Genomic DNA, 576,716 nt, shown 5'->3' with positions numbered 1-576,716 from the left:
GAATTGACTGTAGAGTGTATAAGTGTAGTTTGCCCAACACTGCCCATTTCTAACCCTTATGTTAGGGTTGCCAGAACTCTATTTTTGCCATTTTAGAGTCCTCCCTGCTTTTATTAAGAAAGAACAAGAGGTATATGGGAAGTGGGGTTTGAATCAGCACCTCCCCCTAGGCCTTCTCGTCTCCAGCTTTGCAGCTTCCTTCAAGGCCTCTCTCCGGCTCTTACATGTCTGCTCCTTAGTGCTTAGCTGGGTAAAACCAGAATATGGGGCGCCATCAGCATTCCCCCCAATAATCTAAATCAGCATATTACCAATATTGGTATCATAACCTTTGATAGGACCAAATGATACAACCACACTTAGTCTTATAAAAAAGTGTAACTACAAACCACTTCAGAATATGCTGCTGTTTTTATTCATTTGTAGCTACCTCACCCCGGGTCCCCCCATGCAGAGTCCAAGACAAGGACCTGTAGATGTGCGGGTGGTCTATATAGGAGGTAATCCTATTACTGGCTTGGGGTTCTCGGGTTCCAAGAGAGAGAGATTGAGTGGGAAACCCCAGAGAAATTTCCAGATGGAGTTTTTTTTAAGCTTATGCTGGAGCACAGAGTAGGCAGCACAGAGGAAAGGAAGGTCCTCTGAACCGGCTGGAGGCTGGCTCTGCTTGGCTGCTTTTATAAGCTGGGGACAAAGGGGGCTTGCATGAAATAGTGGGCTTTTTGAAAAAAGGCAAGCTTTCAGGATTGTCTACTTCAGGGCCAGAGACTTCCTTGTCCAGCTGCCTCGCCAGGCACCTGCCTGTGCTGCAGGCAAAATGGCAGACTACTCATTAGCGCCAAGCCTGAAAGGTTGCATAGCGAGCAAACCTTGATCCTCTGCAGCATGCGGGTAAGCAGTTTCAACATCGGCTTTTACACGGGAGATAACAGCAGCTCCCTCTGCATTTCTGAGGAGGGAGTAGAGCAGTGGTGACATTTTCTGGTCAGTTCTTCTGACCACTGGGTCTTAACTTGACTTCCTGCCCACCCATTTTTTTTTCTAATTACCAGGCCCCAGTCCCAAAGCTCTCTCAGTTCCAGGGGGCCAGAAGGAGAGAGAAGAGGGGCCTGGAAGGCAGTTAAACCAATGTAAGGGAGCATTTTTGAGGTTGCTGCTCTCAATAGTGGAGCATGATTCCTTGGGACTTCCTGAGAAGCATATGGAATTTCTTCCCTGTAGGATAATACTGGCTGGTATTTAATACTGCCATTTGTTAGTATTTGATACTGAGAGTGCTGTGTATTTCCAAACACTCATTTAATCACCATCACACCACCGGGAGTCAGGTTTTCCTAACCCCCCATTTCACAGATGACAAAGCTGTTGCTTTAAAAACTGAAGCTGCCCAGGGCTACAGAGCTAAGCAGAACAGAACCTACCCTTTAACTCCAAAACCTTTTTGCCACTTCATGACCCTGGGCAATTTCATTTGTTTCTCTCAGAAGCTCTTGGAAAATACAAAAATTTGAATTTACAAAAAAAAAAAAAAAAGCAAAAATCCTTTTGGCCTCAAATCAAAAGTCTCTGAGGAAAAGGTCCCCAAATGTACAATAGAGAATTATCTGGCAAGCTCAGAGCCAGAGCTCCCGGCTGGAAGCCTGGCTGGGAAGGAACGTGCTCTCGGGCCCTTGATGAGCTTCTCCAGTGCATTCGACTTGTGTGATTACACAGCTGACAAGATTTCACAGAAACCCCGGGAACAGCAAAACCACAGACCCACGGCCAACCTAGGTGCAAAGAACAAAACTAAGTTTTCGGTCTTTTAAAGAAGACCTGGCAGAGAACAGAGCTGCTCGTGGCCCCACGGCTGTCGCCTTCCTTCATCAGTCAGAGCCCTATTCTTAGTTTGAGGTATCTCAGTTGTCACCAAAAAGAACTCTCCACCAACTGAGTAATTACAGTGGCCCAAAATAGATCATTTGAAGTGGGGAAGAGCACTGCCAGCAGGCGCTGCTAAATTGTTAAGGGAAACGGGGCAGGTAGGAGCGGGAGCCTGAGCACGCACTGGGGACCCCAGAAGCACCTGTACCCTCAGGGCCTTCCCTTTCACTTGGGGAAAAGGCCAGAAGAGCTAGTTTCCTTGCAAGAACCATGCTTTACAAAGGAGAAGCAGATTCAAAGCACAGAGTTGTTATAGGTCAAAAAAGTCTTTACGCTTTTTGCCAGACTTAAAAAAATAGAAAGAGCTTTGTTGTCTTATATTTATAAAATTAATATATTCTCCTTGTTTATACTTCACTATAAAAAAAATCACCAGTAATTCAATTATCCAAAGCTTAAAGACACAAACGTGATTTACTTTTTGTTGTTTTTAGTGTATGTAGCAACTGGTATTTGGTACACAGAACTTTCCTCTCTTCCTCTACAAAAAGTTCCCCCACACTGTCTTTGGGGTATATTCTCTCCCCCCTACCTCATTCTCAGCATGGTGGTTTAGGGATTGTCTCCGCCCACCTCAGCTGCATTGTTGGGTCCTCATAGCTTGTGCTCATCATTAAAGTCCATTGCCCTGGCCAAGGAATTTGGTTCAGAAATAATCATGTGACCCACACCACTCCAATCAAACTAAAGTTCGTGTCTTTTCCTGGCTTGCTGAAAGAAAGATGCTCTTTACTTCCTACCAAACATGAATAAGGAAACAGCCCTAGGAACTGCTGGCAGTCCCCTTGGAGCCATGAGAGAGAAAGCAGCTGCACAGAATGCAGAAGGAAAAGACAGAAAGAAACCAGGCCCTTTGGGATCCTACTGAGCCCCTGGAAAGCCTACCTTTTCAGTTATAAGAACCAGGAAATTACTTTATCATTAAATCAGCTTTTAGTCAGGTTTCCAGTTGCTGGGGAAGCATTTGAATCAGTATCAGTTCCTTCAGATGTATTTCTCTGTCATGTACCCCAAAAGTAAGGTTTGTAATATATTTTCATATCAAGAAATACAGGCCTACATAATAATGATTTCAATGCCTTTGCCATTTAATCTCTACTTAAATGACACCTCCTCCGTCAGGCTTTTCCTGCTCTGCTTAATCTCGAGTCAACCCACCCTCAGCCACTGTTCTTCATGCCTCCCTTTTAACTTGCATCACAGCTCCTGCACAATCCAGGTTTAAAAAATTGATCTATCTGCTTAATTCTATGTCACCAATACTTAAAATGTAAACTCCATAAAAGAAGAGATAGTCTGTACTCTTTGATTTTACGACAGTGCTATTACCAAATAGGTGCTCAGTAAATGCTTACCCACCGAACGTCTGCATATTTCATGTATGTACCATAACTCATTGCAACCAGCTGCTGAATATTTAGGTGTTTCTGTGCTTTTGCTCATAAAACTGGCTCTGAGACATCTTCACACATAAAATTTAGTATTATTTCCTTAGGATAAATACTCAAAGTAGAACTGTGAATCAAAGTTAAACATACTTTGAAGGGTTTTGATGTATATTGCTTTGTTGTCCCACAGAAATTATGTACTAACCTATACTCCAGCCACAAAACATAAGCACATAAGGATTTCCACAACTTTCCCCAAGGATGAAAGTGTCTCTTTGTCTTATTTTTATGTCGTTATTGGTGGAGTTAAATATTTTTTCATGTATTCATTAGCTATATGTATTACTTTTCTAGGAAATTATATCCTTTGCCCATTTTTCTACTGGGCTTTCAGCTTTCCTCATTGATTTGGAGGAAAGTTTTTTTTTAAAGACTAGATTGGGGGTATTAACTGTGCATTTATATTATATCAATATCAAGACACCTACAACTGAGCCTTCAAATATTCATTTAAAGTTAGAAAGTGTAGCTGCAATTCCTGGTCCTTCCCTTGTTGGCAGGCTTCTTAGGGAGGTGAACGACGGCATCTCAGACAAGAGAGACCAAGTGGCTGCACTTGATTCTCAGAGGCACGGTGGGTGTGGCTACACTAACGGGCAGCAGAGTAGTCAGGAATCAACGGTCTGACCCACAGAGATCTTTGGCATGGGCTAGCTGACCAGGGTGTCCCCAGAACTGATATAGATGGCTAGCCTGCAAATGATTTGACTGGTATAAGCCAAAAAGCATTAGGTCTGGTGAAGAGAAGTCTGATTTGAATCATCGTAATGATGGGTGGGATGAATAATCATAATATGATCAGTGGGATTCAGGTGTCTGTCTCATGGTGTCCCTGAACTCACCTGTAGTTATAGTTATTTCCCCATTTGGGGAATGAATAATTGGAATTGATCTACACAACAACTAGAAGAATCCCCAAAAGACTGTATCTATCTATCTCTATATGTATATCTGTATATCTATATTCATCATCTATCTATCTTACTACTACTGCTTTTACTACTACTGTAATTAATAATCAGACAATATCAATGAAGCAAGGCACTGATATAACAATAACAATAATAGATACCACCTGTTGAGTGCTATTTGACAGACACTGGTCTGAGCCCTTTATATGAATTTACTCGTTCATTTGTCATGACACAGAGATCCCTAGAAACTATCTCTTTTTGTTCATGTGTGTGGCCTAAATAGCCAGGCATTCAATAAGTGCACATTACAGGAAGGACCTGGTTAGTCTGGATGCTGATGATACTCATTTGTGCCACTCTGGGGGTGCAGTGACCCAGAGACACCTTTGCCTCCCAGCTGCCCCCAAATATCTGACACCCAGCTTTCAGAGAAGGAAGCTCTACTAGTCCTATAAAGCACTTTATCATTATTATTATTATTATTATTATTATTATTATTTTATCTTTACTTCCAAAAAGAATCTAATAATTCTGGAATGTTAGCCAGAGGCATTTATTTAGAGAGTTAGTAATAATAAAAATAATGGCCTTCAAACCTCAAAATATTACATCAAGAGAAAGATGCCAGACAAAAAATTCCCATTGTATAATTCCATTTAAAGGAAACATCCACAATCAGCAAATTTATAGAGACAGAAAGCAGACCAATGGTTTCCAGGGGCTGGGAGAGAGGAGTGTGGAGAGTAACTGTGGGAACAGGAGTGTGGTGGGAACAGGTTTTTCTCTCAGGGTAACGAAAGTGTCTTGGAACTAGATAAATATGATGCTCGCCCAATATCATGAATGTACTAAATGCCACAGGAATGTACACTTTAAAATAGTTACTTGTTAATTTTATATTTTGTGAATTTTGCCTCAGTTTTTAAAAAATGATAAACTTTTGCAAGTAGTCAAAAAAAGAGAAAGCCTTGAACTGGCTGAGCATCTACTACAGTGGACTCTTGGCACAGGGCCACTTACGCATGCATTTTCCGAAATACACAGTGGGCCCTCCATACCCACAAGTATCTGCAGATTCAACCAACCATAGATCAAAAACAGTATCTCAATCCATGGCTGGGATCTGCGGTGCAGAGGACTGACTCCATTTTACATAAGGGACTTGAGCATCCTTGGGTTTCTGTACTCACAGGGTGTCCTGGAACCAATCCTGCAGATACTGAGGGGTGATTGTAGTTTAACTTTGGGGGAGTCAAAAGTTATACGCAGATTTTTGACTGTGTAAGGGGTCAGTGCCCCTAACTCCCAAGTTGTCCAAGAGTCAACTACATATGCCAGGCCCTGTGGTGAGTGCTCACCTCCCATATGATAGTATGTGATCCTCACATTCAATCCTCTGAGATATGTGCACTTTTTATACTTAGTTTATGATGAGAAAACTGAGGCGATAACAGAGAAGTTACATAATTAGCCCAAGACCACATAATCAGTAGTTTTCAGAGAGAGACTCAAACACAGGAAGTCCGCTCAGGGGCCAACATTCTCACTCTCTGTGCTTTAATTCACCACCTTGGGGGGCGGTCTGCTCCCCACACTTTGTCAAAGGAGAAAGGAAGCTACCCTGTTGGTGGGAGGAGTGGCCTAACATTTTTGTTGTACCTACTCTGGGTCAGTCACTTCCATAGATTCCTTATTTAATTCTTACAATCACACTCTGCAGAAGGAACTACAGCTACGCCCATTTTACAGATGAGGAGCCTGAAACTCAGGAAGGTGAGGCAACATACCCCAGGTCACAGGACCAAGGAGTAGCCTGCAGGCAAATCAGCTGAGATGCCAGCCCTTGCTCAGAGCTGAGGATGGAGGTGGCTAGCTCTGAGCCTCTCAGGCTGTCTCTAACAGGACCCCTCCCTTGCTTAGCGCAGTCATCTGTGTAGCAAACAAGAAAGTGATAATGAGAGAGAAAGCACTCACGTCCCCTTCCTGTCACCCAGGATAAGAATTGCCATTCTTCTGTGGGACCCCCCCCCCCTTTCATCCCAGTTAGTCCAACTGAAAAAAGACTGCAGAGTTGGTTTCCTTTCTGCTGTCATGTGCATATCTAGTGATGGCTAAGCATTGACTTATTTATGAGATGCTAATTAATTTAGGCCTGAAGAGCAATACAGGCACAGGGACAAGTCCAGCAGCCAGGCCTGAAACTATTATCTAATCTCCTGTTAACGTACTAGACAACTTTATGTTTCTTTAGAGAATTTTTCAGAATGCAATTCCCCGGATGGAGTCCACAATTCTGACCTTTGCAATCATTTTACTAACAAAGGTGGACAGCTGTTACTGGCATTGAGGTTCTTGGGTTCCCCAAGATAGAAATAGAGAGGAAATCCCAGAAAAACTTCCAGACGGATTTTAAAGCTTATGCTAGAGCACGAGGGAGGCAACACAGAGGAAAGGAAGGTCCTCTGAGCTGGCTGGAGGCTGGCTGCTTTTATAAGTTGGGGGCAAAGTGGACTTGCATGAAATGGTGGGCTTTTTGAAAAAGGCGGGCTTTCAGAATTTCCCATTTCAGGGTCAGTGACTGCCTTGACCAGCTGCCTTACTAGACAAGATTACATAGTGACTATGCCCCTGTCTGTGCTATTGGGGCAGGATGGCGCCAACCCAGAAAGGCTGCACAGTGGTCAAACCTTGATCCTCCGCAGCATGCGGGTCAGCAGTTTCAACATCAGCAATTAGAGGGGAGATAAAATCAGCTCTCTGTGCATTTTTGAGCAGGGAGTAGAGGGGTGGCCACATTTTTTGGTCAGGTTATCTCGAGTTTCTGTTGACCACCAGGTCTTACTTGACTCTCTTGCCATCAGATATTTTCCATTCCTGCGGGCCCAAGTCCTTAGGCTGTCTTACGGCGCCACTCAGGAATCCTGTTTGGTCCTCATTCAGTTCAGCTTCAGAAGGTAATTTTCTAAGCAACAAAAATATACCTGGAACCCTTCCCCAAATAATCTACTTCTTATTCCAACCCATCTAAGCTATAGTAGCCACAGAGAACAGGACCTGAAAAGGTACTTCCTCTAGAGCCAAGTGAAATTTCTGGCCCATCTTGCAGAATAAACTGCGAACCTGACAGGAAGCTGTGGCATTCCTTCTGCAGGTTCAGAACCCTGGCTTCCTTAGCCACTGCACAGGTGCTGGCCACTTGGGTCTGGGGGATGGGGAGGCAGGGAGGACGTGAGCAAGGGCTGCAAACTCACTGCCCTCAGCCGTTGTGAAGGCCGTGTCAATCAGTGCGGCAGGGTGGGTGCCGTCTGCTTCTCGGGCAGCAGTCACCCAGGCCAGCCCGTAGTGGCCATGCGGAGATGATGCGGCCTGGAACAGTTGAATGCTCCGTTTTTTAAAGGAAAGCCCAAAATCTGAATGTGGATGTAAAATCTGCCAATTTTTAAATTAAAAAAAAAAGTCATCATCCTGTGTAGGCAAGAAAGAAAAATAGAAAAAAAAATGTTTGTGAAAGAGATTAGTTCCTTGGCTTCTGGCAACATGAAACCTCAGTTCTAACATACCTTTTTAAAAAAAACATAAATAAAATAAAATAAAATAGTAAATAGAAAAGTATACATGTTCAACAAACTATTTTGAGAGATCCCATAGAAGGGGCTTTTAGATGAAAAGAGATGAAGCCTGGGCTTGAAGCAGAAAACTTTGTTTTGAGTCCAAACCACACTGTGATTCATCAGCTGAAGGGTTCTGAGCAAGCTGCACAACTAAGTTATGGATTACTTATAAAAGTAGTATTGGCACACCTGCCATTCCTACTACGCAGTGCTGTTACAATGAACAAAGCACACTGTCAATTCAGAAAACTCTCATGCAAATAAAAGAACTGACGATTTACACATGTTTGGAAGGGGGACATTAGGGCATATCCAGCACATGGTGACCGTGTTATCTGCACAGAGACAGACTCGGTACATATTTTTCATTACCTTAGCTGGCCAATATGCCTGCTATAATCCAAATGTAGAGAATTAATCTTTTTTTTAGATTTTATTTATTTATTTTTAGAGAGGGAAGGGAGGGAGAAAGAGAGAGAGAGAGAGAAACATCAATGTGCGGTTGCTGGGGGCCGTGGCCTGCAACCCAGGTATGTGCCCTGACTAGGAATTGAACCTGCAATGCTTTGGTTTGCAGCCTGCGCTCAATCCACTGAGCTACGCCAGCCAAGGCGAGAATTAATCTTTTTAATGACCTAAAAAACAGTTCATGTGACTATTAGTCACAATAACTCACAGAGTGACTAATTAGTGCTAGAACTATTGATCAAAGTTTTCAGACTTAGTAAGTGTAATTACATGTTAATGTGTAGATTTTTTGTCTGGTGGAGATGCAAATAATTTTTGTCTTGTAGAAAAGCTATCTACAAAGGTTATCATTTACTCTTCCATAGATATTAACCAGCTTTGTATTTAACCTAGAATTTTAATTCTAATATTTCTTAATTACTTGCATATATGTAACTGACTCCTCAAAGGCTCTTTAAACAGGTCTTAAAGTCTTATGGGTCTCTCATTAAGTAACGAAGTGGGCTACATAAAATCCTTGACATGTGTTCCTTTTATATTTGCAGAAAAATCATAATTTTATCCTTTTGCAAACTCTACTTTAATATCAGCCTGTCTTTCCCTAGCCAAACTAAGTTCTTAGCAGCTTTCCTCAACTTATTTCACTAATGTTCTCAACTTTACATCAGAGGTATCAGTACTGAAGTTTAAACCGGGCCCGATGTCAAAATTTGTTATGTTACTGTCCTGCTTTTGTGATAAAAGACAGACACTGCATGCCAATTTATTTTTCCATTCATACCATTTTTTTGCAACAGCATTTTTGTAACACATGCTGCAGGGCACTGTGGAGGAACGAAAGACAAGTGATAGGCCTGCACACACATAGCCACATGCTCCCTTTTAAGGAAACAGAAGGGAATGGGAAACAGATCTGTATGTTGATAACTATTGTAGAAAACCCCTGGACACAGACGAAGGGCTGTGAAAGGATGCCAAAGGAATCGGAGTTAAATTTGATCGGGGTTATTGGGAAGGCCTGACAAAGAATGAGACATGTTAGCTGGGCCTGGAAGAGTGACTGGGGCTTTGAAAGATGGTGAAGAAATTGTTACAGGGTGCAGCCAAGAGGGGGGACCCCAAATAGGCATTTGAAATGGGGTCCAGAACTCAAGGTGTCCAGGAGATTTTAAGGAGTCTTCACCCCTTCCCCTACAGGTGTGAGTTGGGGGAAGGGGCACACAGAGCAAGAACATGCAGGGCAGCTTTGCAGCTAATCCATGGCATGGTCATTTAGCATACCTATAGCCTTTGGCTGGTCACTTAGATATGCTAAATAGCTATGGCCATGCTCAAGGCCAGGGGGATGGAAAGGGACCTCCCCCCCAAGATGGGACCTGGGGGGCAGGTCCCCTGAGTTACAGCACCTGTGTGGGAGCTGGGAAAAGATTGGCTTCATGACATGGGGTGACACCTGCCCAGACCCACAATGGCGACCAGAAAAGCTGGAGAAGACAGCAGATTGAGGGCAAGTGTGCCCAAGTGTAGGAGGAGTCAGACATGGGGCTGCAGAAGAAGATTGGCGCAGGGGATTTAAACCCAGACACGGCAGCCATTAGGGGGAGAACCACGCGGCCTGGACAGAGTGGGGACTCCCATGGCCCTGGGAGAGGACCACGTGCCTTTGCCAGAGTGGGCCCCCCGACAGCTTTAGAAGGGGGAACCACCACCTGGTTTTAGCAGAGATCCTGGCGACTCAGCTGAGGGTGCCGGGAACCCAGGGAGGTCTCCCAGTCGAGATGGAGTACTGACTGGGAAGAATCAGAGGACTGCATGAGCCATGGACTTCTATTTCCTTTCCTGAGATACGGTACTCTGGACTGGGCAAAGGGGGAAGGAAGGAAGGACTGTGTCTGTTTGTGGGTCTTTTAAGGGACTTTAGGATTTTTTATAAAGACATTAGGTCACTACTTTAAGTTTGTATAGCATTAAATAAACATTTCCTTTCCTTTTCACGAATCTCTGGCATTGAGAGACATCTTTCCTAGGGTGGCGGACATAACGGACCCGGGGCCTTCTTTCAATAATAGTTATTGTCCCAGGCCCCCCTTGTTGTGTTCTGTAACAAAATGAGCAGGGTGTTCCCAGTGGCAGGAAGAGCAGAGAATTCAGGAAATGTACGGGGGGCGAGTTCTCCCATGAAATTGCAACACACATGGACTTTGAAGGAGTTACCTGTAAAAGGATTTGGGGGTCTGTTGGTGCATGAAAAACTACCCCAAAACTCGATGGCTTAAAACAACCTTGTTTATCATTTCTCACAAGTGTACTGATCTAGGCTGGACTCAGCTCGGGTGTTTCTGCTCCACATCTCTCTCATCCCACTAGGGGCAGCAGCGGGTGGCCTGAGGAGTCTCCTCTCAGAGGATGGCAGAGGTGCAAGAGAGCAAGTCACATGGCCCATCCAGAGTCAAGGAGTGAGGAGACAGGTTCAGACTCTCTAGTGGGAGCAACAGTAAAGCCATGTGGCAAAGAACATCCATACAGAGAGGGGTGAAGGACCGGACCAGTGACAGTCTACCACAGGGACAGCAGAAAAACCTTGAATGCCATGACAAAGAATTAAACTTTGTTGCTAAGAGAATAGATCTTAATTGTTCTTACCACAGGAGGGAGGGGGAGGGAGGGAGATAGAGAGAGAAAAACACTATAATTTCCTGATGTGAGAGGCCTTATCTAAATCCAAGGTGGTAGTCATATTACAATACATAAATATACAAAATCAACAGGTTGTATACCTTAAACTTCTACAGTGTTACATGTCAATTATATCCCAATAAAAAATGAAAAAACTGAAACTTCATTCTAGGCAAAGGGAAATCATCACTTTTTTTTTTTTTTTTAAGCAGAAGGGAGACATTCTCAGCTCGGTTGTTAGATGATTCTGCCTGTTAGCTAGGTGGAGAATTAGAGAGAATTTACAACCATGCAGACTAGGAGAGTGGTCATGGGAAAAGGGACAGAGGGTCAAATTAAAAATAGTTCTTAAGTAGAAGAAAGCAGGTCGTTATTTGGAGGAAGAGTAAGAAAAGCTGAGACGACACTTAGGTTTCTAAATCGGGATGGTGAAACAAGCACTGGTAGTGATAATAATTGAAGCTACTTCTACTGAGTAGTTATTTCGTGCCGGCTACTTCAGCGAACATTCTATGCATACCATCTTATTAAAGTGCCACAAAAACTATGACATAGTGGTGTCATTTTCTATCCCCATTTTATCAATGAAAATAATACTGACACTAAATAAATTTGAGCAATTTGCCCAAGTTCAAAGCAAATAACTGACAAAATTGGTTTTGAATGTGAAGTCACTTTGATTCCAGAATGGGAGCTCATATAGCCAGCCTCTCTAGGCCCCTCAGCAGGGCAGGGATACCAAAGCAACCATCTCCCGGTTAGTTCCAAGGAAAGGAACTAACATTTGATGTGGGGATAAGGGCTGCTTTAGGGAATTATATTCTGGCCCACCAAACTACTTTTAAGTAATAAAATGCCACTGTATTTATTGGTGTAAAACATTTTGATCTCTTTAAATATTCAATATTTGAATCATTTACATTTTGGATCAAAGGTGTATTCATTTGGGAAGCATTCAGAACCCGTCCTCCCGTTTCAAACCCTCCCAAAGCATGTTGCTAGGGTTCCCATTCCTGTGCTTCTAATGAGGTTCCTGTGTATCCATCAGTACTGTTTCCCACAGGTCCTCTGGGTGCCTCTGTTCTTCCTACAGTCTCTAATGGAATTGTTTGAGAATGGGGGCGTGGTGTGGGATTTGGGATTAGAGGAGAAGGAAAAGGGATGTTTCTGGCTTAACTTCAACCCTTCCCCCTCATTTTTCCAGGTCCCCATGCTCTCCACTTCTCTTTCTTCTTCTTGGAGACAGAACTACCCTCATACACTCGGCTCATCTGTCCCAGGATGATTCTGATCAGTCAGAATCTTCTTCCCCAGTCACCCTTCCTAGAGAGACCCAAACTCAGGGCAGAGGAACTTGGATTTTGGCCTTCTCTGAGGTGGAACAGTCTCTGAGGGCAGCGCAGAAACAGTGAAACCACAGCTCACCTTTTATTGCACACAATAAACACCAAACTACAGTCACTACTTTGGGGAACATAAATGCCAATTTATACACACACACACGTGTATAAAATTTAAAATAAAAGGCAAATGGCAACGAGATAAGCTTTATCTGTATTTCCTTATGTATACAAACATATATTTTAGTTGCCATTCCACCTTTTATTTATTTTTCTTGATTTTTGGAGAGAGAGTGGGGTAGGGAGTAGGGAGAAAAGGAGAAAGAAGAACATCCATTTGTTGTTTCACTTATTTTTAAAAAACATTTATTGATTTTAGAGAGAGGAGAAACATCCATGTGAGAGACACACATCAGTCAGTCGCCTTCCGCATGCACTGCCACCAAGTACTGAACCCACAGCCCTTGTACATGCCTGATGGGGAATCCAACCCCAACCTTTCGGTACACACGATGACGCTCTAACCAAGCCATACTGGCCAGGGCTATTCCACCTATTTATGTGTTCACTGGTTGCTTCTTGTATGTGCCCTGACCACAGGTTGAACCCACAACCTTGGCCTATCAGGACAATGTTCTAACCAGCTGAGCTACCCAGCCAGAGCCACAGCCTTTTATTTTAATCTCATGTATTTCACTGAATATTATTTTTAAATGTCAAATAGTTTATTTTTCTTAGGGTTTCTCGACTATATTACTTGAATCTCTTATTTTTGTTTTCTCTTAATTTTTAAGACTTTTCTACTCATTAAAGTTTACTATTTAAATAAAATATAAATATATAAACAGGTAAAGTATATAAGTGTATCATATAAATCTATACCTGCGTGTAAATATACGTAATTCTCCCTTCTGGTTCATTCATTCACCCGTTCATTCACCCTTCAACACCGGACAGGAAGTACCGCTGCAGCAGTGGCCTATGAGGTAAAGGGGATGGGGCATTGTGATGGTTAATTTTATTCTCCACTGGGCTGGAGGAAGTCTTGGGGAACACATAATTTGGTCAAATGTTATTCTGTATGTTGCTATAAGGGTGTTCAGGGGATGACAGTAACATTTAAAGCAGTGGTTTTTGAGTGAAGCAGGTTGTCCTCCATAACGGTCCCCAGGGGGGCCTTACCCAAAGGCCCGAATGCCGAACGCTCCCGGAGCAGGGCAGGAAGGAACCCCGCCCGCACGCAGCCCTTGCGCTCACTGCGAGTCTTCCCTGGGTCTCGAGCCTGCAGGCCTCCCTTGCCGATTTTGAGTTTACCAAGCTCCAAGATCAAGTGAGCCAACTCTTTAAATTAAATCTCTCAGACTCATTCTCTTCTCTCTCGCACGCGCGCGCGCTCTCCCCCTCCCTTCCCCCCACCCCCGTACTGTTGGCTCTGTTTTTCTGGGAAATCCCAACCAGTACAGGTATGGAGGCTTCCCGGCACCCCGCTCCCCTTCTCCCTAGGGATAATCCTCCAGTTCCTCCCTCGTCTCTCCAGCCTATCCTAAAACCCTATTCAGAAAAACCTCTCACCGTGGAGGACTCGTAGATGCACAGCCCAGTCACCGTCCTGATCCAGGGCCAGGCTCCTCTGCCCTGGCCCTAGGGCCTCGCGCCGCTGGGGTCTCCAGCTTTCCGACTGCCCGGCTCTACATTTCTTTGCTTGAAGGGGCCAGGTGAGGACACCCTCTCCCCACCAACGCAGGCACGCACTGCACGCACAGAGCTGCCCTCAAGTCCTGGCGCCAATCTGTGAAAGCTCCCCACCACCTGGGTGGGAAAACCGACGCACCTGTTTTATCCCATTCACCTGCGTTTCTGGATGGAGTCAGGTGTGGGTTTCGCATTGAGGAATTTACTTGTACTTTCCAAACGACTTACACCCAAAGCCTGGCCTTGGGGTCTGCTACCCAAATTAAGACCTTCCGCAGCTCCCAAATTACTGCTGTTCACCCAACGAACAAAATAGGGGTTGGCAGAAACAATAAACTGAGGGATGGACGGCAAGATAGGCATCACTTCTCTAATGGGCAGAAGCTGAGCATGTGGTGTGGGGGATGTGGCCCAAAGAGACCTGCTGAAAGTGTGTAACTTCCCATGTCCGATGTTTTATCCTACAAATTTGTGAGAGGTTTGCACTCTGTTGTATGGCCTACCCTGTTTTACCATTCATTCCCCTTTCCACAGGCAGTCTTTGATTTTCCAGGATGATGGATACACGTTTATCTGGGGGTTTCATGCATATTGATATTGCTATTTGGGAGGCATTGGCCCTGGATACTCCAGCATGGATCTCCAGATTAGGTGAGACTGAAGACTGGTATTTCTACACTTGCAGCTTTGGGTGCTTTGTCCAGAACTTTTATTGAGTGGCCTTGGAATTGCCCCATGTGGAAGATTACAGTAAGACATGCATGTCCAGAATCATCCTGGCAAGTAACTGGCAGTTATTGCACGATGCAACCTAAGACCCCCACGGAATAAAAATAACGAGGGTGGTAGAAAATTCTGGAACAACTTTCCTGCTTAGGGACATTCTGAATCAAATTGCATACCAGTCACCACTTGTGCCCCACAGTGGCCTCTGGAAAGCAGAGGCCCTCTGATAGTGTGTGGTGAACATTGCCCACACTCGTGGCTTTGTCTTTCCTATTTCGGTATTTCCCTCTGTGCATTTGCCTAGTGCCCACTTTTCCCCCCAAATTTTATTTATTTAATTTTAGAGATAGGGGAAGGGAAGGAGGAAGAGAGGAGAGAAACCTCAACGTACGGGAGATACATAGATTGGTTGCCTGTTGCACGGCCCCAACTGAGGGGGACCTGGCTGGAAATCCAGGCATGTGCCCTGACTGGAATCCAGTGACCTTTCAATTCACGGGCCAGTGTTCAATCCACAGAACCACACAAGCCAGAGCTAGTTTTTCTTAATTACACTCCACATATATTGTAGGCAGCCTTAAATCCTTCCCAGAACAAAGCAGGATATGAATTAAAAGGGATGGAGGAGGCACTGGTTGTCCACTGGGCACACTATGGCACATTCTGGGAAGCAGAGGTCCTGCCTGTCCGCACCACTTAAGGTATCACAAAAAAAGTGCTGGAGCCACGTGACAGCGTATCTTCTGCCGAAAAACCTCCTCTCGTCCAGGCCCTGGGTTTGCAAAAGGGCTCATTGCTGAATTTAAAGGACATAAGCAAACTGAATCATTGTGTATTTACTGTATTTTTTTCTATCCACAAGAGGTCGCTTTTACTTATGAAATATGCAGATTTGAGTCAGTGCCTTGAGGACTGCTCAGAAATTTAAGGTACTGCACGAAGTGGTTTATGAATTACAGCACCCATATATCTGAGGCATAACCAAGGATATATCTGTAGTAAAACTCAGTTATGAGTAAACTGAATTTCTAATGCAACTAAAAAAGCTTAACACCTTTGTGTTAACTTATGTTATAAATGACCCTGAGTGGAACCAAGACTCTTTTCCTAAATTCAGTGTACTTTTGATTCACACAAACCTAAATTCCTAGGCTGTCTTGCTTAAATTGTAAACATATTTTAACCTTTGAAGAGTGAACGTAGAAGTATAAACTGATGTAACTTTTCTAGGAAGTTTTATACACATGAAACTTAAAAATGTTCCTATGCTTTTGCTCAACAATTCCACTTCTGAGAACCTACCTGCAGAAAAGAACTGAATGGTGACCACTGATACCCATAAACAGATTATATACAAAGTGGCATATTTCATGTAAAAGAGGCAAAAACCTAGAAACAACCCAAATAGCCAACATAGCAGAACTGCCTACTTATGAAGCAGTCACACAATGTATTAGTTTACAGCTATTAGCAATGATGTTTGCATCAGTTTTAACTACCTGAGAGAAATGTACATGACAGAATGTTAAATAAAAAAGGTAAGAAACGGAACTGCAAATACGATTTACCTCCAAACACAACACACACAGACATCCAGAAAATATGTAACTGGAGGAAATCTGAGAGATGGGGTTAAGAGTAATTTTCATTTTTTAATGTATCTCCATCCTCCAATGTTCAGCAATGGGCATGAGCATGTCCTTACTTTTGTGATCAGTACTGGGAATAAAAGTTGCACTTAAAAATAGGAATTAGTGCCCTGGCTGACGTAGCTCAGTGGATTGAGCGTGGGCTGCGAACCAAAGTGTCGCATGTTCGATTCCCAGCCAGGGTACATTCCTGGGTTGCAGGCCATAACCCCCAGCAACCACACATTGATGTTTCTCTCTCTCTCTCTCCCTCCCTCCCTCCCTCCCTCCCTCTCTCTCTCTCTCTCTCCCCCCCCCTTCTCTCTCTAAAAATAAATAAATAAAAACTTAAAAAAATAGTTTAAAATAAATAATGGTTTAAAAAAAATAGGAATTAGTGCAGAAATCCACCATGAAGCAAATTATTGATTGCCATGTCCTCCTTTTTATTAAATTATAAAACTGTTGTCAGTACACATACTTTTGGAAATAATTTTTTTTCTGAGTGTCTGCTTTTGTGGAGCATAAACAAAACATTTCTATGTCAATTTCTTGGTCTTGAAGCTATTTAGCACTGGTAGCCAAACTACCAAGAATAGCTACTATATAGTCAGAATTTATGGAAAATATTACAAAGACAAATGCTTCAAAAAGATGACAGTGCAGAGAAAACCATAGCTATTAAACTGGTATAAAATTTAGTCAAAATGTTTTAGTCCATTATGGCTTTGCATAAAGCTTCAAAGGAAGAAAATTTAAGCCACTTTTCATCAAAGGCACTTAAGAGTTGTAATAAAATACTTCTTTGAATTTAGTTGGAGTCGGACAGTTATTTTTATTCCTTTTTTCACATTCTGTCTCATGGTGAAACAGTCCTTAAATGCAGCTATTAATGAAAAATAGTTATCACTTCTTAATATACATGTTAAAAATATGCAGAATTAATACAGATTTTGGTCCACTGAAGCAGGCAACATTATCAGACTGTAGTGTTTCTCTTAATTCTGAGCAAAAAGCCACCAACTCCCCAGACCCAGTCACACAAATAGAACCTTCAGTCCCAAATCTGCGTTGGTTGTGCCCTGTGCTTGCTATGAGGGAATGGGAGCTCAGGTCCCACCACATCTCCACAGTGAATTTTAACTGGAAAGAACCAACCCACAGCTCCGCAGGAGTGTTGCTCTGAGGTGGCGACAGCAGGGTACAGAAGAGTCCATTCTCAAGACACCTATAGTTCCGTGTCTCGGTACTGGGAGGGCTGGCTGTAATAACCGCGCTTTGAGTGTTCCGACAGCTGCTGGCGGTATTCTTCCTCCTCCACGTCACTGCCGTAACTTCCTCTGGCATCTTGATAAAGTCTGGGAGGACCTTTCTGTGGTTCGGGGGGTCTGAAACTTGAAGAGTAAGAAGGTTAAAGGCACAGCAGGCAATCACCCAAGATAGATTGCTTACTTCTGGGCTAACAAACCTGGGACACTCCTGGTCCCCCTGTAGGTTCACAGAGCGAAGGGGCTGGGGATGGAAGCAATAGGCCAATGCTGATGCCCGCTTGGGTAGCAAGGGAGGAGGCCATCCAAGTGCTCCCTGACCTACAGACTCCCCAGCTGGGCAAGGGGTTGCCCTCCCCATCCCTAAGTTCATTGGCTGTAAGTGCCACTGTTCGATCGGTAAAGCAATTTGCCCCTAGTTTTCTATTGCTGTAAAACTAGACTCTAGCTTCCAGTCAGAATAGCCACAAGAAGTGTGATTTATTTTTTTCCTATTCTCGGAAGCAGGAAATGATTGAGTGTTAAAACCTCCACAGGAAGACACTGTGGTAATTCCTAGTGCTTATGTAGCATCTTTAAAATGCAGAATCTTACCGACATCAGCCAATTGACTGTCACCTTTGCACAAGCAGCCTGACTTTGCTAGATGATGCAAAGGAGTTTAGGAGCTTGGCTAAAAGCCAGAAAATAGCGACGAAGTAGGTCTAGGCCCCAGAAATTTTGCTCATGCTCTGTCCTAACACAATTTAATGTACCTGTGCTCCAGTGTGTGGAGGGAAATTGAGTTGAAATGCCAATGATTACATTGTCAGAGAGTTTTAGCACACAGGCAAAATTACCATGAAATTTTGACTCTTTTGTCTTTGTAATAAAATTTGTCCAAATAAGTAAGGTAAACCACTGACCAGGGAGGGGAAAAAAGTTTTATTATGCTGAAATGTAAATGAAGAAAATTCTTTCCTGGGAATCTAAGTTCTAGGTAAGCCCCTAGGTAGACCTGTACCTCCCAAGCAGCCCTTACCTTGTGTACTGGGGCAAGCCAGGGTCTGGCCTGTGGGTTTTGATTGGAACTGCATAGATATCGGGGTGCTTCTGAGCAATTTCAATCTGTGGTGATGAAGGAAAAAACAGAGTAAGAAGGAAAGAATGAACCACTGGGCAGTCTGCTTGCTGGCTTCCTGCTGGTCCCGTTTCCAGTTCCATTTGAAGGAGAAGAAAAACAGAAGTGACTCTGTAGTTTTCATGCTTTTGTGTGATGTCTGAGTGGCACATGCCAAAAAGGAAAAACATTTCAGGCAATGAGATTCTGACACATGCTGCCACAGGGAGGAACCTGGGCGACCTTATACTAAATGAAATAAGCCAGTCACAGAAGGTCAATTACATAATTCCACTTTTATAAGGTCACTAGTATAGTAAAAATCCCAGAGGAAAAAAATCACATGGTTACCAAGGGGGTGATGGAGGTGTGTGTGAAATAGGGAATAATTGTTTAATAGTTTAGTAAGTACAGTTTCAGTTGGGAAGGACGAAAAATTCTAGAGATGGACGGTGGAGACTGTTGCACAAAAATGTGAATGTATTCAATGTCCATGAACACTTAAAAATGGTTAAAATGGTAAATTTTATGTTATGTACATTTTATCACAATAAAAAAAAAGAGGAATGCCAAGAAGCACTGCTGTTGTGGGAGACTGAAATGAGAAAAATCCCACATCCACTGGGCAGAATATGCTCCACAGACTTGTACCTAAATTCTTTTTTGACTTTGGAAAGGTTGTTTGCACATGGTACAAAACTGAGTGGCATCTGTAAAGCGAAAGGTCGCAGATTTGATTCCCAGTCAGGGCACATGCCTAGGCTGTGGGTTTGGTCCCCAGTCAGGGACCGTGTAAGAGGCGACTGATCAATGTTTCTCTTTCACATCGACAGTTATTTCCTTCTCTCCCTCTCCCCCACCCCTCTCCTCTCTCTAACATCAAGGAGGCATGTCCTCAGGTGAGTTGTTTTTTTTTTTTAACAAAGTACAATCTATGGGCCTCCCAATTTCAGAACCCAAGGTTTGGTAGGTTTCTATGGCAAATCTGGGAGCAAATTAAAACTCAGTTACCAAACAACATGAATGCTGTAATGAAAAACAACTTCTGAGAGGCACTGACTCTCCTGTCACACTTCCACACTTCGGAACCCAGCATGAAGTTCTGATTTACAAAAAGCAGAATCTTATTGTTAGGCTTCCTGACTGGAAGAAAAGAGGACACATGAATGGCCGACAGTCTGGAAATGACACACAGAGGGCGAGCCTTTGGTATCATGCATGTGAACATCCCTTTCGTGTTTGTGCCGTGGGAAAAGGGCTGCGAATCATTTTCATTAAATGAAAACATTTAAAATTCTTGTTGTTGACATGCAAAAATAATCCAGCAGTTTAAAAACAATTACCCTTGCATTCTGTGCTTCTTGGAGCTCTTGCATTCTCTGCAGTCTTGCCTTGTGATCCATCTTCTCAAATATTTTTACCTTACCCAGGACAGACTTGGGTGTGCTATCTTGCTCCACACTGTCCTCTCCTGCCTCCTCATTTTCTGGGGGAGGGACAGGAGTGGAGGGCTTCAGTATAGGCTTGCAAAAAGAAGGTTTTGCTGCAACAGGAGGAGGATGATTCTTGGCAGATGCCCCGGGAATTTCGTTACCAGCAACAGTTGAGGGAGAGTTTGACTTGTATTCATAGGATCTGGAGTAGTCAAAGGACTCTTCTCTGTTCTGGGTTCTGGCCTGCAGAGAGCAGTGACATAATTTTACCTTAGGCTTTTGTTTTGTTTTCACATCAATATTAGTGGTTTAATACACTCCATTTCCTGATCAGTTTCCATAGGTGGTCAACAAATACCATCCCAACAAACGGTCAAATATGGGAGGGTGAACAGCCACTGGCTGGGTATGGTGATCCCTGCCTCACTTCCTGCAGAAGAGTAACAGCTCTGGAAACCAAGAGGATACTGGGGAAGTGCTCGGAGCCCTGCAAGTGCTAGAAGTAGATCAGACCTAATTTCACCCTGGAGGAGATTCAAATTTTGGAGAAGACCTCAGGACCAATCAGGCTTCTGGATCGAAGAGTGGGCTCCTGAGTTCACACCACACCAGGGTCCACGCCCTGGCATGGAGGTGAGGCCCATGTCCAGCCTTGAAGGAGACAGGAGTAGGGAGTAGGGAGTGGGGAGGCATGTCATGCAAACGGCCACTTCCCCTCACACTCCAGTCCTAGGTCTGCTTGTAAATTTTCACTGATATATTTTAGGAGGTTATTAATTACTTCCGATAGCTCACACAATCAATTACTACTTTCTTCTCAACTGAACTATTGAGTTAAATAGACAAATTCCATTAGTTTAATATGGAAAAGCATATAGTCATAGCTTTGATTCAGAGAAGAGATAAAGAATCATATGACACACCCGTGTGTTCTTATATTGATTTTGTGCTGGATAATGATTTGCTTAAAAAATAAACTAAGCTTCCTCATACTAAGAGGCATTATAAACAATGATGTGGTGGTTGTTTTCTTTAGCAAATCATCAGTAAGGATTTTTCTGGTGCATCTAAATCAGATTGTGGGCAGAAAACTCCAACTGGACAGAAAAGGAAAAACTGAGCCTGGGTTTGGTGATTTGGGGCATACAGTATCAGTCAAACGTTTCTCTTCCTGTGTCAACTAATTTAAAAATACTAACAGTTTTAGAACTGTACAATCTCCTAAAACGCCCTTTCCATACTTCCTATCTTTTTTTCCTTCCCGAATTTTTTAGTTTACCCAACAGGACAAAAGGCAGGTTCTAGTGGAGAAACAGTGAGTCAAAAACACAACTCAACACCATCTTCTCGTGTGTGCTCTTCCCTGGGCGTGCAGAGAGCTCCAGGGGTGTCTGCTTCCTCTTCCTTCCCATCCTGGGCTTCCCAGCCACATACCTTGGGCGGCTCTGGTTTGAATGCCGGAGGCGGGCTACTGTCCCTAAGTTGATCTCTGCTAGTAGCCCTCCTCATCTGAGCTCGCGGCTCTGGGCTGGGTCTCCTTATGCTCTACAAGACATAAAGGTTTATTCACAACACGAACATCGCAGCAGAGAGAAAAGAGCACTCGTCTGCTGTGCTGGAATTCCAAGGACTTGCGTAAGTTCAGAATTTGAGGCTCACAACTTGCATAGAAGTTCCTAACTTGCACAAGCTGAGACACTGATCCAGTGCTTCTTTACTGAAAAGGCAGAAACCTGGCACACTACCATGGCACACTAGCAAATGCTTAAGATCCATTTTTTTAAAACTAGATGCATCCCTTGTAGTAGTCTCTTCCTTTCAAGTAGAAAAGTCTAAAATCTCAAGTCTAAAACCTCTTTTCACTCAACGCTTTCAACATTTTTAAGCATTAGGTATCTATATCTACAGACATTAAGAAGTTAACATATTCTTTACAACTTGTCCAGTGCTATGTACTAATATTTTTATTGTCATGGTGGGTTTTATCCCCCACTCCCCTTAGTGGATATCCTTAGTGGATTTTTCGTACTTCTGTTTTATAAAGAATAAAACCATTCCCTGAATTGTGCTGAGTTGCTAAAGGAAAGTCCAGAGCAAGCATTACCCAAATATATGGATAATCTCATCTATTGTACAAGATCATTATCCCAATGTTCTCTGAGGTGCAACTAATAACTGCTCGGGTCCTAACTTAGGGCACGTTGATCTGATTTCTAGGATCACATAAGCTGTCTATTCACTGGCCAGTGCATGCATAGTACATGTGATCAGACATGTATTTGATCATGAACTCAATTCAAAAATTGAAATACAAGACAGAAGGAAACTGATGGGGAAACACTCAGGAGTTTTTGCAAGATCAGAAAGGTTAAAGGGAGGATGGAGGAGAAAAAGCAGGGATATCTAAGTATACAGAGAGAGAGGCCTAATCAAAGGTTACAAGTAAATACAATAATGTTGTATTTAAAAAAATAAATGCAATTTATTGCATTTTGGATGGCCACCTGCAATTTGGATGGCCAGCCCATAAAGCTGTTCAGTTTATCCATCGTGCCCAAGGGCACTTAGTTCCTGCCCTGCTCTCCCACGGACCACTACCACTATCATGCAGGCATTGGCTTCGCATGAGAGACTCTTTACTAGTCATCCGTTTCAACCCTCAGGAAGACCTTCCACAGCTCCCTGAATTAACAGTTGTCCAGCAGAATTCCAGTGAAACACCAGAACCTCTGCCTCCTGCCCGTGGCCTCATAGCCCGTGGCCTCACAGCCCGTGGCCTGCCTCGCCTCACCTCCTCATGCTGCACCGGCTCCGAGGAGCGGGTGATGGAAGACACCAGCGGCTCCTCGGCTGGCTCATCCAGCTCATTGTCAGTGTAGGCGCCTCCTTCGCCGTCGGTGTCTTCAAAGTCACTGATGAGGCGGCTGTCGCAACTCAGATAGTCCGCGCCCATGGCGGTTAAGTAGGACATGCGGTCTTCAGGGTCATCATCCATCCCTTCCATCTAGAGGAATGTGTTTTGGAGGGTCAGTGGGGTGTGACATGGCTCCTGGGAGTGGGGACTCAAGAAAATTCCCAAGGGCACAGCCAAGTGACTGGAACCTCAATGTGTTCTACAAAGGGAAGTGAACCTTATTTTCCTGAAATCACTTGGCTTTATGTTCATGTGTGTGCAGGGACTCAAATGAGGAACCCTTCACCCTGTCTGTCTTTGCCACCAGATACAGCTCCATCTGATATACAGCTACTGAGTCGCGCATGCTTCCTCAGACTGTTGTGCTCTGTCTTCCAGAATCTGGCTTCTCTTCAGCTTCTTCTGCTGGTACTTGTCTCCTAGTAATAAATGCACCCTGCCTTGTGCTGTGCCCCTCTTCACTTAGCCACAAGATTCTCAAATCCTTGATGCAGAAGCTCTGTCCTGTTCAACTTGTTGTCCCCGTGGAGGCTAGCACAGAGCCTCAGCAGGCCACAGGCACTCGGGAGATGCTAGACACCTTGACTAAACGTGTAGTTCTCAAAGAGCAAGACTTGGGCTCAATAATCTCATTGGCAGTTGACTCATTTCTACAACAAAACTGTCCCTCTAAGCTACCTCCATTTGGCTAGACTACAGAAGACTATCGCCAAAGGTTCCCGGAACCACAGGAAATTATATACTCTCCGCATCCTCCCTGCAGAAAGCTGTGGGTAAACTATGTCCACAGATGAGAAGCTAGGCAAATTTAGGAGTCTACACAAGTTTCCTAATGCCCCCTTGTCACCTACTCAAATGCCCGGGGCCCATTCTCTGCCAATCTTTAAGCAAATGATTCCACCTCCATTTGCCTTTTCTTCTTTCTATTAATTTTCAACCGTGTTCTCTGTGTTCCTTAACTTCATCTGTCACCTCTACTCTGAGTTTCCCCATCTTTAGTAAGCTGTGGAGGTCAGCTCGAGATCTTGTAAGCTCTGATTAGTGTGCTTGGAATACAATACTAGTTACTACGTTAAAAGTAAAAGGGAAGTGAATGTAGGGTTGCATGTATTACATTCTGCTTTTCTTCTAAAAGCCCCTTCACTTTATTACTTTTCCAGAGAATTTATAAAATTGCAAACTTGATCAGCACATGTTGGAATTCCTTCAAATGGGCATGGCTTCACTACATTCACTACCCTCTTGAGAAAAGATTCAAAACATGGACTCTCACCTCACAGCAGAGTATCTATGCCACATACCTTCCCTTCGGAGACCCAGACTGCTTCTCCTTGCTGATGCTGAATAGTGTCTTTCAAGCTGCCAAACCAGCTATCATTTGCTGCATTCAGGTTGATTGTAGCTATAGAAATGTAGGCAAATGGTTTGCATCAATTCCCAAAGCAACGTTTACTGAAAAACTTATTTGACATAATTCATACTCATTTCTGTCATATGTGAATTAAAACTCTGGCAAAGGCAAGAGAAAGTTCGAACACATTTGAATACTAAATCCCTGCAGTTGGGTTTATATTACAAATAAGTGTTGTAAACCTAAAATGGGTGAATTTCGTTTCAGAATGTGTACCTTTCATAAAAGCTATCTTTAAACATATGCTTTTAAAGAGTGTGTTTTTAGGAGCAAAGGAAACACACCTAAAACAGATATAAAAGCACCATATTTTAAAGACCATTACATATTATAAATAAGAAAACTATACACTAGTGTGCTGTTGGTTATCTCTAATAAAATACTGAATATTTAAAATATGTATCATTTTGATAGGCTTAAATATTTCAGAATATACACACAAGTTAACCAAGCTCCTTAAGTACCTGTTCACATGATGTACATTTTCTATAGAGAACAAAGTTTCTCTTGCGTAACAGCCCTCCCCATGGACTGACCAAGCACTGTGCAAACACTGTCCATGGGTCAGCTTGTTTCACGTTCACACCAATGTTGTGAGTAGGTGTCGCCATTACCCCCACATTACAGGACAGAAACTGAGGCACAACAGTGAAACCAGCCCTGGGCCTCACACCAAGTACAGAAGCCTAGACGCCAACTCTCAAGTTTGCTTTTTATAGTTCATGCCTCAGCCATGGCACACCACGGCCCGTCTGGAACCGTGACTTCAGAGCACTGATATAAAACACCAGCCAAGTGAAAACACACACAAGTCACTCTTCAGTGCTGTGTATTTATGGGTCTAATGGGGATGAACCGACAAGCAAACTGGTCCTGGAGAACAAATGAAATTGGGTTGAAAATAATCACACAACAGGCAAATTAGGATTTTTTTAAAATAACGTCATAGTTTTTTCTCAGAGGATGTAGCATTCTAGGGGCTTCCTGGTAAAAGGTGACTGCTCCGTCTCACCTGAAATCTGCACAGTTCTCAGCAGAGAGCCAGAAAAGAACCACTGAGCAAATTTTGTGAGCCACTATGCTTCCAGTGTTCTGCCTAGTAACATATACCACTCTTTCATTTAAGGAGTTCTAACACTGACCTTGGAAAATCCGGAGTGAGCTTACAATTTCTCTGGTTATTTATTATTTATAGCATTAGAATAAACTGATACATTGGACAACCCCCCCAAAATTAACCTTGACTCCTTGGACTTTGGCATCCTCATTACGGCCCTCTGCCAACACTGCTCTGCTCTTGGGTAGAATGTGATGCTACAGTACTCAGACATGGAGGCGAGACTGCACACCCAGGGACAAAATGAGTGATTTGCAGTGAATGCACACAGAACATTAGGTTGTCTTTCTGAACTTTTAGTTGGAGTTGTATGAAATAAGTACAGTCTGTATTTATCATGAGAAAACCCTACTTAAAACAGCTATTTATGAAATGCAGAAGATATATTCATGCCCCCTGATAAGATGAAAAAAGGTAATAAGACCTCTTACTGAATTCACATTGAGTCAAGGGTATGAAAAAGAAAAAAGAAGAAAGAACGTCACTGTAGCTAATTTCCTAAGTCCCGTATAAAGGGGACATCTAAGTTGGTAACAGTCATCTCATGCACTTGACCTCTTTTTAATGGGTGTGTGCAAACTATGATTTACCTTTCCTTTACTTGGAATCAATACCTGGGGTTTACTGTTGGCTTTCGCTCATCAAGTTTTTCAGATTCTTCTGACTCTGAGCAATATTAGTCAATTCTTGTTGCTCCCCACCTATAGGCTAGACCCATGTTCCTTTGGGTAAGCTGAGCACATTTGCCAACTTCAAGTGAAATACTGCCAGGATCACCACTCAGCCTGCATCTGCCTTGGCTGGGAGTCCTGGGATTTCGGAAGCATCCATGCCCAGCCTCGGCACAGCAAGTCCCCTACTCCCTCCCCAACCAAGGGGGTTGGGAAGTGCCAAGGGCAACAGCAAACATGATGTGCGGGGCTGGGACATTGGGAGACACTGAGGAAGACTGCTAACGGGTGTGGGGTTTCTCTTTGCGATGATGAAAATGTCCTGAAATGGACTGTGGTGATGGCTGTACAACTCTGAGTATAATGCAACCCACTGAATTTTACATCTTAAATGGGTGAATGGCAGGCTATGTAAATTAAATCTCAGTTAAGCTAGTCAGGTGGCAGGGCTTCCCTCCAAACAGCCCCAGCCGAGGTGCCCAGCCAGACAGCACAGCATCTCCATCTGCTTCCTGTCTCTACAATCCCCTGGGAAACCAGAAATTGCCTACGGCGACTTTTCAGCTGGTACAAGATCCACTTTGTCCCCCAAGCCTTTTCAATGACACAGCATTATACTTTTAATAACACGCAACATTGAAGGACAATAAAATAAGCATAAAGTAATATTACTAATAATGATCAGGAACATTTATTCAGTACTTCCAAAGTCCTGGGGCTGAACTGTACAAATTTCACATTAATGAAACCTGTGAAAGCTGATAAAAGTGCTAAAATACCCAGTGGTGCTTTAAAAATCCCACAGTTTCACACCAAGGGCGGCCCTGCGTGGGTCTCTAAGTCCACAATTCCATTTTGGTGGTCTACAAACCAGGGGCTGAGTGCTTCAGGAATTCCAAGAAAACACAGAACCCAAACTTTATGTTTTATAAAGTAACTTTTTTGACCTGTATAGGTAAATGTATCCTATAACAAAATTTTTTCAATGCAGAGGCGAAGGGTCAGTCTACCATTTTAACTTACGTTGACAAGACAACTTGCTTTTAGGCAAATCCCAGAATAAAGCTCCCCTTGTCATCTGCACTTCATTGAGGAGCACCTTGAGTTTGCAAGGACAGCTGCTTTAACACTGTCACAATTAAGTACTCATCTCTGGGACAGGTCTGCTTGCTACTCTACAACAAGGGGAGAGGATATTGAGCCTAGTGACACTGCGGGCAACCTGACCCTTGAGTTTGAACCTTGATGATGGTGTGTTCATCAAAGCAGCTCTACTCTTCCTGCTTATTAACTCATAAAAATGCAAATTTAGAATCATAAAAAGTCTCTCTGACTCTGGCCACAACACATACTATCAAGTCATAGCCTGGCCAGGCTGAGTGAAACAGAGGAAACAGACAGCGAGGAGCAGGACATCCAGGCAGCTTTGAAGAGTCAAATCAGAAGTTTGGAACAAAACTGTACAAAGGCCGTTGGGTAGGCATGGGAGCTTGTTGGTGGCAGTTATCCGGGACTCTGCTCCATCAGTATTTAAGACTATGTACTTCAACATAGAGGCTGGCAACATATACACTGTAAGAATGGATCACTTCAAAGTTCTAGATGAAACTAGATATTCATGGTGTCTACGTTCACACTCCAGCTTCTGACTTTAGCCACCCTGAAACCTTCAATTTCTTGATTATCTTAGGCAAGAAATCGTAAGCGGTGCCAGAGGCAGTGTTGACTAAGTCGCAAACAGCTATGCCCTGCCTACTGGCTAGGCCCAGGGCTGGCCTCCGGCACACAGAGCTGGGTCATGGACAGGCTTTGCCTTAAAGGATCTCATGGTTTATCAGCAGGGCCGAATCAGGAGTTGTTGCAGCCGCCACACATGGGCTCCTCAGGACCCTTGACCAGACACAGCCAGCTACTGTGGCCTGTGCTCCACAGGGCAAGCGATGCTGACTCAACAGCAGATGAAGGAAGTGCCCTGTGGCCCTGGCTCCTACTCCTGCCCTGCCCGCCCCTTCATCAAGCCTCCTGCAGCCTGGTTTTTCCCCTATAGGCCATTACTTTCTGTCCTGGTATTTCATATGGTCACATGAACCCCAAATCCAGCTCTCTGAGAGAAAGCTCCTAGCCACTCCATGGACTTGAGTTTGACTGGAGGGGATGGAGGGATGACGTGGGCATAGGCTGAACATTTCATAATCTCTTGGGCCCCAGTTAAATGCATGCATTATCTGTTAAACGGAGGAACTGCACTATGTGACCCTTCTAACATTAGAAAAATAAGTCTGTGCTGTAACAAATAGAGAATACTGGACACAGGTGCAGAGACACCACAGTTTCAGTGTGGGATCAACCAGATACTAGAGGTGTGATCTTGTAGAAGTTACCTGTCTTCCTTATGGCCTGAAAAGACAGAGCCCAGGAAAGACTGAACCACTGTTAGCTACCACTATCCTAAAAGGAGTAATAATAATTATTATTGTTGTTATATTATCAGTACTATTAGCGGTAGCAGTAGTAAAAATGACAGAGAAAGATTATATGTGAATATTTGACTAAATTACCTCTCAGTTACAGCATTCTGCCTCAGTGGTGAGTCGTGTAGCTCACTCCTTAACAAGAAGAGCCAGCGACAGTAAAACAGGAGTCTACTGTGGACGTTCACTCACCCCTTCCTCCCTCCCCAGTATCAGGCCCGCTAAATATAACATAGGTTGACAATGACTGGCGCTCAGCTCAGAAAAGCTATCATTATCCTAAGGACATGACATCCACACAGCCTCCTCACACGACTCCCACAACCTTTCGGGACCAAAACGCTCTGTAACCCTCTTACACCCTTAATTACACCATACACACAGAACTAGTCGTTTACTAGTGCATATAATCAGTTAGTAAATTCCACATTCTTACATCATTTTACTTTCATGAGTAACATAGCAATGGTCTTCATTTCACGGATTTAAAAAATATTCCATTATGGTAAATTTAAACACACACAAAAGGAGAGAGAACAGTTTAGGGAACTCGCATGTATACATGCCAGTGTGGTCTGGCCTTTGCCCCAACCACTTTCCCCACTGAAGATTACGTAAGCGGGTCCCAGACAGCATGCGTGTCATCTGTAAATACACAGGGGTGGGTAAAGGTAGGTTTACAGTTGTGAGCACGAGGATCAGAGTTTATCTTTGTATTACTATACTCACAGCTGGCATGGCTTCTTTCCTACAAACAACTGTGAACCTACTTTTGCCCACCCCTGTACATTAGGTCATTCATACCTATTTTGTTTAGTAAACATTCCTAAAGACACGTATTCTTTTAGAAAACGTAATCACAATAACATTATCATCCTAAAAGCAGAAGTAATAAATCTTTAATGTCATCCAATATCCAGGATAGGTGTTCAAGTTTCCGCTGCAGGACATCTTTAAATAATGAAACCAAGTTCCTGTCACTTTGTAAGCCAGTGCGTGCATGGACGGTAGGGAGAGAACAATGACACCATCTATACAGAGAGGTAGGTGCTAGGTGGCAGGTCAGGCTCAATCACCAATTATTGCATGTTATGGATCTTTATGATAATGTTCAAACTTTCAAAATTAAATATGCAAATGCCATAGTTTTAATACACGTGTTTTATAGGATTGGCTGCCTTTTGAGGAGTCAAGAGCAGTATCTAAATTACTGTCTCTATTACTATTCAGATCATTATTTCTTTCATTTAAATTCTCCAATTCTCACTTTGGAGCAAGGAGACTACATTTTAAACTTCACTTACCTGTAAAAAGATGTGCACATGTTTTTTTCAGCTTGTTGGCTTGATCATATAACTTTCGAGAACTTTTGTTGGATGTTGGATTCAACCTCTGTCTCATGGTTTTGACACCTTGTCTAGAGTCTGGGTTGAAAAAAATCACAATCGGGAACCACTGAGTATAATTCAACAGGTCCACGGCCTTGGGAGTCACATCAAGTAGTGCGTGCTTGTCCTGTGAGAAATGGGAAAAGGTCGCAGAGAGGGTGTGTCAAGTCGTACAGCATCGAAGAGTTTGTCTTAACAAGTAAAGGCGGCATCAGGTAAAACTTGTCCATTTAAATCAAAAAGCAGAAGATGTTTCTCTTCACATTATGTCTATTAAATATTACCAATCTATTAGAATTCCCGAGAAAATGCATTAACAGGGAATTTGGTACAAAGCTGCGAACTCTCAAAAAAAAAAAATAAAAAAAAACACACCACAACCGCAGATTACCCAGTAATCTGTTACAGACTCTCTTCTCAAAATGACTGCAGCGAACCACAACTCAGTTCCTTCTGACAATGTGTCCTTGGGCTCCACTTTCTTACCTGTTCGATAATTTGCCTCACGGTATTTAAACGCACCACCCCACTGGATTTCTCAGAGCCTGCATCTTTTGGTTCCGTTTCTGCAAAAGCAAAAACAAAAGGCTAAATAATTTTTTACGAACTGGTGACTACCAAGTACTGCAACCTGACATCAGCAATGATGGGACATCCGACACGAGGCACCACCTGGTGGAGGCAACGGGGACGACCCACACAGGCTGCGGAGCCGAAATCTGCCATGATCATAAGGAAACACGCAGGCCCACCAGGGAGGCAAGTGGCCTGGACTGCTCACAACATCAGGGTCACCAAATAATTTAGGAAAAAGGACACTAGAAAGACATAAAAATCAAATGTATTTCAGGATTCATGGTTGTACTCAGAATTTTAAGAAATAAGCCATGAAAGACAAAACTGGAAAACCGGGACAATGGAGAAAAACCTGAAAAACGGACGACATACTAAGTGTTATTGAACCAGTGTTAAATTTCTTGGCTGTGATAATGGTGGTGTGGTTGTGCAGGAGGAGAGAATGTCTTTATTCTTAGGAGATTCACAAGGCAAAACGTGTTATAATGTCTGCAACTTAAACTTTCAGATGGTTCAGCAGAAATTTTAAGAAGTGTGTAAATGGTGTCGATGAGGGGAGGGGTATAGAGCAAAATGTTAACAACTTGTGATGGTGACTCCAGGGGACGTGTATTGGGTGTTCACTGTTTTTGTTTTTTTTTTCCATTTTTTTCTGCATATTAGATCTTTTCCAAATGAAAATTTTGTGAGGAAAAAAATACTGCTGACGGACTTACTAGCAGTTTGGAAGAGGTCGGGTAACTCATTTGACAGCTTTTCCATGGCTATATCTGCTATGGGGCCAAATAAGACCACAGGTCTCTTGAAACCAGCTGGAATGAAATAAGAAAGGTGATGAAAACACATATACTTCCTTAGCTGTTAAAATAAAAAGCAACAGTATTTTATGGGCTACTTGACACGTCTACATGAAAGCAATCGTATGTTCTCCCACCCTCAATTCAGCCCAGCTCTTCTCTGAAGAATACGCCTTCATTCCCCTATTATTAAGATAAACTTCACTATAGGTAATATATAAAACCTTTTGAATGGCAGTATGAAAAAAAAAGAAAAAGAAATAAATAAAAAATAACTCAGGTTGTGAAACACGCCACCATTCATGACTTTGCACATTTATAAGTCTATTATAAGTCTATTTATAAGTCTTGTTTCGTGTTTGAATATAAGTCCAACTCTAATCTTGCTTTGGTCTAAGTGATATAGGTGAGTTTGCACTTGATGGTTACAACCTGAAAATGAAGAAAGATGGGCTCAGAGTCCAATCAGATCATTTCCTAGCCCCACGTGGCTTCCTCACCTTCTCGCAGCAAAACCCTCTCATAAGCCGGGAACTTGGTGCTAACTGACACAACAGCCGTTAGGTCTTCCCGACTTTTCCTTAAGTTCTTCTTCATGCCAGACCTCTGGCCGCGCATTCTCCAGAAATCTGCCCTGTCTCCGGCATTGTCTCTCTGGGCATTCTGTACACTGGCCATTTGTTCAGCTCTGAGGGAAGAAACCACAGGAAGTCAATCTCTAAAGCCACAAAATGTGCAAATGTGCATGGCACTAACCAAGTCTACTCGGGGTTTCTTATGAACCTGGATTAGAGAAGACGCAGCTTGGCAATGGAGAGGTTTCAAGGGGTGGGATATGTGGGGATGCTCTCTTCCCAGTGTAGGCAGATAAAGGCTCAGTCCCCATAAAACCCACCAGAAGTTGCTCAGTAATAAACACACTAAAAGTGGCTCCTTTTGACAGGCTGGTATACAGCAAACAGACCTGAGACCCCTGCCAAAATGCAAGTGTTGGCAAACCATCAAGTGTCTGCTGGGGTTGAGGACAAGGGACACTCACTGCAAAAGGGCAACATATCTCTAAGAGCTATGCTGGTACGCTACAGCCACTCGGTATCTGCCCACATGCCGTGCGAAGCTGTGGACATTCCTCAGGACGTCGTTCAAAGCCAGCTAAGTGCAACAACCAGCTATGTGATGCAGAACACACACACAGACTAAGCTGGCAGATATTTCCAGTTCCAGGCCACTCCTCGTAAACAAGGAGGAGACAATGGGAGAGGGCCTGAGGGCAAATAATGGAGCCATGTGCAGCTTCCTTTTGGAGGAGGATGGGATTGTGGTTTATCTGAGGGGGGAACGTGAAAGAGGGGCGTGTGGGAGCGTGTGATCTCAGATACCTGCTTTTGTTGGGGATTAAGCCCTTCTCCAGTTCGTTTCCGATCCTCACGGCCAGCCAGTGGCCCAGCTTGCCATCATACAGAGTATCCACCACTCGGAAGACCTCCCCTCTGGTGAAGGCCAGGCTCTGTGGCGTTTCCTTCTCACATTCAAAGTGGCTTCTTATAAAAAACGAATCCCCTCTGCCACAAGCCAGTATGTCTCTGTACACTGCAAGACAAATACAACACTGTCTGCTGCATTCTGCTCAGCCAGAGGTCTTTTCTTAGAGAGTTACCAGCTTCTCCTACTTCTGATCACCCCCTTTCCCTCCTGTCCATTTGGCAAAGCCCGAGTACAGACCCTCTGGGAACCGTAGCTCAAACAGGAAGAAGCCTAAAACAGCTAATGTTTGAGCGGCTGTGATGGTTAAAGGTTCTTTGTCAATCTGACCAGCTCACAGGATGCCCAGGTATTTGGTCAAACATTATTCTGGGTGTTTTGAAAGGAGATTCATGTTTAAATTGGTAAACTAAGTAAAGAAGATTGCACTCCCTGATGTGGGTGGGCCTCAGCCAATCAGTTGCAGGCCTGAATATAACAAACAGATGAACCCTCCCCTGACCTGGAGAAAACTAACTCTTCCCGCCTTTGAACTGGGATATCAGTTTTTTTATGCCTTCACACTCAAATGGAGGCATTATCAGCTCTTTCTGGGTTTCAAGTCTGCCAGTGTCTGGACTCCAAATACATTGTTGACTCTCTTGGTTCTCAGGCCTTTGGACTTGGACTAAAACTAGATTATTCGTTCTCCTGAGTCTCCAGCTTGACATTCACTCTGCAGATCCTGGGATTTTCCAGCCTCCCTAATTGTTAGGCTAATTCCTTATAATCAGTCAATCAATCTTTCTCTCTACTGCACACATACACACACCCTACTGGTTTGGTTTCTCTAGAGAACCCTAATATAGTTGTCGATCAATCCTCCGAAGCAGACAGGGAAAATACTATCACCTCCCATTTTATAGGTGGAAACAATGAGACCTGGTAAGGGGAAGCCACTTGTCAGACGGCTAAGCGTTAATGAGGGAGCTGACCAGTAAGTGTGGCTGTTCGCATCTATCCTATGAAAGGCTCAGTAATAACTCCAGGCTGTACTTATGGATGGATCACTGTCCAGAAAAGCAGTTATATTCCCAGTTGATACAACCAGTGGAATTATTTCAGTGGGTGCATAAAAAACATTTCTACAGAAAGTTAAATGCTACCCAAACTGTCTCCAGAGATTAGGTATTAGAATCTGTTTCCATTTTTAATACCCAAATTTACCTCTTCTAGTCCCAAGGCACCTCTGTCATCCTCCCCCCTCCGCCGCCTCATTAAAATAATGGACAAATCTGCTCACCATCAGGTCGGCTCTGAGCTAAAATGGTCACCATTTCACCTTTGGGGATTTCTAACAGGTAGAGAACAGCATCTTCTCGAACCAGCCCTCTGAAATCCTGTGTGTTCACCTGACAGGAAGAACAAACAGGAAAAACAAAAATGAAGTTTACAAAAAGGTGCTACCTGAGGTTTTTATCTGATTGCTTTCATCAGGGTCTTCCAGGGCAAAACTCAGACATAAAGGTGAAGGGATTAAGAAATACAAGTAGGTAGTTACAGAATAGCCATGGGGACGTAGAGTACAGTATAGGAAATGGAGTAGCCAAAGAACTTATATGCATGGCCCATGGACATGAACAATGGTGTAGGGATTGCCTGAGGGAGTGGGGGGCACTGGATGGGTGGGTGGGGCCAGGAGGGGAGAAGTCAGGACAGCTATAATAGCATAATCAATAAAATATAATAATAATAATAATAATAATAATAATAATAAAAGAAGTCCTTAGTGTCCCTACTCAAGCCCTTCCAGCACCCTGCTGCCAGCCTGGGCTATGTGGGCACCACCATACCTTCCGGCCTCCCCACACTGCCAACTGCCCCTTAGGAATATGCATTCCATCAAAGACCTGTCACTAGATCAGATGAGAACTTTTGGGGGTTCTGTTTGGTCTTCTTTGAGGCTTCCGTTGAGGCGGACAGAGAGGTAATGTACAATCAGGAAACAGGCAACTAGAATGCAATAGGGAGTGGTGGGGTCTATGGCAAAGAAGCATCCAGGACCCTTAAAAGCATGAAAGCAGTTTTTAAATTAGTTCAAATAAAAACCTGAAAATATAGGTTCTAATCAATTCCACCTTTCTCCTACAGATTCTATCACCTAAAAAGGTATTTATTAATAAGCTTAAGAAATTAAAGAGCATTAGCCTTATATGACAGACCAATAACCTGATATACAGGCTCATATATTTAAGCTTCTGACACACACTTATTTCTGGCAAAGAGCCCACAACATTCGTTCCGCAGTGATTCAGCAGGGTATACTGTGAATGGTTTTTGGAAATTAGAAAGCAAGTACATTTGAAATATGGGGGGAAAAAAAGACATTTTGACATCTTTGTTTTGTACCTTAAAACCATTTTAAAAGAGAAAAACTACAAATAAGTAAAATGCAAAATTCTTTTAAAGTCCCTAATGTTTTAATAATGTGTCACAGTAGTGAAAAGATACAGAATTCCCATGAAATATTTTCTTTGATCATTGAGGACTACAGAATTCTTGAATTAAATGCTTTATTTAAAAAAAACAATTCATTAACTAATGTTAGAATTTATAATGTAGTTAATGTCAGACTTTATAATTAAGTGAATTAAAACTTACTTGATGCTTTTAAGATAAAGTGATTTGCTAAAACAATCTCATTAACTTTCCCTCTGAAACAATATTTAACACCTAGGACAACGATCTTCCCTGTCTTGCCATCCCCCAAACCAGGATCACTGCATTTTGTTATATGACCGTTCTTATGCCACTTGTAGATCTACCCCATGTCTACATACGATGGGATGGCCACCTGTATGTTTCTATATGCATGTATATGCTTATATTTGTTTGTTTATTTAAATAAGACAGAGCCATAGGGCTGGGGAAAACCTTAAAGGTCCCTCTGTCCACTTCTGTGGTCATGTGAGACTAACCATCCAGCAAGCCAAAAAAATAGTCAAAATTTAAGCACACATGCTAGCTACATGGTAAATCCACATGGTTAATAAGCAAACTTAGAAGTCTTTTTTTCTCTTTTCCATCCCCTAAAAGTTTCTGAAAGAGAAATGACAACCACGCCAGACAAATAATAAGCAAAGAGACAGGCCAAGCACAAAAGCATGTCGTTTCCTGTTATTTACAAGGCACAGGTTTGGCCACACACAGCACATTCATGCTTTCGTTCCACGCCAGGCTGTCTGTCACCTGACCAAAGGAAGAGCCGCACTTAAAAAACCTGTGATACAAGAAAGGGATTATTAGTACACATACATAGTTCACCACATGGATTCAGTTTGCCATGAGAGGTGGTTCTGAAACAAGGTTGAAAAAAACAGAAAAACCATGGAGCGACACTTTGATGCTTTGAAGGTTAGTTGTACAGTCCTCTCCAGCAACTATCCTCTTGTCATCTAGTTACAGTCCACAGGATCCGCCCCGTCTGGCGTGAACCTGGAGGGGATTCTGTAGCGGCCTCTCTGCCGCAGCAGGCGAGCTCAATCTTTCTCACCCCTTTGCAGAACTGGGGGCTCCTTGTGTAGGCAACAGAAAAGTTATTCTCAGCCAAGAATGAGGAAGCCAGTTCCCAGTTTCCTGCTTGTTCCCAAATGAAAGCAGGAAATGAGGCCCTTTCTTAAATATAAGCGCTGCATACCGTGACTGTCACCCATGGAAGCAACTCTCCCCATCTTTAACAACTTACAGAGAGGTCGATCTGTCATGTCCCTGTATGAAGTCCCTATTTTTTTTCATGGAAATTTATAAAATCTCCCCCCCCACCCCGAGTGCAAAAATATTTTATCCTTGATTCTTCAAGAGCAAAAGCTTCCAAACTTCTCCCTGCCTTCCTATGGCCCTGATACTAGCTAGGAAACACGCTTTTTCTTCTTTGGCATCATCTGCCCCAGAGTAAACTGGTATGAGCTGGCCTTTGGATGGGATTCTTATCAGGAGCACTTGGTAAGCAATGTTTCCTAGGATCATGTGGTACCACAAGGTTCACTCAGGTACACCTCGTCTTCTAGGATCTTGACTGGAGCCAAAGAGGGTCTAGAATGTCAATGGAAAGCTGCAGCAGGGCTCATGATCAAGGTCTGCCCTCCATGTGCTCCAGAAATGAAACCTGAGCTCCTGCAGTGGGGCCAAGAGCCACGAAGGAAGAGGGCTGCCTGTTCCGTGCTCTGCTGCCTGCTTCCCCGGGAATGCTGCTCTTTACTCCCCTCTCCTCTGAGCCTAGATGCTCTTACCAGACCCCCTACCCCTGCCAGTAAGTCCTAAGAAATGCAAGTTTACAGAAGCAGAAATTCCAGTGAAGCCAGTCCCCTAACATTCTGTATTTGTATAATCAAGAGGTACCTGACATTCTTGAAGTTCATGCCAAAGTCAGTGGGAAGTACATTACACGTATCTCACGAAATGTCAAACTGAGTTGGTTACCATTTTTCAAAACCAACAGACTATACAAATACATATACGGTTAAGTTTGAAAGTACCCGTATTCGATTAACCAAGAAATCCTCCTCCTGGACAACTTTAGATGCAAATAACATATTCAATGGCTGCAACTTATTATTTTCCAATGGGTAAAAGAAGGAACATTGACCTTGATATTCTGTGCCAGGAACTCTGCCAGGTGCCTGTGTTACCTATTTTAATTTTCCCAGGGTCCCTGCAAGGCAGGTATTCTTATCCCCATTGAATAGCTGCAGAAACCCATCTCAGAGGTTGAGTGAAGGTCACAGAGCTGATGAGAGACTGGGATGCAGTTCAAATCAGATGATCTGGTGCCAACACCCACCTCTGCTCAATGACAGCACACTGCCCTAATGAGCGACAACCAGACAGGCGAGTCAATGAAAAACCAATCATGAGGGAGATCTTTTGATGAAGGCTCTTCTTTCTAGGCCTTTAGTTAGTCTCAGTTTTTTTATTAATCAAGTGGATATAAATCTTTGCGAGGTTCTCGAACATTATAAGTTCCCCCACAGGAGCAAGTTTTCTGTTCTAGGGCTGAGAGGAGAGGACCCATTCCAGGGAAGCTGGGACCTCGATGCCGGGCACCCACATACCTGCAGCTGACCTATTTTCACAAGCGGGACCGCTCTGCCCTTCCCTTCTGTAAGCCCCCCAGAAAAACCCACTCTTTTCCAGTAACTTCTAGAAACAGAGCGGGGCTTTCCTTACCTTCAGAATTTGGTCCCCTTCTTGAAGGCCTTCTTGCTCTGCCGAGGTCCCCTCTTGGATGCCAGCCACGAATATCCCGACGTCGTTGCCACCAGCCAACCGCAAGCCCACGCTGTCTCCCTTCCTGAACTTGACCATTATGGTGTTGGGGCTGCAAAGATTTCAGTTTCAGAAAGGAAAAATGGAAGATTATTTTTGTCAGAGGGGACCAACATTAGCAGATGAGAGATTTAATTTCTTCTATCTATAGAGTGATTTGTGTTTAAGTCTCTCATTTCCCCCATGTAATGTATAATTTTATCATCCTCAGTGCTGTAAGATGAATACAATAGGCCCACTTTACCAGTGAAGAAGTAGAAATATAAAATGTTTATGTGAGCTCATTCAAGATGAGAAAACTAATAAAGGGCAAGGTTAAAATGACAAAATTAAGGCCACATGAACTATTCTTCCAAAGGAAAGCCTGCCACCACTCCAGGGCTCTAGTCAAATGGACACACGGCCTGGGTTCAAGTACGTCCTAATCCAGGAGCGGCTGCTCTTGAACACTGAACCAGGGGTTCTCATTATCAAGTGCAGAGCATGGCATCACTTTCCTCCCCTCCCCACACTGGGATCACCATGTCACTGCAGCCCCCACAGAGGCATTAAGCAGTACCTCACCCATCTGGAGTCACCGACCTGCCAAACTCAAATATTCAGGATCACATTTTGGAGAAATAGCCAGGTAAGTGAATGTGCAGACAAAGTTAACAACACAAACTTTACCCCAGTTCCTTATTTTACTCTTCTACAAATGACTTCTCTTTCTCACAAACAGTAGCAATAGGGGTTGATTAAAGGTGGCTGATTTTAAGCAAAATCACCATCCGCTGTTAAAAAATACCATTTTTTTCTGGATTTCATTTAAGGAGATAGAGCTGTGTGGAAAAACAGAGGGGTTTAAAGGCTGAAAATACATACCCATATATTGCTTCATCTTCAGGGCTGGGACGAAGAAAAGTTCTCGGCACTGCTTTTGATTGAGGAGCTGTGAATTAAAAAAGCACCTGCCATTACCAACCTGGACAAAAGGAGTTTGTTAGTCTCAATATATAAAGATCATAAAACCTACGCCCTGGCCAGTGTGACTCAGTTGGTTGGGCATCATCCCTCAAAACTAAAGGTTGTGTGTGATTCCCAGTCAGGGCACATGCCTGGATTATGGGCCAGGTCCCTAGTAGGGGGTATGCAAATGGCAAGCAACATCCATGTTTCTCTCCCTCTTTCTCCCTCCCTTCCCTTCTCTCTAAAAGTAAATAAATAAATCTTTTAAAAAAACCCTAAATAAAACAAAAACAAAAACAAACCCCACATGATAATGCTGTTTGCTCATAGATAAATATTTATGCATGTAAAGTCATGGTAGTAAGTTTAGGGTGGTAGAGGCAGGGTTAGGGGGTGGGGCTGAGATCAGAGATGGGCTATAAAAGGACCTCAACCGATCAAATATGACAAAAAGTGACTGTGATATGATTAAAAATATGTATTTGGTCTCTGCCCCCAGTTCCTACACAAAGTTCCTAAAATCCCTATAATTTCCAGGGCAGTAAGGGGGCCAGGAGCATCTTTTGCTCTAACATTTGGTGTCTGACCCCGGTTCCTGACACAGAGCTCCTACACCCCTTGGAATTTCCCCAGTGACAGGACAGTCCTTTGTTCTAAAGTCATAGCCCCTGTTAGTAGTGGCTTCTATTACTGAGCTGTCGAAAGTAGAAGAAACAGTGTTTACTCTTCTATAAAAACGAGGTTTTGCCTGGAACATAAGGATTTCAGATCCTTGAATCATAATGTCTTGATACTTATTCAAGACATGCCTCCTGGTGGGCTCCTGGACAGCCTCGGCATGCGGCTGGTCCCCAGGATAAGCAAGCCATGACCAGAAGCTTGGAACTTTCAGCCTGCCCGCCCATCATCCAGGTAAGGATGAGGAGCTGGAGACTGAGTTAATAATTGATCATGCACGTGACAAAGCCTCCACAAAACTATGGGGTTCAGATTGCTTCCAAGTTGGTGAACACACAGAGGTACTAGGAGAGTGGCAGGCTTCCAGAAAGCATGGAGGCTCCACACTCCTTTCCCCTATACCTTGCTCTATATAGCTATATATTGCATTTGGCTGTTCCTAAGTTGTATCCTTTATAATAAACCAGTATTAGCAAGTGAAATGCTTTTCTGAGCTCTGTGAACCATTCCAGCAAATTATCAAACTGGAGAAGAGAGTCATGGGAACTCTGATTTAGAGCTGGTTGGTCAGAAGTAAAGGTGATAGCCTGGGACTTGAGACTGGTGTCTGAAGTGAGGGCATCCTGTGGGACAGAGCCCTTAACTTTTGGGGTCTGCATGGGGTCAGTGTCAGAACTGAACTGCATCACAGGACAACCCAGTCGGTGTCTGGAGAATTTGAGAACTGGAAGTGGACGGGAGGAAAAACCCACACATTTGGTGTCAGAAGTATCGTGAGCAGAAACAGCTCAGGCTGGGATCAGAAATGGGAGACAAAAGAACCATAACTAACCAAACATAACTTGACTGATCTGTTGGCAGAAAAAGGACTGTTTTTCTTTACATTTTTTTTACTATTAAGAGAAAGAGCCCTGGCCAGCGTGGCCCAGGTGGCTGGGTGTCTTCCCACAAACTGAAAGGTCACCAGTTTGAGTCCAGCTCAGGGTATATCCCTGGGTTGCGGGCCTGGTCCCCGGTTGGGTGCATGTGAGAGGCAAGCAACCAACTGATGTTTCTCTCTCACATTTCTCTCCTTTTCATTCTCCCTACCTTTCCCTCTCTCTAAATAAATGAAATCTTTTAAGAGGAAAGAGAGAAAGAGAGATAGGAATGGTTCTTCCATATTTGAAAATGATTTTTTAAAATAATTTTTCTCTCTTTCCAGCCATCCTCTGGATTTACCAAGGAGAAACTTCTGAAAGTGATTGTTTAAAATGAGCCCTGGGCCGTGGCCAGGCAGTTCAGCTGCTTAGAGCATCATCCTGATACACCAAGGCTGGGGGTTTGATCCTGGGTCAGGGCACATACAACAATCAACCAATGAATACGTAAATAAATGGAACAACAAACTGATGTTTCTCTCTCCCCCTCTCCCCCTTCTTCTCTCTCTCTAAAATCAATAAAAAATAAATAAAATGAGCCTCACCTGGGGCTTCCTCTTGATATCTGGGTTCCTTGCTGGTCTCCGTGCCAACCACAGCCGCAACATCCTCTGCGCACTTGAAGGGCGTGGGTGTGGAGCCCATCCTGGACCATCTGTTCTGGACATCCTCTCTTGAACGTAAGCACATGTCACGTAAATACCTCCTAATGTGGCAGACTCACAAATACATATGTGTGCACACAGACAGTGACGTGTACAAGGGAAAAATACGTATCATCTTACTTTGGCTTTTCCTTCAGCTTTTCATTTGAGGAATGATAATCATTGTCGGAATACTGCTGCCGTCTCTCCACTGGAGAAAACGATCGGTTTGACTCTATTTCCGAGACGTCTGGTTTCAAAAATTAGAAAAGACTTTTTAATGAAATATTTAAGATCTGTACCAGAAATTATCTTCTTCTCTGGTTAGGAAACATGGGAGACGGAAGAGGGGCAGGCAGCAAATGTGCTATTAGTCTAATAGTCTTTCAGAATTGAAGGAAAAAAAAATCAGATAGTTGGAAGGGAAAGGCCTTCATTAGTAAAGAGAAAGCCAAATACAGAATTTTAGGCTCCTCTTTCATCACAGTTTCTAGCAAAGCTGCTACTGAAGAGTCAAAATGCAATTACTGGAAAAAAATATATAATACACACACACACACACACACACACCTCAAACATTAATGCACATATGACACACGTATCACCAGAGCCCTTGGTAGACTGCAGTTGTTCACGGCAGGGGAGGGGGTGGAGGGGCGGGCGCTGAGACACTGCAATTCTGCCAAACTCCCCAGACGTTGCTGGTGCCGCTGGTAGGGTGAGGACCATGCTTTGAATAGCAAGTCAATAAGCTCCCAGCAAGCTGGGATGACTTCTCTGCACTGCACTCAGAGCACTCACAACTGCTTAGACTTTTGATATAATGGAAACTAAACTAAGTTCTATAAAGCAATTCTTTTAAAAAACCAACATCTATCTTAAAACTTGAGAACTTAATATTTTTTCTAAACTTGGCTACACAGAGGCAATACTAGATGGTTTTCTAGAAAAGAACAGGATTACTTATTTTTACTGATAGTTGGTATGTAGTTAAAAATGTCATCCTAAGCCCTGGCTGGTGTAGCTCAGTGGATTGAGCGTGGGCTGGGAACCAAAGTGTCCCAGGTTCGATTCCCAGCCAGGGTACATTCCTGGGTTGCAGGCCATAACCCCCAGCAACCGCACATTGATGTTTCTCTCTCTCTTTCTCTCTCTCTCTCTCTCTCTTCACTCCCTAAAAATAAAATAAATAAAATCTTAAAAAAAAAAAAGAACTGATTAAAAAAAATTAAAAAAAAATGTCATCCTACGTATAATTCATATTTGAGACATGAATACCGTGTCATGAAATAGAAGAGGTGACATGGATTGCTGACCGCTGAACACACAATGTAAGCCACTGGGCCTGACTCTTTATAGTGTCTCCCTATTTTGGCTGTCCTCTCTTTGTTAGAAATATTAATAGCCACTTAAAAACACACACACAAGAAAGTGTAAGAATGAGCGATTTACAAATGTATGTGGTTAGTTCTTTGAACTGCTGGTACCTACATTTTTTACTAATGAGTTAGTTCTATTTTCAGTGGCCTACACAGCACCCACGGGGAGTTCAGAAGTGCACCCGAATTTCACATTGGAAACCTAATTTCAACAAGCACTTTAATAAGAAAATAATGACCAAACACTTATCTTTGGGAATTAAAGTTTAAAGGAGAGGCTTTCACTGGAAATTTAACTTCCAGTGGGATGGCGATGCTACCGAGAGATGAGAATGCGGAAGCCATAGCCCTCTCTCTTCCAGCCAAGCTCACAGCCTCCCGTCTTTACCTTCTATTTCTGAGTCGCTGTCATTTAGCGACGGGATGTTGATGAGCGTCTGCTTGCTGTCTCTCAGCACCACTAGCTGGAGTTTTCCTCTTGACTTTTCAATCAGTTTTCGAGCATCCATTAAAGACATGTTCTCAGTTACAGTTCCATTTATCTGTGTTTATAAAGAACAGTAGTGGTATATGTGATACAACTATTCACAGGGAAATAGAAATTCACATTTTCTCCTACTAAAAATGTAAAAACTTTGCTCATCTCTTCAAACAGACATGAGCTTTAGGGTGACTCGCTGAATAAAAGCGAATAACCCTTTAAATTAAATATAATCCTGCATGCCTGAATCCCAAAATACAGGCGTGACAGAGCTGTAATGTACTTAAGTTACTCTGCTAATTTATTTAACTTAGCTCAAGATGATGGTTTGGTTTACTACTGCAACGTGTCTCCTGGCTGGAGAGGTTTACAAAAACTATTAAATATTCAGCATTCATATATTACCAACTCTCCATCTCATCTTTCCTTAGTTTAGGGAATAGGAGCTTAAACTTTAAACAAACAGGCAAGAAAAAAAGTACTCATTGAGATATTTTTAAAAACTGACATTAAAGTATTACAGATCTCCAAGTCTGGTTTTTCTGATAAAAATTCTGGCACTCTGCTGTTCTTCCCAGACGTCGTTTTACTACCGACTCCCACTGCAACGAGGTTTCACTGTGTCTGCACTTGAATGGGGACATGCAAACTACGAGGCCAAGCACACATCTGGTTGTCCTCTACCCCTGCGGCCCACCTTGAGAATTATGTCCCCTTCATGCAGGTTGCCGTCTTTAGTTGCTAGACCGGTGCTGGTCATCTCCTTTATGAAGATCTGACTCCCCAGCCGCAGACCATACTCTAGGAGACAAAAACACCAACGTGCACACAGTTCACCAACTGGCTTAGAAAACTCAGTCTGTTTTGGGGGACTATTTTAAAATACTGATGAAAAATTAACTTTGCATGTGGGACAGTCTGTAAGATGACTTAGCCTGGAGAAAAAGTCATCTACGAAGCAAAAGAAGCAGAGGGATTATTCCAGATTAAGAGACACAAAAACCAAATGCAACGCATGAACCTTCAGTAGATCCTTGACCCCGTGTGGGGAAGAGGTGAGGGGGTAGGGGAAAATGGGTTACATTATTTTGCAGCAATTTCAAATGAACTGCACTATAATATATCAAAAGGGGCATTAATGTTAATGTGATGAAGGCATTACAGTTATATAGAAGAATGTTCTTATTCTAGGGAGATACCTGCTGAAATATTAAAGGGTAACGGGTCACGTGGCCTGCAATGCACTTTCAAGTGGTTCCAGAACACCACTGAGAGACAGGGAATTGGGTGTGGTGGGGAGGAGGGAGAGCGGAAAGCAGCAGGAGAAAAGGGAAAAAAAGGCAAAAGAAAAGTGGCAGAATGTTAACAACTGGTAAAACTAAGTGAAGGCTATATGTGAGTATTTGCTATAAAATTAACACTTTTCCACATAAAACGTTGGGGAGAAAAAAAACCACTTCAGGACATCTTAATGGGCACGGTCTGCTGACAGTGCAGCCACCTACAGGAAAGCCCTGCAGGGAGAGCAGCCTTCACCTGTAACAACGTGGAGTGCGTGGCGTCTGGCGTTGAAAAACTTTCAGTGTGTAAAGAAAAGGGGCAAATAATCCAGGCAAAGCAATAAAGCACTTAACTAAAACCAGCATAGCTCTGAGGGTTTATGGACTTTGAACTGCCTCAAACTAAAAAACACTCTACTGAGTGTGTATACCTTAAAATACTTTAAATACTATTCAGACTATTCTGATATTACTTGCTAAACTTGTAAAAATATCTATTTTAAGGATGAATTTTGGTTATTTTAGGAAGTTAGAAGGTTTCAAAAGAGGCACATTCAAATTTTATTACTGTTCTGAACTCAAAATCTTATAATTACAAAACAAAGTAACTTTCTACAATTGGGGAAAGTTACGAAGTAGGTTGAAAGATAAGTTTAAGTGACTTAAGCTAAGTTAGCATCAGAACTTACCATATGATGAAAAGTGTTGAGATCCAACCCCCCCACTTAGGAAGCTGACACTCAAGAAAGAATATGGGGCTGGGACTCAAGTTCCAGCCAAGATGGAGGTATAGGTAGAAACATTTTGCACAACCAGAAGAAGGACAACAGCCAATTTAAAAACAAGAAACAAACAGAAGTGCCAGAAAATCAAACTTCATGGAAATCCGACAACCAAGCAGCTAAAGAAACACTCACCCAGACCGGTAGGAGGGGTGAAGACGGGCAGCGGAGCAGAGAGGGCGAGCAGCAAGGCAGCAGACTGTTCAGCTGAGGCAGGGCTGGCTGAACAGGAAACTAAAGACTCAAAACCTCTAGCTGCACACTACTGCAGGGGTTGCCACAGTGGAGGAACTCCCAGTCTCGCAGGAGAGTTCACTGGAAAGTGGGGCTAGATCAGAGCAAGCAAGTGGCGCTGTTGCCTCTCTGACCCTCCCCTACAGATAACACCACAGGGCAGTGAAGAGGGTTGTCCCACCCTAGCAAATACCTAAGGCCCTGCCCCCTACAACATAACAGGTGCACTAAGATACAAAAAACATGGCCTAAATGAAAGAACAGATCAAAACTCCAGAAAAAGAGCTAAGCGACAAGGAGACAGACAACCTAGCTAATGCAGAGTTCAAAACACTTATAATCAGGATGCTCACAGCATAATGAAGGAAGAAATGAAGGCTACACAAAATGAAATAAAGCAAAATATTCAGAGAACCAAGAGTGAAGGGAAGGAAACCGAGACTCAAATCAATGATTTGGAACAAAAGGAAGAAATAAACATCCAACCAGAACAGAATGAATATTTGAACAAATATTCAAAAATATGAGAAGAGGGTTAGGAACCTATGGGACAACTTTAGACACTATAACATCCAAATCATAGGGGTGCCAGAAGGAGAATAACAAGAGCAAAAAATTGAAAACTTATTTAAACAAATAATGAAGGAAAACCTCCCCAATCTGGTGAAGGAAATAGACCTCCAGGAAGTCCAGGAAGCTCAGAGTCTCCCAAAGAAATTGGACTGAAGGAGGAACACACCAAGGCATATCATCAAGTTACCCAAGATTAAAGATAAAGAGAGAATCTTAAAAACAGCAAGAGGAAAAGAGAGTTACCTACAAAGGAGTATCCAATAAGACTATCAGCTTGTTTCTCAAAAGAAACCTTACAGGGAAGAAGGGGCTGGAAAGAAGTATCTGAAATCATGAAAGGCAAGGACCTATATCCAAAATTGCTCTATCCAGCAAAGCTATCATTTAGAATAGAAGGGCAGATATAGTGCTTCCCAGATAAGGTCAAGTTAAAGTAGTTCATCATTGCCAAGCCTTTATTATATGAAATGTTAAAGGGACTTATCTAAGAAATAGAAGATCAAAAACTATGAACAGTAAAATGACAACAAACTCTTAACTATCAACAACTGAACCTAAAAAACCAAAACAAAAACTAAGCAAAAAACTAGAACAGGAACAGAATCAGAGAAATAGAGATCACGGGGAGGGTTATCAGTGGGGAGGGAGAGGGGAAGAACGGAGGGCGGAAGGTACAGGGAATAAGAAGCATAACTGGTAGGCACAAAATAGACAGGGGGGGCGGGGGTTAAGAATGGCACAGGAAACAGAGAAGCCAAAGAACTTGTATGTACAACCCATGGACATGAACTAGGGGGCAGGGAATGCTGGTGGATGGGGGGATGCAGGGCAGAGAGGGGATAAAGAGGAGAAAAAAATTGGGACAACTGTAATGGCATAATCAATAAAATATATGGAAGGAAGGAAGGAAGGAAGGAAGGAAGGAAGGAAGGAAGGGAGGGAGGGAGGGAGGAAAAATGGTAAGACAGCATCTTCTTTCATGGAGGACAATTCCCTGTTGACTGGGACAGAAAGGAAGGCTGAGTGATGACTTCTTTGTCACATATAAACAACTCCTTAATCCTCTTAAAAACTGCACTTGTAAGGTTGGTGTGTATGTGGACATCTCTTAAATGAATTGAAAAAAAATCAGTTAGCCAGCTTCTAACACATTTACCAGGAGGCTATTTGGTGCCCTGAAATGCCCAGAGCTGGCCATATGAATGGATCGCATTTTTCTTAATCAAATGTAGATCTTGCCTACTGCCAAATTTCATTAAAGATCAATTCTTATGCAACTCTGGCCAGTGGTAGCTAAGTTATTATGTAATCTCAGCAAAAGGTGGCCAAAAAAAATCTTTTAAAAAGTGGCACTTCTTAAAAACAAATTCTAAGTCTTAATGAATTGTAAGTTTGAGGAACAAAATGGCCTAGGAGGATTAACGTGCTGGAGGATTATCAGCAAAGGGTCATAACCCTCTTCCGATACAGAATTACCAAGACCAGGCAGGACTTGGGCAGTCTCTTAGCACAAACAATTTCTTTCTAAATTGTGGGTCACAATCCATTAGTAAGTCTTATCAATCTAGTGAGATGCAACCAGCATTTTTAAATTAAATGTAATGGAACCTCTTGGAATGTATCACATAAAGTACTATCTCATAATACTTTTGTTCAGGTTTGTATAGGTACCTGCACCCATGCCTGTTTGCTAAATGTGGTTCTTTCTGTGGCAGGAGGAGGCGGGCCGGCAGGGGGCAGCGGGAGAGGAAGAGGGAAAGATGAGAAAAAAGGAGGGGGAAAGTCTGAAAAGCACTGCCTTAGGTAACTCAAGGCCCCTGGGTGCAGGTCCTGTGGAGTGTGCATTAGACCTCCCTGAGGGAGCCGGCACGCCCAGCCGCCTTCCTCAAAACCTTACTACAGTCCACCTTTCCATCTGGGAGCATTATGGTTTTGTACTTCTTGTGGCCTGATGAATTAGTATGTCATTATAAATGGTTATAAAGAGTCTAAAGAATTCTTAACCCCCCTAAGATATAGATTCCTCAGAAGTAGGCTATTTAAAATGCAAACTCCCAGCCCAGAAAACAGTATTTTTCACTCTGTACGCTTGCTTGGGTGCTATTTACCTTTCGTCCTCCCGGGAGGAGAACAACTAGAGAACAAAAGGAAATAACAGATTTGTCACAAAGAATTTAAAAAGTCAGAAGCCAAGAATCAATGCAAGAAATCTTTCCACACTCGGCTTACAGCCCTGTTCATTCTTCTACCGGTTTCCTCTTAGCCACGGAGATTGGAGTTCTAGCTCCAACACTAACTGGCTTCAAGATGTGGGCACATCGCTTCCCCTCTCTGAGTTTCAGAACCCCAACCTAAACTGCAGGTGCCGGCAGCTTCAGTGGCTGCCACGCAGGGCTTAGTGAGTTCTGGATGGGCCAAGTGTGTGCAAACACTCCCAGAACGCAGCCGGGGCCAGAGCCTACCCCATGCATGGGCATATTACCTAAATCGGGGTTCTCGAGTTCCCCAAGATAGAAATCAAGAGAAAACACCAGAGAAATTTCCAGGAATACTTAATTAAGCTTGTGCTTGAGCACCAGGGAGACAGCATAGAAGAAAGGAAGGTCCTCCGAACTGGCTGGGTGGCTGGCTCTGCCTGGCTGCTTTGAAAGCAGGGACAAAGAGGGCTTGCACAGTAAGACGGGGCTTTTTGAAAAGCAGGGCTTATGGAATGTTCCAAGGCAGATAGGAAAAGCAAGCAGTTAGAAGGAAGATAAAATTCTGCCCTTTTTTTTAGCAAAGAATGGAGGAGTGGTAACATTCTTGTGGTCAGCTTATCTGGCCTTTCTTCTGGCCACCTGGCCTTAACTTGCCTTCCTAGTCCCCTGGTATTTTTCTATTCCTGGGGCCCAAGTCCCTAAACTATCTCAGGCATACCAAAAATGTCTCTGAACTTTGATATTCCCACCTGTAAAACAGGAACGTCTCCTACCCACCACACAGTGTGGGTGAGGATTAAACAAGAGTATAATTTCAGCATAGGTCCTGGCAGAGAGCTGTTTCATCAATTTAAGCTTCAGCGGGCTCACCAGGAGGGCTTGTTAACATCCAGATTCCAGGAACCCACCCCTGAGTTTCTGAGTCAGTGGGACTGCTGGGCTGGCATTGAGGGGTCTACATTCTAACAAGTATCCAGGTGGTACTTATGCTGCTTTGAGAACCAGTGGCCTAGTAGTTTAAAGCTGAATTTCTGCAGTCTGTGCAAGTTCAATGTGCAAGTTCCTGTGCCTCAGAAAATGAAGGCACAATGAACTTATCTGTGCCTTATAAAATAAAGATATGCAAACTCATACGTGAGGTAGTGATGAGGATGAAATGGTGCAAAGCATTTAGGTCAGCGCATGGCACACAGTAGGTGCCATGTAAGAGTTAGCCATTATTATACTAGTGCTGTTCTACATCAAGCATTACTACCTTCATTTGCTTTGCTTTTCATCAGAAGGACCCCGATGGGCTTGTCCGCCTCCAGCTGGCCTGCATGGTCTGGGCGCCCTTGTGGCTCGGGGCTGGGGCTGCGGGAGTGGAGGTGCTCACGGCTGCGGCTCCGAGATACCTCGTACCGGGCATCGGGCTGTGCCCTGTGCCTGTACTCCACCTCCGGGCTGTAGGCCCCGTCATAGGGCTGGTCGTAAGCCTGGTCAAAGCTCCGGCCGCGGCTGCTATCTCGGCCTCGCCCATAGTCATGGTCCAGGCCCCGCTCCAGGCTCCGGCCACGGCTTCGGTCTCGGGCTCTACCATAGCTGTCGTGGTCCAGGCCCCGCTCCAGGCTCCGGCCGCGGCTTCGGTCTCGGGCTCTGCCATAGTCATTGTGGTCCAGGCCCCGCTCCAGGCTCCGGCCGTGGCTCCGGTCCCTCTCCCGGCTGTGCGGCTGGTCGTGGGGATGGGGGTGCCCCCTCTCCAGGCTGTCCTCCCAGCTGCGCAGCCGGCTCCTCTCACTGTACCGATCGCTGAACCCGCTGTGGGCACTTCTGTGGTCAAACTCATCCATTACCTCAAAAGCCCGGTCATCCTCGCTGAGAGGAAGGCCACCCTGCAGGGGGGCCAGCTGCACCTTCCGAGGCCTCTTGACCACCTGTTCACCAAAACACAGTGCAGATGTAAGACAGTCACAAGTAAACAAGAATGCAGTGATTCAAAGCTCTGGTTCTCCTTCCAGTAAGCCTCAGGTCCCTAAGCCTCAGGTTCTTCATCTGGAAAACAAGGGCAATAACGACTTCAGAGGGTTGAGAATGAAGCCAGACAATGAGTATGAGGCTGTCAACACAGTGCCTCCCAAATCCACCTCTACTCAGAGTGTGAAAAGCACCGGGGGACTTGAACTCACTATAAGTTATAAAAATGAAAATCCAGAAAGTGAGACATTCTATATACATCTGCTTCACTTCTTCCAAAGGTCATTGTCATTAAAAAGGTGGCACGGAGACTTAGGGGAAGAGGCAGGGAAAAGTGGAGCCTTCCTAGATTCAAAAGCACAAAACAGACAAGGGCCAGGTGCAATGAATGATTAGATCCCCTGGGGAAGAAGACAAAGTCTACCAAAGACACCTCAGCATATGCAATGGATATTAGATGATACTGTAGAGTTGTTAGGAACTTTCTTACACAGGACAATAGTATCATAATGATGTAGAAGAATGTCCTTATTTAGAAGACACATGCTGAGGTAAGCAGAGCTAAACTGTCATTTCTGCAACTCCCCTTCAAGTGATTCACAAAAAGTGTCTGTTTATATACACATATGGAGGAAAAAATAAGTAAATACGACAGAATATTAACATGTATTAAATATATAACTGTTTAGTACATTAACCTCTGAACTTTCCCTTTTGTTTGAAAACGTCCATAATACAAGGCTGAAAAAAAAAATGAAATACCTCACACTCGGGGCATCCCCCTAGCATGGCCCCTAGACTCGCTACACTCCAAGTTTTCACCTTGTGAGTCCACTGGCCCCACTGGAGAGAACACTCCTGGCAGCTCAGACCCACTCCAGCACCAAGCGGCACCTGGCTCAGAGGTGACTCTCAACCACTGTTCGCTACATGAATGAGAGAGCAAATAAATGAATGAATGCTATCGGCTGCCACTGTCTCCTAAGAAATTGTAGGTTGTGAAAATATAGCAGATCTTGTCTGGGCCTTCACAAATGAGTTTTTGAGGTGAAATCTATTTCCTACATTAATGCTCTTTCACCACTATTCTCAATCTGCTCAGTTCTCACGGGGAGTAATTGTCCAACCTGCCTCTGAAGGCAAACTCACTCTGATAAGAGAACATGGGTGGTCAGAAGTTAGGAGAAAGAGGCAGGGAGGAGTTATTGACATCATCCATTATACCGTCCTCCTAAAGTGCTGAGGATACAAGAGGTATCGGCCCCCAGATGATATAACTCGGTCAAGTGCTTAAAAGCAAGTGGTAATTTTCTTCTGGGCGAAAAAACAAAATCCCACAGAGGGGAGCTGACCCAAACCCAGCACTTACAATGGACGCGATCTTCCCGCTTTTCCTCAGCTGCTGAACGGCGAACGAATGCAGCACCTCCTCCATGGAGGTGCCGTTGACCATGACCACCCTGTCGTTTTCTCTGCAGACAGAACACAACCACGGGGTGTGAACAACTCCCATCTAGTCACCGTGAACCTTCCGTGTAGGAACAAACAGAGGCAGCAAACTGACCCAAAATGCTTATTAAAGGGCTCAGTGCCTGATGACTCTCAAGGCTTACTCAGTCGGCTCAGTCGGCTCAGTCTGGGTTCGACCAGGCAACCCAGCAGTCCCTTGGCCCACTTTTGACTGTTCACTGAAAACCAGCAGGGGGGAAGGACCCAAACCACAGGGTCCCTCCAGGAGCCGCTTGACAATGGCGAGGTCTGAGCAAAAGTGACCTGCTGCCTCAGGCCTCCTCACCCCAGCTGCACAGTGAACTTCAGGAAGGTTTATACCCACTTGTGTTTCAGACAGGAGGAAGTCAAGAGCTTGCCTCAGATCCTTAAAGAAATTTTGAGGCCACAGAATGCTAATTCTTATCTCATCCCAAAAATCATTTACAAATTCTTTTTGCTCTCTGAGAGACTACTAACTTTGATAAGACCATAGAGACTTTAAGTGCCAACAGAACTTAAACTTGGGAGCTGTCTGGCCAAGGTGTCACATGGTTAACTTCAGATTCTGCCCTGAGAAATGACACTGAGGGACTCAGACATACATTTGCCCAATGGCATTGTCTCTTCCAACCAGAAGGGGGGCAGTTGGAAAACATGTGTTTTCATGTAGTAAATGTTCCCCAATTCCACACCCCTCTTACACATCAGATAATCATTAAGCCGAGAATCCTCATTAAATTCTTAATGAACATAAATTAAAATAAACAGTGTTGGGTTAAGTATTGGCGGGTGGAGGGAGCATGCCAATTTTATACGCCATGTTCAGAAATGGTCTCTAAACCCAGGGATGACAGCTGTGATAGTTCGAACTCTCTTCCCAAGGAAACCACTGCTCTCCTTCCTCCACAGTTTGGCTGTTCCCAAAGGACTGGTGCGTTACGGACCTAACTCACATATATACCCACATACTGGGTTGGCCAGAAAGTTTATCTGCTTTTTTTTCTGTAAGATGGCTCTAGCAGCACTCAGTTATCTAACACGTCATTCAAAACAATTTTGTTATACTGTATTGTGACAGCTGTTGTATCAGTGTGCATTTTTAAAAAAATCAAAGTCAGTGCATTTTTGTGCAGCCATTTTAATATTGAAAATGGAAGAAAATGTGTAACATTTTCAGCATATTTGCTTTACTATTTCAAGAAGGTAAAAATGCAGTTGAAACACAAAAAGATTAGTGCAGTGTGAGGAGAAGGTGCTGTGACTGATTGAACATGTCAAAAGTGGTTTGTGAAGTTTCGTACTAGAGATTTCTCACTGGATGATACTCCATGGTCTGGTAGACCAATTGAAGTTGATAGTGATCAAACTGCGACATTAACTGAAAACAATCAACTTTATGCCACATAGGAGATAGGTGACATACTCAAAATATCCAAATCAATAAAGTTTTTGGCGAAAATGAAAAATGAGTCTTTCATTTTATGGAAAAAAATATACATACTTTTTGGCCAGCCTAACGTATGGATATAAAAGCACACACACACACACACACACACACACACACGTTTTTTGAAAGTTATTTTAAACGTGCACAGCACCCAAAGCATCCTGTTTAGAGACAGCCAGTGGGACGGGCAGGGATGGGGGCAGGGGGAGAGACCACTCACTGGAGCAGCCCATCGGCGGGCCCACCCGGAAGCACGTCCGAAATGACGATGGATGTTTCTCCATTTTCAAAGTGGGGGTTGTCTCTGCCGCCAGACACTGCGATTCCAAATCCTCTTTTGGAATCCTGTTCATTGACGTTAAGAGAAAGAAATTAAAATAAAAACACCTTTCCATAAGTGGTTTTTGGAATTTGTTACAAGCAGTTAATAAATAATATAAAGAGCAAGCCAATCACCAGAGACAGCTCAGGAAGAGTGGGCTTACAGAAACCAAATAAAGCAGCCTCACGGCGGGCTGACAGGCTTACAGAGGGAAACCGCTTATCTGAAAGGAACAGCCTTGTGTAAGCTGGAAAAGATTGATAGCACTGACTGGAGTTATCACTGGGAGCTGGCAGGGGATGGAAAACAACAGCTTCCGTCCAAACAGGGCTGTGCTGTTCCCAGTCACACCTGTCCTCACATCCTGGCCGGAGCTGGCACAGCAGCAGGCATGACTGAGTCTGTGCTAAAACCGTACCTACAGTGTGTACTTTTCACTCCTGAGTTAGACGAGCTGGTGGTTCCATTTTCATATAGAGTGGAAAAGAAGTAAATGGAGTTCAAAGATAAAATAAAGTCGGAAGATAAACTTAGTTTTGAAATCTTAAGAGACAGAAGAACATTAAATTCTTTTCTACATGCATGTGAGGTGTACAAGATGGAAATACAGATTAATTACCTCCATGGCCAAGAGAAACAGTGACTTCAGATAATGCAGAATCCTAATTCACTTCGGTGTTTAAAAAAGCTAAGGTCCTGGGTATCATCCAGACAATATGGGTACATGTGACGATAACCCTAAAGCATGGTTTGATTATGTAAAAATCTACTCAGAGAATAAAAAATTTCCTCCCAGGAAAAGCTCCCACGTGGGGCCCACCATGCCCACTGATGACAATCGCCCACACAAAACAGGTGGGGCTGGCCATCAATCACGTGGCTTTGAATTTGGCAACGCCATCACCTTGTGCCTGGATTTGCACAGAGGGAAAAGGAAGCCCCCTCCTCTACACCAGGCCTATAATGTCTCTCACTTGCCAAACTGGGATCTACAGCTCAAGGGGTGTGAGAAATGCTGGTGGAAAGGCACAGAGAAGAGTCAGAGGACGGCCAGAATTGAAAACTAAGGCCTCAAGGGGGGAACCTGTCAACTGACGAAACCATGATTACTGCCCTAGAAGTTTTGGCACCAGAGCCTTGGTCTGTTCTTTTTTCTACCTGGATTAATTTAACACATGTTTATTCAGAAACAAAATTTTCATTAAAGGCAGGGCTCAGAGTGAAGAAGGAAGACTCTGTTTGAGGAACCTACAATTCCTCTAAAAAGTGACAGAACCTGGACAGATTCGGTGCAGGAAGAAGACCCCTGCGGGGCCCAGGAAAGTCAGAGCGATGCTGACCAAGGCGGCTGGATTTAATAAGACTTGGGGGTCACGGGTGAAGTTCTAGTCTGGCCCAGCCGCACCCAAATCACTTGCACACTCTTGGTGACTGCACTTGTTTTGAGTGGGGTGGACAGCTATGGTACCCACCCTTGACACCTGCTGTCAGACAGACGGAAAAGGAACGGCACCAACATTTACTGAGCAACAGCTATGCCCTGGACTCCCCGAACTGGAAGCTGTTCATATTACACCTCATGTAATCATGACTGTGAAAGTTAAGTAAAATATATTTACATTTGGTGTTACTTCTACTTTCAATACCATCCGGGGTGGGGAGAGGATATTTTAATCTAATTAACTCAACACCTCTTTACGCAATTAGGAGTAAGACAAGGAAAACAATCCGTGTCTCCTGATTGCTAAACCAATGTTTTAAATTTTAGTTTAGACATCAAACTCACAGAGGATCTTGTAAATTTTCTACATATTACAACTAAAATCATAAAAGCTGCAGAGACTACATCAGTGTCCTTAAACAGTACAGGTTATTTCCATTCCTCCCCTCTTTCTCTCTCTTTTTCAACCTGTTCTGTCTGGAGGTAGATGAATGCACTAAATAACCTGTATAATTTTCTATATTATATAGACTTTAACCAAAAAAAGGTAATAACATACAAATCTTTGTTAATGTGGTAATGACTGCCAGCTGTTCCCTACGATGCATTATCCACCCGAAGGAGGAACAAAACTGTGTTTAGGTCAAAATAACCCGGATCCACGATCTGTGAACTCAGGGACGTGACGACAGCGTCTGGGAAGTGTGCGGCACTCACCTTCTGCAGGGTCACAGTGTACTGCTCCCATATCACTTCCTCCATGACCGGGGCCTGTTTTAGAACAAGCAAAACCAATCTGATTAAAATCACAAACACCCCAGTGCTAAAGATAAAATCATAATTCAAAATATATCAATATACAGTCCAGCTTACACTTTCAATATACCGAGTTGATATGACCTAGGAATGGCATGCTACCCATTTTCAAACACACTCTCTTCCAATGGCATGGCATTCTGAACAATGCTGGGAAACTAGTGAAGCACCTAGTGGGAGATACACCTTAATACGAACAAAACATTCAGTGTGTAGCCTTTTTATTATCACCACTCCCAAACACTATCATTATAGAATACCTAAAAAAGAAAATTAGATAGTTTCAAGCAGATATCTTTTCATTTAGGTTTTTTTTTTACCACTCCCCCCTATCTCTGTCAAAGGTAATCTCCTAGGCAAGTTTTCTACATTTTTTATGTCTCAAGGAATCCGTGGCCTTATCTCAAAGAACGTTCAATTGAGTAACCCACGGAATCGATTTTCTCCACTGGTGTTGCTAGATGTGAAAAACTAAAATGCCTACATATATAAACCACTAGAGCTTCTGTCTCTAACAATATTCCAGAGTAGATGTCTAGAAGAACTGGGAAATAGTAGATATCATTATAAAAATTATAATCCGCCCTGGCTGGCGTAGCTCAGTGGATTGAGCATGGGCTGCGAATCAAAGTGTTGCAGGTTCAATTCCCAGTCAGGGCACATGCCTGGGTTGCAGGCCATGGCCCCCAGCAACCGCACATTGATGTTTCTCTCTCTCTCTCGTTCTCCCTCCCTTCCCTCTCTAAAAATAAAATAAATAAATAAAATCTTTAAAAAAAAATTATAATCCATTAATACAAGCTGCCTTGAGGAGAAATCTTTAAAGGCCAGAAATTGCAAGAAAGCTCAAAGCCAAAGAGATAAGCCAGCAATGAAGCAGGCATTTCGACTGGAGGCTTCTGGGAAGACAAATAAACTGTAGAGTGGAGATCAGATCAAAGTAGATGGGCATATTAGGGGAAAACAACACCAGACAGATGGAGAAGGTGGGACGCTGACCCCTCGCATCCTTGCCTCTGGGTAGAATGGAAATACCTAAAGGTATCTTGCTGGAGAATTGCTATCAACAGGCCTGTAGTCACAAAGGTTGGGAACTGGAATTCATATCACGGGTACCACCACACACACCCCAAAACACTCCAGCCCAAAGTGACTCTGCTCTGGTAGTACCCAAGTACAAAGAGGCAAATGCAAATTCTCTCCAAGGAACTCCGGCTTCAAAGAATCCCCAAGATACACATTTGAGGAACATGAGTCCACAAGTTAGACACATACACCAAGCAAGTCACCAGGACTGAGAGTCAAAAGGAACAAAAAAAACCCCTGCAGAATCAAATATAGTGAATATTGGAAATAACCAGTCACACAGATGAAAAAAAGGACGTTAAATATGCATCACGTTTACCATAGGAAATTAAAAGGGGACAGTGAAGGTATAATGAAAGAACAAGAGACCATCAAAAATCACCAAGCAAATCTGTGGGGGGGGGGAAGCAAGCAAAATTTGTAGAAATAAAACTACGTGGTAGTTGAAATTAGATAAACAATGGCTTAAAAAAAACCCCACATAGTACACACAGGTGAAGATGCTCATTAATGGATTGGGAGGCAGATGTGAAGAAATTTGCCAAAATGCAGCACAAAGCTTTAGAAAAGCTTTAGAAAAGAAATATATGAGAACTGAGTGAGAAAGCCTCACAGTGGAAAAAATCTCACTGCGGGAAAATAAGTACTGGCTGGCGAGCAGCAGCTAGGCAGAAGAGATTACTAGTTTTTTTTAAAAGAACAATAATTAGAATAATAGCCAACTTCTAAACAGCAGTAATAGAAGCCTGAAGTCAGTAGAGGATCTTTAAAACAGTATCTGTTCATTTGGAAGACAGAAAAGAATTTTTTTAAATCACAAAAATTAGCCCTGCGCTGGTGTAGCTCAGTAGGTTGGGTGTCGTCCTACAAACCAAATGGTCTCCGACAGGGTTCAATTCCCGGTCAGGGAACACGCCTGGGTTGTGGGCCAGGCCCCTGGTAGGGGTGTGCAAAAAGCCACTGATCTATGTTTCTCTCTCACATCAATGTTTCCCTCCCTCTCCTTTTCCCTCCCTATCCCTCTCTCTAAAACTAAATAAATAAAATCTTTTACAATCACAAAAATTAGGGCAGATTATTACCACAAACTACCTAAAAAAACTTCCAAAGGATTCACTTAAAAAAAGAAGGAAAATAATCCTAGAAGGAAGATCTAAGATACAAGAAGAAATGTCAGTGAGCTCAAACACATATTGACTGTAGGCACCTATAATAATGTATAATTTGTGAGAGTTAAAGAAACAGAACTAAAAGCACTGAGCAACAGAGCATGTAAATCCAGGAGACTTTTACATGATTAAATTATTCGAAGTGTTTTATTCAGGAGCACAGCTAAACTACTGATTCATTTTAAACTTGACTGAGTTAAATCTACACGTTAAAATTTGTAAGGTAAACACTACGGGAATAATTAGAGTCCAGAACTTTGAAGGCAGCAGAGGGAAAAATAAAATGAAAAAGAAAACAAACTCTTAGGCTTATGGGGAAAGAAGCTCAGCACAAAAGGCAACTCTCTCAACGGACATATTGGCAGATCACTTTTTCTTTTTGGTGGAAATGGGTTAGGGAAGGCAATTTTGTTTATACCGTGGGAAGGTAAACCAGCTTGCTCTTGAGTAGCCATAACCAGTTACTCAAATTGAGAGGAATTTATAATCATTTAGTCTACCTTCCCCCCAACACACTCAGTTTTGGGACATTTCCACAGCTAATGCCATCCGGCTCCAAGCGACCAGGATCCTCTTTAAAGAATAGAATTCAAGCCACCTTGGCAGTGAAAAAGAAAATGTAAAACAGTCCTGGAGAAGGTAAGAGCTAGCGTCTGTGCCACACATGTGCATCTCGCTCAGTCACTTCTGCCTCGTGTCTCTGAGAACCCGTGTCTGTGTTAGGCGCAGAGCAGGAACTCCAAGGTTTTCTTTCCAATAACAAAGAGGCAGATGCACTATCGTTCAGCACTCAAGTGACAGGCTAAAGACACTGATTAAGGGAATTCTATTCCATTCAGTGGCCCTCTGCTGTTTCCATCGGCACATTTGAGGTGGTCAGGCTGCAAATTTGGGTGCCTCTGGTCTGGTGCTCTATAGACACCCCTCTCTGGAATTTTAGTGTTTATGTCTAAAACAGCATTTCCCAGCATGTAACCGCACGCAGGTCCAGCTGCCTGCAACTATGAAAGCCAATACTCAAGAGGCAGGGGCTGATGTCAAGGAAAGTGGTTTGTTTTCAGGTGCCAGCCTCCTGGAAGATGGGCGACTCATGTCACAAAGTCCATCTCCTGAGAAGATGGGAAACTCACTTCTCAAAGCCTATCTCCTGGGAAGCTGGGGGACTCACTTCTCAAAGCCTATCTCCACATCTCAGTGGAGCCAGAGGTTGTGATAAGGAGGGAGAGGGGAAGAGAACAAAGAGGTTAAGGGAGGGAGCTGAAAGTTCTCTAAGTTCTCAACGTGCAGACGAGCACAGTCGGTTCTGATAAGGATAGTGCTGGTCAGTGCGCATCATGCTGGGTTAGTCATCCTGGCCCCACGTCATCCTGATTTTAGATTATCCTGACTTCAAGGTTTAAGGTCAGCATGTCTCATAGAGCTGGGATGCCTGAAGGTCGGGGTCAGTGTCTTCTGAAGTTAGTTCCTAGGATTCTTATACGAACACACTGTTCACATACAAGCCACATCTTAGAGTCCGCACTTACAAAAACAAGGTCAAAAGAACAGTGGGGTGAGTAACAATCTCCCACTGTTACAAACATGTGCCAGGATAACTAAGTTTTTCACAATTTTAATAAAGTTTTCTATTTTTAAAAAAGTTTTCTTAGAGTGGAATAGTGAGCAGAAACACGAGTGGTCAGAATTGACCCCCTTTTCCATAGAACACCTCCTAACTGCTTGGTACCTCCAGGTTTTGATGTGCCCTTAGTAAAGCCAATCCACTGCTCCCTGGAAATGACCCTGCTGGCGTGAGTGCTTCCCCAAGTTCACCTTCTCAGCACTCTACTAGACTTTAAAGCTGGCAAGTGTCAACCAAGTCCATTGCTCTGGATGCTGTGGTAAAATAAATATAGTCATCGACACTTCTTTGAAAGTAGTTACGTCTTCACACATGACGAAAAGACATCACACAGCACCTTCCCCAAACACCTACTGAAAAACCATCAGGGCCCTGGCGGGTGCAGCTCAGTTGACTCAAGCGTCCTGACGTAAACAGAAAGGTTGCAGGTTGGGTCCCCAGGCGGGGCCTGTGTGAGGGGCAACCGATCGTGTTTCTCCCTCCCATCGATGTTTCTCTCCCCTCCTCTCCCCCTTTTCCCTCTCTCTCAGATCAATGGGGATGTCCTTGGGTAAAGAGAAAAAAGTAATAAATTAAAAAAATAGAAACCATCAGGAAAAACTAACCACTACCATGGCAATCGCCCCCAGGATTAAGCAATGCTATGAAGTTAAGGGGACCAAAAGTTTCCAAAAAAGAGAGTACTATTTAAGTTAAATGAACCAACACAGTGAAATAAATAGGACTGAAAATAATTGTTTAACTTCTTTCAAATTTTTTAAAAATTTCTTCATCATAATATAATGACTGTGTTTACAACTAAAGAGAGGTTTTTTTCTGGTCTGCCCAGTACTGGTGGGAGCAGTGGGAGCATAAACCAGGGCAGACCTTCCAGGGGGCATGTCACTTATATGTATCAAAATACACAAGGACTCCCACTTCTGGAAGTTTATTCTACAGAAATATTTGCTCAAGTGCACAAAGACATACATATACATTTGTCTACACCTGCTTATAATTTTTAAAGTAAATAATCCTGAAGTATCCAACAATAGAGGCAGAGTTACATATATGTAAATATAGAGAGATCTATATTTAAATGTCTGCTGAGAGATCAAGATACAAAACTTCACTGTTTTCATTCCTATTTTTATATATGTATGTGTATATATGAGCTTATAGGGAAAAGAGTGGGAGAATAAATAACAAAAAATGTTAAATTTCTCCAGGAGCTGTGGTATGAGCACACTACTTTTAGAATACATTTTTATTAAAAAAAAAGCACACTCCCTTTTCAAAGTTGTAAATTTAAATATTTTTATTATTTACCCAAATAAATGAATTGCTACAATATTTTATTTTAAAATGTTGCCAAGTAGAATAAACCTGGCTTTTGCAATCCACTGCTCTTCCATAATGAGATTATACTGTCTTCCTGTGCTGCCTGCAGGGGTCATTTAAATTAGATTCACCAGAGAGAGGATTAATGTCCTATCACTGCCAATAGGACTGATCAAATTCTTACTGGGTCCAGCCCTGCCAGGTGCCCAAAGGCCTCGCCGACTCGACGTGACTCTGATCAAATCGGAAGGGGCCTCTTCTTACCCAGGGCTAAGGGACTGCGACATACACCATTAACTACTTAAAATCTAATATTAAAAGAATGTATGTTCTGTTAATCTAAGTGATAAATTTAAAATCTTAACTTTAAAGGTAAGAAAATTGGAGAAAAATAAATTTTAGTACCTCTTTTGAGCATTAAAAACATACAATAACTATGGGCATTTAGTCCACAGAGCTGTGACCTTTTATAATGGTCTCAAAGGAAACCCTTCACTCACTGAGACCCTTCATTCATTTACTCCCTCATTCATTCATTGGAAATATTTATTAATACCCACTCTGTGCCAAACACGTGGTTGACGCACCTCAGGATACACGTGCATTGGTAAGCAGAACAGCTGAAGCCCACGTGCAGCTTGCCAACCAAGGTGTGCCCCCAAACCAAACTGCTGGGTGTCTGCCCTGCCTCTTCTATACATAGTCTTATCTTCTCAGAAACACAGAGCGCCCCACACAATCACCCGCATTCCTCAGAACACCAGCTCCGCATGCACCCCTGGGGGCAGGCTGCCAGTGTACAGCAGCTCAGCTCCTGGGCTTGGGACCCACCCAACCTGGGCTGGGCTGAGCACAGATCAGAGAATCTCTATCCCTATTCAGGATGTCGGCACGAATGCCAACAGACAGCTGCTTAGCCCTGGGGGCACTTTACATGCAGGGCCATAGGAAGAGCATACATGTATGAGAGATAAAGATATTCCATATTCCATGACACAGTGATTCCGTTCTGGGCCTGGGAGAAACATGTCAGTATGTGCAAAGTACACACAAAAGAGTATTCCTAGTAGCAATGTCCTGAATAGCCAACACCTGGAAACAAGCCAAATACCAATCAAAAGCAGACTGGACAAATAAATCATGATATATTATTAAAATGCAATGCAAACAAACTAGAGCCACATGTACACAACGCATATGCATCTTAAACATACCATCTAGTGAAAACATCCTAGCAGAGTTTGTACAGTGTGAGATCATTTTTATAGAGTTCAAAAAGCAAATGCTTCCCAATGATGTGAACATACTTAAGACTACTTACTGTATGCTTAAGAATGGTTAAAACTGTAACCATAATGTAAAGCTTTTACATTACGTAGTTTTTAGCACAATGGAAAAAAAGCCAATGAAACTAATCTTTTGTTTAGGGACATCTGTGTGTAGGTGTGTGTATGTGGCAAAACTATAAACAAAAAGCCAGGAAATGAGGAACACAATATTCAGGGTGAAGTAAGTGACCCGGGAGCGAGGCATAATGATGCAGGGGAGGGTACAAAGGTCTGTATCTGTTGTGGAGAAGGTCCATGGATACGTGTGATGAGCTCATGGGGATTTGCTTTGTAATTATGCTTTATGATGTAGATACATAATTCTTTTATGTGTACCAAATATTCGGTAAGTTAAAAAATGGGGTAGCACACGAGTCCACATCACAAGCTACCTGATTCCTCTCCAAGGACCTTATACCAAATATTCCTTTTTTTTAAAAAAAAGATTTTATTTATTTCTTTTTAGAGAGGGGAAGGGAGGGAGGAGCAAGGGAGAGAATCATCAGCATGTGGTTGGCTCTTTCGCGCCCCCTACTGGGGAACCTGGCCCATAGCCCAGGCATGGGCCCTAGACTGGGAATCAAACCAGCGACCCTTTGGTTTGCAAGCCAGCATTCAATCCAGCCAGGACCCAAAATTCTTTCATGCAGTACATATTTTGCAAAGTGAAAGAGCAGAAAAAAGTGTGATCATTTCTACTGGAGGGAGGTCAAGGCAGGGGGAAGGAGCAGTAATTTGAGAGAGGTACATGGAAGGCATGGAAGGAGAAGAAAGTAAACAGTGCTAATAATAATCCCCTCAATATTACAGAGTCTTTTCTACATGACACAGCCAGAGAGCTAATTTTTCTACCATAAATAAAAAAAAAGCTTTGTGTAACAGTAAGGTGTTTCCATGAAAAAAAGAGAAAGGGACAAAGACTAATAGTTCTATGATTTCTTTTAAAAATATACTCTACTTGATATAAAGTTTCTTTCCTTAGAAAGATCTTGTCCAAACAGGTAAATTCCTGTATTTTACTTAAAGAATATGGAAACGTGTTAAAAAACCAACCAGAAGGCAGAGATACCAAAAGTCTTCAGTACCCTAGTTCCCCACCCACAGGCAACTTTTCGACTTTTGGTCCACAAACTGCTGCTTCCCAGTGATGGAGGCCAAAGCTGAAGCTAAAGATTAAAACTGGCCCACAAGGGATGTGCTTGCTCAACACCCCAAGCCATAAGAGGAAACACTTGTACCTGTTACAGCACTGCATTTGTTCAAACTACGGAAAAAAGAACATGAGAAAAAGTTTTTTCCTGTAACTTGGAAGCCTAAACATAGAATAAGAATACAGATTTCTGCATTATGTATATGGAAGCAAAAAGTTCTGCTGGAAAACAAGAAATTCCCAAACACAGACAGTGCGCAAGAGGCAGTGCATAAAGTTTTCCCCAGGAAGCAGCCAGCTTCCAGAGCCCGAACACCTGGGACACAGCCCATGGGTTCATAAATCTCAGAGCAGCTGTCAGTTTCATGTAAGACAGCTAAAAATAAGACCAGGAATTTAAAAAGCCCACCACCGACTCCAATCCACCTCTCACAATTTGTTACTGAAAGCGGCAGCCCAGGAGAAAGGAGTCCCTGTGGGAGGCACTTTGCTGTCCGCGCCCCAACCCTTCCTGAAAGGAAAGCTTGGGAAAGAAAAGGGGGAGAGAGCTGGCAGAGAGAGACTCACATGGCCTTTCAAGGTCCCCAACTTTTTAACGACCTGGATCCACATCCTCTGCAGGACCTGAGCAGCCTTCATGGCCTTTGGGGAGTCACCAGCCAGGCCACTGCCTACATCCCGCCTGCTCACCATTGCCATCCCCGCGCCTGGTTACGTAAGGCCGATACACTAGTGGCTCACATTCCCAGCAAATCCTGTTGTTGTCTCCCACAGTGACATCCATACAGCAGGACGCCAAACGCTTTGAAAAGCGCCACTTGTGGGGAAACAAGAAAGCAGTCTGGATTTGCATCACTTTCACAGCTTTCCGTCCCGCCCTCCCTCCCTTGCGAAGGAGCTAGAGAATCAGAGCCAACATTCCCGTTAGAGATATGAAATGATCCGGGATGCAAGTAGAAATGAAGGAGGGCATTTGAGAGTAATACTATAGAAAGGAAGATTTGCAGAAGTATTCCTTTACAATGACCCTCTTATATATATACACCCACAAATGTAGGCTGGATGGAAATGAACTGGTAACATTTTGGGTGAATTGAAATGCTCATGTTGTATAGAAATTAAAAGGCATGAAGATGTTTCACATCCTTGGAGATAACTAGGTCTGTTCGCTCGAGGAAGATAAGACTTGGGGAGCTGGTGCAACTCGGAGCCATGCCAGGGACAGAATGCTCACTCAGCAGTTTTCTCTTCCCTCCAACCTTTCTGTAAATTTAGCAGATAAAAGAAAAACAAAGGGCCTACTATCTGTTTCTTTCTTTGTCTTTCCTACTTGGTGGGAGGGGGAGGACTGGGAGTAAGTGTTGGAAAGCACATTTTAGGTCTCTGAACAAAGAGAGAAGATTTTAAGGGATGCTGGGTGGGGGCTGGTTTGAAAAGTTGGACGTGGGGGTTTGGAGGCGTGGTCTCCGGGAACCGGCGATTGCTCTCACTCCTGCATTGTGCGTTATGCCCACGCCCACGTACCAAACCGAACAGTCTGCAAGCAAGGAGAGGGACATCGGATTTTTCAAATAGAGATGTGTCATATATTTGGACCATGAGATACAAGCTCTATAAGAAGTAATCTGAACCAAAGACAAAAATGTGAACTTTAACAGTAGAAGACCTCTGTCACCTAACTGTGGGCCTTGGATATCTGTCACCTTCTTTATAAAATGGGAACCATACCACTTTGCTACGCCATTCACATCGTTGTGCAAGCAGCATGAAACAAGGCGACCTCTACAAAGCACGCATGCTAATCCGCTAACGTTAGCATAGGCACTCAAAACGTTCGTGTCCTCCCCTTGAATTGACAACAAGTAAGCTCTTCATGGGTGCTGGAACAGCAAAACAGGATGGGAAGAGAATGAAAGATTGTTTCAAATCTTACACCGAAGAGGGCAGAGAGTACATAGGCAGGATCCTGGCACCCCAGGCTCATCCCAGAGCCCCTCAGCTCACTGGGTCCTGGGTGCAGAGAATCCAGGTGGCAGAAAGGAGGGGCTGCTTAAGGCAGCGTGACCCTACACTCTGACAGTCCTTAGGCCACCACTCGAGCTTCCCCAGTTAGGAAATAAGTACTTCTTTCCCTTAAATTTATGCATACTCTCCAGAAGTTAAAAGCATCCTATAATTTAAGAATTCCAGATTTCCAGGAGTTACAGTTTCTTCCCACACTAATTTTTTTAATTGTGCTTAAAAAAAAAAAAAAAAAGACCCACAACGTAAAATCACAACCATCCCTCAGTGTGAATCTCCGGAGCGTGAGGTCCATTCCCGTTGTTAAGCAGCCAATCTCTGGGACTCTCATCCTGCAAAACTGAGTATCTGAACCCATTACACAGCTCACTACTTCCCCCTGCTGGAGACTCCAGGCAACCATTCAACTTTCTATTTCCATGAATTGGACTACTCTGGATACTTCACATAAGTGGAAACATAAAGTATTTGTCTTTTTGTGCCTAGCTAATTTTATTTAGCATAATGTCCTCAAGGTTCATCCTTGTAACATGTGTCAGAATATTCCTACCTTTCCAGGACTGAATAATATTCCATTGTACATAAAGACCACATTTTGTTCATCCACCGATCTGCTGACGGACACTTGGATTACTTTCACCTCTTGACTGTGGTGAATAACGCCGCTATGAACACAGTGAGAGCACCATTTTTTATTCATTCGACTAATGTTTACCAAGTGCAACATGCCAAGCTGAGGACCAAATGAAACAAATGAAAGTCAGTCCGTGCACAGCACAGCCCTCAGGATGCCCAGCAGGGCCGGCATCTGAGCTGCTCGGAGTGGGCGGGGAGTGCAGGGTGCTTCCCAGGAGCAAGGACACTGAATGAGGTCTGAACGAGGAATCCAATGTGTGTGTGTGTGTGTGTTGGGGTGCGGGGCAATGTGGTCAGGGCCCAAAGAACAGGGCCAGAACCCTGAAAAAGACTGGGGCGGGGACCGCAGAGAATGGTCACCAGAGCCACTGCAGTCTGTTCTGACTAGCAGTTGTCCCAAAGGACATTTTGGGGCGGACAGCTGCCACCAGGAGAAGATCTCAAGAATTCAGGGGTTTACTTATCAAAGATTCCTCACTTCCATATTCACACATTCACGAAACATTTACAGACCGCAGTTCACCGGCCCTGTGGAGTGAAAGACAAAGAGCACTAGGGAGACTTAACCTGGCGTGGTGGACACACAGTGCAACACACACGCGATGGATCGCAGACTTGCACACCCAAAACCTGTGACACCCTGTGGGGCTGGGGTAAGGTGGGCGACGGTGTGACGGCAAATACAGACACCGTGAAACTGCTGCACCGATGGAAGGTGTTCGCTGGGGATGGGAGGCCTGGGTGGGGGAGACACGCACCAACCGCAGGAAAGGCGCCCTCTCCCACACGGGGTTCTACGTGAGCTCAGTGCTCAGGGGTGACTGCCTTGGTGGGTGGGTGCACCTCGTAGGAAGAGGTAACAGAACAGTGAAGGCCAGGAGGGGTCACCTGCAAGGTGTGTTCAAGACACTGCAAGCATTCCGTGTGGCTGGACAGTAAACCGCTGACCATTCTCAGACATATCAAAATCACTTAATCTATAGCCTGTTGTCTCAAAACACACCCGCCCTTGGAGCAGGAGACAAGACGGTTTTGAGAACTGCAAAGAAAAGAAGCCACTGACAGTCAGCAAAGCGCCACACCCAGGACTCGACACAGTTCTTCACTGAATGCCCACAACCCTGTAAGTTAGCTGCAACTGGCCCGAATCTGGAACACTGACAGCTCCCAGCACTGGAGAGAGCATGTGGAGCAAAAGGAACTCCCCTTCTTCGCTGGTGGGAACGCAAAATGGTATAGCCACTTTGGAAAATAGTTTGGTGGGTTCTTAATTTAAAATACCCATATAAACACCCACATATATGTATAGGATACATGTTATTCTAGATATACTCTCATGTCCTGAGATCGTAAGGAATTTGCACATGGTAGTTCCTTACCACAGCCAGTAGGTGGCAGGTCACAATCCAAATACATACCTGCTTGAGTCCAATTTTAACAGGCTATCAGGCAAAGAAACATTGGCAGATAATTACATTACATTTAATGTCTCCATGTTCATAGTTCTGGTACACTAAACAGCAAGGTATAATTATCATTTAAACAGACCTTTCTCATTTGTAATTACAAAGAAGCCAGTAATAAGCCAAAAAAGAAAGTGCTAATTTGGCAACACAGACAAGAGATAGTCCTGGCAACTCTATGATTTTAAACCCAAGTCTGTATAACATTAAAACATAGTTTCATTTTAAAGAAACAAACATACATCCAGCACCACCCTATGACAGGCACCAAAATAAAGAAAAATTATACACTATCAAAAGGCAGGTTAGGAAGCAAATTATTAGAGTGCCCAGATAAAGCCTGCCAGGCAGGGTTGGCCCCGTAGGAGACACACCAGGGAAACTGACCCTCCCAGCCCCAAGGCACCTTCAGGCGGCTGGCACTGCTTCCGCCGTCTGTCAGTGTGCCTGGTTCCTGCCCTGAAAGCCGGTAAGCCCACACGCAGCACCCTGAGCCTGGAAGACAGGCCCTTCCCACCAGAACTGGGGAATAAATGCAGGAAGTTAAAGACCGTAACCTTTGGAAACTGTATTGTCAACACCTGGGAGCTTGTTAGGAAAGCACAATTTCTAGTCCCACTTTGGCCCTGGCGGTAAGAATATGCATTTTACAAGAGCCCCCACGTGATTATTGTGCACATTAGGGCTGCAGAAGCGCTGGCCTAGCAGTGCTCTGCAACGGAACTTTGTGCCATGGCGACGATTTTCTGAAGCGGTGCTGTGGGACATGGTAGCCGCTAGCCACAAGTGGCTACTGAGCCCCGGAAATGTGCCTACTGCAATTAAGAAATTGAAGGCTTGGTTTAACTTAAATTAAACTGCAAACAGCCACATTCAGCATATAACTTATTAACCATACCCCCAGCAATTTTTTAAAGTTTCCACTCTTTGCTACTGTAACACTGAGGCAAGCACTGTCCTGTGCGTGGCACCCACCCTCAGACTCCGTAGTGTTTGTGGATTAAACAAATGCACTGGCCCATTACTTTTAAAAGAAGTTCTAGCAATGTACAGCATTGCATCAAGAGAAGTCAAATGCCATGTTTTTCAAATACCACTTTGAAAAGAAAAAACACTACTTATTTACAGGAACAGTATTTGTTTCCATACTTCAGGGATTACTTTGGCAATCTTCTAAAAAGTTTTCTGTCAAGGAAAACAATTGTGAGGGAAAAAAGATTGTGAACTCTTTGTGTAAAAGCACGTGGGTAAAACCTAGCAAATGACACTTTGAAAACATTAATGTAACCAGCTCTCAGTAAGAGAAGCACAAACTGCATATTAAACCATTAATCTCGGTAAGATTAAAGGGTTTACAATTTATAGCTCCAACTGCATAAGTACTTGTTACATGTGTAGAGTATCACAAACGTGGTAACTGAATGTGTTCTTGCCTGGTACATTTAGCACGAGTACCCGCTGCGCCTCATGGAGACGGAGAGAGAAAACAGAACTCTCGGTGGCACCAGAACACACTCGCATTGCGGGGAGGGCAGGTCAGAGACAGGAAGGGCAAAGGTCCCAGAATTTCCTGCATCTACCTCCCACCCCGATGCCAAGCCAAGCTGTGAAAAAGTAGGAAAATGCAAAAAATCAACAAGTCTTACCAATGACTTTGCTTAGTAATAAAATAGACTAGATGGAATTTAAGCATGTTACGTGAAAATAGTTAGGCTTTTCCTAAATTTTTTTCTCATGACCAAATTTAAAGGAAAAAACAGTTCAGATGTTTGAAACAGCCTTATTTCCAAACTTAGGGGAAAAAACTCATTCTTCGATCTAATATCTTCTTTACCATTTTATATAAACTTTCCACACACACAAAAAAACCAAACAAACCCGTGTAGGACACCCCCAACCCCACTCTGCACTGTTTCCCTTTTTCTGTAACATGGGGAATCTCAGACACGGGGGAAACTTCTTTTTTAAATTCTAAATTGAACAATGTTGAACTCCTCTCAAAAAAAAACCCATTTCTGCCTAGTGGCATAAAGTGTGGACAGAACTGTATGCAATCTTAAAGTATAAAAAGGTATCCAGCATTTCCTTTTTGTGGGATTTCTAATTATCGGGAAATGAGCAAAGGCCACTGCACAGTAAACAGACATAATCCACTAGGTGGAGCAATAATGCAGAAATAAAAAGGGAGAGACTTTTGTTTCCCTTGGAATTTAAAATTTCAACTGTAATTTACAGGAAATTAGAAACAGACTTTAATGATCGCAATAAAATCCCACCATTATAACTTTTATAAGAGGCAAGGTAAATCCGCAAATAGCTGGGGAGGAGGAGGATGACCAAAAAGGAAACAGTATTCTTTTAGTTATCGTTCATTACCATTAAATGAAAATAAAAAAGCGTGTTACAATCAGTCAACACCCTCCCCTGTTTCTGACCCTGCTCTGGGCACTGTGGGATACCCAAAGGGGCGTAAACCATCTGGCAAGTGGAAGACAGCACTTTCGAATTGCTGATCCCTGGGCCTAATTACAGGTATGAAAGAACATTATTGTCCAGGAAAAAGAGTTACAGGAGTCAAAGTTTTGTGTAGAAAGTGGAATCCATTCATCGGCCCATTCAGTAAATCCTTCTTAGGCACCTCATTCGTGCCAGGCTTTGTACTGAGCACTGGAGAGTGAATGGTGAGGAAAAAACTCGGTCCTGCCTCCGTGAGGCTCACATGCTAACGAGGGTCAGCTGTAAATCAAGGAACCAGCCAACAACTGCAGGGAAAAAAACTGTGAAGGGGAAACACAGAACAGTCTAGGACAGGAGGAACAGATTGGGGAAGGCTTTCCTTCTGCATGACTCGGGAAGGAAGGTGTGCGGCCCACGGAGCTGGGTGCAGAGCGGGACGCAGATCGAGGAGCCTGGGTCTCAGGAAGGATCTTGGGCTCGTCTATGAGTGAAATAAGTAAAATGTCTGAGGTAGAACGAGTGGATTTATATTTTTACCTAACTGCGTCCAAATTCCTCATTTTACTCAGAAGCAGGAAAGAAGTGCAAACCTAGCTGGACAGCCCCAGCAGGACACGGGAGCGGGGGAAAAAGGAGGAGAGGAGACCTGGCGCTGGGTTCCTTCCGTCCCAGGGATGGGTTTCGCAGGGCGGTGGAGGCGGGCGGCCCATCCAAGGGTGTAAGCACCAGTCCAGCGCTCCTTTTCCTGAGAAACGGATACACACACCAGAAAACATCCCAGGACGAAGGGAACAAGTGGCACCGTCAAGTGTCCATCCGAAGAAGAGCCATTGCAACAGCGGAAACCTGCTCTCGGAAAGAAAATCCAGGTACGGACTTCTACTGCATTGTCCAAGAAGACTCAGGCCAGGATTTTGCTTCCCTTTCTGTGTTGGGGCCGAGGAGGGAGTGGGGGACGGTGGTAACACAACACACACTAAGGCCCCTCCAACTGTTCTAGTGGTCAGTGGTTCAAGTCCCAGGCTTGTCACTAACCAGCACATGACCCCCAAGTTCTCTTAGCATCATAAGTGATACACAACATTCATCTCACAGAATGGAGCAAGAATTGTACGTGAAAATTCTTATAAACAGTAAAGGTACCACACAAATGAGATATATTTCCTATATTAGATGAACCCCATCTCTAAAAAACAACGTGCCCCTGGCTGGTGTGAGTCAGTTGGTTGGAGCATCATCCGATACACCAAAAAGTTAGGTGTATTCCCTGTCAGGGCACATATGTAGGTTATGGGTTCAGTCCCTGGTCACCACGGGTATGGGAAGTGACTTATCAATGTTCCTTTCTTCCTTTCTTTCTCTCCTTCTCTCTCTCTCTCCCCCCCCAACCCTCTCTTCCTCTCTCACTAAAATCGATAAACATAATTTCAAAAATTTTTATATAAAGAAACAAAAAATAAAGAGGACAATGTGATATAAGTTTAATAAAAGATCTTAAAAATAGATTGATTGCGTGCAGTCACTCCACATTTAATTATCCAGAGCACCAGGCTCTGGAAACAAAGGCCTATTGACAGAGAACACAGTCCCCATCCTCCAGGATGCTTGTTTTTAGGATGCAGAGAGGCCTGGAAAAGTAGAGAGAACAATGGCAATGAATGCTTATTGAGCTAAAGTGCAGTCACTGATCTGATAGTGTCTACTAACCCCAAGCCTTTCCAAATCCTGAGCTGGAGGAATATCATTAATTCCTCTTCTGAGCTACATCCCTTCGGGGCTTTGAACCCATGATGGCCGTTTATTATAACTTTGAAGTTTTCTCTGACAGGAAAGACTGAATGGTTTGGAATTGAAACAGTCAACAGCACAGAAACACAACAAACGCATCTGTCCCGAAGGTGGAATCCAGAGAAATAAGAACATCCAAAGCCTAGACAGAAATGTTTTATGGTTGGGAGGCATTTCAGTTACAAAGCCTTTCTCAATCCTAAAAACAGAATGCACTTTGAAGTATACTTTGTCCATATTTTCTTGGACTGATGATGTAACTGCTTACCTGGGAAAAGTCCACCCTAAGGGCTTCCCAATGGCCTCGTTATCAGTCACCTGCCTCAGCGGAAACAGGCGCAAACCAGCCCTCCTCCGGCGCTCACGCCCCACCTGTACCCTCTTTTGCTCTCCTGGCGCAACTACTCCAGGATGGCACAACTACTCCAGGATGGCAAAAGAGCAGCAAGAAACTCCGGGAGTTCTAAACCAAGGGCCAGCAGTTTCTTAAAGGGCCACATAGTTTATGTATTTTAGCATTATATAAACACTTACATACCCACTTAGAGTGTAACCATTTTAAAATGTAAGAATAATTTCTAGGTAGTGGGCAGAAAAACAAACAGAAAACAAATCAAAGAGGTAGCTTGTCTACAGTTTGCCGATCCCTGGTTGAAGCTTACGCCAGATTCACTGACAGATGACTCATGTGCCGGTGTCTGTTCACCCAGACATGGTCTCTGCCCGAAAGGGGCACACACGGTTTTTTATTTCTGCTTTCCTTTCTCGGTTTTCACTTTTTTCTTCAACCAGCCTTGGGACTGTCCTTACCACCCAGCCACTATCTGGGGATAACCCTGTTTTGTTCATCTGTTTCTTTCCTTTTCCTTTTTAAATGAATTATGGGTAAGTTCTTAGTGGGCCCACGATCCAAAAGTTAGGTCAATTCCAAGTGAACTCCACTTGGTTTTGGTAGCAATGGAACGTCCCTGGTTATATTTGACCTGATCTAAACCCTGAACTTGTTCACCATTTCCAATCACATTCCGAGGGGGAAGCTGGCCCGAGATCAAAATCTTGCTTCAGGCTTTCCTCCAAGTAGACGGCTAACTACTCGTGTGAGTCTCACCCACACACGTGTCGGGCGAGCCTCTGTGGGGAGAGAGGTGACGGACACAGAAAACCTGGCTCCTTGTCTCAGGCTGGAAGCCGCCGGCGTGCCCGCACCGAAGGCCCGCCAGGACACGGCAGCCGCGGCCCAAGGCACGCCCTGCTGCAGAAGACAATTTCTACAGAGAGCTGTAAACACTGGAAGGTTCCGATACCCACCATGAAGCCTGAATTAGAATCTGACCAAAATTATATATCCCGCATTTGTCACGCCGAGGACAGAACCAAGATCACCATTTCCAACAGTGTCAGCCTGAACGGACTGTCCATGAAAGCGTATCTAACGCATCAATGCTGCACCGGGGGGGGGGGGGGGGGGGGGGGAGGGGTAGAAAGCCACGTGGTGAGTGAGGAAGAGACAAAAGCACCCTTAGTGGGATTCCGGGGAGGAACAGGAAAGAAATGATGTTTGGAGATTGCCTAGCTCTTCCCACCCCTTGGGCAGGGAGGGGGCTCTGGTATTCCAAGTCTTCCTCCCCCACCCATCCAAAGGCAAACACCTGGCATTCATTCCACCGTGGTTTGCTCCATCACCAAAATGCTCTGGCTCCAAAATTCCTTCTCTGTTTTTATCCAGAATCAAAATTCTCGCTCTGCCAATACATGTGGTCTCAGACACAGATTGGAAAAACCTGCCTGTTCGACGTCACACTAACGTGTGAGTATTTGGTAACCAAAACCTCTTGGAGCTATTCGATGTTTTAAAAGATGTACTTTGACCCTCAGGACACGTGTGAAGGAATTCTGACCTTTATCAGGGCAAGTTCCCAAATGCAGCCTATCTAAGATGCTCTTTCTAATTCCACAACCCGTGTAGCTTTGCATACATGTTTTTCTTGACAATTAACTTTTTGCAGGAGGCTTGATAGAATAAGTCATTTCTAACTAGAGACTGTGGACGTGAAGAAAGTCGGCTTTCACCTGACACATTCTCAATATTTCTATAATAAAATTGTGATTTTAGCTAGCTGTCTACGTAATCTACTTCCCCATCAGGCTGTGCCCTGCTCATCTCAGAGCCTGTGGGGCCTCCTACAGCAGTGGACACACAGAGGTCACTGAAGAAGGCAAACGTCTCTTAACAACATTGATGCCGTGCTGTCACTCATGGTTTCAGATGGGGAGTGGGGGGGGCCTTAATGATGATCACTCTTAATGGTGATATGTTTAAACATCATCCTAGCATTATGCCAAGTGAAATAAGCCACGCACTAAAAGACAAATACCATATGATCTCACCTGTAAGTGGAACCTAATCGACAAAACAAACAAGCAAGCAAAACAGAACCAGAGACATGGAAATAAAGAACAAACTGACAGTGACCAGAAGGGAGGGGGAAGAGGGATCATGGAGGAAAGTAGGCGAAGGGGCATCAAAGAATAAGTATAAAGGACACACGGACAAAGCCAAAGGGGATAGGATCAAGGGTGGGAGGCGGGGGTGGGGGGTGAGGGGTGGAGACAACTGTACTTGAACAATTAAAAAATGTGAAAAAATGAATAAATAAACGAACAAATTAAATTCCTAACGATCAACAGAGGGCCTGTGGCTTCTCCCCCCATTTCTTTGCCCATCTGATTCTGACAAGCAGAGGCTGGAGCAGCTGAAAGCACCTGCAGGTTTCAAATGAGTCAAAAGGACCTTGGTTCCAATTCCCTCCCTGTTGCACAAGCGGTGTGACCCCAGGCAAGTTGCTTAACAACGCTGAGCCTCAGTTTCTTCCCCTATAAAATCGGATTTTAACACTGACCCCCAACTGATTGGGAGTATTCAGTGAGGTCTGTTCCAAGGATCTAATGCTCCATCGGCCTCGAGGCTTCCTTCCCTGGCTTCACTGTAAGGTGACATCTCAGGGCGCAGGGCCACGCCAGCTGCACCTGACTGTGTCCTGGGCTCCCTCATGAGTAGGCATTTTACACAAACACAAGGAGCCTGCTGAAAACTCTTGGCAATGCAGCCAGAGGGAGCCTACCCAACACACCCATAATTTTACAGAAAACCAGAACACAGTGCAGAGCTGTTTCTCGAGCTCCATAAATTCATATTTTAGATTTGTCAGTCCAATAAGGCAAAGTTTTTCAGGTTCCAACAGTCTCCAAGCTGCCTACAAAGTGCTCTTTGGGGAGGCAAGGAACCTAGGAAGAAAGGGGAGAAAATACACACTCATGCTGACCACACTTCGGTCCTTTGGGGGCCACCTTCTCTTTTCTTTTCGCCTTTCTTTGTTTGCCTGGCCTAACAATGCAAAGAACCAGACCTGCCTGCCTTCAAGAACTCACAATCAAGTCCTGGCAGGGTTGCTCAGTTGACTGGAGAGTTGAACCCATACACCAAGGTTGCAGGTTCAGTCCCCAGTCAGGGCACATGCAAAAAACAACCAATGAATGCATAAATGAATGGAACAACAAATCAATGTTCCTTTCTCTCTCTCTCTCTCTCAAATCAAGTTTTTTTTTTTAAAGAAAAAAAGTGGGGAAAAACCCTCACCATCAAGCCCCCAACATTAAACTGTGCCCTTCCCCACATGAGGTAGAATCCAGGCCTCACTGAAAACACACTGCTATTGTGAAAGGATAGACACACACACTGAAGTTTATGTCTAACTGAGGACAGTTTTTGTAGTTCATTGTTTCCAAGCATTAGTTTTAATGAAATTCATCCCAATCAAAAAGCTTATGTTGCGCCTTGGCTGGTGTGGCTCAATGGACTGAATGCTAGCCTGTGAAGCAAGAGGTTGCTGGTTCGATTCCCAGTCAGCACACATGCCCGGGTTGCAGGCCAGGTCCCCAGTAGGGGGCGTGCCAGAAGCAAATCCATACATTACTGTTTCTCTTCCTCTCTTTCTCCCTCTCTTCCTCTCCGAAAATAAATAAATAAAATCTTAAAAAAAAAAAAAAAAAAAGCTTGTTGCTTCTCAAGGAGAGAATGGACAATTCATGTAGCAGGCAACAAAAATAGAGCCAATATACCTGAGTTGGACCAAATGAAAGAGACTGAAAGACAAGACAGCACCCGTTTTTATGACACTTCACTGCATAAATCATTAGCCCAAATATAAAGCCAAAAGAAGTCTGGTGACTGTCTGGAATGGTATGTCACTGCCATTTGTTCAGGACAGTTCATTGCTGGGATAGAATCCAATCAGGCCAACATTTATATTTAATCATCCAATCACACTCAAAGACAACTCAGAACAACAATGCAATTGTTACTTGGATCCTACTGCTAAGCACAAGGAGCTCTTTTCCCCACAGCGACCGTGTGCCTTTGCTCCCCTTCTATTAATAGGCCAGAGATAGTGTTCGAGGCACTGACTGCAAATACTCTGTGGTAATAAATAGCAAAAGCATTGCCAGTTTGTCTTCTGGACAAAGTACACCACAAACACGATACTTAGAAATTTAGCAATGCCAGAACTCATTTTTATTTTTAACCCAATTCTCGTTACCCACCACGTTTCATAGGGGAAAGGCCCACAGAGAATTTTATCTTTAGAAAGTGGGTGACTAACCAATTTCTGAATGTGAGGAGGTTTCTGGGACCGAGGAGGGTGATGGCGCAATTTCTCAGCCTTTCCCAGTTCCTCAACTTTTGTGGAACATCAGTTCATGCCAGAACTTGACATACGCTGTTTAAAAAAATGTTAAAGGATATTATTAAACAGAGACACAGGCTGTACTTCACCAAAATACACACGGCAGCACCACGGGTCCCTTCTTCAAGCTGTCACACTATGAGCTCGAATACCGATAGGCCGATCAGACACACATATTTAAAACCAACTGTTTTTGTCGAAGGAGTGAATTAGGTCAATGCCCTTAAGAAGCTCCCCTTCAGCTCCATTTTCCACTGTTCACACAGTGAAGCCCTTTGTCCATTGTGTTAGCCACTGTAAACTGTTTGGACATCCATTGTGAGCCCTGGCTGACTGGGTAAGTCTGGCTAAAAAGAGATAAAACAGGGTTCTGTCAATATATCTCTAGCACATTTAAATTGAAGAAAGCTTTGCAAAGCTTTCTCTCACTCGCTCTGATAAGCCAGGGGCTGAAATGAAGTGACTGATCACGCTTATCTTGGAGCTTAGAATATTTGCTTTCCTTATTGCTTTAAGTTTCTCCACAAGGCACCTTCAGAAATAATGCTCCAGATAGAAGCCTAAAATAAAACATTAACCAGTAGATCACTCAGCCAGTCTGTTTCTAGCTCACCACTTCCCCAAAGCCGTAACAGTAAGGTCTCTAAAATGTAAAATCAGCCGGAGTTACAGGGAAAATTAGTTGAATGAAAGAAGATTCACTGATATTCTCAAGTAAGAAGAACTCAGTTCTTCCTGCATGTGCATGCCATCATTACAGGGGAAATTTTGCCAAAATTCATTCAAGATTTTTAAATGTGTCAAGGGCAATATATTACAGCTCACGTTTCATAATATAAGTTAGAAATAGGACACATACCATTGCCGAACGTTTCGGTAGACTAGAGTATGCTGAAGCACAAAATCGGATACAAATCTAATCTCTCCATCCTCCATTTCATTTGTCAAAACATGAAGACACAGGGAGGAAAAGGGAATATCTTCTTTAGCTCATCTATAAACCACATTTATGTATCACCTTTTACTTACTTTATCAAGAACACATCAGAATGACTTCAGAAAGACAACACTTGCTAAGTTTCGTGAAGTTATACATCAAATCAGCAGGTCTTAGAATTAAGTCACCTTTCAGTTTCTGCATTAATTTGTAGGCTTGCAAGTTATAATTTGCCCAGCATATTAAAAGAGAAAAATGTCTAGAATCACAGAGCAGTAGATGAAGAAACTCAGAAACAGTGCCTTGTGTCAATGCAAGATACAACCACACATGGTAAAAATTCCATGAGTTTATTTGAGCCAAACTGGCAATTGCTGGGAAGCAAAATCTCAACAGACTGAGAAAATGCTCTGGGAAGGAGCAGTTTTACCACTTATTTTACACATTGGAGTCAAAGGGGAAGACCTGAGGTGGCTACATGAAATCCACTGTTGACAGATTAGGGAGAGGGAAGAAAGTAAAGCAAGGAAATCTCTGGGGCTGGATAAAAAGTAAAATGAATAGACACATACTTCTTTTACAGTTGTGGGTACAGGACAGTTAACAGTCAACAATTAACACAGTAACAATGAGGGGGTTTGTGGTCTCTGCTTTTGTTGTGCTTTAAGAGATCTGGACAAACAAGAAATCACTCTGATACTCCAAAGGCATGTTATCAGGTATGTGACTGTAGATGCAAAAAGACAACAGGCTCAGTTAAGGTAAAGACTGACCTTTGTTAGGGGAAATACCTGCCTAGGACATGACTACCCGCCACTTCCATCCTGTGTGGTTACCTGTATCTTGCTGCATACAATGCTCACATTTTTGCCCAAATTTTGAGGGAAAATAAGGGCATGCATTATACATGGGTAGTACTAATTCTGTATCTATATAAATGTTTTTAATTCTTTTACTTATGTTTATGCATTAAAAGTGTAATTCTAAAAAGCAGTAACAGTATCCATGTGCAAATTAATACCCTGGAATATGATAATTGGCTGTTTCTAAATATAAAAAAAATTTGAATTAAAAAATTAAAATGAAAGGTTTCTCCACCCCCCCCAAAGTTTGGGCCAGAAACGTGGGCGCGCATTATACATGGCAAAAACAGTACCTTTGTCATCTGAGTGTGTAAGGCCGCCATGAGGGCCTATCCTGAGCTGGTCAGGTTTAGCGTATGGCCCTTTTTACACCCGCACTTCTGTAACAGGTAGGTCTTACGGCGGCATCCATACTCCAACAGGTAACCACAGAGTCGGAGGACCGATTCTGAACATGCCCTACAGAAAGCAGCCTTAGGCTGCAGAGGCATCGTGGCCATCTCGAGGTCTCGGTCATAATCACCATACGATAAAGTATAACCGCTGCCACTGAGGTCGCCATTGCAACCCCAGGAGGTGACTACAAGCTTTGCGGGTGCCTCCAAGCTCGCTACCCTATCAGTCACCTTGGGCTACCCAGGCTGCGAAGGTACAAGCAGCTTCTTTGAAGGGCCTGGCTCTGGGTGGTGGCAGCTCTCTAACTTTCTTTGGGGCAAATCTGAAAGCTAGTGGTGGGTGGGGTCTGTGTTTTGCATTCCTCCAGCCTTCCTATTGTTACGTAGCCACCTAATTCTCCCTATTAAATCGCCTACTCCTTGAAATAGCTAGAAAGTCATCAGTTTTCTTCACGGAACCTTGACTGATAGGGGATGGAATGCCCATTTTACAGCCAACCATGAGAAAAGTAAACTGCCTAAGGCAAAGGAAGTACTGGGTAAGACAAAAGAATTCAAACTCAGGTCTTTCTGACTTCAAAGTTACAAACACACGTTCACGCCATGGCCCAGCAATGCTACTCCTAGGAATTTACACAAGAGAAATACATGCAAAGTCTACAAAACAAGGTGTAGGTGATATTCATAGCAGCTTTATTCATAATGGAAAAAGAAACTGACAACCCAAATGTCTAGCAACAAAAGAATGGCTACACTATGGTAAATTCCTATCAGTGGAATACTACGCAGCAATAGAAAAGAACCAGGGAATCACTTAACAACACAGACAAATTTGACCAAGTTCATCGCGAGCAAAAGAAGCGGACACGAAATCTGGATTTTATTTACATGGATCCTCTGAAGGCCAAGCTAAACCACTTCCTGGTGAAAGAAGTCAGAAGAGAGGGTCCCTTGCAGGTGGGGTGGTAACAGTCAGAAAAGTGGCCAGAGAGAACCTTCCTGAGTGATGGAAAGTTCTCTTTTTTTGATCTGGGCGGTAATCACACAGGCGAGTGCATTCACGCACGAGCTGACCTACCTCTGGAACTAGACAATAGTTGTGGTGTGCAACTTCACAGATGCATTAAACATCACCGAATTGTGGGCTTTCAAGCGGTTGGTTTTATGTGTCGTGTATTTTATCACAATAAAAAAATTACTAAGCTTTCCATTTGAGATTTGTGCACTTTACTGTATGAAAATTATATGTCAAGGAAACGCCATAAAAATAATAATAAAGAGAAAGCTTCAGGATGAGTCAGCAGACTTGGGAGGCCAGATTCTGGATACCACTGTTTCTATGGGAAAAGTTCTCCGAGTTTCCAACAAATTTTTTTCACGTCTGCTCTTCGGTAAATGGAGTCAACCTTAACCTGCCTCTTCTTGACTCTTGAGTCAAGACATCTGCAAATGGCACACTTAAGTAGTATCAGCAGGCTAAATGTTTCTCCCAGACCTTTGATTAAAATTCAAATTTAGGTTCTGCTAGAAAGAGGGCCGCCGATAATCAAAATGCACTCAGAGCCTCTTCACTGCGATGTGTCACCACTTGCCTATTTTTTAGGCTCTAAGAATAACACCAGGAGGAAGAGCACCAATGTTTCCAGTTCCATTTCTGGAAAATTTCAATGGGTGTCTCAGATGCCACAAATCACTCTCCCCTCTCAAAACTCACCCAGACACTAAACAGACCAGCCCGAAGTGGGCGAAGTGCTCAGCCTGAAGTTGGGCAGAAGAACTCAGCTGCGCCTGAAGGGCTGCTGAGACTCGGATGACAGTGCCTGATGTTACAACGGTGCACAGCAGGGTCATCTTCAGTGCATTGGCGAAGAATACGCCAGAAAGGGCTCCCAGCTGGTCAGCAGGCCTGCCCTGCCTTCCCCCCGCATGCTACAGCCATGTCGTCCCTGGGAGAGGAGCCCATGGGAAAAGAAGGGAGTGTCGGAGTCCCCTAGAATGCAGCTTTTACTGGGAAGGGTGGAGGGGAAGAGGAAGGAGAAAATGATTCTAGTGAAGCTATGCAAGATGGCTTTGGCTGCTGGCTTGGGCTGCAGAGGAAGGAAGAGAATCCAGCACGGCCTGTGCTGGTACATTATTTAAGGTGCAACTGAATAATAGATCTTTCCATCACTTCATTGAGCTAAGCAACTATAGCGACTCGGGTTCTCAGTTTGCCTTTGAGACAAATGCCTTCCAGAGAAAATCCACTGGATCTCTTTTTTAAATGAAAAAAATAAAGAAACACAAAAGTTGTATACAGAGTATGGAAGCACTTTATGATAAGAATCAATAGAAATTATTTAGAATGTTCTCTAGGCTTTACAGCCAAACCCTCAGAACCCTCAGAAACTTAAGTGCCACAAGAGACTTCAGAGACCAGCGACTACAACAACTCACTTCCCTACGAAGAAACTGAGAACTCGAACTGTGGGCTTCGGCTGAAGTCACCCAGCTGATTAGAGGGAGAGCTGACATGCCACTACAGAGATGGTCTGTATGTAGTTTTACACTGCTTTTCCTTTACAAACTCTCATCTGCTCACTATAGAAATGTCAGGAGTCTGCTCATCTAACTTCTTGATGCATCTTCAATTCTGACTAGTCTGTGCAGCACGTACTCCCCAGTCAGTCAGTGGGACGTAGCACGCAGTAATGTGCCCTGTCTTCTGGGGTTACCACGATGACTCACGCCAGGGAGGGGTTCCCAGCTGACGGGAAGTGGCTGGAAGGGACCGGCTGTCGCAGACGTGACACGGGCTCCAATAAACACTAGCATGTGCACACCAGCCACTCACAGGCAAGAAGGCAGTGGAGTCAGCCTGAGTGAGGAAGTTAGCTGAGAGAGGAACGGGCTTCTAAAAATGAGCTCACCAGCAAGTTCCTTCCAAAGAACCGTTCTTTTCCAAAACAGATATGGTTAGTTTTGCTAAATTAATTCCCTCATATAAGTTCATTCCGCTTTGCCAGATGTATCTGGCAACAGTCTCCCCAGGACGGGGAATGGGCTGCTGCTTTCTCACAGCACACATTCGCCCTGCTCCCCACTGTCAGGTCCTGCCCCCCCGGGACACACTGCTCTGGAAGGCATAAAAGACACCCCACGACCAAGAACTGGGAAGGCCTCCTTTCAGACTGTGGCAACTAATGGCTCTGTGTGATTGAAAACACACACAGCTACATTTGGAACTTTACTTCCTCCTGGGAAGAGCCAAAGTCCTCGAAGCTACACATCCCAGAAGAGTTCATTAATTGCTACCGATGACTGGAAAGCATTATTTCCCCTGTTCACCTTCAACTCTAGTGACACAATGTAAAGTGCCTGCTGTGTTCTCTCATCTCCACCAGAGCTTCCTTTATTACAGGGGCAAAGCTTTAACTGGCTTTTCATCGTTGTCTCTTCATTAAAGCTTAATAACTGTTACCTACCGACAACAACTATCCCAATAATTCTCTCCCACAATGCATTATGTCTACTCCCTCCAAACACCTCTGACTTGTGACTAATGATATTGTCACTCACAAACAAGATATAACTACAGTATGCATTTAGTCCCGTGCTTATGCAGGGTACCTATCAGATGAGGCAGAGTATAATTAAAATTCCCAAAGATGATGCCATTTTGTCTTGCAAACATAATGTTTATGTTTCAGATGGATGATTAAAGTCCACAATAGAAATAATTACCATATGAATTAATTCTAAAGCCACGTTTACCTATGCATATAGGCAAAGTTTAGTGAACATTTGTATTCAAGGATGTGACATGAAATCTTTGTCCTGATTTATGGTATAATTTACATTTTTTTGGTCTGTCCAGCTTTCTAAAACACAAACATGGATTTTACTCGTGAGAATCTACCAAGAGTGCACTGTCTCCACCAGTATCATTCCTGCAACCCCGAATCTTTGCCCCCCAACACACACACACGCATACAGTGTTGGGGGTGAAAGACACATAAATAGAAACTATAACCCATGAGCATTATAATTAGCTAAATATTAGTCTGATAGCTAACGGTAGCCTGCTATGCTCTGCAACTTATATGCAGTGTGAGTGATGAAGGAAAGTTTCATTATGTTTTGAAGGTTAAAGACCTGATTTAACTTTAACCATCTGGCAGAGGCATTAAACAAATATCTGTACTGATTGAAAATGACTAAAGTACAAGTTACCAATGGAAGGCTTAGGATTTGGTGTCCATGTACAAACACAGTCAGGGACTGGGTGACAAAAACAGAGTATTTTTACCCTAGTTATATTTACATAGGTGAGCTTCACATTACCATTTTTCATTGCTAATTGTCAGGGTTACTCTTGTCCTATCTCAAGACTTCTAATTCCTACAACAACCCTGGGTAAAGCCTACTTTACAGACCACTGTAAGCTGCATTTTGGAGCAAAATACATTTACACGTGAGGCTGTCTGGTCCTCTCCAGTCTGGAGTGCGGACAGAGGGCGAGCGAGATTCCCTTGATAACAGAGTGACGTCCATCAGCAGTGCCCTTTTCATCCTATCCTACAAATGTCATGCCGAGGAACCTTCAGCATTGCACAATGGCTCGTGGGAAGTGGAGAAAGGGATGAGAATCAGGCATTAAACAGCTTCGCGAGGTCAGCAGCACCACTAAGAGAGCTCAGTGGACAAGGGCAAGATGCATGGGAAGGCATCAAGTCCATCAAATTCAACTGCCCTGGCTCTCTGGCCCATTCGTCCTGTGCCTAACTTTCCTGACGGCGAGACCAAGGTTCATCTAGCTCTCCATAACTGAATGTCACCTCGTATTTTAAGCAGTATTTCCCAAGTCTCATACTGGAAGGGCTGCCTTCACAATTTTTGACTTATTCTCAAACCACTCATCCTGATAATTGACTGTTTTTTAAAAATTCGACTGTTTTACTTAATACTTAGTTTTGCCTCATCCTAAGTAATCTATCCATGCAATAAATGAGTTAGGTGGCTAGCTTTATTCTTAAAGTACAATATTCATGCACAGTAATTGAAAAATAGGATCTGTCCTTCTCTGCAGCACCTGTAAGTCTGTCTGGAAAACACTATTTGAGGGCCAGCAAGAGGCAGGGAAAACGCTTAATCAAATTCTTAGGTATAGCCCTGACTGGTGTGGCTCAATGGGATGGGTGCAATCCTGCAAAGTGAAAGGTCACCAGTTTGACTCCCAGTCACAGCACATGCCTGGGTTGCAAGCCAGGTCCCTGATTGACGGCATGCAGGAGGCAACCAATAGGCTGGATGTTTCTCTCGTACATCAGTGTTTCTCTCCTTCTCTGTCTTTCTCTTCTCCTCTAAAAATAAATAAAATCTTTTTAAAAATTCTTGGGTATTTTTTCAATATAACAGTACTTAGTCTCTCTTCTGAGTTCACAGGTTATCGAGGCTGATAAAGCTTTGGATGCAATGGCTGGTTGGATGATGGAGGTACTGGTTATTTCTAAGCCAAAAGAAAACCAGCACCTTCACTTCACAGGTCTGCTGGGGCCCTAGCAGTCAGTCACCAAGTTCTATTCTGAGAAGAGCATTTCCTAATTCAGTTAAGAAAATGGAAGCAGGCACCTCGCAACCCAGACCTCTGCCTCTCCTGTAATAATGTAGGCAGTGTACAGGCCTCATCACCGCTTTCCTAGGCAACCTTTAAAACTGGAACTAGGTCTGGTTGGTGTGGCTCAGTTGGAGTGCTATCCCACAACCAAAGGGTTGCGGGTTCGATTCCAGGTTGGGGCGCATGCCCGGGTTGCGGGTTCAATCCCTGGTTGGGGCACCTGCCTGTACAGGAGGCAGCCAATTGATGTTTCTCTCTGGCATGGATGTTTCTCTCCCTTTTTCTCTCTCTAAAAGCAATGAAAAAAAAAATGTCCTCAGATGAGGAAAATAAAAAAAAAACTGGAACTAGCTATTGTCAGTATTGGATGTTGGGATTGATAACTTTTCAAATGTTATCCAATAACTTTTTCACTGCTGTCACATGGTCTTTAAAAAATGTTAATGAGAATACCACTGCAGATCCTCATAAATGTGGTAGCTATATAGGCATCTACTAACAAGGATCATCATAAAAATTCTCGTGGGGGCGAAGTAGGTGCTAAGTAGCTTTAGGGAAGATTTCTTTTTTAACGTTGGAAAAGTTCACATAATCATTGACATTTTTAACCCACAAATGGGTGTTAAATGGGACCTCTGAATCTTTATTTCTGACCTGTAAGTACCTTTGGATTTAGGATCAAGAGAGATAATCATTCTGCCCCACCTACCCCATTTTCTAGAGAAAATGTCTCTCAATACCAAGGCTGGCCAGCCCAAGGCCTTTCTGACCAGCAGTTTCTGACCCTGATGACTGTTTGGGGTCTAATTAATCAATGAGGCCTTTTATAGGAAGTCAGCTCTCAACCTAGATAAATTAATCTGGGGCCACAACTCTTTACTGGGAATTCTTTTAGGGATTAGGCAAAAAAAATTCTCTGACAGCTCACATTCTTGGTAGAAGTATGTTGAAAGTTTCAGCAGTGATTACTAACCCTTCCTCCCTCTCCACCCCACCCCAGGCATGCCCACACCCCACACCTCACGCCACTCCCAAACCAAATCTGCATGACTTTTTAAACTACCAGTACTCAGAACTGCAGTGGCCCCGCCCTAGTTTCAAGAACATTATCTGCCTCCTACTAAGGAAATCTTCAGGAGTGAAAACCTTTGCAAACTCAAAAGCCACTGGAGGAAGTTTATCATCTCCTTTGCATTCATTCCCAGGCACTTCTGCAGAAGACAAATAGTTGGCCTGTGACCTTCTGTCAATGCACAAAAAAACTAGATCGAAAGTTAAACAAATGTAGGCAGAGTCCTAGCAAATGGAATTCCCCAGGGAGGCATGTAAAAATTCATTGGTCATAAGCACACGAGGGCCTCAAATATAGTAATATTCCCTGTGTGGGGTGGAGCATTTACTAAGGAACTGATAGGTCATTAACACAACAGGGATTTCTATGACTGTCTTTTTATCCCTGAAGTTCCCTCACCAGCATTCACAGCCTTTCGAGAAGAGTATAATTAACTCTCTTTACCTGGGACACCCACCTGGCACCTCCTATGTCCACTTCCAGATCCCACCCTTATCGGCCCAGGACCCAACACTTACATAGTTTTCAGCACTCTTTTTGGTTCATCTTACTAGCTACCATTTCCTTAGCACCCACCTACCACAGGCCAGGCACCCTACATTATGTCATCCAGTCCTCACTCAGCCCTACGAAGTAGGGGGCATTGTTAGCTCCATTTTTTATAGTGGCTTATACTGTAAGGTATCTGTTCAAATGCCAACTTCTCCTCCCAGCAAGAATCCCTAGGGATGTGTACAGGACATGTGTACTGTACACTCCCTCTCTCAGCCACAGGTATTCCAGTAGAGCAGGCTGCAGAGTCTAAAGCACAGTCCTCAGTTTTCAGGTCTAACAAACTCTTCAAGGCAGAAATTGAGTTCCACTCATCTAGTAACCTCTCACAGTGAGGCGCACAGTAGGTGCTTATTTAAGTTATTAGAATGTATTAGCTGCCCAGTCCTGAAAAAAAGTTGCAGGCAGTATCTCAAGGAAGAAAATTCCCCTTCATCAATCTATGGCATCCACTCTGAAAGAACTCAAGGAACGCATCAAAAGCCAATGCTGTTTTAGTAAAGCAACCCCCCCCCCCTCATCTTCCCAAAGAAGGAAAGCTACAGCATCCTGTCCATATTCCTATTTGGTCTTTGCTGTTTGCACGCTTCCCCAGCAGGACTGAGGCAGACGCACCCTCTTATCATTTGTAGTCTCCACACTGAAATGAAGTTGTCCATGAAAATTTACTGAATAATCAAATTTCATTCTCTTAGGTGGGAGAGTAACTGGCACTTTGCTACAAATGCAATTACTGTGATTAATTTCTCACTTAAAACGTCTCCTTCCCAGGTGTGTATGTAGATGTTACCCACCGACTGTCTCTCCTGGGAGTGACCCTGACAAAGGCAGACCTGTTCTCCAAAGTGACTGCCAGGGCACCCAGCCCAGACCACCTACAGCCCTGCAGAAGAGGGCCTCTCTCCCTCTCGGCTAAAATTCCCCGGGGGCAGAGAATGGGAGCCTGTGATCGCAGAGCAGTTTCTTTGGTGGGAAGAGTCTCTGCTGAGAACCACAGGGAAACCACAGCCATTACTCAGGGCAGAGAGCTGCCAGGGAAGCAGTGTTGCCTTTGAACTGAAGCGAAAATAGAGGTGGGAGGCTGTATTCCATTACTAAGCTCTGGAGCATTCACTCTCAAGTTTGTCCACACTTTGAGAATGTTAACACCCTGTAGTCAAAACTCAGATTATTTATAACTTAAAATAAACTACTGTGTAGAAGCTTGACAAATGAAGACATAAAAGAAAATGACAGGTAAGATAATGCCAGAGTAGAAAGCATCCATTACTTTTTTGTGTGGTTTCTTCCAAAACTCCATCTCCATTTCCCACTGAAACCAACTTTTACCTATATTGCAGAGTCAGCAGATTTAGAGGGAAAATAAAGATCCTGGTTTCTAAAGAGCTGTCAGCTTGTCTCAAGCACACATGCCTGTAACTTTGATAAAGTAGAATGTGGTTTGAAACAGAATGAATACACAAAGGAAGACACAAGGCGACACGACAGGCTGAAGAGATGCCTGCCTCCAAGGTAGCAGGGATCCAAGACAGAGTGCAAAACGGTTTCCCCTACTCCTGACTTAATCCGAAACCCAAGCGACTTGAGGGGGATGGGGAGGGGGAGAGAGGAGGGGGAAGTGAGAGAGAATTGAAGACCCAGGAGCCCTGGAAGGCCAGCCTTACCCACCCCATCCTCAGGCACTCCTCCGGTTGAGAGAATCCCAGCTACCTACGGCACATCAGGAACGCCCAAACAAGCGCTCCCAAACTCACTCGTGGTGACCCTTTTCCTAACCAATTAATGCAAGAAGGTACTTACATAGTGCCAACCTGACAGCTCCCGCCGGGGTGGAAACCCGCGATCTCCACGCACTAGCATCTCCAGCGCGGGTCCCGCGTGGGCCCCGCTCCTCCTCCTCCTCCACGCTGCGGGTCAGTCCTCGGACCTGCCGGCCGGTTGCCGGCCTGCGGGGACCCACCCCTTTGTCCCTCCTCCTGCGGGGGCGGCGTAGGTCCGCCCCCAGCCCGAGCTCAGCGCCTCAGTGCCTGCCGCACAGCCCGGGAACTTCTCAAATGGGCCGCTACCACCCCCGCGCGGCCGGGGGGAAGGCTCACCGGCGCCGCGCCTCCTAGGTTCCCGCGGCAGGCGGCGTCACGCTCGACTCCCGGCGCGGGGCTGGAGACCTCGGAGGCCACAAGGAGACCCCGCGGCCCTAGCGTCCTGCTGCCCTGACGGCCGCACCATTACCCACCCCCGGCCGGCCCGATGGTTCGCTCCGCGGCGCGCACTGGGGCCCCAGGTCCAGCTCCAAGCGCGCGCGCCCCGGGAAGCACTGCAAGTTGAGTGCCGCGGTGAGCTGGGGACTGGGTGCTATCCTGGAGGTCTCGTGGACATCCTATACCAACACCTTGTGGAGAGGTTTACGGAGCCTCTTCAGTTCTCTTGTGAAAGAAAGAACTGGGGAAACTCCAAAGTTTTCTGTCCTGACGTGAGGCCTGCCCGGCCAGCCAACACATACACGGCATTCATTTTGCCCTACATTTCTTTGCTCAACAACTGATTACCCGAATTCCAAGGGTATAAGATGTTGGTGTTAAATAATAAAACATGAATTTTGAGGAAATATACATCTGGTTATATCTCTGACACATTTCCAACAACTCCAAGAAATTGAAACTTCCCTCCCTGCATCAGCTTTTAAACGCTACCAGTAGGTCATACATACTTATTGGCAGGATTCATCTAATTCAGCTCAGTACACTTATTCGTATTTAAAAAAACTCTATGTACAAAGAATTCTGCGAGACAAATAAAAGCTTCCTTATTTTAAGGGCATGTAAGTTACTTGGAGAATCAAAACAGGTATGCTGATTAAAAATATAACTTTGGATTTGAAATCTAAGGAAACGTTGAAAGAGAAAAAAGTGCGGCCCACTCTGCTCTTCTCTGAAATTGAAAAGTAAAACTCCGCTCGGGCTCACACGTAAAAGGTAAAGGGTCTGATAGGATACAGATGTCGTGCTCTCTCCCTGAAAAGTTGCTTCACTTCCTGTCCCATCCAAACAAGTTTGTCAGTTTATGTGGGCAAACGAGTCCAACAGATGCCTCCCAGTGAGTGTCAAGCTGCTGGCCTGCTTTGCAGTAGCTACATGCGCACTTCTGAATCAGGAACACTGGGAGCGACATTTCCCAGTTTCCTTCAGGTCCCCAGAACCACACGTTTCGGTCGTCTCCCTGGCGTAGGGTGTTACTCTCCTCATCTACGCACCATTTAAACAATGTTTCCAAAATTAGGTGGTGCTGACTAATAATAACAATGACAGCATGTGTGAACTGGTCACACCTTAGTGATGAGATTATACCACCAGCATTTAAAAAGGAAGAAAGGAATCCAGAATGTGGCAATTACATCTGCCCAATTATTCCTTCTTTTTTTCTTCCTTTCTAGAGTTGTGCTGTTCCATGTGATGACCACTTGCCACATGGGGATGTTTTAGGTATTTAAATTTAAATTAACGAAAATTAAAGGAAATGAAAAATTTGGTTTCGTGATCACACTAGTCCCATTTCCAGGGCTCAGTCAGCAGCCACATGCAGCTAATGGCTGGCGCACCGGACAGTTGTAGACACAGAATACTCGATCGTCGCAGAAAGTCCTAATGAACTACACTGCTCCGAAGGATGATACTCCTATAGTAGAAATACCAATGTCCTGGCACAATAATAGTTCTAATTCAGATCGTTGTTGAAAACACATGATTCAATTGATACAGCAGCAATTGCTAGTGGCAGGATAAATCAATACAACTCTTTGGAGAAGCAATTTATAGGCTATATTTTTCACATGTGAAGTTGTACATTTAAATTTAAACCCCACTCCTAGAAGATGTTTCTCCAAAGAACTTCTATCCAACAAGAAATTGTTGAACACCTTCTGTCAGGCCAGAAGCTCCTGATAAAAGACTCATGCTCTCACCTGAGGAAGCTCAGTCTCCTCCGGCCGACAATCAGTAAGGAACAAAAAAACGGAAGGAAGGGAGGGAGGGAGGAACTGTGTAAGTGGTGAGATTCCTGGAAGGCTTAGGGTGGGTGGTCTGAGGGTTTTCAGAAGAGGTTCCTCACCCAGACGAAGAGGATGGGGTTTACGATGGGGTTTACGGAAGTCTTTCCAGAGATGGGGTTACTTACATATTCTAAAGGGTGGGCATGAGTGAGTTTGTGAGACAAAACGGGGGGAAGGAAGCTTTCCAGGTAAAGGGAGAAAATAACAAGCGAAGAAACAAGGAATGAAGAGACCATGGACTTGCTCTTGAGGTGCCAGGAGGCAAACAAAGCAAAAAATGAGATTAGACTGGCATTTTATACAGATCACTGTCAGCTTCTTGGAAGATGGGTTTATCAAATAGGAGTCGTGGGGAGGGTGTCAGTAAGAATGATAAGACCAGCAAAAAAAAAAAAAAAAGAGAGAGAGAGAAAGCACTGATGTGGGAATGCAGGTAAGAGATGATGTGATGTGTTAGGCAGTGTTAGACAAAAGGACCAATTCAATAGAAATTAAGGAAGTACAATCAGCTGACTGGATGACTGCCTGATTAGAAATGAGACAAGGAAGAGAGAAGTGAGTGTAAGGTAACTCTCAGCTTTCAGGCTTAACTAGGTAGATGACAGTGCCTTTTTACCAAAATAGAAAACATAGGAGTGGGAGCAGATGTTGGGAGGGGTTTGAGGAAGAATGAAGAATTTAATGAAGGACTGATGGAGTTTCCAGGGCCACGGGTCCTCCAGGTAGAGATGTTCAAATGGCTACAACGTGCTGGGCTCTGGTGTGCACTAGGACAGAGACATCTGAGATGGAGGAACAGATCTGGGAATCATCAATATGTCAAGAAAACGGAAGTCTCACAGAACTGGAACAAATAATCCAACAATTTATATGGAGCCACAATAACCTTCTTTGAGAAAGAACAAAGTTGGAGGAATCATACTACCTGATTATCAAACTATACTACAAGGCCACAGTAATCAAAACAGCATGACTCAGGCATAAAAACAGATACAAGAATCAATGGAACAGAATAAAGCGCCCAGAAATAAACCCATGCCTTTATAGTTAATTAGTATTTGACAAAGGAAGCAAGAATATACAATGGGGTAATGACAGTCTACTCAATAAATGCTGTTGGGAAAATTGGACAGATGTATGTGAAAGAGTGAAACTAGACCACCTTCTTACACCATGCAAAAGAATAAACTCAAAATGGGTTGATAACTTAAATGTGAGACTCAAAACCATAAAAATCCTAGAAGAAAATACAGGCAGTAAAATCTTGGACATTTCTTATAGCAACATTTTTTTCTGATATATCTCAGGCAAGGGAAATAAAAGAAAATGTAAACAAATGGGACTGCATCAACCTAAGAAGGTTTTGCACAGCAAAGGAAACCATCAACAAAATGAAAAGTTAACCTATTACATGGAGAATATATTCACCAATGATACATCTGATAAGGTGTTAATAGCAAAAATTTAAAAAGAACTTATAAGACTCAAACAATAATGAAAAAAGCAATCCAATTAAAAAATAGGAAAAGGACCTGAACAGATGCTTCTCCAAAGAGAACATACAGATGGCCAACAGACATATGAAAAGATGATCAATGTCACTAATCATCAGAGAAATGCAAATTAAAGTCACAATGTGATATCACCTCACACCTATCAAAATGGCTATCCTCAATAAATCCGCAAATGACAAGTGTTGGTGAGGATGTGGAGGAAAGGGGACCCTCATGCACTGTTGGTGGGCATGCAGGTTGGTATAGCCAGTATGGAAACCAGGATGGAGTTTCCTCAAAAAATTAAACATGGAACTGCCTTATTATGATCTGACAATTCCACTTCTGGGAATATAACCAAAGAAACCCAAAACACTACTTCTAAAAAATATATGCACCCCTTTGTTCACTACAGCATTACAACAGTCAAGATTTGGAGGCAGCCCAAGTATCCATCAGTAGATGAGCAGATAAAAAAGCTGTGGTACATTCACACAATGGAATACTACCTAGTTGTAAAACAGAAGGAAATCTTACCATTTGTAACAATGTGGATAGACCTGGAGTATTATGCTAAGTGAAATAAGACAGTGAGAGAAAGACAAGTACCATATGATTTCACTTATATGTGGAATTTAATAAACAAACGAACAAACAAACTAGAAAGAGAACACAGACACAGAGAACAGACGGAAAGCTGTCAGAAGGGAGGGGTTTTGGTGGCTGGGTGAAAATGGTAAAGGGATTAATCAAACGAACTCCTGCACACAGACAACAACATGGTGACTGCAGGGGATGGGGGCTGGGGAGGCAGGGGGGATAAAGGGAGGATAAGTGATGACAGAGGGAGACTGACCTAGGTGGCGAACACACAGTGCAGTGTACAGATGATATGTTATGGAATTACATGTATGAGAGTCACATGATTTTATTGGTCAATGTCACCCTAATGAATTCAATAAAAAAAAAACTTTAAATAAAGAAAGAGAGCTAAAGTGATAAAAGGAAACGGAACCACAGACACACTTCAGAGATATTTGTTGCAGGTGCGGTCCCAGGCCCCAAAAATAAAAGGAGTACTACAATAAAGTGAGTCATAATCCTTTTGCTGGTGGAGCATCTTGCCTTGACTTTTTAAAAATACATCTGTGAAGTACAATAAAGTGCAGAGCAATAAAACAAGGTGTGCCTGTGTTCAGAGACACCCTGTAAATTGAAGCTGGAGGGGATTAAAGATAGGACGCATCCTCGGGAATGCCAACAATTAGGGAGCAAGCTCAAGTCCCCAGGACAGACACCTAAGAGAAACTGCCAGAAAGGGGGCAAAAGCCCACTGGAGCCAAAAAGTCCAAAGTGTCCAAAAAAGTCAAGGGAAGAATGAATTTCAAGGAGGGGAGAATGGCCAACAACAAGCAACTTCGCAGTCAGTTAAGGTAAGAACAGAAGATGCTAATGAGAAGAGCACCACGACTCACCTCGGCTAGAGCTGTGTCAGCGGACAGAGGGGACTAGAGGTGGGATCACAGAGGGTGACTGGGAGATGGGGCGGCGCTTCACTGCATGCCCATCTGTAAGAGTTCAGGACAGAAACCATCCATGTTCAACGATGGAGAGCTATAAAATGACAGCAAGTCAACTTAATTGGCACAGCAAGCCATCATTTAAAATTCCAATAAAGAAGTCTATACAGCAACAAGGAGAATGACACAATAATTGATGAAAAAGAACACAAATCATTTCTATGATGGCAATGATGAGCTATAAAAAAATATTTGGAAAGTATGTATCGACATAATTTGATGAAAGGATAGGGTTGTATGCATTTTGTTTTTAAATTGTAGTTGTTTGTGCAATGGACAATTTTTTTCTTTTTTCTTTTTCTTTTTAAGATTTTATTTATTTATTTTTAGAGAGGGAAGGGAGGGAGAAAGAGAGAGAGAGAAACATCAATGTGCGGTTGCTGGGGGCCATGGCCTGCAACCCAGGCATGCACCCTGACTGGGAATCGAACCTGCGACACTTTGGTTCTCAGCCCGCACTCAATCCACTGAGCTACACCAGCCAGGTGCAATGGACAATTTTTAAACACTTACAATGTATGAGGTCTCTGAAACAACTTGGTCAAAAGACCTCAAATGTGATAAACTTAACACTTTTAATCGGATTTCCTCAAGAATGTTAAGATTTGGGAACACACACATATGTACATACACATATTTGTGTACAGAGGTCTGTGCTAAAGTGTCCAGCCACGTGATATGAAAAATAGAGACATTTATTGAAGAGGATACAAGACACAAGAAACATTGTACATAGGACAATGATGCCTCAGTCCACTTCAAAGTGGGCTCCTTGGGACCTCACACAGTTCTCCCAATCACCATCAGCTGCCCTGTCATATTTTTCTGAATCTCATCAATGGTCCAAAATCTATTCCCTTTCAAAGGTGATTTTAGTTTTGGGAAAAGCCAGAAGTCACTGGACGTCAAATCTGGGCTGTAGGGGAGCTGAGTCACCTGGGTGATTTGATGTTTCACCAGAAAACTCTACATAAACCATGATGCATGAACAGGCGTGTCGTTGTGATGAAGCTGCCAATCACCAGTTGCTCATAGCTGTGACCTTCTGAATCATCCATAGTTTCCACAGAGGAATGTTCAAACTTAACACAAAATTTGATGCAGATTTGTTGCTGTACTCAGTCATTTTTAATGCAATGACCACACAGTACACATGCTCACTCAATGGCGTCTCCTGCCCCCACTGACTAGCACAGTGAAGTCGTCATTGTTCACACATGCACATTCCAGTCCACTCTCTTTGGCTGCCAGGTTACATCAAAGTCTCGCAAACCATTCTCATATTAACAATGGCTGGACTTCTTCCAAACAAATCTTGTGTGTGTGTGCGTATATATTTACAATATGATTATAAAGCCTCATTAAATGAGAGCAAAGCAGTCTGACATTGAAAAGTTTACAGGTTAGCTGAGCCACTTAGTTGCTTTGCACACTGAAGAGCAGACTGGAGTCATAAAGACACCCTCCTTCAATGAACATGTCTTGAATGCCTGCCATGTACCCTGAGGTGGGTACAGAGAAGAAAAAGGCAATATACAACGAGGGGGGCTTGCTCACAGTGTGATATACACGAAGACATGTAAACGCACGATGATAAGGCACAAGAACTGCTTAAGTACAGGTATGACTAAAGTGCTGAGGCAGCAGCTAGAACTCTGCCCAAGGGAGGGGCACTTTTCAAGAGAAAAGGCCTGGCATTTCCTCACCTTCCCAGTGGCAGCCTCTTCTCTCCTGACCCCTCTTACCCTTCTCAGTCTAAACAACCATATCAATAACCCAGCACATTCTCCTAAAGGACTCCTTCCACAAGCAGTCAGCCACCCCCTCAGACCCTACAAAAAAACATCCAGGAGAGAGACATCAAAAATTCTGTCCACACTGGCCAGCATGGGTCAGTTGGTTGGCGCATCATCCCATAAACCAAAAAGTTGCAGGTTTAATTCCCAGTCAGGGCACATGCCCAGGTTACAGGTTCAGTCCCCAGTCAGGGCATGTATGACAGGCAACCAATCAATGCTTCTCTCTCACATCACTGTTTCTCTCCCTCTTTTCCCCCATCCTGTCCCCCCTCTCTAAAATTAATAAGCATGTCCTTGAGTGTGGATAAAAAAATAAAACAAAATCTCATTTAAAAAACTTCTGCTCTGCCCCTCATGTCTTCACTTTTTAGTTATTTTTTAAAGTATATTTTATTGATTATGCTATTACAGTTGTCCCAATTTTCGCCCCTTTGCCCCCCTCCACTGGTTCCTCCAGTGATTCCCCCCGCTCTGTAGTTCATGCCCATGGGTTGTGCATGTAAGTTCTTTGGCTTCTACATTGTCTGTACTGTTCTTAAACCCCCTCCCCCCTATTTTGTAGCTACCCAATTATGCTTCTAAATTCCTATACCTTTCCTCATTCTCCCTTTTCCCCCTCCTGGCTTATAACCCTCCAGGTGATCTCTGTATCTATGACTCTATTCCTGTTCTAGTTGTTTTTGTTTTTTAGATTCAGTTGTTGATAGCTGTGAGTCTGTTGTCATTTTAATAGTTTTGATCTTTTTCTTTTTCCTAAATAAGTCCCTTTAACATTTCATATAATTAGGGCTTGGTGATGATGAACTCCTTTAGCTTTACCTTGTCTGAGATGCACTTTATCTGTCCATCAATTCTTAATAATAGCTTTGCTGAATATAGTACTCTAGGTTGTAGGTCCTTGCTTTTCATCACTTTGAATATTTCTTGCCAGTCCCTTCTAGCCTGCAAAGCTTCTTTTGAGAAATCAACTGATAGTCTTATGGGAACTCTTTTGTAGGTAACTCTCTGCCTTTCTCTCGCTGCTTTTAAGATTCTCTCTTTATCTTTAACCTTCTGCATTTTAATTATGGTGTGTCTTAGTGTGGCCCTCTTTGGGTCCCACTTGTTTGGCACTCAATGTGCTGCCTGGACTTGTATGTCTATTTCTTTTGCCAAATTAAAGAAGTTTTCTTTCATTATTTTTTCAAATAAGTTTCCAATGTCTTGTTCTTCCTCTTCTCCTCTGGCACCCCTATGATTTGGATGTTGGCTGTTTTGGAGATGTCCCAGAGTCTTCTTAAACTCTCCACATTTTTTTCCTGAATTCTTGTTTCTTTTCATTCTGGTTGAATGTTTATGCCTTCCTTATGTTCCAAATCACTGATTTGAATTCTGGCTTGCTTCGCTTCACTGTTGGTTTCCTGTAGATATTTTCTTTATTTCCCATAGTACAACCTTTGTTTTTTCCCTTATGCTTTTGCCATTTTCAATGGGATCTTTAAGCACTCTGACCACCAGTGCTTCGAACTCTCCCTCTGAGAGGGTTGTCTGACTTTCCATCACTTAGTCCTTCTTCTAGAATTCTGTTCTGTTCCTTTATTTGGGCCATATTTCTTTGTCTCCTGATTTTGGCAGCCTCCCTGTGTCTCTGTACTAGATAGAGCTGCGTTGATTTCATTTTAGTGCACTTGTTAAGTCCTACCAGGCAGAGCCTTGGGTTTTCACCAGGGCAGAGCAACTGTGGCTCCATGTGTGGGGGAGGGGTCGAAGAGGGGACAATGACCCTGCTTGCTGACTTCTGGGGGCTTGCCTGGCCCTTGCCCCATTTCCAGTCACTTCACCCATTTCCTGTGTGAGACTGGCATCCCTCCAGCTGCTGTCCTGGTTGTGGTACCCTGGGCGGGTGGGTCTGTGTATACACCAGAGTTTACCGCCAGAGGTTATGTATGAGACTTTGTATTTTTCCTCCCTCGTTGGAGCCCTGGGCTATGTGGTCTGGCTTGGAGCAGACCCCACTCATCACCATGTGTACCCCTGATCTTTGTCCACCATGTGTGAATGTGGGGCTGCCACTGCCTCCCCTGGCTGCCTCTTGGCCTCTCCATCCCCGGCTAGCCGCAGTCACGTGGAGTTCTCTCCTCCCTGACTTCCCGTCTCTGCCCCTCCTACCCATCTGGATGAATATGGCTGCTTTAAATCCTTGGTTGTCGAACTTCCGTACGGTTCTGGGTGTTTTTCATTTTTAAGTTAGTTGTATTCCTTCTTATGGTTGTGCCATGAAGCGAGGCTTGTCTACCTATGCCTCCATGTTGACCGGAAACCTCATGCCTTCACTTAGTTATTTAATACTACTCTTGCTCACTTTCAAAGATGAACTCCACCTGCATGTACCTGAGAAAGGCATTGTGAGCACAGAGCAGGAAGGCAGCTGTCCACAAGCCAGGAAGTGGGCCCCCAAAAAGAACCAGCACCTTGATCTCGGATTTCTCAGCCTCCGTAATTGTACAGGGCAAAATGTCTGTTTAAGTCACCCAGGCTGTGGTATTTTGTAATAGCCACCTGTGCTAATACTGCCTCTAAATCCTGCATGAGCTGACCTTGCCGCCTTCTCCATCCTCAACTCTTCCTCCGCTCTCCCAAACTTACTTGCTGGAGCCACACTGGCCTTTCTTCATGGCTGCTGCGGTTGACACCCTGCCAAGCTCCTTTCTGTCCCAGAGCCTTGGTTTGAGCACCCTGCCTGGACCACAGAGCCAGCTCCTGCTTAGATTTCTCTTTCCATTTAACGAAGGAAGCACCCCTTGAGGGGGCTACCAGGAAGCAGTGCCCTCAGGAGAGAACCAAGTTTAAGTTAAAGCAAAGACACAGAGTCCAGCAGAATGTTTTGTTTACTGAGGAACAATCATTTGAGAGCACAGAGCAAAGGTGTGAGAAGACGGGGCCAGTGGGTGGTCTGCTGAGAGCATGAGAACCCTAGAGGGACTCCAGCAGGAAGGGAGTATCCCAAACAAGCAAAGGAGCCTGTTACCCACATCTCACTCTTTTTAACTTCACTATTATTATTATTATTATTATTATTATTATTGCTGTTGCTACTACTACTACTATATTGGTAATACATTGGCATGGCTGTTATTAGCACTACAATGAAAAGAAGTTAGAGTAAGTGCAAAAGTGATAAAAACAAAGCGATCAGGCTTAGAGGGAGAGAATGTTCTCAATTCTCAATGGATGGTGCCTTCCATTCACCCTCTCCTCTCCCCACCAATGGCCCAAATCCCAAACCCAGCATCCTCTCCATGGTGTTTCTGGGCACACGATGGGGTTAGCTGGCCACAAAGCTGACAAAAACTTAGCTGTGCAATTCAGAGTCAGCTGTGTGCTGTATGGATTATGAGTCTGAGGAGGCCCTGGACTGGTGATGGGGGGAGTTCTGGTTGGAAAAGCTGACTGCACCTTTTGGAGCACAGTCCAGTGTAGACAAGACCTGCTAGGGAGAGAGCTCTGCCCTTCGCAGGCTGCCCTGGGTCCTCAGAAGCACTGTGCTCCGTGTTTCCACAGCTTTTATAATTGTACTAATGCTTGCACTGCAGACTATATGAAACCCATACTCTTTTGGGCACAGACTCCACGTCTTAGCCCTTCATTAAGAAAAAAGATGTTGATAAACGATGATCAATGAAATCAATGTTATGTGCCAAAAGCTTTCAAGTACTCTTTTAGCTCATTTTTTACAGATGTTATTTATTTATTTTTAGAAAAGGGAAAGAGAGGGAGCGAAACATCGATGTGAGAGAGAAACATTGATCGGTTTGCCTCTCACACACACCCCAACCAGGGACTGAACCCACAGCCCAAGCACGTGTCCTGACCAGGAATCGAACAGGTGAACTTTCACCCTGAGGGCCAGCACCCAACCCACTGAGCCACACTAGTCAGGGCGAGCTCATTTAATGCAAATCCTGACAATGCCCCTGCCGGTTTGCTACTACCATCCCACTTTAGAGATGAGAGATGGTGGATGAGAAGCCAAACTTGGGTCTGTCGGATCCAAAGCCCCTTCCCATCACTGCTCTCTGGCCCCTGTGTTCACTGTGAGACAACTGCATGGCGTGGAGGGGGGTGTTTGTTACTGTTGCTTCCCTTTGATTCAGTTAATGGATTTTAGAGAAAGAGAGGAAGGGGGCAAAACATTGACTTGTTCCACTTACTTATGAACTCACTGGTTGATTCTTATATGTGTCCTGACAGGGATCGAACCCATAACCTTGGTGCACTAGGATGATGATCTAACCAATCAAGCTACCAAGCCAGGGCACCCTTTGGCTCCTTTTAACAGAACTCAAGAGGGTTTTTGCGGACACAGCACTTGAACAATGCTGTGGCATCGTGTTTGTGAATCTCCTCCTGTGCAACATTATAAAGGTAAATACCACAGATGTCATTTGCCTCCAGCCCATGAGCTGGTAAGTTAGAACCCTTGATTCAAATGTGATTCTGGGATCTACCTGGATTTCAGAGCTCCCTCTCCGTAAATAAGTACCTGTTAAAAAAAACACATAGTAAGATCGAATTTTCACTAAGTAAAAAGGCCCTCCCCTCCCAGGTGTGGGAGGGAACCTGAGGTGAGAGAGGCCCAGGGGACTGTCTGCATGAGGCACACAGTCCTCCAGAGAAACCTGCACAACCTCTGGCAACACCTGAATTGCTTGAAAAGAAACATATCACCAGGATCCTCTAACCCTAAGAATTCAGTATCCCTGATGGACACAGATTAAAGTTGTTGAAGAGTGAGTCTCCTAGCTTTTCAGAGAAGTCTCAGAGCTGAAAGGGGCCTTAGAAAAATGCTGCAAACAGACAGTATTCCAGGGTTGCCATGCAAATTAGCACGGCCTCTTAAAACAAAGGAGGCTGGGCCCGGACAGGGCACTTCCAGGAGGCGTTCGATAGGCATGGAGAGTGTGGCTGGCAGCACGTCTGTTTCTATAGGACGGAGCCCTAAATGTCTCTGATGATCTGAACCACCTGACGCATCCAAGACCAGTCCCCTGAGATTCGGATTCAGTGGGTGTGAAAGGGGCCTGAGGAATTGACATTTTTAGCATTCACCCTCAGATGAGTCGTGTTATGAGGGAGGTTTGGGAAATTCAGCTGAAGAATCCATGTTAAGATTCTCTGGCACGAGACAGAAAGATTGCCATTTTGAAGGGAAGTAAAATATTTTGAAGGTCAGAAAGTAATTCTATCTGCAAAATGTTGTCTTTGGCTTAAAAAAGAAAACGTCTAGTCCTCCGATTCTTTTTGTTAGGTTTATTTACATATATTTGTACATACATATAATTTAGATTTCAATCACTTTTATATAGATGATACTTGTTCATTTACCCAAACCATACAGTAGATCATAAAAATGTAGCAAAATGCAATTAAGACGTCACTATCCAGAGCAAACTCCTGTTAGCAACTGGGGGAGCATCCTTCCAGGCATCTCCCCAAGCAGGTGAGCATGTAGATATCGTACACAGCATCATACACTCGGGCTGTGCCTGACACGCTCTTTCTCTAACTGTTATCCTCCATCAGAATTTTGCTTGACTATTTTTTCACGGCAATATACAGAGCTGTATCGTCATCTTTACCTGCATAATATTCCACTTGTATGAATGTAGTACTGTACCCTGCTAAATAAATTCTTGTATTTAAGTTTCTTTTTACAACTGGTATAGGGGACAAGAAAAAAGTCAGATGAATGAAATTCCTAGGGTTTATTTTGCAGTGATAATGAGGAAGCAAGTAGCTCGTGAGACTTAGGCCAAATTTATAAGATGTATCTAGTGCAGATAGTAAATTAGTAACTGTAAGATGTGTTAAAGATAAACAACCTGGGCATTTGTGAGTTAAATATAGATGAAAAGAATGAAACAAATGAGAGCAGCATCACTTAAAAACAGAAATAGAGAGGGAGAAAGTGACTCTTAAATAGTAAGCATAGTTAATAAAATACACTTAATTTAATAAACATTTCATGTATAATTTTATTTTAGATATATCAATATAAAATATTATATAACGTATTATTTTATTGTTAATAATAAATATTTTCTATTTAATAAAATATTAATATTCTATAAAGCTCAGCTCATGTTACCTCCATATTGACAGCTATGTCATCCCTAAATTGGTCACCCATTGGTGACACTCAATACATCCAAAGCTAGCCCCAAATATCCTCTGTGCTGAAACACAGATAAAACACAGATTGCCAGTGAGCTATCGGCCAGGCATTCTTGCCCTGCATTCCTCCCACAGAGCAAGCATGGGTTGGCCTCAGATACCTTCTATCTGCTGAGACCCTCGTCCCACCTCAACTCTGGTCTTTGTGAGCGCACCCTCGTCCCGGAAAGCAGACGCCGCAGAGACACAGGGCAGGCGAATGCTGCAGGCACAGGCTCCCGCAAGTGTGGACCTTGTACCTGATTCGGATCCCAGCCTAACTGTATTCATGTGCTCTAGTTCACTTCTCCTTGCTTCCTGTTGTGTGTTTTCATGTTGAAATAAATGAACAAATGGTGCAAGTGGGCCAGCTGATTTTGGGCTCTGAGTGTCTGTGTCCCATGACGTCTGGGAAAGCTTGCCTGGCCATGACCTTGGGGGCCAAGATGCATGAAGCTTATCTGCATCACTCCTAGAGAAGCAAGCAGGGTGTGGAGCCACAAGGAATAAAACTGGGCTCACAGAAGGTACGCCCAACTCTTCGCTAACCTGGGATGTGAGGCTGAGATTAACACAAGAGTGAAAACGTTCATTCAATTTCGGGAATGTATGGGGCTTTCAGCTTTTTCTGACTCTTAAAGTTATTATCTAAGTTTTTAAATAAATCCATCAAGATTTATTTCCAAGAGATTTAGAGCTCTCTGAGATTTACATTCTGCGCACTAAATCACATAAAGCATTTTCTATTATTTTTCTGAAGAAATCCTAGCTATCTGCCTCTGCTAGAGCCATCTTCTAGTTGATAAAGTATTTTGATTCTTATTCTCAATCTGCAGAAAGTGTCCCTTTTTCTTACTGTGTGTATTCTGCTGAGCTAAAGCTATCAGAAGAGACAAATTTAGCCCTGGCTGGCGTAGCTCAGTGGATTGAGTGCAGGCTGCGAACCAAAGTGTCGCAGGTTCGATTCCCAGTCAGGGTACATGCATGGGTTGCAGGCCATGGCCCCCAGCAACTGCACATTGATGTTTCTCTCTCTCTCTCTATCTCCCTCCCTTCTCTCTCTAAAAATAAATAAATAAAATCTTAAAAAAAAAGAGAGAGACAAATTTAACTTTAACATACTATGGAGCCTCTTTCAACGTGGGTTTGGCAGAGTTATTTTAGTAACCAGACTTACATCTGAAGTAAAAATAATCATATAATTATTTTGAGTTTTTGAATATCAATAATTATATTACAATACCAATCTCAAACACTAATAATAATAAAATAATTACATGTTCTCCAAAATCAATAATTATTTCACATAGCACTATAATTATGATTAGGTGGGGAAATCCTGTCCAAGGTGTTTTGTCTAATCTCACTATACAACTAGATTACCTGAAAACAAATTAAAAATTCAGCTGAATTGAAAACTGCTGTCACCAACTCAACAGATAAAAATGTGATAACGTACTAAAAGCAGGGCTCCAATGATGACACCCATCCCAACCAGAAGCTACTTGCAAATTCTTTACCTCAGTTTTATCTGGTTACATGGGAATCACACAGGCTTCCCCACCCAGCCCTAGCCCCAGCCCCAGCCCCAGGCACCCAGCACAGGCAGCCGCTCAGCACTGTGCCAGTTGACTGCAAATCAGACCGCACCTCCCAGCCAGGGAAGTGCTGGGCACCACAGGGATTTGCTCAGGTAGTGCAGTGCCGAGCCCACAAGGTACCCGAGACCAATCACTGGACCCTGAAGTGACTGGCATAGGTGGAGGGAAAGGTGTTGAAGAGAAGGGCGGGTGGTGGTAAGGAAAATAAGCAGGGAGAATTGCAATCCCCTAGTCATCTTTTAATTCTGAGGTTCTGGATTGTCTTCAACATGCAGGAATGTAATTACATTCATGTTTCAGAAGCTAGCTTTTGAGTGTTACTCATCTGTGTGCTACACTTAAAATGCTGAGACATCTCCGATTTCCAGAGATAGGCCTGGGGGCTGACGCTCGTCTTGTTGATTTCATGAGTAAGCCATGCACTCTAATTTTTGTTTGGAAAACATGTTAGACTGTAACAAAAACATTCGGAAGTAAGAATAAACTCATTCTACTTTTATTTTTCTTCCACTTAAATTGTGTGCCAATTTCTCATGGTGAAAGTCTGCTAGAATTGCTAAAATGACAAAGTCTTTATAGACAAGTGTTTGAAGTGATGCTCTTTTATTTTAAATACTTACAAAGGAAATATGGAATTTTTGTGTGAGTCCTGACAAAACCACTTGTCTAAACTCCCTCTGGCTAGAAATTAAGTTGTTGAATGCTGAAAAACACCCCAGTAAATGTATTTATAATACAAGTGCAAGGCTAACATATTTTTAATAACACTTAGGTTGGTTTGAAAAGGCAATTAAGAATAGAACATCCATAGCCCTGGCTGGTGTGGCTCAGTGGACTGAGCACTGACCTATGAACCAAAGGGTCACTGGTTCGGTTCCCAATCAGGACACATGCCTGGGTTGTGGGCCAGGTCCCCAGTAGGGGGTGCTCAAGAGGCAACCACACATTGATGTTTCTCTCCCTCTCTTTCTCCCTCCCCCTCCCTCCTCTCTCTAACAATAAATAAATAAAATCTTTTAAAAAAGAAAGAATAGGATATTTATCATCTATACTCAGATAACCTGTGTATTTATAGGCTTTTAATATTTTAATAGGAAAATGGAACATCATCTTGAAAAAATATAGCCCATTTCTTTCATGAAGTTTAAACATTTCATAATTTCCCACAGTCTTCTTTATATTTTATTTTATTTTTTAGATTTTATTTACTTTTAGAAAGAAAGGAAAGGAGGGAGAAAGAGAAGGAGAGAAACATCAATGTGTAAAAGATACATGGATCGGTTGCCTCTCACACACCCCCAACGGGGGATCCAGCCCTCAACCCTGACTGGAATCGAACCAGTGACCCTTTGGTTTGCAGGCTGGTGCCCGATCCATTGAACCACATCACCAGCCACCATAGTCTTCTTAAACATGTAAGAGAGAAAAGTGTAATATAAGAATACCTTATTCAGAAACTCATGAGCCTCAAACTAACAGGCTAGCTAGCAGCTTGGTCCACCAATCTCCACACCACTGCTTTTCCCAGCGAACCATGAGAAAACACTGAAGTAACAAAGAAAATGCCAGAAGCCAGTAACGCACTGGGTAAAAGAGCACAGCTATGAAGTCAGACAGACCTGCGTTTCAAAAAGTCTCAGTTCTTCTACTTCTTGCATTTAACCTATGACATTGCCACTATTTGACTGTTTTTGACCCATAAAAATGGCCAGTTTACATGGTTCTGACTAATGGCTATAAGATTTGGGCAGCTTATCTAAACTCTCTGAGATTCCATTTCTTCATCTGTAAAATGGTGTTATGTGTAGTATTGTGATCCTCAAAATTAATATGTTGACTATCCAGCAAAGCTATCATTTAGAATGGAAGGGCAGATAAAGTGCTTCCCAGATAAGGTCAAGTTAAAGGAGTTCATAGTCACCAAGCCCTTATTATATGAAATGTTAAAGGGACTTATCTAAGAAACTGAAGAAGATCAAAAACTATGAAGAGCCCTGGCTGGCGTAGCTCCGTGGATTGAGCGTGGGCTGGGAACCAAAGTGTCCCAGGTTCGATACCCAGCCAGGGTACATTCCTGGGTTGCAAGCCAGAACCCCCAGCAACTGCACATTGATGTTTCTCTCCCTCTCTCTCTCTCTCTCTCTCTCTCTCTCTCTCTCTCTCTCTCTTTACCTCTATCTCTATCTCCCTCCCTGCCCTCTCTAAAAACAAATAAATAAAATCTTTTTTTAAAAATTAATATGTTGAAGTCCTAACACCCAGCACCTCAGAATGTGACCTTATTTGGAGATAGGGTCTTTTCTTTACAAAGGTAATCAAGTTCAAGTGGTGTCTTTAGGGTGGTCCCTAATCTGGAATGACTGGTGTCTTTATGCAAAGGGGAAATTTAGACCCAGTGAGACACTCAGAGGGAAGGCGGCCATCTACACGCCAAGGACAGAGGCTGGAAGAGACACTTCCCCCACAGCCTTCAGAAGGAACCAACAACTTGGTATCAGACTTCTAACCTCCGGAACTAAAACAATAAATTTCTATTGTTTAAGCTACCCAGTTTGAGGTACTTTTATATTGCAATCCTAGAAAACAAGTACAGATTGGAATTACAGTCGGACAGACACCTCAGAAGGTAGGTATAAGAATGAAATAAAGACAACACGGGTAAAATGTTTAGCACAGCACCAACCATATTATAACAGCACCCCAATAAACATAAAGCTTTCGCCCTGGTCAGTGTGGGTCAGTTGGTTGGGCATCATCCCATCAATTGAAAGGCTGTGGGTTCAATCCCCAGTTAAGGCGCATGGCTGGGTTATGGGTTTGGTCCCCAGTCAGGGAGCATAGAGGAGGCAAGCGATCAATGTTTCTCTCTCACATTGATTTTTCTCTTCCTCTCTCTCTCCCACCCTTCCCCTTCTCCCTGACATCAATGGGCATGCCCTCAGGTGATAATAAAAACAAATAACATAAAGCTTTCATCATTAATACTGGAATTGCAATGGAGTTCTCACCACAAACACAAAACTTTTCTTCCAGCCTAGTGCAGCATCTCTAGGCCCTTTGATGTCCAGTCTCTTCCCCACAAGTTGCTTCTCCTCTCTTTGCACACCTGGCCCACAATGTCCCACCCTCAAGATTCCTCTCAAATATCACCTCCCGCAGGAGGCCTCCCCGCACTTGGTCACTGCCTAAGGCCTTCTGCTCACATGCACTGTCAGGGGTGAGTGCAGCCCTTTCCACACAGTAATGCAATTACTGATTCCAAATTAGAGTCCATGTCGCCCAGGAGAAGCCTTTATATTCCTCTCAATTTCCCTCAGGCAGTGCTGTGTGAGATGCTCATTAAATGTTGAAGAAAAATCTCTTCACCACAGCAAAGGAAACTGGCCACACGCACCGTCTACAAACAAGCCCATGCTCCAAAGCAGCTGTTCAATGTTAGTGGTTCTCAAAATGCGGTCTGGACACCAGAAGTGTCAGCCTGTTGCGGACTTGGAGGAAACGCAAATTCCTGCACCTCAGCCCAGACTGACTGAAGCAGAAACTCTAGGGTTGGAACCCAGGAATCTGTTTTTTTAATAAACCTTCCAGGTGATTCTGATGTGTTTAAGAACTACTGTTCTGGGTTTCTCTCATTCAATATGAGGAGCTTTGGCTGCTGTGTGAGCTCCTCAAGCATCACTACAGATGAAGGAGCCCCTATGGGAGAGAAGGCTGCGGAGGGGCTCTCGGGTGCACAGAAATAAAAGTTTTATACTTTCAGTTACAACTCACTTTTTATAAGTGTATGCTATGGGATGACTTGGTGCTAACTCTAAGGTACCTAAGTTGCCTCACAGTGAGAATCCATGTCTAGGAAGTGAGTCTCTGCAATAAGCTTTCATCGTTAATACTGGAATTGCAATGGAGTTCTCATCACAAACACAAAACTTTTCTTCCAGCCTAGTGCAGCATCTCTACGCCCTTTGATGTCCAGTCTCTTCCCCACGAGTTGCTTCTCCTCTCTTTGCACACCTGGCCCAAACTCTTAGCATCCTTCCCGAAGGCAAGGAGGTGGAGATGATTTTTCCATGTCACAAAAGTGGTTGTAAAGCCCCCTGAAGTATCAAGAAACCAACGCCAGGCAAATATTGCTCCCCAGGCCCCAAGATTGAAAAGGAGGGCAGGACAGGTAAAGGCTAATGATCAGAAACCTCAGGTCAAGGGCAGCTTCTTAGGCATCCTCCTCTACCCATGCCCACCCAGCATTGCTAACGGATCCCAACATTCTTGCTCAACAACCTTGACCTATGAATCCATACTCCAGGCAGCCACTACCAATTGATCAGAACTGGCTCTTGAGAAAAACTCATTTACTATCTGAGTTTAGATGTTCAATCTCTAAGTTCTATCGAATAAGTATAGAGACCAGCTAGCATTATGGCACTCTCACTGAACTTGGGAGTCAGATGTTGTGCAATCTTGGGGAATCATTTAACATCATGGAATCTCAGTTTCCTTAGTTGCAGAAGGGAGCTGGTAATCCTCTCAGGGTTGTTCTGGGGATAAACAAGGTGGGTGATATGGGTGAAAGCACCTTGACCTGTGCCTGGCAAATAAAAGGCTCTTAATAAATATTTGCTGGATCTGAAACTAGGGCGATGTGGGGTGCTCTGGAAAAAATGCTCACCACCCAACACTGCCAGAGGCTAGTGCATCTGAGAAAGGCAGCCTTCAGTGTTCACACATAAAAGAGCTTTGGAATCAGGCTCTGACTTGGGGAACCAAACTGATGTGGAAGGGCGTGCGGTGGCCAACAGGAAATGAGAACCAGGCAGGTATCTGTCAGGGATTCTGCTTGAGTCAGAAAACACCTTCCCTCCAACTGACGGTGTCAGCTTCAACCTCACTCTGCCGTAGTCCGTGCTGTCCCTCTACTCATCAGACTCGGTCAATACGTCCTACTCAGAAACCTCTTAGGATCTGGAGCCTGTGTCTGGAACCTTGAAGAGCTCCACAGAGAGCATCTCATAAACAAACCCAAGCCCCACCCTGTTGGATCGGTGGAAACCCAGGACCTTCCCGTTTGAATGTCCCCATTTGGACAACTAGACTCCAAGAAAGGCCTTGGTAAGTGCCCAGTGCCTGCTGTATGTTAACTTGTTTAGCTTTACGTTAACGTTCCTTTGTTACAGATGAACGATCTGTAAGAAGGCTCGGAGAAATTAAGACGTGTGCCCAAATCACAAAATCAGAAGGCAGGAGCATGGGGAGCTGAACAGCTGTGTGCCGTTCACACTCCACTAAACTCCAGCTCTGACATGTGGCGGGAATCCACCTCAGCAAGGACTTAGGCAGGAATGACGAAACAAATGCACGAAAAAAAATTCCAGCCGCCTTCCAGCAGCCATCATAGACGGTCTATAATCAGGGGTTAAAGTGTAACTAAGAACAAATACATCCCAGCATCTGCCAGAATAAAATTTAATACCTTGTAAATCTCATTTAATTCGTACTTAAAACTGAATCAGTAAATAGATAATACTCACTATTAATCTTTCACTAAAAGCTTGTTCGTAATTAATCTTTAGAAGCCAGTGTGACTGATTTCTTTCACATAATTCTGCTACCTCAAAGACAATGGGAAAAACATCACCTACCAGGATGACCTGTAACCACAGACAAAAAAATACCTTGGTAGGCCTTGGTAGTTGAATTTAATATGTTTTAGCCAGGAAGAATCTCAATTAACATTCACCTAAACTTATACCTATCAATTCGGACCATAAATGCAGGCAAGATGTTTCAGTTCTTTGGTAAACAGGATGTTACAATTACACTTTCTTTGATATTAAGCAATATCTTTATTAGAAACATTGAAAATGGTGGCATTGATGACCTCGAGGATATGAAATAATTTACATCATATTTTGGTGGAGGAAAGATTGTTACTAGATTGATGAGAGACAAAGAAAAACAAAACAAAACAAAACAAAGCAAATACCTGGTGAAGCAAGCCGTCCGCCAGCAGAAGTCTGTGTTTCGGGGAGCGCCTGCAGCAGCAATTGCAGCTGGGGTGCCAGTCCCACTCACAGGGCGAGGACAGCAACGTGGTGCTCTGCACCCTGGAAAAGACAGTGTTGTTAAAATTCCAACACGGTCATTCCCGGCTTCTTGAGATCTTGAGAGATGCCCTGAAGTTCACCTACTATACAATTCACCTGTTTATAGTGTGGCTTTTAGTATATTCACAGAGTTGTCCAACCAGCAACACAACCCATTTTAGAGCATTTTCACTATTTCCAAAAAAGAAGCCCCTTAGATATCACCCACCACCCTCTAATTCCCTCTCCTCCTCACATCCTGGCCCTGAGCAATCCCCAATATCATTTTTGTCTCTATAGATTTATACCTCTTCCGGAGGTTTCATGTAAATGAGCTCATATAATATATGATTTTTTGTGCCTGGGTTCTCTGACTTAGCATAATATTTTCAAGTTTCATTCGTGTTGTAGCATGTAGCAAAACTTTGCTCCATTATATGGCCAAATAATATCCTATTGCATAGATATATCATAGTTTATTTGTCACTTCATCAGCTGATGGACATTTGGCTACTATGAGCAATCAGGCACAAGTGTTCACGTGGGCATTTCCATTCTTCTCAGATCTGTATCTAAAAACAGAATTGCTGCCCCCAATGTTGTCAGTCTTTAAAAACAGGAGAAAACCAGTGCCCACGTGGAAATGGGCATCCTCACGCCACCTGTGGGTCATCCTGAACATAAGAACAAGATCTTATAAGAATTCACTTTTCAGGTTAAAGGAAAATACTCAGCAGGTGAGAAAATATTTAGAGGACACTTTTTTCTTAATTGTAATAAAATACACTTAACATAAAATTTACCGCTTTATACTGTAGAGAAAACATTTTCAACTAAACGGGAATTCGTTTTTCACAGCATTTATAATACTGGTTCATCTTTATGTGTGTGGTTTGCCCGAAAGTAGAAGAGATGGCAAACTTTCCTTTTTGACCCCTTATCCTAAGAACATCCAAGAAAGAGCCCGTCGGGGCATTTGTATTAATCCTGCACGTGCCTTTCCAACAGCACGAGGAAGGCAGCTCACTCCGGGGCTGGGGCTGGGGCTGGGGCTGGGGCTGGGGCTGGGGCTGCCCTTGCAGCCTCACGCTGGGCAGTTGCAGAGGCTCTTCCAGTGGGAGGGAGAATGTGGAACCTCACCACTGCTGTACTCACTCTTCTGTTTGCTAGACAAAGCGGCATTGTGCCATGTGTGCAAAACACTCCCTACGCCACGAAAGAGAAATAAAAGATCATGTCGATTTTATTTGTACAGGCAGGGGACACATTTCCCTTTTCCAAGGATCAGCAGGAAATACAGGCACCAGCTAAAGCGAGGCCATCTGGACATCCTACAGAGCAAGCAGCAGGATCAGAGCCCGCCCCATACACAGTTTCTTTTATTACTTCCAAAGACAAATACATGGCCAGCAAATCAAGATGGGCTTGGTTATGCTTTTGGCCTTAACATGAAATTTTTCTTAAGGTATCAGCTCCAAAGAGATCATGCTTCTTTTATTAAACTGCTTGGCTTTTAATTAAATCCATCTTTTGTACTTCTACAACACTCATTTTAACATTCTTTTATAATATTCCTGAGGTTTTTGACATGTGTACAAACCACCAATAACAAGCAGCAATTTCTAATGAACACCATTACTGATTAGGGTCACTTTTTAATTAAGAAAAAACTTGGACCCTGACCGGCGTGGCTCAGTCGGTTGGACGTCATCCCTCAAGGCAGAAGGCTGCCGGTTTGGTTCCCGGCCAGGGCACAGGCCCAGGCTGTAGGTTTGGTCCCTGACTGGGGCACATGCAAGAGACAACCGATTGATGTTTCCCTCTCACATCCATGTTTCTCTTCTTCTCTCCCTCCCTTCCCTTCTCTCTAAAAATAAATAAATAATTTCTTTTTAAAAAAGTCTTAAAAAAGAAAAAAAAACATTTGGCAGTAAGAACTCAATTACATTCTTGGTTTGCAACAGAATTAACAAATACATAAAATTACTCTCAGGTAACATGAATGAGAGCTAGAAAACTACAAAACTTTATAAGGAAAATCCATAGGCAGCTCAGTATTTTTCTGCTTGGGTGTCAATTTCTCGTTTACATATTTCTTTTCTTCATTTATGACTACACTAAAACGGGGGAAGCATGGGAAAATATTTGCTGCACACCTACTATGTACCAGGCAGTGGGGTAAATATGCACATGTTTATAAATCCTTCAATCTGAGCTTCCTGGGAACTTGCAACACTCAGCCAGTTGGTTGGTAGCTGGTGGTCTGGGCTTATCAAGGGACTGTGCTGTTTGCAGAGTATGAGGCCAGGCACAGCCCTGCTGGCAAACAACAAGAGAAAGTACAAAAGGAGAAGAAAGTTGGTACCGAATGAACTCCGGGATGTTTTGAAAACTGAATCATGACCTAACATCTAATTGCTTTTTTTTAAACTTGAGAGAGGAAGGTGGGGTGCCGGCAGGGACGAGAGAGAGGGGGAGAGAGGGAGAAACATGGGTTTGCCGCTCCTCTTAGTTATGCTTCATTGGCTGATTCCTGTGTGTGCCCTGAAACCAGGGTTCGAACCTGCATCCCTGGCATATGGGAAGGAGGCTCTAACCAACTATGGGAAGGACACTACCAGACCAGGGCCCCAATTATATTTTAAAATGAAAAAGTGGCTGCTGTTGAATTCTATGCAATATTAAGAGGATAGCAGGTCCTGAAGCAAGTAATTTCTTTCAATTTGATTTTGTTATTATGTTGATTTTTTAAAAAATCGATTCTGCCCTTACCAGTGTGGCTTGGTTGGTTGGTTAGGCATTGTCCACAAAGCAAAGGGTCACTGGTTTAATTTCAGATCAGGGCACAAGCCTGGGTTGCAGGTTCAGTCCCCAGTCAGGGTACGTTTGAGAGACAACCAATTGGTGTTCCTCTCACACATCAATATTTCTCTTTCTCTCTTTCTCCCTCCCTCCCCCTCTCTCTAAAAATAGAGAAATAAAATCTTTAAAAAAAATTAATCCCCAGTCAGGGCCACTGTTTGTTGGAGTTCGCATGTTCTCACCACGTCTACATGGGTTTTCCCTGGGGACTTTGGTTTCCTTCCATTTCCTCCCACATTCCACAGATATGCACGCAAGGTGAATGGCATGTCTCAATTGTCCCAGTCTGAGGGCATGTGGGTGTGGGTGACCCTGTGATGAAAGGGCGTCCTGTCCAGGGTGGGGTGCTGGACAAGATGCCCTTGCAATCCAAGTTGCTGGGGGGGCTGTGGCCACCAGTGACCCTGAAATAGAACCAGCACATTAGAAAAGAATTATCTTGTTATTTGTCTCTCTTAAATGTCTGTATAGTTCACATTTATTCCAATGTTTAATACAATATTAGAAGAGTTTTGGGTCATTATTGAGAAGTCTGGTAATTTTTTTTTTTTTAGAAAAAGGGAGCAGGGAGAGAGACAAAGAGACAGAGAAACATAGATGTGAGAGAGAAACATCGATCCACTGTCTCCCATAACCTGCAACCTAGGTATGTGTTCTGACCAGGGACTGAAACTACAACCCATTTGTGCACAGAATGGCACTCCAACCAACTAAGCCATCCAGCCAGGGCAAGTCTGGTAATGTTTTGTGACCAGAAATATGCCAAAGGAACTTAACTCTTGTTTATATCGATTAGCCTATGGTAAAATCCGTTTTGTTACTCATCGTCTCGCTTAAAGTTTCGGTTTCCAAAAACTTATCAGTGATATTAAGTGAGGACTTACTACATATTGTAGTAATCAGAATACTTCTTAAAAAGAATGAAAGAGATAGTATTGTTGGAAGAAATATTGGCTTTACTATTTATTCCATCAGCCCAACAGAAATGCTCATGGGCAGACTCCCCTCTGCCAACTGTCTACTTTCTCACCACAGAGATCTCTAACAACTGCAGGGAGGGGAGGTATCGGGACTCAAAGACCTTAGGGAGATCATAAAGTTCAAGGTCAAGGCTGTGATGAAAAGCATTCCTCTAGGTGCTTGCTCTGCAAGGTGTGCTTCATGGTCTGAACCATTAGCATCATTTGATCCACTGGGCTCACCTGAGCTGACAGCATCACCTGGAAGTTTACTAAAATGCAGAATCTCAGGCCCCACTACAACTACAAAATTAAAATCTGCATTTTAACAGACTGATTCTTATGCACATTCAAGCTTGAGAAATAAGATACCAAGGTGCCTCTGAAAGACTAGAACTGATTAGTAAAATGAAAGCAGAAGATAACCCATTCTAGTATATCCAGAAGGGCGATGTGACTTCCAGCTTAGCGAAGGATATTAGTATGTCCAAAGGAAAGCTATTTCAGGTGACAAGGGAGTAGCAAGCAAACAAACAAACCAACAATATGGGAATCAGCAAAACACATTTTGTCTGTGTGCTTTCAAAGTATTACAAATACAAGGAAGACCTTGTTGTCCTGAGGCAAAGTGCTGCTAAGGGAATGTTCTCTTTAAAAAAAAAAAAAAAGGAACATTCACCTGCCCTTAATAAGGATCATGATGGAATGGATAATTGGACTTCTGTTTGGCTTGACTTGAGGAAATGAAGAGAAGCAGAGATGGTTCTACCTAAGACACTTACTCATTAAAAATGCTGGAAAAAGTTATCTCCAAACAGAAATGAATAATTGTCAATCCACCCATCTGAATCATGTGAGTTTGTTTAGTTAGGGAGAGTCCCTTGAAGAATGACTCTGAGCCAGAAACCAAGAGCATCCAGCTGTTGTCTGGGGGCCAAGCCCTCGACCATGACTCAAATGAGGCTGAGTTTCACACTTGTAAAATTTGCAGGCTAAACAAAAACTAAGGAATGGTAAGTATACAGGCCCCATGTTGCAGCTCTCTGGTTCTCCAATCATATGTCTTCATCCATCGCCACATTCCCTTCCTGCTAAGCCAGACTTGGCCTGGGGGTCCTCCCTGACTTGACACTCTAAGCAGCCTACACATCAGCTGGCTTTGGTGTGCTGCATGAAATCTATTTACCGTCCCTGACAAAACATTCTTCCAGCTCTAATCGCATTAATCCAGGGTAAAGGTCCAGGGTTATAGCATGCCCAATCTCTAGGGGCTACTTGAACAATCACAATTTGATCCTCACAACGATTCCTATAGTCCCCAGTAAGGAACTTTAACCCACATGGACCCTCCCTGAGCCACCATATGTCTCTTGTCCCCTCCACACATATAAACAATTCCTTTTACTCTTTTAAAAATATTTTGTTTAGTCCTGGCTGGTGTGGCTTAGTGGACTGAGCACAGGCTGCGAACCAAAGCATCCCAGGTTCGATTCCCAATCAGGGCACATGCCTGGGTTACAGGCCACGTCCCCAGTGGAGGCCACCACACATTGATGTTTCTCTCTCTCTCTTTCTCCCTGCCTTCCACTCTCTAAAAATAAATAAATAAATAAAATCTTTAAAAAATAGTTTTTATTTATTTATTTTTAGAGAGAGGGGAAGAGAGGGAGAAAGAAAGGGAGAGAAACATCAGTATTCGAGAGATACATTATTAGTTGCCTCTCATAAACCCCCAATTGGGGGCCTGGCCTGCAACCCAGGCATATGGCCTGACAGGGAATCGAACTGGCAACCTTGCCATTCGCAGGCCAGCACTCAATCCACAGAGACATGCCAGCCAGGGCTCCTTTTATTTTATTATTTTTTTAAAGATTTTATTTACCAATTTTCAGAGAAAGGGGAAGTGAAGGAGAAAGAGAGGGAAAGAAACATCGATGTGCGAGAGATACATCAATCAGCTGCCACTCACACGCCCCCACATGGGGACCCAATCAGCAACCCAGGCCCACGCCCAACAGTGAATCCAAGCAGCAGCCTTTCAGTTCCCCAGCGGGCATGCAGTCCACTGAGCCACGCCAGCCGGGGCTCCTTTCACTTTGTAAGACAACAGTAACAGGACAATAACAGTAGTAATGATGCTGCAGCTGTCTGGGATTCCATTCTAAAGCATTCCTAAAATTTCTGAAAGAAATATGTCATTTATTTCTAATAAAAACTACCTTTGACAGATGGGGGGGAAAACCTACCTAAATCACATGTCTCAATAGCAGCACTATTGACATTTTGGGCCGGATAATTCTTTGTAGTAGGGGGCTTGTCCATTTTAAGATCTCTGGCCTCTACCTACCACACACCAGTAGACAGGCCCCCTTAAGTTGTAACAAAAATGTGCCCAGACACTGGCAAATGTCCTCTGGGGTGCAAATCCCTTCGCCGCCACCACACCCCCACACCCCAGTTGAGAACCTAAATAATTACAGTAATTACCATTAGGGATATTGGGCTATGGGTGATTGCCCCCCTTATTTTTCTGTATTTTCTAACTCTTCCATAATAAATGTAAATTGTACATATGACTTATTTAAAGTAGTGACTTTCTACTTCTTAAAAAGAAATATTATTAGTTACACAGATTCCTTGAGTTGATCCTTGGGCAGGTGCCAATGTGTGGCTCACTCAGTTTTGAAAATTAAATTCAGCCCCTAAAAATACTGCCATGCAGGCACCTTAAAGTAAGCTTCTCCTCCATGTGTAATGGAGAAGAGAGGGGCTTCTGGGGAAAAGTCAGGACAGAGGCCTCTAATCATGAAGAAAAGAACGTCTAAACCCTTCTTCAACGGGCTAAAACAGCGGGGCTTTAGAAAAAGATGTAACATAAAAACTGCTGTTTCAAGAAGAGCATTTACCTGAAACACAGTCTACACATACACCGTAGTCAGAGAAATACTTGGGTTGTAGAAAAAAAAAAAAGGCACATTTACATTGCTAGACCCTGGAAAATTTTTCTAAATCAGAATATTAAAATATCTGCATGTAAAAATCAGCTCTAGACTATTACACCAGGAATTTTCGAGAGTTATAATTACCATTAATTTCATTACTGGCTGTTTTTTAAATCCGTGTGGGAAGACCGTAGCTGCCAAGTTCCCGATGAAGAACTCAACAGTTACTGCCCTTGAGACAGAGATGACCCTCTTCTCCATCCGGGCCCCCAAACACCCACCACGCACCTTCCTTCTGGCCTCCTCTGCTTACCCAGGGTGCTGCCAAAGGTTCACGTGTCTTCGGCTTTCAGGCAGAAGTTCTCTTTTGTTAAGAGGGGTGATACCAACTGCTGCTTCCAGAATAGCCATGTATTTTTTGTACCTCATCTTGTCTCTCCCTCGCACGACAAGGTCTTGCAAATTTGCGTCACTGTTCAGCTGAAGCAGCTGAAGTAATCTGCAACACTGGAAGCTGGAAGCCGCTGTGCTTTTGGATGCTCTGTGATCCCTAGCCAGAACTGCTAAACTCTAGGTGGGGGGTAAGGGTGGCAGCCAGGCAGAGGCCAAACCACAGAGAAATAAAGAAAAGGATCACTCAGATTTCCCTGCGATGGCAGTATTATATAAGGCTAAAGAATTCTGAATAAAGCACTAATGAAAATGATCTGCAGGACGACTGGGGTTCTAAACACAGCAATCTAAGGTACACTCCCCAATTAATCTGCACGTAAATCTTTGAGGCCGATAATCCTTCAAGTACTAATGGCGAGCAGGAGGTGATTTATCTCAAGGTCTGGTAATAATTGGTCCAAAAAGCCTGTGTGTCACTGGATGAACTAAAATCGGAAGCAGATTTGCTCATTCTACAAAAAACCTCTTTAAAAGGCTGCACTTTGACGAATGAAGGAGGTCCAGTTGTCATTTTATAGCAACACATTTCTAAATGTTATAATAAGCACTTCGCTTGAGCCAATAGCAAAGATTGAGAATCAAATGTGTTTTGGATTGTTTTTTGTTGTAAATATATTTTGAATACCTCTAGAACCTAACATGGGTGAGCTCTGCTAGCATGAAAATACATTGTTTGGAAATGTGCAGATCCCACCCCCTTCCCCTTTTTCCTAAGTGTCTCCCCTCAGCTTTGAGGACCTTTCTGGCCCACTTTCCATGGGGTAAAGCTGGATGGCCCAGCACAGTGGCCCACCTAATGGGCCACGGTACACATGACCTAGATTGGGTCGACCAGTCAGTCATCCCTGGGATGAAAATGCAACATTCAGAGAGAAATGCTGTCTCTTTGGAGTTGCTAACCAGGGTTGATAGGAGTTAGGGCCGTTGGCAGTCATGCCTCTCCTCTAGCAGAGAGGGCTCATCACTAGGAGTTGAAAAACAGTGCAATGGAATTGTGATGACACCGAGTTTCTGGATCCACCTATTTTGTGAAATTTGGTTTTAGTTACATTTCTGTCACTCTGAAGGAGTCCTGACTTCTACACCTCCCTGACCGACTTACTCAAGCCATTTTTTCCTATTTGATGTGCTATAGGAGTCAGCTACACTGCTCCCTGCCTAAACAAACTCCTGTATAGAGAGGAACCAACATAGAAGAGGGAGTCACTATGTACTAATTCGGATTAACTTAGATACACACAGTCAGTAAGTGTCCCAGGGCCTTCCCCAAGCCCCAAATCTTCAACATTCTCTACAGATTCTCTCTTTCCTCAATTGCAAATTTCTTTTTTATTTTTCTTTTATTTTCTTTCAACCTGAATGAACTAAATCAGTGGTTTCCAAAGTAGGGTGCACATATCAATGATCTTTGGGGTGTGGAAAGAAAATATCCAATCATCTATTTCCTTTTTTCTCTCATTAAATATTAGTTTGAGTATTTATGTTTTTAAAATTCATATGTACTTTGACCTGGCTGGTGTAGCTCAGCAGATTGAGCACGGGCTGTGAACTAAAGGATTGCTGGTTCAATTTCCAGTCAGGGCACATGCCTGGGTTGCAGGCCAGGTCCCAAATGGGGGACAGGTGAGAGGCAACCACACACTGATGTTTCTGTCTCTCCTTTCTCCTATAAATAAATAAATAAATAAATAAATAAATAAATAAAATCTTTTAAAAATTCATATGTACTTTGAAAAGTAATATATATTAAATTGCACCAAGGTGTATAAATTTATAAATTAATGTACTCATATACATGGCAGTGTTCAGATAGAAGTATATGAGCAAAAAAGGCTTAAAGGTTGGTAGCCTGACCCTTCAGCTGCTCCCTAAGCCTCAGTTTCCCCATTTATAAGACGAGCAGCCCAAACAGATGAATGCTAAGTTATGTTCCAACCACAACAAAAGACTCAGAGCTCCCACTTTACTTGGCCTGCTTGTACAAATAGTCTGACCACAATAAAGTGGAGAAAACAAGGGATAAACCATTTGGACTGGGAATATTTCCTTTCCAGAGCATTCATGAATATCACTCCCACAGACTGTTCCACAAACAACTGGTACCAGCCAGTCACAAGAATTCTTTTATGGGCTGAACTCGGTTGGCTACAGCTGCCATGGCTGAGAAAAGCCCCAATACAGCCCTCATTTAATCACACAGGAAGATGTAATTATACTTACACAACAGGCTTTGTTCTAACAAATTGTGTTTCTAATGACGCATGATAAAAATTACTATACAATCCTCTCAAATTAGAAATGAAGTCGGAGCTAAAAAAATATCTAGTTAAACTTGTTACCCACTGGAAGCTGTTTTACCACAGTGAAAGTGACATAATACTTTGTAAATGGCATATTTTAAAGTTCCATTTTCTATAGAAATTTTTTATGCATTTAACACACAACTCTTACAAACTGGTTCTTAGCAATGCTGATCTCATACAAAATTAAAATTGGGTCTTTCATTAGGAAAAGAATTCTATCTCATCAGATAATTAGAAAGATCTGCTTTTCTCCCATAAATGAGATTGTTTGGTTTCCTAATTTATTTATTTATTCATATTTTAAAATTGTCATCTTTGTATGAACTCCTTCATAATTCTACATAAGGACAATAACACAGGGAGAGAAAAATCTAGTTGAAATACCCCATCCAGATATGTCATCATATGGCATTTTCTTTATAATTCTGAAAGATTTTAGATATATGCATTAATTTGGTTAATTACCTGAGTTCTAGAAATTCTTTACAATGGCAACTCTCTGATTAAAAATTACTTAGCTATTTTTTTAAAAAATGTAATGCATGATCCAAAATGTCTTTTATATCAGGATGCTCAAAATCCGTGTCTGAATGATTAAAATAGAACATAAAAATGCACAGACCCAACCGTTGTTCCCTTTGAACTGATTATTTCTACTCTGCTTCGGCCAGCGGTAAACAATGGGCATCCTTATCCACTGGGTATTTTAATGGCTCCCAAGCTTTAGAACTATAAAAATGGAAATGAACTAATACCACAAACAGGCTATTTTATAGGGTGTGGTCTGCTTTTCAGGGAGCTGGGAAAAGCCTTACTAAAAGTAGGACAGGCAGGAAAACAGCTATTTGTCTCTTTCTTCTTGAGCTCTACTATAAGTAAACCAGATGACTTTATGCAAGTCATCTCATTCCCTGACTTAATATCTTCATATATAATATATCTTTACATATTCGCTTCTCAGGTGACCCATCAGAACACAGTAAGAAGGTCAGGCTATATGATGTAAAAGAATTATTAAGGAGTTCAAGAAGATTAGTTGCAGCCCTCCTAGATTCAAGCCCCTGTAGCCCGGAAGAGCCCCTTCCCTTCACAGTCGTCCTCAGGATACACGACTGGGTTTAAACTAGTACCCTGAACTGGATGCCACTAATCAGACAATCCAAGCCTATCTTCCCACCGAACCAAACAGATAACTGAAGTAACCCACTGCCCAGCCCCAGCAGCAGCCACCTCTTGCCTTTTCCTGTTTCTTGAGTCCTCCTGCTGGTTCTCCTGGCATGAGACCTTGAAGCCCGCCTCACCCTTCTGGTGGTGCCCAAGCATACCAACTCCATGCGTGACACAGGGAAAGACAGCTGCAGTTAAATGGGAAGGCTTCATTTGAATCCCACCTCTGCTGAGTAACACCTGTGACCTTGCACAAGTTACTTGACCCTTCTGAACCTATTTCATCCTCTGTACAACTGGAATAAGACCCCACCCCAGGGGTTGTTTTAATAATAAATGAGATGAGGTATACTCATCAAAGGATGTCATGTCCTCATCTCTTCCCTGTCTTCCTTCCGCCTCTCCCATCTGTGCTTCTGTTCCCAACACCTATTCAAGAATTCATCCTCAATCCTCATTTCTCTGCAGTCAAGTACAAGGTGCACTTGAAACTTAACCCTCCCTTGCAGCTACTTCATTCAACACACAGGGAAAGAACCAGAGAAGTCCAAGGCTGAGCAGTTTTGTAGGAAAAAGACTGGAAAACAGGCTGGCTGAAAGGCATAGGGACCCAGTGGTTGGAGTGACCGACAGAAACCCTTAAAAGGGAGATCAGCCCTGACCACAACTGAGCCTTGTGGCTCAGTTGGCTGGACATCATCCCACAAAGCAAAAGGCCTCTGGTTTTTTTCCTGGTCAGGGCACATGCCTGCCTTGCAAGTTCAGTTCCTTGTAGGGGTGCCTGCTGGAGGCAGCTGGTGGATGCTTCTCTTATGTCAGTGTTTCTCTACCTCTGTTTCTCCCTTCCTTCCCCTCTGTCTAAAAATAAAATCTTTTTTATAAAAGAGGGGAACATAGGGCCTTGGGGCCCAGCTCAGGTGATACCCATCAACTGGGGAGGTTCTCCCTTATAATCTTTCCAGATTTTTAACCTCTGCTACATAATAATTATTAAAAGCAAAAATCACTACAAGCAACTGTATGCCAACATATTGGACAATCTGCAAAGGCATCTGAATCAGAAAGGGAGAAGGAGAACTGTCATTATTTACAGATGACATGAAACTATGTATAGAGAACCCTAAAGATTCCACCAGAAAACTAAGAGAACTAATACATTCAGTAAAGTAGCAGTATTCAAAACAAATATCCAGAAATCAGTTGCACGTTTATACACCAATAACAAACTATCAGAAAGGAAAACTAAGAAAACAATCTCATTTACAACTGAATCAAGAAAATAAAATACCTAGGAATAAATTTAACCAAGGAGGTAAAAGACCTGCACTGAAGAAAAAAATCAAACAAGATACAAATAAATGGAAACATACATTGTGCTCCTGGATAAGAAAAACTAACATTGTTACAATACAATGTTAAAATGTCCACACTACCCAAAGCAATCTATAGACTGAATGCAATTCCTATCAAAATACCAATGGCATATTTCACAGAACTAGAACAAATAATGCAAAAAATCTATATGGAGCCACAAAAGACCCCAAAAGACACAACAATCTTAAGAAAGGAGAACAAAGTCAGAGGAATCATGCTACCTTGATATCAAACTGTACTACAAGAGTATAGTAGTCAAAACAGCATGGTACTGGCATAAAAACAAACATATAGATCAATGGAACAGAATAGAGAGCCCAAAAATATGATATGACCAATTAATATTTGACAAAAGAGGCAAGAATATACAGTAGGGTAAAGACAGTCTATTCAATAAATGTTCTTGGGAAAATTGGACAGATATATTCATAAAAATTAAACTATACCACCTTCTTCCACCATGCACAAGAATAAACTCAAAATGGATTAAAGACTTAAGTGTAAAACTCAAAACCATAAAAATCCTAAAAGAAAACACAGGCAGTAAAATCCCGACCATTTCCCCTAGCAGTATCTCCTCAAGCAAGGGAAACAAAAGAAAACATAAACAGATGGGACATCAAACAAAAAAGTTTTTACACAGCAAAGGAAACCATCAACAGAATGAAAAGTCAACTCACTGAATGGGAGAACATATTCACCAATGATATATCTGATGAGGGATTAAAATACTAAATTTATAAAGAACTCAAACAACACCAGAAGAACAAACAACCCAATTACAAAATGGGCAAAGGACCTGAACAGACACTTCTCCAAAGAAGACATACAGGTGGCCAATAGACATATGAAAAGATGACCAACATCTCTAATCATCAGAGAAATGCATATTAAAACCACAATGAGATCCCCTCATACCTGTCAGAATGGCTATCCTCAATAAATGCACACATGACAAGTGTTAGTGAGGATGTGGAGAAAAGAGAACCCTCACGCACTGTTGGTGGGCACGCAGATTGCTGCAGCTACTGTGGCAACAGTATGGAGGTTATTCTAAAACTTAAAAATGGAACTGCCTTATGACCCAGTGATTCCACTTCTGGGTATATAACCAAAGAAACCCGAAGCGCTAATTCAAAAGAATATACGCACCCCTCCCTCACTGTAATGTTATTTACAACAGCCAACATATGGAAAGAACCCAAGTGTCCATCAACAGATAAATAAACACAGAAGTGGTGCGTATATACCGTGGGATGTGATTTAATCATGAAAAAGAATGAAATCTTACCATTTGTGACAACATGGATGGTATTATGCTAAGGGAAATAAGCCAGTCAGAGAAAGATAAATATCACATGATTTCCCTTATACGTAGAATCTAAATAACAAAATAAACAAAGAAAACACAAACAGGCTCATAAGTACAGAAAACAAACTAAGGGATGCCAGATGGGAGGGGCTTTGGGGGTCTGGGTGAAAAAGGCGAAGGAAGTATAAATTGGTAGTTACAAAACAGTCACAGGGATGTAAAGTACAGCATAGGAAACACAGTCCCCAACATTGTGATAACTATGTGTGGTGCCAGGTGGGTACTAGAATTATTGGGGGGATCACTTTGTAAATTATGTAATTGTCTAACCAATACACACCTGAAACTCATATAAAATAACATTAAATGTCAACTATAACTGAAAAAAAATAAAACAAAAACCAAAAAAACAAAAAAAGGTGAGATCTGGCTGGTGCGGCTCAGTGGATTGAGCGCAGGCTTGCAAATCGAAAGGTTGCCAGTTCAGTTCCCAGTCCGGGCAGATGCCTGTGTTGCAGGCCAGGTCCCCAGCTGGGGGTGTACAAGAGGCAATGAATTGATGTTTCTCTCACACATTGATGTTTCTCTCCCTCTCTTTCTCCTTCCTTTCCCCTTTCTTTAAAAATAAATAAATAAAATCTTAAAAAAAAAAAGATGAGCTGTGAGCACTAGGATCTGGAGAGCTACAGAAAGAGATGCAAAAACCTTGAAGAAAATCTGGAAGACTCACTCTTCTTCTCAAAGCCAGATTCTGTCCCTTGAAAAGGAGCTCATGATCATTGGTTTGCAGTATGGGAGGCTGGACTCAAAACCTTCTCCTTTCAAGGACAGAGGTTGTAGACCTGAGACAAAGAATAACTGAAAAAGCAATGAAACTTGAGTCACACCAATTCAGGGAGAAAGCATAATTAATGACCCCTTTTTACAAGGAGAAAACTAAGGCTCAGGGTTGAGAAACCTGTCCTAGGTCATGCAGCTCCTAAGTGGCAGAGCCAATATTCAAACTACTACCCTGCTCTAACGCCTCCCAGAGTGGGTCCTCAGGCATCCGATGATCCAGACAGAGCATCTGTTCCCTGTTCCCTGGGCAGGGGCTGCTGCTTCCTCTGAGACAGGAGGGTCTCCTGCCCCTACCCTCAGATGCCCTCCTTCCAGCTTCAGGCCTTCCTCTTCCTCCTCCTCTTTCCCAAATCTGCTCTTTTCAGTGGGTCCAAGTTCAGAGTTTGTGGCCAAAAACTCTTTCTCCAGGAGGCCCTGCCACCACCATCATCACCAAGTGGGCTTCCCACCAAGGGGTCACTGTGCTCCTTATCCTGTCCCTCATAGGCTGGGTTTTCCCCTGCACACTCTCATCGAGAAAACGAAAGTGAGTTAGTCCCTGGAGTCACTGAACTTCCTGTGGCGTTTAAGGGCCCACAACCCTAATGGTCCAGGCCCTTAAACGCCACAGGTTCTACCCTGGCTGGTGTGGCTCAGTGGATTGAGCGCCAGTCTGTGAACCAAAGGGTCATGGTTCGATTTCCAGTCAGGGCACATGTCTGGGTTGCAGGCTAGGACCCTAGTAGTGGGCATGTGAGAGCAACCACACATTGATGTTTCTCTCCCTCTCTTTCTCTTTCCCTTCCCCTCTCTCTGAAAGTAAACAAAAAAAAATCTTTTTTTAAAAAAGCCACAGGTCCTTAAGTCATTTTGTTTTACATTTTCCTATAAAATATTTCTAAATTATCTGCATTTCTCTTCAGTTTAAGATAATTCTCTTTTATGTAAATGGTTCTATTTTTTTCTCAAATTGCAGCTTGAAAGTACTATATATTTTAGGATGCCTGTTACCATAATTTAGTCATTCTTATCATATTATAAATTCTTATAAAAATAAATAGTGAACTTTAATTTAATGAGTCAGCCCACTATACCCTAAATAATATATATATTTTTGTGTGAGCAGTTCAGCCACCAGACACCTTCGAAATAGCGAAACATGCCCTCTGCCAGTGGTTCAATGCAATACAGGTAAAAGAAAGGTAAGGCAAGTTTCTTGTTAGTCTCAATAAATTTTAACTGACTTCAAAAAATCACGTTTTTACAGATCTGTCTCCCTCAGTATTCTGTGGTGACCTAAATGGTAGGAACGATGGGATATTCATGTTCGTACCTCTAGTGTCCTCCTTGCTCAGGAACCAGCATGCACTAGGTACCCAATACCATGAGGGTTCACTTCATAAATAAGAGTCAGCAAGGTGTACTGGCTAAGGTCCCGCACCCCAGAACCAGGCTGCCTGCATCTGAATCTCAGCTTCACACTTAGCTGTGTGACCTGGGCAAGTCTTTGAATCTCTCCGGGGCCTCAGTTTCCTCATCTGTAAACAGGGGATAATAGCACTTACTTGTTAAGACTGTGGGAGAATCAAATTGAATGAATATATGCAAAACCCCAATTTTTCCACACTCTCAAGTGGACCATTTTGATCTTCCAAGTGTCCACTTAGATCTCCTTGTGGCCCTTGCCCTTTAGCAGCTGAGGCACTGGAAACCTCTGACCCACCATCTGGAGGAGTCCTGGTGTGGCGCCTGGCCTGACCAGTCCTTCCAGCCTCCAGAAGGTAACGACTGCACACTGCCCAGGGCATCGACGTTTGGACCTCCCACTTTTCCCTGTTCCAGCTCCCCTTGCACCTGCTGCTGGGCCTCACTGTTTTCCTTGAGTCACTTCTCAGTACCTAATTATAGATTTGCGTTTACCTGTTTATCACCTGTCTCCACCTCTAGACTGTAAGCTCTACTCTGAGGACAGAGACCTATTTTGCTGACATTGCATCCACTTCCTGTTAAGTTTTCTAGTCCAACCTAATATTCATTCATTCCCTCTCCAACCATTGAGCTCCCTATCAAACACACTGATTGACACTAGACATATAAACAAACCAAACCATCTCTGTCCAAGAGAAGCACCCAGTGTAATGAAGTGACAACTAACTGCAACCCCGTATGCTGGCAGAGAGAGACGAGTGATCACGGAACAGAACCATGACAAAGGAGAGAGAGGGCAATTCTGTCCCAGGATCTTAGCTTTGCAAAACCTTTACAGAAAAAGTACTTGAGTTAGGTCTTAATAATACTCTGACAAAAGGATCTGAGGCATCTCAGGAAGAGGGAAAAGTAACATCAAGAGCCCAAAAAGCAAAAACAACAAGGAGTGGTCTCAGACCGTAAGCAGAGCCAGCTGGCAGGAAGGCGATGCATGGTGCACCTGTGAGCCCAGGGCCTGTGGAGGGAGGCAGTGATGCTGTGTGACATGAGGCCCTGCACAGAGTGGGGAACGGAAGATGTCATTCCCTCTGGCTAACACAGCCTTCCGAGAGGACACTGCACTATTATTTATTGCACATGTCCACTGTGCCAGCCACTGAGGTAAGTATCCTACATGTGTTACCTTGTTTAGTTCTTACATTAACCCTAAGAAATAGATGTAAATTCTCCATTTTCATATGAAGAAACTCAGGCACCAAGGACTAAGTTATCTGCCCAGGGCCACACAGGTAATAAGTAGTGGAGGTATGACTCCTACCCAGGTTACAACATTCATGCATGCTGACACCCACTGAGCCTCAGTAGGTGTCCCGGAGCCCTTAGTATGCCCTCATCGCAATGAAATGTAATTGCCTCTTTACTTGTCTCCCTGGAGAACGTGGGTCTCATGAGGGCAGAGACTTTGTTCTGCTAATCACATATCCCTAGCACCTGGCACAGTGCCTGGCAGAATACAGCCATCAGCAGTGCAAGTTAAGAGGAAATGAATGCATGAATGGACAGGGCTTTGACCTCTGCAAGTGTGTACTCTTGCCCTTCTCTGTTCCTGTAGTAAAGGAATGCCACATGTCCTGAAACCAGGATCTGAGTGCCGAACCCAAGGCCGCTTTTGCCCCGCCCCCCAGCTTTGGTCAGAGGGACCAAGTTCCTGAAGCACAGACTTGGCAGCTGCCTGGACAGACCCTTCTCCAGTACGGGGCACCCACCACCACCCTCACTTTCCATTCTTATCCCCGTCTGTGCCTATGCAGAAGAGTTAACGTCCTCCGAAAGGCCTGCCTACAAGGTTGGCCCTTGGCTGACATCTGAGAACCTGGATGTTGGGAAGGTTCCCACCATTCCCAGGACTGACAAGAGTAGCTCCCTGTCCCTAAACTATTTGCACAAACAATGCAGTTTATGATAAACACCTGCTTCCTTCTGGGACTCTGAACGTTGGGTACATCCTACACAGAAGATGCCAAAGTAGTAAGTCCCCAGAACAAACCCTGGGCACTGAGTCTAACAAACTTCCCTGGTCGGCAACATTTCACACTCATTGTCACAAGTTGCTGTTGGAAGTAAGCATGTCCTATGGGACTCCACTGGGAGAGGATGCTGGAAGCTTGGGCCTGGTTTCCTCAGACTGCACTCAGTGCGCCTTTTCCTCTTGCTGGCTTCACTGTAATAATCAGTGGTGAGTACAACTATATGTGAAGTCCTGTGGGTCCTCCTAGAGAATCATGGGAACTGGGGGTGGTGGTAGGGCTCCCGAGATGCTATCTCTGCACAGAAGCACGATTGTGAAATATTTCCTGTCAGTCCAGTCCTGTCCACTAACCAGAGGACTCACACCCAGGGCCTGCAGGGGCCAAGCAGTAATGGAAAAGTGTGCGACCGGCTGAGAGGGATTGGGGACAGAGGAGAATCTAAGGTAGGCAGCTGCTCTCAGCCCCTGACCACACCAGCAAGTCCCAGACAGAGCTGGGCAGTTGGTGTACAACCACAGATAATTAAATCCTTTCACTCTGCTAATAACAAGTGACCCCAAAGAATAACAGAGAACCCCTTGGGGCAGGCTTCGCACTTTTTCCAAAACCCAAGAGAAATGCCTTACATGCACAGATACAGTGAGGATTCCTTTAAAATAAAATATACAATAAAATGTGGGGATGTTTGCCCAGACTTTGTGAAGCCACACCAAGAATAGGGTACAGCTCCATTTCAGAGGACCCCAAAGCAGTGAGTCGCTACCCTTCTTGGATTTCTTTTGCGTAGCAAACCTGACCTTCATAACATGGATTGTCAGCACCTACTCTCGGAATCAGCTCATACAAGTTATGCTAAGGAGACCAGACACACAGTAGCACAGCTATTAAAGCTGTTGGTTTGCAAAGCTTGGCTTGGTTCCAGGTTGATGATGATTAGCAGTGACAGGCAAGAGGAGGGAGAATGCTCAGTCATGACTCCAGTCTCATGAAGGAAAGTCCACACTTGACCTTGTGGCCCCAAGCAGCACATCCTCCTACCAGGTAATGCTGGCCTCCCTAGAAGTGAGTGATAGAAAGGTGAGGCCTACACAGCTACCACACCCACCATCCAGGGGACAGCCCAGCCCTCCTCTGCAACCAACATCCCAGATGCATCCTCATCCCCCATTTACAACGGTTTACAGTGGGTGGGGCCCTCGCTGGCCTTGGTGTCCTCATAATCTCTGCCCATTCCTTCCCCATCTCAGAGGCTTTTCTTCCTCCAGCCGCCCCTCCCCACCACATCTCTACATTTCAGTCCTCAGCACTTGTCTACGCACTCCCCTATGGACCCTCTCCCCTGGTGTCACCAGGCTCCTATATGCACATGACACCCAGGCCAACCTCGGGCCTACCCATCCCCCCACTCTTGCTCTGGTCCTACACTTTTAAATGCCTCCAAACCATAGGTTCTCGCAGTGTGCTGCCCAGACTGGCAGCATCAGCATCACCTGGGGACTTTCAGAGATTCTCAGGGGCAGATTCTCAGGCCCCCACCCGAGACCTACTGAATCAAAAACTCTAAGAACTCAGGGAGTGGGGCCAGCAATGTGTGTTTTAACAAGCTCTCCAGGTGATGCAGATAATGGTTGAGAAACACTGCACCACACACTTCCCCTTGCCTATCCCATGTCTGTCTCAAATGGAAGTAATGTTCTTTTTCTAATCCAGCTGATTTCCCTATGTCTCTTAATATTGCCTACATTGACCAGTAATACATCAAAATAGTGCAACCCAAGTGAAATATAGTGGGCCTCCAAATGCAATAGGTATTTTGAAGATCCATTATTGACTTGTAAAGCAGAGCTACATTTACAGGTAGAGCTACATTAAATGTAGAGTATGTAGTGCTACATGCACTAGGCCAGGGCCTAAGGCAAATTAAATTATTTCCTGCGTGGCTACAGAGGAAAAAAAACACCGCCAAGCAGCTTGAAAGAAAGAACAAAAATGTACTAACGCATGCAAAAATGTCCAGCAGTCTACCTTCTTTTTTGGAGTACATAAAAGTAAAATAAAGAATACCCTAATAAAATACATAAACAATTTATTAACATGATTTTTAAATTACATTATTGTATATTTTAATAAGTAGAATGTACAGATATTAATCAATATCAAACACTATTTTGTAAAGCATTTAAAATGTCTACCATTGGCATCAATGGATTTTTTTGTATGTTATTAACATCTGAGACAAACATGCTTTTTTAGTGGGCATTAAATCAACATGTGGAAAAATATGTCCCCTCACCTCCAAGAAGCTGTGTGTTCATTAATTCTTCACTTAAATCCTATGGAACATAAGATACTATAATACATGCTCTAGGCCAGGCCCTAAGGCAAATAAAAAGATGAGCCAAAACTGAAATTGTTCAAAAGAGCAACAGACTAAATTTACATTTTCAGTATTCTTCTACACCACTGAAACTAGGGAATCTATTCAAAAGTGTTTCTTCTTTATCTAGTCTTTCCTTAGAAAAGAATGTTTTAAAAATCAGGAAAAACTAGTACATGAAAAGATGTTCAACATCAGTAGCCATCAGAGAAGTGTGAATGAAAATCACTTCAAGACTTCTGATCAAGATGGGAGTGTAGGCAGATATGGTTGATGTCTTCGAACCATATCAAAATTACAACTAAAATATAGGACAAACACCACTCAGAACTGTCAGAAATCAAATAGAATGGAAGTCTGACAACTACAGAATTAAAGAAACCACATCCCTTGAGACTGAACCTACAAGCTGGTGCCATATCTGAGACTCCATCAACCTGGCTAACATGGTTCGACCCCAGAGACTCTGCCCCACCCAAGCTGCTTTTCCATATGAATGGCTGATCTTGGCTCATGCTTCACAACTTCCTAAATCCTATCCAACAAGCAACAGCTAGCCTCAGTGAGCCCCAGGCCCAGCACTAGCAGCAGCCAGCCTAGATTCACAATTTGGCTTCCCCTGGGAACCTCTAAGACCAGCACAAGCAGCAGCCATCTCAGATGTTTTATAGCTCAGGGAGGGTGGATCCAGGCAAAACACAGGTGGAGGTTGACCTTGGCCTGCACCACCCAGGAAACCCCAGGGCCAGCGCACCCAAGGCAGACCACATTGGAGATCCACCATCCTGCCCCTGCAGAGCTGAACCTCCACAGAGGATAGAGGCTGGTGGTCATTGGCCTGGGTAAATCCCTCCCACTGATATGCCAACAGCAAACAAGGCTCAACTACAAGAAGAGGGTGTACTCAGCCCACATAAAAGGCGTACCTTGAATACTAGTTTTGGTGATAGAGGAGGCTATGCTTGCAGGACACCTACTACATTAGGCCACACTGCCAACACAGGGAGTCAAAGCAGCTCTACCTAATACATAGAACAAACAGAGGGAGGTTGCCAAGATGAGGAAACACAGAAACGTGGCCCAAATGAAAAGACAGATGAAAACTCCAGAAAAAGATCTGAATGAAATGCAGATAAGCAATCTATCAGATGCAGAATTCAAAACACTGGTTATAAGGATGCTCAAGGAACTTAGTGAGGACCTCAGCAGCATAAAAAAGATTCAGTCAGAAATGAAGGATACACTGACTGAAATAAGGAACAATGTACTGGGAATCAACAATAGAGTGGATGAATTCAAGATTCAAATCAATGATATGGAACATAAAGAGCAAAAAAAAATTTTTCAGAACAAGAAGAAAAAAGAATCCAAAAAAATGAAGACAGTATAAGCAGCCTCTGGGACAACTTCAAGGGGACCAACATTTGCATCATAGGGGTACCAAAAGGAGAAGAGAAAGAGCAAGAAATTGAAAATCTATTTGAAAAAATAATGAAGGAAAACTCCCCTAACTGGGGAAGGAAATAAACATGCAAGTCCAGGAAACACAGAGTCCCACACAAGATGGATGCAAAGAGGCCCACTCATAATTCAAATGCCAAAGGTTAAAGATAAAGAGAGAATCTTAAAATCAGCAAGAGAATAGAAAATTAATTACCTACAAAGGAGTTTCCGTAAGACTGATTTCTCAAAAGAAACTTTGCAGGCTAGAAGAGACTGGCAAGAAATATTCAAAGTCATGAAAAGCAGGGACCTACAGCCAAGACTGCTCTACCCAGCCAAGCTATCATTTAGAATCAGAGGGCGAACAGCTTTCCAGACAAGAAAAACTAAAGGAGTTCACCATCACCAAACCATATTGTATGAAATGTTAAAGGGACTATTTAAGAAAAAGATGAAGGTTAAAACTGTGAACAATAACCTGGCTGGCATAGCTCAGTGGATTGAGTGTAGGCTGCAAACCAAAGTGTCGCAGGTTTGATTCCCAGTCAGGGCACATGCTTGGGTTGCAGGCCACGGCCCACAGCAACTGCACATTGATGTTTCTCTCTCTCTCTCTCTCTTTCTCCCTCTCTTCCCTCTCTAAAAATAAATAAATAAAATCTTAAAAAAAACTGTGAATAAAACTGTACTTGAACAATAAAAAATGTTAAAAAATAGAAATAAATTAAAAACTGTGAAAATAAAATGGCAAAAAATAAAAATCTGTCAACAACTGAATCTAAAAAACCAACTAAGCAAACAGAAAGAACAGAGAACCATGAATACAGAAAGGGTTTTGATGGTTGCCAGATGGCAGGGAGGTGTAAGGGAATAGGTAAAGATGTGAGGGAATTAAGGACAAATAGTTTCAGAATAGCCATGGGGATATAAAGTACAGTGTAGGGAATGGAGTGGCCAAAGAACTTATACGCATGACCCATGGACATGAACAATGGTGTGTGGGTTGCCTGAGGGATTGGAGGGTGCTGGGTAGAATCGGAGGAAGAGGGGGAAATCAGGAGAACTGTAACTGAATAATTAAAAAAAAAAAGAAAACCACTTCACACCAACTAGGATGGCTAAAATAAAAACAGATGGACAGCAAGTGTTGGTGAGAATGTGGAGAAACTAGAAACCTCATACACTGCTGGCGGGACTGTAAACTGAAGCAGCCACTTTGGAAAACAGTCTGGCAGTTCCTAAACATGTTAAATATAGAACTGTCATATGTTTTCCACTTGTGGGTATGTACCCAAAAGAAATGAAAACATATGTCCACATAACTTGTACATCGATGTTCACACAAGCATCAATCCTAATAGCCAAAAAGTAGAAACAATCCAAATGTCCATCAAGAGATGATGGCACAAAATGTGGTACACATACAATGGAATATTATTTGGCAACAAAAAGACTAAAGCACAGATACATGCAACAATGGAGATAGACCTTGAAAGCATTATGTTAAGTGAAAGAAGCCAGACGTACAGGTTCCCATGTTACGTAATTTCATCCCTAGGAAACGTCCAGAAGAGGCAAATCCATAGACACAAAGTAGATTAGTGGTTGCTTAGGGCGGGGGTTGCAGGGCATTGGGAATAGCCAGTCAAAGGGTGTGGGAGGTTTGTGGCAGAGTTCTGTTCTTTTGGGGGCAATAAAAATAAAATTGACTGTGGTAAATATACTCAAAACCAATAAACTATATGCTTTAAGTAGGTAAATTGTATATGTGAATTACATCTCAATACAATTGTTGTTATTTTTTAATGGCCTAAAGCTAGAAGAGAATTTAAAACTTGGTTAATTAAAAAGTGTTAGGTAACTCAAATCTGTGACTTTTTCTGCCTCCTTTGTACTGTATATCTCTCCCAAATGATGATGGCATTTTATTATCATTTGACAATTTACAAGCACTTTTACAAATAAGGCCCTTTTGGGTCCTTACTATAATCTTAGAAGATAATTATCTTCCCCTAATTTTATATTCCAGGATGTGGCAGCTCCAAGTTTAAGAGGTTTACTCCTGCTCAGTCAGCTGGTCAAGGTAGATGTCAGTTCTTCCTGGGCCCTTTCTCCTACACTGTGTAGCATCTCGGCTGTCAGGTAGATACTGTCGAGCCACAGAGGACACGGCTGACCAATCTCAATAGAGAGAATGCCCAGGACTTGATTTCTCTGGGAGCTGAACACTAATGCTACATTCAAGTCAAGTATAATCACTCATCAGAGGTCTTGTGGTACCTTACATCCCAAAAGATATTAATAAATACACAGATTCTTGGGATGGAGGGGAGTTGGCACGCAGAGATTTATTATTCTACATGGAACAACCATGGACAGAACCATGGTCTAGACTAGGAAGACCTAGGCTGGCTTCAGTTTTCTCATCTGTAAAATGAGGGGAAAAAGAAATACCTCTCTCAATGTCACTGTAAAGATTTAGTGAAAATATATCTGAAAATACTTGATTCACAATAGGAACTCAACCAATGTTCTCGGACGCTAAATCAAGCAGTCCAACACTTTGATCTCTCCTATGGAGACCAGGGGGTTCTTGGGGACACTCGGAATTCTGAACCTCAGATCTTGACAAAGCTGATCAATGTCAAAAGGTGTTGGCTGGACTTGGCACACCTGTGTACCTTCAGATTAATGTTCCAACACCTTAGTTTGTGTGTGTGTGTAGGTACATTGTTTATTTGAGCAACTCCCAAACCTAAATACGTACTGGAACCACCCCAGATTCCACAGATTCCAATGCAGAGATTCTCACTCAGTCGGTCTGGAGTAGTCGGGACAGTTTCCATTTTTAGTAAACTCCCCAAGTGATTCTCAAGGCATCACTGAATCATCGACAAAACCAATCACTGGATGCTGTCTAAAGCATTTTTTTCTCGTGGGTTGGCTACAAAATAGCATTTGCTCACCAAATAAAACCCTGAACTATATAGCTATTTCAGAAGAAAACATCATAGACGAGGGGAAACCTTTTCTCTTTTGCCTTACTAGAATGAAAAGGAAATAACAATATAAAATTATGGGAATGCAAGGGTCTCCTGAAGTGGGAGAATTTTCTGCCAAACTCTGCCCATCTGAAAGCTCTCCAATGGTCATTTCAAAGAGCCTTTTCAATCAAAGGAAGCTGTAAGTTCCTTCCCATAAGCTGATAGGCTTGTTGTGATGAAAGCCAAACTACAAGAAAAGTCAAGGGTCTCAGAGAAAAAATAAGCTGGGAAGAATCTGAAGAATTTGCCTCTATTTGGCTACTTGCTAAATCTTCCCGTGATCCCTGATGCCTTGTGTGTTCAGAACCAGATTCCTGATCTGTAACGATTACTCTCTTACATCATAAATGAAACCGTTTTTCTTAGTTCACCAATTCACATGTACGTCCTCACCAAAAAGCACGTTCTCAAGCAAGCTGGACAATTGTACGTGGATTCAAGCAGATGACTTTCATTCTTACAAGGTTTTTCTAATTTATACAAACATTTTTACAACTAGAAAAAAAGCCATTGGACCATTAGACTCATTTAATATTAAAACTGAAACAAAAGACTCTGGGGTAATTTAGAATATTATTTCAAATCTTCCTGAAGTCTTGCAGTACCCTCGTCCTATATACTAAGCACCAACTTTTTTCTTGAGGTTTATTCTACTTTCAAAAATGAATTTGAGTCAATATTAAAAAAAGCTAAACCCAATGTAAATAGGCCATCTAAAATAAAGCCAGTCAAAAGCAAGGAGATAGATTTTACCAGGCTTAGTTAAGTGAGCACAGTCTGAGCCCTTGACTGCCCCTGTCCTCTCCCGCCAAACCCAGAAGGAAACCCTCACGGGTCAGGGCTGCAGCTATTAAAAGAAAGCACGTGCACTCGAAGAATCGGGAACTAGCAGTGCGCCTTGTCCACCAGGCAAGCGACCAAGGAATCTCCAAATGTTTACATTTTGTGAGCATGACTTTACTTTTACTTTACATTCCTAATCCACCTTTTCTGTAGCCTACAAAAAAGTATTAAGTCTCCAGAAGCTCAGGGGCTGGAATGAAGGGGAAATGGAGTCTTGTTTAATGGGGACAGAGTTTCCCCTTGACGATGAAAAAGTTCTGGAAACGAATAGTGGTGATCGTTACACAAGATTGTGAATGTACTCAGTGCCACTGAACTGTGCACTTCAAAATGGTCAAGACGGTAAATTTTATGTTGTGTATATTTCATAATAGTAACAGTAAAAGAATAAAAGTATGGAGAAACAAAAAAACCTCACAAGCTAGTATGCTAATCACAGGTCCAAATCTTGCACGGAGCCTGCCGCCCTGGGGTGGAGGGGCTGTGACCCACACGAGCTGTGACCCACGAGCTGTGATGTGTTTCTCCTGGTCTGGCAAAGAGGTTCAAATGTAGGACTGGATGCAAATGTATTATAAAATCTCTTCCTTACACCGAACGGAAAACCTAGACTAGTGCTTCTGAAACGTTAATATGCAAACGACCCCTTTGGGATCTTGATTCAGTGGGTCAGGGTGGGATCTAAGATCCTGTATTTTTAACAGGTTCCCAGGTGATGCCGCTGCTGGACCGTGGACTTCACTTGAAGCCACGCGTCCTCAGAGCACTTGAAAGCAAATGTCACTCTGTTTAACCATCTAGAACCAGGTCCTCTCACCGGGAAACAGAAGGTTGATCATATCTTTCAAGCAAATTGGTTAAGGACTTAACTTACCCACCCATCACCCTAAGTAAAAATGCCTTGAGAAATTTGGATAGTAGGCCTGACCAAAGGGGGCTTCTAGGCGTACCCACCCATCCGGGGGTCTAGGAATCAGCTACCCACGATAAAGATGGTTGAGAGAGAAGCAGCTTTTCGAAAAGACCTCACGCGGGCTCCAAAACAGTCTTGAAAATACCCTTTTCAAGCGCGAAGAATGCCTGGAATTCAGTGGCGTTTATCCAACATAAAGATTTCCAACTTAGTTTTGACTGAGTTCCCTATAGCAGAAACTTACAATGCAGCCCTAGAAAACTGACAACGCCCAGCAGCCTGCTCACAAGCTCGGCCCCTCCCTTACAAATGGGCAACAACAACAAAAAATACGGGTTCTCCAAAGATTTGCGCGCTGGGTGCACAGCTCTGCGGGCTGCGCGGCACCTCCCGGACTGTGGTCAGCCTCTCAGGTGTGCAGAGTTTTCAAGCCTCGCAGCTCCAACTCAGCGGGCAGCTCAGGCAGCCCTATGTGCTTTCAGGTAACCCTCGACCCGTCTAAACCAAGCCACCACTCGACCCGTCTAAACCAAGCCACCACCTCCTGCCCCCTCCAGGTAGTACTGCCAACGCTGGCAGTGCCAACAGAAACTCAGAGGCCCTTTAAATCTGGTTAAAGAGGAGCGCAACAGGAAGTGAGACAATTCCCATCCCTTGGGGGAGATGGCGCAAGGCCAGACAGGAAAAAGAAAGTGGCTCCCAGGTATCTGTAGTTGCCCTAGGTGCGTGATCAAAGCCACTTCCAAACGATTACCCAAGAGAAACCCTACAATGCACTGTCGTCCCCCCGGGGGTGGGGGAATGGGGAGCAAAAACATCTAAGTGTCCCCCAGAAAGGAAATAAAAAAATAATAATGCTTAATAAAGTGGACACCAAGGTAATCGGTTATGGGGCGGGGGCATCAACTCGCATTTACTCACGCTGCCCCTCACCTCCGTCCACATGACGGATCGAGGGCTCAAGCGCTCCGCCACACCCGGCAAATCTGTCCCTTGCCAAAGTTGGGGCAGGGAGAAGGTTTCCTGGCGACGCCAGAGCCGGGACTGCCGCGCCTGGGGCGGCTCTATTTCCGCGGGGTGGCAGGCAGCGCCCGGACGCTCCGCCGGCGCTCCCGGGCCAGGGAGCGAGAGGGCGGAGGGTGCAGTACTCGCCTGGAGGCGGGGGGCGGCTGCGGTCGGCGGAGTCGGGTGCGGGAGACGGGCGGCTCTCGGCGGCGCCGGCTGCTGGGCCGCTGCCCCCTGCGCTCCCCGCGCGAGTCGCTGGCGGCGCCTGGCCCGAGCCGGACTGCAGGAGGCTGCCCCGGGAATGGGCGGGCTCAAGTGGCCTTCGCGGCGGCTCCTGTGTATTATTGTTACTCGGGCTATTTCCTGTTTGGAGGTTTGGGAGAAATAAAAAAAAAAAAGTGTATCCAAGGTGGGGCGCAGAAAGCGCAGGGCGGCGGCGAGGCAGCCAGTAGCCGCTCAGAGGGGACGAGGGTGGGCAGCGCTGTCACCTGCTTCCTCGAGACCTAGAGGGAGGAGACTCAGCTTACTGCAGTGTTACTTTGGGGTGTCGAGAAGGTCCTAGGGAGGACCTCGCACACGCCAAGGAACGGCGAGGCAGGCGTTGCGGCCGCAGGGACCGCCTAGTCACTCCAGCCAGCGCGCCCACTGCTCTGCCTCTTCCCTCACATGCAAAACTGCGCTGAACTTTCTTCCCGCGCACGGCGAGCGGAACGCGTTGTGCTTCTTACATTTTTTTCCGACCGGGTATAGAACCACAACCTTGGCAGATCGGGAGACACGCTAACCAACTAAGCTACCCGGCCAGGGTCCTGTGCTTTCTTAATTCGTGCCCAGGTCGGCTTTCTAATCCTCTCCTGGATTGTGCGCTTGAAAGGCGGTGGCTCTGGCACTCTTCAAAACACTGCAGGAGGGATGGTTGTGGGCCATTGTGTGTGTGTGTGTGTGGTGGTACTGGGGTCTTTGTTTTGCTGGCGGGAGTGGTTGGGAAGCAGGGTAACAATGTTGGTGGAAAGTTAACGTCTGGGATCAACTTCCGTTCCCCTCCCCCACAACCTCACCCTTAGCCGGGATCACCGGGACCGAGGCCATAATCCGGAAATACCGGTTCCTCCCGCTGGGACAATAGGTGAGAGTGGGAGTGCTAACCCGAGAGCCTGCTTAGTCACAGCGGGAAGGCTACCCCGCCGGGAGGCCATAGGCTTCCTAGTGCCCAAGCCTGCACCTGGCAAGCAGGCGCTCCTTTCTCTTAGTCTGGTTAAAAATCCTGTTAAGGTGATGGGGAGTTATTGTTCTAATACGTGCGGAGTTTAGGTTTGGGATGATGAAAAAGTTCTGGAAATGGATGGTGGTGTTGGTTGCCCAACTATGTGAATGTACTTAACGCCACTGAATTGTATGCTTATGAACGGTTACTTTTGTGTTGTGTCTATTTTGCCACAATAAGAAGTATTCCTGGTAAGGTCAGGCCCTCATTGGTTCTAGACAACTTTGCTTGCGACTGCCAAGCCCTCCTCCCCTCCTCCCTCCAGGAACCTTTGCCGGAAATAATGGAATGAATAACAGTGCTTCTTAGAAAACTCAGGTTCATTTACTCGAGACTTCTGAGGGTACCTACTAACAAATCATTCCAGGAAGTGAGTAGATTGAGCCTAGAAGACAGTACAATTTTTAAAAAGATACGCAGTAGTTTGTCAAAGATTAAGTGCTAGCAAGATGATTCAAGGTGTGTGTAGTATGCTACTGTTTAGCTAAGAAAGCAGAACACGTACACTCATGCGCTTGCTTTTTTTTTTTTAATGGAAGGATAAATAAAATCGTTATCTCTGGGAGCCAGGAAAAAAGATAGAAGGCACAAGAATAGCATCTGGAGTTCTCCGACGATATCTTGTTTTGTAGATTTGACTTTGGAATGATGTAAATTTTACATAATTATGAAAAAGTCAAACATTTAAAAAGCAAAATTCAACAAATGAATGTAGTTCTCAATCTGGTGCCCTACCCATGTAAAGGGAAATGATCTCAGATGACTTTAAAACACAATTACTCGACTCCACATTCCCTAGGTGTATACTCGAAGGATGCAGAGAAGGTTAAAAACAGACTGTTCTTCAGTAATTACAGTGTTAGTGATTATGTTAGTGACCTTAAGCATTAAGTTGTTCAGTATAAAATATAAATATAAAAATAAAAGAAGTTAAGCAATATTATGTTGGAATTAGAATTAGCATTTAGAACTCCTTTTTCTTGAAAAAAAAATTCAAGGTCTGTTTACTCAAAATGCCCAACAAACAAGGACCAACCTGGTGAGTGGCCACTGCAACAAGCTCTAGGTGGCCTCTGTCTAATTCATGTGGGAACAACCTGAAATGGCCTTAACTCCTTCCTCCCCCCACCCAGTGCTGTTCTGTTAACACCAGTGCGGGGAGCCATGGAAATTCAGGTGCCCATAAATCACTACCCTCAAGGGTCTGTGAGTTAGTGGTTCCACGTTCTAAACTTCTACCAGCGGAGGATGAAAGCTGATAAATAAATATTCCTCCTTTGCCTCACCAAGATGAACTATCCTGAGACTCAGTCTATATCACTTCCCAGAAATCAAGTCACACAAAATGGACCAATCAAGTGCCTGAAGCGGCAGCCTACTGGGTGAGGCTCCCTCAAATGGGCTCTCTCTGCTTCGCTTAGGAGGCCCTCACTTCCCTCCCTAGCTCCTCAACAAAGCCTGTATCCCTAGTCTCTGATTCCCTGGAAACCCAAGCTAAGACCTGTATAAACTTTATCTCAGAATAACTAAACAGTTGGTGAGAAAATTATTCTAGCCAATAAATAAGGAATGGTAAAATTTGAGTATCAGCATTTTCCAAGACCCGAATAAAATAATGAATCAAGGCAGTGGTCATCGATGGTCACTAACATCACAGAAAAGATCACCAGACATGACATTTTGTAAGCCATTAAGTAAGCCACTTGATGGAAACACACAATGACACAATGACACATTCTTGTCTCCCCCAAAAGAACCCTGAATCTGATCAAGCTTCTAGATCCAACAGCCCACGTATAGAAACTGTTGCAATAGAAGAATGTGTTAAACAACACTACTGCTGGGGTATGGTCAACAAAATTCAGACTGTGGGAAACCCAAAAAGACAAATGGTCCCCTTTCCTCAACGAGTAGCAAGCATTAAAAACGATGTAGGGGAGAAACCTTTAGATTCAAAGACTGAAGTAGTGTCAGGGGAGTACAATGTGTATTTCTTGTTTTGGTCCTGATTCAAACCACCCAACGTCTAAAAGTATTGATGAGATATGTGGGGGAAACTTGATATGCCCCAAGTTAGGAAAAAATTAGGAAAAAATTTAAAATATGTTAATCCACACCACTGATTTAATCTAGCATACAGAGTAGATGTTGCTACTGATATGTGTTTGGGTGGCTTACTTATTTTTATGTCTATACATATGAATATACGCATATACAGAAAAATAAAATATCTGTATAATTTCTTTCTGTGTGTGAAATGAACATTTCAAAGGAGACTTGGGTTTGAGATTTTCTTCAAATGCGTTCAGGTAGAAAGAAAGGGACTTTGGCTGGCAGAGCTGGTATCTGACATTATCTCTGTCTTTTCCACCCACTCTTTTCATTCTGGGTACATGCTGTATGTATTCCTTTGTTCTTTCCCGTAACCAGCAAAACAGCACTTTTAATAACTAATAAACATTTCTACTCCGAAGACTAAACATTTCAAAATCTGCTCAGAGAAATAAAAAGAGATGCCTCCCTAAGCCACAGGGGTAGTGCTGTGAAAAATGGGGCAAGAACTCTGGGTTCTGACTTGGAGCTCAGCAGAGGTTCCTCCCCGCCGCTGGCACCAAGGCAGTCCCCCAGAAACCATCCTGCCTGCCCCGGAGACAAAGCCCTATTCTGCTGCCTCTTGTGACAGGGAGCTCTTGTGTGCTGTGACCTGAGGCTCTGAAACTGATATTGTGCTTCACTTGCACACTGGACAGAGGACAGGGAAAGGGTCAAATCACAGTCTAAAGTGGGGCACTTGCCTTGATTTGACAGGTGTTTTCTTTACTGGTAATAGGTGCACTGCAGAGCCTCAGAGAGAGCCTTGTTCCTAGCCTTGACTTTGCTATGGGCTGCCTGTGTGATCCTGAGTTTTGCACTTAACTTCTCCGAGTCCTAACCTCAGTCTCCTCACTCTCTGACCCAGCAACTCTATTTCTAGGTATCCATCCCTCTCACCCCCCAGTACTCACACAGTATTAAAAGAAATATGTTCAAGAATGCTTATTCCTCTATGTTGGAATAGCAAAAATAATTAATTAATTAATTAATTAAATGGCCAAAAGAATGGCTGGGTAAGCAATAATATATTTGTACAATGTGTCAAATGTATTTTGGTCCCATTACACAGTTTATCAATAAAACATTACCAGTGCTTCTGCAGACGCCACACGCTTCCAAATCATAACCCCCCATTCATTTCAAGGGTAATTACTACCTTAAATTACGCAGTTTTTTAAAAAGCTTTTCCCAAAATATGTAATCTTCCTAAACAATAGACTGTTTGGATTTGCTTCTTTTGAGTTTTATAGAAATAGACTCACATTCTATGTAGTTTTCTGCAACCAGCTCTTTAAATTGCAAATTACATTTCTAAGATTTATTCAGGTTGTTGAGTATAGCTATATTTCATCCATTTTTACTGCTATGTTATATTCCATTTCCATGTAGGGATTCTAAATTTTCCTTTGGAATAAAAGATGCCCACCCTCAAACAGACATCTACTTTCTTGGTGGACTTTGAAGAGAAGACGTCAGATCATTGGAAGATCAGAAACTGCAGGCAATGGGAGTGATGCTTCTTTCCACCCACCAGAGAGCTACATATCATGTCATACACCAATACATATCAATACATACACCATGTCGTTTGGGGGGTTTAACTTCTACGTATGTTTGAAGTTGTTCACTGTACTAGTCTGCCCACTATTTTGTATGTTTGAAATTTTTCCTGTATAAAAATAAGAAGGGATTGAATTGAAATGACATCTGGATGTCTTCTTAGCTTTGTCTGATTCGAGGGCTGGGGGCAGGTGGTCACAACCTTTTATGTATATCTGCTGACTGACTTTGAGGAATGCTCTCCATCAATTAAAAACAGTAAGCTAGTGTATATGAACCAATATGCAAAATTCTCCAACACATGTTGCTAAGGAAAGAGACAAGTTGTGGGGCGATACATATTATACGAACCTGTTTATGCACTGAACACACACACACATAGGCAACCAAGTAGAAAAAGAGCTGGAAGGATGCACAGCACCTTGGCAGTGGTGCTGAATGGAAACGTGAGTGGGAAAGGCTGTAATTTAGGGGCACTGCGAACAGTGGTGAAGACAGACCTGCACTTTTGGGGTACTCTGGAATTTAATTGAAAACCAAAGTAAAACAAGTGCATGGGGTGGACTAGAAGATCTACCAGGCATCTTCTTGTTGAATCTGGTCCTAATGGAATGGAGGACTTCTGTCTTGATGGGGACTTGATGACAGGTCTTGGTCACAGTGCCCTGGTGCTTGCATCCTGAAGACCGAAAGGGGACACTGCAGCTTTCAGAGACAGGCCGGCCTTGGGTGCATGGGTCATGTGACTGCTGAGTGCTTTTAAATCACTCTCTACCCTGGTCTCATCCTTACTGACACCAGTCAGGTGGAGATCCCCCAGTAAGAGTTCCAATAATTCAAGCAGGATTCTCCCACCTGTAGCTACCAGTCACAGTGTTGAAAAGAAGGGCAAGGGGAGTAGCCAAAGACGATCCCTTCTCCATTCTCAGCAATTACTAGGATAATTACTTTGAGCCCCTTTAACAAGCTCTATGGTCCATGTTTTCTGGTGTGATACCTTAATTTGTGCAATTTATAGCCCTCTGTCTAGAGACAAGGGTTACCTCTAGATTCATTGTTTCTGTGGCCAAAGCTCTGGAAGTTTTGCTAAGGAACTATCAGTTCAAGTAAGGGGCATAACTGCCTGCTTTATGGCGTTCAACATTACTTATTTGGACTTTGACAAACAGCTCATAAAGAAATAGTACTTTCTGTTGATCACTTGTTAACAGTCCAAAGATCACTGTAGTTTTACTGAAGCCTCTGATGAACACTAGTTCCTAAACACACACAAAAAGCACAGTTCTGCTGGACCAGAGATTGCCTATGAATTGCCAGGGAGAAAGATGGAGATAGAAATATATAGGTGTAGATATATACAGGTAGAGATATATAAAGAGATATTATAAAGAGATATATAGATACGGATAGACATAAATTCATTGAACGACTTCGTAGAAAACAAGGACATGATTACTTAGAGTGTCTAATGTAAAAATCACCTTTCTCATTATGATTCTTAAAAAGTTGTAAATAATAAAATAGTAGTTCTGTAATTACAACTAAAATTGTACAGACCAAAGTATATGGGACACTCATGGGAATCAGAAGCCAAGATACAGTTGAATTACGCTTGGGCTTACTGTGTACTGGGTGGTAATTGAGAGTGGGGGTGTTGGACACATGACTGAAATAACGGGCTTACATTCTAATGCGCACTGCTTTGTCACAATATGCCTGTGACACTAAACCGAGGTTATGGACACATACTAATTGATTGAGGGATTCTTCCACTTAAATCAATTGCAACAATTTAAAACCACAACAAAGGCCAGGCTAGGTGAGGGTGTGGTGAAACTGCTACATTGGTATTCCCATTGTAAACTGCTCCTGGCTTTTGCCCTGGCTGGTGTGGCTCCATGGATTGAGCACAGGCCAGTGATCTGAAAAGTCGCTGGATGAGTTCCCAGTCAGAGCACATGCCTGGGTTGCCAGCCAAGTCCCCAGGTGGGGGCATGGGAGAGGCAACCAACTGATAGTCTCTCCTTCACTTCCTCCTTCCCTTCCCTTCTCTCTAAAACAAACAAACAAACAAACAAACAAACAAACCAGTACTGCTCCTGCCTTTCAAAAAGAATTCTCATAAAATGCATCAAGACATTTAAAAAATGCCCAAATCATTTGACCCTGACATTTTACCCTGGAGTCTCTATCATAAGCCCAAACACAAGAAAACTATATGAACAAACCTTTTCTTTCTTTCTTTTAAGAAAGATGTTTTTAAAAGATTCTATTTATTTATTTATTTTTAGAGAGAGGGTAAGGGAGGGAGAAAGAGAGGGAGAGAAACATCAATGTGTGGTTGCCTCTCACGTGCCCTCTACTGGGGACCTGGCCCACAACCCAGGCATATTCCCTGACTGGGAATCCAACAGGCCACCCTTTGGTCTGCAGGCCCGCGCTCAATCCACTGAGCCACACCATCCAGGGCTGCACAAAACTTTTCATCAACACATTATTCATAAGAGCAAAAAATGGAAAACTGAAAATGTTCCACAATGAAGGGAAAGTTAAGTAAAATAAGTCCTGTTCACTAAGAGGAACATTATGTGGGGCATACACTTGTTAACCATGAAGTATGCAGCAATATTTATTTGGTCAACAAATATTTCTTGAGCCAGCTTTACTGTATCATGCTAAGCACAGGGGACATGGCAATGAACAAGAATGGAGGTTTTACCCTCATGGAGCTTGTGGATAATAGGTACTTACAAGGTAACATTCAGTGTAAACGACAGAATACGAAATTCACATACTGTGATTACCACTCTGCAAAAATGAAACGTATAAGCCAAAGAGCAAGAACAAAACTAAACTCAAATGCAAACTAAGTTTCGTCTGGGGCAGTGATAGCGCCGAGGATGCCCACCTCCCCTTGTCGTCACTTTACAGATCGTGTTCAGTGGTTTTTTTAAGTCGAAAATACTGTTCGCCACGCATTACTCGTAGGAATGTGAAATGAGACATACCTCCTGGAAAATAGTTTGATTTTTAAGAAAAATACTAAAATAAACATGCAGCTATCATATAACCCAGGAATTCACTCTTAGGAATTTATTCAAAAGAACTGGAAATTTATCTTCACAGAGAAACTTGTATATAAATGTTTATAACAGCTTTATTGGGAATAGCCAAAAAGTGGAAACAACCCAGATGTCAAAAAAGTTAAAATACTGTGAGATGTATAGAAACATCAAGGTATCCTATTGCCCTGGCCAGTGTGGCTCAGTTGGTTGGATATCATCCTGCAAATTGAAAAGTCATGGGTTCGATTCCTAGTCAGGGCACATGCCTAGCTTGCAGATTGGGTCCCCAGTCAGGGTGCATATCATAAGAGGCAACTGATTGATGTTGCTCTCTCACATGGATGTTTCTCTCCCTCTATTTCCCCCTCCCTTTCCCTGTCTCTAAAATCTAAAAGCATGTCATTGGGTGAAGATTATTAAAAACAAAGATGTACAATTGCTACCTGAAAAAAGTAGAATAGTGAATGGTCTGTATAGAATAGCTACAGCTCTGCAAACACATGAACAGGGACTGAAAACAATTGTGCAAAAAGGAAAATTATTATAACAAAGAGTAGGATCTGAGCTAATGCATTTTTATTTTTAACCATTCTATTAATGCTATTGGCTCAAAGTCTTGTAACGATGTGTAGCAGTCCTTTTAAGAGACTTGGAGGAGTCTCCTCCTCTGCCAAGTCCAAGAACACCTGAGAGAGGCACATGGTGTGGGAGACAGAGCACGCAGGCTGGAGTCCCAGACCTGGGCGTACATCCCAGTGTGGTCAGTCTCTAGTTGTGTGACTGAGGTAAGCTCGCTAGACCTACTTGAACCTGTTTTCCCTTTTCATTTTATTTTTTTAAGATTTTATTTATTTATTTTTAGAGAGAGAAGGGAGGGAGATAGAGAGAGAGAGAGAGAAACATCAATGTGCGGTTGCTGGGGGTCATGGCCTGCAACCCAGGCATGTACCCTGACTAGGAATCAAACCTGCAACACTTTGGTACGCAGCCCGCGCTCAATCCACTGAGCTACGCCAGCCAGGGCTCCTGTTTTCCCTTTTTAAAATGAGGATAACAGCCCTGGCTGGTGTGGTTCAGTGGATTGAGTGCTGGCCTGCAAACCAAAGTGTCGCAGGTTCAATTCCTAGTCAGGGGACATGGCTGGGTTGCGGCTGAGTCCCTGAAGAGAGGCATGCAAGAGGCACCCACACATTGATGTTTCTCTCCCTGTCTTGCACCCTCCCTCCCCTTCTGTAAAAATGAATAAATAAAATAAAATAAATTAAAATAAAAATGAAGATAACATTACCTGCCTCATAGATTGTTGTTAGGGTTAGAAATTATATATCTATATACACAGAGAAAAAATCTAGAAGGATACTGTATCAGGATTATGATCAGCTACAAAGATGAGTCTCAACCATAGTGGCCAAACAAAATAGGCCTTCATTATTTCACATCACAAAATATTTGGAGGCAGACAGCCCAGTTTTGGTATAGCGACACAGATTAAAGCAGGGGACAAGACTTTTTCAGTTTTTCACCGCTGACATTCTTGCCTATGGTTTTGATTCTCACAGATCCAACACGGCCCCTCCACCTTCAGGCACCAAGTGGATACTGTAGGCAAAGCCCGTGCCAGCTGTAAGCTCTTCTGCTTACGTTACTCAAAATTGAGTCCTAAGACTATTCCTAGTTACACATTCAACACATACCCAGGGACATATTCTCTATCCTGTAAACTCTTTCTAGAGAGAGCACAGTGCCACATAACACATGCTCAATAAATGTGCTAAATTGAACAATTGAATTGTCTCCCCATCAAGCTATGATTTCCAATATGAATAAGTCAAAAATCAGGCAAGAATCTTAAATTTATTTACTTAATATGACTAAATGCTCTTGTCAAGAAAGTTCCATGTTCCTTCACCAATAAACACCCACAGTGAGGAAAAAACAAAAGCTACTAACCTGGCTCCCAAGTCATCCTATGATCCACACTGTCCAAGCTGCTCTGCCTTGCACTCGATAACCTGAAACCTAGGAGACGGACCCCGGAGGTAGTCCAGCGTGTGGCCTCTTTGGAGAGCATGGTCCACACGCTCCCTCAGAGGTGGAGCACCTGCAGGTACGACGTAAAAACTTCTGGAAGAACTACGTCTCCAGTGTGGGTCTGACCACTGTCAGGCAGCCATGAATGTGAGATACTACTGAGAATGGAAGAGTCACTAAAACAAGGTGCGGAGTTAATTAGCCTTACCCATGTCTCCCAAGGCAACAAGGCAACAACCCCCTTAGGATCCTGGGTAACTAGATCCTTTCAAACTCACTTGGGAGGTATCGGTTGCCTGTGGCCTGCACCTGCCTTGCTGGATATGGTTCATGGGGTTTTTTGCCTTCTGGTTAGCCAGATAAAAACAGCCAGCAGATGCATAATGGTTCTTTCTTATGTGTTTTCAAGTCCCACTGATATACACTAAATATCCCCCAACGAAGTACCTCCTACTACAGACACACCCACTGTGTGTGGAAGGATGGGATGCTGAACAATTCATTCCTGCTCAGATCCAGAGTCTTGATTCACAGCATCATAGTCACTCATGAGACTGGTTCAAGCAATAGCTTGCTTTTTGGAATTATGCAGAGGAAGTTCATACAGGTCCATAATTCCTTAGCGGCGATTCTGAAATTTCAGAGTTTTGCCTCTGAAACCAAACGTTTGGTGCTCAAACTAATTTGACAGTAAAATCTGACCTGAACTGATGATGTCAGTCTATTTATGATCCTTCTTTATTCTACTTGGCACAAATAATCATACACTTCACTGGGGATATATCCATGGGTTTAATGATGGTTTGCCACCCTGGACTCTGCCAGAAGTATGAAGTCATGCCATACAGTGTATACACTGTATTTCTGAAAAACTGTGAATTCCAAAACATGTGGCCCAAGAGTTGCAGACACAGCACTGTGGACCTGTAAATTTAAGCCTCAGGGCGGTGCGCAATTATTGATGGGTTGGTTATTCAGCATGTCACATTGCACTTGTAGCACCATGATAAACTGTAGAGTCTCTGCCTTCCCTGCCCAAGTGTACAATCTATCTAACCCTAACTACTGCATGCTGTATCAGTCTTGTGGAAATTTCTGCAGATTCATTATACACACTCTCTAACCTTTGCACTACGGATTTGCACCGGCTCCGTCTATATGGACAAGGGCTGCCCCGCCTATGGGTGGAACAACTCCACTTCCTCTTATTGCTTTTCCTGTCATGAGCAAACAAGGATCCACCTAAGGCAAACATACTCAAGTTTCTCTGCAGATTTCTAGGGAAGGCAAATGAGAAGAGCAACCAAAAGGAGAACACTTTGTTTTTCTTTTGTGCATTGCCTAATTTCCTTTGCATGGTTGGGGCATAGGACTTGGTTTTGTGACTCTTGTGCATATTACCACAGCAAGCTCATTTTTCAGATATCCAAAAGAAGGCAGAAGTCATGGTTTGGATCTTTCATTGAATGGGAGTCAGGTGCAGACTGCAGAACTCATGAAGGTGTCATGGATGACAAAATTATTAGATTGGATGAATGGGTTAAGGCCGAAAGGTGTTTCTGCTGACCACATGGAGGAGACAGTAGAGTACAGACATTTCCCTGTTGTTCTCTGTACCCAGAAAAATGGAATGTGCTCAATAATGTATGACTAATTGCTCCTGTCACAGGCGAAACACATACCAATAAACCAAAGGGCATTTCAAAGAAAGCTCATGACTTCTTGCTCATATCTGGTGAAAGAAAGCCCTGTAACTCAAAAAGGAAACTCCGGCTTCACAGACTCATAAATTTGCCATCACAAACACCACATGCTCTTTGGTACGGGATCCCAGGACAGATACGAAATCCTTACCAGGATTAAGATCTGTGCTTAGCACTAAATTTTCTGTCTTCTCATGGATCTGGGTTGGCCTTTCTACTAAATGAATTACTTTTGGGAGAAAGTAATTCTCCTTTGTACTCTGGGGGCGGGGGCGGGTTTTGGCTACAGCAAACCTTATTGCATCAATGCTCACCTGGGCTGTGGGGACAGTCCCACTATTTCTGGGCCTGGAGCATGCTTCCCTGGGCTCAAAGCCCTTTCTTTCTTTCTTTCTTTCTTTCTTTCTTTCTTTCTTTCTTTCTTTCTTTCTTTCTTTCTTTCTTTCTTTCCTTCTTTCTCTCTCTCTCTTTCTCTCTTTCTTTCTTTCTCTCTCTTTCTTTTAATATTTTATTTATTTTCTGAGAGAGGGTAAAGGCAAAAGGTAGAGAGGGAGAGAAATATCAACGTGTGAGAGAAACATCAATGTTCAAAAAAAAAAAAAACATTGATCGTTCTTGCCTCCCACACATCCCCAACCAGGGACCTGGCCCGCAACCCAGGCATGTGCCCTGACCAGGAGTTGAACCAATGAACTTTCAGTTTAAGTGATAACACCCAAGCCACTGAGCCACACCAGTCAGGGCCTGTCCTCACGCTTCTTTCAGAGTTCTGCTCAGAGGCTAGTATGTTAGAGAACCCTCCAGCTACTCTGTCAGAACGAGCTCCACCCCAACAAGTTCTGGAAGTGGTGGTCATGGCCATACAACGTGGACATAATGCCACTGAATTTGTACACGTAAAAGTGGTTAACGTGGTAAATTTCCTGTTGTATATATTTTGCCACAATAACAATTTTAAAAAAAGAGGAAGAGCTTTACCCAGCAAACTCTATTTTTCTCACTTGCTTCCTTTTCCTTCTTAGCACTCATCAATACCCAACACTGTAGATTCATACATCTGTTGTCGATATTCCCCCAGAAGAAAAGACGCTTCAGGAGAGCAGGTGTTTCACTTGCTTTCTTCACTCTTACATTTGTGATGCCCAGAACAGCCCCTGACACATTGTAAATACTCCTAACAGTTTTCTGAAGGGATGAATGAAAGCAAGCAAGTCAGCTAGGGCTCAAACTAGTATTCCCACCTGTAATTTCTCTCCATGTAACCCAATTCAACCTAAACACTGACCCTAGAGTTATCTGGGTTATCTTTTTAAAACATAGATCTGGTATTATTCCCACACCCCAAAATTCCCCATGTTTAGAAGAAATAAAAACACTACTTTTAAAAAGAGAAGAAATAATAAGTGCTAACCACGAAATGTTACATACATAAACTATGAGAAATAACTTCCTAATTTCTCTGCATGCCAAAGTCTCAAATAAGACTTAATGAAAATATTAGGTCATAAGCAAACCAACAACACTGTAAATTAAACAAAATAAAACAACAAAATTCCTCAAACTAGCTATAGATTTATGCTAACTGTGGCAGGAGGTCCAATTTTTCAAATTTAATCCTCACCCAAGGATATGTTTACTGCTCTTAGATTGATTTGAGAGAGAAACATTGGTGTGAGAAAGAAACATTGATCAGCCTCCTGTATGTGCCCCCACCAGGGGTCAAACCCACAACCTAGGTACGTGCCCTGAACAGAAATCAAACCTGCAACCTTCTGATGCGTGGACGATGGTCCAGCAACCGAGCCACCCAGCCAGGGCAGTCCAAAATAACAGATTGCATGATATCTTAATTTCTTTTAATGTAACAGTTCCAATAAAATAATTAATAAAGCCATGTGATCTGTAAGCACGTCTCCTCCTTCCCCAAAGTCGCTGCATGGAGCAGAGAAGCAGGAGCACAATCCAGCTCCTTATCTACAGGTGGCCTCTACATCCAGCACCTATCTCTCTTTGCTGTCCCCTCTCCACGCACCCCACCCCACACCCCAATCTCCCCGCACTCCAGCAACAGTAGACTTCTCCACTTACTCTGTGAGATCCACATGCTTCCCCACTCACCTCTGCTCAAATATCTCCCTGATCCAGAGGCCCCCACTCTCCGCACAGCTGGCCCCTTTCCTGGAGTGCCTTTGTCTTCCACCCCTGTCCCCCAGCCACAATTGTACTCTTCCCTCAAGGCCTTCTCCTCCAATCTTCTCCTAAATCAAAAGCAATCACTAATTTCCTTGAGCTCCTATGGTATTTTATTTTAGCCTTTCTTTGAGCACTATTTTGGGTTTTGGATCAAAGACACCTGTGCCTCTGTCTCTCTTTCCAACTGTCAACTGTGAGAGGAATGTAGCAGTATACACAATAGAGGGTCAAAACGAGTTTGTTGGAATTGATTTCTTGTTACATGTGCCTCCAGGACATTGCACTCAACACATTTCGGCACTCTCTCGAGGATATTTCTCAACTCTAGGTGTGGAGGCTGGGGGCCGTCAGGCCAGAACACGATCGAGGCGACTGTGACTTCACGGTAGGTGCCCATTGGTGGAGACAAGGGGAGGACCTGTGCGTGTTCACCTGACTGAGCCCTGAGGCTGCTGGGATTTCTGAGGGAGTCTAGAGGGCCGATGTTTCCTGTGTGTCATCACAGGGACAAAGGCCTCCTGAGAAGCAGATCCTGAAACCGGGGAAGGCACAACTTCGTTGGTGTTTGGCTTTGAGGCAGTGTGGAGAGACAAGTCAGTTTCGACCCACAAGGAACCCTATTGTCTGGTCCATGTCACCACAGACATCTATCTGTCTTGCATGGGAGGGTCCCACCAGTGGCCGGTGGGAGATTTGATGGAGATCAAGTGGAGACTCAAGGTGCAAGCTGCAATTTCTCACTCATAGAACTTGGCAGAGTTCTAGGTTAGGAAAGAGTGACCAAGAGCTCACGTGGAGCTCTTTCAACAGGGCAGTTACAGGCTCCTCTAACACAGCAGCCTCTGAAAGAAGCATTTTTTAAAATTTGTTTAAGTCACTTGAGAATTATCACAGATTACACAATTAAAAATAACCACAACAAAAAACCCAACAGCTGTCCAAAACAAATACACTTCTATTGCTGTCCTTACAGCTTTCCTAAATCTCTTTCTCTTCCCAGTACTCCTGACAAAGCCTCGCCAGCCCTGAGCAGGAGGAAATGTAGGAAGTAGCAGGCAGGTGATAAATCAATGACCATGAAACTGGGTTTCTGTCCCAGCTTTGCCTGGGACTGGTTGTGTGGCCTCAGTTCACCTCTCTGGGCCTCAGTTTTCTCTATAAAATGAGAGTTGGCCTAGAGCAGAGTTAAACACTAGTTCTAAATATGGCAATTGGCGCTCCCAAAATCGGGTTCCGAATCCAGAGGCCTGGGAAATTCTGAGCCAGCCAGGCTTCTCCACAGAGGGCTTCTTGGATGTGTGTGCACTGTGACTTTTCAGGAGGGAGAGAGACAGTGCTTCGTGCCCCAGACTTCCTTGGCCACAGGACTCCTTTATTCCCATAGAGCCTTGGGGCTCACTTGGGAAGAGGCTGGAGTACAGAATCCCCGAGTTCAATTTCAGAGCTTCTCTTCCCCTCCCAGGCCTGGCCTCACTGCGACTTCTCCGGCTGTTCTGTGTCGTTTCACACATGTCTCGTCACATCCCGTTGGCTTGGCTCCTAGTGATCATCTTCTCGGCACAGGTAGAATAAACTGGCTCTCTTCATTTCCCTGAAAATCTAGATTCATCATTAAATGCCAAATAGTAAAAATTGTGTGACTATTTGAAAAACACAAGCACTATGGAAAAGTCAAGAAAATAAAAATTCACTCTCATCCTTACTACTCAGAAATAATTCTAACAAAGCATTAATTAACAGAGAGCTCTACAATTGGAAATATTTTGTGTATCTATGTATTTATTGCTTCAATTACAAATGTCTATGGCAAAAGTTTTAACAGAATGAAATTTTAGAACTCTTATATTTCTAAAACTAAAACTAGTAAAGACCTACTAATTAGGGTAATTGTGACATTTAGGTGGAGGAAGTTGTTATAGATTGAATTGTGCCAAAACGTGTTGAAGTCCTAACCCCTACTACCTCAGAATACGGGCTTGTTTGGAAATCCTGTCATTGCAGAGGTAATCAGTTAAACTCAGGTAAAGTCCCCCTGGAGTAGGAGGGTGGGCACCTATGACTGGCACCCTTGAAAGAAGATGGCCACGTGAAGACAAAGAGAATTGGAGGGAAGAAAACCTGTGACAATGGAGGTAGCGATTGCAGTTGTGCAGCTGCGAGCCGAGGAACGACACCAAAGCCGAGAGAGAGGCACGAGCAGATTCTCCCCCAGCATCCTCTAAGGAACACCTGGCTGCAGACGGCACAGACCCTGGTGCCTGGGAACAGAACAACACATGTGTGCCAGGAAGCAAAGTTAAGACCAGGTGGCCAGAAGGAACATGGGATGAGCTGAAATAAAAAATGTCACCACCTTTCCACTTTATGTTAAAAAAAAATGCACAGTTTTATGTCCCTACTAACAACTTGTTTTTCTTACCCTAACACGGAAATTCCACAAGCCTGTCTTTTTCAAAAAGCCTGCTTTTTTGAGCAATCCTGCTTTGTCCTGAGTTTATAAAGGCAGCCAAGCAGACCCAGCCTCCAGCCATTTCAGAGGACCTTTCTTTCTTCTGCGTTGCCTGGCTGGTGCTTGAGTGCAAGCTTAGTAAAACCCGTCTGGAAATTTCTCTGGGGTTTACTCTCAACTTCTATCTTAGGGAACCCAAGAATCCCAATGCCTGTAACAAGAGGGTGAATGAAATCTCCCCTGATTGATGGAGCACCAGTCTGGATACGTCCCATGCCCCACCAGGGGTCAGCCATGGAAACCGTTCCCCAGTGTGGTTATTACAGAACAAACAAGGGGGGCCTGGGACGATATACTATTATTTAAAAAAAGCTCCCAGGTCCGTCATGTCCGCTGCCAGAGGAAAGATGTCTCTCAATGCCAGAGATTCGTGAAAAGGAAAGGAAATGTTTATTTAATGCTATACAGACTTAAAGTGGTGACCTAATATCTTCACCAAAATCCCAAAGTCCCTTAAAACACTCACAAACACACACAGTCCTTCCTTCCTTCCCCCTTTGCCCAGTCCAGAGCACCGTATCTCAGGAAAGGAAATAGAAGTCCATGGCTCAGGCAGTCCTCTGGTTATTTCCAGTTAGTACTCCATCTCGACTGGAAGACCTCCCTGGGTTCCCGGCACCCTCAACTGAGTCGCTGGGATCTCTGCTAAAACCAGGTGGTGGTTCCCCCTTCCTAAAGCTTCGGGGGTCCCCACTCTGGCAAAGGCACATGGTCCTCTCTCCCAGGGCCACGGGAGTCCCCACTCAGTCAAAACCGCGTGCTTCTCCCTACAAAGCTGTGGGAAGGGGAAGTCCCCACTCTGCCAAAGCCCCGTGGTTCCCTCTCCCTACAAAGCTGCTGTGTCTGGGCTTAAATCTCCACGCCAATCTTCCTCTGTAGCCCCATTTCCGACTCCTCCTACACTTGGGCACACTTGCCCTCAATCTGCTGTCTTCTCCAGCTTTTCTGGTCGCCATTGTGGGTCTGGGCAGGTGTGACCCCATGTCATGGAGCCAATCTTCTCTGAGCTCCCATGCAGGCGCTGTAACTCGGGGGACCTGCCCCCCAGTCCCATCTTGGGGGGGAAGGTCCCTTTCCATCCCCCTGGCCTAGAGCATGGCCATAGCTATTTAGCATATGTAAGTGACCAGCCAAAGGCTATAGGTATGCTTAATGACCATGCCTTGGATTAGCTGCAAAGCTGCCCTGCATGTTCTTGCTCTGTGTGCCCCTTCCCCCGACTCACACCTGTGGGGGAAGGGGTGAAGACATCTTAAAATCTCCTGGACACCTTGAGTTCTGGACCCCATTTCAAATGCCCATTTGGGGTACCCCCCTCTTGGCTGCACCCTGTAACATAGTGAGTGTATGTTCATGACATAGTCTTTGCCATCACCCAGGCTTCACTCACCAGGGAGTGTCTGACCTGGGCCTTCAGAGCTGAAAGGGCTGAGCCGCCTGTTTGACAACCAGTCCCGAGGGTGCCACCAGCACCTAGAAATAACGAGGAACCCACACAGGTGACTATTCACTCAGACTTTATTAATGTAGGGTTATTCAGTTTTTATTAATGTAGATCCAACCCAAATTTATACTAACCTAGTAACAACAGTAATTTTTAAAAAATAACCAGTAATAATGTTACATGTGAGAATTGGGGGATGATGAGCCCGAGTCCCAGAGTCTCAGGCTGCAGGTCTGGGAGACAGCGTGGTGGGCAAGGGAGCCATCAGCATCTTACATGGAAGCATCTCGGGAGCCAGGTGGTCAGGAGAGCAGACGAAGTTCTAGGTCCAGCAGGGCAGAGCCTCCGGCAGCTGATGCCAAGGGAGATCGGCATGGTGTGGAGCAGCACTCTGGGGTGTGGAGTGCAGCTGTCTCGGCAGTGGTTTGCAACCTACCTCAGGCATACCATTGAGAGTGCTGTACTCCACCCTCCTGAGTCTCTTGATAAGTGTCTTGGCTCCCCTGATGGCAAGTGGAGGCTTTCCCCAGGAGCCCATCTCTGGGTCGTCCCGCTCTGCAGACATGGCTGTCCTGATCATGTGTGCAGATATCTTAGGTGTGTCTCCTTGCCAGATGTGTCTGGTGTGACTTAGGTAGTTTCCCTCTTGAACCAAAGTGTCATGGCTGACTGGCAGCCATCTTGGTTGACATGAGTGACTCCAACTTTGTTTTATGTACTTTATGCTATTTTGATAGGACCGATGTCATTTTATTGGTCCTGCTCTCCACACCTAGCTCATTCTCTACTGTTCCAGTTCCTCCTACGCACCACTTCCTTAGGACCAGAGGATATATTTAAAATGCACTGCTACTAGGTAGAATGATCTCCAGGGTACATTGTACAAAAAACAAACCAACAAAAAAACAAACCCAAGATGCAAAACAGTTTATACACTGTACTACTGCAGATGAAAGGGAGCCACAAAAGAAATCTGACAAGCTCTGGGGAGGCCTACATGACAGATTTACAAACTTAGAGACCTAAAGTAACCACAAAGGATGGATTGAAATTAAAATTTACTAACTAAAAGCAGGTGGCAGTGGGCAGTCATTGCCCTAGGCTAGAATCTTTTATGACAAAAAGTCAATCTTTACCTTAATTGAGCCTGTCTATTGTCCTTTTGCATTTATGACAATGTATCTTTGGAATGTCATGTAACTTCCATTTTTTCCAACCCCCCTGGGCACAACCACTGCACCCAAGCAGAGACCACACAGCCCTGCATGTCACTGTTATCATGCTAATTGTTGACTCTTTACTGTCCTGGACCCACCTGAGTAAAAGATGCCCGTGTCCACATTTTACCTCTTTATGCAATCCCAGAGTTCCACCTGCCACTCCTACCCCCACTTTGCTTTCTCTTGCATCCCTAATCTATCACCAGTGGATTTCATGTAACCCCCCTCATGCCTCCTCTTTTGACTATAACGTATAAAATAAGCTGCAAAACTGCCATTTTCCAGAGCATTTTCTCAGTCTGTTGAGGTTTTACTTCCTGGCAATTGTCGTCAGTTTGGCTTAAATAAACTCATACAAATTCTTACAGGTTTGGACACTTTTATGTTGATACTACCTTTTATAATTTAAAAATCCCTCTCACACATGTCTGTATAAATATGAGAAGGTCTCTGTGGGCCTACAGTACACACTCATTTCACAGTGCCTTTTACTCGCTTACTTTTCTATTTCTTGTTTACTTTTCTACTTCCACGAGGCACGACTTCTTGGAGGGGAAAGAATGTGTTTGTTCACCTTTGTGTCCTAGCATGTGGCTTGGATCAAGTAAGAAATAGCAAAAATCAGTTGAGTAAATGAAAAATAAAGGCAAAAACACTCTGCTAAATAGTTTCCTTGCCTCAGTTAAATTTACTAAGCCAATTTTTAAAATATAAATACAGATCCTTCAAGGGTGTAAGTCACTTCCTACCTCTTAACATTGTTTTTTTCAAACCAGGAGGAACCAGATGCAAAAAAAAAAGTCAAGAAACTTTACACACACACACACACACACACACACACACACCTGCCCAAACATCTAATTAGCACAAAAACAAAACCAGTTTACAAGCCCTGGCTCATCATCTTACTAGCTGTGTGCACTGATCCTATAATTTATGAACACTAAACACTGTTATTATCCTTCTCTGGGCATTAGGCAACTCATGAAAGGGTTCCAGAAAATTTTCAACACTACTGATACTCACGATTATTAATATTATTAATACTGTTTATTTTATTTTAACGGCCCGTCTTCTAAACGCTTGTATCCAATCTTAGAGAAGAATGGGTTTGTAGGATTGCAGCCAAACACAGCCCTGAACACTTTCTGCGGGAGCCTTCCACCTTCCCAGCACTGACCTGCTTCCCAGAGCCCCTGAGAATTTCCCCTCCTTCTCCAGCTGCCCTAGCAAATTCCTTTTCTGTCAGGTCCCCTCCTCACTTACACACCCTCAGTGCCAAAAAGGAAGTGCCTGCCTGCCCAGCCTCCCACCTCGGGGAGTTTTCTCTGTCCCAGTGCCAACCTAGAGGGAAGCGAGAAAGGGACAAGGGGCAACGAGGCGGGGACGTTGGTATTGCCTGGCTCCACTTCCTCAGCCTCCTCCCGCCTGCCCAGAGCACTTCCTTTCACCAGAGGCGGCTCCAGGCTCTGGGGAATGCTGCTCTTTTAACCCCCTTATCTGAGCAGGAAGAAAGGAAAGGTCTGGATTCTCCCACCCTTTTCTTTGGTTTTCTCTCTCAACACCTCTAAGGCCCTTGATTTCCCTCCTGCAGCAGGGCTCAGCTTTTAGTAAACACAGAACTCCCTGGGGATTTGGTCAAAGATGTAGATTTCTGTCCTGCCCCTGGAGTTTTACCTTTTTTGGATGGCTTGCACTTTTGAGTGAGGGGTGGTCCAGGCAAACCTTTCTTAAACTTGGGTGAAAAAATTCTGAAAGGGAGAAAGGCAGCCAGGCCGGAAGCCGGAATCTGCCTCCTGGGTCACACAGTGGTCACAGACTGCAAAGATGAGGACCGGGTGAGCTGGGAGCGGGGAGGCTGAGGCTCCCCGACATTCCAAGGAGTGTCTGGAAAGGTGTTCACGGTGATGTTTTTATGGCATCCTGCAATCTTTCAACCTTCCCTTTGTTCTTTCCTAAAACCCGCTAAAAGATCCCACACACTAAGTCTGCTCTGGCTTTCTGAACCATGAACCAACAGAGTCAGGAAGCCCTGATCAGAAGCCAAGTTGAGACACAAAGCAGGCTGGAGCCCTCTGCCCATCCAGATGCCCCACCCAGAGCCCAAGGCAGGAGTCATTTTCCTGCTCCCTACTTCCTCCTCCCAGGGTGAGACACACATCTGGTTAGGTCCTGGGAAGGCCCATTATTTTGTGGATAGTGTGCCCTGAGAACAGATGAATGAGAAGGCCCTTCTCTCTTCCCTTCTCTATCCCCTGTGCCATACAGAGGGGTCCCTTTGGGTTTCAAAGGACTGGCGACTAGATCTGGAGGGAACAGGACAGTGCAGGTCATACAGTCAATTGGATGAAAGGATCAAAGGGCCCTTAAAAGGGGAAAAAACAAATGGGAAGTTCAAATGGGGAGAGGGTCCTTGCGGACTGTTAGCAGGTCCTGTGACGGGCCAGGAGGGTCTGGAATGGAGTCAATGTCAATTCCAGAAATTCGGGAAATCGGGGGGTGGGGTGGGGGTGGGGTTTATGGGATCACTAGTAGGATAGCATAGTGCGGTGGTTCTTGTAGGGTTTCAGAACAAGCCACCCCAAGATATGACTCTGTGTCAATGAGATTTTTTGAGCTAGAGGCAACTATAGCCACAGACTCAAGAGAAACTTCCTGTCTTTACCTAACAGGGGTGTTTAATCAGTGACCCGTGGGCCACATGTGGCCGACGATGGCTATGAATCCAGTCCAACACAAAATTGTACATTTACTGAAAACCTTTTTTTTTGCTCATCGGTTTTCCTTAGTGTTTGTGTATTTAATATGTGGCCCAAGACAACTCTTCTTCCAGTGTGGTCCCGAGACGCCAAAAGATTGCACACCCCTGATAGAAGAACTTGAATAGGGACCCTGTCCGTACATAATATGCTATTATAACAGATAACTTCTTTTGTTTCTTTTTAAATTCTCACCGGAGGATATGTTTACTGATTCCAGAGAGAGGGGATGTGGGGGGAAAGAGAGAGAGAGAGAGACATGTGAGAGAGAAACATCAATTGGCTGTCTCCTGTATGCACCCCCGATCGGGGATCAAACCCACAACCTATGTAGTATGTGCCCTGAATCAAACCTGCAACCTTTTGGTGTACGGGACGACATTTCAACCAACTCAGCAACTGGGCCAGGGCATCACAGATAACTTCCTCAGACCTATCTATAGGGGAGGGCAAATTTCTGTTTACTAAACGTCTGTTCTTCATAACACCTGCAATGACCCTGTAAAGCCTTCAGGTGCACTACCTCATCCCTAGCTCAGGGTGTCTTCCATCCTCCTCTCTCTCAGCCTCTCCTGCATGAGTCTCTCTCTCATGTATGTGGGGTCCCCACACATACAGGGGTGAGCAAAAGTAGGCTTACAGTTGTGAGTACGTGAAATAGAGTTTATTCTTGTATTATTATTTATTAAGTATTGTATTATTTATTCATATTATAACACTAAACCTACTTTTGCCCACCCTGTGTATAGTGAGTTTTGTCATTTTCACTTGCCAACCTGGCTCATATCTACTTGATTATTAGACGACCCAGAAGAACCTTGAAGGTAGGGAAAATTTGTTCCTCCTACACATTCTCAAACTTAAATAAGTATCTATTGCAGGACTTCTGATCCTTATAAAGGCAGAGCACAGAGGATTATTATGGCAGTCAAACTACTCTGTACAATACTATTGGAGGGGAGGAAAGACTTTCCCTCTACATTCCTAGGTTTGATGGCTGGGTCAATGAAATACACTGACACCCACAGGCAGATTAATAGGAGAGAAGCTGTATAAACTTATTAATATTTAATATCATGTGCACGTGGGAAAAAGTGAATATCCCCCAAAAGCTGTGATAGCTGAGAGTTTAGGACTCCTATATTCCTCAAGTTTGAGTAAAGACCTAGTAAGACGATAACATCGTCATTGGGGGAGAAGATGGGGGGTGTAGGCCACTTAGGGAACAGTAAATATTTTCACCAGAGATGAATGGGCCCTTAGAAGGGCAGATGGGAGATACAACAGTTGGTGAAGAAAGTCTTCAGGAGCCGATTTTCCTGCTAACTACAGATGGATGTTTTCCTCAACAGGTTAAACACATCTTCAGTAAATGGATCAGTAAATCTGTTCTGGTTTATTGGTTTAAACTCTGATTCTGGTTTATTATCTTTATAAGAATGGAAAAAATCTGTTTCTTCATCACAAAAAGTTTGTACCTTCTTATCAATCTTTCCTTCTGTCACTCACCCCCCAGCCCCTTGCAACCACTTTTCTGTTGTTTTGAATTTTTTTTTAAAAATTCAGACTTCTGACCAAGATGGAGATGCAGCAGATATACTTTGCCTCCTCGCACAACCAAAAGAAGGACAACAACAACTTTAAAAACAAAAAAATAACCAGAACTGCCAGAAAATGGAACTGTATGAAAATCCGACAACCAAGGAACTAAAGAAAAATTATTCATTCAGACCAGTAGGAGGGGCAGAGATGGGCAGCTGGGTTGGAGAGGACTGGAGGCAAGGTGGCAGCTGGTGGACTGGGTGGTCCACATTTGTGTGTGGATAAACCAGGAGAAACAACTGGGGAGCGAGATGGACCACGCAACCCAGGGTTCCAGTGAGGGAAAATAAGCCTCAAAACTTTTGACTGTAAAAAGCTGTGGGGGTTGTGGCAGCAGGAGAAACAGCCTCACAGGAGATACACAGGGTCCTAGAATGTTCACAAGCCCACCCACTGGGAATCAGCACCAGAAAGGCCCAATTTGCTTGTGGGTAGTGGGGGAAGTGACTGAAAGCCAGCAGAGAGCCGAGCAAGAGGCACTGTTCCTTCTCAGACCCCTCCCCACATACAGTGCCACAAAGCAGCAATGTGGGTTGCCCCTCCCTGGAGAATATCTAAGACTCCACCCCTTGCAACATAACAGGCTTGTCAAGACAAAATAAAAAATTCCAAATGAAAGAACAGATCAAAGTTCCAAAAATAGAACTAAACAATGAAGAGATAGCCAACCCATCAGATGCAGAGTTCAAAACACTGGTAATCAGAATACTCAGAGAAATAGTTGAGTGTGGTCGAAAAATAAAGGAAGAAATAAAGACTATGAAAAGTGAAATGAAAAATATACAGGGAACCAACAGTAACAGGAAGGAAATGGGGACTCAAATCAATGATGTAGAGCAGAAGGAAGAAAGAAACATTCAACCAGAACAGAATGAAACAAGAATTTAAAAAAAAAATGAGAGGCTGAGGAACCTCTGGGACAACTTTAAACATTCCAACATCCAAATCATAGGGGTACCAGAAGGAGAAGAGGAAGAGCAAGAAATTAGAAACTTACTTGAAAAAATAATGAAGGAGAACTTCCCCAATCTGGCAAAGGATATAGACTTCCAGGAAGTCCAGGAAGCTCAAAGAGTCCCAAAGAAGTTAGATCCAAGGAGGAACACACCAAGGCACATCATAATTATATTACCTAAGATTAAAGATAAGGAGAGAATCTTAAAAGCAGCAAGAAAAAAGGAGACAGCTACCTACAAAGGAGTTCCCGTAAGACTATCAGCTGATTTCTCCAAAGAAATCTTGCAGGTAAGGAGGGGCTGGAAAGAAGTATTTTAAGTCATGAAAGGCAAGGACCTACATCCAAGATTACTCTACCCAGCAAAGCTATCATTTAGAATGGAAGGGCAGATAAAGTGCTTCCCAGATAAGGTCAAGTTAAAGGAGTTCATCATCACCAAGCCCTTATTATATGAAATGTTAAAGGGACTTATCTAAGAAAAAGAAGATGATCAAAAATATGAACTGTAAAATGACAACAAACTTACAACTATCAACAACTGAACCTAAAAAAAAAAAACAAAAACAAACTAAGCAAACAACTAGAACAGGAACAGAATCACAGAATTTGAGATCCCAGGGAGGGTTATCAGCTGGGAGGGGAAGGGAAGAAAGGAGGAAAAAGTGCAGGGAATAAGAAGCATAAATGGTAGGTACAAAATAGACAGAGGGAGGTTAAGAATAGTGTAGGAAATGGAGAAGCCAAAGAACTTACATGTATGACCCATGGACAAGAACTAAGGTGGGGGAATGAGGGTGGAAGGGGGGGTGAAGGGCGGAGGGGCATAGAGGAGAGAAAAAATTGGACAACTGTAATAGCCTAGTCAATAAAATATATTTATACAAATAAAAAATTCTACTTATAGAGTTCATATGTAAATGATTTCATACAGTATTTGTCTTTCTCTGTCTGGCTTATTTCACTTAGCATAATGCCCTACAGGTTTAACTATCCTGCTACAAATGACAGGATTTTTTTTCTTTTTGAAGACTGAATAATATCCATACATATATATGCCACATTTTCTTTATGCAGTCATGCCATCAACAGACCTTTAGGTTGTTTCCATACTTTGGGTGTTGGGAATGATGCTTCAATGAAGATGGGGTGCAGATACCCTCTTGGAGAAAATAATTTCATTTTCTTTAGATACATAGCCAGAAGTAAAATTGCTGAATCATATGGTAGTTCCATTTTTAATTTTTTGAGAAACCCCCATACTGTGTTCAAGAGTGGCTGTACCAGTTTGCATTCCCATCAACAATGCATGAGGGTTCTCTTCTCCACATTTTTGCCACCACTTTTTATCTTGCCTTTTGGATGGTAGCTATTCTAGCAGGTATGAGGTGGTGTCTCTTTGCACCCTTGATTTGCATTTCCTTGATGAGTAGTGATGATGAGCACCCTTTCACATCCTTTTGTCATTTGTGTATCTTCTTTGGAAAATGCCAATTTAAGTTCTTTGCCTGTTTTTAATTGGGTTATTTGCTATTGAATTCTATGAGTTTCTTATATATTTTGTATATTAACCCCTTATCAGATGTGTGGTTTGCAAGTATTTTCTTCTATTTTGTTGCTTGGCTTTTAATTTTGTTGCTTATTTCTTTTGCTGTGCAGAAGCTTTTTAGTTTGACGTACTTCCACGTGTTTATTTTTGCTTTTGTTGCTTTTGTTTTGGTGTCAATTAAAAACAAATCATTGCCAAGACAGATGTCAAGAAACTTAGCCCTTGTGTTTTTTTCTAGGGGTCTTATGATTTCAGGTCTCAGGTTCAAGTCTCTAATTCATTCTGATTTTTGTGTATGATATGAGATAAGATAGAGGTCTAGTTTCATTCTTTTGCATGTGGCTTTCCAAGTTTCTCAGCCCCATTTATTAAAAGACTGTCTTGTACCAATGGTAAATTCTTGGGGTTTTTTTGTCATATATTAAATGATCATATGCATGTGGATTTGTTTCTAGGCTCTTGATTCTGTTCCATAAATATCTATGTCTGTATTATGTCAATACCATAGTGTTTTGATATAGCTTCGTGGTCTGGTTTGAAATCAGGAAGTGTAAGGCCTCCAGCTTTGTTTTTGTTTTGGAGATTGCTTTGGCAACTTGGGGTCTCTTGTTCCATACAAATTTTAGGATTGTTTCTTCTCTTTCTGTGAAAAATGCTGTAGCAATTTTGATGGGGATTGCATTGAATCTATAGATCATTTTGGGTAGAATGAACATTTTAACAATATTAATTCTTCTAATTCATGAACACAGAATAGCTTTCATTTATTTTATTTTTTTCAGAGAGAGCAGAAGAGAGGGAGAACAGGAAATGCTGATATGAGAGAGAAACATCGATTGGTTGCCTCTCATCTGCGCCCCAACCAGGGACCTAACTGGCAACCTAAGCATGTGCCCTGACTGAGGAATCGAACCAGTGACCTTTAGCTTTGCAGGATGACACCCAACCAACTGAGCCACACCAGTCAGGGCAGCTTTCCATTTATTTGTATCTTCAATTTGTTTTATCAATGTCTTACTGTTATCAGTGTACAGGTCTTTTCCTCCTTGGTTAAATTTATTCCTAAGTACTTTTTTTTAATGATACTGTAAATGGATTGTTTTCTTGTCTTTTTGATAGTTCAATATATAGAAATAAAATTGGTTTTTGAATATTGATTTTTATATCCTGCAGCTTTAATGAATTTGTTCATTAGTTCTAATAGTTTTTTGTCATCTTTAGGGTTTTCTATATACTAAGGGGGACCCAAAAAACCCCTGGAACTTATACAAAATTTTGTATTTATTCTTACATGCTTAAACTTTAGTCACCTTCAAACTCCATTTGATGCAATATATCTATTAAGACATTTTTCCCACTGCTCAAAACAGTGTCTGAACTCATCGATTTTGATGCCTTTTAGTGCTTCTGTTTTTTGTTTCACCTCTTCCACATAGGCAAAACATTTCCCTTAGAGGACTCTTTTCATCTGAGGAAACAAAGGAAGTTGTTTGAGGGGATATCAGGTGAATAGGGAGGGTGGGGCACTGAGGTCATGCCATTTTTGGTCAAAAACTGCTGAACACTCAGTGTAGTGTGGGCAGGTGGACTTGTAAATCACTCACCATGAAATGGGCAAACATGTTGAGTCTTCAAATAAAAATTTACTGAGACCAAACACAGCCTCTTACACCAGCCTTTACGCTGATACAGATGGGTTCCTAGAATGCTCACCTAGCAGGGGAAGCCTGTACTATTGATACAGGGAGCCCACCCTCCAGAAGATAATTCTGGTTTTTGGTTTTTTAGAACCCCCCTCATATAGTGTCATGTCATCTGCACATAGTGGGCTTTCCTTTCTGATTTGGATGCACATTACTTCTTTTTCTTGCCTTGTTCCTCTGGCTAGAACTTCTAATACTATACTGAATAAAAGTGGTGAAAGTGGGCATCACCGTCTTGTTCCTGATCTTAGAGGAAAGGTTCTCAGCATTTCACTGTTGCACATAATGTTCACTGTGCATTTGTCACGCATGGGCTTTATTATGTTGCGGTACATTCCCTCTGTACCCACTTTGTCAAGAGGTGAGACATTCTGTATCCTAAATAATGCATCCAGAAAAGATTGACGATCGAGTGTGTGAGCTCAGATTCTATTTCTATAGCAGACATCAGGATATATATGATCTGCTTTACATATTCCAAAGGAGCCATTAATTGGGATCCTCAGGATGTCATGGCTAATTAAGTCAAACCAAGGATTTTATGGCATTCCTTACTCTAATGTAGCTATACAAAGTAAGACAATCATAAAGTCCTAGTTTTAAACAGCAGAGTAAATTTACACGAAATTTCATACCTGAGCCTCTCCTTCCTGTCTGGTATGTAGGTGCTTTCATTTGCAAAAGATAAATCCATGCCAAGAATTCAACTGGACACCACCTACAACTACTTCAACCTTAGCGTGTACCTTGAGGGTGGGAAACCAGCTTTCCGTGGCAATCTTGCATGGCCAATTCACATAAATTTCACATTTATAAACATGGTCTTTCTCTAAAGCTGGCAATAGGGTTAGTAGAATTCAGGAGCAGGTAGAGCTTGAGAAACATATTGTAAACCTACTATTTAACACAAACTGTCAAACTTAAAGTTGGCCAAATTGTTTTTAGAGGCTATGCAGAAGATGGAGTAAAAATAAGCATTGTAGGGAGCGTGAAAGATTGTTCTGTGGAATCAGAATCCATCACCAAGGTCAGAAAATGAGCATTTTTGACTAAGTTTGAGTGAGTAGAGGATCTCATAAAAATGCTTTAGGGGAACACTCTGAATTTGAATATGAAATTATGCTGCACACGTGGTAACAATAATTGTCACACGCTGAGTGCTTTGCACGTGGGCTGGGGCACCAGGAATTAGGTAGGTATCTCCATTTACAGAGAAAACTGAGACTAGTGTGGACAAGCAAGTATGTGGCAGAGTTTGGATTAAATTTTTAAAATTCTGATTGAAAAACTCAAGTTCTCTTACACCACCCACAGTGCTTCTCTGTATCTTCAGAGAAGTCTCTAAGTCATTCTAGTTTTATTTTGTAGTGGTTAAGGGTCTGTCCACTCAGGAAGCTAAACATAACTGAAAGCTCTCTAAAGTTATATTACGCATCTCCTTGCCTTCTTTGCTACGCTGAATGTTGACATTTTCCTGAAAAGTCATCATTTCACGCAGGTGATACCATTGATGTGATGATGCTCCCAGGGTCTGAGGGCGAGAGTGGGAGTGGGGGATAGGGGCAACTAGCCCCCCATTGTGGTGCTTTTCCAGTTTGCCTGTCAGAGTGTTTTTTAGTTGCCCCCCTGGTGGCCGTTCTTGTGCTTGTACTCCATTCACTGCCTTAATGGGAATCTTCCAGGGCCTTAGGGACTAAACAATTAAACCAGTTACAACTGCATGTAAAGTAAATAGGCTGGAAAGGCTAGGCCATAAGGAAAGCATCAAGAGCACAGCTTCCCTGACTTCCATTTTCTATTGTGGGGCCCTGATTAAATACCTCTTAAATTTTATGTTGAGTCCCTAAATTCCACTTTCATGTTAAAGCAACCTGGTTAAATGCCTGCATTTTATGTTGTATCCAGACAGATGAATGAGCGCACTGGTTAACTACATTCCAAGTGAGGTAGGCACGATAACATTTTCACTGAAATAAGACTAAGACACACACGCACACGATTTTATATTGATTCTGACCTACCACACTTAAAGTTCCTGCCAGATTATAATTTTATGCCTGAAGAAAAGAAATATTTTAATTTTATTTTTTTAAATCTTTTTTTAAAGATTTTATTTGTTTATTTTTAGAGAGGGAAGGGAGAGAGGGAGAGAGAGAGAGAGAGAGAGAGAGAGGGAGAAAGATTCAATGTGCGGTTGCTGGGGGTTCTGGCCTGCAACCCAGGAATGTACCCTGGCTGGGAATCGAACCTGGGACACTTTGGTTCCCAGCCCGCACTCAATCCACTGAGCTATGCCAGCCAGGGCTGAAAAGAAATATTTTTTTAAAAGATTTATTTATTTTTAGAGAGAGAGGAAGGGTGGGAGAAAGAGAGGGAGAGAAACATCAATGTGTGGTTGTTTCTGACACGCCCCCTACTGGGGACCTGGCCTGCAACCCAAGCATGTGTCCTGACTGGGAATCAAACCAGTGACCCTTTGGTTCACAGGCCGGCACTCAAGCCACTGAGCCACACCAGCCAGGGCTAAAAAGAAGTATTTTAAATACCAATTGAACATTTGTATATGTTGTTTGATTGTTAATTTTTTTCTATAATGGAATGTTTTTGGTTCACCCACTGCAAAACTCTTTGCTACACATTTCCATAGACTTGTCAGTAATAAATCTTTCTTTATTAAGAGAATAATGGATGTAACTTTGGATGAGTTTTAATGTTCCCAAGGGTGTTAAAATGAGGCCATGTGGTGTAGTAGGCTGACTTGGTCCGTGCAGGCTGCTGTAACAGAACACTACAAACTGGCGGTGTGTAAAGAACAGGAATGTACTGCTCACAGTTGTGGAGGCTGGGAAGTCGAAACCCATGGCCCCAGCAGATTCAGTGTCTGGCAAAGGCCCACTTCCTGGTTCAGGGGCAGCTGGTCCTCACCCAGTGAAGGCAAGAGGGAGCTCTGTGGGGTTTCTTTCACAAAGGGGTTCATGAGGGCTCACCCCTTACAACCGAATCACCTCCCAAAGGCCTGACCTTATCATACCACCACTTTGGGGATTAGGGTTCAACATATGAATTTTGGGGGAACATAAGCAGTCTGTAGCATTGGTTAGCATAGTATGGGCACCTTAAAGGATGGCTACTATTTGAACATGAATTCAGTGGACACTCAAGTAGTGCGAATAACCATATATTTTATTCTATAGCTTAAAAAACTGGTCATTGTCATCCCCTCATCTACCAGAGGGAATTAAAGCTAGCCTGTTAGGCTGCCTAACAGAAGTAGTGAGTGTCTGAACTGGGAATCTATACTCTATCCAGTTCAACTCTTTCACCTAACACACGGGAAAACAGAGGTCCAGTGAGTCTGTGAAACTTGCCCTGAGACAGACAGCACTTTGGGCTGAGCCAAGTGTAAATCAAGGTTCTTTGCATTAACACAAACATCTCTTCCATTTGTGTGACCCTTCACAATTCACCAGGAGCTTCCACGAGCTTATAGAGATGGCTCCCCGCCCCCGCCCCGGTCTTTGGGTGAATTTTTGCATTTTCAGACCTATGTTGCAGCAGCTGATTCTATATTGACCCTAACATTTAAAAAAGAGATTTAAACGCACACACATACACATACTTAAATGTGTGTGTATGCACATATATATGCATGTATGGGACAAACAGCACCGTATGTTCGAGTTACCCCTTGCAGGCTACACACACCCTGGCAGACACAGAGCACAAAGAAAGAATAGTCTTCAGTTTGAGAATTCCCAAGTTGCCATTGACACTTCAATAGAAACAGGCTTAGAAGCGTTTATGTTTTCAAGAGGCGTGGGAACATCTTTAGGCTCCTGTTTAATGAGTCTCATTTTGAGACAGAATGGTGAGATCAGCCACTCTTCATGCAGCTTTTCAGCAAGTCCTTCAAAGAATGAATAGTGAGCCCATTTATTTCTGCTCTCAGAATGTTTCCTTCTTATTCTTTTTCTCTGTTGCAAGGTTATATTTAAAGGTATGGGTTTATAGGCATTATAAAGATACGGGATATCCTGTGAGAGAGGAACTGAGGCAATAAATCCAAAATCACTATGAAAACTGAAAATCTGGAGGCAAGGACAGAGTGGGAGGTGATGCATTCTCTCACCAGAGCTGTCACACATAAAGCAGCTGTCTTCAAAAGCGGGAATGGAACAACCTAGACATTCAGCTGCAGAAGGAAGCTGGGGTCTTGGCTTTATAGCTTTCAGTGTCTTTAGAATTGGGTGGGGTGTCAAGTGTCTTTTCCAGAATAGGCCAGAGAAGATAAGTCCAATTTGGTTTTCAAAGCTTTAGTCATTTCTGTGGCCAGCAGGTCATGGAGGGACACGCCATCATGGGAGTACACCCAGTTCTTCCCAGTCCAGTTGTAGCGCTTGGGTCCACTGCAAAAGACAAAACACACATCACAGTGTGTCCGGAGGACAGCCCTTTAGGAGAAAGACTGGATCCACAGACGTTGCCACCAAACAACTGGAGTGAGACTCCAGAAAGTAATACTCAGTAAGGTATATATTTGACTCCTTGTCTTAGGATCTTTCTATTTAAGAACAGTTACACAGTTCACCTTCTGGAATGATTCACAGAATAATTCTCAAGACCTCAAAACATCTGAACTCTAGTGATGAGCCTCTGGGGACCGCTCCGATCTGTTGCTTTTCCTGACTCATACATGACACCTGCTACATCAGAGCGGTGCTTTGAGAAGTATGACCATTCTTATACCATTGAGATGCTTTGTCCCTTGCACATATTATTATCATTTATCTATATTCATAATGTTGGTACAACCACTACCTCTACCTAGCTGCAGAACATCTCATCACTGCAAAAGATAACTCTGTACCCACTGAACAGTTTCCTGTTCCCTCCTCTTCCCTGCTCCCTCCCAGCCCCTGGCAACCACCTCTATAATCATTAAAAAAAATTTTTTTAAAAAAATTCAACTTTAAATCCCTGCAAGTCTGATGAGCTAGTTCTGTCACCTCAAGCTCATCACGGGAACCAGAGTGGTGCATGCACCTCGTGCTGGGACTGGTATGCCGTGTGGAGACGGGTGGAGTTGGGCTTGGCCCGTCTTGTCATTCAGTTGTACACTACTTTTGCCCATTAGTTTCACCTCCTCTCAGCCTGGCAGAGGGGCGGCCGTGCCAGCAGACAACGAGGTAACCAATGAGCACTTGAAGGAGGTGGGCGCAGAGGACAATGGGAGCCCAGGAGAAGGGGCACCTGTGCGCTTACGGAGAGATTCTCCAAAGTCCAAGAATGGGAGGAGTTTGCCAGGATGGAGGGAAGCTTGGGAGTATATCTTCTGGCGTATGAAAACATCAAGAATTTGCCCTGGCTGGTGTGATTCAGTGGACTGCGCACCGGTCTGCAAACTGAAAAGTTGCCAGTTCGATTATAGTTAGGGACGTGCCTGAGTTGCAGGCCAGGTGCCCAGCTGGGCACGTGCGAGAGGCAACCAATTGACATTTCTCCCGTACATCAATATTTCTCTCCCTCTTTCTCCTTCCCTTCCCCTCTTTCTGCAAATAAATAAAATCTTAAAGCAAAACAAAAAAATCAAGGATTTCTGTATTATCAACCAAATGCTGGGGTCTGAACATTTTCCTAACAATGGAGATGAGAGGGTCAAACCAGGATGGAGGCCTTTGCTTCACGTGCACAGACTGCAGAACACAAACTGTCTGGGCCACATAAAAAGGCTAACAATCCAGACCAAATCCAGAGCATGTCCCCTTGGCCCTGGGCTCCGTGATGTGCTACGGGCAGAGCATGAGGAAGCACCCGGCCCCTCCACTGTTCCAGGCCCAGCCGCCCAGGGTTGCATCCAGACAACTCCTTCATTCTGTCCTACGGCCTCCCCAGGGGGGCAAGGTGGCCGGGAAAGGCCACTCTTTCCACAGGACTGGAAAAGTTGTCAACTGAGAAAGAAACAACCGCCCCTTACCTAAACTCTCACAAATGCAGTCTGATAAAAGATGAATTTGGACCAATGTGAAAAATAGAGTGGGAAATAAAATTTTCATAAGAACATAGTATCTGTGATAGAAAATGGCTCCGTGGCAGACTTTCTCTCCAGATTCCCATTATAAATTAGATTAAAAAAAGGAATTTATTATTATCCAGAAGTAAATGCTTCTACACATGCCTGTGGTAGGATCATATTGCCGGTGGGTGTCTCCAAACACAACAGGGAATTCTTTTAGTGGAGCTGTCACAGTTGGTTCTGGTGCCCTGCCCGGTATTCACAAAGCCACCAATCTGCAAAGCTGATGAAAGCTGACGGCCGGCCTTGAGCGGATCCACCCAGTTTCTCCTACTGGTTCCCCTGGAGATGGAGGGTAAGGACGTGTTGCACTCAAGCACGGCCACGGTGAGGGTTAGGGCAGCTGTCTGAGGGCAAAGAGAACTGGTCCACACAGGGTAAAATGCCTCCACTTCAAATACAGAGTCTAAAAAGCAATCACTTTGTGAATAAGGACCTTGCTAGAAATGAGTGATTTCTGGAGTTGTTTTGTTGAATTGTAATACAGTCCCCAGTGAGGCTAGAATGAAGGAGGCATAATGCTTAATTGACAAATAGTATAATATTAACCGCCTAAAAATGAGATCAAGGTTGGGGTACGGGAAAAGTTAACTTTAAAAAAAAATGCAAACCCAATTAGGCTTTCAAATAATTCTCTGTCTAGTTATATTTGCGCCTTTCCCAATTCACAGTCCATGGGTTCTCTTTGGGAAGTGCTAGTGAATGACCCACAAAGGCTGGTCCGAGAGTGCTTTGTGGGCAGCTCCCTTTTACTGTCCTATAACCACTTCAACAGCAGCCGGAAGGATGAAGGACCCTCTTTCCCTGCATGTTCTCAGGCCTTGGGATGCAGCACAGCTGTCTCCAACACAATTTTTTTTTCCACTAGATGGAAAGCACATCAGTGGCAAAGTCATGAGGGATTAAATGCCTGGAACAGCAGCTTAAAACTCCCTCCCACCTCCACAGAGAACACAGCCCAATTCTGCAAATGGAATTCAATTAACCTTTAACTGAGATGCTCAAAACAAACTAGAGGTCAAATTTTAACTTGCTTTGAAGACAAAGTGCAGCTTGTTCAGGTGCTGCAATATGAAGAGTGACTTTTTAAAAGGCAGGGCAATGATTCAATAGAGAAAAACTGTCTAGGCCGGGTTCTGCAAAGTTATTAACTTTTCACTTCAGAGCTTGTTAACAGCCCAGTATCTGCTTAGAGCAGCCAAAGGATCACATAACCAAAGTAAATTTTCCTGCTGAGAATGAGACAGGGTCAAACATCAAGGAAGGTCCATTTGCATAGACACTGGCATCTGAGGGGACAGTTCTTAAATGGTCCGTAATGTCATGTTTCAAAGAAGCTTAACAATGAGAGATTTTGACCTTGGAACATACCTGGATGGTGAAGACAACCAGATTTGCTTGTTTGGTGTCTGCTTGTTGATCACGTAGGTTCCTAGATCTCCACCCAGTTTAATTGTTAAAACACCACTCTAGGGGATCAGGTGAGGAAAATAAAATACTACGTTATCACTCTGTTATAACTGCTTCATGTTTTGTTACATCTCAACTCTATGCCTTCATACAAGTACACAATATATATCATAAAGAAATGTCTTTAATTTAGTGTTTAGAAATAGATCTTGCAGAAAGAACACTGCTCTCGGAATGAGACTACGGTTAATCACAACGTGTATCTCACACTGCTTCTCATTCCCCTGAGTTCCGTGAGGCGAAAATAACCATTCTTCCCCCCTTGAGATGAGGAAACAGAGGCACACGGTTCTGAGGGGCTTGTCTGAGGTATCACAGCAGGCAAGCGGGAAGACCCGCATCCTGATCGCTCCCTTGTTTGCCCACTGCCAGCCAGAATTACTAGAGGGTGTTAAAAAAACTCAGATACCAATTTTCCTGGAGTACCACATTGGCCCAAACATGGGACAGGACAAGTTCATTACCAAAAACAGGAAAAAAGGTAGGAAAGAAGGAAGTAATCAAACCATCTGCTTTGCCTATCTGAGCTGAGCGGCAGCCTCAGCCCTGCTGGTAAGAAGGCAGGCACTCCAGACTAGGGTTTTTATTTCTGGACCCTTCCCACACATCTCATAAGCTTCTCAGGCACTCCTCTCCAGCTTTATTTTCCTCCACAGGAGCCAAAAATTCTTCAAAAGGCCAGTTGGTCCAACTTTGCTTGATATATGAATAAATGCTCATTTAAATTTGAAAACACCCTTTCAACAAAGGAGCCCTTTAGTCCCCAGGCCTGATGTTCCTTTAGAATGCGCAGGATAGATATTAAAGAAACAGCTACTCCACCAAGTGCCCTTGAATGGCGCCGGTGGACAGGGGAACCGCTCGCTGTCCCCTGTCCCTGCATCGCCCGCAGAGATACACGACGTCCTTTCTCTGTGCCTTCTAGAGTCTGTCCAACCAAGGGGCCCTGAATGGTTCTTATATTTTGTGTTTGGTTCACGAACACAAAGAGCTATTGAAAAGATGGAGAAAGTAGCAGTAATAACACATCCTGATAGGAAGGAAATGGAAAGGATGCTGTTGAATTATTTTTTAATAACTTTTTTCTGATTAAAAACAGGGAAATTATAGAGACATTGGGAATACAGGTGATATAAATGTGTACCCTCCATTACTGTAAGCACCTTGAGAAGAGAGTTGTCTGTTCACTCTAGCATTTTCAGTGTCTAGCACAGCCATTCTTCAGGTACAGTGCTGGATGGATACATCCATCTGTGATTGAATTCATGAGTGGATGATGATCAGGTACTGTGGTAACTTGTATGAAAGTTGGTGGCAAGGCTATGCAAGGCAGAAATTCTCCACACTCACACTCCCCATCCCCGCTTCCAGTTCATTGCATGGAATTCGATTTTTTCCCCTATGGAGCTTGAAGCTGGTTCCAAAGAAAAGCGGCAAGAGCAGGAAGAAAATGAGCTGCCTTACTGGTTCACCAGGGGTTCTTACTGTTTACGGAACAGTCTATAATGGACCAGATGACAAGGGCGTTTGCTCATCACTGCTATTCCTCACGCAGCAATCTGAATCTATTTTGGGAGCGTGGGCAGACTTAAATGCAGGGCGTGAGTGGTGGTGGTGAGAGGATTAGAGACAGCCAAAACATTTAGCAGCTGCTGAGTCATGGGCACTAATCAATCAGAACAGACCCTGGCTACAGCTGCTGAGGTTTATTAATTCCCACTTGTCAATATTAGCACTACACAGGTGGAAGCAAAAAATAGCAATTTCTGTTGTCAACAACTGATTTATAGAAATAGACATATATGCAGTAGCTCATTAAGTTAGGGGCTTCATGTATTGCACTGGCCAAAAAGTTACTTTTTTTTTCTGTACAATAGCTCTAGTAGTGCCTAGTTAGTTGTCTTTTAACTTCATTTGAAACAATTGTTAAATTGTATTGTGATAGCTGTCACATTAGTGTGCATTAAAAAACATCAAAATTGAATTTTTGTGTAGCCATTTTACTATTGAGGATGAAGAAGATACGCAACATTTTTGGCATATTATGGTTTATTACTTCAAGAAAAGGTAAAAATGCAACTGAAAATGCAAGAAAAGATTTGTGCAGTGTATGGAGAAGGTGCTGTGACTGACTGAATGTGTCAAAAGTGGTTTGCGAAGTTTCTTGGTACTGCTGACATTCTGGCCAAATCTTTGCTGTGGGGCTGTCTTATCTTTGCAAGATATTTAGCAGCACCCCTGGCCTCTACCCACTAGAAGCCAATAGGAGGAGATAGGTGACAAACTCAAAATATTCAAATCCATAAAGTTATTGGTGAAAATGAAAAATGTGTCTTTTATTTTATGAAAAAAAGGTAATAGACTTTTGGGCCAACCAAATATATGTGGTTTCCCACACTCCTAAAACAGACACCATCTCACCCTTAAGCAATAATAATAATAATAATAATAATAATAAAAAATATGAAGCAAGTATCCATAATCTGAGACCCAGAGGTGGTCTTCAGGTCTACAAACAGCCCTAACGCTGAAACTAGGCAGACCGGTGTGCGTGACATTTTTCTCAGGAGAGGGTCGGAGCAGTCAGATTCTTACAGGGGTTCCTGACCTCAAAAGGTTAAAAAACCTAAGCTCTAGCAGCAGTAATGCACCAACAATACAGTTCATGAAGAACATGGCGGCAAGCAAATGCTCATTAAAAAAAAAAAAGAAAGAGCAAATGCATTCTTGGGTGTATCTGGGTTAGACAACTTACTTGGTCAATAGTAAGTTAGCAAAGTATCTATAAATGCTGAGTAGTACCAATGACTGTGTATTAGAAAAATTACGTGGGCCCCACTTCACTTAATAGTGACTCAACATTTATAACTGGGCAGCATTCCTCCAGGCACTGGGGTACCAAGAATGAACAGTGTCCCTACTGCCAAGGAACTCTGTCTAGCCATGGGAACTGATGTGTAAGCAGACAGTGAGAATACAGGGTGACCAGTGCTCCACGGAGTCATGATCAGAGTACTAGGTAAGGAAGGACCAATGGTGTCTGCCTGGAACACACAGGAGGGCTTCACAAAGGGGGTGACATCCAACTGGACATTTAGGGGTTCAGAACAGGCTACCCCAAAATGTGCCATTTTGGCATGTAAATTGTTTTGAACTGAAGGCAACTGACCCTGTGGCCCCAAGAAACTTTTACTTTTCCCTTAAATAATTTACATATGGGGCCTTGACCATAATAGAAGTTATTACCAGAAATAACTTTTTATGACCTAGCTATATGGCGGGGCAAACTTCTAATTACTAAACATTTGCTCTTATCATCCTGCAATGACCTTCCTCCCCTCTGAAGCTCCAACATGCCTTGCCTCATTTTAGCTCAGAGAGCCATACATGCCTCACTTTAACTGTCTGTCCCTGAATCTCTTATGTATGGGGGTCTGTGACTTGCTCATATGTGTGGGGTTCCCATGCACATGTTATGTAATTAAATTTGGTTATTTCCTCTTGTTAATCTGCCTTATGTGTATTTATTAGACCAGCTGAAAGAACCTAGGAGGGCAGGGTAACATTTCTTTCTCCGCCAGAACCCTGAGAGCAGGGAGAGACTGTATTCCAAGAAAGCTCAAGCAATAGTGTTATGGGTGTTCTATTGCCTATAATGTACTTCAACTGATTTATCTTATATGTAAAATATGTTCATTAACCCCTGAAAGACCAATCAGAAATTCACACACTAAGGTAGTTAGCATTTCAAAGTATTTAATCAGAAATTCTAACTATAGAGGCAGCTGCTCCATTCCTTCAGATTTCTACACCTACACTACAGGATTTCCTGATTAGCACATAATTTGCTAGAGGTAATTTTTTGCTGGTGAGTAGAATGATACTCGAGGTATATGGATTGGCTAGGAAAAACAGGTGCCTCTTCCCTCGTAGGCGCGGGTTACACTGAGTCACCGGATCTGGAAAGCCCAGCAGCTGAGTCACTCTTGAAAGAGACACAGAAGGGAGGACTGAATAAGGTCCTGTGACCGCCACTGAGCAGAAGCTTTTGTTGCTGGATTCAATGAGGTCAACAGGATCCAGCTGCTAGAATACTGGCACATTTGCTTCTAATGAAACATTTATGCAAAGTACTTGGGCCAAGGTGGAGCTTCACCGATCCGACAAGAACAGGGGGGTGTGTGACTGTTTTTGTGACATATTAATAAATGTTTGCATGTGTGACAGGGTTTAGCCCAGGGCTTGGTTTTTCTCCAGCAACAGCCCTTGGTAGCTAGAGGAGGAGGGGACTGGTAACTTCCCCATCCCTAATCACCCCACAGATGGTGGGGTTGGCCAGGCCGGTTTGTAACGGTTCCCAGGCGGCTCTGCCCTCTGAGGCTGTCTGCACAGGCACTTCTAAAACCCTGCCTGGGCACTGCTGCATTTCCTGCTGCTGAGAGTAGTCATTAAAACCACCTGGAAGGCATTCATTCCCTTCTTGCCCTGCTGCCTCTATGCTTACCAAGTCCCTCACTCTCCTTACAACCAAGCTTGACACCTCTGAGACTTTGCTGGCTGCTCCCCATAGGGAGTCAGTCCCTTCTCTATCCAGCGCCCCAACAGCCAGATCCAACAGTATCTCTATCACTTTAGCATGACAGCTGGGTTTCCTAAATAATTCCATGGTCTAACCCAAAATGCAAACTTCGTGACATTTCCCGGTATTAATTAATTGCTGTCAAGAGGATTAAGCTCTGAAGGGGATTACTCCCAATGGCAAAAAAGAACTGCTCCCGAAGGCCTAAGCAGTAATTCTAAACCCAAAGGCAGGCCTTTGCTAAAGTCTGCCACCTGGTGGCCGGCAGCTACCGACCACCACTCTCTTGGCTTCCACCATCTGGGGCTCAAGTTCCATCCAGCCCTGAAGTTCTCACCCAAGCTGCCTATTAGGATCAACTGGAGAGGGGATTTTAAAACTTGAAAACCCCAAATGCCTTGTCTGGGCCACACCCCAGACCCACTGAATAAAAACTCCTAGGGGTGGGATGCAGTGATGCACATTAAATCTCAGGTGACTTTTAAAACATATGCTTCCTATGAATGCACCCTGACCTACTGTATGGGAATCTCCCAGGAGGGGGGCCCATGTCAGTGCTGTCTGGGTATTTCTCAGGCAATATCTACCCTGCTCAGAACTAGTGGTCTAGTTCAGTGTTCCACACGTCTGCCCGAGGAGACAAACATACACCCAGTCTTGTTCTCATTTATCCACACGGGCACTGAGTGAAGCTGGAGAATCTGTACTTTTAAGCAAAATTGAGGATCAAAGAGGCCGAGTGACCTGCCCCAGGTCCCAAGCCTGGTGCAGCAGGGCTGGAACGTGAACCCTAGTCTTCTGGTCTCACCCTTAACCACAGGCTCCTGGATGCTTACCTCTGAGAGAGGGGAATTCTTTATTTTAGTGAGCTAAAATTCTTAGGGAGGAAACAGTAAAAAGAAGTAAGTGAAGAGGTACCCCAAAGGAGACATCATAGTCTTCGAATGTGTAAGGCTTGTCCGCAAGGTCTTCAAAAAACTCTGCCAAGGAGTCCAGGGTCTCCTCTGCCAGTCTTTCGTAGGTGGCCTCGTCAAGGGAGCTGCGGGGCAACAAAACCACCCAAAACATGCATTCACCAAATGCTCCATTTCATTAATGTCAAAACACCACATTTATTTGTTTACATTTATAAAATTGATGGAAAGTAGCTAACATGTACAGGGTAAACATTAAACATCATGTAAAAGGGCTAACAGACAAGTAATAAGCTTTTCTTCCCAAATAGGCAGCCCCCATCCTGAGAGTCAACTGTGATGGCAGTCTCTTCTGTATCTTTCTAAAAATTTTATGTTCTTTTAAATATGCAAATGAAGCACATTTGGCCCTGGCTCAGTAGCTCAGTTGGTTAGATCTCTGTCCTAATCTGCCACGGTTTCTGGTTCCATCCCTGGTCAGGGCACATACCAGAAGCAACCAATGAATGAATAAATACGTGCAACAAATTGATGTTTCTCTCTCTCTAAAATCAATCAATAAAAAAAAATTAAAAAGCAAAACAAACGAGGCACAATACAGTTCTCACAAATACATCTTGAACATTTTTCCACATTAACACATATGGATTTTCATATTTCATGTTATTTACTCAACCAATCCCCTTTAGCTGAAGGTTGAGGTTTCCACTGCTTTTATTATTAAAATTTATGTTTGGCAGACCACAAAGTGGGATAATATTTGCATTACATACATCTGAAAAGGACTTATTTCTAGAATATATAAAGAACTCGACAAATCAATAAGAAAAAAAACCAACAGAAACATGGGTAAAATACTTGAACAACCTCATTAAAAAAAAAGAGAGAGATCCTAGTGGCCAATGAATGTATGAAAAGGTGCACAACTTGTTAATCTTCAGAAAAATAGAACTTAAAAAATCACAATGAGATACCTCCAGGATGGTTAAAGTAAAAGAGACAGATAGTATCAAGAGTTTGCCTAGTAAGTAAAGCAACCAGAGCTTTCAGATACTAGTTGCTGATGGGCCAGTAAATGGAACAATCACTGGAAAACTGTTGGGAGTAGCTACTAAAGTTGATGACATTCACAAGTCATCAGTTCCAGTCTTGGATGTACTCAACAGAAATGCATACCAGACTTCCAGTCAAGATGGCAACATAGGTAAACACAGCTCAACCACATCAATCACAACCACATCAAAAATTACAACTAAATTATAGAACAACCATCACTCAGAACCATCAGAAATCATGTTGAATGGAAGTCTGAGAGCTATGGAATTAAAGAAACCACATCCATCCAGACCTAGGAGGGGTGGAGACACAGAATGGGCTGGTCCCACACACGTGTGGTGAATAAAATTCAGGAGGGACATCTTGGGAGTGAGGAGTCCCTGCTCAACACCCAGGGTTCTAGTGACAGGTTGATAAGTCCCCATAACATCTGGCTATAAACACAAACACCAGTGGAGACTCAGTGGGTGGAAGAAAACTCTGGAGTCCCAAGCAGTTCCTCTTAAAGAACCCACACACAGACTCGTCTCCCCAGACTCGTCTCCTCAGACTCACTCCCTCTGAGCTCCAGCACAGGAACAGCAGCTAGGAAGGCACCATGGCATATAGGGAGGAAGTGAGGGGTCTGGCATTAAGGCGAGAGCTAGGGTACAGCTTTCTCCCAGACAGAAAGGCCACTGTCCCTTTTCAGAACCCTTCCCCCACTGAGCTACAGAGCCGCAGGTGGGTGCCATATCTGAGACTCCATAAACCTGGCTAACACAGTTTGCCTCATCCTGGAGATACCCTGAGGTTCTGTCCCACCCAAGCCGTTAACAGACTTTTCCATATGAATGGATGGTTTGGCTCATGCTGCACAATTTCCTAAGTCCTCTCAAACAAGAAACAGCCATCTCAGTGAGCCCCCAGCCCCTGTATCTCTTACTAAGTGGCCCCAGGCATGGCACTAACAGCAGCCTAGATTCACAGTTTGGCCTTGCTTGGGAATCTCCAAGCCCAGCACAAGTACTAGCCATCTCAGATTGCTTTATAGCCAAGGCAGGGTGGCCTCGAGCAAAACAAAGGTGGGAGCTGACCTTGGCCTGCACCATCTGCAGACGCAGAGCCTGCACACCCAGTGGACAGCTACAGACCACATCAGAGCAGTACCACCCTGCCCCTGCACAGATGATCCTCACAGAGAATAGAGGCTGGTGGTCACTGGTTACAGCCAATCCTTGCAGCTGATTGGCCTGGGTAAATGCCTCCCACTGATCTGCCAACAACAAAAAGGCTCAACTACAAGAAGAGGGTGTACTCAGCCCACATGAAGGGACACCTTGAATACCCAGTTTGGGTGATAGGGGAGGCTGTGCCTGCAGGACACCTACTACATTAGGCCACACTGCCAACACAGGGAGTCAAAGCAGCTCTGCCTAATACATAGAACAAACAGAGGGTGGTTGCCAAGATGAGGAGACAAAGAAACATGGCCCAAATGAAAGGACAGATGAAAATGCCAGAAAAACGGCTGAATGAAATGGAGATAAGCAATCTATCAAATGCAGAATTCAAAACACTGATTATAAGGATGCTCAAGGAACTTAGTGAGGACCTCAGCAGCATAAAAAAGATTCAGTCAGAAATGAAGGATACACTGACTGAAATAAACAACAAGAGAGTGGATAAAGCCAAGATTCAAATCAATAATATGGAACATAAGGAAGCAAAAAACAAACAAACAAACAGACAAACAAACAAAAAACAATCAAAACAAGAAGAAAAAAGAATCCAAAAAAATGAGGATAGTATAAGCAGCTTCTGGGACAACTTCAAGAGAACCAACATTTGCATCATAGGGGTGCCAAAAGGAGAGGAGAAAGAGCAAGAAATTGGAAATCTATCTGAAGAAACAATGAAAGAAAACTTCCCTAATTTGGGGAAGGAAATAAACATGCAAGTCCAGGAAACACAGAGTCCCACACAAGATGGATGCAAAGAGGCCCACTCATAATTAAAATGCCAAAGGTTAAAGAGAAAGAGAGAATCTTAAAAGCAGCAGGAGAAAAGAAGTTAGTTACTTACAAAGGAGTCCTCATAAGATTGTCAGCTGATTTCCCAAAAGAAACTTTGCAGGCTAGAAAAGACTGGCAAGAAATATTCAAAGTCATGAAAAGCAGGGACCTACAGCCAGGACTGCTCTACCCAGCCAAGCTATCATTTAAAATCAGAGGGCAGACAAAGAGCTTTCCAGACAAGAAAAACTAAAGGAGTTCACTATCACCAAACCATATTATATGAAATGTTAAAGGGACTTATTTAAGAAAAAGACAAAGATCAAAACTGTAAACAATAAAATGGCAAAAAATAAAAATCTATCGACAACTGAATCTAAAAAACCAACTAAGCAAACAGAAAGAACAGAGAACCATGGATACAGAGAGGGTTTTGATGGTTGCCAAATGGCAGGGGGGTGTAGGGGGTGTAAGGGTCTTATTTCAGAAAAAGAAGATCATACCTATAAGTGGAATCTAATCAACACAAACAAGAGAGCAAAACGGAACCAGAGACATGGAAATAAAGAACAAACTGACAGTGGCCAGTGGGGAGGAGGAGAGAGGTAAGTGGGGAGAGGAGAGGAAGGGTCAAGTCAAGGAACATGTACAAAGGACCCATGGACAAGAATAATGCAGGGGAGGACTGAATGTGGGAGAGGGGGCGTGGGCTGTTCCGGGGAGAGCAAATGAGGGAAAAATGGGGACAATTCTAACTGAACAACAATAAAAATATTTTTTTAATTAAAAATTTAAAAAGATCTAAACTATGAACAATAAAATGGCAATAAATACATATCTATTAACAATTAAGTCTAAAAAACAAACTAAGCGCCCTGGCTGGCGTAGCTCAGTGGATTGAGCGCGGGCTGCGAACCAAAGTGTCCCAGGTTCGATTCCCAGTCAGGGCACATGCCTGGGTTGCAGGCCACAGCCCCCAGCAACCGCACATTGATGTTTCTCTCTCTCTCTCTCTTTCTCCCTCCCTTCCTTCTCTAAAAATAAATAAATAAAATCTTTAAAAAAACAAACTAAGCAAACAGAAGATCAGAGACAGAACCATGGATACAGAGAGTGTTTTGGTGGTTGACAGATGGGAGGGGAGGTGTGGGGGAATGGGTGAGAGGTGAGGGGACTAAGAAGTACAAGTAGGTAGTTACAGAATAGCAAGGGGATATAAAGTACAGTATAGGAAATGCAGTAGCCAAAGAACTTATACACATGACCCACAGACATGAACAATGATGGGGGATTGTCTGAGGGAGTGGGGGGTGTTTGGTGAAAGGGGCAGAGGGGGAAAAACTGGAACAACTGTAATAGCATAAGCAATAAAATATAATTAAAAAAAAAGATGCATACTTAGCAAAAACAGACTCATAGGTATAACAACAATGTGATGGTTGCCAGAGAGGCAGGGATGGGGATGGGCAAAATGAGAAGAAAATTAAGAGATACAAATTTCCAGTTATAAAATACGTAAGTTACGGGGACATAATGTACAGCACAGGGTGTACAGTTACAACTCTGTAGGATGATAGATGGGCATTAGAGTTATGGAGGTGATCATTTGGTAAGGTATATAAATGTCGAATCACTATGCTGTACAACTGAGACACATATTGTGTGTCAACCATGCTTTAATGAAAAAAAAATGCATTCCTAGGTTCACCAAAAGACATGCACTATATTAGAATATTCATAGCAGAAGTACTCTATAGCCCCAAACTGAAAACTGCCCAATGTAATGTACCCATATGTAATAATACAACAGATAAATTGTGGTATATTCATACAATGGAATAACATATAGCAAAATAAAAATGCCTATTAACAACATAGACAAAAGCTCACGAACACGATGGTGACTGAAAGAAGCCACACACAAACATATTTATATTTAATGATACAGTTTATACAAAGTAATACACCAGGCTACATTAATCCAGTCTATTGGAAATCAAAATGGGAGTTACTCTGGGGCAGGGAGGGGTTAATAACTTGAAGTGAGCAGGAGGCTTGCTTTTAGGGGCTGGTAACATTCTATTTCTTGAGCTATTTTTGAGTTACATGCTATGTTCAGTTTTTGAAAATATATCAAGCTGTGCACTTATGAGTTGGAGATATTCCTATATACTATTTTTCAATTTAGAAAAAGTGCTATAAATCCACAGAGACAAAAAGCAGAAGAGTGGTTGCCAGGCGCTTGGGGAAGGGAGGGATGGGGAGTGATTATTAATGTGCACTCTGTTTCTCTTGGAATGATGAGAATGTTCTGGAGTTAGTAGTGAAAGTTGCACAACCTGGTGAACAGTCTCAGAACCTCAAAATGGTATATTTTAAATGGTAAACTTTATGATATGTGAATTACGACAATACAAATACTACTCTAGCAAATATCCTTGTATGAGATTTTGTGTCTCTGTGCAGATACATGTGTGAGTTACAAGATGTAGGTGACAACTCCATCATCTGAGAGTTTCCAGGAGGTGTAAGTAAGGCACCAGTGGCTGGATAATTCACATGAGACATAAAGGTCTATAACACAACCACGGAACACCCAGCCCATCATCTGCCTCAAGGGTAAGGTGTGGGGAAGGTTCAGGACTGCTTAGGAGATGGTGAGGGGCCTGGCTGGGTGTGCTGTAGAGAACCTGGAGAAGAGGCTGACATGTGTCCTGAGGAGTGTGGAAACATAAGATACTCCTGACTCAGCTATAAAGTCCAAAGTCAAGAGCTCGGCAGGTGCGATCTGACAGCAGCCAGTTTGGCCATAGTGGAAGTGTGCTGTCCTCCTCCTCATGGCAGGGCAAAGGCATGCTTCCCGGAGGCCAGAAGTAGGCCCTGAAGAAGAGAACTGGACTTGGGGTATCATGCAGGAGCCCCACTGAACCTAGAGGATCACCTGCAGGGGTGAGGGGACAGCAGCAGAGAGTCTGTGCAGGGAGGAGCTGGAAATGGTGCCACCAAAGCAAAAACCTAACGAAGGCAGCAGCCCGCAGCACTGGCCCAGAGGCTGGGTGCCCTCCAGGACCTGTGTTAGCCTGTTGCCTGGGATGACCTGGAAGGCCAACAGTGTGCTTACTGAGCCCACAGTTGTAGGGACAGTTAGAATGCTCCTGTGTATGGGTGGCTCCTTGCTCTCAGTTGGCGCGACATGAACACAGCAAGCCAGGAGTGAACTGGTACATCTGCAGGGGGGTGGAACAACATGAAGCACTTGGAGGTTAAAGGCTGCACCCAGATGGAAAAGCCAAAGGAGGATGTAAGGCTTTGAATAACACAGGCCTCTCATTAAGCCAAAAAAAAAAAAAAAAGGGATCTAATCCTCTTGCTGAAATCACATTGCGAGCTATGCATGGGGTGAGGATGCAAAAAATAAGGCAGCCTGGGGCTTCCATCCTCGGAGGAAATTTGGATGTGGACACTGGCCACAGGACCGACTGGGAGTAAAGAGATTAGAAGCCTACTAGGTTTTTGAGAAGACCCTGTAATCAGAGAAAAATGAGTCTGGCCTACAAGAGCCTACTGAAACCTCGAAGACATGATAGCCTTTGAAAGCCCAAAGTGCTCTCAGAGGAAGTGGGCTCCAAAGGCTGCCTGCCCTCAAGGAGGGCACACTTCCTACTGCCTGCCTCCCCTGGGGCCAAGGCGGGTAATGGACAAGGAGGAGACTCCCAGGGGGCAGAACTGGGGTTTCAAGGAGGAGGGTGCCCCTCTGCCAGTTGTTCTAGTGCTGCCCAGGGGAACTCCGTCGCTACTACAGGCCGGGGACACATCTCTTTTCTGAATGGAAATTGTGGGAGTAGTTAACTTGCCATGCCCCATCTGTGAGTGTGGGTCTATGGGTGTTTATTTGTGGGAGTTTGGGAGTGTGTAAGTTAGAGAAGCCATTCCCAGAAGTGAGGGAGAGGACCGTTATGGCACCTGGAAATCTTGGCCTTTGAGGTGAATGAGTGACCACATGGGCTGTGGTTGCAGCCTTGGGGCTGAAGGAGCGTGTGTGGTGTGTGGAAGGAGGGGTCGTGCAGGTATCAGTGGCCGAGGGTAGACCGGAGCAGTGCCTGGCAGCTTTCCACCAGAACCCATCGCCTCCTCTTCCAGGGCAGCTGCTGGACCACATATCCCAGCCTCCCCTGCAGCTAGCTGGGGCCAGGGAACCAATCCTTTCCTCTAGAATGTGAGGGGAAAGTGCCACTTCCAGGCCTTCCATGCTCTTGTACCTTTCTGTGGAATAGAACCTGGACAGGACCACCTGGCCTTGACCATGCAGAGCATAGTAAAGCACTGGCAGGTGACAGGAAGGTGGAGGGAGGCTTGCTCCCTGAATCATTTCACAGAGGCCTGGACTGTCCAGGGACACAACCACGCCTGGTCTGGGCCATTACAGTCTGGACCTATTTGCTATAGAAGCTTGGCTTACTCTAACTACTAAGGTATCGAAGAGAAAAATAACAAAACTCTGGAAACAAGCTACATGTCCACCAACAGGGGGATGGGTTCAATAAATTATGGTACAACCATAAAATTTAATACTATTTCATTAAAAATAACATGGTCGCCGGTGATGTGGAGAGATGTTTATGAGTGATGCTGCTAAGGAAGTAAACAGGTTCCGTAAAAGATAACAGAAGTGTATGCACCTGTGTATATGTCGGAGCGAGAGAGAGATCTGATGTGGAAGGTGTTTTCCTTACCCTGGGTTGCCCAAAGTTCCTGTTGTTCTCAGGTTCATCAAACAGACATTTTGCTTTTTCACATTCAGCATCTGGGTGGGGCAATGGAGGCTCAAACTCTAAAAGCCAAAGTTAATAAGAACATTATGATTTTTCAGTATATTATAGCCCACTAATGAAAGTTTAAACATCACCATTTTTTACATTACAGAGTAGCCATGTTAGAGTTTTCCAGGAGTATTTCTTAGTAATGTTTTCATCTTCTTGTAATGTATTACATGGAATTCTCCCAGTCTCTAAGCCAGTGCTGTCCAGTATAGTATTGCACTAAAATAAAATTTAAAGTCAGTTCCTTAGTTGCATTGGCCTAGTGACACAGACACAGAACAAACCCGTCATCACAGGAGGTTCTAGGCTGTAAGCACAGGCGACGCTGGAAAGCATCAGTAATGCTCCTAGCTTTTGACTAAAACCAAGCAACAACACATAGCAAGAGGCAGCAGTGGGCTGCCGTCCAGAAGAGAGGTCAGGCTGCGGACAGCTGTCTGACAGATCTGATTAGTTAACATGATCTGCAGGAGACAATGTGACCTATTGATTTCTTTAATACATAACTGCTGAGTGTCCTGACCTACTGACCAGCTGAAGGGACAGAGAAAATAACGGGGGTGGGGGTGGCGGGGTAAGTGAGTGGAGAGCTAGAGAAGGGGACCTCGCAGAGGGATCTACCCAAGTGCACGAGAGCACAGAGCCTGTGAAGGAAGAGAAAAGCTGGAGTGGAGATAGCAAGGGAGGTGAGAGAGGGGCGAGGGCTACAGGGCCTCAGTTGTACTTAATCCTGGGGCGGCACCGAAGGGCTGTAAGAAGTTGGTGATATTATTTACATTCTCCAAAGGTTACTCTGGTTGCCCTTAACGGGTCAGAGGCTGTCAGTTTTGGCTCTTGAGCCATCATCAGGCCCAACGCAGAAGGCACGGGGTTGAGAGGGGGTGCAGAGCGCAGGCGACAAGTCTGAAATGTTGGCTCTGAAGCAGAAGTCAGAGCAGCCGAGGTAACCGCAGTTACACCTACAACACATGCTAGACTTCACTATCTGCTGGGCATTGTTCTCAGTCTTTACAGAAACAAACACTGTCAGACCGCCGCCTCTCGCCAGACACCCGGGAGCCGGAGCGGGCGCGCGTGCGCAGAGCGTCACCGGTTGCGTGATCTTCCTCCGTCGGCGCGCGCGCGGCCCCGCGGTGCCAGGTGGGTACTCACTGCATGGCTGGTCACGCAGGCCACGGTGGTCCCGGAGCGCAGTTCTCCGCGGCGGCTGAGTGGGATGTTCTTCGCCGGCCGTGTGGTCCCAGCTCCGATTTGGGCCAGGCGAGGTAGCGCAGAGCGGGGTAGGAGGCTGGCAGCCGAGTGTCGTCCGAGCGTCCACATCCTCCCCGCGTTCTGCGGCCGCTCCGCCCTCCCTCCCGGGGACGCCGCAGCGACACCTGGTGGCCGGGGGCCGTAGGCGCCGCGGTTCAGCTCTGAGCTCAGGGCCTCGCTTCTGTAGGCTGTGTGAAAAGGTCAGAGGTTAGACCTCAGAGCTGCCCAGCTTTGCACATTTTGTGTGTTTAACAAAAACGGAGAGACCACTTTGTTCAAAGCATGGATCTCCCTCTTGGGCAACATAGTGAATCAGTAACCAAAGTTCCTGACCGCGGAGACCTTATCCTAGTGACCCATTGCTGCAGAAATTCTATACAGGACGGATTTGGGAGCGCAGTCTTACTGGGAACTGGCAGGGTTCAGGTCTTGAAGCTGCTTGGCGGCCAGCACAGGTTATAACAGTTAATTAGAGTATGCACACAGAACACGGACTGCCTGGTTTATATCCGGACACTGCATACTTGCTAGCCTCTGTAATACGGCTTTCACAAAAGTTTCTATTTCATAGGATTGTAAAGATAAAATGAATTAATCCATGTAACGTTTTGTTGGACAGGCCCTAGATTCTAATAAGCGCACAGTATTAATACATTTTTTTATAAAGTGATGTTCTTTTTTTTTAAGATTTTTAATTTACATTTATTTATTTATTAGAGAGAGAAGGGAAGGAGAAAGAGAGAGAGAGAGAGAGAGAGAGACACACACACATCAATGTGCGGTTGCTGGGAGCCATGGCGTGCAACCCAGGCATGTGCCCTGACTGGGAATCGAACCTGGGACACTTTGGTTCGCAGCCCGCGCTCAATCCACTGAGCTACGCCAGCCAGCCAGTATTAATACATTTTATTTATTTTGTATTGTTATTCTATTACAGTTGTCCCAATATTTCTCCCCTTTGCCCTCCTCCACCCATCCCAGTCCCCCACCCCCACCCCCACTCCCACAGTTAATCCCCACACTTGTTGTCCGTGTCCATGGGTCATTCATATATGTTCTTTGACTAGTCCTTTCCCCTTCTTTCCACCATTATCCCTCTGGCTGCTGTCAGTCTTTTCTATGTTTCCATGTTTCTGGTTCTATTGAGCTCTTAGTTTATTTTGTTCATTATATTCCTGTTGTAAGTGACATCATCTGGTATTTGTCTTTGACCACCTGGCTTATTTCACTTAGCATAATACTCTCCAGTTCCATCCATGCTGTTGCAAAAGGTAGGCATTCTTTCTTTCTGATGGGTAGTATTCCATTACAACAGTTTTTCAATCCACTCACCTGCTCGTGGGCACTTAGGCTTGTTTCCAGCACTTGGCTGTTGTAAACAGCGCTGCTATGAATGTAGGGGTGTGTAAGTTCCTTTGAATTGATGTTTTGGGATTCTTAGGGTATATTCCCAGCAGTGGAATTGCTGGGCCAAAATGCAGTTCCATTTTTAATTTTTTGAGGAAACTCCATACTGCTCTCCAGAGTGGTTGCACCAGGCTGCATTCCCACCAACAGTGTACTAGGGTCCCTTTTCTCCACATCCTTACCAGCACTTGTCTATTGATTTATTGATGATGGCCATTCTGAGAGGTGTGAGGGATATCTCATTGTGGTTTTAATTTGCATCTCTCTGATGGCTAGTGATGCTGAGCACCTTTCATATGTCTCTGGGCCCTCTGTATGTCCTCCTTGGAGAAGTGTTCAGGTCCTTTGCTCATTTTTCAATTGAATTTTTGGTCATCCTGGTGTTGAGTTGTATGAAGTCTTTATATATTTTGAAGATCAAACCCTTGTCTAATGTATCATTGGCAAATATGTTCTCCCATACAGTTGGTTTCCTTTTCATTTTGCTCATGTTTTCTTTAGCTGCACAGAAGCTTTTTGTTTCTGCAGTCCCAATTTGTTTGTTTTCCCCTTTATTTCCCTTGCCCTAGGAGATATATCAACAAAAATATTGCTACATGGGATATCTGAAATTTTACTGCATATATTTTCCGCTAGGGCTTTTATGGTATCACAACTTGTATTTGAGTGTTTTATCCCTTTTGAATTTATGTTGGTGTATGGCGTAGGTTGGTGGTCTAGTTTCATTTTTTTTTACATGTACCAGTCCAGTTCTCCCAACGCCATTTGTTGAAGAGACTATTTTTACTCCATTGTATTCTCATGCTCACTTTATCATATATTAATTGACCATAGAGATATGGGTTTATTTCTGGGATCTGTTCTGTTCCATTGATCTATTGTCTGCTCTTATGCCAGTAACAGACTGTTTTGATAACAGTGGCCTTGTAATAAATATAGTTTTATATCAGGTATTGTGATCCCTCCAATTTTATCCTTCTTTCTCAAAATTGCTGAGTCTATTAAGGGTCTTTTTTGGTTCCATATAAATTTTTGGAGCATTTGTTCTAGATCAGTGAAATATGCCATTGGTATTTTAATAGGAATTGCATTGAGTCTATAGGTTGCTTTGGGTGATATGCACATTTTAATGATGTTAATTCTTCCAATACATGAACAGGTATATGTTTCCATTTATTTATATCTTCCTCAATTTCTTAAGTGCTGTATAGTTTTTTGAGCACAGGTCTTTTAAAAAATTCTTTTTAAAGATTTTTATTTATTTATTTTTAGAGAAAAGGAGGGAGAGAGGGAGAGAAACATCAATATGAGGATGCCTCTTGTGCACCCCCTACTGGGGACCTGGCCCACAACCCAGACATGTGCCCTGAATGGGAATCAAATCAGCAACTTTTTGGTTTGCAGGCTTGAACTCCATCCATTGAACCACACCAGCCAGGGCTGAGTATAGGTCTTTTACCTCCTTGGTTAAATTTATTACTAGGTACTTTATTTTTCTTATTGCTATAGTAAAGGGGATTTTCCCCTAGTTTCTCTTTCTGATAGTTCATTGTTGTACAAAAATGCCATCAATTTCTGAATATTGACTTTGTATCCTGCTACTTTGCCAAATTCACTTATTAGGTGGAATAGTTTTTTGGTGGAGATTGTAGGGTATTCTATGTACAGATCATGTCATCTGCAAACTATGAGTTTTACTTCCTCCTTCCAGTGTGGAGGCCTTTTATTTCTTGTTTTCTTTTCTGATCACTGTGGCTAGAACTTCCAGTACTATGTTGAATACGAGTGGTGAAACCAGACACCCTTGTCTTGTTCCTGATCTTAAAGGAAAAACTTTTAGTTTTTGCTCATTGAGTATGATGTTGGCTGTAGGTCTCTTGTATATGGCCTTTATTTTGAATAGAGGGAAGTATGCTCCCTTTGTTCCCACTTTGCTGAGTGTTTTTATCATAAATGGGTGCTGGATTTTATGAAATGCTTTTTCAGCACCTATTGATATGATCAAGTGATTTTTGTCCTCTGTTTATGTGGTGTATTACATTAGTTGATTTGCTAATATTGTACCACCCTTGCATTCCTGGGGGTAAATCCCATTTGATCATGGTGTATGATCTTTTTAGTGTATTGCTGGATCTGTATTTCCAATATTTTGTTGAGGCTTTTATGTTCATCAGAGATATTGGCTGTAATTTTCTATCTTTGTTGTGTCTTTACCTGGTGTTAGAATTAGGATGATGTATAAATATGTAGAATACTAAATTATAAGTGTTATAGAGTAACATAAACTAATGGGTGTTAGCATTGAGTGGGAGAGTATAGGAGACTGTTCTGCGTGGCGTAGGCCCAGATAGGACCCATGCCCACGGATAGGTGCTCCCATGGGGAATCAGGCCTGCATTGTACCTAGACTGCTATGAGACTTGCTTTTGCTAAAACTCCCTCACCCTGAATTGAGGCAGCAAGTGCTTACTATAACTTCCTAAGATCTGTGCTAAACCTCTCCAGTATGGAGTGTAACCAGTTCAACCACTTTTTCCTTTGCATTTGCAGATATCCTTCTTCTCTGCTGTGATTAGTGGCATCATTTCCTTTGTTTTCTGTAAAAGGTAACCACCTAAAGCCAACCTGTGCATAGTAAATGAGGACCATCATGAAATGTGACCAGAAAAACATCCAAGGCCGGTTAAGTCAAGGGCCGAGGCTTTTTCTCCTCTTGAGAGAGAAGCGAGAAGGCATGCTGTCCCTTTTCCTCCACAGGACTCGGTAGTCTGTGTGAATTTCCCATGCCTCATCCACAATGTGGCAGATGCAAGGAGCTGGGGTCTGCATCAGGAGAGTATATACAACTAAGGGTAGGGGCAATCAAGGAAGTCTTCATGGAAGAAGTGACATTTGTACAAGACATTAAATAATAGGATAGAAGGGGTGAGATCTGACTAGCTGTCTGGTAGTCCAGAGCATTCTTTGGATGAGAGACATTCTCCTGCATTTAATTGTAAGTAGTCATTTATTGAGTGCCTGTTATGTATATGCCAAGCAGGCACGGAGAAACTATTTTCCCACTGCAAAGTGTCTGAGGATGCATTGATTGTCACAACAGTGCTGGGACAGGCAGTGTGTGTGCTTTGGCATCTAGTGGGTAGAGCCCAGGAATGCTGTTAGACATCTGGCTGTGTGCAGGACAGCCCCAACATGATAGAGAATTATCCAGCCCAAAATGTCAGTTGTGCCAAGGCTGAGAATCCCTTACCAAAGCCACAGCAGAAGAATCCACTGGGCAAAGGAAAGTGTTTTGGTTGTTGGCTAGGGCTCCAAGCCTGCCACGCTAGCAGGAAGGCCCCACCTCACATCCTCAGAACTTCATTGTATAGTTGGAGAATTGCACTTTTATCAACCAGCATTCTTAGCATGTTCTGCATAGAGAGGGCCTGGCACATGCTCCAACTCCCTGCAAAGTTGGTATCACTGCCCTATCTTTTCAGCCAAGGAAACACTCAGAGTAGCAGGGCAGAGAGTGTTAAGGCCTCACTAGAATCTGTCCTTGTCCAGATCCTTGGAAGTGGTCAGAGGGAATCAGGCACATCTGCCAAGAAACTGAGGCACATTGAGGGACTCATTAGATCCCAGCACCTTCCCCTTGCCTAGGTTGCTTCAGCCAAAGGGAAGGTGCTAGGAGGTAGTGTGTAGGCAATTCCAATGCCAGTCTGGTTGAGGGCGTGGATAATTTCTCCCCAAACTAGTATTTCCTGCCCTTAGGGTACTTTGATAGGATTTATTCTAGGGCAGTGGTCCTCCAAATGTGCGGCCCAGCAGCTTCAGCATCACCTGGGGACATGCTGGAGATGCACATTCTTGGGCCCTATCCAGATTTACTGGAGCAGTAAACTCTGGGGGCAGGCCAGCAATCTGCTTTAATAAGCCCTCCAGGGAAATCTGGCGTGCCCTGAAGTTTGAGAACCTCTGCAGTATGGTACTAAGTTACATCTTGGGCAAAATTGTAAATTGAGCCAATGTGGCCGGGTTGAGTTTTCTAAATATAAAAATCTAAATCTAAAATGTGATTCAAGCCCTGGTTCATTGGCTCAGTGGATTTAGTGCTGGCCTGCAAACTGAAGGTCACTGGTTCGATTCCCAGTCAGGGTACATGCCTGGGTTGCTGTCCAGCTTGCTGGTTGAGGGCGTGAGAGAGGCAACTGATTGGTGTCTCTCTTGTACAGTGATGTTTCTCTTCCCCTCTGTCTCCCTCCCTTCCCCTCTCGCTAAAAATAAGTAAATAAAATCTTTAAAAAAGTAAAATGTGATTCACACACAGCAGTCCTGTAAGTTCCTTTCACCACAGTCAAGAAAGGTGTTCTTTCACGCCCACCACATACCCTACTCTCCAGCTAATCCGAAAGTGCCAGTTATGATTAGGTTTCACAGATCATACAGAGAACATGAAAATGATGCTCTAAACAATTTAGAAGTTTGCATCTCTTTCATACCCAAAGATGTTGCGAAATTGTCAGTCCAGGGTTCTTGGGCAGTAAGTGTTACCAGGGATTTCAGCTCCTTCTAGCTCATGGCTCTACTAGCTGGGGTGTGGCCCTGGTTCCCATGGCCCAAAACAGTTGCTAGTATTTTGGCCATCACACATGTATTCTAGGCACCAGTGTGGAGGGAATGGCGTACTCTCCCTTTAAAAGACACAATTTTGAAATGTCAACTTAATACTTTCACTTCCACCTCATAGTCCAGAACTTAATCATGTGACCCTATCTACCTGCAGATAGAGTCATTTAGCTGAGCAGCCAATGTGTCCAAATAAAATTCGGAAGTTGTATTGTTAAAAAACCAGGAGAATGGATATTAGGAGGCATCTAGATATTTTCCCTTTCCAAACTGCATGTAGTTTCTAGAACAAGCAATGTTTTCTTTTTGTTTTGGGGTTTCCCTCATGTTGTTCCCACGTCTTCCATCTCTTTGCCTGGTATGGAAGATTGGGCTTCCCAAAGAGGGCCACACCAATGTCTATCCTACCCCTCACACGGTCTTTCAGGCTTTGACATTCCTCAGAAGTGATGCTGTGTCACTCCCAATTCTAGGTCAAAAGATACAGGTTTTTTCGGGGAGGAGGACTTCTCTTTCTGGGGATTCTTACTCAGGGGACCAGCCATCGTATCTTGAGGAAATCCAAGCTGCCCAGAGAGACCACACAGAGAGGAAGTGAGGCTTCTAGCCAACAGCCAGCGTCAACCACCAGGCGTGTGAGTGAACTGGTGTTCAGAGGAGTCCAGCCCCAGCTGAGGCCACAGACACCAGGGAACAGAGACACACTGTCGCTGCTGTGCCCTGGTTCCAGACCCCTAGACTCTGTGAGCATAAAAGATGTTGGCTTGACTGAAGCCAGTACAGGGGTGGGCAAAAGTAGGTTTACAATTGTGAGTAGGTGAAACATAGAGTTTATTCTTGGATTATTATTTATTAATTATTGTGTTATTTTCCATGCAAACAACTGTACACCTGCTCTTGCTCACCTATGTGTGTTGGGGGGGAATCTGTTTCACAGCCGCACCAACACGAGCACCTGGCTGTCTCCTCCTCCTCCTCCTTCAGTAACTCCGATGGCAGACATGGCCTCTTGCAGTGTCTGTTCTGAAACCAACCTCTCTGTCCCCACGACTATGTCTTAGGCACCCCTTGTGCTTCCAAGTCATCTTACCTGGCTGGTATTGCTAACACGTAATGGATATTCTGTTCATGACTGAATGAATGAAAGAAAAAATGAATGATGCTCTTTGTTGGTCTCCTATCTCTTCAGTAGTAGAGACTTTCTTTGCTCACTACCTACAAATAATGGACCTACTGATACTGGCCAATAATGGTTTACAGAGTAACATCTGCATTGAGATATTTATTTGCGTTTTACTTGGAGTCTCAAAACTTTCAGAAACTTAAGTTCCCAAATTCCCTCTCATTCTTGCTTGGCCCTGGGCCTCAGCTCAGGGCTCTGACTCAGAGCCTAACACTTAATTTGCTGCCAAAAGGTGACTTCAGCTCTGGGCCTAAGCAAGCCCATTATGTTTGCTTGGATTGATTGATACAAGAAATTTCTGGGGATGTTCTCTGACATTTGCTAAGGGCAAATTTTTCTATAATGAGGGATGACAAATAGCGCTTGTCCCAGGAGACTGATTATGGGACCAGAATATGAATCTCAAGATCTTGATGCATGATCTTGACCTTAATATAGATTAAGTTCATAAGATAGTCAGCAAAATTAATCAATTCACAATCCCAAAATGTTTCTGACAATAAACATGAAACCTGTGCATTACTTAATTAATGTGCTAAGTATTAAAACTTTCAGTTGCCAGAAAAAAAAATGGTTGTTTGGATTTATTTGCTGAAAAGGTTTTCTGCAGGGACCAAGTGTGATAGTGGTTCCTGATCTGACAGATCAAGAAAACTTCAGGTGAAGGACTCTCACTGCACAGAAACTCTGCATGCAACCTGGTTGATAGGACAAGAGAAAAGAAGCATGGGATAGATCTGAAACTGCGCTTGCAGAGTCATTTTTCTGTTGAATTTGTGTTACTATACCAGTAGCCCTGAAGGAAGCAGCCCAATGCAGCAGAAACATGTGGACTTGGTGGACTCAGGCAGATGTATTTGCAAAGCATGATTTTAAAAAAGTCAAGAACATAATTCTCATACAAATATATGCTGAACATGTGTCAAAGATTAATTAATTAGAGAGATGCGTGGGCTGAATTGTCCTCCCCCCAAATTCACATGATGAAATCCTAACTTGAGAAGTGCTTCAGAATGTGACTGTGTTTGGAGATGGAGCTTTTAAAGAGGTGATTGAAGTTAAAGGAGGTCATTGAGCTGGGACCCTAATCCAATATAGCTGGTGTGCTTATGAGAAGAGGAAGAGCGGGAGGGGTGCATGTGCACAGAGATAAGACCTCAGGAAGCAGCAGCAAGAGGGTGGCCAACTCAAGGCATGGAGACGCCTCAGAGGAAACCAGCCCTGCTGACACCTTGGTCTTCGGTTTCCAGCCTCCAGCACCCAGTCTGTGGTTGCCCTACGGAAATGTAAGAGGAATCAAGACAAAGGCAATGCTGGTGTCAAAGAGGACGGAAGAGACTGATCTTTATAGTCAGTGATAATGAGAATTCTGGAGTAATATTGCTATGTTAGATCACAACTGGTTAGTTCATGTTTGTGTAACTATAACCTTTGGAGTTACCTTCTTAGACAAGAATCATTTGCATCTTAGTTTTCTATAAGTTGACATTCTTGAGGCCTACTTAACAGCAGGTAATAAGTCAAACATAGTCATATGGCCCTAGAACCGATTTTCTCAACAGCAGCACTGTGGACATTATGGACTAGACGACTCTTTGTTGCAGGAGCATGCCTGAGATGTTCAGCAGCATCCCTGGCATCTATCCACTAGATGGCAGTAGTACCTGCTTGCCCATCCAGTTTTGATGCTCAGGAACGTTTACAGACTTAGCCAAATGCCCCCTTTTGGGGGGTGGGGGGCGGGCTGAGAGGCGGTGGGGGGAGCAATTGTCCCCACATGAAACCACTCCTTCTAGTATAACTTTGAATTACATACCCAAAGCCATATTTTTGTCTTACTCCCAAGTTTTAGGTAAATGTTAAGAGTGTTCAAATCCCTGCTCTGCCCCTCGCAATGTGCCTTTGGTCTAGTTTTTAACTGGAGTTTCAGTTTCTTCATCTGTAAAACTGAGCAAATACACTTTTACTTCAGAGGGTTGCCTGAGGATTAAGTGAAACTATATGTGCAGAACACAGATACTAGAAAACTCAAGTCCCATAGTTGAGTTTGGGATTTGGTTGGCTCTTGGTTGGCTCTTGGTTGGCCCTGCTACCTTCTATTAAGAGGTGCGTTCATGTATCTGTGGCCTGGCAGAGTGGATGACCCCTGGGGGCCGCTCAGACAGGAGGACCAAACACATCTGGGTCTGTGCTTCAGGGGACTGCGGGCTGGTTGGGATCAGTAAGAAGCCAGGTCCCTGGAGCTGATCTGGGCACCTCCCCTCACCACCTCGCGGAGCAGAAGAGTGGGTGGTCAGAGTGGGTGGTCATCACAGAAGTTAGGTGAAGCAGGGGGGTGGGGTTACCCTCCCTTTACCTTTGGCTTTTGCCACGTGCCAGCTCTCACCCCTTGCCCTAACCCGATGCAGCTGTCAACTCCTACTTCTTTCTGCAAGGACTTGGGCCAGCCGCCTTGCTTTCACCCTCCCCCTCAGGCAATCACAATGCCGGGTATGGGCTGGGACTCCATCTCAAAGTGTAACTGGCATCTTTGTTGCTCTCCTTTTACTTCTCGTTTTCAGAGGTCAGCTTTTTGATCAGCTGAATTGAATTTACACACGCGTTGTTAAAAGTATTTTGTTCTGCGGTAGGGGTTGGGGGGACCGGGGCTTCTGTGGTCTCCACCTCTTCACTGAAGGAGACAATGGGGTCCCGTGCCTTCTCCGCAGGCTTCTTGGCTCCCCCTTTTATTACAGCACTGCCTGCTTGCCTGAGTGGAAGCCGTGTGGACCAATATGAAAGACTCATTATGTGAAGCTATACGAACTGTTAGGGAACTATTCTGTGTAGGTGGTAACTTGCCAGGAAGGCCAAGGGCTGCCCGGTGCAGGAGGGAGGCCCTGGAAGAGGGGGCACCAGGGAGGGGAGGGGAACTGGTCGACACTCACCAGCACCCTTGGTTCACCCTGAGCAAGAAGATCCTTAATCTTCCTGGACTTCACTAAAACTGCTGTCCTGTTTTCCTCACAGATGGTGAACATCAAGTACTAATTTTTTTTAAGTGCTGGCCAGGAGGCAATCATTTGATATTTCACACTTCTGTCTCTCTCTCTTCCCCCCTTCCTTTCTGTCTAAAAAAATTCAATAAAGCATATGCTTGGGTTGAGGATTAAACAAATTGAAAAGCGTGAGTGGTACTTATGAGCTATGCTATTCTGACTGGGAACTCAAGCGCATTTCTTACAGAAATGGTGCAGCTGGGCGGCTCATTTTTCACCATTTAACAAACATTGAATGAAGCCCCACTCTGTGCCAGGCACTGATCTAGGTGTCGATGATGCAACAGAGAACAGAACAGGGGGGAAATCCCTTCCTTCTCACATTCGATTGTGGGGAGACTGAGGAAAAACAAAATAAGTCATGTTAGCTGGTCATAGGTGGTACAAGAAAATAAAGCAAGGCAGAGGGAGAGAAGTGTAGTAGCCAATCCCAAATGCCACCCTCACCCCTGTACTCCCATCTTGTGTATTCCTCTCCCACGTTGTCCCAGGGTTGGTCTGTGTGACCAACAGAAAGCAGCCGAAGTGAGGGTATGTCACGCCTGAGATTAGGTGTTAGAAGACTGGCTTCCTTCCTGGGTTCCCTCTCAGATCACGCTGCACTCTGGGGAAAGCTGATGGCCCAGGTGTGAGCACCTGGGACATCCTATGGAGAGGCCCACGTGGCGATAGGCTGAGGTATCCTGTCAAAAGCCAGTGAGGAAACGAGGCTTGCCAGCAGTCCCCGCCCTCGTGAGAGACCCTGAGCCAGAACCTCAGAGGGCCTTTTCGTCAATGCTCTGAATGTGAGACTAGACTGAACGTGCTCTCTGCTATGACTGCCATCACTAGGCACTGTGCTAAGTGCTTTGTGTATGCTATGTCATTTAGTTCTTACAGACATACAGTTATTTTTTTAAAATTTTACTTATTTATTATTAGAGAGAAGAGGAGGGAGGGAGAAAACGAGGGAGAGAAGCCTCAATGTGTGGTTGTCTCTCACAGGCATATGCCTGGACTAGGAATCCAACCAGTGACCCTTCTGTTCGCAGGCCAGTTCTCAATCCACGGAGCCACACCAGCCGGGGCCGTTGACACATTTTAAGTAATCATAGTACCGTAGAGTTAACTACAGGCACAATGTCGTATAGCAGATAACTAGAGCTTATTTATCTTTCGTAACTGGAACTGTATACCCGTTGAACAGCAACTCTGCATTTCTCCCTGCCCCCAGCCTGGCAGCCACCATTCTACTCTATCAGTTTAACTACTTTAGAAACCTCACATAAGTGGAATCATGCTTATAAGTGGAACACATACACAAATCATGTATTTGTCCTATGACAGATTTATTGAACTTAGCACAATGCCCTTAAGGTACAGTATGTTGTCACATATGGCAAGATTTCCTTTTAAAGCCCAAGTAGTATCCCATACTGTGTATACACCACTCTTTAAATAAAGATTTATCTGTCATGGATGTTTAGGTTGTTCCCCTATCTTGGCTGTTGTGAATAACACTGCAATAAACATGGAAGTGCAGATACCTTTTCAAGATCCTGATTACAGTTTTTTTGTATATGCCTGGAAGTGCATCTACTTTTTGTTTTTTGAGGAAGCTCCACATTGTTTTTCAAAGATGCTGCATTATTTTACATTCTCACCAATAGTGCGCAAGGGTTTCCTTTGCTCTACATTCTCATCAAGACTTGTTATTTTTGACTTTTTGATCATGGCCACCCTAACAGATTTGAGTGATATTCCATAGTGGTTTTGATTTGCATTCCCTAGATGATTAGTGATGTTGAGCATCTTTTCACATATCTGTGGGCCACCTGTAGGTCTTATTTGGAGAAATGTCTTCTCAAATCCTTTGCATATTTTTAAATTGGGTTATTATTATTCTTTGCTACTGAGTTGTAGAAGTTTCTTACGTATTTTGGACATTAACCCCTTAGCAGATGTACAATTTGCAAGTATTTTCTCCCATTTCATACGCTGCCCTTTCACTTTGTTGATGGTTTCCTTTGAGGTGCAGAAGCTTTGTAGTTTGATGTACCTCCATTTGTCTATTTTTTTTCTTTTGTTGCTTGTGGTTTTTAGTGTCATAATCAAGAAACCACTGCCAGGACCAATGTCATGAAGCTTTCCTCCTATGTTTTCTTCTAGTAGTTTTAGTTTCAGGTCTTATATTTAAGTCTTTAATTCATTTTGAGTGTATTGTTGTGAGGAGAGAGAGAACTTAAAAGCACGTACAAAAGCCACACAAGTGCTCCAATGGGGTAATTAGAGGGTGCCACAGGAGCACACGGGAGTAGCCCTGTCTCTAGTCGGGGGTGGTGGGGGCATGAGTCCGTGCGGCCTGAGACAGGAGGAGTTGAGTGGACAAAGGAGGTCGGGGAGGCAAGAGTACAGCAGGCAGAGGGGACAGAATGCACAGACACAGAGCCTAGATGAGGAGACTACCAATGCTGGGCAGTCTTTTAGAATCAAGCTTTTCTTGAAATAGAATCAAGCTTTTCTGCATTGATCCCCAACTCCCTGGGGAGCAAGGCTGCCATCCACCCCAAGGCTGCGGTCTTTTCCTTCCTTCTTTTCTCTCTCTCTCCTTTATTTCCTCCAGGTTACACATTTTTATACCTCACAGGTCAGATTGGCTCCAGCTCACTTTGTCCGTTAGAACAAATACAAAATTTTCCCTCTTTCCTTGGGGCCACAGAGGTGCACAGAGGCGGAGACTTGGGTGCGTTCAACATTTGCTCCACCCCAAACGCTCCGCCAGGGCCGCGGAAGGCATTGCTGCTGGAGGTGTAACGAGCCGTAAATACTGCTTTAGGAGAGGCGCTCAAGACGGTTCTCATTCGTGATGGCCTAGCGCGCGCGGAATTTTCGAAGCTGCCAAAGCCTTAGACAAGGGCCAAGTTCACCTTTGTGTGCTTGCATCCAGCTGTGATAAGCCCAACTTGTGATGTATGTCAAGTTGGTGGAGACCCTTGTGCTGAACACCAAGTCAACCTCATTAAGGTTGACGGCAATAAGAAACTAGGGGAATGGGCAGGCCTCTGTAAGATTGACAGAGGGAAAACTCCATAACGTGGTTGGTTGCAGTTGTATGGTGGCTAAGGACCATGGCAAAGAGTCTTAGGCCAAGGATGTCATCGAGGAGTACTTCAAATGCAAGAAATGAACAAATGAATTTGGCTTTTGTTTTTCAAAAAAAACAAAACAAAACAAAACAGAATGATTACAAGGTTTTCAACCATCCTGCACTTCCTTAATTCTGGAAAGAACTCTCTTGTGCCATTCTGTGCCCCTTTCTTGCTCACTGTTTTTATATAGCTTTCTCTTGTATTAGAGAGCCATCTAATTATTAAGATAACTAAAGGTGGGAGCTGTCTCTTCTCAGCAGTTTTGCCCTGTAGGCTATGGGGCATTTCAGTGCTCCTGCAGGGAAGACATGGATTTAAACCAAAGACACACACCTGAACGCTGCAGGGCCGGCAGCTGCTGGAAGTGAGCAGCAGGCCCTACGGAACTCGCGGTCCTCTTGGGCTGCCTTCTTCTTTCCTGCATCTGCTGGAGACACAGCGATAAGCCCGAGCTTTTTACTGCTCTTCACACTGATATAAGAAAACCCACAGCGAGCAAGATGATACGCAGCAACTGTCACTGGCCCTGTGCTGTGGTGATAGTGGGAAGGGCAGGGAGGATAGTGGAGGGCAGAGGAAATGCTGGTATCAGGTGTGATTGCAACTCGGCACAGTTGAATAGTGAGAACGCAGGCCTACTGTTTGCAGGCCTTCCAACAGAAGCCCGGACTCTGGAGGGTTTGGGGTATGTGAAATTGAGTAATTTTAACTATTAGAAAATAATTTCAAATTTTAAATATACTGCATAGGCTCCTGTAATGCACGCTACACAAAATTATTGATGTGCTCATTCAGAGCTTCTAAATCTTGGTTGGAGAGTAAGATCACTGGGGGAGCTTTTAAAAGTCCAAGTCACACCCCTGCCAACTAAGTCAGAATCTCAGGAGGCAGGACGAGCCATCAGTATTTTTTTAACATCCCAGGTGATTCTAATGTGCAGTTAAGATTGCCCACGAGTGGACTTGGGGAACATCAGCGTGACCTCTGATTTAATGCGGCATATTTTGACGGAGTGCTCTGCTCCTCCCGAGGCCTGGTCTAGTGTTAATTGGCAGGTGTGCTGTATCACCAGATGTTGAGTGTCTTGGATGGGATCTCCAAAGGAAAACATCAAGTTCTCTCCTGTTTCTCCCAAGGGCCCACATTCTTTGTCATGGAAAGTAGGTTGTTATGGTGATGGCAGAAGAAACTCATACACAATTTTATCTTAAATGGTTGCAAAAGCTCCTCACATAGTCCACACTACCTGGATGTAACATCTTATCCTGTGTATGATTTCTTATTCGGTCACCTGGCTTCACTGCCTACATGCTATATGATAATGATGAGGCACAACACGTGTGCAGTCATGCTGCAACCACGTGACACGGCCAAGTTGGTGGGTGCGCACAGGAAACCATCTTCAAGGTCTCATAAGGGCTGAGTTTGGCAGGCCTACCAGCTCCCACTGCAGTGAGCAAAGGAATGAGTGTTTGACATTCCTTCCCCCACCCTCAAATGGTGTTTCCCACACTTCTGTCCTTGACTCTGTTGCCTCTCTTGGATCACATATTTTGGTTGGAATACTCTCACACCTCTTAAATCTGTGCCACCAATCCTTACTCTTTACTGAGTTCCAGACCCACATTTCCAATAGTCTACTAGACACTTCCACCTGAGTACCTTAAGGAAACCCAGACGCAATGTGATCATTCCTCAGTTTGCTATTGTTTTCAATAAATTTATTTCTCTCTCTCTCTCCATTTGCTTTGTTTTAAAATGGAATTTACTGGAAGGATACATAAAGGAGGAATGGAGAAACCAGGGCTCGGAAAGATAGGAGCCCAAGGAACTTGTTGGTTAAGCGTCAGAAACACATGCCTTTTAAAATGCAGCCTTTGGACGACTCATTGACAAATTCCCCCAGCCCCCATGTGTTTCTGCTTACGATTCCAGTTCCTAACAGAGAGAAACTTATTGGCCTACCTTGGGTCATGTACCCACTGCTAACTTTGACTCAGGTGGTGGTGGGGGTCCAGTGATTGGAAACCCCAGCAGTATCAGATGAAATGGGAGGGTGCAGCCCCTCAGAGTGCTGTTACCTGGAGGAGGAGGGAAACTTCCATGGTAAGGAGAAAAGGATTTTGTAAAAATGGTCCCTTTTTACTGACTCAAATATTGTACAAGTAGTACATAAATGAATGCATTTAGGAAAATCACATAATGAAGTCTGTTGAGTACTACCTGGTTCGTCACCCAACTCTCCTCCCCAGAGGTAAGTGCTACCAATTTATGATGCATTTTTATAGGTATTTTTGTGCTTTTAGGTATACACGTAACTATATATGTAAATATATGTGTATATGTATACACATTAACATAACTCATTTTCTTCTCACACGAATATAATTTAATGTACAGGTCTTTACCATTTTAAAACTCACAGCTCTACCTCATTGCTGTTTTAATAAGAAAAGTAATTCATGGTCAACATGCAGCAACTCAGAAGTCAATAAAATGGAAAGTAAAATTTCCCTGCCTAGGCCCCCATGTCCCCAAACTCCTAGTGCTGTCCCCAGGAGGTAACCCCTGTTAACAGTGTCTTATATATCAAAGGAAATGCTCTGGGGTAGATAGGGGCCCATTTCCAGGACTGCTTCCTTTTCATGTCCCGACAGTGCTATAGTGCTGGTTATTTTGTGTGCTCACCATGCTTACAAATATTACAGCAAAGTGAGTGGTGTCAATGGATGGGTGATCATCGACATTTTTGTTAAGAAATGTGGTTATTTATAAGTTACTGTCAGCAAACCTTCTCCATCTTCTAAACTTTCTGACTTCCATAATACAATTATGTTTCCTTTCATATAACAGAGGCCATGCCAATTTTTAAAATCAACGTATTATAGCTATCCTTTCTGTCCATAAATCCGATGTAGAAACCTGGTGTTCAAAGATGTTGTTTTTCACTATTTTGCTAATGGGAAGGAAATAAACCAGAATCTGGCATGTCAAAATCCAGTCTTGATGAGTATCCCTCTCTGGACCAGCAGAGAGGGATACACAGGGAGTGTAACGCAGGGAGTTAGACATTTGCAAGCTTCTTTGTTTGAATTCTGGTGACTTTTCTTTGTCCCCATAGACTACTTTGCAGATAGAAGGGAAGTTAGAATTGAATGATGTACAGGCACACCTGGTTTTATTGAGCTTCACTTTACTGTGCTTCAGAGATACTGCATTTTTTACAAATGGAAGGCAAGACCCTCTGTGAGCAAAGATTACAGATCTTTGCTTTTGTAATGCAAAGGGATACCCTTGCCCTTGGGCATGCTAAGGACTCCCCTGTTCCCCAGACCATGAAGAAAAGTATAATGGAAAACAGAGAGAAATAAAGATTATTCTGTGTTGGTTCTGGGACAGCTAAGTACTTGATGTTCTCGCCTATAAATAAAGCATGAAGATGTTTCTAGCATGCTGTACTCATTCTAGACCCCTGGCTTTCTCTAACTGAGCTTCAGGGACTGGTGCCACATGAAGTGTCTTACACTGGCACGTGGCTGCTTCTAAACAAATAATCCTACTTCCAAGACATGGGACTTCTGCTAGAGGTTGACTTAGCAGTGATTACTCAATAGAATTGATACACATAGAGCAATCTTGAGGCCAGTCAGACATGGACAGAATTTTAGCTGATTTATTGTGATGAAAGCAAAGAGGGGATCTCTAGGGTTACTCTGTGGGGGAGACTTAGAATTCCCATCTGCCCGGGAAACTGCCCTGGCCCCAAACACAGAGGTAGTCAACACCTGCTATGTTCTTCCTGAGGGAATATGGCTTTTTCTTTTATGGAAGTTGGGCTCCTCTTGTTATCCACACTCGATCGTTTTTCCTTCCTCTTCCCCTTCAGTCTGACTCTCTCTACATCAATCTTCACTTATTGGCCCAAGATTAAACCATAAGCTCAGAACCAGGCCTATTACGTGGTAGATACTTGTTTGACCAACATTTGCTGAATTGACAATAAAGAATTCACAACCATAGTAGAAACCTTCTAATCAGGAATTCCTCTCCATTTTGTTGGGTTCCAGCCTGTGGGACTGGGAAAGGGTGTTGTGTTTACTTGCAATAGCAAAATGTGTTGTTGCCAAGGTGGGTAATCAGAACGGTAGGTATGCAGAGCTGATGGTCAAACTTAAGGGCAAGAGAGGAGAAAGAGGGAGGACAGAAGGACATGTCTGTAACTAGGCATTTGCTATTGGAACACACTCTATAGTATGGAACCCAGGTGGGGAGGACGGTGGTTCAAAATTCACATGGTGAGCATGAGCACATGCTGGCCCCCTGGCCCCGCAGGGTGTTGTGGGGCTGGTGCGGTGGTCTGTGGGAGTCAGGCAGGGCCCGACGCTTATGTGCTCTGACTTTTCATGAACTCCTGTGGCATGTCTTTGTCACCAACAGTACAAATAGACAGAAAGTCAAGATGGGCCATGTGCTGGACCATAGAACCAGTCGCAATCCATTTAAAAGGATTTAAGTCACACAGAGCATATTCTCTGATCACAATGGAATTAAATTAGAAGGCAGTAACAAGAAAATTCTTGAAAAATCCCCACATATTTGGAAATTAAATAATATACTTTTAAATAGCCCACAGATCAAAAAAGAATTCAAAAGGGAACTTAGAAAGTAGTTTGAACTGAATGAAAATGAAAGCATGGCATGTCAAGTTTATGCCACTGAAAAAACCTGCAAGAGGAGATTTATAGCATAGATGCCTGTGTTAGAAAAGAAGAAAAGTCTCAAATCAGTAACCTCAACTGCCACCTTAAGACCTTGAAAAGGACAGCATATTAAACCCAAAGTAAGCAAAGAAAGGAAATATGCTTTTTAAAAATGAGATGTAATTGACATATGACATGGTATTAGTTTTAGGTATACAACATAATGATTTTATACACACACACACACACACACACACACACACACACAGAATTTAGTTAACATCTATCACCTCATGTGGACACATTTTTTTTCTTGTGATGAGAACTTTTAAGATATACTTTCTTAGCAACTTTCAAATCTATCATGCAGTTTCATTAATGAATGACCATGCTACACTTTACATCCTCAGGACTTATTTATCGTACAACCTTTTGCCCACCACCCATTCACTCCCCTCCCCCCCAGCCCTTCCCCTGACATCCTGCTTCTGGCAAGCACCAATCTGTTTTCTGAATCTGTGAGTTCATTTTTTTTAGATATCACATACAGATAAGATTATATAGTATTTGTCTTTCTCTGTCGGGTTTATTTCACCCAGCATAATACCCTCAAGGTTCATCCATGTTGTTGTAAATGGCAAGATTTCCTTCTTTTTTATGGCTGAATAATATTCTTGTGTGTGTGTGTCTGTGTAGCACCTTTAAAAAGCTGTATTCATCCATCAGTAGACAGTTAGGTTGCTTTCCCATCTTGGCTATTGCAGATAGTGCTACCATGACCATGAAATAGTGATTTTGTTTCCTTTGGATAAATACCCAGAAGTGGGACTGCTGGATCATATAATAGTTATATTCTTCATTGTTAAAGGAAACTCCACACTGTTTTCCACAGTGGCTGCACCAGTTCACAATCCCACTGACGTGCACAAAGGTTTCCTTTACTCACATCTTCACCAACAGTTGGTATATCTCACCTTTTTGAAAATAAACATTCTAACAGGAGTGGGGTGCTTTCTCATTGTGGTTTTGATTTTTATTTATCTGATGAACAGTGATGTTTGACACCTTTTCATGTGCCTATTGGCCATTTGGATATCTTCTTTAGAAAAAAAAGTCTATTCAGTTCCTCTGCCCATTTACTATTTACTTTATCTTTATTTTTCAATTACAGTGTACTTCCAATATTATTTTGTATTGATTTCAGGTGTACAGCATAGTGGTTAGACAATCGTACTTTTCAGAGTATTTCTCCTGATATTTCCAGTACCCACCTGGTGCCATACATTATATCTCAATGTATTCCCTGTGCTGTACTTTACATCCCTGTGATAACTTTGTAACTACCAATCTGTACTTCTTAATCCCTTCACCTTTTTCACCCAGTCCCCCTCTGGCAACCACCAGTCCACTCTCTGTGTCAATGAGTTTGTTTCAATTTTGTTTGTTCATTAATTTTGTTCTTTAGATTCCACATGTAAGTGAAATTATATGGTATTTATCTTTCTATAACTTATTTCACTGAGTGTAATAAGGTCCATCCATGGACCTACATACCCAACAGTATGGAGGTCCATCCCTATTGTTGCAAATGGTAGGATTTTGTTTTATAGATGAGTAATATTCCACTGTATACACGTACCATCACTTGTTTTATCCATGTGTCTGTTGATGGGCACTTGGTTTGCTTCAATGTCTTGGCTATTGTAAATAACGCTGCAATGAATATACAGGTGCATATATTCTTTCAGATTCATGTTTTAGGTTTCTGTGGATAAATCCCCAGAAGTGGAATTCCTGGGTCATAGTTCCATTTTTAGTTTTTTTGAGGAAACTCCATACTGTTTTCCACACAGTCTGCACCAATCTTCATTCCCACCAACAGTGCACAAGGGTTCCCTTTTCTCCACATCCTTGCCAAACTGATGATAGTCATTCTGACAGGTATCAGGTGATATCTCATTGTGATTTTAATTTTCATTTCTCCAATGATTAGTGATGTTAAACATCTTTTCCTATGTCTATTGGCCCTCTGTATGTCCTTTCTGGAGAAGTGTCTAGTCCAGTCCTCTGCCCATTTTTTAAATTGGATTTTTTTTGTTATATATTTTGGATAATAACCCCTTATTTGATACATGGTTTGTAAATATTTTTTCCCATTTTGTAGGTTATCTTTTTATTTTGCTGATTGTTTCTCTTGCTGTGCAGAAGTTTTAGGATGTAGTTTCATTTGTTGATTTTTTGCTTCTGTTGTTTGTGCTTTGGTGTCATATCCTGGAAATTGCTGCCAAGAACAACTTCAAGGAGCTTTTTCCCCTAGGAGCTTTGTGGTATTAGGTATGATATTAAGTATTTGATCTGTTTTGAGTTAGTTTTTGTGTGTGATGTAAGGTAGGTTCCAATTTCATTTTTCTGCTTGTGGTTATCCAGTTTCCCCGACACTGTTTATTGGAGAGAATGTCCTTTCCCTGCTGGGTGTTTTTGGCATGCTTGTCAAATATCAGTTGACTATCTAAGCATGGGTTTAATTCTGGGCTTTCTATTCTGTTCCATTGGTCTATGTGTCTGTTTTATGCCAGTACCATACTGTTTTAACTACTACAGGTTTGTAGTGTAGTTGGAAATCAGGAAGTGTGGTGCTTCTGGATTTGTTTTTCTTTCTCATGGTAGCTTTGGCTATTAGGAGTCTTGTGGTTCCATGCAATGTTTTTGAACGTATCCTTAAGATAGTATTGTCGTGTAATAAAAGAAAATATGAAGCTTAGGACTGGATCACTTGGACCTTTCCCTTCTTGTTTTCTCCCAGTTCAAAATGCTAGCATCTCTTAATAGCCAGAATTCTTAGATCTGCAGTTGGGCTCAATGCATTCAAGCCTCATTACAATCCTTTTTGTAGTTTTAGCCTTTTTGTGTGTGTGTGTGGAAAATCAGTTTGGTCTGCCCACCATAGCCACACTGGTTCCTGTCATTTTGTGATTGTGACTTTCCCTGCACATACAGAGAATCCTTGCCCTTCTTATACTGTGTCACTTTGTGGAGCGGACAACTGCCACACTTCTTACAGAAAGACTGAGCTATCCGCACAGAAAGCTCCATGCAAATTTTAAGATAGTTTTTTTTATTTCTTTGAAAAATGCTATTGGTATTTTGATAGGAATTGCATTGAATGTACAGATGATGGCTACTATTAGCATTTTAACAATATTCTTCCATGAGTATGCAATACCTTTCTATTGGTTTATGCTTTCAATTTCTTTGAATAAAATTTTTCATTTTTTGTTGTACAGGTCTTTCACTTCATTAAATTGATTTGTAGGTATGTTATTATTTTTGATGCATTGTGAATGGGATAGTTTTCTTTATTTTTTTCAGATGTTAGTGTATAGAGATGCAACTGATTTCTGTATATTGATTTTATATCCTGTTACTTTACTGAATATGTTGATTAGTTCCAACAGCTTTTTTTTTGGTGGTTGTTGTTCAGTCAGGATTTTCCATATCTAAGATCATATTATCTGCAAAGATGACAAATTTCCTTTTCTGACTTAGATGCCTTTTATTTCTTTGTCTCACCTAATTGCTCTAACTAGGACTTCTGATACTGTAGAAGAGTGGTGAAAGTAGGCACCTTTGTCTTGTTCTTGACTTAGAGGAAAAGCTTTTACTGGTGAGTGTAATGTTAGCTGTGGGTTTGTCATCCATGGCCTTTGTTATGTTGAGGTATGCTCCTCCTATACTCAATCTGTTGAAGGTATTTTTTTTTACTTATAAAAAGATACTGTATTTTGTCAAATGCTTTTTAAAAAAAATTATTGAGATAATCATGTGATTTTTACTTTTTATTTTAGTGTGGTATTGCACATTTATTGCTTTGAATATGTTAAACCATCTTTGTATCCTGGGAATAAATTCCACTTGATCATTCTTGAATTCAAGTTGCTAATATTTCGTTGAGAATTTTACATGCGTCTTCATCAGGGATATTGCTTTATAGATGTCTTGTAGAGCCCTTATCTGGCATTGGTATTGGGGTAATGCTGTTCTCATAGAATGAGTTTTGAAGTGTTCCCTCCTCTTCATTTTTGGGAAGAGTTTTGAGAAGTATTAGCATTAAATCACCTATAAAATTTGAGGGAGAATTCACCAGTGAAGCTGTCTGGTTCTGGAGTTTTCTGTGTTGGGAGGTTTTTGCTTACTGATTTAACGTCTTTACTCATCATTGATCTTTCCAGATATTCTGTTTCTTCCTGACTCCATCTTTGTATGTTGTATGTTTCTAGGAATTTATCTATTTCCTCTAGGTTGTCTATTTTGGTGGCATATAATTGTTTATAGTAGCCTTTAATGATCCTTTGTATCTCTGTAGCATCAGTTATAATGTCTCTTCTTTCATTTCTGATTTTATTTATCCAAGTATTCTCTCTTTTTTTTCTTAGTCTAGCTAAAGGTTTGTCACTTTCATCTTTTCAAAAAACCAGCTTTTAGTTTTGTTGATTTTTTTCTATTGCTTTTCTGGCCTCTTTCATTTATTTCTGCTCTGATATTTATTATTTTGAAACTTCCTTCTGCTAACTTTGGGCTTAATTTCTTCGTATTTTTATAGTTTCTTGAAGTGTGAAATAAGGTTGTTTATTTGGGATACTTTTCCTCCAGTTTTGAGATACAAGTGACAAACAGCACTGTGTAAGTTTGTGATATACCACAAAATGATTTGACTTACCAGCCTGCATTAAAAACTTATCAAAATTGATGAATTTTTGTGCAGTCATTTTAATATTCAAGATGGAAGAAAATATGCAACATTTTAGGCATATTATGCTTTATTATTTCAAGAAAGGTGGAAATGCAACTGAAATGCAAAAAGCGATTTGTGCAGTGTATGGAGAAGGTGCTGTGACTGATTGAATGTGTCAAAAGTGGTTTCCAGTTTCTTGGTACTATTGACATTCTGGCCAAATAACTCTTTGCTGTGGGGCTATCTTGTGTATTGAAGATGTTTAGCAGGACCCCTGGCTTCTACCCACTAGAAGCCAAAAGTGGGAGATAGGAGATAGACAACATACTCAAAATATCCGAATCAATAAAGTTATTGGTGAAAACGAGAAGTGTCTTTTATTTTACAGAAAAAGCATAATGGAATTTTTGGCTAACCAATAGTTTAATTCCTGGCATGAAGCTGTCCAGTGTTCCCAGCAGCACTTATTGAAGAGACTGCCCTGTCCTCATTGTATTCTTGCCTCCTTTGTCATAATTGAATTGACCATATATGTGTGGGTTCATTGTTTGGCTCTCTATTCTGTTTCATTATCTGTGTGTTCACTATTATGCCAATACCAAACTGTTTTGATTAATATAGCTTTTAAAAATAGTTTAAAATCAAGATGAGTGATAACTCCAGCTTTATTCTTCTTTCTCAAGATTACTTTGGCTATTTGGGGTCTTTTGTGGTTACATACATATTTTAGGATTGTTTATTCTATTTCTGTTAAAAAAATGTCACTGGAGCCCTGGCTGGTGTGGCTGAGTGGATTCAATGCTGGCCAATGAACCAAAGGGTCGCCAATTCGGTTCCCAGTTAGGGCACAGGCCTGGGTTGCAGGCCAGGTCCCCAGTAGGGGGTGCTCAAGAGGCAACCAGACATTGGTGTTTCTCTCCCACTCTGTCTCCCTCCCTTCTACTCACTAAAAATAAATAAAAATTTTAGAAAAATATCACTGGAATTTTGATAGTGTAGATCACTTTGAGTAGTATGGACATTTCAGCAATATTAACTCTTTCATGGGCACAAGATATCTTTTCATTTGTTTGTGTTTTCTTCCATTTCTTCCATTAATGTCTTATAGTTTTGAGTATAGAGGTTTTTGTTTAACTTCTTGATTAAATTATTCTATGTATTTTATTTTTCTTGATATAATTATAAATTGTTTTCTTAATTTCTTTTTCTCATAATTATTGGTGTATTGTGTATAGTCAACCAATTCTTATATATTGATTTTATAATCTTCAACTTTAGTGAATTCATTTATTACTTCTAATAGTTTTTTTGGGGGGGCATGGAGTCTTTAGGATTTTTTATATATACTAAGATCACCTATTTCCTGGTAGTGATATTTCTCAGAGAAAATGCTTCTATGTCCAGTAGGAGTGGTAGAAGTCAAGTTGTCTGCATCTAGGGACTGTGTGCAGGAAGAGGCCTGAGGATCTCATCATTCATTTTTCAATATGCATACTTATAGCCCCAATACTGGAAACTACCCAAATGTCAATCAGTAATAGAGTAGAAAATTATGGAATAATTTATGCAGTGGAATACTACTCAGTAATTTGAAAGAATGAACTTGCACTACACACAACAAAATGAATGAATCTCATATGGTGTTGAACAACAAAAAGCCCGGTTAAAAGTGTATCGTGGACCTCCGCTCGTGGGGTCCTTGGCGTTGTAGCTGAAACAAATGAAATACACATGGACTACCGAATCCTGTGGAAAAAAGGGCGAGCGGCTTCTTTCTCAAGGGGAGCAAAAGCTTCCACCCTTGCTCCAATGAGCTTTTATTGTCTTAGTGGGCACACGACTGAAGGTCCTTATTAATTATGCACAGGTTCGCTTTAAGTGATTACTTTTTACAGAAAACAAAGGAGAGGATGTCACTAATCACATCACAGAAGAGGGATATTTGCAAATGAAAAGGCAAAAGTGGTTGAACCAGTTTCACTGGTCCTTGGAAGGTTTAGCATGGTTTTTAGGAAGTTATTTTGCAGTAAATGTTTGCCACTCGGGGCTGGGCCCACACCACGCAGAATAGTCTCTTACAATATGTATCATATAATTCCATTTAGAAATTGTTCAAAAACGGGCAAAGCCAATCCATTATGGTAGGACTCACAATAATAGTTACCTTTGGGGCACTGAGGGGGAAGGCATCAACCCACCCAGGACATCGATAAGGAGGGGCATGATAGGGCCTGTAGGTTAGCTGGAAATCTTTGCTAATTTGTTCTACGTGCTGGTGACATGGGTGTATACAGGCATAAAACCCCACTGAACTATACAATTAATAGTTGTACATGCTGTTGCGTGTAAATTATACCTCAATTATTTAAAAAGGTTAGACTGCCGTGTTGAGGTGTTCTGAGGTAGGTGAAATAACTACAGGCTGCCTAAGGGTGATGGTGCTAGAAGCAGAGGTTGGGGATCATAGACAACTTCATGTCATCGAAATAGCATTTGAATCAGACCTTAAAATAGTGATCCTTAACACTTCTCAGGTCAAGGGCACTTTGAATTTGATGAAAATTTCTGTCTTTCCCTTTATGAATAAAAAGTCCCATCTGCTCAAAGAATGCCCTGTTGAGGCAGGAGATAGTCAGGAAGGAAGCTCCAGAGGCCCCCCGCAGGGCTGAGGTAGAAAACATCTATACATGACAAAGACCCCCTAAGACGGGTTGTTCCTGTTTACTGGGATAACTCTGAATCATGGAATGCACCTGCACGCTACCCCTGATTCATTATAATATTATTATAATGAAATAACATCGTGGGACTCCCTTCTCCAGTAGCCAATCAAGAAAATCATGGGAAACCACACATGCGCAGTAGCTTTGAAATCCAACTCCTTGTACCTGCGCAGGAAAAGCCCGCCAAAGATGAGCAAGGGGGCTTCTGCCCTATAAGAATAGAATCCCCCAGCCCACGTGCCTTTTTTTCTCTGCTCAGAGCTGGCCCACTCCCGTGTCCTGTGGAGTGTACTCTCACTTAATAAATCTTCCCTCTTTCTTTATGCTATAAACTTTGTGTGTTCGGTTCAATTCTTTGTCCTCGATCACTAAGAACCTGGTTACCTGTGCACACCTGTGACAGTTTTTGGCAAGCCAGCCAGGAGAAGACACCGGAGTGGTAAGCCTTCTTTGCTGCTCTGACACCTGGGATGCCCTTTTCCGTTATCACCTATTCTGTTTCGGTGACTCTGATGTTCCGTGATGGAAGTTCGGCCGCTAATTTGCGGGCACAGGTCGGGCAGTTAAAAGCCGCAAGGGCGCCCGCCGCTTGAAGACTCCTGTGATAGGATAACTTGGATGAGGAACGGGGTTAGCCTTAGTCCCCGCCAGGTACAAGAAAATGTCCGCACAACGGTCAGGCACACTGTGGAAAGCACAAAACACTGCCCCACCCCGCGGCCACTCCCCCAATAGGCATAGTCGGACCTTCCATGCGGGATATCAGTCACCACCTCACCTGCGCTATGACTTCCTTTTGCAGTCTCCTCATCAGGCCCACAGATAGTCTTTTATGCTTTTCCTCCCCAACTGACTTCTGGTCTTTATACCTTCACTCATACCCCACTTGCCTTTTATGTATGAAGGGCTCCTGCTGTCTTTGTACTAGGATATCTACCTTGGGGTCATTGACAGGCTAGCGCTAAGTACAGTTGCAGGAATGAGCCACTCCCATCTTTGCCACGTGTATACTCTCATTGTAAGCAGCAACATCGCTCAGAACCACACAACAGGTGCCTGCTGGTCGCTGGTTACTAAATGGCTGCGTAGAGCCACTCTTACCTAATTAATTGAATTTGGGAATCTAAGGTGGTTTACTTGTTCCTATAAGGGTATTTTAATTTCCCCTCTCAGTCCATTGTCCCTCTATGAGATCCGCCTCCAGTATAAAGGGTGGTATTTTAGACATCTCTTGAGGTCCCTTCTGCGAGACTTCAGACGCAGGTACAATTTCTTAAAGCTCTGGAAAATTACATAGGATATTTAAGGGTCTTCTTTGTGATCTAGAAAAGAGTCATTTTATAATAAGATCATCTTGGTGCTTCTTGAATGGTTTACAAGGCCGGAAATTATTTTTCTAGTAACACACTTCCTTTGCCCCAGATCTTAAAGCTTACAGGAAAATAAGGGTCCCCATAGATAAAGAATACAGAAATAGAAATGTACTAGGGCCACAAGGGTAGAGTCTGGGATTGTTGGGATTATAGGCAATTGCTCAAGAATGCAGGACTGGTTCCTTCCCAATAGTTAGAGACAAAAGTAGACTGTGGTGATTCTCTCAAGTCTTTTAAATTTCTGTCGGCCGACACTCACTAGGATTTCTTTCGCCAGAGACGTCTGGTAGTTTGGTGGGATCCCAGGGGACGCCCTGTGGCCCACTAGGAAGCTCCTGAGGCAAGAAAAGGGGGACGCCTCTCGATTGCAAAGGAGTATCTCTCTCACTAGAATCTCTTTCGCCAGAGACGTCTGGTAGTTCGGTGGGATCCCAGGGGACGCCCTGTGGCCCACTAGGAAGCTCCTGAGGCAAGAAAAGGGGGACGCCTCTCGATTGCAAAGGAGTATCTCTCTCACTAGAATCTCTTTCGCCAGAGACGTCTGGTAGTTCGGTGGGATCCCAGGGGACGCCCATGGCCCACTAGGAATCTCCTAAGGGCAGCAAAGAGAGGGACGCCTCTAGTCTGCAAAGGAGTATCTTTGTGTTTCTTTTCCTTCTCTCTTAGGATCACCGCAGTCGAGATGGGAACTACATCTTCCATCCCTTCCAAATCACCATTGGGTTGCATTCTTAGCAACTGGGATAAATTTAACCCCAAAAATTTAAAAAAAAAGAGATTAGTTTTCTTTTGTAACACAGTTTGGCCCCAATATAAATTAGGGGATGGAGAAATATGGCCCTCGAATGGGAGCAGGAATTATAATACTATCCTACAGCTAGATCTATTCTGCCGGAGGGAAGGCAAATGGTCTGAAGTTCCTTACGTGCAGGCATTTATGGCTCTGTACCAAGATCCCTCGTTTTGCTCCAGCCCCACCCTGACAAAACCTATAGGCCCAAGTGTTGATCAATTAAAAGATACTCTCCTTAGCTCCCCACCTGTCTCTCAAGGGAGATTAAGGGAACCCCAGAGTTCTGGAGTCTCTGCCCCTACCTTAGAGGAAGCGACCTCTCCACTACCCTATGCTATAAACAACCTAAAGCCACCAGCTGAGGAAAAACCCAGCCCTGCAGGACATACTAGAAGTGGCGCTTCTTATCTCCCTACCACTCCTGCACTCCTACCCTTAAGGGAGGTAGCAGGCCCTGAAGGTGCTATAAGGGTACAAGTGCCATTCTCTATAACTGATTTACAACAATGTAAAGACAGGCTTGGGAGTTTTTCAAAGGATCCTTCACGTTTCACTAGTAATTTCCAGACTCTTACTCTAGCATTTAGTATGTCGTGGAGGGATTTGTACATAATTCTGACCACCTGCTGTTCCCCAGATGAAAAACAGCGGATCTGGGAGGAGGCCCGTAAGTATGCAGATCAGCTACATACCCAGAACCCTGGCACTAACCAGCCAGCTGCCCAAGCTGTCCCGGACCAGGAACCTGACTGGGGATACAATACTCAGGCAGGGATCCGAAGTAGGGATGCAATGATAGATTGCTTACTGGCAGGAATAAGAAACTGCATCAAAAAACCTGTGAATTATAAAAAGGTTAGGGAAATCTTTCAGGGCAAGAAAGAGAACCCAGCTCTCTTCAGAAACAGACTAGTGGAAGCCTTCCAAAAATATACAAACTTGGACCCTTCATCCCCAGAGGGTCAAATCTTAATAGGACAGCATTTTATAAGTCAATCTGCCCCTAATATTTGCAGGAAGCTTCAAAAATTACAAATGGGCCCGCAGACCCCCTTAGATCAGCTCATGGATACAGCCTTTTCAGTCTTTAACAATAGGGATTTGGAGGAAAGAAAACAGGGAAAGAAGGAAAGAGAGAAGCAAGCAGAGCTCCTTGCACTAGCCTTTAGTAGTGCCATTGGCGGAAACCAGCCCCATCAGGGGAGCTCGGGGAGGCCTCAAAAGAATCAGGGGCAAAAGGATCAGACCTGTTATAAGTGCAAGCGCCCTGGACACTGGTCAAAAAACTGCACTCAGCCACCTCCGAGGCCCTGTCCTCTATGCAAAAACTTCAGTTCTGATCCCTGGCACTGGAAGGTAAACTGCCCCCGTTCCCATAGTGGAAAGGGGTCATCTCCCAAGGCCATGGCTACTCTTGAGGACTAAAGGTGCCCGGGGAACAGGTCGGCCCCAGGGAATACTCATATTCCCATCTCTACCGAGGAGCCCCGGGTAACTCTAGATGTGGCATGTAAGAAAATCAACTTTCTTGTTGATACAGGGGCCACTTACTCTGTCCTTAACTCTTACTCTGGACCTCTTTCCTCCAAATCAACTAAAGTAATGGGGGTCGAAGGAAATCCTAAGGCATATTTCTATACATTCCCTATCACTTGCCAATTTGAGAGTCGAATATTCAAACACTCCTTTTTAATTGTTCCTCAGTGCCCTATTCCTCTGTTAGGCTGGGACCTTTTAGCTCGGATGGGAACTATCTTGTTGTTCCCTGAAGTGCCATTTAAGTTAAGTAAGGTAATGATAATCAGTAGTGTTCAAAATCAGGAAGAAATCCCAAGTTCAGTTCTGGATGCAGTAAACCCACTAGTTTGGGAGTCAGGAATTCCTGGAAAAGCAAAGACTGCATTACCGGTTAAAATCCAGTTAAAACCCAGGTCAGATTACCCTCACAGGAAGCAATATCCTATTAAACAAAAAGCTTTGGAGGGCTTACAGCCCATCATAACTAAATTTATACAACATGGGCTCATAGTCCCTTGTCAGTCTCCTTGCAACACTCCCATCTTACCAGTGATAAAACCTACAGGAGAATACAGGCTAGTCCAGGATCTAAGGTTAGTCAATGAAGCAGTAGTCCCTTTACATCCAATAGTAGCTAACCCTTACACCTTGCTCTCGCAAATACCAAATAATGCTCAGTGGTATTCAGTATTAGATTTAAAAAATGCCTTCTTCTGCATCCCTTTGCATCCTGACTCTCAGTATTTATTTGCTTTTGAGTGGACTGATCCAAAGACGATGATACATCAGCAATATACTTAAACTGTATTGCCACAAGGGTTTAGGGACAGTCCCCATCTCTTTGCTAGGGTATTAGAAAAGGATCTTAGAGATTTACAGCTAAAAGGAGGGGCCATTTTACAATATGTAGACAACATACTAATCTGCAGCCCCTCCAAGGAGGCTTCTGATCAAAATACCATCCAGACTCTGAATTTCCTAGCTAAAAGAGGGTATCGGGTATCAAAGAAAAAGGCTCAGATTACCAAACAAAAAATAAATTACTTAGGGTATATTTTGACTCCTGGATGTAGGCAATTATCACAGGAGAGAATTAAAGCGATTACTAAATTAACTCCACCTGCTACTAAACAGCAGCTTCGCTCCTTCTTAGGAATGGCAGAATTCTGTAGGATTTGGATCCCCAACTTTGGGCTAATCGCCAAACCTCTGTATAAAGCCATTAAGGGGCCAAACACTAAACCCATTATATGGGAAAAAGAATGTGATCAGGCTTTTAATAAAATCAAGCAGGCTCTAATCGAAGCCCCAGCCTTAGGCATCCCCAACTTAAGTAAGCCTTTCTCTCTATACATAGCAGAGAAGCAAGGGATAGCTTTAGGAGTCTTAGTCCAACGACTAGGGAATAAACCTCAACCAGTTGCATATTTCTCAAAAAAACTGGACACTGTAGCAGCTGGGTGGCCTCCGTGCCTAAGAGCAGTTGCAGCCACAGCCATGCTAACCAAGGAAGCTAGTAAACTAACTCTCGGGCAGAAGTTAGAAGTCTTAACTCCACATCAGGTACAAGGGGTGTTAGAAATGAAAGGGCACCTCTGGCTAACAGGAAATAGACTGACCAAATATCAGGCCCTTCTTCTAGACAATCCTAAAGTAACTATAAAAACCTGTAACACCCTAAACCCAGCCTCCTTAATGCCTACAAAATCGTCCCCAGATTTGATCCATTCCTGCTCAGACATTATTAGTCTTAATCAAGCAGGACTGACTTATTAGACCAGCCCTTAGAAAACCCTAATGATAAGTGGTTCACTGATGGAAGCAGCTTTGTACAGAATGGGCAGCGAAAAGCAGGATATGCAGTAGTTAGTTTATATAACACCATTGAGGCACAGCCCCTTCCATCCTCAACCTCGGCCCAAAAGGCTAAAATTATAGCCCTTACCCGAGCTCTCATCCTAGGACAAGGAAGAAGGGTCAATATCTATACAAACTCCAAATATGCCTTCCTTGTTCTGCATGCTCATGCCGCCATATGGAAAGAAAGAGGGCTCCTCACCGCTAAGAATTCCCCTATTAAACATGGACCAGAAATCTTAAATTTATTGGAAGCAGTTAGGCTCCCTAAGCAAGTGGCAGTTATGCATTGCAAAGGCCACCAAAAAGATATGTCCCATATCTCTCAGGGAAATAGGAAAGCAACCAGGAAGCAAAGAAGCAGCGCTAGGGACTAATAGACAAATGGCTTTATTCCCCCCTGTAAATGTCTCAGATATCAAGCCCAACTATACATCTGAGGAAATATCTTGGGCTTTGAAGCAAGGAGGTGTCCATAAAGGACCCTAGATATATATTGGCCAGAGGCTCTTCCTTCCTCAAGCCTCCCAGTGAAAGTTCTTAAAGGCTTTGCATAACTCCTTCCACCTTGGAAGAGATGCTACAATGACAATGGTTAACAAATTATTCATAGGTAGGGGAATAGCTACTACCATAAAGAATATTTGCCAGGCTTGTACTCTTTGTGCCTATAACAATCCTGGGCAAAAGCCATCCCTGCCCCCGCTGATAAAACCTATTCAGCGAAGAGGGACCTATCCTGGAAAGGACTGGCAGATTAATTTTACCAAAATGCCTCCTTGTAAAGGATACAAATACTTACTAGTCCTGGTAAATACCTTTACTGGATGGATTAAGGCCTTTCCAACAAGGACAGAAAAGGCCACAAAAGTAGTAAAGGCTCTCCTAAAGGAAATAATACCCAAGTTTGGTCTTCCAAGATCCCTACAAAGTGATAATGGGCCATCCTTCACTTCTAAGATCACTCAAGCAGTTTCTGAAGCTCTAGGCATAAAATATTATCTTCACTCTGCTTGGAGACCACAGTCCTCTGGAAAGGTAAAACGAGCAAATCAAACTTTAAAAAGAACATTAGCAAAACTTTGCCAAGAAACTTCTGAAAACTGGGCTAAGTTACTACCTATAGCCCTCATGAGAATTAGGGGCTCCCCTAAGGCCAATACTAAACTCAGTCCATTTGAAATGTTGTATGCCCGGCCCTTTTTAACTCTAGATCTAATATTCGATACAGAAACCCATCAAGCAATTAAGTATATAATAAACTTAAGACAAGTGCAGAAAGCTTTACAGGAATATGGAAATAAAGTTTTACCAGCTCCAAAAGGAAATTTTCAAACTGCTATATCTCCGGAAGACTGGGTACTCCTTAAAACCTGGAAGGAGGAATCACCAGCAAACCAACTCAACCCTAAATGGAAAGGGCCTTACCAGGTAGCCCTAAGTACCCCTATGGCTGTAAAACTCTTAGGGGTCGATAGTTGGGTTCATATTTCCAGGGTAAAACTAGCCCCCACGGATCCCAATCTGACTCAGGACCAGCTGGAGACCCAAAGCCCAGACTATACCTGCGAGCCACTAAAGGACCTCAGGTTCCTGTTCAAAAAAAAGAAGCCCTAAAAAGATAAGTAATAACCAATAACAGTGCACTGAAATCACCATTGTTCTGGATAGTTACACTTCTTAAAAACTTCCTATTCATACTGGTCCTCTGCTTCATATAAAGGCTTGCTCACTTCCTTCTGGGTAGAATCATATCTGGGTGGATTGTCTAAAATGAAAATGTCTTTGTTATTTCTATTAACCATTCTGTACTCGCCTGCACCCTGTATAACGGAATGGGATAAAAATTTTCTAGTAAATGCTTCTCGGACCTTAGCAGCAGGAAAAAACCTGGCCCAATGTTGGATATGTCATCCTAACCCGGAAACTCCTTCCAGATACAATACTCATATAAAAGCCTACCCAATAGCTAATGAATCCTTAATCAGTGCTTTGAATTCCTCCGCCAATTACACGCGTTCCTCTTTTTCTTTAAGAGTCAGATGGGAGCGAAATCCTCCTTTGTGTTTCCGTATGACCCCACTAGAATTAAAGCCATTTAATTACTCCAGCACCTCTCTTAAGTACAACAATACAATGGGATGTACCCCATGTTATAATAATACTCATACAAGGGCCATCGACCCATTTCAAGCCCTGGCTTCTCTTTCAAGTTCCAGCTTTCTAGAGAATCTTTCTAAGGAAGAAATTTTCAAACCATTAAATTGGTCACATATAGTATGCTACCCAAATTATGGTTCTAACTGTATTCCTAATAGTACCCATTGTTGCTTTGACAAAACTCACAATGCAAATACAAACAATACTTCTAAATGTGTTACTTAAAAATTAAACCAATCTCTTCAAGGAGTATTAGCAAAATTTCTACCACCTCCTGCAGGTGAGAAAGATCAGAGAAATAACTTAGGCCCTTTTAAGGACTGCCTTTCCCCCTTGCCATATGCCCTCCTTAACAAATATAACTCCACTAATGCCACAGTTATTGCAGCACCCCCGGGGCTCGTCTGGCTATGTGGGACTCCCAATAACTGGCTAACGGATCATTCAAAATTTCAAAAAGCTATTGCTTATACTCATCTCAGCAACTCTAAACATGGGGGTGACTGCACCTTAGGGACCTTGGCACCCCAAGACCTAACCATTATAAATATAACCACGGGTCCTGGAAGTCCATCTCTCAGCAGAAAAAAACGAGCTTTTGGTCTAGTAGTGGCTGGAGCTGCTGCCACTATAGCCGCTGCAGCCCCCTGGGGAGGCTTCGCCTATCATGAGGCCACTCTAAGGGAACTCACTAAGATTATAAAAAAAATCTCCAAAGATACTGCTGGTACTCTAGCTGGACTCTCAAGATCAGTAAACTCATTGGCAAATGTAGTCATAAATAACCGCCTTGCCCTTAACTATCTTCTAGCAAAACAAGGAGGGGTATGTGCTGTTATCAATAAAACCTGCTGCACCTATGTAAATAACTCTGGAATAATCAAAACTAACATAAAGAAAATTTATAAACAGGCAAAATGGCTACATAAGTATAATCAACAGGGCCAAGGGATTAAAAAAGCCCTGACCTCATGGTTCCCTGGCTTAACATGGTTATTACCCTTCTTAGGGCCCTTAATAACACTGCTGGTTTTACTACTTTTAGGGCCTTGCTTATTTAATTTACTTGTTAAATTTGTTTCTTCTAGACTTAAGCAATTCCACGTCAAACTAATGACGCTCCAAGGTTTCCAACCAATCCCTAAAAACAATGTCGAAGTTAACCAACATACAGCATCCACGGTGGCCTCAGGAATTCCTCTTCAACCTCTAAATAAAATAGGGCAAGAGTTCCGTGGTTCTCAATAGGCAGGGTCTACTGTCCAATCTAAGCCTAAAGCAGCTATGGAAAACGGATCTTCATCCTTCAACAACCCCAAAAAGATTTTTAAGAACCATGTCTCTCAGGGAGAAGTTGAGGCAGGAGATAGTCAGGAAGGAAGCTCCAGAGGCCCCCCGCAGGGCTGAGGTAGAAAACATCTATACATGACAAAGACCCCCTAAGACGGGTTGTTCCTGTTTACTGGGATAACTCTGAATCATGGAATGCACCTGCACGCTACCCCTGATTCATTATAATATTATTATAATGAAATAACATCGTGGGACTCCCTTCTCCAGTAGCCAATCAAGAAAATCATAGGAAACCACACATGCGCAGTAGCTTTGAAATCCAACTCCTTGTACCTGCGCAGGAAAAGCCCGCCAAAGATGAGCAAGGGGGCTTCTGCCCTATAAGAATAGAATCCCCCAGCCCACGTGCCTTTTTTTCTCTGCTCAGAGCTGGCCCACTCCTGTGTCCTGTGGAGTGTACTATCACTTAATAAATCTTCCCTCTTTCTTTATGCTATAAACTTTGTGTGTTCAGTTCAATTCTTTGTCCTCGATCACTAAGAACCTGGTTACCTGTGCACACCTGTAACACTACTTGTGAATATTATTTTATGGTCCTGTTAATATCTACCTATTGTTACAGAACACAACAAGGGGGGCCTGGGATGATATACTATTATTGAAAGGAGGCCCCGGGTCTGTTATGTCTGCCACCCTAGGAAAGATGTCTCTCAATGCCAGAGATTCGTGAAAAGGAAAGGAAATGTTTATTTAATGCTATACTAACTTAAAGTAGTGACCTAATGTCTTTATCAAAAATCCTAAAGTCCCTAAAAATACCCACAAACACACACAGTCCTTCCTTCCTTTCCCCCTTTGCCCAGTCCAGAGTACCGTATCTCAGGAAAGGAACTAGAAGTACATGGCTCAGGCAGTTCTCTGGTTCTTCTCAGTTAGTAATCCCTCTCAACTAGGAGACCTCCCTGGGTTCCTGGCACCCTCGGCTGAGTCGCCAGCATGTCTGCTAAGACCAGGTGGTGGTTCCCCCTTCTAAAGCTGTGGGAGTCCCCACTCTGCCAGGCCACGTGGTTCTCTCTCTCAGGGCTGCGGGAGTCTCCACTCTATCAAGGCCGCGTGGTTCTCTCTCTCTCAGGGCTGCGGGAAGGGAGAGTCCCCACTCTGCCAAAACTGCATGGTTCTCCCCTCCAGGGCTGCTGCGTGGTTCTCCCTCTCTCAGGGCTGCGGGAGTCTCCACTCTGTCAAGGCCGTGTGGTTCTCCCCCAATGGCTGCCGTGTCTGGGTTTAAATCCCCTGCGCCAATCTTCTTCTGCAGCCCCATTTCCGACTCCTCCTACACTTGGGCACACTTGCCCAATTGCTCAATCTGCTGTCTTCTCCAGCTTTTCTGGTCGCCATCGTGGGTCTGGGCAGGTGTCACCCCATGTCATGGAGCCAATCTTCTCCCAGCTCCCACGTAGGCGCTGTAACTCAGGGAACCTGCCCCCCAGTCACATCTTGGGGGGTGAGATCCCTTTCCATCCCCCTGGCCTTGAGCATGGCCATAGCTATTTAGCATATCTAAGTGACCAGCCAAAGGCTATAGGTATGCTAAATGACCATGCCATGGATTAGCTGCAAAGCTGCCCTGCATGTTCTTGCTCTGTGTGCCCCTTCCCCCCCCCGACTCACACCCGTGGGGGAAGGGGTGGACACCTTAAAATCTCCTGGACACCTTGAGTTCTGGACCCCATTTCAAATGCCTATTTGGGGTCCCCCCTCTTGGCTGCACCCTGTAACACTATGACCCTCGTAGGAATCAATGGGTCCTGAGCTAAGGATCCCTGCTTAAATGGGTAGGTTTACAAATGGGAGGGGGAAAGAGTGGGATCCCAGCTAGGTAAACCCTGTAGTGAGGGAGAGCATCTGGAAGCACATAGGAATAGGAGGGAGAGAGAGGCCAAGAACCTTCAGAAATCCATTTCGGTAGAGCTCACCACTGACATCCCAACCCAGGATGGATTCTTAGCTCTGCAGGTAAAACTACTTATACTGAGTAACCATGGCTGTAGGCTACATTTATAAAAGTTAATGCCATGTCTGCTTACAAGAAATCAACTTGCTTTAGCTTGAAGTGTTTTACACTGAGCATCTTATCAGGAAAGTCTTTCTGCAGTCTGGGTCATTCTGCTTTCTAATGATTTTTGCCCCCCAGTGTATGATTATGCAGCCTCTTAAGTCTCTGCTGCTTGGGACTTTCATGAGATGGCATAGATGCATACATTGCTTCACACATTCACTGCCTCTCTCTACTGAATCCACTCCTGCGTGGGAGGTATATTCCCATCCCTTCGACATCAGAGCTGGCAAGTCACTTGCTTTGGCCAGTGGAATGTGAGCAGGAACACTGTAAACCACACTTCAGCTGAAGTTATTTTGAGCCCCCATCTTCGTTACACTATCCTTTTTTTCCTTCTGCCATACAAGCGGCATGTTCTAGGCAGGGACTCCTTCAGATCCGCATTCAGAGATTTTTGGGGTTGTTACCATAGCAGAATGTAGTACAGCTGGCTGATACACCAGCACAATTGGGGAAGTCTTGAACAAGCGAAGCAGAGCCTGCTATTGAGTGTTTTCTCAGGGTCCAGAGAATTTATTTTTATCCATCGTGAGAGTTGCTTTAGTAAGGATTGTGCAATATCTAAAAATGAGAGGCATCTAAGTTATTTCTTTTTAATTAGTAGAAAGAAAGAAGACCATAAACTATTGGAATTACTGTACTACCACAATTGAGAACAAAATATTTTATTTTTCTCAATAAAACTATAGTTTACAATAGTATTTACTAAATAAATTATATAATTTCTCCTTTACAAGCAATAAACTAAATCACAAATATTTCAAAGACAACGTGTATGTACACGACATAAGGCCTTTTGTAAATAGCTCTGCTTTTCTCCCTTCACTAGTAAACAGTGAAAATACCTTTAAAGAGGCTAGTTATCTATAAAGTATATGCAGACCTATCATACTGATCTTCAGATAAAACCAATTTAAACTTTAATGACATGGCTATGATTATAGTTTTGCAAAAAGAGCAGGATTTATACTTTATATACTATTTTGCACAGATGGATTTTTAAAAAATATATAAGCAGATTACATGTGTAGCTTAAATATAATCACTAGATGCATGCAGAATGAAATAATGCAAGTGTCAATAGGAAAATAGCACTTTCAAGTCCGAAAAAAGTGATTGGCAATGGTATAGAAAGCAGCTTAAATGTGGTTCATGCAGTTCTTCACAGTTTGGCAAGCAACAGCAAATGAGAGAAGAGTGTGGCATCACATCTGCTGACCAGCCCGAGGACTGAGGCTCCCCCGACATCCACACACTCCTAAGTCCAGCTGATTATCGTTCTGTGTCGTGGGGCTCAGCCACGTTCCTTTGGGAAATTCTGGAGTGGAGGAACTTCTCTCCTGTGACCGTGTGCACGTCTCATCTGTCTGCTTAGGTGGTCACCACTTGCACTTACTAGGGGGAAAAAGAAAGAAAGCAGCTGTGAGACTTTGTTCTGGCATTGATCTATCGCTGCTCTGCATGAGCACAAACACGAGTCCGTTATTTCTCCCAGTGACTTGTGCGTGGGACATGTGCAGGTCGAAGTGGCGGTGGATTAGGCTGGGATTCTACAGCGATGAGCATAGCATGTGCTTCTCTGGCAGACTCACTCTGAGTCACTGATGCAGTTTATAGAGTCCCTAATAAATCACAGCACTGAGCTGGACACTCAGAAGGAAGCCACCTCACCTAAGATGCACTCATGCCCTCCTCCAAGTGCACAGGGCTTGGGGATGTGCTGTGGTGTATCAGGTTTGAAGCTAATCAAAATTACTTGGACATGGTCTTGAACTCATCCTGAATGCTATGTTCATTTTCAAACACTGTCCATGTGGCTGGGCAGTAAAAATGTATCCAGTAAATACTTAACCTAAAATGATAACCATTTAAAACCAGAGGCAGCTAATTCAGTCTGTGACAGTTATACTAAGATAGGTATGGGGAAGCAGCCCATGCTCAGTCTCTGGAGACAGACACAGTGGGTTAAATCTATTGACTTCCTGATTATTACAGACAGAACATGCAAGTCACTTAACCTTCTTTGCACCGTATTTGTCTTTTCTGCAAAATGGGGTAGTTGTATATACAGTATACAAAAAATAAGGGAGGGGGGACCTCCCCCAAACTGGAATTATCTTTGGGAGGGTAGGTTCCTTGTAGCACAGGCTTCCCCACTATGTGAGTGTTCTAGGAACCCGTCTGTTATCAGTGTACCGGCTGGCGTTGGTGTAAGAGGCTGCGTTCAGCTTCAGTGAATTTTTCTGAAGACTCTTACAATGGGTTTGCCCATTTGCAGGTGATTTACCAGCATACCTGCCCACACTGCATTGAGTGTTCAGCACTTTTTGACCAAAACAGCATGACCCCAAGCCTTACCCTCCCTATTCACCTGATCTTACCCCAAGCAACTTGTTTTCATTTTCCTGGAAGAAAAAAAGTCCTCAAAGGAAAATGTTTTGTGTATATGGAAGAGGTGAAAGAAAAACTGGCAGAAGCACTAACAGGCATCAAATCGATGAGTTCAGAAACCATTTTGAACAGTGGAAAAAATGTCTTAATAGTTGTATTACATCAAATGGAGAGTAGATTGAAGGTGACTAAATTTAAGCATGTAAGAATACACAGTTTTTTATAAATGAATTCCATTTTGGAGGGGTTGTGTGTGTGTGTGTGTGTGTGTGTGTGTAATCACTTTGCACAGTGCCTGGCATATGCTAGTACCCCCAAAGTAGTAGTGGGGAATGTTGGGGCTGGATCACCTTCATTTGGAGGCTGAAAAGGCTCGAATGAAAGTTTGAAATGACTCCAAAAATTATTAGAAACTATGTCAAATAGGATACTTTTTTATACAGGATTTTAAAAAAGTTTATGTATTTATTTTAGAGAGAGAGGAAGGGAGGGAGAAAGAGGGAAACATCATTAGAAACATAGATTGGTTGCCTTCCATGTGTGTTCTGACTGGGGACCAAACCTGCAACCCAGGCATGTGTCCTGACTGGGATTCGAACCAATGACCTTTTGGTTTGTGGGATGACACTCAACCAGCTGAGTTACACCAGCCAGGGCAAGATCTATTTAAAAATGAGTATTTTATCATGTAATTTGAGCCAGTTGTTGTAATTTTTATTAACTTATCACTTTGATAGTTTAAATTGTTCCCTCTTATTAATCTGTTAGGGAATTTTCCCTGCTTAAATGTATAACATGCTCAAATCATTACTCAGAAAATATCTTTCAGAAATAGCTCAAGTGCTTGGAGTTCTGAGCTGCAGCACCGGGCAAATGGGAAGTCACCCGCACCCTCAGGACAGGACGGATGTTGTGAAGGCTCAGCGTGGTCACTTTGATGTGTGGTACATATCAATCAGCGATATAAAAACCCACATAAAATGATAAGGTCCTGCTGCTTAGATATGAGTCCTGCTTTCTTAAACCAAAACCCAAAAGTGAGTGATAGTTCTGCTCTACCGGTCCTGCAGATCACGGCTGGAGTTCTGTGTCTGGTTTCTAGTGCCAGACTCTGAGAGGGACATTGATGGGCCTGAGTCACACCTGAGAAAACCCACCAGTGAAGGGCTCGCCAAACCCAGGACTCTGGAAATGGTGGAAGACCTGGGCTTTTTGCTCTAGAAAGTAGGAGTTGCAGAGATGGGGCGGAATAGTTGTCTTTGAGTATCTACAGGCTAGCCATGGGAATAAAGGGTTAGGTATGAGGTTAGTCCCAGGATACCTGAGAGTGTGACACTTTCACCGACAGTGGTGGCACAGAGGGCTGTGATCCTGGGTGGGAGATGGAATACCGGAATGTGTGAAGTGAGTAGAGGGGTAAAGCTTCATCCCCACCAGTTTCCCCCCATCAAGCATCCTGATACTCACTCTCATGCCCTCCCCAGCACATGGGTCCATTTTGCTATCTGCTATGACCTAGTGGGTGAGACAAGTGAATCCCAGACCAGAATCAGGACAATGTGTGGAAGCCAGTTTTGCGTTAACCTGGAAGTGCTTTCTAACCAGAGTAAAAAAATGAGGGGCAGTTGCTGTGCCTGGGGGTGAGGCAGTAGAGCCGAGGCAGAAAGCTGTGTCCTCACACGGTACCCGGGAGGCACTCAATCGGTGGCGGCCAGTAGGGAAGACGCGGCAGTCACAGCTGGGCTGTGTCAGATGGTCACCAAGTTTCATTCCAACCACGAGATTCTATGAAATGCTGTTTGCAAATTTTAAAAAAATATTTTATATTATTTTTAAGTATAGTTGGTATAATATTATATAGTTAGTTATATTATAATTATATTAATTTCAGGTGTACAATATAGTGATTTGACATTTTCATACCTTGCAGTGTGATCACCCCACTAATTCTAGTAATCATCTGTCACCACACACACTTACCACAATATTGCTGACTACGTTCCCCTTCACCTTTTTCACCCGTCCCCTCATCCTCCTCCTCTCTGGCACCTATGCCTTTGGTCTCTGTGTCTATAAGTCCGTTTTTGTTTTGTTTGTTCTTATGTTTCGATTTTCTTTTAGATTCTACATATAAGTGCAACCAAATGGAATCTGAATTTCTCTGTGTGACTTATTTCACTAGCAGAATACCTTCTAGCATAGGTCCACCCATGTTGCTGCAGTTGGCAAGATTTCATTTTTTAATTGATGAATAATAGTTCATTGTATATATGTACTGCATTTTCTTTATCCATTCATCTATTGATGGATACTTAGGTTGCTTCCATGTCTTGACTATTGTAAATAATGCTGTAATGAACATAGGTATGCATATATCTTTTCCAGTTAGTGTTCTGGATTTTTCAGATAAATACCCAGCAGTGGAATTGCTGGGTCATATGGTAGCTCTAGTTTTAATATTTTGAGAAACATCATACTGTTTTCCATACTGGCTGCACCAATTTACAATCCTGCCAAGAGTGTGCCGGGTTCCTCTTTCTTCACATCCTTACCAACACTTGCTTGTTGATTTATTGATGGTAGACGCTGTGACTGGTGTGAGGTGATACACCTCATTGTGGTTTTGATTCCCATTTCCCTGATGATTAGTGATGATGGATATCTTTTCATATGTTTGCTGGCCTTTTTTTTTTAAAATCTGGACCAGAGGACCTGCTCATCAACTTTTAGAGGGAGGGTGAGAGAAAGAGAGACAGGTATGTGTGTGAGAGAAACACCAATCACTTGTCTCTTGCACATGCCCTGACCAGGGATAGAACCGACAACCCAGGTATATGCCATGACTGGGAATCAAACAGAAGACTCTTCAGTGTATGGACAATGCTCCAACCGACTGAGCCACAGAAGCCAGGGCGCCTGTTGGCCATCTTTATGTTTTCTTGAGGTGTCTTTTCATGTCCTCTGCTCATTTTTTGATCACATTTTTTGTTATTAAATTATATGAGTTTCTTATATATTTTGGATATCAACTCTTTATTGGATATATAATTTGCAAATATGTTATCACATTTAGTAGGTGGTCTTTTTGTTTTGTTGATAGTTTCCTTTGCTGCACAGAAGCTTTTTAGTTTGATGAAATCCCATTTGATTACTTTTGCTTTTGTTTCCCAAACTTGAGGGGACATGTCCACAAAGCTATCACTCCGATTGGTATCAGTTTCCTACCTATGTTCTCTTCCTGGAGTTTATGGTTTCAGGATTTATATTTAAGTCTTTAATCCATTTGAGCTTATTTTCGTATATGGTGTAGACGGTAATGATCCAGTTTCACGTTTTTGTATGTATCTGTATAGTTTTCCCAATACCACTAGGTGAAGAGACTGTCATTGCCACAGTGTATATTTTTACCTCCTTTGTCATGGGTTAATTGACCATATAAGTGAGGGTTTATTTCTGGGCTCTGTATTCTGTTTTCTTGATCTATGTGTTGGTTTTTGTGCCAGTACCATATTGTTTCTATGATTACAGCTTTGTAGCATAGTTTAAAATCAGAGTGTGTGATACCTCCTGATTTGTTCTTTGTGTTTTCTTTCAAGACTCTTTTTGGCAGTTTGTGGTCTTTTGTGATTCCATATGCACTTTAGGGCTATTTTAGCTCTGAGAATGTCATTGGTATTTTGAGAGGGATTGCACTGAAGCTGTAGATTGTTTTGAGTAGCACAGCCAGTTTAATGATATTATTCCTTCTAATCCACAAACACAGTATATCCTTCCATTTATTTGTGTCCTCTTCAATTTCTTTCTTCAATGTCTTAAAAGTTTTTGGAATACAGGTATTTCACCTCTTTGGTTAATTTATTCCTAAGTTAAATACTGTTTGTAAATTTATACTACCTAATAACTCAGAATATTGTAAAATGTTAGTTCCTATTAAATAAGTCACTCTTTAGAGAAATTTAATATTTTGGTATTAAAATATTAATACCAATACCAATGGTATTTGGTACCAGTATCAAAATACCAATTTTGGTACCTCACAAAATTGGCTAAATTTATAATTCAGTAAAAAAAAACAATAATGAGTCATTTCCTGCTCTGGTCATAAAAGTCCTTTAATTTACTAAGTTTTGGTTTTTTTTTAAACTGAGATGTTCTATTTCCTGTAGACGTATGCAACATTCCACTCTCACCCCCGGGGTATAAGAACGTCGGAGTTGGGGGTGAACTGCCGACTCAGTGTGCGTGCTGTGATGTAATCCTGGGATGGCACAGCTGGCTACACGAAAGTGCCCATTTTGCACTGGCTTATAATTCTAATAAGGCAAGATGGCCTGACAGGTCTTAATTTAGTGTTTTGTGGGATCTACAAGCACAGTGTCTTCAGGCTTGTAAACATGGTCACAGTGAGAAGTCTGCACAGAACAATTCTATCTTTTGTATAAAATGTACTATAATTTTCCTTCAAATTATAGCCCACAAGTCCATCAATAAAGAGACAGGACAGTCAGCTGTCTACCCTAGGAAGGGCACTGGGTAGCTTGCGTTTATTCTTTAAAGTGCAGTTCATTTGGAAGTCCCTCCAGCTCCCTGACACCATGGTGGGCTCTTCAGGTATTGTTGCCCAAAACAGTAATCACTTCTGGGCTGAACTGCGATTCGACCCTCTCCTGACCTGATGGCTTTAGGAAGAGAAATGGGAACTGGTGCTTTGGCAAGAGAGCCCAGCCAGATACCAGAGATGGGATGACAGATCATCAGAATGATATTTTGGCTCTGTCACCAACTGAACTGCCGTGGGTACACACACACCTTGTCCACAAAGGTGCCAGGGCGGCTTCCTATGCATGGTGTGCTCTGAGATCCAAGACGGGTTTTAAATCCTGAGACCTGAAGGTAAAGGTGTGATAATAGTTGGCATAAAAACTAAGAGTATTTAGGTATTTCTGTGACCTTAATTACTAGGGTTATTTATTCCACATAGGTGTCTGTGTGTGGTGGAGAGACCAGGTGTATTTTTACTGTCACCGAAACTCAAGTGCTTAATTCTTCAAGAGAAACTGCACAATAATGTACGCATGTGGTTAAAGACCACAAAGCTTTTTCAATATTAGGTTGATTTAAAACAGGAACACAGAAAAATAAAAGAATATGGCAAATCAAGAGCAGCCTGTTCACTAACCAAGAAGCCCTTTCTGAGGGTGAGCTGCACTATGGGGAAGCCAGGTACCCCCAGGGGACCCCAAAAGTGGAGTATTTCCAGATGGTCTTTTCAACTTGGAGGGTCTAAGTTCACTTTTCTGAGCCACAGGCAGGGCATCAAAGGTGAGAGGTTTCTTTTCAGAGGTCTTATTCCTGGGGTCATTTCCCATTCCACACCCCTTTCAGTCTTTTCTCTGACACACCTTGGCTGCTAGTGTCATACCCCTCAACCCACCATCTAACAATTATATTTAGTCAACAGAATTTCATTAGACCCAGAATGGTGTGAGGGCATCTTAGGGCAGAGCTGAAAGGAGGCACAACTTCACGACAGTTAGATGGGCCAAGATAATCAGCACTAAAGAGTCCACAAGGTCTCCCCATTGCACCAGCTCCTAACCCTCAGGGGTGATGTTCTTTTTTAACAACTACCTTGGGTTCATCCTTGGGACCCCACAAAAACAGAATCATTCCCTTTTTAGTGTCCAAACACCTCCTTATTTGGATTTTCAGTTGAAGTTCCTTCCCAAAATACCTGTGGGGAGAGCAATTTTTCTCCAGGCTATCATAGGCAGTAAGTCCTTTTTTCCTCTTCTCATACCAAGCCCCTGTTTCCATCAGCAATCCCTGACTCCTGCTTTCACTGGCCCTGCTCTGTTTCCTTTCCATCTGATATTGTTCTTACGTTTTTGGCCCATGTTCCTTCCGGTGCCCTGAGAGCACTTCACCTCGCCCCGCCTCACCGCTCATTTCAGTCTAAACTCCACATCACCACACACACATGTAAACCTTTCACAAAGCCTGGCCTTAGCTCTGGAGTCCCCCTGCTTCTCTGGGTCACTGGGTTGCCTCATGTTGGAAATTCAGGGTGTGTTGAGGAAGCAGCCACCATTGCACCCTGGGCAGTCCTGAGTCTTTTTCCTTTCACCTGAGGGTCTATATTCACATTTTATTATTTTCATCCCTACCTCAAGTTGGGGGTTACTTTACAAGGCATAATCATTGGGGGACAGATTGGAGTCAGGGATTTCTCTTTGTCCTATAGCAGCAGGAATCCAAAGCTCATCATTTTCTTAGATGGTAGAACAACTTACACACGCCAGTGTAGAAATTGGGACATGGGATACATACAAATGGAGTCAGACTTCACCACTCTGGGACCTTAGAGATGGAGGGAACTTAAAGAAACCTAGGTTCCAATTTCCAACCTTGGCACTTAAAAAATTTAGACTCGGTATCAGAGGTGAAATTACTCTTTCCCAAAGGCCAGGGACTGCGGGCCTTTCACTAGCAATCCTCGGGGCGGAAGGTGGGACGTGGACGGTCCTTGAGGGGCACGTGCAGTTCAGAGGAAGACACCATGTCGTGCCCGATCTGGGAGAGTGTTTGTTGAAGTCTGCAGTGTTGGCAGCACACGGAATGCCAGGCCTCCTGCCGGCCTCCACAGGCCCTAGCGAAGCTGCCCATACCGACCAGCAGATAGATTAGTGATGCAAACGGGCCCAAGAAAAAAGCTGGCATTCATCTCGGACATCTCATGGGATGGATTTAGGATTACGGCCTCTCATTTCAAAACCGTTAGTGCAGGAGCAATATTTTAACATGGTTCCCTGCCTGATTAATTTGTTTTCCAAAGACCCAAGGGAAGCCTGAGGGCATCAGTGATTTATATTGGCTGACAAGTCTACCCGAGGACTTTCCAGCACTCGAGTGACTTCTGCTAATTGTAAACCCAAATGGCTACCTTATTATCTAATATATCATATTGCCCTGGGGGCTGCAACTGAATTTTCAGACCCTGCTTCTGCTGCATTAGGAAAGCGTCGTGGGGAGGAACATGGGCCTGGTTTCATTTAAACAGGGGCACTGCCTTCAGATGGGGCAACTGGCTGCTCTCTCTCACACGCAGGAGGAAAGCAGAAGATGCCAACAGCTCCGGGCCATGGTCTAGAGCAGTGATTTTCAACCTTTTTCATCTTACAGCACACACAAACTAATGACTAAAATTCTGCCGCACACCAAAAGAAATCATCTTTTTTTGCTGATATGACAAAAAAAATCCCACCAAGTATAATTTTGATTTATTTGGCCCAGATAGCTATTGTGTTGGCTGTTGTCATTTTTTAATTTGACAATCTAATGGAAAAGAAGTCAGTGCCCCTGACTAAATAGTCAAGTACTTCATGTTTTCAAAATTCTTGCAGCAAACCAGTTGGAAATTGCTAGTCTAAAAGGTAGAAACTCAAAGCTTTTCTCCATCAAGCCTTTCTCCTTTTAGTACTTTTAACCATTAGGGGTTAAATCATCTCCCCAAATTTCTTATGTTGAAGTCTTAACCCCCAGTATCTCAGAAGGTGACATTGCTTGGAGGTGGGGCCTTTACAGAGGTAATCTAGTTAAAATAAGATCGTCAGCATGGTCCCTAGTCCAGGATGACTGGACTTTGGACACAGAGTCAGAAACGTGCAGAGGGAAGGCAGTGTGAAGACACAGGGAGAAGACAGTGGTCTACCAGCCAGAGAGAGAAGCTTGGAATGATCCTTCCCGCACAGCCCTCGGGAGGAGCCAACCCTGCCGAGGCCGTGGTCTCGAACTTCTGGGCTCCAGAGCTGTGAGGTGATACATCTCTGTTGTCTAAGCCACCTAGTGTGTGGGACTTTGTTATGGCAGCCCTGGGAAACAAACGCAGTAGCCATTACTGAAATTCAGAAAATTAAATTAAAAAAAAAAAAGACTTGACAGGGTGGGGCAAAAGTAGGTTTAAGTTGTGAGTATGTGAAACACAGAGGTTATTCTTGTTATTATTTATTATCATATTATTTTCCATCCAGACAACTGTAAACCTACTTTTGCCCCACCCTGTGTATCTGAATTTTATTATACTACTGAATCCTATCCCCTCTAGGGGGTTCCTTAAAAAGGTAGTTACCTAGAAGTTGAGTGGCTATAAGGGATGACTTCTCAAAGACTGAAAGTAAAGAAAAGGCTTCTTTCCAACTTACATTGGTTGAGACTTTGTTAAAGTTGCTGCCTAACCAGTGGAAGGGAGCGTTTTCTGTGTGGAATCCCCACACTGCCAGGAAGGCCTTTCAAAGAGGCTCAGGGGGAACCGGCCTGGATGGATGGAGAAAGGCAGCCATACAGCCCAGGGAAGATGAGCACCCTGAGTTCCGTGTCTGACTGGAACAGTAGCCTCCAGGCCAACCTGAAAGGTAGAAGATGCTGGGCCTGTCCGAGGGAGCTGCCTTGGACATGCGAAGGATGTGCCCCTGGTGAGAGGACGCAGAGTGGAAACAGCCCACTGAGCTTAATCAGGCTTCAGTTCAAGGACTTCAACCTGGGATCCGCCTTGGTCAGTGACACTTTCCTACCAGTAGGTGGCAGTAGGGACTGCAGGAACCAGGAACACAGTCACAAGCCCAAAGCATAAACTTGTATGGTAGGAACCTACTGGGTTCACCTCGGAATTAAGTACATATTTTCTTTCTCTAGGGTAAAGCAGAGCTCGCTGGCCAACCATCTCAGGAGGGGATTGTAGGCTGCTCAGGGCTGAAGGACCCTGTCCACCTGCTTAGTGCCACACCTCAGCCCTGGATGTGTGCTGAGCCTTTGAAAATACCAACGCCCTGGTCCACCTCTGAGGTTTTATTTCTAACACACGATATGTACCCAACAAGTGACTGTGTGTGTTAATACATTCATTTCTTCAATATGTGGCACCTTTTTGTTAGGATCCAAAATAGTTTGGGAAGATCTAACCAACCTCACAGTTACTTAGCCAGGGAGATGGCAAGTGCGTGGGGAAATGGGGCCATGCAAAGTGAAAGTAACCCACAGGCTCGAGTCAGGCAGTGCAGTTGGCCGAGTAGTGTCCCCTGAAAATGCATGTCCACCTGGAACCTTGGAATGTGATCTTTTTTGGAAATAAGGTCTTTGCAGATGCAATTACATCTACAAGTTAAGACGAGGTCACATTGGACTAAAGTGGGCCCTGACTCCAATGACTGGTGTCCTCATGAGAAGAAGAGAGGGCATCGGTGTCACGGGGAAGAAGGCCATGTGAAGAACAAGGCAGAGATAAAAGTGTCACACGTCAGAGAATTCTGAGGAACACATGGAGCCATCAGAAGCTAGAAGAAGCAAGGAAGGAGCCTCTCCAGAGCCTTCAGAGGGAACAGGGCCCTGCTGACACCTCGACCTAGAAGGTCTGCCCTGCGGAAGAGTGACACAACAGGTTTCCGCTGTTGGAACCCCCTGGGCCACATGTGGCTCTCTGTTCCAGCAGCCCTGGCAGAGTAACACAGGCAGAGGCCCAGCACAGGCTCAGCCCTCAGGTCCCCGCTCAGGGAGGCCTTATTTTTCCCTAAGTGTGCAGTGTTTGCTGCATTCTCCCTTCTTCCACACTCTCCCCGTCCCCCGCAGATCCCGGGAAAGCGAAGGGTAGGAGCGAGGACAGCCCTGTTCACTGGGCCCACGGCATGATTTGAACTTGCTTTTCCCTAAAACTCGGGTTTGTTCCTAATCTGGTTCCTTCTGAGTTTGCTGTTTGTTTCCTGCAGACCCCAAGTTTGCACCATTAGAGACTGTTCTTTCTCAAACACTTATCTAAGAGTTGGAAAGACTCAGGGGACTAGCAAGCACGGGCTTTCCATGACAAGAGAGGAGAGGAAAATGGAAACCAGAAAGAGAGCGACAGGGAGAGTCTGGAGGCGGTGGGCAGGGGAGAGGGACCAGTGTTCGGAGGCAAGGAGTGAAAATGATGGGGCTGCCTGTGGGGTTGGGCTGGAGGTGACAGGAGACCCAGCCAAGCTGCAGAGCAGAACTGGCCTTGAAGGAGGAGGGAACCAAGCTGGCCCAGGAGGCCACAACTCCCTGTGACGCTAGGGTGAAACAAAACGGAAAAACTGCCCCAGCCTTGCAGGCTGTCATTCCATCTCTAACCGTGGGCCTAATTTAATGGAAAACCCAGCATGCTTTTGTAACTCCAGCTCCAATTCCCTGAGCTAATCCTTAAACAGTGGTTTAATGCTGCTTGTTTAAAAAAAAAAATCCTACGGGTGGCCTCCTAATCTAGACCGACATTTTGCCTCACTAATTGGAAGCTTGCGTCTCTCGTTTCAGTGTAGAAATCAATTCTGGGTGTGGTAGGGCTCAGGCCAAGGGATTCAGGTTTCAGCTCTTCCACAAAAACCCTGTTTGGGCAATGAAGGGGGCCAAGCATTTTTGGAGATAGAAATGGGCCCTATTTTACCCTTTATGAACAAATGGCCAGATACTAGAAGGAAGTAGCATTTTGGTTAAACGCTCTACAAGCCAAAGGTAGCATTTTCCTGTTCCCACTTTGCTCTTCCTAAAAAGTCTAGCAAAAACCTAAGCAGCTTTTTTTTTTTTTTTTTTTGGTTGGTTGGTGGAGAATCTAGTTCTCTGCTGAGAAGCAACAGAATTGCCACTAAGTCAAATAAACACCCCTCGTTGCAACCAACACTGGTACAGACAAGAAGTGACTGAGAGACCTGGTAGTTTGCATGTATGCCCTTATCCTCAGTGCCAACGGGATCAAATCCAGAAACGCAGTTTCTCTGGTCAGAAAGTTCCACGGAATGTTGTAAGACCCCCATGACCTAATTTAAAATGTTTTTCTTTTTTTTCTCAGGCTTTTCTCATCCATAATAGTATGATAAGCTGTTAACTCAAATCATTTTCGCTTCTCTGCCGCCTGTCGCCCACGATCAAAGAGTATTATTAACCACCCCAAAGACGCAGTCGGTAATCAAGCCGTCCAACAGCTGCACGTCAGCGCGCCAATCTCCAGCACCAGCATGACTTAAAAAAATGGCTTAACTGTTTCTTCTCCCTTGCACATAGCTATTTTTGCACTTCAAACAGCCATTTTGCAGAGACACATATCTGGAGGATTAACATCCTCTTATTGAGAAGATGTTAATATGGAAAGTGTAAAAAAGAAGGGCATTTCCTCAGGACTAAATAATAGAGGCCAGAAAGTCACTGTTGAGTGGCAGCCATCTTTCAAATTTCTGTATTATTAAAAAAGCCATCTTGTATCTCCCACTTACCCATCCATCCCTGCTAGTCACCCATGGCATTTTTCAGCTATAATGGCTTTGTTAGTTGTTCCTTTTCCCACTAACACAAAATTGCACTCACACCAGGCAACGAAGCTGCCTTAGGAACTAAAATAACAGCTACTGTCAGTGCCTTAGAACATCAGGGACTATTCAAACAGTGGAATCTATCCCTATTATGAAAACTGCATGATTGCCCATTTTAAATCAATAGAGCCTGCTAATTTCTGCTGCATTCTTTTAAATACCCTAATCTATGTCATCAACTCAAAATTCAATGGAACACACATCTTTGGTCACTCGATAAAATTATCTTCTAAAACACCTCCCTTGATTTGAATATTTGCAAATGATTCAGACAGGCTGAAACTCTAGAGTATAAAGGCAAACGGCCTTTTCAAAGCAGTGCTGAATAGCTAGGAGCCTGAACCAAATGTTTTAGTAAGGATGATAGAACAATTCTGTCTTTTAAGGTACCCTATCTTTTAATTTCATGTCAAATCACAGGAAGAAGCAAGATAGCTGGCTTAATTTACATGCACATAATGTGAGTGGATCCTTAAAAAAAAACAAAAGGAAATTTCAGATGTTATCTGGTGTGCATAAACCATATGAGTTAAATCATCTGTTTTTAAAGGGATAGAAACAGTGTTGTCCATTAGTACAAACAACAGCACCAGGGGATTAGGTTAAGAGAGAAATGCTGTATGTGAGAGGAGACAAAACATTACAAGAGAAATGTGACTGCGTTTGTGACAACTCTGAACACAGTGTCACCACAGAGCCTCCTAGGGCCCTTCAGGTAAGGACGGCGGTGATCAAGAGGAGTCTAATTATTTCAAGAGAAAGGAGAGACAAAGGTAGAGGGCAGATGGTTTCCCTTCTCAGCTTTTCGGCTCACTCTCTCACAGTGTTACGGCGAATAAACACACTGAAGGGAAAGCGGTGGGCTGCATCCTTTCAGATCTGGAAGAGCGTGCAAAATAAAAAATAAAAGTCTTCAGCAGGAAAACATAACCTGGAATTACAAGTTAATGGTGCAGAACTTTCTAGATGTGTTGCCATAAAATTTAAGTTTAACTACGGTGAAGGTTTATGGAAGATTATGTGATGAGACAGCAAAATTTGGAGAAACAACTACAGCTACTCTGCACAAACCTTCCATCTGCAGCTCCTCGTTATTTAGAATGGGGCACAGCTGGTCAGAGCTGGAAGGGGTCTTAGAGATGATCTATGGTCCATTTTGTAGTTGAGAAAATCGAGGCCCCCAAAGAATGATTAACTCAAGGGCCATGATTAATGAGAGGCAGAGACAAGCACAGAATCCAGATGCCTATTTCTCTAATCTATGTCCCATTTGGTTTCCAACAGGTGACAGGAATGAGTTCGAGGACTAGAACAACTAGAGGGGTACTGTTTCCGGGGATCTATGAGGTGAAACTATGTTCCCATTCATACTAAGGTGTTATTTGCCTTTTCACGCCCGTTCCCCATCACGGCTGTACATGTGAGTGCAAGGACGGGCCGTACTGCCCCAGGCTAATGTGGAAGCATAGGAGACTCTAGCCCCTATAAAGTCAGACATCAGAGGTTGCAAACATGTAAAATAAAAATAACACCCCTCTTCTCACTAAATTTATTTTTGTTCTGGACAATATAGTTATTTTCATATAAATTTATTTAACATTTAATAGAAGTATTATTTTGAATAATGACAAATATTTAAAATTTTTCTCATTTAAATTTTTTAAACTATGAACTCACATACAGAAAAGCTCTTTGGGAATCCTCAATAATTAATAGTATAAAGGGGTCCTGAGAACTAAAGGTTTAAGAATGGCAGTACTAGAACTACAAAAAAATAGGAAGGAAACGGTAATGAAAGTGAAATTTTACAAAAACTATTCTCAACATAAAACTGCCATTCCTTCCTTTTTGGATCCATCTGTCACTTTCAAAAGCATTATGAGAACATGAGACTGGTATCAATCACCAGTAACAAGCACAGAGACAGCGTACTGCACGGTTTCCAAGTCTGCGTAGGAGCTGGCCTGGAATTTTGGCTCAGCCTCTTATCAGCTCAGAGCCGAGCTGGCGAGCCTCAGCATCCTCATCCGCAGGAGCGGACACTGAGGCCTGCCTGTGTGAAAGAGCGAGCAGAAGAAAAGCACCGGACGGCCTGGTGCGTGGTTATGTGCTTAGTTGCCTCCTCTTCTTCAAAATTCTGTGCTCTCCCAACAATACCAAACTGTCGCCCTCACCATTCTTCTTGAACTCTCACATTCTGTATTGAAATTTAAAAATAAGCAATGCTTATTAACTCTAATTTGTCTCTGTATCCTTTTTCCTCTATTTTTCATGGCATATTACCTTGTTGTACATATATTTTTTGATGCATCATTTGACTTCTCTAGCTGTCATTTGTCTACTGCAAAGGAAGCATAATTCCCGAGACTGGCAGAGGTTATGAGTGTGGCTTGGGGCTCGTCTCCACCGATGTGACCTCCAGGCTCACTGACTGCAGTCTGCATAACCTCCATGTGCCTGACTTGCTTATGTGTACAAACCAAAGCCAGCAACCATACCTGCCTCATAGGGCTGTTATGAGGATTAAATGAATTGATATGTATAAAGTATTTAGGACAGTGCCAGGCATGCAGGAAAAGCTCCAAAGTGTTTCACAGCTTATTGCTATTAGCTACAAAATAAAATTAGGCTAGATCCTTTTCTCTCTAATCTTGGTGAGAGGAATTTCCACTGCCTTGTTACTCCCTCCATGGCCTGACTCCACTCTCCCTTCCCTTTCTGTCCTCCAGTGCTTCTGAACCACAACAAAAACTGTTCTGGGAAGACTGGTCAGCAGAGCACCCTGGCCAGCTAACCACTACCACCCTCTCTTTCAGCTAAAACTCCCATGATTCCTTTTACCCTAGTTGGTCCTCAAGTCCTCTCCACACAACCAACGATGAACACTGTAGCTCTTGCCTATGGCTTCGGAGGCAAGTATCATCCTTTCCTGAAATGTTCTGCTTTCAATATCAAAGGCATAAAACAATAAAATTTGATACTAATAAAACCAAATAAATATTTAGCAGTGTTCTCATAAATGAAACTGATAGTACCAAGGAGGAACAAATACAATAATTAATAAGACAACTTTTCTACCACAGACATAAGGGATAAGGAACAGGTACTAGCAATGCCATTGAACCACCTTGTGGTCTGAGCTCCATTCAGGAGAACCGGGTGCCCCTAGGGGGCGCACATCTGGTTGTTGTAAACGTACAAGTGGCCTGAGCCCTCGCTCATGAAGGTGAAGTTTCACTTGGTCTTTCATTTCAGCTTTCTTGATTTCTACTTTTCTTCAGAGAGATGCTAATTGGGACAAGATATAATTTTTCACCAGGTTGGCAGAAATCGGAGTTTTTATTTACAAAATGAAATAAAATGTAATTTTTTCACTGATTATATAACATGCACTTTTAAATGAGAGGGGGAATAGACTACACGATCAGTAATTCCTTCCTACTTTAAAATTCTACTGATATGTAATATCTGCTTTTGGATAAAACAAAACATACCATGAGATCCCCGAAAACACTGTACATTTTTTCCCTATTTAATTCCCTGTCTTCTTGGTCATAGAGAGGAATGAACTCTTCTGTAAAGATTTTGCAATATACTCTATACCTTACTTTTAGGGAATTGTGGAGAGGAGTATTATTGCTTAGTGAGAAAAAATTCTGTGTGCCATAACCAGGATATTTAGGGCTTGTAAAAATAATCCTTCCATAGTATTTTTGGGCGGCTTCTGTTTTATATATTGGGTCAAGGGAAACCTGTCTGAGATGGAGATGTTTGGACTGAGACCTTAGGGAAGTGAGGGAACAAGTATGGGAGGCTGAGACAGTGTCCAGGGAGTGATACCAAATGCAAAGGTCCTGAGGCAGAAACATGCTTGGTGGGTGGGAGGACGACCAGGGAGGACGACCAGGGAGGCCAGTATGGCTGAAACGGCATCAGCAAGGAGACCAAAGGCAGGGGAGGAGGTCGGAGAGGCAGGGGAGACCAGACTGGATAGGGCCTTGAGGCCTGGGTTTTACTCCAGGGGAGATGGGAAGACTCGAGAGGGCTGTGCACTGAAGATCAACATTTTGGGTAACTATGTCCCACAGAGTACACTTAGGAAGGACAGTGCTACGTTGGGGAGCATGGAGAAGCATGAAACGGGGTGTGCTGATGTGCTACTCTGAGACAGTGGCGTCGATTCCCGGCGTCCAGCTTGCACACTAAGAGTGATGTGGTGCACTGGCGCAGGCTTGGCACAACTTGAAAAAGTGGAAAATTCCAAATCCATGTTTCCCTGTTGCATGAGATTTGGTGCAGCTGTACAAGGCTGTGGAGAAGGAGCGCGAGGTGTGGTTTTCAGGGAAATTTTACCCTCCAGCCATTGGAGTCTCTTTCTAGGCCTCACCTAACAATTCAATTAAGCCTCTAGAGACAACTTGATGGACTCGGAAGGGTGTCCACATGCACGATCACTCACGATCCCCCAAGCAGCCTGTGAGGTGGGTTGGGCAGGCAAATAAGGACGCACAGCTGGAGAGGTTCCTGCGCAGATCACCCAGCTGGTTGGTGACAACAGAGGGAGGGAGCCAGGATTCGTGGTGCTGAATTCAGGTTCTTCCCACAACCCGATTCTGTGCTTCTCAGGCCACCAACTTTTCAAGGCGGTCTCCCCAAGTGAAGAAGACTCATGCACACAGGGATACAGCTGAGTCGTAGAAGAGGTGACTTTGGGAATAACACCTGGGAGCCCCACTTTGCCTCAACATTAAGTGATCTGTCCTTTTATTACATGTGGTGATTTAGCATGTTGGCCTAGACATGCTTTTATGTAATGTTGTACATAAATGATGGGTTGTGGAAAGACGCACTGTTTGTAGAAGTGACAGGCTGCCCTGTCTCCTTTAACACCCAAGCGTGCCTGGCCTCACAGAACTTGTTCACTGTAAACTGTGACCTCAGTGCATGTGTAAACCAGCAGGGAAGGGAAAGAAATGGAAAACTACTTACTAAATAAACGTCGAGCACGGAGGCGTTATCATCCTCTATCTCCACAGCATTTGGCTCAGAAGTCAAGTAGATGGTCCCCTCTTCCAAGGTAAACGTCGAACTGGAAGGTAACCCCTTACTGGAAAAGAAAAGAAGAGTAATGGTGAGCACGTGCGCTCCAGAACAAGATCCAAGGACACCTCCAAAAGTTGTGGCTGAAAAGAGGCTGAGTGTGGGAAAGCTTTCTGGGATAAAAATTTTTTGAGTGTTTGAAGGCCATCTAATGACACCTGGAGATGTGCTCACTCGAGGTTAAGGAATTTGGTTTTACTAACAGCGAGTTTTCTCTGTCTCCTTCGGTGGACAAAACGTTTCTTCACATTTCTGAGAGGTCACCTGTGGGTCCTGTGCCTTGTGAGGGAGAGCTGCCGTGACTCTGGTGGCCACCGGTCCTCTCTGACTTTGATTAGTTGGTCTCCATGCTTACGTTCCCCTCTCACAGCTTTCCTGCTGTGCTAGTTTACAAAAGATAACCCTGTGCTCCATTAGTGTTGATGATTTCTTGCTATTTTTTTTGTTTTTATTTTTGGCAAGAAAGGTTTAATTACGGCCATGGTTCTCAACTCCAGTGTGCATCAGAGCCCCCTGGAGGGCTGGCTAAAACGCAGTTTCCTGGGCCGCACTTCCAGTCTCTGATTCAGTCAGAGCCTGTGGTTTGCATTTCCAGCAAGCTCCCAGGCGATGCGCACATTGCTGGTGCGAGGCCTACGTTGTGAGTTGCGATGAATGACATAAATATCTAAGTGAGTCACATAAGTACATAAGTGAATTACATAAATACAGAGCTTTGCATTTTGTGCTTGTTGAGGATAAGCCTACATGTACCCTTAGTAACAACAAAAGCCAAAGGAATGTAGGCAGACAGTCATACTGAAGAGTCACGTGTGAAGGGAAACCACCTTGTCATGATACCAGTGCTCACTGTTTAAGTAACTGGTCCATTTTCATAGTATTTATCCTGGTCATTAATTCAAGGGCTCAGAAATGCACATTCTTTCCCCCACTGAAATAAAAATTAGTTATGTTTCTAACATGTGGAAATTTGCTATGCGATGGTTTTATGAGAACACAGTATCTGCAAACAATGGTGGACGAGTGTGATATTGGTGTCCGACAAGCGGGGAGAAGGGGGCAAACTGGGCAGCGGGCCGCGGCCTTCCCTGGGCAGTAAGCAGGGCTGCGAGCAGGCCTGCGGAGGACTGGCTTCCTCCCTCACTTCCCCATCACCAGGGCCTGCCACGGTCTGTGCTTAGCTCGGAGCCCACCCCTCCGAAAACCCCCGTCTGAAGTCAACTTCTGAGTTCCCTGTCTGGGCCTCCCAGTCAGCTGGGAGATTATTGAGGGCACTGTATTTCCCTGTCCTTTCCTAGTCCAGGAGCTACACATAATTCCATTGCTCTCTATTAACTGAATATATGTGAAACAGAAATCCTGACCTTTACAATATCAAAAATAACACTTGTGAAAAGAACTGTGTGATCATAACAACTCTGGTTCATTTGAATTTTTTTCCGATCATCGTAAAAGACCCAAAGAGAAAATTGTAAGAATGCAGACCAGTGTCAGGAGGATGCAGAGGGGGGATCTCCCATAGGTCTCCCGTTGGATGACATTGGAGAATGTGGGAATCAAAGGCTAAAACCACTTTGCATGTGGTTTGGAGCGTTTTCTCCTAAATTTTGGATGCCATAAAAGTTGTTCTCTTGCTTTTCAGAAACCTAAGATGCGCTCTACAATACGGGAGACAGAGTCTGTTCTGATTGATTTTAAAGAGTAGGGTGAATGTGCTCTTTTCCTATCTAGCTGTTGACTTTATATATAAACTTTCACAGGTTTGTTGGGTTCAGGAAACCACCAGTGTTCAAGGGCTGCTATTTTGAGAAGCACTGTGTAGCAATAAACATTGCTTGGGTTATTTTTTGGATCAAGACAATGATGCAGTCATGGGCTTTATTTGACTTTTGCCTTTCAGCTCTTCAGATGCCTCTCCTTACTCCTGTGGGCAGAAAATGATCCTGCCTGGCTAAGCCTTATGAAAAAGAGAAATTCTTTATCTACTTAAACATCAAAATGAAAAACAAGGTGCTCAGAAAATATGTGATTGGCATGCCTCTTGATGTTTTTTTTTAGAATCTTGATTTTTATTCCTATTTTTTGGGGAGGGTAGTTTGTGGTTTTTATATAATTAAATATAAATAAAATATTTAATGTATATTCATATAATTAAAAAACCTATAATGGCTTTTGGATTATTTTGTAAACGTAATTTATTGATGAGATTCAAAACTAAGTTTTCCCCTTCTTGTCTGAATTTTTGGTTATGGTTTTTATTGATTTCTCTTCAAAGATTAAGGATATAACAGAGAATATTCTATTGATAGAAGTGCTTTTCGTTTAACAATGATTTAAATGGCACTACTTGTAGTGTAAAATGTAGCCACAATGTAATCCTCTTCCTTGTACTGTCCTTCTGTGACCCAGAGACTCACCTCTCTAGAACTAGTCAACCCAGTTTGCAAATATTTTCAATCTAACACTTTTTTATTTTGGGAAACCACGGGTAAGCTACTAGCATGTTTAACACAAAACAAAAATAGAAAATAAACCTAGAACATTCTTTGGGATTGAACAGGTAACTTTATGAATTATTTTAGTTGAAATGCCATATGATCACAGAAAAAAAGAAACACCCAATTTCCTTAGCATCACATGGTCAAAATTTGATAAAATCTAATAGGTATATTTAAAAAATTGTTATTTATACTGTTTTCCACTTGTATTAGAATCGTTTCCTATCTGAGGAAGTAGAATATTTGGAGCAGTAAATTTGAGACAAAAATGAAACTCATAGGGACTTGTATCAGATTATTTTAAAGAACTCATAATTTAACAATGAAAAGGTAAATAACCACTTTAGAAATAGGCAAAGGATCTGAATAGACATTTCTCCAAAGAAGATATACAGTTAGACAAGAAGTTCATGAAAAGATGCTCAACATCACTTGTCTTCAGGGGAACGCAAATCAAGACCACAATGAAATAGCACTTCGTACCCATTAGGATGGCTATCACACAAAAGACAGACAAGCAAGTGCTGGAGAGGATGTGGAGAAAGGGAGCCTTCCTATATTGCTGGTGGGAATGTAAAATGGTGCAGCTACCATGGAAAATAATTCTGTGGGTCCTTAAAACCATTTGAGCCAGCAATTCTATTCCAAGAAATATCCCAAAGGAAAACAAATATATATTTGTCCACATGGAAACTTGTACATGGGCCTGGCTGGTGTGGCTCAGTTGGTTGGAGCATCATCCCATAAACGGAAAGGCTGCAGGTTCTATTCTGGTTAGGGCACATGCCTAAGTTGTGGGTTCGTCCCAGGTTGGGCGATGTACGAGAAGCAGCCAATTGGTGTTTCTCTCTAACATCGATGTTTCTCTTCCTCTCTCTTTCCCTCCCTTCCACTCCTAAAATCAATAAACATGTCCTCAGGAGAGGATTAAAAAAATCCATTCCCATCATTTGCCTCTTAAAATTCCAGATATTAAAAAAACAGACTTGTACGTGAATTTTCACCATGGCATTATCCATAATAGCCAAAAAGTGTAAATAACAGAAACTTCCACTAATGAACGAATAGGTAAATGATTCTAACAATGGAACATTTTTGGGCAACAAAAAATGAGTACTGATACATGCAACAATGTGGGTGAACCTTGAAAACATGCTCAGTGAATGAAGCTGATCAGAAAGGAGCACCTATTAATTTATGTGAAATGTACAGAACAGGCAACTCTACTGGGACAGAAAGCAGACTAGTGGTTGCCAGGGGCAGGGATAAGGCAGGGAGACAGAGCCACTGCTATTTGGTATGGGGTTTCTTTTTGGGGGGTGTTGACAATGTTTTAAAATTAGATTCTAGTGACAGTGACACAGCTCTGGGAATACATTAAAAATCACAAAAGTGTATACTTTAACTGAATGAATTTTATGATATGCAAAATATATCTCAATAAAGTTAAAAAGAAGGTTTCATGAAGTACCTAAAGGTCATGATTTTAACTTGATCTTTTAGCACATGGTATTAGAAGTAATAGAAATTTGATGGCATAGATATTTTAGAACTGTTTTGAATAAAGTCCTGATTTACTTGCCAGTCACTCAGAAAAAGAGAAATGACCTTTTTCCTAATAGAGAAAAAAACCTTCTAGTCGACCTCACAACAGGAGAGCGCTGGGCTCTGAGGTTTCAAGCCTGAGGTGAAGAGACCATGTGTGCAGCTGCTGGAGCCTGGAGAACCCTATCATATCAGGTTGCAGGGCCAGCGCTGGCACAGGGTGACACCAGTAAGGGGCTCTCCTCCCAGAGGAGGCCCAGCCTGGAGGCTGCGAACTGCTGGCCCACAGTGTGGCTGGGAAGAGTGTGTTTTGGGTCAAAAGAGATTTTTCTGAGTTAGAATGATTGCTAAATTAAGAAATTCTTACAAACAAAACAAAATAAACAAAAACCACAACCGTTTTCCACCTCTTATGAGAACCCAGAACAGCTGGCCAACTCTGAGCCCATAGTTCTGGGTGGCAGTGAGGTTGTAGGTGCCCCCTTTAAGCCGGCACATGTGCTCCAGTCTCTAGGGTCCCCACTGCTTCCTTCTGCATGACACCTGGCTGTTCTACTCATCTGTATCATCTCTGCTGGGCCCCTCTGTGTCCTTGCCAGCCCAACACTTCTTCACAGATGAGGAAGCTGAGGCCCAGGGAGGCGCAGGGGCTTGCCCAAGGTCACACTGTAATTGAATAGAGGTAGGACCTGACTTTTTTTCTCAGTAAGCACTTTTTCTGTGGTCTTCTCTGTTGGAATTTGCCAAAATCAACGTAGCTAAGGCAATGTGCCTGAAAACTTGAAAATAATCATATAAATCAGCAAAAACAAGTGCAATATATGAAGCTTCTTGTGAGCCTGGTGGTCTTTGTTCTCTTGTGTAATGATGGGCCAAAAGGTTTGAGGAAGAAAAAAGTAGGTAAAATATACTTTATAAAAGCAACATTTTTTGTGGTTATATGTTATATTAAATTGTAAATTGGCTGTTTTATAAACAAATGAAGTTCAATGATTATGGTTTGAAACTTTGCATATTATTTGTTGTTTTCCACTTAAAATGTAATATATATATATTTCAGTATAATTTCTTTTAAAAAATTTATTGGGGTAACATTTGTTAATAACATTATATGTTTCAAGTGTGTGATTTTATAGCACAGCACATGCATATTGCATTGTGTTCTCACCACCCAACGTGTAGTCTCCTTCCAACACCATGTTTTTTTTTAATTAAAAAAATATTTTATTTATTTTAAACAGAGGGGAAAGGAGAAAGAGAGGGACAGAAACATCAATGCATGGTTGCCTCTCATGCACCCCTGGCCTGCAACCCAGGCATGTGCCCTGACTGGGAACTGAACCAATGACCCTTTGGTTTGCAGGATGGTGCTCAATCCACTGAGCCACACCAGCCAGGGCCCATTCACTATATATTTGACCCCCTTTACCATCTTCATCCATCTTCATTCTCCCCTCACCCCACTTCCCCATGGTAACCACCATATTATTGTCTGTGATATAAGTTTGTGTGTTTGTTCATCTGTTGCTTTCTGTTTTATATCCCCTATATGAGTGAAATCTTGTCATTCTTGTCCTTTTCCATGTGACTTGTTTTACTTAGCATGATACTCTCAAGATCTATCCACATTGTCATAAATGGCAATGTTTCATCACTTTTTATGTCTGAGTAGTATTCCACTGTTTATGTGTACCATATCTTCTTTATCCAATCATCTGTCAAAAAATGCTTAGGTTGTTTCCATGTCTTGGCTATTGTGTATGATGTTGCAATTAACATAGGGGTGCATATCTTTATGAATAAATGTTTTCAAAATTTTTGGGTACATACCCAGAAGAGGGATTGCTAAGTCATATGGTAGCTCAATTCATTTTGTTTCTTTTTTATTTTGTTGTGTTTTGAAGATAAAGGCTTATTTTTTCCTAATCAAGAAATCCTTTACACAGGACATAAAGTATTATTTGAGCTTAAGAACCTTTATATTTAAATGTATATGTCCACTGCTACTTAAACAATTTTTGAAATGTAATTATTGTCAGAGTAGGCAGATATTACAAGATAAACCATACAACCCAAATAAATGCATCCAAAGCCTTTCTTGATGAAGCCCCAAGGAATAGAGGTAAGATATGTTCTAAAAGGATCTTCACTCAAATGTCCATGTTTCTCTTCAGTTCTGACCTGGGGGACTCGTCCTGTTACTGCTCTGTTTTCTAACCATACTGTTGGTTCCTGGGTGCAATCCTATTTGGAATCGATTTTTAATTTTTCTGCCTGAGAGTTCCCCAGATTCTGTTTTAGGGGTAACTTATAAGTGAGGGCACCTTTCTTGGAGGGAATGCCCTCAAAACCCAGTGGTCAAGTCAGAGGCCCTGCCATTCTTCAGACTCATAGCCTGGGCAGATCCCCTTCTAGAAGTGTTGTTAAAGACGTGGCTGTGTGTAGGGGTCTGGCCACCAGCCTGGGTTCTGCACTGTCACGTTTTGCCACAATTGCCTCAGTTCGGACTGTCCAAGGGCTAATTGTGCCTCACGTGCAACAGGCACTCAGGAGACTTAATCTGCCAGTTCTGTTCCTTCCCAGTAAAAGCCGAGGAGCTGCCAGTCCTCTTTAGCTGCTCTGCTGTCTGCATGGCCACAAACTTGCCACAGATAAGAGGGACAAGTTTATCATCTCCTAGCACTCTCTCTGAGAGCAGACATTAATGGTTCTCTGATGCCACACAGGCCTCACTGTCATCTACAAAACTGCTCCTTTCTGTTACCAGCAACATTAGCTTCACTCCACTGGAGAGCATTAGCCTGGCTGGACTGCTGGAAAGAGCCATCAATAATGTTAGAGCCTGGAACCCTTTGATTTCTGTTTGCAGACCTAACTGAGTGTTTTGTAGCTAATTCACATGGGGGCATTTGCTCTGAAAAACATATGGTACAATCCATAGGCTTTTGTCTTTTAATAGTCATTCTCTTCCTGCCTTAATTTTTTAAATCAAAGTAATAACATCATAACACATCATGTAATACAGATGACCTATGGTGAAATAAGTGACCTCTTGCCCCTACCCCCTACCTCATTACCCCTAGGGGTAGTCCTTTTATGACTCCTCTTTCAGCTCTTCTGGTAGTTCCTTCATACACTTTTTTTTCATTGTAATCATATACTTTAATTTTAATTTTTAAGTCAAATTTATTGGGGTGACATTGGTTGTTAAAATTACATAGGCTTCAGGTGTACAGTTCCATAATACATCATCTGTACACTGTATTGTGTGTTCACCACCTTAAATCAAGTCTCCCTCTGTCACAGTTTATCCCCCCTTTACCCTCTTCTGCCTCCCCACCCTGGTTTCCCACTGGAGATCACCGTGTTGTCTGTGTCTGAGTTGTTTTTTTTCTTTTTTGCTTAATCCCTTCGCCTTTTTCACCCAGCTCCCCCAACCCACCTCCCCTCTGACAGCTGCCAGTCTGTTTTCTGTAGCTATGAGTCTGTTTTCATGTTGTTAGTTATTTTTTTTTCATTACTTTCCATATATTAAGTGAAATCATATGGCATTTGTTCTTGTCTGACTGGCTTATTTCACTTAGCCTATTACTCTCCAGGTTCATCCATGATGTCACAAAAGGTAAGATTTCTTTTTTTTTTTTTTTTAACAGTTGAATAGTGTTCCACTGTGCAAATGTACCACAGCCTTTTTATCCATTCATCTACTGATGGGCACATGGGTGGTTTCCAAATCTTGGCTAATGCTGCAATAAACACTGGGATGTATATATTCTTTAGAATTAGTGTTTCCAGTTTCTTTGGATATATCCCCAGAAGTTGAATCACTGGGTCATAAAGTAGTTCCATTTTTACCTTTCTGAGGTAATTCCATACTGTTTTCCATAGTGGCTGCACCAGTCTGCATTCCCACCAGCAAAGCATGATGGTTCCCCTTTTTCCACATCCCTGCCAGTACTTGTTGTTTGTTGATTTATTGATGATGGCCATTTTGACAGGTGTGAGGTGATACTGTGGTTTTAATTTGCATTTCTCTGATGATTAGTGACATTGAGCATCTTTTCATATGTCTATTAGCCATCTGTATGTTCTCTTTAAAGAAGTGTCTATGCAGGTCATCTGCCTATTTTTTAATTGGATTGTTTATTGTATTGGTGTTGAGTTTTTTAAGGTCTTTATAAATTTTTGAAATGAACCCCTTATCAGATATATCATTGGCAAATATGTTCTCCCATTTAGTGGGTTTTCTTTTCGTTTTGTTGATGGTTTCCTTTTTAGGAAAGACATTTTAGTTTGGTACAGGCCCACTTGTTTATTTTTTCTTTTGTTTCCCTTGCCAAAGGAGATGTATCAGAAAAAATATTGCTACAAGATATGTCTGCATTTTTACTGCCTGTGTTTTCTTCTATGATTTTTATGGTTTCAAGTGTAACATTTAAGTGTCTAATCCATTTTGAGTTTATTCTTGTATGTGGTACAAGAAAATCCCATTGTGGGTTCTTTCCTCATTTGTCAAATATTAATTGACTATAAAGGTGTGGGTTTATTTCTGGGCTCTGTATTCTATTCCATTGGTCTATATGTCTGTTTTTATGCCAGTACCATGTTGTTTTGATTAGTATGACCTTTTAGCATAGTTTGATATTGGGCAGCACGATTCCTCCAACTTTGTTCTTCTTTCTTAAGATAGCTTTGGCTATTCAGGGTCTTTTGTAGTTCCATATAAATTTTGGAACATTTATTCTAGTTCTGTGAAACATGCTATAGGAGACTATTCTGTGTGGCATGGGCCCAGCTCCTACTCGGAGATGCACAGGACCCATGCCCACGGATAGGTTCTCCTGTGGGGAATCAGGCCTGCATTGTACCTAGACTGCTATGAGACTTGCTTTTGCTAAAACTCCCTCACCCTGAATTGAGGCACAAATGTTTACTGCATATCTTTAAAGTAACTTCCTAAAATCCATGCTAAATCTTCCAAGGATGAGCGTAACCAGTTCAACCACTTTTCCCTTTGCATTTGCAAATATCCTTCTTCTGTGATGTGATTAGTGGCATCATCTCCTTTGTTTTCTGTAAAAGGTAACCACCTAAAGTGAACCTGTGCATAGTTAATGAGGACCATCATGTAATGTGCCCATAAAAGCAATAAAGGCTGGTTAAGGCAAGGGCCGAGGCTTTTTCTTCTCTTGAGAGAGAAGCCATGCTGTCCCTTTTCCTCCACTGGACTTGGTAGTCCGTGTGAATTTGTCTCATCTCAGCTACAACACCGTGGACTCTATGAGTTGGGGTCTGCCATTTGTATCTTCATAGGAATTGCATTGAATCTATAGATTGCTTTGGGTAGTATGGGCATTTTAATGATGTTAATTCATCCTATCACGAACACAGTATATGCTTCCACTTATTTGTATCTTCTTCAGTTTCATTTTTAGTGTGTTATAATTTTCTGAGTACAGGTCTTTTACATCCTTGGTTAATTTTATTCCTAGATATTTAATTTTGTAAATGGGATTGTTTCCCTATTTTTCCTTTCTGATAGTTCATTATTGGTGTATAAAAATGCAACTGATTTCTGGGTATTTATTTTGTATCCTGCTACTTTACTGAATCCATTTATCATTTCTAATAGTTTTTTTTGTGTGTGAAATCTTTAGGATTCTCCATAGACGATATCATGTCATCTACAAATAATGACAGTTTTACTTCTTCCTTTCCAATATGTCTTTTATTTCTTGTTGTGGACTGACTGCTGTGGCTAGGACTCCCAGTACTATGTTGAATAAGAGAGGTGAAAGTGGACATTCCTGTCTTGTTCTCAATGTTAAGGGAAATGCTTGCAGTTTTTGCCCACTGAGTATGGTGTTGCCTCTAGGTTTGTCATATATAGCCTTTATTAGGTTGAGGTATGTTTTCTTTGTTTCCACTTTGCTGAGAGTTTTTATCCTATATGGGTGCTGGATTTTTATCAAATGCTCTTTTTCTGCATCTATTGATATGATTATGTGATTTTTGTCCTTCCTTTTTTTTTTAATATGGTTTGTGACATTTATTGATTTGTGGCTACTGTACCAACCTGTATCCCTGAAATAAAACCCACTTAATTATGTGTATGGTCTATTCAATGTATTTCTTGATGTAGTTTGCTAATAGTTTGTTGAAGATTCCAGCATCTATGTTCAGCAGGGATATTGGCCTAAAATCCCCTACTGTGACTGTGTTCTTGTCAGTCTCTCCCTTTAATGTCCATCAAGATTTGCTTTACACATTTAGGTGCTACCATGTTGGGGGCACAAATATTTAAAGGGTTATACATCATCTTGTTGGATCACTCCTTTTATCATTATGTACTGTCCCTTTTCTGTTACTATAGCCTTTGTTTTAAACTCTGTTTTGTCAGGTATCAGTATTGCTACCCCAGCTTTTTTTTTCATTTCTATTTACATGAATATATTTTCCATCCCTTTACTTTTCATCTGTTTGTATCTCTTGCAGACAACATATACATGGGTCTTGTTTTCTTATCCATTCAGCTACCTTATGTCTTTTGAATGGAGCATTTAAGGCATTTACATTTAAAGTGATTATTCATAGGTATGTATTTATTGCCACTTTATTCTTTTAACTATGTTCCTGTTCCTTTCTTTCTTCTTCTTAATGAAGACCCTTTAACATTTCTTTTTTTTTAATTTGCTGACATTGGTTAACAAAATTATATAGGTCTTAGGTGTATATTTTATTGTATGTTCACACCACATGTCAAATCTACCAGCGCCTGGCCTGGGGCAGGCCAGTAGAAGTCCCACGGCTCCCTGAGATCCACCTCGGTCTGTTGGGCTCTGTCACTGGAAGAGCCTCTGGTGGTACTCGAGTTGTATGAGGTAGGCTCTCAGTGAGATACCAGGTGCGGCGAGTGGTGTTCACCTCAGCTTCAAACCTGGTGCCAGTGCAGTGTCAGAGGTCACTCGATAAATGTCCCACAGTAACCCAAGATTAGTTGCCACCTGCTGGGTGCTTGCACACCTTTGTGGTGTGGGCAGGGTCTCAGACAGTTTTCAGGGCAGGGCCAGAGGAGTTTATCAGGCCCAAAGAGACCAAGATTTGGCATGTGAAAGGAGGGCTCTGCACTGGTTGCACATGGAAGGGAAAATGGCCTTGTCTTAGAGCCACACAGCTCAGTTTGCCCAGGATTCTCCCCAGACTTCAGCAGGGCGGAGCCACTAAGAGTCAGAAGGGTGGGGCTGCTGGGAGCCTGAAGAGTGAGGCTGGCAGATCTATGGGGGTGGGGGGCGCCAGTCAGATTGGAGGGGTGGTGGTGGTGGGGGAGGAATGCAGTACATGAGAGTGACTCAGCATGGGGTTCCCAGTGTCTGTCCCACCTTCCTTCTCCTGGAGCCCAGGGTGAGGGATATGAACACGATTTTGTGCATTGGCCCTTTAAGAGGGCTCTCACGTTTTAACAGATTCCTCTCTCTTCCTGGAGAGAGTTTTTCAGAGCCAGATGTTATTTGGGCACCTCTTCCTGGCTCTGGTGCTCTGGGCGGTGAGGCCTGGTGTGGGGTTGAAACCCCATGCTCCTCAGGGGGAACCTTTGCAGCTGAGACATCCCTTCCAGATCTCAGCCACGGCCCCTAGGAATGGGGCCAGCCCTCTTCACACCTCTGACCTTCTTACCCGTCTCCATGTGGTGACCTCTCTTCAGCTACTCTTCACTTGGTTATTCAGGCTGATTGCTCTATATTTTGGTTGGAATTCCAATGTGGTGCTGGGAGGACATGACTGTAACACCCACCCACTCTACCACTATTTTCTTAGTATCCTCCCTTCATATCTTTTGATGACTCAGAATAAATGATATTCCCAACCTAAGGCAGCATCTATTGATTCCATATGAAGGGCACTGACTCTCTCTACTCTGCACTTCCTCCTGACATTTGCTATTTATATTTTATTTATTTTGTTACTGTGAATGATATGCTAAGTAACCTTTTTTATTCCATTATCCACACACCATATTTCCTTTCATTTTCCACATTATTTCTTCTGTGTCCCTGCTTTCCCTCTTACTTCATATCCGATACACTTAAAAATTGCTTTTATCTCCACTTTGTCATGGCTGTTACTATTTATTTTCTATTTTGAAATTTTAATTTAATTTTTCCTGCTTTGTCCATGAATTGGCTCCAAAATTAGAAAATTGGTATATACAGTTTACTATGACTATGTAAAACACTGCTAATTCCTGGCCAGCGGTGAGTTAGTATTACATTTCCTTCTCTGGGTGCAAAGAAAAATGTTCCCAACATCGAGGTTAAATGGAGTCTCTCTCTCTCTTTTTTCACTTTTGCTTAAATCCAGAACCCAGAGGGTGTCTTCACTAAGAGCAGCGGCCTGGATATAAGCCCGGCTTTTCTGGTTATTAGGTATAACACTGGGCAAATCACGAAACTGAGCTCTTGGGTCCTCATGTGTGGAGAAAGAATGACCGTCCCTGCCCAGCCCCCTCACAGGGCCATCAAGAGGACTAAGTCAGACATTGTAACTGGAAGGAAAGTCAACAGGAGGTAATAGTCTTCTGTGTGAACAACGGGAGTATCACTGTGACTCTTACCTCTGGGACTCTGCCCCTTTTCTAGGTTGGGGAGACGGAGCTTTGATGAGATCTGCTTGCATAGACAGATTTATCATAAGACTGTGGAAAGAAGTCCATTTCTCCTTTTCTAAGCTTAGCTACCAGAACATTAACTAATAACAAATGTGGACAGGAAAACTCTACCTGCAGAGAAAACCCACAAATACAACCTGGCCTCAGATAAAGCCTGCAAACTCTTCTTCAGTCCTAGAGCCACATTCGCCTTAGGGGAGGGCATATTCCAACAGGACTCAGGCATTTCAGATGTGATAGTCTCTCAGAAAAGCCCCTGCTCTAGCTCGGGTGGGTTATGGGGTGGAGGCTGCTCTCAGCTGTGGAATTCTGGAGCCTGGGCACGGGGTTCCTATGTGCAGCCCGGCTAGTGTCAGGATGCAGCACATCGCATGCCCCCGCCAGCAAGGAGCATCTCCTTCATGCTGAGGCCCTTTCTGAGGGTACAGTGTGGACCCAGAGACACAGGCAGCACTGTGCCATAGTCACCTTGTACAGACTGTGAAACCACCCACACTCCAAACACACCCTGCTGAACAGGAGGCTTTCTTTGGGGATGTTTCTTTGTCTTTTCAGCCACAAGCATAGCTGCTGCTCTTCCATGATCTCTAATTTTTGCTAATTTTAGACCAGGAGGCCTTCTGTTTCAAAAGAAGGCAAGCAGGGCATAGGCTCTCTCTCTGTTATGAGCTGATGGCTGCCATGTGGGTGTTGTCTTGGATTTAACAGTGTGCTGACAGGTCTGCTCGTGAAACTGGGCTCTAACGTTGACCCCAGACCCTAGGAGCATTTTTTTTCTAGTTGTAAGTGTCTTTCTGGAGACAAAAACAGGTGTCCTCACAGACTAACAGACCGAGTTGGATCAGACTCGTCCCAGAGACTTGAGCAGGTGTGGTTAGCAGCTAAGTAACCCTAATCTATCCTCACGAGCACAGTGGAACCAAAATTAATGGAATTCAGGTAGCAGAGATGCTACTTTTACCGCCTGAACCCCATTAAGAAGCAAAATGTCCGTCAATAAAGAGGATCCAGTGCAGGGACCCAATACAGACACACACGTGACTGATAATCAAACTCTGCCCAATTGGAATTTCTTTGTTTTCCCTCACCCCTTCCGCCTCCCTAACCTTAAATGGCTTAGTTCCAAGACTACTCGTCCAGACCCCACCCCCCGCCGAATTAGAATTAATAAATATGTCCAATTTCTGCTTACCCTCCTAAGCCTTTGTTTAGGGACAGTACTTTGAGTCTTGTCTCTGGCCTCCTCATTCGGTGGCCTGATGAATACATCTCTTTGTCTCTGAAACCTGCTGCCTCAGACTGCTGGTTTCTCTGAAAGCAGCAAGCAGCAAACTCACTGTCTTTGTTCTGCTTAGGTCTGTGGGCAGGAAGCCACGGCTGTTCAGAGAACAGGAAGCAACTGAGCTCCCACCACCAGCAGGTTTAGAACTAAGCAGAGAAATAGGGTGAGTGAGGGCCCTCCGTTTGAAGATGGTATGTGTGGGTGCAGAAACCTTTTCACAAAGGAATCGTCATCCAGCTTCAGGGCTTTTTTCATGGTGTATCTTTATGAAATTTATTTTTCTTTCCAACATCCACCCAAACATTTAAAGCCAATGGCCATCATTAACTGTGATGACTGTATTGCAGACACTATTTCATTTATTTATTAAAGATAGCCCTGGCAGGTTGGGTCTCTTCCTATTTATTTTGTACGTGCGAGTAGTAAGGCGCTTGTCTCATCACAGCTAATAAATGGTGGTGGCTGGATTTGCCTCAAGCTATCTGATCACCGCGGAGCTGTCGCCCTTTGCCGTGCTTCTAAGATACCCCCGGAACAATGGCTCAGTTATAAAAGAAAAAAGTAGACTTCTGGTCAGGATGGGGGAGCAGGTAAAGTCTGTGCTCACTTCCTCCCACAACCACATCAAAATGACAACCAAGTCATCAAACAACCATCATTGAGAATATTCGGAAGACTAGCTGAATGAAACTCTTATAAGTAAAGGTATAAAGAAGCTGTGATGAGACTGGTAGAAAAGGGGTGGAAAAGTGGAAAGGACAGGTCCCACAGTGTGGCAGTTAGGGATTGGGAGGGATATATCGGCTGCACAGGCACCCCTGAGAAGCAAGGTCCTAGAACCATACCCTGCTCCCCAGCCTGGGCCACCAGTACCAAGAAGAGGAATCCCTGTAACTTCTGGCTGTGAAAACAGGTGGGGATTGTATCCTATGGAGTCCTAGACAGTCCCCTTGAGGGGCCTACACACAGACTTGCTCACTCACAGACTCATTCCCTCTGGGCTCCAGTGCATGCATGACAGCTTAAAGAGCTCCAGAGACATATGGGAGGAATTGAATTAACTGGATTCACAGCGAGGGCTGGAAAGGCAGGGTGAAGGCATTGTCTCTGGGGACTATAGCACTGGCAAGCACCATTGATCCTTTAGTGAGCCCTCTCCTCACCTAGCTGACAGGTGCAGGTATGCACCAAATTCAAATTCTTCGTTAATCTAACACTGTTTGCCCAGCTCTGGGGAATCAGTGAGACCCTCAACCTACCCACCTCTTACATAAGGCTCAAGCCACTCCCAGCAGCTTTTCCACATAAGCAACCTGCTTTGGCTCATACTGCAGAATTTCCTAAAATCTCAGAGGTTTACTAATCCCCAAGAAGCAGTGGCTGAAATCAGCATGTCCTATACCTCTTGCTAAGCAGTCCCAAGATTGCCTCAAGTGGTGACTGGTCTCATCTTGCATTGTAACTCCCATCAGATAGCCCCAAGCCTGACATAAGCAACAGTCAGCATTGGTTTGGAATGCAGTTTCAACTTAGCAGCCACAGGCCAGCATAAGTGGTGGATGTTTTGGATTACACTGTGGTGCCACTAAAAGCTCCTGAGCCTGGGACTAGTTGCAGCTGGCTCCAGTTTACAATATAGGCTCTCCTAACCACCTCCAAGCCCAGTACAAGTGAGAATCAACTTTGCAGCTTCCACCAGATGTCCCTAATCCTACCTTGGCTTTCACTGGAGCTCCTCTTAAGAGTCTGCAGAACCAACTCACCAGGTAGCTGGCTTCAGACCACACCCATGCACTGCCCAACCAGTCCTCATGTGGCACACCTGTTGGAGAGACTTGGCTGGCACAAGAGCCCTGCCAAGGAGACCCCTGTTCTGTGGGATCATTTTTGTATAACTGTTTGTCTGCTATAGTCACAGCCAGCCGTCTTAGCCACTCAACCTCAGGATCAATCCTACCCACCGGCATGCCAACATCAATTAGGGCTCAACTACAACAGGAGGGACTACAACCCATACAAGGGACACCCCTGAAACATCTGGCTCAGGTGAACAGGGAGACTGCACCACTAGGCCTCACAGGACACCTACAACATAAGACCACTCTGCCAACACTGGGAGACATAGCAGATCTACCCAATACACACAGAAACAGAGGGAATCAGCTAAGTTAGGACAAAGAAACATGTCCCAAATGAAATAACAGGACAAAATTCCAAAAAAAATAACTAAACAAAATGGAGACAAGCAATCTACCAGACACACAGTTCAAAATACTGGTTATAAGGATGCTCAATGAACTAACGGATGATCTCTGTAAGAACTTCAAAAAAGACACAGAAATCATAAAAAAGAACCAGTAGAAATGAAGAATGCAATAAGTAAATATATATATATATTTACACACACACACGTACACCACACACAAGAGGGAATCAACATCAGATTAGAAGGAGCACAGGACTGAATTAGTGATCTGGAAGAGAAGTAAGGAAAAACTACTAATCAGAACAGCAAAAAGAAAAAAGAATGAAAAAATGAGGATTGTTTAAGGGACCACTTGTATAACACCGTATGTACCAACATTCACATCATGGGGGTACCAGAAAGAAAAGAGAGCAGGAGATTGAAAACCTATTCAAAGAAATAATGACTGAAAACTTTCATAACCTGGTGAAGGAAACAGACATACAAGTCCAGGAATTGCAGACAATCCCAAACAAGACAAACCCAAAGAGGCTCACACCAATATACATCATAATTAAAATGCCAAAGGTTAAAGACAAAGAGAGAATCTTAAAAGCAGCAAGAGAAAAGCAGTTAGTTACCACAAGGGATCTAGCTCCCTTGAGACTGTTAGGTGATTTCTCAACAGAAACTTTGAAGGCCAGAAGGGACTGCACAAAATATTCAAAGTGAGAAACAAAGACCTACAACCAAGATTACCCCACCAAGCAAGTCTTTTTTATAAAATTTATTCTTGGTTATTGATTTTGGAGAGAGAGAGGTAGGGAGAGAGAGAGAGATGAATTTGTTGTTTCATTTATTTATGCATTCATTAGTTGATTCCTGTATGTGCCCTAACCAGGAATTAAACTGGAAACCTTGGCATATCTGCATGATGCTCTAACCAACTGACCTACATGGCCAGGGCATTCACCAAGCATGTCTTACCATTTAGAATTGAAGGAGAGAGGAAGTTTTCTAGACAAGTAAAAGCCAAAGGAGTTCATCGCCACTAAATCAGTATTACAAGAAATGTTAAAGGTACTTCCTTAAGTAGAAAAGATAAAAAATATGAATAAGAAAATATAGGAAAGAAAAAACTGTACTGACAAAGGCAAACACTTAACAGAACAGTAGATCAACTATAAAGCTAGTGTAAAGGTTAAAAGGCAAAAGTAGGAAAATCACATGTAATTACAACAATAACTCAAATGATACACACACAAAAGAAGTAAAAAGTAATCATAAAAACTTAGAATGTGTCCAAACTTAACCAACCATCAACTAAAATAGATTGCTATACGTGGCATTTATTCCCAGGATGCAAAGCTGGTTCAATGCCCCCAAATCCATTAATATGATACACCACATAAACAAAATGACAGATAAAAATCATATGATCATATCTATAGAAGTAGAAAAAGCATTTGACAAAATCCAGCACCCATTATGATAAAAATTCTCAACAAAGTGGGGATAGAAGGAACATCCCTCAACGTAATAAAGGCCATCTATGGAAAAACCATAACCAGCATCTTACTCGATGGTGAAAAGCAGAAAGCTTTTAAGATCAGAAACAAGAAAGGATGTCCACTTTTATTACTTTTATTCAATCTAGTACTAGTGGTCCCAGCTACAGCAGTTAGACAAAAAAACTGAAAAGGAAGAAGTAAAACTGTCATCATTTGTAGATGACATGGTACTATATTTAGAGAACCCTGAAGATTCCACCAAAAACTATTAGAACTAATAAATGAATTCAGTAAAGTGTCAGGATACAAAATTAATATTCAGATATTGGTTTGCATTTTTATATAATAATGAACTATCATAAATATAAATTTAAAAAACCTTCCCATTTGCAACTGCATCAAAAAAATACCTAGGTATACACTTAACCATGGAATAAAAGACCGGCACTTAGAAAACTATAAGACATGAAGAAAGAAACTGAAGAAGGTACAGGTAAGGGGAAGGCTATGCTATGGTGTGGATAGAAAGAATTAACATTGTTAAAATGTCTATATTATCCAAAGCACTCTACAGATTAAATTAAATCTCTATCAAAACATCAATGACATTTTTCACAAAACTAGAACAAATATTCCTAAAATTTATATAGAACCACAAAAGACCCCAAGTAGCCAAAGCAATCTTGAGAAAGAAAAACAATGTTGAAGGTTTCATGCTACCTGATATCAAACTATACTATAGTAGAGGCCACAGTAATCAAAACAGCACAGTAATGGCATCAAAACAGACGTATAAATCAATGGAACAGAATAGAGAGCCCTTAAAATAAACCCAGGCCTATGTGGTCAATTAATCTATGACAAATCTGCATAATGGGGAAGACAGTCTCTTCAAAATATGGTGTTGTGAAAACTGGACAGATACATGCAAAAAAATGAAACTGGATTACTTTCTTATGCCATATATAAGAATAAACTCCACGTGGATTAAAGACTTAAATTTAAGACTTGAAACTATAAAACTCCTAGTAGAAAACATAAGCAGTGTCCTCTTTGACACTGATGTTAAAATTTGTTTTGTCTATGTCTACTTGGGCAAGGAAAGCAAAAGAAAAAAATAACAAATGGGATTGCATGAAGCTAAGAAGTTTCTGCACAGCAAAGACAACCATCAACAAAAGGAAAAGACAACCCACTGAGCTGAAGATGTTTGCCAATGATGCATTCGATGAGGGTTAATATCCAAAATATACAAGGAATTCATAAAACTTAACTCACCCCCTTAAAAAATCCCAAATGAACAATCCAATTAAAATGTGGGCAGAAGACCTGAATAAACATTTCTTTCAAGAAGACAAAGATGGCCAACAGACATGAAAAGATGCACAAGATCACTAATCAGGAGGGAAATGCAAATTAAAACAAGGAGATAACACCTCACACTTGTTGGAATGGCTATCATCAATAAATCAACACACAAGTGCTGGAGAGGATGTGAAGAAAAGGAAACCCCAGTGCGCTGTTGGTGGGACTGTAAATTGGTACAGCAACTATGGAAAACAGTATGGAAGTCCCTCAAAAAATTTAAAATAGAACTACCATTTGACCCAGCAATTCCACTGCTGAGTATTTATCCAGTATTTATCTAACGTAATCCAAAACACTAGTTAAAAAAGACATGCGCCCCTATGTTCACTGCAGCATTATTGATAATAGCTAAGATACCGAAGCAGACTAAGTGTCCATCACTAGATGAATGGATAGAGAAGAGGTGGTACATTTATACAATGGAAAATTACTTGGCCAAAAAAAGAATGGAACTTTACCATTTGCCACAACATAGATTTACCTGGAGGGTATTATGCCAAGTGAAATAAGTCAGGCAGACAAAGACAAACACCATATGATTTCACTTATATGTGGAATCTAAAATACAAAGTAAATGAACAAAACAGGAACAAACTTATATATATGGAAGAAATTGATGGTTGCTCAACAGAAGGGTGTTACGGGTTGGATAAAAAGGTGAAGGGAGTAAGAAGCACAAATTGGCAGTTATAAAAATAGTCATGGGGCTGTACAGTACATCACAGGGAAAATAGTCAGTACCATTGTAATAACTATGTATGGTGCCAGGTGGGTCCTGTCTTACTGGGGTGAGCACTTAGTGTGACATAATATATACCTGAAACTAATATAATATTTCATATCAAGTATATTTAAAAAATAAAAAATTTTAAAGTAAATAGAAAAAGTGGCTGTTTCTGACTTAATCAAGACAAATAAGAATAAAGAAAGAATAGTAAGAGAAGCTTTGATACCCCACATACTTTGCCCATGATCCATGCAAAAATTAATTTGAGATGGATCATGGGCAAAGTATGAAAGCTATGAATATTAAACTTCTAGAAGACAACAAATCAGAAAGTGTCCATGACCTTGGGGGTCATGACTAGGAAAGGGCAGAAGGGAATTTTCCAGTGTGATGGGAACATTCTTTATTTTGGCCTAGGTGATGGTTTGGAGTGGACACATTTGTCAAAATTTATGGAACTGTTCACTTAAGATGTGTGCATTGTACTGAATATAAAGGTTTCAATGATGAACTATGAGTATCAGAAACTGTACCTGCTTTCCCACTTGCAAGACTTTAAAGTCAATTCAGATGCACACACAGTGCCTGCTTTTTCCCAGGTGCTGTGCTAAAAGCCAAAAATATGTTGGCAAACACTTCAGACCCGTCTGGGTCACCGACTTAAGGAGCTTTCAAAAATATTAGGAACAGATAATAAATGTTGAGAAACAAATAACTACATATATTATTATTGTAAAATATAAAGATGCAAGAAAAATCCACTGAGAAAAAAAAATTAAACTTGACAAAGTAATTTCTATCTGACTTCACAATATGGAATGGCTTCTGCTCTTTCAGAAAACATGCTTTCTTGTTCATATTTGGCAGAGTGTAATATCAGAATTACTTCTCTTCCCTGAGCTCTTATCCATGGAGTTGAGACAGAATATATTTAACTAGGCCTCAGAGTTAAGGTGTGGAGGGGGAATAAGAAATTGTAATGTGAATAGTCCAAAAAACATGCCAGATAAGTGGCATGCACTGAAAACAGTTAATTATACTCTAGCTAGAGAAAGACCCCCTCTTAAACCCCAGGGGACCCATGGCCTCCAAGACTGGGAGGAGCACCATGGTATGTAGAGGGATGAGCTAGATGAGGGGCAGGAGAGCTGATTCTGGTACAAACTGGGGCCTTGTTAGCAGAATGTGCTGCAGCTGGGTAAGCGATCTAACCTCCCTGAGCCCATTTCCTTGCCTGTAAAATCAGGACTTTGAATTGGATGAGGTCCTTCCTGCTTTCAAAAACTTTGATGCTTAGCCTACTTGGGCCTATTTCAACTTTCTCAGAAAACCAAAGTTTGAGATCAGAGCAGCAGATCAGAAATAGTGTGGTGAAATGGAAAAACCTTTCACTGTGTAAGCAAATGGAACCAACAGGGGTTTAAGGTAAAATGAACAAAGAATTCCCACCCACAGCACCATTATTCCCTACACGGCACCTCAGTGACATAACTCTATGGGGCGGGTTTGCAGTCAGGTACCCTGCAATCTCTTTACACTCACTGTTATCAGAATTGAAAAATCCAGAATGACAAACATTTATTCAGACAGGTGGTGTTACAGGTCGAATTGCGTTCTCCCCTAAGACTCCTATGTTGAGGACGCGCCCTGCCACACACTTCAGAATGTGACTTTATTTGGGAATGGGGTCATGGCAAATATAATTAGTTAACACAAGGTCCTACACTAAGATAGGGTGGGCTCTAATCGGATGGGTGTCCTTATGAAAAAGGGGAATTTAAACACAGACAGGTACACAGGGAGAACACTATGTGAAAATAAGGCGGAAATGGAGGTGATGCTTCTGCAAGCCTGGGAAGCCAAAGATTGGCAGCGAACCACTGGAGGTGAGGCCACACGCAGGGAACAGAGACCCCTCAAAGCTCTGAGAAGGAGGCGACACTGCCAACATCCTGGACTCTTGTGCCCCAGAGCTATGAGACAACAAAGTTCTGTCATTTAAGCCACTAGCGTGTGGTACTTAGTTTTGCCAGGCTACCAAGCATAGGCAGCATAAACACGTAACGGAAGACCTTGCTTTGGCAAACAGGCTGGCTCACCAACGTTCTCTCCCTTTCCTCAGCTCAGGACACACCTGTAACCTTAGCCTGCAGGAAATTTGTACTCTGGGTACTTGAAAAAGAGTACCATTCCAATTCTTTACTAAACATTACCTTTTCTATCTTTAAAAAGGAAGTTCCTTCTTCAGTAGAATCCACCAAATATTTGCTGAACCTTTATTATTTACCAGGAATCTTCAGACAGCATTTGTGCCTTAGTTTTGAGACTTTACTCAGGTCCTCCTCCTGTGATTGTGCTAAACAGGCACAGGGCTGAAATGACCATCCCTATCCTCCGCATGAAAGTGCATCATCAGTCAAAACCGAGATTACAATCATGTCCTCAGAAGTTGCTGTGAAAAAATATGAGAACATTTTCCAAGGCAGCCTTGTGATCACAGATGTGTATTGTAATTATAACCGTGCAGGGCTATCGGGAAACCACAAGTGGGATTGATTTTTCGGGTGCTTGTTAGCTGCAGAGAGGCACAGGATGACAGGCAGGCTTCTCATGCGTGGCTAGGCCAGCACCAAGCTAATTACAAGGACTGACTTGAATGATCGGAGAGTGTCACAGAAACTACAGGTCTCTGCTGGAGAGGTGACCACCCTGTCCTGAGGTATTAGGAGTGTAAGCAGTCAGGGAGGGAGAGAGGAGTGGAGTCCTGATCTGACGCACACAGAATGGGAGGTGCCTGGCTGAGAGACTGGGAGGGGCACCGGACTGGCCTCTCTGGGAAGGCCTGGGACTTACTCTGGCTTTCAAATAAACCATGGCTCCGTTTTGATAATCTATGGCAGTGGACATTTAACTTCTAATTTTTCTTATAAACCCAAATAGTTTTATGAAGACAAAAACTGACAGTGTGGTGTGAAGTTCACATTTAGATAAAATTTTCAAAGAAAGCCAACACAGACCTAAAGAGAGGTGACAATGGCGTTCTGGGTGCAGGTGTGCGTGATGCCGAGAACTGATGGATCTCATGATTCGAGACAGACTTACAGGCATTAGTTAATTCTCAGGACTAGAGACATTTTGTTTTGTGTTCTAAAGTAAACCATTGCTTCAGTATACAAGTTTAATCCTCTCCTGAGTCCAGGGCTTTTGAAACAATCCAACTAATGAAGTGATTTGACGAACTTGTGCTGAGAGTGACCCCTGCCACCAACAGTTTCAGAGCTCAAACACCAGAAAGGCTCCGAGAGTTTTCACCCTAAGGCAGGGGCCCTTCTCTTCACCCTCACACCTCCTGTGCCATCTTCTTCTCCTCCCCAAATGCCTCAGCCAGTGGCTTGGAGGGACAAGCTGATATTTATAACTTCATAGTTGGAAAAGAAAAGGTCTCCTTGTCAAATTGAGAATCTGCACCTCTCAGACGGAGTGACCTGCCTGTGCATAAACTCCAATAAGAGACTTCTCTTCTGCATCCAGTTTCCATCCCCCAGACGGTAACTTGGTAACTTATCAGCTGGCTTAGGGCCCTATTGGAAACAGCATTAAGCTCAGGCAGGGGATACTTTGGGTCATAAGTTTCAGACATTCACAGTTTTTAAATAGTCTCTCAGCCCTGGTGGGGTAGTTCAGTTGGTTAGAGAACTATCCGGATACACCAAGGTTGCAGGTTCAATCCCCAGGTCAAGGCACATACAAGAATCAACCACTGAATGCATAAATGGGTGGAGTAGCAAATCTCGCTCTCTCTCTCTTTCTTTCAAACAAATAAACAAACAAACAACAGCCTCTTATTTACATTGCCAAGGACTTTTTTTAAAAAAAGACAAAATATTCTGGGTACAGAACTGAATCCTCATTAGTTGCTTGTTCTTTACATTGTGTCACCATTTCCCCAATCAGGACCCACATTTAAAGAAAAATGATCCTAACCACTTCTCTTCCTTCCCACCTCCCATCCCTCTCACCCCCAAATAATATATCAGTAATAGCCAAAAAACTACACACGTGCTATGTTGTAAAAATGCACTTAACACCACTGGGAAGAAAGCCGTGGGTTGTAGAGATGCCCTTTGAAGATCGACAGTATCTTTTTGCTCTCCCACACACTCATTCTGCAAGTTTTTTCCAACACAGGAGGCCCTTTGCTTTTCTCATCAAAATACACAGTGGGTCACCCTGAGACACATATCCTCCCTCCCCTCCACTGGAGGAGGGGGCATGCAAACTGTTCAGCATGGAACGGCTTTAAAGCACCTGGGCTGCTTCCAGGCCACCTCTACGGTGTCAAGACAAGAACTTCCTCTCCCCACTTGCAACCCAGTCAGATATGACCGGGGCTGGTACTCAGGAGAGTTCGTTCTAGTTATCTTTTCTGTCATCCTCCTCCAGAGGTAGGAATGCCACATCAGTCTTTCCTCACAGAAGGATACCACAGCCTGGGGGCACTTGACATTGGCTTCCTCAGCAGGGCTCAGGTCAGCCTGGTCAGAGTTTTCCCGTTTCATCAGGAATATGGATTCTCCACTGGAGTCTGTAGCCCCAGTGATCGGCTCCAGCTTTAAATCCCGGGCAAAGCCTCGTGGCTTTTCTGACCTTTCTTCCTCTTTGGCTTGCTCTTCTCTCCCTTTATTTCACAATCAGAGGCAGTGCTGTGGGGCCCCTCTGATTTCTCTGTCTCAAGTGCCGTTTCCCGTGACGGTAGAACCTGGGCAGTGAGGTTGGGCCACTCCAGGTTCTCCTCTGGCTCCCACGGGTTGTCCTCACCTGAGACCCCCTTCCACCCCAGGAGCTACTCCTCACTGCCCCGCCCTGGATGGTGGAGAACTTTTCCATCACATACTCCTCTCCCTCCACTTCTAGCACCTCCTTGACTTTCCTCTTGTTGTGTTCTTTTCCCCCAAGGAGGCCGCCAGCTTTCTGGTATAAAGGGTGGCGCTGCCCGGAGTAGCAGCACCCAAGAGCCCCAGAGGACTCTGTGCTGCAATACAGGGACACTGCCTCGGGCGGGGGAGGAGTCGCACCCAGAAAAGCGACAGGACTGGTTGCAGGGTCGGTGGAGCCATCACTGAAGCAGCACATGGCAGGTACCGGCCCACAGCACTCTCCTCTGCAGAACCAAAGAGCCTCGTGCTGTGGGCGGTGGCCCTTTTACACACCACAGCCTTTCAAGTTCAGGATCAAAACTAGGAGCTTTAGAATCAAAGGTCAGTATGCTTAAATAGTGGTTCTCAAACTGTAATGTGTATTAGAGTCGCCAAAAGGCCTAGGAAGTGGCATTTTACAACTTGCTCTTTCTGAAGCAGTTGGTTCTAGAATCTGTACTTTAAGAAATACCAGCTTACAGACACAAAGAAAAATACTACATGGTCTCACTTATATGTGGAATCTTAAAAAGTCAGCTGCGTAAGAGCAGAGAGTAAAACAGCGGTTACCGGGCGGGGAGGCGGGGGAAACGGGAGGTGCTGGCGGAAGGACGCCGAGTGGTCGTCAGTCCGTAGTGTGAACAGTCTGGAGACCTAGCGTGCAGCGGTGAGTTAACACTGCTGTTCTGTGGACGGGACGTTTGTGGAGGGTGGGTTCCAGGTGCTCCCACCACACACACAAGGGACGGGTGTACAAACGTCCAGTATAAATGAGTCCCGGGGATGAGATGACTCAGCATGGTGACTACAGTCACCAGCAATGTATGGTATAGCTGAGATCTGCAAAGAGAGTAGATTTTTTGTAATCCTTACCTAAAGATACCTTCACTGATTTTAGAGAGGGAGAGGGAAGGAAGGAGGGAGGGAGGAAAGGAGGAAGGGAGTTAGAGAAAGAGAGAGAGGGAGACAGAGAAACATTGATGTGAGAGAGAAACACAGATCTGTTGCCTCCCATAGGCACCCTAACTGGGGACCAAACCCACAATCCAGGTAAGTGCCCTTACTGGAAACTGAACTTGTGACCTTTTGATGCAGGGAAAGATGCTCAAAACCAACACAGCCACACTGGCCAGGGTGAGAGTAGCTCTTAAATAAAAACAAGCAAACAAAAATAAAACCACAAATTAAACCAAGCAACCAAGCAAAACCAAACAGAAAACACAATCCCTGCCTTTTAAGAGTCTAGTGAAGGAAAGAAATAAGCTAACTTTTGACTAAATAAAATTAAACTCTTGGTCTCTACAACAACATACAATGTAGCTACTGTGCGAAGAGATGAGTACATTAATTAGTTTGACTACAGCAATCATTTCACTATGTATAGCAAATCATCATGCTATCCACCTTAAATATACACAATTTTATTTAAAAATATTGAAAAGATCGTTCTAGGGGAGAAGAGTTTGTAATCACTCATGCAAAATAAAAACAGGAAATACAATACGTCCCAAACATATTTAGCACAATAAAACTTTGATGAGTTGCATATGTATTATTTCCTATGTAACTTTTTTGAAACTGTACTTTGGAGAAATTTGTCACAGACATTCAAAATTAATGTATTAGGTTGTCATAAACAAATACTGAAATCTGAGAAAAAAGACAAGAATAAAAGGAACACCGGATCAGAAGAATGCTAAGGCAGTGAGGTGCGCAGCCCCCAAATGGCGTGTGTGGTGTGCTGGTCTGAATGACCGAGGACCAGAAGGGCCCATCCTGCGCAGTCTGGCGAGGAGCGAGGAGGAGGGTGTCGGCCACTGCCACTCACAGCCCTGCCCGCACCTTTGCCGCTGTTTAGCGCTGGCTCTGCTCTGCAGCTGGTGTCGAGAGCACCTGGGAGGGTGGGCAGTCCACTCCAGAGGCAAGGTCTGGCTGAGGTTTAGGAGCTGTGGATACCACCGGCTTAGTGGGGTCAGATGTGTGTCACACTCAATAAACTCTGCCTTCCGGAAAGCAGAGGTAGGTCAACTAGAGAATGAGTCACTTCGTAAACCCCATACAACACGGTACCCATTATTTGACATTGTTTGCATACCTGGCCTTTCACGTGTTAATCTGTTTAGCAATCTGCAAATGCAAATAATGATGTTTAAAACCTGTCACTGAAATTATATACCCTTTCTACTTTAATTTACCTAATAACAAGAAATCTAAATTATCCATTTTTGGAGTCTGATTTGAGCTCTAGTTATTTTGGATAATGCCTGTCTTTCATTTGTGTGTCTAAGTCCTATTTATATTAAGTTTTTCAATGGCTATTAATAAAAATGCTCTCAAAGTATTTACTGTTTAGCGTCCTCCACAGCTTTTCCCCAGATGGACTGGTTATAGTACAACCAAGTTGATTTAGGAGTAGGCACTGGGAAACATTGGTTCTCCTCTCATGGTTTCTCCTTCTGACCAGAGTTACTTAGCAGCGACCTGGGCCGTTGCTCCGTCTCTCTGGGCTTGTCCTTTATCCATATAGTAGTGATAAAAATCACTTTCCTCATTTACCGCAAGGTTGACATGAATAATTTATATGCAGTGTCTACCACGCTCCTTGATTTTGGAAGGTACCTAGTAAATGTCTTTTCCCACTTAAGCCGGAGGTTCTTGAACTTACCTTCCTCATTGCCTCCTTGTCTCTAACAATGTAAGAGCATTTGTGAGGCTTCAGTGAGGTGACTCCGATCAACTCTCTCATTTGTGTTCAATACATTTTAGCTCCTAATAGTATTATCACTGAAGATTGTTATCGTAAAGAAACAGGTACTTTATGTACTTCAGTGGCACAAATGTATTGGTAAATGTTTAACAATGGACTTTTGGGAAAAGTATGTGTGTATACACGTTTATTGTGAATTTTACTGACAAAGAATGTGTGGCACATAATTTACAAATAATAATAAAAGATGCAATAATGTTTACTGTAACTGCTATATACTAATTGATTATCATAGAATACTCTTGTTGATATTTGTGGAAATTTCACACCCACAGCAAACCTATCATTGTAATTGAATGTGTAGTTCTAACATGATGTTGGTTGATATTTTCCTTTACATTAATAAGGCAACAATGAAATGGAGATATTTGTTAGAATGTCACTCATTTGTCAATAACATGAGCTACTTGTCTGGAAAATGGGAAGACTGTCTGCAAATATTGGAAGAATATTCCCTCAATTTTTTTTGTGCTATCAACAATGCAGTATCTACAGATGCAACATGCTTTTATTTAAAAAAAAAAACAAACGAAACAATATATCTAGCCCCAAATTACAGCATTTGACAACTGCTGTGGAAAAAATATTTCTACTTCAGTCTACCAGTGTGATGTCACTGAAGGAGGGGCTGAAGAGGAGCACCCCATTTTACAGTATCTTCACTGCACACATATGACATACATAATACTTCAAGGGCAGATATGAGTAGATATGAAGTAAAATAATTAGGAAGAGAGGACTTTTGAGTATTACCTTTTAAAATATATAACTCATTTAGTGTAAGTTTATGTAATTTAATTTTTAATAATGGCTGTGCTTAACAGCTGGCTCACAAAATGGACAGCTGACTCTCACGGGCCAGAAGGAGCACACCACTTCACATGGGTGAAAGAAGCACCTTATCAGCCATTTTTTCACAATCTGGTGAAGCTGCCCTTTCCACCAGAATCACTATGGCTGCTGGCAAAATGTTACCAGTGAACCACAGAGCCTGGTGGGGATCCAGAATAATCAGAAGGGGCACTCAAGTCCTTATCTCCATATATAATTTCTTAATCAACAGACACTAACAGCATAATTACAAGAACATTTTGACTTTGAAGAATTACAGCCCACTTCTTCCCGTTCTAAAACCTGAAAAGTAAAAAAGAGTGTGTGCTAGTGTGTATGGAAGATAATGTATATGTATGTGTGTGTATATACGTATGTGTGTACACACACACTAAGGGAATAAAATCCACAATATCTGGATGCACTAAAAATTCTCCTGTCTTTAGTTTAATGACCTACTTTGTCCTACCAATACTTTGGGAAAGATGTGCCGCTCTATGCAATAGTGCTTGTGTAGGAAATTGCCTACTAATTGCCAGGAACAACCACACACCTGCGGTAATCATCAAAGCTTAGGCCAGTCCTGTTACAAGTACATAATGAATAAGCATCTAAAAGACCTGGTGGCACAGTGCCTGGCCTGACAACCTATAATTAATCCTAGCTATAATTCTAGATGGCACAGAGTTTCAGTGAAAAACAATTTAAGGGGAAAAAAAATGCTCCTTTAAACAATTTTAGACTTCATGAGTCAATGATTTTAGAAAGTCAGCATCATCCCTTGTAAAATTTAAGAAAAGATCAATGGAAAAGCCATTGGATTCAGCGTTAACGAAACTAGATTCTGGCCTTGACTCCGCTACTGTCTACCTGCGTGATGTTGGAGCAAGCAGTGCCACTTCTATGCACCTCAGTTTCCTAATTTTCAAAGTAAAGGTGTTGGGCTAACTAGTGGCCAGTTTTTTTTTTTAAATAAGGAAATTAACTTCCATAAGCAAAAGAATACCATGCCCCATAATTAATTAAAAACTTAACAAATGTAACTTCAATGCTGCTCCCTAGAACAACCAAAGGCCCTCTTACAGATTTTCCAAAGTCACACACTCCCCTTTGTTCTTCTGGACAAACACTGTGATTCTGCTAGTTTCCAAAAGTATGTTTGATTGTCTTTCTAATGTGTATTGTAAGTCTTCCCTATTGAAGTCTGCTTACTTGTGAGAACAAGGCTCTCTTTTCCAGGGATCATAACGCAATTCCCGGAAGGGGTTGGAGTGGGAGGCAGAGGACATCTTCAGGTACAAGACACGACTTTTAATGTCATGTATGTTGGGAAGACAGGCTGTGGCGGTCCCAGCCCCGGGGCTGGTGAGTGCTCCTCTTCTCCCTTCTGACACTGCAGTTCTTATCAATGGCTAGGTCTTGTTTTAAAATTTTCAGTTTGTGGTCCTTTTCTCAGCACTCTTCAGTGTTTGAAAGTCTACAGTTTAAAGCCTATTGTGCCTGAGATCAAACAACAACAATAATTACCACCCCTAAAATTAGTAATAGCTACTCCTAATTGGGCCTGGCACTTTACATATATTATCTTTTACAATTTTGGCAACCCATCAAGGTAGCTATTATCACCACTTCACACATGAAGCAAATAAATAAGGTAGGGAGAGGCTGAGAACGGTGCTCTGAGACCCAGGTTTGGCAGGATGGTAAGGTACTACAAAGCGACCCCAAAATGACCCAGGCAAGACTGATGCCTGCCTTGGTTTGGAATGGGGAAGAGAGCAGTGCAACAGCCTGCAGGGGGTCAGCGCCTGGTGATTTCACTATTACTGTCTCTCTGCAGACAAGAGTTGAGTGCTGGGATGCCTATTCTAAGTGGCCAATGTGACACCCTACCAGGCAAAAAACACACGTAAAAAAGGATCCAACCCAGTAGGGATTGTGCAACACACTGGCCAATGCACTACGGATTCCCAGGCTAAGATAAACACTATACCAGCAGAACAGACTGAATTATCATTTGTGAGAAAAGCATGGAAAATATCTTTAGATGCTATGTAGATCTCACAACTGTGTACAAATACAACTAACTCTGCAATTATCAAAGCAAGCTCTCAACTACCAAAGCTACTAAATGTGACCCAGATTTAAGCGTCAAAACAATTCTATGATCACGCCTGACATTGGCAAGGATGTGCTGCAGCTGGAATTGTTATACATTGCTGGGGGCAGTTAAGTTAAAAACTATGTGAACACACTCACACTTTCTGACCCAACAATGCCAATCCTAGGTATACACCTCATTGAAATGCATTCCTATGATACCAAAAGTCATGTAGGCCAATGTCCTTAGGAGCTGTACATAGTAGCCCTAAAGGAGAAACAACCCAAATGTCCACTATCAATAGATTATGTAAACAAATACTGGTATATTCATACATTGGATACTATTCAGCAATGAGAATTAATAAAGACAGCAACACTAAACCACATCGATGAAACCACAAACATAATATTGAGCAAAAAAGCTGGATACAAAGAGTACATACTGTATGACTCTGTTTATATACAGTTCAAAACCAGGTAAAACTAACAGAGCATTAGAAGTTGGGAGGTGGTGACGTGGGAAGGTGGAAGGGGCTGTTATTGCAAAGGACCTAGAGGAGATTTCCAACAACAACTGCAGTTCTCTGAGTGGGGCGTTCAGCCCATGTATGTACATGAGGGAAGGAAGGGAACTTCTAAAAAGGTTATGGGAACACAGCCAAGGTTACTTATTTATATGTACATGGCTTTAGCCAGAATTCTAAGCCAGATCCAAGTTTTCTCATTCTTGTCTCTACCCTATTAATATGAAATAGAGTGGATTTCTCTTTCTGCCCACCCTGCATTCCCTTCTTCCATTGCTAAGGGCCGCCCATGCAGCCTTTGGGGAATGAGGCTTCCCTAGTTCCATGTGGTCCTGTTGGGGATATACATCATAGCACCTCACCTCAGAGGTGAGCCTCTGACCCAAGCTGTGCCCATCGGACAATCTTAGGGACCTGAATCTTGTGTAGTTTGATGAAGGATGGATACAAAGTGTAGAGACTCAGTAATAAGATCAGCAGCGGCCCAGTGTGAGGCTGTCCATGAGTCTGAGATTGTCTGGAAGCAAGTTCCATGAAAGCAAGAGCGTGATAGATCCCCCGCACTCCTCTAGCCTCACCCTGCAGCACAGCACCTGGGACATGGTAGAGACTCAGTACTGATTAATACTGATTAATGAATGAATCCACCGAGAGGCTGCATTTCATATTCTTCCCTTGGCTTGATGGCTTAGCCTTCTCTTTAGACTATGTGAATTGCCTGCCATTTTCCCAGTAATTTCCTTTGCAATTCCAATTTATCTTGCTTGCAAGCAAAGAACCCTATCCAATACCTATTATTTCCACAGATTTGTTACATGTGCCATAATATTTGAGGACACAGCCTTATGGAGTTCCCTTTCTTGTAGCAATATACTTTACCATTATTCTCACCCAAAAGAAGGAAGCTGATAGAAAACTCCTCAGCTGGAACATCATGGAACTTTATAATCTCTTCGGTGAATTTATTAGGTGGCATAAGGTCCCCATGAAAAAGACCACCTACAATATGAGGGGAAGTAGTTTATTTCTCTACTGTGCTTGGTTACCCTAAACTCAGACCAATTTCCATGTTTATCCAGGGAAAGTCATGCAAATGAAACCAATGTAAATTGCATATGAGTTCACAGGAAATGCCAACATTTTCTCAGGAAGGGACGGGTTCGACTGTTTCTGAGAAAAGATATTAAGATTTCAAAATCAATAGTGTGCCCAGAACCAATTTCAGAGAAATTGTATGCCTTCCTGCTTTGACTTTCATCTCCTTGAAGGTGGAAAGGCTGGAGCTGATACAAAAAGAGCAGATTAGTGACAGTGACAGTGTTGCCAAGTCAATGACCTATGAATAACGTTTCGTACGTCTGCAGCATCTGAGACATGGTCTGACGATGTGCACCTTTCCCTCGGGAGATACACAGCCTGGGCTTCTATGTGTGAGACAGAGAAATTACAGCTGTCTGTATGTCCAGTGTAGGCAGCTGACTAAAAGCCAGAGACTTTTACTTACCCTTGAAACAGCTGCATGGAAAACTGTGACCCAACCCCAAATTCTGGAAACTGGGAGGTCTGAGGTATTCATATCCAACCTTATATGGATTGAGATTCCACGGCAGGTTAAACTATAATCTGCATAATACACTAATCACAGCTAAGGCTACCTACAAAAAGACCCACACTGTGTGACAGAAAGCTGTCCTTATGTGTGCAACTGGTATACTAAGTGTACCTCATTTCCAGTAAAGCCTTAGGAGGTAGTTTTCAAACATGATTCCCAACATACACATTACAACAAAATGCTACTCTGATTTATGCTTGTGGTGTAGGTTTTGGTAATGTCATTTTGAGGGAAGAAGCACCAACTACCTTTTTAAAAAAATATATTAAAAAGCTAAACTCCATATCATATTTGGGTTTGGTAAGTTTTCCCTAATGTAGGCCCTGGCTGGCGTAGCTCAGTGGATTGAGCACGGGCTGGGAACCAAAGTGTCCCAGGTTCGATTCCCAGCCAGGGTACATTCCTGGGTTGCAGGCCATAACCCCCAGCAACCGCACATTGATGTTTCTCTCTCTCTTTCTCCCTCCCTTCCCTCTCTAAAAAAAATAAATGAATAAAATCTTTAAAAAAAAATTTTTTTTTAAAGTTTTCCCTAATGTTCTTGTTCTGTTCCCATCAGGATATCACATTACATTTAGTCATTATATTTTCTTGAGCTCCTATAGACTGTGATGGTTTCCAGGACTTTCTTTACTTTTGAAGACCTTGAGAGTTTTGAAGAGAACTTATTAGGTATTTTGTAGAACACTCCACACTTTGGGTTTGGCTGTTGTTTTTCTCTTGGCTAGAGAATATTATAGGTTTTTGGAAGGAAGGTCACAGAGGTAAAGTACTACTCTCATCTCATCATGTCAAGGGCATATATTATACTATTACAATGACTAATCACCAATGACGTTCGTTAACCTTGATTATCTGGCCAACGTGATATTCACCAGTTTGCTCCACTGTAAAGTTACGCCCACCTCCTTTTCCCAACTAGACTTTTTGAAAGCAAGCCACTGAGTGCAGCCCACTCTTAGGAGGAGTTATGCTCCACCTCTGTGAGAGCAAGTCGCTGCATAAATTACTTGGAATTCTTGTATGGGAGATGGTCTCTTCACCCCTATTTACTTATTTAGCCATTCATCATTCATTCATTCATATATTAATATCAGTATGGACTATCATATATTTATTTCTTCTTTAGGGTATTATTCAATGCTACCCTATCTTTTTTTTTTTGTTTTAAAGATTTTATTTATTTAGAGAGAGGGGAAAGATAGGAGAAAGAGAGGGAGAGAAACATCAATGTGTGGTTGCTCCTCACGTGTCCCCACCTGGGGACGTGGCCTGCAACCCAGGCATGTGCCCTCATTGGGAATTGAATCAGCAACCCTTTGGTTTGTAGGCCTGTGCTCAATTCACTGAGCTACACCAGCCAGGGCAATGCTACACTATCTTATTGCTCAAACTGTTTTAGTGTTACGTAGTTATTGAGAGCTCTTTCAGCTAGCTCCTGCGCCTTCTGACACATTTCCAAATTTTTTTTTTACTTTTTGAAGACCAATTACATTTTTTAATAGAGAAAGATAGATATCTGTATTGTTGGATGGCTTATATATGGAAACACTGAAGAACTAGGTTGAATTTTCTAATCCTTAGTAAATACAGAGCTCTAGTATCATTTTACAGTTAATCCAAAGGATTAAGATTGACCTCATTTACTTCGTCATTCATTACTGGATAAACTTTGTATGCCCCTATGTGTTGTGCTAGAGGTCTGAAACTGAGTTAGTTTTCTTAAGCCATTCCTAGTCCGTGACTGGTATTAATTCAGGCTGAAAGGCTAGCTCTTTCATAATAAGGCTGTCCATCAGAGGTGGCAATGGTGAAGTATGCTCTGCTGGAACATTAGCCTTTCCAGGGATTCTCTCTGCTCTCCATCTTCACCTTGAACTTCCAAATTAAATTGCAGCTTCACAATAACTGGTTAGAACCAGTAGATTAGTTGAAATCTACTTCTAAGTTGGAGGTCCAGGGGTAAGGTAGAAAGAATACAGAATTACTCATTCTTGGGGACCCAGGAGAGGTCTAGGTGTCCTCTGATTCTATGTGTTGAGGGCAGTGCCCAGCAGGTAGTAAGTCTATTGAACTGATGGAAGGGATACCTTATTTTAAAAAATGGATATTTGAGTATATGTTATATTCTAGGTATCGTACTGGATAGTGATATATATTATCTTACCCTCACAATAAATAACCTTGTAAAGTAGATGTCATTATTGTTTTGCTATTGGGAGGTTAAATCATGGAGCTAGTGAATGACAGAGTGGCAATCTAATTCAAATGGCTGCATGTTGGCCCTGGCCAGGTAGTTCAGTTGGTTGGAGTGCTGTCCTGACATACCAGTGCTGCAGTTCAATTTCTGGTCAGTGCACTTGCAAGAATCAACCAATGACTGCATAAATAAGCAGAACAGCAAGTTGGTGTTTCTCTCTCCCCACTCCCTGTCTCTGCATTCCTCTTTCTCTAAAAAAAGAAAATCAACCAATAAAAAAATTCTAAAAGCCTGTATGCTAGATTACCTGTATAAACTGGATCACATGGTTATACGATCTTACAGTTTCCTCAAAGGAAGTGCACTGTGCAAGTATGGGTAGTGTAAGCCCCGGGTTTGTTTAAGGCCACACGCTTGCTAGTTTGGTTTCACTCCATTTACAAGGAAGGAAAGAGAGAGGTTATAGATGTCTAACAGACTTTTTCTCCTCCATGAAGCTCTGGATTTGTTGTGATGAAGCACTCAAGAACGGCAGGGTCAGAAGAAAACCTAAAGCCATTCTAGTTAAAAATGCCACGTGATGTTTCTCTCTCTTCCAGAGCAGTCTTCCTAGATGGTCGTTCCGTTCCAGGGAGAGGCTTAGCATTTTCAGAGGTAGCTGATTTCTTCTATAACCACTCTGTTAAGCTCTTCCTTCTATAGAACAATCATCTCTTTGTAACTTCCATGTGTGGGTTTACATGCTTCCTCTTGGGAAAGAAAGCTCTCAGCCTGCTTCCACGTGCCAGCCCCGGCGGCTTCCGGCACTGCACGGGGAGTCGGGTGAGTGCTGGGTCAGCTTCTGCTCCTGCAGCTGACCCGGGAAGCCCCAGGGGAGCACCCTTCACAGCAAGGCAACCACAGGACTGAGATGCCGATTTATTCAGAATTCAATTTATTAATACATGCCTCTGTTCTGAGACGGCTAAGATCGGATGTTTACTCGTGATGAATAAATATTCGCTCTTTTATTTCCCTCAGGCCCTCTACTTCTCTTAATGGCATCGTAATCATCCTTTTGAAACTCTTAGGAGACATTTCAGTGCACCGAGTTCCTCTGAAGTGAAGTGCCTCTGTGGGTGAGGGTGGGACCACATAAATTTCTAAGTGTCTACCACATTCCAAGTTCAAAGCAAACAAGTCAAGGAAATCTTGAACATGGCTGACTATGAAGTGATCTTGAAGAATGATGACTTACTGGCAAAAGAGAAAGGAAGTTTAACGTCCGCCACTGGGGAAGAAAACACTATTGATTTCATTTCCTTCTGATATGACTAGCAGGTGCTCAGACGCACTGAGCTGAAAAACAAGTAAGGTGGGGAGAAAATGAGTAGTTCTATCAACTGCCAGGAGCTGAGAAATCAGAGATATATTTTTATTCAAGTTCTTTTTCTCTTGGGGATCGGATCTCAAGTTGTAAGTTAATTTGGCTGAAAGACTTTGACCCAGCGAAAGCTACTGGCGGGGCGGGAAGAAAGCGCATGAACATCCCCCTCACAAAGCCTGCCGCTGTGGGAAGCAGGCCGTCCACGGAACTATTGTCTGGAGTGAACAGCTCTATGGCTTAGCTCTAGGAAGTCCCTAAAACACCGTGTTTTATGCAATGGCTGTATCACACATGGTTTCCGGCTGCTGTCACAGTAAAAAGTCCCTGCCCGGGGGAACTACTGGTCCCTGTAATAGCAGGACCAAAGTCAACTAATATCAGAAGACACACCAACAGAGTCCTCCCTCCAGAAATGGCCGCATGGGCCTGTGGCCCTCAGAGGGGGCTGTGCTCGGTTTAATGCTCTGCTTGCTGCCATCTTGAAAATGTTGATCATTTTTAAATAAGGGGCCCCACAGTTTTTATTTTGCATGGGGTTGCACAAGTTAGGTAGCTAGTTTGAAACGGTCGTGATGCTTTGGACAGGTAAAGTAGTTTTTCATAATCTAAATCAAATATATGTTTCTGTTATCAATGGAGTGACATAAAGGTCCTTTTTAAAAGTGAAAGAAAGGTGACATTTTAGGTTGAGAAAGAGAATCGTAAGGTTTAGAGACTGTGGTAATCCTAGAGATCATGTTTACTAACAAGTAGAATTCAGCCCAAGGTTGTATTACACTGAATTGTTTAGCAGGAGGTAAAGACTATTTAGAACGATCTTGATGTTCTAAATATACATGACACAATTGTGCTGTTGACTATGTGGACAGAGTGGGCAGCCAGACAGACATTTAGAAAGTTTCTTCCCTTCATTCAGTAGTAGCTGAAAGGAGTGCTGTGGAAACTGTAACCAAAGGAAGCATTATGCTTCCAGAAAAATCTCAAGAAAAAGTATCACAAGCAACAGTAGTAGCTCTAAAGGGTAGTTCTAGACAAGGATTGTTTCTTATTTAGAGATTGTGACATTCTTGGAAAGTATGTAGTCTGAAATAAATCACTATTAAAATGGCATGCTGTGGTTGGTGTGGCTCAGTGGATTGAGTGCCAGCCTGCGAACCAAAGGGTCGTGAGTTTGATTCTCCGTCAGGGCACATGCAGGCCAGGTCCCCAGTAGGGGGCGCACGAGAGACAATCACACATTGATGTTTCTCTCCCTCTCTCCTTCCCTTCCCCTCTCTCTAAAAATAAATAACAAAAATATTTTTAAAAATCTCTATCAAGAAAAAAAAGAAATGGCATATATGAAGTTGCCCATTCCACTGAAGTTCTGAAATTGTTCATCATGCAAATAATTGTCATGTCTCTTTTACAATAAACTAATGATATCCAAAAACAAAAACAAAGAAACTAGAAAATGTTAACAGGGTATAAGGTGTAATTCTAGGCACCAGAAATGCAAAGAGGAATTAAGTCAGTCCCTGGCCTCAAGGTCAAGTATCACAGAGCATGATAAGCTTAGTCACTGTCCTCCCCATCATTTTATACCCAGAGCCCCAGAATCAGCTTAGACAGGCTTATGACTCTCTTCAAATCACAGCCCCACTTCAGAATTGTATTTAAGACAAGTAATAAACACTTAATTTTATCTGTGGAATATTAACAATAAAATCTATCTAACCTTTATGAGGTAGTCAGAATTTGAGCGCTCTAATCACTTGCTGAGGCAAAGAAATGCTTCGTGACTTGACCAGAAGCTTGTGTCCTCTATCTCAAATCAGTTTGTCATAAGCTTTAGGATTATGAATGCACTTAACTGACTTTCTGAATTCCTAGAGGACTGAGTTTTCCATTTGCATATGAAAAAGCATATTCCCCTCCTTGGTAGCAGAGAAATATCCTCATATTTTTGGATTCTGTATAAAATGAGAGTACTTATTCAAAGCAAATGTTTATTCTATGTTTTATTTTTTTCTAAATCAGAATTTCAAATGAAAAAGTAATCTCAATAATATATATTGTTATGGTCCTGAATAGCTCGAGAAGGCAAAATGTATATTTGTGTTCAGGTAAAGACACTTCCACCTTTGCTTGCTACCCCCAAACACAAAATAGCAGAAAAAGCCTAAAAAAAATCTCATTCACAGAACTCTCAAAAGGCTCAGGAATCAGAGGTACCAGTGTCTCTGAAAGTGTGTGTTTGGGGGGCACAGCTAATATAATTATGTTTGGTTGTGAGTCTGATTAAGAAGCAGGCAGATCATCTCCCTCACTCCTTACCTCAGGGTAAGTGCCCTTTCTCAACCCTGGCATTAAAAAAAAGGATTTATTCTCTACAGAGGGTCTTTGTACTGGGGTAGGGGGATCCTAGCATTGTGCAGGCTAAGGGATCACACTGAAAATGAGGAGATCAAGTGAGTGTTAGCCTGGTGGATTCAGAGACACCTTCTTCCCTCACTCAACTCCCAGAAAGCTGGCAGCCAAATGCTTCTGGTGGCTGACATTGAAGATAGGGGGAGTCTTTTGTAGAGAATCTAATCAACCCAAGAAGAAAGACAAACATACTGGTATCAGTGGTTCCCCCAACTAAACGGCTCAGCCAGATCACGCTACATGAAACCCACAGATGATAAGCCCCAGCCACACACCTGGAGATATTAATCTTCTTGTAATGTCCCACTTTGTGTTTGTAATAGTTTAATCAAAATATTATTCACACACCACACAACTGAACCATTTAAAGTGCACAAGGTAATGGTTTTTAGCATATTCAGAGTGGTACAACTATTCCCACAACCAATTATAGAACATTTTTATCACTCCTGAAAGACAACCAATCCTGGGCCGTCACTCTCCATCCCCCCCATGCCCCCAGCACTGGGCAGCTCCCACCCTACTTTCCATCTGTACAGACTTTCAGCGGCACAGTTTGAAGGGTGAGCAGACAACCAAGGATTACCAGAAGTCTCAAGAAAGTCACTGCTGTACAAGATAGAGACAAATATATAAGAAAGCTAACTGGGGGGAGACTCATCGTGCCAGGAGGGACAAGGGCTGTAAAACCACATCCCCACCATTAATTATATCCTCAGATAAGTTACTGTGACTACGCAGTAAACAATATGATACTTAAAAGATTAAAAAGGTCTTAGCAAGTAAAAATATAATAGTAGAAGTGACTCAATAACAGGGTTCCATGAGAACACGAGGAAACCTCACCCAAAAATGGAGCAAAGAGACAAAGATGGGAGCCGGAAAAAGAACAATAGAAATATGGGAGACCAGTCTAGCAGTTTCGATTTTCAGGGGAGGGTGTACAGAAAGAGAGAATGGAGGCAAGCAAATCGTCAAGAAAGTGTTTTAGACCTAAAACAAAAACACGGAAAGGAAAAATAAAAGAAAAACAAAAACTTCCTAACCTGAAGGACGTGAGTATGCAGACTGAGAGGGCCCACGGAGGGCTGTACGGAGGATGAGAACACGACCCACTCTGAGGCACTCGGGCAGGCAAAAGGGATCTTTAAATTTCCAGCTGGGAAAGGGGGCGCTGGTCACGTGCAAAGGACTGGGATGCAGAACGGCTGTGGGCTTCTCAACGGTACCGGTACCGGGGGAGCCTGCAGACGATGGGATGATGCCTTTGAAAGCCTACAGCAGTGATTTTCAACCTTTTTCACCTCATGGTACACATAAACTAATTACTAACATTTGGGCCATGCCAAAAAAATATGTATTTTTTGCCAATCTGACACAAAATAGGTATAGTTTTGAAGAATAATAATGGTAATTAGCTATCCTTTTTGCTCCAAAGTGACTTTTTAAAAAATCATGTGCCTATACTTGTAGATAAGGATATCTGGTATCAAGAATTCAGCAATCAGATGACACCTTATTATGTGACATGACCAATAACGATGCGACTCTATTATATGACTTATATATTTATGGTTCAAGACAGGGCATTCACACCAGATGGCTATTGTTGTGTTGGCTGTTGCCATTTTTTTATTTGACAGTCTAAGGGAAAAGAGGTCAGTGCCTCTGACTAAATAGTCAGGTACTGATTGTTGCTTTAAAAATTCTTGTGGCTCACCAGTTGAAAATCGCTGCTAAAAGGAAACTACTTCCAAAAATAAAATTCTATATCATGCCAAACTATTACTTACAACTGAGCTTAGCTAAAAGACATCTCAGACATTCAAGATCTCAAAATTTATTTCCCATGAACCTTTGCTAAAAAAATAGGGGAGGACGTGCTCCACAAAAACAAGAGAACAGGAGGAGGAAGCCGTGAGAGCGATGAAGCAGGGGTGCTAACATCAGACAGGAACCAAGTGAGTCCCCAGAACAGAGGTACAAAAAGGTCCCGGAAGGACAGCTGTGCAGCGGGCACAGCCAGCAGACTGCACCGGGTCAGCTCGGGGGAGACGCTCTTCAGGTGGATGACAGGACAGTGATGCACAGGATCTGGTGCATCTGAACCCCTTAGACATCGGTGAAGGGCTTGAGATTCAATTAGTAAGAAGTACGTGGACAGCTAGGTAAACAAAACATAACAGAACATTGTGTGGGGAAAGATATATGAAAAAGTAAAATTGTGAGTAGTGTTTATGACATGATAAGGTAAATATGGTGTAACCAAAGTCACAGTGCCCCTCTGCCAGGACAGAGGGACAGCAGGGTCAGTGAGAGGAGGGGTGATTATCGGGAGCTATGTTATCCTCTTCTGGGTGAGAACCAAAAACCCCGCAAAGTAGCATTTGGTTTAGAGATGATGGAGAACAGAGTTTGCCACTCCCAAAAATGCCTCTTTGGGATATTGATTATTTTAAGTCAATTATTTTTAAGGCTTGGAAGTCTCGGAAAGGAACTTTGACCCTCCCTCTAACTGCCTAGAAGAATTTCAGAGAGAGATTTGTTCCAGGGAGGAACTATCACCACCGAACACTACAGTTTACTCTGAACCCAGGTGTGGTGGAGAAGCTCATCTGACCACAGTCCCCTCTGTGTCCCATTGTCTCCAGATGGTCCAGCAAACATGTTTGCTAAGCATTAACTCTCTTCATCCACCCATGCATTCATTGCCTTACTTCCCTTTGAAGACCCAGGTCCCTACCTCTTCCGTAGTCCAGGGTGACCTCATGCTGCCCCACTGTCTTTGGAATTTTTCATGCTTTTGTGACTTCCCTGGGTGCACATATTAAAACTTGATTTTCTCCTTTAATCACTTTATGTCATTTTAATTATTCAACCAGCAATAAGAACCAAGAAAGGAAGGGGGGATTTCCCCTCCCCCACTGGGAGAAATAGTCAAAAGTTAGATAAAAAGGTAAGTAAAACTGATTACTTTTGGTGAAGAGGAAATGGGGTAGGGAGTACTTTTATCGAAGTACATCTTTGATAAAAATAAGACCTAGGAGAACATGAAAAGAAGTATGAAGAGAGCATTTAGTACCAGAGAAACATGTATGATATAATACAAAGTGGCATGTGCACTGTGAGTGCAATCACATAATGATCCAAACAGAGCCTGATCAGGGTTTACAAAGGCTTTAGGAATTCTATCAAGGGAATGGGGATTGAGAATAGTTACTTTCTTTTCCAAATTCCCTATAGTATAAAGTTCCCATATAGCTTTTCATAATCAGAAAATGAATCCACAAAACTGAAAAAGTTTATTCCTTATCATAGACTGCAAATTGGTTCAGAATTATTTCTATTTTTCAAATCCAAGATTGCAAATTATCCAGGAAAAATCCTGGGTGGCTGGTATTTTCTTCCTTTCCTTTCCTGTCTCCTCCCCTTTCCTTTCTCCTCTCCTCTCCTATCTCCAGTCTCCTCTCCTCTCCCCTCCCCTCCCCTCCCCTCTCTCTTTCTTTCCTTCTTTTTTTCCTCATCCATGTCAGCACTGAGAATATTATGAACCACTTTCCTAACAGTTACCAGCTAATCAAAGGTAATGATTATGTGTAGTTTCTCCCCTCGGTGCTATGAATCTCTGATACAGTCTTAGCAACACAATAAAAATAACACTTTGCTCTGCCATGTCTGAGGAAAGGAGAAAAAATATCTCCAAATATCCAAAGTTCATAATGCTTGAACAAAGAAAAGTTAACCTTTTACCATCTGTGGGTGAGACATTTGTATCACAATGACCTTCACTTTCATGTTTAAGAAATGAGACAAAATGAGCTCTGCCATCTAGTTCTTGAGACACTTCAAGCAACATTCCAAAGAGTCAATCAGATTTTGAAGTAATTTAAAATATTAACGCCTTTTCATTGCAAATGCAACACATGATAAAAAGAATTAGCAAACTGTTGAACAGGAGAGAAAAACAAAAAAAATCACACCTAGTTCTACAACTTAGAGCTACAAAATCATACACACTGCTGTCTGTCTCTGAATCAAAATGAATGTGAAAACTTAAAAATTTTCACTAATACTTGCACAAACCTTTTAAAAACATCTGTGAGATGCTCTGTTTCAAACCTAAGGCTTCTGGTTTAAGGGGTAAATGATCCTGTGGGTGGTATTTTGGTGGAAACAATCTAAACAATTAAGAAGCAGAAAAATCTGTCTCACTAAAAAAGTGTCTATCCTGGCTTTTCTCCCTTACAGGCTGTGTTTGGTAGTACCACGAGTGCCTCTCCATCTTTGCTAACAGAAGCCACGATTTTGAGGTTAGGTAGTGAGTGGACATCAGTAGTGTCAGTGCAGGTGGGTCTCTTCCCAGCCTCCTTTGCAGCAAGAGGTGGTCATGGGACCAGGTAGAGGCAGGACTGGGAAAGCTCCCCCCACCTCCTCTCCCCACTGGATAAAAGAACAGATTGTTGAGATGAAAAACTCCCTCCCTTGTGTACTGTGCTCTTGTTTCCTTCCTGCATAAATCCCTAGAGGGAGGACATGATGTCTGGGGTGGTGGCAGCTACCTTGTGACCATGGGGCAACAAAGAAGAGCAGCAAAACCAAAAGAAGAAGATGGCAAGGCAGAAGATGGAAAGAACCTGAACTCATGAGACTGTCACTGGGCAGCTGTACCCACCCTGGGTTGCTTATTTCCAAACTTTGTGTCAAACACATGACAAATATCCTTTATTATACATCGGGCCAGTACTGCTCAACCTTTTTCAGTGTCATGATGTTTATGGGACATGATCACAAGGGAACAGGGAGGACACTGCTGGCACCTGATGTGAATAACCTAGGGGGCTTGTGCTGCCCCGGGGCCCTGCCCAGCTCCCTGGGGCTGAGGGGATACACATCTCTGCCCACCTCTTGTGGCTCCCCAGTGGGCCTCATGCATAGGCATGAAAGTGCCCGTTTAAGCTCTGTCTACTAATAGGTTTTCTGTTTCTTGGGCTGAAAGCATTTCTAGTTCTGGGCTCACTTTTACTCCCCAATACAAGAGATACTGTTCTTTGTCCAGCACACACATAGGGAAAACATGGATCTGGGCCTGGCTCGCACCACACGATTCCACTGACTGGACTAGCTGCTCTTTGCTATTTAACTTGTATTCCTTTTTGTCAGTTATGGGGCCACTTCCTAACTGACTGAGGTAACACTTCCATGAGATCCAAAAATAGGAATGCTTTCAAGTGAAGCATCTGAGACTATATTCATAACGGTTGAAGAATTACCAATATTACAGATTTTAGAGGATAAATTTGTTAGTGCCTAGTAGTTCATTTTATGGGTCAAGTAGTGTTTTTTATACAGTGTTAGGTTTGGGTACACAACAGCCTTGGTAATAACTGACTGCTTTATGTCGCTATTATATATGTTTCTATGTGAGCCCCTTTCACTCATTCCACCAGTGCCTGCCTTACAGGGCTGGCAAATGCATTAAATAGTCATAAAATAATATCTGTAGAGTGTTCATCAGATCACATGGCATAGCATAGGTACCTATTACATGTTCTTTGGATTATTATAAACAAAAATGTATAAGTTGTGCATTAATTAATGGTACCTATAACTCATCCATATTCTAAAAATTATCGTCCATAAGCAGTAAAAGGTTTCATAAATATTATATAAGTGCTATAAAAATGTGAAGCTCTCACCATCCCCCAGAATTCCTGTCATTATTTCAATCTGAGGCCAGCTCCCCGGTGACCTGCCTTCCTGTCTTGGCAAAGAGGTGGCAGGCTCTGGTTACATGGGAGAGCTGTGTTCCTCAACACAAAGGTCCCCTTCCCTAGCTCTCCAGAAATCACACTGAGAGGGCTTTACATGGGAGCCCCTTGTTTATTAAGAACTGTTTTTATGTCACTGAGGCAAGGAAATCAATTTTAAATCTGCCTCAGCCACAGAATAACAAAGGGGACTGAGTGACAACCAGGAGCCAACTGGGGAGCTCTGCCGTGTCACAGTGCTGGGGTGCTGCACCTAGCACTCCTCAGTCCGCACCTGAGAAGTCGGATGTACAGTCACTGCCACACACACGGCTAGAAGCTAGTGATCAATGCCCACCTTCCTGGAATTAAACTTTTTCATGAAACAGCATTTCCCTTTTTTGGGATCCCTTCTGAGTTCAACCAAGCATACCTGCAAGTATTTCAAATACTGCATTTGGACAACAAAGAAACATTTTCTGAGCACTTAAACAGTATACCCAAAACAACGAGAAATACTGTCAGGGACATGACACTGTTGTCCCTTGGCACTCTTCCTTTGCTGCGGGCATCACAGACGGCTCCGGGCCAGTCATCTCTCTGAACTCTGTTCTCCTAACTCACTTTGCACAGCTCTTTCATTGAACTGAAGGCCCTCGCCTTCTACTGTATCTATTCACATGAATATTATAGTTTCTCAAGAACAAGGATTTTCCACCTTTTCTCTCCTCTTTAGCATCCTGTACAATGCCCTGTGACTAGAAGGCCTTGCCCACATGTTTGGGGATATTGTGTGTAATCTCTACGGGAAAAGGTGTGACAAGTATCCCAGTCTGAGACACTGAGGTGAAGTAATGTCCATTTGTGGGAATTAGATCCACCTGCTGGGCAAGCCCAGTGCAAGAAAGTCTCTTTGCTGAGGACTGAGGAAGGTCTATGAAAGTAAATGAATTGAAGTATGTCTTTGTCATCAGTGGGCATATCTAATTGAGTGTAGCAGGCTAACTCCAAGGACTCATCTTTGATTCCTAGGGTGAGAGACACAAAGTCACAGAGTGGGGACAGGAGGAGAGGGAGAGTACAAGCAGAGAAGAGTGCTTTATGTAAAAACTAGGAAAAGCTATTTTACTAAAAATCTACAGAACATCAAGCCCAATAGTACTGCTTTGGGACCCCTCTAAAACATAAGGGTATGCCTCCTGATGCATCACAGAGCTCTGCGGCCTTTGGGCCTCCGGTGTGGAGGGCTAGGGGCCAAGCAGGGAGTGGGCGGGACCCTCCGGGTCTGGTGCGGACCATGGTACCTGCTGAGCGGTGAGGGAGAAGTGATGGCTCTCAGCGGGACTGCACTTGTTGGTGAGCGCCCAGGAGGCACCTCCAGGGACTTGAGGAGCATATTGGCAGAGTACTTCGATAGGGAACTCAGCACCTCCCACAGCAGATGGGCAAGCAAGCACCCGTGGGATTTGGATATCTGATTGCGACCCCATTTGTTTCCACATCGGTGGGACCTGGTACAACTCCAGTTACATGGGAAGTAGAAAAGGCGCAAAAGTTAAATGCTGTATAACTCAGCATAGCCAGTGCTGTCTTACCAGCATTTTTCACTAGCCCTTCCCTTCTGCAGGGCTTATCTGAGGAGGATGAAGTGTTGGGAAGACCTCAGATGCTTCCTGATTCACTGTCTCCTAAGGAGATACCAATCGAAGGAAAAATACAAAGGGCTCTTTGCAAAATAACCTTTTAAACTCATCATACCCTACCAGGAGCACACTCATTGTGGATGAATCCATTATGCTGTCTATTTTCGCAATACTGTCTACTTTGAAAGAGGATGTCCTGAGCAAGGAGTCAGGAAATGTAGGTCCCAGTTCCTGTCCTGCTATTAAGTTGTAATGCAACCTCAGAATCCTCACTCTGCAACTCTCGGGTCCTCTCTTAATTTGTGGATCAAGAAGCAGAGGCGGATGAAACATATCCCACCTAATTGGACTGTCACCTCCAACCCCTCTAAAACTACAGTAAAGGGTTCAAAAAGGCACAAACCTATAAAAAGAACAGAAGATGGGAAAGGCTAACAGATACAATATTTTGGAGTCTGGAAAGCATGTGGACAGGTAGTAACAGATTTACCAATCCCAAGAGAACTGAATCCTAAGCTGACACTGGGGGAAGTAAAGAGACACATAGCCAGGCAAATACTCTGCCCCATCCAATAACAGGTGAGAAAGCTCTTTTTCATTTTCTCTGATGAGGCTATAGAACAAAGGGTATCTGGACTCAGGGTCACCAGAGGCACTTGAGAGGAAAAACGGGTGATGCAATGAATGTCTGAATATTAGATGCTGAGACTTCCAGCCCTCTCTCCTGCCCCAGGTTCCAGAAGGCTGATTGCCAGGCCTTCCCCCTCCAAGCTAGAAATTGGAAGCATCTCCTATAGGGAATCTGACCAGGGCAGCAGCAGAGACTGGCAGATATGAACACTGACTCCACTGTTGGGAGTCCAGCCAGGTCACCTTTTAATGAAGCTTCTTCAACTCAAATGCTTAAGCTTCTGGTCAGCTCTTTAGTCTCCCACTCAAACACCTGACTGAGTAACAAGCAAGCATTTCCAGAAATTTGAGGAAATTCTCCAGTATGAAACATGTCTAGGGGTGTCCGACCCATGGCCTGCAGGCTGCATGCGGTCCAGGATGGCTATGAACATGGCCCAACACAAAATTGTAAATTTTCTTAAAACACTGAGATTTTTTTTTTCATTTCATGTAGCAGTGTATTCAACGTGTGGCCCAAGACACCCCTTCTTCCAGTGTGGCCCAGAGACACCAAAAGATTGGATACCCCTCATTGTAGACCAAAACAGACAGAAAAAGGCAACTTGAATGTAAATTGAGACCAAAAAGTGAGAAGAGAAAAAAAATCCAATGCTGATACCCTCAGAGAAAAAAAGAAATTACAACCATGAAATAAGGGAAGATTGCTGAAATAAGGATGCTGCAGTGACCAAAAAAAAGAATTCTCATAAAATATGGCAACAGAAAGGAAAAACTCAGTGGTGGGATTAGGAAATAAAGTGGAGGAACCCTCTTAGAAAGTATCCAATAGAATAGAAAGACAAATAGAGGGAGAAAAGTAAACTGGAGGGCAAACATATAGGAAGCTAAGCAAACAAATAAATGAGATGATTATTTATTACAGATAAAATAAAAAGATACAGAAAATGAAAACCAAACACAGTATTCGCATGGTGAGAATAAAACGTGCCATGAAGAGGTAAGTAGGGTCTTGGTGTAACTGTGCCGGGCAGCTGGAGGGGGGGGAGGGGAGGGGAGCGGTGCATGCATGTGGCGGTGTGCCATGGGAGAGGAGCTGAGTCTTCATCTTCTTTAGTGGGAAGTTGTTATGTAATGCCTAACCCTGAAAGATCAAGAAACTGCACTATACACGTGCCATTAAGAGATGTGGAATTCACCGCCAAATGAATCAGCTAAAAGAGTTGAAGGTGATGGCATCTGGGGACCGTAAAGTATTTAAGGGTAGGAGAACAAGAGCTTGCTCTTTTTCCCGAAAATCTGTATAGTTATTTGACTGTTAAACTTTACATGTAGAATTTTTTTTTTTACATGTAGAATTTTGATACAAAAATTAAAAAGTAAAAATGAAAGGGCCGATGACAAGATGTTCAAAGGACCCTTCCATTTCTAAAGCTCTGACTGCAAGCTGTGCCACTGGGATCTGAAGGGCATCAGGAGGCTGCGCAGGAAAAAGGCAAAGGAGTAAAAATTTGATCCATTTCACAGATTAGCTTTATCCTGACTTTGAAAGGCCACCTTCTCTCCTGTCACAACTCAGTGACAGCAAAGAAAATGGCCAATAATGATAGAATTATTGGGGCCCCAACCCCGATGCACTCACGTAGAACAGAAGACGCAACGCCTTTCCCAGACATCATGCTCACGCACTCAGAAGCACTCCTGCAGTGAGATGAGGAACAGTGAAAGATGAGACAGGGAAGCCCTGACATGTATTTCCTCCAAGTAGCCATCAGGATGACCTGTTCATTGGAGCCAAATCCTGTGTTTGGAAAACAAGTCTGGTCGTCTTCAAGTTCTCGTACGACCTGCCAAACACTAGTTTTTAATATGGCTGGCCAGAAAACTACTGAGCTCCTTTACATCATTATGTATTTCCTCTTTACCACTTTATCCTTGAAAGCAGGCTATTAAATAAATACATTTTGGATAAATATTATTCGGACTCAAGATTTTTATCACTGCCTCCACATTCTCTCATTACACTTACCTAATTCTCCTGACATGCAGACTATAATGAGCTACAAGCAGAAGGCTGGTTGTGTAGACATGTTTAGTCTGCCTGTCTGGGGCTGGGCCTATTGGTTTCTCTGAAATGTGTGAGTCCTCAGCAGCGGGTTCACTGTAGACTTCCACCGTGAAATTCTTCCCCCCAAAGACCAACAAGGCATCTAAATTACAAGGCAATAAAGCCAGCCACTGCAGAGGTAATTTCACAGGTAACAGAGGGATTAAACAGGGGATGTCTGGGATTGACTTTCTTCTAGCCTTGGAAGAAATGATGTTTGCTATTCTTTGTGTATATTTGCAATATATCAGAGGACCCAAATGGCACTGGGATTCTGGCAGGGCCTGGCCTTAGAGGGTGCCAGGGATGGAGGAATGGCAGGAACAGGTAAAGTGAGCCTGGAAGGAGTTCACCCATCACGGCGCTCAGGCCCTGGAAGCCCCACTACCCTGTATGTGATATCAGAGCTAGGCGAGAGGCCACGGCTCAGAAGGCAGGGGGGGATGCGGCAGGTAGGCCAGGGGGGCAGCTCAAAGAACGGCCAGAGAGACTGAAGGCAGCTGAAGTGATGCAGACAATCCCAAGGCACTGCCCTGGGTGGGGCCACACGGGCAGGAGTGAGACACCAAGACCAGCATAACTAGAGGGTAGAAGCAGCTGAGTGTGGTGTGGACACATCAGAAGGACAGAGAGAAAAGGTCAGGACTGAGAGGGAGACTTTCAGTGGTCCCAAAAGAACCAAATGAATCTCAAAGCAGAAAAAGGGAGTCATTAAAGTGCATGTGATTCTCAAGAGAATGACTTTGTTTGGCTACTAAGTCAAGGATCCCTGTAAACTAGTTTGGTCTATGGTCAGAGGGGCTGGACTGAGAAGCAGGTTTGGGACAGGCTGGAGTGTTCCCAGCGACCCAGAGGGGTCGCTAACCTAAAATACCTTCTAGGCAAGGGAATCTAAGTCCTGGTCAGTCTGAGGTGCACTTCACAGTGGTCCCGTCTCCTCAGATAATCTGAAACCCCAGCCGCTCTGCCATGGTTTTGCACTCCAGGCATTACATGTTATGTCCTCTTAATTCCTTGAACGAGCACATCTGTGTTTTGGCTGAACTGCAAGGCAAAGAAACAGTTCGGTCTCTAGTAAATACAGAGAAGAGGAGTACCTTCAAATCCCTTTACTTCTTGACCTCTAGTGTGTGTAAGAGAGGCCCTTTGGGGGCGCACTGAAGTCTGGATGGAGGAACCAGTCACACTTTGCGAAGCATTTCTCTAGAGAGTCAGCGAAGGGGGCAGAGGACTGGGGAGCGTCTACAGAGACACAGCGCCACCAGCACGCCCTCCTCCCAGAGATGCAACACTAGTGGCTCAAGTCAAAGGAAACAGAGATGTAGATTTTTCTTTTTGTCTTAGAATTAAAAGGCAGAAAAGGGATAAAGGAGGTTCTTTTTGTTAAGTTAGGATACCCAAAGGCTGGCCAACACTTGCCACTTTTTTTTCAATATGGCTTACCCATATATTGGATCCATTAAAAAGTCTTAATAATGCACCAAAGGCACCTAGAAATATTACTATGTTCCAATTCATTAAAAACATTGTGTTCTTTGAATTAATGTTAAATCCTAAATTATTCTTCATAAAATGTCAGATATCTGAAAAATTCCATTCAATTTCCTGCCCATGCCAAAATATATGAGGGATCATTTGAAAAGCTAATCACTTCAGAAGTAATTCTATAATTTGTCAAATTAAAAAAAAACCTGTCTAGTAAAATTCAGGTGCAGACTGTGACGTAAATCCATTTTTTTCTGAGATTGAGGAGTGGAAGCTAAACTAACAAGTATTTTATGAAACTTCTCTCAGGCTCCGATTTTTCTGCAGGTGCCCTAGTCCCAGCGAAAAGACACGCACCACTCTTAGGTTCGCCTGAGACCTCGGCAAGCCTAAAATGGTCCTCATTCCCAGAATGGGGTATTCTTCTCTTGGGAGATTGTGTAACAAAGCAGGTTTCTGCTTCAGGGCCATAAGGAGTGTCATTCTCCCTCAAATATGTACCATCAATTGCTTGTTGACTTAGTTTCCTGACATTGGGGCCGACTGGCTGGATCCTTCACTGTGAGAGGAACGGGAGTGAAACCATCCCCCACCCCCATGTGTTTGTTTTAAACTGAGTTATTGTCAGTTGATGAGATGGGGTGGTGCGGGGCCCTGGCAATAAAGTAAAGGCGTTTTGCTAGGGCATGAGTGATTCCTGTGCTATCCCATCACTCCTATGTCTCCTGCTCTATCAGAGGTGGCTTCACCTGGGTTCCCTAGGCTCACAACACTCTGTGGAATTCTTGAGCTCAAGAACCTTTGATCCACCCCATGTGCCTGGGATCAGCTAAAACATTTCTATTAGTATTTATAACCGACATGTACTCAGCACAGCACCAGGGAAAGCATTACCGGCTGTCAGACAGACTTGTTGGTAAATACTGGAGTCTCTAATTGCACAGATCATTTGAACAAATTACAGCTACTTTATACTACTCTTACACTGCTGTCTCTAGGATTCCTTTCGTAAGAGTCTAAATCGATTCCTGTGCTTGTGCACACATTCCACCTTTGTAAAGCTTCAACCTTTGCGATTCCTTTTTTGTAAAAGATTTTATATCTATTTAGTTTTTGCTCTGCGTACTGTGGCTGTTATTAGTATTCTGTTTCAGCCCTGCTTTGTAACTGCGGGGCTGAGAGTCAGACACTGTATTCCTCAGGCTCCTCTGCCAGGGTCAGCCAGTGGCGATCCCACGGGTGGGCGGTGAGGAGGCCGGTGGGAGGGAAGGCTTTGGGCCTCTTCTTACTTACATTTTCCTTCTGTCTTTGGCTGCTGTCTGTGGAGGCAGCTGTGTCCCTGACTATCCCAGCTGTTTCAGTGGCAACCTCCTCCATTGTCCCTGCTCCCAAGATGGCAGCAGGTCCCCAGGTAGGGAGGGCCCTTTCTCATGAGTCTATGTCTGGTGGCCTCCTAAGTTACTTACCTGGGTTTCTTCTACTTTCCCCTTCACCCTTCCAGCTTCCCCACATTCCATAACCAACTCCCTTTACTAAATTCTCTTTGAAATTCCAAGTGTGTTTTCTGTTTCCTTGGCTGGAATGTTATTAGATATAAAGTACTCTGTGTGGCTTGTTGCCAAGAGCAATTCCATCTTGCCCTTTATAGTGGGACTTACCAGAAAGTTGCAAGGTGTTAGGATCTGGAATCACTTGGTTATTTTAACAAATACTTTGATGGACTTACTATGTGCCAGGAGGAATTATAAATGCTTTCCAATTATTATTTCACATCATCTTCGTAACAAGCCTTTGGGGCAGTAGTATAATAACCCATATTTTACAAATGAAGAAACAGGCACATAAAGGGAAAGCGACTTGCCCAGTGTGGGACAGCTAGCAGTGGCAGTTTGAGGGCTAATACCCTCATTAATGATTTAGAATAATGAAAACGCAAGAGAAAGGCCCAGCTGGGGGTGGTGGCTGTGGTGGTAAGAAGGTCTGTCTGCACGGCTGGAGTAAGCAGATTAGGAAGCATAAATGCACAAGGAGTCTGGAGAGGTCAGATTCAATTTCAGCACCAGCAGGAGGGCTGCAGAGACGTGCGGAGACCCCAGCGCAGCCCTGGGCTGGTGTGCAGGTATAGCAGGTCGCCGCCACGTCTGGAACAGGTACTGCAGGCATGCACTGTCCCTCCCTCGAGGTTGTAGTTAGAGAACTGGAGGCACTAAAAAGTTCTTGCAACCAATATTCTTCTCCCTTCATTTTCTAAGTACAGGGTCCGGCAGAAGTAATACTTGCCTGAGTGAGGTTGGTAGGGTAATAATATGGGTGTAATAATTTGGTTTTAATTTAAACATTTTACCTAAAATGTCATATGGTGTGCTTGAGTGTGATATTGCTATGTTACAAAATTACATGCTTATGATTTTAAAATAAAAGATTTTGTAATAGAAAGGGGCGTTATATGTGCTGGACCCTGTAATGAATGTTCTTGCTAACAGAAGATACGGGATTTTCTAAATCAGGAAAAAACATATCTAACAAAAGTCTTTTTCTCAATGGTCATGTAATGAATTGGAATCCACCTGTAGAATTTGAAATAAAAATAGGAAGTAGCTATTTTAGGCTTCCATGCTGTATTTTGGGTGTTTGAACACTCTGTCTCTCACATTTTGGAAAGTGAAAATCGTCACTCAGAATCACAGGGGAAAAAAGAAAGACAAAACAAATGAGAATGAAGAGAGCCTGTGTGAGTATTGCCAAATATCCATGGAAAGTATCATCTAAAAGTCATCTCATCCGAGGTGTCACAATATAGCTGAAGGCAGCCGCTGAGGAGCTGAGGCCTGAGCATTAGATTCTACATCAGCGCTGCAGGCAGAAATCCTGGACCTACCTTTTAGCCATCTGACCTCAGGAAAGTTACCTAACGTTGTACAGCATCCTTCGCCTATCAGCTGGAGAAAATCAATATAATGACTTTACGGGAGAATTGCTGTGAGAATTAGGTGCCTTCGTGCATGGAAGGAACTTAACACAGACTCTTGATATGATCCGAAGATTAGCTATTCTTGTAGTTGTTATTATTGCTAAATAATTATTAAGGGTTTGAATTATGACTAGTATTATGGTAAAAAATTTCCCACAGCTATGATGTTTTTAATAAGGAAACTTAGCCAATGACTTCTAGAATAAACACCATAGGTAGACAATGACATAAGCCCACCACTTGGCCTACTGGAAATACTTCAGTTATTAAACAGTGAAAAATAGCTCAAACACAGGGCTAGAATTCACGTTAGGAAAACCCCCCACAACCAATCAGCTTTCTGTGTCTCATACCCACAAAGACAGGGCTGGAGGTACTGGGGGCCATGAGGAAAGAGAGGTACAGTGGAAAGAACGTGAGCCTTGGGCCCCAGAGACCTGTGTTCCAGTTTAAATCTTATTAGCAGGTTATGTGACCTTGGATACGTCACACCATGCATATCTCTGCATTTCTCTTTCCTTATATTTTACATAAATCTGTAAGATAATGGGTTTCTATCCTTCTTGGGGACGGCTCAACTTGTGTGTCCTTACATTTGAGTGGTAAGCAGTTTGTGGGGAGGGGCTTGTGGCTAGAGGCCACTGTTCAATCCTCTCCTAGGTTTATAATACTCTCTTGGCAAGAGGAAAGGGGCACGGAACCCAGGTCCGATCCACTGGATCAGCCTCTGAGACCTGTAATGCTGCACTCATCAGTAAGAGAGCCCTTGCCAGCCGTCCTCTATGTGCAAGTGACCAGTGACTTCTCCTCTGACATATTTGCCCTTCTTGCATTGTTCCAAATAACTCGGGGAAGAACCAACTCTTAGAAATAGCCACTAGCAAAACAAGAGACTGAACAGAATGGTGATGCTGGTAAAGGCATCTGTGATGTGAAAGTATAAATATTTTGGAATGCAGCAGGGCTTTCAATTCTTATGCATAATCGGAGCTTCAGCTTTGCTACCAACTGTGCAGGAAATCACGAGAAGAATTAATATTCATGAGTGTAACCAATTTCCACAACATTAAATTGTTCTAACTTTGAGATAAAACACAGTTGTCTCTGCATTTTTTCAGTGCTCAATGTATGGACCTCCTTTAAAAAGAACAGAGTTTTTACTAAGAAAGAAAATTCAGCGACCACAAATTCAGAATTTAAATCCCACCATTTGACTGGGAAGCATGCACTCACAACAGTTTCTCTTCATTTGTATGAACTGCACACTCTCACACAGAAGTGGACAGTGAAGCCTGAAAGTATGTACTCCCAATCATCAGGTTCAGTCATATACACTTTTAAAATGATGCTATTTTTTGTTTGCTTCCTAGTCAATTTTTGGAGTACATGCAAAAAAAAAAAAAAAAAAAAAGAATGGGTTGCTATCAGAGTTTTTGAGGTAACAAAGAATAATCCTTTGAAAAAAGGAATAATTCTGAGTGACAGCAGTTTCCCACCGCAGCAGATGAGTTCAGTGGGGAGATACCCAGGCACTAATCAACATCTTTCAAAATTAAGGGCTCTAAAAGACTGACAGAATGACAATCATTAGTTGAAGTGTTTCCTGCTTAAGTGCATATATATATATATATATAGTGTGTGTGATGTTAAAAAGGGAAAACAGACCACCTGGCCTTAACAGAAAATAAGATTCATAGAGAAAGAGAAAAACCCAGACGTGAATTTTAACATCAATATTCAACACCCTATCTTTCCAGACTATTGGAATTAGGTTTTAAAACTTAGTAGGCCAGATGGGGTTTGGAATACTGTGTGTTTACTGCCTCAAGACACACCACTAAGTCTAGGAGGGCTGTCAAGGAGAATATGATAGAAACCGTATAGGAACCGTATAGGAACCGTATAGGAGTATACATCGCTACCTACAAATTAACTGATTAGACCTCAACTTTTCAATGTTTAAAACAGAATAAGCTTCCCTGTAAAAGCAGCACCATTGTGACATTTTAACTTTAGAATTCTTCTTCTTCCTCACCTTCTCGTTCAACAGCATCCACACCAGCCTTCCCATAATCCTCTTCGAGGATGGCCTTGACCTCACTCGCTTCAGGAACTCTCCATCCCCCCTGCCTTCACGTGAGTACTAGTGGACAATTCGGTTTACTGTAAGGTCTCTCTGTTGAATAGTTAAGGTTGGGTGTGGTTAGTGGGAAAAATAGGAAATTGGGGCTAGGGAGTTGGCATGCCATCATTTCTCCTGAGGGTTCTTGGGCACCGTTGTATCTGTTTTGCACCCTTTCCACATGATTTCCCTAAGGCAGCAGTTAAGATCTCCTGTCTCTGGCTTCTCTTCTACATCAAGGCATAAAGCTAAAATGCCCAAAGGCAGCAAGAGCAGGGAGGAATGGAGCAGAGGGTGGTGACTTGAGGGGTTGTGGGGGAGTGGTGCATGCTTCTCTCCTCTAGCTGAGAACCCTCAAGATGCAGTGGAGCTAAGTGGTGCCAAAGCTGGTGGTTTTTCAAAAAGAATCTGGGTATTTTTGTGAAACTGCTTGATTTTAAAATGTTAGCTTAGCCCTGGCTGGTGTGGCTCAGTGGACTGAGTCCTAGCCTGTGAACCACAGGGCTGCTGGTTCAATGCCCTGGTCTTGGGCAGAGACCTGGGATGTGGGCCAGGTCCCCACTGGGGGGTGTGTGAGAGGCAACTACACGTTGATGTTTCTTTCCCTCTCTTTCTCCTTTCTCCCTCCCTTTCCCTCTCTAAAAAAAATAAAATGTTAGCTTATATTGAAAACATTCTGGGTTCCCCAAAATACTTTCCTTGGACTTGCATTCTGTTAGCAGGGCACCCACTTCCTCATGGTGGAGAATGCAGGGCTGCAGGCGGGCCAGCTGGGTGGTGTACTAAGGAGTGATTTTGGAAGCCCAGCCCAAGCACACTCCCCCAGACACTCCACAGCCTTTGTAAGCACCTAATTCCCTCTGTCAAATTCCTCTGTGATGAAGCTAGAATTGCTTCTTGTTCTTGCAACTGAACCCAACCTGGACTAACAGCTGTGAAGTTGCAACTTGAAGATACAATGCCAAAGGAGACATATTTCAAACAATTCATTTCAATAAAAGAGAAAACTGTAGATAACATTGACATTTTTCACTTCCAAGTAAATGATAACTAGTGTTGGCATAAATACAAGTACCAAGACTAATACCATGGCCCAGGAGGGTACAGAGGAAGGGAGTACACAGTGGGCAGGGATTGGGAGTCGGCAGGAGGCAGTGCCAGCCGTGGGGGAGTCATCTGAATTCCCGAGTTGAATACCTCTGGCCAAGACTGGATCCCTAACTGCAACCACTGCCACCAAAAGCAAACACAGACAGAACCCTTTAATTTTTGTGCTGAAGTTCTAGTCGATAATTTAATAGCATACCCAATGATATTCTGATAATGAGAACAGAAGCCAAGCAAATGGTAAATCATCACCATGGCTTCATAAGAGTATTGTTTCTGACTTTGCAAAGAACTTCCTGTGACGTTTCAACCATCTTGGAGAGTCTATTTACATTTGAAAGCAAAAGGGTGGTGAGGACTGTGTTCAGCTGGACTGTAGATTAAAAAAAAAAAACCTCTTGTTTGACTAATTTACATATAAATTTGAACAGTCAAGGTATACATTAGTGTTAGGTATAAAGTCACCTTAAATTCTTCTAAGGGAAGAATGCTAGTCGAACCACATTCACACTTCAGGTGAGAGGAGTAATTTGTGACCGAGCCTTCTTTGTCACCTTGCAGCAGAGCGTCCTACACTGAAGCCCAGCTGAGCTTTGTGGCTCGCCTGGCACTGGGTGACACTTTTGGCTGCCTCACCGCTGTCAACTACCCTATGTCTAGCTGAGAGAGAAGAAAACAGCAACTAAAAAGAATTTCTACAGAAGCTCTAACCACTGAATTTTACCTTGCCAAAGGACCAAGCTAAAATCTACGAATATTCATATATTAAAAATGAATCTGCCATACTCAGTGAACACAGCTGCTAGTCTGCAGGTGGAAAATGACTTGCAGTGTAAGAAGCACTTTACCTGCACAAATCTGATCTGCTTCTTGAAAGCTAGATTTCAGTAAAAACTAGTTCAACATTTAACAGACAATTATTGAGATTGTATTCATAGTAGCCCATCCTAAAATTTAAACTAATTACCAAATGGCATGTATAAAAACAGGAGAAGGGAAACAGTGAATCCCACAATGTTGTGAACTCTTTGTGAAGATATCTTTTATTCCTAGAAACAGTGTGTGGAAACATTTTGTTTAAAAAGGAAAAAAATGTCTAATTACGAATTAATTTTCTATGTATGAAATTTCAGTGACCTACCTCAATGCTGAAATTCACATGAAATGTTTGAGAATCACTATACAGTTTCCTGTTGCTGCTGTAACAAATGGTCATAAACTCAGTGGCTTAAGTCAATAAAAATGAATTATCTTATAGCTCTGGCAGTTCACAGGTCCTAATGTTCCTTAGTGGAGGCTCTAAGTCGTTGAATTAGTTTTCTTCCCTTTTTTGGCCTCTAAATTCTGCCTGCACTCCTTAGCTCCTGGCCCCTTCCTCCACCTTCAAAGCCAGCAGCTGTAGTGTCTTTCAAACTTTCTCTCACCTGTGCTCTGGCTTAACATCTCCTTCTCTGACGCTAATCTTCCTATCTTCCTCTTTTAATACCCCTGTGATTACAATGACATATCTGGGTAATTCAGGATACTCTTCCTATCTCTGGATCTTTAACTTAATCACTCTGGCAAAGTCCCTTTTGCTATATAAGGTAATAGAGTCACAGGTTCTGGGGATTAGGATGTGAACAACTTTGTGGGCCCATTATTCTGTCCACCCTAGACATGAAGGCCACTCATATGAAAAGATAATATTCAAATATCTTTGCATTTATCTCTGCAATATTAACCAAGAGTGATTGTTCTAAAAAGTTTTTGCACAGTGAGAGAAACTATCGACAAAATGAAAAAACCTATGGAATGAGAGAAGATGTTTGCCATTGATACATCCCATAATGCGTAAATACCAAAAGTGGATTAAGCAAGTCATACAACAATTAAAAAAACAACTGTATTTAAAAATGAGCAGAGAACCTGGGTAGACATTTCTCCAAAGAGGACACAGATAGGGCCAACAGACATATGAAAAGATGCTCAACATCACTAATTATGAGGGAATTGCAAATCGAAACCTAATGGAGATATTGCTTCATACCTATCAGAATGGCTATCATCAATAAGTGAAAGAACAACAAGGTCTGGCAAGGATGTGAAGAAGTAAGAGCCCTGGTGCATTGTCAGTGGGGCTGTAAATTGATGCAGCTACTATGGACAACAGTATGGAGGTCCTTCAAAAAACTAAAAATAGAACTGCCATTTGACCCACAATTTCACCGCTGGGTATTTATCTGAAGAATTCCAAAACCCCTAATTGGAAAAGACATATGTATCCCTATGTTTATTGCAGCATTACTTATAATAGCCAAGATATAGAAGCAGCTAGTGCCCATTAATAGATGAATGGCTCACAAAGATATGTATATATATATATCTCACACAGCCAAAAAAATGAAATCTTGTCATTTGTGACAGCATGGATGGACCTAGAGGGTATCGTGCTAAGTGAAATGTTACAGAAAGACATACACCGTGATTTCACTTACATGTGGAATCTAAAAAGCAAAATAAATGAACAAACACACCAGAAACAAATTCATAAACACAGAGTACAAACTGATAGTTGCCAGATGAGAGAGGGGTTGGGGGAAAGTAAGAAAGGTGAAGGGATCAAGAAGTACAAATTAGAAGTTATAAAAATGACATTGGGATGTAAAGCACAGCATAGGGAATATAGTTAATAATATTTAGTAACTATGTATAGTATCAGATGGGTACTAGATTTATTGGGGTGACTACTTTGCAAGGTATATAAATATGTTATCACTATACTGTACACCTGAAACTAATGTCATATTGCACATCAACTGTAATTGAAAAACAAATTTAAAATATTATTAAAATATAAGTGATGAAAGATTTGTTTTCTTCCACAGAACCAAACATAATGAGTAACTATAGTGAAACATCAGAAGGGTCTTCCCTGAGATGCATTTCTTGCCACAGTAAAAATCGAGCTTGTTCTTTTTCTCTTACTCACAGAGCAGGTGACAGGCACATCCTGGTTGTTAGGGACAGCATGTTCTCATTCAGAGATACTGGTCTAGTAATGATGTTGATGTGGTAACAGCTGGACCGGCAATGTGATCGCGCTAAGTATTACCTGTTTGAGTAAAGCGTAGTCCTGTCGTGTGGGTAATGTTCGTTGACATATAAGGAGGAAGATGAAATTGTGGTTGTCAAGGAAGCAGCTTCAAACAGGGATGGCGTGCTAGGCACCAGGTCTGGCCGGTGTCGGGATCCCAGTGCTGGGTAACAAAAGCAACACACACACGCTCGTGAATCTCAGTAATAAACACTGCTTTTCTGTCTATAATAACTTAAACAAGTCAAAAGCATTCACTGCATATTCTGGGCTGCAAATTAAATTATGAATTAACTGAGCTTTGAACTGCAGCAGAAATGTAAAATAGCTTCTTGCAACTGGTTAAACAGAAAGAAAATTGCATTAATTTACAAAATGGCTTATGAAAACGATGTTATGAACGTTCTTTTAAAAACCTAATGAAGTGATTTACTGTTTCAAAAGATGACATAAAAAGCTCCTAGGAGCTTAAGGAGATAATTCGACAGAGATTAAAAGGATGATTTGGCAAATGTATAAACAGACGGTGAACCTGCTTTCCTCTCCCCAGGATATGCACGTATCTGTGGTTCGAAATTCAGACCTAAGAGCTCAGCCTTGTTAGGAGCAGGAAACACACGCTTCACAGACTGACAGCCGGCTGGCTATGCCTCAGCCACGTCTGAGCCCACACGTATCTTTGAACACTATCCACAGCTCCTCTTGACATCATATTTTAACAGCAAGGCTGCCTTCTTAAAAATGAGAAGACCCTTATTTATCTTTTTAAATATGTAAGTGACTATGAAAAGACTTATCCAAAAGACCTCCCTTATGAAGAAATTGGAATATTCAAGGCTGAGCAGTGATCGATGCCCATGCTCAAGATTCTGTGTGGATTCCTTTCTTTTTTTTTTTTTTGAGAGCTGAATCTGGATCGTTTTAAATCACCTTATTCTAAATTTTAGAAAATTTACATCCATTATTGGTCTGTCAGAGATAGTCCTTTAATTAAAAGACCAGTCACACAGAAAAGAGCTTCTCTAAAAAGAGAGAACATGTGGACAGAATAGGTGGATGAATCCTACACTTTAAGTTCTGCAGTTAAAGGCTGCACTTTTTTTTAACCCAGGTAGATATTTTATTTTTAAATTTTACTGAGACAGAACTGACACATAACATTGTTCTGCTTTTAGGTATACAACATGATGATTTGATATAGGTACACGCTGCAAAATGATTAACACAATAAAAGCAGTTAACATCCATCACCACTCATAGTTATAACATTTTTTCTTGTGATGGGAAATTTTCAGATCTACTTTCTTAGCAACTTTCAAATACACAATACAATATTAGTAACTAGTGTCACCAGGCTTGACTGTGGATTCTCTTTAATCATTCCCCCAAACTAAACTAAAACAGACAATAATAAATACAATATAACGGCAAGGTGCTTCTGATATTCTGCTACAGGCACAACAGACTCAAACTCATGTATTTTCAGGAAGTTTGTGTGAGTGCAAGTTGATCCCCATAGGCACTCTCACGTGAGTGTGAGGTTTGGGATTTTGGATTTGAAGGGGTGCAGATGGAGAGGTGGAGCAAGGCATGGAGGAAAAGGAGGAAGCCACAGAAGGGCCGGGCTCTGGACTAGGAGACTGGACACACACTGAAATGTCAGATGGTGCCGCTGCCTCCAGTTTAGGTCAAATATAGAAATGTCCTTATGAATAACAGACGATAATCACATAAAAACACGAGTAATCAGTGTGCGGCATACAAAAATTAGAAAAGCTTCAAATTAATGAGACAGCTGGCTAACAATCTTTGACATACTCGATCCCACCTTCTCATTAACAACAGAGAAAAATATAAAAACTCTGAGTAACATTGAAAATTGGGTCTGAAAAATAACCACACACCAGAGTCCAATGAATTACCACCAAGTATAAGACAGATGAGGCTGAGCTGAGGGCTAATGCAGGCTTGGGTCTCCCCGCTGGCCCTTGTAAACCAGAGGCTCACAGAGTGGCAGAGCACAGAACAACACTATCTGTCCAGTGACCTGAGCTCAGGTCACCCAAACCCCGGGAAGCTGACCCCCAACCTCGTAGGAGTATCTTTGAAGCAGAGGACGGTTTCTTCAGGCTCCTGTATCCTTCAGTTTTTTTTAACCTAGTGTGGTAGGCAGAATTCTAGGATGATCCCCAAATGCCTGCAGCCTTGTGCAGCCTTGTACAGCCTCGGCGTGGGTGGAACCTGTGAATACGATGAGCCATTACTCCTGTGATTATGGTATCTGACATGGCAAAAGGAACTCTGCAGATATAATCAAGGTTACTAATCAGTTAACTCTGAGTTAGTCCAAGGGGAGATGATCCAGGTGGGCCCAGCCTGGTCACAGGAGCCCTTTAATTCTATGTCTCCGGGTCAGAGATGGTGATGTCAGAGGCCCAGAGTGTGAGGGGGACTGACCTGGGAGAAATTCTAGGAATGAAGATGGAGGGGCAGCAGGGCAAGGAATGTGGATGGCCTCTAGGGCCCGAGTGTGGCTCTCAGGTGTCACATAGCAAAGAAATGGGGACTTCAGCCGTACAAGGGCAAGGGAGTGAATTCTGCCAATAACACAACGAGCCTGGAGGTGGAGTCTTCTCCAGCTCCTCCTGGTGAGAACTTGGCCCTGCTGAGACCCTGATCAGCTGTGCCCAGAGAACCGAGGTCTGCCTTACTAGTCTTCTGACTTACAGAGCTGTGAGCTAATAAATGAGGTGACATAAAGCCGCTGACTTTCTGGTGATTGTTACACAACGATAGAAAACTAACATAACTAAGATATACTGAGAATGACAGAAGACCAATGATTAAAAACTAGAGGCACATTTGGTGACAATTTGGTATGACATGAAAAAGGAAGTCTCCAAGTACAGAGCACTATAAAAAGGCTGAACTTTGTAACATACTTTGTGGATGCAGAGAATTGTCAGAATAAACTCATTTTAAAATAGTATGTTAACATTTTCAAAGAGTACACTCAACAGGTGTTTTTTCAACTTTCAGAAATCTTTTCAGGTGAAGTACCTTTAAATGTAAACAACGGGTCCAAAAGTTTATCTGAAAAAAAGCGCCCTGTGCACTACTCGCCACGTCTTCACACTTTCTGGATGCTGTGCAGTGTATTTATTCCCCAGCGCAACGCCTGGACCGACCACTTTCCCTTTAGAAGTCACATTGAGCAATTAGTGGAAAGTGGAACTAACATAGTTTAAAACAAACTTTTCCTATTCCCCAGGCTGCAGACACCTTGTGTTTTATGTGCACTACAAGAAAACCAGCATGTGGTAGGGAGATGGCAAGGCAGCAACGCTTAGGGAGAGAGGGCGGATGTCTGCCAGAGGCCGGAGCCATCAACGCAGACAGAGGAGCAAGGGCAGTTGTGGGTAAGAGCAGGTTTACAGGAAGACAAGGAAGAGAGAAATCCACCACGGCTCATACAGATAAGTGTTCCAGAAGAGAACAGGAATAACTCCCTATTCTAAAGACTCCGAGGAAAAGAAAGCCCCGAGAAGAGTTATAATCTTTTATAGGAAGTAGAGGAAATTTGTAGGCGATGCTGGGATTCCCAAAAGAATATACTGATTAAAAAAATCTAAAATGTCACTTCCTCTTCTAGGATAACAAGACAAAAACCAAATGATCCACTTAGTGGGTAGAGAAAAGTATTTGATAAAATTCAACCCTCATTCCTGATAAAAAGTTTTTAGCAAACTAGGAATCAAAAGGAACTTCCTTGGCCTGATTGTGGGTATCAAATAGAGCAAATGTCTTTCTCCACAGTGACACATTAGAAGCATTCCCTTTAAAATGAGGACAAGGCAAGGCTGCCTGGTCACCCTTTCTATTCATCACGGAGCCAGAAGCCCTTGCCAGCGAGGGCAGGCAGGAAGTGAGGGCTACACAGCAACAACAACCCCAGAAAATCCAAGTCTTAAACAGATACCATTGGACAGACAAAATATGTATCGATGTCTATACCTCTACCTTTATCTGAGAAATAAATCTAATAAAAGGTAGGTACATGTGACATGCAAGGAAAAAATCACAAAACTGATTAAATTCGTTAGTGGGTCTAAATAAACAGACAATTCATTATATTGTGATTGCATGTGTGTATATGTACAAGGATGTATTTATATGTACATAATGTATGTATGTGTTTGAAAAAATATATGTATACACGCACAAAACAAGGTCTAGTAGTAAAAACACCAAAATGTTCCTATTTGTTACCTTTGGGTAGTGGGATTACAGATATTGATTCTGAATGTTTTATGATCTTCTAATTTATTTATACCATAAACCATGTACTCTATTATTTATGTGTTTAAAAACTTTTATATTAACTGTGTTATACTGTAAATATCCTTTAAAAATTATTTAATGGACTCTTTCTTAGAGCAGATATTTTGTAATTTTTCTACCGTGAATTTACATTACTTGCGTAAGTACAACAGAACCACTAGAACTTTTTCGTTCTTTCTTTTAAGTTACATGTCTTTACCTTCTTCGTCAAGGCTGCTGAAACTCTGCCCTTCCGTCAGCAGATCTCGCTTCTCATCCTTCCATTCCTGGCTCACTGAGGACACGACCTCCTGTGAGGTCGCCTTCAGGGCGGCGATGGAGTTGCACCGTTTTTTAGAAGGCGAGGATTTCAAAGCTAGACAGAAAGAAAAAAAGAGACAAATGAAAATCCTTATTGTAAAACCACATTAATATTTCATTTTTAAGATGTTTATTCTTTATTATTAACATTTTAGTCATTATTTGAGTATAACGCAAGAAACTTTGCTTTATATACATGAGGAAAGGGAGATGAAATTGCGTTTTGGCAATGTTATTTGTTCAAAACGACTTGACTTTAATCAGGATATCCTAGAATAAATTCCAGTGGAAATGTCTCTCCAGATTTTGAATTAAAGGTCTTATTTGAGGTGAAATTCAAGTGTTTTGTTGCTAAAGAATTATTTTCCCTCCTCTAAGCAATGTTATTTTACCGCTGGGTGGAGGATGGGTGGGTTGGTAAACACAGATGGCAAACTAAGGAGAATTCTCATGACCCTAGTTTTATTAACTTGGGACTGGGAATTTCTGACCATGCCAGTGTTTAATCTTATACCCATGCTGCCCAATTTAGCCAAGTTACTTCCGGTTGCTTTTTTCTTGCAGTGACTTTCCACTGAAATTTCCTGCCCTTTGGATCTTTTTTAGGTCATGGCTACGTCAGATGTATAATCCACTCCTGAACTTTGTCCAAGCAGCATTCTACAATTTCAGAAGGGTGTTGGGAACCTGAACCAAGGCAAATATACATCCCCATCAATATGCTCTCTGAAGGCTGTGACTTTACTTCTTATACGTCAGTGGGTACCGCTTTGGCTGCCCCTGGACCATCCCCGTCTATATTTGCTCTTTGCTGCAATCATTCTTCTTGGCTTACCATGTTACAGAATTTTTTGGAGGGTAGGGGAGAGGGAAATTGAAGCTTGTTTATGCTCTCCCTGGAACCTGTTTTTGGCAGTGTCTCTCCTCCTTTAGAGATTTATGTATAGGGGTGACCTGACAGCACATGCATTCAGTAATTGTGTTTGGTCTTGGGAATCTCCAGCACAGATCACACTACTCATCTGGGGCCTTCCCATAGGTAGCACGCAAGAACATTATTGGAAAAGGGCTTTGGGACCCACAAATGTGGGAAGAACAGAGGGCAATCTCTTCACTTAGGAAGACGGAACAGTTATGTGTCCCCTGACCAGGCTTATTATCATAATATAATCATCATTAAAAGTCACTTTTGAGGAGGGCTTTAGAGTTTGGAAGCCAGCGCTCATATTCCATATCTGGAACTATCCCCATGGGTGTCTGAGAGAGAGAGGCCCTTCTCTAGGTCCAGGAACAGAGTCGAAACATGACCTGCTCAAGGTCACGGAGCTAGAAACCATGAAACCCCAGGGGTCTTCCTTTTTTCTGAAGTCACCTAACTGGGGGTTCATTTCCTAGCTTGTTTAGCATTCTGTTTTCTGGTTAAAATGGAGGGAGAAAAAGATAAAACTAGAGTTTGTGTTTCTGTGAGGGAAGGAGATTTTGAATGTTTAAATGCTGATCAAAACTGATTTTAATGGCAAATAAGTGGCCCAAATAAATCACATTTTCCTTAACTTCTCATCCTATCAATATAGCAGTCACACTTGCTTTACAGGTCTGAAGTAATATTCCGAACACTGGCTTTTGCTTTAATACTCCATCTGTTAATTTTTATAAACCCCCAACTTTGTCTTGGTATTTTAAAACTTCTAAGCCAGAGGATCTCAACCGTGCTCTAGGGACCACCAGGAGGCCTTGAGGCCTTCTCAGAAGGTCTGCAATGTTACAACTGTTCTCACAATAGTATTAAGACATTATTTGCCTTTCTCACTTCCATTGTCTCTGGAGTTCTCTAGTGCTATGTGACCGGTGATATCACCACAGGCTGAATTCAACAGTTGATACGAGAATCTAGATGTCTTCTTTTGAGTGAGAATTAAGAATTTGAAAAAAATATAAAATAAGGGCACTCTTATCACTCTAAAGTATTTGTTTTGGAAAATAAAAATAAAAAATTATTTTTCATAATTACATTTTATTTAAACATTTTTTACTTTGTTAAAATTGACTTATGTTAACATGCATTTTTATTGTTTCCTTTTAAGAATTAATGAATTGTCCTGGCTGGTGTGGCTCAGTGGATTGAGCACTAGTCTGCGAACCAAAGGGTCGCTGGTTTGATTCCCCATCAGGGCACGTGCCTGGGTTGTGGGCCAGATCAGGTCCCCAGTGGGGGACATGTGAGAGGCAACCACACACTGATGTTTCTCTCCTTCTCTTCCTCCCTTCCCCTCTGTCTAAAATAAATAAATAAAATCTTAAAAAAAAGAGTTAATGAATAGTTAGAACTTTCCTCAGTTTTAAATTCTAATATGTTAAATGTAGATAGATACAACCCACACAAACAACAGTGGAAAGGGGTGTTTGGAACAAAAGGTCTGAGAATTGAATAGTTCTCAGGTCAATATTAATTCTCTAAACTGAGCAGCAGCTAGGATCAAAACAATGTTGGCAGCACCAAAAAACAAAACAAAAAAACAAAAAAGGAAAAAACACGAATGAGGGGAAGACACCCTGAGAACTGTATGTACCCATGGCTCCTGGTGGAACAAAGGCTGTGAGCCTAGAAAAATAGCTCTTTGTTCGTTATCAGCGTCACATGCAATGAGGAACAGAGAGGACCCCAATACAACCCCATGCCAGGACCACACAACACATTCAGAAAGCATTCACTTTTCTCTCCAATGGTGAATCTTCCTTAAAGGAGTTATCAGAGCCTCAGTCAGCAGATAGGCTCAAATCTTCGGGAAACTGAATGCTCCAGGGATTTCTATTGACACGGGAAGATCTCAAAAGATGGTTTGGGTTACTGGTTACTTTCTTTTGTGCCACAGAAACTCCTGGATTTGTCTTTGGCTAAAAAATGTCTGGGGATAGGTATCCCACATCCATTTCCAGCCTCACGTCCTGTCACTCAACTGCCTCTACACTTACTGCTTTCCAGTTCACCTCTCTGCCACCCCTGGACCTACCCCAGGGCCTTTGTATATGCTGTTCCTTCCTCTCAAGATGTTCTTCTTGCCTCTTTCCCCAGTAAACACTGGCTTAAACTTTCAGGACTTTAAATATTCTTTCCTCTGTGAAAGTCTCTTTTGGAAGGATTGGTCTTATTCCTCTCTGTATACCTATAATAGTGTATGCAAAAATGCTCTTCACTATTGCTTTATTACATTATAAATCTGTAGCATGTTCCAACCTCTGAACCTAAACAGACTTTCTATATTATTAATGCTTAGCACAGCACCAGGAATGTAACAGGTACTCAAATGTTGGTTGAATGAATGTATTATTGTCCTAAAATCTTAGGACAGTTGATTTCTAACAAATTAATGTACTATTCTAGTCCATTCAGGAAACTAAGTTCTAGTACATTAGACATATTATTTGAGTAGAGAATTTCAGTGAGGTTCCAACATTATAGTGACTAATATTTCCAGAGGAATTTATAGGACTTTGCAGACAATATTACATTGGCAGCATGACTCAATTCTGGAGTGAGATGAATGGATTTAAGAAGGTTAAACAAACAGATTTGAAAAAAAGAAAAAGAAACTTGAAGACCAGGTGACTGTTTTCTTGGGGATTGAGTTGGGCATGAAGAGCTTTAAATTAATCATAGTTGATGAAGCAACCTTGAAGTTGTATTTTAACTTGTCAATTTTACTAGTTAAGTTGCTATGCTTTGAAATGTTGGTAGTAGATGAAAAGTCCATTCATTTGCTTGGTCACTCATCAAATAATGATGAATGGCTACAATGTGTCCAGAAATGTGCCAGGTACTAGGAATAGTCACTGCTTTTAGAGAACTACAGTTTCTAGTGGGGGAAACAGAAAAACAGCTTATTACAGCAGAGTACGGTTAAGTTCTATGGCAGAAGCACCACCTAAACTGAGACCTGAAGGAAGACCAGGGAAGGATGGAAAGAGAGTTGCAGGCAGAGGGACAAGAATGTGAGGGGATGTGGAGTCAGCCTGGAATGTCTGGGGTACATGAAAGGGGTTCAGAGCTGCAGGGTCTTAAGAGGAGAGGCTACGGCATGGAATGAGATGAGCGAGAAGTCACGAGGGAGGGAAAGCAAGGTCACATCACTAAGGGATTCAGATGCCAAATTAAGGCTTTTGTATACTAGGGAATCCATGGGAGTAAAAAAAAAATTTCTTTAACCATGGAAGGCTTTTAACAGGTAACTAGGAAGAGCACATTTGTATTTTAAACTGATCCCTCCGGCTTCAGTGTAAGAAGAGATTAAATTGGAGGCAAGAGACCAATGTGGAGCCACTACTGTATGCACAAACCCTCAAAAAGCACAACCACACACACACACACACACACACACACACAGTAGTTGAAAGAAGAAGATGGAAGCTCAATATCTTAGAGCGAGACTAGGTGTTGGTGAGTGACTGCATGTGGGCGATAAGGAAAAGGAAGAAATCAAAGTGTGATGCCAGCGTTCCTGGTTTGCATGACTAAGCAGACAGTGGTGGCTTTCGGTGAGGTGTGGGCTGGGGAAGTGAGGCAGGTTCTGGGACAGTCAAATTTAATTGTGAGCCTGTGAGCTTGTGAAATTTGCTGGACACTAAGTGAAAAAGTTGGGTAGGCAAGGGGGTTTGTTGGAGGTGTGGGGAGTGAGTTACAAGTATTCAGGTGGTAATGAAGTCTTGAGAGATTGAGAAATCACCCAGAGAGAGTTGTCCAAGGGGGAGGGGCACAGTCGGAGCCTAGACACTCATGAACATGCACACAGATAAGAAGCGCCAATGGGACCCCGGGGGAGCAGGAGAGGCTGGAAGGGAACCAGGATGTCTCGATTATGAAAGGCAAGTGAAAAAAAAATCTTGCACAGAGAGCTGACATCAGTGGTCTCAAATACTATAGTTTTAAGAAAAGACTCAAAGTTACTCACTGGCTTGAGTGATGACTATTGATGATCTTGAGAAGAATATTTTGGTGGAGTGGTCAAAGCCAAATGGAGTGCACAGAAAGTGACAAAAAATAAGGAAGTGAGATAGCAACTAGGTCCAGTTCTCCAATAGTGTGGCTGCAAAGGAGGAGAAAGATGCACCAAGAGCTGGATGGAGATGCAGATTGAGGGGGTTTGTATTTAGAATGAACAGTTTGAAGGATGAAACATGGACTCAGAAGAGAGAATGTATGGCGAAAAGTACCCTAAAGTGGAGGTAAACTCCAGAAAGATCTGTTGTGAGCAGTAAGGAGAAGATGGGATGTAGCATATAAGTCATGACATCAGTCATTCATGCTTTCAACAAATATACACACTCTGTGATCCACCCCCTCCCCCCAGGCTCCACTTCCCTGTAGTAGGTGCTAGGGATATAGCAGTGAGTTTGCATCCAAGTGAAGGAGCCAGGCACCGAGTAAGATAAACAAGTGCAATCTATAGTATGTTAGACAGAGATGTTATGTTAAGGGAGAAGTAAATCAGGGGAAGTGGATAGAGATCACCTTTTTCACTGTGGCAGGGCTATAAGCATCATCATTACTGTCCATGCAATAAGAAAAATGATAAAGTGTTTGAATGTGCTTAGAAGCAGAAAGACTTTATTTAATAAATGGTACTGGGACAATGGTTAACTACTTGGGGAAAAACAAGGTTAGCTCTATGTTGTTTTTCATCAATATCATATTGATTAAAAAAACAGAAACTAATTTATAAATAGTGAAAGAAAAATATGAGTGAACATTTATCTTATTCTTCAATGGTGAAGTACTTTGTAAACATAAGAAAGATTAAGAAAACAATTCCATGTATAACAACATTAAAAAATACTCAAGAATAAAATCAACAAAAGTGCAAGACTTGTACTCTGAAAATGATAATGGATTATTGAAAGAAATTAATGAAGTCTCAAATAAAAAGACATCCATGTTCAAGGAATGGAAGACAATATTGTTAGGATAGCAATACACCTCAATCAATCTATGGATTCAACACGAGCCTTATCAAAAATACTAGCTGCCTTTTTTTATGTTGCAGAAATTGACAAGCTGATTCTAAAGTTCATAGAGAAATCCAAGGGACCCAGAATAGCCAAAACACTGAAAAAGAACTCACACTTTTGAAGGAGTCACACTTCTGATTTCAAATCTTACAATATAGCAGAGAAGCAACTGATACAGTACGGTGCTGGTATAAGGACAGGTATGCAGATCAATGGAAAAGAATTGAGAACCCAGAAATAAATCCTAACACTTGTGAACAACTGATTTTCAACAAGGGAACAAAGATAATTCAGTGGGGGTGGGGGGAGAATAGGCTTTTAAACAAATGGTGCTGAAATAACTGGATATCCACATGCAGAAGAATGAAGTTGAACCATATCTCATACCACATACTAAAATTAACTCAATATTTGTGAGTCATATATCTGAGAACAGAAACTGTGTCCAGATATATAAAGAACACTTAAAACTCAACAGTAAAGAGGCAAATGGCCCAACTAAAAATGGACAAAGGATTTGGACATTTCTCCAAGGAAAATATAAATGGTCAATAGGCACATAAAATGTTCAACATCAATAGTCATTAAAGAAATGCAAATCAAAACCACAATGAGATACCACTTTACATCCACTAGCATGTCTAAAATAAAAGTCAGACAATAACATACATTGGGATGATATAGATAAATTGGATCTCTCATATGTTGCTCGTGGGATTGTAAAGTGATGTAGCTGCTTTGGAAAAGAGTTTGGCAGTTCCTCAAAATGTTCAGTGGGGGTACCATCTGATCTAGCAGTTCTACTCCAAGGTATATATCCAAGAGAAATGAAAACATATGTCCATACAAACCTTGTACATGAATGCTGATAACTGCATTATTCATAATAGACAAAACCAGAAACAAGGCAAATACCCGTCTCCCAATGAATGGATAAACAAAATGTGATATATCCATAAAATGGAATATTATCCAGCAATAAAAAGAATAAAGTATAAGATAGCTAAACCTTGGAAACAATATGTTAAGTAAAAACAGCCAAACATAAAAGGCCACATACTGTATGATCCCATTTATATAAACTATGCAGAACAGGCCAATCCACAGAGACAGAAAATACATTAGTAGTTGCCGGGGGCTGGGGAGAAGAGGGAATGGAGAGTAACTGTTACTAGGTATGAGATTTCGCTTTGGGGTAAAGAAAACGTTCTACAATTAGACAGTGGTGATGGTTGCACAACTTTGTGAACATGCTAAGAATCAAGTAATTGTACACTTTAAAGGGTAAATGTCATGGTACATGAATTATATCTCCATAAAGATGTTATAAAAATAGACTAAAAATTAAAATAGGAAAAAGTAAACAGATCTGATGACTTGAGAAGTGAAATACTTGTTACATTAAAAACATGATAAACTATACAAACTGGAAAGATTTGCAACACGTGCCATAGTTCATGGAATTGAAGCTGCTGCCAATTGTACCATTAATTCCTGTACGACTAAGGAAGCAAACTTCCCACCATGGGGATTTTCACAGAGGTTTCTCACTGAAGCTGGGACAACCAAGACTATATCCTCCATAAACCAACCAGGATGCAGGAGAGTCATGTTTTCCAGCCTTGGGGTAAATAGCCCACAGGCTGGTATTCACACAGCTTGCAAGGGTGGGTGGGGCAGGGGAAAGTGGTGGTGGGAAAATGGAGACAACTATAGTTAAACAACAACTATGTAATATATATGTTTATCAATTGTAATGATGGTATCACTTTAATGGAGATGGTAATAATAGGAGAAACTGAGTATGCGTACGTGTGTTGAGTATCATATGGGAACTCTGTATTTTCTGCCCAATATTTCTGAAAACCTAGAACTGCTCTAAAAAAATAAGTCTATTAAAAAACCTTCACTTAGAAAAACAAAACAACTCCCACCCCACTATCTTATGGTTGATCTTAGGCAAAATAAATAAATAACAAAAAACCCTTAGAGAATTTACTTTAATGAGTCTCAATTTGAGACCAATTTTAAGATAGCACTGAGACACTTGAATGTAAAACAAAAGTTTTTCCTAGAATAAAAAAGGTTAAAAAAAGGACAGATATCTTTAATATGAAGAATTCATATAAATCATTTGGAAAAATAATAAACACCTAATATAAATGAGCAAATACCACAAAGCTCAATTCTCAAAGGAATGACAAATGTCTAATAAAAATGAATAATGGTTGAATTTCACCAGTACTTAAGGAAATACAAAAATAAAACAACCAGATAACATTTTTTACTTATCAGAGTAGCATAGTTTAAAAAGAATAATTCCAGCTAAGGGCTAGAAGGGTTCAGGCTCTTTTGGAAGTCTGCAGTGGTGTAATCTATCTTTGCAGTTAATGTGCACTTTAATGCCCTAGTGCTCCTTCTGGAAATGTATCCTAAAATAATAATCATAAGTTTGGACATAAAATTTATCTGAAGTGATGTTCACAAAATATTAGTTAGAAATAGAAAAAGTAGAAACAATTTAAATGCCCAATAATAAAAATATTAAATAGATTATGGCACACCCATATAATTTTAATGTATCACAATTTTATTGTATATATTTTTGTATCACAATTTTAAATGGTGTCTTTGTAGAATATACAATCATGGGAAACAATGTTATAATATGTGAAAAATAAAGGACATACATAAAATTGTACACCATTCTACTACCATTTTTATGTAAATACACAAAGCACACAAATAAATATTGATAAGAAGTATATCAAAATAGTAGTGGATATTTCTGGATTGTGGGATATCAGGTAATATTTATTGTTCTCTGAATCTTTTTGTAGTTTCCAATATTTTTAGATTGAAAAGGTTTTACTTTCACAAAAATGAACTCAAAATGGATTGAAGACTTAGATGTAAGACCTGAAACCATAAATAGAACACAGGGGGAAAAGCTCCTTGTCATTGGCCTTGGCAACAATTTTTTGGATATGGCAGCAAAAATAAACAAATGCGATTACATCAAACTTAAAAGCTCCTGAACAGCAAAGGAAACAATAAAAAAAAATTAAGAGGCAACCTCCAGAATTAGAGAAAATATTTGCAAACCAAAAATCAGCTAAGAGTTAATATTCAAAACATATAAAGAACTCACATAACTCAATAGCAAAAAACAAATAATGTAATTAAAAATGAGCAAAGGATGTGAATAGACATTTTTCCAAAGAAGACACACAAATGGTCAACAGGTAGATGAAAAGATGTTCAACATCATGAATCACCAGGGAAACGCAAATCAAAACCATGAGATACCATCTCTCACCTGTTAGAATGGCCATTAACAAAAAGACATGAGATAACAAGTCTCGCCAATGATGTGAAGAAAAGGAAACCCTTTGCACTGTTGGTGGGAATGTAACTGGTGCAGCCACTATGGGAAACAGTGTGGAGGGTCTTCGAAAAACTAAAAATACAACTACCATATGATCCAGCAATTCCACTTCTGGGTATATATCCAAACACAATGAAATCATTATCTTGAAGAGATATCTGCATGCCCAAATTTACTGTAGCATTATTTACAATAGCCAAGACATGGCAACAACCAAAGCGTCTACTGACAGATAAATGAACAAAGAAAATATGATACACACACACACACACACACACAACATTAAAATAAGAAAATGCTGCCCTTTGCCACAGCATGGATGGATGTTGAGAGCATATGCTAAGTAAAATAAGTCAGACAAAGACAAATACTTTATGATCTGACTCATGTGTGCATTCTACAATAATTGAACTCAGAAACAGAGTAGTGGAGTGGTTACTGGGGGACAGATGAAATGGGGTGATGCTGGTCAAAGGGCACGAACTTCCAGTTATAAGATAAATACATTTTGGGAACCTAAAATACAGTATGGTGGCTATAGTTAACAATACTGTATTAAACACTAGAAAGTTGCTAAGAGAGTAGATCTTGAATGTTCTTAACCACACACACAAAACTTGTAATTATGTGAGGTGATAGATGTGTTAAGTAACTTGTGATTGTCATTTCGCAATATATATATGTGCATCAATCAGCACATCATACACATGCTTACACCATGTTATATGTCAATTACATTTCAATAAAGCTGGAAAAAAATCAAAAGACTTAAAGTGTTTTACTTTCTTCTGGTCAAGATGGAGGCATAGGCAGATACATTTTGCCTCCTTGCACAACCAAAAGAAGGACAACAACGAATTTAAAAACAAAAAATAACCACAACTGCCAGAAAATTGAACTATATGGAAGTCTGACAACCAAGGAATTACAGAAAAAACATTCATCCAGACAGGTAGTAAGGGCAGAGATGGGCAGCCAGGGTGGAGAGGACTTGGGCAAGGTGGCAGCTGGAGGACCGGGATGGGTGAGGCAGCGGCTGGCAGTCCCACATTTAAGTGTGGATAAACCAGGAAGAACAACTGGGGAGTGAGACAGACCACACACAACCCAGGGTTCCAGCACAGAAAAAGAAAGCCTCAGAAACTCTGGCTAAAAAAACCTGTGGGGATTGAGGCAGCTGCGGGAGAAACTTCCAGCCTCACAGGAGAGTTTGTTGCAGAAATCCATAGGGTCCTAGAATGTACACAGCCCCCACCTCTGCCACAAATCAGCACCAGAAGGGCCCAATTTGCTTGTGGGAAGAGGGGGAAGTGACTGAAAGCTGGCTGAGAACTCAGCAAGCAGCATTATTCCCTCTCAGACCCTTCCCCCACATATAGCACCATAATGCCACAAAGTGGGTTACCCTGTCCTGGTGACTACCTAAGGCTCTGTCCCTTACTATGTAACAGGTGCACTGAGGCAAAAATATATGGCCCAAATGAAAGAACAGATGAAAGCTCAAAAAACAGAACTAAGCAAAGAAGAGATAGTGAATCCATCAGATGCAGAGTTCAAAACACTGGCAATCAGGATGCTCACATTAATGATCGAATGTGGTTGCAAAATAGAGGAAAAGGTGAAGGCTATGAAAAGTGAAATAAAGGAAAATACACAGGGAACCAACAGTGACAGGAAGGAAACAGGAACTCAAATCAACCATTTGGAGCAGAAGGAAAAAATAAATATTCAACCAGAACAGAATGAAGAAATAAGAATTCAAAAAAAAATGAGGAAGGCTTACGAACCTCTGTGACAACTTTAAATGTTCCAACATCTGAATCATAGGGGTGCCAGAAGGAGAAGAGGAAGAGCAAGAAACAGAAAACTTATTTGAAAAAATAATGAAGGAGAACTTCCCCATTCTGGCAAAGGAAACAGACTTCCAGGAAGTCCAGGAAGCTCAGAGAGTCCTAAAGAAGTTGCACCCAAGGAAGCATATGCCAAGGCACATTATAATTACATTACCCAAAATTAAGATAAGGAGAGAATCTTAAAAGCAGCAAGAGGAAAGGAGACAGTTACCTACAAAGGAGTTCCCATAATACTATCAGCTGATTTCTCCAAAGAAAACTTGCAGGCAAGAAGGGGCTGGAAAGAAGTACTCAAAAGTCATGAAAGGCAAGGACCTACATCCAAGATTACATCACTGAGCCCTTCTTAAATAAACTGTTAAAGGGATTTATCTGAGAAAAAGATGATCAATAGTATGAATGGGAAAATGGTAACAAACTCATAGCTATCAATAACTGAACCTAAGAAAAACAAAAATGAAAACAAACTAAGCAAACAACTAGAATAGGAAGAGAATCACAGAAATGGAGATCACATGGAGGGTTATCAGTGGGGAGGGGGAGAATGGGGGAAAAGGTACAGGGAATAAGAAGCATAAATGGTAGGTATAAAATAGACAGGGGGAGGTTAAGAATAGTATAGGAAATGCAGAAACCAAAGAACTTGTATGTACGACCCATGGACATGAACTAAGATGGGACAACTGCTGGTGGGAGAGGAGGGTGCATGTTGGAGGAGAATAGAAGGGAGAAAAAAATAGGACAACTGTAATAGCATAATCAATAAAATATATTTTACATCTATTTTCATTAACAGAAATCCCCAACAAGTATTATAAGCAAAATCTGTTATATAAATATAAAATGTGAACATTCTAATTTTTCATGTTTGTGTGGCTAAATTGTCATGTTTTGGGTTATGTAATTAGGCTACAGGATACCTAAATGACAAAATAACATGTAAAAATAGGGTTATTTTTTCTTTTGATATAGTTTAGAAACTTAATACGTGAGTGATACATATCCATTGTGGAATATTTAATAAATATTGATGTAAGAAAAAGAAAGCCTACATAAATCCCCAATGCAGAATAACTATTGTTAGCTTTGGGTTTAGTTTGCTGTTCTTGCTTCTCCCTAATGGTTTAAGTTAGGGTGCGGATCTGAGGTCCTTCTTCTTTTTTTAATGTAAGCATTTACAGCCTTCACAGCACCCCATGTTTTTAGTGTGTATATTTTTGTTTCCATTCATCTGTAAGTTTTTTTCTAACATGTCTGTACTTTGTTTTTTGACCTATTGATAGTATGTTATTAAATTTTTCATGTATTTGTAAATTTTCTGGTTTTTACCTGATTCCATTGTGATTGGAAAAAAAGAGAGAAGAGGATTAAAAAGCACAAACCTCCCGCTATAAAAGAAGAGACAGGGCTGTAATATCCACCACAGGGAACATAGTCAATAGCATCACAATAACTATGTACGAGGACAGATGGGTATGGACTCACTGTGGTGATCACCTTGTAAAGTATGACCATGGTGAAGCTCACTATGTTGTACACCTGAAATCAATCTCCTATTGTATGTCAACTATAATTGAAATAGATGTTTAACACAAGTTTGTGTAATTTCAATCTTTTTATTTTTAAAATTTTCTCCTTTTTATTGGATTTATTGGGGTGACACTGGTTAACAAAATTATACAGGTTTGGGGTGTACAACTCTACAAAAATTGTCTGTACACGGTATTGTGTGTTTACCAAGCCACATCAAGTCTCCTTCCATCACCATTTGTCCCTCTTTCATCCTCCTCCACCTCCCCTCGCCCCCTCTGCCTCCTGGCAATCACCACACTGTTGTTTAGTCTTTTTATATTTATTCAAAGTGTTCTTTGATCTGACATGGTCTACCCTGAAGAATATGTCATGAGAATAGCTACCATTAACATTTGTATATGTCCCATTAGAATTTTATTGTGCATTTAGGTATGCAGACCATTAAGTATTTATGTGTGAATAATTCTATAAGGATTAAGTGTTCCTTCAATACACCATTTTTGTTTGTTGTATATTATTCCATTATTTGACTGCATCATAATATACTTAACCAACATATTATAGGATTGAACATTTAGGCAGTTTCTAAATTTTTCCACTAAAAAATAGGACTTTAATGATTATGACATCAGCAAATACTTATCTGGGATACTTAACATAATTACTATTGATTACTGCTTTTGGGCAATAAATAAACTCTTCCAATAAAATCTTGCAAAAATACACATAATGAAGTCAGCATGTAAATGTGAAAAGTAAAAAAAAATTTCAATAGAATCTTACCTTGAATTTTCTTGAAAACCCTGGAATTCATAAACTTTAGAAATCTGTCTGCATAAAAGCTTGGTCTATGAACAGAAACAGTGTCCTGAAAAGACAAATCAGGTGCCACCGGTTACATCTCAGACAGTTTGAACCAGAAGAAAGATCTATGCAATTGGTCTCTGTCAGCCCACGTCCTTAACCTGCAGGTGTGGACATCGAGAGCCAGGTAAGAACAGGACCCAGGACTTGGGCTGGGGGAGGAGGCACAAGACTCAATCTGAGCAAAGATTCTAGATACTCAGAATGAAATAAAGCATTAAGAGGGCAGGTGAGAGACACGGCAAAAAGACTCTGCTTTGTAAATCCAAACAACTAATCCTTATTCCACTATGTGCCATGAGGGGTTTTTGAATTCTTCTTTTACATAAAGGCAGCCAGCACTCAAGTCATCTTGTATGAAGGGTAACACTTTCAGTCAGGAACACAGTTTGAGGATATAAACAAGCAAAAACCAATCCCAATGTAAGGGTGATATCAGGGGAATAAAAGAAAAAAAGAAAGAAAGAAAAAGTGGGCTGGTTTAACCTACCAGTAATAAGGCACGTAGACACTGGGGAGATTCCCAGGAGACAAGGCTGACTGATGACCCCCATTACACTGAATTATCTACTGATGAGGTTGAATTGCCTTTAAATTGTTAACTCAATTTTTTCCTGCTTAGTAGGAGTCTTTAGAACGGAAGGGCCATTATTACAAATCCAGAAAAGGAAATGGATGAAGCAGTTAATTCTGTATGTTTACTCAGTAATCATGTATATAATTCTAGAAATAGTATATTTGCTTATATAATGCTCCATTTTGATTCTAGGTTGTAGATTCCAATAACAAAATTTCTAAAAACTTGTTTAGATACTATCAAGTATCTGCAGTGGGGCTGGAAGAAAAACAACACATGGGACCGAAGGTTGAGAGACCTGGTGCTGATGCCTGTTCTAACTTTAAAAAGTTGTGTGATCATGGGAACAGTGTCTGTGTTTTTTCATCTGTAAAACAGGGTGCTAATGTGAGGCACAAGGTAATTCTGTAATCAGCACAGTATGAGAGACACTGGACGGAGGAGCCTTCTTCGGCCAAGCTGTGATGGTCCTGGGACTCTCAGTGGTGCTGTGCATGTGGCAGGAAACTTCGGTTTGACAGGCCCTCTCCCCAGTCTTCTGGCAGCTCCTGTCTGCGGTGGAAACAGGTGTCCAGCAAGTACAGTGATTTGGAAATATTGGAGGGAGCAGGATGTTTAAGACTTGGCCCTGCTTTCTAAGAGAGTTTGGACTATGGTTCTCTTTGGTTGGTATGAAGAAACGGTGTTCAAATAAGAGGCACGTTTGTTAACAGACAATAAGTCTTAATTATTGCTTACAATTTCACAAGTATATAATCAGCATGGAGAGTGTCTTTAAAAATCCAACACCAAAAAAAGATATGCTGTGACTAGACAAAGGTGGGGGCCTCTCAGAAGCATCCGACCAACAGAGGACTAGGCAGTGGAGATCAGCAGTCCCATCTGGCAACAGGGACTTAAAGTCGTCTCTGAAAACGGAAGAGGGTGCCAGAGGGAGTGGCACCTCTCCCTTCCGTGCTCAAGGCAGTGTGAAGTCCCTACTTTTCTCAGCTGAAAGGGAAACAAATGAATTTTGGCCTTTTAGAAGGAGGAATCTTTGTTCCGAATAATCAGCCTAAGTTTGATTCTTAGAAACAAATGCATGAACCTGTTGTTTACAAGTGTGTTCCGATGGAGGCTCTTCCTTAGTGTGCAGACAAAATGCAGATTTCACGCTGAAGGGTTACCAGTCTTCCTCAGAACCGAGAAAGTGGGTGTTCCTCTAGAAGAACAGCATCTATAATTTATCCTTTTTCCAAGGAAAGCATCTGCTAATATCTTTTAAAAATGTGCGTGCAAATCTTTGACCAATATATTCTTTGGAATTGTCATTTTAAATTATTAACTGAGGAGGGCTGTGGACACTGAATGTTCTGTCAGCAGCAGGAAGTTCAAATGTAACATTTAGGCAGGAAAATCCTTGTGGAGACAGGGGGAGGTGGTGATGGGAGGGAGGGGGGGGACGGGGGAGGGGAGGGAAAGGGTGGAGGGAGAGAGAGGGAGGGAGAGAGAGGGAGAGAGAGAGAGGGAGAGAGAGAGAGGGAGAGAGAGGGAGAGAGAGACTGCTTCTTGATAATTGTGTTCTTCTGTTTTGTTAATTCTGGGACAAAAAACATTTTCTTATTAGTCAGCTTTATGACTAATAGCTACAGGACACATCATGTATCAATCCCATAACAACTTAAAAGCCTTCATGTCCTATGTCCTTACTATGTGTTAGGTATCATGTTGAACACTGAAGGGTGTCATTTAATTTTCACATTAGCTCTACGAGGCGGGTACAAGGGGCGTACTACGACTGCTCCCTGGTACAGGTGGGAAAACAGGCTGAGAGAGGCCAAATAACAAGCAGTAGGTTCTGGGCCACATGGCTAGTGATGTGGTGAATGCAGGGTTCAAGTCCAGGCTATCGGCTATCAAAGTCAGGTTCAAACCCCTCTGTAGTTTGGTCTTGTGAGAACTTTCAACTGTCCTACTGATCTTCCCAGTGCTTTGGAGAAGTCTCCATTTTCTCATGACCATTTTGTAATAGGGTCCTTCAGATTTCACACAAAAACAAGATATCATTTTGGTTTTGGCTTGGACCTAGCCACGAGGTTGCATGTCCAGTATCTGAATAGCTATCCAAATTTATGTTATCTTTGTTCTTAGAACTGAACAATCTGCAAGCATGATTCTGAACTTATAAAGACCCCTGTTTCCTCTCCAAGTCCAGTGACACAGCTTCCTAGACACACAGAGACTTCAGGCAGTCTGTGAGAAACTGAAAAATGTACAGTTTAACAAGGAACACAAGCCACTTACCCCATCATAGACCAGCGCTTTCCAGGAATGTTCTAACTTCTTCATTAACCTAAATGTAAACAAACAGAAAAATAAAATGAGAATGTAAAATCACACTTGGTGAATTTTCAGAATCTTTCATTGATTTATTTTGAAATAATAAAAGACTACTTCCTCAAATTTCTTACCTATATGATTGCAGAATGTCAATAATGCCCATAAATAAAAGCAGTTTTTCTCCCTTATGGCTTTTAGCTGGAATTCCTCCCATTCTGTTGATAGAGCAAAGGAGGAAATATTTTGTAATATATTATAAGAACAGAGAGTTAAAAATCATTTCTAGTAAATAAGCTGTGAAGAAAAATGGACAGTCTCTTAGAATTCTGGACTATCTCTCCCTTCATCATTTTTTTTCCTGGTCTCAGTTAATGTTTTCTTGGGAATCCAGAATCATGTACTTCCCAGAAAGTATTTTAAAATATTGTTTTTTAAAAATTGTTGTTCAAGTATAGTTTTCTGCCCAAATGTAAAAAATGTAATACTTTTATATATCCACTATCAGGTTTTAAAGTAAAATATAGCAAAGCACAAAGAAAGAATATATAAGGAATCTATTCCTAGGATGCAAAGATAACCACTAATAAAATTTCTAGTATGTTTGTGTATATGTATATTTTTACTAATCCACAAAAATGATTATTTTATGTTCCATAATCTGAATTTTTCACTTGCTAAAGGATGAACATTTCTTCATATTCAGCACTATTGTATTTTTTAATGACTGTAGTATTTCACTATATTGATAGAGAATAATTTGTTTAATTGATTATCGGACATTTAGATGGATTTACAAGCAAGGATTTTTTAATGTTTAATACATATGAGTGTCCTCTGTCAAAGTGAAATATGCCTGCAGTTAGTCATTGCTGAAGGATAGTAGGAGGCACTCACTCACAACGAAGGCAAATTTCTTTCTCTTAGTCTCCTTGCCCAGCTGGTACATGCATGTGATACAGGTAACCATTTCAATAATTTTCTTTGGTTGTAATTGTTTCTGTTAGTCAATGTGCACTTTATACAAGACGCAAATTAATCCTGAAGCTACTGTCACATCTGGCTGAGGGGACAGACCATACCTGCCAGGGGAGAGGTCTAGAACAATAGAATCTTCTTATGCAGATAAGAAGCTCAGAACTGAGAACACAATTCCTATCATGTATTTCCTTAATACATGTTTATCCAAATTCAAAGTATGCATTTATTTGAATAAACATGAATACATGTTTATTCAAAGTACAAGGTCTGTTCAGGGAAAGTCCAACTATTGGTAATATAATGAGAATGCTTTGTGTGACATTGATGTAACCTGGCAGCCAAGAAGAGAGGGCTGGAACATGTATGAGTGAATAATGACAACTTCACTGTACTAGTCAGTGGGGGCGGTAGACACCAATGAGTGAGCACGTGTACTGTGTGGACATTATATTAAAAATGACTGAGTGAGTACAGCAATGAATCTGCATCAAATTTTGCATGAAGCTTGAACACTCCTTCACAGAAACTATTTGGGTGATTCAGAAGGCCACAGCTATGAGCAACTGGTGATTGGCAGCTTCATCACAACAATGCACATGCTCAGGCATCATATCTTGTGCAGAGTTTTTTGGTAAAACATCAAATCGCCAGGTGACTCAGTCCCCCTACAGCCCAGATTTAGCACTCTGTGACTTCTGGCTCTTCCCAAAACTAAAATCACCTTCAAAAGGGAAGAGATTTCAGAACTTTGATGACATTCAGGAAAACACGATGGGGCAGTTGATGGTATTTGGGAGAACTGTGTGAGGCCCCAGTACGCTACTTAAAGGGGACTGAGGTATCATTGTCTTATGTACAATTTTTCTTGCATTTTCTTCAATAAATGTCTCTATGGTTCATATAGCATGGATGGATATTTTCTGGACAGACCTGGTATGACAGGTGTTTTGAATATGTAGTAAATGAGGGTAAAAACATTTTCAGTCATTTAAAAATGGAGCCATTGGAGGAGGGGAAACCCATGTGGGTGAAAGAATGACAATAACTCAGAGAACTGCTACTCCTCTAGTTATCCACAGAACAGAAGCAAAGCCTGGCTCGGGCTGGAGATATCGAGGGGAACACCTTGTGAAGTATATGATTGTCTAACAACTCTGCTGCACACCTAAAACTAATACAAAATCATATTGAATGTAAAATTTAATTAAAAATAAAATTAAAAATAAAAAAGAAGAGCAGAGGGCAAGAGGAGAGAGACTGGGGTATTTCTTCTCTGTTCCCTCCCTGTTTCAGTTCAGGGCTCCAGCAATGGCTGTTTCCCACACCCACACTTCACTCTGGCCCCTGTTCTGCAGAGACTGTGGGGCTCCTCCCTCTGTGTCTTTGCCTAGGAGTGGGTCTAGTCTTTGAGCACCTAAGTAGCTATTGTTGGTATTCCCTTCACCCTTCCCCTCACATGAGCCCCTGCATTAAAGTCTCTTCATTGGGGGGAAAAAAAGAAAAGAAAAGAAAAGAAAAGAAAAGAAAGGAAGATAGAAAAAGAAAGGAAGGAAGGAAGGAAGGAAGGAAGGAAGGAAGGAAGGAAGGCAGGCTGACTTAATTCATTTTAGCTTAAGTAGGAATCTATTCCCAAAGAGCCACCATGAAGGGAATTGCAGTTAATTACTCATGATGTGGGCTGCCCCAACCCAGAGGGTTGGTGGGCAGGTGGCAGCACTCACGTGTCTGGGTTCTCTGTGATGATCCCATCTCCAGATTTCCCTGGGCCCTGGATGGATTCCATTGCTGTTGAGTAGAGAACCTTCTGCATCCCAGGCCGCTTTGCATCAGGCACATTTTGTAAGGTCTCCTCTTCTTTCTCTTTGGGGGAATGGTCTAAGATGTGGATTCCTAGCAAAAGGCTATAGTCCATGATCTTGAAACTTTCCAGCACCTGAAGAAGAAAAAGTACCAGAAGGCCAGTCAGCTCAAATGGCTTGTAAGTCTCATCAATGCAGAATCAGAGAGCCATAAACACACAGACACACAGCTCCTGCATCCTCCCAGGGGGTGACTGATAGAAGGAAAATCAAAATAAAAATATCTGAAATATTATTAAGTCATGTGCAGTGAGAATTATCATAATGGCTCCAAGATAATGTTTTTATGCAACTCTAAAGGAAGCACATCTTTTCCAGATCATCCACGAATGTTTCACTAATAGCATTTATTGGATACTTTCCATGTGCCAGGTACTAAGTGGTTTACTTGGGTTCAATCCTCACAGCTCTTTGAGCTATGTACTATTATTGTCTGTATGTTACAGGTGAAAAAATTGAGACAGAGATAAAATAATTTGGTCAATACCACACAGCTTGTAAGTGGCATTGCCGGGATTTGAAACCAGGAGGTTAACTGCAGCATCCAGGTGCTTAAACACTAGGGCAGAGAAACCGACAACTAATGGTCTCTACAAATTTGTACCCTCCTCAGCATGAGACTCAGCTGGAATGTGTTTCTGTTTACATTCTGTTCTTAAAATCTTTACCTTGCTGGAGGTTCAGTGGCCTTTTCAAAGCTTGCTTTTCAAAGTTTTCATTTGGTTCTATGGCAAGTCTTTTTTAAAATTATGATCTCAACAAAGAACATGACTTACTGCTTAATTATCCACTTAGCAAACAGTTGGGGAAGAGGAGGAATTAAAAGTAGTTGGATGTGCCAGAGAGACAGTGATGATCTGACAGGAAAGTAACAGAAACGAGGTCAAGGTAAGAGTCAGTCAGCATGGCTTTTGCGTATAGGTGAGCCTTTGACACTTGGGACCCTTCTTCAATGGGGTGTTTCTCTCAATGATAAAGTCTGTTCTAGTAGTTTGCATGTGATTCTCTTCTGCAACAGAATTCTTAGTGCCAGGCATTTCTCACACAAAGCTGCTCCGGAAATCAAAGCAGCCCGGAAAGTAAGACGACACTGAATGGCAGAACATTAGTCTCTGAACAAACACGGTAATTTGTCACTGTACCCTTGTGAGGAAATGCCTTTGAGAATCAGAGTCTAGAGGTACTGGTTTACCCTGGGCTTTGAACTCCCAGAATTTCTTACACTCCTCCTTTTCCCTCAGCCCAACTGCTTTCGGATCAGACATTTACGGTACTGTGAAGAGGGGCCAGGCCCGAGGATCCACATACCCGTGGCCACCACGTCATGGATACCATTTGACAGCAGGCCCTGTGAACGAAGCCATGTGTGGCCTTGTAGGCATATGGTTATCCCTGGATCTTGTGCGTCTTTGCTGTCAATGAGGAAAACTGAAAGCGGGCTGCAGATGAGTATCAGTTATTCCTCAGTGTTTACCCTTCATCTCTCAGGTATGAAGCTGAATGCTTTTGGAAAGGAGGCAAGCAAGAGGTGAGAGGAGAATCTCACTTATGAGGTTTAGACCGTAAAACTTTCTACCTCAAGTGACAAGAGAGTGGCCTGGTAGCAATGTGGAACCGGCTTCCCTAACCCAAGGGGGAGTGACTCCAAGATGGCGGAGGAAGACAAGGTGATAGGAAGAGCCCTTCCCCACAGACCCAACACGTGGGCATCAAACCCACAGATCGGTTATGAGTGCCTTACCCCTCCCCAGAGTAGCTCAGAGCCGTGGAGGCAAACAGGACCGCTCTGCATCAGGGTTGCCAAGAACAGACTCTTAAAAGAAAACATGAACAGACACTGGGGGCTTACTTCAGACAGAAACAAGGGCAAAGGGGTCTGAGGCCTTTGTTTTTCTCAACCACACTGAAAGGACGGTCTGGGGACTCTGTCCACTCAAGTGGTCCGTAAACCTGCCCAGTGATCGCCACCTTCAGGTGTCGGTTTCCCACTCACACTTGTTGGTGCTAGTGAGTCCCTTCTCAGATGTTGGATAAACAGCATGGGCTCTGCGGCTTTAGGCAGGTTATATCACCTCCCTGTGCCTCAGTGTCTTCCCTTGTAAATTGTGACAATAGTATTACCTACTACATGGATGCTTGTGAAAACTGAATATGGTAATGCAGTGAAAGTGCCAAAAAATATAGAAAAACTCCTGGCACAAAGAAGAGCTCAATTAACTGCTAGTTATAATCATGATAAACTACAGATCACGGTGACTCATTGCTCATGCTAGCAAGAGAGAAGGTAAGTATCAGTGTGAAATAAACACCCCTGGAGTTACACTTCTGAACTAAAAAACTGATGGAAATCCAACAAAACACAACTGCATTTCTGGCTCTTACCAGTATGCTTTTGGTGAATCCTGTTCTCTTTGAAAGCAGTGATGGGTACCCAATAGTATTGTTTGGATGTTCAACAGAAAAAGGTCAGTGGACAATACAGTAATTCTGGTCAAGGGGCTATGAAATGATGGCCTCGTGATCTAAGGAAATACTCTTTTTCACTGGCAAAAACCACAGCCTTGTGCGCTAGCTATCCAAGCTATCCATTGGTAAGAGTTCCCTCAATGTGGTGAAATGGCTTCAAAACCAAATTCCAATCAGACCTAGCAACAACATGGTGAATGTCTCTAACAGGCATCTGGAGGGGGACAGCGAAGAGGGTTAAAGACTGAAAGGCACTCTGATACTATCATATTTATTTCATTTTGTTCTGCAAAGTATCCACAAATTAATTCTGCATGTCAAAAAGCTTTCTTGAGAAAATTACTTTTCTTATATTTTTAATGCAATGTTCAATCTGAACTGCTTGGTTTGTACTTGCAGTCTTTTTTCCTGCCCAAGGACAGGTCAAATAACACATGTGCATTTTATAAGTGATAAAAAGTTAGGCTGTGGTCCAATTTTAACTGTTGATGCCATCCCAGATGCTTTAAGTGGTCAAATGTTTGTCCTGGTTTAATTTTTCAAAAATAAACTTCAAGAGAAATTAAGAAAAAGCTACAAATAATTTTTAAAAAGAGATTTATTTTCTCTCTAACTCTTAAATTGGATTGTCAGCATCCTTGAACAGTGCTGAATTATCCTTAGGATGGCAAGCTCCTACTTTCAAAGTGAAAACCTTAAAAACAATCAATTCCAATCCCATTGTGGGGAAAACACATGATAGATTTTGGCCTAGGCAAAGTCACCACCCATAAAAAAAGTTAAGAAAAAGAAAACTATATAGATATATATCTTAAATCCAATAAAAAACTTCTGTAATGAAAAATTCTGGGAACAGATTTTAGTCACAAACATTGCAGATCTGCATCAATTAGGGATGAAGTGGTTCTGTTATTCATATCCTTCCAGTTCTTTAATTAAAAGAATCTATAAATCTGCCAAAATCTTAACATTGTGAGCTTTGAAAGTATGCAACATTCTGCAACATGACAACCACCCATCAGTCTCGTCTGTCACTCAGGCACACATTTTTTTCCCTAGAATGTCCCTCTGACCTAGCTGTTGCTGATGGATTCTGTTTCTGTGCATTTGTTATGCAAAACACAGGCTATAATGCAAATGCAGGTGCATCTCCATCTAGTTTGGGTGAGACTTGACTTCCTCTGTTGAAAAAAAATGAAAGCAAAAAATGGTTCATGGACATATGTAAAACGGCAAGCAAGTTGGAGTACCATAATGCTTTTTATTGTCAAAGCCAGATTTTTGTCTCTCTTTTCAAGGACTATTTTAAGTGAATAATAACATTGGGATGTAGTACAAAAAAAAAGAGTCAACGTCAAGGCAGATGGTATAATGTCCTGAAGATGTGATCAAAATGATTTGTTCCCAAAATAAAAGCATCTTCTCCAGGCTCCAATGGCCAGTGGTGGATCAGGAATACTCCAGTCACATGTAGTTCCTGTAGATTCGGGGACGTAACGGAGATGTTCTGACACAGAATGATAGACACTTCCTTGTCTTCATGGCCAAAGGTCATAAAAGAGTAGCTGGACCTCCTTTTCCACCTTTTCTGCCACACTCCCTAACCCTGCACATTGTTACCTGTCCTGCTGCTAGCAGGAGTGGGAGTGGCTGCATGGTGGTTAGGACTCCATGCTCTGGGGCCAGCTGGCTTGGTCTGACTCATGGCTCCCCCACTTGCTTGTCTTTGGGCAAAGCATGTAACCCCTTTGGGACTCATTACTCATTCTGTGCAGGAGAGACAATAGGGACACCTATTTCACATAGTGTGAAGACTGAATCAATCCACATCAAGTCTTAGGACAGTGACTGCCATACGGGAAGCACCCAATATACGTTAGCTGTTCTTGCTGTCCTGTTCTTCCTCCACCTGTAACATCGATCACGGCTGACAGTCCTCCTGGAATCTCCACTCGACCTCAGCTGTCTTGCCTTCTCTTGGTTCTTTGCCTATTTGTTTTTCCTGCTCTTTCTTTCTGTAGCCAGAGGTGTTCATCACAGTTCTCTCTCTTTTTCTTTCTCTACTTTTCAGTACTGACATTCACTTACTTTTTTGTGGGAAAGTAATTTTGAGTGTGTAGTCTGTGCCGGGCACCATGGAGGTTGGTGGATCTTCAGGGGTAAGACAGACAAGTAGCTACCATCCTCGAAATTACACAAGCCTGAATTACATATTGGAATAGGCCTGGGAGGAAAAATCAGGATGCCATGGAGACACCCCACACAAAGGGTTCCTACTTATGGCTGGAAATATTTCAATAGTGCAGGTGAGAAGCAATGATACTTGAAAGACAGTACGTGGTGGCAGAGGAGTTCAAGAGGGAAGTCAACAGATTTGAGAATATTTAGAGGTAGATTCAAATACCATCTCTCTATAGACAATTCCTGAAGTGTTATCCTTAGTCAGAATTCACTCCTAAGCTCCAGCCTATATACTTCCAATGGCCTTCTGGACATTCTAAATTTCTGTACACTGTCTTGCTGCCACCCTAAGCTTTTACTTCCCCCCAAACAGTTCTTTTTCCTCACTTCACTGTTTTATTTGAAATAATTCTAATGTGGATTTCAGACTCCATGACTCTTTCTTGTATTTAAGTTGTCCAATCCTGCAGCTTCTAGCATTCAAATGTTTTTCCTCCTTAATGTGCTGGTTTCAGCTTCCTTTTTTCCTCCTTTCTGACCCATTCCTGACACCATCACTGACCAGGTCCCATCACACCCCCTCTCAAAGCATTCGGCCTCTCACTGCTGCTGGATGCCAACGCCTCAGCCTGACATCGAAGGTCCCACTAATGCAGCTCCAGCCAGCTTCTCTCTGCTGCTTGATACCTGCCTAGAGGCCTGTTTTCAGGAGAGTCAGACTGGAATCCCTTAATTACCCCTGCATGTGCCTTGAAGGTGTAAGCCCTGCTCTTTCTTCTGGAAGGTTGTTACTATCTTTTAAGATTTTACTGGTGTTTCAAAGCCTAACTTAGCTCTTACCTCCATGAAAATTATACTCATGATCTCAACAGAACGTTGGGGACATATCTTTCCTCTGAAAGCCCACACATGTTCTCAGTGTCCCTCTATGGAAGAAAATTTGATCTCAGGTGGTGACAACATTTTTCCAACCATATACACAAAAGAGGGCTCCACTCACCAGAGGTTTGTTTCCCTTTGTGCTCCCTGCTGTGCTCTCTGAACACAGCGGGAATGTGTATTTCTTACACTACTTTTTGTGCGAACACACAAGTAAATACCAAAGTATTCAGCAACAAGAATGTATAGCATTCCATCTATGTCTTAAACATGAGAATCTGAGCTCTCACTTCATGATAAAGATAATGGTGAAAAATATGCAGCATGGAAGGCATTCACTGTGGTTATCTGCTCTGCGCTGTCAGAAAAATAAGATAATAGTCAAGGGTGTTTTCAAACCTACCCACACCAGAGGTATTTATGCACACTGTGTCAAGGGCAAAAAACCAAGCTGTGATGTACAGAGACTCTTTTGATTTACTGTTTTGTATGCACACTAAGTGGCAGATAAAAGGCAAACTTGTTTTGCTATAAACTAGGTTGAGCTTGGAGTCTGATAAAAATATCTCTTTCTCTTCAGGAAGCCTTTGCAAGGAGAGTGCATCATTGGTTGGGTCACCTGCAAAGACCCTGAACCACCCAAGAGGTTCAAGGGTGCTTGGCGCTGGCCCTAAGGAGGCTCTGTTCTGAAACACATCCCAGGACCTCCTCTGCCTTCCTGTCCTTTGTCTCTTTGCTTTTCCAATATGTAAGGAATGCAAAATTAAGTTGGCATAAAACAGAAAGATGATCAAATAAGTCTAAAAGAACTTGCAAAAACAGCCACATTTAAAAATGGGACCCAGCACCAAAAGATATTCAGAGTGACACAGACAATGCAATTCAAGTAATCTAAGTGATGCTTTATGCAAAATGGACAGTAACCAGGGGGGAGGTGGCAGGGTATAATGCAGGGTGGGTGGGAGGAACGGGCGGTGACAAGCCACACAATTTTAGCTGGTAAAGCAGATGGAAATAACTACCCAACCCTTAGCCTAGTTATGGCAGTTATGTGTTGTTCACTGCGTCCAATGTAGTGATTTAGAATTTGGAGCCATGCTGGACTGATCTGCACTGACACATTTTGCTTACTTAAAAAGTTTTAAGCAATAGATGTATACTATACAGATATTAGGAATGACCATCAGTCATTTCAAAAGATTATACTGAATATATGAGCAGGTATATATATTTATCAGCTTCTGTATAGGATGAGTTTTAGATTTTTTTCTTTGTAGACACTTTGTTCCTACAAATGAAGTTGTCCTAATGAATTACCTTGTAAACACATTTAAAAGTAGTATTTTATACTGATACTGCCAAGTTTTCCCCCATTATGTGATATATCTTCTAGTTGGCCTGATCATGAGTGATTTGCGGCTTAATTAACAGCTAAGAGCCTAGAGGCTGGCCAGCTGCCCAGTGAGACTCAGAGGCCACGCTGTGTCCAAGCTTCCACATTTACTTCAACATATGAGATGAAATTCCTGAATCATCATCACCACCCACTGCAGTCCACCCCCTCTGAAGAACTTCATCTCTGGATAAATACCCCCCTTCCCCTCTCTACTTTGCTCTAATGGACAAAGAGAGGGAAGAAGAGTGGGAGAATCTGTCCACAATAAATAAGACTTTGATGGTTGGAACTTAAACTTTAAACTCTAAGCTTACTAGAGGCAAAAACCATACCCTATTCATTGTGGGTACCTTCATGGACTTAGCATAAAGCTTGATGCACAAAAAGAATTCAAAACCATCTGTTGAAGGACAGGATCAATTTAGTAGGTGGGTAAGGCGGGTTTGTCAAATGAGATTCCAGTGGTGGTTTGAAGCCAGAGAAGTCAAGCAATCCATGCTCAGAGATCCTCAAATGTTCCACAGGGCAGGAAAAATCTTAGGTCTAGGAATGTCACCTTTGGTACCGAATGCCTTACAATTTAAGAAGAGTGGTAAGTATGTACGGCAGGAGAAGTTTTAAGGGGTGAAAGAAAAGCTGGCTGTGCAAGGTATCACTAGAAACAAATTCTTTGGGGTAGTGAGGCATTATAATCTACTTTAAAAATAGTAACGTATGTATTTGGTCAAAATTAAAGAAAGTGTAAGAGGGTAGCTCAAGGCCACATCCCATGTGCAGGAGGGGATGGTTTTAGGTGGCAGTGGGATATTGTAAGTGGAGGGGCCCACAGCAATGTTCTCATCTCTGGGCACTGTCGTCCTGTGATCGAGACCTCACGTTTCCAATGGTGTTTGCCCAAAAGTAAGGGTAACGAAAGAGGGATAATTTTCATCAGCCCCAAGAGAGAGTTCGACTTTGAATAAAAAGACTACTTAAATTAAGAGGTAACTATTTACACCAGAACACACTGAAATATTATTGGTAACTTTAAGTTTGGGGAAGTAGATTTCAGTGAGCAAGATAAGTGGTAAAAATTTATAGAACTCTATGTCCTTTGCACATCTGAGTGCAGAGGAAGTAAATGGGCAACCTGGAATCACCACTTTTTCTGTTCTTGGAAAACCAGGTTGCTAACATTTTCTAAATGCACTAATAATCTAGAAAAAGTTGGACGGCTCTTTCAGAAAGGGGAGTACCACAGGATGGCAAATCCCCATCTCCACAGACTGTCCCTCATCTTCTGAAGACAGATTGGCAAGTGCTGGCGAAAATGAAGCAACTGTTGAATTGTAATCTAGAAGAGTTTGTCTTTGGAACAGCTGGAGCTGGCTGTGCAGGGACAAAATTTACAAATGAGTTTGTGAGAAATAAATTAGAGGAAGTTAATGAGATGCGGATTCCAGGCAGGCTCATATTCAAGCTGGAGGAAGATATTTTAAATCAACATCAGGATTTAACATCCTTGCATCCATAATAGCCATGGACAATTGATATGTCCAGTAAACTCTGCTTAAAAATACTTCTTTGAGCCCTCACTGGGTAGCTCAGTTGGTTAGAGCATCACCCTGATATGCCAAGGTTTTGGGTTCAATCCCCAGTCAGGGCACATAAAAGAATCAACCAATGAATGTGTAAATAAGTGGAATGACAAGTAGATGTTTCTTTATCTTTCTCCCTCCTTCTCTCTCTCTCTCTCTCAAAACAGTAAGTAAAAACAATTAAAAATACTTTTTTGAAGAACACATGTAGAAAAGTACAGATATATCTTTTCTAAGAAAAGTCAAAATTAAATATATAAATTCATTAATCACAGATTGTGTTTGGCCATTTCACTCTTGTGGGGAGGCAGAAATTCTGTCATGGAGATTTTCCACCTCACCATATAGAAGGGCAACACTTCTAGGGACAAAGGCGAGAAGAGTTATACGTGATGGATCAAAATACTAAGAAATCTCTTTGAAGGAGGAACGTTGAAGACAGCAAAGGCATGTTCACTTGCAGGGCAAGGGGGCATATAAAAAGTATTGACTGATATTGACAAGGATTAATAATCATGTACACCAGTCAGAGCCTTTCAGAAGCCAGTATGAGCTGATCTTTTTTGGAAAGAACTAGAACCAGTGTGAGGCCACAGAAGCCCCTTGCCTTTCACAAGGAAATTGAACAGGTGCCATTCCTACGACTCCATGGATACGCAGTAAATGTGCACCGGATGTTGAATGAATAAAATGAAGACCTATAAAAATCAAACCTGCTTTCCCCTTTAAAAGGGTTCCCAGTCGCCTAATTTGAAGATTGTTTAAAAGGAGCACAAGGAGCTGAGTAATGTGCCATAAGACACATTTCTCAATCACTTTTTAAACTTTGTAACATTTTCCTAGACCCCAGTAACTCAAGTATTCCTTAAGTCTCTATAACTTCATCCCTCACCAGATTCCAGAAGTTTCTCCTAAGCTGTGGAGCCTCCGCTCTATTGTGTAAGTTGCTAGGGTTTGCTGCCCCTCTGTCTCCTGGGGCTGGGGCATTTACGACCCTGCTGTGTTTCACAGGGTCATCTGTGTGAACCACTTACACTGGCAACCAGATCTACGCTGGCCAAACTTAAAGGCTTTGCAGACACTTCTTCAAAGCCAGCTTGCTGCCATCGTGCCCCTCTGCGGCCACTTCCCCTTCCTGCGATGGCTTTCCTCTCTGTGTTCCCAGGATTCCCAGCAGGGAGAAGGATATGACCCATGGGGACATTTCCTACCCTTTGTCCCCTCCCCTCAGATACTTTGTGAGTCCTCCCACTTGACCTACATTGACCTCACCTCTAGACCTGGGGTCATCTTCAAAATCAAAGACTGGTAGGTTCTTTTCACACTAAGGCAGGAAACCTTACTAAACTAGATACAGTATCATTTCTATTCCATCAGCCCAAAGGCTTTAGCTAACATTAAGTTGAATCATTATATATTTATATTTCCAAATGATATGTTAAATAAAATGAACACTAACTAGACACACCATCACCACCACTTCAAGAAATATGTTGAATTCTCTGATCTTCAGGTACTATTTCTTTTAGGCAGAAAAGAAAAAAGGTTTGCCTCTTAGGGTTGAGGAAGGTATATCAGTCTCCCATTTCCATTCTTTCTGTAGAAATTGTTGAAATATTCCACTAGATTTGAAGTGAGGGTTAAAAAAACAATCAGTGGCATGATAACCCTCCATTTTCTGCAGTGAATGAGAACTCTCAAAAGCTGCTCACACAGGGTTCAATGGCACATGTCTAGTCCCTAATCCCACAGCGCCAAAAGGTAAGAACAACAAGATTTGAAAAACAATTGACTCCACGGTAACCATCACATTTCTCAGAAGTTTTGCTTTCAAGTTAATAGGATTTCATGTGCACAGACGTTGGTAACAGTTGGCAAGTGTCAATGTGCTTGATTATGCTTTTCATTAAACTTTTAAAATTAAATGTTTGGATCACTAACATTACTTTGTGTTCCTCAGCCACTTGGCACTATTTTCCTCTTTCCCACCTTCCCTGAAGTAGGCTGCAAGATTTCATTAACTCATTGCCCTAGCCAAACCAAGTTCTCCACTTCAACAGAGTCCTTTCCTAACTCCTACAGCACCTTCTCCAGCAGCTCCTGGTCTGAGCTAGGAAACCGGTCACCAGGCACTTACAGCCCTTCGTGTCGGCATCCGTCTGTTTACGTCATTACTTTTTTTTTTATTTCCACCGACCTTCCCCGAGTGATATCTACAAACTCCTTGAGGAGAGGATGCTGATGGAAAACCTGGGTTTTGGAGTCAGAGACCTGGGTGTAAATCCTGGATCCAGCACCGCAAGCTCTGTGGACCTAGGGAAACTTAACCTCTCAAGTCTCCACTCCATCTGTCAAAAGGGAATCAGACCACTCTGAGGACTGCCGTGAGGATTAACGAGAAAATCTATCTGTAGTGTCAAGCACCGCCTGGCTCAAAGCAAGTCCACAATAAATGTTCACTGAACCAACCTATGATGAACTGGGTCTTGGAAATGTCTTTTTATGTGAAATCACACACCAGTATTAAATTTTGTATTTTGTATATGTATTTTATGTTTATATTTTATTACTATGTATTTTCAATGTCAAGCTACTTTGGTATCTACAGGTTATTCTAAGAAGGAAGCTTCCCTCCACCAAAAGTGAGGATAGCTGGTTTTGAAATACTGTAAATTACTTGTTGGGCTCAAATTGAGGTGTCTCTTACTGAGTAGGAAGTCAGACATGAACGACAGCATAGAAGAGTATTTTGATTTTGGTAGCTACTCAGAAACTGACTTGTACTGATCATCTTGTCCCTTCTGTTAATGCTAGAAGCCCCTTTCCGTCACCCACCCGCATTAAAGCTGAACTGCAGCACCTGGCAAAACCCTGGAGCGCACCAGCCCCTTCCAGGCCAGAGGGACACTTGTGTGGTACAGATAGTCTTAAACTGAGACACCAGTTACCACCCAAATAAGTAACTGGGTAGATTAAGATGCCAACACAGTTGCAAATGATTAATTTACTGGTCATTAACAGACACTGGTCAAATGAGCAGTATGTTTTACTTCAAATGGTTATCCACATTCACAGCACTGATAGGATGATTTGCTCTGGTTCTATTTTACACCACACCGTGGGTGGGCAATCACCAAAAGCCTGCTCTTATTATGTAGGCTCTCATCATTGATTAGGTAAGATTCATTATTTAGAAAAATGGTTGCTATTGTTTCCTAAGCTTCGTCAAAGGACTGACACTGAGACAACTGCATCCTGTTAAGTGATTTGAAGGGTAGGGAAATTAAGTCCCATAGCTCTTCGTCTCCCAGAGAGCAGATTTTAGTAGGCAAACATTAAACATATAACCAAGTAATTATAATACAATGTAGAAACACCAATGGCTATAGAATAGAGTCAGATGAAATGCCAGGAGACTTTGGGTCTCATAGAAATGCTTATTATTAGAAAAACACATGGTAAAGTCCTGTACCTGAGGCCTGTTCTCCTTAGGAATCCCTCGCAACTGCATTAAATCCCATAGACATATGATCAGCCATTAGACTTAACTGTATGTTTTTCTGTTTCCTTTTTACCACTCTTCTTGCATCCCCAAACTGCTTTGTTTTTTAAAAATTGGATTTATCTTTGGCTTTGCTAGAGAATAGATAAAGTAATTTTTAAATAAGAGACTTAAATACAGCCCTATCAGAAGGGCTAAACTAAACACTGCAGTCACAACAGCAAATGCTGGTGAGGATGAAAAGAACTGGGATTACTTGCACGTAGCTGGTGGGGATGCAAGATGGTACAGCCACCGTGGAGAAGAGTGTGACAGTTTGTCATGAAACCAAACATGTGCTTACCATATGACACAGCAACGGAATTCAGCATTTATACCAGAGAAATGAAAACATACACTCATGAAAAAACCTGTATGCAAATGTCCACAGCAGCTTTATCAGTAACCGTCAAAAACTAGAGAACTCCCACGTGTTCTTCAGGAGTTAATGGTTAAACTGTGGTATATCCATACCATGAAGTATCATTCAGCAACCGAAAAGTACAATCTGTTGATTCACTCAATAACTTAGTGGACTGCAAGGGCAGTATGCTGAGTGAAAAAAGCCAGTCTCAGAGTTACATACCATACTGTTCCATTTATGTCGCATTCCTTAAATGACAAAATTATGGAGATAGAAAACAGACTGGTGGCTATAAAAAGAACTGGGGGGAGACCGTGAGGGAGGGAGGTGGCTGCGGCTATACATAAAAGGGTAGCGTGAGGGATTTGGGTGAAGGAACTGTTCTTAGTTGACTGTGGTGGTTACATAAACCTACATATGCATACAGCAAGTAAAATGATATACATACACACCCATGCACACACACAAATGAGTGCACGTAAAGCTGGTGAAATCTGAACAAGTTCAGTGATTGCACCGAAGTCAACTTCCCAGTTGTAGTGTTGTGCCAAAGTCACACAAGATGTGACCACTGGGGAAACTAGGTGAAGGGCGTGTGGGAGCTCTCTGTAGTTTTCCTCCAACTGCACGGGAATCTACAATTATTTCAAAATATTTTTTTAATAAAAATGGATGTGCAGCTAGAAAATTTTTAAAGTCCTCGCATACATGACAATGTCTTTATTTCTGTTCTCACAAGGAAGTCTGGCTCGGTCGGGCACAGGCATCAATGTGCAAAGTCATTTTCTCCCAGACTAGAGCTCGGGAGGCGTTGTTCTGCTGCCTTCCAGGAACGTGGAGATTCTCTCCCGCTCGGTCTCTGATTCTGTGGGTTCATTTTATTTCTCTGTTCGTCAACTTTAAATTTGCCTTATGTTTCCATTGCAATGGTGTCAAAATAACAAATATGGTAGACAGTGAAATTCATAATTTAAAACAATGGAGCAAATAAAACAGATCATGGGATTGTAGTGTTTGTAGAACATAGTTTGAAAGAGTGAATTTATGTATAGCTTTTTTGTTTTTATTTATAGTTTTAAAGATTTTACTTATTTATTTTCAGAGAGGGGCAAAGGGAGGGAGAAAGAGAGGGAGAGAAACATCAATTGGTTGCCTCTCACAGGCACCCAACTGAAGTCCCAGCCTGCCACCCAGGCATGTGTGCTGACTGGGAATCAAACGGCTGACCTTTCAGTTCACAGGCCAGTGCTTAGTCTACCCAAACCACATCAGCCAGGGCTATATGTACCTTTTTTTAAAAGTAGTTTTTGATGGTATAGTACAGAGATGTAAAGTCAATGATACACCTGTCCACTTTCTCATGTTTTAGTTGAAATCTAAAAACAACATCCCATTCCTTACTGAAAAAGGGAAGAGCTTAAATGTAAGCACTGTCATTAGTAAGGGCGATGTACACCTGTTTTCTATTAGGTATGAAGCACTTTTTTCCTCTTTAATGATCACTGGGAAGGCAACCAACATTAAAAAAATGAGAGAAGAGATTGTCTAAACCAGGGGTGCCCTGCATGAAGCCCAGGATGGCTATCTATGAATGCAGCCCAACACAAAATCGTAAATTTACTTAAAATATTATGAGATATTTTTGTGATTACATGTCACAATGTATTTAATGTGTGGCCCAAGATAACTCTTCCTCTTCCAGTGTGGCCCTGAGACGCCAAAAGGTTGGACACCCCTGGTCTAAACTAAATGCAAAAAAATTAATGCTAAACAAAATTATAGCTGAGGGAATAAGTGCTAGCCATAAGGCTAAATTAAGTTTTATAGAATATAAACCACACTGCAATGCATACAAACATGCCCACAGCTGAGAAGAATCTGAACCGCAAATTCGGAGTTAGAAAGATCCCAGTTTTCACATCTGAGTCTCAGTGTTTTTAAGATGGGTTTCATTAAATTCTGAGAACCTATTAATATTTATGGCGACAGACATTTGTGTGAAAAAAAGAAAATTGGTTCCACACTATTTAAAAATTAATAACTGTGCTGCTCAACAAAAATGATAATAAATGTAAAATAAGTCATTTAGGTCATTAATTATCAAGACTGTGTCTAAGAAATTCCCACTTGAAGAAATAAGAAATATTTGGATTATAAATGCAAGTCCTCACTAATATTCTTTGTCAATGTTATTTTCCCAGAGTTATCAATAAATATTGCAGGATGTAACAATTTATTAAATCAATTAAATGATATGAGACTCTTTAGATTTTTACAAATAAGAATCAGAGAAGAAATAACTGTAAATTAAAATAAATATGAAAATAGTTTCTAATTGTTTTTTCAAAATTAATACATACATTTCCAATGAAAAGAGTACTTTAAATCAACATCTTGTAATATGTATTGAGTGTCTATAATAACCAGGTACTACAGCGCAGAGAGGTAAAGGAATGAGTTCTGGTGAATGGTCCCGCAGATGAAGCATGCATGGAAAGACCAAAACGTCTACAGAAAGTGTCTAGTAGATCAGAGTGGCTGGAGAGTGGGGGTGCTCCCGGAGAGTGGGGAGAGAAGGCTGAAGAGGGAGCACCTGGAGAAGGTGGCAGGCACCAGATCAGGAAGAATTTTTACGTTCTAAGTTAAGAAGTATGGCCTTTGGCCCACAGACAGTGAGGAGTCTCAACTAGAGCATCTTTAGGACCCAGGGAATGTCTGATCAGAGGTTCCCTTTGGCAGCAGCACTGGGGATGTGTTGGAAAACAATGACACTCAAAACTAGTTAAGGAGCTAGGGCAAAACTGCAGGGGATGAATTATCAGGGTCTCAGTAAAGGCGGTACATATGGAGAGGAGGGGAAGATCCAAAGGTTATTCGGGAGGCAGACTGGATGGGGCATGGTGATTCACTGAGTACTGAGAAAGAAGGAAGAGAAGAAGAAAAGGAAGGAAAGGGTACCTTCAAGGGACTGATCTGGGCAACTGGCTGCATCATGATCACGTTCCCCGGGCCAGGGAAGCTAGGGGGAGGAGCAGGCTTGGAGGAGGATGACAGGGTGCATAGGAAGAGCAGTTTTCTTTTCTTTTTTTTTAAGGTGTTATTTATTTTTAGAGAGGGAAGGGAGGAAGGGAGGGAGGGAGGGAGGGGGACAGAGAGAGAGAGAGAGAGAGACAGGGGGAGGGGGGGAGAGAGAGAGAGAGAGAGAGAAATATGAAAAGAGTACTTTATACTCTTTGTATAATCAATGTGCAAAGAGTATATGCCCAGGCATGTGCCCTGACTGGGAATTGAACCTGCGATGCTTTGATTCGCAGCCCACACTCAATCCAAGGAAGAGCAGTTTTCTTATAAATAAGATGTGCCTCTCTGCCTGTTTGTTACACAGAGATTGTAGGGAATGGTTTGAATAAATCCTGCTTCTTGTTTTTGATAGCAAGTGACCTGTGATGTCCTGGCAGCATTCTGCTGTCACAACTCTTACCCTGGCCAAGTTCACTTATGGGTCTAGACCGCTGTCATAGCAGGCAGGGGGTAAGGCCAAGGGAGAGGAAATGCTCCAAGAAAGGGAACCCAGTTATTTACCTGTCCATTTTCCCCAGACACAGTCCATAGGGAATGGCAACCTGGGGTTCGGGAGAACTCTAAGAGCAGGATCCCTGCTATTGGAGAGCCCTTTGTTTGAATCCTATGGGTTCAGCAGGGTTGAAGCATAAAGTGAGTTTGGTTTTCTAGAAGAATTCTGAATGGCCACTGTACTATGTGAAGGAGTTGGTTAGAGATGGGCCATCACAGGGGTCAGGTTTAGAGACAAGGGCTGGAGGCTGGACTGAGGCGGCCAGGGAAAGGGACCAGGGGAGGGTGGGGAAAGACGGCATTTGTCAAAAGGTGGTTCAAGCCACTTAGAATGCAGAGTCCAGAAGCAGCCACTCTGATTGGGACTCAGGGGCCTAGTCTGTGGGGAGTGGTGAGCAATGCAGGTAGGTCAAGCTGGGTCGGTGAGTCATGCAAGAGAAGCGGAATCCTGGGGTGTTGGACATCAAGCCAAAATATGGAGAAAGAGATGGGGGGCAGGAAGTAAGAGGAGGTCAGCAAGAGGTTAGGAGGCTTATCGTATCTACCTGGGAACAACATAAAAACTGGGGTCCAAGAGCCTGGGATTCTTGGATTTGTCACTTCTAAGCTCTTAGAGGACCCTGGCACCACCAGAAAGAAAGGGTCTTTTGACATTATGTGGTTCCCAACTGCATTTTTCTATCTCGCATGTTCTCCCTCACTTTTAACTGTTGCAACTCCAAACAACTCCAGCTCTTCTAACACATCATGCTATTTTATGCCTCCCTTACATTGTTTTCTCTTCCTAGAAATAGACTTCTACTGCTTTGCCTGCCTGGAGCACTCTTCTTGTCCTTCAAAACCAAGTTGTGATCTCTCCTACTCTGATCCCCACGATCCCTTAGAACATTTTCATTGTACTTAATGTGCTGTATGGAAACTCATTAAAAATGGAGGTTGTTCACCTCATAGTGGCACACAGTAGGCTGGCAGTACACGTCTGGTAAATGAGTGAAAGGATGTGTCCTAATATGGGTCTAGTTCACCATTCTCTGACTGGGCTGCCGACACCACAGTAGAGTCCCAAGACTGATTTGTTTCTGGAGCCTCAGCAGGACCACCTCACTTAGACGGAGGAATGTTAACAGCATAGGTTCCCGATCGTTTGGTGCTGGCCTTGGCCCTGGGGTGACCTCACAGCCTCCCAGATCTCCAGAGCACCTCAGCCAGCACTGCAGCTCAGTTCTGCAGAACGCAAGAGAGGTGAGGGCAAGAGATGCTCCCAGCATTGCCAACCGCAGATCCTACACTGGAAGTGCGCCCTTCAGAGGATGAGCTGAAGAGAGATGACTGCTACACTGCTCTAGGATGGGGAGAGGGGGAGAGAAAAAGGGGGGGGAGAGAGAGAAAGAGGGAGAGAGAGAGAGTGTGTGTGTGTAGGGAGATACTGAGCTCCAAGGGGTTTCTGAGCTGTTGCCTGGATGGGCATTTTTCTGGGGAGGCAGCTCACAGCTTTTGCCAGTTTTGCAAAGAGATCATCACTATTAAATACTAAGACCTGCCATCCCACCAATGTGCATTTCTTGAGGCAGTTCTGCTCCGAGAACCAGCTGCTGACTTGAGATCACAGGGGCCTTGGTCCTAATCAAGGCAGATCATAGAAGGGACTCAGGTTCCCCCACAGTATGGCACTTACACGCTCCCATACCACCCCCAAAAAGCTGTTCTGAAGATAAACACTGTGTGCAATTTCTGAAGTTCCATGGTCTGTGTCTTCTGCCAGATCAAGTGCAATGAGTGAGAAGAATTAGCCTTGGGAGACCTCTACACTGGACTTTATGTTCCTTAGAACAGCAAATATTAAAAAAAAAAAAAAAAAAAAAAAAAAAAAGAAAGAAAGCGGGGTGGGGAGGACAAATCTCCAGGGTCTCACTCCTGATGAAAAGTCATGTTTGACCTTGTTCTATCAGTCTTGGGCTCAGGAAACAGTAAATAAACAGACAAATTCTGTGCCATGGCTCTTTTACATCTGACCTTTCCTTTTTCTAGCATAGAGAGTTGTGGTTTTAAAGGACGCAGAAAAAGGTTTCCATATTAAAGAGGCCAGAAGCATGTGCACACACACAAATAGAAAGCAAATCTAAAGCTGGAGAGCCTTGTACTGAACTCTGGGGAATTGAGAGTCACTTTTCACCCACATCCTGTAGGGGTAGAAAACGCACAGGAAAAGGTTTCTATTAAAATGTATGTATTTTTCTTTTTAAAAAAACATAAATCACTCATAAATCACCCAGATATCTGAATAGCTCAGCTGGATTATTTTTTTTTGCTTGGTTCCCACTGTTTTTCCCTCACTTCTGAAAAGATGATTTTTAAAAATTCTTACAGTGAATTTTTATATTTAAGAGCACATGCTTTGTACCCTGACAGGCGTGGGCTCTGCCACTGACTTGCTCAGTAATGCTGGACAGTTTTTTAACCTCTTTGAGAGCCTGATTGTTCCTCAATTAAAGTGGGAGTACGCATAGTACTCACTTCAACTGGCTGCTGAGAGAATGCAATGAAATGATGCATTAAAAAATTGTAGACTAGCCCGGCACATCCTAAGCAGTCACTAAATGGTAGCTCAAGAATAAGAGCCGAGGAACAACATCTCCATCAATGAAACAAAGAATGTCAAGGACACATTGTTGTGTGTTATCATACACCTTAAAACACGAAAGAAGAAAAGCCAGAAATAGCAGGGCTGTGTTTCTCAGTGAGCACTCCTCACCTTACACGATTCATGGAGTTTCAGGTGAGCTCAAGTCTGGCAGAGAAAGGTCCTCCCTCCCTTGCAGCAATGTGGGTAATGTGTCCTGGTCCACAGAAGGCCCAGAAAGCCACAGCAGGGAAGGCACCCTTTTTTTCCAGTGACCAGGCCCTGCAAGTCCTATCTGTTCTTCCAGAAAGCCCTGGTCAGACTTAACCCTGCAGCAACATGCCTTCTGCCCACATCTACGAGGCTCAACTACGTTAAGAGCCTAGATGGTTCTCTTAAGTTCACCTGGGCCAGGAAATGTTATTCCTGAGAATGTTAATGAGATGATCCTTATCCCTCAGAACCCATCAGAATTGCATTTTCATCTTCTTCTTCAAAAGTACTTTTACTTACTTTCTGTTAATTCACCATGTCAGCAAAATCTTCTGAGTTTCGGCCTTACTTTTTTTTTTTTTTTAAGTATTGAAGGCTGGGGACTTTGGACTATGAATTCCTCCTTAATTTTGACAATCACTCTGGCTCAGTTGGTGTAAAACAGTGTTTGCTCCATTAAGCCTCATTCCTGATTGTCTCTCATTCAGACTGCATAAAATGCTTTCAGCCAATGGGTTCTCCACGTGGTCTGCCTCCACCCTGGATTTCCAGCAATCCCCTTATCAGTCCCACCAAGGACATTCTCTCCAAACACCTCTTCCTCGTGGAATCTTATATCTTTCAAGATTTCTATATGGCCTTGTCACTGCTTTAAACCTGTTTCTTTTTCCTCTATTTTAACTACCATCTCCACAGAAGACGGAAAGAAAAACAAATCTTTTTTTCATTTAATCAAAGAAAGCTGACTTAGCTTATTAGTAAAATCAACAGATACTCTATAAAATTCCCTCATCATCCACTAGTTCCTTTGACATCAGAGAAGCATGGGTCAGCCCTAGGATTGGGACCAATGGGATCCCTCGTGTCCACGTTGGACATTTCTTACAAAGGTGCATCACCACAGGTGACTTTTCAAAGAGAATCAGAGCAAACAACATTTCCTTACCCGGCAGTCTCTCTGAAGCGTTTTCATGAGCGCATTGTATGTCTCTGTATCAAAATACAAGCCTTCGTGCATGTCTTGCAGGAAATCTAAGTCCTTAAACGTGGGGTTGGATTTTTCTCTCTCTTTTCGGGATGCTCTTCGCTTATAGGTTGAACCTTTCAAGTCATATGTAAAATGCATTCTCATGGAGCGGGGTAACACATTGTTCATCACCACGATTCGGATGTTAATGCCCCCTGACTGCATGCAATAAAGTCCATAAAATTTTGGCAAAAGAGTCCTTGGATTCTGGTTTAAATTCTAAAAAAAAAAAAAGAAAAAGGAAAGAAAAGGTTAAAATCTCCTATTTTTACAAAGCAAGCTCCACTAAAGATATGTTTTCATCTAATATGAAAATTTTAAAAAATGGAACGTGATTATCTTTATTAAGGGCCATTGCTAAAAGTTTGCTGTTCTTAATCTATTTCTTAGATTGGCTTATTGCAATAGCAACTTTATCATTCTAAATTTAGGGCATTAACAGTGGATGAATTAAAAATGAAGAGAAAGTCCCAAATTAGCTCCAAGTAAAATGGGCAAAGAATTGATTAGTGCCATATGTGACTATTCTCTAAGGCAGCTGAAGAGAAAATTAATTGCTGGGGTATACGAGATGAACATTTTAAATTTTAATAGCTCCTGAAAAACTGCCTTTCAAAATGTCCAGACTGATTTACAAGCACACTTTGTAAGATTACATATTTTTCATCACTCTTACCAAGTGCTGTGTATCTAGCTTTAAAATCTTTGTAAGCATGACTGGTGAAAATGTAAACTTGTTTTTAATCATCTGAACACCACTGATCATTAGGGAAATTTAATTTTTTTATGTGTTTTTAGCTGCATCAAAATAATTTTAAAATCACATTGCTCATTTTTTTCTATAGGTTTTTGTCCCTGTTGGAATTCTTGATATGGTCCAGATATTTATCAGTTTCCTTTCTATGTGAGGTAAATATTTTGTCCCAGTTTTTATTATTATAAAAACAAAGAATGCATGCCTATTTTTACTCTACTTTAAAAGTAGGTGAGAAATGAAAGGGCAAATATATAATGAAAAGTCACTCTACTATGCTCAACCCTTCCCCTAATTCCCAACATTTGAGGAAACTAGTATTCCCACTTTCGTTGTATCATTCCAGAAATATCCTATGTGCTTATCTTTATTTTGTGCCAATATCTTTTCATTATACAAATGTTTTGTCTTTTAATGTAGTACACTCATGAACTCGCTTCTTGGGCTTTTTGGGATTCTGGTTTTAACAAAGCTTTTTATATCCCAAGGTTATAAATGTCTTCTGTTCTCTCCCAGATCTTTAATAGCTTCGGTAATTACATTTGGTTTTCACCCCATATGGCAGTGATTTTCAACAAGTGTGCCAGGGCACACAGGTGCACCGCAAGAATTTTGAAAACATGCAGCACCTGACTGTTTTTAGTCAGGGGCACTGACCTCTTGTCCCTTACATTGTCAAATAAAAAATTGTAACAGCCAATGCAACAACAGTCATTTGGTGTGAATGAATCAAATGATACTTATTTTTTTGTAAGATGGGCAAAAATTATATTTTTGGTATGCTGCAGAATTTTAGTAATTAGTTTGTGTGTGCCATGAGATGAAAAAGGTTGCACTGCCATATGGAATTAATTTTTTGTGTGTGTGAAAGATCTGAAATAGGGAATTAATTTTTTTCTTTAATGAATGGCATTTATTGAACAATCTGTCCTTCACAATTGAGCTTAAGTCCCTCCTACATCATACAATAAGCTGTCAAAGCACATGGGCCTATTTCTGGACCTTTACTTGAACCCTCTTATCTACTTATCTACATCGTTAATATTATTACAGCTTAATAGACTTTTGGTGTATGTTAGAGTAGGCCCATCATTTTTCTTCAAAATGTTTTGTCCATTCTTAAAACTTTTCCCTCCAACTGCTTAATTTTTTAAATGTTCTTAAAATGATATTCATTTTCACTTTCAAATGCATCAGATTTTTCAAGTTCTGGGAAAATTATATTGGAATTAGATTGGATTTACACCTTCATTTGGAGGTAACTGAAATCTTTACAACATTGAGTTCAGGGATGCTGCATGTCTCTTTATTATTTCAGATCTTTTTTATGTTCTTCAATAAGATTTTTTTACTTTTTATCATGTTAGTCTTATATATTTGTTTTTATAAACTCAAGTAATTTAGAATTCTCATTACAAACATTTTCGGGGGATTATTGTTCATATGTTATAATTACTATAACTTGCTTTCCCAATCAGAATCATAACATGACTTCATTTATATATCTTTATTTTTCTACTAACATTCCTTATAAATTTTCATCTTGAATGGAATCTTTTTTCCTCTCTTACACTCTCCAACCATATGTGAGCTAAATAACAGAATACAATGCATCGTGTAGATTTGTCTTATCTCTGCTGGATTCTCATCACCTAGAAACTACTGGTTTATTGTCCTGATGTTTTGCTCATTCTCAGTTCTATCATTTGTGGAGAACAGTGTTGACCCTCTTCTTCTATTTCTGTACCAAAAATTTATTGCTAGGAATTCTAGCAAATATATCAGAAAGGGCCACTGATGAAGGACATCCTTGTCTTTTCCTATTATTTCCAGTGAAAGAGCTCTTGTTCTTCTCAAAGAGATCTATGAACTCTTGCAGACTGATAAAGGTATAATATATGAGTATTCATTTATTTACTTATTACATTAAAAGATTTCCCTGCCAATTTTTAGAATTTTAACTAAGAGAAGATGTTGAATTTTGCATGTCTTAGTTTCTCTTCAATGTCGATTTGGACAACTACTCGATGTTCCCATCTTTTTCTTGTTAGTGGGATGAATTATATTGTTTGTTATGCTATTTTACATGACTCACATAAAACCACTCGTTCAACTAAATTTTAAAGTTTTAATTGAATTTTAATTAATTTCAGTCTACTAGTCTTATAAGAAACTGGTCTATCTAGAACTATAGAAGCTTAAGATTTACTCAGAGGTTAGCAAAGAGTGCGATGCTTGCTTCATTCCAATTTTAGATTATTTTAAAATGTGTGTATGAATAGAATTAATCTGAAAGGACATATACCAAATTATACCAAATATTAGCAATAGCTGTCTCTGGGAAAGGAATTATAGATAGTCACATTCATTTTCCTTTTCTGCATTTTCTATTTTCTCTAACAGAAAGTAGACAATTTGCTCTAAAATAAAAACTACTTTATTTCTATCAGGATCAAAACCTTTTAAAATCTGTGCACTATGTCATTTAAGATTTTTATTTAGATGTTTGATTCCTATGTTTATATGTGGGACTAATTTATAGCATTTAATGTTGTCTCTAGCTGACTTTGAAATAAAATAATCTTTTACATGTAAATGAGCTGTTGGCATCACATCAGTTTTCTTTTGAAACAAAGATGATAGTTATAGCAGAACCAGGGCATTCAAGATCTAAACTTCCTGCAGCCATTTCAATCACGGATAATTAACAACTGTTATGAAGGTACAAAGGAGTGAGAGGTATGAAAATGACAAGATTACTTAAGAAAAGTGCTTATTTTTGAAAAAGTTGGGCTAAATGTCTAATAAATACACCTACACGAGGTTATTGTTTCTTTGTCTCTAGAACATCACACGAAAGGTGATTTTCGCTCCATCATATTTAAACTGCGAGACCGTACATTCTGAAGTCTAGCAGTAGTTTTTGAGTACATGTCGGCATGTGGTACAGGGACTACAGAAAAGGCCTTCTGGAGCCCTACCACTTGTCTCAAGTCCCAGCTCTGCAGCTCGCTAGCTGAACAACCCCTGGCAAATGACTCCACTAATCTTTGCTGTGAGGATTAAATGGCTTAATGCCTGCAAAGCCCTTACAGCTGCGTTTAACAGTGTTTAGTGCTCAGTGAGTATCAACCACTCATTATTACCATGCACTGGTAATAGTGCAAAGAGCTAACCCATTGCTTCCTCTAATCTTACATCCTGTATCTTTCCTGTATCATAACCACCACATAAAAATAGGTATTTCCCAGCTTTTAAACACTGAGGGGATGAATACTCAGAGGTTACCTTGCTTACTCATTGTCAGTTAGCTGACGGCTGGGCTGAGATTTGAACCAGGACTGAGTGAGTCAATGGCTACGTTCTACTACTCAGTTCTATTTTGCTTTTAAAAATCTAGTTAACAAATGTCATAGTGTAGTCTAAATGCAAAAGAAAGTCCACCCGAGAGAAAGAAATGTGCCAAAAAGCCACTGAAAATCAAAACATAGGAACTTCTGAAGAAAATAATTAAACCTCAAGTAGAAGCTTTAATTATGTGCAGTTATTTACCATGTAATAGCCTGGCAGCAGCTTCTGAAGGAACTCTGCCTCTTTATGCTGAACTGTTTTGATAATAAATTCATCATCACTGGTCACAAAAAACAAGGATCCACTGGCTCCGGGGTTGCACAGCTCTATTAGAGGTTCATTGCAGAGGGAATACTACAAGAGTAAATAAATAAACATTTAAAATGCATGTATTTAATGTGCATGGTACTTTCAAGGAGGAAAAATCACAGCATTACATACCTTGGCCATCTTGAAACAGAAAGTACTCTCCATGAGCTTTAAAAAGAGGCTCCAATTATACTAAGAAGGCTCTTTACAAGATTTCAAAAACTTCAATTGATCCATTTATCTTAATAATACTTGGATGGGACATAGACATGCCCTTCCCATCCCCAGTGTTATATGATGGAATCATAAATCATCGTATGTATTCAATGAGATAATTCAAACACTAGAGTTGACTAAGGTGCTTTGTTTCCAGCAGGTGCCCATAAATAACAAGTAAAGGTATAGTCCACACTGTGTATTTGTTACTTGCGCACTAACAATTGTTCTCTTCTCACGATTTATTCTCCCAAAGGATTTATCCACTCATGGTTTCAATAGGAGATGACTCTAACATCTGTATCTCTAGCCCAGATCCATATCTCTCTCTCCCCTCCCCTGCCCTCCCCTCCCCTCCCCTCCCCTCCCCTCCCCTCCCTTTCCCTTCCCTCTCTCTCCCCACCCTCCCTCAGACTCCAGACCTTCATACCTAACTTTTTAATAGATATTTCTACTTGGTGTTACCACAAACACTTCACATGTAACAAGTTCAAAATCAAATTCATCTCAGGGTGGTGGTTAGTCCACATGGTGCCTTTGTGGCAATTAGAAAGAGATGTAGTGCCGGGCCAGAAACAAGGGTGGTGAGCAGAAGGGCAGGATTCCACGCTCCGCTCCTTCACCTGCACCAGGTGTTCTTGGGCAGTGCACACCTTGCACAACCATGCCTGGTGATGCTACACCATCTGCCCTGCACCCCATCCTCTATCTTCTCTATTCCCGCCCCCCCCCCCCCCACTGTCATAGAGAATGGAAACATTATTCACTTTGTCCCCCAAACCAGAAACTTGGGCATTATCCTTAATGCCTCACATTTTGTCACCTTTCATGTCCAGACTATTGATTATACTGAATCCCCTTCATGACATCTCTTTTGCCAATACCCTAAGTTCAATGGTTTCATCACTTCCTGCCTTGATTCCTATGGTAAGCTCCACCTCATCTCAACTCTCCCCTCTCCAGCCCTGCAGTGCATTCTCTGGCAGAAAACCAAGGCTCGTTCTAAAATACAAATCTGGGCATGTCCTTCCCTGCCGTCACAGCTTTTGGTGGTTTCCACTGTCTACAGAGAAGATAGTATCTGATTAAACAGGTATTTCAAGACCACGAATGGCACAGCCTAGCCCTCCCCACTTTCCCCTCATCATTTCCCTCTTTAAATTCCAGCTCTAGTCATAGAGAGCTAGTTCCCATTTAATCAAATGTGCCACACACTCTGGAGTACTGGGCTTTTGCATTTTCCTCTACCAGAAACAACATCCATTCTACCCTTCATCTGGTTGACCACCACTCATTCATGAACTCATTCAACATTTAAAATATCTATTAAGCATCAATATCCCGGGCACTCATGGTGCTTATATCCTAGTGCAGGGGTGTCAAACTCATTTTCACCAGGGGCCACATCAGCCTCATGGTTGCCTTCAAAGGGCTGAGTGTAATTTTAGGACTGTATAAATGTAACTTTTCCTTAATAGTTAAGTGAGAGCTCATCACTGCTGCCGGGTAGAAACAAGGTGCTGGGCTGGATAAAACAAGGTGGAGGGCCGGATTTGGCCCACAGGCCTAGTGTTTGCCACCTGTGTCCTAGTGGGAGGGATCAGACAGTGAACTAATGAGTAAATACATTATGTATCAGAGTGTGGTAGTGATATGAAAAGGGGGCAGAAAGTACCAGCAATGAGTGAGGACTGGGTTGCAATAAATTTTAAGTAGGGTGGCCACTGAGAGCCTCATTGGAAAGGTGGTATTTGAGCAGAGGCCTGTGGATATCTGGGGCAAGGACATGTCCGGCAGAGGGAAGGACAATGCAGAAGTGTTAAGCCCTGGAGAGTTCAAGGCACAGCAAGGAGGTCAGTGGCTGGAGCAGGTAAACAAAGAGAGCTGAAAGGGATGAAGCCAGAAGGGTAGAGCTGGCCAGAGAACACAGGGTGCCACAGGCCACTGTAAGGACACTGGCCTTTCCTCTAGGGGGGCTGAAAGCTACCGGAGGGTCTGGAGCACAGTACCACTCTGTCCGCTGTGTTGAGGACCCACAGTAGGAGGGAAAAGGAAGATGCAGGGAGCACAGTGAGGAGGCTGTTACAGTAACTCTGATGTTCAGCGTTTGCTAGCACTCATTCCAGAAAACTCCTCCTGGTTCCATGAATCTGGATTCACTGCTTCCGGGCAGTGGACGTTCCCATCACAGAAATTACCGCAAACTACCTTAATGGCCTATTTACTCATGTCCAGCTCCCATTAGAGTGTAGGACTCTATGAGTGCAGAGAACATCTTATCCTGCGATACAGTTCTGGGCCTGAGCCTTGCACACACTAGACATTCAATAAATTTTTGTCAAATAAGTGACTGTACCCCACCAACAACTGAAGGGCTGCAAATCTCACCAAAAGTACCAAAAACTATCAGAGAAGTCAATTTTTTGGATTTCGAGCTCAATGTTTGACTAATAATCCACATTACTGACTAGGGAAACACTGGGTGCAGAGCAAAACGTAAGGCGGTGAATATGTGTGGTCAGGCTGGCCCTGGGGAGTGGTAAAAGCAGGGATTTAGAGAACCATATTCTCTGATGGGGGCCTTGGAAACCATGGGGCTGGACATCCTCAAAGCTTCTTATCTGGGTTCATGAATACCTAAGTCCTAATCACAGAAAAATCTGAGAGGAGGGTCAGAAGAGGAGGAGGGAGTAAAAACTGGGAGAAAAATGATTAAAAGGCAGTTTTCTAGATGTCACTTTTTAAATCATCTTGCTTTGGCAGCACCATGAATAAGGAAAAAATTCTCCAAGAAAATAAAGAAGCGTTTACTGCCTTCTAAAATGTCACTGAAAGCTTCCATCTTTTACCTTATCCTCTTTCCTCCAGCCATGCTTCTTGATGCTCTCTTGCTGAGAAGCATTAGAGCCTCAGCTACTATGGGACAAGTCAAAAATAAGGTAGGAAAACAAAAATAGCCATCAGATTGCACACAAGATGCCATAAAAGCCAAGAGGCAGCAGAGGGCACTTTCCTGCTGTGAGTACAGTGTCCATGTGGCAGGGTGACCAGCGGCAGGGGCACAGGACTCAGAATCAACTGATGTTTGTAAAATCATGGATCTGCTAGTGGCTACTTATATAACCTCGATTAGATAATGTAGCATCTTGGAGTCTAAGAAATCTCATCTCTAAAACAAAGATAGGTCCTGGCAAGGTGGCAAAATTGGTTATGGCATTGTCCAGATATGCCAAGGTTGCAGGTTCAATCCCCAGTCATGGCACATACAAGAAGCAGCCAATGAGGAAGGACACCAGTTGCAAATGGGAAGTAAGTGAAGTGACTGGAAACAAGGCGAGTGCCAGGCAAACTTCCAGAAGTCAGGCAGCAGCACTGTACCTTCTCTAAGCCCTCCCCCCAACAGAGCCACACAGTGGTGAAGCAGTTTGCTTTGCCCTGACTATTACCTAAGGCTCAAGCCCACACAATTGACTGGTGCTTTTTCTACAATAGACCATGCTACTAAGATAGGGAGTCAAAGCAGCTCTACCTAATATACAGAAGCAAACACAGGGAGGCTGCCAAATTGAGGAGACAAAGAAATATGGCCCAAATGAAAGAACAGAACAAACCCCCAGAAAAAGAACTAAACAAAACAGAGAAAACCAACCTAACAGATGCAGAGTTCAAAACACTGGTTATCAGGATGTTCAAAGAACTCACTGAGTACAGTAACAGCATCAAAAAGATCCAGGAAAAAATAAAGTTTTTTTTTAATATATTTTATTGATTATGCTATTACAGTTGTCCCATTTCCCCCTTCACTCCCCTCCACCCTGTGCCCCCTCTCCCATCCACGTTCCCCCTCTTTAGTCCATGTGTCATACTTACGAGTTCTTTAGCTTCTACATTTCCCATACTATTCTTGCCCTCCCCCTATCTATTTTCAACCTACATTCTATGCTACTTATTCTCTATACCTTTTCCCCCTCTCTCCTCCTCCCACCCCTACTGCTAGCCCCGCCATGTGCCCTCCATTTCTGTGGTTCTGTTCCTATTCTAGTTGTTTACTTAGTTTCTTTTGGTTTTGCTTTAGGTGTGGTTGTTAATAATTGTGAGTTTGCTGTCCTTTTACTATACATGTCTTTTCTTTATCTTCTTTTCTTAGATAAGTCCCTTTAGCATTTCATAAAGTAAGGGCTTGGTGATGATGAACTCCTTTAATTTGACCTTATCTGAAAAGCACTTTATCTTCTCTTCCATTCTAAATGAGAGCTTTGCTGGATAGAGCAATCTGGGATGTAGGTCCTTGTCTTTCATGACCTGGAATATTTCTTTCCAGCCCCTTCTTGCCTATAAGGTCTCTTTTGAGAAATCAGCTGACAGTCTGATGGGAACTCCTTTGTAGGTTACTGTCCCCTTATCTCTTGCTGCTTCTAGGATTCTCTCCTTCGTTTTTACCTTGGCTAATGTAATTATGATGTGCCTTGGTGTGTTTCTTCTTGGGTCCAACTTCTTTGGGGCTCTCTGCGCTCCTTGGATTTCTTGGAAGACTGTTCCCTTTGCCAGTTTGGGGAAGTTCTCCTTTATTATTTGTTCAAATAACTTTTCCACTTGTTGGTCCTCCCCTTCTGGTACCCCTATAATTCGGATGTTGGAATGTTTAAAGGTGTCCTCGATGGTCTTAAGCTTTTCTTCGATTTTTTGAATTCTTATTTCATCATGCTTTCCTGCTTGGTTGATTCTATCTTCCTTCTGGTCCACTGTATTGTTTTGAGACTCAGATTCCTTCCTTTCACTATTGGCTCTCCTCCGTATGTCTTCCTGCATCCCTTTTATGGTAATCTGCATTTTTTCATGTAATTTGCATCCAAAATCAACCAGCTCCGTGAGCTTCCTGATCACCAGTGTTTTGAACTGTGCATCTGATAGATTGGCTATTTCTTGGTCACTCAAAAGGATGAGTCCTGGGGGACTGATCTGTTCTTCTGGAAACATGTCTTATGTCTTTCCCTGTCTCTCATTTTATTTATTTATTTATTTTTTCTCCAGTTTGGTCGTTCTTGTTACGGTGGGGGGCGGAGCCTTTGGTGTTCACCGGGGCTGGGCGCCCCAGTTGCTAGATTGTGACATTATATGTGGGGGCGGGGACGGGAGCGGGGACAGGAGGGATCAATGGCGACCCTTCCATTCTCCTGGAGTCAGACACTTCCCTGGGCTTCTGGGCCGTGAGTTCTGCCCTGGTCCACAATTGCTGCCCCACTGATTCCCCCAGCCGCTGCTTGCGTACTCAGGGATCACCGCTGCACCGCTGCGCTCCCGCGCCCTGGATGGCTGTCGCACCTATTTTGCGCCAAATTTCCCCCACCTACGCGCGCCTGCGAACCGCGCCAGCCCCGCGCCCGCTGGCTCGGCTCGCCGTCCCCTACCAGCCTGGATGTACAGGTCTACTTCAACTTCTTGGCTGTCTGACTTCCATTTAGATAAATCCTCTGACAGTTCTGATATTATGACTGCAAATCATTGTTGTAAATTATTGTGGTTCTGTTCTTGGTTGTGCGAGGAGGTATGGTGCGTCCACCTATTCCTCCATCTTGCCGGAAGTCCCAGGAAAAAATAAAGTTTACATTAAGTAAACTAAAGAAAAATCTATAGGGAACCAACAATGGAGGAGATAATGCCAAGATTCAATCAATGATTTGGAACATAAGGAAGAAAGCATTCAACCAGGACACAGCAAGAAGAAAAACAAAAACAACAACCGAAGATAGTATCAGGAGCCCCTGGGACATCTCCAAATGTACCAACATCTGAATCATAGGGAAGCCAGGAGGAAAAGAGGAAGATCAAGAAATTGAAGACTTATTTGAAAAAATAATGAGAGAAAACTCCCCTAATTAGTGAAGAAAATGGATATACAAGTTCAGGAAGCACAGAGAGTCCCAAACAAGTTGGACCCAAAGAGGCCCACACCAAGGCACAGCATAACTAAAATGCCAAAGGTTAAAGATACAGAGAGAATCTTAAAATTAGCAAGAGAAAAGCAGATAGCTACCTACAAAGGAGTCCCCATGACTGTCAGCTGATTTCTCAAAAGAAACTTTGCAGGCTAGAAGGGGCTGACAAGGAGTATTCAAAGTGATGATAAGCAAGGACCTACAACCTAGATTACTCTATCCAGCAAAGCTATCATTTAGAATGGAAGGGCAGATACGGTGCTTCCCAGACAAGGTTCATCATCACCAAAACATTATATGAAATGTTAAAGGGACTTATTTAAGAAAAAGACAAAGATCAAAACTATGAACAATAAAATGGCAACAAATTCACAACTATCAACAACTAAATCTAAAAAACAAACTAAGCAAACAGCTATAACAGGAATAGAATTATGGAAAAGGAAATCATTTGGAGCATTATCAGCTGGGAGGGGGAAGGAGGAAAATTGAGGAAAAGGGCCAGGGAATAAGAAGCATATATGGTAGGTACAAAATAGACAGGGGGAAGTTAAGAAGAGTATAGGAAATGGAGAAGCCAAAGAACTTATATGCATGACCCATGGACATAAACTAAGAGGGGACTGCTGGAAAAAAGGGGGTACTGGGTAGAGGCAGGCAAAGGGTAAAAAACTGGGACAACTATAATAGCATAATCAATAAAAAAAATTTTTTTAAAAGACATAGCCAATGAATGCATAAGTGAAACAACAAATCAGTGGTTCTCTTTTCTCCCTCTTTCTCTCTCTAAAAAAAAAAATCAGTAAATAAATATTTAAAAAGTAAAATAAAGATAATAATGCCTACGTGAAAGCAGCTGGGAGTTTTTAGAGTGGATGCTTTTGAAACCCTGGCGAAGACTGACCACTTTGCTGTGGCTGGTACTGTTTTTTATAACATGACCATCTACAGGGGGAGAGGTACACAACCTGCGATATACAGGCTGGTGAGGAAGAGTGGCGGTGCCTTAGGATGTACTGAGGGCCTTCAGCCTGACTCCTATGACAAGAGGGCCACCCATAGGTACAGAGACATTCTTAGAGAAACCAGAAAAAAGGTGCGTCTTTCATATAACCATGAATTTGAGACCTTGGGAAACAGAGGTCTCATAAAGAGTGAAGGCAGAGCCCAGACTCTCTAGAAATTCTGATAGCTTGTTCCACTGGGTTTGAATTCTTGGCTCAGAACCTTTTCTCATGGATAGGAGTACATGTTGTGAAAGTAACAAAAACAATGTGGAAATTAGAGGTTGCAAATAGGGAAATTAGGGGGTGGTTCAGGAAGAGCTGTCTAGAGAAGAGTGGAGCCGGACCTAAACATCTGCTCCCAATTAGTCTCAAATTCTTCTATAAGCAGTGACATAATATGGAGATTATTTCATTAGTTACTTAATTGTCAAATACTCCTTTATGTAATTTATGAATTAATATGAAGGGAAGAATAAACTGTTTTGATGCATTTTAATAACCTTGTTGGGGGGGGGGTTCTGTTATCACAGCATTCTTGTGCGACCAGCCAGCATCCCGACACTGAACAGGAATATCATGTTTTCTCAACCTACAACTCAGTTACTGCATCCTCCTCTAAGCAGCCTTCACTGAGATGTTGCCTTTTAAGAGCAAACAAGGAGGAAAGATAGGAACATTTTAATTAGCCACAATGAACAAGCCCCCACCCAGCCACCCCTGTGTGCACTCCTGGGTTTTATGTGCCTTCCAGGCACTTGCACTTGTGCCAGCTGTTCCAATGTATTCATTCTCTGGCTTCTGGTTCCTGCAGGGCCTCCCTCCTATACCCACTGGAAAGAATGCCGAGTACAACCCAGCTGGGCCCTGCCAAGGCAAATTAACAATGTAAACTTGTGCAGCATGCTGGAGATCATTATTCCTGCCATTTCTACCCCTTGACTGTGTTAAATATTCACCCTGCTCTTGTTCTTAGTGGTATCAGTGAACCTGAAAAGACATCACATAAATCACCCTGGATTTTGGTGGAGAAGGAAATGGACCAAAGGCCTGTTGCCCAAGCAGAGATGGGAAAAAAGGCTCTGGGGGCCCTTGGCCTTCCCTGGGGAGGTGTTTATTTAGGAACAAATAAGGAAGAGAAAGCATGTGCTCTGCTATGCAGGGCACGCAGGAGCACCCTCACCGTGCTGTCTCAATCCAAATTATGCCCATTTCAACACGACACTTGTAATCAGCATGCGCATGGGGAGTTTTAATGGTGCTAACTAAGGATGTAAACAAAATAATTCAGGCTGAAACCCCGGGTGCAACAGCTCAAAACTGAGGAGAAATACACACATATCATGGGGGTCCAATATCAAACCTATCTACAAAGTTACAGATCACTACATAATGTTATCCCCTCCTTCTCCCTGGTTTAGATCCGTACATCTTCACAAATTTGGGTTTGAATAGACCCACTTTGACAGATGGCAGGGTGTTCTTGGTGATTTGCAATATATCCTTCTTTGCTTCACACAGTTTTTAAAGGGATGCATTTCGTTTCTCTGTGCTTTATTTGGGCTTATCTCTTCCAAAATGTGCTTGTTAGGGGTGTTGGAGCTCTGTGGCCATATTCTTCATAACAGATAACCACAGTTCACAGTTTGATGGACTAGGGAATATCTACCTTGAGACCACACTTAATGAGAGGCCATTGACTTAGTGGGTTGGGAAGCATGGGCCAGATGATAAAGCAAAAAACACGGAGAGAGGGGTGGGAAATGAGGAGGCCACTGTTCTAGTATGGACACTGTCCCTACCAATGTGGGTACCCTTGGGGTCTCCCCTCACTGACCCCAGCTTCAGATTCCTTGTCTAAAATGAAGTGTTGGGCTAAAACATCTCTGAGTGTTACACCTGATTTTCTAAAGTGTGCTCTGTTATGCAAAACACCTTCTCCTCAATTACCACATTCCAGATCACTGGGCGGGGATGACGCCAGACGCCAGACGCCAGATGAGGTGGTTTGGAGGTGAGTGTCCAGAAGCTCCAAGATCTACAAAGGGAGCTGCCTCAGCCCTGGGCTGTGGGTATCCCCAGCACAGGGCACGGGTTGCCTGTAGTCACTGGGGACCAGGCCACGTTAGGCTAGAGAGCCACTGCCCTTGTGTTTCTTGCAGGTCCCAGAGATGCATCTGGTTATTGAACTGTGTGTACAGTTACCAGGGAGGTGAAAAATGAAGTCGAACAAAAGGAAACTTACCTTCCTGGTCCTGCCTTTTCTCCCCCTTACTTTTCATTATGAAAATTCCAAACATATATAAAAGTAAAGAGAACTGTACAATCAACATCTATGTGTCTCCGCTTCAACAAGCACCAACTGAAGGCCAGTCTTGCTCTCTCTGCACCCCCAACCTCTCTCCTCCGCCTGCCTCCTCACGTTCCTCTGAAGCAAATGCCAGACACCAAAGCACTTCATCCCTAGATATTTCAGTATAGGCCTCTAAAAGACAAGGACTCCAAACCACAACACCATCATCCCACAAAAAACTAGTTCCTCAACACTGTCAAATAACCAGTCAGTCTTTACACCTCACTAATTTTATAGAATCAAAAAAACCAAAAACAAAATAAAAAATAAAAAACACAACCATTTGAATTATCTGCCCCTATCTTTTTAATATTCCTGATCAAAACCTCCCCCTCCTGGCACTCTGGCCCACTCAAAGTCCTTCTAAATATTTAATGCATTTGCATGTCTGGTATCACAGTCACCTCCTCCTGGCCCCTTCCGAAAGCTCTGCCTTCTTTTCTACCTACTCAAACCACTGCAATTTTAAAATCCCAGTTAAACCACACCATGCCCAGAGCCCATAAGAAGCCCTCCTAATCATCAACCCACTGGAGAGACACCTCTTGCTCCTCTGAAATCCTGAAGCTTTGAATGCCTCACTTCCATCTCCTTATTTACAGTACTTTTAATTTACTGCTTGGTAGAATGGGGGGGGGGTTCCCACATAAACCAAACATCACAAGATTCAAACAACTAGATTCTAAGTTCTCTGAGTATCATGTTATAATGTTTTGAATCTTCCTATAATTATGAGCGAAGTATTTTAGTTACAATAGGTGTTCAAAATACTCATTGATGACTTTACTTTTTACCCGGTACATGAAAGAAGACTTTTGCTCCCAGAAGCTATCAGCTAAGTCTTCTCTGCTCCTTTGTAAGTACTCTGACCTCATTATGAAAGTTGTTTTTCCAGTGTAAAGGCTCATTAAGTGAAAGCAACATGAGAACTTGTCCAGAAATGGGTCTTCCCAAAAGAAGGCAACTTTGTGAGACAGAACGGGTGGCAGCATGGCCTCACAGCCTGGAGGTCAAGGTTCCAGGGGGCTGGACAGAGGCCTCCTTGGGTGAAGGGGAGACAGGCCACCATCTCTTTGTACTGACTGGGACTGTGATATGCAATGCAAGTCTAGGCATCTCCTTCGCTGGCAGAAGCTCAAGAAAACTCAGAAGGAGAGTTTCTAATGTGTGGCAGAAGATGAGGGATTTATCTTGTTTTAATAATACAATATTAAGGCCCCACTCTGGGTTACCCAAACACATTCCTTGAATGACACTAACACTCGGTAATAACAGAATGGCTAGAATCTAACATAATATACACACACGTGTGCGTGCGCATGCCAACTGTGTGTGTGCGTACTCAAGTGGTGGGGATGGCAGGGTTGGTCACGCCAGGTAGAGGCACTGACTCCTGATCAAAGGGCAGTGGTGAGTTGGAGGGCAACATGGACGCACATTTCAAGACAGCGGATGCCCAGCGACTTCCTATTCAGTTCTCCCTGCTCTATGAAGGCTTATTAATGTGTCTTGAGGAACCAGTATTATTTCATCTGGCAGCAGTCATATGATTTTCTTAGGGCTGAACTAAAGAAGAGGGGTCATTCACAGGTTTCCATTGGCACAAGAGAATCAGCTTGGAATTTGATCCTTTACCTTGTACTCAAATTAAAAGATGCATTTGAAATACTCTCTGTTACAAGTGACAAATGTTGTTGTACTTCCTTGGCAAAGCATTATTCTAGGATCTAACTCAAGTCTTATTAATATTATTCAGAATGAGATGAACAATAAATGTTTGATGGCATCCTTCCTACAGTTTTTTGAAAACCGATTTTGAAGAGCTCCAGGGTGTTAACAGTGATCAAATTATGCAATAAACCATTCTCCTCTTGAGACAGAAAGGAAGTTCCTGACTGAACAAGAACAAGGTAAAACTCCGGGGTCACAGCACACTGCCTTACAAAAAGGCTGTTGTGTTTGTACCTGCTGCACGCCAGAAGGAGGACAGGGAGAAATGACAGATCTGATGATAAAACATGGCCTTGTACCAAATAAAAACATGTCTGAAAAAGAGCCTGCATAAAGAGATTTTGAGACCAAAACTGTCCAGTTTCTTTAAAATGACATTAAGTCAAGGCGAGAATGGTCGTGGGCCAAGGTGGGTTTAAGATGAACGGTGTAAACAAGGCTATCAGAATAGGCTTTCAAATAGAATCCCATGAGCAAAACTCACAGGAATATTTAGGACCAATTATAACATATCAGTTGGAACAATGATCTGAAGTAGCATCCAATACCCCCGTTATTTACGTATCAATTACCGTGGCAGAGTCTGTAGCTGTCAGTTAAAAACTGCAGTCAAATCACGTGTTCTGAAGCTAAATTTACAATCATCATGAAACTTGGAGCTTTTACTATGTTCCAGAGCTTTAGAAAATGAGACATAAGTCACTTGCTGCTGTTGCTATGAGGCAAATGTTTACATCCCACATTTCTGGAAAAGGAAGGGAAATTATAGGTTCTTACCAAGTAATCATCAGGCTTGATACCAAAAAGCTCTCTGAAATATCGGAACGCTAGCGGAGCATACGTCTTAAATCTGAAGTCTGGGTAGTGATGTGCTGGGGTCAGATTGCTCCCTTCACTGCAGTGAAAATATTAACAAGAATAAGAAAGAGAACATTAGCAAAGGCAATTTTGACTTCAAATTCTAGCTGGGCCAATTTCCCCTCTAGAAAAAAAAAAACCCCTGAGAGTGGGTCTCCTGAAGCTCACGTTCCAGGGCCAGTGGCCATCAGGTAAAAACAGACGCTAACTCAGCGAGGGCCGCTCCAAGCAGGCATTCTCTGCCAATCACACCGTGCCTTTAGCCTGAAAACTTCTTGTCATCCCCCTGTGCTTTCCTTCCTGGGGAAATCAATCCATCTTCCCTGGTGAACCATGGCTGACTTGCTTTAGGCATAAGATCCAGGATTTAGTGTGTGGAACAATTTTAGAGATACATTTTTTGACCATGAATTTTGAACATTGGATAAATACTTTTAACTAGGAAGAAGTAAGATAATTTTAAAAATATCTCACCAACAGAAACATCAAACTATAAACGAATGGCACTCAAATCTGTGAAGTCTTTCTTAAATCCATAATTATAGGAAAAGAGACCTTACATTCTGCAGATTATTTTAAAACTTGATTTCCATTCCCACATATATCATTTTCTTTATTTCCCCCTTTCCTGGGTTCATCTTTGTTTTTTTTGGGGCAATATTTATGACATGTAAATATTGTAAAGTATAAATCAGTAAATATCCATGACCCTCAAATGCTGCTTAAGAAATAAAATTTATCTGTATACCTGAATCATTTCAATGCTTTTTACTGATCGTACACTCCTCCTTCCCCTTGGAGGTACCCACTAGTCTGAATTCTGATGTTTATGACATTTACCATTTACTTTATTTTTAACTACATATAATACATTTCACATGACATCAGACAGGTCACCTAATCTGCCTGTACTTAAATTTTCATTGTAAAAATTTAGAACAAAGCAATAGAATAAAATGATTTTATATGGAGGTTGAAGAGCTCTTTTTGCCACGTTCTATGTAGAGCATGGAAACTCGATGCAAGTTTATCTTGGTCTGATTTCATGATCCCACACAGTCAAATGAGACTGTGTTTCTTGGACTAATATAAGACTAGTCTACACTCCCTTAAATCACACTGGACAGCCAGTGTGGTAGTTAAGATGCTCTTAACCCCCTGCAGTCCAAGGAGACCGGGATTTAAGTTCCAGCTCTACCATTTACCAACTGTTTCCTGAGTCTGAGTACTGTAGCTCTAGAAATGAAATGGCAAAAGGAATGGAAATGTGAGTGGCCATGTGCCTGGCATGTGGGAAGCCCTTGATAAGTTTGGAGACTGAGGCTGTATGATGATGGGAAACAGTTCAGACTTGAACACTGTGCGTGAAGAATGAGCTGACCACACATTAAAAAAAAAAGAAAATGACAAAATATTTGTAACACATATCACAAGGTGCTAAACTCCCAGTATAAAGAGCTCCGGTCACCACTAAAGAAAAAGACCAAAAAGTTAATTAAAAGAAAAAGCCAGAGATATGATCAGGCACTTCACAGATATGGAAATATATATGAGTTAAACATATGAATAGTTGTTTGACCTTATTCATAATAAAATAATGAAAATTAAATGTCACTGAGAGAACATTTCACCTATCAGATTGACAAAAATCCAAAATTTGAGGATAGCTCAAGGGAACTTGGCACCTGAAACATTATTAGTGGGAAAGTAAATTGAGACTCTTCCCACAGAGAATATTTTCACAACCTGTCAACCTTATAACTATACACAACTCTTTGATTCAGCAAATGCATGCTTATAATAATGTATGTCACAGATACAGGAACACAAGTATGAAATGACGCATGGGCCAGCTCATTCATTATAGCATTGTTTGTGAGGATGAAGGATGGGAAACAACTCGGATGTCTTTCACAAGGAAGAGGTCAAATTAATTACGGTTCAGTCGTACACTGGAATACTAAGCAGATATTTAAAAAAACAAAACACAAGAATTCTTAGTATGTAATGACACAGCAAGATCTTTAGAATACGTGAAAGAAGCATGATGCAGGCCCTGTGTGTGGCATGCCGCCATCTGTACACAAAGGGAAGGAAAATATTTTTGGCAGGTATGGGTATAAAAAAACAATCCCTGAAGGGTAAACATGCCCCTAGTAACAGTGACAGGTGGGACTGGACACTGGCTAAAAAAGGCAAAGGGACCAAAGAGACACTTTCCACAGTCTTCCTGTTAAAAGAGCCAGGAGGACAAACCCTTCCATGTATCACTATTCACAACATTAAAACATTTTTAAAAGTCAGGGTTAAAAGCCATAACCTTATACACACACATGCCCCCCCAAACAGAGCACTGCATGCTCAGTACCACAGCAGGAGGGGGTGCTTCTGCATATTAAGCTGCTCCAGTGAACAACAAATACCAGCTTGGCACAAGTGAAGCTCTGCTGAAGGAAATGAAAATTAATGGGACCGTTGGCCCCAGCTGGAGTTTGTCAGGAGTACAGTGCACAAGAGCAGAATGAAACAGCAGTTCCGGGGAGGATCAGCCAGCAGAGACCAACCTGGGTTTTCTGAGGTCACGCATTGGCAGACCTGCTGGCTGCGGGTGTGGGTGCTGGCCGACAGATATCCAACACAGGCTCCTCAGCATGTGTATACAATGCTTAGTTAAGCCCTGGATGGTGTGGCTCAGTGGATTGAGTGCCAGCTTGTGAACTGAAAAGCTGCTGGTTCGATCCCCAGACAGGGCACGTGCCTGGGTTGTGGGCCGGGTCCCCAGTTGGGGGTACACAAGAGGCAACCACACAGTAATGTTTCTCTCCCTCTCGTTCTCCCTCCTTCTCCTCTAAATAAATCAAATCTTAAAAAAAATGTTTAGCTAAGGTGGTTAAACACAACTACAGTCTACATGAGGCCGGTGGCAGCCGGTGGCAGCCGGTGGCAGGGTCCCACTGAGGACTCTTGCAGGTTCTCTTCCCTGAGCTGGGTTGGGTGGTCCACATCAGAAGACTATGGCCAGCACCTAAGCCCACTCAGCAAAAACCATCTGCAGAAGGGCAGGCTTCCCCACAAGTTAAGATTTACACCATGTTTCTTCAATGATTTTATGTTCCATAATTTGAGGGAGTGAAAAATCCACTCTCCTTTCTTGGCATAAAATAGAGGCTTCAGAAATTTCCACTGCGAGGTTCTCAGCATTGGTTCTAGGTGTCTGAATCCCATAAGCCAGTAAAATTTCAACAATAAAAATTTGGAGGTCAACATGAAATTTCCAACTTTATGTTACCAAGTAAGAACCTATGCAGTTAAGGAAACTCACAGTACTATCCCTCTCAAGTTACAAAAGAAAAGGTATGTTAATGCCATAAAAGCAGGAAAAAACTTTAAATAAAGAACAGTACTTTCTGTACCCGGTCCTTTTCTCTCTTATTTCATTTTGATATTCACCTTTTCTGAGCAGTGTTCCATTTTTAACACCAAAGTCAGTGCTCATTTTAAGTCCAAAAATACACATTTCTTAATGGCAATGGATGCTTAGAATCACACAATGTTGACACTTGAGGAAGCATGTGTTGACATTGAGATTTCCTATACAGCAGATAACGAAATCCCAGTCCTGGGAGGGAGAGTAATGGCCTAACTTGGTCAGGACCAAACAAGATTGGAAACTGGATCCACACCGGAGGAGCGGAAAAGTCACACACAGATAGATCCACCTTAACTTAAACTTGACATTCCTGTTAGTCTTCTCTTTTAGGATGCGGTTACAGGCCTCAGGGCCCCAATATCCCCAATCGCTCTTCCCCTCTTCCGTGGGACCCTCACACTGCAGCATCAGGCGGGCTGACGGTGCTTAGCCCACGGCTGGTCTCGTGTGTGCATACTGTGAACACCTCAGTTTTGTGTCTGTGGTCTTGCAGCCTGATAACTAAGTGCTCCTGCTGGTGGCATGGGTGAGAGATTTGGTGCTAAGCAAAGGAGTAAAACTAACTAGCATCTCCAGGACTCTCAAGGGGTTCAGTTTTGGAGCTAAGACCCAGAGCTTTGACGTTTTAGAAGCTGCATTTTATACACGGTAAGCTTCCTTGATTTCAAATGGTAACAGTAGTGGGGTTGGGCTTACTGATGAAACAAGTGAATCAGCAACTCCTAGGTGACAGACTTGGTGCGAGGGGTTGGCTTATGCATTTATGGAGGCTGAGAAGTTCCATGATGCCAGCTGGAGGCCCATGAAGGCTGGTACTGTGATTCTAGTCCAAACCCGAAGGTGTGAGAACCAGAGGAGACAATGGTTAAGTTCTGGTCCGAGCCCGAAGGCCCAAGGCCCAGGACAGCTGATGTCCAAGGGCAGGAGTTGATGAACATCTCAGCTCAGCAGAGAGTGAATGAGCCCTTTGGACACCTTTTGTTCTCTCGTGAGGCTCTCAGCAGAATGGATCGTGCCCATTTGGGCATTAGCAAGATGGTTTTCTTTTCTCAGTCTACTGACTCAAATGCTAATTTCTTCTGGAAACACCCTCACGAACAACCCAGACACACTGTTTTATGAGCTATCTGGGCATCCCACAGTCAGTCAACGAGACTCATAAAATCAACCATCATGGCAAGCAAGATCACATGTCGTCCCATGAGACAGGACAGTGAAGGGTGCTTTGTCCTAATGGACAGACGGTGATACTGAGTCTGAGAAAATTTAAGTGGCAATACAGTTGGACAGTGACACTAACCCATGTCAACAACAAACTAGTGCTGGCACTTGGGCAAGTCACGGTCTGCAGAGGCAGCCTGAGGTGTCATTACCAGCCTCTGCCAGTTCAGGCAAGGTGAGGATCCTTCAGTTTTCACATATGAAGTGGAAATGGGTCCTCGCTTCTGCCAAATTAGAAAGTGCTCTTGACTGGACAAATAAAGCAAAACAAAAGACATCCTCCTTGCTGGTGCCAACCTCCCTCTGCGGACCTGCCCTGTGCAACAGGACATGGCATCCTCTTTGGAGGCCAATCATCTGACAGCAGTCATTAAAAGTCAGTAGCTGAACATTACTTCAATTTCAAAATAAAATAATGCATTCTGGGGTGTCATTTACTGTATACTTGTGCTATCAAGTAGTTATTGCCCTACCAGGAAGTTGTGCTTCGAACACAATTTCAACTAAGTTATAATGTTACTTAATATTCAGGACATGCAATGAGTCTTTTATTTTGAACTAAAAGAAGAGGCATATAACTTTTATTGATAGGAAATCAGTCCCTCTCCATCCTCAATACATATGCTGAGCAAATACTTAAAGAGTTTTGACCTGAATGGACATCATATTACTGGCTTGCACAGCGACAGCCACGTACCTCGCCTCATCCTGAGAGGGATATTGTGGCAGCGTTGTGTTCTACCCGCATACTTGTAAAACTCGGTGCAGAATGTCTGTACAGATCAGGGTTTGGCACTCTTTTCAGAGTCTCTGTTGCAGCTACTCACCTCTGCTGTGGTGGTGGAAAAGGAGCCACAGGTAATATGTAAGTGGTTGGACGTGGCTGTGTTTCAATTAAACGCTGTGTACAAAAAGAGGTAAAGAGCTGAATTTGAGCTGTGGGCTGTAGTGTGCTGACTCCATGGTAGAGATACTATTCTAGGATGTGTTTATGCTGGTATTACTTGCAACGCAGGTAGTTGGCTAGTGTGTCCAAACCGCATCTAGCATTGACATCTGGCAACACTTACACAAACCTTTAACATGTACTTTTGCCTGTCATTTAGGCAAACGTTCTACCCTCACAGTAGTTCTGTGGAAGTCCCTCCCCCAGTGAGGGCACTCCCTCACTCTTGCAATAAATCCTGAACAGCATGTCCGTCCATGAGAAGCATGGCAGTCCATCTTCTGTGATGATCCTCGCAGCGGGCTCCACTCCAGTTTACAAGTGAGGCGATGAAAATGCAGGAGAATTTCTATAAATTCTTCAATTAAATGACTATCCTTGAAGTGTCAGGACTTGTCACTTTTACTGCCAGCATTCAAAGCACATACATTCCATATCCCAGAGCAGCAGTGATGGGGCCACCCGCAGGGGAGCTGGGGATGGGTCAGAGCTGCTTGTCAAGGGCCAGTGAGGCAGACTTAGGTTCGTAATTCCAAGATGGAAGCTGGATACTTCTGATTCAAAAAAGCAGAAATGCTGTTCCTGTGCTTCATCGCCACAATGTCGGGAAAAACAAAACTTTGGGGTTAGCCACTTCTAAATTCAAATCCTGGCTCTACCATTTATTGGTTGTATGGCTTTGTATTAAGCCACTTACTATCTCAGGGCCTTAGTTAATTTATATGTATAATGTTTTTTTTTTTTTGGTAAAGATGAATGGTAATAATAATAATTTAATATTATATGTTATATCACATAAATACTATATCAATAAAACTTTGCTTGGTTCATAGTTGGTACTTAACACTTTACCTCCCTTTGCCACCTTGGTTGCAACTAAATATCTAAACAGTGCAAGCATTATGAGACATCCTTCCCTCATAATCCCATTTGCACATGCTCGTTTATCTACAACCTTGAGTTTATGATTGTAGCACAGAATTTGGGGTTGAATATTAAGATATGATCACGGTTCTCTACACATCTACTTTGTAATTTTAGAAGGTTGTGGAACCAGATCATTGAAAGGGCTTTTATATCATTCTGCAAATCTTAATCAGGTCCAGAGCTTTTTCCATCCATAAAAGGAAATAATCTGTAGAAGAAATAAATAACATCTAAAAATAACTTCGAGCCATTTTCAAATAAATAAATAAAAAATAACACAATACATTTGGTTGCTAAGGGAAACAGACTTTGTAGCTTCACTGCAGTAATAATGATAGCACCGAGAAGCACCCTAAGCAATTAAGTCTCTCTAAAATGCAGATGGCCTCGCTGAATTTTAGAGCCACCAGAGGCTTCAGAATGTTTTACTTGCTTACAAGAACCAGTCCACCCCACTTTCCCCCATGCTCCTCCCCAGGCAAGTATGAAAATCTGGGTGGGTAGGGGGAAGTATCATTTGGCAGCTTTACTGAGGTCTAACTGGCATACGATAATTCTGTCACGTGCACACCCCAGCGAAACCATTGCTGCAACCATGACACTGAATTTATTCATCACTTTTGGTGGTATTTTGATTGCTTACAGTGGGAAGGAAACAAAGTCAGTCCTCACTTTACATCATTGATAGGTTCTTGGAACTGCTGAGAAACACTGTATAACAACACAACTTTTACCACAGGCTAATTGATATAAACAAGAGTTAAGGTCCTATGGTCAACTACTCTATGACAAAGGAGGCAAGAATATACAATGGGGGTGAAGACAGTCTTTTCAACCAACAGTGTTGGGAGGACTGGGCATATATATGCAAAAGATGAGGCTAGACTGCTTTCTTATACCATGGATAAGGGTAAATTAAAAATGGACTAAAGACTTATATGTAAGACCTGAAACCATAAAACTCCTAGAAGAAAAACACAGGCAGTAAATTCTTTGACATTACTTGTAGCAATACTTTTTGAATGAGTCTCCTCAGGCAAGGGAAACAAAAGAAAAATAAATAAATAGGACTATATCAGACTAAAAATTTGTGCACAGTGAAAGAAACCATGAACAAAACAAAAAGACAATCTACTGAATGGGAAAAAATATCTCCCAATGATACATCCAATAAGGGGTTACTATCCAAAATACATAAGGAAATCATATAACTTAATACCAAAACAATCTGATTAAAAAATGGGCAGTGGACCTGAATAAACATGAAATCATATGCAACATCACTAATCACCGGGGAAATGCAAATTGAAACCACAGTCAGCTATCATCTCACACCTGTCAGAAGGGCTGTCATCAATAAATCAACAAACAAGTAAGTTGGTGAGAATGTGGAGAAAAGGGAACTCTTGTGCACTGTTGGTAGGATTGTAGATTAGTGCAGCCACTATAGAAAATGGTACAGAGGTTCCTCAAAAAATTTAAAAAAGAACTACCATATGACCCAGCAATTACACTGCTGGCTATTTATCTGAAGAAATCCAAAACACTAATCCAAAAAGATATATGCATCCCTATGTTCACTGTAGCTTTATTTACAATAGCCAAGATATAGAAGTGGCCTAGTATTCATCAGAGATGGGTAGATAAAGAAGATATGGTATATACATACATGGTAAATTACTCAGCCATACAAAACATGGAATCTTGCTGTTTGGGACAGCATGGATGGACCTAAGGGGTATTGTGCTAAGTGAAATAAGTCAGTCAGAGAAAAACAAATACCATATGATTTTACTTATATGTTGAATCTAAAAAATAAAAGAAATGAACAAACAAAACAGAAACTCATATATAGCGAGAGAACAATTTGATGGTAGCTAGATGGGAGGGGTTTGGGGAGATGGGTGAAAAAGGTGAAGGGATTAAGAAGTACAAATTGGTAGTTAACAGAATACTTACAGTGATGTAAAGTACACCATAGGGAATATAGTAAATAATATTCTAATAATTATGTGTGAAGAGAGACGGGTACTAGATTTATTGGGGTGATCACGTTGTGAGTTATATAAATGTCTAATCACTATGTTGCATACCCGAAACTAACATATTATTGTATATGAACTGTAACTGAAAAATTGTAAAAGAAGATAGTGCCTATGAAGACCTTATTTATGTGCTCCTTATTATACAACATCTCATATGATGTCATATATAATTTAGTTGCCAAATAAACAATTCTAATACTTAAGATTAATTTTAAAATCACTTGGAATTTCAGTAGTTGTAAGAATCATGTAGTAAGTTTAAGAACAAGATTTGGTATTTACTTTTCTTTACTTTTAAATTTTATTTTATATTTTTAAATTTAATTAAATTAAATTTAATTTTAATTTAATTTTATTATTTTATTGTTGTTCAAGTACAGTTTTCTGCTCCCCCCCATCCCAGCGCACCCCCTCCCCAGTCCTCCCCACCTCCCTCCCCTTTCCACCCCCCTTGTAATTGGGTATTTACTTTCCTTTAAAATGGGAAGTAATGTGCTACATCTGTAGCACAGTTTCTCCAACTTTTATGCATCTAGAACCATCTCAAGGGATTATTGCAACAGATTTCCTGGATCCCACCTCCAGTGTTTCTGATTTAGGTGATTTAGGGTGAAGCCCAGGAACCTGCATTTCTAACAAGTTCCAAGTGATGCTGATATTGAAGGTCTGGGGACTGCATGTTGGGCTACACTTTCCCCAGTGCCTGTCCAGTGCCTGTCAATGGCTCGCTCTGTTGGTTGGGAAAGTAAGTAGAAGAGATCAGGAAGGCAGGGGGCACCCTGTGTTTCTTTATAAACCATCTTCGACTCTAATGGCTCCCACCACCCTGACCTCACTGCCAGCCCCCTCCCAAAGAACGCCTCCAAGGCCTCCATTCCTTTTTCTTTGTAGATGAAGCAAAAGGTGAGGTTGACATGTCTGGGAAGAGGCCCTAGAGACCATGAGAGCTAGAACATCCCAAAAACCCATCTATAGGAACTGTGAGTCTAACATCAATATGAAAAGATTAAGATCATGGCCTCCTGACTTTAAAGAGAAAAACATGTAGTTAATGCATATATTTTGGAATGACAAACAGACTGTTAAAATCCTAACAGACCAACTTTATTCAGCCTTTGCAGGAAAACGAGGCTGCCTGGCTTCGTAGCTGGCTTTCATTCCTTTACGGGCTCCTTTGTGACTGCAGGGGCAGTCACTTAAAAGCTTTATTTCTAGGCAGTTGACACTGGACATACAGATAAATGTAAGTAGCATTTCTCTGGAGATTAAAGAAATAATAAGACAATAAGAACCTTAAGAGTAAAAGGGTCACCCCTGCCACTGTCACACAAGTCCAGTAATATTGAGCATTTTCCATATGTCTCTGGGTCCCCTGTACGTCCTCCTTGAAGAAGTGTCTGTTCAGGTCCTTTGCCCATTTTTTAATTGGATTGTTTGTCTTCCTGGTGTGGAATCATGTGAGTTCTTTATATATCTTGGAGATTAAACTCTTCTCCGATGTATCATTGGCAAATATGTTCTCCCATACAGTGGGTTCCCTTTTCATTTTATTTTTTTTAAATAAACAAATCAAAGATATTTTTATTTATTCTTAATAAATACATGGAAATCAGAACATTTTTTCTATTATGCAGATTTTAATTTTTTTCACACTGTTCCTAGGTCTCATTTCAAAATTTGTAAATTGATGGGATTATCAAGTAATTTTTTAAAATTGTTGTGCCAGTGCAGTTGTCTCTATTTTCCTGCCACTACTTCCCATGCCCCACCCACCCCCACCTTCACCTTCCACCCTCAATCCTACCCCCCACTTTGGCTTTGTCTATGATGGTTTCTTTAGTTGTGCAGAAACTTTTTGATTTGTTGTACTCCCGTTTGTTAATTTTATCCTTTGTTTCCAGTGCCTTAAGAGATATGTTGGCAAAAATATTGCTACATGAGATATCTGAGCTTTTACTGCCTATGTTTTCCTCTAGGATTTTTATGGTATTGTGCCATAGACATATGAAAAAATGCTCAACATCACTAGTCATCAGAGAGATGCAAATCAAAACCACGATGAGATACTACTTCAAACCTGCCAAAATGACCATCATCAATAAATCAATCAACAACCAAGTGCTGGTGAGGATGTGGAGAAAAGGGAACTGTAGTGCATTGCTGGTGGGAATGCAGACTGGTGCAGCCACTCTAGAAAACAGTAGGTAGTTTCCTCACAAAATTAAAAATGGAACTGTCTTTTGACCCAGTGATTCCACTTCTGGGAATATGTTCAAAGAATCCCAAAACACCAATTCAAAAAAACACATGCACCCCTATGTTCATAGTGTTATTTACAATTGCCGAGATTTGGAAGCAGCCTAACTGCCCATCAGTAAATGAGTGGATCATTAAACTGTGGTACGTTTACACAATGGAGTACTATGCAACAGCAAAAAAGAAGGAATTCTTGCCTGTTAAGACAGCATGGATGGAACTGGGGATTATTATGCTAAGTGAAATAAACAATGAAAGACAAATACCATCTGATTTCACTTCTAACTGGAATCTGAAGAACAAAATAAACAAGCAAAACAGAATCAAAGGCACAGAAACGTGGAACAGATTGACAGCTGTAAGAGGGGAGGAGGGAGGTGGGTACTTGTTGAAAGAAGGTGAAGGGATTATTCAAAGAACATGTATGAATGACCCATGGACATGAACAATGGTGAGGGGACTGACTGTGGGAATGGGTGGATGAGCTGGGAGGAGAGGGCAAAGGGGAAAATTGAGACAACCGTAACAACATAGTCAATAAAAAAGAGAATAAAATTAATAATTGGAAAAAACAAGTCCAGTAATAACCAAAGTGACTCATTTTGAAGATACATTTTAAAAAATAAATGTGTCTGACAAGTCAATCCTCAGAGTCCCAAAGACAAAATAATCACCTCCAACCCCCCAACACGAATTTTTTCTTTGCTAGACCATTTTCTTTATTTGCTAGACCATGAATAAACATATTTAGGTAAAAGCAGAGATATTATATTAAGAAAATACATTGTATTTAGAAACAAACGTGTATATAAAGACATCCTGTCATTAGTGCTGACATTTCCAATTTAACCGTGATTACTTCTCTTCCTATACTACACTAGTACTAGAGTTAAATTAATGTTTATTTACTTTAGTTTTGTAAAGCAGACATAACACAAAGCTTACCATGCTAACCATTTCTATGTGTACAGTGCTACGGAATTAAGTACATTTACACTGTGTAACCATCATCACCATCCAGTCTCAGATTTATTTGTTGAACTGATTTTTCCCTCCAAAATACAATAAAGTTAGAGGAGGCATATATAGGTAACTTGGGTGTTTTTGCAAATATGGCATCAAAATATTGGGATTCTCATAAGGTTTCTTGAGGAAAGATAAGTTGAAAGAGCTAAGTTAAAAGGGAGCTATAAGAGTGAATACAGGTGGAAGGCCCAATTGTTCCCCACCTTCCGCAGCCCATCTTTCAAATTAGGTGTAACAACAACCTAGCACCAGCTGCTGCTTCTTGGATGCCCTCTTATTCTAAGTCCACACAGACATCACTCTCTAATGACTGCACTCCTTCCCACTGAATCTCAAAGTCTTTCTCCATATGGTCTTACAGGCATTATCACAACTAATTACAGCTGGCTCACAGGACAAAACCTATTTACCATCTCCACATAGAAAATGCAAGCCACCTGATGCAACAGAAGGTACTCTGTTGGTTTGCTTTGGGCCTGCTAAAGGTCCAGCATGTACATCAGTACGTAGCACATGCACTGACAGAAAAGTCTTCAATGTGGGGATGTAGCAAGGAAGGTTCTAGAGCATGGAAATCATCACACACACAAAAGTCTTACCTGGGCAGGAACACACTTTCCACCACGTAGAAGTCTTGCATGAGAACATCTCGGTCTGGCTTGGAAGTGAGATTACCCACAGTGTACCCTATTCCCAGCTGGATAGCACCTTTGATAGCAGATGATGCAGTCTGCAAAGCAAACACAGGTCTCAGAATTAGCCTCCATGGTCGGGCCTTGTTCAATGTCACCAGCAGTAAAACAGGAGTTAGACTTTCTTCGTTGTTCCTCAGCAATGAGGACGCTGGGTTTGGGAAAATGATAGGCTGCTTCTTCTGATGGGGAATTGATCTCAAATGTTCATAACCCATCTTGTCATGTTGTTTTTGTGGTAATCTTTCCTACCAATGTTTTTAAGGGCAAATTATAGTCCCAAATCTCCATCTTTCTTTCATTTGTAACTTAGAAACTTGGTAAACACTTTCAATACACAGCATCACAGTTTATAGCAAAAGATAAATGGTGCACTCATTTTTTAAACAAAAATCAGGAGTCCTACAATATATCTATGGATCAGGAAGAATATTTTATCTTCATAAAAATGAGAGCAAAAATAATTTGTCTTTGGTATACAGAAAATTTAATTTGGAAGTTGCTTACTAATATTGCCGTGGATCCACAATCAAAATGCCCTACACTGATCTGTGATGAACCACAGCATTGGATCACCAGGGGTTCCAATTTACTATGTTTTCAAATTCATTCATAATTAAATTGAGATAGTGTTAACTTGGGGAATTACTGTCACATATATATGTATGTGGTATACATACATGTGTGTATAAGTGAATATACATATAAATGTGTATATGTGTAGTTTTAACTAATATAATAGGGGATATAGAAGAATAAACCAATTTAGGAAAATCTGAATGCATTCTTCTTGATGTTTAAAGTCTGTCATATTTTTACACCTGGCTGTGCCTAACGTATGTGGTACCACATATACAGAGAAATCTAAATAAACCCTTAAATCGGTGGTTATCAATCAAGAATATTTGGCATTGCCTGAAGACATTTTCTGGTTGTAAAAACTAGGGCTGGTGGTGTTACCAGTGGCATCTGGTGGGCAGAGGCCAGGGATGCTGCTAAATGTCTTACAATGCACAGAACGACTTCTCATCACAAAGAATTATCTGGCCCAACTGCCAACAGTGCTGAGGTGAAGAAACCCGGACTTAAATGAATATACTTAAAACCGTCTGTTTTGTAAAACAAGCCTTTCTTTTTCAGTTAACATTTTGACTTTGCAACCTCACCCTGGCCAGTACATGCTTTATTCTTTTTCATTTTTTCACACTTTCAACATCAAGGAACATATCTCTCTTCTTGAAACAAATGTATCCTCTTGATTAGACCATAGCACATGGTCTTGGGACAATTTTTACCTTTTCTGGTGGTCTCTCATTTCTTCGCTGACTTCTCATTCTATTTGCTATAATTGCAGTGTCCCTAAAAATTTGCTCCTTGACCTTCAGATTCCCTTGTTATGTAGATAATCAATGTATTCTTCATGGCTTCAAAAACTCTCTATGCATATGGCTCTCAGACCTTTTAAACCTATTTGGATACTGTTCTATCATCATACATACAGTATATACGAAACCAAACTAATATTTTACAACTTCCCCACCCCACCCCTAAGACTGGTTTCTTTTCCTAAGGCACTGTAATCCTCAGTCACCCAAGGCTGAACCTCAGACAAATCGCATCTAGCCCAATAATCACTTGTCACCCGAAATGGCCACAATCAATAAATCCTGCTCAGTCACCTCCACTATCCCTTTCCCATTCAGTCATCATTTAACTGATTTGCTTACTGCACTGCAAATATCACATAGTCCTCAGTCTGAGGACAATCACCCACTACCTGCCCTCCTCCCTGCAGGAGGTGGAAAGATGCTTGGTGGTTTTCTTTTTTCACAGGCCTTTTACATAAGATTACAGGGCAGCAAGATAGCAAAAAACTGAGACTTGAGCCCATAGTGCAACGAGTACTAAAAAAACAAAACATTTGCTATTTTAATACTCCCTCTCTGAGCTCTGCAATACTACCAATTGGCATTGGTGACCTTTTGTACCAACAGCTCTGACTTGACATGATTTTCTTCATTTTAAACTCGCATAAAAATTCAAAGGGCATCTCTTCCCCTAGCCATCACTCAGAGCGATATGGCGCATGATGTGACATCAGTACTTTTCCAGAGGACCCAGCCCCAAAACATTCTGTTCCAGACCTATCAACAGACTCACAGGCTCTCAAAGTGTGCTTTTCCCCTCCCCACGCCCCACCTAATTCTACTTTCCAGACTACCTGTATTTCTGCTTAATTCAGTCATTTAACACTTCTTGGGCTGAAACACCTGTCAAATAGACGGAGTACCCAAGTCTTTGTTGCCCTCCACCTCCTGAAAATAGAAGGCAGGCAAGGTTGTAGGAGTCTGTATCTGGTGTTTTTGAACTTTAGGAAGCATGAGGGTCACTGGGGCACAGACTGAAGGCAAAACTGTGGAGACAGTAAAAACATCAGTGGCTGCCAGGGGTTGGGAGAGGGGAGAGATGATTAGGCAGAACACAGAAGATTTTCAGGGCCAGGAAAATACTCTGTGGGATACTATACTGGTAGATACATAGCATTATACATTTGTCTAAACCCATGGAATGTACAACACCAAGAGTGAACTCTGATGTGAACTACGTACTTTGGGTGATTATATGTTAACGTAGGTTCATCAGTTGTAACAAATGCACTGTTCTGGTAGGGCATATTGATGGTGAGGGAGTTGATGTATGCGCAGGAGGTATATGGGAACTCTCTCTATCCTCCTCTCAATTTTTCTGTTAACTTAGACTACTCTAAAAAAAAAGTCTTCAAAAAATGTTAATGGGCATTGAAAACCAAAACCAAACCCAAACCCAAAAAACAGACTGATAGGTTGTAGCTCAGAGCTTCTAATTGAGGAGGTCTGGGGTAGGCTCAAGAATTTGTTCTTGCTCTTAAAAAAATCTTTCTCCTATGGTTATCAGATTGCATTTGAGTCCCTGAAGGATTAAGATTTTGGAAAGGACCCTGTTGGCATCTGTTTAGTTAAAACAAAAAGCAAACTTGTAATACTGTTACTTTTGTCCTCAGGCTCCTTAAAATTTGAGTGCTCTGATGGAGAAATAATAGAAATTGCAAAAAAATTTAATCCTTCTTGATCAAGTATTTGTACCAGGCACTTGATGGATATTACCACAATTATTATCACAATCAATCATAATCATAGCACATATTTACATAGTGTTTACTATAGATGACAGGCACTGTTTTAGGTGCTTTTGGGGATATACACTCTGTTATCCTCACAATGACCCCATGACGTAGGTACTATTACTACCTCCATTTTACTGACTCAGGAAGCTTTAGTCACTTCCACGAGGGCACTCAGTGGAGGTGGAGGTGGGACTCTTACCCAGGTAGTCTGGCTCTGGAGTCCAAGTTACAGACAGGTACACTGCTGCCTCTGTCAGTATCTCGAAACTCATTGAACCCTTTCAAGGGCCCGACAAATTAGCAACAGCCACACCCATTAAACAAGTTGGGGATTTTAAGGCCAGCAATGTTAAGTGACTCACCCTAGTCACACTGCTAGTGTGTGGTAGAGTCTGGCTGCAAAGCCCACACTGCTATCACGTCGATTTTTCCAAAATGAGCCTAGCTAGAATCAAAGTTGGAAGTTCTCTTTAAAGTCTGTTTGACCTCAGCAAAAGTAGCATTCCTTTTGATGAAACAGACTACTTTATTTGCTTCTAATCACATACAACCATAGGTGAGTAAATGGGTTGTGTACGTAAACCACTTGGTAAACCTGTATAAACACAAGGAGGTACTTCACTGCCACAGGACAAACAACACCTTGAGGTTCCCTTCTCCCTGTCTCTGTGCAGAGTTAAATGCTTTAGTCTTGGTGTGCCTGGGTATAGTTAGAAAGCATCTTGTCTACTGCAAGGCAATGTCTGGTTGTGTTCACTGGGGCGTGTGTTTTCTTGAGTGACAGGAGCAGAGGTACCATTGCCTGACATTTCCCCCTGGACATTAGGCACTCGGCAGCAGGTAGGCGATGCTGTAGTATTTTCTACCACAACCACCCCCAAGCAAGATGGGCTTTAAGACTGAAAAACTGAAATGCTACCTGGAGTGTCTCTGATTAGCAGATGGGGAAGGCCTTGTGATGACAAAGAAGCTTCTGTGTACTCCTTTCGGTGGTTGCTCTTCTAGAACCAGCAGTTCTTTCCCTGTGAACTCTGGGCCAGTAGCCCTCTCCTCCTTTTCGGGGGATGCTGACCAGCAGACTAGCAAGTCTGCAGGGCGTCAGTGGCTTCACACACACACTCAGCCCTTCCAATTTCCCCTGCATGTGTAGGCTCTCCAGTGCTGAGACATGGTTATTTTTCTTTCTAACTCCAAAGGGGGACCTTTGACTCCTTTAAAACATACAGCTCTAGACTTCAGAACACAGCAAAATGGTCTATTTTTGATTCAGAGTTTTTGAAGGGCTAAGTGAAGGCAACAAGCCTGAATACTAGAAAAAAGAATCTCTCTAAAACATTTGATGCTTGGATAGAGAACTATATAATATCGCCAAAGCAAATCACAAACATTTACCTCCATAGCTCCTTTTACTAACCCAAACTTGTTCAGGGAAGACAGTAATAGTAAGAGGAAAATTAATGCCGGGTTACACCTGTGTAATATATTATATTTTTGTAAGCACTATTTTTTAAATGATGGCATTTGATCATGACAGTTATTACATAGGAAGGGTTTATAGGGTACAATTTACAGATAAAGAAACTGTGGCTTTGGGGGATTAACTTGATCTAAGTTCCTTTTCTGGTGTGTGACAGGCAGGAAAGAGCATGGTGGAAGGCGCCCAGTTCCGTGCTCCCCTATTGCACACTGCGCTAGCTGTCTGTCCTCTGAGGAGATGAACCTGACTGAAGCTGAGAAGTACTTGAACAATGAGATAATGATGACAGTAACAATAAGACTAAACATCTACATATACCTGCTGTTAGGGCAGTAATGATCCCGACAACAGTAAGCTTTTAATAATCTTACCTTTGTTACAGGAAACTGCTTTCTACAGCACAATGCCCATGAAATTAGATCACTTAATATGCCATCTGATATCACTGCCTTTAAAAGGAAGTATTAAATATTTTATGTCAACAGCATTTTTCACGCCTAAGGTGTTCTGATGAGCTAATTATGAGATTACAGCCAATATATATGTTTCCAGAGTGGTTTTTTCCCCCAAAGTAAAGATATAATTTCTGTCACTGTGTTGCTTGAAACCCTCTAATAGTCCCTAGTATCCTCCCTGTAGGATTAAGACCAAATCCCTTACCCAATGTGAAGCCCATTTTATGATGTTACTTCCTGCCTACCTCCCACTGACTCCTGCATCCTTGGTTAAAAAAGATCCCAAACACACATTCTCCTTTGAGCAAACTGACCTTACAAGTCCATGAACCCCTAACAACTGCATGCGATATTTTCTGCTTGTGTATATTTTTCCCAGGAAGCGAGGTGGGGGGGACCCGATGCTTTAAGGTTCATTTCTCCCAAAACACAGATCAAGAGAGTCTAATTATTAATTAGAGATGTTCATTGCCAAGGCACCTTAGGCTAGGCCATAAAAAGGGGTTTAGTAACACCTCTTAAAAAGCAAGAGGAGGCCATCCTTGTCAAGCCAGGGAAACACCTACCCCTCGCCCTCATTTCCATAGCTCAAGTTCAGCTCCAGCTTCTCCCTCCTGACTCTGAACTTAAAGTCAAAAAAGAAGGCATGGACTTGTTATTTGTCCCCAGGGTGGCATTCAGGAGAAAGAAAGAGGAACAGATTGCATGAAACTGGTTGCAGGACTATGGCAATGAGATTGTTTGCCGGTAGGCAAGCCTAATGCCATCCAAATAGAAGAAAGTGGGACCGCATCTCACCTTCACACTCGTCAAACCAGTTCTCCAGTCCCTCCTTGCATTAGTTTCCTATGGCTGCTGTAACAAATTGCCACACACTCAGTGTCTTCAAACAACAGAAACTTAATGTCTTACAGTTTGGGAGGTCAGAAGTCCTAAAATCAAGGTGCTGGTAGGACGAATTCTCCCGGAGGCTCTAGAGGTGGATCCATATCCTCGCCTTTTCAAGCCTCTGGAGTTCGGCCACATTTCTCGTTGCGTGGCCTCTTCCTCCACCTTCAACGCCAACAGCATCCTCAAATATATCTCAGTCCCTCTTAATCTCTTTCAGTCTCTCTCTGTCTCAGCTCCGATTTTTTTAACACATCCCATTCTCTGACTCTGACACGCCCACCTCCCTCTGATAAGGACCCTTCTGATTACACTGGATCCACCTGGATAATCCCCCTGCCCCCATGCCGTGAGATCCTTAACTGAAAACACCTGAAAATTCCTGTTAACCAGGTAAGGTAACATAGTCACAGGTTCTAGGGATGAGGACTCAGACGTTTGGGGGGGCTCCATTATTCTGTACACCACATTCTTCCATTTCAGGGCTGACACCAGCATTTTTCCAGTGTTGCCCCAGGCAAAGAGAAGAGCACCCCTCAGAACTCCATTCCCTCAGATGCTGTTCATTCTTTTAACGAGGATCTGAAAATTTTCTGTGAGCTTGGCATTGTGCTAGGTGTTGGGGAAAGCATGAACCAAAAAAGGGACGTGGTTCTGGATCTCATGGCTGTTTCTAGTCTAGTGGGGGAGAGACACTAAACAAACAAAGGTACAGATACACAGTGACAATGTTGTCAGGGACATAAATAACAGGGTGAAGTGACTGAGGTCAAAAGGGTGAAGATCTACTTTAGGATGTAGGGGGTAGGAGAGGTCCACCCGGGGAGTGATGTGCAGCCTGGGACTTGAGAGGTGAGTATGGACCCATAGGTAGGTCCTACCAACACAGGCTGGCTGTGTACCCATCACATGCCAGGTGTTCTTCCACATATTGGGGATATAGGAATGACTTGGCCAGAATCTGTGCCCTCAAAGAATTGAGAGTCACATTAGGAGGTTAGGGGAGTTAATTTTGAGGCATAGAGAAAGCAGCAGTTCAGGGATCTGAGAGCAAAGCATTGTGTGTAAACTATGGTGATTAACAGGGAGAGCACTGGAACCAGAGGCTGGAAAAACAGGAGAATCTAGATCTGGGTCTTGTAGGCCATGTTCAAGGTCTGATGTGTTTCAATGAGGGAACTGCATTCTAATGTGGCTGCTGTGCAGAGAGCAGATTGGAGGGGCTTTGTGAGGGAAAGCGGACAGGAGGCGGTTATAGTGATTCATACTGAGATGTGGCTGGCTGGATGAATAGGGAGACAGCAGAGTTGAATTTGAGAGAGATACTTGGCAAGGAGATAAACAGGACTTGCTATGAGCTAGAAGTGAGAGAGAGAGAAGCACTAAAATGCTTCCTGGTGTTTTCCTTGAGCAATTAAGAGGACTGAGGTTGCTTTATTAAGCTGAGGAGACAAGGAGGAACATGTTTTGGGGGGAAGATTAAGAGTCCCATTTGAGATGCCAATGAGACATCCAAATGGAGCCATCAAGATACAAGTCTGGAGATTAGAACAGAGGTTTGGAACGAAAACTTGAATTTGCGTTTTTAGCATATACATGGTATTGAAAACCAAAGGGCTGGATGAATAACCTAAGGAGAGTGGGGAATGTTCTAGAAAGGCCCTGAGCACAGTCAACATTTCAAGATTAGACAGAAAAAGGAGAACCTTTGGCAGAGATTTAGGAGTGACCACATGAGTGAGAAGAAAATTAGGAAAACATGGCTTCAGAAAAAACAGGAGAAGAGAATTTGAAGAAAGAAGTGACAACCATCTCAACGAATGGCTCTTTCATGTGGTAAGATGAACGTTACAAGTTGATGGAAAATCAACAGCTATGCAATAAATTTGCTAAATATTCTTATTTACATAATTGCTTCATACATGAAGTTCAAGTCTAGATCTAAAATATTTGACAAAGTATTTGATAAACTCGTTAAATTATGGCTTCAATAAACCATGTTTTTAAAATGTTCCATGTCTTTAAAATATCGTTTAAAAAGTAGAATACAAAATAAAAAAGAAAAACTTCATTATTCTGAACAAGAAAAACTTACAAATGTATTGATACACATCCACAGAGGAAAACAAGACAGGAAGGAAATATATTTAAGTATGATGATTATATTGGGTGATTTTTATTTTCAAGACTTGCACTTCTCAGATTTTCCAAATTTTGTGTTATATGTAAGAAAAGAAATATCCTCCAATGAAGGTACTGTTACTGTGTTCATAAGGACATTTTGAGGGATGACAAAGGCGTGTTTGGGATTGGTTCATCTTTTTATCTTACTTTCTTTTAGGTCAAGGCCTCCATACTAGAAAGCCATGTGCCTGTTACAGTCCTGTGAAGTGCAATCCTGATCAATCCTGATCAACTTTATTTTTGTCTCCTACTGTCCCTCTAAATTTAGTCCAGGCTTTGATCACCCACTTCCCACGGATGAAATTTAGGGCAGGGCCATGACCATTCTGGTGACTCCCCAGATAAAGGTCTTGTGCTCATTTCTATTCTCAGGTCATTAAAAATGGTCTCAGGTAGGAGTGTGACTTGTTTAGTCCACTTAAAATGAAACTTTAAATATACTTTCAGTAGCCAGCCCCCTACACTGCCCCAGGTGGCCTGGCATGAGCTGGTCGCCAGCAGTGGGAAGGGTCAGGGGCTTCTCTTCTCTTTTTGACTGCTTGCCGAATGAGCAGGAAAGGTCTTACCAGAAGAGTACAGTTAAGATGTCTCCGGCACTCAAAAGACTCCCCATGTGTGTGCATCTCTGTCTCTGTGGAATGCTTTCTCAGATCTGCAGTTATCCCCTCCATGTGGAGGGGGTTGTGTTCTCACCTTCAGGGGGAGAACACATCCCTGGCTGCTTGTCCATGTGTTCTTCCAGGCCTCAGAGGTGACCACTGAACAGCTTAATCTCCATCTCTGTGCCTTCAACTGGTCACAGATCATTTATCCTGAAACTCTGGGAATTAACAAGCTGTGCTCAGCCCCAAACTCCCCAAGACCCCCCTTTTAGTTTTGCCACTATCAGAGCAGCTGGCAGACAATTCTCTTGTTCTTCCAATTTCCCAGAAAATACTATGGCCTATTGCATCCCCCAGGTTCCAGCAAACACATATCACATTGCAAAGTGGTCTCCTTGAAGCCCCCTTCCCTAGGCTGGACAGGATGGACAGACCCTCTTATGGGAACTACTCAGGACATATCAACAGAATTCCTTTTCAGTCTCCATATCTTACAGCAGACCAGCCAAGCTGTTTCACAAACCTGGGTGATCACTAAACTGGACTTAGTTCCACCCCTCCCCTAAATTCTTCATGGTGGGCTGGCACCTGACCTTGCAATGTGATTAAAATTCTTCCACCCTTCGAGTTTATAGTGTCCTAGACTGAGTCACAGGTCCTGCTGAGAACACAAGGTTTGGGTCGGCTTCATTAATTTCTTGCTCACTGTGTTCCCTTCCACCTGCCACATGACTCATCATCTCAGGCTTTTTAAAAATAATACTATCTCCCAGCATAAAAACTTTCATTGTTTTTGACTTTCTGTTTTAACAATAACCCACAACCTTTGGACCAACTTGTTTTTGACTTTCTGTAGAAATGAATCTAAATTCCTTGCTTAACCAACTTCAAGATTTTCTATAATTTAATTCCTGCTAATGCTAACTGCAATAATAAACAAATTCTAAAGGCTAACTTCCGTAAAAAACATGCCACTGGAAGTTGAGGTCTAGATTCACACAGGTTTATTTCTCAATCAGCAATAACCCACTGTGGGTGTCCCTGATTGGTGTGCTTTCCCCTTTCCGTGGTATCCTGCATCTTTGTGGTGATGTCCCCTAGGGTTTCAAGGTCCTCCAAGTGCAGCTGGCTGATAGGAGAAGCAGTCATGGGGAAGAAACACCCACTTCCCACTTCTTACTACCTTTGCCGAAAGTCATGATGCAGGATATTCCTCCAGTTCTGTTCCCTACGCCTTCCCATGCCGCTCTGTGTCCTAAACACTCCCTGTGCAGGTACATTAAAGGGCCTCCTGGCCCTCTGGCTTCCAAACTTGGGTTTGGCTAATGGGACACCTCCACAGAAGGCTAAAGGGAGGTTTGAGAGTGACATCAGGGTGTTCACTCCCTTCCTCCCCTTCCTGTGGGTTTGACTCAGACTGGTGTGTCCTCCTGAATGTTACACCTCCTTTCTTGTGAGCCTCTCCAGATAATTCTTATTTTGGGTTCTAGAAACTGTACCACTCCCTTACCTCTCAGGCCTAAAGGGGATAACAAGGTACATTTTGATCTCAAGGTACTGTACTATGGCTTATAGTTTCTTTATAGTTCTCCCACATCTTTGCAAATAGTGCCTTTTTAAAACTCTCTTCAAATCCCCCAGTTTGAGTGTGTCATCCATTTTCTGCCCAGACCCTCTAGATAAAGACCCACTTGCAGCCCATTAGGAGGGAGGAGTCGCACTGCTTCACCAAGACCCTAGGAGGGCTGGCATTGCAGCTGCTTTCCAGCTCCAGCTCTGCTGTGGAAGAGGGACCACAACTTCTGGTGGGCAGTTTGTGCCTTGGCCACAACACAGGTCCTATTAACTCTATACAAATTACACAGTTTCAGCTAAACCATCCTGCTTACATTTGCCCCTGATGAGTCTGCATGATTCCTGGTCTCTGCACACACGCAACTCCATGCCTTCAGGGTTGTCCTCCTCCATTCCAGTTCCATCTCCTACTTACTCTTTTGGGTCCAGTTTTACCACAAGTCTCTCCATACAGGCATTGTTCACACAGGAGCTAGACAGGATTACGCCCTTCTCCCAGCATGCCTGCTTTCATAAATGGCTCTAGGGTATTCTGATACTTTCATGGCTGGCAACTACTTTTCTGATACAATTTCTGCAGCTCTTTACATTTTCAAAAGTTAAGACTACTGCAGTGGCATTATAATGATGTCTTCCCCTGTGCCTGCACAGATGACCTGTGTGGGGAAACTGCCTCATAACAAGGTCTTTCTGACCCACTAGGCACCAAACAACCTTGGAAGAAGCCCAGGGCAGATTCTCTTTATATTTAAAGTTCTTTACTTCTAAACAGCCTTTTAAACAAGATCCAACTATATCTACTTGTTTGAAGAAAGATTTGAATCTTTAAATGTGACAGAAAAGGCAGAACAAGGAAGAGGTGTTTTGTGGCTTCTTTTGAATGATTTCCACCTATTTATATGATTGGCAGTGAAGCACATACTCTCATTGAAATGGAAAAGCATATTAAGCAAACACTTCTCATTAACAGAAAAATACTGGATCAAGTATTCAGCAGTGGAAAATTATGCACACTTAATTGCCCTTAAAAGAGACATGCTATCAACTGCAGATGAAATTTTTGATTTAGGATAGAACAGCATTATGACTGCCATTAAATTAGCCTTTTAGAAATATTACAGTGTAAACTGAGACCTTCATCATAAATGTGGCACAGTATAATGTCCTTAATACTATTCCTATACACTAGGAACACCTGTTTGTATATTCAAATAAAAACAGTATTTATTTGATACAAATATGAATTTAGATTTTCAACAGATAAAAACAAGGATTGATTTTTCATTCTTCTAGAATCAACAAAAGCCAAATCCCACAGTCTTAGAGTATTGTATTTGCTGGCAAGGGAGCTGTCAATTTCAAAGGTAAAACATTGCACCAGTGCTAAGCACTGTTTCAGCAGAATAATAAAATGCTTATGGTAGATGTTGCTAGTTGTCCCCAGTATCTATTTGCCCTTCTTATTTAGCAGTGCTTCTCAATGAGGGTTGGTTTTGTCCCCAGGGGACATCTGGCAGTGTCTGGAGACAATCTTGGTTGTCATAATCAGGGAATGCTGCTGATACCTATGACGTACAGGCCAGGGGTGCTGCTGAACATCCAACAATGCGCCCCCACCCTGACGACAAAAAATTATCCAGCCCCAAATACCAATAGTGCTAATACTGAGAAACCCTGTTTATACAGAAATAAAAATTTTAATTGTGTATTTTGTGTGGTTCTCTTGCAGCTAGGTATAGTCACATGACTAATTTCTGACCATTGAATGTGACAGGAAATCCTTAACAGGAAGGGGAGTGTCCTCTATAGATGTGAGGGATGAAAATGAAGCAGCCCTCCTTCCTCATGTGTGGAAGCTGTGCATTGTGGACAACAGAAAAACAAGATAGAAACCCAGGCCCCTGATGACTCTGCAGAGGAAGTAAATTACATCTGTACTGTTGTGTGAGAGACAAACAAACTTTGCTTAAGCCACAGTCATTCTGGTTCTTGCTTCAACACATATGTAAATCTGTATTTCAAGTGCTTTTAACCTATGAACTTATAACTAAATGCTCTTTACCTGAAAAGTGATGCAGATTCAAAAATACCTCAGACTGAAAGAGAAATGTCTACACAGATAGCCTTGCTTAATTAAAAAAAATTAAACTGTAGCCCATGCTTATTGAGAAAAATAACTCTTACTATAGAAAGTAAAACACAAACAAAACCTTCTCAGTCTTGCTCTTCAGGGTTAACTAGTGACACTTACTTGGTGTGTGTTCTTTTAGACTTCTTTCTCTATACATTGAAAACATGTACACATGTCTGTATATTAAAAATAAAAGTTGGATTCTACTATAAGTGTCATACTGCGGTTTACTTTTTTCACACAATATCCTTCCCTATCCAGCTTTACAGATTCTCATTATTTTTAATGCCTATGTATCAACCAACGTGTTCAGTTTGTATGTAGCACAACTGTTTTAATGGCTCTCCTACTGCTGTAATGAATGCCCTTGAATACACACACACACACGCATCCTTACACATTCATTTCTTGTGTATTTCTGCAGCAGAGATTCCTAGAAAAGAATTGCTGAGTTCAAGGACCATGTACTTTATGCTTTTGATAATAAGCACTGCCAAAATGCTTTCTAAAAGAGATTTCATCAATTTATACACTCACCAACAGAGGAGAAGAGTGCATTTGTTGTCAAACATTCACCACCAGTTATATCCCTCATATTGTTAATCTTCCCTAATCTTGCTCTTTTAGTCCCATTTTCCTGACCACTAGCGAGGGAGATCTCTTTGTGCATTCATTGTGTTACTTGCCTTTAACTTCATAACTTTCATTTTTTTATGGTTACACACTAATAACCATGCTCGATTATTTTATACCAATTAAAGTTAGACTGCATTTATGAAGGAGTCCCCGTGGAAACTTTAAAACAATAGGCCTCCATGCTGACTCTGCAGAGTTTTTGTTTATTGAAATTGTAAGCTCTCACAGGGCCAAACCTATAGCCATCCTTCATCACTGCCCAGTAAAGTTCATCTTCAATCCTTTTTACTACAACAAAATCTGCACTTCTCTAGATAGTTTTTAAAATTTGAGATAGTACTTTAGAATACTTTATACCCACATTACAATTAAAATTGTTTATCAATAACAAATAAGAAATGAACCCCTTCATTGGCTCACTGGGACAGGAAACTTCTGGAGAAACACATCAGTAGGTGTGGGGTGAGGGCTGAGAAACACACCTCGGTGGAAAGAAATACAGAGAAACTGTATGAGTGCTTGTCCACCTGCCCCTTTTAGAGTCTCACACTGCAGGGCTGGAAAGGACCCGACAGACCCGGAGAAGCAATCAGGTGTCTCTAGTGGGAACTTTTTCACATTGGATAGTATCTTTCTCGCCATACCTCCCCTTCGTTCCTTTCTGGGGGAAATGAATGTTGCACACTGAGGCCCTGCCACCATTCTGCTGGCCAGCTGGCATTTTCTGAGGGCTTACTGTGCTGCAGGCATTGTATTAAGTGCTTTAGATGTGCCTTCTCCTTTATATGCATTTATCTTCTCAACAACTCTACACGGAAGGTAAACTATTATCCTGATTCACTTAAGATAACATGAATTCAGAAAGACAAAGAAGCTTTTTCAAGGCCATGCAGTGAGGAAGTGACAAAGCTGGCCCTTAAACCCAGCTCAGTTAACCCCAAGTACGTGCTCCTAACCGTCACATCCAATATCAAAATGACACAGAAATGCCCCTTTGCCAACCCCGCATTTCCCTGTAGCACAGGTCCAGCTAAATTCTATGGGTAGTATAATTGCTTCCTTCTTGGTGTGTGGGCCTGTTTCCAGGCAACGCCAAACCAGCTTTTATTGTTTTTTCTTTTGTATTCTCCATTGACCAGCACGCGCATGGTTAATGGTATTTGCCCAGAGGTGTGGAGGTGGGTCAGGGCCAAAGCCAAGCCTCACTCCTACAGAATTCCCGGAGACATTTTCACAGAACTCTGCCAGTTCAGGTTCGTGGAGTCGTGGGCACCGGTTTGAAATGCAAACCAGATGGGGCCAAAGTGATCAGGTTTCACTGCCAGGTTGGCATTCAGGAACGTTCAGAAACAAATTAGAATCTTGGCTTGCCTGTCAGCTTTACGTAGGACAGGTATGACAGCCAGCCAGCTCCTCTCCCCCAAAAGAAACTTTTGAGCAAGCTCCACTTGCTCATCCTTTTTGGCTTTAGGTTATTGTCACTTACTTTGAGAGGGTACTAATCCCTGGCCCTGCCCTACATCTCTCGCCACCCCTCCCCAATCTTTTGCTGCATATGAAGACAGATAGATGCACAGACGCACAGACACACAGCTTTTGTTTCTGCTGCAGGAATGGGAGGGGATCATTACAACTCCTTCAGGGAGGCTCAGACCTGCAGGGAAAATTAATATACCTCTGGACATACCAGTGCCATATAAAATCTCATTATATCTTTCACCACCTCTGCCAAGACACCTCAAACCTTTCCTTTTCACTTTGCCAACTGACCTCTTCAGTTTTGAGAAGAAGAACATACTGAGGTAAGGAGGGGGCCTAAGCCAGCGCTCAGTGCTCTGACGTGTTGGCAGGGCCTTCCCTACTCTGTGGTCATGAATCCAGGAGGTGAACTTGCTGACCTCATATAGCAGAAGGGCTTCATTGCTATTCATTTACCCAAATAAAGGCAACAAACACAAAAATGGAGCTCACTACTGGGCAGCAGCCATTGGTCATTTTTTCCGTTTGTGCCTCAATTTGTGCTGCACTTAACTTTGTTATAACTTAAGTTTCTTGATCTGTAAGAAACTGATCAGATAAAGAAAATAATAAATGGTATAGAAGTAGGTCCCAAAGAACTATTCAATAAAAACTGCTTTGCTTCTCCTTTGAAATCTCTTCTAGTTTAATTTTTTCCTTAATTTTCATGGTAAATCCTTTTTTTTAAAGATTTTGTGTATTTCTTTTTAGAGCAAGGGGGAGGGAGGGAAGAGAGTTGGAAAAACATTGATGTGCAAGAGAAGGATTGATTGGTTGCCTCTCACATGCCCTTAACCAGAGACCCAGCCCACAGCCCAGGCATGTGCACCAACTGGGAATTGAACCAATAACCTTTTGTTTTGCAGGACAATACTTAACCCACTGAGCTACAGCAGTCAGGGCTCATGGTAAATTCTCGATAAATAGAGAGAAATATATATGTATATATTTATCCCTATAACATGTACATGTGATATGTTTAATATGAAAAAATATATATCAATAACACATATGATTAAGAGAGACATCTCACTCATATATACGATCTAATATATACAATATACACAGCGGGGCAAAAATAGGTTTACCATTGTCAGTATGCAAAGCACAGAGTTTATTCTTATATTATTATTTATTAATCACTGTATTATTTTCTACATGAACAACTCTAAAACTACTTTGCCCCACCCTGCGTGCCATATATATAAATCACAGGAGTAAACAACATTTATGAAATAGAAAGGCAAACCTCAGGGATCTGAGAATTAGAAGGAAGAAAAGGGGAAGGCTGATGATTGCTAAATGAGATAGAATCATAAATAAAGCAAAACTAAAAATTTCACAAACTAAAAATACACTGACTTTTATAGATTGACACTGAAAGGCATTATTTGCTAATGATGTGCTGTTTTCCGATCTTTTATCACTTTTCTATATGCAAGCCCTACACATCCCTTATAGAACAAAGCCAGTAGATGTAAGGAACAGAAATGATAGATATTGATAAAGGATGAAAAAAATGTCTTCTTATATTCCCACAAACATCCCTCTTTTCATACTTAAATTATTTTAAATGATTGTAATAATAATTGTTAACAGTATTATCTCTACCTGCCTGGTTTTGAACATATTTCTGGAGAGCCACAGAAAAATAGTGCCAAGAATTTTAAACAAAAAGATCTGAAATGTTAACGTCAGTATTTTCCTGAAGAAGCTTTAAAATTTGGACGTTGTTTTCTGAACAAAGAGATTGGTTTTAATCATTTAGAAGCTCAAGTATAATAATTTTGTCTGTGAGATACATTTGTGCACTTATATATTTCTTTAATATTGCCATAAATTCTGCTGTAATTGTTTTAAGTGCTTATTGTGCCAGATCAAGTTATTTACATTATGATTTTTTATCATAACCTTATTACCTCTGTTTTACAGATGAAACTGGCTCAGGAAGCTTGCATATTTGAAAGATAAATCTGAGTCATTTTCACAAAAAGACTAACAAAAGGAACTTTCCTAAAAATCTACAGACTCATATATCAGACAACTTATATGTTTTTTAAGAACCTCTATAATTAGGATAAGGCATCAAAGTTGGGTGATAATTTTGAATACTGTGTACTCTTTTTTGGGATTAAGCATTTTTTGCTTGTGTAACTCTATATTTCAAGACATAGGATTACTTGCATTCACAGTGTGATTTTTCTGCCTGCACACTTTCAGAACCTTGGAATGCAGTTTCTTAAATCCTCTGAGAATCCTGTACATTTGAACAAAAACCCATCCGTTGTAGGTGCACAGGATTCTCCCATCTGCCAGCAGCTCCTCACCCCACATCTGATGGCCTTTTCTCCTTTGCCTTCTGGTCTCTCCCTCGTGGCCTTTCAAATCACTGCTTTTCCTGGCCCCAGAGGCAAGGATCAGCCCTTCCACCAGGAATGCACTGAGATCTTTGGAACAGGAGCACTATCAAAACCCACCTGGATACCAGGCTGCACATAGGTAAGGACCAGAAGAGTCCCTGGCCAGGGGGCAGGTGGTCACTGAGGCGAATGTGATGGACTGGAAGGGACCAGCACCTGCCCCTGCATCCCTGAGAAGCGCTCTGGTGTGTTCCGGACTGACTAAGATGCTTCTGCACGCACTGCAGCTCCGGCTCTCAGGAGAAGCTTCTCCCGGACTTATCCTCTGTCATCATGCTGCCATCTTACTGTCCCAGGCTCTCTCCCTCCTCTTGCCACTAGAAATGTATGCTGGGGTGGAGGATAGGTGGCTAGGGCAAGACACAAGTGAAAAGACTCTTGAATGGAGGCTCCTAGTTTGCCAACCAACCAGTTTTTGGGCAAAGGTAGAAAAAGGGAAGAAAAAGCATTCACAGACAGTGACGACTGCTCTCATTTCGTAAGCCCCCCCCCCCATATTAATTTGCAAATATGAACAGATACTGGGATCAGAAATATAAAAATCTGAGTTTGGCCCCTTCTGCTGTTACCAAGGTGCTGAGAGACTCTGAGAAAGTTACATGATATCATTGGGTGAGTTTTCTCCTCTATAAAATGAGGGCATTTGATTTCTAAAATTTCTTCCACATGGAAAATTCTGTAAGTCTACTTTCTAATTTCACTTATTTTTTTAGTAGAAATCACTTGCTGTCTAAGGCTTAACGTATTTAATTCTGACATTTTCCCTCTGCCCTTTTCTTTTTTAGTTACAGTTCCTCCATTAAAAAATTCAATGGGAAGTAACTGCATTTTGCTTACTTTGGATTATACCTCTTAAAGTAAGTAAGACTGATACCGAGAAAGGAGAAGAGTAGTCATTTGTCCCAGGAGAAGCAGGAGGAAGCAATCTTGCTTCACTCAAGTGCAACTTCCAGAAGCACCAGCTGGGGAGAGGCTGGGAATGCTGCTTACTGCTGTTCTGTTCTTTCCTCTTGACCTCGGAGAGGACATTATTAAATTGCTTTTGATGTTGCCTGAGGTCATCAAAGTTGGTGTCAGAGCTACCAATAGATTAACTCCTAGATCAGGATTCTTCCCAGCAGAGCTCAGCACCAGACTCTGCCACCTTTCTGGACTATCGGGTGATGTGCTGGTTCTCAGCAGGTTTCCTAGAACCTCTTGACTTGATCCCAGCATACCAGTTCTCCAGTGCTCCTGCCTCAAATGGATCACTGATGGCCTCATCTAGTGGAGGTCCTGCTACTGCAACACAAGTGAAAGTGCCTGACCCATAGTCCATTGCTCAATAGAGGGGTGCTTCCTTCCTTCCTCTTTCCCTGGGAACAGTGAGAGGAAACTGTGGTAGGTGGCTGCAGCCCAGACCTCTGACCCCACACTCTCTTCCCAACTACGCTGACTTGTCTGCCATCTAACCACGGTGCCTTGCTCAGTGCTCAACAGCTTCAGCTGAATGACTAAGTGATTATATCAGACGGATAAAGACCATCTCACCACTAAGATTCTGTGAGGCTATGGATACCTCACTTCGGATGTGGGGCTTCTCTCTCTTTAGGCCCCGCAGCAGCCAACTCTCAGAATGCACATAAGCAAGCAGTTCTCTGTTTAGAAATTCCTGTGTTATGTTCTCTTGAATGTTCCTTGATTCTGCTGTACAAAAGGCCTGGCTGATTCCTGATCTTGGCTTGGCCTCCGATAGATAGCCCCTACCTGCCTTCTGCCACACCCACTTTGATATGACCCCTCCCTCTGCAGAATCCTTTCACCCCTCTTCCAGCACCAGTATCTGATACAGGTCTTCAGGCAGCTACACGGAGGGTCCATTAGAAACAGCTTGTCTTGTGGAATAGACATACCTGGTATAAGATATGGCTTGGGGGAAATTTGTACAGTCTGGCTGAGTAATAGAAGGGCTTTTTCCCAGAGGAACAGTGTCCCACTGAGAACTGAAGTGAAGAAAGCAGCCCCATGTCTTTGATCAACCACCACCAACCAGGGTGCACAGAGAACAGTGCAGGTGGTCCTGACACAGCTGCTCTTACTTACGGGCTTCTGTGCTCAAGGGGAGTTATTTTCAAGGGAGGGAAGCACCTGTCATCAGTCCTGTAAAATGAGCGTGATTGGAAATACCTGTGTCTCAATCCCATGATTTAATTTTTTTTGGACTTTAACCAGCGGGGAAATTCCAAACAATATGGAAATTTTCTTGGGGGGAAAAAGCCCAAACAATATGGAAATTTTCTTTCAAAGATTCAAAAAGGAACAAGGAAGTACAAATCATTCTTATTATGCTCAGTCCCTGAGTCTAACACAGTATGCAGAAGGGCTCTAGCAGCCTCCTAACCATTTCCTCCCTCCCGGGACTCCTCTCTTTTCAGCCATTGCTGCTACAGTGGTCTTGGCCAAAGCTTGTGAGGCATGTGAGGTTCAGCACCTGCCTTAGGTTCCCTGACTGTTTTTGATAAAGTAGGATAAGGGTAATGCATTCCTTAGTTCTTTGTATTCTTAATTACTACTTTAATTCTGTGTTTGGTTATCCAAACTATATTATGATGCACCCCCCACCCAAACACTTTACATCCTCAACCACAGAATCTACATGATGAGCAGAGGGAAGCTGATGTCCAATTCCAGTCCCTGAGAACAGAGCCCTGAGATGACTACACAGGGGTTGGGACTACACAGGGGCTGTCCTAGAATTCTTGTGCCAACTTACTCCCTTACACAGCTGGACCACAGAAACTTCTGCAAGCCATAGAGACCACAGAAACTGCCCCCAAGTTATGTTTATTCCACATGCCAAGCTGCTTCTAAACTAATAAGCTCTCTACATAGCCTTCTACAGCCAAGTGGCAGATGAAGCACCAGTTCCCTTTGGCTAGGGTTCCTCAGCCCTGGCACCACCGACACTGTGAACTGGGCACGTGTTTGCTATGGTGGCTGTTCTGTGCTCTGTGGGATGTGCAGCAGCAGCCCTGGCCTCTACCCACTAGATGACAGTAGCACCACTTCCTCCGAATGTGACAACCAGAAACACTTTTATACATTGCCAAGTGCCCCCTAAGGGTGGCAGGGGGGGCGGGCAAAATTACCCCTAGTTGAAAACCACGACTTCATCTAAGTGCAAGTGTTTCCTAACACACGCCAAGGTAAATGATCCTTCTACCACAGGTGGATGTTCCACGTTTCTTGTTTTCTCGTCTGCGATACATGCTGTCCATGTCAACAAAATGGGATATCATTTGCACTTGTCAAGAACAATGTCTTAAAATGTCACACTTGTTTTAACTCACATTTTGTTTCAAGCCAAGTGCAAAACTCAATTACTGAAGTGATTTGAAAATAAAAAACCAATGGTGACGGGGACAGGAAAGTGCACTCTGTTCACTTGTGTCCTGATTCTGGGCCTTAAAAGTGCAGCTGGTCTAGTACATGTGCAAACATGCCTGTCTACCCTCCCCATCTTCCACACACACATGCACATGCACACACAGACACACAGACACACAGACACTGGGGCTGCCATGTCCCACAGCAGATGGCACTCTAGTTCTCAAGGGTAAACTGCCCAGGGCGTATTTTAGCCATCTGTGCATGAAAAATGCCCAGGCAGAAATCAACACCAAGGGCATCTCTGGGGCCGGCAGCTAGGTCTGGTCAGCCCAGCACAGCTGGCAAAGGTGAGTGCAGTGTGCTGAGGGCCCAGAGACTCGGAACTTGAGCTCCATCACAGCTTCTTGGACTCAGCACATCCTTGGCTGGGGACTTAATTAGTATTGGGGCTTCTACTTCCTCACATGTTAATAAGCACTTTTATCAGAGGCATTTCCAACTCTAAGAGTCTAAGTTTCTAAGAATGCAATGCAGACAAATGTCAGCTTCACCCACTCCACAATCCTTCTCCTGTTTAAATTAATCATTTCTGCTATTTCCACCTCAAGTGACGGTGAGGACTCTCAAAAAATACACAGGATATCTACTTACTTTCAAGAAAAAGGAATAATTCTGCCATCAGAGGTGAAGACCTTATTCCTATATTTTGCCCAAGATTAAATCTCTGTAGATAGCTAACGTTCCATTTTCAGAGAACTATTAAAAAGATCCATCCAAGCTTATCTAAGCTGTATGCTGAAAGATGGAAAATACCAGTTCCATGGTACATATGAAGTCACTGGAATACCTACAGTCCTTGATTCCAACCTAGGGATCACTCAACCCTATACCCCATGTAGAGACTTTTCATATATACTTTCCTTCTTCCGGACATGCTCCATAAACATGACCTGTTTCTGTAAACAGTAAAGAAATAAGAGCAAGTGGCATTGTGGGAGATGCATGACAATGATGGAAATGAAGGGTGCTTGCCTGCACTGCCTCCAGCAGTGAGCTGGCTCAAAATTTGATTTTCTCAATTGTGTTTAAAAATTGACTGCTTCATGTGACAGTGGTAACATGAGCCATATTTGCTTTTCAATTGCATGGAACAGCATCAGAAACCCAGTTTCCTGCTTATACTGTGTATGAGGATCTCATCCGTGTAGATTCATTACATGGGGATTTAGGTCCTGAAGGCGAGTTTCTTACACTAAAGGATTAGAGGGAGAGCGTTGAATAGAAGAGGGAGGCAAAGAGAGGAGGGCAAGGAACTACAGACACGGGGCAGTCGCCACACCTCTGGACCTCAACCAGTGTCTCTTGAGAGTCTCAGACAGGCTGACAGTCTAAGATAAAGGGATGACAAAGTGTTGTAAGCGCACAGCAGGGGACACCATTAAATTATAAATATATTGTGGGAGATAGCAAAATGGCCCCAAACACATCCTTGTCATAATCTCTAGAATGTGTGAGTCCTTTTGAGTTCGTTACCTTAGAAAGCAATATGTTACCTTACAAGGTTGCTGATAAAATTGAGGTTGCTAATAAGCTGAACTTGAGGGGACAATCTCCCGAGATTGCCCTGGATTACTAGATGGGGCCAGTGTAAGAATGTAAGTCCTTCAAAATGCAAAAAAAGAAGAGACAAAAGAAAGGGTGAGAGTTGGTGCCAGTTGGGATACTGGAAATATCAAGGGGAACGCTACAGAAAGTACATGCTTGTCTAACCACTAAGCTGTACACCTGAAACCAATACAAAATAAAAAAAAATTTAAGAGACAGTGTGAGTAAGATACAAAGTGAAAAGGGCTCTGCTTCCATTGCTGGACATGAGATGGAAGAAGGTGCCACAAGCCAAGGGTTGAGTGTAAGAGGACCCTAGGAGCTGGAAGAGGCAAAGAAATGGATCCCCCTCTAGATCTTCCAGAAATAAAGCCCTGTCAACACCGTGATTTAACTTGACAAGATGTGTGCTGAATGTCTACCTTACAGAACTGTAAGAGAGTAAATTTGTGCTGTTTTAAGACACTAAGATTATGGTCATTTGTTATAGTGACAATAGGAAACTAATACATAGATTAATTTTAAAACACTCTACCTTTCCACTCTGCCTCACTAGCTCCAAAAGGGTGAATCTATTTATAAAGAGACGTTCTACTGGGACTTCTCTGGGGTTTGGAGTTATTTTTATGTTAAGGCCAAAGCCATACTTGCCTGTCAACACACAGTAAGTTTAAACATACTGCAGTTACACTAAAGGGACCAACTGTTTGCTGAAAATCTCGTTCTGTTACCTGAATGCTTGTAATTATTTCCAAGGTACTTCTCACCGCTAATTTACACTGGGCCAAAACGAGGAACGCAGACTGTATCTCTGTGGTCCCAGTGTATGGCATAAAACAGGCCCCCGATGGCCATTTGCTGAATGATGAGTGATGGGTTTGACACGAAAGAGTGCTCCACTGGCCTTCTGAATGGGAGATGCTCCAGACAGGACCTCTCTGGACTAGCGATGACCAATGCCAGACCCAGAGGAATACAGTACTCTGCCTTCCTCGTCTTCTTTCTAGAACACCACTGCTACATTTAGACTCTGGTGGCAGCAGAACTCCCCTGGGCTTGAGGAGCAAGTGTGGTGAGGGCACTGTGCTCTGCTTTGTGAATATTTAAGTTTCTCTGCTTACCAGACTGAAACTCTCATGTCAGACTTTGGATACTTTTCTGGTGTGTTCATTTTCCCTGGACCACACAAAAGGTGGGTAATAATCTTTACTTTTCCCATAGAGGATTAATCTTTTTAAACCCATCGAATCACATGAGTTTCTAGACCACAGGGTATTTAAGGAAGGGTTGGAAAATATGCAAGGTATTATTGCCTCTGCACTAAAAAAAAATGAGCTCAGATTCTCTTAAAACAGATGAGAAATAAAATGTAACTTCTCCACCTTTCACCACCTTCTATTTCACTTTTCCACAACATCCTGTATGCTGTTCTTTTTAAAAAAGATTTTTATTTATTTATTTTTAGAGAGGGGAAAGTGAGAGGGAAAAAAGAGGGTGGTAACATCACTGTGAGAGAGAAACATCAATTAGTTGGCTCTTATACACGCCCTGACCAGGACCAAACCCGCAACCCAGGCATGTGCCCTGACTGGGAATTGAACTGGCAACCTTTCTCTTTGTGGCATGGCATCCAACTAACTGAGCCACACTGGTGAGGGCCTGCATGTTCTTAATAAAGCAATTGCTGCAAGGGATGATCACAGAATAAAACACACAAAAGCAAAACAGAAAATAAAAAATAACCAAGAAACTTAAAAAGCATTTAACTGTCATCCTCACCCCAAATTTTACAAATGAAGAAATAGGAGCCCAAATATAATATGAACTTACATTGAAAAGCAAAGTTGAGATGAATAAACACAGAATTTCAGGTGGAAAAAAGTCCAACAAACAAAGAAACAAAGAAATAAACAAACAAACAAAACCACCTTTGCTTTCTTGCCCCTAACAAAATTTCTTAGGAGGAATGATTTCAATAACTTGCCTACCCTAGCATAACCTATGAAAAACATGGGTAATTTCCATGTTTAGGATAATTTCCACAGATTACTCTGCTCTATGGGTGAAAGATCAGCAGGCCTAGAGGAAAAAATTCTAAAAATTGTCCCAAACTATAAGGAAATAATTTAATTACCCTGTCCATCTGGACTGATACCAAATCTAAATTAAATATAATTTTATGAGAAATATGGCTTTACTATTTTCAAGTACTTGGAGTATCTCAAAAAGCTAACTGTGTTTCCATTGACTCTCTTTCCACAGTTTGCGTAAATCAATTATATAAACAAAGTCAGTAGCGAATTACTATTTTAAAAAAAAATTTAGTCAAATTTGAGTCAGAAAGAAACTTACTATTGAAAGCTCTAGAGAGATACTTCCCAAATGTATTAACCAAGGAATTTTTATTTACGTATCTATCCACCCCCTGTATGTGCTGAAAAACGCACCCTGGGAGGCAGCACGAGGGCCGTTTGTGCTATGGAATCATCAGTAAGACAAGGCTGTCCTTTCACCACAAGGATCCTTTGATATTTGTTTTGGAGGATCAAGCTAATAAAATAAGGAAAGCCAAATACAAAATATTGGTTAGAAAAAGGAAGATGATAATTTATAGATGATATAACTGCTACCTAAGATATCCAAGACTCAATCATGGACGTAGTGGCATAGTTTGAAAAAATCAAGTTGGCAGTTTACAAAATAAACTCACATGAATCAAGCTCTTAAACATTCCCAGCTAAAAAAAAATAACAGAAAATGAAAAGAACCCTATTTATAGTAGAAAAGAAATCCCAAAACAATTAACAACACTCACATATATTACTCTGCAGTATATTTAACTAAAAATAGGTACAAAATCTCTGAAGAAAATAAAAACCTACTGAGGAGCATAAAAGAATATAAATATATGTATTTATTTATTTCATTCTGGGAATGGAAGGCTCAATTGTTAAAGATGCTAGTTCTCCCTAAGTTGTTAATAAATTTAATGCGATTTCCACAAAAATTACAATAGAAATTTTTTTAGAGGAAGTCATCTTATAATTCTAAAGTTCAATTAGAGTGATAAGTGTATTTACATCACCAGGAAATTTTTGAAAATTAAGAATAGTATGAAAGGCCTCACACTACAACATTACAATTTAAACAAAGCATTACTAGCACAAAATTTAAAAATAACAGCAAAGACAAAAGTCTTAAGGGAAATATTAACAAATTTGGCTTTATAAAAGCTTGGGTTCAAAATAAATGGTAAGCAAAATGAAAAGGCTAATTTAAACCAGTACAATATTTGCAACAAAATGCAATGCCCTTAATATATAAGTAGTTCTTACAAATAAAACAGCAAAGGGTGTTTGTAGATAATTCTCAAAGAAAGGCATACAAATGAATAAAATCATTTCGGAAAAAAACCGGTCAAACTTAACAGGAATTAAAATGGACACAAATTAAAATGAAAATTAAGGCATTTTCACCTATCCAACTGGGGAAGATTTTTGAAAAGAACAGAGGTCAGTGTTAGTGAGGACCTGGGTAAACAAGCACGGCCCTGAATCAGCCAGCAGGGATCTAAAACGAAATAAGCTCTGAGTGTATTTCACCAACCTGTCCAGACCCTTAATTTGGCTTGGTGAGGCCTCAGGCCATGTCCTTTTTATTTACTGTTGCTTCCCTGCTAACACAAGAATGTGCCCAGACTTATCTACTGAGTGTGAACACACGGCGTTCTGGGGCCTCGGAAAGCTGAGGGCACGGATGCAGCCTGGGCCAATGGGTGCCCGAGGCTCTCTGGTTCCCGAGACACGCTGACCCTGTTGGGGGCAAGTTTAGGTCAACAAGCAGAAAGTTGCAGATGGCTGTAATGTTTCCTATTCAAGAGTAGCTTGTTCGTTTAAAGTCTTGCTTTGTGGGGAGGGAAGCCTGATAGTAAAGGGCTGTGGTCTGGTACCCCAGATTCAGCCAGACTCTGCCTTGTACGCTGGCCACTGTGTGTGTCCCCAAAGGTAGTTTGGGGACCACGGGATGTCTCACTGAGAATGACCACATCTACTTCACCCCTGTGTGGCCACCTGGCTTCTGACTTAAACCACCTTTTCCTGGGCTGGACAACCAATTATACTGTGTAGTTTCTTCCCACCCATTTGTAAATTCACCTGGAATGGTTCAGGACTACCATGATTCCAAAAATACAAATTTAAAAATTAACAATATGTATGTCAATGGAAGTATCCAACATGCTAAACAAAAAAGTGCTTAAAAATAAATGAATGAAGGCGGTTTAACTTAGCATACTCCAGGTTCTGAAGATGAATGGAAACTTAGTACATATTTCACATTGAATACTTCCATGGAAAACAGGATTTTGTCTCACCAAGGGGAATCTAGAGGGCTCTGTGCTTTGATTTTGTTCACAAATGCAGCTTCACTGCTTCAAAATCTCTTTTGTATTTACAAGTTTAAGACACCCCTAATTTATAATTTGCAGTTACATTCAAATTAAATGTTCTACAGAACACAGCGGGGAGAAAATGGTAGGAGAGATCTGTCTCCAAGTTTAGAACAATTAAGTTAAAAATAAGGAAATAATCTTGAGAGAGGACTGTGCTGATTGTGCTTAGTTTTTCCAGCACAATCAGATTTTCTTTAGAATGCATGTGACATAAAGCTGGCCATTTCCTGCTCACCCTCAACTTCCCCCATCCTCCTGTCTTCAATTCCATTGCACTCTGTGTCCTTAGAAAGAGGACATTTAATTTTCCCCAGGAGAATCCCACTGGCCCAGGAAGAGCAGCTAGAACATGCAAAGGCAGAGACAGAGAAGAAAGGGATGTTGAAGCCCAACCTGGTTTCCCCAAATTAAGTCAGACACTGAGAGATGATACAACTATATTCCTTTCTGGGCATAGGTTGTGTGTGCACGTGTGTTTATGGTGTCCTTTATGGGCAAAAATTAGATTTCTTTTTGCCACAGAATTCCACTGCTTTTTATAAACCACCTTTCACCTTAACACTGAATAGTAGGGACTGCCATCAAGAGAGAACAGGATCCCAGGCCATTCAGAATTCCAAATTTGAACAATGTCCCAGAAGGTGGAAGATCTACCTGTTCCTTCACTACGCAGTGAATTTTACCTGTTCTGCAGAGTCCTTGCTCTCATGGGGCTTGACTTCCACTGGGGGTGAGTAGGGATCCAGCAATCATAGCAATTTAATATTTTTACGGCCAACTACGATCTTTCAAGTACCTTCTCATACATCCTCACATTAATACTCAAACCATACATGGGACTGCTGTGCTCAGACAGTATGTGTCTTGCATGAGGCTGAGCTCATAAATGGCAGAGCCAGCCTGACTGCCCTGGGCAGACTCCCCTCAGGCAGTTGCTGGTGAGGAAGAATATAAACACTGTGCTCTCCTCACTGTCAGCCTTTAGGTCCTGACTCCAGCTTTAAATTCTACTTTCTTCCATGATTTTGTGAAGGGTGTAGCTGCCTTTAAAACTGCCAGGTTATTCCCTGGCCAGTGTGGCTCAGTTGGTTGGAGCATCTTCCCGTAGACCGAAAGGTCATGAGTTTGATTCCTAGTCAGGGCACATATCTAGGTTGTGGGTTCCATCCCTGACCGGGACATATGAGAAGGCAACCAGTCAATGTTTCTCTCCCCTCTACCCCCACCCAACTCTCTCTAAAAACCAATGGGAAAAAAATGTCTTCAGGTGAAGATTAAAAAACTCCCTGCGAGGTTATTATTCCCTCTCACTTCCTTTGAAACGGTAAACCTGAGAAATCATCGATCTTGTTTCTTTCATGCTTCAAAGAGAAGGGTATTTACTTTGCTGCTGTGTTAGAGAAAGGGGCTGCCAACCAACCCCAAATCCTGACCCTGACAATTACTGGTATTTATCTAGGGGCAACCTTTAATTGGGCCAAACATCTGGAATGAATAGAACCTTTCAGCGACAGAAAGGCTGCCTTCTTAAATTCATTGCCAAAGCTCTTCCACAAGTTGCTGATCATAAGCAGTCTGTAGACTACAGACAAGGGATTTAAAGATGCCATATCTTTAACAAGCAACTTTCAAAGAGCCATACAGTGACCCATAATGTGGATAATCACTACCATCTTTGAAACAGAAAAAGCCGATAGAGCTGAACTGAGCTCTTCCAAAGTGCTTCCCCGCAATTCAAACATTCAAGGTACAAATTCCACCCCTTTCATGCCCCTTGTCTTCCCCCAACATCTCACCTCCGACTGCAGATCTGGGATGGTAGGTTCATGAACATATCTCTCTGCAAAGTCTGTAACAGCTTTAGAATTAAGAAGAAAAAAGTGATACATCTCTTAAACCCTCTGTGACAGGCACTATATGGGATCCTATAGATGTCAAGATAATTTGGCAAGGCACCTGCGCTCCAGCTGCTCAGGTGTAGGGGTAGGACATTACTGTAAGTGATTATTACAAAACAAAGTGATCCATGATATAAGAGAGGTGAGTGCAGGGTGGTGAGGGAGGCCTGGGGCAGAGTGACTCACCGTCACTGCCTGGGAGAGTAAAGAAGGGCAATGACAGAGCTGTTTCTAAAACAAAGACATTCTGGAATGATCTGCACTGGCAGAAAGGAACAGGGATGGACACAGTCAGTGTGGCGGAGTGGTGTGTGCCGAAGATAACGACAGGAGATGGGTCGAGACATGCCCATTGGGAATGGACTACAAGGGACCCATATACTTTGCTTCAGAGCAGAGAACATTTTCTCTGTAGGTAATGGAGGCCAATGGGAGGTTATAAGGGGATGACTTGGACAGCTTTGTTTATTCAGTAACATAACTCTGGAGGGGGGTCTCAGGAGGTAATAACAAAAAGTGGATGTTTCTAGTTCTGGGCCTCTTTCTCTATCTTGCCAGCTCAGCAAACTGAATCTGAACCATGGATCTCTCCTCTGAGTTCCAAATCCACACTTCACCCACTACTTGATTCTCCCCAGTGGCTCACTGACATCTCCAAAGATGTTCAAATTGGAACACTCAGTTTTCCCTCACAAACCTTTCCCCATGCCATTCCTCTTCATTTCGATACATGGGCACATCTCCCCAGGTGCCCGAGTTAGAATCCTGGGGTCACCCATCACCCCCACCATGCCCTCGCCCCCATGTGCAGCCGTGAGCCAGTCCCGTCTACATGGACTCTGAATGCATCTCTAACTTGTCCCCTTCATGCCTCCTCTTCCCAGTCTACTGTCTTAGCTTAGGCCTCGACTTTCTCTAACCCAGGGTTCCTCAAATTAGCACTATTGGCATCTGGGTCCAGATAGCCCTTTGTTGTGCAGGGCTGTCCTGTACATTGCAGAAGTGGGGCAGCATCCCTGGGCTCATCACTAGATGCCAGTAAGCACTGTACACTCCCACCCCCAGTTGTGACTGCATTGTCTGTTGTCACCTGGGAGACAACAGTAGCCCCAGAGGACAGCTACTGCTCTCACCCCAACTTGCCCACGCTTCCTTGCTTGGTAGCCTCCATTGCACTGGCATCTCCTTCAGTTCCTTGAATCCACTGAGCTCCTTCCTGCCTCCAGGTCGTGACTGTTCTGCCAAAAATGCTCTCACTTTCATTCTCTGTCTGTTGGCTCCTTCTCATTCCTGCAATCCCAGCCCCTAGGTCACCTTGTTAGAGAGCTATCTCCCCCAAATACCTTATCTAAGGGGCAGCACACTTACCCTTGTTTACTTTATTCACTGCACTTATAAAGTTAGTAATTATTTTATTATGTTTCCTTCTTCTGGTCTATCTCTACCATGACAGTAAAAGTATTATTAGGGCATGGACTGGGTCTTGGCCTCTGTCCCACCTTCAAAGCCTAGCACAGTGCCAAGTTAAATAAATATTTGTCAACTGAATAAATATATGAACGCATGGACATACAATCAAACGTATGTCTTATCTCCCAGGCACTGGCTACACTCTTAAAAAATGACAAAGCCAGAACACAAACAATTCACTTGGGAGAATTAGAATGTCACCTAGACAGCCCAAATGTCAGCTCCATGCTCGATAACCAAATGCTCCCTGACCCATAATACAAGGTAAACAGCAGCACTTGGATAAGGAGAAAGACAGACATAAATGCAAGAAGTGCTCATCTTTCTGCTGGGAAAAAAGTACAGTTGGGGTCTGTGAAAAGTTAAAAAATTTCCTTATACTTGGACCCAGTTTGTGTCTCTGGATATACATATGTATTGGAAGTTGGGCAAAAGAGACATAGGAAGACTGAAAATCTTAATTTTGTAGTCCCCAGAGCCCATGGCTGCCTTCTTTTCCTTTTCTCTCTAATGATGTACTGAATGTCTCTGGTGTGATGGCTTCCACACCAAGGGCCGCTGTCCCATCTTCCTTTCCTGGTACAGACAGTAAAAGTCACAGACTCGGGACGTACCAACAGTGGACAGAACTGGCTGGAAAATTCAGGTACACTATCTGGGGGAACCTGGTAGTAGATGTAAGACTAGGACCTAACTTTCACTGCTGGTCTTTTTCAGAATTTAGAATACAAAATTCCATAATTTTAAATTTCTATGCTCTTGAGCAACTTCTTAAAAGCCACCTTTAAAACACTCTCATAAGTGTCCAGACAAGGGAAGGGGGGGCGGTGGTAGTGATAAAAATGGACAAGCCAATAGTCCTTGGAACAAGGAGCCTGCTGGCCAGATCAGAGCCACGTTGGCCAGGCCGTGCAGGAAGACATGCAGGCTGCCTGTGTACATTTAAGACTTTTAATTTAAAGACAAAAGAAACACTGTGTCCTGAGAGCAGGAACTCCAGCTCAGATGGCCTAACCGACTGCAAAGCAGAAACCCTCCGCCTGCCATTAACACCAAGCTCAGCAGTGCGCTGGCTGTTGTTGCCCCTGAAGGAAGCTGCGCTGCACGTTTGGGGTAGAGAATTTTCCCCCTAGAGTGAGTGTTTTGGGGACACCAAGAAGATATCTATTGGAATCTGGGACTGAAAGATGGACAGTACATAGTTAATCACAATGCAGAGGTACAGCAACCCTGGCGGCATGGACTAACACACAGATGCTCCCTCCAAAGTGAATGCTAAGAGAAGTTGCTCAGAGATAAATGCCTCAGGGGAACACCGTGATAGCAGAGCTGGATTCTCTTACTATTTCTAGCTGCCAGTGTTTTTTGCTTAATTACCTGCAACATCTTGCTTAAAAGTCATAAAGGCAGTTTGAAATGGCTTGTTTAGAACTTGGCAAGGAAGTAGACAGAAGCCCAGATGATCCTGTGTGGAAGCTGAGGACTGTGGAGGAAGGAACTGCACAGAAGGGTAGATGGTAACAGTGTATGATCGATCACACAGGCTTTTGAATCTGATGGGATTATTTTTTAATTTTTATGTTTCAGTTACAGTTTGCATTTCATACTTTTGGTATTAGTTTCAGGTGCACAGCACAGTGAACAGACATTCATATACATTACAAAGTGTTCCCTCCAATAATTCAAGTGCCTACCAGGCACCATACATAGTTATTACAATATTGTTAATTACATTCCCTATGCTTTGCCTTACATCCCCATGCTTCTTTGTAACTAACTACCAATTAGTACTTCTTATTTGATCACCTTTTTTCACTCCACCTCCAACGCCCCATCCGTCCGCTTCCCCTACCTCCAGGCTTCCATCAGTTTCTTCTCTGTGCTTGTGGGTATGTTTCTATTTTATTTGTTTGCTTATTTTGCTGTTTAGATTCCACATACAAATGATATCATGTGGTATTTGTCCTAAAAACACAGTGGCAGCTGACTAATAGTGTATAGCTTTCTTATTTCTGGAGCCACCGCTCTTGGGAAGGACACAAAGCCCTGCTCCAGCACCCACTGTCTGCCCTCCCATGCCCGGCTGGACTGGGACCAGCACCAGGATGCTGGTGACCGGTTTCTCCTTGAGCCCAGCGCAGGGGGCGGCCATCACACTGGCCGCTGTGGTCGGTTCTAAGCGAATTAATCTGGTTGGGAATCTGAGGCCGAGGCATCATGCTGTTGCTAATAGAAACAGTGACTTCACTCATTGGTATTCCACTTCTCCCAGGATGTGTTCATATCTGCTAAACTGCCTGATCCTCGCAGCACTATGAGCTGCTCAGGATAGGTATTAACTACATTTCAACAGTGAGAAAAATGAAGACTCAGATCAATTAGGAAAAATGCCTAAGGTTACACAACTAGTATCTCCATGAGCTGGACTCACATCCACCTTCCATGATGAAGAGTAGTTTGGTTTGGGCAAGGTTTTGCAGCTTTGCTGCTACTAGCATTTGGATAATTCTTTGTTGTGGGTTCTGTTATGTGCATCCTAGGATAGAGCATTGCTGGCCTCTACATCCTAAATGCCAATAGCAACCTTCATTCCCCATTTGTGACAATCAAAAATGTCTCCAGACATTGCCAAGTGTTCCCCAGGGAGCAGAAGTGGTGCTGTTCAGAACTTCTAAGGCTAAGAACACTTCAGAACACTGGCTGAGTTAGGGGTTGGGGTTAAAGTGAATTAAGATAACACTTGGAATGCCCTAGACCACTCTTCCTAAAGACCAGTGTGGTTATTACTCATGACAAGTGCTGCTCACTGCAAAGACATAGATGCCTCAGTGAAGTTACAGAGTGTAGCTCCACCAGGGCAGAAAGCAAGTGTCTTGTTTTATAGAACTGGTGGCTTTCTAGGGCCTGAAGGAACAGAAGGGCAGTCAGGGCATGAGATGCATGCTAGCTGTCCCTCCCCATCTTAATGTTGGGAACCATCCTGCCTGGTTTCAGAAGCTGTAACCCACCACCCCCCTTGCCTAAGGCTGAGTGAGCAGTGTTCAGACCATAAGCCACTAAGGAAACAAAGCTTATCTCCCTGGCAGGGGTGCCACCTCTGTCTCTTTTTCTTCATCCTTCCTGGCCCCCAATACTTAATCGGTTAGCCAATGACAGGTAAGATTCCTCAAGGGAGGGACGACCTAAGACAGGCACGATCATAGGGCCCCCAGGGAAGGACGTGGGGACTATAGAAAAGAGGGGTGATGGACCCTCACCCCTCGGCTTTGACATAGCCTGAGTCCTCATTCTGTTTGCAAGAAGTCTCCTAATCTCTTGGCTGCCTTACTTCCCCTGCCTGACTTAAGCCTGAAACAATGCCAGTGGTGGGTGCAGCCCTGTCCTGGAAAGGGCGAGTTCCCTAGGGTGCTCAGGCCTAATAAAGAATGCATAAAATCCTATGAAATCTACTTTGCTAATATCCTCAATTTAAATGACAAGGGTCCAAGCAGGAAGTGAGTTTGTTCTCATTTAACTATCTGACCCTGACTCGAATAAGCCCTCAGAGTTCTCTGAATGTTATTTATTGTTTAATCATTTCTGCCTGACAATGATTGATGAGCTTTACGTATACACCTGTATTCCTACACAAATTGAATCCATTACGAGCTTGTCAAGGCAAGGGGCAGGGCGCTCTCCCCTTGAGAGAGAAACTGCTCCCTCCCTTTTCCTCCACAGGACTCGGTAGTCTGTGTGAATTTGTCTCGTATCTCATCCATAACACCGAGGACACTGTGGGCCGGTATCCAAGTCATCTTAAAATGTTACTCATTCAAAATTAAATATGCATAAATGGTGAATGCAGAAAAGTTTCACCCAACTCAAGATTCCCACCACTCACTTCTCCCATAGGCAGCCAATGTTAGTAGTTGCCTCCATATCTTCTGGGGGATATTTTATTTATTTATATATGTTTAAAAGATTTTATTTATTTATTTTTAGAGAGGGGAAGGGAGGGAGAAAGGGAGACAAACATTGTGTGGTTGGGTCTTGCACGCTCCAGACTGGTGACCTGACCCACAACCCAGGCATGTGCCGTAACCAAGAATCGAACCAGCGGCCCTTTGGTTTTCAGGCTGGTACTCAATCCACTGAGCCATACCAGCTAGGGCTCCCAGAGATATTTTATTAAAAAGCTTGTATTTAAGTAAATGCTTCCTCATAGACTGAAGTATCTCTAAGTCATTACCTCACTCATATTTTAAAAAATCATAAAAGACAGCTTTCCTTGCAACATGGCAAGGAGTTGGCATGATTCCCTCCCTTCCCATCACTGCCTGCCTCCGCTGATAGGGAAGCTGGCTAAGATACTGGAACTAGAGGACAGCCAGGGTCTTAAAAAATAAAACAAAACAAAATGGAAAAAACTGGGAAACGTGGGTCAAGGACCCTGTTTGTGTCCTTGTCCGGTCAGTTTCCTACTAGAGCGTCCAGAGTGCTGACATCAGAGTGCCTGCCGTGGTGAAAACTGGTGTAAGAGGTTACTGGCACATCTGAAGATGGGGTGCTGGTGCCAAAGGCAGATGACCTCCACACCCAAGGCAGTTTGCAGCAGTCAGCAGAACTTGAACCTCCCAGAAGAGGCCTAGAGTGGGCAGGCCCAGGATGAAGGAGGAAGTGTAGGGAGGGGTGAGAGGCCTGGAATGATAACTTTTGGGTGGAGAGGTGGGAGAGAAAGAAACTCAAATGATGGTGGTGAACATTTCTATTGCCAGTCCATGTCCAGGGGGATAGGAAACACTGATCAGTTCTGTTGGACAAATTTGGACATCATAGGGCTGGAGACTTGAATCATCTCCTTGACTATATCCTCCTAATGCAGATCTTATTTAGGTGACTTGGGATAAGTAATTTAACCATGTTGATATCTGTTTGTTTTAGAAGGGTGAGGGTGGAGTAGGCAATTTTTTCACATACAAAATGGAGAAAACTTAGGTCTCTGGCACCGGTATTTTACCTGGGTAAACTGATGTCCTGCCTTTTGCTCTTTTCTAAGTTTATCACCTTATTTTTTTTAAAAAATATCTTCCTCTAACTTCTCTAACAATGGCAGAAAATTTCTGGTTATTACTCAGACCAGAAACTTTCAGGTCAGCCTTCATTGTTGTTTGTACGTGTGGTAAGCATTAGCTATATGTGCTTATTTAAACTGAACTGATTTGGCCCTGGCTGGGTAGCTCAGTTGATTAGAGCATCGTCCTAATACACCAAGGTTGCAGGTTCAATCTCCAGTCAGGGCACATACAAGAAGCAACCAATGAATGCATCAGTAAGTGGAAGAGCAAATTGATGTTTCTCTTCCTCTCTTCCCCTTTCCTTTCTCTGTTTAAAATCAGTAAACACAAATAAATTATTTAAATTGAACTGATTTTAAAATTAAAAATTCATTCCTCAGACACACCGACTACATTTCAAATAATTCACAGTCACATGCAGCTTCAATCTCCTGTATTAGTGTGGATTATAGAACACTTCCATCATCGCATCAAGTTCTAATGAACAGTGCTGGCCTCAAACCAGCACCCACGGCTGGCTGTCATTTAGAGGCAGCTCACATTTCCCAAATTGCCTGCAACATGCCCCAAACACTGCCACGTAGCTGTGTCTAGGCCAGACTCTCCTGTCCCTCTAACAAATAAGGTTCATTCCTGATTCCATGCCTGTGCAGATTCCCAGTCATTGAGACAAATGAGTAGGTAAATCAATGCGGTCACCTAAGGAGTGAGATTTTTCTGCCATGGTAAAAAACAATGAGACACGTATGAAGTTTTATCACAGCAAAACGCTGTGCCAACAAATAGGTCCAAGGAAAGGCCTTTTCCCCAGAAGACTGCCACGAGCTCCAGGTTCGTCAGGACTTGCTAGAGGATTAAGTGAGACGTCATGTGTCTTGGCACTTAATACCAATTTGAGTCACTATATAATTTTTTCACATGGGCCCGTATGTTTTCTCTTAAATAAGTTGCAGGGTCGTAGGAAGCAGGGACCAGATCTTACACCAATTCCTCTTGCATCTTAATCTTTTATCTCATGTCTCTACCTAGACAGTGTGGAGGTTGCAAACTGGTCCCTGCCCGAGGGTCAAAGGTGATCAATCATATGTTGTTTTGTCCAGAGTATTCTTTTAAAAATTTTTGAACCAATTGCCCAACTTTAAAAATGGGAGGATTTCACATCAGAATTCACATTTTTGACATGCTGAGAAGTCTGGCCGTCCTGAGTGAGCGCTCATGCACAGCTCCATTAGCTGGAGCTGAGTGCCACAAGCCCCCTCCATAGGTGAGTATTTTCCTATTTACCACTTTCCTTCCTTGTTACCTGCCTGGCCCTGAAGGCTTTTGCCTTTATAACGCTTATGGAATGCACTCAACAAATGAACTGAGACTGGAAATAACTGCACTCTGTAAACACAGCCAGGCAGCCCTTAATGTCTGCCTAGCTCATTGTTTTAACATGATTGTCTTAAGCAACTAAAATCAAAATTCTCATTTTAGCCATTAACTGGAGCCATTAACCTCACTAACAGACTTTAGCTATTCTTCCTGATAATAGAGCTGATAATAGATTAGAAAAATGGACAACTGGAAGAACAAGCAGCAGCCAGCCTAAATAATCACATGCAAACAATCGAGACCCAGAACACACAACACTGTTCCGTGAACAGTGAGTGAGTGTTCCCTAAGAACACGTGGAAATCAGCACCCACTGCACTGAGCGTCGCTGGTGCTGCCCAGGAGATCAGGGCACTGATATAGACAGCCTTAGCCTGCGTGTTAGCTCTGACCCTCACTGATTGCTCCTCTTTTGGACGTTTTGTTATAGACTGTTTGTGTTCTAAATTTGTTTTCACATCTTCATTTCCCCACTTGACTGTAAGTTCCTTATAAACTCCTTTGCTATCCTTCTCAATGCCTGGCATAGTGGATTGGGAGGTGGTTCCTAACCTGGGGCCTGGAGGTTGGCTTCAGTCACAGGCAGAAACCCAGCTGGGCCATCAAAGCTTATTAAAAAGGTGTGAACCCCACAGTCAGGGCTTTAGGGCTGGGCAAAAGTTTTAACTTCAAGGTATTTGTAAAAGGGGCAATAGTTAGTGAAATGGTGGCCTTAATGACACTCATCTAGTCTGTTATCATTTCCAGTTTTTTGTCATTTGCATATTTGAAAAGCACGGCTTTTATATTTTCATTAAGGTCATGCGTAAAAACCGCCAAGCCCCACAGGGTTGGTTTGTGCATCCTGCTGGTGGAGACTAAGTCAACAGGGAGCAAAACCGCCATTCTTGGGAACGTGAGTCCAATCATGCACCAACATGCCAGTCGTAACGTTTGCTCCGTCTGTCTCTCCCTGGTCTGAAAGGAGGCCATGACAGTCCTCCGGGTGCCTTTCAGTCAAGATTCATAAAACCGGAGCATTTTCCTTATTAGCGATTAATTGAATGACTACCTCATGATAGGAAATGCAGTTAATTTGACATAAACTACCTTTATAAATTCTGCAGGTTTAGGGAAGACCTGTTTCTTGTTTAAAGGTACAAAAACCACGTGTTTGGTAAACCTTGCTCAAATTATGCCAAGGAGTAGTCTCACTTACATCTGGTTCCCGGAATGTACCTTTTCCTCGTTTTTGAAAATAGGGATGATATTTGCTTATCTCCTGCCTTTTGGCAACTTTTCCACTCTTCTGATTTCTCGAAGCTCACACTCAGTGGTTTCCCTATTCTAGCTTCAAGTTCTCTCATTTAGGAAATGGTTTGTCTGGGCTGAGGGACAAACATACTTGCAATAGTTAATATGACTTCTTTTATAAAACTGCACCATGAACACCACCATTTTCACAGTCTTTTTGCTTAATTGAGGAGAACGAAAGTGAATAATTCAGCTGGGCTTTTACCTGTCAGTAAAGCAACACTTGCTCTAAGTGACCCCTTCTTGCTGTGCATATCAACACCATGTGTACCGAGGACCCAAGTCCTAGGCAGTACGCTGTTTTTGGTGCTTTTCTTACACAGAGGCTACATGCCTCCTCCCATTGCTTATGTTCCTTTTAAAATCAGAAGTCATCCAAAGCATCATCCCTATGCCATCACACATTTAAAAAAATTGTTGACGGGGTTTTTTTTAGTTTTTTTTTCTTTAATCCTCTTAAGTTCCCCGCATCCTGCACCTTTTCTTACTGGAATTATTTGCTTTCTTTAGAATATGATTTTTAGTTTTACAACCTTCCCAATATTGTTAATTCAAACATCCTTTAGAGAAATTAATCATCCCTACGATATTATTAAAAACTCACTTTACTAAATGCTTGGGCAGGGCATGCTTACCAAACTCTAAGATGTCATGGTCACATTCTATTACCTTCGAGTCACTAAAGAGCTCCTGTAAGTCCAAATTCAGTCAAGAATCATAGTGCATTTGATGCTGATTGAGAAAACTGCTTGAAACTGATTGGAAGTACTGACAGGCTGGCAATTTGACTATCTCTATGTTGGTCACATGCTTGGTTGAATTTACAAGAGGTCTTACATAAATGAGATAGGATTTGGTTTTCTACCTGTGTCTAAAAATAAATAGGGTATTGTTGCCTTTGGCCAGATGCACAAATTGTATAACAGTACTCTGACTTCGGAGCACTTGAACCTTCACCCCAGTCTTCCCCAAGCACATCATCACTTAGGAAGGCACCTTCCCTGTTCATATTTCTAGGTTTGGCTGAGCAGAAAAGTCAGAAGACAAGCTACACCAGGAAAAAGGGTATGTTTTCCTATATAAAAATGGAACAGGAGCCCTGGCAAAGTGGCTCAGTTGGTTGGAGCATCATGCCATACACCAAAATATTGCTGGTTCAATTCCCAGTCAGGGAACCCACCGAGGTTCTGGGTTTGATTTTTGGTGGGGATGCCTATGGAGGGCAACCAGTCAATGTTTCACTCTCACATTGGTGATCAATGTCTCTCTTTCTTTCTTCCTTCCTTTCTGTAAAATCAATAAAAACAAATCTTTGGATGAAGGGAAAAAAAAGGAACAGGAAACACATCCTGTTAGTTCCACACCATGAACACGTGGACAGATCAAATGGCTCCTGTACCTCATGACAAAACTTCTCGCTGCTCTCTGTTAAAGAGTAAAATGCAAAAGGAAAAGCTGAGATATAATAAACCTTCCATACATAAGCCTCCTACTCCCAAGAGGAAAGGAGGAAAAGGACTTTTTAAAAGCTAAAATGCACAGTCTATTCAAAATCAGGAGTAGTGGTGCCTAGGAATGGTAGCTTGGTTGCTAGGAGCCAAGGATTATGTCAAAGAGCAGTAAGGTAATGCACTCTGGGGAGTCTGGAAAGAGATTATGGCCAACTGCTGCAAACACCGAATCTGAGAGGCTTAGAAAGGGGTGGGACACGATTTCACCCTAAATGGTTTTTTAAAATACAAAGGTAGAAAATGTTTAACATTTGGTGGAAAGTAGTGAGTCAATGAAAGGATTTGCATACTGAACAAAGAACACTGCATGTGCACAGGGTCTTCTGTATCATAGTAACTGTGGTGGGCAGGGAAATGGCCTGCCAGAGACATCTACGTCCTAACCTTTGGGACCTGCGCGTATGTCCTTATATGGCCACAAGGAGTTAAGGGTGTAGACGAAATTAAGGTCGATAATCAGCTGACTTTAAAATAATGGGATTACCCTGGATTATCCTGGAGGGCTCAATGTTATCACAAGGGTTCTTTAAAGAATCAAGGTAATACAGTCTGGGAAAGACTAGCCTTTGTTGGCTTTGAAGCTAGAAGATAATCGTGACCTAGGGAACGCAGGCCGCCTGGAAAAGAACACAGGCTCTCCCTCAGAGCCCCCAGAAAGGGCAATGGCCCTGCAGAAACGTGGATCTCGGCATGGTGGGACCCACATCAGACGTGTGACCTATAGGACTGTAAGGTAATACGTTTGTGTTATATGGACCAGCACATTTGTGGTCATTTATTGCAACAGCAACAGGCAACCAAGGTAGCAACTTACCTACAAGAACTTCTAACAATATTAACGTTCCAAGCAATAAAAGTGTTCCTCTTTCTGAACTGACAAAAGAAAATAAAACACGCACTCACCTTTTTATAGGTTTTTTCTTCGTTCTGTTTTCCAGGAGCTGCATCTCCATTTCCAGCAGCAGACGACATCTACAAGAGAGAAACATCCCCATCTGAATTCACAACTCTACTCTGAAATATAATATGCTAATAACATTGTTACCTAGAGGATCTACTTTAGTTAAGTACATTTTTGTTGTTATTGCTCTTGTCTCCAAGAAAGGAAGAGAGTTCTCAGGATAGTGAAAAAAACAGTGGTCCCCAGTCTGTCTGAAATAAACCTTTACTTCTCAGTCGTTCTGGTGGTACACGTTACTCCCCAGGAGAGATGCTGTGGAAGTCCAAGCCTATAGCATGTAAATAAGTTTATTTCTCAAAAGCCTTTAATTTTTTTCCTTCTGGTTATAGATGCTTCCTGTAAAAATATCTGGAAAGTACCAAAAAATAAGAATCAGAACACAAAATTACTCAAATCTCCTACCCTCGGGCCACTGTACCATTCAGTCTGGCACATTTGCTGCCACCTCTTGTTCCATGTACTTTCACACTAAAAATATTACAATACCAGCTTACCCATAATTTTGCACTAAACATTTATGTCAATGATTTTCAACCAGTGAGCTGCAAGAATTTTTAAAACATGCAATACCTGGTCCTTTAGTCAGAGGTACTGACCTCTTTTCCCTTAGATTGTCAAATAAGAAACTGACAAGAGACAATGCAAGAACAGCCATCTGGTGTGAATGAATCAAAGTGATACCTATTTTTTTTGGTCAGATCAGCAAAAAATATAATACACTTTTTGGTGTGCTGCAGAATTTTAGTAACTAGCTTATGAGTGGCATGAGATGAAAAAGGTTGAAAACAGCTGCTTTATGTGATAAGCATTTTCCTATTTGATTATAAATATCTCATTGTAAGAATAAACTTTTTCTAGTTGCAAGGTGTCACTGTGTAAACACAATTGCGTGTTAAAGAATAGTTGATGTAGTCCAAGGGTTTTGCTTTTACAAATAATTATTTTACGCTTCTGTCTTTGTCCACCTTAATCAGTGTTTTCTCGGACTAAATTCCTAGAAACACCAGGCCATTAAAAAATGGAAAGCTCTCACTACACTCTGCTAAATTTCCTTCCAAGAAGAATATACCTGTTTACACTGTCAGCAGTGAGTGGGAGCTGGTTTCACTACATGCTTAGTAACACTATTATGATTTCTAACTTGACAGGTTCAAGAAAGCATCTCCCAATTTCAATTTGCATCCTTGAAAATTATTAGTAAAGGTTAACATTGTTTGCACATCTTTTTTTTTTTTTAGCTCATCGCATTTCTTCTTTTGAGTTTTCTATTGTTTTGTCCATTTATCTAGTAAGGGTCTTAGTGTATTAGTTATTGATTTTGAGCTATTATAATTACTGATCGTAGTTGTTTCCTTACTGATTTTTATGTATCAAGGTTATTAAGCTGCTCCTAAGCACAGTATTAATATTTTATATGCTGCTGTCCTTAAATTTGTTTTATAATCATGACAGAGAAATTTTACATTTTTCATACTCAAAACTATTGACTACATTTTAGGTTTCTTCCAATGCTTTTAAATAAAATATTTTTTCCATTGGGAGATATCAGATGTTTAAACATGTATTTCTCTCATTTTTTAATGATAAGATTTTTGCATTTAAATTTTAATTCATTTAAATTTTTAAAACCAGTTACTTATGTGTAAACAAGGATACCACATAATCAGGGAACCATGATGTCTAAGGGTCTTATCTTAAATTGCTTGGAGAACATTCTACACTCTCAGGAGGGGTAAACTTCTTTCTCATAAGCCTTTGAAGCACATTTTACATCTTGGGCTTTTAATAAACATAGTGCAATAAACAAAGCATGTGTGAAGCCTGAGGACTGGCCAGCCACTTCTCCGCACTGCAACTACCTGCCCGAGTTTCCTCACTCCGCCGTGACCTTGATGTGCCTAAGAGCCTTCTGAGAAAATGCACGCATAGACTGTAGCAAGCCAACCTGATCACATCCACCTATCACTGCCCACCAACAAAGTATTCTCTTGATAAATTTTGAATTCCATTTGTGTCCATACATCTGTCCACTTTAGAGTTTGAAGGTCTCAAGGGTGTGTTTCACACACTACAGCTTCCACGCCGTATCTGCTTAATTCGTTTAAAGAATAATTAATTTTTTTAGTCTTTTCATAATAATTTGGTGAATTTAGAATAATATATTAGTGGAATTAGGATATCTAAAAGGTGTGATAATATCGGCCTAAGGGGCCCATTTCACCCTGAGTAAAAGCCAAATGGCCTATGAGACCCTCTACAATTCACCCATCCTCTCCCTGTTCCTCCTCAGACCTCAGCTCTTCTGAGTTCTGGTATTTTTCGGACTATAAGACGCACTTCCCCACCCAATTTGGGAGGAAAAGGGGGTGCGTCTTATAGTCCAAATGTAGTTTACCTGGCTCATTGTGGGGGATGGGTGGTGGTGGAGCAAGGTTACAGGTTATTAAATATTTTACTACACTTTTTGCTTCAAAATTTTTTTTCCCTATTTCCCTCCTCTAAAACATAGGTGCATCTTATGCCGGTGCATCTTACAGTCCTAAAAATACGGTACTCCCCACTCACTGCCTCTGCTTCAGCTGTTTTATGCTATTCCCCAAACACATCAGAATGCTGCTGCATTAACTATTTTTACTGCCTGAATAGGCAAGTGTAAACAGGTAAGAATTAATCCCTGCTTATCTTCCTGAAGTCTTTGCTCAAATGTCAGCGTCTGCTCCACACGCAGCTCCACCGTCTTATCTGAAACTGCATCCTGTTCAGCTCCTCTAGTCCCTATACCCCTGATTCACTCTAAATGAACCTTCTTTTTCCTTTTTTTTTTTTTTCTGTGTCCAACATACTATAGAGTTTGCTTATTTCTTATAGTGGTTTTCTGTTTGTTTTGGTTTGCCTCCTCCTAAAGAATTTAAACTCCATGAAAACAGAAATTTTAGTCTGTTTTATTCACTAATGCACCTCAAATACCTAAAGTGTACCCAGCACCTAGTAAGTGCTTAACAAATATTTGTAGAATAAAAGAATAAATAAATCGGTAAGGAGGATAAGACAATGACATTAGATCAATGTAGGCTGCATGGGTCCCATCTGTCTGAGCATTCTGTGCTGGGGAAGAGAGCTGATCCCATGAAGGAAGGTGGTGGAGGCATTCCTGAGCCACAGACACCGCCAACCACGCTGTATGCAGGTTCCAGGAAAGGTGCCAGTGGTATGGCAACGGTAGGTAGCTGGCATGGAATAGAGAGCCATATACACCCCTTATAACTTCCTCCATAAATGAAGAAGATTTTTAGGCTACAGGTGTTTCAGTAGAAATAATCTCCATGTGGAATTTAAAGCACTGTTAAAAATGTAAACTATTCCTGAATATGCCACATGGTCACCTTTCTGACATAACCACTCTCAAACTATCTGCCAATTAATTTGGATTAAATTAAGTTTTAAAAAATATGAGAAGGGCTCCTTGATTATTTTAATCAAATATATGATTATTCATTATTTTTCAATCACTTTAAAATTTAAAATTAATTTAAAATTTAGAATTTCAAAGGTAATATTTGTTTTTATCTTAATTCTATTTGAAAAATATAAATAAGAAAATAAAACCATCATCACTAACTAGCTATCTAGAAATAAGATGGTTAATATTTGGCTATTTCACTGTCAATCTTTCCAAACGTATGTTTTTTTTAACAAAATTGGAATCATATATTACATACAATATTATACTTGCCTTTACTTAACTTTATATCATAAACATTTTTCTGCATCCCTAAGTATTAATTGGAAATAATTTCTAATGTTTGAATAATATAACATTTTATCATAATTCAATGTTTATTAATGGACATTGGGATGCATCCTACTTTTGTTACAAATAAAACTGGACTCTGTGTTCTTACACCAACAGCATGACTAATTAGAGCTGCCACAGATTCCTAGAACAGTGTCTGCCACGTAAAACACCACGCCTGCTTTGTGTCTCTTCCAGCATCAAGTATTTTCATTTAAAATCAAGCAAACAATATACTTTGCCAATGTAACTTTAGGCAAAAATATCATTTTATATTGCATTTGTATGATCAATAATAAGGATAAATATACTCTGTCTTGTTTAGTTCTTTATATTTCTTTATTGAACCGTCTGCACAAATTTTTTATGAGGGTATGTTTGGGTCTCTGATTTAGTTTGTACTAATGATAATAAAGAAGAGTAGGATTTTTTCTCTAACCATCAACTGTTCCATAGGGCCAAGAGCATTAACACTTTGCTAAGGAATGCCAGTGAAGCAACTTCACTTCTGAGACTTTGCAGCTTTTAAAACAGAAAATCTTTAAGAGCAACTCTGAAGGGTGCTTGAAAAAACAACCATAATAAGGAGTTGACTAATCGGCAAAAATGAAGGACAGATGCTGAGGTGGTTTGTTTTATTATTTTGCAAATCACCCCTGACTGGGTAGTAGGGAAAAGGAGGAGAGAAATAGGTAAACTTTTGTTTTTAGAAAAACAATTCCCTTTAAGCAACACAAAACATATCATTTTAATAAAGGGAGGTCATGAAATGTCACCTGGATTCAAAGGTTGGTTTGTTTGTTTTTCCTGTAGGGCAATGTTTAACAAAGGTCATGCACACCTATGAACCAGGACATCTGTGTAGGAGAGGCAAATGAGATGCTTGGGACTTCCAAGTAAACTGCAAATGGCTATTAAAATAGCTACTGTGGTTAATTACTCCTTGTTCCCAGACTTGCGATGTTCCTGTACCAGTTAAGTGCATCACTTACAATGAAAGCCAAGGGAAGAGTATGGATTAAAAACACTGTTTTCAAAAACATTTTAATCATCTATATCTCTATGTACATATAAAAGGAGGGAGAAAAGAAATTCATAGAAATGCTTGTGCACGGGTGATGGATTATGAATACTTTGGGTTTTCATTTCACATATGCTCTATTCTTCAAGTATTCTGCAGTGGGCACTGCTGTATTTAAAAACAAGGAACATGCTAATGCCATTCAGAAACTTAATCGCACACAGTAATTACCAGCAGAGGCCACACCTCCTGGCTCTGCCCCTTTAGGCATAGTGACATTCACAAAATGTCCTGCTTCTATTTGCTTGTTGTTTATTTTAAATTTGATAATGTTAAAGTTACAGGTCATGAACTAGATATAGGATTCAGAATATTTGTAAATACATATAAAATGAAAGAGGTTAGGGCTCTATAATGAGTCAGTTGGAATACACTGGAAATATAGTCTATATTTCCTTACCTTAGTAAATGAAATGGCAAGTCATCTGTTGTTGGTCGTCATGGGCAGCCTACTCATTGTTGAGACTGTTTTCCTTCCCAGGTTCCTGTTGAAACAGAAATCACTGGTCACTATTTTTTCATATCTCCACCTCATCCCCCTAAAAGGATCACAGGTAGCTATCAGGATACATACAATACAATCAGTTAAAGCTAAAATAAAGCAAAGAATGTGTGTGAGGGCAAAACAAAGGTGGGGAGAATGAGATGAGGCCAACAGTATGGGCTACACATAGAATGTAAGCCTCGTGACCCCACATTCCCTAATTTCACTGAGATCCCTAGTGGTCACAGCAAATGAAGAAATGATCAGCTACCTAAATGTCCAATGTCCGTAAATTAGAGCAAACCTGTTGCTCAGAGGAACCACAGGTATTAGGAGACTGGGGCTGGAGCAGAATTTTTCCTGTGGGTCTTCATAAAGGAGACCCCATGTGATGTGTGGACAATTTTCCAACAATATCTCTGTGGTACATCAACTGTGATTTTCATGAGGGTTGTTTAGATGACACACCTCCAAGATCAGTTCAACAAACCTCCCTTGCTATAATAATGTTTTTATACAGAAAAGATACTCATGCTAATTTTAAAATACATCAACGTATAAAGTAAAAATGATAAAGACCCACTGTATTTCCCTACCCCGAGATAACTATTGTTAACAGTTTGTTGTATATCCTTCCAAAATATTCCCTATGCTGGTTTACACACACACACACACACACACACACACACACACTTTTTCTGCTTACTCTTACCGGTGTTTCAGATTTTTTTCAAATCTATATATCTGTCTCATTTTTAAATAACTGTAATATATTCCACATGATGAATATACCATCATTTAATCAACCACTCCCTTCTGGATGAACATTCAGACTGTTGCTGGGTTTGGCTATGATAACCCAGGCAGGAATAAACAGCCTATTCAAACATCTTTAAAGTGCTAGTAATTTCATTTCTGTGGGAAGAAATCCTGGAAGTTGGGCAGAACTTGATAAGCACATTGACAAACTGAAGGGCCACTGCTGCATTTCTTTCTTTTTTCTTTGAAGTGACCTGTTCAATGCTGCATGAAGAGTCCCTGCTTCCTGGTGTATGTATCAGCACTGGATGTGCATATCAGCACTGGATGTTTGCTCTCTTTAAAATATGTGTGCTAGATTGTGGCATCTCAGTTGTTCTGATTTTCATTCTGTTGCTGCTAATGGGGCTGATCCTTTTCACAGTTTCATGCCCTTTGCCTATTTTATGCTGTGCTGTTAATTTTTTTTCTTTTATAACCTATTTGTAACATGTCCTAGTCTATTAAACACCAACTCTGTCACATGAATTGTAAGCTACTGTATATTGGTATTAGGAAATAATGCTTTTCATAAACTTGGAAGGCTTACTCTCTTTATATGCACTCAGATTTTTTTATGATTACTAATTTCTTGGAATTTATAACCTTTCTTTGGATTGAATTTTAGTAATTTATGCATTTTTAAGAAAACCATCCATTTTCTTTAGATATTTTAATTTGTTGCCATGAAGTTACATATAACATTTCCTATTCAATCCTTTTAATCCTTTTGGGATCTAAATAATATCTTTTCCCTTATTTCTGATTTTTTTTGTGTGTATACACATAGATATGTATTATACATAGTGTGTATTATGTCTTGTAGCTATATATTTTTAATGTTGTGTATATAACATATATTTTTTTTTCATTAGTCAGGTTTCTTTATTTGTTTTGTGGCCATTTCCTTTAATATAGCTTTTACTGTCAATAATATCTTCTTTTGACTTATTTTGTAAATTTCTTAGATGCAATACTTAACCTTAGTTTCTTTGTCATTATTTCAAAAGTATATTACCCAAAGCATTTAAGCTAGAAAGTATGTCTTACTATACTAACCATTTCTCTATAGTTTTGTTGTAAAATGTTCTGCCTAATCAATTTCCAGATAATTTGTCATTTTGGATTTGATCTTCAATTTGACCCAGAAGTCAAATCTACAGAAGAGGTTCATAATTTCAAGTATTTACAGTTTAATCATTATTATTTCATTGTCCATTTCTTGTTTCACCACACTGGAATCACAAAATGGAATGAATAAAACAATTTTTTTCTTCCCAAATTCATTATGTTTTTTCCCTATGGCCATAAAAACAAACACAAGAGAAAAATGTACATTTTCTGGTTATAGGATACAAAAATACTACATTATTACTATTCTTTATCAGTATATTAGTATATTAGCTTTTTTAAACTTTAGAATAATACATTAAAATTCCCTGATATGATTATGGCTTTATTATATTCTCCCATATTTCTACTTTTCATTTTTTGCCTTAAATTTACATAACTAAAAGGCAGGTGTCTAATAGTTTCCTGATGATTTGTATAAAGGACAGGAGTCTAATAGTTTCCTTATGATTTATACTCTTTATCCTTTCAAGTAGCTTCCTGTATTTAATGATTCTGGTCTTGGGTTCCCTTCTAGTTGATGCTAATATCCTCACTTCTGCTTTCCTTGTACTCGCATGTGCTTGGCATATCCTTGTCCATTTCTTCACCTTCGGCTTTTTTACTTGCCATTTTTTTTTTAAGCTGTGTGCCCTACAAATAGCATAAAACTGGATTTTATTTAGTTATTACCAATCTAAGAGTCTTTGTCATTTTATTTTATTTTAAGATTTTATTTATTTATTTTTAGAGAGGGAAGAGAGGGAGAAAGAGAGAGAGAGAGAAACATCAATGTGTGGTTGCTGGGGGTCATGGCCTGCAATCCAGGCATGTACCCTGACTGGGAATCGAACCTGCGACACTTTGTTCGCAGCCCACGCTCAATCTACTGAGCGACACAAGCCAGGACTCTTTGTCATGTTAAAGGGCACTTCAACAAATTCACATTTACTGTTTTTCATTTGCTTCCATCATATCTATTACTACTAATTACATTTATTGTTACTGCATTTATTTTACTCCTTCCTTTTTGTCTGGGTTAATCAATTGATAATTCCATTTTCTTCCTAGTGATTAAACAATTTTATTCTAAAAATATTTGCTCAGTTATCTATTTTTAAATCATTACAAAATCTGTATTTTTCTACTGAATAAAGTAACTGCCATCCCCACAATCCAGACATTTTTCGCTTGACCTACAGCAGCAGACACGAAGACTCGCCACCCAGATAGCCCTTCCAGGAGAGGAGGATGCTCACCACCAAGGACATGGCCAGCAGACACTTCCAGCTGTCAGCTACTTTAGGGTCTGCCTCTGCTGAGAGCCAGCTCACCGCCCCCACCCCGGACCAGAGCCACAGGCTCCCTGCGGCAGCCCACATGCTGTGACTGAATGATGGGGCAGCTCCCCACCAACCTGGGCTCAGATTTCTGGGTGGGTCCTGCATAGGAGTTTGTTTTCTCCCTCTACCTGCCCAACTATGCTTCCTCTCTCTTCCTTTCTCAGGTCGTATTAGCCTTCAAACTCTGTGGCTCACAAAAAAAACCCCACAAACAAAAACAAAACACACACACACACAAAAACAGAGATGTATTCTCTCACAGTTATAAGGCAAGAAGTCCAAAATCAAGGTGTCAGCAGGACCACACTCTCCCTGAACCTCTGCTCAGGAGCCTTCCTTGCCTGTCTAGCTCCTGGTGGTAGCTACTAGTCAGTGGCGTTCTTTAGCTTGTGGCTGTAATCACTCCAATCTCTGCCTCTGTTGTCACACAGAATTCTTCTAGTGTGTCTCTGTCTTCACATAAGGACACCAGTCATATCAGATCAGGCCCCCCCCCCCCCCCCCTCCGCAATGACCTTATCCTAACTTGATTACATCTGCAAAGACTCTATTTCCAAATAAGGTCATGTTCATGGCGGGGGGGAGGATTGGGACTTCAACATACCTCTTTTGGGGACACATTCAGCTCATAATATATGTGCTGACCCCTAATTAACAACTTTAAACTCTATCCCACTCAAAACTCTTTCCCACTGCCTGCTTCCAGAGAGCCCAACTCATGCCATCTCTTCTATCTTCTTGTTCACAAGAAAAAATATTTGAAATATTTTTAGTCTCTTACTGGCTGCTCCTCTCTAAACTTCAAATAGCTCCTCTTAGTTGACAAGGCTCTGCTGTTTCGAGAAATTTTAATTAACAATTTATAGTTCGCCGTCACAGTACTATCATTTAGACTTGACCATAAGTTTTACAAGGTTCTTTGCTTATCATTGTTTCTTTGGCTTATCATCTTCTCCTATCCTGACACCTTTGCTCTGATTCAATTTTTATTCTACTATTCTCGATAGTTTCCTCAGAAGAGGCAGAGGATGGTCCACTCTGAGTTACTCCCAGTCCATGCCCAATGTTCCTCCAACACCTTTCTTTTCTCCTCTTATGAGACTAGATCTTCTGGTTGGTGCAGGATTCTGGGCTCACAGTCCTCACCTTTCATCTCACTATTAACACGGTATTGCTGTGGTCGTCTTGCTTCTTGGCTTACAGATGAGTGGTTTCAAGCTACTCTCGTGCTCCTGTGTTGGCAACTTACTGGTTTTCTCTGTCTAGAAACCTATGAGAGTTTTCTATTTTAACACAGTTAACAAATTCCATAAGGCTAGAGTGTCTTTTTTCACTAATCCTGCCCTGTAAATGCAAACTGACAAGAGGTTATTGCACAGAGATCTGAAGAGTTGACTTAAACCATGAATACTATGTAGGCTATCTAGATGAGGAATGAACAGCATGCATATCCTCCAGGCGGTCTTTCATGAATGCTGTTTCTCAAAACCAGCTTTTGATAAGAATTGGATGGTGGAGCACTGAAGGTTATAGTCTCTGGCAAGATCCTGGAATGCAGAAATCCTAGTGGCCAAGTAAGGACATAATCACAAGACTCAGATCTCCTTGGAAAATATATTAATATGTAATTCTAACACAAGACTCCGAGTGTAGACTTATTTTCTTAAATTATTTCTGACATTAAATAGAGCCAACTTATGGTGTCATATGGTTATACTGTTGTGACATCAGCTCGGCCAACATTAATATATGCCAGGAAATGCTATATTTTAAAAAATATTTTATTGCTTATCTATCTTTTCTGGTATTTAGTGTCTGAATTCTGTGAGCTTCAGAAAGAAATAACTTACAGTATTTCACAGTTCTCTACACATCTATGCTTTCTCTTAATTTAAGGGAAGGAAAAAATACTATCATTTATTAAGAAACAACTATGTGTGAGAGGAATCAATTGCACAATCTCATTTAATTCTGCAAATGACCCTTTGACATTCTCCCATTTAGTTTGTGCTGTTTTGACATTATAATGGACTGTCCTATAATGTCCATGGGTTGTAGTCATTCAAATTTTGTCAAGGCTCTTGTTATGAGGCTAGTTTGCAGAAGCACAGCCCCTGGTAGGCAAATGAACATGGGGACACCTCCTGACCCCTCACCACAGTACCCAGCCTGGCTTTGCTTCACTCTATACCAATGCTGGGTATCAGAACCACTTGTGGAGCTTTTTGAAAATTCAGATTCTTGGGTCATGCACCAAAAACAACTAAATTTCTACCTCTGCATGGTGGGTCTGGGGAATCAGTATTTTCAGTATGCTTCATAGGCGTAGGATCATCGCCAAGGGTGTTTAACCTTTTGGTGTCTCTGGGCCACACTGGAAGAAGAAGAGTTGTCTTGGGCCACGCATTAAATACATTGCAACACATAATCACAAAAAACCTCATTAATGCTTTAAGTAAATATACAATCTTGTGTAGGGCTGCATTCATTGCCATCCTGGGCTGCATGCGGCCCATGGGCTGCAGGTTGGAAATCCCTGAAAGCTACTCTGACTAGTGAAGGCAATAAAGATGTTTTTTATCACTTCCAAAGAGTTTTCAGGGTCCAGTAGGGAAAACAGAAACCATTCTGGGTGTGTTAAAGAGAGGGGAATTAACACATGGAATTAGTTACAAAAATGATGGGTGAGCTGAAAAGCTAGACAAAAAATGATAAAATGCAGAGATTAACATCATTGGGAAGTCACTATTGCTTTTAGAGTTAGAGGCACACCAAGAGGAGAGGTCAGTGACAAACCTCAAATGCTGGAGGTACCTGATAACATAACATTGAATGTCAACTACAATTGAAAAAAAAAAGCTGGAGGTATCTGTTGGGTCAAGAACACCTTGATGAGGGCTGGCGGGCAGAAGCTGGGACTGCAGAAAGAGGGGTATGTTTGGAGGTGAGACAATCATTGCTGGAGACACCCCCCCCCCCCCCCAGACAGAGAGGGTAGGGACAACACCTGGATTCTCCCTTATCCCCTCTACATGCCCATGCCCCTCTGTGGCTCCCATCTGACGTGAGGGGCCTGAGAAATGTGTCCTATAGGAGATGACCACCCTGTGATACAGAACAGAAGAGTGAGGAATTGCTCTGAGGACAAACAGGCCAATGATGGTCCATAGAACGAGCTATAAATCTGTAATAAAAGTGGGAAAGCAGACATGAGTCTCAAGGAAATGTGAATTGGGAGGTAGGTTAGAAGCTAGTGCAAACATATCTATTTCTGTGACTGGCAATTTTTGAAGAGCTTAAACAGAGCACTGCAAAGTAGCTAGGGTCTACTGCAGCCTCTTCATTAAGTGTAGGCGTGAGGCTGGGATTTGGGATAATTTGCCTGCAGTCAAGTCCAAGGTGGCAGGGTTGAGAATTGATCCAGAGTTGTCTGACTCTAACCCCCATGCTGCACTCACTCTCCTCATTATTTGACAAAACAATAATAAGATTGCCTAATAAATATTGTAGTGCATTTTTAATTCATAAACTCAATCGAAAGGTTAGCCAACAATATTAATTTGCATAATTCTTTCGTAAGATTTGTTCTACATCAGCAAGTCTCAACCTAAAGGATTTTTCTGAATTTGCAAGGTAGTAGGGGAGGTTTTAAAAACTCTGTAGTTACCAAAAATTTTAGATATATTGCACTTGGGGACCATATTCAAGTTGCTCAGCGGCAACCCCTTCAAACTCTGATTCCCCAGGCTACACATGGTAACACTTCTTAGAACATCTCCCTATAAAGAAAGTAATTAAAAAATAATTTAGGTCTTAGTCATAGCTGAATGTTAATCATTTATGGTTAAATTGTGCTCTTCTAAGTTCATTTTTATTGTCTGCCAGCAAATTAATTCACTCTGCCATACATCAAACAAATACTTATCGAGCATCACATGTCAGGCAATGGTGCTGGGGCCATAAATGCAGAGACTGGTCCCAGTCTTCAGAGAAGTCACATCAGAGGGATTAAGAAATATGAACGCGTAGTTACAGAATAGTCACAGGATGTAAAGTACAGCATAGGGGATGTAGTCAATACTGTTGTTTTTTTTAAAAACTGAACTTACTGGGATGACATTAGTCTATAAAATTATATAGGTTTCCAGCATACAACTCTATAAGACACCATCTGTATACTGCATTGTGCATTCACTGCTCCGGTCACTAACACTGTAATAACTATTTATGGTGCCAGGTGGGTGCTGGAAATACTGGGGAGATCACTTTGGAAAGTATATCATTAGCCACTCTGCTGTACATCTGAAACTAATACAAAATAATATTGAATGCAAACTGTAATCAAAAACTTAAAAAAACGAGACAAAGAAAACTAAGTCATACCAACAGGGGCGACAGATGCGGAGACGGCTACCGCACAACACGCTTCACTCTGGGCTCTGGGGGAGAAACTGCCCAAGTCAGCCTGTGGGCACCATGGGAAACTTCATTTATGAGGAACCCTGAAAACAGACTTGGAGAAGTCTTCCCAGGACACCAGGTTGAGAGGTAGAGGATGAGGGAAATGTCAGGAAGTCTGGCTGCTTGCTTCAAGAAAGCCCCAGGGGCGTGAGAAGTCTTTAACATGTTTTCACGGGTGTACTCTGAGATAGGAATTTTGTATTTAAAGAATTTACCCAGCAGCTCCCCCCCCCACACACAAGGTTTAGGATATAACTTAAGGGGTTACAGAGTTCTGGGTCGCATGTTCCACCTACAGCATAAGTCCCTGTACAATCCTTTGCCTGAATATAGACACATTTGTGAAAATTTATGTGAATTTATGAAAACCTAGAAAGCCATTCTTAGGCAAATGTCAGCTTTGTGAACAGTTTTGCTGGGGAGGTAGGGATTTTCAGTCCGTCTTCCAGTGAGCATCACAAAAGATTTTATGTCTTTTAAAGTGGTTTTGGCAGTAAACAACAAAACAGCAGGAAAAATCTATGGCTTAAAAATATAATGGGTTATTTTCCAAGGCTGAAATAGAACCAACAAAAACACAACAATCTGAAAACATCCTTGACATAGTTTCCAAGGTATAAATGCCTGTATTTTTCAGATTGGAAAAATATTTCCCTTGTGCTCAGAAATCATAGGCTCAGGTTTATTTCCTTAAAATATCTGCCTAAACTCTTGATGAAATGCAGAAAATCTGCATATTAAATATTTGCACAGTGGAGGACCCCAATAGGCACATATGGTCAGATACATGGTTGGTTACACATTTGTGTGCTTGGAAGCTGTAAGAATACAGCTGCCGTGCTCCTATAGTCCCCGTAAAGCTTCCCTATTCTTAGTGATGAAATCAATTTACATCAGGTTTCATTTCATGCATCTAATATTTACATAGCCCAGCTACTGCCCAAACCAATTCCAAATGACAGCACCTGCTCGCTGTGAATCCAAATGGAGACCAATCAAAACAAATTGCTGGGCTCTTATATTCTCTTATAAAGCACACTCATCAACTTGCAGAATGGCTTGCACAAAGTGAATAAACAGAATAGCTATAAATGGCAACAACAAAAGGCTCAGCATAAAATGAACCACTTGTAATTCATTTTCCTAACAAACGTGCCTTCACCGCAAACGTCAAAAGAAAGCAACGGTGAAAACAGCTGGGGGATGTGTTGCTTTAGGACCCATGTAACTCCCAGCCCTTCCTGAAAACACCACTATTGCACAGTCTTTTCCTCCCCACTTCTCATTGTGAACACACAAAGACACAGTACATGTTTGTGTGAGTTTGGTGGCAGTGTTGCAAGGTAGGGGAAGAAAGCTGTGAGTCAGCAGAATAAACACATCTATGGTCATGAGACCTGGCCTTCCAGGGGGCATGTGGGAAAAGAATCCATGAAGACTTCACAACATTGTTACATTTTATCTCTTCCCAGAGACATCAGGGATAATCACTAAAGATCTCTTGGCAATGGTGAACTCTTTGCCTCTGTATAGTGCTTAAAATTTCTTTTTTCTCCAGATTTTGCCTGATATTTGATATCAGGTAGATTTCACAATCTTTTATTTTTACTACATTGTAAAATTGTCTTATTTTTAAAATTTACCAGATTATGTTTTCTGTTCACATTTTATTTCTCAGCTACTTTCTTCTTTTTTCTGCTAAGAGTATACTCCTAAGGCATGCTTTAATTATTAATGTATTAAGGAATGTAATAATTATTCAATTATTACAATAACAGTTGTGTAAACTGTATGCAAATTAAAGCCAATTAATGACTGCTGGAAAAATGTTTGGACTCAAGAGGCAAATAACCAAAATCCATTTGGTTTTGCTCCCACAGCAGTTTGCAAAGCATTTCTGGGCCTATTTCCTCTTCTTTTCAGAAAGTCAAAGCAACACAGAGAGATCTCCTGTATGCCCCAAATACAAAAGACAGCTGGTAGTCTGCCCCAAAGAGCGTCCTCTGAGCCCGATGCTCGGGGGCTGTGTGTCGGTGGGGAAGTCCGAACAAACACAGAGAGGGATGGGCAAGAACGCAGAAGAAATGAACTGGCTAGAGGGATGGAGAATGCTGAAAAAAGTCAAAAAAGATTGAGCAGGAGAAAACTCCTGTACAACCTAACATTTTCTACATTTCTGGATGAATAATTGTCAACAAATACTAAAAGCAGTTTCAAACAAATATAAATGTCTAGAGAGAGAGAACACAGTAATGAGAGGACCACTTATGACATCTTCTCACCCAAAAGGGTGTTTGCCCACTGACGCATTCCCTGCGGCGCCCTCTGTGTAAGGTGCTTTTGGGAAACTGAGTCAGATTGGCCCTGTGGTCCAGGAGCTTCAGCGAGAAGCCAGAACACAGGCACAGGGCATAACTGAAACGTCTTGAACAGGTTTAGGAGTTAATACCTTTTATTTGGCTTTGCTTCTAACAAGGACTCACTTATCACAGTCAGAGGGCTCTCATGGAATGTTCCCCAAAAAATGCAGTAAAAAATTAAAAGTTAAAAATAAAAACAAGGCCAAGAGATCATAAATCATTAATCACCGATACGAAATTTCATTGCTCAAGTGTTTGATATGTGCTTGGCTCCATACTGGTTTGAGAGCTGCTTTCAACAAACCAACTATTCAATGTGAGAATCGAGACGGCAAGGAATTGTTCGGCGGAGAGGGATGGGGAGAGGTCTAGAGTAAGCCGTCTGAAGGGAAGAGTGAGATGCCCAGGCAGGAGGGAGGAGCGGGAAGGTAGAAGGAAGTGACTGGTGTGTCTGGGAGAGATACGCCTGGTGAGGGAGGTAGATTACCCTGACTCAACAATGGCAAATCAAGTTGGAGACAATGACTAGTCCCGGGCTGGATGACCTTGGGAGCCAACTGTGGGTATGGCAAATTAGAGAACATCTGCTGAAGACTTTTGAGTAGTAGGCCAATAAGGGGTTTAAAGATAATATTGCTTAACAGGAGACAAGATGAAACGGGAAGAGGAGACCAGATGAAAGAGTGAATCTAGCAGCTGCTACACGGGTCAGGGGGCTGAGAAGCTGAAGTCCAAGGTCAAGCTGGACACAGAGAGGGAGGAGCCCTGTGTGGTGGTGACAGCAAAAACCTCCTCAGAACCTGGGCACCAGCTGGAACTGAGGGAGTATGGGGTTACCTCCAAGATGACTAAGTTTTCAAGGTTTGATAACTACAGAAGATCATGGGGTCTCTGAAAGCAGCTGTCTCCCTGCCCAGGTGGTGCCCTCACCACATTCCTGTCAGCCTCAAAATGAACTGAAGAGGGACAAGGGACCCAGACCACACTGCCCCATGGGCCACATGGAGAACTCTTCCACAACACAGGGACTGGGAGGCTCAGGAGGTGCTGGGCCTTGGACTTGCCATGTCAGGCAGAGTCACAGAAGAGCACATCGGAGGACAGTCAAATTGACAGTACAACTGTTGACGTCCTTGCAGCCCTAAGAATCTCGCCATACTCCCTAGCTAGCAGCTGGGACTGGGAGGGGTCCAATAGCTTAAGAACACATCCACCATTCACTTGGGCTCTTGGCAGGGGTTCTAACCTGTACAGTCAAACTGTGCTAACGAAGACAAGCTGCCATAATTTAACTGAGGTTACCTGCCACCCTCTCCTCTGAGACACGCCCTGATGGGAGAGGTGGTGACAACACTGTGGTCACTGAAGAGGCCCCAGAGTCAGACCTCCCTGCTTTACCAGCCGGACGACCTCAAGTCACTTCCTATGTATGCCTTCGTTCCTCATCTGAGAATGGGTGGAAATAACAGTACCTCTCTCACAGGGCAGCTGTGAGGAGTGAGAGCACGTGAGACAGTGCATCTTTCTCTTCTTTGCTTCCGAACTTCCTGTGGCTACGAGGCGACACGAAGCATCAAGGCCCTGCACAACCTGTGCTCACTGCCCGCCGCAGATGCCTGTCCTCTCTCGCTGAGGTGGCAGGTGATCGCCAGCACATTGCACCCTGCGCCTCAGAGCCTCCCTCTCAAGCCTCGGGAGTGCGTGCTCTTCCACAGCACGGTGGGTTCTCGATGGCCCCATGCCTGTGCCCACAGTGTCTGTTCAACCTGGACCAGCCTCTCCATGACCCTGTGTATCAGCCAAGTGTCTCCATTCTCTGAGGACAGACATCCTTGATTCCTTCCACCCTGGAAGGACACAGTGCTTTCTTGGCTGTGCTCTCATGACCCTCTGTCACCACTGACATCCTGGTGTTTACGTGACCCCAGACTGCATTTGCCCGCAGTTCCGTTAACAATAATTGTAATGGCTGATGTACACGGAGCACATCTTTGTGCCAGGCACTGTTATAAGAACTACTTGAATTAACTCATTTAATTCTCTAAGTAATTCCAAGTAACCGACTCCTGTTATTCTCCTCATTTCACAGACGAGAAAGCAGAGGCACAGAGAGGTTAAACAACTCACCCAAGTTCACGCAGTTAGTAGGTGGCAGAACCAGGATGGAGGCACAAGCTGCCCACATCCATAGTGGGGCTCTTAACAGCCTGTCAGTACTGCCCCTTTAGGACTCTATTTCCCTGGGTCCCCTACCTGACAATTACGACGTCTTGCCTGCTGCTTCACAGAGGGGTGAATGACCCCTTCATTTGCTGCTTTTCCACCAGAGAACTCATGAGCACCGTTCCCACCCTCGCACCCTTCTCTAATGCACAGCTATGGTGTGCTCTGTGTCCCCCACAGCACACGCCTGTCTGTGGCCCTCTCTCCATCGTGTATCGTTTTACCTGGATGGTCACCCTCTTTCTCTCATCTGGCTCTTTACCTTGAGGATATGAACATGTCAACTCCTTTCTGACACCTCTCCTTTACCCTGACGTCCCCCTCTGGCTGCAACCTGTCTCACTCCCCATACATTCAAGGTCAAATCCTCCAAAGACTAGTGTCCACTCCCTGCCTTCACTTCCTCCTCTCCCATTCTCTTTTGGATGCCCAGCAATCTGACCTCACCCATAACCAGCCCACATTCACAAGTGGACTCCTTGTTGCTTCGGCAACATGGTGTCATTCATTACCTTCCCGGACTTCTCTGAAGCACTGAGCTGAGAGTATCATGCACACGGTAGGCACTGACATCTCTGCTGAACTGATGTTGACCAGTCCTCCTTTCCAGAGAGTCCCTCTTCCCTTGGCTGCCCTGCACGGTCAGCATTGTCACTGCCCACCCGCACTCCCTTTCCTCGAGTTCTTTCCTAGCAGAAGCCTGATTTTTCTTGGAGAGGCAATGTGCTCAGTTAATTAAGCAAAAAGGAACTGGTATTCCCAATTGTTCTGGAATGAGATACTGGTAGATGTTTGTGTCCAAAAAAAACTACTTAAAGAGACAAAACTCTGGTAGGCTGGGCATTTCTGCCACTTGTCATTTGCCCTTTGCTCCTTTTTCCATGGGTGGCTCACTTGAAAACAAGCGTGGGCAAGGATTCCACACACATGTGGTTTTCCTTTCCTGATAGCCCTGGCTTTCCCCTGCCGCTTTGAACACATCTCGTTCTCTTCCGCAGGCTCCCTTTTCCTTGTCTGCCTCTTAAATATTCAGGTTCCTCATGGTCTTCTATATTCCTCTCACTCCTTCTGAACAATTTCTTCCATTACCAGTGGGTTCACTGCAACCGACTTGTAGTAACTCCCAAATAACTCTTGAGTCTAGGTCTCTTTCTTGAGCTGTAGATCTGCATTTTCAACCACTTCTAGGGTTCCTACAGTGTCTTACAGGCACTAAAAATTCAATATGCTCCAATCGCAGCTTCTCATATCCCACCCCACTCTGAGAATGCTGCCATCATCCACCTGGAACCAAGCTGGAAATCAAGGGGCCATCTCGACTTCTGCTTATCCCCACCCACCCCCGCCCCCCTCCCCATCCTACAGCCCATCCAAGTTCTTTCCCATCTACCTCTTTAATGTACTTTGATTCTGACTCTTTCTTGCCCTTTTCCCTGTTACTGTCTTAACTGAGATTTCATTTCTTGCCACATATTACTGCTTCAACCTCCTAAAGTGTCTGCCTCATTGGGGCATAACATTGGTAAAAGGACCTATAATGCAAATCAGCCTATGCTACTCTCCTTTAAAATCCTGTAGTGGTTTTCCACTGCTTCAGGGAGGAACACAAAGTCTGTAGCATAGCATATGACCTCTCATGACCTGGCCTCCTGAACTCATTCACCTTGCTGCCTGCCCCCAACAGGGCTGCAGCCACATGGGATGACGTAGAGTTCCCAGAAGTCCAGAAGCCACGTGTCTCCTGCCTCACCTCCCACCTTTGCATTCACTCCAGAGCCTGACATGCTGCTGCCCTCTCTCCCTGCCTAGGTGCTCCTTATCCATCAGGATGCAGCTCAGGCATCACTTCCTCCTGTGAATCCACTCTGACTCCTCGGATGCCAGGGTTCAGTGCCTCTCCTCCGGGTTCCCAGGGTGCCCTGCCCCTATTGTGACATCCACTGACTGCATTGTAATCACGGGTTTTAATTTCTTTTCTTTCCAGTATAGTTCCAGTCACTTTCAGGGCAAGTGACCCTCTGTATTTATCTGTAAACTGCAGAACCTAGCACAGAGCCTGGCACATGGGAAGGCTAAAAAGTTAAGAGTTAAATAAATGCACATATGAGTATGTCTGCCATCCTAGGATAAGCTTTCTTGAGGAGGGGGAAGGATTATGTTCATCCTTACAAGTTAAGTCAGTGCTTAGTAAATGTTTTCTTCTTCCTCCCTTTTGGCATTGGATAATAAGTGAATGTTCAGTTTTGAGAGTGAAAAATAAGATGAAGAACTAGAATTGTGATCAATTTAGCATCCCAAATACTTCCATGAGAGTTTTTTTTCTTCATTCTTTCCTTCCTTCCCTCTCTTCCTCCCTCCTCCTTCTTTTCCTTGACTTTCCTGTTTTTGGTTCACTTTACATAAGTTTCTCTCAGTTTCTTCAAATGGGTTCTCTTTTTAAATATTTTAAAAGATATGATTATAAATGCAAGTCATGTCTATTATAGACATACTGGGTAAACACAGAAAATCACAAAAGAAGATAAAAGCAGCCGGCAATCTCCACCACCCAGCGATGCTCATGGTTTCCCACTGGGAGTATCTTCTGTTTTCTGTGATGCTCTCACATAGCCTTCGCTCTCCATTGGCTCACTGCTTCTAGAATGGCTCAAGAGGCTGAAAGAGGCCACAACACTCCGGGGCAAACCTCCACCTTTCATTCCATTAGAATGCACCACAGCATTAGCCGCAAAACAAAGCAAGACCCCATATAGCAACTGCTCTAAAGAGTGAGGGCTCCGACCTGAGGTTGGGCTTCTCTTGGAGGGAGCTGCTCCTCGTCTTCAAACCCTACATGGATATGCATACCTATAGCACTGCGGTCTGCAAAGCAACCTTACCTTTAAGCGAAAATATAACTCTGCATTTTTACTTATGTGTTGGGTGAGACCCAGTCCACTCTGACAAAGCGTTCTTGTCAAGTGACGTATTAAGTCTACAGGAGTCACTCCTAATCTTGTTATTAAACTATTTCAGTTCCTATGATTTGAAATAGGGGGAAAAATGTCAAATCTTCAGCTTCCGGATATATTTCAAATCTTACACAACTGCCAGGCTGCCTCAAAGCTCACTGCTGTGCTGACGTCTCAGTACAAAACATACCCTCTTTTCTCAGCGTCAAGGACTAGGCTAAACCTATGGCTGGTAATTCAGTCCAACAGAAAGAAATCCAGAAAGAATGGAGCATTATTGTGATAATTAACAGCCCATGGGAAAAGTGCATGCCCTTTCCCTAGTGTTAATACTGCTAAGTCTCCCTGGAATTCCAGGCTCACTCCCGCCCAGGCTTGTTGTTTGCCCTTGGAGAGCTCTCGGGGAGTTATCTTCAGAATGCACAGGACTCGGTTGAGGCTCAAAGATAGCACCCAGCACTCCTCTCCACTATACACCATTTCAATTCACCTTATCAGAAGGCTGGCAGAGGAGTCTGGGAACAGTGACAGCTTAAAATACCTATAGACAATCTATGTAGGGGCAGCAGGTGCTAATCGAGATGGGCCTGGAAGCGCTGGGAATGGCATGGACAGCTGCAACTTGGATCAATAGTTTGCTGTCTGAGTTTTGGGGGAGGGGGAAGGGGGAGATGCAGGTATGGAGGCCACAGTTTAAAATATTCTGACACTCGAAGTGCTTACAGATTAAGCATCTCAAAAACTTAATAGTAATGGAGAACTTAGAGCCAGGAACCCAAATATCCTACCCTCCCACAACCTTGGGAAGCTTAGAACACCTTTGTTTGAATGACAACGCTCCCCCACCAAAAACACCCTTTCTGACTTAGCAAAAGCCCACTTCTCTATGGAAAATGAGAAGAAAAGATCTCTGCAGGGCAGGTTCCACCCTGCAAAAAAGGGCCCTTTTTCATCAGCATGCGCAGGGCTTGGCAGGCGAGTGCGGGCTGGAAAGCAGTCTTCAGGTGCTCCTCAGCCGGGCACCTTTGTGGAACCACACACAGCACTGCTACACCCTCTAGGCAGGGGCCCAACCACAGACCATCAGTGGGATGGGTCCATCAGTAAGGGGGGAGCAGTGGAGGTTCAAACTGCCCCTGACTCATCCCACGGCCAGGGAATCCATGGAGGACTGGATTATCCCTTCGTTGAACAAACCTTCGTGCACATGCAGGTCCTATGCTCGGTGCTGGGGGAAAGGCATGGCCCAAACCTCCCGCACTGGCACTAGGAAAGGCCCATCCCTGACAACTGCAGGGTCTGGGAAAGAGAACGAATGGAGGCCTACACACCATATGCTATGGGGTTTCTCTTCACTCACCAGCCTAAACTGGGCACCTGCTGCCCACGCATCCCTCAGCCCCCAACAGCATCCCTGTTTTCAGTCCTTCAAAGGAACCTGCTGTGGGAAGCACTTTGGATTTAGAAATCTCACACTCTTCAGGGTTCTGGGACAGAATGGGCTGGCTCCTGACCCCTGAGCTGGCACCTTCTCTTCTCCCCTGCTGTCCTGTGCCACCTCTCCAAGGGCCTTGTGCACACATGCGCAGGCACCCCTGCAGACAGTGCTTACTGTCTTTTATGCCCAACAGTGTAGTCTCTGGGGCATGGCTCTCCCTCAGGAGGATGGCCTTGGGAAGGAAGCCTAGGCCCTCGAAGCCGGCTTTGGGTCATCTGGGCAGGGAGTTCTGGAATCTGGGGTCCTGGTTCCACAGAGTGTGGCATGGAAAGGAGTACCTGGGCTCTGGCTGGGACCATTGCCTTGGCCTCTCAGACTTGTTGTTTTGTGGAGAAGGGGCTGAGCCAGGGGAGAGCCAGAAGAGGGGCCTTTCAAGTATAAGACCCAGATTAGGTGGTTTTGAAGAGGACAGGGCCCCTCTTGCCTGGGTGTAAGAGCAGTATTGCCTAAGAGACAGAAGTGATTGGCAGCCATGGAACAGTGTAATTGGAGCTCAGGTGGGATGAACACAGGTTGACAGGAACACAGCCTGGACTCTGGAAAGGTTCCTCTTAGAAGGTGATACCTACCTGGGCTGTATCTTAAATAATGACTAGCAGAGAGCAAGGGAGAAAAGGCTGGGATGAGTATTTCCAGGGCACAGAAGTAGCATTTTCAAAGGCATGGAGGTGGGACAACATAGTGCCTTCTGGAAATCAGCTGTCATTTGTCATGGTAGACACAAAAGGGCACAGGCTGGGGAGACGCCTAGCATAAATCTGGAAGGTTCTGCTGGGGAGCTCTTGTGTACCATGCTGGGTCATTTAGAATAAAGGAAGAATCACCAAAGAGGACTTCATTCATTTGCCATAGTGATTGAGTCACTGATGAACAAAGGATATTTACTACAGATAAAGTTTCAGTATTATCAGTTACATTACAAATGCCTTTAAAAAATCTATTAAATCCAATATACAATGGGCAGTATGGTCATCTCCAATATAATTTCAGCCAGAGCCCAGATCTCTCCTGGGCTTTGGACTTACATGTCCAAATGACGGCTCCCTCTGGATTTCTCAGAAGTATATTAGACATGGAAGGTCCTAAACAGAACTTGAGCACCTCTACTCCTGCCCTTTCCGCCTCCCCCATCTCATTCAGGGTCGGTCTACTCCTCCCCACTTTTCTCTCCCCCTCACCTAGCCCTCATCTAAGTCCTGCTACTTCCTCACAGCCACCTTCTCTCCTCCGCCCTTACTGCTTTCCCCCAGCCCATTACCAGTATCCCTTGCCTAGACTAATACAACAGTCTCCTAATTGGTCTCCCTGCTTCCTTTCTCCACAGGCAAGAATGATCATGAAAAGGAACTCTGTTCAGGACAGTCTCTTGCATAAAAAATCTTTAGTGCCTCTTTATTACACTTAGAATAAAATCCAAACTCCTTACCTTGACCTACCTTTCCTCTGCTGCCTACCTTGCTCTTCAACCTCATCTCAGGTTGTTCTTCCCCTTACTCACTTGGTTTCGGCCCCACCAGCCTGGTTTCAATCCATCAAACACATCGGGCTCTTTCTTACTCAAGGAGCCTTCATCTGCCTCTCCCAGTCTGTGATGCTTCTCCCTGGCCAGCCTATCAATGCAGGTGCTTCTCTATGATTCAAGTCCTCAGCCCCTTGTGTATTTCCTTCCTAACCTTTATTGCAATTGGCAACTGGCAATTATTTCATTATCTCTCTCTCATCTATTTCCCCTCACTGTAACAGAAACTCCAGGAAGCCACGGGATTAATGTCTATTAGAAACTAGAAATAAAATTGTTCCTAAAAGCTCAGTGTCTGGCCCTTAGCAGGTGCTCAAGATATACTATATACCAAGTGAACAATGTTACAACTATATTAGAAATTAATCCACTTATTACTCTCCAGATTTTGGTTAATTATACTTCCTAAACTTAAAAAAATGCTCATTTATAAAATAAGCTCAAAATTAATAAAGGAATCATTATACTTTGAGGGAGTTTAATTCAAATCTGGGCTCCAATAAATTATCTTTTTTCAAGTATTCACATCGACTATTATGTGGAGTGCCATAGAGAATTCTTAAAAAATTATCATGGATGCAAACTGATTTATCAAAAAAAAGAAAAAAACCCCCACAAAACCATGACAGTAACATAACAGTACTACATGCCTTATTTAGTGTCGGAAATATTTAAATAAGATCATTACAGCTTTCTGACAACATATCTACTTAGTAAACCTCTGATTCCTCTCCACTGTACACCGAGTGTGTGTGAAATCTCAGAATGTGGAGCTCAAGGCATTTCCAATGCTAGGATTAATGGATGTGCACAGTGGTCCCAGTTATATTTTGGAGTATTACTAAGGGCATGGAAAATGTAGCAGAGAATTTGAACTATATATTCTTTGTTTCTTCTATCTTTCCATTTCTGAGAATCTGTAGTCATAATTTCTAAGCTACTAACTCTTAAGGCCTCGAACAAAGTTATGTCACTGAGAGAGGAAGTGGCTACAAGAACACCTTATTCAGTCATGTCCACTTCATCTACTCTTTTAGAATCAAAATACTTATTAATTTCCTAAAAAGAAATTAGTTTTTTAAAAGCCATAAGCATAGAAAAATAAGAAAACATTAAATTCATAAAAAATTTTTTAGATTTAACTCAAGAATTGTTTTAAATGAACACTGCAATTCTTGTTTGCTGGAAACTCCTAGAATACAAACACACTGTCCTTTGCACAGTTTGCAAGACACTTTTCACATCCTCCTCATCTCCCAAGGGAATGCCTCTCCCTTTATCAACCTGTGAAAGAGTTATTTTCTCTATAAACACCTTTGTTATTCCCTTCCTCTCGATTCCTGTATATCTTGGATATAGGTCATTATTTATTGCAGCAAAGTACTACAAAGCACTGACTTTTTTTTTGTATGTGTAGCCCACCAAGAGCTGCTTCCACACTTGCTCACTCCTCTTTGGAACAGCAGCCCCTGCCACAGCGCCTCTACATAGTAGGTACTGGCCAGACATTTACTACAGAAACAAATGATTAAGTCATCTCTATTATTCCTTTTTATAAGACCTATAAATTCAATGACTACATTTCATAACCATAATATTGATAAACATGATACAATAGACAATTTTTGTCATTTTTAGGTACATAAAGCAGAAATATTCTTCTTTTAAAGACAAGGCTTCTGAGAAGTTCTGGTGGACAGCTGGAGGCCATATTCGATAAAACCTTGACTAAAAGAAATGTGGAATCTCAAGTTTCCACAGCTATGAAAGGTGGAATGGGCGGGGCAAATATCTACCTCTGGATTCCTTCTCCATCACCCCTACCCATTCTTTCCGTGGAAGAATGGTTGCAGCATTAATAAGAAGAAAGGGCAGGACAGTAAGAATTGACCTATGGGTGACTTCACCAACCTGAGTTACAGATCAGTCTAGTTATGAAGTAAAGACCTCAGCGCAACATTTTCCTGATGACATTGTCAGAGCTCTCCAGTTTGGATCAAATGAGGAAAAGGCTGTCTTAGATTCATGAATAAAATCTGAAACACACATTATTGTCAGAGAACTATACTTTCTTTTCAGTCACACACAGGAGGAACTCCAAATGTGACCATTAGATAAATCACTCAAAACTGGAAAAGAATCTTTTTTAAATGGACAAAACTATAACAGTGGTATCTCAGTGAATTGTACTGCTTTTCTGCTTACTGGAATTTTCTAGTCTCCAAAGTTAACTAATACTGCTTGTATCCTTAGAAAGTGTAATTTGTTTGTTTTAGCCTATTTAGCTCTTTCCTTCTAATATTGTTTGCATTATTAAAACACATGGCTCGTGAATGCTTGCTTAAAAGTAAATGTCACCTAAGCTCCTCTCCTAATTATACAGCATTTCATAGATTGTGTTAAAGTTAAAGCAGATTTCTGTATCCTGAGCTGTGAAATTGTTGGAAAAACCCCAACAATTTTCATGGATGTTAAAAAAACAAAAGGAAAGCTGATTGACATTATATGCCATCAAAGTTGCAACATCACTTCCCTAGACTGTGCATTATAAGAGTCTTAGTCTCAAAGATTTCCTAAAGCCTAAAGCCACTCACAATGTGCAATAATGAAACACATTATGACATGCACATCACAATTCCCATGAACTAACACTCCACATTTCCTGAGCACTGTAATAAATGCTGAGTTCCTTCTACAGACAAGAACTGGTCTGAGGAAAGAAACATAAGCCATAGTCCCTTTCTTTCAGGCAATCTGCCATAAAGGTAGGGGATTATTTCATGTATTATACATAAATATAAATATATAAGTATATATTATACATTTCATATATTCAGGTTTCCATTTATTCAAGTTACCAGTTTTCTGACGAATAATTTTACAAGTTTTATCCCCTCTAATCCTTACTACTTGTGAGGTAGAACTACTCCCATTTAACTGGTGAAAATACAAAGGCACACAAAGATTTAGCACTTGCTTAAAATCACAGTGCTGGGAATTGGGAAGGCTAGGTCTGGAATGCAGTTCTACAAGTCTGCAGAGGCTGTGCTTCTAACCATTATATTACATTACCTTCAACCCTCCCCACACCGGTAAACAACAAAATTAAGGGCTACAGGCAGTAGGTAGCAGTGTGGTTCAGAGGAAAGCAATACTACCTAGAGCTTGGAGAAGCAGAAGAGGCTCCACGGAGAAAGCAGCACTTGACTGGAGTCTTAAAAGACAAAATGCAGTGTCAGGAAAGTGTAGTTCCAGGAGAAGGCATCCTTTCCGCTCCTGGGGAGAAACGGCGCTTGGATGTCCCTGAGTCCTCCTCTATGAATACTGGGGCAGCTGACTAAACCCACAAGGATAAAGCTGACAATATTTTATGATTAGGATAAATTCTGAGCAATTCAAAGTAAGGAAAGCATTCTTTCTTTCTTATCATTACGGGTGCTCTCCTCTCCTGCCATACAGCAATAATTTTGAAAAGGAATAGGAAAAAAAATCTGTTCCTAAATAAAACCTAAGAGGACAATGAACTACTTTAAAAAGATTCACAGCACTCACTGAAGAGGGAAATGTCTCTGGGTTAGGAAACTGGGCCAAACTTACAGAAATAATTGTGTCACGGGTGTGGAATTAAATTTCAATTTAGAATGGAAAAAAAAAGCCATCAAGAGAAAAAAGTGACAAGGGAATAAAATGAACCAGACGAATTCATGACGGAAGTGAATCAGTAAGCCTTTGGCTTTAACACTTTAACAGTTTACTCATGTTTGGAGTGAAAACATTTACTTAAGGATTCTTCCCCTTGCAATAATGAAAAAAAAAAAAGGAAAGAAAATAGTTTTATTTGCCCTTGTTTTTCCCCCAAACTATAATCATATATGATTAAATATAATCATACATGATGGGATATTTCTTGTGAAATGCTTAATAACAATTCACCAATAGGGAGGGAAAAGGGATGACCTTTCACTTTAGTTCTTCTAGTTTTTCTTTACCCAATGAGACTTTCAGCCCTTCACTCCAGTGAAATGACTCTCACCAAAGGTGACCTGGAACTTACCTGTTACTGAATCCAGTGCTCAATAATCAATCCTCATCTAACTTGCCACCTGCAATGGATACACTTCATCATCCTCTTTTTTTTTTTGAGGGGGTTTGTATTTTGTTTTTAATTATATTTTATTGATAATGCTATTACAGTTGTCCCAATTTCTTCCTCTTTGCCCTCCAATCAGACCCTCCCCACTCCCTCAAGCAGTCCTTACACCGTGTTCATGTTCGTAGGTCACATGTCTAGGTTCATTGGCCACTCCATTTCCTAGACAGAACTTTACATCCCCATGGCTATTCTGTAACTACTTTTTTGTACTTCTTAGTCACCTCACGTCTTCACCCATTCCCCCACACCCCCTTTCCACCTGGCAACTGTCAAAATGCGCTGTGTACCCATGATTCTATCACTGTTCTTCCTGTTTGTTTAGTTTGTTTTCTAGATTCAGTTGTCGATAGATTTGTATTTTTGCCATTTTATTGTTCATAGTTTTGATCTTCTCTTTCTTAAATAAGTCCCTTTAACATTTAATAATGGTTTGGTGATGGTGAACTCCTTTAGTGTGTGTGTGTGTGTGTGTGTGTGTGTATGTGTGTGTGAGAAGCTTTTTATCCACCCTTTGATTCTAAATGAAAGCTTTGCTGGGTAGAGCAGTCTTGGCTGTAGGTCCCTGCTTTTCATGACTTTGAATATTTCTTGCCAATCCCGATCATCCTCTTTCATACATTTTCTTCACATAGTTTCTAGGATGCAACACCCCTGGTTGCCTCCTTCTCAGTGTCCTTTTCCCAACCTCTTAATGTTAGAGAATGCCCCAAGACCCAGTTCTTATAACCCTAGTCAGAGTCAGGTGACCCCTGACTGAGCACATGTATTATTTCAGTGATTTTAAATATAGTCAAGTAGGCAGCCAGCTTCCAATTATCTGCATATTTTCAGCCCAGCCCTCTTTCCTGAATTCTAGACTCAAATATCCAATTGCTTACTTGATACTGCCACTTGAATGTCTAATAAGGATCATTTAACATATCCAAAACAGAGCTCCTAAAGCACCTTCTGCCTATCTTCAAGCCCACAGCCAAAAAATAAAAAAATTAAAAAAAACCTCTTCACTCACAGATTTCCACATCTGAGTTGATGGTAACTCCATCTCTCCAGTTGCTCAGGCCTAAAATCTTGGAATCATCCTTAACTTTTCTCTCTCATGCCCACCTTAAATCTGTCAGCAAAATCTGTTGGCTCTGCCTTTAAAATACGCTTAGAATTTAACCACCTCACCCCCATTTTCCCCAGCTACCACCCTCATCCAAATCATCATCATCTCTCACTTGGATTGCTGGAAAACATCCTAACTAGTCCCCTGTTGTAAGCCTGCCCCTCACAGACTGATGTAACACAGCAAGAGTACTCCCTTTATTTATTTTCTCTTCATTGTTTAAAATTTACTTTGAGAGAAAGGAGAAGGGAAGGAGAAAGAGAGGGAGAGAAACATCAATGTGTGGTTGCCTCCCATACACCCTCAACCTGGGACCTAGCCTATAATCCAGGCATGTGCCCTGACTAGGAATAGAACTGGTGACCTTTCCGTTTGCAGGCCAGCACTCAATCCACTGAGCCATACCAGGCACAGCTAGAGTGTTCCTTTTAGAATCTAAGGCAGATCATGTCTCTTCTATGATAAAAACCTCTGCAATGGCTCTCCATCTGTTATAATCAAAGCCACTGTCCTTCAGTGGCACACACAACCCTATGCCTTCTGGGTTGGCAATAACCCCCACTCCTGCCCCCTCTGTAAGCCCCCCTCCAAATATTTTTCCCTTCAATAACTCTGCTTCAGCTACCCTGACCTCCTTACCATTCCTCACTCTATATATTATGTGACTTACTTATCTGTGGTGTTTATTGTCACCCTCTCTTAACCTTATTAGAATGTAGGCAGAGTATGTACTTCAAAAGGGTGGGAGTTTTTGTTTTTCACATGGATGTACCCTAAGAGACTAGCCAGTATGAGGCACATAATAGGTACTCAAACCAAAATTGGTTAATGAATGAGTTTTAGTCTCTTGACAAACCATAGAGCCCAGCCACATGACTACATTTGTTCCACTACGTTTCTTACTACATTCCTTTCTCTTAAAAATAGTCTGTGCCATTTGCTCACCCATTTACCCATCCATTAATCATCCACTCAAAATAAATTTAAGGAACTGTAATATGCTTTGCACAGGCATTAGGGGCAGAAGTAAAAAGCTGAGGTTTTGTATTCACAGAAGACAAATAGACAAGGAATCATATAAAAACAATTCAGCCTATTGACTGCCTTTGTAGAAGGAAGCCCTGGGTACAGCAGCATGACAAAAGAAAGTCATCTAACTGACCAGGCTGGAGAAGCAGGGGCCACCAGGAAAGGCTCTCTAGAAGATGTGCTCCTCGGGTGGAGTTAGTAAAGGAGAGAAGGTTGGCAGGGACTGTAGAGGAAGAGGAAAGAGCCATTCTAAGCAGAGGGCACAGCCTGTCAAAGCGCAGCCACGCTATAGGAGCATGAAGCCTTGGGGAACCTCAGGCAGCTCAGAGTGGCTAGTACTGAAATTCAGGGGGTCTGAAAGCAGAGGCGTCTCTTTTCACTCATGCTGCATGATTTGATTTAATTCTGAAGTTAAGAGATAGCCCGTTAAAATTGCATTTCAGGTTTGCATTTTAGAAATATCTGGTAACAAGCAGTATGGTAAAATGGAGTCTTCAGAAAGACCATATAGATAGGCATAGATTTTAATTCAGAGTTATAAAACCGGTATAAATTGGTAGAGGCCTCTAAGAATTTTAATTCTTGACTCAAAGTAACTTGGCAAGTATTAGTATTATTATTACCTTTTCCTCCCCAGAAGACTCGAAAGAAGAGAAATTAAGAGGACACTCATGAGAAAATCCTAGGCACATCCTGACCCAACTCCAAATCTCTAGCGAAGTGGAACAAAGAGTAAACAAACAGGCACGAAGAAAACTACCACCAACGTCATTCTTTACCCACTGGGGAGCTCACAGTGGTAATCCAGGGAGGGCTCACGTGCCAAAAGAAATACCCAATTCATCCATCATCGCCCCACTCCCATTCTCTCCCGCACATTTCATTTTTCTTTCCAAAAGATATCAACACTCAATAGCTGCCTGTCACTGGACCCTGGGAATCCTCCTGGTGTCTCAACAGTCAAGTCGTTCTTTGTCCTTAAAGCAAGGGGCAGGTATTGCCTGAATCACAGGAATGGTAACCTCAACCAACCATTTTACTTTGTGAGGGCACAAAAGATCTTTCTCAATTGTCTTCTTTCACAACGTGCCTTGCTAGCCAAGCCTTAGACATGAGTTTGGTTTGGAAGACCGTTTTAGGCAATTGGAGAGGAACAAGAACTGCCCCTGGCACTGACACAGAACGGAACTTCTGCAGGTGAATAAAAGCAATAGGTTCTCTTTTCTCTGGTTGCAGTCATGCTGCCTTAGAATTCGTTAATGAGTGATTTTTACCTCTCCCCAAGTATTTATTCCACAAGTTCAAAAGGAGAAACAGAAATCAGGCACAGAGATCCTAGGCACCAGAGCCAAACACCCACTTCTCTTTCAGGGCAGCATGTGGAATTCAGAAACACTGATTACAATCAAAGCACAAAACATTCCTGCCAGCAGTACCCGCGTGTGTTTGCACAGGTACACACACATTTGGTTGTGCACACATGAGACTTGACTATGTTACCTGCCTGACTTCCCTATCACAAGTTATTTCCTCAAACTAGCCACAAATAGAACAAAAAGTCACTTTTGAAGAGATTTAAAACTATTTATTGAACTAAAAATGATACTCACCGTTTGGAACAAATAAATGTCTAATGATGTTGGCACATGACACTATGAAACCAAAATCTAAGCACCAATTCAAAAATGTGTTGAAGGGGGTTTTCCTTTTGGGGTCCTTTTATTCAATTGTAAAGTGATTTTCTATGAAGTAAAGTTAAAAAACAATAGTTTCTCAAGGATTGCCCAATTGTTATGAATTTAAATCTCTGCCCTCTGTGGAGGGCTTCTTATAGAGCTTATTATTTAGGTAATGAAAGGTTTTAGATCAATCTTCAGACCCTGCTGTTACTTTTCCTCTAAGTAATGACACATTTTTAACTCACAGGGTTTGGTGGGGGAAAGGGAGGGTCAAAATGGTTCCTGCTTTTGTTTCCCTAGGAACAATTACCTAAGGACAACCAAGGACACTGTACAACTCAAATATGACAAAGTGTACATATGTATGTGTATATACACATTATATAAAGAAAATAAAGAACAATCTGAAATTTGTGGTTTTGGGATTTCTTACTTCAAATAGCAAATCAGTTTAAAAATATGTAAATCATGATTTCCTTTTAAACCACTTTACTTATTGCTAGAAGAAATCTCCTATAGCTTTCTCTAACATGGTTATAATGTCTAAAGCCATACTTTTTATAAAAATATTTGATTCAAAATAAAAGCAGCAGTAGTAGCAAGGTGGAAAATTGGCTTTATCTCAAATAAAAAAGTTTGTTCTTAAGGAAAAGACAAAAAGGACCTAAATTCAAAAGAAAAAAGGCTTCAAATTAAGACCTAAGAAAATGTATTTGTTTTTCTCATCTGTTAAATGAAAATAACCTTAACAACTACCTCACAGGCTTGTCATAAGGATTAAAAGAAATCATACAAAGCACTGAAAATAGTGTCTAGACCCATACTGAATGTTCAATAAATATTAGCACTCATTATAATTATTATTGACAATGGTTCACATTATTAAACCATCCTTTGCTTTCTCAGCAGCGAAAGCAGTCTTAAAGGGATTACAATCTTGTGAAAATTCTGGCTGCCAAGTAATGATAGCCCTATTTCACAGAGGGAGTACACTAAAAAAACTGCTGAAGGTTTCTCCAGTTCAGAAGAGGTAATTAGAGGAATCAAGTGTCTCTGATTTGGGAAGGGAAGGCTATTATCTAGAAGAGAGAGAGAAGGCTTGTTCTGCATTTTCCAGGGAGCCTGAATTGAATTAAATGGTAGAAATTACAGAGGGAAATATCTGCTCAGTATAAGACTTTCCAACATCTGAAAAGGGAACCCCCATGTACTGTTGGTGGGATTGTAAACTGGTGCAGTCACTATGGAAAACAGTACGGAAGTTCCTCAAAATATTAGAACTAGAACTATCGTATTATCCAGAAATCCCACTTTTAGCTATTTATCTGAAGAAATCCAAAACACTAATTTGAAAAGTCATATGCACCCCTACTTCACTGCAGCCTTATTTACCACAGCCAAGATACGGAAGCAGGCTGAGTGTCCACCAATAGACACATGGGTAGAGAAGAGGCGGTGCACATGTAAAATGCTCAGCCACTAACAGAATGGAATCTTGTCACTTGCAATGACATGAATGGACCTAGAGGGTACAAATCAAACACAGAAGGGCAAATACCACATAATTTCACTTGCATGTGGAATCTAAAAAAAAAACACAAATGAACAAACACGATAACATTCTGATGGCTGTTAAATGTGGGGAGGGGTTGGGTAAAACAGAGGCTGTTAAATGGGGGAAGGGATAAAGATGTAAAAATTGCCAGTTTAAAAACAGTCACGGGGGTGTAAAGTACAGCATACGGGATATAGTCAGGAATATTGTAATGACTATGTATGGTGTCAAATGGGACCTAATCAGAGTGATCACTTCATAAGTTATTTGAATGTCTGATCATTAGGTTGTATACCTGAAATTGACATGTTGTATGTGAACTGTAACTATAAAATTAAAGGAAAAAACAACCCTCCAACATCCAAAACCCTCGGTTTATAATAGGAAAGGATGCCTTGAAGAATAGAGAGTATAATGTTACTGAATATGGAAGCAGGCGTTTCATTCGCCAAGGATGATATTCCTTTGTAGGCCCACAACATTATTGTTGTTATTAAGACAACAATAATGACAGCTACCACCATCACAATGATAGTTAACACTTCTACAGAAACTGCCCAGGATTGCTGTAAGGACTCGACAGACAGGGACCCATGTAATCCTTATCACAGCCATCTGGCTCCAGTCTGTGTCCTTAACCATGACATAATGCCTCGCTCCGTTTTGGAACAGGGAGCAAGTTACTTAGGCTCCCTGTACCTCCATTTCATTTATAAAATGAGGAGAATAATAGCACTTACTTGAGGTGATAAAGATGAAATAACACATGTTTAGCGCCTAGAACACTGTCTGACATATAGCAAGTACTTTACATGTAATTTTTAATATAAAGGTCATTTCAACCTTTAAGAATAATTTTTACTCAAATGGCAAGTTAGGGAAGGCATAAAGAACTGTCTTGGCTATAATGAGCAATATGACTCAACATCTTTTGTATCAAACAAGTGGAACCCAAGGCTTACTGATGTATGATTGATTTTCCAACTAAACAAAAACAGCCATGAAAAACATGGGCAAAACGGCTAACTTTAGAGTTCTGCAGTGAGATCAGATTCTCTGTCTACTTTGCTATGGCTGACTGTAACATAAGACCTCGCAAAAAATGGTCCATAACCCACTGCTGACTTCTATTACCATCCCTGTGGTCTTGGTGAATCACTCAACTCCGCTTTCAGCAGAATCCTTAATTGCTTTACACACTGTACTTTACCTAGTACCTAGCTAGTACTTAACCAACGTTCAAACCTAGGTCAATCCAATGCACTTCTTTTGCATCTGCCATGCAGGTGCCATCTGCCATCCAAGGTGGGTCAATAAACCTTCTACTCACTTTACAGATTCTCATAGAGGCAACATTCAAAACTTTATTTCACTCAGGCTTCCAAGTCTACACTTGCTCCACACTCAAATATCATAGACTCCTTAATAATTGGAAAATAGAAGCATTCACATAAAAATTCTTTTTTCATATACTTTCCTCCACACCCGTCAACTCCTGCAACAGCATACCAATCCAACATTTACTTATCTTTCTCTAGCTGTTTCACTCTGCTTCTTCCTGTCCTCCCCCTTCCCCCCACCCCCACACACTTCGAGACCTCCTCTCCAAAATCAACTCTTTCTTCTATTCCCTGATGCTACCCAGGAAATGTAGGTGACATCATTATCTTTGGTTTGTCATTGTGGCAACTATCCTGTCTCCCACCTCTGTCTTGGATCTTCACACTTCTTCTACTCATCCATAAACATGCCCATAAGAAAAAAAAATCTAAATCCTGTTTCCGTCATAAGCCTTGACACTTCCCCCATTTTACTGCCAAATATCTAAGAGTAGTCTCTTGCTACTGATATTTAACTGGCTGAACTAATAACTGTGAATCACTGGAAGGGAACCTGATACAGGTTATTCTTGATTACAATCAACCTTTTAAGTATGCTTAAAGGTTCTGACATCCAGTAGCTGCAAATTTTGTGACCGTTATTTTTCCTACTTACATTGTTGTTTTTAACAAAGACAATAAAGGAAAACATACCACAGACATTTGTTACATATGACAAACTATACTGTAACTAAACGTTGTGTGCTTTGGGACTTCTAGCACAAACTTTATAGATTAGCAATACTAATATCCTAAAGAATGTTTTTTAAAGGATAATTCTTATATGATCTAAGTCCTTACATTCTACAGAGTACTGACTAAACTTACGAACAATAACATAATAATGTAAATGTCTATATGTACTCTTAGAGACTCATCTGATTTAAAACTTACTGCCTAAAAAGAAAAATAAGCTTACAGAAAGAAATAAAGGTTTCTTTGTTTCTCCATACCTTCAAGAAAAATGATCTGGCAAAATGACCTAAAATAGGAGAACATAATGCATTTACGAGAAGCCAGTAAAGGTGGGACACAGAATACAAGGGGAGGGACAGGCAAGAGCTTGCTCCCACTGGGCCTCCTGGGCCAGAATCCAACCATTTTGTTATACCCTAACAACAACAGGAAGCAAATAAAAAGCTTTAAAGCTGGGAGATGGATCAGATTTGCAATTTTAAAAGAATTACTCTAGTTGCTATATGGAGAATAAATGGGTAGTCAACCACAGCAAGTGTGAAGGGGACAAATAAGAATTAGAAGGCAGCTTCAGAAGCCTAAGAGGGAAATGATGGTATCCTGGATCAGAGAGGCAGCAGAGGTGAAAGTAAGAAAACAGATTCTGGGAAATACAATCATCAAGACTTGGGGAATAAGAAGATATGGGGGAAAGAAAGGAAGAGAGATGTAAATGACATGTTGGTTTCCTGAATTTATATACATATACATACATGGAGATGTGGACTCACACATCTTATACATATATACAAGTACTGACAGAAAATACCTATGGGAAGGGGAGATGAACTTTATAGATTAAAAGGCAGACTTTAATTTTTTTACTGTATAGATATCTGCATTGTTTAATATTTTTATAATCAGGTATACATTATTTCACAAATTCATATGCAATAAAAAGAAATAACACATTTGCCTGGCTGAAAAGGATAGAAATGACATTTTAAGAAGGAAGAATCTATCCAAAGGTACAAACACATAAAAGTACATGGCATATTGAAAGAATACCAAGTAGGCTAGTGTTTGCAGAAGAAGGAAAGATGTGTATCGGGACAGGATGACCAGAGGACTGAAGCTTCCAAGAGTAGTCCAAGAGTAGGGCCAGTTCATTTATACACATACATATACATATATATATATACATATACATATATATATATATACACACACACACATATATAAATGAAATGGGGAAGCATAGTTTTTAAGTAGGAGGGTGAAAACTCAAGTTCATATCTTTTTAAAGATTTTATTTATTTTTAGAGAGGGAAGGGAGGAAGAAAGAGAGAGAGAGAAACATCAATGTGCAGTTGCTGGGGGCCGTGGCCTGCAACCCAGGCATGTGCCCTGACTGGGAATCGAACCTGTGATGCTTTGGTTTGCAGCCCGCACTCAATCCACTGAGCTACGCCAACCAGGGGTTCAAGTTCATATTTTTAAAAGATCACTTTAAAGGCAGTGTGAAGACTGGGCCAAAAGGAAGGTAAGAAAATGGGCTGGCAGATCACTTAGGCCAGAATTTAAGCCAAATCAGTGGCAATAGAGATATAGAAAGGGAGAGACATGAGATTCGTTTCAGAAGTAGATAGGACTTGGTGATTAAGCTGGATGTGCCAGATAGGGAAAAAGGAAAGTCAAGGATGTTTCCCGTGGTTTCTAGTTTAGGAGGTTACATGGTGGTGACACCAGCAGTTTAGGTAATTCAACAACAGGTTCAATGAAAAGACAATATATTTGGTTTTAGAGATGCTGAGATTAAAGTACCTCTGGAAGCAGGTCAAGGTGCTGAATAGGAAGTTGGATATATAGGTTTGAACTTGAGGAACAAGTCAGGAATGGGTAATGAACACTATTACCTAAAAGAGAGAATTTTAAGCCTCTGAACATCATCTTACCTTCTATATAATTTTCACTGAATTGAGGTAACTTTTAAAAGTTGACCAGTTCCATTTATTCTCACAGCTATAAAAACTCCACATAATTGTTCAAGTCTCTGTAGGCAATAACTTTAAAAAGCCAGAGCTTATTGTCTTGGTTTCCCTTTAAGTCTTTTTATTTTTCCCCTACGTCCTTTCTTTTCTTTCTTTCCTTTCCTTTTTTGTCTCTCTCTCTAGTTAAGGATAATATACAAATATAAAAAACATTTTGTTATTAAATGTTTATATTTTGTCTTAACTGTAAAAGGCAAAGTACACTTCACAATTCTACCTTTAACAAAACCTAAGTCAAATAATGATTTACCTATGCGACTCTCCATTAATTTTCTCTTGCAAGTCACTGACCCTTAATTAACTGACATCCCCAAGGCACTCAACTCCAGTTGTAGCTTTCACCACAGAGGTTCCTGAAACAATTCCACGGCCCTGCCGTTGCTCAATGTCAGAAATCGAAGTCACACTGTACCCTTGTCTAACTGATGATGCTGATGCCTTGATGCCCTCATTTGGTGGGAGGTGGAGAGGAAGGACCTGTTGGCAAGGAAACAGCTGCTTCCTTCCTGAGCCAGGGAAAACCAGGAAGGTGACAGATGGGCAGAAAAAAAGCAGCCAAAAGTTGCTCTGGCTTCTCGTTGGCAACAATTTTCACTGAGGCATGATGGATATTTTAAAGCACATTAATAATGACTGAAGTTCAGCAGGGCTTCCCATACATTTTCTACATTTGAAAAACTTTTTAAGTTTGCAGTGATACAAAGGACATGGCCTCAGTCTACGTGCAGTGAATTATGACTGCAAGATACTATCCCATTTCACTTTAGGATTATACCCAAAAGAATGCACTTCCTAGTAAAAAGAAAAATCATTTTCTGTGGTTATATTTCTACAACTTAAAATTGCTATTAAATTTCATTTAAAAATGTTTTTCTTAAATGTTTACTTCTATATTTAATTTCAAAAGATTTGTTGCAAACGTTTATATCTTGTTCTTTATCATTCCCCCTCCCACCCACTTTCTGTACCCAGAAAATTAAATATCCAAGAATTCCTGGATAAAACAGACAACCACTGGATTGATGTAACATATTTTAAAAATAGCATAAGTACGTTATTGTTCATCAAATAGAAATTCGCAATCACTAAAAATAACATTAAAATTAGTGTGGGCATGAAGTATGGAATTTTAAAATATCAGTTTACTACACTGATTAATTCAACATTTATATTTGCATCAGAACTTAATAATCCCATAAATAAATAGAGCTCTCAATTATTTTTTAAAAAATCAAGGGATAACATATGTATTTAGACATATTAGCAGCATAAAGATGTATGCTTCAACACACTTATTTGGAAAACCTCTCAAAATATTACTACACTGAATTCAAGGGTATTTGCAGGAACCTGACATAAAAGTTCTCTAGAATATCAACAGTTCAGTAAATTCCAAAAAAGGAAAAGGGTCAAATAGGAAATAGCCTCAAATTAATTGACAAAGTTCAGTGCTTGCTCTAACTTGATTTTTCTCTCCATTGCAAAACAAAATAAAACAAACAAAAAACAACCGAGTCTCTGGGATGGGTGAGTGAGTCACTTAGATGAAAGTTCATCTACTGGAATAAAAGGAGAGGCCGCTTGGGCAGGTGACACCGGAGAGTCGGTGGTAGTGCTGACTTTCGCTGGTGAGTTACAAGAAGATCCAGCACTGCTGCTGTTTCCATCAAGGGTATCGGAAGATACACAGACACCAGGATCTGACAGCTGTGCAACGTCAGAAGAAAGCATGTTGGTGATGCCCTGGAAAAATCTCTTTGGCTGATACTCAGTTTCCATTTCACATTTTCTTTTCAATGGTCCAAGAACACTTGGTCTAATGCAATTAATGGGACTCTGGCTTCTTCGCGTAGTAAATCGGGTTGTTGGGCTGGGAATAGGACTTGGAGGCAATCCATTGCTACTCACAAAACTTTGCAAGGATGGTGAAAAACACTGCTTCCCAATTCCCCGGGTAGGCGATGGTGCTGGTGACACCGGAATGAAATCGATGCGCTTCGGGGAGGACGATTTCTCCACATCGTTGTCACTCAGGCTGAAACTTTCCTCCCAGGAGTGGCTTATCTGCATTGCGTTCTGTACCTCACGCTCGTGGACCGTCTCTCGGTTGATCAAGTCCATGCCCTCCTCCTGTTTGATCTGGTGCAAGCGGCTGCTGTGCATGCGGACTGGGGAGGCCGGTAGCAGCAGGCCATGGCGGTTCGGGAACGTTGTGCTGTTCCGCCTGGCGCTCGGCGCCTCGGCCTGGAACACCGGGGAAGTGTCACTGAGGCCGTGGATAAGGGGGGCGCTGTTAGACCTCCTGAGGCCCCCAACGCCGCCACTGCCGCCACCCTCCGCTGGGCTCCCGCCCGTGCCCGGAGGCAGCTCCAGGTCTAGCTCCATCTTTTCCTGAGCCATGTCGGGGGGCTAAGGAGGCGGGGGCGGTGTTCAGTCAGAGAGCTAGTACTCCCATTCCCCGCAGTCCAGGTCCGCTGCTGCAGCCGCCACCACCGAGAATCTGTCAGCGGTCTCGATCCTCTGCGCTTGCGTAGCCCTTTGCGCAGGCGCTCTGCGACATATCCCGCAGCGCCTGTTAATGCGTCATAGCTGCGCCGCAGGCCTAGCGGGAGGGGCGAGGGGTGGTTGGGCGGGTTGTAAATTCCTTCAGCACACTGATATCGAGTACAAAATCGCATTAACACTTTAATCAGGTTACCGTATTCGCTAGTATATACTTATTAAATAAGAGCTCTGAAACAGAGGCCCTTGGTGACCTGGGGCTGTGTGCTGGGGAGTGGTGCTTGGCATAACCAGAGAGGGCTTCTTTGAGGAAGGGATAATCTCCTTAAGATACGAGAGGCTGGCGAATGGGTGTAATGTAGAACAGCCCAGGAAGCGGAAAGCTACGGCTGCCGGCCAGGTGGCAGGCGGGAACCAGGATGGGAGAGAGGGCTGGTGTGACGGGGACGTGGTGGAACAAGGCAGATTCTTGTCTTTATCCTGAAAACAATGAAAACTACGAAGGTTTTCAAGCAGGTGTATAATGGCAACTGAAAAGCTCGCTGGCTGCACTCTGGAGAATAGATTATTGGGAGATTAGAATTTACCAGGGAGGGGCGGGCGGGATAGGAGGGAACCCTGCAGGCCATAAGGCATGGGAATTTGCACTAATGTGATAATGTGGGAGAGGAGATGGATGGAATGGTGAATTTGAGAACTACTCGAGGAAAAAGCAACCTGTAATTGCACTACTGTTTTATTTACAGTCATTTCTGGTACAAGCATATGTATTTAATAATCATTCAGTTATGAAGGATTAAATTAAGGGAAAACAAGTCTTCAAACTGTAAAAACAACACTTGGCTCATGCAAATATAAACATTGGTATCTCAGTAAAATGGGTTTATATTTAATCCTTTATGTATACATTCAGTCAGTTTTGTTTTGTTTTGTTTTTGCATACCTACTATGTTCCAGGCGCTGTGCTAGGAATGATTAGACCCAAAATGAGGACATTTGATTTCATTCAGGGGACAAAGAGACAAACAGGCTATTTTCAGATAGTAAAAAATAAATAAATAAAATAAGGTGTGATAGGGCACTACTCGTAGAAGGGAGAAGGCAATTAGGGTTAAGATCAGTGACAAGAAACAAGCCATGCTGACCTCTGGAGGATGAATATTTCAAGAACAGAGCACAGCGGTGCTAAGGCCCAAGGAAGACACAGTTTGGGGAGCTGGAAGGAAAAGAAAAGAGGGCCATGCATCTAAAGCACAAGGGGGAGAGTGGTAGGAAGTAAAGGTGTTTAGATCTTGTTCTAAGTATGATGAAAAACCACTGGAGAGTTTTAAGCAAAAGAGTGATACTATCTGGTTTATGTTTTAAATATCACTGGCTCTGTGGAAAAATAAGCTGAAAAATGGCAAGAGTTGAGGCAGAAAAATGAATTAGGAAGGAATCTTTAGCAACAATGCAGACAAGAGAGTACTGGACTAGGGTTGTAGCAGTAGATATGTTTTGGATGCATTTAAAACCAATAAAATTTGATTAAGATGGTGAAAGAAATAGATGAATGGTAACTCATAAGTTTTGTGTATGTGTGTGTGTGCGTGTGTTTTACTAGGTAAGTAGATGATAGTACCATTTACTGATATGAAAGGAGTGTGCTCAGAGAAATAGAAATTAACAGTTCTGTTTTGATTGACTTGAGTTAGAGGTAGCTATTAGATATCCATGTGGAAGCGAAAGAAAGCTTAGTGATTTTTGTTCATCCCCCTCTTTGTAGCAAAGAAAGATCTAGAGAGGCTAAGTGGCAACCAGCACTAAAATCCAGGTTTCTTGGTTCCCTAGTCCATGCCTCTTCCCATTGTATCTCAAACAGCATTTAATTTGAATTCCCTGTAAATTACAGATCCTGATAAGAATAATGTTGATTATTCATGCCCAAGACCGTACAGAAACTAGTTTAAGCTTTCCAAGTGCTAGGCACTATTCAAAGGGCTTTACATGTAGTATTTTATTTAATCCTCACAACACCCTATGAAGTAGATATTATTGTTCTTATTTTGCAGGGGAAACGGAGCTACAGCAATTGAGTCATTACTCAATGAGCCCAGGATGACAGTTCATAGCAGGACCTGGATCCAGAGCCTGGGTACAATGTTGTCAGTATTGCCATTCCCACCTTCAGGTTTTTAGCAGCTTTGTAAAGGCAGTGGTTTTGAGACAGTATTTGAAGGATAGGTATAATGCTAACATAGAGATGACATTTTACATAGAAGTGGCAACATGATGATAAAATAGTGAATTTGGCTAATACATGAAGTACATGGAGAAGAACAGTTATGGAGGAAAAACTTGGAAATCATTGAGTGTGAGAATTGGAGCTCGGAATGCCAGGCAGTGGTGTCTTTATTTAAATTGTGATACAATAGGGAACCACTGAAGGTTTTTGACAAGAGTAATGACGCAATGAGAGCTATACTTTAAACAGGACCTGCTGGGCAGATCAATGATGGAGCTAAATTCAAGAATGGAAGATGGAAAGAACCAACATTTCCTAAGTGCCTACTACCTGCAAGGCACTTTAAACACTTCATAGTCCATCTTAATCCTCACTGCAATCCCATATATTAGATATTGTTATGCTCATTTTATAGAGAGACAGGTGAAATTCAAACATTACAAATATACAGACAAGCAAAGATCTAAACTATTTTGAATCAATGTCTCATTTCAAAGTCTGTATGGTTTTTTGCTGTATTTACCATGGATTAGAGGAGAATTTGATGGCTAACTCTGATATGAAAGTAGGGTCTAAACTGAATTTTGGAATGGTCAAAAAAGAGATGGATTTGGAGCCAGCAAGGTATAATAACAACAGAACCTGACTGCCTGGATGTACAGAGGATGGGGAGAGAGGAGTCACAAATGACTGAAATTCAAGCTATGGAAGGAATGGCACAACACTATTGAATAAGGACAGAAGAAAGAGGAGGAAGAGCTTCCAGAAGAAAATTAATGTTAAACAGTAAAAAAGCATTAACTATAGGGCTTCTTATTTTATAATATCCATAGCATATTGCTAATGCATATTATTAAATTATTTCTAAAGTGGCTCAAACATACTGACATTATTCTTCTGCATCTGAATATACATGATTACTTTAACTCATAAAACACAGAGGTGGTGATAAGCCCACAATATCAAACTTCTCTGCCATTTGGTTTTGCCTGAACACGCCCATTAGAGATTTTTCACTTGTTTCCCTGTTTCTACCTTTGTCTCTACAGTTAATTTTCTATCCATTGTTCAAGGTCATCCTCAGGAAAAAAAAGGAAAGAAAAAAAGGAAAGAAAAAGACTTAGTCTCTTTTCTGTTCAAAACCTTTTGGTGGACTCCTGCTCAGAGAAAAGGCTGAGGTTATTACAATGATCATTAGAGCTCTAATACAAAGCCCTATGCTGACCTGGGTGCTGCCTCTAACTAACCCCCTCTCACAACCTCCCTTGGACAGCAGAGGCCCCCTTAACTGCTCTTCAGCCCACCAGGAATATTCCCCCTCCACTTAGCTTACTCTTCCTCCAATGGATGTCCTCACTGGTCTATCCCTTCAAGTCTCTGCACAAATGTCACTGACTCAGAGACTTGCTCTGACTTTCCTTATAAAAAGCTCTAGCAGTTCCCAACATTAAGCCTACATTCCATGGTCCTTAGTGTGTTTTTATTTTCCTCCACATGACATATAGGTATATATTCTTTTTCTCCCCTTATACTCAAGAAGGTCAGCTCCATGACAGCAAAGCCTTTGCTTTGTTCCCTGCTGTATGCTTAGTATCTAGAACACAGCCTTGTATGTAATCGTGAACAAGTAGTTGCTGAATCATTGTGCAAGTATATGATGAATGAATGAATGAATGGACTAACAGTTTTGTCCAAAGGGAAGAAAACTTTACCCTAAGCTTTTCTAGACTGATTCTAAGTGCTCCTTACTTTGGCAGTTATTTTTGTTATATCCAGAATATTATAGTTATAGTGCCCTCCAGACCATGCTGGCCATGGTCTAACTAACCATTATGTGAAATGAGAAACTGAAGCCCTAAGTTTCCATTTTTTTCAACCACATGCTGGTATACAGTTGTTAAAATTAAAATGCTCAGTGCTGAGGATTCAAAGCAGTGTTTACTATATTGAGTTACTGCTTCTTCTTAAAGGAATACACAGGAGAAAATAGTAGCCATAAAATGCAATTCAGCCTTTCACAAAAACAACGCCAGAGGTAAGGACCAGGAGATCTTCCCTGAGCCAATTCACCCTCCTGGTTTCAATCTGGGTATGAATTGAACACCACACTTAGCTGGTATTCATACTCACTCATAAGTCATAAAATCAGACATCTATTCAATAGTTAAATTTTACTGTGATTAATATTATACTTTCTCAAACTAACAGTTTCCTTTTAATCTTAGGGACAACTTTTCATTATTAAACTCTCAAGTATATCCATACTGAATGAATGTGAAACACAAATACGTGGATGTACCTGTATAATCTGCAATGAACTGAAAAATATCTCCAAATCTCATATTAACTAGCATTACCAACCTAGAATAAAAATATTGCAGAGGAAAATTATACTTTCAAAGTATAGGAACTTGGGAGTGTTACCTGGTATAACTAGTAAGGAAAAAAGCTTGGTAGCACGGTACCTACTGAAAGAAAATACATTCTCATGTCCTATGATGAAGCAATTGCACTCTTGGGTATACATTCAAGAGAAATAAGTGCTTATGTCTACTAAAAGACCTGTATAAGAATCTTCCTTGCATTATTATTTGTAATAGCCCCAAGCTAGAAACAACCCAAATGTCCATAAGCATTTAAATAGATGAATACATTAAACAGTGGAATACTTTACTCAACAACATGGATGAGTTACATGATAATGTTGATTGGAAGAAATCAAACACAAAAGAATACAATTCTATGACTCCATTTTAATTAATTACAAGAACAGCCAAAATCAATCTACTGAAGTTGAAGTTAAAACAGAAGTTACCCCTGGGGCTACTGACTGGGAAGAGCACAAGGATATGTTCCATATCCTGGATCTGGGTGCTAACTGTATAGGTGCACACATATGTAAAAATTTATTAAACTAAAAACTTGAAATTTATACCCTTTACTATGTATGAAGTTAGACCTCAAAATACTACTGATACAAAGAGGAAGGGAATAGGAACTTGGAATGTAAATGGAGGACAGAAAAGAATAAGAATATACTTCATCTGGAAGGAAGGTACTTTGTTCAAGCATTAACCATGAGTCTAACTCTAAACTGGAATTCTAAGCTAAATCTCTCTGACACATCACAGTATCAGTGAAAGAACTGCCAGCTAGCCTTGACAGTTGAAAGAATGGACACACACACACACACACACACACACACACATATCCCTCAAGCTACATTTCACTGGGCCACTAAAGACCAATAGATTCCAGCAGCCTCACATAACTACTGGATACTTGTCTGAGGCCAGTTATAGGTCACTAGCAGAACCATCCACTTTCTTGGTCTCGTTCCCACATAGCCTTCAAAGTTAGTTATTTCTAAGAAGGTATGAAGGAGGAAATGAAACCCACTTTATAGCCTTTGACTTTCTCAACTGCAATCTGTGTGTTCAATAAAAAAAATGGGTCTGGAGAAAACAGTAAGAGCCAGTCAAGATGGAGGCATCCATAGAAAAGCTTTGCTTCCTTGCACAACCAAAAGAAGGATAACCAATTTAAAAACAATAAACAACCCGAAGTGCCAGAAAAATCAAACTGCATGGAACTCTGACAACCCAGGAGTTAAAGAAACATTCATCCAGATGAGTAGGAGGGGCGGAGACAGGCAGCCCAGTAGAGAAGACGTGCAGCAAAGTGGTAGAAGGTGCAGGTGAGGTGGGGCTGGCTGAACACAAAACTGAAGACTCAAAACCTCTACTTGTAAAATACTGTGGGTGTTTCAATGGCAGGAGAAACTCCCAGTCTCACAGGAGAGTTCACTGAAAACTAGGGCTAGTGCTGAGTGAGCAAGTGGTATTGTTCCGTCTCTGACCCCTTTCCTACATATAGCACCACAGCACAACAAAGATGATTGCCCCACCCTGGCAAATACATAAGGCTCTACCCTTTACAACTTGACAGGTGTCCTGAGACAAAGAACTATGGCCCAAGTGAAAGAACAGATCAAAACTTAAGAAAAAGAGCTAAGCAATGAGGAGATAGACAACCTATCTGATGCAGAGTTCAAAACACTACTAATCAGGATGCTCACAGAAATGGTTGAATATGGCCACAAAATAGAGGAGAAAGTGAAGGCTGTGCAAAGTGAAATGGAAAGAAATATACAGGAAACCAACAGTAAAGGGAAGGAAACCTGGACTCAAATCACTAATCTGGAACAAAAGGAAGAAATAAACACCCAACCAGAATAGAATGAAGGAACAAGAATTTGAAAAAATGAGAGGCTTAGGAACCTCTGGTTCAACTTTAAGTGCCCCAACATATGAATCATAGGGGTGCCAGAAAGAGGAGAGGAAGAGCAAGATATTAAAAACTTATTTGAGCAAATAATAGAGAACTTCCCCAATCTGGCAAAGGCAATAGATTTCTAGGAAGTCCAGGAAGCTCAGAGAGTCCCAAACAAATTGAACCCAAAGAAGAATGCACCAAGGCACATCATCATTAAGTTACCCAAGATAAGGAGAGAATCTTAAAAGCAGGAAGAGGAAAGCAGACAATTACCTACAAAGTAGTTCCTATAAGACTGTCAGCTGATTTCTCAAGAGAAACCTTGCAGGCAAAAAGGGGCTGGAAAGAAGTATTCAAAGTCATGAAAGGCAAGGACCTGCATCCAAGATTACTCTATCCAGCAAAGCTATCATTTAGGATGGAAGGGCAATTAAAGTGCTTCCCAGATAAGGTCAAGTTAAAGGAGTTCCTCATCACCAAGCCCCTATTATGTGAAATGTTAAGAGGACTTATCTAAAAAAAAGAGAACATGATCAAAAATATGAATAGTAAAATGACAACAAACTCACAACTGTCAACAACTGATCCTAAAAAACAAAAACTAAGTAAACAACTAGAACAGGAACACAATCAGAGAAATGGAGATCACATGGAGTGTTATCAGTGGGGAGGGGGAAGAATGGTGGGGGAGGTACAGGGAATAAGAAACATAATGGGTAAGCAGAAAAAGGATGGGGGAGGTTAAGAATAGGAAACACAGAAGCCAAAGAACTTACATGTACAACCCACAGACATGAACTAAGGGGGGCGGGGATCCTGGAGGGTAGGGGAATATAGGGCAAAGTGGGGATATAGGGGAGAAAAAAAATTGGGACAACTGTAATAGCATAATCAATAAAATATACTTTTAAAAAATGGTCCTGCAATATTCTCCTAGCATAATTCATAAAATGGAACAGAGTTAAATTAACACCAAAGCAACTCAGTGGGAGCTGTTAATACATGTTAGAAGAATGAGATTGTGTTCAAGGATATGATTTTGGCCACAAGGAACTTATTTTGTTATCAATGAAAGAAAGTAGTATATGATCTCAAAAACTGTTATCCTGTATTCACTCTACAATTGTTGAGAGCCTACTAAGTGCAGAAAATCTCCCCAGAATTTACCTGTGAGGTTGTTTAATCTAATCCTTAAAACTTTAAAGTAACATCAAAGATTAGAAACTCAAAGCAGAAGTATACTAAGGGGCTTTTGACACCTCTCACCTTTCATTTTGTGTAACAGCTGAAAGTCATCACACCAGCTGCATGGAACTACACCCATTACATGGAGGAAGTACAAAGAAAGACAAGGGCCTCAAAGGTGATGGAGGAAGTTCCCAGTCTAGGCCCTCAGCAAAAAAGTAAATGCATGTGAATTGTAGCTACTTTGTTCAATTTTTTTTCGAGAGAATATCAGTAAGTATATTAAAAATAGTCATCCACTCAGTGGATTTAGTGCTGGCCTGAGAACCAAAGGCTCACCTGTTCGATTCTCAGTCAGGGCACATGCAGGCCAGGTCTCCTGTAGGGAGCGCACTAGAGTCAACCACACATTGATGTTTCTCTACCTCTATTTCTCTCTCCCATCCCTTCTCTCTAAAAATAAATCAAATCTTTTTAAAAAATAGTCATCCAGTCCTCCTCTTTGCAGCTTTAAGTCTTTTAAATAGAATAGAAAAATGAGAGAATATCATTTGTTCCTCACTGGTTTTATACATGTTGGACAATGTCCACTTTTGGTGCCTTCTCTTTGGCATTGAATTTCTCCTAGGCCATAAACCAATACACACACACACACATACATGCTTCTCTCTGCCTATCCACTACCTTTTGCTTCAAAGATAATGCATCTGGCAAGAAGGAAAATGGGACTGATGGATTTATGGATAATGTGTAAAGGTAATTTTAAAACATGCACAACACGAAAACACTGCAAATCTAGTTGGATTATATACTTAAGGGCTCAACATGTTGGTGCACAGCAGGACCATAGCAAAAAAAGTAAGAAAAAGTCAGACTATCGTTCTTTCAGCCCTGTGACCTAGGACAAGTCTGTCAACCTCTCTGGACTTCACTTTTCTCACTTATGAAGTGGGGACACAACCTGTTTGTCAGGATAAAATGATACAATGTACACAATGGGCCTAGCAAATAGTAAAGGCCCTATACAAACTGGTTTCTCTTTATCAAAATATGCAGCATTCTGATCACAAAATAACCCTGCCACTTTTCCACTACTCTCACCAGAGGGCCTTCCTTGTTCTCTTGCTTTTAGTTTGATTCTGTACAGGAAAATTCTCTCTTCAGCTTCTTCCCTGAGACCATAGTAATTCTTAGAGCTATACATTTCTGTGGTCTAAAAAGTATGAACTGAAAGATTCATATGCAATCAAGTAGACAGTTTCTAACAAGGAAAAATAACAACCCCCCACTTCCGCCTCAGCCATATTATTTAAGAACTTTACACTGTGAGTCTAAGAGATAGATCCCATGGGGTAGATAGGCCACTGGTCACTAAAAATGTGTCTGGATCAGTGAATACCATTGCCTTCAGCCAGCCTTTTGTTAATCCCCACCAGCAGCAGCTGCCCTCCCTGGTCACACTGGACTTTTCAACTGGGACTAATCCCAGGGGCTTATTCTTATGTATTCATTTTAAACCCTGTTTTGAATTACTGCCTTCATGCTACTGTCCTTCACGGCATATAATAAACAGCACAGGGACACCCATTTGGCTGTGCTTGACAAACATGTTGGAGCCAGCCTCCCCCAGAAAAAAAAAAAAGAGGAGTAAAGAAAGAAACTGGGAAAAGATTAAAGAAGTTTCAATAGTTACTATTCCTCAAGATACATCTTTCCCTCCATGCAGCTGATACCTGGAAGGTATGTTCTGAGGAGCAGGTCCAAGGTTCCAAAGAAATTTGAAGCCACTGCCCCAATATAAAAGATTCATAAGCTACATGCTCTAAGAAAACAGTTTTTTTTTTTTTGTTTTAGAGGTTGAGAGCAGCACAGCCAACAGCCACCTAACCTCTAAGCTGCTTCAAGATAGCAAGGTTACTACTGAGAAAGGGCAGTTCATAATTTCTTCTCCTTTTGCCCAGCTTCATGTTAAGATGACAAGGAAAAGCAACAAAGAGTATTAAGGGTGGGGCACTCTAATTCCTCCTATTTTATACCAACTAATCTATAAACTGAATGCAATTGTAATTCAGTATCCCTCTGCCTTTTTCACCTGCAGTTTAGTAATTTGTTACCAGAAAATAAACTTTTACCACACATGGAGTTCAGCTATCTGAAAGCCCTCATGTATTAGGAAGTAATATAGATTTTTCCTCTTCACTCTGCTTTTGAAAATTAAAAGTCTAAGATATTAGACTTATTCAGTCCTTACAATTTTTAAAGAATATTTTATTGGTTATGATAGTACGGCTGTCCATTTTTTTCTCCCTTTCATTCTCCTCTGCCTGTACCTCTCCTCCCACCAGCATTCCTCCTCCCTTAGTTCATGTCCATGGGTTGTACATATAAGCTCTTTGGCTTCTCCATTTTCTATATACCATTCTTAACCACCCCTGTCTATTTTGTACCTACAATTTATGCTTCTTATTCCCTGTACCTTTTCCTCCATTCTCCCTTCTCCCCTCCTTGCTGATAACCCTCCTTGTGATCTCCATTTCTGTGATTCTCTTTCTATTCTAGTTGTTTGCTTAGTTTGTTTTTCTTAGGTTTAGTTGTTGATAGTTGTAAGTTTGTTGTCATTTTACTATTCATATTTTTGATCATCTTCTTTTTTTAGATAAGTCCTCTTAACATTTCACATAATAGGGGCCTGGTGGTGATGAACTCCTTTAACTTGACTTTATCTGGGAAGCACTTTAATTGCCCTTCCATCCTAAATGATAGCTTTGCTGGATAGAGTAATCTTGGATACAGGTCCTTGCCTTTCATGACTTTGAATACTTCTTTCCAGCCCCTTTTTGCCTGCAAGGTTTCTCTTGAGAAATCAGCTGACAGTCTTATAGGAACTACTTTGTAGGTAATTGTCTGCTTTCCTCTTCCTGCTTTTACAATTCACTCCTTATCTTTAATCTTGTATAATTTAATGATTATGTGCATTAATGTGTGCTTCCTTGGGACTCTCTGAGCTTCTTTGGGACTCTCTGAGCTTCCTGGACTTCCTAGAAGTCTATTTCCTTTGGCAGATTGGGGAAGTCCTCTTTTATTATTTGTTCAAATAAATTTTTAATATCTTGCTCTTCCTCTCCTCTTTCTGGCACCCGTATGAGTCAGATGTTGGGACACTTGGTTGTCCCAGAGGTTCCTAAGCGTCTCTTCATTTTCTGAATTCTTATTTCTTCATTCTGTTCTGGTTGGGTGTTTATTTCTTCCTTTTGTTCCAGATTAGTGATTTGAGTCCAGATTTCCTTCCCATTACTATTGGTTCCCTGAATATTTCTCTCCATTTCAGTTTGCACAGCCTTCACTTTCTCCTCTATTTTGTGGCCATATTCAACCATTTCTGTGAGCATCCTGATTAGTAGTGTTTTGAACTCTGCATCAGATAGGTTGTCTATCTCCTCATTGCTTAGCTCTTTTTCTTAAGTTTTGATCTGTTCTTTCACTTGGGCCATAGTTCTTTGTCTCAGGACACCTGTCAAGTTGTAAGGGAGTGGAGCCTTACGTATTTGCCAGGGTGGGGCAATCATCTTTGTTGTGCTGTGGTGCTGTATATGGGGAAGGGGTCAGAGAGGGAACAATTCAGCTTGTTTGGCTCTTGGCCAGCTTTCAGTCACTTCCCACAAAAGCAAATTGGGTCCTTCTGCTGTTGATTCCCAGGGTGGGTGGGTTTATGTATGTTCTAGGACCCTGTGGGTCTGTCTGATGAATTCTCCTGTGAGGCTGGTAGTTTCTCCTGCCACTGCAACCCCCACAGGTTTTTACAGCTAGAAGTTTTGAGGCTTCCCCCCCCCCATTTGAACCCTGGATTGCATAATCTATCTCTCCCCAGTTGCTCCTCCTGGTTTATCTGCACAAAATGTGGGACTACCCAGTCCTCCAGCCACCACTGCCTTGACTGGAGTCCTCTACACCCTGGCTGCCTTTCTCCACCCCTCGTACCAGTCTGAGTGAATGTTCTTCTTTAACACCTTGGTTGCCAGAATACCATAAAGTCCAATTTTCTGACAGTTCTGGTTATTTTTTATTTTGAAATTTGTTGTTGTCCTTCTTTTGGTTATGCGAGGAGGCCAAGTGTATCTACCCATGCTTACATATTGGCTGGAGGTCCCTCAACCCTTAATTAAGACACTTTTCAGCAGACTATGTTGTCATTGTCACCATCATACAGTAGTAGTTTCCATTTACTAAGGGCATATATACCAGGTATCCCTCTAAGTAATGTGTGTGTATTAACTCATCTAATCCCTATACTATTTCTAAGATTACTATCTTCATTTCACAGGTGAGGGAAGGGAGGAACAGAGAGATTAGCTAAATTACCTGAGGTAACATAGCAGGTTAAGTGATAGAAGAATTGGAGCCCAGGGGTTTGGCTTCAGAGGCTAAGCTCTTAATCACTACGCCCTACTGCCTCTCATGAAATACATTTGGGTTCCTCAAACCTACCACATGTATGGTGCCCCAGGCTATCTTTGAAAAGCATCGATGGGGTTGAGATGTACAGGAAAATGATTATGTTTATCAGAAAGACAGATGAGGGGTACATGTAATCTCATGAAGGTTACATGATTAATGATTAAGCAATTAATAAATGCCCTATTTCCCCCAAAGCAGTCATGAAAACAAATGCTAACATTAGAACCACAGAGTGTCAAATCTGAAAGGGACTCTAAAAATCACCTACACTAACTTTTATAAGCAAGGAAACTGAGGTTCAAAGAGGGCTAGTGATTTTTTTCGAAGTCAAAAAGCCATGTAGGACAGAGTCAGGATGCTTTATTAAATTCATAGGGATTGCTTCCTAACAGGTGCTTCCTTGGTTCCTTTTTCACTTTAAATTCTCTCTCTATAAGCAAAAGCATCCACTTCATGGTTTTAACTATGACCAATGTGCTGATGTCTCTCAGATTTATATCCCTAGATAGGGCCGCTCTATCTCCAGACTGTCATATAACTAATTACTAGGTGTTTCCATTGTCTGTTCCACAGGTCCTTCAAACTCATCTATGAACAAACTCATTTCCCCTTACCCCAAATCTACTTCTTTTCTTGAGAATGAATTACACAAAAATCTCTCAAGACAACTACATCAAAACTCAACATATTCTAGATCTCTCCTCTCGTTCATGTCTCCCATATAATCTGCCACTAAACGTCTTCAATTTTACCTGCATAACATCTGACACCCTTCTCTTCCTTTCCACCTCTATTAACAAACATTCTATAATATTTCCTCCCAACTACTACAATAACTTTATACAAGTCTTGCTCATTTTAGGATGACTTTAACCTTACCCAATTTACATAAATGCTGCCAGAGTAAATTTTAAAAAATAATCTCATGAAAGTACCCCTGCCTTTTGCTAAGATTCCTTCATTACTGTTCCCCTGCAGGACAGGAGGGCAGGTAGGCAGAGGACAGAGAGGAAGGCAGACTAAAAGAAGGCAGGCAGAAGCGGGGGAGGAGGAGAAACTGGCTAATCCTAATATCTCCCCAAATTTCTCTATACCTCTACTCCCTTTGAATGAGAAGTGCTACGACATAGTATTTGGGAACTCAGGATCCAAAGTCAGAGAACCTGGGTTGAAATCTTGACTGTAACTTATGCACCTGTGACCTTGGGGGTCAGATTACTTACCCTCCCTGTGACTCAGATTCCTCATCTAAAATGTGAGGATGATATTCCCTCTATTAAATGATTGTTGTAAACATTATTTGAGGTAATGTACATTTAAGTTCTTAGAACACAGCCAGACATGAGATTTCTCAAAACAGATACAGGAGCCATAACCAGTATATCTTATTTAACTGGACTGTTATGTAACTTTTCTTTCCTAGGCACCAACCACCTAGCTAGCTCCTCATACAATATTTATTGAGCACCAGAAATAAATGCAGTTCAGTCTGAAGCCTGGATAAACCTCACTGACAAAGCTTCTGTACTAGAACCCTAAGATCTCAAATTCCTTTGTGCCCCAAAACAAACAGAATCTGTTAAGACTGAGGCTTTATAAAGGGTACTATAAAGATAAAAAAGACCCAATGGAAGTTGAGAGTCCAGGAAGGAAGCCACACATTATTAACTTTAATATAGGGCTGGATTTTGTGTTCTTAGCCTTTAGTGAGCATCAGAATCATCTGTGAAAAATTTAAAAGCAAACACATTAGAGCCCCAATATAGAGATTCCCATTCAATAGGCTGGGGGCAAGGTATTGGCATTTTTATTTTTTAAAAATTGTCCAAGTGAATCTAATGCACTCCAGAAGCTGGAAACTACTAGGGTAAAAAGCATGTCTACTGTCGTAAGTATTTATTAAAATCCTAATAGTTTAGAAGATGAAGAGATTGCCTTCAGCTCAGTGAGGAGAGGAGCAGATGGTATATGAAGAACCCTGAAATAAAGCACCCCAGGAGAATCCATTTTAACCTAATTCAGAGTGCAAGAAGTCATGTTAACAATAGTACTAGCTGAGTAAAACCTACCAGTGAAAATTTTCATTTTTCTGTTATATGGACTTCTTCCTATCAGTGTTTGAACTCAAGGGATTAGAACCTCAATCAGTTGGAAAAGACTGATAGTCAAAGGCCAGGAGAGAGGCGAACTTGCCCACCTCCTCAGGAGCTGAGGTATTTTGCCTGAAGAAGGCCCTTGCCAAGGGACAGGAAGAGCTGAAATGAAGTTGCAAACTCTGCAATTACATGGTACCTGACGTTTGAGATACTAGATCCAAACATGATTTAACATGACACTAGGAGATTTTATTGCCTAAGAGTGAGCAGAAAGTTTCCTGAGTTTTCATCCAGTAGCAGAAGTAGACCTTTCCCCATCGAATACATTTACAGGAAGAGACAAAAATAGAGAGTTCTGATTATATCCCAAGAGTGCTGCTTGTTACACATAGAACACTTGTCAAATGTGGCAGAATGCTGAAGAAAATAAGGATTGTGAGAGATCTGAGACGGTGGCAGAGTAGGAGGAAGTTACACTCACCTCCTCCCAGGACCAAACTGGCATTACAACTAAATTATGGAACAATCAACCTGAATAACCAACTGAAGACTAAATGAAAAGAAGTCTTATAACCAAAGAATTACAGAAGAAGCCACATCAAGACTGGTAGGAAGGGCAGAGATGTGAGGAAGGCTGGCCCTCCACCTACCTGTGGTGGTGGAGAATCCAGAGGGACATCTTAGTCACAAAGATTCTCCAGTGAGGAGCATTAAATCTCAACCCCATGCCAGGCTCCCCAGACTGACTCATCAGGTTCAGAAAGAGGACCCCACATAACATCTGGCTGTGAGAATCAGCAGAGAGTCTGTCCACCAGAAACAGACAGAAGTCCACTAGAAACCCAGGTACCCTCTTAAAGGGCCAACACTCAAAACCCCATTTTGTGGGTACTCACGATGGAACAATGGCTCAGAGCAGGCTGGAGACATACAGGGTGAGACTTGGAATTATGTCTACTGGGAAAAGGCTAGAGGGACAGCAGCCATTGTCATTGTGCTGAAGCCCTCTCCCACAGTGCCCACAGACACCATCTTTCCAGGTTCAAGCACTCTCCTCTACTGTTGCATCAGCCTGAGGAAATGCATTGGCTCTGTCCTCCTGATTCCCTACAGCCCCATACTGCTAGCCTACCTGCTCCCTGGAGGAGTCAGCTAGCTGAGGCCAACCTGGGCTCATGTTGCAGAGTTTGTTAGAGGGCTTTTGAGGAAGTTTGAACAGATGCAGAGAGTGTCAGAGATACATGGGGAGATGCTGAATGGATTATCATTAGGGCAAAAGATGATTTCACCTTGCAAACGGCACTGGCCCCGGAATGAAGATCCACTATCCCCACCATACCAATTCCCTGTGACCCCCACCCTGCCAAGGTAACACATTGAAGAGGAGTCTGCTGGCTGTGGCCAGCCTGAGCCTGTACTGTGGTCTTTCTTGGAAGGTTCTCAAAGAATTCCAATCAAACTCTGGCTGTGTCAGAAGTGCACAGGGAGACTGAGTTGTGTGGCTCTAGTTAAGGGCCATTTCCTCCCTGCATGCCCTGACTGGCACTACTGTTCCTGTGAAGAGTTCTTCCTCCACATGGCCAAATCTTAACCTGTTTTAGTCTGATGAACTCTACTGGCTTCACCCTGACAGTTCTCTGATACCACCCCATTGAAAAGATCCATAGGCCCCAGGCAAGTTGGCAGCTGGCCTGAGACAACCATTGGTACCAGGTTTGAATCTGTTATCAACCTAGTGAATAACACTTGTCCATACCTGGTGACTCACTGAAGACCTAGCTTATGTAACTCATGTACCACTAGAGGCTCTTTAAGTGTCCAAGCCTAACAGCCAGCCAGCAGGATTGCTTTGTAGCTCCTAATAGGTAGCCTAACACTGGTCACAGGCAGTGTCTGACATTGACCTGCACTGGAGTCCCTCCCAAAAGGCCCCAGAACCAACACACCAAGAGGCAAGCTTCAGATGACATCAGAGCACAAGCCAATTAGCTCCACAAGTGGCACAAATAAGGAAATATCTTATAAGGCACCAAATCCTGCTGGGGCAAATTCTGCTTTGTGGGGTCAGACCTGAACAACATGCTGCTCATAACACTGTGGCCAGGGTCAATCCTCACAGTCACCTAAACTCAGGATTGACCCCACTCACCAACAGGACAACAGCAATCAAGACTCAACTACAACAGAAGGGATCACATAATCCACACAAGGGACATTCCTAGATCACCTAGATTAAGTCATCAGACAGCACCACCAACTCCCACAGGACACCTACTACATAAGGCCACCATCCCAAGACAGGGAGACAGAGCATATCCACCTAATACACAGAAAGAAATACACAGAGGCAGCCAATATGGGGACACAAAGAAATGTGTTTGAAATGAAGGAACCACATGAAATGAAGGCAAGAAATCTACCAAATACAGAATTCAAAATGATGGTTATAAAACTGTTCAAGGATATTAGGAAAATGGATAAACTCAGTGAGAACTTCAACAAAGAGATAATAAGCATAAAAAGAAGGACATGGAAACTATATTAAGAAGAATCAGTCAGCCCTGGCTGGTATGGCTCAGTGGATTAAGTGCTGGCCTGCCAACCAAAGGGTCACCAGCTTGACTCCCAGTCAGGGTACATGTCTGGGTTGCAGGCCAGGTACCCAGTAGAGACACATGAGTGGCAACCACACATTGATGTTTCTTTCCCTCTCTTTCACATTCTCTTTCCCTCTCTCTAAAAATAAATAAATGGAATCATTAAAAGAGAAAAAGAAACAGTCAGAAATGAATAATACAGTATCTGAGCTGGTAATACATTAGAAGGAATCAACAGCATATTAGATAAAGCAGAAGACCTAATCAGTGATTTGAAAGACAAGGGAACAGAACCCAATTAGAGCAGCAAAAAGAATTTTAATAATTGAGGATAAATTAAGGGGCCTTTGGGACATCATCAAGCATAGTAACATCTGAATAGTAAGAGTCCCAGAAGAATTGAGAATGTATAGGACAAAATAATGACTGAAAACTTCCCTAACCTGGTGAAGGAAAAAGACACACAAGTCCAGGAAGTGCAGAGTCCAAAACACAATGAACTCAAAGAGGCACACACCAAGACATATCATAATTAAAATGCCAAAGTTTAAAGAGAAAGAGAGAATCGTAAAAGCAGCAAGAGAAAGACTGTTACTTACAAGGGAGGTCCCATAAGACTGTCAGCTGATTTCTCAAGAGAAACACTTCAGGCCAGTGGGATTAGCACAAAATATTCAGACTGATGAAAAGCAAGGGCCTACAACCAAGACTACTATCTACCCAGCAAGGCTGTCATTTAAAATGGAAAGATATGCCCTGACCAGTGTGGCTCAGTTGATTGGAGCATTATACCATAAACCAAATGGTTGCAGGTTCAATTCCCATCAGGGCGCATGCCTTGGTGTGGGTTTGGGCCCTGGTTGGGGTGCACACAGAAAGCAACTAGTCGATATTTCTCTCTCACATTGATATTTCTCTCCATCTTTCTCTCCCTCCCTTCCCCTCTCTCTAAAGTCTAAAGGCATGTCCTCTCATGAGGATAAAAGATTAAATAAATAAACAAAACTCAATGATAAAGAGCTTCCTAGACAAAACAACAATAATAGCACCCCCCATAAATAACTATTGGAGTTCATTACTACCATACCAGTTTTACCAAAAAAGTTAAAGGGACTTCTTTAAGAAAAAGAATAAAAAGAAGAACAAATCTATAAAGAATAAAATGGCAATATACACATACCTATCAATAATCACTTTAAATGTGGATGGATTAGGTGTTCCAATCAAAAGACACAGAGTAGCTGAATGGATAGGAAAATAAGATGCATATCTATGCTGTGTGCAAGAGACCTACCACTGAACGAAAGACACACACAAACTGAAAGTAAATGGATGGAAAAAGATATTTTGTGCAAATGAAAATGAAGAAAAAAGCTGGGGTAGAAATATTTACATCAAACAAAATAGACTTAAAAAAAGGCTACAATAAGTGACAGAAGACACTACATAATGATAAAGGGAGAGATCTGACAAGAGGATATAACCCTAGTAAACATTTATGCACCAAACATAGGAGCACCTAAATATATAAAGCAAATCTTGATGGACATAAAGGAAGAGATTGACAGCCATAAAGTCATAGTAGGGGATTAATACCCTCATTGACATCAACGGATAGATATTCCAGACAAAAAATCAACAAGGAAACAGTAGTCTTGAATAACACACTAGACCAGATGGATTTAATTGATATTTTCAGAGCATTTCACCCCAAAGCAATAAAATACATACACTCTTTACAAGTGCACCTGGAACATTTTCCAGGATAGACCACATATCAGGACACAAAACAAGTCTCAAAAAATTTAAGAATATTGAAATCATATCAAGCATTTTCTCCAATCACAATGGTATAAAACTAGAAATCGATTACAAGAAAAAACTGAAAAACATACAAACACAAGAAGGCTAAATAGCATGTTGCTAAACAATGAATGTACTAAAAATGAGATCAAGGAAGAAATCAAAAGATACCCTTGAGACAAATGAAAATGAAAACACAACACAAAATCAATGAGACACAGTATAGTGGTCCTAAAAGGGAAATTCATAGCAATAAAGAACCACCTCAAAAAAAATCTCAAATAAACAATCTAACCTTACATTTAAAGGATCAAGAAAAAAAAAAAACAACATACAAGGTCCAAAATGAGTAGGAGAAAGGAAATAATAAAAGATCAGTGCTGAAATAAATTAAATAGAATATAAAAACAAACACACAATACAAAAGATCAATGAAACCCAAAGCTGGTTCTTTGGAAATATAAACAAAACTGATAAACATTTAATCAGACTCATCAAGAAAAATAAAGAAAGGACCCAAATAAATAAAATCAGAAATAAAAGTGACAACTGACATCACAGAAAAAAGAAAGCATTAACAGAAAATATTAAAAACAATAATACACCAACAAATTGGACAATCTGAAAGAAATAGATAAATTTCTAGAAACATACAATCTTCCAAAACTGAATAAAAATGAAATAGAAAATCTGAACAGACCAATTACAATCAACAAATTTGAGGCAGTAATAAAAAATTCCCAAGAAATGAAAGTCCTGGACAAAATGGCTTTGCAAGTAAATGTTAGCAAACACTCAAAGAAGAACTAACACCTTTCCTTCCCAAACTATTCCAAAAAATTCAAGAGGAAGGAAGACTCCCAAGCCTATTTTATGAGGCCAGCATTATCGCAATTCCCAAACCAGGTAAAGGCACTACAAAAGAAGAAAATTACAAGCCAATATCCCTAATGAACATAGGTGCTAGGATCTTCAACAAAAATTACAAATCGAATTCAGCAATACATTAAAAAGATCATACACCATGATCAAGTGGGATTTATTTCTGGGATGTAAGGTTGGTACAATATCTGCAAATCAATTAATATGATATGCCATGTAAACAAAATGAAGTCTAAAAATATACGATCATATCAATAGATTCAGAAAAAGCATTCGACAAAACCCAGCATGCATTTATGATAAAAACTCTTCAGCAAAATGGGAATAGAGAGTATATACCTCAATATAATAAAGGCCATATATGACAAACACAGTTAGCATCATAGTCAATGGGTAAAAACTAAAGGTGTTTCCCTTAAAATCAGGAATATGATAGAAATGTCCAGTTTCATCACTCTTACCAACATAGTAAGAGAAGACCTACCCATATAAATCAGACGAGTAGAAATAAAAGGCATCCACACTGGAAACAAGGAAGTAAAAGTATCATTATTTGCAGATGACATGATACTAAATAAAGAGAACCCCACAGATTCCACCATAATACTATTAGAACTAATAAATAAATTCTGTAAAGTAACAGGATACAAAGTAAATATTTGGAAATCAGTTGCATTTTTATACACCAAAATTGAACTATCAGAAAGGGAAACTAAGAAAACAATTCCATTTACAATTGCATAAAAAAAAACCCTAGAAATAAATTTAACCAAGGAGGTAAAAAACCAATACTCAAAAAATTGTAGGACATTGAAAAGGGAACTTGAAGAAGATATAAATAAATAAGAGCATATAATGTGTTCATGGAGAAGAATTAACATCATGAAAATGTCCATATGAACCAAAGCAGTCTATAGATTCAACACAATTCCTATAAGAATACCAATGGTATCTTTCACAGAACTAGAACAAATAATCCAAAACTTATATGGAACCACCAAAGACCCCTGAACAGACACAGTAATCTTGAAAAAAAACAACAATAAGTTGGAGTTATTATGCTGCATGAAATCAAACTATACTACAAGGCTATCCTAATTAAAACAACATGGTTCTGGCATAAAAACATATATACAGATTAATAGAATAGAATACATAAATCAGAAAAACCCATATCTATATGGTCAATTAATATTGGACAAAGGAGGCAAGAACATACAAAGACAGTCTATTCAATTAATGGTGTTGGAAAAAATACACAGACATATGCACAAAAAATGAAACTAAACCAACTTCTTACATCATATACAAGAATAAGCATAAATGGATTAAGGACTTCAATGTAAGATGCACAACAGACAAATACCATATGATTTCACTTACATGTGAGATCTAATGAAAATAAACAAAAAATAAAAACATACATACAGAGAACAGACTGACAGCCGTCAGAGGGGAGGGGGTGGTGACGGGTGAAAAAGGTGAAGAGATTAGGCAAAAAGAAAAGAAAACACCAACGCAAACACAAAGACAACTACATGGTGATTACCAGAGGAAAAGTGGGGTGGGGGCAGGTAGAAGGGGGTAAAGGAGAGATGAATAGTGATAGAAGGAGACTTGACTTCGGGTGGTGAATACAATGCAATATGCAGATGATGTATTATAGAACTGTACACTTGAAAGCTATATAACTTTATTAACTAATGTCACCCCAATGAATTCAATAGATGTTAAAAACAACAACAGAACCAAACAGAAAAATCCCTGTAAAACTTTTAGAAGAAAATACAGGTAGTAAAGTCTCTGACATTGCTCTTAGTGATATTTTTTCTGACATATTTCCTTGAGGAAAGAGAAACAAAAAGAAAAATAAACAAATGGGACCACATAAAAAAATAAAAAGTTTTTGCAAAGCAAAGGAAATCATCAATAAAACAGAAAGACAACCTACTGAATGACAGAACATATTTGCCAATGACACATCTCATAAGCAGGTTAATATCCAAAATTTATAAAGAACTCATACTACTGAATACCAAAAAAAAATCCCAAACAATTCCAGTGGGCAGAGGATACGAATAAACTCTTCTCCAGAGGATTACAGATAGCAAATAGACATATGAAAAGATGTTCAATGTCATTTATCGTCAGAGAAATGCAAATTAAAACCACAGTGAGCTATCACTCCATACCTGTCAGAATGGCTACCATCAATGAATCAACAAACAAGTGCTGGCAAGGATGTAGAGACAAGGGAACCCTCGTGCACTGTTGGTGGGAATGCAGACTGGTGTAGCCACTATGAAAACAGTACGGTGATTTCTCAAAAAATTAAAAATGGAACTGCCTTACAATCCAGGAATCCTACTTCTGAGTATATATCCAAAGAAATCCAAAACACTACTTCAAAAGAGTATGTGTATTTCTATGCCCACTGCAGTATTATTTACAACAGCTAAGATATGGAAGCAACCCAAGTGCCCATCAACAGACACATGGATAAAAAAATGTGGTACATATACACAATGGAATATTACTCATACATAAAAAGAATGAAATCTTACCATTTTGAACCATGGGTTGACCTAGAGGGTACTATGCTAAATGAAATAAGTCAGTCAGAGAAAGACAAATACCATATGATTTCACTTACATGTGGAATCTAAAGAACAACATAAAAGATCAAACAAAATAGAAACAGACTCACAGATACAGAGAACAGACTGATGGTTTCCTGAGTAGAGGGGGATTGGGAGATTGGGTAAAAAAGATGAAGGAATTAAGAAGTATGAATTGGTAGTTACAAAACAGTCATAGGGATGCAAAGTATAGCATAGGGAATATAGTCAATAATATTCTTAATAACTGTGTATGGTGCCAGGTGGACCCTGGAAATAGAGAACACTCGTAAAGTATATGATTATCTAATGACTATGTATATGCCTGAAAATAATAGAATATTGAATGTAAACTGTAATTGAAACATTTTTTTAAAAAATGAGGCAGAGAGAGAGAGAGAGAGAGAGAGAGAGAGAGAGTGTGTGTGTGTGTGTGTGTGTGTGTGTGTTACTGTCTGGGAGACAGTGATCTTGGAGAGAGGACTCCAGAAGAGAAATGAGGAGGGATTATGCAGAAAAAAATCGGAGTGTGAGAAGCTGCACCCTAAGTACATGGGTAGAAAATGGAGGCAGCCAGATAGACTATGCTTTGAAAAACTTGGCTGACTCAATTGAGAAAACATTTTTCAGGTTCTGACTAGGCACCAGGTTTTTGCAGAGAATGAGAAGAAAGTAAGCCATAAATGTCATCTTGATGGACCACGGAATCGTTTTAAGGACAGGATTTCCTTAAACATTTTTTTCTTTCCTGAAAAGCGACTAGTGGTAAAAGAAATACTGATGATATAAAAGACAAGACATTGAGACAGAAAGCCCTGGAGTGGAGTGAGGAGATAGAATTGAGGACATAAATAATAGGTTATAAATATTTATTGGTTTAAAGTCAGTAAAATAAGCTCTGGCTGGTGTGGCTAAGTGAATTGAGCACTGTTCTGTGAACCAAAAGGTCATGGGTTCAGTTCTCCATCAGGGCACATGTCTGGGTTGTAGGCCAGGTCCCCCGGGGTGGGGGCATGCACAGGAGGCAACCTATCGATGTTTCTCTCCCTCTCTCTCTCCCTCCCCTATATAAATAAAATCTTTAAAGTCAGTAACACTGCCTTTAGGTTTATGTCAGCCAACCCTGTGGAAATTGCACTTTTCTTCATATATATTAATTAGCTAGTTAGTTTCACAGTGCTGCTTATGTTTAATCAGCTCCATCACTGTCAACAGGAAAACTTCCAACTTTCTTCAGCACAAATGAAGGGAAAATGCAACTGATGCTATCCTTTCTAGAATATCTAGCAGATCTGGCAGCCAGACACAGAATATAAGCTATGAAAGAAAACACACATACACACAGAAACCCCACAGCATAAGTGACAATAAAAGCCTGTTCCATTTTTCCTACTTAATTTGCTTTTGGAATCTGTAAAACTTAAAGGCACAATTACAATTAATCTTAATGATGTGGCAAAGAGCAGAAGGATTTCCCTGGCTAAAACGAATTGTCCACATGCTGCAGAATTCAGAAGGAAGAATGCACTGACGCACATACAGACCACGGCCAGTTCCCTTTGAAGATGGGCCCTCGATCTTTAATTTTAATGTTAAAAATAATTTTTCAATTTTCATAATAAGGTGGGGGAAATTTGGATGTATCATTGGGTTATAAACTAGTTGTACATTTAATTAAGCAAATATTTCTTAATTTGTTCAAATGCTTCCATCACTTTTCCCCAGAGTGACAATCAACTATTCCTATAGACTCTGCTTCACAACTAAGAGCCTAGCAAGGGTGCCAAGTTAGCTCTCTGGTTTATTATCAACACCAGGGGTTCCAACTGAAATGCTTCCCAGGGTGACAGACAGACGGAGTGACAGCACCAAGAGCACGAGTATCTGTGCTTGGCTGATGGAAGAGTCTCTGGGCAGCTCGCAGAGGCAGACAGACACCCACTGCTCGGTTCCCCCAACTGCTGCCCTTGCAGAAAAGGGTGCTATTCATTGTTGGAGTTTCTAAGTATTCAAGAGAAGTTGAAAATCCAGTTTCAAAAATGTGGATTCTTGCAATTTGTAGATGTCCAATTAAGATAGGCTTAAGAAGCTAACACATTAAGTAGGCCTGATCAAAACAGTATGAAGGCTGGCTTAGTTAGGCACAAACTGGTGACTTCTGAAAACCTGTTCTTTTCTGTCCTTACCTTACAGTGTCAGCCCTTTCCCCTCAGAATTGTCATCCCTCCTCTCCTTTCATAACGTCCTTTTCTCAGTTTTATTTATACTCAACCCCTGTTTCTGGCCACATGCTGAAAGGGCAGCAGTCACATGTTATAGGGGAAAGAATGCCCTGCAATGCTTTTCATAGGGCCTGGTTTATGTCGCGCGCGTATGAATGGCAGTGGGTGACACCCTTGAAACCCCTGCTAGTGGATGGTGTATGCATCCAGTTCCCCCTTTTCTCCCACCTCTATCCTAGCCAGCAACATTATAACTAGCCACACAACTCACTGACTTTTCTTGTTGTTTCTAGTAATTTTTCAGTTTGATGCTCTATTTTCCAGGTAAACACTTAAAATGTCTACGAATCATGATGTTTGCAACTTCCACTCTAACATTTACATCTGTTATCTCCTGGCTGGTACTTTCTGAGTCAGGTTTATAAAAGTGAGCATTGTTGTCATACGTTAAATTTAAATAGGAATGATTATGTTTCACAAAATATGATGTTGGTTTGGCATGTGACTATATATTCAAAATACAGCAATAGAAATAACAAATTATATTTATCTCAAATGTATCAAGTTTTAATTTTTTTTTTTCATTTTAATCAGGGATGTGTATTGGATAATTTTTTTCTCTTACCATAGACTGGTTTTATTTACTCTTTTAAAAGTTAAGTTTATTGACATAATTTACATGAACTAAAAGTCACCCTTTTAAAGACTATAACTCAATGAGTTCTGACAAATGTATATAGTCAGGTAACTACTGGCTCAATCAAAATACCAGTGGATACTGAATTTTAGCAAGGCATTTTGGGCACCTATGAAGGTGACCATATAGAGGTTTTTTTTTAAAATCTATCTAATATGGTGACTAGCTTCTCCAGTACTGACTCAAACTCAGATTCCTGTGTTATACCCAATTTGATCATGGCATTTATTTAATGTATTGCTAAATTCTATTGGATGGTCTTTTATTGACGGGCTTTGCACAATACTCATAAACAAGATGGATCTGCAGTGTGTGAGCATAAGCATGCACATATGCACACACACTACCTTCAGGAAATTCTGGTATAACAGTCATTTGGCATCTTTAAAAAACTTGGAAGTTTGCCTTTTGCTCTATGCTTAGAAAAAACTGGAATAGTAATTTGTGCAGGTTTACATAGGGCAGTTCTGGTTTGTACCCATTGTTCCAATTAAAATCCCTTTCAATAAATTCTAGAGTCACCTACTTAATAATAGCGATATCCTTGAATGCTGGAAGAATTTACTGTGGCTGTGTGGGGCTTACATTTTGAAATTTAGAGAGCACTTTTTGATAACTTTTCTGTGTGTATGTAGACATATGTTTTTATTGTATTTTTCCCCCACTACCATTTCTAGCTCTACCCCCCGCCCCCCGCAATCACCACACTATTATCTGTGTCCCTGAGTCCTTTTTCTTTTTTGCTCGATCCCTCCACCCCCTCAACCCTGTCCCCAGAGCTGTCATCTGCTCTCCGTCTATGAGTCTGTCTCTATTTCGCTTATTAGTTCAGTTAGTTCATTAGATTCCACGTATGAGGGACATCATATGGTATTTGTCTTCCTCTGACTGGCTTATTTCATTCAGCACAATGTTTTTCATTCCTTCCATAGTTATTAACTTAGGCTCTCTCTCTTGGGAGCCACTTTGATAGTACAAATTTTCCTGGAAATACCACCCACTTCCTCTGTCTCCATAGGATTTCACATAGTCTCTCACAACATTTTTTGGTTATATCTCCTTTTTGGTCTCTACTTTTGTTGATTTTTTTTTACTTTCTCTGGTAATAAAAGAAATATTTGTTTATTGCTCAAATGAATCACTATTGACATTGTCATGTAAAACATTTCAGACTTTAATTTGTCTACATACCTTCCTTTCTACCCACCCACACAAAATGTGTATTAACCTGCCTTTTCCATGTTGTATGATAGGAACATCTTTCCCATATTGACAAATACAGATCTATATGTTCAATTTTAATGTCTGTGATATTATGACTTTCTTACTTAGAGTCCCGACAATAGGAGATAGGTAGACAGATTTAAATTTTTTAAACTATTTTTGACAATGTTGTGTCGAACATCACTGAACATTTTGCATGCTCATGCAGTTAACACTTTATGACATATTAGTAAAAGTAGAAATGGTAGTCAGATATCCTTAAAAACAATTTTTTGCTTATAAAAATGTCTATGTTTCTTATATTAAAATACCAGCAAAGAACAGAGTAAAGATTTCCCACAATCCTCTGTGAACATTTTGTTAGATACATATCCACCAAGTCTTAGTGCAACTCTTTTTTCAACCATACATGAGACTGTATTATACAGAGTAGTTTGGAGCTCACTTACCATATTATGCTGTCTTTTCCTGCGCAGCATCATTCTATATTGCTATAAGGTATTCAGTGGATAAAAGAGCCATAATTTGATTTTACTGAGGGAAATTTGAAATGTTCCCAATTTTTGCTTTTATAAACAATGCTACAATAAATTACTGTCTATTTTTTTTTTTGCCTCATTGTTCAATTATTTCCTTAGGCTAAAATCTCAGAGGCAGAACTGCTAGATTGGAGGATATGTGCTTCAAGGCTTCTGATGAACAACACATCACCCTTAGGCAAGTTGACAGCAATCGACATTTCCAGCAGGGGCTAAGTGTTTGCTCTCCACATTCACTCCAACCTCAGTAGATTGTGCTTCTTAGACTTAGGTAACGAAAAGTGGTATTTTTTTGTATTTTCAAAATTACTAACAAACTGGACATGTTTTTATCTGCTTTTTGGCCCTTCACAGTAAGTTAGTAAAATCACTTTACATGATCTATTACCTCTCCATAAACAAAGTAGTCATATAAATTATATTTATTTCTTAAGACCTTAGATCCTATTTTGCAAGAATTTAAAAAAGAAAAATGAAAACGTGCCTTACATTTTTAGAAATAGCTGTGGTGCTCTTGGAACATAGCTTTAAGTTTATTCCAAGTAAGGCAAAACAACCATCTTCTTCAGGTTGTATTAACGTAAATATGTACCAGAACATCATTACAAAATGGTTTGCTATAGTACATAACTCAGTACAGCACAGGTACACACCTGGCTTTTCAGTACAGTGTAAGACTTTTCATAGATATTAATATTTCATTATAATATAGTCTCATCTGTAACCGCTCCATGGAATGTATTTCTAAAATAAGACTAGAGGCAAGTTCGTTTCGTCACAGTGTCAATGTCTGTACTCTTTGAGGCATTAAAAGTTAAAAGTAGAATCTTCATCAGACCTTTCATTTATTTTTTTAGAGCTTTCATTTTAAAATTACTACCCATTATGAACAACTGTGGCTGATTTCCTATGGAGCAAAACATGGGGAACATTCACTTTTTAAAAAATGGCTAAGAACAAATGATCTGCAAGTGAACTCAAGATAGTGAGCTGTGATGGTAGGATTCTATTGAAGCATTCTAATTTAAATGCTTAAAAACAATATTCAGAATACATATTCCAAAAGGCAGTGAATTTACACGATCTTTCTCCACTTTAAAAGAATATCCTAGTTTTATTTAACTCAAAAATTTAAAAATGCACATGCCAAATGTGTAAGATGCTTCAGTGTTTTTTTAATAACTATCATTAATGAGATCCAGGTAATTATAACTTGAAATCAATTTCGAGGAATACATTGATGTTTGTGATGAAGAGATCACATAATAAAGTTGAGGGCAAGATAATATGTGCTTTATCAAGTAAACCAGAAAAAAGTTTCTGTCTTTTTAGCATTATTATGTTTTTTTATAAAGTATCTGCATGAACTGAGAATATTTTATAGAATTCTATAAAGTAACTTTATAGAATTAAGTGGAAGTATAAAAATCCAGTAAAATAAATATTTATATTTTTAAAACATTCAGCAAAAAGATACTAATAAAATTCTAAAGTCCTACAATAGTACTTTGACAAAAGAATGTTTATTTCTATACAAATAACAACTTCAAGAGACAAATCTTATCCTTCCAACTCATTCATTGAACTACAGGTCCCCAAATATAATCAGTTCTAGATTTAGTGTAAGAGATGATTACAACAACAGGTTAGGAATATAAGAGGACACTAAGAAATTAAAAGGCCATTGCGTGTAATTAATAGTACTGTGAATTCACCCCCAATGAAGGGCTTAACTGACTAAACAGTCCCAGAAATAACCCACTATTTAGTGTCTGAATGCAATGGGACAAAATGACCACTATGGAGAGTGTTTCTTATTAAAACTCAGGCACATCCCAAAGTATCATCAAAGAGCAGCCACCCTGAAGAGAACCAAGAGAAACTGAAGAAGTGTGACACATGAAAGCATGCTGAAACCAAACAGTGATGGTAAAAAAAAAAAAAGTCTGGGGAGGGGTATGTCAAAAAAAAAAGCAGGGGGGTTATCTGTAAAAGGAGAAAGAAGAGAAAATCAGAGTGTCTCCAGCATCTCCAGAGGAGATGGGGCCTGGAACCAAATGCTGTGAGAATTCTCGTCTGTCTGGCACACATGCGGTCAGTGAGCAGGGCTGACTCACCGGGTTGGCATCATCTGCTGAGACCGGCTCTTCAAAGCATTCACCTGCATTTGCTCTGACTCCTCATCCTCACATATAAGACCACTTCATGTTAACAGGGGAAATTAAGAAAGTTTGACAGTTCAGCACAGGAAAACACACTACCTCATTGCCATAATTATCACATCATGCTGCATGGTTCCCATTTCGAGAATAAATGGATAAAGTGGCATTTTTCTTCATCAGTCTCTGATGATTTTGAGTAGGATGAATCAATTCACCAGGATCTAATCAAGCCTTGCAAAATGAAGACAGTTTATAAATCTACAAAGCTGAGAATCATCATTTAAAAAAAGATCCTTTGACAACTTCCCCCTGCCAACAGTATTACGTCAAAACTCCGCAGCACAAGCCAGGCAGTACACCCCATGTACTTTTGCAGGCTCCTGTGATATCATGATTGCCATCATCATCAGCCACAGCTGATGTGTCAGTGCTTTTCATGTCAGGCCCTGAGACAGAGCTCACCATAAATGTGAGATGGAGCTTAACCAGTGAGGTCTCCCAACCATTTTATTAGCTTCCAAACCAACACTTCCAAAGGTCAAGTCTAAATGGCACCGTTAACCTAAAGGTAAGTGCTAGTTCCACCACTCAGTACACTTGGAAAATCCCTGCCTTATCGCCTCTACATCAGCTTCTTGTACAATTCCTCTAAATGCTCACAGTGAATTTAGATTTCCCTCTAAGCCTTTGATAACGACACAATTAACCTGCAAATGGATGTGGCATTTTCACTAGAGAGGCAAATAATTATAGTGAGAAGCAGATACGTGTATCTACCCAGGAGAGTGAACTGAAACGCAAATTAATACAGTCCAATTTTTCTATTTTAACGTGCATGTTCACAACTACATTATGATTCTATATTCAGAAAAACAACATTTCATAACCTTCAACCACCTGTTCAGCAGAGAGGAAAACTGCATGCTGCACTTTGGCAAACATTTATGGTATCTTTGGTTAGAGGTTTTTTAAAAAGCTTAGGCAATACATTCCTATTAAGGACACAGTTTCTGTGTTTCTATGGATGAGAATATAGTGATAAGTTAAAGAACCTTCTACATGTAACTAGCTTTAAGATACAGCTACAGACTGAGGCAGGCATCAATGAAGAAAAATTATTTAGTTGTTCAAGGTCACTACTTCACCCTAATTCCTTCATTGACTCTTGCCTTCTATTAACTGATGGCTGTCTCTAGCTCAGAGTGGGAAAAGAGAGCAGAGAGACACCAGTGACTAGCTCTGAAATCACTGGTAAGAATACAAAACCAAAGAGACATGGCAATGTGTGGTAGGCAGAAAAATGGTCCCCAAAGATGTCCACAGCCAAATCCCCAGAACTCGTGACTATGTTGTGACTGTGGCAAGGGAGGGATTAAGATTCAAGGTGAAATTCAGGTTACTAATCAGCTGCCCTTAAAATAAGACTGACCTAGATTATATGTGTAATCACAAGGGCCATTAAATGTCTGAGTGACGCAATGGGGGGAAGGCAACACTGGCTGTGAAGGTGGACAAAGGCATGCTGCTGGCCTCCAGAATCCGAAAAATACAGGGCAACAGACTCTTCCCTAGTGGGGGTGACCAACCTTTTGGCATCTCTAGGCCACGCTGGAAGAAGAGTTGTCTTGACCTACACATTAAATACATTGTGACATGTAATCACACAAAAAAATCTCGTAATATTTTAAGTACATTTTTGTGTTGGGCTGTATTCACAGCCATCCTGGGCCACATGTAGCCCATGGGCCGTGGGTGGGACACTGGCCCCAGAGCCTCCAGGTGGATGGCAGCCCTGCTGACACCTTAATTACAGCACAGTGAGACCAATTCTGGACTTCCAATGTCCAGAACTCTGAGGTAATAAATGTCTGTTGTTTCAAGCTACTGATTCTGTGGGCATCTGTTACAGCGGCAATGGGAAACAAATACAGGCAATTTCACCTGAGAGAAGAGATCAATTATTTCTAAAATTTCTACAGCATGTGAACGTTTGCTCTGCCAATGGAAGCTAAGAATTTGTCCTGCAAACTGCCATGTCTGATGTGGCCATTCCCTTCTCTGCTCTACCCTCACCTGAACTGTATGTCATAAAACATAACACTTCAGAACTACCCATCTTACAGACATTGTCTGAAATACATTTCTACTGGGGTGGCATTTTACAACCTTGTACATACAAGGCTTATAACATGAGTGTCAGAGAAGAACATTGGGTCCATTTCCTATTATAAATTAACTTGTAAATGAAGACAAGCAGGCCAGAAGGCCTTGGGTAGTAGCATATTCCAGGCCACACAGCTACTCACCAAGTCAATACAAGTCTGTCCTTTCTCTCTCTTTCAATTCCCCCCATGCTACTAGTAGCTAGCAACTATAACAGAACTGAATGCTGTGCATAAAACTAAACCAGCACATGAAGTGTATATAATGGAGATGAACTTTTTTGCAATTATCAGTTTACTTTCAGTATTATTTGTATTGGCTTCAGGTATGCAGCATAGCGGTTAGAAAATCATATACTTTATAGAGTGTTCCCCCTGATATTTCCAGTACCCACCTGACACCATACATGGTTTTTACAATATTATTTACTATATTCCGTATGCCATACTTTTACTTTATGTCCTCATGACTATTTTGTGACTACCAATTTGTATTTCTTAATCCCTTTACCACTATCAAGCCCCCTCCCCTTTGGCAACCATCAGTCCACTTTCTGTCTATGAGTCTGTTTTAACTTTGCTTGTTCATTAATTTTGTTCTTTAGATTCCACATCTAAGTGAAATCATATGGTACTTATCTCTCTCTGACTTACTTCTCTGACTGACTAGGTCCATCCATGCTGTTGCAAATTGTAAGATTCCATTCTTTTTTATGGCTGAGTTATATTCCACTGTATATATGTAGCACCACATTTTTTAGCTACTTGCCTATTGATGGGCACTTGGGTTGCTTCCATATCATGGCTATTGTAAACAATGCTGCAATGAACATAGATATACATATATTCTTTCAAGTTAGTATTTTGGGCTTCTTCATATACACATCAAGAAGTAGAATCACTGGGTCATAAGGCAGACTTATTTTTTTATTTTTTGAGGAACCTCCATACTGTTTTTTCCACAGTGGCTGCACCAGTCTGCATTCCCACCAACAGGGCGCAAGGTTCTCTTCTCTTCACATCCTTGTCAGCACTTGTTTGTTGATTTATTAATGGTAGCCATTCTGACAGGTGTGAGATGGTATGTCATTGTGGTTTATATTTTCATTTCTCTGATGATTAGTGACTTTGATCATGGAGGATCTTTTCATATATGTATTGGACATATGAAAATTTCTGTAAAATAGATAGTTCTTAAGTGTTATGTTTTATGACATCTGTGTGTCCTCTTTGAAGAAGAATCTACTCAGGAACTCTGTCTACTTTTGGAGTATATCTTCTTCCATTCAGTAGGTTGTCTTTTTGTTTTGTTGACAGTTTCCTTTGCTTTGCAAACACTTTTTAGTTTTCAGTGGTCCCTTTGTTTATTTTATTTTATTTCCCTTTCCTGAAGCGATACATCAGAAAAAACATTTCTATGAGAGGTGTCAGAGATTTTACTGCCTATATTTTCTTGTAGGAATTTTATGGTTTCAAGTCTTACATTTAAGTCTTTAGTCCATTTGATTTTATTTTGGTATATGGTGTAAGAAGGCGGTTTAGTTTCATTTTTTTCATGTATCTGTTCAATTTTGCCAGCACTGTTTATTCAGTGCTGGACTGTCTTTACCCCATTGTACATCCTTGCCTCCTTTGTCATAGATTAATTGGACATATAGGTGTGGGTTTATTTCTGGGTTCTCTATTCTGTTCCATTAATCTATATGTCTCTTTTTATACCAGTGCCATGCTGTTTTGATTACTACGGCCTTGTAGCACAGTTTAATATCAGGTAGACTGATTGGGGAGGTGAGTTTTAAATTTTATTTCATTTTACTTAAATTTAAAAAAACTGATACTTGTTTTTGTTATTAGGAAACTTTTAAGTATGTTTGAAACAACCTAGGAATGTGAGTCAACTTTTCCAATGACAAATTTCTGAAATCTGAATACAGATCAAGTATTTTTGATGAAAATCCAGTGTCTGAATGTGCTGTAAATGTAAAATACACACTGGATTTGGAAGATTTCATCAGAAGAAAAAAAAGTGTTAATAATTTTTTGGATTAAATGTTGAAATGATAGCCAATTAGGTAGGTTAAATAAATTAAATTACTAATTATTAGTAATATTAAATTACTAATAAATTACTTAGTCTTACCCATTTCTTTTTACTTTTTAAATGTGGCCGCCACAAAGTATAAACTTACTTACGTGGCTCTCATCATATTTCTATCAGAAACTGCTGTTCTAAAGGAGTAGATTGAGATATACGTATATTTTAACCTGAAATTCTAGAAAATGGAAACACAGGAAAAAAAATGCAAGAAATCTCTTTGATGCAAAGAAGATTTTCTATAATTTTAGAGAAACACGTGGCAGAAGAATACGTACATACGATCAGAATTCTCAAACTTGTAACAAAGTTAAAGATAACAGAAAAAATTCTTTTATAATTTTAGTTTTAATCAATTGGAGTACAAGGATGACTGGGACAAAAAGGTGTTAAAAATTACTCCTCTCCAAACTTCCTTGCTTGCTGGTCGGCTGTGAATTCACAGACGACCTTGTGAAAGAAGACTATAAACTGAGGATGAGTATGCAGACGGCACCGCAGCCACTCACATTTTTAGAAATCTATTTTTTCCTCAAATGTGTCAGGCTGACGAAATGAAAATACGAGTGATTCAGAAATTCTTCACATTAAATTTTTGATTCGAGCTCTCCCTTTTTGGCTTCAGTAATGGATTAGCTATAGGTTTTTAGAACTAATATTATACCACAGAGAGAGACAGGCTGGCCTGTCAAACAGAGGTCACAGGGAATATTTATGTAAAATACCACATACCATAGCCAAAGGACCTAAAACCATCCTGGAATTTGGCCTTGGGAGGAAGACAGGTTATCCCACCTCCTTCTGCATGCTGTTCCTTGTGCAGAACAGGACTGAGGGCCACCGGTGATATCCTGTGTGTCAGACGGCTGATCAAAGATGCCAAAGCAAAGTCTGAATTGGGGCTCTGCGGGGATGGCCTGGTTTCAGGGGCCACCCTGCCACTTAGAGGAAAGCAGTGCTTTGTCCAGGTGACCCCGAGCCTCCCGGAGGTCATGTGGGACGATCCCAGCTTTGTTTCCCAGGCTCTCTGAGTACACTTGGGTCAGGGATTGAGGACTGTGGTAGGCCATGACGAGGTCATTCTGAGATTCAGCCTCAGGGCTCTGGCCAGATTCCCACTGCCCAGCATTCAGTCCAGTTTCCCTATTTAAAATGTTCCAGCTCTAAGAAAAGCACATGTGATCACAATGTTTAGATAAACGAACAATATACAAATGTATAGACAGTGTGAGAGCAATTACACAGGATCAGGAAAACCAATCACAAATATCAAAAGTGGGTATCTCTACTGATAGGACTATATTCCTTGTAGTTTTCAATGTTTTTCACATTTGGGGGGAAAAGTTGTATTACTTATACAGTCCAATTTTTCTTTTTTCTTTTGTATGAGGGGAGAGTTAAAAGATAAAACATGTTCATATTACTGAAATATACTTGAATATATATTGAACTGGCATACTGCTGGATATTAGTGCCTAACACATTTTGTAAAATGCTGCAGCATCATTGAGCAGAGGTATATCAGTAAGTGTGCTTTTGAAGTGCCATGCTGCTGATCTGAAAACTAGGATCAGGGCCACAAGAAGGAGTGGACTCTGCAGGAAAGCTGTCTCCAAAGCAGCACACAATAAGGCTGAAACTTACTTTTGAGCGTAGATTTCAACCATTCAATTACACTGTACAAACGAGGCCTTGATAATACTGCCTGAAACATTAGCCTTACATGAATTTTTGGTCTGCTTTTCTAATGTGAGTATATTTCAAATGATTTCTCACAGATTCTTTAAAAGATTTTATTTATTTACTTTTAGAGAAGGAAGGGAGAGAGAAAGAGAGAAAGAGAGAGAGAGAGAGAGAGAGAGAGAGAGAGAGAGAGAGAGAGAGAGAGAGAAACATCAATGTGCGGTTGCTGGGGGCCATGGTCTGCAACCTAGGCATGTGCGCTGACTGGGAATTGAACCTGCGATGCTTTGGTTTGCAGGCCAGCACTCAGTCTACTGAGCCAACCAGCAAGGGCGATTTCTCACAGATTTTTTAAAAGGTCAGCAGGGCAAGACAGAGAGGTACGAATCACTCAGAATCTAAAATAAAAGGAACTTATTTACTAGATTGATAGGTCGTCTTACTGGGCACCTACTGTGATAGACATTGTGGGGAGGTAACTGTGGCCTCTATTATGTAACCAATACAGCACTATAAAAATTTAAAGCTGGAAGAACTGAATTTTATAAATGAGTAAATACAAAGTGTTGGAGTATTTCAGTAGTGAAATATTAAAATTTCCATATATTCGTAAAGCTAAAGAAAAGTTATCCCATATAAATAAGTATAAGAATATCATATTCTCAAAAAATTACTTCTGGCCAAGATGGAGGCATAGGTAGATATACTGTACCTCCTCACACAACCAAAATAAGGACAACAACAATTTAGGAACAAAAAACAACCAGTACTGACAGAAAATTGAACTGTATGGAAGTCTGACAACCAAAGGGTTAAAGCAGACATATTCATATAGACAGTAGGAGGGGTGGAGTCAGATGGCTGGCCCAAGAGGACTCTCGGCAAAGTGGTGGCTGGTGGACCCTGGGTGTGCAAGACAGCAGCTGGTGGACCCAGTGAGGCAGAGAATTGTGGACAGGCACAGTGCACAAGGCGGCTGGTGAACAGGATGGTCCCACATTTGCACGCAGATAAACCAGGCGAAACGAGAGTGAGACAGACCTCACAACTCAGGGTCCCAGATAGGGGAGATAAAGCCAAAAAACACCGATTGAAAATACCTGTGGGGGTTGAGGTGCCGGGAGAGACTTTCAGCCTCACAGGAGAGTTCGTTGGAGAGACCCACAGGGTCCTAGAACGTACACAAACCCACCCACATGGGAGTCAGCACCAGAAGGGCCCAATCTACTTGTGGGGAGTGGGGGAAGTGACTGAAATCTGGCAGAGAGTGGAGCAAACACCATTGTTCCCTCTCGGTCCCCTCTCCAACATACAGTATCACAACCCAGAGTTGTGGGTTGCCCTGCCCTGGTGAACACCTAAGGCTTCACCTCTCACTATGTAACAGGCGGGACAAGACAAAAAAAAAGTGGCCCAAATGGAAGGACAGATCAAAGCTCCAGAACAAATACAACTAAGCGACGAAGAGATAGCCAACCTATCAGATGCACAGTTCAAAACACTGGTAATCAGGATGCTCAAAGACTTGAGTGAATTTGGTCACAAATTAGATGAAAAAATGAAGGCACAGGGAACCAACAGTGATGGGAAGGAAACTGGGACTCCAATCAATGGAGTGGACCAGAAGAAAGAAGAAACATCCAATCAGAAAAGAATGTAGAAACAATAATTCAAAAAAAATGAGGAGAGGCTTAGGAACCTCCAGGACATCTTTAAACACTCCAACATCTGAATTATAGGAGTACCAGAAGGGGAAGAGGAAGAGCAACAAGTGGAAAACTTACCTGAACAAATAATAAAGGAGAACTTCCCCATTCTGGCGAAGGAAATAGACTTCCAGGAAGTCCAAGAAGCTCAGAGAGTCCCAAAGAACTTGGACCCAAGGAGGAACACACCAAGACACATCATAATTACCTTACCCAAGATTAAAATGAAGGAGAGAGTCCTAGAAGCAGCAAGAGATAAGGAGACAGTCACCTACAAAGGAGTTCCCATCAAACTGTCAGCTGATTTCTCAAAAGAGACCTTACAAGCAAGAAGGGGCTGGAAAGAAAGGGCATGAAAGGCAAGGACCTACATGCAAGATTGCTCTATCCAGCAAAGCTTTCGTTTAGAATGGATGGGCAGATAAAGTGCTTCCCAGATAAGGACAAGTTAAAGGAGTTCATCATCACCAAACCCTTATTATATGAAATGTTAAAGGGACTTATCTAAGAAAAAGAAGATAAAAAACCTGTACAGTAAAATGACAGCAAACTCACAATTACTAACAACCACACCTAAAAGAAACAAAAAAAAAGAAACTAAGCAAACAACTAGAACAGGAACAGAAGCACAGAAATGGAGATCACATGGAGTGTTAGCAACAGGGCAGTGGAAGGAGGAGAGAGGAGGAAAAGGTACAGAGAATAAGTAGCATAGATAGTAGGTAGAAAATAGACAGGGGGAGGGCAAGAATAGTATGGGAAATGTAGAAGCTAAAGAACTTATGACACATGGACATGAACTAAAGGGGGAGATGTGGGTGGGAGGGGGGTGCAGGGTGGAGGGGAGTGAAGGGGGTAATGGGACAACTGTAATAGCATAATCAATAAAATATATTAAAAATAAATAAATAAACAAATAAATAAATAAATAGCATCATATTCCTTAACAACTCTTTTGAAGTATAGACAAGGAGATGGTGTATCTGGGCTTTCATCCTGGCACTGTCAGAATTTTATTTGTAGAAAAACTTATTTAGGTGAAATTCACATACTGTAAAACTAACCATTTTAAAGTGATCAGCTCAGTGGCAGTTAGTACATGCAGTGCACCCCCATCTGCACCGTTCCCCAACATTCTCTACAGTGCAGCAATGTGTCCTAGGCATATTCCAGGTCTCCTCCAATCCTGACCCAGGCCATTCCCCAGCAAAGCCTTCGACCCCTCAAGGAACTTTTGGAGTCATTCAGCAAAAGTGGGCAACTTGTCCAATTCCAGAATCACTTAGCAAATGTCTACCAAAAACATGACTAGCCATACAATTACCTATGAAAGTCAGTTAGTGGAACCATCCATGATAAATAATTAATCACATTTTTAAAGATTTTATTTATTTATTTTTTAGAGAGAGGAGAGGGAGGAAAGAAGAGAGGAAGGAAAGCATCACTGTGAGAGAGAAACATCGATCAGTTGCCTCTTGTATGCAAACTAATCAGGGACCAAATCTGCAACCTAGGCATGCGCACCCTGACTGGGAATCAAACCAGTGGCCTTTTGCTTTGCGGCATGATGCCCAACCAACTGAGCCATACTAGTCAGGGCAATTAATCACATTTTTAGTAGCTGGGCTTTTATACCTATTCATTTGCTGCCTCTATTCCCTCATTTCAATCTCCCTTTACAAACGTTTTCACGGAGTACTCAAAGTGTGTCTGAGGCCAAAGCCCACATGAAACCAGTCCATAGGCTCACTATTAGAGCCCCCTTTTGCAGGCAGGGTTTATCAGAGAAATGTTTGCATATATTTGAACCTGAAAATTATAGGTATGCTTTATAATTACCATGAATATATACACACTACTTTAGAAATAGTCTATTGTGCCAATTGTAAAACTACAACTACCAGCATCTTCTGAGAATTTATTATGCTTTCAACACAGGTCTAAGTGCTTTCACTGCCTTATTTCATTTAATCCTGACAAAGATCATAGGAGACTAGGGTTTGGAGAGGTTAAGTGGCATGCCCAAAGTCCTTAGCTTTTATATGTGGGGAGCCAGAATGAAAAATTTGATCTATTTGACATAAAAAACAGTACTCTGATCTGCTAGGTATACTTCTTCCCTGAGACTGCATTGCCAATAATCATCCTTGAATGATTTCTATCAAGAATTCCAGCTGGAATAAACCAAAGTCACGTGGCTTAACTTTGAAAGACACTCCCAGGCAATATGGTGGAGAAGGAGCAGAGGTTTAGCACCTTTGAAAGACTCAAGCTGTTCCAACTGTTCATCATAAGCAGAAGTACATTAGCAAACATTGGTTTCAATCCACATCAAAGACACTCTCATTTATCACTAGGGAAAATGTCCACAATGTTCCCACCCTCATTCAAGATAGCGTCCTGTCCCCAGGGCCACCTCAGCACTCCCAATCCCCCTCACCCTAGACTCCTTGCTTTCCAAGTCTTAGCACCATCTGATACACTATACTACTTACTTGTACACGCTGTGCACATTATTATTATTATCCTGAGCTAGAATGCAAGCTCATTGAGAATGGGAAATCTTAGTTTTCTCACTGCCATGTCCCCATTGCTTGGAGATACAATGGCCTAAATCACAGTTGGAGCTCATCCTCCTCCTTAGAAAAGTAGATGATGAATCTATTCAAAACACTTTCTAACATTTCACCAGAACTGCTAAAGGCTGCTAAATATTTCGCACATTTGAATAGAGACATTGACACATCCATAAGTGAATTCAACAGAGCAACATCACAGAGGAGAAAGCTGTAATTATGGAATAATAGAAATATCACTGGCAGATGGAAGGGGGTATTCTTGCTGTTACAGCTTATCCAGGAAATTATATGAAGAGTTCAGAGAGTTAGCATGGCTGACAGGCAGTCCAAGCATTCAAATGGGGCCATGATTCCTCAACTCTTAGGCACAGCTGGTGGCGGGGGGTGGGGGTAGCAAGGGGAGCAGTGAGTGGGAGGGGAGGGAAATGAGAGAAGGATGTTTAATTTCAAACACTGATCTTTATAATAGGAGTTACTATTTGGAAAAGGTTTTAAATGTTAATTACTTCTATAAAGGCAACTATGGAAAACAGTGTGATAAACTAGCATGGCAGAGCAGAGGTTAATAACTTTTCATTTATTAAACACCTACTAGGTACCAGCCACTGTTCTGAGGCCTTTACACACATTACATCATTTAAATAGCTTCACTGAGTGATGTAGGTACTACTACTATTTCATACAGAGTGAAACTGGGGTTCAGAGAGGTTAGCTAACCTGCTCAGGACCACACAGCTACTTAGTGATGGAGACAGGATCAAACTCAGGAGTCATACCCTGGGTTAGTGGTTCTCAACAGGGAGTGATTTTGTTCCCCAGGTGATATGTGGCAATGACTGTAGGGTTGTCTTTTTTTTTTTTTTGTCACAACTGAAGGGAAGATAGTACTGGCATGTCTAGTGGGTAAGAATGTGGCAAAACATGCAATGCAGAGAACAGTTCACAACAGTTATCTGGCCCAGAATATCACCAATGCTGAGGTTGAAAAACCTTGCTCTAAAGCTACAGCTCTTCACCACTGCACTTCAAGGTGGAGAGAGACCACCTTTCATACAAGGAGAGAAGGAAGGAAAACTGAGTGTAACAGTTGTACATTACCTTATTTAAAAAGTTTGTTTCCTTTTGTAACAAATTACAACAACCTCGGTCATCCAAAACTACAGAACTTTATTTCTTCACAGCTCTGAAGCTCAAAGGCCAAAACTAGTAGTATTCCTAGGCTGGAATCAGTGTTGGCTGGGCCGTACTCCCTCTAGAGGTTCTAGCAGGCATCCGTCTTTGCTTCTTCCAGCTTCGGCACTAGCTGTTCTGGCACTAGCACTCCTTGGCTGGTGGCCACATCATTTCAATCTCCGCCTCCACCATCATATCAGCTGCTCCTCTCTGTGTTTGTGTGGTCCCCCCACCTCCTTCTTATTAGGACACTGGTGATGACACTTAGGGCCCACCTGGGTAATCCAGGATAATCCACTTATCTCAAGATCCTTAATTACATCCTCAAAGACTCTTGTTTTCAAAGTAACATTCACAGGTTCTGGGGATTGGGATACAGCTCTCTTTGGAGCCATTTTTTAGCCTTCCACAAGAAGATTAATATCTACTCCCATTTTACCCAGGCGGCCACTTAAAAGTCAGGTGGCAGAGGACAAATGGCTAACAAGCGGTAGAGGAGGGATTTGAACTCAGCTCTGTCCACCTCTGAAGCTCATTCTTCTTTCTTCAGAGTCTAAGTCCTGGACTCTGAGCACTGCCCCACAGCTAGGCCTTATACATTTTTCTTTATACAGCAACACCTACAAAGGCTGAGGAAAAGATCATAACCCAGCAGGTCCCAACCTCCGAATGGGGACCAATGGCAGGAGACTAAAAACCCACAGGCTCTCCCAGCACTGCCAGTAAAAATCAGGAAAGCACAAACTTCCATGATGCGAGGGTCTTGAGAATATCTGTGTTAATTCATTGTTTTCTTTACATAATTTATTGAACATATTTTTGTATACAATGACAGCCTAGGAGGTATCTTTTTTTTTTTTTTTAACAAAGAATTACCTATAATCCTTGCACAGAACAGCCACTAGTCTTCTTTCTGAGTCTGGAATAATATTTGACAAATGGTGGCTCTCACCGCACATACTCCTTGAGGGTTTGCACGTCATTATGGACAAACTCCCAGCTACTGTGAGAGGAAGCTATTGGCAACAGAGGGAAGGATGTGGCAGGTCTATGTGTGAGTGGGTGCTGGAGTTCTCACAGCCCCAGACATTCTTTGATGTTAAAAATGCTGGGTATGCTGCCAGGAAAAGGGATGGAGTACTGATACACGCTACAGTGTGGATGAACCTTGAAAACATTATGCTCAGGGAGAGGCAGACACAAAGGACCTGTGTTGTATGATTCCACTGATGTAAATATCCAGAACAGTTAAATCCACAGAAATAGAAAGCAGATGAATGGTTGCTTGGGGCTACAGGGAGTGGGGAATGGGGAGCAGTCAACTGCTTAACAGTATGAAGCTTTACTTTGGAGTGATGTTTTTCACTTTAGAATGGTTAAAACAGTGCGGCTCAGTTGTTTGGTCATTGTCCCACAAAGCAAAAGGCCACGGGTTCAATGCCTGAGGTGAGTTCAGTCTCCAGTCTGGGCCTGTATGAGAAGTGTTTCTCTCACATGGATGTTTCTCTCCTTTTCTTTCTCCCTCCCTTTTTCTCTTTCTCAAAAAAAAAAAAAAAGGTTAATTTTAAGTCATTTGGATTTCACCTCAACATGTAGAGGAATAAATACATGGAGGCCTCTATTCTTGGCAAACACTGGGGTAGATAACCTATTTCTTTATAATGCAGTGTTAAATCAGGTTCTGGTTTGAATCCTAAAGTAGTAGCTTCCAGCCAAGAAGTTATAATATATTTTGTGTGGCCCCAGGAAGAATTCATCTTCTATTTTACTGCTCTACTTGCTGGACTTTGATAAGAAGGTTTAAAAAAAACAACGGTAAGTTGTAAAAATTATAAATTCACTTTTTAATTTTTACTACTAAAGAAATACTTGCTATAAAAAATAGTTATTTTATGTCAAAATTTATCATAAAGTAATATCTAGGTTAGAAACCTTGCCTCCCGCTTCCCTATATATTAAGCTGCCTGCTTGGATTTCCCTATATGAGAGCCAGAAGAGAGAATAAAATGAAAGTGCTCTGTGAAATCTGAAGCACATTTCCAATGTAAGGCTTTGTCATTAGCGTAAATAATGACTATCACCAAAGAGACAGCATAGAGTAAAGTGCCGACACACTGCAGTGCAGTTTCAAACGGCATGGCAGTAGTGACCAACACACGGAACTGGTGGTCTATCGCTGCACAACCAGCAGACAGCAATTAAGCAACAAATGCCAACGGCAGCCGTTTCAATGTGGTAATAACCAGAAAGGACGGACCAGAAGAATGTGCATGTGTGAGATAAGCCTCCCCCCTCCCGAACTGAAGGTGTCATCTCTGGGAGCCTGGACTGCCCCGAGGAGCCCTACGCAGGATAAAACTTGTCAGAGGAAGAATGTGAAGCTCTGGCTTGTGGCAGGGTTTGGGCAGTCTGTGGGGCAGTCTGTGGAGCAGCCTGGGAAAGAATGAATAGTAAGGCGATCCCCAAGCCTAGTTTAAGCCCATTGCCATCCTTCAGGATCCAGCTTCTCCTTCTCCCCAGGGAGGAGGACTTTCTCACCTCCCCTGCATCTCTGACGGAGTGGGTGATGGTGGGTGATGTGGCACCTGTAAATGCATTGCTTTTACAGGACTAAGTCTTGAAGAGAAATTCTCTTGTTCTGTACCACGTAATACACGTATGTTCTAGATGCTGGGCTAGAAACTCGGCCTGGCCACTATTGCTTCTGGGCACTTTGGAAGTGGAAAGTGAGGCCACAGTTCTGTAGACAGTCCTGAGTGAAGCCAGAGGACAGCTATGACAAGAGGGACAGCAAGACAGGTAGAAGAGGACACCCCAGGAATGAGTTGGGGGTGCTGAGCTCAGGGCCGTGTTTGCCATTAACCCCTTTGGTGATCTCACACCTACCTTCTCCTCCTTGGTGTGGTTACCTGTAATATGGGGGGACAGCCTGCCTGCTCACCTGAGTACTTGTTAGAAGAGAGTGAGTGACAGTGAGAGCCAGGGTGGGGCGGGGTGGCTGGAGACAATAGTGAGCAGTAACGCGTACCGAAGGTTAAGCCTTCTATCAGCATTTCCTGAACTCCACGGGAGCATCCCATCTGACCAAGACCCCAGATGCTATAAGTTAACATGAAAGAAGAGATAGAGCTGGAAAGTGATGGCTTAAACAAAGTTGCTCTTTTAATTCATTTGTTCAACACATATTTAGGGAGTGGCATTAGATATATATTACTAAATGAAATAGATACGGATTTTCCTTCATGGGACTTACAATTTGATGGTGTAATACATGCTGTGAAGGAAATAAAGAGAATGCAGTAGCAGAAAATTAGGGGAAAATCTATTGTGGGGAGGGCAAGAAAGTCCTTTCTGGGGCAGCAACACTTGAGAATCCTGAAGGTTCAAATGCCCCAGTTCTGCAGAGGAGTGGGGAGCACGGCAGGGAGCACCCCAAAGGGAGATGCTGCAAGGTAAGGGTGAAGTGGCCAGGAGGCCTGGAAGCCTTTTCTATGTCATGTTTCTTGCGAATCTCCAAGAATGAGGGATATGATAAGCACTGCTTCCCAAAAAAACTAATATAGGAGGTTAAAATGGACATGTCAACTAAGCCACTAAGATAGACTAGATGTCAGATTCCAAAGGGAAGTGCCTGGCCTAGATGCAGGTTTTCAAAGGACATAGCCCCAAACCATTTTCACTGACATTTAACTCCTCGTGCACAGTGAGGGTAGAAACAGGTCAGGGTGTGCGTAGCTAAAAGGGGGAATGTTTGAAACCAGTCATGTGCAGTCCTGGCTGTGGCATAAAGGACTAACGGAAGAGGTGGGAGTACCTGGCCTGCCTCTTCTAGCCTAGTGAGGGGTGCTGCCAGAACCAGCTGGGGAACCTGAGACTACCGCAGCATGGTGACTTCTGCCTGTGAAATCTGAAGCACTAGAGGTAGGCTGGTAGGATGACCTGGTTGGGATCAGCCAGGTTGGGATGACCAGGTTGGGATCTGCTCCCACTCCCCAAGTCTGTGGGAGCAGAGGACGTGTGACTACTTGCAACGGGCCAGACATGGACCACACTATGAGCACATGTGTGGAGATATATCGTGCTTGTCCAGTAAAAGCTACCTCTTGCACAGCAATGGAACCTAGCAGACGGGACAAATGAACCAATGCGCTTTCTAAAGACTGAGAAAGGAGAGAGTGTGACAGCCACACCAAGAAACCTCAAGGTAAAGTCCCCAGAGATAGGTGAACTGATATCTCTGAAAAACCCACGGAAGGGTCCCATCAGACAGAGTCAGTTCTAAACACCTACAATAGAAACACAGCTCCCCTGAAATACCAGTTGCCAATTAAAAAATTTCCTCTACCCCTTTCTCTCCTCCCCACCCTACCCTAAACCAGAAGCATCAGCTACTGAGTGAGCAAGAGAGAAAACATGCAACCACAGCCCCTTCTCTCTGCAACAGACCTTCCCCCTAGCTGGAGGAAGGACAGTGATTGTAAACAGGAGTGAAGTTGGAAGCTTTGACTATAATACTACACATTTTAAGGATCTGGCAAATTAAAGTGGGACTTTTTATTATGTAAGAGGAATCAAAATAATCATGTGATATCCATAAACAGGGAAAATGCTTTCTGAATAATTTTTAATGGGAGACCAGATAAACTTGGGGATGTTTTGACAGCATCCCACAAAATCTATTTATCCAAGGCCCATTACACATAGAACGTGTTTGTGGCAGCACATCTCATGGAACATGTACTTCCCAGAAATGCCCCCAAGTTGAACACTAAGATCACCACGGTTTCTGGGTTCACCTCCGCCCTTTGCAAGGCCATGCAGAGCCTTCAGCAGGTATGGCCACTGAGATTACCAGCCCCCTGCCCACTGCAGAGGTTCTTATCCCGCACCTTCCTCCTCTTCCAGAAACATAAGTGTGGTTCAGGGAGGAATCCCTGCCACCAGGAACCACCACCACTGACACGCTCAGCTCCGATCTACATGAAACAGACTTTATGCCTCATGAGTCTTCTCATTGGCTGTCACCCTAATGGAATGCTTCCGCTGGGGCCTAGCTGAGAAGCCCAGAGCCTCAACTCATACCCAGAAGTAACCCAGGGATATCAAGATGGGATATCCTTTCATTCATTCCCCCATGTCTTATGTGTCATGGAAGCACACCTTAGGGCTCAGAGCAGGAAAACATGAAACAGAACTCATCTCCAATAAACTGGCACTTGGATCAAGCAAATGGACAAGGTAACAGTTTCAGCATCATTATAGGTCAGTGGGTTTCACCAAATCCACACCCACTGGCTGACTTTTTATGTTATTGAAAACAACGCTTACAAATCCATACTACCTGAAATGGACTTCCTCTTACACATATGCTCTACTCTTATGTTTCTGGGTCTAATGTCCACTAGGTTTTCAGCTCTCAAAGGCAGTGACTGTGTCCCATATACTCCTGGGGCCTAGCACAGAATCTGGTACAGAAGTGAGTTCAATAAAAGTCCTATGGGTAATAAATGAGTGAACAATGAATATCCTGCCTCACATTTAAGTTAGATTTATGTGAATACAGTAATTAAAATGGTTTTAAGAGAAAGACATGCTATCCATCATTGTTGACTACTCCATTCTAGTCTCTACAGATGATTTTTTGTATGTTTATGTGAATTTTGTACATAATTGGATACATTAGTGCTATTTTACAGAAAAGATTTTCCTCACATGGCTCTTTCTACAGGCACCTGAGACCATGTCAACTGCCTTTTCAACCCCACTTTGAAACAATAAAGATCCACTGTGGCATGTGACTCCATCTGAGGCATTCTGTGGTTCAGGTTGCTCAAAGGGAATTTAAAATACACGGAAAAAAGGTGAAGTGACTAGTTAAAGAACATATATGAAGGACTCATGGACATGGATAACGGTGAGGGGACTGATAATGGAAGTGGGGGGTGAGCTGGGTGGAGGGGTGAAGGGGGAAAAAGTGGGACAACTGTAATAGCATAAATGATAAAATAAAAAAATAAAACAGGTATGCCTAAAAGAATTAATTTTCCTTTCTTGTGGAAGTCCCTTTGTAGGTGAAGCAGGAAGAAGGAAGACTTGCTAGCATGGGGCTGGGAGGCAGCAGGCACCACGGAAGGAAAGGGCGTATAATTTCGAGGTGGACAGGTCTGCAGTCACGGCTTGGCTCCGCTGGGCCTCAGCCTCCTAACCTGTAACATGGAGACAAGACTGCCTACTTCAAACAATCATTGTAGGAGAGTGAGGGAATGTATGGAGGCTCTGATTATAGTACCCGACACACAATAAGAGCTCAAACAGTAGTTTTATTACCACTATCTACACATAAAGCCAGTTATTAAAACCTTCCTGTACACTTAAAGATGGTTTTCTATATCAGTGGTTTGCAACTGTAAAAGAGCTGTGATCCAAACTCAGTCATTTAGAATTGGGAATGCATCTTCCAATAGGAAAAATAAATATACTCATTGAATTTTGGAATTACAAGGAGCCTCAAAGTATATCTAATGATGTGGAAAAACTTCCCACAAATTGTAGTATTTTCTAATATAGACTCTGCGGTGTTGAAGTTTCAGTAAGCCCAATACCAACAAAACCAATGTAACCTATAATGTGGCTGAAATATTACATGCAGAAATCCAAGGTGGTTGTAGAATAGGTAGAAGTGACATTCACCTCCTCCCAGAACCCAATTGGAATTACAACTAAATTACAGAACAGTCAAACCACTAGCCAACTGAAGACTAGCCCAGCAGAAATCTTATAACCAAGGATTTACAGAAGGTGCCACATGGAGACCAGGAGGAAGAGGAGAGATGCAGAAAGGGCTGGCCCCACTCCCATGCGCTGCAGTTGATAACCAGGAGAAAGATCTAAGCTCCTCTTCCCTGAGGAGCAAGGGCCTCAATCCTATGCTGGGCTCCCCAGCACTGAGCGCCAAAGCCAAGAAAAGGAACACATATAGTAGCCGGCTGTGAAAATCAGTGGGGATTTGGTTCTCCAGGTACAATGGGAGTCTTTAGAAAACCCAGGTGCCCTTTTAAATGGCCAATGCATAAAATTACATTTAGGGTCACTCACCCTGGACTCTGGAGAAAGAAAGGCACCTCAAGCAAACTGAAGTCATACAGGAAAAGACTGGGTTGTGTGGCTCCAGGAAGAGGGCTAGGAGGACAGCCACCAATGACCATGTACTGAGTACCTCTCCCACACCTCCGACGGATGCAGTCTTTCCTGGGTCAAGCACACACCTCCATAGAGCATTGGCTGAGGGTAGTGCACTAGCCCCACCCTCCAAAATCTCTGTGGCCCTGCCCTGCCAGGCTCTCACCATGTGGAAGAGGCAGGTAGCTGGGGCCAGCCTGGGCCTGTGTGCCAGACTTTACAGGAGGGCTCTCCCAGAGATCCCAGCAGACTCAGGGGGTGTGAGAGATGCACATGGAGAGACTGCATAGAGTGGCTTTGGGGCAAAGGCTGGATTTCCTGTGCACCCAACTAGTGCTGTCCCCGCACTAGAGATCCCCTAGCCCCACCATACCTACTCCCTAGGGCCCCACCCAGCCGAGTTAGCACATTGCAGAGGAGTCTGCTGGCTGTGGCCAGCCTGGGCCTGCACTGTGGTCTTTCTAGGGTGGCTCTCGAGGAGGTCTGAGTGGACTCTGGCTGTGTCAGAGATGAACAGAAAGAAACTGAGTTGTGTGGCTCCATCACGAGAGCTACTTTCCACTGCGCATGCCCTGACTGGCACTGCCATTTGTCTGCAGGGCCCACCCTCCACATGGCCAAATCTCAATCTGTTTTAGACTGATGAACTCTACTGGCTTCACCCAGGCAGCTCTTTGACATCACCCCACTGAAACAGTCCACAGGCCCCAGGCAAGTAGCGGCTGGCCTTGGTGTACCCTGAGGCTTTTGCTGAGTAGCCTCAGGCCCACCACTAGCACCAAATGTGAATCTGTATCAGCCTGGTGAATATCACTTGTCCATACCTGGTGACTCACTGAGAACCTATTTCATGTAATTCATTTACCTCTAGAGGCTATTTCAGTGACTGAGCCTAACAAGCAGAAGGCAGGTGAAGGAAAATCTCAGGGTGCCTGGACCTTGCTGACCTGCCATCAAGCTTTGTGCTGGTGGAAGCCAACCTCAGTACACAGTTTGACCCCTCCCACATGCACCCAAACACAGTAGAAACAGCCACAATCTGTAGACTGCTTTGTAGCTCCTAACACGTAGCCCAGGGTCAGTCATAGGCAGCATCTGACATTGACCTGCACTGGAGTTCCTCCCAAGAGGCCCCAGAAACAACACACCAAGAGGCAGGCTTCAGACCACATCAGAGCATGATCCAATTAGATCCACAAGTGGGCCACTCAAAGGGAAATCTTGGCAGTCTCCAGACAATGCTAGGGAGAATTCTGCTGATGGGGTCAGTCCCCACAGAGCAGCTTGTACACTGTGGCTGGGGTCATTCTCACAGTCAGCCAGCCTAAGGGTCAACCCTATCCACAAAAAGTCAACAGTAATCAAGACTGCACTACAACAGATGGGCTCAGGTGATCAGAGAGACTGCCACTAAGCCCCGCATGACACCTACAACATCAGGACACTATTCAAAAACTGGGAGACATAGCAGATCTACCTAATACACAGAAATAAACACAGAAAGGCAACCAAAATGGGGACACAAAAAACATGCCCCAAATGAAAGAACAAGAAAATCCCCAGAAAAATAACTAAATGAAATGGAGGTAAGCAATCTACCAGATACACAGTTCACAACGATGGTTATGAGGATGCTCATGCTCAAAGAAATTAGGGGAAGAACTGATGAATTCAATAAAAGTTCAACAAAGTGATAGTAAGCATAAAAAAGAACATAAAAATACAACGAAAAGTGAAAAAACATAATATCTGAAATAAAGAATACACTAGAAGGAATCAAAAGCTGGTTAGATGAAGCAGAGGACTGAATCAGTGAAAGGCAGCAGAAAAGAAAAATCAGAGCAGCAAAAAGAAAAAATCAATATTAAAATCTGAGGATAGTTTAAGGGAACTCTGAGACAACATCAAACATAACAACATCCACATCACAGAAGGAGAAGAGAGAGGGCAAGGGATTAAAACCTACTTGAAGAAATAATGGGAGAAGACTTCCCTAAACAGGTGAAGAAAAAAGACACACAAGTTCAGGAAGCACAGGGAGCCCCAAACTAGATAAACCTATAGAGGCCCACATCAAGGCACATCATAATTAAAATGGAGAAGGTTAAAGACATAGAGAGAATCTCAAAAGCAGCAAGAGAAAGATGGTTACTTACAAGGGAGCTATCATAGACTATCAATTGATTTCTCAACAGAAACATTTCAGGCAAGATGGGATTGGCACAAAATATTCAAAGTGATGAAAAGCAAGGACCTACAACTAAGACTACTCTACCCCACAAGGCTATCATTTAAAACTGAAGGAGAAATACAGGAGCTTCCCAGGCAAAAGAAAAAAAGCTAAAGGAGTTCATTATCATCAAACCAGTATTATAAGAAATGTTTAAAGGACTTCTTTAAGAAGAAGGAAGAAAAGGCAGATAAATATATATAATTGGCAATAAATATGCACCCATTAGTAATCACTTTAAATGTAAGTGGTTTAAATGCTCTAATCAAAAGACATAGGATAGCTGAACCAAGAGGAAAAAATATATATATTCTCTAAGAGACCCACTTCAGATAAAAAGACACACACAGACTGAAAGTAATAAGATGTCAAAAGATATTTCATGCAAATGGAAACAAAAAATTCTGGGGTAGCAATACTGATATCAGACAAAATAGACTTTAAAACAAAGGCTATAATAAGAGACAAAAAAGGGCATTCCATAATAATAAATGGATCAATCCATCAAAAGGATATAACCCTTGTAAACACTTATGCATCCAACAAAGGCACACCTAACTATATAAAAAAAATCTTGATGGACATAAAGGGAGTGTTCAACAGTCATACAGTTGTATAGTAGGAGATTTTAACACCTCATTGACATCAATGGACAGATCTTACAGACAGAAAATCAACAAGGAAATGGGGGCCTTAAGTGACACACTAGACCAGTTGCATTTAATCGATATTTTTAAACATTTCACCCGAAACAGAATACACATTCTTTTCAAGTGCACATGGAATATTTTCCAGGAAGGACCACATGTTAGAACACAAAACAAATCTCAATAAATTTAAGATTGAAATCATATCAAGCATCTTCCCTGACATAATGGTATAAAACTAGAAATCAATTACAAGAAGAAAACTGAAAAACACACAAACACCTGGAGGCTAAACAGTATGTTTCTAAACAATAAATGGGGTAACAGTGAGATCAAGGAAGAAATCAAGATACCTTGAAACAAACGAAAATGAAAACACAACAACACAAAATCTATGGGACACAATGAAAGCAGTCCTACAAGGGAAATTCATAGCAATACATTCCTACCTGAAGAAACAAGAAAAATCTCAAATAAATAATCTAACCTTACATCTAAAAGAACTAGAAGATGAATAACAAAGTCCAAAGGAAGTAAAAGGAAGAAAATGAAAAAATCAGAACAGAAATAAACTAGAATTAAAAAAAACACACTGCAAAAGATAAATGAAAATAAGAACTGTTTTTTTTAAAAGATAAACAAGATTGATAAACCTTTAAATGGACTCATCAAGAAAGATAGGACTCAAATAAACAAAATCAGAAATGAAAGAGAAGTAACAATTGATACCAAAGAAATACAATAGAGTAAAAGAAAATATTATAAACAGGTACATGCCAACAAATTGGAGCACAAGGACAAAATGGATAAATTCTTGGAAACATACACTCTTCCAAGACTGAATCAAGAGCCAGAAATTCTGAACACACTGATTACAATCAATGCAATAAAGTAGTAGTTTAAAAAAACCTCACAGCAAACAAAAGTCCTGGTTTAGATGGCTTCACAAGTGAATTTTGCCAAACATTCAAAGAGAACTAATACCTATCCTTCTCACACTATTCCAAAAAATTCAAGAGGAGGGAGGACTCCCAAACTCATTTTACGAGATCAGCATTATCCTAATCCCAAACCAGGATACCTATGATACTACAAAGAGAGAAAATTATAGGCCAATATCCTGGAGGAACATAGATACAAAAATCCTCAACAAAATATTAGCAAACTGAATTCAGCAATACATTCAAAAGATCATACACCATAATCGAGTGGGATTTACTGGGGTGCAAGCTTGGTACAATATCCACAAGTCAATATAACATGATATGCAACATAAACAAAAGAAAGAATAAAAGTCATATGATCATATCAATAGATTTAGGAAAAGCATTTGATAAGATACAGCACCAATTTATGATAAAAACTCTCAAAGTGGGAAGAGAGGAAACATACCTCAACATAATAAAGGTTATGTGTGACAAACCCACAGCTAGCATCATAGTCACCACGAAAAAAACTAAAAGCACTTCCTTAAGAACAGAAATAAGCCAGGGATATCCACTTTCACCACTGTTATTCAACACCGTACAAGAAGTCCTGCCTACTGCAATCAGACAAAAAGTAAATAAAGTGTATCTAAATTGGAAATGAAGAAGTAAAATTGTTGTTATTTGCAGATGAGATAATACTGTATGTTGACAACTCTATAGACTTCACCAAAAGAAAACTACTAGAACTGATAAACAATTCTGTAAAGTAGCAGGATACAAAATATATATTCAGAAATGGGTTGCATTTTTGTACATCAATAATGACCTGTCAGAAAGCAAAACTAAGAACACAGTCCAATTTATAACTGCATCAAAAAATTAAAATAGCTAGGAAAAAATTTAACCAAGGAGGTCAAAGACCTGCACTCTGAAAATTCTAAGAAACAGAAGACACAAATAAATGGAAGCACATACCAAGTTAATGGATAGGAAAATTTAACATCATTAAAATGTTCATACCACCCAAAGAAATGTATAGATTCAGCTCAATTCCTATCAAAATACCAATGGAGTCTTTCATAGAAATAGGGCAAGTAATCCAAAAATGTATATGAAACCACAAAAGATCCTGAATAACCATAGCAATCTTGAGAAAGAAGAACAAAGTTGGAGGTATAATGCTACCTGACATCAAACTATACTAAGACTGTAGTAATCAAAACAGCATAGTGCTGGCATAAAAACAAACATGCAGATTAATGGAACAGAATAGAGAGCCCTGAAATAAACTCATGCCTCTCTGGTCAATTAATATTTGACAAAGGAGGCAGGAACATACAATGTGGTAAAGACTGTATTTGATTAAATGGTATTGGAAATATTGGAATAGATACACGCAAAATAATGAAACTAGACCACCTTCTTATACCATACACAATAGTAAACTCAAAATGGATTAAAAACTTCAATGTAAGACTTGAAACCATAAAACTCCTAGAAGAAAATATAGGCAGTTAAATCTCTGACATTTCTCTTGGCAATATTTTTTCTGACATATCACCTTAGGCAAGAGACACAAAAGAAAAAATACACAAATGGGACTATATCAAACTAAATAGATTTTGCAAAGCAAAGGAAATTATCAACAAAATAAAAAGAGAACCTACTGAATATGAGAACACCTTCTCCAATGATACACAAGAGAAGGGGTTAATATACAAAATTTATATTTACAAAGAAGTCATACAACTCCACCAAAAAAAAAATCAAACAATCCAATTAAAAACTGGGCAGAGGACCTGACTGGACACTTCTCCAAAGTGGCTATCAGCAATAAATTAACAAAGAACAAGTATTGGCAAGGATGTGGAGAAAAGAGAACCCTCATGTACTATTGGTGGGAATGCAGATTGGTGCCGCCACTGTGGAAAAGACTGTGGAGATTCCTCAAAAAATTAGAAGCTCAACACTAATTCCACTTCTTAATTGATTCCACTAATTAGAGGTAGAATCACTAATTCCACTTCTGAGTATATATCTGAAGATAACACTAATCTAAAAGAATATATGCATCCCTATGTTCATAGCAGCATTATTTATAATAGCCACATTATGGAAGCAACCCAGTTACCCATCAAAAGACAAGTGGATAAAAATGTGGCGATACATATATTCAATGGAAAATTACCCAGACAGAGAAAGAATGAAATCCTACCATTTGCAGTGGCATGGATAAACCTAGAGGCTATTATACTAACTGAAATAAATCTGCCAGAGAAAGATAAGTACCATATGATTTTACTTATATGTGCAATCTAAAGAACAAAATAAACAAATAAGCAAAACTGAAAGACTCATAGACACAGAGAATGCAGACTGATGGTCGGCAACATGAAGGAGGTTTGGGGGACTGGGTAAAAAAGGTGAAGGGATTAAGAAATACAGGTTGTTAGTTACAAAACAGTCACAGGGATGTGAAGTAAAGCATAGGGGATATAGTCAATAATATTGTAATAACTATGCATGGACCCAGGTGGGTCCTGGAAATATTGAGTAGAACACTACGTAAAGCATAGAATTTTCTAACCACTCTGTTGTACACAGGAAACTAATGCAAAATAATACTGAATGTAAACTGTAATTGAAAAATGAAATAAAAAAATACTACATGCATGCAAAAAAGTAGCAAATTATTTTTACATATTCAGTAATAGTCCATTTTTACTTGTTCTGAGCTGAGATTATCTTCCAACTCTGAAATTCATTGATGTAAAAAGTGGAGAGAATTAAAAAAAAGTGGGGAGACCTAAATTGCTCCTTTCTTATAACCTACCCTAGCCCTCCCCACACCCAACAACTGCCACAAAAAAACTTCCAGCTCATGTGCAATAAGAACTTTATCTGCAGCAAGAACAAGATGCCTCAGGCCCGTGGAGGAGAAGGAGATAACTGGGGGTGGGGGGCGGGGAAGCAGTGTGTGGGAGACAGAAAAGAAAGCCTTGGTCACCAAGTTTCCCTCCTTTACCACTTTGTCCAGCACCAGCCCCATTTCACCTGGTTGTGCACAAACAAAACTATTTCTGGATGTCATCTGAGACACTGATGGGTCACATGTGTATGCAACTTTTTAGGGGTCCTCCATCTTCCTCCCTCTGCTCCCTGCCCATGGCAGCCTCTGACCAGGATGTGGGCAGCAAGAAGGAAAAAGTGCTTCCTGTGTATTCTTCAAATGGCCTAAGCTGGCTGTTTGGACTTACAGGATGTTCACAAGCCAAAAGTATTTAGTGTGGAGAGTGCCTATAACTTTATTTCCAATACAGAATATTCAGAAGAAACTGCAGAAATGACCAGGGGCATCTGATTTTTCATAAAAGCTCTAAACACTACTCAGATGATATGAGTTAATCCTCATGATACGATGTTAAGTGAAATAGAAGTCATTTTATGAAAATGTATATACAGTATGATTCTAATTTTGAAATATACAGAGTGGGGCAAAAGTAGGTTTACAGTTGTTCATATGGAAAATAATACAATAATTAATAAATAATACAAGAATAAAGTGTTTTGCATATTCACAACTCTAAACCTACTTTTGCCCCACCCTGCATGTAGACATGATACTTTACACATTCTTACATATACCTTTAAGAAAAAAAGACTGGAAGGAAATACTCTAAAAATTAACAATGATTTTGTCAGTATTATGAAAATACAGGATATTTTTTACTGTATAAGTTCTTTATTGTCTAAGTTTGGTTAAATGAGTGAGTACCACATTTTGCTGCATATACTGTGTATTTTTTGCCCAAATTTTTGAGGGAAAATTAAGAATGCATATTATACATGGGTACTACTAATTCTGAATCTATATAAATGTTTTTAATTCTTTTATTTATGCTTATGTATTCAAAGTGTAACTCTAGAAAGCAGTAACGACATCCATATTCAAAATAATACCCTGGAATATGATAATCGATTTTGTTTCTAAATATAAAGAAATAAAAATTGAATTAAAAAATTAAAACAAAAGATTTTTTTTCCTGAAAATTTGGGCCCAAAATGTGGGTATGCATTACACACTGTATGTAATTACATACAGTAATTACATAAAACGAAGTAAAATGTCATTTAGAAACACCAATTAGATATTTTAAATACCATATGATTTCACTTGTATGTGGAACCTAAATAACACAATATAAATGAATAAGCTAAACTGAAACAGACTCATAGACACAGAGAACAGACTGATGGTCGGCAACACGAAGGGGGGTTGGGGGACTTAGAAATGACTTCGTTCAGCATTCGCCCCAGCCCTTCTTAATTTTGTCAGAAAAATTCCTTTGGCCCCTCAGGTGACTTACGAGCCTAAAGTCTTACAACTAGTAAGGCAGCTGGCCACACAGTGGCTTGAACTTAGATCTTGTGACATTTATGATCTATGCCACTCCCATGATATCACTGTGTCCTGGAGTTAGGGACTAATGAACTGCATAAGGAAACACTCCACAGGCAGTGAGTAAGTCTTCTTGTACACCTATGCTTCTCATTAAATAAATATTTGCCTCGAGTTTTATGACATGCAAACAACTTGACTGCTAAAGGAGCTCTGGTGACTTCATCAGGGCTGCTGAACCAGAGCTCTGGTTACAAATGTTTTACTCCTGCTTTGCACAGAAGTCCACCATTAGAGACTTTTGAGATGAAAATATATCAGAAAACATCTCTGTCCTAATGGTAGGCATCTCTGACTACAGAGAAAAAAATGGGTTATTTCTGTCTTCTGCTGTTGCTAACTACACATATAACAGCCACTTAACTCCCATTCACCGTATCATCCTGTATTGAAACTACTTAACCTTTACACAGCCCCAAAACATGTATAGAAAGCAGACAGACTGAAAACCTTCTTTAAAAGCACCTGTACCCTAAAGGCTTTAAGTACTTCCTATTTATAAATATGAAGCGTTATTAGCAACAAAGCACCGTTTATATCTGACAAAAAGATCAGTTCTAAGATCTGTCTTTTCTTAAGACAGAAAATTCAGACATTCAACACAAACAGGCACACAGAGGAGCCTTGGAAGCGGCTCCCTATTTTGCCCTGCTTATCTTGTGCTGGTTGGGCTCGGAAAGCTTTCTAGGCAAGGGGTGGGAGGTGGCCTACAAGGACACAGGAAAAGAGGACTGGCCACAGGCGGCAAGTCAAAGAACTATTTTTCAGATAAGCAAAGAGACTCTACCCCCGGTCACAGCCAGAGTAGGTAGTTCATTTTCTACTCTGGTAACATGTCCAACATGCTAACCAAAAACGTGCTACATGAACCCAAGATATATCTATGGCAGGCAGAGAGCACGCAGGAGTCTGGATAATACATCTGTCACCTGTTAACAGTAATTAACTTAGACTGAGAATCTGAAGTTAGCTGTACTTGTCACGTGAATAGAAGGCAAAGCCTAGAGCATGCATAGGCACAGCAGAGCAGGGAGCCTTGAAATGAGCGTGGAAACACTGACATTGGGGAGAATTCACGGTAGGAGTAACCCAAGGGGAAATTCAGGGAAAAGCAGGCTGAAAGGTGCGGCGGTTGCCAACATCCCTCCCACCAAAAGTGGGAATAGGGTACTGATAGAAGCCCTAGAAGGAGGCTGAAAGTTATGTTTAACTATAAATGCTAAATTCTTAATATTTTTAGTTTTTCAAGAATTAATGCAATATGCTAAAGTGATCTCTCTTCTTTACCTTTGATTGATCTATCAATCAAAATAAAGGTCCCCCAAATGGAGCAAGGACCATACCAGTACACCCCTCAATTACAGACTCTCAACTCTGAGAATTCAGTCGAAGTAAATAAGACAAAAGAAGCAAAAGGCTAGATTTTGTGTGAAGATGCATAATACATTGTGTTCTATAAGAGCAAAGATAAAAACACTAGATCATATTTGATGATTTATGATAGGGGAAATTAGACCTGGCAAGAGTAAATTAAGGCATGTAAAGCATTTTAAATCCCTTTAGAAATGATAGCATGAAGATACATATGGGGGAAAATATGAAGCTTAAACATTCAGAATTAAACATTCAGTATGCTTACAACTAAATCCAAGCAGTGGTGCTGGGGAGAAAGCCAGCTAAGTGTCAGGGATCAGGAGCTGATGGTCACCAGGACGGTCTGGGGCAGGCTGCTGGGGAATGGAGATGCTGAAGGCAAGTGCCCCCTGGGTGAAGCCGTGGAGTTGTTTTTTGGCTGGTGAAGAGGAGGCTCCAATCTCACCCAGAAATCCCGAGGGGTGGGGCTGAGGCCTAAACAAAAGAAAATGGAGTCTTCCTAAAATCAAACAGGGCTCGCTGAGTGCAGTGCTTAATGAACCTTGGACCGAAGAGCTGGGAATAAGGATGGTCTTGTAGGACCCTGAAGGAGGGAGATCTGAAGGAACTTGCAGATTAAAAGAAAATGGAGCCTTTTCAGTGAGGGTGTGAAAGGGTCTGTTTAATCCAAAATAATTGGAAGGTTCCATTTAAAAGTTTGGCCAAACTCACTGAGGAACATGAGGATGAACATGCCTGATAGCACATGGGAGCGGGGATGGGGCAAAGTGATTAGTTTTACACCACTCCCTGCCACCCTCAACTTTGAGATAAGAAAACCCAGACGCAGAAAGGCAATTCTGACTGCTTGCCCAAGACGACGACTAGTACCTGGCAGTGCCAGGGCTGGTGCCCAGATCTCTCTCACACCAGCAGTTTTTCCACTATGCCATGTTCCTATGTCAACCATGCATTCTCCCACCGTACCTGTATTCAACTCGAAATCATCACTTTCACTATATGAGCACTATTGCTTTATCTTTAATTGGGGAAAATTCGGGAAAGCCAAAAAAAGAAGAAAATCAACCAGTTTCAATTAGCAAAAGCTCAGTTTTTAAAAAATTCTCATTGTTTCTTTGAATTTATCTAGTTGGTTTGGCCCACATTCATAGTCGGTGGGTATTTATTTCATTCATAGTGTGAATATTTATTCTATAGGTTTAGCTAACCCATTGAACTTTGTGTCATCAGCCATATAAAATATATGGCTTTTAAAGATTTCTATCCAAGTCTTCACAATCTTTCTTAAGTTAGCACCAAAGAAAAACCTGAAGGCCTGCCACTGGAAACGGGCTCACAGACACCCAGTAACTGCACTATGGCATAGGAATAGGATATGCTGTGAATTTATTTAACTCTTCCCTCATTCTCCAATTTTTCTCCATTATGTGTGCAAGGAGACCTATGAGAGCTTTGTCTCAAATGCTTCAATGTCTATGGATTTCTCTTCTGGTACCAGCCTAAACCCCTTATCTAAAAAGAAAATGTTACGGACTGATGCCTACACATTAGTAAAATGATGCTGGTTCTTAAGGATCATCAATGTCATCTCTTCTATGGGCTCATAACTCACTTTCTGCAAGGGTGCATTTCTACACTGATAGTTTTAGGAATTTGAATTCTTCAAAAGCTATCCAGAACATTTGCATATCTCCAGTTTTCTGGAACCTCTCCTGCTAGCCAAGCTTTAGTCAGCAGTCACTGGCAGTGACTCAGAGATGGTATCTGCTCACTCCTTCAACACTCTGAGATGCAATCTAGTGTGCCCTAGAGATGGGAGCTCACTCCAATTACCTCCATGCTCTTTCACCATCTTCTAAATCCCTCTTAATGAATCCCTTTTCATCATGAAGCTCATTCTCTTTGCTAGAGATATAAAAGCAAAATACCTCTGCAGATGTCATCTATGAATGCTAGCCTTACCCCTTTGCTTAAGCAACAGTCTACCTCTGTCTCTATTCTTCTAGCTCCACATACCACTACAAAGCAAAACAAACTAAAACACTGTTCTCAAAACACAATTACGTACCACACATACTACACACCTGCATTCACTCACACCCCAAAAAGTTCAACCTAGCCAGTAAAAAAATTAGAACAAAATGTCATTTTATAACAAACCATGGAAACACACCTTTAAATGAAAAGAAGTAATGCTGATGATGTTGCAGGGAAATGGACATACTCATATATTTAGTGATGATGTCACTGTATTTGGAGATCAAATACATAAGATGCTCATACCCTTTGTTCCAGAAACCCTACACCAGAACACTTAACTTAAGGGACACATTACCAAAGAAAAGAAGATCCAGGTATACAAATATGTCTTTAGGAAACTCATAGCAGCCCCAAACTAGATACACAGTCTCAGTATCCAACATCAAGAACAGATAAATGAACCACTAAATATCAACCGTGGGAGGCTGAAGAGCCCCCTCCCTAAAAGATGTCCAGGCCTTAAGCCCCAGAACCTGTGAATATGCTACCCTATAGAATTAAAAGAAACTTTCCAGATGTGGTGAAATTAAGGATTTTGAGACAGGGAGATTATCCTGGCTCAATGTAATAGAAGGTCCATATAAGAGCGGGGCAGGAGGGTCAGACTCAGAGAAGGAGACGTGACGATGGAAACGGAAGTGAGAGACTGGAGGGGTAAGACAAGGAGGGAAGAGTGAGAACACTGAAGATGCTATCCTCCTAGCTTTAAAGACAGAAGAAGGGGCCATGAGTCAAAGTACATGACTGGCCTCTGGAAGCTGGAAAAAGCAAGGAAGCAGATCCTGCCCTACAGCCTCCAGAAGAAACACAGCCCTGCCAACCCCTCAATTTTAGGGATTCTGACCTCCACAACTGCCAGATAACTTTGTGCCCATTTCAGCCACTAAATTTGAGGTAATTTTTTACAGCAGTAATAGGGAACTATGATGCAACCACTAAAAATTTTAAACCTGGGAGCTGTATAGCAACAGAAGAAAAATATTAATATATGCAAATAGAAAATTGTATGTGCACAATTACTACTATGTAAAATATACATAAAAAGAGATCAAGGCAAATAGATGAAGATCTTAATATATACCAATATATTCAAAGACCTCTTAACTGGTCTCCTTGCTTCTTCCCTTGAACCCCTGGCACACAGAACAGCCAAGGTGGACCTTTTTAAATGAAACCTGATTACCATACTCCTCCACTCAAAACTCTCCAAAAGCTCCTTTCTCCTCAAAGAAAAGCCCAAGTACCAAGAAGAACCTACAAAGCCTAGGTCCCCAGCAGTGCAGAGCTCTGGGGAAAGCTACTCACATGTGCTTTCCATGACTGGCATCCCCAAATTGTGCAATGCACCCCTGCTCAGTGTGTGTTTGCCCTCTCTCACCCCATCTCGCTGGCCTTCCCACTTCCACTGTCTTGTTGACGCCACTCCAGCCTCGCGGGTCAACTTGCTATTCCTGGAACATACCAAACATACTTCTGCATATGTTTTGCACTCACTGTTCCTTGTGCCTGACGTACAAACTACCCACCCAGGTGTAGGCTTCCTGGAACAAAGGCCATGGACATCTGGTGTGCCTGCTCTCTAAACACAGTTACATTATGTGTAAGTACATGAGTATGTCTGTTTCCCTACCACCTCACCAGCACTGTTTTTTAGCACTTATAGGTAGGTTTCCATGGTTTGTTACAAAGTAAAATTTAATTTCTTTACTGGCTAGGTTGAACCATTTTGGTGTAAAAGTGCATGTGTATATGTGTCTAAGTGTATAGTGTATGTGGTGTGCCACTTGTATTTTGATGATTCATTATCTTGCTTCTTTCTACCTTGTCACTACCCTGTGAGGAAACTTTTCTTGACTACATTTCACAAAATAACAAGTCCACTGCCCCACCCCAGAACTCCTTCTCTCCCTTATCCTGCTTTACTTTCTCTATAGCATGTATTGTCATCTGTCATAGCAAAAAATAGCTCTTTGTTACCCACCTGCCCGAATTAGAGAATAGAAACTCCACAAGAGCACAGACTTTGGCAGCCTCATTCACTGGTGCATCCCCAGAGCCTAAATGAATTACATGTAGGTGCTCAATAAATATTGCTGAGTGAGTGACTTAAGATTACAGACGACTTCAGGGAAGTGAAAGGAGCTACCACTTTAACACAGCTGGTTTCAGGGTGAACCATATAACTTCATTTATTGTAGCCACAAAATTGTTTTTAAAAAACCAGCAGCTGAGTAACTTTTGCTGATGCTATTTTTAGAAACTCTCAATCACAAGTCTTCTGCGTGTACCTTTTGAAAATCCAAATGAAGAACAAAGTGTCCTTGGAAGCCACTCCAAGGACTTGTTCTTTTTGATGTTGTCCCCATCTCTCTCGTGAAGTGTCAGACTATTTGCGTCATTGGAATTGCCTTTTTCAGAATCTCTCATCCCTCCCGAGTTACATATTCCTCAAAACCCATGTGATCGAATGGATTTCCACTGATTATTTTAAAGTCTCCTTTCCTACAGCCCTGGTATCATGTTTTATGGCCAGAGTTATTTCTCTATGGCACAAGCTCCAAGAGACCTAAGACAGAAAATATACCCAATGAGCCAAGACTTTCTTGTAGTGTCAGAAAGTAAGGAGGTGAAAAAACAAACACACACAACTCCACAATGATGGGGTTATACCAAAGAATGCAGGAGCCAACTGAAAGAAAAGTGAAAAGGGAGCCCAGGCCGGAACAACTGAACAAGACAATGGAGTAGTATTGGCTTGTAACTCCAAGTATGACATAAATATGAGTCCATAGTGATGTAATAAGAGATTGGATAAACAAATGGAGGAGAACAGACACATCTCCCATGCAGAAGAATTTCACATATTTTTTACAGATACTCCCTCTTCAAAGAAGAGGAGCATAACTCCCACTGCTTAAGTGTGGGCTGCACAGAGTGACTTCATCCCAAGCAGTACGGTATGGAAAAACAGGGGAAAAGAAAGTGTACCTTTAGAGTAGAGAAACCTGGCAAACATTACTTCAGCCAGGTAATCAAGATCAACATCAACAGTGATATCATATTAATTGTATGTATCCTCGATAGGATGTGATGAGAATAGCACCTGATCTCCCCTGAACACCTAACCTCAGTCTAGTCATGAGGAAAATATCAGATAAATCTCAGTCGAGGGGCATGCTATAAACCACCCAACAGTAATTCTCAAAACTGTCAAGGTCACCAAAAAGAAGGAAAACCTGAGAAACTGTCACTACCAATATAGGAGCCTAGAGGGGCATGAAAACTAAATGTAATATGGTATCCCAGATGGGATCCTAGCAAAAAAAGGGAATGGGTAGTATGGAAAAGCAGCAAATCTGAATAAAGCATGGACTTTAGTTAATAATGTACCAATCCGAGCTGGGACAAATGTAGCACACTAATGTAAGACAATGATAGGGAAAACTGGGTGTGAAGTTTATGAGGATCCTCCGTACAATATCCTCGAGAGTTCTCGAAAAAGAAAAATGTTCTAAAATAAAAAGCTTGTTAAAAATAATTCTAAGAGAATATGATCACTGTCTTCAGAGGCTCCTTCGTCTTCCACATTGTAAAGTAATTCTTCCTTAGTGGTCAGTGTTATGTCCAATATAGCAACTTCCATTGTTGTATTTTGAGAAATGTAAAAAAAAAAAGCCCAAAAGGAATTAGATTTTTTTTTACCCCAACTGCCCAGCCGGCAGAAGTTGAGATGCTCATCTCCTATTACCTCTCCACTTCTATACTTTGTGTCAACAAGGTATTATCAGCCTCAGCCTCCATCTGTCTGGTTAGCAGGTCTCCACAACAATCCATCTGATGGGCTTCCCCACCCCCTCTTTTAGCCTCACCAGATGCTCTGCAGAACCATTCCTCCATCAGACAATTCCTCCATCTGTAGATATTTATAGATAAGCATGTTCTTTCTTCTTTATCAATCCTGTTTCTCCTCTACTCTTCCACAGACTGGAGAGACAATGGCCAGTGAGAACTGGTGCTAGCAGGCAGGTGAAGACAGAATGTGTCAAGTGGACCAGATATAGAAGCTCCTACTCCTTTTCCCCTATAATGTGGTGACGCTTGCTTCCATGGCTTCTTGCTCAAAGGGTCCTGAGACTACAGGGGTGGAATTCTTTTTAACCCTCACCTGAGGACTTTTTCTTTTCTTTTCTTTTCTTTTCTTTTCTTTTCTTTTTTCTTTCTTTTCTTTCTTTCTTGTTTTCTCTTTCTCTCTTTCTTTATTTCATTTTGGTTTTGGTTTTTGTTTTTTAGAGAAGGAGAAGGAGATGGAGAGAAACATCAATGTGAGAGAGAAGCATTGATTGGTTGCCTTTTGCACATGCACTGGCTGGGGACCGAACCCACAACCCAGGCATGTGCCCTGATTGGGAATTGAATGATGACTTTTCAGTTTGCAAGACAACCCCCAACCAACCGAGCCACACCAGACAGGACATAGATGGGATTCTTAACCAAGCAGCAGAGATAAGGTGGGTGAAGCTTTGAGCCTCTGTTCTTATTGTCCTTGCCTCCCACCTAGAACATTTCCCTAGTCTCTTATTTCTTCTAGCTTCCTTAATCCTGTATAACTCCCACATTGGTGTGATATTTCCCTCTTATAAATCACATCTTCCTCACTCTGCATTCCCAGCACCATTGGTTGTGGTTCATGAACATATCGCCACAACTACACTGTACACTCCTCACTGGGGTCAATTCCATCTACTTTTCTGTATACACTTTGTACACTGATCATACAAAATGCCAAGTAAATATTAGCAAATATGAGTGCTTACTTCGGAGTGTTTGTTTCATGACAGCTCAATGAAGTAGTCACAAAATTACCCCATTTTTATAGTTGAATACACTGAGAAATAAAGGAGTAGCTTTCCCAGGGTCACATGTGAGTTACAGAGCCAGAATTTGAACTCAAATTCAAGCTCTTAATCACCACAGTATATTCTACTGCCTCTGAATAAATACTTCCTAGTTAATTGATCCTTTACAGAGTCTAGATATTTTAATGTGGTAAATGCAGAAGGAAAGTTAAAAACCTTGGATCTGTAAATCCCAAACTGACAGAAAATTTTAACTCAATGCCCCAAAAAAGTCACACAGAGTTTGTATACAGCACAGGCAATAGGACAAGGGGTAGATGGTACTTTAAAAATGTTCTTTAGGAAGCACTGTGGTTAGTCTTCATTCTTTCCATACTGACCCGTTAGAAGGACTTATGGACATAGAATGGACAAATACAGAAAAACAAAATATGGAAGTTTGTACAGTTTGAACTGCAGCACCAGGCTGGCCCATAGGCAGAGACAAGGCACTGAGCTAGAGAAATAACCAGAACCCAGCACCACACTGCACGACCATGCACAACATACAGCCAGGTTCTCTTCGGCCACCTGCTTCCCATTGCCCACTGGCGAGTTTGTGCTGGGGTGACCAGGTTCTTGGATTTCTAAAACTGAGTCATCACCCATGTCTATTACCCAATACGCAAGTATTTACATTCACCTTGTGGCCCGCAGCCAAATTAAACAACCTCCTTCTACTGCTGGGAGGAAGGTGCTGAACTCCTCAGCAGGTGCAAAGCATTCAAATTGGTAAAAGGCTCCAATTTCTTCTTCATCACCAACAGCCGCACCACCAGACGATGAGGTTTTGAAGAATGCCTGCACATTGTACCAACCAGCAATTGTGATGCCCACTCTGTCCAACCAAGAATGACCAGGTGCTGCCGAAGGGGCAGGCAGACCTCTTCACTATGTTTATGCCAGCTGCCGCGCATAACTCCGTGCACTCCCTGGAAGCCTCGACCAAGAAAAACACTGGCCTTCTTACATCTCTTAGATACGTTCTTTTCTTTTGGACCCCGCTATCTTCTGTTTACCAGACCCAAGTGTCTGGTTTAGCTATCAAACTTGTAACCTACATCTCCTCTTCTGATGGCCATATTCTGAGTTCCAAAGAAATATGAATGAAGACTAAAGGAAACATACCATGGCTGATCCCCAGATGGACTAAAGGGAAAATCCCAGCAGAGTGTAAATTAGAAATGGTAAGGGAATGAATTTCTTTTCATTCTCCAATATGCCCAAACCAAATGAACACGTGATTTCAGATACTGCTCAAAAGTATTATTAAACAAATAAAATTGATCTTTGTCATTCAATCAGTCAGGAAGACTTTCAAGTAATGGAAACTGCTTTGGTCAAAGTTTTATTTATTAAAAAATAAATGAGAGATCCTTCATCCCTCAAGGGACTTGAGAATCCAGCAGAGGAGATAAAACATGACTGCAAATAACTGAAAATACATTCTGAAGGGTAATAAGTCCCGTAACGGAGGTATAAATAAAATGCTTATCTCCTCCACCTCACTATTTATTCCAGTGCCATGGAAACATTTCAGGAGCTTCTAGAAAGCAGTTCTACTTGGACCTGGTTCACAGGAGGCCGGCTAATGGCACAGCTGTGGAGGCATGGCAGTGCCTGGAGGACAAAGGTGAACTGGGAAAAGCCGAAAATCGTCCTCCTCATTTTCTAGTCTCCTTTCACCCACATTATGATGATGGCTACAATTTGCTTATGAAATACTTCCTCAAGTACAGTGAAAAGGAGGCAATTTTCAAATGCAAAGAGCATAATTCTAGCATCTTATCACTTTTTAAAATGTGACTCTCAGAATAATTTCATAGTGCATGTTAGTTACCTCTTGTGTCTATCTTCAAATCTGGAGAAAAGAACCGCACACACCAAAAGCTCAGAGGCTTAATCTGGAACAATGAGGATGGCTTTTACCCTAACTCTGGCCATATGTGGCCCTTTTGCCACCCTTCTTTTTTTAAAAGATTTTATTTATTTATTTTTAGAGAGGGGAAGGGAGGGAGAAAGAGAGAGAGAAATATCAATGTGTGGTTGCCTCTCGCGTGGCCCCCACTGGGGACCTGGCCAGCAACCCAGGTATGTGCCCTGACTGGGAATCAAACCTGCGACCCTTTGGTTTGCAGCCCACGCTCAATCCACTGAGCTACGCCAGCCAGGGCCGCCACCCTTCTTTTAATTGCATTATCTTCCTCTAATTAAATGTGTTTGCCTGGCTCCTGTAACCTATTGTAAATTCCTCAAGGATAAAACCACTAATTTATATTTGCAACTGTCTCATCACCCTACCCCCTCACTCTGAAGGCCATCCCTTTTGCCCTCAGCACCTTACAGAAAGCTTTGCTCTTAAAGGTGAAAGAAAAATGCTTTTACTTAGTTCCTACTGCCTGGATTTCTTTATCTCAATTAATCCTCTCAAAAACCTACTGAAGTAGGCAAAGACAGCTTCATTTTAGAGGCTGTTCTTTGCTGGACCAAGGGACTGGATCATCTTAGATCTTGTCCATTACACACAATGCAATTTTAAATTCACTTCTCCTCACCTTCCCCTGCTAAACAAGCATACACTTTTTTCTTATCCAGGCATGAGGAGCTTCAGAAAACATATTGGTGGAACAGGCATTCATAAACTGAGGTTAAATGAAAACACTGCAACTTTCATACATTAAGAGTTCTAGAATGGCCTCTAAGGTTCTAATACAGCACTCAAATATGACACATGACCCTTGAAACTACAGTGTCACACATAGTAAGAAGGATCCATAGGCTTGTGCCAAAGGTACCTTTCCTTAACAGTGATGACTGATGAGGTCATGTCTATTAAGCTTGTTAATGATTGAAAGATAAGTAGAGAGGAGCAGCTTTCAACTAAGACTGAAAGGAACATGCCATCTGACCCCACCTGAGGGATAATACTTTCTCATGAAAAGAGGAGATATACTGGAGTTGCATCCTAAATTCAAAGCTATCGGGAAACCCATCATTCCTTTTCCTATTTCCATTCTAGCTGAGTTGTGTCTGTACTCAGTGTATACCGAAAATGGGTGGGGCCCATTGTAGGTGTCTAATTGCATCCTTGGAATTTACTGTCTAGTTTCAATACAACCTGATGTGACAAGTTCAAGAGTTTTATTTTTCAACATAGTCCAGGGCAAATTCCATTCTAGTGACTTCTTTGGGCTTCCTGAAATTCTCCACTTTTCTGGAACTTAGTTGGGCATGACAGTCCTTAAGGTGTGTTATCAGTTACAAATTAAGAAATTTGTTTTTATGGAATTTTAAAAAATGTTGTAGTTGAAAATAGGTTGTGAAAACAGGTCTAAAACCTTATTTTGGGGTATTTTTTTTAATGTGAAAATAAATCTCATCTGCTAATACAGGTCACTTTTTGGGAACTGATGCTAGTTCCAATTAGGCTCGAGGAGCATTTCTTCAACTACATGACTTCACCTTTTTCGGAAGCAGCGAGAGGACTGGTACCAGGGTCCCAATTCCTGGCTGTTTGTATCGGGTGCTCCAGATCTTGCTGGTCCTGCATATTATTTTCTACATCATGTGATATGCTTTCAAATGTGAAGTATATGCTCTTTTATTCTTTGTATCATACGCAACCACATGCATAATAAAAAGGTAAACAAAATCTTAAAGCAAATTGTACAAAATTTCTCTCTGCTTTCTCATTCTGAACAGTGTACTTGATGATTAATAGTCAGTCATAACATTGTATCTATTTTTCACAGGTATTTTATACAAGCTTTTTAAAATTTTTATCTTTTATTCAATATTATTTTGTATTAGTTTCAGGTGTACAGGTTAGTTTTTAGACAATCATATACTAGACAAAGTGTTCCTGACATTTCTAGTACCTACCTAACACCATATAGTTATTACAAAATTATTGACTGTATTCCCTGTGCTGTACTTTACATCTCTGTGAATATTTTGTAACCACCAATTTGTACTTCTTAACCCCTTCACCTTGTTCACCCAGGCCCCAAACCTCCCCCACCCACTTACCCACCCACACTCTGCCTACCACCAGTCTTTTCTCTGTACCTATGAGTCTATTTCTATGTTGTTTGTTCATTTGTCATTCTTTAGATTCTACATATAAGTGAAATTACATGGTATTTGTATTTCTCTAATTTATTTCATTTAGCATAATATTCTCTAGGTCCATCCATCCTGTCTCAAGTGGTAAGATTTCTTTTTTATGGCTGAGTAATACTCCGTTGTATATATGTACCACCGCTTTTTTATCTACTCACTTACTGATGGGCAACTGGGTTGCTTCCATATCTTGGCTATTGTAAAAAATGCTGCAGTGAACATAGAAATACATCTATTCTTTCCAATTAGTGTTTTGGGTTTCTTCAGATATATTCCCAGAAATGGAATTGCTGGGTCATAATTCAGTTCCACTTTTAATTTGAGAAAACTCCATACTGTTTTCTATAGTGGCCACACCAATCTGCATTTTCACCAGCAGTACATGAGAGTCCCCTTTTCTCCACATCCTTGCCAGACCTTGTTATTTGTGGATTTATTGATCATAGCCATTCTGACTGGCGTAAGGTGATTATCTCATTATGGTTTTAATTTGCATCTCTCTGATGATTAATGACGTTGAGCAGCTTTTCATATCTCATTTGGGCACCTGTATGTCCTCATTGGAGAAGTGCCTACTGGGTCATCTCCCCATTTTTTAATTGGATTGTTTGGGGTTTTTGGTATTAAGTTGTACGAGTTCTTTATAAATTTTGGATATTAACCCTTTATGGAATATATCATTGGAGAATATCTTCTATTCAGTAGGTTTTCTTTTTGTTTTGTTGATGGTTTCCTTTGCTGTGTGAAAACATTTTAGTTAGATGTAGTCCCATTTGTTTATTTTTCCTTTTGTTTTCTTTGCCCGAGGGGATATGTCAAAAAAACAAAAAACACATTGCTAACAGAAATGTTAGAGATTTTACTGTCTACACAGATACTTCCATAGTATTTTATCGGCAACTAATAGTATAGTTTTATGAGTTGTAACAGCTTGTTTAATCATCTCAAATGTGAGCTAACAGTTATTAAATATGTGCCTTATATATTACTAAAATTAATATGTAAACATATAATTTGTATTAATGTATAAAATTAATATAGTCATAGCCGTTTATTATTAAAATTCATGTTCTAACAAGACTTTTTTCACCTTTTTTTCCCTTTGAAAAAAAATTACTAGATCAAAGGGTATGGTCACTATAATGGTTTTTGTGAAATATTTTTGGTACTCTTCAGGAAGTATGTAATAATTTGAATGCTACCAATCATGTGCAAATATTTCCAATTTTATATAGCCATAGCATTATAACTTATTTTAATTATTTTTTAAAAATATCAGCTTACCTCATTGCATTTCTTTCACCATTACTATGGGTAATTATTTTTGCACATATTGGTTTTACATTGTAAAAATGACAGGATTTAAGTTGTGACATTAAATACATTTCTTACATATTCTAGACACTAACTTTTATATGTGTGCATAGATACAGATATTTTCCCTATTTCATTGCTTTTAAAAGTATATTAGTTTTATTGGTTATAACACAATTTCTTTTTTTTTTATTTTTTATTTTTTATTTTATTTTATTTTTTTTGAAGTAACCGTGTATTCTCCAAATATATAACATTTCACAGAGAATTAATAGTGTTGAAGCAGTTCATTACTGTTCATTCTTAGAGAAATGCAGTTTTTTTTTTTATGATTTTTATGCTGAATTGTATGAGTTGGTTATAACACAATTTCTTAAAACAAATGTCAAGAAATTCCTTTTTTTGTATAAATAAATAGACTAGACATTTTTAATATTTCTCAGGAATAAACCAAGATATACTTTGTCCTACATAACAGAAATTAAAGATTTACTCTTACTTTCAACATCCGTTTACTTAAAAATATATACCTTGAGTAAGCAAATCAAAAAGTTTTTATAAGAAAAATATTAGAAAAAGATAAATATTTTTTGATATTTAGTATCTCTATCCAAATATTCTAAACACAAGTTAAACCTTTCCTTCAAAATTTCTTATTACCTTTCCTTATGTACCATCCTCAAACCAGCCCCCTAATGTATCCTTGCAATTATTACTTTATAGCTAAGAATGACAACTTTTTAAAGGTGGTTAATCATACTGACTTCATTAAACACAGGAAACAATCAACAAAAGTGTCACAAATGAGCATCTGTAAGGAGCCATGACTTAACTACTGCCCCACCCAATAAATCACCTTTAAGGAAGGTCAATGTTAGTATGGTGAATGCAAACACTTTCCCTTATTCACAGATGACCTACCTTCCCTAGCAGTTCATTCATTCAAACCTTCACCAACTACCAAAATGCTCTCAGCCTCAAAACTCTTGAAATACTGACTCTTCATGAGATACAACGCAAATTCTTTTGATGTCCTTTCCCTTCTCCCAACCCTCTACTGGCTTCTCATCCTTCTAAAACTAAAACCCACAGTCACTCTCAGGTGTATGAGGCTCTACATGCCTTGGCCCCATGTATTCCCCTCCACTGCCCCAGCTCAGGCCATTTGCACAGCACCTTGAACAGGCCAAAGGGGCTCTGCTCAGGGCTTTGCCTTTACGATTCCTTCTACTGGAATGCCTTCCCCGGGATAATTCAACAGATATTGAATAGTGCATGCCTCTGCCTCACATAGATCTGTTCATTATGGACTGAATGACTGGATTCCACCCTGCACCCTCCCCTCCACCCACCCCACTCCAAGTGAATTCATGTGGTGAAATTCTAACTCCCAATGGGAAGGTACTTATGAAGTAGGGCCCTGGGGAGGTCATTAGATCACGAGGGTAGACCCCTTGTGAATGAGGTTGGTGGCCTTATCAGAAAAGACATGACAGAGCTTGCTTTCTCCTTTTGCTCTCCACCATGTGAGGATACAAAGAGACGATGGCCATCTGCACACTAGGAAGTGGCCCTCACCAGACACAGCATCTGTCAGCACCTGCACAAGGCTGTGCCGTTGAAGCCACCAGCCTGTGGTATACTTGCTGGAGCAGCCTGAGCTAAGACAATGTTCATGTGTATTCCCCTCAGAGATAACTTCACTCTCTAAAATAACATTCTCCCACCACCACTGTCAGCACTCGACTCCTTATCCTGCTTTGCTTTTTCTCTACAGCGTCCAGTATTGAATTATACATTTATTTTTCTTTACCATGGGGCCTCCCCACTTAAAAGGAATAATCCCAATCCTGGTACCTAGAGCCATGTTGATAGGCACTCAAACATCTGTTGAATTATGAATGAACTAAGGTTAATTAAAGGAATCTTTCTTCATCTGTGGTTTCACTTCCTGTGGTTTCAGTTATCCATGGTCAACCCTGGTCCTACAATATTAAATGGAAAGTTCTAGAAATAAACCATTCATACATTTTAAATAGCATCCTCCTCTGAGCAGCGTGATGAAATCTTGTTCCATATCGCTTTGTCCCACCAGGGATATGAATATCTTTTTGTCCAGTGTGTCCACGCTGCACACACTCCCCAACCATAGTCACTCAGTAGCTGTCTCCGTTACTAGACTGACTGCTGTAGTGTGGCAGGACTTGTGTTCAGGTAGCCCTTACATTACCTCATCATGTCACATTCACGTCATTTTATTACAGTATACTGTTACAACTGTTCTACATTATTTGTTGTTGTTAATCTCTTATTGTATCTAATTTCAAAATTCAACTATCAAAGGTATGTATGTATGTATAGGGAAAACATATACAGGGTTTGGTACTACCTGTGGTTTCAGGTATCCACTGGAGGTCTTGGAATGTATCTCCCATGGGGAAGGTGGGACTACTGTACCTCTTTAGGAGACAGACTCAGAGCACAGGTCAAATGACCATAGGATCAAGGAGTGCACACTGTGTGCACTGTGGGGTGCCATGCATTGCTCCACCGTGAAGCATAACATAGTATTATGGCTGAGAGAGACAGCTCTGGAGTTGGGTGGCCTGGCTTAGGAACCCAGCTGTGTGGCCTCAAATAAAGTACTTTCTATGTCTGCTCCATGGTTTCCTCAGTTTTAAAACGATGACAAAAACGCCTATCCCATGGGTTGCTGTGAATATTAAACACGTTAATGCCTGTTTATTGTTTAGAAAGTACCAAGTATTAGATAAACATCAGCAATGAATGTAATTTTAGGGCTACTCCCTCCTTTATACAACTTTTTAAACATAGACTATTCCCGCAGTATTTCTTATGACATTAATTCAGCTCTTACTCTCTAACCAATTTTAGTTACTTCATGTTGTTTTTTTGTCTTCATGTTCTAATTACCAATCTAATAATGATTTATTTTTATAAAAAATGCATGTATAAGGTAATATGGCAACTGATATAAAAGACTTTGTGAGAACAGCCATTTCTTAATTTTATTTTTTATAATAATTTTTATTTTCCAATTACAGTTGACATACATCATTACATTAGTTTCAGGTGTAATTCTGGCATTCCTTTTTTTCAATTATATTATTTTGTTTTGGTTTCAGGTGTACAGTATAGTGGTTAGACAATCATATACTTTACAAAGTGATCCCACCAATATTTCCAGTACCCACCTGACACCACACAGTTATTACAATATTACTTTTTATCATTTTTTATTAGTGTTAGAATACAGTTATCTCTATTTTCCCACCACCACTTTCCTCAGCCCCACCCACCCCACCTCCCACCCTCAATCCTACCTCCCTTTGGCTTTGCCCATGGATCTTTTAAATGTGCTCTTTGATGACCCTTTCCCCTCTTTCCCTCATTATTTCCCTCCCTCTTCCCCTCTGGTAACTGTCAGTTTGTTCTTAATTTCAATGTCTCTGCTTAAATTTTGCTTGCTTATTTGTTATTTTGTTAATTAGGTTCCTGTTATAGGTGAGATCATATGGTATTTGTCTTTCACCACCTGGCTTACTTCACTTAGCATAATACTTTCCAGTTCCATCCATCCTGTCTCGAAGGATAGAAGCTCCTTCTTTCTTTCTGCTGTGTAGTGTTCCATGGCGTAAATGTACCACAGTTTTTTGATCCACTCATTTACTGATGGGCACTTAGGCTGCCTCCAGCACTTGGCTCTTGTAAACTGTGCTGCTATGAACATTGGGGTGCCTAGGTTCTTTTGAATTAGTGTTTCAGGATTCTCAAGAGTATAAACCCACCAGTGGAATTGCTGGGTCAAAAGGCAGTTCCATTTTTAGTTTTCTGAGGAAATTCCATACTGTTTTCCACAGTGGCTGCACCAGTCTGCATTCTCACCAACAGTGCACTAGGGTTCCCTTTTCTCTACATCCTCTCCAGCACTTGTTGTTTGTTGATTTGTTTTTGATGGTCATTCTGACCTGTGTTAGGTGGTATCACATTGTGGTTTTAATTTGCATCTCTCTGATGGCTAGTGATGCTGAGCATCCTTTCATATGTCTCTGGGCCCTCTGTATATCCTCCCTGGAGAAGTGTCTGGTCAGGTCCTTTGCCTATCTTTTAATTGGGTTGTTTGTCTTCCTGAAGTGGAGTCATGTGAGTTCTTTATATATTTTGGAAATCAAACCCTTGTCCAAGATATCATTGACAAATATATTTTCCCACACAGTTGGTTCCCTTTTCATTTTGCTAATGTTTTCTTTAACCATGCAGCAGCTTTTTATTTCTATGAAGTCCAATTTGTTTATTCTTTCCTTTATGTCCCTTACTCTAGGGGACATACTGTTGAAAATATTGCTGTATGGAATACCTGAGATTTTCCTACCTATGTTTTCTTCCAGGACTTTTATGGTATCATGACTTATATTTAAGTCTTTTATCCACCTTGACTTTATTTTTGTGTATGGTGTAAGTTGGTGGTCGAGTTTCATTTTTCTGCATGTAGCTGTCCAGATGTCCCAACATCATTTGTTGAAGAGGCTATTTTTACTTCATTTTATGCTTCTTCCCCCTTTGTCGAATATTAATTGACCATAGAGACTTGGATTATTTCTGGGCTTTCTATTCTGTTCCTTTGATCTATGTGTCTGTTCTTATGCCATTATCAGACTGTTTTAATTACTGTAGTCTTGTAATATAGTTTGATGTCAAGTATGGTGACCCCTCCTACTTTGTTCTTCTTTCTCAAAATTGCTGCAGCTATTCAGGGTTGTTTATGGTTCCATATACATTTTTGAAATGTTTGTTCTATATCTGTGAAATGTGCCATTGGTATTTTAATGGGGATTGAGTTGAATCTATAAATTGCTTTGGGCATTATGGACATTTTGATGATGGTAATTCTTCCAATCCATGAACATGGTATGTACTTCCATTTATTTGTGTCTTTAATTTTTTTCTTCAGTGTTGTGTAATTTTCTGAATACAGGTCTTTTATTTCCTATATTTTTCTTGTTGCTATAGCAAATGGGATTTCCCCCCTGATTTCTTTTTCTGATATTTTGCTGTTGGTGTACAAAAATGCCTTTGATTTCTGAATATTGACTTTGTATCCTACTGTTTTACCAAATTCACTTACTAGGTCAAGTAGTTTTTTGGTAGAGTCTATAGTGTTTTCTATGCACACTATCATGTCATCTACAAACAATGACAGTTTTACTTCCTCTTTTCCAATTGGATGCCTTTTATTTCTTCTTCTTGTCTGATTGCTGTGGCTAGAACTTCCCCTACTATGTTGAATAGAAGTGGTGATAGTGGACATCCTTGTCTTGTTCCTGATCTTAGTGGGAAAGCTTTTAGTTTTTGTGCATTGAGTACGATGTTAGTTGTAGGTCTTTCATATATGGCCTTTATTATGTTGAAGACTGCTCCCTCTACTCCCACTTTGCTAAGTGTTTTTATCATAGATGGATGCTGCACCATAACAAATGCTTTTTCCGCATCTATTGATATGATCATGTGATTTTTGTCTTTTCTTTTGTTTTTATGATGTATTACGTTTATTGACTTGTGAATATTGTACCATCTTTGCATCCCTGGGATGAATCCACTTGGTCATGGTGTATGATCGTTTTGATGTATTGCTGGATGCAGTTTGCCAGTATTTTGTTGAGGATTTTAGCATCTATGCTAATCAGCAATAATGGCCTATAGTTTTCTTTCTTTGTTGTGTCTTTGTCTGGTTTGGGGATTAGGATGATGCTGGCTTCATAAAAAGAGTTTGGGAGCCTTCCCTCTTGGATTTTTTTGAATAGTCTGAGAAGTACAGGAGTTAGTTCTTCCTTAAATGTTTTGTAAAATTCTCTTGTGAAACCATGTAGTCCAGGGCTTTTGTGTGATGGGAGTTTTTTCATTACTGCTTCAATTTCACCAGCTGTTATCAGTCTGTTCGGACTTTCTGATTCTTCTTGGTTCTAGAAATTTTTCCATTTCACCCAGGTTTTCAAATTTCTTGGCATATAGTTGTTCATAGTAATTTCTTACAATCCTTTGTATTTCTGTGGTATCAGTTGTAATTTCTCCTTTTTCATTTCCTATTTTATTTATTTGGGTCCTCTCTCCTTTTTTCTTGATGAATCTGGTTAAAGGCTTGTCAATTTTGTTTATCTTTTCAAAGAACCAGCTCCTGGATTTATTGATTTATCATAATATTATTGACTATATCTCCTATGCTGTATTTTACATCTTTGTGATCATACTATAACTATCAATTTGTACTTCTTAATCCTTTCACCTCTTTCACCCAGTCCCTCAACCCCCTCCCCCGACTCTGGCAACCTCGAGTCAGCTTGCTGTGTCTGAGTCTAGAACAGCCATTTCCTGATTTTCCTGTTCCTGCCATTAGTTCCATTCTTCCAAGACAATCAATCATAAAATTTTCTGTTTTGTTGTGCTAATCTCCTTAACTCTTGATAACCTACTTAAATCTCTTCTTCTTGATTCTTATCAGGGACTTTCTCCCTACTGTCTCCAGGTCTCCACCACAAGTTTGACCTATCTTTTTAATTTCTCTGTTTATTATCTTTGTAATTTAAATACTTAAATCTTCATTTGTGTTTCCAACAATTTTTTAGGTAAAACTGTCTTTATTTACAGAAGACCTGATTATCTATGTCAAAAAACTCCATGATGCTACTAACATTACTAAAATTAATACAGAGTTTAACAATTCGCCAAAGAAAATACAAGGATGGCAAATAAATGCATGCAAAGAAGCTCAACACTATTAGCCACTAGAGAAATATAATTTAAAACCACAATGAACCATGACTATACACATTAAAGTATCACAAGTCTTACCATACCAAGTGTGATGAAGCTGTGGAGCAACTGGAACTCTCATGTGCCACCAGTGGGAATGCAAGATGGCACAACAACCCTATAATTCTACCACCTTCTTAAAAAATCCTCACCCGAGGATATGTTTATTGATTTTAGAGTGAGAGGGAGGAATTTGAGAGAGAGAGAGAGAGAGATTGGTTGCCCCCCATATGTGTCCCCGACCAGGAATTGAACCTGCAACCTTTTGGTGTATGGAATGACACTCCAACCAACTCTGTCACCTGGCCGGGGTTGAAATTTTACCAACTTTTAATGACTGTATCTTACTCCTTAATTTTAGGAGATGAGAAGATCAGCATGCTCACTCTTCTCCTCTGCTTCGACATCTGACCTTTTGTTACCTATTCTTTCACTCTGTTGAGGTTACTACAATCTGTAATCTAGCCTGTGAACATAACAAAGTCTACTGTGCTTCGTGCATAGTATGACTCTAAGGGCAGAAAATGAAGAAACAGCACCTGTACAATGATTATGCCACCATTCTCACTGCCAAGCTCAGTAAGGAATTAAGATTTTGCTCCCTTAGTTCTTTTTTTTTAAAGATTTTATTTATTTATTTTTAGAGAGGGAAGGGAGGGAGAAAGAGAGAGAGAGAGAGAGAAACATCAATGTGCAGTTGCTAGGAGTCATGGCCTGCAACCCAGGCATGTACCCTGACTGGGAATCGAACCTGCGACACTTTGATTTGCAGCCCGAGCTCAATCCACTGAACTATGCCAGCCAGGGCCCTTAGTTCTTATAGAACCAATGTTGTGATCCCTCTGCCTTCGATGTTAAACTCTATAAGTTCCCCTCATTTTGATCAGTATTACCTCTATGTCATTAACTTCAGTCAAACCCCTCTGCCATTTGACACAAGTAACAACTACAAATATTTCTATTATTAACTGAAATTTTCATTAACATTTGAGGAATGTCCAATTAACCTCAAACAGCCTTAAAGTTTCCACAGGTGTTAAAAGGCTTTCTGGATGACTTCTAGGAGCTTCTCTTAGTCGATCTAAATAGGCATCAGTCGAAACACTGACCAGCTTTGAATGTGAGGCACAGCATTAGGAACTCTGTGTAGTATGGTGACGACAACCACAAACCACACAATCTAAATTGAATAAGCAATTAATTTGTTTTAATACATTAAGCATCATGACCTAGTTTGGACTCTATCATATGGATTAGTAGCTGCCTACCAGCATTCTTTTTCTTTAACAGGTAAACATGAGTTTTGCCTTCTTCAGCAAACCTATACCCAAGCTTCATCTTTTTTTAAAGATAAAAGTTCATTGCTCTCTTCATCCATGATGAGGGTATGTTTAAATCCCTGAACTCTGGTAAGAATTTTAGCAAAGCATCCCACTTGTATGCTTGGCCTCTGGGAATAGGGGGGAGTTCTTCTTTTATGGGAACCTCATCATAGCAGATGATACATGCTTTGTTTGCTTCAGGTCTGCTTACCCAGGGGTTATAAATGTGGCTGTCTGGAGCCTGACCTCCTGCTGTAATTCTTACAAAATAAATTCTCTAACGTGTATGATGCTTTTGTACTAAGGACCTCAAAGGCCATCATTCTAGCTGGCCTCACAATGTACCTCTGAACTAGACTAGGGGCCAGTGTATAGATTCTCATACCACAGATGAGGGGGTAAAAAGGCATAAAAGAGATCAAGCCACTGGATCAAGGGTCACTAAAGTGTCAGGAGAGGGGCAGGACAGGCCAGAATACCTGCTTCTTGGACCATAGCTCTCAACTGCCTTCAGACTCAGCTTGTGCAAATGTATGCAAAATGTCGTTTAAAAACAGCAGGAAGTTCAACCCAATGAAACCAGGAGATAAACTCCACTCACAATAAGCAATAGCGGTGGAGCTGCCAAAAGATATATTCTCTTCCTCTGAAAGTTTCATGTAGTGAGAATAATAAATGACAAGAATTCTGACAAGAGTGATAAATGACAAGAATGGATTTTGTGAACTGTTTTGCTAATTAAATTTCTTTTTTTTAAAGTGAGAAATAGAACGTTCCTACAAACACATTGTAAGCAGGCATTTTCAATTTAGTTCAGGTACATTCACTGATATAAATTCTTATACACCTTTGAGTTGTCCCCTTTTCACTTCATTCTGCTAGAGGAGAATAAAAATAATCAAAAAAGCAGTAGGAGCAGCTAGCGTGTAGAAGACACTGGAGCTGAGAGGCTGGGCGGGAAACATGGAGTGGAGAAGAAGTGGTCTCAGTTGTCAGGACTCAAGTCTGCTTGGAGAGATAAGTGTAGAGCCACTGAAAAGTCAGCTTCAAAGAAAAGCTCCAAAAGAGTCGGAAGAGTAAGAATTCCAAAGGGAATGCGTGCCTGAGACATCACTCCGGGCAGGTGTGGGGATCAGAGAACCCTTCTATAGAACAGTGACATTGAACAGAACAGTATTATGAAAATCTGATATGATTTTCTTAAACAGAGAAGGAAATGGAAGAAGATTTAGTAAGAAAAAATGGAATATGAAGAAATGACATTGCAAATGACAATCAGGAAGTGTGACATTTTTCTCATACATTTTCTCTTCTGAGTCTACAAAGCTTTTCAGGGAAGTCTCATTTAATCCCGTGGCTGTAATCATTGGTGAGAGAACATGACACTCTGTCTCCACCATGGGCCTGTCTCCTTCCATCCACAGTCAGCAACTTCCTTCCAGACCCTCCACCTGGATATCCTGCAGGTAACTCAAGCTCATCCACTCGCATGGCTTGAATCACTGCCCACAGACCAGCGCCCATCACACAGCCAGTGTCTCCATCACGGGCCTCTCTCCTTATAGCTGCACAGGAATACCAAGTACACGTTCAAAATTGGATGCATCAGCACATCTCTGCCACTACAGATATGCTGTCTCTTCCAAATTCTCTCAGTTAATCATCATTCTCCAATCTCTCTGACCACTCAAGCCAAAAGCCAGAGAATCATCCTCTTCTACTCCTCCCATTTCCTTACACACCACCTGGACCTCAATGCTTGTGTGTGGTTGGAAGAGGAACTAAAGCCTTAAGCACATTCTGGTCTTCATCCCCAATTCCCAGGACTTTCTGAATGGTGTCTGTACCAACATCATTCTCAAGCACAAGAAACTGAAGTATCACATGGGTAATTATGATCAGTATATGAAGATATGGCTGGAGCTGGAGGAGAACCAGATGAAGAGGTTTCACCAGGAGCAAGATCAGATTTGTGAGTGTATGAAAAAATACCTTGCTAGGTTTGGCTATGGCGGTGTTAAGCTGGCCCAGCAAGCCCACAACAAGCAGAATACAGAAAAGGATAGCCCTGGGACTGACACAGAGACAAGACACTGTCATTTTGTTACCCACCATGTGGCAAGATCCTTCCACCATCATTATGGTGCAGAATGTGAGCCTCAAGTACAAAAAGATGGGCCTGGCATCTATTGTACAACAATCTAAAATTTGGTATTGATCTTGACACATAAGTGGCTTTGGCAGGGCCCAATGGAGCAGCAAAGTCAACTCTTCTGAAGTTACTAACTGGAGAGCTACTACCCACAGATGGGATGATCTGAAAACACTCTTATGAGACGTTATAAGAGCAGTTGTACTTACACCTCTCGTGTTTGGAGTACATGATGAATTACTACCCAGAGATCAAGGATAAGAAAGGAGGAAGATCACTAGGCAATATGGTCTCACTGGGAAAGAGCAGGTAAGCCAGGTCCAGAGCCTGTCTGATGAGCAGAAGTGCTGAGTGTGTCTGGCCTGGCTGGCCTGGCAGAGCCCCAACATGCTCTTCCTGACAAGCCCACAAATCACCTGGATATTGAGACCATCAACAGCCTGACAAATGCCACCAATGAGTTTGAGGGTTGTATGATGCTGATCAGCCATGATTTCAGACTCAGTCAGCAGGCAGCACAGGAAATCTGGGTCTGTGAGAAGCAATCCCCAAGTGGCCCAGAGACATTCTGCCTACAAAGAGCACCTCAAGTCCAAACTGCTGGGTGAGAAGCCCAAGCTCACCAGGAGGACCCACAATGTGAGGGCCCCTGGGCCACATTCCTGCAATGCTGTGATTCCTCTCCCCAGCCCCTCCCCTTCCCCCACCTGCCTTAGCTGCACTCTGTGATCCTATCCACAGCTGTACAGTACTTTTCTGTTTCCTCTCCTTCCAATTATTTTTGTCCACGTTTGGACTCCAGTGGCTGTTTCTGCTAGCCCCTTGCTGGTTCCTGACAACAATGAATGCAGCCAGAGGCACCTGAGCATTAGCCCAAGGGCCCACATCCTGACTGGTCCATGAAGGAGCTTAGGATCCTGGATTTCTGGGTTTTGGTGATGTTGGAGGAATATCCCCCAACCCACTGCCCACTTTCTTTCTGCTTCTGGTTTGGAGGTCTGGATTGGGCACTTAGTCCTGATCAGGTTTTAAATAATTATTTAACAGTGTACCTTTTATACCTGTGTGACATCTACAAAGCGCCCAATAAAGAAAGACATAAATAAATAAATAAATAAATAAATAAGATTTTTCCTGAAGTCTTCTGACATATGTGGAAACTGACTATTCCTTATATAAAGTTTGCACAAGATGAAATGATGCATCATGTTTACATTATAAATTGCCACGTAGGACAGGGAGTGTCTGAGAAACTGCAAAACTAAATAATGAAGCCCAAATGTACACAAAGCTTAAGAGCTAAAATTCCATTCTGTTTTCTATAAACAACCAAAAACAAAAGTTATGTTTCTCTCTTAATCCCTAGTACAAGAGACTGATTTCCCACTTACTCCACTTTTCATAAATCTTCACCATTCTGTTTAAACTATGTCTTGGGAAAAACAATAAAAGGGCATCATTTAAATATAGCTTGCCAGAACAATACTGCTATTGTGGGTTCTTTTGTTTCCATATAATGAATTCATAAACCTAAGAATAGTCTGGTTCACATCACTCCTTAACAATAAGTAAAACTTTTCATATTCACTTTTCTTGTTTTGTTGCAGATATTAAAGTTTGTTTTCCAATGGAAGATGGACATCAGGAAACTTGGGGAAATTTTCTATGCAATTTCTCCAATGGAAAGAGAAATACCCTTGGCAATCTATAACCTCTCAAACAATAAAACATTAAAAATGAAGCTGTTACCAATCAACCATAAATCACCACTCTAAGTTAAATGAAAAAGTCTATGAAAGTGTGCTTTAGACCATAATGTAGTAAACATATAACTCTTTTACAAAAAGAAAAAAGAAACCATGAATAAATATCTCAGTCTAAAAAGGCAGCACTTTATTTATCTGAACAGCCCCAAATAGCACATAAGGAAAACATGCTCTTTTTTTGGCCAATGAAGAGAACAAGAAAAAACCTACAGCTTGTTTGCTTTACAAATGGCACTCTTAAGGCCCTCCCTCAAAAACTGCTTTTTTGCCTTTAAAAAAAATGTCACTCTCAATGTGTTACCTGAGTCTACTTGGGAAACATGACTCAGACACCGTGGGGGTTACCTGGGTCCCAAGGTCATTATGGAGTCTCAGCAGTGAAAGATTAGTGAAGCGGGAATCAGCGCTGAGCCACAGAAACAGCGCCCCCCCCCCCCCCCAAATAATCAAGTAAAAGCAGATAAGATTTTCAAGAGTAGTAAAGTAGGGCCATTTGGTTCAGGGGCAAGAGCTCGCATCCTTGAATGGATAATAAAGCTGTCACTCCTCCATACCAAAAAGGATACACCCTGTGCTGTAAAATTTTTTTAAAAGTCAGAGAAAGTTATTTTGGGGAAATTTCCTATACAAAAATTGGCTATAATAAATGTGGACACTTAACAGAGCAAGGAAACCCTTAGTAATCAGGAAATCTATTCTAGAATTAAAAGCCTGCCCCAAAGTTCTGAGCAGCCAAGAGTTTCCTGTTTGAAGCTACTTTCATCTGGTGCTTGAATGGCCAATTAAAAATGGCCAGGCTTGATGTCTCAATGTATTTCAGGCAGGAAAAAAAATAGGCTGTCAAATTGTTCTTGAAATATTTTTAAAGGGAGGATATTTTTTGTATAATATATAGGTTCATGTTAAACTAAATTAGTATCAACTGTATGGTAAGCATTACATGAAAATTACCCTAGAAATGCCCCAGTTTAAAGGTCATCACTGCAGCTTATTTATCCCGTGTAACAGACAAGGCAGCCTTAGGAGTTCCTTTCCCCCAACGCTATCAGATGTCTACTCTCCAGTGTCTTCTAGAAGGCAATTAAAACTTGGCAGGGGGAGCTTTGTAAAGTTGTTAACTCACAACCCTCCCTAAACTCACAGGGGTGGAAAGAGCACTGGACAAGGAGTCATGGTCAGCACCTCAACAAAGGCACACCTGTGGCCTGAGCTTCCACACAGGCAGCACCGGAAGGGACAATAAATTAGGATTGTGCTTTCCAAATTGCAGGTCTCATGAAACCATACAAATCCCAGAAGAAAACACAGGCAGCAAAATCTCAGACATTGCTCATAGAAAATTGTTATTGGATCTATTTCCCCCAGCAAGGGAAACAAAAGAAAAAATAAATAAATGGGACTACATTGAACGAAAAATTTTTTTGTGCAGCAAAGGAAAACATCAACAAAATAAAAAGACAACCCATGGAATAGGAGAACAGATTTGCCAATGGAGCTGATAAGGGGTTAATATCCAAAATTTATAAAGTACTTACAAAACTTAACACCAAAAAAACCAAACAACCCAATTAAAAAAAATGGGTAAAGGGCATAAGCAGACACTTCTCCAAGGAGGACATATAGAGGGCCAATAGACATATGAAAAGATGCTCAACATCACTAATCATCACAGAAATGCAAATTAAAACTACAAAGATACCATCTCACACCTGTCAGGACAGTTATCAATAAATCAACAAACAAGTGCTGGTGAGAATGTGGAGAAAGGATGTTGAGCTTTAGAGTGCCCCTAAACACTCATTTCCTTTTGCACTGTTGGTAGAAATGCAGAGTGGTGCAGCCACTGTGGGAAGCAGTGCGGTGAAATCTCAAAAAATTAAAACTGGATCTGCCTTTTGACCCAATGATCCCACTTTGGGGAATATATCTGAAGGAACCCAAAACACTAATTTGAAACAACATAAGCGCCTCTATGTTCACTGCAATGTTATTTACAATCACCAAGACAGGGAAGCAGCCCAAGTGTCCATCCATAGATGGGTAGATAAAACTACTACGGGACATTTACACAATAGAATTGTACTTGGCTGTAAAAAAGAAGAAAATTTACCCTTTGTGACAGTATTGATGGACCTGGAGACCATTATGCTAAGTGAAATAAGCCAGTCACAGAATACCATATGATTTCACTCATATGTGGAATCTAATGAACAAACTGATCTAACAAACAACCAGAGACTCATAGATGGAGAGCAGATGACAGCTAGTGCAGGGAGTGGTTAGGGGGTGGAGGGATTGAGCAAAAAGGAAAAAGGACTCATGAACATGGACAACAGTGTGGGGGGAGGGGAGTATAAGGGGACTAAATGATCATGGAAAAAAATACAATAAAGATTAAGTAAAATAAAAATAAAAAAATAAAAAAGAACAAATTGCAGGTCTCCCCACCCATCAAGGGGAATATAATAAAGTTGCGGGATCATGACCAGTGTTTGGCAGGAAAGAATGTATCAGAAAATATCAGAGCATGTTTCATATAGTATAACTAAGCATCATTCCATGAAGCCTTTATTTTAAATACAATTATTTATATGTCTATATCTATACTGAGTTATAGTTTATAATGTGTTTCTTAAAGAGCACTAACTTAGCCATAAAGGGTTGCATGATGATCTGAATATATTTGTGTGCCCCCAAAGTTGAAACCCTAACTCCCAATGTGATGATATTAGGAGGGGGTTTTGGGGGAGCAATTAATTATGTCATGTGGGTGAGGCCCTTATGAATGGGGTTAGTGCCTTAGAAAACAGGCCACAGAGAGCTCTCTTTCCACGTGAGGATGCAATGAGAAGTTGGCAGTCTGCAGCCTAGAAGAGGGTTCTCATCAGAACCCAACCATGATAGCCTCCAGCCTCCAGAAGAACTGTGAAAAATAAGTTTCTGCTGTTTATAAGCTACCCAGTCTACAGCACTTTGTTACAGCAGCCTGAACTAAGACAGTTTGCTACTTCTCTCATTCACAGTGCAAGTGGCACTGAGCCAATGAACAAAAAATCATGGGCAAAGATTAAATGCCAGCTTTGTTTAGGCCAATTTATGTTAACTATTTTCTATAGAATCCTACAATCCTGTTTCTTATTTCATCCCAAAGATACCTAAGCTAATATTTTTAGCCTCCAACTAACTCCACCCTCAACTGCTTTTCTCTTATCTAATAAGCAGTCTGTGAGTCTCTGCTTCCTGTTTGAATGGGTGAGAGCACTTCAGGGATTCCAGGGTCACTCTAAAAATTTGGATTGGGCAGGTCCCTAGGATCACCCTGAAGTCCACATCCTTTGCCTGTAAGATTAGTTACCACTGTGGGCCTAACTGCACACCAAGAGGCCAAAAGCCTCAGGGGTAGGGTGCTGTTTGGAACAGGAAGTCCTCAGAGGTTGTACAAGAGTTCAAAAGGCCCGAAGGTGTCTACTCCCATGAGGGCTTTGAGTAAATGGGTGTGGGAGGAAGGATCTGGCCAATACAGTCTAGCCATCTCAATGGCTCTGGCTGTAGTCCGGATGATGGATCAGAGGGGAGCCAGCATGGACTCAGGAGCCCGGAGAGGCTATGGCTAGAATCCAGCAGAGAGATGTAAAGATGGACTAGGACAGAACCAGCAGATGGGGTCAAGGATGGCCCCGGGGTCTCTGCCTTGGGCCCGGTGGTAGCTAGTGGTGCCCATCATGGAGCTGACCGACACCAGGACCAGGTATGGAGAGAAAAGATCATGCCTCTGGTCTTGGGCATGTAGAACTGGAGGTGCCTTTGGGATAGCCAAGTATAATCTAGAGCTCGCAGACAGAAATTCTAGGTTCCCTTATGTTTTCTTTATTTAAAAAACTCTTCTTCCAAAACTATATTTTGAGGTACAGCTACATGAAGCAGACAAAAGAATGTGGGCTTAAAAATCAGAAAAGTCAGGGTTGGAACCATTCCTGTGCTCATGAGCATATGCCTTACCTGACGTGGTTTCCATTTCCTCCTCTATCATCCAGGAACACAGTGAAGGTGAAAAGTAATAGCACTAGAAAAGGGCCCAGGAGAGTATCAGTCCTCAACAAAGTGAAGCCAGAACTACATTCATGCTCTTTGTACACTGCATAGCACCTGGTACTGTCCCGGTCAAGGGATCCATCAGTATCTAGTACGTTAAACTGATCTGAAATATTCTGAGAACTGTCAGTAAACCACCATTTCCTCTTGCGAGAAAACCACTAGCTCTCGAAATCATTCTTCCACTTTGCATCCTATTGAAGTGACCCAAACATTGAAGTGACCCAAATATAAGTTATGCACAGAACCCTTCTTACCTTCATCACCCACATACCCTGGTCTGTCTCCCAGTTTTGGGGAGTATCTATTACCTAGCAGGGCTAGCGACCATCAAGAGCTTTTTTGTCCTATTGAAAGTCCTAGATAGCCAATCCAGACATATACATTTATTCTCTTGTGATCCACACAGCTCTGAGAAAAGCCAAGACTAGTTATATTTTTCCCCTGGCATTTCTTTTTTTTTTTTAAAGATTTTTATTTATTTACTTTGTAGAGATACAGGAACAGAGGGAGAAAGAAAGGGAGAGAAACATCAATGTGTGAGAGATACATTGATTGTTTGCCTCTCACACAACCCTAATAGGGGAACCTGGCCTGCAACCCAGGCATGCACCCTGACTGGGAATAAAACCTGCAACCTCTTGGTTTGCAAGCTGGAGCTCAATCCACTTGTCCTTGTATTTCTAGCAGAGCAGGGAGATGGCGTCCTCTCCACACACCCTGGGATTTTCCTAGTAATACCAAGCACTTCAGGAGACTTATTCTGTACGCCGAGCAGTGGATTTAACGTTTCCTGCCAATATCAAATGTATATCAGAATGACATGGAGGCCTGTTGACACTCAGACTCCTGATTGCCACTCCCAGAATTTCTGATTCAGTCGGTATGGTTTATGACAACATGTGTGTCCAACACGTGCTGCTGCTGGTGGCAGTCCAGGCACCACCCCTGAGAACTTCTTCTCTGGTATTGGGCTATTGATGCATCTAACAGTTAAAGAACAGTGAGCTGAGGGTGGGAAGTTTTTACCTAAAATGTCATAGGATTTGCCTTGTATATTATCACCAAGATGTCTCAATTAAGAATTACATATGTTTATGATTCAGGTACTTTTAGAGCCCATTTTAATAGTTTTGGAATGTTCTGTTTTATGCTTGATAGTTTCTATGTATCTGTACTCTACTAGTTACTTTTGAGTAAATGAAAAGGAGTAACTCTTTAGAGATACTGCTTCATCCTTGTGCCAAAAGTTATTCACCTAAACAAGCATTGTTCCCTCCTCCTGGGGGACTTGGTTGTCATTGTCATAGAACTGCTCTCATTAGCAGTTCCTAATTTAAGAACTGTCTTCACAGCTAAACCTGTTCAATTTGAGTTAGCTTATTAGTGGCCCAGTTCACCTTGACAGGCTGGATGGGACTTACTCACTCATTTAGTTACTGGGCACCTACTACATGTAAAAAAAGAAAGTGTTCAAGAACCATGACTTCAAAATGTTTATAATCTTGGGGTGAGTGTAAGTTTGGGCAAAGGTAGTAAAAAATCAAGTGAAATATGTAAATGTGTAAGTGTCCATTGTGATGAGTGAAAGAAACATATGGAGAGGGTCCCCTTTGGGTTAGATGATCAGACAAGGCCTCAAGAGCAGATGACATTTAAAATGATTGACTTAGGGAAGCTTAAAGTCCATTCTCACCTGTGCACCCTGGGCCAAACTCACTATGAAACCACTCTGGGTACTTTAAAAATATGTTTAATTAGTGCTTATAAATATTGAATAATAAACAGAGCAACACATTTCATACTTACATTGTTACTTCTATTAAGGAAAAGAAATAAAAAATGATTCCTAGGCATGCTAGTTAAAAAAAGGTTGGAGGTCTGATGAATAAATACCATTTATGATGAAAAATGAAGGACACTATAAACTATTGAAACTAGCCTGCTTGACATTTCTAAATGGTCTAGAAAATAATAGAATCATTAGAATAATTATGAAATGTCCCAAGGTCATGAGTGATTTTCTTCTGGAGCATAAAGTGTTCAATACATTTTTATTAAATCCCCACCTCTTGCCAGGCATAGCGCTAAGTTCCAAGAATGCAAAGATAAATAAAACATGATGCCTAACCTTTTCCATTGACAAATATTAGCTGAACACCAAAGATGTGCTTACCACTCCCTCAGGCAGGTCATAATATTGCTTCTTTGGACCGCTGCTCTTTTGCTTCCTGACTTTGTCAACAAATGTTATGACCCAGTGATCCACCGACATGATAGTGGGCATGTGTTTTTTTTTTTTAAAGAAAGAAAGGGAAAAAGTGCATTTTAAATGTTGAAACCCCACTACAAACATATTGAGTCTGCTGCATTTCTTGTGCTTGTGAAGCAAAGAAACACATTTTTTTTTATGGCTAGCTATAATTGTATCTTCTTCACAAACCCCTTGCTCAACATTACTGAGTGGCAAAGATTTAAATATCACCTTTTTCTTACAAAATGGATGAACTTTCTACAGTCCTGTCTTTAGTCCTGGAACTTTGGTTTCAAGTCAAGTTAATTATCCTCCCTGGGCCCCCAGTGTTTGAATTCCAACCCTTGCCTGAACCTCAACTGAAAAGTCACACACGCCTGTTTTTAGTGGGAGCAATACTGCACACTCAATGCTTTATGTTTCATTACAATTTCACAACTGACTTTGTAAAACCCCTAGAGAAAACAAGTCACAGGATCTCACTGCTCACCTATTCTGTAAATTCCCCCAAACAAACTGCATACCCACTGTTTAGTCAGCCCCTTAAGCAACACAGAAGACTTTCTATAAGAAGGCACCTCATAGAGTTGTCCATTCAAATGTGGGTTTGTCTTAACTTCAAATGATCACACCAAGGCACTGCCAGCAACTAAACATGTCACTGCCTCAATTGTTATCTATGTTTCAAATCTTCCCAAGAATAAACAAGTTTGGGATGGATTCTTGTGTTTTCTTATATCATCATCTCCTTTCTATGACTCGGATGAAGTCAGACAGAAGTGAATACAATTGAGAATGGCACTCACAAAATCAAGCCTGTTTTTCCTGGCCTAATCTTTTATACTGGAAGGAACACGACTGAATAAAATGTTTCAATAGCAGGTAATTGTTTACTATACAGTACACTGCAAAAATTTCACCAATAGGTTCAGTTTAAAGTTTATTTTTTAAAAGAAAAATACTAAACAAAAGGCTAGGTTTCTCTCCCCCCTTATTTGCCTTCCTTTTAAAAGAATTTCCAGATAAGTCTACAAATGAACAGCTGAGCTACATAATGTACAATTCTAACTGGGCAGCTTCTACAAAAATAAAAGGCCTCCTTCCAACTCCAGTTAATGTACTTGATAAAAGAGAACATGTTTCTGCAACAAATACATTTAGAACTTGGTGTTTTACAGAGTAACTAATGAAAGATCTAGCCATAGGAGAAAAAAAATATTTTTCCAGGATATTGAGTGTTCTGACTCACCATTTAACAGAAGTACAAGCAAAATGAAAATGAAAAGTAAATGTATACATATTTATGACTTTATTGGCTATATGACAGGGCCACCTTTGGCTTCTGGTTTTATTTACCAGGAAGATAAGCTTGGAAAACCAGCATGCATTTGTATTCCTATTCAAATAGTCTGTCTCTAAGCACTGGTTGGAGCAAAGTATTAATTCCGAGTCCGCTGATCTATAGAGCCCAGAGAAATACCGAGAATAGATCAAAACAGACAATTTTTTTCTTCTTGAAAGTAAAAAACGCACCTTCATGTAAAACCCCTGGCACAATCTTGAGTATGAACCTACTTAAGAATTCCACAGTAGCTCTGATCTTCCTGCTAAACACCTATGTGACCCTGAGCAAGCCATTTCACCCCTCTGAGCCTCAGCTCTCTTACCCATAAAAGGTGTGAGTGTCTGAACTAGTTAGTTAATATTTGAAGTCTCTTATCAGAAAGAAATACACCTCCGTCCCCAATGGCTGGGTCTGTTAATAATATTTAAGACCCATTCTAACTCTTTGCCATCATTCTTCTAAGTACAAAACCACTACTCAGTACACAGAAACAAGAGGTGTAAAGAGAAGAGGATTCTTAAGGGGAACAGAAACTAGGTTGGTTTTGTTAATTAGGTTCCCCCTCTGAAACCACATGCTGGTAGTAGCATGTGCTGAAATTTACTCAAATACATACATAAAAAAAGAGTGGTTGCTTTCTCCCTCTCAAGACATACTCTTTCATGAAATGGCACGAGTCGATTTCTAGTAACACGTCTTTCCATAGGTGAAACTTTGCTAACAACTAAGTGGGGGAGGCAAGCGAAAGAGCGTAATATGGATGACATGAGTCCATTGTCCATGTGGAATAAGAACGACTCTTCTTCATACTATGTATTGAGGAAGGAGAGCAACAATGGGCATCTCTACCTGCCAGCTTCAGGAGGCACACCTCTTGTAGGTGAATTATCCTATGGGCCAGCAGATGTTGGAAATTTACATGATGAGATGCTAGTGATTTCCTTAGGATTTACTTGATTCACCTCCTTCACTCCACAGCTATTTATTGAGTACTTACAGTATATAAACCCCGAAACCGAAAAATAAACAAATAAGGGTACTGAGTTGACTGTCTGGAATTTTCAAGTAAATCCTGACATGTATTTTAGAGTAGGTCAGTCCCTCAGAATATTTTCAAGTCAAATTGTAATACCAAACAAGATGCTGAGCTGAGGTGCACTTGGAATTTCCTTTCCCTTCATTACCATATTTTGCGGTGTATAATGTGCACTTTTTTTGCCCAAATTGTTGAGGGAAAAATAAAGATGTGCATTATACATGGGGATGATGATTACATAACATGGGCATAATAATCCTGTGTATAATGTGCACAAAATGTGGATGCGCATTATGCAGGGCAAAAACGGGTAAGTGGTCTGTGGTAAATGAGAAGGAGGAGTAAATCACACGTGAAATAGATAATGAGTTAAATTCCTAGTAACACAAGATTAAAAGGCTTTTTTTTCCCCTGTAGAGAAGATTATAACACTGGATTACAAATATGCTGATGTACATTGTAGAATACTAAAACTAGAAGGAGAAGGATAATTTAATACAAACCTCTTGTTTTATATGTGAGAGACCTAAGGTTCAGAGATGACATGGTTTGGCCCAGGTCATACACATGAAGATAGTGTCACAACTAGAACCCATGTCACCAGCAGGCATGCTTAACAGTCCCTAGTGTAGTGCAGCATCAGTGATGTGTCCTAATTGCTATTGGAAGTGGAACAATGATATAATCCACAAAGCAATGGAGTAGGCATAGGAGTTCTGAGTTCTAGCCTTGTAAACTCCATTGGATTAGACATGAAACCATGGACACCTCCCATCACCTGTTTAAACCTCAGTATCCTCATCTGTCAAGTGTGAACGGTAACTCACAGTAAGACTGTGCAGAAAAAGATAAATGCAGAAGCTCTGGCCATTGTAAACATGTTATACAAGTACAAAACCTGCACTGGGTGGTGACAGTGGTGGTGGTATGGGTATTTCAAAGCACCTTGCCGTGACTCCAATTCCAGCCAGTTGTTACCATGCTAAGACCCTGGACCTGTGAGCCTCATGTTCCTCCTGCGAATATCAAGTTCATAACCTTTGTCCTGAGTCTCTCAGAAGTGGTCAGAATCAAGTGAGAACACTAACAAGCATTTACAAGTAGTAAGGCACTGATGCAACTTTAAAGTGTTATTATTAAATCCCTCTAGTCTTAATTTAGACGAAAATGGAATGTGGTTTAATCTTTCAGCTCTTAATAGTTTCCTTCTTGAGAGATCATTAAGCATCAGTCTCAAGACTTACCAGCTTTCTCATCAGTCCTCATAAGTCTCCACTCATATTACTGCATACAGAGGCACCATTTCCCTCAGCTCCAGATCCTGTGTGATGCTTATTCAATTTCCCACTGGCATGAAGTTGACTGAGAAAGGTTTTTTTCCAGGGCCGCCTTTCAGTTGGAAATACTCTGACAAAAGCTCCCATGAACACTATTCTACTTCACACCACAGTGGTAATGAAACAAACCCTTCTGCTTTTCTCCACTGGGCTGCAGAACACCAGCCTTTCCACAAAACAAGGGAGAAAGAAGCCTGGATGGATGATCTTCACCAAAGGGGCAAGAGCGGTTCCCCAAATCTCCACTCAGTAATATTGATGAGGGGACCGCTTGTCCTTTGCAGAAGACCTAATAACACATTGTGAGGCCCAACCGGTCCCTCAGGAGTCATTCATCTTGCAGCTAGGGCCTCCAGCAGGCTGAGAATTTCATAGAAAAGTGTTGGGGCGGGGGTGGTATTTTTGGTCTGCAACACTCTGCCTTTAAAAAGCATCAGAGTAACTAGCATTTCCTTGTTGAGAGCCCTGATTGCGGTACACAAGACGAAAGAATTCATCAGCCTACCCAAACAACTTCTTTGGACAGGTTTCTACCCAACCACGCTGAGCATGTGAGACAAATAAAGGAGGGGGGGGGGGGATAAGAAATGGCAACAGGCTCATTTGCATAGATGAGCGATTAGGAGACTTTTGTTGTCTTCTGTTTTGGCGACTCCTGGCTCTGGCCTGACAAATCAAACCCTGTCAGTCTCTCTCTCAGTTCCCCCACCCACCACCCACTCCCACCCTCCAGCCCCAGCTGTTGAAGCGTCACGTTGATGGGGCTAGGGGAGAGGCAGAGGAAATGCATAAGTCTGTTGTAGCATTTAGGCTGGAACCATACGGCACCTGTTCAATCCGGTCCAGTGCCAGAAATGACCAGAACACTGACTTGAAAGCCCCTCTTAAAATCCCAGGGGCGCCTAACAAGTTCATCTCTGATTAATACAGGGTGAGGGTAGTGGGAGATGTCTCCCGACACAGCCAAATTCAGCGCGTTCCCCAGAAAAAAAGGACGGGGCTCCTGAATAAGTGAACCGGGAATGCTCCCCGAGTGTCACTGCGGCCCCGGGATCAGAGTGGCGAGCGGGTGGGTGATGGCGCGGAGCGCACAGCTGTGGCCCCCGCAGAATGAATGTCCCGCTTCGGTAGCCGCGCGCACCCCTTTTAGCCTACCCCCGGCACAACGCAGACACAGTGGGAGCGTGAAGAGACCGTCAGGATTCGTTCAGAGCCAGAGTCCCCAAACCGGAGCCCAGAAGGAGGGTCCAGGGAGGAGGGGCCGGGGACGCGCAGGAAACTTACCTCACTGGGGCAGCATTCGGGTGCCTCCGTTGTCGGGACCAGTTGCGCCACAGTCTGCAAGTTATCGGGGTGCCGTTGATTCCCCACCGCGAAGGGAGAGCAGGGCGGGCCAGGCGCGGGAGGGTCCGCTGGCTGGGGGCGGGGCCCGAGCTCAGAGGAGAGAGCCGGCAGGTGCAGGGGCCTGAGTCGCGGGGCCAAACTGCGCCGGACGCGCCTCGCCTCGCCGGGGGCGCGCGGCTGCTAGAGTGCAATGCGCGCGCGCCGCGGCGAGTGTGTGTGTTCCCTCTTTCCCCTTCCTTCCCCGCTAGTCCTTCGGTCAGACTGAGCAGCGAACGGCCACCAAACCACCAGCCTCTAGAAACAGCTCCACAGCCAGCGCAGCCTTGCGGCCGCGCTATCGCAGGCCGGCAGCCGAGGAGCGGCGGCGCCCCCCGGTTGGGGCGCGGGTCCCGGCGCGCTACGCGCCGGAGTCGGAGAGAGGCGCAGAAAGAGCTGACTGCTCGGTGACTGCCGAGGCTCCGGGAGGCTGCAGGCCCCGCCCGCCGGCCGCCCAAGCTCTTCCCCTTTTCTCTCCACCCCCTTGCTCCATCCCGCACGCCCTGCAGGGAAGCCAGACCGGTTTACAGCAGCGAGGCAGCGGGACCCTCCGCGGAAGTCGGCCTGGGCGCCAGAGTGGATGCACGTGGGCACGGCTCTCTGTCCCGCGGTCGGGTGCCCAGGACGGAGAGCAGGGGTGGGGCGGGCCGATTCCTGCTAGGCTCCAGAACTAGACCGGAGCTGGCTTAACAGGGCTGTGCTTGGGATAGGGCTCCCCCCATCCTCAGGCAGTTGAACTCTGCACTGAGTCGCCTGGTCGCCTGCCCACTGGACTCCGCTTGCTGCAATTCCCTCACTGAAGCACTGGTGCCCCCTCCACCTGGAAGAGACAGGTGTGTCCCCTTCTAAAGACAGTAAGTGTTCCCAGGAAATAAGGCCTACCCAACAGATAGGGAAGAATTGGCGAGGGGCTATTAGTAGAGAGAAGGCGGGAGGGACCTAAAGCGCAAATAGGCTGTGATGGGCGGTGGGGACCAAATTCGACCGAGAGCGCTGAGTGGGCGTGGGGCACTTGTACTCCCATCTGCTGTCAGTCTAGTTACAGAAAGGGCAGGAGCAGATCTAAAGGGCTCTCCTGGGGCGGGGCGGGGCGGAGGTGGGGTGGGTGCTGTCATGGAAATAGCTAAATTTACTGAATAGGAACCAAAAGGTAGCGGATCTCTCCCAGATGAATCAAAGCAAGTAGTATTTCTCATCCTCATTGCTTCCTTCCATTTTACTCTTGTTAAAAACAAAAACAACACTGACGGAAAATGTGGGATACATTCAGTATGAGGAAAACCAACAATTCATTGTCCTCCTCCTCAAATATCGCTGGCTAGGTGAGCCAATATAACTTTACCTAAACCGTTCTTTTCAGTTCTGAAATCTTTTTGTACCTCCCAACCCGACCCTGGGGAAGTTGGCTATGTGTAATATCAGCTCAGAATGGAGTGTAATACCTCCTTGGCAACACAAACACCTTTATTCTTAGACTTTTCGCAATCTGCTCCTTCCAGATGTATCTGAAGTTTTAGGGCATCCCTTATTTAGGACCCAGTTATGTGTGTCTGGTTTTATACTGGCATCCTAAATCTTCAAAGCTAGAGCAGGAACACACGTCTAGTCCAGGTTGCTCGTTTTACAGACGAGCAAGGGACACCCAAAGATATTAAGTGACTCAAGGGCCAGAACACAGGTTCCTTGACTCCCAATCCCTGAACAAGAAATAACAAACACTGGATTAACAAAGTTCAATTTGGAGTCCATAGAGGGGGCAGTGGAGGAAAGAGGAACAGATCAGAGAACGTGGATGGGCCTGGCGTGGATCACTGTGTAGGGGGCAGCAGCACACTGCTGTAAGTAGCAGGCTGGTTTGTGGGAATGGTAATCCCAGTCTCCCTTTCTCTGCTCTTCATGTGTCTGCTCTGAAATCCCAGGAGAGGAAAATGAATCTGCTCCCCAGAGAGGCAGGGATAAGTTGAAATGCAAAGTCAGTTCTTAGTGTTCCCTGGGAATGCAGGAGAAGTGAACACAGGTAAAGTTAAATTTAAAACCCAGTGGATCACAGGTGGTCACACACATTATGTACAAATGCACATACATGTGCACACACAGCCCCCTTTCCCACTAAGAGTCTGAGTGCTTCCTTTCTGTAAAGCACAGATGCCAACAGCCTTTGGTTTCCAGAGAGAAGTCACAAAGCAGACTGACCACTGGCTATTTGGAGAGCTAATTCTATTAAACAGGATTCTAAACTGCTCAACAAAAAGCCTTACGATCATCATTACTGTGAATTAATTAATTGAACAAGGGAGGACATAGTGCAAAACCTGATATTTCTTCCCGATTCTCTCCAAATTTATCAACAAGAATTTGGGAAAGTCACCCTCTATTGGAAGGAAACCAAGATCAATATCACTAGCAATAATGACTTGGCCAGGAAATCTGGAGCCATTTAAAAATCAAAAAACGCTCATCTGATTGTTTTACTTTATTTCAAGTATAATTTCTCCAATTTTTCCAGATCTTAGTCCAAAAGACCCCTTAATCATGCTATTTAATATTCCCCTAAAAGGAATACACAATGGATTCCTTGTAGCAGATTTGATAGCACTAATGACTCCAAGTAAGGATCTCCCTCTGACTTTGTAGTCTCTTCCCTCTCTGTGCTCATTTGTGAACATAAAACTGCTCTAAAAAGGAAAGGCCATTTAAAAAAAAGTGTCTGCATTTCTGCTTCTGCATCTCTGTTCTTAGACTCTTGCCATCACTCTGAGAACTAGCCCGCTGGAGGATGAAAGACCTACAGAGCAGAGCTGAGTCCTCGCAGCTGAGGCCACCCTGACCAGACAGCCCTCAGTTACTGCAGAGGCCCAAGCAAGTCCACATGAGATCAGCCAGGCTCGGTTCAGATCAGCAGAGCCACCCACCCAACTGAGAGATTCATCAGAAACAATATTGGGTCAGTCAAAAAGTCTGTGTGATTTTTTTCTGTAAAATAAAAGACACATTTTTCATTCTCACCAATAACTTTATTGATTTGGATATTTTGAGTATGTTGGCTATCTCCCCTATGGTATAATGATGCTTGTTCTCAATTAATGTCTTAATTTCATCATTATCAGCTTCAGCTAGTCTACCTGACTATGGAACATCGTTCAGTGAGAAATTTCCAGCACAAAACTTCAAAAACCACTTTTGACATGTTCAATCAGTCACAGTACCTTCTCCACACACTGCACAAATCTTTTTTGTGCTTCATTTGCATTTTTACCTTTCTCAAAATAATAAAGTATAATATGCTGAAAATGTTGCATATTTTCTTCTATCTTCGATATAAAAATGGCTACACATAAGTTCACCAATTTTGATGTTTTTTAAATGCATGCTGATATGATAGCTGTCATAATACAATCTAACAAAATTGTTTTGAATGAAGTTAAAGACAACAAAATGCTACTAGAGCCATCTTAGGAAAAAAACAAAGGAACTTTTTAACCAACCCAATACATTGTTATTGTTTTAAGTCACCATGTCAATGATCTATTGCTGTGTAACAAACCACCGAAAACTAGTAGCCCAAACCACGACCATTTACTATTTCTCATGATTCTGGGAGTCAGCTGGAGTCAGCTGGGCATTGACTAGGCTCACTCACTTGGCATCTGAGCTGGAAGGTCTGAGAAGTCTTCCTTCGCTCACACATCAGGCACCTCCGTTGGCCTCCACATAACCTCTGTCTTTCCAGGTCACTAGCTCTGTCTTCCTCACAGCATGTGGTCCTTTCAGCAGGACGGTCAGGCTTCTTACCAGGCAGCTGGCTTTGAGGGAAGAACTGAACACTGCCAGCCTTCTTAAGGACTGAGCTTGGAAGTTCTAGAACATCCACTTCATTCTATTGGACAAAGCAGTTACAAGGCAAACCAGATTTAAGAGGAGAGGAAATAGACTCAAACTTTTGGTTTGAGGGGAAGCATGTACGTATAAGAATAAAAGGGACTTACTGCAGCCCTTTTGAGGAGACTATCTCACCTGCTAAACTTTGGGGTGATTGTTACACCCCGTTAACTAAATTGTTCTAAGCTACAGGGCTTGGGGCTAGTTACAAATCCTTTGTGGACCTTTCTATGAAATGAGGGAGGTTGAGTTTCTCTAGGTAGCTAATGCCTAATTAACTTTTTCTTTAGTGATGTCTCAAGAGCAAACTGAAGTTCTATAAATATCCAGAAAAGAGTTGACAGAGGGAATTTGCGGAGCATTGGTCAACTATGCATACTTCTACTAGGTCATCTGTGTCTATTCTTCAACTAGAAAAACCCCCTCAGGAATCCACATGAAAGGCCTGCATTGTGGTGGGGCCAAGCGGCCTGGGAGGTGGGAGAAGCAGCCACAGCCAGGCTGCCCAGGTTCGCCAAGGCTCTTGGTGCACCAGGACCTTCAGGCACCAGCATGCACCCTCCTGTGCCACCATGCTGCCACCATGCCAAGAGGAAGGTCAGCTCTGCCAAGGAGGTGGCAAAGTAGGAGCCCAAGAGGATATTGGCAAAGTTGTCAACTAAACCTGCTCCTGCAGAATAGAAATGAAGCCAAACAAACAAACAAACAAACAAACAAACAAAAAACCCCAGCAGTAAGGATAAATCTGCAGAAAAAAAGTGCAAATGAAAGGGAAAAGGAAAGCAAATGAAAAACAGGCCAAAGCAGCTAACCAGGAACCTAAAGACCTGCCTGCAGAGAACAGAGAAACTAAAAATGCAGAAAGCCTCACCCGGGATGAAGCAGAAGGAAAAGAAGTCAAGTCTGGTTAATATCATGTACCATGTGTTACTGGTGGTTCTTGTCTCCCTTTGTGTACAATCCAGAGGAATCTCTTTATCAACTGTTTTGTACACACCAAGTGTTTCAGTAGCTCTAGGAACATTTTTAAGAAGATGGGAATTCCACCTCATCCCATTTTTTTAATGTACCATAATTTGTTTATTACTTTTGGTTTTTAGAATATGTTGTTTGTTTTGTTGTTTTCTTTTGTTTTACTGATTTGTTTTTTGAGAGAGAGAAACATAGATTAGTTTTTCCACTTAGTTGTGCATTCATTGGTCGATTTGTGTACTTGCCCTGACTGGGGACCTAACCCACAGCCTCTGGCATATTGATCAGTAGGACGCTCCAACTGCTGAGCCACCCAGCCAGGGTTCATCCCACTTGAGTGTGCATACCTGCGTTTTCAGGAGGTAAAATCATGCGCTGGTTGTTTATTGTTCGGTGCAACCAGAAAATAGTGGGATATTGAAGATGGGAGGCTTGGTGTAGTTTAACATTCCACAGATGGGGGTAGTTTTTATGTCCTGTAACACAAAGTACACTGAATGGCACTTTGGAGTCAGTTGTGCACTTCGTGTCTCAAACATTTTAAATTCCTTCTATTCCCATGTTTTTGGCAGAACTGTTTCCTGAAGAAAACCGCTCCTTGAGCTTGGCGCTCCCAGTTAGAACATTGTGCACTCTGGAACATCTTCAGCATGGTGGTCCAGTTTTCGTAGTAACTTTGTTCATGTGCTGTAAAAGATTGAACATTCAATTATGTGGTATATATGATATTGAAGTGTGAATTAGTGGGACTTCGTTGTAACAGCATATCAACACTTGAAGGTACTGGTACTTAATACTCTATTAAGGAAAATTAGGCTTCAAATTTTAAGCTAGAAAGTCACTGAAATAATTGTTTAGAAAGGAATTGTGACTATGAGTTTATGTTTTTGGTATGCATGATAAGAACTGTGTATGCCTTGGGTGGAACTGGAGAGTATTATACTAAGTGAAATAAGACAGTCAGTGAAAGACAAGTACTGTATGATCTCACCTATAAGAAGAATCTAATGAACAAAATAAATTAACAAACAAAATAGAACCGCAAGCATGGAAACATGGAACAGACTGACAGTGACCAGAGAGGATGCAGGAGGGGTATGATAGTGGAAAGAAGGGGAGGGGACTAGCCAAAGAGTGCCTATGAGTGATCCACAAACATGGACCACAGGGTGGTGACTGACTGTGGGAGGGGGCAGTGGGTGGGATGGGCGGAGGAGGGCAAATGGAGAAAATTGGGACAAGTGCAATAGAATAACAATAAAAAATGATTAAAAATAATAAAATTTAAAAATTCTGTACAAATTGTAACACCTGTGTATTTATCTTCAAAACAACCAATAAAATCTCAATTATGAAAGAAAAACTCTAAAGAAAAGCATGCATTTCCTCCATGGTTACCAAACGGTAAAGGAGACAGTGCATCCTGAATGATCATCTTTCATCACATTGTCTTCTCTAAAAACTTGATTTCCAAGCAGACAAGAAAATTTATGGCTTAGCTGACTCCCCTATATAACTTGACATGCTCATTTCAGAGGACTCTGTGCTCTCTAAATTCAAGTTTACTTTTGAGGTTAGCAAGGGCTTGAAAACCTCATCCTAATTCTTATCCTTCTTTCTACCCATACTATCTTCCTTTCCTCTAGTTTTGCTTTCTTTTTCTGCTGCATCTTTTTCTTTCTTAATCCTGTTCATTTCTTTGTTACTCCTTCTTCTCAGGACTGGACAGAGTCTTGAACTAGAAGCCCTAAGGTCCACCTGCCCACCCACCTCCCTGCAGCTGTGAAGTCTGCGTTCTCTCTCAGCTTCAGATTCGGACTCTTGTCTGTATCATGAGGTGGTGAGATGAAGTGCCCTGAAAGGTCACAAGCCTAAGAGTCTATGATTCTTAAACCCCTTTTTCAACATATACAGTAAAAGAACTTGGAGGAGTTTGAATACTAAGGACTCAGAAGAAGAGGTGTGCATGTACCTGAACCTTTCTCAATCAGTACTTTTTTGCTAAGTTTTTTCATTATTCAATTAGAAAACACACATCTACCAAGTACAAGCCCCACTTAACTCATTTAAGTGGCACATTTTTCTTTGCCCAGAGGTTGGTGTCATTCTAGCTTTCCTCAAGACTAGCTGATAGTTACACTCTTCAGCCAGAAACAATATGAAAACTGGATGCCCAATATCAGCAGTCATTCAGGTCTGACCCTAAAAAAGTTCCCCCCAAATATCTGGTAATTCATCTAAGAAATATGAAAAAGAGCTTTAAAAGAGTTTTCCTGAACCAATTCACCAAAGTGCAAAATTACATGCATTGAGATTATAATTACATGAAAAAATATGCACATAAACAAATCCTAAAGAAAAATGATTAAAAATTAAAATTCTTATGGTAGGGTGGGGAAATTCTAAGATTTAACAAAGTTTTGATGTTGTGTTGCTTTTACATCTAAAAATGCATATGCCGTTAAAACTTCTGGTTTAATTTCCATTTTCCTGTACATGCTGTTTTCTGTTAAATTCAGGTACTCCTTTTCAACATTTTTTTCTTGTTAGAAACACTCATATGCACAATTTTTCTCGATGAATTTTCACTTTGTTCAGAAGTTATAAAAATACAAACTTAACAGTGTTTCACTTGAAGAATGAACAAGAAGTGAGAAAAAATCAGAATGGAGCAGAGAAAAAAGAAAAAAGTAGAGAATTGTTAGTATTGCACAGACAACCAAGCTTTATTTCAAAATGCATCCTAAAGACATTAAAATTTATATATACTTTTTTAGCCCTGGCTGGTGTGGCTCAGTGGATTGAGCACCAGCCTGTGAACCAAAGGGTCACTGGTTCAATTCCCTGTCAGGGCAGATGACTGGGTTGTGTCCAGGTCCCCAGTGGGGGGTGCTCAAGAGGTAACCACACCTTGATGTTTCTCTCCTTCTCTTTCTCCCTCCTTTCCCCTATCTAAAAAATAAATAAATAAAATGTTTTTAAAAATTAAAATTTATATACACTTTTTAAAATATCAAGTCTGCACTTGAGTGTTAGGGAAACTGAAAGTCAAGGTCTTCATATGAGATGAAGAAACGCCCCCTTGGTTGGAGAGGCTAATTTAGAAGCTTGAAATAGGTGAAGGAGGCAGAAACGAGTCAGCAATGTTCCTCAAATCAAAACCTGCAAAATCAATTGCAATTATTATATCCTGGGGAACAGTGTGTTGAAACAACTTACCTAAAGTCACAAAAACCAGCTGCAGACCCATGAATGAGACCCAGGGCTACCATCTTATCCCCAGAGCAGGGGGTGGTCAGCAGAATGTGCCCTGATTTCGTCATGACTCAGCATAGGTTCTTCATGCTGCAACCTTTGTTCTAATGTGTGAAATAGTTATTTGCTACCTACTTGAAACAGTAAAAGAATTTCTTATCAATAGTGAATACCACTGACATCAGCTGGATCACAATAAAAGGGCAACGGTCTAGAAAGTATACCAAGAAATAAAGGAATCTATAGGGAAGGCTGAAAAGGAAAGAAAGGTAATGAATTCAACAAAGACACTCAAGCTTCCCAAAGAGAGGCAATAGCTGTCCACCCATGATATCCATGTAGCTGATGCCTTCCTGCCACCGTTTCGGGAAGGACTCAGGTGCTGACCATGAGCAAGATCAGCTCTGCTCTGTGTGCAGGAGCAGCCTCCAGAGCCAAGACTTGGAGTTTCTCAGTTTTGCCTTCTGAAGGGAGGTGGTGGCAAGGTGCTAATGACACAATGCTTGCTGAAGAGAACTGAATGCTAACTTTCGGCAACCAGTGAAGCCCCCTTTAAGATTTCTCAAGTCCTCTGTGTCACCTCACCATGTGAATGCACATGAAAAATAGCATTGATTTGTGCTTTTACTTCTCAAAACATTTAGGGATTTTCCTGGGAGAGTCCCTAGGGACATTCAGTGAGAACTTTCCTAGCAAGCCTCTCCTCTTGGAGATATTTACATTTCAGTGCTTTCCTAGCAAACTTGAGCTTTTATTTTGACATGTCTTTAAAGATGTGCACAAGCTGTCACAGCAACCTAGAATATTTTGCTGGGATAGTAGATAGAAAAACGGTATATGTTATGCAAACTCATGTAACATACAACCTTCAATTCTCAGTGGATTAATATAAAAGATTCACTTCTTATTCATGTCTCTGTTCAACAAGGTTTGGTGATAGCATTGACTTCATGCAGCCATTCAGCGACCCTGGCTCCTTCCATCTGTAGCACCATTATTTTTAACATTTGGCCTCCCAAACCCCTGATGAACTGGAAGAAAGCAAAACATTTAAGATGCCTGGTATGGGAGTGGTAAATATCATAGCCACCCACATTCCACTGGACAGAACTCAGTCCATGGCCCTACCTAATGACAAGGAAACGTATGTCTAATAGCTGCGCTGGGGAAGAAGAGGAGAGCATAGGTATTGGTGAGCACTACATTCTTGGCCTGATGCATTACCTTAAAGACAACTCTTCCATCTTAAGTTTATTCTTGAACAGCTATGATTGGAGACTTGAGAGGCAGAGTCTTCCATGGTCAGGTTTATTCTCTTAGGCTTGTATCTTTGTGTTTTCTCCATATTTTAAGCCCATTGTATGTGTGTGGTTCTAGATGACATTACTGTCTTGGAAGTGTTTGCAGACATATGTGAAAACAAAGAGTCAACAGCTTCTATTATTACAGAAAGTGGAACACTTGAAGCAAGTGTAAAAAGCGTCTTCCAGAGCTTCTGCCATCAGAAGAGTGCAATTGCTTCCATTATATGGGAGAAGATAGAATCTGTGCAATCAGCTTTTGCTGCAACTGGAAACTCTGGAGCCTGTGGGAGAAAAGAAAAGAAACACAAGTCCTAGCTCTACCTGCAGTCATCCTGTCCTGATGGCACAGGTGATTTCAGGAGATAGAGTTATATTGAGGGACAGAAAAGGAAAGGAAGATGAGGCAAGCAAGAGGGATATAGTGCTTTTTAGTGTGAATACCCTTTAAGAATAAATATGGAAGTTGGGGAGTGGGTACCATGGGGCATTGCAAATACTTTAAACCAAAAGGCAAAGCCACACCATGAAAGATGTAAATTAGAAATGTCAGAGAGATGCCCAGCTCCTTCATACTGCGTAAGACTCCTCTCTGCCTTTTCCTGTGTGAAGTGGGGAGAAAGTACCAGACTGCAGCAATGGACCAGGCTACATCCTCTCCCAGTTCCACTTTCTCCTTGGTTTGTGTTTTCCATTGGCTGGGGACATTGTGTATGTGTGTGTGTAACTTAGTGCCTTTCCCTTATATTTAAAGTAGTGAGTGTAAGAAAGGAGCCCTCTATTGTGACCATTCTGCACACTGAGAATTATACTTTGAGAAGAAATGGTTAAAGAGTTTTGTTTAGTATGCAGGGGCCTGTTTATGATATTGTGATAAGAATAAAAGGCATAACTTGAACTTGGTCATATAGTACAATCTCAGAAAAGTATAGGAAGTGTAGAAAACGTCCTGGAGGGAAATCTGCTAAAATGTTAGCTCTTGTTGCCTTCAGGTTAATGTTGTGTCTGCTTTAAAACAATTCTTGTGCTATATTTTCAGATCAGAAAACAATAAACAATTGAGGAAAAATGTTAACATTTGATGATGACAAAAATTTATGTATGTTTTAAGAATTTGGAAAAATTTATAAAGGCAAAAAGAAATTACTCAAAGTCCTTCACCCAAAAATTACTATCTCCAAAATGTGGTGTTTGTTACTATACTTTAAAATATTTTATACTACTTTTTAGGTTAAAATAGGATGCACACAGGGCAAAGGATCTGAATAGACATTTCTCTAAAAATATATAGACATGGCCAAGAAGCACATGAAATGAAACTCAACATTATTAGCTATTAGAGAAATCCAAATCAAAACCATAGTGAGATACCACTTCATACCCACTAGGGTGGCTAGAATCAGAAAAAATATGAAAACAAGTGTTGGTGAAGATATAGAGAGACTGGAACTTTCATACGGTCCTGATGGGAAGATAAAAAGGGGTAATCCTTCAGAAAACAATGTGACAGTTCCTCAAAAGGATAAACATGGAGTTACCACATGGCCCAGGAATTTCATTGCTAGGTATTTGCCCAAGAGAAATGAAAACATATATTCACATGAAAACTTATATACAAATGTTCATAGCAGCACTATTCACAATAGCCAACTGAAATAGCCAAAATGAAAACAACCCAAATCTCCAATAACCGATGAATGGATTAATAAAGTGTAGCGAAGGACTGATACATGCTACGACATGGATGAATCTTAAAAACACCATGCTGAAAAAATGGGAGACCCAAGATGGCAGAGAAGTGACTGGAAGCTACACAAACCTCCTCCCAGGACCAATCTGGAATTACAACTACACTGTAGAGAAATCATCCAGAATAAACAACTGAACAATAGGGGGACAGAAGCCTTATAACCCTGGACAGACAGAAGAAAGAGCTTCCCACAACGTGACTGGTACAGAGTGCAGAGGAGACATGAAAAGGGCTGGCTGGGCTCCCATCAGTGGCAGCTGAAGTGCTGGAGGAATATTTCAGCAGCCGGGGGGTTCCCCTTGAGAAGTGTGGGATCTAAACCCCAAGCTAGGCTCTGCAGCCTACACCACCAGAGCCTGAAAAGAACGCAGAAAACATTCAGCTCTGAAAAGCTGCAGGGTTTCGCTCTGCCAGGGTCAGATGGCTGGAGTCACAGAGGGCCTTTTAGAGGGTGAATGCACAAAATTTCATTTGCAGTCACTTGCCCTAGGTTCTGGCAAAAGGGAGGCAGAGTGGACTAGAGACACTTCAGGAAAGACTGGTGTTGGTGACTTTGGGGAGAAACCTGAGGGAGAATCCACCAGGATCCTGAAACGAAGTCATCCCCACACTGTAGGAACCCTCTTGCTCAGGCAGACCATTCCCCTCCAAGTGGCAGCAGCCTGAGGGGAAGCAATAGCCCCACTCACAGGAATTATTTTGCCCTACCCTGTGGTACTTAAGCCTGACTGCTGATTACAGAGTGACTAGATTAACAGTTGAAGAAGACAGCCATAGACTATGGATGTTCAAGACTCCTTGGTAGTCTTGAACAGGCTGCCTAAGGCCAGACTGGGACCTGACATCACCAGGCACAGATCCAGAAAGAAAAAACAGTGGTAAATACTAGATGCTACTGAGGTGAATCCCACCACAGTCTTCTTCATAATTTGCAATACTTTCTCTCCTGCATAGCATTTGAAAATTCATTTCTTGTCCTTCAAGTTTGTGCATATGAAGTCACTAGATTTTTTTTTATAAAGGAACATTATTCTTTATTTTATTTTATTTATTTATTTTTAGAGAGAGGGGAAGAGGCAGAAAGAGAGGGAAAAAAACATCAATGTGTGGTTGCCTCTCATGTGCCCCCAGCTAGGGACCCGGCCCACAATCCAGGCATGTGCCCTCACAGGGAATCTAACTGCTGACCTTTTGGTTTGCAGGCTGGCACTCAGTCCACTGAGCCACACCAGCCAGGGCTGCAGTCACTAGATTTTATATTATAGTTTATTTCAAGTCTCATATATTGCTCCCCCCTTCTCTTACCCTATTTTACCTTCATCTTTCCTCTTCTTATTTTGATTTTAAATTTTGTTTTCTCTCTTGCTATGACTTGTTTCCATTCTGCATTCTTACTATTTCTCCCTGCTCCGGTCTCTCAGAGCCATTTTTCTTGTCATTGGTCATCTCACATTCTTTTTCCTGCTTTTAAAATACCCTTGTTCTCTCTCCACCTTTATCAGTCTTCGCTCATTGGTTATGGATAGGGTGGTTGCTGTTGCATTACTTCAATTTTATCTCTAGATCTTCACTGTTCTAGTATTTCAAATTTCAAATTTTACTGTTCCCCTCTCCAACCTCATTCTGCCTTCATCCAGCCTTTTTTTTTTTGTCTCAAATTTTAATTTTTCCCTGCCTTAGCCTGGTTTTCATTCTGTACTCTTAGTATTCCATCTCCCTCTATCATCTCAAAATTACTTTCCTTTCCTCTAGACATCTCTTAAGCTCTTCTTTCTTTCTTTCTTTCTTTCTTTCTTTCTTTCTTTCTTTCTTTCTTTCTTTCTTTCTTTCTTTCTTTCTTTCTTTCTTCCCTCTTATTCCTATCACACCAGTATTAATCTTAGCTCATTTACTGTTGATAGTGCTGTGGTGGATCTTTTTCTCCAGTTTGGTTCTTACTTATTTACATACTTATTTTTTTCTTTTTCTTTCTCTCACTATATATTTTTTAAATTTTTGTTTAAACCTAATATAATATGCCCCCCTCTCTTGTTCCGTCCCATCTTCTTCATTCCCTTTTTGATTTATGATGTAAATTTTACTTTCTTTCTCCCTGTGCCTTGCCCCAATTCCCTATTTTTATTATTGTTCCTCCCTCTCAAAATCATTTTTCTTTCAGTTAGTCATCTCATATTCATTTCTCCATTCTTATAATAGTCTTAATCTCCTCAAACCCATATTATTATGGCTCATTTGTTGTTATTAATGTGATTGTGTGTGTGTGTGGGGGTATTTTTGTGGGTGTGGGTTTGTTTCCTGGGCTGTGTGGTTTTGTTCTGGTAGCACCTGTACAACAGCATACAAGATGTGGTGGGCAAAGTGACTCTCAGTCAGCCAGCCAGAAGGGAGGACCCACCAAAGAATGACCCAACAACACTCAAAACCCAATTGCAACCACAGAGCCAACATAAAGGGCATCTCAAGAACATCGAGTTCAAGAGATCAAGGAGACTGCACCACTGAATCACACAAGTCTCCTACCACAGAAGTTCAAACTACAAAGACTGGGGATCAAAGCAGATCAGTCTAAGAAGCAGAAAGAAACAAGAAGAGTGCCTAATGGGAGACAAAGAAATAACCCCCAATTGAATGAAAAGGAGGCAAAAGAGCAGGATACAAAGTCAATATTCTGAAATCAAAGGCATTTTTGTACACCAACAATGAAATATCAGAAACAGAAACTGGAAAAAATCCCATTTACTATAGCAACAAGAAAAATAAAGTACCTAGGAATAAACTTAACCAAGGAAGTGAAAGACCTATACTGAGAAAACTACAGAATGCTAAAGAAAGAAATCAAGGAAGATACAAACAAATGAAAACATATATTGTGTCGATGGATTGAAAGAAGCAACATTATTAAAATGTTCATCTACCCAAAGCAATCTATAGATCCAATGCAATCCCTATTAAAATACCAGTGGCATATTTCAGAGACTTAGAACATATTTCAAAAATGTATATGGAAACAAAAACAACTGGAGTAGCCTCAGCAATCTTGAGAAAGAAGAACAAAGTAGGAAGAATCACAACACTTGATATCAAACTATACTATAAGGCCACTGTAATCAAAACAGCCTGGTACTGACATAAGAAGAGACACATAGATCAGTAAAACAGACTAGAAAGCCCAAAAGTAAACCCATGACTCTATGGTTAATTAATATTGACAAAGGGGGAAGAAGCATAAAATGGAGCAAAAGTAGCTTTTTCAACAAATGGTACTGGGAGATCTGGACGGCTACATGCAAAAAAATGAAACTAGACCACCAACTTACACCATACACCAGAATAAAATAAAAATGGCTACGAGGATTAAAAATAAGTCTTTTAAATAAAAGTTCAAGAGGAACCCATAAAAATTCTAGACAAAAACATAGGCAGAAAAATTTCAGTTATTCCACACAGCAATATTTTCACCGATACATCCTGTAGGACAAGGGAAATAAAGGAAAGAATAAAAAAATGGGACTACATTAAATTAAAAACTTCTTCATGGCTAAAGAAAACATCATCAAAATGAAAAGGGAACCAACAATGTAAGACAGAATATTTGCCAATGATACTTCTGACAATGATTTGATCTTCAAGATATATAAAGAACTCACACAACTCAACACCAGAAAGACAAACTACCCAATTAAAAAAAATGGGCAAAGGACATGAACAGACACTTCTCCAAGGAGGACATACAGAGGTCCCATAGGCATATGAAAGGGTGCTCAACATTACTAGCCATCAGAGAGATGCAAATTAAAACCACAATGAGATACCACCTAACACAGGTCAGAATGGCCATCAAAAACAAATCAACGAACAAGCACTGGTGAGGTTGTAGAGAAAAGGGAACCCTAGTACACTGTTGGTAGAAATTCAGACTGGTGCAACCACTGTGGAAAACAGTATGGAATTTCCTCAAAAAACTGAAAATGGAACTGTCTTTTGACATTTTGCTGGGATTATACGCTAAGAATCCTGAAACACTAATTCAAAAGAACCTATGCACCCTAATGTTCATAGCAGTACAATTTACAATAGCCAAGTGCTGGAAACAGCCTAAGTGCCTATCAGTAAATGAGTGGATCAAAAAACTGTGGTACATTTACACAATGGAACACTAAACAGCAGAAAGAAAGAAGGAGCTTCTATCCTTCGTGACAGCATGGATGGAACTGGAGAGCATTATGGTAAGTGAAGTAAGCCAAGGTGGTGAAAGACAAATACCATATGATCTCACCTATAACAGGAACCTAATGAACAAAATAGAATGAGAGGGATGGAAATAAGGAACAAACTAACAGGGACCAGAGAGGAGGGGGGAAGGGAGGAAGGGAGAAAAGAAGAGGAAGTGTCTAGTTAAAGAACAAGTACAAATGAACCATGCATTTGGACAACAGGGTGGGGAGTAGCTGTGGGAGCTGGGGGCTGGCCAGGGAAGGGGAGAGCAATGGGGGAAAATTGGGGCAACTATAATAGTAAAAAAAATTTAAAAAACATCATGCTAACTGAAAAAGGCCAGATACTAAAGGACACATGTTGTATGACTTCATTATGATTTCATTTATATGAAATGCTCAGAATGGGCAAATATATAAAGATAGCAAAAGATTTGTGGTTGCCAGGACTGAGAAGAGGGGCACTTGATGGGGAAATAGAGAGTAACCGCATTTTGGGTGGAGATCATAAAAATGTTCTAAAGTTGATAGCAATGATGGATGTGCAACTGTAAATATACCAAAAAATATTGAATTGTACATTTTAAATAGGTGAATTGAATGGTATTTAAGTCACTCTCGATAAAGCAGTTATTTTAAAAATGTGAATAAATAATATGCACATATCAAAAAATTTCAAGCCATATAAAAGAGTCTAAAATTAAAAGTAAAATTTTCCTTCCCACTCACCATCCAACCTCTAATTCTGGTCTCAGAAGGAAGGCCACTTTTTAGAGTTTCTGTTTTGCTTTTTATTGTTGTTGTTCTTCTTCCAGTAGCTCTCATTTTAACATTAAATAATATAGTTACATTTTTCTTAAAAGTATCTGACATCTAGGCCCTGGCTGGCGTAGCTCAGTGGACTGAGCGCAGGCTGGGAACCAAAGTGTCCCAGGTTCGATTCCCAGCCAGGGTACATGCCTGGATTGCAGGCCATAACCCCCAGCAACCGCACATTGATGTTTCTCTCCCTCTCTCTCTATCTCCCTCCCTTCCCTCTCTAAAAATAAATAAATAAAATCTTAAGAAAAAAGTATCTGACATCTTTGACATTCTACTATGAACTATCTTGCACATACCTTTCTGCCTCCCAATTTTTGTGATTTATTTTTGTAATAGGTTTTATTTTTATAACTTTAACTAGTATACTGATGTCTCTATTTTTATAATTTTAAAATTTTAGACACCATCTATAACTAGAAGGAGGTAGATCTTAGATATTTCAACTATAAGCTACATGGGAGATGTTCAATTAAATAAATGCAGTACTGAGTTTCATCGACGGAAGACTATCACCTGCTCTGTTTAATGATGATTTCTGTGTAGCAATCAATAATGTGGGCTCTTCAGCCTTTGGTAAGACCCGATAGCAATTGCCTTTAACTTTCCATGTACTTAAGGGTAAGCAGAGTTTTAGCAAAGAGGGCACCCCAATTTTAAATTCTGTCTGTAGGATGTTGGCAAGACAGACCTAAGAGACGGTGTCAGTTAATGGTCTCCATTTTTCCATGAGTAGCAGCTGTAACAAAAACTCAATCCTTCACTCATACTGAAATGAGGGTATGAAAATAGGGGTCGAGATGGGGAGAGAATGACACAGCTGGGAAAATGTTGCCTGGTTCTGCTGCTCTGAAGAGCTCCTTGGTATTCACAAGGGTGACAGTTCTGGGGTCACCCTTCTATTTTTTGAGAATATATCATTCTTAGATTTTTGTGCTTGTTCTCCAGTTTGGGTCTCCTGACTTATGGCTGGTAATTATTTTAAATTATGTTCTATAACAATCTTTCAAATCCTTTTTATTTTCTAAAATTAAATAAAATGAACTAGGCTTACATAGAACTACAAAAACAGTATCACTTCAACAAAACCCTAACCTGCTACAACCCTGGCCCAAGAGGCCATAGCCTCTTGCTTAGATGGCCACAGGTACCTTTCAACTAGTGTCCTTGCTTTAACTGGACTCTTGGCTCCTCAAAATCCATTTGCAAAACACTGTGCAGTGTGATTTTTAAAACAATGGCTATCAGATCTTGCTACTCTGCTGCTTAAAATCTTCCAAAGGCTTTGCCTCTGTCTTAGAATAAAGGTCAAACTCTTTACTGTGGCCTTCAAGGCCCTACATGGTATGAACACAAAACATCCTCGGTATCACTGCCCTTTGCCCCTTGCTCCCTAAGGTGCCGTCATCCTCGTCTGTTCCTTTCTGTTTTAGGTACATGACAAACAATTTCATGCTCAGGGAATTTAAATTTACTCTTCCTTAGCTGGGAAGGCTCGTACCCAGGATCTTCCCCCAGCTGCCTTCTCTGTTCATGTGCACCAATGTCGTTTCCTGCAAGAGGTCTTTCCTGACCACTGTGCTGAATGATTTATGGTAGCCACTGTTCCTCTAACACACACACACCCCAGCTCTAGGAATGTATTCATATACACGAGGCAAAGGCCTTAAAATAGCCCAGTACAAGTCTTCAGTATTTTTAGATATTGCTTTTTCCATTATTTATTGCACATTATCTAACTCTCTCTTGTGCATTTATACACTTACTTTTCTCTAGTGGGTCTCCCTCACCTCACTGTTACCTCCATAAGGGCAGGGACCATGATTGTTTTGTTTGTTTATATATTTATAACACCTAGGATAAAGTCTGGCACATGGTAGGTGCTCAATAACCATTGTTGAAATGATGAACTGACTATAGGAAAAATATATACATACATGACCAAAAAATACAGGAGTAAAACCACCATTAACTCTCAGCAATGGGATTTTTGGGAGACTTTTGTTTTCTTCTATCTAGTTTTTCATATATTCCACTTCTCACAAAGGTTCTGTGCTTTTTTAGTTGTAAAAAAGGAGTTAATTTTTGCAGAAAGATTTATGTTCGTATCCTGTATCGAATGTCAGTTGATCAATTTCTGCAGGCATGTAGCAGGTTGCAATCTCTAGATCTGTGTATAACTATAACCACTTCTTAAATCAGAAGTCATCTCACATTCTTTAGGAAGAACTCTTAATGCTGTGTCCCTTGGTGCATGAACACAAATGTAGGCCCTGGTGAAAGCCCCTTGGGAGGCTGGGCAAGTCTCATCCTATCAGAGGCCATGTGTCATGTGATTGACCACCACCCCTTTATCTCCAGTTTCTTAAGTCAGGAGTTTTGTTTAGCTACAGACCTTGACACTGTGGAGGGCAGCCAAGGTCAGGGCTCCAGGACGAATGACTCACACCCTGCTCCATGGGCTCAGCTGAGCACAGGCTGGAGCACATTGATCACTGTGATTTTCCAGGCTCAGCTCCCAGCGGGTGGAGCTCATTCCCTGAAACACTGATCCATGAACAAAATCCTGCAGCAGCCACCAAAAGGGTATTTGGCATGTAAATAAAAAACATGCTTCGGCCCTGGCTGGTGTGGCTCAGTGGACTGAGTGCTGGCCTGTGAACAAAAGGGTCGGCAGTTTGATTCCGAATCAGGGCACATGCCTGGGTCATGGTCTGGGTCCTTAGTAGGGGGTGCACAACAGGCAACCACCCATTGATGTTTCTCTCTCTGTAGTTCTCCCTCCCTTCCCTCTCTCTAAAAATAAATAAATAAAATCTTTTTTTTTAAGATTTTATATTTTTATTTATTTATTTATTTTTAGAGAGGGAGGGGAGGGAGATAGAGAGAGAGAGAGAAACATCAATGTGTGGTTGCTGGGGGTCATGGCCTGCAACCCAGGCATGTGTTCTGACTGGGAATTGAACCTGCGACACTGTGGTTCGCAGCCCGTGCTCAATCCACTAAGCTACGCCAGCCAGGTAAAATCTTTTTTTTTTAAGAAGCTTCTATTCTTTGGTCCTGATTCAAGGTTGACTTCCCAGTATGAACATGCCTTTTAGGTTTGTCCAAAGGAGAGCAATTGTTATCATTTAAAAAATTCTTGTGAAAGACTGAAAATATATACACAAGCAGTAACAGTAGTACAAGAAATAATTACAATATCAGGGTTAAGCTTAATAAAAATGTTTACATGTTTCACTTGCTTTGGAGACCCTTGTCTTAAAAAAATTACAAATACAGTAAACCCATCCCCATTCCTTCCCTTTTCCCCAGTGACAAGTGGTATAAAGTAGTGATTTATCATTTCCTCTGCATGGTTTTATATATCCACGTATCCACCAACTTCATTAAATTGTCTTGCTTGTTTTCAGCCTTTATGTAAAAGTTGCCATACCTCCCATAACATTTTGCAACTTTTCTTGTTTTTCAGCACTCTGTTTACAAGATTTGTCTTACAGTCCCCAGTTAATCAGTGAAATACTAATGTAGGTGTTGCTGTGAAAGTATATTGTAGATGTGATTAAAGTCCATAATCAGTTGACTTTATTTTTATTTATTTTTTAAAAGATTGTCTTTTTTATTTATTCTTAGAGAGAGAGGAAGGGAAGAAGAGAAACATTGATAGGTTGCCTCTGGCACACGCCCCAACCGGGGGACCAGGCTTGCAACCCACGCATGTGCTCTGACTGGGAATCAAACCCATGACCTTTCACTTTGTGGGATGATGCCCAGCCAACTGAGCTACACCGGCCAGGCCCATAATAAAGGAGATTATCCTAGAGAATTTGAATGGATCTGATTCAATCAGTTGAAAGGTATTAAGAACAAACTTAAGCTTCTCTGAAGAAAAAAATTCTGATTGCAGAGTGTTTCAGCTCCCAGTTGGCAGTTCCAGCCTACCCTTCCTGATGACCTGCCTCACCAGGACCACAATGGTTTACACCATTAAACCTCTTACCATATATTTCTCACTGGTTCTATTTCTCTGGTTAAACCCTGACTGATATATATACTTCTGATTCATTTCTTCCTGTTGCTGTATAGTGGATATCAGACAACTTTTCTTGTAAAAGCCAGTCAATAATATTTTGGGCTTTGTGGGCCATACAGTCTCTGTTGCAACTACTCCATGATCCATTAAAACAAGAGAGCTACCATAGACAGTACATCAAGGAGTGATGGTGGCTGGATTTCAATGAAGATGTATTTATAGAAATAGGCATTCATCTGGATCTCACCCATGGGCTATAGTGTGCTAACCCCTGCTGTATTGTAGGTCACTGTATGAACAGCCACAATGTATCTCTTCTCCTGTTGGTGGACATTTTGTACGTTTCCTGCCTTACCACACAATGCTGTACCTGACACTCTTGTGTGCATTTCCCTTTTTGTGCACACGTTCAGAGTTTTTCCCTATCTAGAAGTGGAATTTCTGGGTCATGTGGTGTATGAATCTTCAACCTACCTAGATTGTGACAAATTACATGCTGAAGAAATCATTCCAATTATACTCCTATCAATATGCCAGGCAACTTTCAGATTCTCCACACCTCCATATCACTTGGAGTTGTCAAACTTATATTTAGAATCTGGTAGATATAAAATTATATTTCACTATAGTTTTCATTTGAATTTCCCTAAAATGTGAGAAGCATGTTTCCATGTAATTAATTTCCACCCATATATCCTGTTTGATCAAGTATCTGTTTAAATCTTTTCGCCATTTTAAAAATTGGGTTTGTTTCTTATTATTGAGTTTTATGAGCTGTATACATCATGGATACAAGTACATTGTTAGATATGCAATTTGCAAATATTTTCTCCCAGTCTGTACCTTGTCTTTTATTTTCAGAAGTGTCTTTTACAAAGAAGAAGTTACTAATGTTGATGAAGCCAGATTTACCAGTTTGTTCTTCTAAAGATTATGTTTCTGGCAACAGATCTAAGAAATTTTTTCTTAACCCAAGGTCATAGGACTTTTCAAAATGTTATCTTCTAGAAGTTTGATAATTTTAGATTGGGCCTGTTACACATTTTTAGTTTATTTTGGCATATAATACAGAATATGGGTCGAGGTTCTTTTATTTTGTATGTGGATGCCGGTTGTTTCAGCACTATTTGTTCAGAAGACTATCCTTCACTATTGCTTGTCAAAAATCAGTGGACATGTATGTATGGGTCTATTTCTGGGCACTCTGTTCTGTTCCATTGACCTACCTGTCTATCCCTTGCCAATACCGCACTGGCTTGATTTCTGGAGCTTTATAGCAACTTTTGAAATCAGGTGGCAGGACAATTCAATTTGTTCCTCTTTTTCAAAACTGTACTGACTATTCTAATTCCTATGCCATCTCATATCAGTTTTAGAATCGGCTTGTTGACATATACAATAAAATCCTGCTGAGATTTTGGTTAGGATTGTGTTTAATCTGTAGATCGACTTGGGGGGAAATTGACATTTTAACAATGAATACAGTATGTGTCTTTTGGTATATTTAGTTCATTGTTTCTTCATCTGTGGTTTCCAGTTTTCACCATACAGATTTTGCACATATTTTGTTAGATTTATACCTAAGTATTTTTTTTGCCATGCAATTCATAAGTGGTATTTTAAAAATGTTTCTTTCTAATTTTTCATTGATAATACATAGAAATACAATTGGTTTTTACCTGTAGATCTTGAGTCTTTCAACCTTGCTAAACCTATTTGCTCCAGAAGCTTTTCCTTGGCCAATTTGTATATTTTTTTGTGGGTTTTAAAATTGATTTGCCACTTCTGGTCAAGATGGTGGCATAAGAAGACATGGCTTGCCTTTTCACATAACCACAACAAAATTACTACTAAAATATTAAATAACCATCACTCAGAATCATCAAAAATTGAGTTGAATGGAAGTCTGACAACTACAGAATTAAATAAATCACATCCATCCAGACTGGTAGGAGGGGCGCAGAGGTGGAGCAGGTTGGTCCCACATCCACATGTGGTGAGTAAAAATTTGGAAGGAATATCTCAGGAGCAAGGAGCCCCAGCCCTATACCAGGTCCTCAGCCCAGGGTTCCACTGCCAGGAAGATAAGTCCCCACAACTTCTAGCTGCAAAATCCAGCAGAGATTGAGTAGGTAGAAGAACCTTCTGGAGCCCCAAGCAGTTTCTCTTAATCCACACATGTGGACTCACCAGCTGAGACTCATTTCCTCTGGGCTCCAGCGCCAGGAAGGTGGTTTGAGGGGCACCAGTGACACACAGGGGGAGGCCGAGGTGTCTGCCAGAAAGGCGAGCAGAGTTGAAGTTAAGGGCTGACATTTCTGGAGTGCGCCTCCATTTTCCTGTCTTCTCACCTTGTAATTTTGTTCTACTGTCTGGGAGATTTCCTGAGCTTTATCTTCCAAGCCTTCCTTTGAATTATTTTTATTTCTGCTATGAAAAACTCTTCCCCCAAAAGCTCTTTCTGTTTTCTAAATTTCCGTTATGATAGTATCCTGTGTTGATTTCATGGATACAATATCTTCAGTCTCCCTGCAGATAGGTATTACAGTTTATGGAGATGAAGTTTTCTTCTCCCTAAACAGCCTGTTTCTTCCTAGTTCTGTTTTTATTCGCTCATTTTGATCATTGGAGGCTCTCCTTGGTTGTCTGGTGATCTTGGCTGTCTGCTCCTGATGAAGACTGGGGGAGCTAAAATGCTGATTAGAATCTCTATGTGTGGCTAGTGCTTGTTAACTCTGAGCAGACCTGCGGTGCAGGGGTCCCCAGCCTTCGGGCTGCAGACCGGTACCAGTACGGGCCTGTTAGGAACTGGACCATACAGCAGGGAGTGAGCTTAAATGTAGTGTGCTTGAATCATTCAGAAACCATCCCCCTACCCTAGTCTGTGGAAAATTCATCTTCCATGAAACTGGTCCCTGGTGACAAAAAGGTTGGGAACTGCTGCTCTCAGGTATGTGGGTGGGCTTTTTCAATGCTGGTATTTTCGACTCATTCTCCTGAGCTAGCCAGATTCCCTATTGAGAAGATGTTTAACATCTCCTGTCTGCAGTGTGAATTTCTGGAAAATCAGCGGGAGAAGAAGGCTTGAGATCTCAGTTAAGTACTCAGTACACTTACTGTCGCTTAATCTCCCCATTATTGGCGTGACTCCCATTCCTATCTTAAAGAAAAAAAGGAATTTGTTTACTGGATGAGTTACACACCTTCCACCACTCAGACAGTACACACAGAGAAGCACTTGTGTGGAGCCCCAGGGACTCTGGGATGGAGGGGAGGGAGGGCTTCCTGTTTACACTGCTGTCTCATAAACCCCTTTCCTGGACCACCTCTCTTTGGCTTCGTGCATCAGCTCAGTCATCCAGTGCAAGAGGTTTATTATTTAACTAAGCTCTTCAGTTTTTACAAACTATAAATTTATTTCTTAGGCTCTTAAAACTTCACACCCACTTGTTTACAATTTACTATCCACACGTCTCAGATTAACAAAGACTGTGACTCATAGAACCATACTCGTCCAACATGAACCAGGGATCCCTCCTATTTCTCAGAAAAAAAAATTTTTTTCTCCTGTAACTCTAGGCTCTGAAACACTCAGCTTGATGAGGAAGAATCTGAGAAATAACCAAACCTAATATGACTCTAAGGAGGAAGTCACTGAGCATGAAATATCTTAGGCAAGCAGAGACCTCCAGCAGCACCTTTGGTAAACGGGGAGTGAGGCTTCTGAGGGTTGTTTCCTTGTTTTCGTTCAAGGCTCAATTTAGGGCCTCACAAATGTCATTCAGTCTTGAAAACTGAGGAGGTGGACAAAGAAAGAAAGAGGGCTCTAAAAGGGAAGGGATTGTCAAGTAATCTGGCTTATTTGGAGGAATGGCAAGGAAGCTGGGTGGGCTTGTGGGCTGGGGTGGAGGGACAGCAGGGGTTGGCAGAGATGAGTGAAACAACCCAGCCAGGAGATGGCCAGTGGGCAAAAGAAGGGACAGGATGAACCCCAGCTGGGTGATTTACAGGAGTCCCCAACCTCCCGCCTCCAGGTCCTTGGATGGGGCTCGCATTGCTGCCTGAGCTCTGCCTCCTGTGTCCCACCCCCCTCTCCAGTCTGAGCTCCACCTCCACCCACCTGAGTCTGTGGAAAAATTATCTTCCACCTAACTAGTCCCTGTTGCCACAAAGGTTGGGGACCACTGATTTAGAAGAAGAATGAGAGCAAAGTCACCAAGTAAGGAGACTGAAAGATGATAATAAAAATAGCAACCAAATTATCAATGCAAATGAGCATGACAGATGCTTCAATACATTATCTGTCTTCTTCATCCAGCCTCCCAGATGCAGAGGTTCCCAGAGACCCAGCATGGCAAGGTATGGCTGCCTCTAGATTCAAGCTGCCTTCTAGTACCTCAGGTGGCCTCCCAATTCATGCCTAGTTTACTCAAATACTCATTCAGCCAGCCAACTAGTTAGTACCTACTAACCTGCTAAGCTATATACTGAAAACAACAACAACAAAATTGTCACTAAGTGGCAGAGAAACCCATATTACTTTAAAATCCATTTACTTTCTCAAAATATCATTTATAGGTCTGCTAGCATCACTCCAGTTCTTCAATGCTACTTTTGAACGTGAACCTCTCTTATGTGGGTTGATAGAGGCCCAGCCTTCCTGACTTAAACATCAGGTCACCAGTGAGATCAGGGAACCTCTCCTTCAGACCCACCAAATCTGCCAGCCGGGCCAACCAAGAGCAGGAGTAGACGTCTCCTCCCCAGTGAAGGTGGGAAGTGTGGCTTAATGCCCTTAGCTGCTATTTAGATTCATAATCACCCATCACCAATATGGGAAATGCCAACAAAAAATCTTGCCCTTTATAATGGCAATCACACTATTATGGCGTATGATGCTGAGGGGTATGAACAGCTGCAACATTTCACCCAGATCCCTTTCCATGGAAACCTTCCCCAGTGTATTTAGGGAAACATTCAAATCTTTACCATATTCCTTCTTGAAGCTCTTACCCACCAATGCCATTTGCTAGACACCAGCCACACTGGCCTTCTCCTTGCATTGCCTGGCAGGCTTGTGTATGGGCCAGGATAGCCACTGCTACCACTGCTTGGTATGCTTCTCCTGCTCTTTCCAGGGTCAGACCCTTCTTATCACTATGCTCGGTCTGAATGTCAACTTCTAAGACAGGCCTGCGTTCAACCCTAACTAAAGTAGGTCCTCTCTGTAATCCTCCTGCTAAGCCCTTCTTTCCAGCACTTATTATAAATTAAAGCATTTTTGTCTATTTTTCTGATTGCTTTTAGAGTTTTGTCTGTGCCTTAGTGTGAGCTCCATGAAGGCATGTGGGTGTCTGCCTTGAACGTCACATGTGTGCCCTGCACTCTGCATAGTGCCTGGCAAAGGTAGTAGTTCAATACATATACGACGAGTAAACAAAAGTCCAAATTACACACTCAGGTTCACACTGCACGTTCTAACGTTGAATTGGGATTTCTTAAAATCTTAAAATTCTGGGTAGATGTATTTGTATCTGGAGGATTTTTTATTTTAACTTCTGTTAGATACGCAGTAGGATCGTTTCTAATTATGAGAATTCTATGGGATAATGCTCACTGATTTCCTCGTGAGCAAGTATACCTACTGATAATTATGTTCATGTAGGAAAGACTAGGCATTGGTCCAAATGAATCACACAGGAGAATGTGTTCTGAATTCCTCAACTACCAAAAAGGCCAAACAAAGAATCACATGTCTCTTTCCTCGTCACTTGCATAATTGCCCTGTCAAAGATTTAATGCTTGTAGGTGCTTTAGCTCTCCATTTAACAAACAATAAGTTTGTTTGTTAGGAAACTGAATTACCTACAGTCTGCTTCCTGAAATGGAAAATTAAAGTGTTGCAGCTACAATATCATAGTTTTTCTTTGCTTCTGGAATATGGACTATCCATGCAAATTAGTACAAATCTGTAACTGCAAAGACTTCAAAGGCTGAACTCAACAAAAACAGGCCACAGGCAAATATGAATTTTCATGACATTGGGAATTTGGAGTGCTGCTCCAGCACTGTGTATTACCAGGCAACTATTGTTACTGCCATTGCTAAGCAACAGGTAGCCCTATCCATTCTGTAGGTTAATCTGCTATGATTCTCTTCTGGTTCATCTGTTTTTGTCTTGCTCAGCCTTCTTTTCTGGGATTTTTTCCTCCAGCTACTGCTTGATGGCAGTGTCCCTTCGAGTTCTGGCCTCAACCCCCTTCACAGTCCGTGTTGTCTCAAGCCATCTGGCCACACAATTTCATGGTTTCAATCCCCAAATCTCCATTTTCAGCCTGGGGAGCTCTCCTCAGAGCCCCAGATCTACACACCCAACAGCCTATTAAGTCAGTGCTCCTGAATGTGCTGCAAGAAACTAAGGTTCACCACTTCCAAAATGAAACTCGCTAAGAACCCCTGACTTTCAAAAACTTTCTGCTCAGAGCAGAGTCTCATGTGGCATCTGATTTGGAGACAGACATAATTCTAATTGATATAGAATTATATTACTGCAGATACTTGAAACTGAGGGGCATAGACAGTAAAATATTTAAAATATTACAACTGACCCATGGCTTCTATTAAAGTGACTCACACACTCCAGGTTTCTGTATCCTGTTCTGCTGAGCTCAAAGTCACCTCTCTGATGTTGGCTCTTTCTCTCTTCCTATGAAAAATAAAAATAAATAAAAAGTAGAGGTAGGGAAACTATTGTTTCAATATGAGAGTGATTCAGAGTATGCAATAAATTCTGTGTGATAGAAGGACAACGCTTATTTGCCCTTAGAATGTAGACTGAATTAGTCAGGGTGAGCTATGCTATGCTGCTTTAACAAAAATACAAGATGCAGCAAAGAAGAATCTCAGTGGCTTAAAACAATATATTGTTTCTCCTTTAATAGTCAAATATGATTGGCATGTTGGTTGATTGGTAGGTAAGGTAAGCTACTCAGGACAAAATGGAACTCAGAGAAAAAATTTTTTTTGCTCTTCCTTCTGTGAAGGATACCATCACTCATCCCAGTTTTTTTTTTAAAAAAACACTCATCTGAGGATATGTTTATTGATTTTAGAGAAAGAGCGGTAAGAGAGAGAGAGAGAGAGAAACATGAATGTGAGCGAGAAACGTTGATTGGTTGCCTCCTGTATGCATGCTGACCAGGGATTAAACCTGGTATGTTTCACCAGGGATTTAACTTCTTGGCATAACTGGCCTTTCCCTTCATGATTTTGTCCAGCTGAGCTCTCCAACCCCCATCCCTGGAATTCAGTCATTTCCTAATCCAGAAACTGATCTTTTCCTCTGCAACATACTCCCCAAGCCCATGGCCAACCTCTTATCATCCTGATGAGCACCAACCCAGTCTCCAAGATTCAGATATCACCTGCTCTTATTGGCTTCTCTGAAAAATGTGTTCCTTACTTTGACTTCCCATACCACTTGTATTATATGAACAGCTCTTTTCCCATTGTAATTTAATTGTTATTAGCCACATCTCTAACCTGGACTGTGAGATTCTTGAGGGAGATGTAATGCCACAGAGAGTTTTACATCCTACACATCCTTGAGGTACCATGCAGTTTCTTACACCAAGTAGGAGCTCATCAAATACTTAGTTATCATTTAAGGGGTAAGAAATTTGCACCTGAGAGTATGGAAGGTAATAGCTTAAATACTAGAGTAGAATCTGTCCAGAAAATTTTATAAGAATAATTTCTAGAAATTTCTAGTCATTGAGTCCAATCCTCCATCTAATATTTGAATTTCTTTTACCAAATCCACTCATTTAATTCAGTGCCAGACATTTCTTGAGTGCCTATTATGAGTTAGTACCCTGCCAAAATGTGGGCAACAAAAACAAGGTACAGTGTTTATTTCTGACAAGAATGAGGCCTTTCAGGGCCTTAGTTTGAGTGTGGGGGACTCAAATAAGAACAGGCAGTACCCATGAAGTGTGGCAAAAGCCAGGGGACAGGGAGACATGTGGATTACGAGAGCAGAGAAAAGGCACCAAACCCAGAGTGGTGTGTGAGAAGAAGCTTCTCAGTGGTGGTGAGACCTCCAAGTTAAAAAATTCCAGAGAACAAAGAAGGCACTGACTCTTCTGAGCTCCAGTGTAACTTGATTTTGCCCAACAGGAAAGACAGAAGAGGAAGGGCTTCATGTGCCATGCTAAGGATTCTGGGCTTTATCCTAAAAGTTGTGGGGAGTTGTGAATAGTCTTAGACCAGGCAGTGATAAAACTGACATGTATCTTTGAAAAAACCAGCCTGGCACTGGGAAGCAGGGAGACAAGAAGTTGTTCAGTAATCTGGGTAAGAGAGAAGGAGATTCTGGCTGAAGTTCCTCACAGTGGAGAATGAGCAGTAGGTTGATGTGAAATAAATTAGTGATGCAGAATGAACACAACCTGGTGACTGCACATGGAGAGTAAGATAGAAGATAGTCCAGCATGGCTCCCAGACTGATGGCATGACAGAGACGCTCATGGCGGTATGGAGTATGAGAGGAGGAACAGATTGGTTGCCGGGGGGGATGAATTCATATTTGGAAATGTTTGAGATTGCAGTGCTGGTATGGATCCAAGTGGAGATATCCCACAGAATCTATTCAAAGTTCAGGGAGGAAAAAAGACTTTTGAACTGGAGATAAAGCACGAAAAATCATCAACATATAAACGTTAAATTACAGAAGAGGAGGAAATGATTAAGGATGGGCTTCCTGAAGAATATCCATTTAAGACATAGAGGAAATGCTAGGGAAATAATCAGGCAACACTTGGATGCCCATATTCACAGAAAAGAATCAGGCAGTTAGAATGCTCTTAGATACGCAGATACTAGTGTTTGAATTAGGGGAGTGGAAGTATGCTAAAACTGTTGAGAGCGAAGTTGCCTGTATATGAGCCATGCAGTGACCCATGACTTCTCAATAGCCAAAAGCAGGCTATAGGTTTAATGAATGAAAAACATGATTTTTAAAAAATCCCTGATATAAGTCAGGGATATTAAAGGTAGCTGAGTGATGGTATGAACACAGATATGAATAGCAATCATTATCCCTTTCAAAAAATGTTCTTGAACATTTTCCTTAATGTGCTAGTATTTATGTATTTGAATTCATCTAACCTCCAGCATGCATATTTTCAAATTTTCATTTTGGGGATTGAATACTCTTGTACCCCATGAAACTCATCAATAATACACAAGCCCAAGCATTTCAATTGTACTGAAGTTTTATTATGTTTCCTAAAAGAGAGAGAGAGAGAGCATGCAAGCAAGAGAATTGAAGCCTTTTCTAAAGACTTATTTTTCTAAAGGTTTTATTTCTAAAGCCTCCTATAACAATTCTTCAGTCCTTGTGGCTAGGAATGTTTATCTATATATTTGTGTAATATGCAGTCCCACTGTATCCAAGCACCTGGAAAATCTAATTAGCCTGGTCTTGATTGACTGTGTGGGATAGTGCTATAGTCCTCTGTCTGTTCTTCATCTCCTACAGCGTGCTTACTGATATGAAAATGAAGACACAGTAAGAGTTTCCATGAGCAGCTGCCAAACGGGCTTCTTATGGCATCTTGTCGGCACAGAACAATTGCCCATAAATAAGGAGGTCCCTCCACCTATCAGGGGCTGGAAAGTAGACTGCTCCCGAGGAGAAATCACAGCAGCAGTTTTTATGACTACAATCCAGTTACACCATTAGGGGCTGAGTATTTTTCCACCCTTGCTGGGTGCAGAACCACCAGCAAATGGCATTGCATGGATATGTAGG

General features: G+C 41.9%; 4 protein-coding genes, 3 long non-coding RNA genes and 4 pseudogenes across 17 annotated transcripts; 4 read left to right on the top strand and 7 right to left on the bottom strand.

Moving 5' to 3' along the window:
• Nucleotides 1–16,932: 16,932 nt before the first annotated feature.
• On the bottom strand, nt 16,933–136,652 carry TJP2 (tight junction protein 2). 9 transcript variants are annotated; one of them, XM_028509457.2, is made up of 24 exons: nt 136,356–136,642; nt 108,835–108,955; nt 55,846–55,899; nt 53,586–53,710; nt 51,797–51,899; nt 49,730–50,387; nt 44,105–44,208; nt 43,315–43,468; nt 41,689–41,797; nt 41,449–41,576; nt 39,222–39,288; nt 38,259–38,409; nt 34,336–34,444; nt 32,951–33,161; nt 32,072–32,259; nt 31,491–31,586; nt 30,685–30,764; nt 30,115–30,325; nt 24,442–24,542; nt 23,018–23,230; nt 21,661–21,771; nt 20,137–20,469; nt 18,716–18,801; nt 16,933–17,820 (listed from the first exon to the last, which is right to left on the bottom strand). In XM_028509457.2, the coding sequence occupies exons 3-24, from the start codon at nt 55,888–55,890 to the stop codon at nt 17,655–17,657; spliced, it is 3,549 nt and encodes a 1,182-aa protein (XP_028365258.1). In that variant the 5' UTR covers nt 55,891–55,899; nt 108,835–108,955; nt 136,356–136,642; the 3' UTR covers nt 16,933–17,654. The 9 variants fall into 9 exon arrangements, with proteins under 9 accessions (XP_028365258.1, XP_035877626.1, XP_035877623.1 ...); XM_036021733.1 differs by having other exon boundaries at nt 41,449–41,582; nt 136,356–136,470; XM_036021730.1 differs by lacking the exon at nt 136,356–136,642 and adding an exon at nt 116,011–116,304.
• On the bottom strand, nt 59,230–60,262 carry LOC118499698. The gene is made up of 2 exons (XR_004902206.1): nt 59,364–60,262; nt 59,230–59,286 (listed from the first exon to the last, which is right to left on the bottom strand). It is a non-coding gene; the product is annotated as an uncharacterized LOC118499698 (long non-coding RNA).
• A 29,858-nt stretch (nt 136,653–166,510) lies between the features above and the next one.
• Nucleotides 166,511–186,142, bottom strand: FXN (frataxin). The gene is made up of 5 exons (XM_028518520.2): nt 185,918–186,142; nt 184,679–184,776; nt 176,900–177,020; nt 171,304–171,401; nt 166,511–168,265 (listed from the first exon to the last, which is right to left on the bottom strand). The coding sequence occupies exons 1-5, from the start codon at nt 186,083–186,085 to the stop codon at nt 168,115–168,117; spliced, it is 636 nt and encodes a 211-aa protein (XP_028374321.1). The 5' UTR covers nt 186,086–186,142; the 3' UTR covers nt 166,511–168,114.
• An 11,458-nt stretch (nt 186,143–197,600) lies between these two features.
• Nucleotides 197,601–199,441, top strand: LOC114490624 (annotated as a pseudogene).
• A 7,400-nt stretch (nt 199,442–206,841) lies between these two features.
• LOC114490631 lies at nt 206,842–210,818 on the bottom strand (annotated as a pseudogene).
• Nucleotides 210,819–223,477: 12,659 nt separating this feature from the next.
• PIP5K1B (phosphatidylinositol-4-phosphate 5-kinase type 1 beta) lies at nt 223,478–546,798 on the bottom strand. Of its 2 annotated transcripts, none has more exons than XM_028508340.2 (15): nt 546,584–546,798; nt 419,124–419,208; nt 413,792–413,860; nt 373,720–373,850; nt 361,189–361,306; nt 349,064–349,216; nt 344,677–344,976; nt 324,783–324,994; nt 322,215–322,298; nt 322,048–322,096; nt 319,107–319,191; nt 305,446–305,601; nt 300,924–301,068; nt 241,398–241,515; nt 223,478–224,043 (listed from the first exon to the last, which is right to left on the bottom strand). In XM_028508340.2, the coding sequence occupies exons 3-15, from the start codon at nt 413,858–413,860 to the stop codon at nt 224,041–224,043; spliced, it is 1,623 nt and encodes a 540-aa protein (XP_028364141.1). In that variant the 5' UTR covers nt 419,124–419,208; nt 546,584–546,798; the 3' UTR covers nt 223,478–224,040. The 2 variants fall into 2 exon arrangements, with proteins under 2 accessions (XP_028364141.1, XP_035877620.1); XM_036021727.1 differs by lacking the exon at nt 546,584–546,798 and adding an exon at nt 440,629–440,789.
• LOC114504225 lies at nt 265,611–267,082 on the bottom strand (annotated as a pseudogene).
• FAM122A (family with sequence similarity 122A) lies at nt 451,271–453,647 on the bottom strand. The gene has a single exon (XM_028508342.2). It carries the CDS (start codon nt 453,497–453,499, stop codon nt 452,636–452,638), a length of 864 nt encoding a protein of 287 aa, XP_028364143.1. The 5' UTR covers nt 453,500–453,647; the 3' UTR covers nt 451,271–452,635.
• On the top strand, nt 532,697–534,566 carry LOC114490640 (annotated as a pseudogene).
• A 437-nt stretch (nt 546,799–547,235) lies between the features above and the next one.
• LOC118499696 lies at nt 547,236–550,014 on the top strand. Of its 2 annotated transcripts, XR_004902202.1 has the most exons (3): nt 547,458–547,533; nt 548,431–548,517; nt 549,419–550,014. It is a non-coding gene; the product is annotated as an uncharacterized LOC118499696 (long non-coding RNA). The 2 variants fall into 2 exon arrangements; XR_004902201.1 differs by lacking the exon at nt 548,431–548,517 and having other exon boundaries at nt 547,236–547,533.
• A 152-nt stretch (nt 550,015–550,166) lies between these two features.
• Nucleotides 550,167–551,272, top strand: LOC118499697. Its single transcript, XR_004902203.1, has 2 exons — nt 550,167–550,638; nt 550,849–551,272. It is a non-coding gene; the product is annotated as an uncharacterized LOC118499697 (long non-coding RNA).
• The last annotated feature ends 25,444 nt before the right edge of the window (nt 551,273–576,716 follow it).

This window comes from Phyllostomus discolor, chromosome 3 (assembly GCF_004126475.2).
Source record: "Phyllostomus discolor isolate MPI-MPIP mPhyDis1 chromosome 3, mPhyDis1.pri.v3, whole genome shotgun sequence".
In the NCBI taxonomy this organism is placed as follows: domain Eukaryota; kingdom Metazoa; phylum Chordata; class Mammalia; order Chiroptera; family Phyllostomidae; genus Phyllostomus; species Phyllostomus discolor.
Note: the sequence above shows the minus strand (reverse complement) of the source record. Positions and strands in the feature narration are given on the sequence as shown.

Bases quoted from the DNA above. Each gene is read 5' to 3' on its own strand.
- PIP5K1B (XM_028508340.2), bottom strand. From the start codon at position 413,860: ATGTCGTCTGCTGCTGGAAATGGAGATGCAGCTCCTGGAAAACAGAAC. The intron at 373,851-413,791 runs GTGAGTGCGTGT...TTTGCTTTGCAG, and splicing joins AAGAAAAAACCTATAAAAAG to ACTGCATCATCTGCTATCAA. The intron at 305,602-319,106 runs GTAAGATTCTAT...CTTTCTGTCTAG, and splicing joins GGTTTTCAAGAAAATTCAAG to CTTTGAAATCCTCGCCTTCT.
- FXN (XM_028518520.2), bottom strand. From the start codon at position 186,085: ATGTGGACGCTCGGACGACACTCGGCTGCCAGCCTCCTACCCCGCTCT. The intron at 184,777-185,917 runs GTGAGTACCCAC...TTTGGCTTTTAG, and splicing joins CCTGCGTGACCAGCCATGCA to AGTTTGAGCCTCCATTGCCC. The intron at 177,021-184,678 runs GTAAGGAAAACA...GTTGCCCCGCAG, and splicing joins GGAACTTTGGGCAACCCAGG to CTCCCTTGACGAGGCCACCT.
- TJP2 (XM_036021729.1), bottom strand. From the start codon at position 116,126: ATGAGGTACAAAAAATACATGGCTATTCTGGAAGCAGCAGTTGGTATC. The intron at 33,162-34,335 runs GTGAGCAGATTT...TTTGTCTTGCAG, and splicing joins AGCTCAGAGCCGACCTGATG to TGTACAGAGACATACTGGCT. The intron at 18,802-20,136 runs GTAATTGTTTTT...TCATCACCACAG, and splicing joins AAGAAGCACAGAATGCAAGG to ATTGAAATTGCTCAGAAGCA.
- FAM122A (XM_028508342.2), bottom strand. From the start codon at position 453,499: ATGGCTCAGGAAAAGATGGAGCTAGACCTGGAGCTGCCTCCGGGCACG.